At 41.3% G+C, this 576,716-nt stretch overlaps 10 protein-coding genes across 67 annotated transcripts in view; 5 read left to right on the forward strand and 5 right to left on the reverse strand.

Annotated features, from left to right (window-relative positions):
• Nucleotides 1-19,424: 19,424 nt before the first annotated feature.
• On the forward strand, nt 19,425-24,780 carry LOC122574128 (transmembrane reductase CYB561D2-like). The gene is made up of 3 exons (XM_043741329.1): nt 19,425-19,656; nt 21,106-21,370; nt 22,002-24,780. Exons 2-3 carry the CDS (start codon nt 21,119-21,121, stop codon nt 22,500-22,502), a joined length of 753 nt encoding a protein of 250 aa, XP_043597264.1. The 5' UTR covers nt 19,425-19,656; nt 21,106-21,118; the 3' UTR covers nt 22,503-24,780.
• A 10,814-nt stretch (nt 24,781-35,594) lies between these two features.
• On the reverse strand, nt 35,595-69,563 carry LOC122574327 (lachesin-like). Its single transcript, XM_043741809.1, has 5 exons — nt 68,351-69,563; nt 59,222-61,834; nt 53,183-53,379; nt 42,440-42,653; nt 35,595-38,167 (listed from the first exon to the last, which is right to left on the reverse strand). The coding sequence occupies exons 2-5, from the start codon at nt 59,355-59,357 to the stop codon at nt 37,755-37,757; spliced, it is 960 nt and encodes a 319-aa protein (XP_043597744.1). The 5' UTR covers nt 59,358-61,834; nt 68,351-69,563; the 3' UTR covers nt 35,595-37,754.
• Nucleotides 69,564-73,823: 4,260 nt separating this feature from the next.
• LOC122574328 (COMM domain-containing protein 7-like) lies at nt 73,824-74,852 on the forward strand. Its single transcript, XM_043741810.1, has 2 exons — nt 73,824-74,256; nt 74,565-74,852. Exons 1-2 carry the CDS (start codon nt 74,208-74,210, stop codon nt 74,738-74,740), a joined length of 225 nt encoding a protein of 74 aa, XP_043597745.1. The 5' UTR covers nt 73,824-74,207; the 3' UTR covers nt 74,741-74,852.
• A 74-nt stretch (nt 74,853-74,926) lies between these two features.
• On the reverse strand, nt 74,927-81,038 carry LOC122574325 (dual serine/threonine and tyrosine protein kinase). 5 transcript variants are annotated; one of them, XM_043741776.1, is made up of 6 exons: nt 80,752-81,038; nt 80,454-80,671; nt 78,723-78,894; nt 76,230-78,656; nt 75,909-76,154; nt 74,927-75,184 (listed from the first exon to the last, which is right to left on the reverse strand). In XM_043741776.1, the coding sequence occupies exons 3-6, from the start codon at nt 78,844-78,846 to the stop codon at nt 75,153-75,155; spliced, it is 2,829 nt and encodes a 942-aa protein (XP_043597711.1). In that variant the 5' UTR covers nt 78,847-78,894; nt 80,454-80,671; nt 80,752-81,038; the 3' UTR covers nt 74,927-75,152. The 5 variants fall into 5 exon arrangements, with proteins under 5 accessions (XP_043597711.1, XP_043597709.1, XP_043597707.1 ...); XM_043741774.1 differs by having other exon boundaries at nt 75,807-76,154; nt 80,752-81,037; XM_043741772.1 differs by lacking the exon at nt 74,927-75,184 and having other exon boundaries at nt 75,304-76,154; nt 80,752-81,036.
• Nucleotides 81,039-82,382: 1,344 nt separating this feature from the next.
• On the forward strand, nt 82,383-330,193 carry LOC122574326 (forkhead box protein P1-like). Of its 30 annotated transcripts, XM_043741795.1 has the most exons (19): nt 82,383-82,458; nt 82,549-82,711; nt 170,404-170,457; nt 205,116-205,223; nt 234,788-234,922; nt 305,575-306,156; nt 306,697-306,759; nt 308,366-308,615; nt 309,913-310,017; nt 310,187-310,361; nt 311,809-311,995; nt 313,474-313,789; nt 314,167-314,235; nt 315,610-315,686; nt 315,898-315,999; nt 320,503-320,678; nt 323,624-323,699; nt 323,859-323,971; nt 324,984-330,193. In XM_043741795.1, exons 5-19 carry the CDS (start codon nt 234,800-234,802, stop codon nt 325,231-325,233), a joined length of 2,664 nt encoding a protein of 887 aa, XP_043597730.1. In that variant the 5' UTR covers nt 82,383-82,458; nt 82,549-82,711; nt 170,404-170,457; nt 205,116-205,223; nt 234,788-234,799; the 3' UTR covers nt 325,234-330,193. The 30 variants fall into 30 exon arrangements, 29 of the variants coding, with proteins under 29 accessions (XP_043597730.1, XP_043597736.1, XP_043597715.1 ...); XM_043741793.1 differs by lacking the exons at nt 82,383-82,458; nt 82,549-82,711 and adding an exon at nt 112,344-113,498; XM_043741796.1 differs by lacking the exons at nt 82,383-82,458; nt 82,549-82,711 and adding an exon at nt 120,982-121,622.
• A 1,207-nt stretch (nt 330,194-331,400) lies between these two features.
• LOC122574095 (protein tyrosine phosphatase domain-containing protein 1-like) lies at nt 331,401-341,470 on the reverse strand. Its single transcript, XM_043741242.1, has 10 exons — nt 340,864-341,470; nt 340,398-340,616; nt 339,314-339,510; nt 338,258-338,380; nt 334,427-334,716; nt 333,710-333,917; nt 333,491-333,616; nt 333,190-333,413; nt 332,782-333,115; nt 331,401-331,687 (listed from the first exon to the last, which is right to left on the reverse strand). Exons 2-10 carry the CDS (start codon nt 340,613-340,615, stop codon nt 331,497-331,499), a joined length of 1,911 nt encoding a protein of 636 aa, XP_043597177.1. The 5' UTR covers nt 340,616; nt 340,864-341,470; the 3' UTR covers nt 331,401-331,496.
• Nucleotides 341,471-342,485: 1,015 nt separating this feature from the next.
• Nucleotides 342,486-357,930, forward strand: LOC122574097 (secretory carrier-associated membrane protein 5A). Of its 11 annotated transcripts, none has more exons than XR_006318901.1 (10): nt 342,486-342,699; nt 343,171-343,440; nt 343,524-343,587; nt 343,670-343,798; nt 343,873-344,029; nt 344,099-344,200; nt 344,278-344,404; nt 344,813-345,012; nt 345,322-345,355; nt 349,462-349,837. XR_006318901.1 is itself a non-coding variant. In XM_043741250.1 (9 exons), the coding sequence occupies exons 1-8, from the start codon at nt 342,643-342,645 to the stop codon at nt 344,975-344,977; spliced, it is 1,071 nt and encodes a 356-aa protein (XP_043597185.1). In that variant the 5' UTR covers nt 342,486-342,642; the 3' UTR covers nt 344,978-345,012; nt 353,090-357,930. The 11 variants fall into 11 exon arrangements, 7 of the variants coding, with proteins under 7 accessions (XP_043597185.1, XP_043597184.1, XP_043597180.1 ...); XR_006318900.1 differs by lacking the exon at nt 349,462-349,837 and adding an exon at nt 345,980-346,376; XR_006318899.1 differs by having other exon boundaries at nt 344,813-345,355.
• On the reverse strand, nt 346,143-349,448 carry LOC122574096 (DNA helicase MCM9-like). Its single transcript, XM_043741243.1, has 12 exons — nt 349,070-349,448; nt 348,869-349,010; nt 348,628-348,789; nt 348,432-348,557; nt 348,252-348,358; nt 347,957-348,170; nt 347,781-347,856; nt 347,554-347,711; nt 347,093-347,472; nt 346,813-347,022; nt 346,592-346,746; nt 346,143-346,489 (listed from the first exon to the last, which is right to left on the reverse strand). The coding sequence occupies exons 1-12, from the start codon at nt 349,162-349,164 to the stop codon at nt 346,437-346,439; spliced, it is 1,878 nt and encodes a 625-aa protein (XP_043597178.1). The 5' UTR covers nt 349,165-349,448; the 3' UTR covers nt 346,143-346,436.
• Nucleotides 357,931-367,138: 9,208 nt separating the features above from the next.
• LOC122574255 lies at nt 367,139-483,663 on the forward strand. Of its 3 annotated transcripts, XM_043741627.1 has the most exons (10): nt 367,139-367,487; nt 373,439-373,664; nt 374,085-374,390; nt 405,792-405,970; nt 438,681-438,824; nt 462,872-463,082; nt 463,691-463,744; nt 469,071-469,234; nt 470,113-470,269; nt 481,457-483,663. In XM_043741627.1, the coding sequence occupies exons 3-10, from the start codon at nt 374,258-374,260 to the stop codon at nt 481,591-481,593; spliced, it is 1,179 nt and encodes a 392-aa protein (XP_043597562.1). In that variant the 5' UTR covers nt 367,139-367,487; nt 373,439-373,664; nt 374,085-374,257; the 3' UTR covers nt 481,594-483,663. The 3 variants fall into 3 exon arrangements, with proteins under 3 accessions (XP_043597562.1, XP_043597561.1, XP_043597563.1); XM_043741626.1 differs by having other exon boundaries at nt 373,439-374,390; XM_043741628.1 differs by lacking the exon at nt 438,681-438,824 and having other exon boundaries at nt 367,141-367,487; nt 373,439-374,390.
• Nucleotides 370,850-576,716, reverse strand: part of LOC122574256 (basement membrane-specific heparan sulfate proteoglycan core protein-like) — a 298,381-nt gene continuing 92,514 nt past the window's right edge. For 2 of the 13 annotated variants that reach the window (XM_043741629.1, XM_043741630.1), the window contains 5 exons: nt 504,402-504,612; nt 501,867-501,926; nt 498,964-499,114; nt 498,095-498,255; nt 490,299-493,279 (listed from right to left, as the gene is read on the reverse strand). In XM_043741629.1, the coding sequence (XP_043597564.1) occupies nt 493,179-493,279; nt 498,095-498,255; nt 498,964-499,114; nt 501,867-501,926; nt 504,402-504,612 (684 nt within the window). In that variant the 3' untranslated portion in view covers nt 490,299-493,178. Of the gene's footprint in view, nt 371,014-418,283; nt 418,489-435,375; nt 435,592-435,633; nt 438,137-476,098; nt 476,279-476,312; nt 478,896-480,757; nt 480,810-490,298; nt 493,280-498,094; nt 498,256-498,963; nt 499,115-501,866; nt 501,927-504,401; nt 504,613-576,716 lie in introns of those variants that run through there. The other 11 variants (XR_006318967.1, XR_006318969.1, XR_006318966.1 and 8 more) reach the window with 11 other exon arrangements.

Raw genomic sequence — 576,716 nt, forward strand, 5'->3', positions numbered from 1 at the left:
TGATGAGCAAACTGTAAGTTATTATGCAAAGAGACCCTTGGTTCTCGCGACGATGGGGGTTTATGGGATACGGTTCAACACCTCTTCATTACCCTCTTCATCCCTCGATAGATTGTCCTGTATCGGTGTGTACAGTGGTATTACACCGTCCCCGGCCGCGATGTCATTGTGACACGGATCGCCGGTACACGCCTGGCTCGTTACGGGGTTCATGAAAGAATTCAGTCGACTGAATTTACACGCTTCGAAATACCGCATCGGGTAGCAGAATTTTCGTTCGTCCGACTATCGTGTTTGAGAAGAGGAGAGAGGAGAAAAAAAATGGCTGATCTCCATGGAAGCGTTTTGTAGATTCTCGTGATATATTGTCGGATTTAAACAACGCTTGGACGAAATTCGAGGTAGAAATTTAGGGGAGGAAAAAAACGTACAATTTTGAGTAGAGAGAAAAAGTAGAAATAAGCGATCTGTTCTATGTATATATTAACAAGAGAGTGAAAAATGTGGTAACCGGAGGAACCATATTTTTCGATTCCGTAGTTACATTTTGATCGTTGAACTTTCCAGCCCCTAAAGCTATGGATAGCCCATCTAATTACGTGGTATCAGGTGTCAACGACGGGGAATCGAGGCTTCTCCCTTTCCTCGATCATTGTGTTCCGGTCGATCGTTATACACGGTTCGACGCCTACGTAAAACGCGAAGGGGGACGCGTACGAAGCTAGTCGCCCGATTCATCCCGAATCGCTCGACTCGAATCGCTCGACTAAACGGAATACGTAGCGATCTTCGGATGGTCGAGGGTGGATTGGGAAAAGAAGGTGATGAAAGGTGGCACCGTTTCCTTTTGTTATCATGTGACACGCTGCTTCGAGACCCTTTCACCGGATAACAAAGCACGATCTCACTGTTGCGTGTTCATTTTATCGACGTGTTTAATGAAACTGGAAAAAGGGAGAAAATAGAAAGGAGGAGCAGGAGGAAGAAAAGTAAAGAATCGATGCGAAATTTGCACCGAACAGCCATCTCGGTTATTTTAATTAATTTACCCTCTCTATGATTTTGATTGAAGAGGGCTACGTAGAGGGCGCACAAGGAAAAAAACACATTCGCCACTCGCGAACGCGAAATTCGTTTCAATTTCTCGTTTTGCCTCTGTTCTTCAGGCTGACGAGTTACGCGCCCCGTATTCCGGCTAATGGAAAAATTCCATCCAGAGTAATCGTGGTAGATCATCGTCGTGAAAAAGGTTCGTCTGGTGAGCTAACGAGGAACCGAGCGCGTTATAATGACGTGCTCCTGCCTGTTGGCTGGAGTTTCCAGAAACGATCCGGATATCATGATAATCAAAGTTTATTGTGTCATAACGCGAAGTTGGGAAGCAAATTGGATTGCAGATTGTATACAGTTAGACAGACAGAAGTGTCGAGGTGCACGAAGAAACGTCGAAAGATATGTATACATACAGATACCTATATCTATATACCGGTGTATATAGATTGGAAATGGCGAAGGAAGTGGTCGAGTGTGCGAATTCTTGCGTGCGCTCCGACTTAACGAGCGGGGAATCGTCGAAGAGAGAAAAAATAAAGAAAAAGGAACGTTTGGTATTATAATGACGATCCGCTTCGAGCCACGGCAGCAAGTGTGAAGGGTTCCATTTCTCGCTACCACGACACCTTCGTTCTCGATTCTTGCTCAAGCGAAGTGCCATCGATTCGTCCAACCACCTCCTCCGCCCTTCTGCTACTGCTACTTCTCTACCCTCCACCACCACCTTGCGTCGTTGCCTCCAACGTTCGTCTCCTCCAACAGCTATCTTCCTCATTACACGTCTATCTTCGGTTTGCCCCTCTTGTCGCGAAATCAAACAGGAACAGCGTGGGGGGTTCGAGAAACGATCTTCGCCGCAGGCAGAAAATTTTGACGTTGGTTACAGTTTTAAATAGACTTCTTCTTTAATTTGCGATACCGAATACTATAAGTAGTATGCAATTTTCTGTCACTGTTTTTTGGGTTAATTATCTGACAGCGATTACAACAATCACCATCGTCTATAAAGTTTAAACTATTAAGCCTTCCCATAAATTATTCGAAAACCAGCGGTAAGAACGAATAAACGAAATGTCGTGAAAGATGGAAATAAACCGTACAATTTTCCTCTGGAGAAAAACCGTTTCACACTTCGGCTGAAGTTTAATCGTCACGAGTCATGCGACCGGTTACGATTTAATTAAACGAATATAGGTCAAATTAGACCGAGCGAGAAGAAAAGTATAATCGCGTTCTACGATCCACGCAGCGTGTCACGCATATCCAACGTTAAAGGGTTGGGAAGGTGGTCTTGGGGTAAGAGGGTTGCACCGGGAGGTCGTTGCCGAGGGTGCCGGGGACATTTTCGAATCTGTTTAATCTCGGTCCGCGCTGCGTAAGTGAAAGCTATCTCCGTGAATGCAAAATCAAACAAAGCGACAAACAATCTGGCCGTCTTCGTCCTGTCTGTCACTGGTCCTCTGTCTATTTCATTTTCTCCTGCGGCCTAGCATCGAGAGCAGCCAGCGTTGCAACGAGCTGGCGCGAGATTACGCCCCTTGCACCAACGCTTTGATGTGTGCACTCGACACCATCGTGTCACACTCCAAGTGTTTATGAGGCGAATCTTTTTCTCTTTCTCCGTCTCGCCTTTTTCTCCTTCTTTCTCCCCTGCATCGCTCTGTCTCCCACCCTCCTATCTTCCACGCCTCTCCATTTTTTCCCTGCTCTCGCTTTTGCTGCGCTCTTCTGATCGCTGCTGAATGCGACCCGCCATCCCTCTCTCTTTAGTCCACTTTCGTTGGATAATTAACCAGCTACCCCTTTGCGAGCCGAGCCGCGGACCAACCGCCGACGACGCAGCGGTAAGGTCATCGAACCGGAAATAGCCGGGCAAACCAGCCGACATCGGCTGGAGAAGAGGAACGTCGCGCGCCGTCAAGGCGAGAGGATGAAGCGAGGACGCGGTAATTAATCGGTAATGCGTTGCGATCGTGCGTTGATTTCACGGGGGTTTGCCTTCTTTCGTGCTTCTTTGCCAATCGGTGATTCTTGATTTTTCCACTTAATGGAAATTAGGTTGTAGTCTGCAATATATTGATTGATTATAAAGAAAATGAAAAAGAACGAATACTATAGACAAATACTGTACTATATTGCAAATAGTGTACAGCTCTTACAGAATGTAAAACGATCGAAGGAAATTCAGAATGACCGATCTTTTACTCTTCTATTACTAAGATGTGATATATTTTTTGATGTCATATTGTTGTTATTGTAGCTATTTAACTTATTTAGCTTATTTATATATCAGTTTATCATAGTCAATAGTTTTTAATTGTCGTGTTAGGTGCAATAACAGTTGACAAACTGGTTCAAATCTTTTTCGTATCGCATCGTGTAAAAATCATTTTTAAAATCACTGTAAATTTCGTGTCTTATGAGACTTTCTTCTATGCGATATTAATTCCAATATTTGTCGATATTTCCACGTTTCCATATTTTTGTAAAACGCTTCAAGATGTGTTTCGGAACATCTTTATGCCTAAAAAAATCAACACTGTGGCGAGACAGACTATTATGCTGCAGTCCCAGCCACAATTGGCCAGTGTACGATTCAATTATTGCGCCGCCACACAGAGATTACGTATTTAAAAGGAACGCTTGTTTCATCCTTCCCGTTCTTTTCGTTTTTAGTCGGCGGAGGCGGCGAGTTCCAAACCGACACACGAATGAATGACGAACGAATGTGTTCCTGAAACTTGTTTCGACAGTGGCGATAATAAGGACCCATTGAGACGCCAGGAGAGCATAGTAACAGCCACCATTGTGTCTGCACCGGCTTCATACCTGCTTCCAGCCCGAACGAACATCCTGAAAATCTTCAATGGACCAGACACCGATTCAGGAAGCGGAACTCTGAAGCTGAACGAACATGTTCTGTTTGACTCCCGTTTGTCTGTTTTTTCTTTCCCTCAGTTTTTCCCTTCCTGCTACGGTAAAATCGTGCAACCGTAACGATCGTCTTTATGGTATTTTTACAATCTTATATTCACCTTCTCTCTGGATCTTTATATTTAACCATCTATAAATCTTCATATCCATTTCTTGTACAAATTTTTTAAATAATTGTTTTAAAGTTCATTTATTTAAACTTACTTTATCAAATATCTCCAAGATTTCTTCTCCCTTACAATATCTGTTCGATTGGCGTATTATTCGTAGTAGTGGTCTTTTAATCGTTTCGAACAATATATCTTTTTAATCATTCGTGAAAAGTGGAATTTTGGAAAAAGGGGAATTGGTTAATCTATTGTGTATCTTTGTTTATAGTAGTTTTCGTGCTATTAGAACGCATCGTTCTCCAATCATACGATAAAGGAAAATATACTTATTTTAATAGTACATGGATTAATTATCTCGCGGAGTACGCCGAAGCGTTCGACTACAATGAAATGCCTCAGTGTGATGACTTACGTATTCCAACAACGTTTTCAAGATTTTATGATTATGTAAGTTTTACCAAGTTAGGTTACGTAAAACGTAGGAAAATCGTAATTGCGGATAAATCATAGAGGCTCGTAGCCATTTCGTCGAAGAGCTGCGTAGAGAGGAAACTCTTTTAATTCGGAAGAGGTTTACAGCGAAGGAAAGGAGTAAAGCCTCGTATTGTCGTTTAGAAATGCTCGAGGTTTCAACGTCAATTAAAGAAACCAGGCGTTCCCGATGTTAGCGTGGGTATCAATGGCGAGATCCTGTGCTTGTATACATGTTCAAAAGCGGCAAAGCTGGGAAACGATCGCCACCAGCATCTACAAGGCTCGTCTTGACGCTAAAGGAAACCGACATGCTTCGGCGTAGACTTTGCTAGTGGCCAAGCCAGATTAAAGGACCCCGACTGTCGACGGCAATCCGCAACAACAACGCGCACCAACGACAATGGGAGGCGTAGTCGAGATTATGACCAATAAATTGAGTCACGGTTCATTTCACTAATTCCCATAATAATCTAATGGATTAACGATTATCTGTTTAGTGCGGCTCGTTTACGTTTCTACGGTCTACCTTCCTTCGAAGATGGGTTCATTCAAAATTTTGAATGAACATGGTCCCCCGATACTTCGTTCGTTGAACTGGATTACGGTGAAAAAGCCGGAAAAACGTAGCGCGCGAGAAAAAAATGTTCTTTTTACGTTTTTTTCTTTTATTTTTTTTTTCCTATTAGTATCATTATAATTGTTCGTCATAACGTGGAGATCGGTGAAATTTGTGTCCGCGAATTTGATGGACGAAAAAGGGGTAAAAAGCAGAAAAAGCTGACGACTCGAACAAGCGATGGTACTATTTCAATTAATCGAACGTATCGTCGACTATGGCGGAAGAGGAATAGAGGGTATACAGGCTTATCGATGGTTGTTGTCCAATCAAAATAACAGGTGCTTATTTGCTGGTATAAATCAATGATACGAAAAATGAGTGAAGAGCGGCCACGGTCTCTTTGTCACGCGGAAGAGCGCGGCAATTTTAGGGTCCAATTTAATTTAATAACAGCGACGGGGGTGAATCCGGGGGAGCCAGAGCGGGATTAACCGGGGGCTGAAACGAGCAAAGACCGTCGATCGGTATTTAATGCCTCCTGCGATTGACACGTAAGAGTTAAACCGGCTTCCCCATCGCGTTTTGGATAATCCAATGACCCGTCGATCGTGTTTCACCTCTTGTTTCATACTCCCGCCCAAAGAATCCAGAATACTTTTAACGATATTGTTTCTTGACATTTCTTGGTAACTAGGACGTAGATATTCATGCAAATTTATATTAGGTTTCTTTCGTTTTATAAGGAAATAATGGATTCACGACATTTTCCACTTTATATTATTTTATCGAATTACGTATGATTCATTTTATTCTATCAAAATAAAGATCACAACGTTCGACAGATTAGGTTTCATGTTTGTATAAAGATGCATCGTTGCAAAAGACGGGTCTGTAAAAGAAAGACACTTTTCGGACGACCTAATATTATAAAAATACTGTGTTTCGGATATTTTATATATTTTTGTAAATTGTGTAAAAATACAAATCTGCGGTCCAGCGACGACGAACGATGATGCGTCATCAGTTCCATTTAAAAGAAAATCCGCAACCTTCTAAAAGAAGAGGTAAAGTCTGCCAAAGAAGACAGAGATACGAACTAGAAGATAAAAAGAAAGATGAGAAAGAAGCAGAATAAAGAAGAACGAAGTAGAAGTAGATATGGATAGAGAGGAGCATCAGCCAGCACGATCATCGACGAAGCAGGGAAACAATCGACCGTAAAAAAAGGGATGAAAGGAGAGAGAAAAAAAGAAATGTAAGCGACGTCACGGTTCGCGCCGATTGCGGGTGCACGCAAAAGAACAAAAAGGCCTTTCTGCTCGAAGGGTGGACCAGATTCTTGAAATCAAGCAGTCTAAGCGCGTGTCGCGATACGTGTACACGCTTCTGCGGTGTTGTGCGGGATGTGCGTGACGTGGGTGGACAGGTTAACGCGCACCAGGGATTCCTGTGTCCCTGTGAAACGCTTAGCGAGATTGCACCCGACAATACAACAATACAACGTGCATGACACGCCCGACGGGGATTTCGTGGGGTAAAGAGAGGAGGCAGAGCAGCGCAGGAGGAGGAGGAGGAGGAGCAGGAACAGCAGAAACCAGCAAGAGGAACACGAGGGAATAGAAGGGGTGGATTTCGAGCAGACACTGAAATCTCGCCAATTCTAGAGGGATGCCTCGCCACACCCCTGTCTCTGTGCCTGTGTGTGTGTGTCTGCGCGTGGAAATGCGTGAGGGGGCACCGTTTTCACCCCGCGATATTCCCATCTTTACATGGCTACACGATTTACACCCTTGATTCTTTCATTCTGTTTCAGGCTGATGTCGCATCTTCGTTTTTTCGAAAACTTTCTTTTAGCAATTGGGTTTCGCAGTTAAGTTCCGATCGACCAATTTACGAAATAAAGAAAGAGTCGTGTTTCTCGTTTCAAGGAAAACGCAAAATCGGTCGCGTATGATCTGGACTTTTCGTTGTATCTTTTTTAAGGGGAAATAACGATGGGACAGAAGAGGTTTAGCTATAGGGCGGCCATCGACGATCTACAAACTGGATGGACAATGAGATAGTCCCGATTTAGAAGCAAAGTGGCAAGCTGTTGGCACAAAAAGCGTGCTCCTCTGTGTACCAAATGCTGTTTCATCCTCACCCTTCAATCAGACCCGCCTTTAAGTATGTTCCTTCGTGTATCCATCCATATGTATCTAGCCTATAAAATAACACACAATGCGGGCATTATAATGTCCCGGAGATGCACAAGTGCACGGCCTCTTGAGTTTGCGCCGAAGATTTTGTATCTATATTATCGCGGGGGTTGAAATGGCTAATCTAATGGGAACCATGAAAAGACCCTCGGTCTTTTGTTAACGATTCGCAGTACAAGATCGCTTTTCAATCATTTTTTATTTTTATATTATACACGTTACATGCATAGCTTTTTGATATTAAAGAAATATAATTTCTTTCTCAGAGAGAAAATAAGATTTGCAATCTGGCTACTTCTTTCTTATTTTATAGATAGACGATTTTCGGCGAAGGAGGATGACCCACTTCTTCGCCATTAGAAATCGATATCACGTTGGTCGAAGAACGAATCGCTATACGTCAAAGCGAGATCAAACTTTTTCAATCTCGATTAATTCCGGAGCGGTGGTATTGCCGTGACAGGACGATTGTTCGCTGTTAAAGAGTGCGGAAAACTGCGGTTGAGTGACACGAGCGCTTGAAATTTGAAAAAAAAAATCGAGAGTGGGAGTGGGAAAATGGAAGAGAGAGAGAGAGATGGAGACAGGGGCTCTATGAAAATAAATAGAACGCGATCTCCTGGCGTGACAGGTACCTACCATCGTTTCATGCGTACTGCCGCCGCGGCAATTGGTCTTTGTCACAGACTCTTCTGCGATCACAGGAATTTGGAAAATAAATTCTCCATCTCGATGAAAACACTCGATACCGGCGAGTCGCGAGTCAAAAAGAATTCACCGAAAATTACTGCACGGAACAATACAATTTTCCTACTGCGTTTCCAAAGAGAAAAAAACATTCGTCGCGTGTTTCAGGCTACGTGACAAACTTGATAAATGTTATAACGGAGCTTTTCACTTACTTCACAACATTGTTTCGATCCTAACAATCCCATTTCATTCTGTCTCGGCTATCTAAAAAATATGTGAAATGCGGTCGCTTTTATTCAAGATCTAGCGCGTTAAGGGATCCCTAAACGTAACATTGAAACATCGCCGGAAAAATTGGTGGTTGCACGCCAATGGGGCGTAAGAACGGTCTATAAATAGTTAAGCCGGCCTTACGAAGCCCGCCACGGGAGATAGGTGAAGGTTATAGGCCGATGATTCGTACTGCTGTTCCTCTGATACGTGCGTACACACGCGTACGATACACGTGTATCCGTCTGGAACAGCGTCGAAGCTCGTGAAATCTCCATGTATGAAGCCTCACCGACCTTGCGCTCCCGTGATGCCCGTAGCTACCTAGGGGGAATCCCTACGGATCTTCGATGACGATGACAAGGGCCGACAGCCTTTCTAAACACGCAGTTGTAAACGTCTGCTTCGGTTTCATGCTTCCTCGTTCTGAGGATAAGTGACGATACCCGATTTCATCGCGAAATCGATGCAATTAATCGGATAAAATGACACACCTCTAGGTGAAAATTCTCGCACAGACGATGATACTAGGTGTTGAGTTATTAATGTAAAATTAGAAAAGGTTTTTATTGCTTCTAAAACCCTAATCTGTTGTAATGCGTCGAGATATTCGGTTATTAACTTCGTAGATGGAACACTCTTGCACGTGTACAAAGGGAGTTCTTTCGAGAGATTTAATATCAAAGGATACTATTATTAAGGTTTAATACTCTCGAAAGTTCATACGAGAGGAATTAATGAAATAGACGCGATGAGGTTTTTTTTTCAAGAACTGATTAATGAAGGATTATTGTGGATTTTTTTTGGGGGGGAGGGGGAACTTCTTTGAGATTGTAACTCTCGTTGGTTACTACGGTCGAATATACGGTTGCGGTAGCTGGTTCGACGAAAAGACTCTTAAAATTCTCGAAAGGGTTTCTTGGTCCACGCGCTTCATCGATTTCGACATCTAATGCGACTGTGCTCGTTGAACAATTTCTCTCGTTCCAGTATCGCAACTCTTTTTCAGTCTCCATTTCCGATACTGAAGCGTCGACACAACAGCGACAACAACAACAAGCAGATTTGACGATACTGAAAGGATACGCAGATTATCTGCTTAATGCTACTAATACTTTGGCTTTGGCTGGGTATTAAGAGCAAATACACTTACGTCGAACGACCCCATTTCCATGACGCTCTGGTATATAAGCGTTGTGGTATTAGAGCATAAAGGCGATCCTCCTGACCCCGTTTACGTTTTTCGAAACTTTTGTGCGACCACGACACAAATACCGTTCGCCTAAATTCTATGCGCCTCAGCTGCGTCTACCATCCTACTTGATCGCTGGATTTTTAGAAAAGAAAACGATTACTTTAGGAGCGATATAAATTTAACGTTACACTCTGATCCATTAATTTCCATTTCCAATAAACTTAACCATCAAAGGATATCGTCCAATCGCGGATGTCTCACTAAAGTTTGATCCCTGTTACTTGATCTTAGAGTAGACACTTGATCTTAATTTATATTCGATATTTCACACGATAGAGGCCATCGATAGTATGCATCGTCTAAAATATAGAATACGCATTTTAAATAGCCTAAAATTAAGTAATCTAACTTATTTTAATTATGACTCAGATATTAATCGAGACAAAAATGTGTTCTTAAATATGCATGAGAAAGTAAAGACTATATTATATGCTGTCTGAATGGAAAAAGTAGACGATATCGAAGAAGAAGAATCAAGAACGTCGACACGAATCCGACGCAAACTACAGAAAAGGATTTTCGATAAAAAAGGCTAAGGTGATTTAAAGGGGAAAAGTTGTTTGCGTGGGAGAAGTTGGATTCGAGTTTTGTGGTTAGGTTTAACGCGGACATATGTCAATGTTTGCCCTTCGGCATACACGGTTTTACGCTCATCTGGTTACTTCGCCCTGTCGGACCCTTCTTTTCGTTCAGATGACCATAGATCGGCGACCGCGTTTCCACCCTTCCCGTTTCACCCTGGCAGGCGCGAGAGAAATGGGGTATGGAGAGAACGCCGATTTACATACCACTTCAAATTCAATTGGAAATTAGATGATCATAGTCTCTGGCAGAACGATGAACTCGCGATGAAACGATGGAAACGTCCAAGTTTCGTTCTTGCGTTCTGTGTAATCTTTGACTTAACTACTTGCTAACGAGACGAGAACTTACGCGGTACATATCGTTCAGCTTGAAAGCTATTTGCACTTGACATTCGTCTTAGGTTTCCGGTTTTCTCTTGTCCGTGCATTATAACACGATCTACCACACTATCGAGTGGTATATGAAGCACGACGGAACAGCACGGTTCGTCAGTTCATCAGACCAGAGAGAGCAAGAGATTGAAAGAGAAAGAGGTATTGTGTGAAATGGTACATTCAACCGAATTAGATGGAGAGGCTGAACTTTCTTGTTAGCAATGGGTGCGATTCGAAGTTGGAAATGTCTGAAGCTTAAGCCAAAGAAACGTTAACGGCGAGCAAATCTATGAACTCGAGACTCGGACGAACTATAAAAATTCGATTCGATTCTTTTCATTTAAGTTAATTTCCAATCTATGAATCTTTTGAGTGTCGAAGAATTATCGAAGAATCGAACAAAAGGATACAATGTAAAAACAGTTCCTGAATTTTTTTAGAACGCAGAATGCAGCTGAGTATTGTAAAAAAAGTTGTAATGAGATCGATAATGTCTCCATCCTTAATGATATGTCGACGTGTGTACGCAATTGATATGTAAACGCGTAAAAGCTAGAGAATCAAGAAGAAAGAGGAGGAAAGCGAGAAACGTGAGAGCGCGAGATCGAACGTTGTTCGTAGACATCCCTAGAACTCGAGAGAAGGTGTGAATAGAGCGTTCTCGGTAATGAGGAACCTACTGGCTAAGCAGCCAACCATCCAGCAGCCCATCTATCTAGCCAACCCCGTGTTTCATCCCCCCATATCCATTCTCCATCCGTTCCTATCCCTTGGCGTTCCTTCTTCACACCCAACCCCTGAACCGGCCTCTGGCACTGCTGTTGCCTCTGCTGCTGCGAACCCTCTTCCACGCCTAAGGTTTGTTCGCATCGCAGCCTCCATTTTAACCTCTGTTGGCTGAGCGATGGTTTTCGTCCGCGAAAAAAGCAAAAAGCAACGAAAAAAAAAAGACAAGAAAATAAACCAAACTTTAAAGCTTGCTTTCCAGGAAAGTTACGCTTGTGCTTTTCTCTCGCAATAGCTAGTCAGAATATTAGTTTCTCCATTTCATAAATCTTCGGAAACTGAATTTTAAAGCCGCGCTAAGTGACCAATTTTAATTGTCTTCTCTTCCATTAAGTCGACGTGTTTGTCGTGTTTTCAACCTTATCCGTTTCGCCGACGATTCTTCGACGCGAAACGTTTTAACCTCGGCGTTTACCTTAGTCCACTAATTTCCATGACACTGGTTGATGCAACCCGGCCATGTTGCTCGACGCGGACGAAACGGAATAATCGCACGGCTAAGTTGCCCAGGGAAGATAAAGAACGGAGGAGAGAAGTCGAAGGGAGGATCCAGGGTGGAGCAAGGAAACGCAGACACCGGACGAGATTCTCTCGCGGAAGAAACGAGAGCGATGGAAGAGAAATTGGAAGAGACGAAGAAAGACAGCTTGCTTACAGAGGAATCCTCGAGTTAGGTTGGAAAAGCGTAGACACGGCTGAAAGTTGAAAGGATTTGCCCGGATTAAGACGCGATAACGAGCTTCGTTCGCTCTCGAAAAGCCGCCCTTAAGAGGATCACGAACGACGCCGATTCCGTGATTGGCTGATTATCCGGCAAAAGTAATAGCGGCGGTTTATTGTTTTACCGATCCTGACACTTCAACCCCGAAGCAAGAGATTCTCCACTTGGTAACACCCTTCGCGAACATAAGAGAGATGAAAGATCCACGCCGCGGACCACGGAAACAAAAGTAACTGGCAGCGCATAGAAAACGATAGCAATTAGATAAATTGTCAGCCAAGAGGGACAATCGAGTTCCCTTTGAAGCGTTTCCGTTATATAGGAACGACGACAACAGTTGACACGAGTACAGAGAGAGCGTTTGTGTTTTTCCCTCGCTTCCTTCCTTTTTTCTTCTTTTTCCGCGTTCCTCCTTCCTTTCGCGAGTAAAATCGTTGGTCGATTGGCAACGAATAGGGAAGCCCGCACGCAGAAATGTACTCAAGGCTTTTTTCGATTTTCTATGGAGACCCGATCGAGCACGCCTCGGTGTACCGGGAAGAATTGGCAGGCCAAAGCGACGATAGAAAAGGACACCCAATCGAAAGACAATGGACTTCAACCCTCCGAGCGGAGATCTCCGCATACACGTCACGTCATCTATTATTACGATAACAGCTAATCAGTCCTGGGTATCCAACGTGTCACGAGATTCGATCACAGCGTGAATCGTAGACGTTCTGGAAGAAGGGGAACGAGGGTATTTTCATCTCTATCCCGTACTCAATCTTATCCGGTCTGAAATTCTGACACAAAATTCTACGTGCTACCAACCTTCCTTGATAAGAAGACAAGAAAGGATAATTAAGTTCTGGCGAGAAAGAAACGAGGCTCCGTCGAAATAGAAGTTCAAAGTCGTTTGGTCAGTCGGTCGACTGGCTGAAGCTCTGCAAATGCATGTAGATTGAAAAGGAAACGAAACGAGGATGAGGAGCAAGAGAAGGAGGTGGAAGAAGAAGAGGGTCTTCCTGATGGGGTGAGACAGATTGTTATACCTAAACAAATCGGAGGGGGATTGTTTGCAGTAGCATCGTTTTACGCATGAGGCCGCGACCGTTCTTTATTCCTTTCTCGATTCTCGAGAGCCGATGCCACTTGAACGAGCTGGAGTGCAAGCGAATGCACGGGACGAATAAGGACGAGACCCGACGAAATAAAGCTACAGAAGTGGGAAGGACAGAGAGAAAAAGAGAGAGAGAGAGAGAGAGGAGAGTGTGGGAGAGAGAAAGGGAGTCGCGAGTCGGTATTCTCTCGGTAGGTCGTCGGTCACCCCCGCAGCTTAGCTTTGATCTATGCCGGCCTCCAGAACTACCACCCCCGCGCACGCACGCCCCACAGTTATTTTATCCACTTGGAGAACGCTTCAAAGAGTCGAAGGTGCTCTTAACCGTGCATACTCTGGTGCTCGTAGTCATCGTTGGTAAAGGAATGACGCCTGTACGATTGTTTTTTCGTTTTCGCTCACCCCCTTGTTCCACCCCCCTCCCTGTACGCAAATGTACAGAGGAACCGTACGGATGTGACGAGCCGTTGCGTTCTTTTTTCCGGTTTCTATTTATCAAACGAATTCATTGTCTCGTTAGGGAGAGAATTCTCTCGGTATTCGAGTCACTGGACCAAAATTGCATCCTTTGCTGGAACGATGAATACAATGTACAACGACTGTGAGAGAAAACTCCGTTATCTAACTGGAATTTAAGCACTAACTGGGCTCTTTGATCTGTTTTTCGAAAAATTCGGTATACCGTAACTCGTAAAATCGGTTGAATTCCTTTGTGAATCGAAGCAAGAGGAAAATAAAGCGAAGTTCGGCTAGATCGGGATTGATCGATGTTATGGGCGAATGTGATTGCATCGAATGACGTTGCCCGAGGAATTTGGTGGCAGCACGACGACGATATCGCACCTGAGGCTTAAAAGACGACAATTAGATGACGTAGTCGACAGTCGGTGTAATCTCGGCTGACGGATTCTCCATATTCATGGGAGATCAGCGCGCGTTTAGTCGGGGGAAACGCCGGTAAGTTGATCAAAGGCATGGCTGCGATGTCGAGGTCCTCACAGCCCCTGCGAACCTTTCGCTCTTTATTACTCAAACAACTCCCCGGCCCAGCCGAAGCTCAACTGTACTTTTCAAATAATGACCCCGTCATATTGTATACCTTTGCATTTTTGCATTAACAACCGCGCGCTTTCTTTAATGTTTCGAGTTCTCCTCGTGGGGATCCGTATCGGTTTTGCTTCCAGAGGTGAAGACAGGAGGGGGCACGCGGAGAAATGAAAAGAGAGTTCTTCTTCTTTTTTCCTCTTTCTCTTTCTCTCTTTTCGTCTTCCTTTTCATCGAATTCTCTGTCGAAAGGAACGAAGGATTCGTCACCATTCTGATCCATTTTCATCGTTTCAAGAGAAATATAACGCGAATGGATATTAGATTCGTTCTCCTTTGAAGATAATAAACAGTTTCTTGTTGACGAACGTTTTCTGCTCACATATAAATAGAAATTACATGCAATTAATTGCGATTAATCATTAATTAGACGTCAAATGTAAAAGTCACGAAGCTTGAGAAACCTTGCAACGAGCATCGATCCGATCGATCGTTCGTCTCAGTGTCTCGTAGACCAGCTTGATCTTAAGTGAAGCGAGATTGTTCTTTGATCGTCGTGTAACTGACGTATTATCGCGAAGGATGACACGGTATCTCGTACGGGCCTTCAGAGCCGTGTGAAGCAACGAAGGATCTCGCGGCAAACAGGTGTGACGATGGCATCGCTGCGCCGGTTTAATCTCGAGCGACGCTCCGTCTCAACGAGTTTGACATCGGTTTGTCACCGGATCTCTGTGGAAACGAATGAAAGAGGCTGAACGAGATCTTACATGTCCGTCGATTCTCCAGTGAACGGGAAACCACACGGTCCGACACCACTCGTCCTCTCTCTTCCTCTCAGCACGGTCGTGTGATTCAAATGAAATTAAACGCACTTTTCTCAGCCCCGTCGGTGTGCCACCGTTTCCATTGCACGTTTACACGCAGACAACCGAGGCACACTCGCGAAAAGGTCGCGTAGCGGCACGCCGCCATTTAATTACGCCTTGAAAAGGTTGGTAGGCAGACAGGTCGGCAGGTCTGTAGGTTGATACAGAGCGGTAAAGGCCGAATGTATACTTACTTCCGTCCTTGCGGACTCTGGCTTCCGTACCTCCTGGCTGCTGCTTTCGCCCAGTGCAAACATGGATATGAAAGGTTGAGCTTTTGCCCCTTTGGCAAAAGCCTTCCAGGACCTCCGGTCCCTGGTTGTCTTTCCGTCTGACTGCGATTCTGGATGGCTGCGATAAAATTTGCTCTTCTCTCGTGACGTCGAGAGAGATTACAGTTATCCTGACGAAGCCACACGGCCATCATGCAAATTGAAACTGTTCCCTCTTCCTCTCGGTACTTCTCTCTCTCTCTCTCTCTGTCTCTCTCTATCTTATTCTACTTTACTATCCGGCTTGTTCACTCTTACGGCTACTCCTTCTATTTCTTTGTAAATATGTAAATATCTTTGACGATTTTCTCTCTTGCAAAACGGTTTCATTGTATTACCATTTGTTTATTGTGACACGCGCGCAGACTTGCGATTAATTTTTGCCTCGAGTGTCACCTGTCTTCTGTGTCCCTTTTGTGGTCGTTTGATGACTGGGTCTTCAGTCTTCGTACTTCTCTGTAGGTTGCACTTGGCGTGGTTAATTCGCCGCTGGAGATGTCTGAAAAGAGTGTACTCTAATCACGTATCGTCGTTTATAAAATTTATTTTTATACACCGAGCGAATGTCACGAGAAATTTTCGAACCTCATTAAATTTTGGTCAATAGAGCGCCCTGGTTTTATCGAAGAGCGCAGGAGAATTCTTGAACGTCTTCTTCGATCCGCTCCACTAAGCAGAGGTACAAAACCATTATCGATTCTCGTCGGATCTCAGGGACACGTATAAATTTTTGTTCGCTTCGATACACACTCGTCCTTACGCCAAAGACATGCAATATATGTAAGATCGACGATGAACCAAATGAGGAATGTGATTTTGGGGCATGTCAAGCGGAAGATATTCGACGTTTGTGGTATTTGAGCCGTTTCCAACGGATCCTTGCATTATGGGATTATCATTACGTGTGGCAAATATGTACTATAGAGCCTGGCACGACATCCGGTAATATCGGCTAAGGCGATTACATTCGAGGTTACCTGTGTTTGGCTCTCCTTTGTCAAACATTTCAACGAAACGATGTCAAAGGAATCTATGGCGTTATGACGAGCTAACATAATGACTCGCAACCTTTTATAATGCCTTTTACAAATATCTTTGTGATATAATTTTTACTGCATCTGTAAACATAAAAATGTTGGAAAAATATAGTGCCAAAATAAGGAATCGATGCTAACTGATTAATAAGAGAGAATATGTCGAAGAATTCTTTCTGTCCCTTCAAAGGGCCAATTTCTTTCGCACCTTTCCTACTGCGTTTCCTGATCGAGAAGATGCTGACATCTGGGAGCACAACAGGACATGTTGCCTCGCTCTATTCAGAAAAATAGGGGTGGAATTCGGCCGATAATACAGGCAACCCGCCCTTTGTGAGTATACCAACCCCTAGCATTAGTAACGATCGGTAACGTAGTTCTACCTTTTCGACGTCTCTGTTTTCAACGTGACTCGTTAACCTTCAGGTGCCCGAAAGTCTCTAATCAGCCGTAGGTATCGGTAAAAATATTTGAAGAAAACATCTATCGTCGGTGACCGGAGAGAAATTATCTTGCTCTGATAAGAATGAAATCGTATTTTGATCGCATTTTGTTCGAACGATGAGACCTTTCTTTCTTCGATTATTTGAAGAAATCGGGACGGGCCAAAGAAATTCTGCGGGCAATCGATGCGAACCGCGAAAAACAGTAGACGTAAAGACGAAATTATTTATACCCTGTCTCGTAAATAGGATCCGATACTTCTCGTCCCATTTTTTTAGCCGTGAAATATTCGCGAAATTCTCAGTCATGGTTTAAGTCGATCGTATATCAAAGTGGAAACTGTTACGAAGTATTCACAGGTACCGTCGGAATGCCTTCATTCCGGAACGAAATGGACGCGATATAAACGTAAAAGCGGAAGGGCCGAGGAAACTGTTTGGGATAACTGTCCGCCAGACTTAATGGAAACCTAAGAATAAATTTATGTCGGTTGCCCACTCAAAATGCTAATGCAGCTGCGAGATATTAGCAAGGAAGAGAGAGAGAGAGAGAGAGAGAGAGAGAGAAAGAGAGCAACTACGTAGGAGGAGAGAAGCTTCTTCGAAGTCAACGTGCTTCGCTATCGTCGTACTATTTAGAAAGCTCGACTTGTTGTTGGATGTGTTCGTAAATCTCGTATCATAGCACTTCTCATGCTCGCCGCTGTTATCTGGCGATAAAAATAAATTACTCCACGTTGATGTTAATTATGTGCCTCCGTTTCTAATTAAGAGTTCGTTAAGCCAGGGGTAATTAAAATTGATAAACTTCTATCACAACGACTTTGCTAATTAATTCCACCTGCAATCCTTTCTCTTTCTGTGTCTTCCACACTTTTTTGATACCTTCTTTTCTTCTTTTCGTTATTCCTTTTAACTCTTTTCCCCCGTTTGCCTTTGCTTCCCCGTTTCGAAGAAGGCACCGCGCAAAGGGATAATTAAAAAGGATAAAAAAGAGAAAGAAGAAACATCTCTGATTTCATGATCTTCCGGGCTGAACAAAGCGACGTCGAAAAAGGGACGTAGATCGATAACGTTTTATCGGCATCGGATCTATTAACGATAAAGTTGTGCTACGTATTTGATCACACCCAAGAATCAAAAGCATTATCTCTACGTGAGAGGAGTCATGTGCAATTACATGTTCTGGAGCGATGTCAACAAAGCAATCAATGCGTACACGCCATCGGATTAACTACGCTTCCTTTACGTTCTTGCATAAAGATGTAAGAGAGAAAGAGGATAAAGGTCGACCAATTATTACGTAATCTGACCTCTAATTAGGTTACTACGATACGAAATGTTCGTTATACGAATTAAGATAAAAAGAAGACAGATATAAAGAGGAGATTTTATTATCGGGAACACAGCATTATTAGTGGAAATATCAGAGGTTATTTACATTCGATTAAAAGCTCTTGAAATATCACAATTTTAAAAAAGTATCTATGTTTAATGGTCTCTTGATTAACGTAACAGATAAAACCGTGACGCTTGGATATAATAATAGAATATAGTTTATATTTAAATACATACAGACACTTGCGTTCAGCTACCCGTCTGTTTTTTCAAAATTGCTCATTACCGTGGCAAGCGTGTAATGTGTAGTAGCCAGATAACGCAAGTATATTTTTGTCTAGCTTTTATTTGTTCTGGCGGAGGACCAGTGGAAAAAGGTAGGAAGAAGGTCCCCTCATTTCTCACTCTATCGTTTTCAGGAATTCGCGAATCATGGCAGCGATATTACGCAGGAAATGTCTCCTCGAAACGAAAGCATCCAGCATGAATCGAAGCTCCGTACATTTTCAAACAATAGACAGATGTTTTTGAGATAACACGGACGGTTCGTGAATAGAGGCAAATAACACGCTAGCACGCGATCCACGTGAATTAATTCGCTCGTTACACGTTTTCCATCGTTGAGTCATTGTCTTCATTTTTACCGGACCACTGTTCAAATAATTCATCTCCGCGTAATCAGTGTAATTATTAGCAAAGCAAATTATCATCAGGTTTTCCCCAAGTCCTCGAGCGAACTGCACATGTACCGCGCGGACCGCGAGCGAATATAACTACCGATCGATTGATTGGTTCGAAATAAAATTGTTACAATATATATATATACGGAACTATATTTTTGACTATGGCAACTACAGTGGCCTGACCACTTCGAAAATTGCGCGCGGAAGAACCCGGATTAATCTCAATTAAAGGCTGCCCGAACGATCGATCGGAACTTTTCGCGTAATTCTATTTCCCGTTTCAATCGAATCTAAATTCGATAATCTGATTCGACGAAATTGCGCCCGATTTGCATTGGAAAATTTCGATGCGCGCCTTTCGGTCGCACCTGACGCGTGAGAATAAACTTTCCGGGGACAATGTGAAGGAAGCAAAGCCAGAGATCGTTGGTCACGAAGAGAAGGAGAAAGAAAGAGATAAAAAGTACAATTTCAGCAGCCAACTGCCACGTACAAGTGACATCCGATTATCAGCGTCACGTAGCAGTGCGATGCCTTCAATTAATGAGAACCGCGGCCACGTGATCATCATTACGATTCCAATTATCTAGCTTGCAAGCGAGTGAGAAGGAGAAACGAAAGAACGAACGAAAGAAAGAAATGTTCAATACCATAGCAACGAGAATATTCCGCTCGATTAAAGGATGTCCGCAATTAGTATGAAAGCGGTCGCACTTGGATCGTCATCGATGTTTACGCTCCACGAAATAGAAACGCGTATCTGAGTGGTTGAAAGTGTGCGAAGGGTGTGCGCGGCAATCAGTGCGGCTATAATTTAAGAAGAATTCACGTAATTTCGGGCGAAGGAGAACGGGGTTGTTTGGTGAGTTAACGAGTCGTTTAAAATTCTACAAAATCTCGTTTTTTCGCTACTGGATCCGGCTTCCCTGCACCGACTGCTACGTTGTAATTTTTTTCCAACCACCCCCGCACCCTCTGGTCTCGTGTTTCCGCTGTCTCTTCCATAGACACGAGACGGAGTAATCGTCGCCCTCGGCCGTCAACTCGAGAGAGAATTTCGCACGATTCGATTAAACTATCGTATTCGGTAAATCTCCGGTTGTTCGTCGTCCAGGACTCTTGATTATCCGGCAGGACGCGATTCTCAGTCTAATAAACCAACAAACAAAACAATTTTCGAAGGTTCGTAGTACGTAAGATTTGCTCGTGTAAGAAGAAAGAAGACGAAGGTGCGTCGAGTCGTCGCGGACAGCCAGCGTTTTCGAGACGAACGAAAAGTCGAGACAAAGGGAGCTCGCCCTAACGAACTACATTGTGGATAAAATAAGTAGAAAATAAAAACGCAACGCGGTTGTTGATATTGTATAGTCGGGAACCGTATACTCTTGTCTTTCGGTAGAAAAAGAAACTTGTTTGTTTTATTCGCTGGCTTCGATTCGCTTCGAAGAGATTATGGCGGCTTGGATGAAAAAAGAAAATCACGTTGGAACGAAGCGAACTTTTCTTTTCTATCTTTGTTTCCGTGAGAACAGAACGATCGTCTATGTCTATTCTCTTCTCCCTGAACATCCCAGCTGCTCACGGCAAATATATATTCGAGTCCGATCGCAATAAAGCCATCCCATCGATCCGATTGCATCGCTAAATCAATTATATGCTGAATTTCTATTCTCCACGTCATATGGCCTTTTACATTTTCGTTTCCTGCGGAACGTCGGGATCAATGAACTCATTTCCGTTTCTTTCGATCAGTGGCCCGATTTTAAAGGGGTCAGTACCATCGTGCTCCCAGATGTAATCACTTCAAACACAAATACAAGCCAGTCCCCTTTGTAATTCCCCTTATATAGCAATTACTTAACCTAGTAATTACTATTGTTGCTCGGCCAACTCTTTCACCATTTGCTAAATATTTTCGAGCCATGTTGGGAAGAACTTCGCACCGATACGGCAAAGAGACTTCTCCGATTATGTGCACCGCCAAGAAATTAACCGAAGAGTTTCCTCCCCTCGATACGCGATATCTGACATAATGCGACATCGATTTAGTACGATAGAAAATATCAGAAAGGAAAGAAAAATTTCAATTCAGATGGTAAAACGCTTGGAATATTAAACAGAGTTATTAAGACAGATGATTAAAGCGATATGATAGCCTGATATTAATTTAATCAAATAAACAGTTACTTAGTCGTAGAATGGAATGTATTCGATTCAAACAAGTCATTACATAGAGTGCCGTGCTATAAAATTCTTCCTCATATATATATATAGAGAGAGAGAGAACTTCGTAATTGTTGTAAACTTGCAGATATTTTGAAAGCATGGATGAAGAAGGAGTAAACGCAACGTCGTTCCAGTTGGGCCAGACAAAAGTCGATGTCTCGTCGTCCTCGGAATTTCCGAATAGTTCCGCGAATTTCGAAACCTCTGACACGAAACGAAGCGCATGGAGCACGTGCGTTACCATAGTTGACCTCGTTAACCATATACTCATCGTTTGTCTGACAGCGTTCACCCTGTATTACTCGGTGACTCCCAGTGTCTTCAATCATACGACCCTCTGCACTGTCGGGGTATGTATCTCGATGGATATTCAAATATTTTTCAAATTATTTTCTTTTTTATTTTCACCCTCCTCTGTTCGTCGATCCAAAACATCTTCCAGTTAATCCGAGATTCTTTCGGATTACATTCATTCCCTCCGTCTTTCGACATCTTTTTTCCCGCAAAGGAGCGTGCAACGAGCGAACAGAAATTTCAAAACAACCGTAGACCAGGTCTACGTAAACCATGAAATTGAACGAAGGAAAGAACTCTGGACTTTCGCGGTTTAATCGTTCAAAAGAAGGAAAAGCCGTTTTGGTTGGCCACGAGGCAAAAGAAACGCGTAAACAGAGGGCAAAAAATAGAAAGAACCATAGAACAGAAGTTTCGTGGGCAACCTTGCCCAAGAATGTTCTCCGTGACGATTACACTTGATTCAGATTGCACCATTTATTTCCCACTTACACGCCTCTCGTACCTCGCACGATAACAACGAAATCCAAATTCAGCTACGGGACCGAGTTCGCCTATTCCAAACTAGTTCTGTTCCCCGAGGGGAGAGATACCGTGGCTAACCAAAGTGGCTAAAGAAGTTCTAACGACTTTGTCCAACGATTGCAGCTTCCGTGATCGCTGACAACTCGATCTTACCCTTTTCAGTATGTCCTGCTGATGTCGGAGGCTATTGTCGTGCTCGCTGGTGACAACATCTTGACGAGATATTTTACGCACCGCACAAAGAAACACCTGCATTGGATTCTGCAGCTACTTGGCCTGATTTGCATCATTGCCGGTGTCGTGTTAATGTACCGAGTGAAAACGGTTCACTTCAAGTCCAATCACGCGATCCTAGGCATCACATCTCTAATCGTAATGATCTTTTTAACTGTGACCGGCTATCCTGTCTTTATCGCCGCGAAACTCCGAAAAGTAATAAGACCGATAACGATTAAGTTTGGCCACAACTTCTTAGGTTTATCGTGTTTCGCGATCGGCATGGCGTCACAATGTTTGGGCTATTGGAAATTCAGAACGATGAATATTTCGTCAAAAGTGGACGCAAGATTGATCTGTATAATCGTTAGTATTACGATCGTTGTGCTTTCGGCAAGGAAAGCTCTTCCGACTCTTTTCCAACAGTTCGTAAAACTATTTAGATAAAGAAATCAATAGAATTCGACATGTTTATATAGATAAACTGATTGATTAGATTATCCGCACATCTATTGTAGATCGGTGTTGCTTCACTTCTAAGATTTAAAGTAAACGTTCGGAGATCTTATTGTCTTATTATCTTTATCATGTTTTTCTAAAGAACTTATAAGTATTTGAAAAAACACCGATCCAGATGGGAAAAGATTTTGAATCGAAGCAAAAGATGCGAATGTATTTTTTTTTTTTATTTTCCTTTAGTTAGGCGAACGTGATCGATGAGTAAACATAATTCGATTCTTAAGCGATACGGGGGAATTACAACGTTCGTTGGAAAATAGGTATTGCGTTAACGAATGACGCGATCCCATCGCGTAATCAAAGTTCAATTATATAAAGTCATTACGCTGCGATATTTCCAACGTATGTATCATGATGGTGCGGTTCAATCGCCGCTTATACGGCGATTCAAAAGCAGTTACAGCTCAAACGCATTTCTATTTCACGAACAAGACGATTGGCGTTGCATGATAATTCTTCCATTGAATCATATCAAAATCGTTCTTGCTGCATTGACGCAAAGTGGATTATTCATTGAACCATATGCTCCTGACTGTTATCTGTCAATCGACGATAAAGGCAATTCGATAAATCCTGGAATATCGTAGTGAAATACTATAGTCCTCGTTCGTCTTTGTTTTAATTATTTCAAGAAAATAGTCTTGGTTATTTGTATTTGATAAATGAAGCCAAATTTATTCAATAGCGAGTTTGAACCTGTGTTTTACATTTTTTTTTTTTTTTTTTGGTTTCGCTTCTTTTCATGGTTGGCATAAATACTGCTACGCGATTAAAAAAATTCAATTGACACGTATAAAAGTCATTTAAATGTAATATTGTATTTATGCGTAATATTCTCTTCGAACCTATAATCCCAGAGTCGTAATTAACGCGTATGTTGGCACACGATAAACTCGATAAAAGTGCCGTTTCAGAAATCATTTAAAAAAGCGTTGGTTCCGTCGACGCGATATATGCACGTGTCTGTATATTTAGTTGGCTCGTCGTTGCCGATCGTGAGAAACGTCTAACGAAATTCTCGTCTGTAACGAATATTTATTCGCGCGTGGCACCTGATTGCCATATTGGAAGACGCAGACGACGCTTCCTCGGGGATGCATGTTTCCCGTATATACGCTGCAAACATGCAGATGCATATTCGTGTTTGAGCAAATACGCGAACGACGTTTGCCCGAGCCAAACGTGAACGCATTAATTAGGAGATTTGCGACTCTTCCCTATTGTCATCATTGACTAGTTTTATCTTTCTATTTCATCGGGAAGGGAAGAGGGCAGATAAAAATTAAAAAAGAAAAGGAGATTTCGTTTGATAAATGTGATCCGAGGAACGTTAATTTAATGCGAAACGTTTGTCTTTCGGCAATCGATGCGATCTAATCTCCACGTAGTGGAGTATCGTTGGAAAGCTTCGGATCTTTTTTTTTTATTAATCATCGTCCATTTAGATTCGTTCGAGAATCGTTGTTTCGAATACTCAGCGAAAACCTTTCCTGAAAATTATTTAAATCGAAACTCGTTACATTCCCGATATCATTCGTCAGAAAACATTTGTATTCTAGCGTGGCTCAACGTGACGTGAAATATTTGGACGCTTTACACCAAGTAATTTCCCTTTTCGTGTTTCATGCTCTCTGCAAAAAAAAAAGAAACAAAAAATCCGTACTATTTTCTTGATTTTTTACGACGTGCCATCGCTCGTGTTCCCGTGTTAATTGGTCACGGTGTTGGATTTAAATCATCATACTGATTATCGCAATTGTACACTTGCCCAGAACTCTCGGCTTGTTTAAAACTAACAAAAAGTATCGCAAAATAAAACATATTGACAAGAATTAAAGGGCTGAATAAATACGAAAGTATACGGATTTGATGGAATTATTAATCGCTACAGTTCGTTATCGTTATTGTTTGCGCCCGTCGATTGATTCGAATTAGTTCGTTAAACCGTGAAATTATTCGACCTCGCCTCTTTATTAATTCGTTACACGCTAAATAAACGACGCAGATTTTTCGAACGATGTTTTTCGTTTGGTAAAATGGCGATTTAAAAAACAACGCAAGACTGTATTTTGTTCGAGAACACAACAAAACGAATACAACGCAGCTGTAGTCACGCGATGTATTTTAAAATATGTAAAAATTTAATTAGAATTACATATCGTACGTTTGTACCGGCGGAAAATGAAATAAAGCTTTTAAAATCCTATGTGAAAACAGCGCCACGGTCCAGATACCTTAGCCCGTGTAAGTTACTATAAATATTAACAATATTCAAGCAACTGTAAGGTATGTATATACGTATACGCATGTAGCTTAAACTCCGTTAACTGGAGTTCATCTATTGTATGAATAATTCACATCTCGCCGTCAACTTATAACGCATTAAATATTCACAGGGCGTGCGTTAAATTCGTGCAGACGTTTGAATTTTTCATATTAAGACCAGCTGGTCGCTCATTTTCAACGTGTCTTTCTTCGTGATCTTTCATCCGTATCGACCCGTGCTTAGAATTACATGAACCGAAGCCTAAAAAATTAAAAAACGGAGGGGGAGGCAACGAATGAAAAAAAGGAAGGGGAATGAAAAGGGATAACGAGTTCGAGAGAAATCGGCAAGCGAAACATGGATAAAAGTTCCATGGAGGAACTGTGGAAAAAGTTCAGCGAAACCTATTTTAAACGCTTGACCATCGAAACTCCGAGCTTTGGCGAATTAATCACGAATTAACGACGAAAAAGAGGTACGCTGCGGTGTCTCATGACGATCTCGCGGACCGGAATCATTTCCACTGGAAAATGGAGTTAAAGCAAAAACGGTGGAAAAAAAAAGAAAAAACGAAGGCAATTCGACGCGCTTTTTACGTGCAAATTTGAATGGTCGTCTGTGGCAGCGCAGTTGCCATTGCCACACACGTTTCTCCATTATTACTGCACGCACGGATTCTCCTCCTGCCTTGCCTTAATTCCCAGTTTCTCTCCTGCTACCATCCACTTCCTAAAAAGAAAAAACCAGAACAAAAAGAAAAAATAGATGATATTCACCCGTGCCTTTGTTCCTGCCTCCAATTTACTGCTTCCTTTTTTTTCTTTACCCACTCGATGGATCCATCGAATGGTCGATTTATGCTGATGCATTTACGGCCATCCAGGGTTGGCACCAGGATGCATTGTTTAGTTGCACGCAGCCTGCACATCGTCGATTCGACGATCGCAGCTCTGCATTGGAATGGAAAATTGTAACGTAGGTGCTGATAACGTTGCACAGGGCGGATACGGTTAGGGTCGAATACAGGGTGATCTTTAATTGCGCGTCGATGCTTCAAACTGTGACTTTCCTAATCCCTCTTAGCGTACAGTATCGAGGAAGAGCGCGAGATTACGTTTAAGAGATAGTACCAAAACGACGTTTCGCCGAAGATTGACCGAGATTAATGGTACCGTTGCTTTGCTTCCACGTTTATTGCGTAAGCTAGACTAATCGCTTTCCGAACTTCTCTTTAATCGTTAATTCTATCGACACATTATAACTCTATAACGGAGAATCGGTCGATTAAAACGTGATAAATGCGAATCGGTCTAGTAATAAAACTCCACTTTAATCTTCGTACAGCGTTTTCATAGTTTTCTCTGTCGTAATACCGCAAAAGAGAATATCAAACTCTGCCACGTGTAGCTGTAAAAAGAAAAAAAGAAATCATAAAGCAAGATACTCCATCGCGTTCGAAAACTTTGAAACTTTCTTTAAAAGTGTCTAAAATAGGGAAGGGGGAAAAAAAAGTAACCAAAACATGGAATAATTTCGTTCATTTTTTAGGCGAGAAAACTTGCTACCGGAAAGTTTGATTACCCCGTGGATCACCATCTGACGCGTATATGCACGTAGGTTCGCGGTCAACGAAAATCGACTGGCAACTTTTATAATCCGTATCCGACAACGAAGTGGCGGTCGAAACAAAGTTACGACACCGCTGCACGTACGACACCGCTGCATGGAGTTCTCTACCGCGAAATTCCACGCCAGTTACGCTCGATTGAATGTAACTGCGTGTTGTGTCTCCTTTCTCTACCGAACCAACCATAGCAAGACTTTGCACACGTACAATAATGACGATTTGAAAATTCTACGGGACTCGAGTTCGGTTTCTTTCTCTCCGTCTATTTCAATTTTTATTTTTCTTCCTCTGTCTTGTTCGATGGCTGGCCGCGAAATTGACCAAGCAACGGACACTGTTAATCCTAGAACGAGCAAAATGGGAATTAACGGCAGCAAATTTCTCATCGGTTTTGGCTAGACGTTCCCTCCAATAAGTGCGGTTTTGGATATAGATAACCCGAGGACTGTATTTTAGGATATTCGTTTCACCGGCGGCAGGATCGTGTAATCCTCGATGAAATATTTAAATTCCCGAAGAGTAGCCGAACGAGAGGGATTTAATTAAAACAAGAAGGAACTATGCCACGAATAGAGTGGCGGACAGAGATAGGAATACAGAGGGATGGAAGGAGGAAAGAAGCAAGCTGGCAATTACATTCCGGGTAACACCGTTTTGCAAACGAGTACAACGACATTGTTAATTAAGCATACCGGGAACAACGAGCGGATAATATCGAATCGGCGGTCTTTTAACTTTCACGCCCGACAATATATTCATTATCCTCTTAATTAGCATATGTCATGACCAGGGTTAATAAACGTGCTTTTATTCTATGCGAAAAGCGATGCGATATTACCCGCGACCGCTGGTAGTTTCATTTTTTCCTCGTAAATCGTCTCTTTTCCCTCTGACCGATATTCTCCTCTCGATCGTGCTTCTGCTGGGTTCAAACTGGAATTATACATATGCATGCTCGGATCGAATCTCGTCGTGGTTATCATTCATCCACGAGGCCACAGGTATCTAGCCTGCGAATCAATTAATGTAAATCAAAAGCTGCGAACGAAAGCGTGCGCCCATTCGTTCGGTGAAAACGGCACGACCGTATACACAGTCCATTGTGAAATCGTTGGTTGAAAAAGGGAACCTCGATATTGGGGAACGACGACGACTCTATTCCAAACTGATATCGCGCGACGCGTACACGCAAGATTACGCGGGTAGTGTCGCTGGCTGCGATTGTACGCGCCATTGAATTATGTCCGCGGGAACGCAAGTTGTCGGATGTCCACCGACATGATAGCGTCGCCCGTCAAGTGAAACGGTCGTGTTTCATTTTCACTTGCCTACGTCGCTGCTAATGGAAGTTACGCCAATCGAAGGAAAAGGTCGATACATGCCGCCAACTAGAAAGGGAATATCGACTCGCTTTGAACACCTTCGTGAAATTTTTAGCCGATGAAGTTGATAGATGGTCGAGATGTCGAGGAGTTTCGTCTCGCTCTGTATCGTTTTATTGGTAGAACGTTGCATCGTGCATGGATTTCGTGTTTGAATAAATCAGAATGGTTAACATGACATGGAACACGTTGAACCGTAAGGCGATGATACTTGTAAAGTGTGATTTCCGTGTGATAAGTATAATTTTTAATTGCCCATTGAGTAAGGTAAATTTTGTAGCAATTGTTTGTATAATACTAACGGAAAGTCCGACGCGCGTTATCGCGTGAAACGTATCTCGTGAAACGTGCGTGCCATTAATATGAAACGCGGGCATGGACGAAGAGGAGGATGATTTTGGGTCAACGCCAGATTTTAAACTCATTAAACACGAGCCGTTCGGACGGACTTGGGAACGCATTTATCTGCTGTTTCGTTTTGCTAGTATATGGAGGAGCCGTTGGTTATTTTCATTCGTGATTTCGTTCTCTGTTTGCGCAGGACGAATATTTCGGCTCTCTTTCCGCTCTAACGGCAGAGAAATTGATTTAACTACAGGAAATAGGATATATAAATCATACGAGCCAGGGTGTAATTCTTTTGTAGAATGGAACGTGTAGAGGGTGTCCAGCGTGACTTTGTTATACCGGATATTCGTTTTGTTCGTTTCAAATTCATAGGAATCTATACGCGCGCTGGTCCATCTTCTCGCCGGACTCCCGACCACGCCACCAATTTGTCAGTCACGTTCGTTCAAATTTGTCCGGCTAAACGGTTCGCAAATTACGATAAAATCATCCATATTTCAACGAATAAATTATTGGTAGCTTTCGTTCATCGAATCCCTCTCGAAATACAATTGTAAATCACTTACGACGGTTTGATGAAAGCAGAGAGAAAAAAGAGAGGAGGAACAGCTACGTATTGTAGCGAGTTGGTCTCTACGTCAAACGAAACCAGCGATTTCCTCTTCGTGCAATCGTTATATTCACAATATCAACAAGTAATATCTCGGAGAGCGTAGGTTGGGATTCCCAGAACGCTTCGATAACGACACAACGAAAACGCAACGATAGCGATACACGAGGAAAAAAATGGCGATCGGGGAAGACCGTAAGAAGAAGACCGCGTAGCCATACAAACGATCGTGACTCTTTCTCTTTCGATGATTTTTACCGAGTCGTGAGTTTATCCTCGATGACCACACGAGCCAATGAAGAAAGTGGAAGGAAAAAAACCGAGAAGAAAAATAAAGAGGAAAAACACGAATTCGATAAACTTCTCGTGGCGATGTTCATTTACGTAAGAAGAAAAGCAACTTTAACTCCGTGCCGGCCGTATCGTTTAAAGATCGAACACTGACTCGACGATCGACGTAGTTCTCCAACTTTAAATTCGGTCCTCCGGAAGTTTCCACGTACAGGTACATACGGAGGCGGCGAAAAATTCTTCTTCCCGCGGTCTTAAAGCGTCGACACTCCCTTTACTCCCTTATACTTGGAATTTCGTTGGGTCTGCCTTAAGTTCAGCCTTATGTAATCAAGCAAAGGAATCGAGAATTCGTAGGTCGAACTACGGGAAGCATCTGAGCATCTTTCTTCTTAAGTGACTTACCTTTTCACAGTAGTTTTCACGTGGCGCGCGATATTCGTCAGATATCCCTTTCGCATTGATCCAACTTATCCCATTTTCCATTCTCCTCCCCCTAACGTGCTCGCGGAATGAACTTCCACTTTGAAATCTCCAGCTCGTGATTCGGGTATCCTTTTGACGATGTAATTTACGATAAAGAATAAAATCGATGACAGACAGACTTCGTTTCGAAACACACAGACTTCGATGGCAACGGGATGATAGCGTAACCCCACAAACGAGGTGGCTGCATTCGGTGCAGAAGTAAGCAGAAATTGCGGAACGATTCTATCTCTTTTTCTCTTGTCAACGTTTGAACGGATAGATCGTTACGCGAGGTTACAACGTGGGAGATCTTGGTTACCCGATATACACCTGAACTCGACGAATCTCGTAATCGATCGGATCGGCAACGAATTATCTTGCAAACCACGGTTTGTCTCCCCTCTTTCGTGAAAGAGTCGGCCTCTTCGTGGTTGTACGCCGCTGTGTTATCAGAACGAGCTGCGTTTCTACGATCGTCTGCGGTTCAAGATACCGTTCACGATCCGATCCAACGTCAGCTCGCGTGCACCTTTTGTATAGCTTCACGAACGTTGTGGAGTGGATGGAAAAAGGAATTTCCACCGTTCGACACCGGGGCTAAGTCTTTATTAAAAAGCTTCCATTCCAGAAAGCATTCATCGCTCGAAGCGAACGTTGATGGGATCACAGCCGCGTATAATTTTCCAGATACATTTACAGGAAGACATTTATTTAAAGGTATCTGCTTCCAGTGAGATTAGTTCGCATTTTCGTATCCGGTTCGGTTGAAGCCGGGATAAAGTAGATGCTACCCGATAAAGTCTACGGTAAAAGCAAACTTTCCTCTTAAATTTTTTCTCGCGATCCGACATCGTACGACCGAGTAAAGTGGCGATAATGATTGCCGATACCGCGACGTCGATGCAACGGCGACCACCTAGTCGCGCTTCAAATCGAATTTTTCTCGTCCCTCTTTACATTTTTGCAACGTTGAAAATCCAATTTATCCACCCCCGTTTCAGCCCACCAATCGCCGTCCACACCCCACGCGTGCTGCCTTTGTTTCAGCAGGAATTATTTTTGTATAAGACCAGATATAAGCATTAACAAGCTCGATATCGATCCCGGTTGTTCCATTTTTATTCTGCCGCCGCCCGGTTTGCCAGCGTTTCATAAAGAATGTACGTTTCGCGGCAGACAGATGCATCAGTTGGCGATTGAAAAAAGTCGCTCCAGGTACTTGCAAGTATGTAACGGAGGATATCGTTCGTTCGTTTCTCAAGTTCGATGATATCTTTTTGTTTTACACAAAGAATCCATGTCGCATTAACTCGTAATCTCTGGATTTCTATGGAAATCGTAACTATGCTACTCGATAAACGAATTAATAATATAAACGAGCGAAATGTAATATTATCGAGCTCTCTTTTTTGTATCTGTTCCGTAGCTTTAACGAGATGCATCGTGTTTCAAATAGGATGTTTCTCTTCTTGAAGATCAAGCCCGTACAGCGACGTCAAACAACGTACATGGCCAACCGCATAAATATTTCTTTAAAATGCATTTTGCGTACTCGAGGTCTCGAGAGGATAGGATAAATATGTATGTATACGTGTACACCTATCTTGCAGTGGATCATCTCGTTGTTTCGTCAAATTCGTTATATCCGTGCTAGGCAGCGTATAATCTTTCAACGGAGACGAGATTGACATTGTATGCATAGCACCGCGAACTTGTCATAAGGTAGACGCGTCAAAAACCATTTTACACCTGGATCCGACGAGGAAATCTAATCTAGCTCCGGAAACATATCTGCTTCAGCCAGGTAAAGATATTCTGGCGTTCGACGTTGAAGGAACCACGAGTAATGTTCGTCAATCGTAGCCAACGCCACGTGACGCTGTTATCACGTGGAAAAGCGAGCATGAAATCTTCGTGTATTTCACAGAATAAATCATGCAATCGTCCACGAGTTTTTATCTTTCCTGTAGAATGGCGGACGACAAAATTCATATACGATCAGCTGTGTGTATCAGGCCCTTCGTACCTTCAAATATTCATCAGGAGAACGTTCAATATTTAAAGGCTTTTAAATGCATGTTTTACCGCAATTACGTTAGCCACGTTCGCGCACGGTTGTGTGCAATTAGATACGTTTGCACTAAAATTTTCCCTTCCGTCGTCCAACGAATCGGCCGTTACAACACGCCAGTGTAAATTTACATTTTTCATACACGCTCCTGATATAGTAGTCGCAGTCACATTTTTCGATTGCCTTTTTTTACCCTTTTCTCCTCTCTATCATCCTGTTCCTCCGCTACTTCATCTCCTTTTTTGCATATATCGGTAATAATGAAAGGCCGCTGATTTTGAAAAATGCACGGTTCGGCTGAGACGAACATCGAGCTATTTTCATGCCACCCACGTTCACTATACATACACACATACAGATATATAGATATAACGTATATATATACACAAGTATGTCTAATATACTTAACCGTCGTATGTCTTTATCCATTTTCTTAAGCCAGATCAGGTGCGCAAATTTTTGTGAAACGTCGATCGATGTCGGACGGCCACCTTAAGTGGATGACGCGACCCAAGGGGCATCCAAAACGAATTTGTTCTAGCTCGTGGTGGCATGAGCCACCTCGTTCGCCGTATATAACAATCAGGGCTTATCACGGTTCGTCAGTAAAAGGCTGACGAGGCGTGGGTCAATCCCAGCCCGGTCGATAAGGTCATCGAGCTAGCGACCAGAGTCATTTGCCGACACCAGCCAGGTACCTCGTAGAATTATCCTCGTTGACGAGCGGGCTGGGCTTAGTGGCCGCATTAGGGGCTCGAAATTTCTTCCGGAAATTCACCTAAGATGGACGAGAAACACGTTCCACGTGTCGCACCGGATAATATACCGAGCTCAACTGGCCCGATTTCTAACGAGCCTGATTAAAACTTCGTGCACTTAGACCTATGAAAATCTTCCCGATCAAATATTTTTTATGCTAAACCATCACGATAAGGCGAGCAATTTTTTTTTATTTATTTCTTGAGTGGAAGAAGATTTTTGTTATTAATCTATGGCCGTTCTTGCACATAAAATGGATGGGATTAAAAAATAATTGAAAATTGTAGTTCTTGTAAAACACTTCACGATATTGTATACATAATTTACTAGGTTTGTTCTACCCTTTCTGATAATCTCCTTTGATTATCGACGCTTAGGTTACTGTTCTTTCTGTTTTTGTCTATGAAAGGGAAGCATGACTGGGGCACAGAGGAACCAATTTCAATCGCGTTTTTAACCTTTAATTCCTCTACTGTTCTTGCAGTTCTTTTGTAATAACCGTAAAATCGAGCGTCGTTCGCGATAAGCATTCTTATCGATCCTCGTGGCGTCGGCGGAGAGCTGCTACAGCATTGCTAGGTAATAGCTACACAATCAAAATATCGTTATTGCTAAACTGCTTTAATCGAGCGCCATAAAAAGCATGTAGTTTATCAAATGCTTCAAAGGTTGCCAATTAATTTGTTAATTTGTTGGAAAGTTGAGAACGCAACGAAAATAAATTATATTCAGCTAATTGCGAGCTTCGAGTGTATGACAAAACGTTCCTTCGTCGGTTTCGCCGCCAACTGTTTCTCATTTCCTATCGAACTGAAAGAACAGGACGAGTATATTTCGAGAGACGAATAGACGGATGTGAAACGAATGTCGATTCAACCGAAGATAAAGTTTGAATAGCTTTTATCAGAATTGCCATCTAAAAATAAGTACATTAAAACTTGAAGTAGTTACCAAGTGCGATTACGATGGAATGTCTCCTTACACTTTCTAGGTCTTGATGCTGTGAACTTCTAATTCGTTAGCTTCGCGCATCAATCTTCATCCTTGTTTTCACTCTTGTCTCGTTACCTTTCTGTACAAAATTCATGGAAGAACGAGAACCATCGAAAATCAGCATGCAAATGAGACATGGTTTCGTATTACCAATTGAAACATACGATACACTGATACGATAATCGTGTCAGACACGTAACTAAAGAATATACAAGACTTTAATGGAATTTGTATTTAATTTCTCTGAAAGTTGGATAGGTTTTCGACAAAAATTACGAGAATACATGAAAGGTAGTTTCCGGTCAGTGGGTCGGCTTTCTGATTGATTGTCGTTACGGAATCATTTCACCTAGTCGTGAGCTTCATCCCCGGCTAAAGGATTGCTTGCATATCGATGAGGTTGTAAAATGACCAGTGACATGGTCAGCGCTTCGAATTACCGACGTATGCTGTATGTGGAGTCGAACAAGAGAAATACGAGAGTGACACAGACGCATAATTGATTCGCATCGGTGGAAAGTGTCTTCGGAGATCTAACGCGACTACAACCGATCGTACATGTCTCCAACCGGAATTAGGAGTGTACATCCTTTGTGCTTGTGAACATTGATATCTGCCCGTCGTAGTAACGTGATTCGGCTTCGAGTCACGAGTCCTGTTCCAAAGCTGAAACTTCCGAATGTTATATAGTGCTCAGCTTGCAACTCGTTACACACTAGCCTAACCTGTAATGGCTAAACTAACATTTTGAACCGACAAGTTGCCGTGGGAAAGGATACCATGTTCGATGGCAGCTTGTAATTTAGAGAATATACTAAAGTGTACGTCAACGAAATCATAGCGTCTTGGACGAAATAATACCAATCAAAGATCAGAGATTCGGAAACAGTGGACTCGGCCTTGCCCCGTTGACGAGACTGCTGGAATAGATTAGAGTCATCTTTCTGGAATAATGACGTCCAGATCTGCTGGCTGTTGGTACACGATATTAACGATTCAAATTTAGCACGCCCGAATGCTGGCTGCTGATTGCAGGCTGAAGGCAACTTTGATTCGCGCCACCTTAAATCGGGTCAACGGGAAATTGTTCCTTGAAGGGAGAAGTAAAATGATAAAACGATTAAAGAAAAATTCTTTAAGCGACTTCCACGATGCTTTCATAATTGCATTTGGAATCCGTGATACCTCTGATTACACGGGATTCATTGAGTTAGCAAATGGATCGAATAGATTTCATCGAAATGCATACCGGATGATGTAAATGTTTTAATTTAGGAATTCGATCTTTGAATGCATCGGCCGGAAGCCTCTCTATTCCCCAGCCGTGTAATATTCTAGGCAAGTCGAGCAGGAAGATGAAATCACCGTTGCGCCGGGTAATTCACATCGCATTCCAGTTTGGTATCGAATCTCTTAATCAAGTGCGTTTGATGGTGTGCATTGTAAACATAATCGAGTACCGATTAAAATCGTCTTCAATAGAGATATGCTCGATTCGCGATCCTGAAATTTAGTTTCGATCTGCCGTACAAACCAATAGTCCGTAACAAATCGTTTGGTTCTCGTTCAGTTTAATTTCGTCGATAGAATCTTGGGTAAAGGGACGATAGGATAACGGGAACAATACATCCCTTCGACGACCACAGGTTTTTCCTCTGCGGTAACGGATCGTTTGAACATCCACTCTACGTCAATTAATGGGATCATAATTCTTGAATAGTTTCGATGCGGCGTAATAATCAATTAGTGCCGATTGGACGAAGCGGTAATTTTAATGTGGCAAACAATGCCATTAGCATGCAGCTATTATCGGGGACTGAGGCTCGAATTGTGTCACGACGAAATTATTCTCTATCTCCAGAGAGCTGGAGAAACATAGAGAAAGCGATATGAATGAAAATGCTTATGCACCATGAACCCATCGCATTCCGCTAGTATTTTACTTCAATAAAGAGGCCCGGTTAGATTACACAGGAACGAAAATACTGTCTATTGTGTGACGAAACAGTACCGAGGTATAATTCATTACTTACATCTGTCTCTTACTTGGCAGAGCTATGCGAATATCGATTTGTATAAAACCAGGAAGATGTCGAGACGGTGTTAAAATAGCAGTGTTAATAAAAGGGGAAAAAGCTTTTAAACGAAGGATGAAAGAGCGATCTGTTATTATTACGAAAGTTGTGAATAATCCAAGATTTCTTATCCATGATTTCCGAAGTGGAATTTATATGAAAACTTTATTCAACCGTAAATGAGATTAACATTGTGCGACGTTCGTAACATATATATATATATATATGTGTGTGTGTGTGTGTGTATATATATGTTATGTATAGGTATGTACATACAACAGACAGCGACTATATCATCGAACATCACATTAATTAATCCATCGCTTTAACTTACAATAAATGAAACGATCTTGTCGGATATTGTACGCTCAAAGAAATATTATCGTTTATAATCAATCGGAGTAATCACGATTGATCCGTTTCATATAACAGGGTAGAAGGGGGATTCCTCGGTGTGTATCCTCGATGCAGTCCACACGAGCATTTCGTTTACTCGCATCGAAATCCGTGCACACCAGCTTGATAATACCATTGGGTTTATTATTTGCAGAAACTGGATTATCCTCGTTGACAATGTGTACGGATACGTGAAACAGCTGTCTACCTAGGAAATAGTGGATTAGCTCGGAAACATGCGGCAATACTAACGCTGCGAAACATCGTGGTCCAAGAAGATCGCCTTGCGTTCTTCGCGAGGGATTAACGAAAACCGTCTTCTATAAAGGATTTATACTATATAATTTATAGATCGACGAACAACCGACATAGAAAATATATGTACAATAAAATTTGATGCGAACAATCATCGAGAACGAAAGATCGATACGCGATTGGCACAATCAAATTTGATTTTTAACAGGGGAGAATAAACTCGTTCTAAACGCGATACGCTAAACACGATAACTTCACTCGTCGATTACGAGCTTCGAACGATGAATTTTCTAAAAACGTGAAACACGCTCGCCAACAAATTCGATAGTTTGCAACAATTTTCCATAGTCCTCTAAGCGGCGATTCCATTTATGGTGTGTATAACACCTGAGCACGGCCATTTCGTGGACGTCAGATAGAACTAATTTAGACATTATGAGCAAGGTCGTCTGTGCAGAGCAAGGCAATAGAAGATAATGTCGTTAGGCTGTGCTGTATTACGTCGGGATTATCACGATTAATTACGCGTACCTGAACGTGTAGGCCGAATATGCAATATTCCATTAATCTCGGCAATCTTTGTCCTTTTTCTAATGCGGTATTAAACGTTAAATAACGATGGAATTCTCGTCGATTCGACTTTTACGTACAACGTAAGACGTAAATGACGCGATTCGGCTCTCTGTCTTTCGTTTCTTTCGTCTTTTGTTTTGTTTTCTTGTTTGTTTTTTGTCAAGTTGCTGAAACATTCATTGAAACTGTGACAATCTCTCATCGTTGCTATTAACCTAACAAATTTCACGAGCGGAGAACGAGAGAAATAGTTAACGCCGGTGACCGAATAAAGTTGTCCACGGAACATCGTTGGAAAGTTTGACCCGGCAAAATGCGCCAGATCACGACAGGATTATCGCCATTAATCGTACCACTCGTCGCAGGACAGATTACACAATTACACTTTTACGATCGTGATAGTTACACACAGCTTACACATTTACACATATCACAACGGCTAACAGAGGTGGGAAGTTTAGTCGCGGGCGAAATATCAACTTTTGAGCAAACACGGGTGTATACGTCGAAGAAACGTCGAAATTTGCGTTCGTCTTAGAACGGTCGAGAGAAAGGAATCTTACGTCTCAGGGAGGATGCTTCGGTATTCTCGCGATACAACGAATACGTGAGCGTCGTTCGAAGTAGCTGTTCTAGCATCCATGGTTTTAACGATACACCCTAGACCGGTTCCGTTATTTTACAGAGACATCATTCTCGTAGCTCGTTACATACTTTTGTCTCACTTCCCCGTATACACGGATAACACACGCACGCACACGTACACGTCTTTCACTATCAACTATTCGATTCAATTCCTTAACGATTACGTAACGCGTATCACGATAACGTCGCTCACCTTCCGAAGATCAAAGGTTGGTGATTTCAGATCCAACCGGAGTCTGTCGTGGATACAATTTTGCCGGAACAAACTGCACCTGCAACGTCATAAAATTCACGCGCGCAACTTGGACATTTATCCTTGTTTCTCTCGTCGAATTACACAGCTTTATCTCCTTCTCTTTCGAAAATATCACAACGTTCATTTTTCTATATTTCGAATGGCACAGGTGGCGGGGCACAAAGATCAGTTCGTGGCGGTGGAATGCAGCACCAGTTTCAGCGTGGTGAACATCATCAATAGCGCACTGCAAGCCATGACAGATGGCGACGAAGCGATGCTGTGCTGCATCGCAGCTGGATTATCTCCTTTGAACACGTGCACCAGGACCCGCGCTGGTTGCGCGTTACTTGCCTCGCAGGTGTAATTTCCGGAATGACGATCAGACGCACGAGGCACCTCCAGCCAACTTTCGCGCCCTACCAGGTCCGTGCTGACATTGACCCCTTGATCGATGTCGTAGTTGATCATCCGGAAGTTATGATACCAGAATAAGTAGGAAGGCGTTTCTGTTGACTTTTTTACGAGGCAGTGAAGCTGCAGGGTGCTACCTGGCCTCACGAATTTCTCCGAGGGACCAGCTATCTCTGCTCTGGCTTCTGCAAATGGTAGAACGTGACGCGTCAGACGTGAGTAGCTTACCGTTCTATCCCATATTGTTTACTAGGGTCCAAGGCGGTTATGAGCACTAGGAAGGATGAGGTATGCATCGTGGCTGGTTAAGGGTTGTACGGGGATAGCGTACGAAATCCCACTCACTTCACCCTCTTCCTCACTCTCTCTATCTCTGTCTCTGTCTCTGTCTGTCTGTCTGTCTGTCTGTCTGTCTGTCTGTCTCTCTTTCTCTCTCTCTCTCTCCCTCTCGCACGTTCTGGTTCTTTCAACCGTCTCGTGAACCAGGCTACCTTTGTGCTATCTCTTCCGCAGACTGACACTCCAAGCCCAAGAATTTTAAGTTACCCTTCACTCGTACCACGAATTCGATGTCTCTCTCCTCTAAACTAGCCCAGCCCCGTCTACCTTTTCGTTTACTCGAGCTATCGTACTCGTCTGTTCGCTCACCGACGCAGACTGACATGACAGCCCTGAGAACCCGTTATAGGGTCAGGTGTGATGGAACACTGTAAACATGGGGCAAAACCTACTCCATCCCTAGTCGGATACACTTTTGCCCATCCGCCTTCAACCCCCGGCGACAGGGCTTCCGTTTCACGACGTGTCACGGACGAACGCACGTGAACAGGAGTGTAGATCGAGTTTTAAGCGCTTCTCTGCGTGATACAAGCACGCTCTTTTGAAGCGTCCACGCTCCAAGTGGTTCTCTCTATATCGCGATGGACCATTGAATCCCGAGAGTAGACGCAAAAGAACGCACGTTCTCGCTACGTGTGCCACGAATAAAAACAAATCCGTCACGAGCTAGTCGAACACGTCCGAAATTTATTAAAACGTCACGATTCGAGAACGCTCAGGATTCCAACGATGGTTCGCTTTTTCGTTCCTATCGTACAATACGATTTTCTCGCGGAACCAATACGTGAATTTTAACCGATCCGTTAAAACGACTGCATTTCGTTGTTTATACGCTTCGTCAGATTGGCCAATTTTTGATCTCTCAACTATCCGTCTGCCACGGTTTCCGCCGTTTCGTTATTTTATTCGTTTTACTCAAAACACTTTCCCTTTCCTCCTTTTTCTCTCTCTCTCTCTCTTTTTTTTTTTTGTTCCAATCTTTTCTCGCTCTTCGAGCATTCAATTACGTCGATCGAATCATCCGGGCTGTGTAGTTCGTAATTTAGTTTCTTAATTAATTTCCACGATGAGAAAGAAATTATAACGCGAGTCTATATACCAGGTAGAAATTGAGGAGCTTATTAAATGTGATGTGATCTAATCCCTTCTCCGGTCTATGTTGAAAGTTTTAAGGGTGATGTAGCAATATCGGATGATTAAAATTAGATCTACAAGGTGCGCTTGTGCGATCGTGAGCATACTTGGAAAGGTCGACGTACCGTTAGGAGGTGTATTTATCCCTAGACTTTGAAAATCTTCCATTTCTTTTTTTCTTTTTTTTTTATGATACGATACGTCTAATTAGGCCTTAACGAGACGTTATTAAGGCCAACTTTTGAAACTGTCCTCGTGACAATTGATAGGATCGTTATCGATTTAAAAGTTTCCGGGGAAGGTAAATTTCTTCCAAACCAATGCCCTCGTTAAATACGTCTTTACCAACTTCTTATTCTTTGGTAATCCAATCTGATTTTCAGCCACGAAGCTACTACGGAACGCGCATACTGTTGATTCGAGAAAGGGCTCGATCTATTCTCCTCGATCGCGTTTTAATTAGTGAGCAAGCTACGTAATCCAATTTCTTTTTTCCTCTTACCCTTATCCGTTCCGCCGTTCTTTCAACGAGCGCAATCGTTAATAATCAGAGACGATGGAAATGTCCTGAAACTGCTTATTCGATCAACTCGAATTAATCGATTAATTGCATTAACACAGGAGAACTCGCCTTTGTAACTATTCGCCGTATGCACGAATTACGTCTGAGGGGTATGGGCGCACGTATAGTCAGACACTCGCAGGCGATTGATTTTCCGCGTTTTTCCAAAGCAGCAATGGTATATAGATGGTCGTTTTATTGAAATCTAACATAAAGTACGGGCGTTCTATAGCGGAAGTATCTCTTATTGATACTGCGATACGATATCTCGATGAGTGTTCGAAAAATTTTCCAGGCCACTATCCGAAGCAAGCAAACGATGAAATTCTTTTATAAGTTTCGAAGGCCATGACGTTTTATCGTTGACATCTTTTTAAATCTTCCACGGGGCAAGTGGTTCGTTGAAAATTGGATGAATGGGCGGCAATAATTTATGAAAGAACGTAGTTTTCAATGGGAAGTCTTTAAATTCGTGCCGAAGCAAAGGGACACAGCGTTAATTAACGAATCGATTTCACAAATTCGCGGGACATTGCGCGCGAATCGGTCATCGAAATCCACCACAGGATATTTCATTCGGTTATTCAGCGTAACATTCCTGTCTGTCCCATGCGATAAAACATCGTAACTATTTAGCAGTATATAAAACACTATAATCGAAACGTCCCGACTGTGATCCCGTTGTACATCATCCTCAGATCAGAAAAATCTCGGCCCATGAATTTCAAGTGTGCAAGAAGGAACGTAAATATTGCACGTCCCGGATTTGGCTGGGGGTGGAGTTGAGGGCAGGAGAGAGTATAAATATTAAAAGTACCTGAGAAAGGTTCTAGTACGTATCCGTCAGATGTCACGACAAAAACACGGTCCCGGAAACCAGGACAAAATTAGATGGTAACTGGCGTTCGCCCGCGTGCATACACACACACACATACACAACACACAAATACAGACGTATTCTTATATATATGAAATATACATATATAGATGTAGAAGTATGTATATGGATCTATGGATATAGATATAGAGAGAGCGTGCTTTCAAAAACTAGAATCTAAATGCAAATACACGAAACACGCAGAGACTGAGAAAGGGAGAGAAAGGGAAATAGTGAGAGAGAGAGAGAGAGAGATATAGAGTCAGAGAGAGAAACAGACAGACGGAGAGGAACGTCGCTTAAAACGGCGACGCCGGGACCAAACGTCGTAATTCACGAAACTTCGGCCTCCTTGGTCTGATAAAAACCGTTTTCCCGCTATTGATCGGCCATCTGCTTAATAAAATCCAGATAAAAGTGCTTGCCAGTCTTTTTCTACAGGCTCTCGGACCCCGATTGCGTTGACACGTGGAGCCTGCGTAAATGGAAATGAAAATGTAAACAGTGTAAACCGTAGCTAAAGAAAACAGAAGAGCATTGAAATAGGAAATGACCGAGGAAGAGACCAAGAGGAAGAAAAAAGAAAAAGGTGACAGGTAGAAATAGGTGATCTGATAAAAGAGAGGGAATTCTTAAACTGCTGTTTTCCTTTTCTGGCGGTAGCGTATAAGAAGAAAGAATTTCTGCTACAGATATTCTAGTGTTGGGTGTCTTATCAGGAAACCAGACGAGAGTGTACTGTCTCTAAGTAGCAACGCTGCTCTTTACGTGCCCCCCTTGGTAGAAAGCATTTCCACTTTTCGAGCTCGCACTGCAACGCCGTCCAACAAACGGAACACGCGTTTCGGTCTATTTTATTTCCAGCATTTAACTGTATTCTCGTATTATATTATATTCGTTATTGTAGCTGACGTAATTGCGACCGGGCAACAGTGAAATGCGAAACGCGACACTAAAGAAAAGAATGATATTAACGGAGAAAGAACTGAAATACATAATTGTGTATGTATATGGGCCAAGACATACGTGTGGAGGTTACATAAATGGAGAGAGACAGGGGAAAAGTGAAAGAGAGAGAGAGAGAGAGAAAAATCATACGTCGAGTCGGTCATGCATGTTGTTAAAAAAAAAGAGGTAGACGATCGATACGAGTAATCGAACCGATATTTCTCCGCCATGGTTTATCCACCATTGTCGAATATGATTGTGAACAATGAATACGAAAAAAAAATGGTGAAAAAAAGGTTCTGTTCGATACATTTATTCCAATTTCATTAACTATTCGACGAGATAAACTAGAATTTAATTTATTCTATTTAATGGGTCGGGAGATAGAGTAGATTTTCAACTGATGGCGAAAATTTGCGCGAAAGCCTGAAAAGCATATTAAAAAAAAAAAAAAAAAAAAAATAGAAAACGGGGGAAAAAAGAAAGACGATTGGAAAAATCGGACAGGCGTCCATCGCGGCCGTTATACACGATAACCGAAAATCGGGCACAGGCCACACGCAAATAGCTTATATCGGTGTTTAATATCACGCTTACCGACAACCTCGAGGAACAGAAATATACTAGTGGGTGGGTGGGTGGATACTTGGCACTGGTACAATCCAGCATCCCTCGGTTGAACGTATTTTATTTGAAGAGTCCAATCCTCGCTGTGGTGGAAATGAATTGCCTGGAACCGCTCGTCGTTGGCGTACGTTGTCAGTCCTACGGTCAGTAACTCCTGAACGTTCTTCCGCTTGATCCACGACACCTGGAGAGCCAGCAAAAACTCTCGTTAACAAGAATGATCTCTCGCCCCTAACCAGAATTGGTCATGAAACCGGAGAACAACGAAAAAGAAAGATCCCGTCTAACGACAAGGGATTCACCTCTGTGCCTCTTTACGTGGAAAACAGCTAAAAATTTCAAGTTACTACCAGCGGAATGCATGGCCCGCCTTTATCACAGATCGAATTTTTCATCATTTGTTCCCCACGAAATTGGAAATGTTCTTCCTCCGATAAAAATCGCCCGATGAAAAACGAAGGGGAAGTAATTTAGTTCCTTCTATATGTACTTCACTCTATCGACAAATGTGCCCCGTTGCGGATCCAGATTTTAATTAATCGCCGGTGCTTCCCTGTGTGTACAATAATTCGTAACTATCGGATCTATCGTGGTAGCGAAAACGATTTCTTCGAAATAAGCTAGCTTGATATTGCCCGAAGGAACAAATAAGCACCGTGTCTGTTCACGACGCTCACTATTCACTTCCATGTAATATCGGGGTCCCCGGTCGCGGCCTCTGCCATTGTCTGTCTATTACGGTCAGTAACTATCGTCCTGACGTTATGAGTACTAACGTTGCCATTAGTCACAGCATTTTCTATCTATGGCAGTACCCCAATATCCATTTTGCCATGGTCATTAACTCTTCTTCTTCTCTTGTCCATCGATTCTTCTCGGATCCTCTTAACTCTGTCGAAGAAAATGACTGCTTCAAAGCGATTAGAGTCGAGTCGAACTTAAACGTTCCTCGATACAGGAAAAAGCAAGAGGAAAAATGTGGCAAGTTCTTACGGTATAAGACGTGGTGATACGTTATATACATATAACGTATGTAGCGTGTGTGTGTACACGTATATTTTGCATATACTATATACATATTGTATATATTAAGTTGTCCCAAAAGTTTCTTTTGTTTTCTAAAGAAATAATAGATGCACAATATTTTTTTATATTATTATAAATAATAAAAACAAAATATAAAATAATAATATAAAATAAGAATATAAAAATATAACTTTTGGAACAACTCAATATATTTATATAACATTATTATATATATATTTATATTTATATAACATTATAATATATACATATATTTATATTGTATATATACATAACACGCAATCAAGCAACTTTCGTGGGAATATCGACATACACACGAGTTAAACGCTTCGGACTATTCATTAGCTTGGTCCGCAAGTTCGTGAAAATAGAACTATCGAGTTGCGATCGTAGTTTGGTAACTTTCGGAAACTAGTAACTGCCCTGTAAATATCGTGCGCATATTACAGTCCAGTAAATGTACTACATCAATAACGATCAGTAATTGCCGTACGCGGGTTCTCACTTGAAATTCTGTGTACCTGAGGGTAAGCAAGAAATGCCCTCGGCTAGAATAATTTCTCGAACTGTGACACAGGATGATTGCACAGCTCGTGACCAGAATTGATCGAGGCATGATATACCGTGTAACACGCACTACGAGAAATTCTATCTACAGGTGATTCGCGTTTATTCGATAAATTATCTATTATCACTCGGTTCGATCACGTCCGATATTATCGCTACTTTCAACCCACTCGCTTTAAAAGTACCGTATTATCTGGAAAATCGATATCCTTTCATTCTTTAACACTTAGCATTATCACGTCGCTTTTGTAAATGAGCTATAATGGAATAGGAAACACCTGTTAATCAATTAATGTGCGATATTTATTCTCAAAGTTTTTAAAGATTTTCGAACGACTTTAAACGTCAATGACATGATATCAATGAGCCTGAATGACAATGATCTGACTTGGGACGACCTTTCATGACCTCCGAATGACCTACACTTGCAATGCCATAATTTTTCCATATCCATATCCAAGTTAGCAAATTTTATCGCATGACGCGTGAGTCACATCATACATTTCGATAAAAAAATTTGAATGAAAAAACGTTATCTTTAACAAGAGGTTAGATTAAAACTTGTCGCAATGCGGGCTAGTTGAAACAAAAGCTAACCGCGTAAACGTGACGTTTTTTTTTTTACATTTCGCGCTGCACATTCGCCCCTTGAAATATTGACGCGGCGAACAATTTATAAAACTCATATTACGCATGGCCATCGGGGTGTAAATAGGCGATCCGTGTAATGTACCGTGATTTTTATTCTCGCCGAGGCGATTCAGTGACTATTTCTGCGTTTCACGCCAAGCTTTCCTGTATTTAAAAGCGCGCAAGCCTATTGCAAGAAGTGCTATCAACGAGGATAATCCTCGGTGCTTGCCACCAGATGATGGCGTTCTCGTAGTTGGAATTGGCCGTGAAATGCGAAGAGAGAGGAAAATAGATCCGTCCCCTACGATAGGATCTCGTCTCCTATACGTATTTACGTCTATCGTAAAGTTTAGATACCTTGTAACGAGGGGCACGAATGTTTTTACTCTAAAATTGAATTCTTGATGTTTGTCTACGTGAAATATATAATCTCGACGCGATAGATACCTTTAATCATCTTCCTTTTAATACATCGTTTCTTTTACAAGGGTCGGTCAATTACATTTTCCGAGCTTTTAATCTTTTAATTTGCCCTTCGAGAAAGAGAGAGAGAAAAACGAAGACGAAACCCAAGTAATTCGCCAAGTTGCACTTGTATCAAGAAAACGCAAGGCACTCCTGCCTCTTCTCGAAACGATATCAAACACTCAGCGAGAGATTAAATGGAATGATTCGGCTGCCACGGCGTGGAGAAGGATTACGCGACTCGAGGTAGAAAAATTGAGCGTGGAATTGGAGAGGGAGAGAGATTTGTCTTCGGACGATAAGACTCCAACCCGGACGTTGAGCCCAACGTGTCGCGAAGCTTTCCACGAGAATTGCTCCACTTGCCACGCGTTGGTCCTTTAACGCGTACCCCTCATTAACATTTTACCTTCATATTTCATGCGCCGCGATACTTTATATATGCCGCTTCACTTTTAAATTCCGACGCAATTTTTCTTCGCCGCTCTCAGTAAGCTGCCCGCCTATACGCCCACGACGACCCGAAGCTTTTACGTAAGACGCCACCTCGCGAGATTCAGGTGGCATTTAAATAGCAGAAATGTATGCCAACAGAAACGACTGGAACGATTACCTAGATCATGAGAAGTATTGGCTACATCTCGAAGAATAATGAGAAACGACGGATAAACAGCCGGCACGGTAAAAGAGCGGAATGAGAAAGAGCGGCGTCTCCAAGGACGGTTTCTCACGTACACTCGAAATTTGCTGACGGAATTTTCATCGTTCTTACTCTATTGAAATATTCCCAGGAATAAAAAAAAAAAAAAAAAAAAAAATTGAGAATAGAGGAACAATGAGAAGCAAAATTCGTGATAAAACGTGCTCCCATAATACGATGAGTATCGCAAAGAAATTCAATCGGTCCGTAATCAAGTAGATAAAAGGACGCGATGATACGCTATTCGACTCACGTTTTCCTTTAAACCTTTCAGAGGTTACCACGCCCAGCCTCGAATCGATTACACTTCGCACTTGATTAATGGTACACAAATCTATAAACGATTCGAGAATCGTGGAATGTGTTACGTATAAACATGCACCGCAGCGAAATCGTGAAATTCCTGGAAATCCAACCGCGATATCCGTTGCGCGGGACTGAACGAAAGCTGAAGCCGCGCTACCCTGCTTTGCGTAACTTAGGATCGGGTTAAATGACTGTTCTACTCGTGCAGAATTCCTACAAGCACCCGCTAGGTTGTCATACCAGGGGCTCGAATTCGCGGGAACGACGAAGTGGAAACGCGAAACGAAATGAGAGAATTAGAAAAGACATGCTCACCATCACCACAGATTACAAACAGCTCGATCGGAGGTGAAACTGACGGTACATAGATGTGCAATGTTATCTCTTCAAATCGTTACTTGTCATGAAAAAGCGAAATAATAAAATTTATTTCGTTGAGAAAACCATAGCCAGCGTATCATTTCAAATAAACTCGACCACTACGTACTGTATCGGAACATGTATTCCTTTTTTCTCTTTCTGTTCAATTTACGAATGAACAATACATATTGATAAATAAAAGTTCACAAATATTGATCATCAAGAAGCGTTCTCGTCGGTTCCCTCCAATTTTTCTCTTTTTTCTTTTTTTACGCCCATATAATGCGTATGGAATGCGAACTATAAAAAAAAAAGGGGGAGTAAAAATGCGGGTCTCATCACGCGGACGATTAATTTAGTTTCCGTCGGTGCATCGCGATAAATATTTGTTTCATAAAAGCACCGTTTTAATTAAGCCACATGCATTTCTATGCAGCGGCGCGCCGCTCCCCTGCAGCCTTCCATTCGATTTACATCCCGCTTAAATTATTATTAAAGTCCGCGCGCGCATAATGCATGAACAGCCGCGAGCGCACCACCCGGCTATCTCCAGAATTCGTCACGAGACAACTCTTTAGGATTTAATGAATCGGAAATGAAACACACGAACCAAGCATTCATACGTGAATTTTGAAAGGAGCTTCGTGTCTCCTACCAGCAATACGTGAACCACGTTCACCGCGTTTACTATAGTTGCCGCACATTCTCTTTGACCGAACATGAATCACAGTCCGTCTAAAGTAAATTTCTGAGGTGTTTCCATCATTTCAAATTCTCCGTCCAGTGGCGTGCGTCTATAACTTTCCTTTTCGCTTTGCCCGTCTCCGTTTTCCCATCTTTAACCACTAACGGGGTGCATGCCTGTTGCGTAAGGAAATTTCGAACCAGACGTTTCCCATCCACTTTCCCAGTGTCATATTTGCAGTTCCCGCGGACGAAGCAACCGAATACGTCTGCGGGGACGCGTGTTACCGTCTTGAATGAAACTCCATAGGTCGAGGAATTTGTGCACGGAGAGATTCTCGAATAGACCCGACGAAACTTCGCCAATGTGTATCTTCCTCACCTTAAGGAGAAACGATCTCAACCACGGAAAGCCTTTCGTGCTGTAAACACTCAAACATTCGAAGTCCGAATGCAGATATGCAGTTTGTACCATTAGAGACTAACCGGATGTTAGCTCGCTATCCTTTGCGAAACACGTACCCCTGGTTATTAATACCGGCTTTCAGAACTCTAACAATATGCTGATACCGCTCGAACGATGTAAATTGTTCAGTGGCAATTTGTCCAGTGGGCACCTGCAGGCGATATTAATTGCGACCAGACGAGACGAAACGATGAAAGAGAGAATTTTAATAGGAGGTCTAACAAAGCTCCAGAAATAACCGGCTTCGAGGGTCTTTTATTTTTCGTGATATTCTTTTCCCTTTGCATCGCATGTTCTATTATCGATATTGCAATTCCTAGGCTCTTAAATTTCCCCAGCGAAACACGGTCCGTTGAAAATTACGATCGTATAAAAGTAAAAAGTTAGTACGGGGCAAATGGACAGGAAAGAGCTTCCGGACAGGCGTTCGCGCGAGTTGTTGGTTTCCCGGGGTCGAGAGCGGAAACACAGTAGCGAAGTTTTGGCCGTCTATCTGAAAATCAGTCCTTGTACGTTTGTCGGATCTCAAGACACCCTTCTAACGGTTCACGCTTATTGAGCAATTCCCCGACATGAATGCAGACACAGGCTCTCAGCGCAATGCCTTACATCGCTTTCACGTTCTCTCCGCTCCCATCGAGCTCGTGCATCGCGAGCCCACCCAATTACTAGGATACAGATCGTTAGTGATTTCCAAAGAGATTCCCCCGTACAATGCAAACTCGGCTTCGGAACTTCCCCTTTTCGACCCGCTTTGCCATGGAAGATGCTTTCACTGACTCGCCGTAACAAATCGCGCGTGTACCTATCTACGACTGACATTCGCTGACTGGGAACGTTCACCAACACCAATGACAACGACGACAACGTTTATGGTAGACCCTAGTTTGAAAATAAAACAGTATAAAGGAAGGTTACAGCAAGGTAGAAACATGAAATATAAAGAGCTAAAGAACAGAACCAGTTACATAAAGAACTAGAACATCAAAGAGCGTAGAAACTCGATCAAAACTGATCGTAGTGTAATGATATTGCCCGCATGTACACTTTTATAATTATTTAACCACTGTCCGTATAAAACCGTCGCTACCAATAAGCTATAACGCAAGTCGACTGTATGCGCGCTCGTCCATCTGCCCACTGGAAAACCTCTGATTCGATCCATATTAATGATCCTCGGCCGAGTTCCAACGATGCCGTTTCCACGATGTGAATTTTCGTTCGTTGGAAGTTGCACAGAGTTCTTGCGATGGATACGATTCGGGCACAGGGTTCAACGAGAACAACGCCTTAATGTACACGTAATTTCCAGTCGCGCGTAGATTCAGATCGCGAAGGAACTCGGAGCACAGTGTCCGTGAGTAATTGCTATTTTCTTGCCTTTAAATCGTGCCACGGCAAGATTATTATTCATGAACCAAATAAACTATCGTATTGTCTGTAACAACGTTCGCCTGGCCGTTCCGTTCCGTTGCCTCCCGTTCTGTGTTAACGTAACTTGCCGTTAAAATAAATTCGTCGAAGCACGTTCGCTCTCTTAACCAACATTTATAGAATAGCGGAACGCATTTCGCGATCCAACCAGACATATCTGGTCACTATCGTCACGGTTTCGCGTGATATTTTCATCGAGATTTGAACGTAAAAGAGAAAATAGAGAGGAAAGAGAGAGAGAGAGAGAGAGAGAGAAACAGATAGACAGACAGACAGAAGCGAAAGGGCCAATAGCAATCCCACCGATTCGATATAATTAGATTTACATCACGTTTCGGTTTCGTCTCGTTTGAACGGAATCCAAATATTGCTGTAAATTATGGGTAAAAAGGCGGCCACGACCCGCTTTAGCTCCTCGACTTTATTCCCGTCGGCCAACCGAGGTTAACCCCTTTTTTCGGAACGCTAGCCTGTCGTTACTTTCTAACGAACTATGGATATATACGTATAATTTATATACAGGGTGGTTGGTAATTGGTGGTACAAACGGAAAGGGGATGATTCTACGCGAAAAAAGAAGTCGAAAATGTAGAATAAAAATTTTTCGTTTGAGGCTTTGTTTTCGAGAAAATCGTCTTTGAATTTTCGCTCGGTGCGCGTGCACTTTATTAAATATATATATTTGCTATATATATAGATATATATATGAAAAAGATAGAACAAAAAGAGAGGCGAAGACGGCAACGACACGCATTCATAAATGCGAAACTTTCGTGGGGCGCAATCGAGATAAAAGCTTCAAAGACCGGCAAGTGTTGTCACGTGATGCGGTGGAACGCGGATTATCAAGCTACCGTTTAACCAAAATACCCATTACCATAATACTGGCTGCGCGAAATGGCAACTCGAAAGAATGGAAAACATGCGATAACGAAACGGAGGGGAAAAGATGGAGGAGAAATAGAAAAAGGAGGAAGACCTTGGGGTCGTGCGTATTACTTAGCGTTGATGAGAGCCTTAATAATAAAAGGGGAAAAAACGGAACATGGTAATCGAGGTTACTGGAATTGGCGAATTAATTGAAACGATGCTATCGCGGGATTCTCCGAGTGAGAATTTATAAGAGGAAACGAGCACGTTCGTGCGAATCGAGCGTTCGTTCGATTTTCGATCTGTTAATTAAAGAGACAAGAATGCGAGACTAAAATAGCCCCGGCTTTATTAAGTCTTCAGACGATTTGTTTATCTTTGTCAAGCTACTATATATACGCGCGTACTCAGAGAAATGACGGATGTCGGTTTACATTGAAGAAGTTGCCCGTGAACAATGAATCGCGAGAGACAAAGAAACTTGGAAAATCGAACCGTATGTATGTAAATTCCTGTAGTGTTTAAATGCTTGTCCTTATTTCGTCGCTTCACCGCAATTCCCCGTGTCTCGTGCAACATGTACGATTCCTGTACGCGAGACACGTGGCTCTCTAATGGGCAATGCCGCTTCAATCTCGTGGAGCAAGTAGCATAGTATGTTTCACCCATCGATACGATATGTCCGTGCGCTTCTCCTTTCTATTCGCCGGCTACATAAAGGAGATTTCATATAAAGGACAGGCAATCTTCGAGGGATAAGTCGAAACGTACATAGACTTCTTTCAGTTCGAAGACGTCGCATTCAATTAGAAGGCAAGGCTCTTGCAAAATTGCAAAGGACTTTGCGCGCGATCCGGCGATGCACGGACAGCGATACGGCCGGTTTCATTATCTCGTACCTTTCTCCATTTCCTTCCTCTTTCTCTATTCGCTTTCTCCTTTTATTTCTTCTTCTTTCTCTACTGTCCCTTGCCTTCTCTCCCTGTTTTCTTCGTTCGCTCTTTCCCCAAGCACGCAATGAAATTTTATACGACCGAGTCACCGAGCACGTAGCGACAATAGAAGTAGCGTGCGAATTGTTCGACGGCGACCTTCCTATTGATTTCCACCTGCGTCGATTTAACTCGACCTCCGTACTCACCCTCCCAGCCATCGCTTTCCCCGTTCCATTCGGCTCATCCCCCGCGTTTCTCATTCCACCTCGATGATGCTCTGTGCTCGACCACCAAATTATTGCGTAACGCGACTACTGCGCGCGCGGAAAAAGACAAATAACGCGGTAATAACTCCGTGAATATCGCGGAAAAAACACAGGAGGGAAATTTCCCTGGTTGGATGTCATCCATCCGGGCAAAACAGTTTTCGAATGGCGGTAGCTGAGGTGCTCGCGGAACCGTGCCATTTCTATGCGCGTGCACGGGGATGAACAAAATGTCAAGCATCTCGTGAGATTGGATGGGAAAACGGGCTTCTGCTTGCCGAACCTTTCGCTCTGATTTCTCATTCCCCGAATATAGCGACGCGCCTTAATGGCGCGCGCATTGTCGATCTTCTACTTCTCTTGCTTGACGATGACAATTCGTCGGAGCATTCAGGGTAACATTCATCGGAACGTTTCCCTTTTCCCGCGTTTAAATCAGGAGAGGTCGGCCGGAATCGTTATCGTCCGGACGTTTCGTGTAACATGCACCAATGATATTAATGCGAACGCGATCGCCTCTCGAGCGTCGGAGCTAATTGCGCGCGACACGCAAAGTTTTCGCCATTGGAACGTAACGCGTAACACAGCGGCGATAAAGTGCCGCGAATATGCGGCTTAATGAAATGGTACACGCTGCTTTTCACCCCTCTACTCGACTTTTGATTGCGTCCATCGTATTTATGAGGCACAATCTATACTTGCGGTCTCAGGAAATGCTTATGCATTATGGAATTTCGTTACGAGCCACTAATTTCGAAAGAAGCATGCTCGTTTTTCCTCTTCACGTTCTTTCCACTTCCTCTTTTTGTTTCACTGTGTTTGTTCTTCGTGCAACGACCATAAAACAATCAGCCGTCGTCACGAGCTATTAAGCTCTGTTTCATTCGACGTCTCTTTTTTCTACTTCACGGCGATACCGCTTCGATAAAAATGGAGAACAAAGTTCAAGATAGCGAATTGATTCTCACATCGATTCCCGTGTCCGTGTACCGCGTTTCGAAGTCTCGGCTTGCAGGTAAACTGAGGCTAACAATGGGTGAACCCGGGGGAAGCGACTTCGTCTAACGAAGGGAAACGCAAACATTTTATTTCGCAACTTTCGAAACTTGTCGAGCTAAACGAAAGAGGCTGTGAATTCTCCCTCGGATTCGTCTTCTTTCTTCTTTCTTTCCTACTCGCTTTGTTCCGCCCTCCTATAGATTTTCTTTTCCTTCTGTAGCTCCATCGAAAATTTCATTAAGACATTCAGGCCGGCACCGAGTAGTCCTCTATTTTGAACGTTGGCTACGTATTCTCTTGGGAAAGATAATAAAATATCCACGAATAACATAGGGTCTATAGGATATAATTGAAAGCTATTAACATGTTATTTGACGGGCTCGTAAAAGCTTTTGTTACTTTTAACAATACAACCGAGGGATGAAAGAGATACAACTGAAAAGTTAAAAGTCCCGTGTCACCCGACTCTTTAGATTTTAATTCCATTTTATCCAATCGCGTGCCACGAATAAACCTTCCAATTAAAAGTCTCGACTGTCTTCACTTCAATTAAAATCTTTCTTTCGAACCGATGTACCCGTATTACTCTTCAATTTGGACTCGTTCATAATCGTAGTAATAACGAGGTTTAAGAGGATCTATACAAGATAGTTAACGAAGATGAACCTAAACGAGAACAGCGACACGATTTACGTACAAAAATCTGTCATAGAACTAAAAGAAAAGAAAAAAAAGGGGGATATTTCTTTGATTTCTTCTGTTTTTCAAATCCTATCGTTCGCTACACCCCGGCTACAAACCCGGCACGAACAGCCACTAACCCTCATTTCCCTCGATTCTCCCAAAGGCCACCCCGTTCAGCTCTAACGTTGATATGATAATAACTTTTCTGCGCTCTTGGGAACGGAAATCGCGTAAAACCCGAACTTCGGGTAATGCTTTTTGAAAAACTTTTTGAAGAATGTTCCTCGACTTGAATCTCACCATTCCATCCCCCAGATTATGGACGACGCAGGGTAGGAGAGCGGTAGATCCAGATTGGGCGGAGATCACCGTGGAATTTTCGGTACCGAAGCTCATCGGAAGTGTAGGCGGTAGGTCGATGTCCAATGGTTTCATGCTGGCTTCTAACGAATTCCCGTTCGTCGGGACGACTTCCGCCGTGACCGCTGTCGGGTACTCTGAAAAATAAGCATTAAATCAAAGGAATTCGTTGCCATGTCGTTGCAAGATTCAGGGTGGTTCTCCTCGGCACAAAGCTCGTCGTACCACGAGCAGGATCCTCGTTAAGAGGCTTTCCTCTGGACTTTACTCAACCCCTTTGCGCCTTACCTATCGACCCCTTCAAATATTTATGCGCACCTCGTTCGAATAGCCCCAGAGGATTTGTTGAAACAAAGGATTGTTCTTTTCTCGTGTTTATTTGCTAACAGGGAATGAGAGGCGTCAAATGGAAATGTCAGAGGAAGAAGACGTATAAGAAGAATTGTGGACGAATAGCTTTTCGTTGTTTGATCGAGTACGATTTATCGATGGGTTGAATTTTAAATATTCAGTTAACCGTAAAGCGTGCTGGAAAGTCAAAGTTAACTTCCGCCGATCTGTCTTTCTACGACGGCTTGTAGTTCTAACGGGTTTATTTGTTATCTCTCGTCGAACAAGTTGATCGAGCCATGAATCAGGACAAATGTTGATGACCGACCGTGATAAGCAGCAGAAAATACGGTCAATCAATCGAAGTTAATTTTCATGATGGATAGGATTAACTTAATGCAATAATTCTTGTCAGAGAATGGCTTAAAAAATACGGTGGAAGTAGATCTTCTTTTCGAAGGATAATACGACTCTCGAATCATTTTAATGATAATTTAAAGTTTTAAGCCTTGGAAGGTGGGTAACCACAGACTTGCTGTTGCTCGGGCAAAGTTTGGGAAACTTTCATCTTCTCGAAAAGAAAAACGTTCTCTTGTCAGCGTCGTCGCTTCCTTACTTATGCTAGTGGGACGTTGGCGGTTTTCGTTCCTTCCACCGGTACATTATCCCTCCAAAAAAAAAAGAGGGAGAAAAAGAAGAATTAAAAGCTGAGATTGCGAGAATCTTTTACGTGTTAGTACTAATTATGTTATACCAATACACGTTTGTATTAGTTCCATTACTCCTCTTTATCTATACATACGTATGAAAAGCAGTGTCATGATACACGCTCATGAATCTTCATACTTTCGCGATTAATTTTTATGGCGTTGGCATAAAAGCGGATCAAAAATTGTAATTTTAATAAGACTAGAATAATCCTGAGTACCGTATGCATAAGTATATCATTTAAATTCCGTCCGACTGATCATACGCGGATTTAATAGCCATCTAGTCAGCTAGGGTGCAATTGCGCGAGATATGCGCATAAAATTTTGTAGGATAAATGTTAAAAAGCTCTTCTCGACGAGTTTTGCGAACGGTTAACTGTCTTTTCACGAGGCGAAGCTGGATTTTTCGCAGGAGTTCGCACGGCGAGGTAAAAGTTTAGTTCGGGGATAAGAAGAATTCCGTGGCGGGAGTGTTTAACGAATGCAGCGAGTTCGCTTTGATTCTCCTCCTCCATTTTCTTTTACCCGATCCCTATTATTCAATAGAACGTCAAATTTACTAGCCGAAATTTTTCCATTCGTCCGACACTCGATCTAACTTCGGACTCTCGAGAGCCGTCGGATAATACATATACATATGGGAGCACCGCGTGAGACGGGTAAAAACAAATAGCGAAACTTCGAAAGGCTATCCGGGAAAAGTTTCATTATTTTCAAGAACGAGACCGTGCCAAGAATTTCTATTAAAATAATAAGAACTTAAACGAGCGATCCTGTTATGAAACGTATCTATACCATGGTACGTGAAGGTAAAAAGTCCCATCGAGATATTTTCCAGTGAAAATCTTGTTTGAGGCGTTAATTTTTTTCTGCCAGTTTATCGAAACTCTCTTTAAGCGGAAGGCAAATGTTGCTTTCATGCGTTCCTTTTCGTTCCTTGTTGCATAATTTAATTAATGGATGGTCGGGCTGAACGAGGCAATCAACATTTTAAAAGATAGCAGCCGCTGGTGTTACATTTTGCTCGACGTAAATCGATTTCACCCAGGCATGACAACCAGGTTCTTGTAATCGTTCTGACCAGCTCGTTAAACGAGAATCAACCTTTATACCAAAGATAGTGGAAAAAAGAAAAGAGTAATCCTATGACAGGAATAATCGACTGTAAGGTGTCGTTATTACTGAAAACTTGGGAAATGAGATACTTCTGGGGCTTAAGGAACAGCAATATTCGTAAATTCCCATGCGCTAAGCGTCTTTCAGAGCAATTTAACTACCAACTTTTCTCCAACGTTCGCTAAACTAGAAATAAAACACCACGATGTCGAGCTCGTTTGTTTCACCATAACTTCAGCATGCCGCACTCTCTTTCCCTCTGGTTGGCAACTTCAACTACTCCGGCTGCGAAAATTTATTCCCAATGCGAGACAGCACGATTTCGTGACGTAAAATAACGTGAACATTTCCTTCGCATAGATTCCTTCGCGTAGGAATACGGCAAGTACGCTTTTCGAAGGTCGTTTCGCTTTCGAGAAATCTCAGAGCGCGACGAAGGTGCAGGTATCACGAGACACGCGTAAATCGCGGCATCGAAGGAAATTTCTCGACAGTGTTCAAAACGTCCCGGAACAGCGCTGGTGTTTCCGACACGTCTTACACACGGTACGTATAATAAGTATCGTGAGTTCTAAACACGTAGTACGGTACATAGCTGCGTGTAGCCCCGGGCATAAGCTTCATCGGGTAACAATCATGAAATATATCGAACGCGCCGTTCTCTGTGTTTCGCCTCTGTATTTCTCTCGCATTGGAACGAGCCGTCGGGTAAACTATTTTTCGGACCAAAATTCTACGTTACACGAGCAAAACGAACATTCACACACGTGTTACAGCCGGCCCAGCAGATGGTCATAGATATAGAATACGAAACAGGGCCGTGCGCGATATTTCTCCTCTCGTTCATCCAAGTATATTTAGCAAGTAAACTGATGAACAACCGCGACACTGCACACCGGTTCACCCCTTCCCGACACGCCGTGTATCTTTTTTTCTCTTTTTTCTCTTTTACGATCCGACAGACGCGTCACGATGAAAGCGGCCTTTTTACCGCGTTCTTTACATAGCCTGCGCGGAGACACGCGGACTCGCGGAGACGCTTTTTGTCCGGCTACGGACGCAATAAAGCGAATAAACGCTCATAAACGAGCCTAACCGTGGCCCAACGACAAACCCCCTGAAGGGAAACTATAAATTCACCGCTACTCGTTTAGCGAATATTTGTTCATCGAAGGTACACGTGGCGCGTTTCACTAGCTCGGTATGTTTTCCTAAGTAAATCGCCAGGCCTTCCACGGAAGTTTCGCGGCAGGGTTAAGCGTGCATCTAAAATTTGCATGAGCGATGCATCTCTTGGTGTGTTGCTAAATTGAACAAGTAACCCTGCTGGTATCGCTTCACGCAGAAATAGATTAAATTAAGTTACGCGCGGCTTCTGTACGAACTCTTGGAAATCTGCGGTGAACCAGGCTGATTCCTCGCGAAAGGAGAATGGTAAATAGCGTGTAATAAATTCCGAGAGATGGAAGCCAGTCCAGTCGGATTCTGGAGATTAAACTTGACTTAAATTTAACGCACGGGACGTATTCGTATTTTTCACGATGAATCGCTATGAAAGGGCAAAAGCTCTTGTTCTTATTTCGCTGTTGGTATACCGTGTTCGATGTATTCGTTGGGAATTATAATTTGAGCAAATAATACCTGTTAAATAATATACCAAAATACAGACACGTATCAATTGAATCATGTCTACGACAGGACTCAATAAATAAGACAAACAGAAATGTAACGACTCGCAAGGATAGGAAGGTTACGTGCGACGAGATTTCATAGCATTGAAAAGTGCGGAACTCTCGTAGTGCTTTATTACCGTGCTTAAACGTGATATTGTACTCATACGGCATAGTTTGTTACAGGGTATCTTTGCTCGTAATCTACGGGGAAAATATTTACCGCGTGCATCTGTTGGCGCATAAACACGCGTATTGCGATTTATACCAGGTACCAGAAAGCTGAACTTTATTTACAAACTTTCGTTCATTCATTTACATAATGAAAACGCGTGACGTTATCATTAACCTCTTCGTACGTTAATAACAAAACTGAAATTATGTTGGCTGAAATATGAAGGATATGGGAAAATAAGTGAGATATTATCGAACAAAGAATTATCGAGTACGATGAGAAGGTGTAGAAGGGGGAAGGTGAACGAAATCGAAGTAAAATGTCAACGATTTCGAGAGATAAACGAGCACTTGTGCCCGCAGGGTGTTGCCAAGGGTTCATAACGTTCTCGTTAAAGAACGGCTCTCAAAATGATCGAATTTCAGGTGCAATTTCGACCCGATGAAGCGATAATTCGATAGCAATAATGGTCACGCATCAAGAGTCCACTACTAATCGACACCAGACCAGCTATTTTGTCGTTCCTCGCCAATATTATAATCGGCTTGCGTTATTCGCTGCTCCAAAGATATATCTGTAATTTATAAACTTGTAATTCAAAACCCCTCCGCTTAATAGCGCATTAACGAACGAAGGATGGATCGGTGTAATTTGCATGTTCGAAACGCGAGAACTTCTTTACATATGTCACCGATCGGATGAATAATGGACGCTTATTCACTTTGAGAATGGCCGGCATGTAAAATGGCAAAGCCACTTGTTACCTTTGGAATTTAGTAATAGCATTTGCACGATTATATATGTACATAAAGATAGAGATGAATGAAGGGCGTTAAATATCTCCGGTATAAAAGGACAACGTGAACGATAATGAAATAACGAAGAGAAAGGGGCTTAAAGGTTTCCGTAGCTGGAAGATCCGAGAAGAATCTCGAGTTAACTTCTTAAAAGGAGCATCGAAGCTGGAACCTAGCACGGGACCGCATTAGCACATTAAATGGCTACATTAAGAACTTTATATAATAGTTAATTCGGTCTGTTTGGGCGGCGCTATTGCTTCCGGTGAATTTCATCGTAATCCCGGTGTCTTTCTACTGGCGTCATAAATGATCGATAAAGTCCACACCCTGTGCGCCTGGGGACGCATAAAAGCGCCAACTTTTATGATGGTTGAACCTACGCGCGTTATCTATTAGCGCGAAACGATTGCGAACAAACCTGTATTCCAGTCGTGCATAACGATTAATACGCGTTCTCGATGATAAGAGTAGGGAGATAAAAATTCTCTTAGTTATTAGCGCGATAATACACCGTCAATCGGGAAATTCATATTCATACAGGGCAATGAACAATAAATGCAATTTCATCGAGAATAATTTCCGGATTGTCGGTTAATAGAGACGGATACGAACAAGAAGTGTTTCGAGTAATCGATGAGGCGTAATGACCTTCGACGGATTTCCTGAGATTGTCTCCGGCCGATGAAGAAGATCGTCGTACTTTCGAAACGCTTTGTAGGTACGTTATGCGGACAATACAGATGTAATTCGGTTGGAATTTGTTAAAACCGAAGTGGCCCTATATCGCGAAAACCTTAGCAAAAGATGGCGCGTTAAGATCTTTACGGCTGATTGAAGTCTAACCAAAGATATTATTACGATGGTACGAGGCCAGTAAAGTGGATTCGAGGGCAACTCGACTCGGGAAGATCTATAAAAATGATCGTAGGCATTTCGAAAGGGAGTTCGATCCAGGACGGGCACGCTAGCCCGTATATAGTCCCCGTATTACGCGCCTGGTCTCGACAAAGCGACGATTACGAGTGCTACGTAGCATGGAATGGATTCGCCGTAGGCGAAACGACGAAACGTTCCATCGAGCGAAACGCAAACATTTGAGATCGGAGCTTTGTATGGTAGAGAGTGAAACAAACGTGCCGAGGAAACCGAGAAGCGTACGTGAACACGTCTCTACTTACCAGCAGTTCGCACCAGCACGTTAAGCAGAATGGATAGCAAAAGGGTGGTGGCCCGGTATCCGTGTATTATGATCATCAGCCACCTCGATATGTTGAATCCCGCACCGTGCCATAGACCCGTGGCCTCGTGCACCATATTTTTCTGCGTCGCCTTTTTTCACCCAGCTTGCCGCTAATTATCAGCGCCTCGTCGCCCGCCCTCATTCACTGTGTCGTTCTCTGATCCAACGTTAACCAGTCGATTGGTACCCGTTCTCGAACCACGGGTTTTATCTGAGATTGAAAACGCTCCTTACACTCAGAAGGAATTCTCGGAGGTTACTACTCTACCAGGTCGAGAAACGTCGTTGGAGAAACTCGATTCTTCCGTGTCGATTTGCTGTTTTCGATATTTCGAGTAGACAGAGGGAACCTTTTATCGCGTTCCACTGTGTTGCAATTGTTGCCTGTTCTCTGGTCGCCGTTTCCAAGGATTGATTAGCGCGACCGTAGAAAGAGAAAAGTTTCTGTTGCCCTGGAAACCTAGGAAGCAGAACTGACCTCGGTCTTGCGACAGGGCTAAAACATCTCCGTGAGTAGCTTAGCTAGATCAATCCCCTCGGTCTTGCGTCAGTTCACGGATTACCAACTTCTCCATGAGGCGTGTCTCGCTCTAAAGTCGGCAACCGTCGTTAACCGTTGCTAATTTCTAGAAATTACAGACGAGTCGTTCTTCCGTGACAGCCACATGAGCAAACGTTCTCGAGAAAGGGTTCTTTCGATCGAAGCGTGGCAGAAGTCGGTTTCTCCAGCTTGTTTTATCGCGATCACACGAAGCGTGCAAGCCAAGAAAATGCCACGGAAGGCTCTGGCAAGTTGCTCGGTCGTCGTGTTCGACTATTGTTCCACAGTTATAGTTTACGGTCTCTCGAAACGTTCGAGGCACACCAGATCCCTTCTCATGCGTCCGGAGGACAAGCAGGAAGATACAAGTATCGTAACGGCCGTCGGACTTGAACTGCGCTGTGGTGTATATTATTGAAGTTCGCAAGACGTTGTGGCGAGCCGTTGGACGACACCCTTTGGAAGCAAAGTTAATAGTCCGCCTCTAGGCGAAAGGACTTTCTTGCTTACCGGTTTTCCATTCAGCCTTCATTCACTAACCTTCCTGCATGGAACATTACTGAATTCTGTACGTTATCAGAAATACAGGATGCTCTAGGCCATAGAACCGAGCGCGTTTCCCGGTTTTCTCTTTCTCGAGTGGCTTTCAGCGTTCCGTTACTACTGTTCCACAGCCAACGGGCTACTTCTGTGAAGAAATCTCTGCCTTTCTTTTTACTCAACAGTACATAGACACTGACGGTACAGACAGGCAGAGAAAGAGAAGGAGAAAGAGCCGTCGACAAGCAACATTCGCGCTTCTATTCCGCTACTTTCCTACTACAAGGTTTTTCTTTACTGCTTCAAGTTAGATATTAACGGAATCGCGTGGGAATTTCACGACGCTTTCAGCGAATACTTAGGATGACTTAATTTCTAACATTAATATTTCCACAGCCGCAAAAGCTTTCTTGCTTCCGATTCACTTCCTGTCCCCTCGACTACGTTCTTTTGAATACTTCTACAACGTAACATCCACTGGTATACTTGCCTGCGTCAACACCGATAACGAATCCGAGCTACTACCATCTCTTTACCGCGTCAACCGACGGGACTTTCATGTCACGTTGTCCTTCCTTCGTGAATCTACGTTCCTCTATCCAGGTTTTAATTGGAAATACAGGAAATGTCAACGCCGAAAGAGGAGGGTCCAAAGCGGAACTTTGAAATGTACGGGGATTCGCACCGGGGTCGACACGGGTAGAAATTTCTCTAGATATTACAAAACTAAATGGACGAAGCGAAACACGACGATCATTAGATGACACGACTAATATTCTGGCTTAAGCGGACCCTTGTCACGCCTACCTTCTCTGGTCCCTCATTTACGAATGTCTCGACTGTTCCAACCCGACGTCACTTTTGGTGCGCGCTAACAGTGAGCTCGGCGCAACGTTTCCACCTTCTTCTCGAGACCCTTTTCAACGATGCATTTTCGACGCTCGGCTACACTTAACCGGCACACGGCCTGCTTCCTTCTCGCTCGGCAAACCGTCGTCGCTCTTCAGCGCGTTTTACACACGCGTTGCGTTCGTCTCGGGAGGCAAATGCCAGAAGATTTACTAAAGAATTTCGCGGGCTCCCGGGTTTGTGGATATTGTGCAAGTTTGTGGAATACTGCGGCAAGCTGCGGCAAGCTGCGGCTACCAGACGACTGTGTCTTTAGCCAACCAAGTTAACGCTCTCTCCGTGTCTGCCTCTAGGCAGAGAAGCCGATCCTTCTGTTCCACAACTTCCTCGAACCCAAGAACGTCTACCTGCGTAAACACACACGCGCATGCCACTCTCAAGCGATAGTAGCGCGTGGCCTGTCTTCGTGGAAGATCGTCGTGGTTAACCCGCTCCTTTGAGGAATTTGCCCTGTCCCGCGGTTGGTATCCGTACAAGGCCGAGACCAAGCTGCACTGCTTCAGAGATTACGGATGACTCGCTTCCTTAAGGGTCGGCTCGTTCCTGATACTGCTCACCCTCCTGAAATTCGAGCACAGTGGATACAGTATAGTATAGTAGAAGCGTCTCGCTGTTAGACTCGACGCTCGTAAAATCTTAATGGTAACAAGGCTCTTTTTACTTTTCGTTTAGGTCTGACCCGAAATCTCTAAAACCCCTAAACGAGGAAAATGAAATAGACGAAGCGGGAAAGAGAATGACGCTTTAATTTAATAGCGATTCTTTCTTTCTTTCTTTCTTCTTGGCTTTCACCTCAGACTAGTCCCTTAAACGTTTCTGCATCGGAATAGCTCGTGATTTTCACGTTTACGTAGGCGCCTTTTAATTCGTTATATTAATTGGAAACTCGGTAAATAATTTACGCGCGTAATAACCGTCAATGATAATAAAACCAGAGAATTACTTTCGGTGAATTAATTTCGACGAATCTGTTGCTCCGGGCTATTCATTGTTTCGTCGTTCATCCGGGAATTGTAAACTCGTAGAAAACAACGATCCCACGAGGTACGCGTATAAAAGTCTATCTGTCCGACGTGTAACGTACGTACGGTTTTGTTTTCGACGGTGAAACGCGTTAGTCAGCCGGTGGGAATTACGAGGAACGAGAGAGAGAGAGAGAAAAAAAAGCGAGAGACAGACAGACCAAAAGGATAGAGAAAATCATTTCGAAACGATTCGATGGAAGAGGACTCTTGGATGGAACGAGTGGAATAGACGGTGAAAATTTTCACTTGGACATGGCAAAGCTGAAGATGGAAAACGCGACAGAGGCGGCATTTATTAAAAGATCATCACTCATTAAAGAATCCTCGAGAAACGAACGAATCGTTGCGACGGCACGGCGGCAGCCACCAAAGCTCACGAGTACACCGCGATACGTCCCGTGAAAAGCAACTTTTCCCTCGTCCACGAGAAGAGCACTTCTACCTCTCCTATCTTTACTACGTGGAGCGTTAAGCTCCCGGAAGACGGCGCGAAATTTAACGAGCGACTAAGGTCGCGAGCGAGTCGGAGTAATAAAAAAAAGTGAGGAAAAACGAGGCTGAGGCAAACGGGATATAAACGATGATGCGGTTCACGCCGTTGGAAGAGGCAACAACTAGTGGTGGAAGCATCAACGATAAGCTTGGAATATGTGTGAGACGGTGCGTGAGACAGAAATGAAATTGTGGTAAATGTTCCGACGTAGATGCATATTTTAAAATAAAGTAATAATAAATCAAGAACCCGGAAACACGGTGTAGGATTAAGATTTTGAAGACTCTCGTAAGATTGAGCGGTGGACGGAGAAAAACAAGTCGATGATATTTTTCCATCTATTTTTTATGCCGTGAAATCGTAGTATGGTGTAAAGCGTGAATTATTCAGGGAGAGGTACAATGTCAGGTGTGTGTGTGTGTGTGTGCGCGCGCGCGCGCGCGTGTGTATGTATAGTGTCTTTCGGCTTTCGAGTATATACCGTCTTAGTTTACGTTAAGGTCTGCGGGTATAACGATTATGGTTACTGCCACCGAGCTATTATCTTACTCGTGAGAACTCGAAATGTATGCATCGATGAAAAACGATTCTACCTGTTAAATATTTTCCAAGCTATTCAATGGGTATGCGAATTACCAAACGTGGGTCAAAGAATTTTTCTCTTTCGTTTCACCGTACAAGCAGAGAGTTTTCTGGAAAATTTGGTTCCTTTTATCGTAGGCTTCGGTCATTTTTGAATCGATCTTTTACTTTGATAAAAGAAATCCCTCGAAGGAAATGGAAAGTGTTTCCTGAATCCTTCACCGGACCATTTAAAAGTTCGAAGTAAGCGAAAAAGCTTTGATATTTTAAACGACCATCTTCTCGGTGAATTTGGAGAATGGGGGCTCGACGATGGATCGTTCTGAATAATAAGCACGCTAGAAAATATGAACCGCCTTAAATAAGTCTGCTGTCATGCTTCTGGCTTGTCAGTGAATAACTAGAATATAACTCAATGTCTCTCTCTTCTCGATACACGCGACTCAACTTCTTTCCGTCTATATTTTTCGCTGTACCTCTATCGAAATTAGTACCACGGACGATCAGAATCTTAATAAACAAGATAGAGTTTCCCCTCTTATTGGAGATTATGACTCACGTTTCGAATTAAGAAACCCCGCGTTTTAATCTGTAAAGAAGGGCGCGTGATCGACATGATAACGAACAGCGGGATAACGTACGATTTCTCAGGAATCTATCGGCATCGGGGAGCAAAGTCACGGAGTTCACAGAGGCTACGTATCTTCTTAGGAAATATGGCGGATTAAGGATTTAGGATCAGGAGCAGAGGATAAAGAGCGGTCGACTTTATGAATACTAATTGGTATCCGGGAGGACATTTGTCGGTGGAATTTATCGGGTTTATCGGATGTGAACCCTCTGTCGTAGCTCGACGAAGCTCATTGAAAAGGTACGCTTCCAGACGGATCGGTCGTCACAGAGAGAAGGATGACGAAAAACTTAATACCGAGAGAAGAGGGAGCGTATTACGTAAAGAAGCTTCGACTAAAGAGTCGACCGTTGAATAATGTAGATCCCTCTATCTGCACCATCCGCTCTTTCCCTTTCGCATAAACACGTATCGTTCGTACATGTACAGGATGGAACGGTCTGGCCTGAATTTGGCATCCGTACTGGGTAATTAAGTTCACTTCGTTGTGTACAGATTCATCTCTCGCTCTGTCTCTCGATGATACACGAAATTGCACAATTGCCGCGTCGATTAAAGTGCCGATAATCCTGAGCATCGATTTAACCTATGGGTTCGTATCGATTATCGAGCCGATCGTCGTCCGATGTCACGTCCTATTTGGCCACTTGACTGACCCGAAGACATTTAAATGAAAATCGTTGCCCTTTATTCCAGTGAGACAACGGTATTGTGGCGAACGTCACGGCGACGCAATACGTTTCACCTCCCTAGCGTCTTTCTCTTTATATGCATACCTATACGCGCGTGCAGGTATATAGGTTTATTTACAACGAAACAAAACGAATGAACGAGAGGACGTCGATGAATACGCGCAAGGAAGAGCGGTTAATTGAAAATCTGTATCATCCTGTTTGGTATTCATTCATATCGAGACTATGTATTGTACAGTAGGTATCGATTCGCATTACATATGTGCATAATTTCGCGCGCAAACCAGACTTCGTGCATATACACGGTCAAAAAAATGTTATTTTTTCTGGCGCTACATCGGATACATCGAGATATTTATTCGGTGCTCGAGAGAACCGATTGAAACTTTTCACGATTGCATTTCCGCGGTATCGACGGGTACTCGGTTTTCTGTGGAGAGCGATTACACTAAGTGTGATTAACATTCTCGCGTCACGGGAGGAAAAGCCAGGCTTTTGTTTCGTGCGATGACCAGGATGAAGCTTTGAAAAACAGTTGTAAGGAACTCGCGCCGCGGAGAATATTATACGATGATGTTAAGCGCGGAGCTGCATTGTGCGGTTATTAAATGGGGAGGAAAGTTTAGAATGGAAGCGTGAACAACGTTTTGTCTCTCGGAAAGAAATACTTTTCGTGGAGGAGACGAGGAAACGAAGTAGAAACAGGAGCAAGAAAAATGAAAAAGAGGAAAAATACAAATGCTACACTACGGTTAGTAGGATGTTAGCCACACTAGTGATCGAGATTTTTGCGAGAAACCATCCTACCGTTTTATGTTTGATATTCCACGAAAGGTGAGAATGTCGTTTACGCGAAACGTAATACGCCGTTTTATTAAAACCGTCGAAGCGCGAAAAATTTTTTGCGATGCTGGTCATTCAATAATACCTCGTAATAATCTGTCGCTTTTTTTTTCATGAATAAAATTACATGCAGATATAACAGCGACTGTGTTACGTTGTATATCAATAACAGAGGCTGGCGAGGTTGGATGAAAGTATTGTATACAATTCGTTATGTACAACGGTAAATTACTGCAAATTGTTGATATATTTTCAATTCTCCGTGGAGCACGTGGGAAATTTATATGGTATACAATAAAACACACTAATGGACCAATATTTATTCGTCCCGGACGTGATATTATCGCAACGACGGTCCATCGATTACAATTATTTCTCGCTTAATTTCACTGTTTTGAAATGATCGGCGAAATTTAGAACAATATACGTGTTTGTCATTTGCCGATACGATATCGTGACATATCATCTATGCAAGCTTCTTCCACCAGCCGTTTGTTTGTCTCTGTCTCTGGGAGAACAATCACACTCGTGAAATTAGTTCAGCTGGGAATCAATTCGAAATGACCGGGCCGAAATAGGCAAGGTGGTTCCCGTTGAAATTCGTAGAAACCATGAGGATTACTGGAACGTACGATTCGTTCAGGTGAAAATACATTTTCTACCAGTCGTCCATCACCTATTGACAGTGTTATTGATCATAGTAGAAAAGAGGTGGAATCGAAGAAAGCAATCAACGCGGACATTCAACCTGTCTCACTGACAAAGCATACACCAGCTCACGTCAATGACAAACGTGAAGCATGGTGTTAACAGCAATGAAATCCATCGTGAATGGACCTTTTTAAAGTTAAACGGCACACATACACGTAAATCCGGTCGGGATATCCGTGTTCAAGAGAATAATATTTGTCCGATCGTGAAAAGTGAGGAAGTGGAAGGAAGGAAAGTACGAGAAACGAATAAGACAGAGACGAAGAAGAATTTACCTGTTGTTTCATGGGAAACTAATTTCCGAGCTGTCTCCGAAATCTCGCCTAATCTCTTTGCGCCGAGTTTTCTAACAAAGTGCTCATTAGCGAGAATTACATTCCACGCACTACTACTCTATTGGTCGGTCATTCGATTACATGTTTACAAATTAGGTTTTTTTTACAACGTAATTTGAATCACGAAGTACCTTGAACGGGTATCCGGATTATTTTAATGACTACAAAGTCTCGTTTCACGGTGAAACGGCTCGCTTTGAGATCGAATAAATTTCGCTGGTCATCCCTCCCTTTTGGGTTGTATACCACCGTGTAGCGTGAAATCTACGCTAGTTTAATTCTAGCCTCGGCAATCTTGTGTTATTTTATTATTGAATAATTATCGGGAAACGCGATGAAACACGCCAGGCCAATTAAAGTTATCGTTTACATGTCGACTGGACGCAGTGGCAATAAAATTAATATGCCAAATAAAACTTTCGATAGCCGGACGATTTATCCGCGTGTAATCGCCACAATTATCGCTATTTAATTACCCTTTAGGATGACAAGTTTCTTCTTTGTCGGTCGTGTACGAAATAAGGCTTTGCCTTTTCACGACGCCAGGAGTGGCTAACGAAGGAATAAGAAAGTTCAAGCGAGTTTCCATTATCGTGCACGAAAAAACAGAATTAATGAGTCTCCTTTTTTTTTACTCTCTCTCTCTCTCTCCCTCCCTCCCTCCTTCCCCCTCCCTGTTTTCTCGTTTTTCTTTTCTGTTTCTTGCAACCAAGACTTTTTCCCTCGATCTTGCACGAAGCGAAACACGTCATCGTTTTTCAGCAGCATCCTGTCGACGTTAGAAATATGGCTTAACTGTTTTCTTACATGAATACCACGTTTTCTAAACTCCTATCCGATACAGTGAACCAGCAACAGCACCAAAACTACAGCTAAGTTCCTGTCTATTCCATAATTTCGAGCCTACGCCATATACAGAATCACGACCCTATCCATCCTAGACTCGACGATTTACGTTCTACAATTAGGTCCTTCGTTTAAACTGTCATCTGATTGCTCGACAGATAAGTCGACGTCGTGTAGATACTCTATGAACGATGAAAATTTATCAGCCGAGTTAAAATCTAGTTTCATCGAGTTCCCAGGACGAAGAATTAAAGCGTATTAAACACGGTTCTACGCGTATTCCGTACGTATGCGGGAATAACACAGTTAGTTCGCAACATTAAACAAAATTCGCAGTGCTACTCTGACTTCCACACAATCCATTTTTGAATCCATCCAGGTATACATAGACAGGCATACGTATAGACATGTATCTCGTAGGTATCGTAGTGTGTAGAAAGATTCCGCCCGTTCTTTTGACCCGCTTTTACGCAAAAAACATCTGACACTCGAAAAGAATTCAAGTAGACGCGGACGTTGGTACACAGACAGACACTTATACCGTACACGCCGAGGAGTACAGGCCGCGGAAGAAACGTGTGTATTGAATGAATACTCAATGAGTTGCCGAGCCGTAAAAAAAAACCGAACCACCGGCTAAGGGTGGTAAAAGAAAAAGGGAGAAAATATATTCAACGAATCGCGAAGTTATTCGAGTTATAAATTTCCTCCAGTTTCCCCGGCGCGCTATTGACTCTGTTCGAACCGAACCTTTCTTTGGTCGACTCGCGACAATTGCTCTTTGTACGGTTTTAATCTCACCGGCAGCTGTATCGTTCACGAGCAACAAAACAACGAGGTAAATCGATGGCTACGGAGTGCGGGTATGTAGAAACAGGATGAAAATGACAAATTGAAAAGAGCGAAGTGGCAGACTTACGTGTCGCCGCGACATTCTGTAGCTTCGATAGATTACAAGATCGTCAAGTTGGACAGGAGACAGGCACGATGTTGACATCCCGCCGATAAGTTGTCGACTCGCTTAACGATCCTCGAAGTTACGTCGTTGTCCCAAACGTATCATTTTCCAGCTACTTGACGCGGCGTTTCCCTGTCGAAGTTCACGGCTCGAGTGCACCCTGGCCGAGCGGGAGTTTAATGACGTTCGAAAGATCATTAAACTGGGCCGCACGCTAATTAACCTAAGGGAGAATAAACGCGCTCGGCGCGACGATGCATGGCGCGTAACGAGGCTGTTCAGAACGATGTGGAAGGAAAATACGAGGAGACGAACCGTAGGCGCGAACAAAGCGTCTCTAATGGAACGAGCTCGAGGCGAATCGTGAAACGTATGTGTCTCTTGTATTGACGAACGGAGAACGAACGAACGGAACGGAACGAAATAAAAGGTCAAACGAACGAACGGAACAATATCGTTTTACCGCGCGGCAAAACGCGAGCAACGCGTGAAAAAATCACGTAGCATAAGACACGAGAGACGCGTGGATTCGACGTCGAACTCGTCGTGGATTGCACTGGCCGGTTCAGCCCTTTACCGACTCGTAGGGGTGGCAGCAAAAGCGTGCAAGGGGAAGGGATATAGCACGATGGAGGGAAGGATGGATGGGAGGGGGTTAGGGGAAAATGGAGGAGTGAAAGGAAAGAGGGATAGTGGGAGGATGAGGATGGAAAAGGGGAAGAGGTTGGTGGATATATAGCTAGCAGCATCCACAGTGCTGAAAACCACCGTGGTACATTTCGCGGGGCTCCCATGAGAGAGGAAACAAGAGAAAAACAGAGAAACGAAGGAGAGAGGGCACGAGAGTTGGTGGCTCCTACGAAATTAAAACAAAAAGCGTGGGGAAACACATCGTATCGCTGCAAACGGACTAGTACATACGCCGTCACTACTCGCAGTTTTCCACCTTCTCACTCACATTCGTGTCTCTAGTTGCACAACCGCATTTCTCTCCATCCGTCCTGTACGCAAACTTATTCTTTTTCCCGCTGGGTGGAGTCAATTTTTTTTCTTCCTTTTTGTCGTTTATTACGCGTCACCGTACACGTTAGACGCTAGAAATTACGCGACGTTATATTCCAGGATACTTTGCCGGGTGGTGACGACTCCTTTGCACCGTGCGCCTTATTTAAAAAGTTCTAGGTACAGCAGTACCAGACGAGACCGCTGAAACGCGCGATTCTTTAAAAATGAAAATCGGAATCCCTCGTGTATTAAGAATCGGTCTATCTCGTCGGACAACCGCGATTTATCCGGCCTTGCACTCCAAATCCACCCTCTCTTTTCTGTTCGTATGACCTATTCTCTCTTCCTTTCGTTCCCCTTTCCGCGACACGAAATTGCAAGGATAATACATCCAGCGCGATAAGTAACCATGGATCGCTATAGTAATAAGTTCTCGTAACACAGCGAACGAAGTCGAGCACACTGTCCGGAAGTAGATCGTTCCGTATTTGTACCTGTGGTCGCGTCTCATCTTTTCTATTCGTCACGTCTTTCTACCTCGTAGAATTTTATCGTATACGCGTTTGATACATTCTTTGTCGGTGAGAAAGCGCGAGCGTATCATTTAATTAGGAACCCTTTCAGTCCTCTCGCCTTCAATGAAAAACAAACCCGCAAAACGAAGAAAAAGGAAAGAAGGTGAAAAAAGAGAACGCGGTAGAAAACGGCGCACACAGCGGCATAGAGACGCCTATGCAATTACCCCGACAGAGAGCTTTAAATTTTCTCCAAATTACTGGGCCGTGTTTCACGTCGTACGCGCATCCAAACTCTCCCTCGGTTTCCCGCCCCCTCAACCTTATTTTTTCCTTAGGCTCAACCTGCTTCGTCGCTCTCTTTCCTTCCCTTACATATCTATACATTTCTTCTCTCACTCTTGCTCTTGTTCTCTCACGACTATCCCTTTCCAGCCAAGCTTTGAAATAAAAGTCGATCGAGTGAACACAAGGGCAAGCTGCCGAGCACCTCGTTCATCGCCTGTAGATTTATCGTTTCGTTCTCTTTCAGTGGTTCGCCATGAATCGCTGCTCCAGAAGAGAACGACCAACATTGTGGGAATCGAAAAAGCGCAAAGAAGAAGATAAAGGGAAAACATGACAGGAAGGGAAAGTCAAGCATGACGACCACGCACGGCGTTTCAAAACGCGCACAAACAAGTATAGAACCGATGAAAAAAGGACACTACAGGGTGCCCTAGCAACTATGCTCGTCGAAGGGTGGCCGTGATTAATGATAAGCTGCCGCGATTCGAATTTCGTGGTAATAGGATAGCCTGGATATTTTAAGGATAACCCAGGAGACACGCTCCTGGATATCTTATCTGACGCAGGCGCTCGCGCACCGCCCCACCCAGTTGCAGGAATCGTCACCAACACAATCACGATCCTACGATAGAGTTGAATGTAATACAAAGCCAGAAACTCGTCTACATGCACGAGGGTGCACGTGGTCACGGTTGCCGGATAAATTTTATTAAACCTGGTGGGGGTGTAAAACTGCATACACGGCCGCATTAGTCTGACTATAATTTACGAAATTATACGCCGCATGCTTTATTACATGCCATTTTTGCGAGCCTGTAAAATTTCCCTCGCTTGTAAAATTTACTAACCGATCGATAAGGTTTTTGCGACAAAACAACCGCGCAAATTCCTCTCCGCGCGAAATTGTTCCTACTTCAAAACACCTATTCATAGCTCGATACTCGGCATATTTTACATTCACACATATTACTTACACAAGTGGAGCTTTTAATATTCTTAAAATGCGAGAGGAAAGAGAATTTTATCACGATTCGTTTTAACTCGATATTTATTAACACTGTAATTTCCTTTCTACCATGAACAAAGCAAAGTAATAAGAAACCTTCCACATTCAAAGCAACTGCTTATTTGTCGAGTAGTCGTGAAGCAACAGTGGAGCACAAAATGGTAAAGCAACGTGCAAAAAGTCAGACGATAGAGGGGCAAAAAAGGGGATGCCTAAGATAGGTAACTCTACAGTCTACAGGGATGCTTTTTAAAACGCTACCGCTTATGCGGATTTTCTCCTTGAACTGACGTACGCCTAGGCTACGTTGTAACGTCTTGTTCCCCTTCCTCGATTTTATGGCTATTGCTCTTCCCTTCTTCCTGTTACCGAGTTATTTAATCGAATCACCTAACTCCCGCTCCCTTTTGTCAAATGTTTGCTCGCTTTCAACTAGAGAGCAAACGCAGCTTGATTAACAAAAAATACAGGGATATGTCTGAGACTAGAAATCTACTGAATCTCTCTTATAAGGTTTGTTTGCTCTCATAAGTGATTTATGAAATATATGAAAACCGAACGAAGAAATAGTACACGAATTATTGAAATTATTTGAAACCTATCCCAGGATTGTTAAAAAATTATTCTGATGGTTGTTCGGGATTATTTAAGAATTATATTAACGTCATTCGATGCCATTTCGAGGCCATTTACCGAAATCGTTTCAAAATTATTCAAGATCTTTTGAAAATTATTCAACGTTTCTATACTACTTTGCTAAAAGCATATAAAAGAAGGATCTCTTCTTCGTATTTTGCATCTGTAACGAGCAAGCAATAGAGAAACGCAGAACGAAATATATACAGATACAGTTGGATTCAATAAAAAAGGATCCAACGGAATCTTGAATTTTATTGATGGGCTAGTTTGAAGAACGGTCAAACGAAAATAACATTTCGATTATCTGGTAATTATGATAACTGATCATAATCTCTGGATGTCTCGAAGCAAGTACGCACGAAGAAACTTCGCAAACTTATTACCAAGTGACCTAAAGCCGGAGTAGCTTAAGATAGATTTATCATTTCTGTGTGTGGTTTAATTAGAAATTCTAACAAGCTTCGACAACAAATATGGCGTATTTCGAAAGTTCCGATGTACCGTTTGCGTGAAACTAAACAGCGAGCTTTTGGTTAAGGGATTCATCCGTGATTCTACCATCCTTTATTTATGAATGTCGGGAAAACAATGGCGCGTTATAGAGAAAATTTGCATATAAATTCAGATAGCACGGCACACGATACCTCTCGCGCCCTTAATCGACACGAATAGCCGAACGAAACATAGTCGAAGACTTACTTCGCAAGTTGTAATCGTAACATCCCCATAGATTCATGATATATTTTGATTTTTGATATTTTTTACATTCTTTATCATATAGAAATATAACTTAAATAACATTCACCGTCTAAAGCGATTATGTCTGGAGGGCACTATTTTTAGTTTGTACTTAGCTACGTAGCAGCTATGTAAGAGCATTTATATTTGTTATGTTCCTAGAAATATCCGTACTTTACAAAAATCCGAGACATTTTATCACACGGCTGTAGTTTAAGAATTAAATTAAGTACTGCAACACTTCGCAAGCTGCTCCATTTGTTATCGGTTATTACTTCAAAAAACATAACAAATCTCTCGCTTTCAAGGAACAGAAGCAGTGAAAGAAATCTTTTTGTCTTAGGACAAATAACGAATGAAGTTCGTGTTGCATTCAGAAGCAAACACTTACGTAATTAAAGATACAATCAACGAGTATCAATCAACGCTTGATAATAACGATCGTATTTTTAACCTTTCATTTTACTCGATTATTATACTCGGACATTCTAATAAGAACAAATCTATACCAACGTTTTTTTCTCTTCGACGATAGAAAATGATTACGCAAGCCACAGAAATACGCGAGCCTCATTATATTATATGACTTGTGCTAGTCGTGACTCAAAAAGAAGAATAAAATTTCTTCCGAATTTGATACTCATCATCTGTTTTGCATTGCAACGTCTATGATTCTAAGAGTCTAAATTATACTTGATACTGTTGACTGAAGCGAATCTCGAGTTCTCCCTTCAACGTATTACAGTTAGGTATGGGACGAATGAACTCTTGCTTTTGTAAATCTACCTAGATTTTATTCGTGATACAAGTACTACGAAACTAACGTTAGGTTTTATTGCATTCTGGTGTTTCTTGATTCTAGCCATTTTTGTCCTAGATCGAAAGTACACGACATCCAAAGGATTTATTGGAACCAATTTTCGTGCTAGGTCTTTGCTAACTATATCGAAACCATGACAATCGTTTTTTCTCTAACCAACCATCTAGCTAAGCTGGAATGATAAAAATTTGAAATATTTCGTCGTTCTACCGATAAGTCAAAGTTCACCAAATAAAGTACGATTAGATTGAAGGAATTTTAATTCTCTAATTCGCTTGGTTGTAAAACCTTAGAAACAAGCAAAGCTGTAAAATATAATAATGTAAAGATAAATGTCACTTGAATAATGTTTAATATGCAAATATGAATCATTGTGAATACATAATAGGTAAATATACTAAAGATATTAAATATAATGCTACATATGTAATTAAATATAAAATAAAAATAAGTCATCCTGATTTAACACGTTCATTTAGTAGAAAACTAAATTATCTGGTAAGATTAAATTTATTCATTCGCTGTATGATATACTCTCTACATGATTTTAAAATATGTTGTTTCACAATCGCATTCCAATATAAAAGTTAATTTTGCTATTGGCAGAATAATTATACAATATTTTTCTTTTATCTCATCATATACATTCGCCAATTCCCGCCTTCATAATTTATACTTGTTGCATTCGCTTAAGTACACAGATTGCCACAACATTTATTGATATAATATCTGATATTCAGTAACAAGTAGAGTATAAATAAAGGCATTGTTAACATATAAATAAAAGGATCCTATTTTGAATACAAAATGGTTAAAAATATCACAAAAGTCCTTGACATTTCGTGGAGATTTGGTGGTACGAATCTAACCTCAAAACACAAATCGTTTTAGAAATTTCTATTATGTTAGATAAAATATCTTAAGTGCCTTTAAAACGTTTGATAACTTGTAAAGTATAAAAACTATCATTGGTGTTCTTCTTTTTACTCTATAGAAAAATAAAATACGTTATTTATTTAGTTAAAGTTAGAATAAGTATAAGAATGCAGAACAATATATAATATTAACGTACTGAGGAACCTAACCCCAATCCTCTCCTGTACATATAATTAAATAATACATTTTTATAAAGTAATATAATATTAAATAAATAAATTTTTACAGTAACTGCAGCGAGTAATGAATCTGACAACATGGGGAAATCATTCTTGCATTTAAAATTAAAATTAGAAGAAAATGGCAAAACTAGGAATGCCTTTGTAGAAATGACAATCAGTGAATTTTATAAATTTCTACATGATCTAGAAAAAGCAAAATGTAATCTTGATTTGTTACTTTAAATATCATTTAAAATATTTGATTATAAGTTAATCTTCTAACAGGATTATATCTTACAAAAATACTTTAATTGTATAAATGCAATATTACATTCAATAAAATAATACAACTGGAGATTGACTACTTACAAATATGTAATTATGACTAGTTCACATAAAAATTAAAAACGTTAAAAATAAAACAGAAATATAAAATAACCTTAATATTTTATAATTATTTAAATATGTATAAAATTATTTTCATATAATCTTAATTCCACTAACTTCAAATTTTCTATGGATCCAGTTCTTAGTACTTGCTGGTAATCAAGAATTTGTATGTTACAGTCCAAGTGTACAATAAAAATGTCTTGCCAAATGACAAAAGTTTCCACATTAAAAGACATTACCATTTTTTGAAATTCCACTTGAACATTTATGTAGATTCTATTTTGAAAAATCTGAGATCTGAAAACAATATAAATTTATGTCAGTATTAGAGAAGTTTGTCACTGAGCAACATATAAATATATGTGTACAAATATTAGAAAATTTAAAATATTAAGAATTAGATACTCCAAAGAAAGTTTTAATAGCATTAAAACAGTCAGTAGAAAACTGGGAATCTTTATTTATTCTTCAATCTTTACAATCTTGGACTTTCTTACTCTCTATCATACCTTTTCATATCACAATGAAGTGGATACCTCACTAATTACATACGTAATTCATCAAATATCATAATTATGTACTTATGTTTCTAATATAAAAATAAATTTATACAATCTGTTCATAATTGCATATTTAATCATAAATTATATTTACACAGTTCAATTATTTTGTTCTTTTCTGTTTATATTATATTAAATTAAATTGTTTGTAGGCAGATATAAAATTTAAAAAATTTCTAAGAGAGTAATAATAATTAGGTTGTCAAATTAATACTGCAGCACTTAAAATACTATTGAAAGGCGCAAAATATATGCAATAGAAACTAATAAATTGTTTTAAAAAATATTTAGAGCTGAGATTGAATATAGTCAGATCACCTAAAAATTTTAAATACACAAGCAGAGAAAAAAATACGCACTTTATAGCTCCCGCATTTGAATGTATAAGTTGGTCAGAAAAAGATGATATTTTATAATGCTCATTGTCCTACGTTTTGCAGGAGGAGGACTAGCTACAGTACCTCTTTGATTATAAGGTTCTGCTAATGCTAATGCAGGATTTTTTAAATCTGTTGACAAACTTGCTTGTGACTTCTCTGTTGAAAGTTCTTGTAAGGCTTCTTTCGCTTTTGCTTTTTGTTGAATAGATTCTAACACTGGTACAATAGCACCAAGTAAAGGACGTTTAGATGGTTCTCCAGACCAACATTGTTCCATTAACTTCCAACATTCATTGTCAAAGGAAGGTAATCTTTCTGGACGTATACCTAATGACAATGAAAACAATACTTAGAAAAGAGGAGTATAAAGCTAAATAAATTCTTTAAGACTTATAAACTTACCTTTTCTCACACTAGTCCATAATAGTTCTTTATTATGGAATTGTTCAAAAGTATATGGTAATCTTACATGTCCTGCGCATATGTACCAAAATAAAATTCCAAATGCATATACATCGACGCTACTATCATAATGACCAGAGAGGAGCTCTGGTGCCATATGAACAGGTGTTCCAACGATACTCCCTAACATCATAACTTCAGTGATGCAAAATCCAAAGTCAGTTAATTTCGCTCTATTTTCGGTATCGAGAAGAACATTTTTTAATTTAATATCCCGATGTACAAGTCCTTGAGAATGAAGATAGCGTATTCCTTCCAACACGTCTAGAGCTATTTGTATGCGTTCTAACCAAGATAAACCAGCGCGTATTCCACAATATAAATCACGACTTAAACGATCCGATATTAAAAGAACTGCAGATCCAAGACCAAATCCTCCACCATAAGATTGATCAATAACTGATCCACGAAGCTTCACTATTCTTTTATGTTCCGGAATGGACCTACTATAGTAAAATTCCATAGCTAGATCGTTCCAATGGCTTTCGTCTGAAGGAACAACTGACTTAACTGCACAAGGACCAGATGTGCCACCCCAGCCATCACAAGCAAATACAATGCCATATTGACCACGACCAATTTCTTCTTTATAATGGGGCATTCCATAACGAACAAGATCTATCATTGATGTGGATTCTAATGCTAATTTAGCTAATCTAGGAGCATGATATTTTCTAATAGCTATTCTTTGTTCTTCAGTTCTTTCTAACTCCCCAGAATAATAATTTTCTATTGATCTGAGAGCAGCCTGAAATGCGTCATGTGAGGACTCAAGTTTATCTCCGAATTGCATCAATATCATTTTAGCCAACTTAGATGCTGACAAAGAATTCAATATCTCAATTTCCACTTTCTTCCACCAAGCTACATCTAGAGTGTGAGTTGATGACCATTGCAAAGATGAAGACATAAAAATCAGATTGAATCTTTCTAAAAATGAATATATTGAAAATGGTGAAGAATTATGTAATTCAATATTATATGCAGCTGAAAGTATTTGTTTCAAAGCATCACTAGCTAATAAACAAGTATCGCATTCGTATGTTCTTTCGAGACTCAATAAACAACGCTGTAAGGTACCAAAAAAGCTTTCACGTAAACAGTTAACGGAATTTACAAGTTGCTTTGCAACTTTTTCACCTAAACAGTAAAGCATTATTCTCTGCACTTCAGAAATTGCAGCTTTGACGGTTACAGACCATTCCGTCCTCTCTCTATTATTGAAGTGGTTTTGATATAAACATACATCATTATTAGATGATAACACATCATTTTTCATCTCTTGAATAATATTTTGTATTAATCCAGTTAGTTCCTGTTGTTTTTCGTGAACAATTTTCATTAAATTGTCATATAATTCATTTTCCTTCTGTTGAGCATACTGTATTCTCTTAGGAGTTATTTGAATTATACGTGCCATATCAAAGGCACTCAAAATAAACTTTCTTAGGCTCGTTGTATGTACTTCATTTAAATAAGTGCTAGCATTAATAAGATATGTTTGCAAACATCCACGAATGAAATATAAAATTCGGTCTGTTTTTTTGTATGAGTCAAGAAAGTCGCTAGAGCTAATACATTGCCCACTACCGAGCCAAGATAATTGATCAACTTCAACAGACTCTTTCATTCCAAGGAAACCTAAATTTGCGAGCTGATCCAACCATGTTAAACCAAGCGAATTCATTCTATCAAAATCAATATCACCATCAGTTTTACTTGATGTAGAATCATTAGAACTTAGTCGATTTTGAAGTCTATGTTGTTCAGATTCAGTCAATTCAGCATCAATGCAAGTCATTAAGATATCTCCCAAAGATGATATAAAAAGTACTGGATTAAAGGGGTAAGCCTCCCTTAGGTCTCTTAGCTCTTTCAAATGTTGTTCTGTTAAAGGCTGATCACCAAGCGCATATAAAAATATTGGTAAAATAGATAACAACTCTTTTTCAAGAACTTTTACCGCCCCAGTATTTGGAGCAATAAATATTTGAACACCATCTTTTAATATAGGTTGATTTAGTTGGACTTCAAGTACTGTTGGATAAGTTGTATCTTCACTTCCAGATTTTGTTAGATCTTCGATTGGAAGCGTAGTCCAAGGTTTTTCATTTGCTTGCAAATTTTCAAGTATTTCATATTCTAGACCTAATGTGAGACTAATGTGGTTTGTTTGACCATAAGTAAGTTTAATCCACCGCCATAATCCATTACATACTGGTAAGATGTTGGTAGATATTAAAGTATTAACTATTGTTGCTTTTGCCTTGTTATCTTGTCCAAGAACTACAATAGCTGGAGAATTCGCTAAAATATGTGTGATTCTGTCCAATGTTAAGGGGGGTAGTAATTCCTCCACAACATCTTCTGTAAAAAATATTTAGGTAAAATTTTATTTTGATCTTAGGGAAATTTAAAAATTTCAATATTTACCTTCAGGAAAGAAATTTTCTAGATTAATAATTTCTAAAGCACGTTGAGTTTCTTCAAGAACATGTTTGAGGTGATTTCTATTACGTAGATATCTTCTAAACTCTTGTGGTAATTTGCTTACCATTTTTCAGTCTTGTTTTAAAATCTTTGGCACTTCAAAATTCTTTTTACCCTGTAAAAAACATTTTATATTAATACAAAAGAATTTCTAATTCTTTAAAAACTAATTTTGTGTAGTTAGAGTATTAATATAATATTTATATCATTTATATAATTAGCTTCCTAAATTATATTCTTTCTATTTATCTTTATTTTTTTTAACAAGAATGTACTGAGTATAATTGTTAAAGTAAATATTCTACTAATAATAGGACGATTAAAGCTGAAAATAGTTTATTATAATGAAACCAAAGCAAGTAATATACGAATTACTTTTATATATCGTTCATATGTTACTATAATATTTTTGGTAGAATAAAATATGTTTGAAAATGTTTTGAGAATGTTTTTAAAACCTGACACGATTACTACATTACTAACCATTAAAACAGTTAAGTTATTAACAGTTTCAATTGAAGAATTATTTCTTGATCAATTTTTATTTCAAGACATAATAATGTTTCTTTGAATATTTTGTTATTCACCTAATATCAATTGCAATCTTTAATTACTGAAACTATAAGTACTATTGCTATGGAATAAATATTAAACAATTTGGTACAAAATTCTCACCATAAATTCACACGCATTCACAATATAAATATTAGTTAGAAATTCAGGCAGTTAGTCCAATAATATCAGAACTTTTTATCACAGAAAATTATTATTCAAAAATGATAATCTCTACATGAGGAGTATATTATACACATCCAACATATAGTGGACACTAAGGGCAGTTGTTTTGACTTAAGCACGTAAATGGTTCATTATAGCTATGTTCTCATTCTGATATTGATTACAAATGAGAAGAAAATAATAAATTGGATGATATACTGTACGCACCATTTATTTGAGGTGATACATTACTTTAGCATATGCTTATGTATCCTTGTTTCATGAGATTAAGAAAATATGAACAAAGAGTATAGAATAAACAAGATTCCCCTTACTTCACAAGATAAAATGCATAGATACATGCTAATATTTGCTAAGAATTTATAACTGTAGTGAAATGCCTTCATATAAATGTTTATTATCATAACTTATCAAATACTTTGTAATAAATAATCCACTGAAATGTATAAACATAATCTCTACCAGTGTCTTATCTGCGACATATTTTTTCACATATAATAAAATTTATGTAATGGAAAGAAAAAAGAGGAAAGTATTTTTGTAATTGTAATATGAATATTTGAATGAAGTTTTAAATTCCCTTATTTTTAAAGATTTATTTTTGAATGAATGAATTCTTTATTGATAATACGAATCTTTTACGTACAAATTATCAAAGAATAAATACAGTAATTACATTACATTATACAGATCAAAGGTACTCTTTACTCCATAAAATTATTATATATATATACTTTTTAGCATTTATAAAAATATGTAATTATTCCAAACATTGACTAAGTGCTTCAACTTTGAGAACATTTCATGGTAATAATTAACAGCGATTAAAATTTGAAAATGTGAAACAATGTGAAAGAAATATTTCACTACTTTGCTACGCGATTACAATAAGAATACAGTAAATACATATCACAGTACATAGTTAATTATAAATACCATTTAAGAATAGAATTTTTTATTTTTTTCTTTATCCCCAGTCATTGTTGCGTAGAATTCACTTTCTGGAATCTTCTGCACTGTGTGCTGAATTAAAAAACGATGATTTTTCTGTTGTTATTACCGAAAACGACTACGTACACTACAATAGACTCATTGCTTTGCTCTTCCATTTCGTTACTAACATGACAAGGTATAGATAGGAATAAGGATGTCATCTATGTACAAGTTTTGTATCTCGTTAATATCTAGTGTTTTTGTTAATAAATATTTGCATGGCTATCGTTGATGAACTCACAGATTGCTTCCAGTAGATTACTTCTGCCAGCTGTCGATACTATTTTAGTAATATGAATTGGAATTCAAGTTGTAATTTGAGCGAATAAGTTTACATTATTTATTAAGCATTATAAATGGTTAAAAAATTAATTCCGTTGCTGAGCAATGAATATTGAAATTAAAAAGTTTCTGTAAATATAATTCCGATAGATTAGAAATTCGACTTAATTACGTTATTCTGTCATTTTAATTTGTATATAAATTAAATAAATAAATATTAAATAAATAAATTTTTGTTCTAATATGAACATTACTGAAGTAAACTCATCAGTGAAACCTGCAGACGGGGTATATCGACAGTGAAATGATTTGATGTGGTAGTCGTTAAAGCAGGTTGCAAGTGAATTGCTTCCTGTATTACCTACATTTGAATTGAGACGTGTTGATATGTTGCAGATGGCTCTACGTGTATCGCGTCTCTGCACTCGAATACAAAAGTTAAATTTCCCGCGTTTCTATTATTGTAATCTTCTCTCCTCGTAGCGTCGGACCATCGTTTGTGTTCAACAATTAGTTTGTGAGAATATAATTATGCTCCAATTGTAGTACCATCGATTAATTGAAATATGTGAGTATCTATTATCCTAAAAACGAATATTCATATTGTTTAATTCGCTGTTCTTGTCGTATTGTCACAATTCGTGACAATTATTTATCTTTGGTGGTTGTGGTTAAGTTAGAATAAATTTTACGCAATTTCTTAACTTTCCATACATCCTGAGGTATAAATTAGGTTTGTCAACGTAAATATCTTTGCAGTTACGAGATGTAAGAGGTGTTGTCACTTTGTTACTTTTATTGTTAGGGTTAGATTATCATAGCTAGGAACGCCGTATTGTATTTACGTTTCGATGGCGTGCATTTTAGAAAATGGTGGAAAAATTAAAGTTTAAAATGTGCGTTAAAAATTCTGTTACTATTACGATCTGTTTTATGATCAGTCTTTAATCTAAAAAGAAAAATTCGCAAGTGTAATCAGTAATCAAATTTATTAGTTTCTATTGTCTTGGGGAGCGAAATTCTTTTCCGATTTTATGGTGTGGAAAGACGATATAATAAGGAGAGAGCTGCCTCGAGCGAAGCTGCAAGTAACGAGGGAATAAGAATGGCTAGGCAACCAGGGGTGGTACAAGATTTAGTGGACTCGCTAGTAGCCGCTAACTTTGCAAGCTACGTCTTCTTGAAAGTATTAAAGCAATGTAGTGTGAATGCGAGTAATTTTTTACGAATAAGGGTATTATTTCTCATATTTGCTTGTAAAAGTTTATTAAATATTTAAAAGTTTAAAGTTAGTGTAAATTCTACCACGGAATAGTATTAAAAATGAAAAGAAATCACAGTTTCAATCATCTAGTCGGATTCGATTTATGCTTCAGAAAAAGGAAACTGTTGACTCAGGGAGTATACACATAATGCAATAAAAATAAATATTCCGAGTCTATACTGGGTAGGATGGTAAAGTATGAGAAAGGAGATAGAAACTGGATAGAAGGCGGAGGCTATGATGTCGTTCCCCACGTGTATATTTCATAACGATATATGTATAAAAGCGAACATATTTTAGAATAAAATCGTTTTTTATTTTTATAGATTTCACACGTGTTTCGCGTATGTACAACGACAATCGTGATCAATGAACTTGGTGGCAACTGGCTTGTAGCAAAAGGTACTATAATTTTCTAATTCTTGTCCCTTTCTATCCTGCTATGGATTTTTATTATAAAATGTAATATTTGTTTTTTATTCTCTGTCGTAGATAATTCAGCTACAGAATGAATATGAAAGTGTTAGAACGACAACTATTGAAGCAGATTACTTCTATACAAAAGACTAAACACAAATCTTATGGTCGTTTCGGGCAGTTTAATTCCAAGATCTGGATAATGGATCCCCGGATGTACTTTCAGGGTTGCTGTTCCGTGAGTTTCAGTCTATCTTTATTTCTATTTCTCACGATATCGATACATTCGTACACTGTGTGCAATGAAGAAATTCTGCGTCATATTAGAATATGTCTACAATATTTCATTTATTATAACTTCACTACGGATATTTATGCAAATCTATATTCTTACGAATGCAAGTACTTATCTACCTGAATACCTATTTAATATTATGAGGAATAGATACATCACATTGAATGCATTTCTGCAACTTTACATTTCTCATAAACGCATAAAAATCCGCAGTGTAATTATAAATTTACAAATTTATTTCGATATACTACATGTTACTGTATATGCGCAACAGTGCTTGTTTCTTTTTAATGCAACATGTAATTTATTACATATATATTTGCACGGCAATTTATTTTTCAACATATCTGCTTAATTTCAATTAATTTCATTAATAAATTTTTGAACTCGCAACGTATACCAATGTAAAACGGTAGTCGAAAAATGAAAGTTTGATATAATATCGAATTCAACGTCGAAGTTTTCTAACTGATTGTTCATAATTTTATTAATATTAACAAGCAATGCTTAAAAAATTTAATAGGATGAAAAAATAAGCCGTATGAACGAACGCGTATATTATCGTAGATAAAGGTACATGAGGAATGAAGATAGACAATGATCTGTTTTAGCGTTCAGGCGGAGGTCAGGATTTTCAGGAGCGTATAATTAATTTCCCATGTCACTCGGAGCCCTTTCTCTGCTCTTCCTCGATCTGCCCCACGCAAATCCCCCGAACCACGACGACAATATTGCTGGCCATTTCGTTCGACAGTGCCCAAGCGCCTCAGTAGTTCTCCTCCGTTCCCGGACCCCTTTTCAGAGTTAACCCCACGCAGAGAAAGGGGTGACTTTACGAACAAGCATCTAGCGCCGATCTCACCCTCCGTCCTCTTCGATCTAACGATTCTTCCTTTTCTATCCTTTACATACCGACCCGTCAATATCAGTTTCCGTAATTAAACATAACAGATCAACATTCGACATTACGTAACCAAGCTTCCTCGTTTTCTATACGGACGCGTATCTATTATTGGTATACTCGAGCACCGGAGCGTGTGCATCGTCTATATAGGTATCCGAACGATCTCCTGACCCCCGGTTACTCAACTCGAATCGGTTAATTGGATAAATGTCCGATGAACGCCAGGCCATCTCTCCCCGAAGTCCTCCTATACTCCGTCGTCTCCACCTCCTTCTCTTACTCCTTCTGCCATTCTCGCAGCTTTCCGTCGGGTTATTTCCCCTTTTACTCATTTCCGCCTCTGTCCTTATCAGGCTCATTGGGAAAACAATCACTTGTTCCGCAGAGATGAATTTATCGAAGCACGCTGTTTTTTCTCTCGTTGAATATTACCCGAGAGCAAAGGGGTGGATCTACAGAATTAGCTTAGCATTCTTCGATTCGTCCAAGCACTGTTCAACGATGCTGATAGAATTTAGAGATAATTTAGAATCCAGTGATTTTCTTAATCGTTATCGTTGACGTGTTTCGCACTGCGGGTCACTCTTCCAGGCAATTTGTCATCGGTATTTAATTCTATTATAGTCTGGCTGATTCAAATCCTCTTTTATAGATAAAAAATTCCAATTCTTTGAAATATGTTTATTACGCAGTAGTATGATATTCAGTTGCACGTATGAACGAATAGCAAAGAAAGGAAAGGAAAATGTATAAAAGGTAAAAGAAGGAATCTTTTTATAAATATATTTAAACGCTTTACGATTTTTAAAGCAAGTTAAACATCGTTTATGTATAACTCTCTCAAGTACAGAATTAGTGTCCATTAACAACAACTGTAACTATCATTAAGTAATAGTGACAGAATTCTCAAATTAGCTAAAGAACTCTAATCGCGTATATCTATTTATTTTACGATCCCTCTGGTGACGGGTCTCACGGAATATTGCATTTCCAGTTTCCGCAAACCATCTCTCTTCATTTGTCTCCTTCCGACATCGACTTCACCCTTGCATTCTATAATCAGTTTACAGTATAGTCTCATTACGCGATTTACATTATTAATTGCGCACATACTTTAAATTATTTATCGTTGGAAGTAGACATTCACTTCGTTGCTCGTCGATTATTAATCGCTTGACATTTTTGTTTCTAATTATGCATGAATCAATTATTTACGTAATCCATGTCGATAATTTCTTCTAATGTCTTATTTATGTAAATGCGACACGATTCTAAACGCTATATTTATATTTTAGATTTCCTTTCTTCGTCGTACAACATCTGGCGGCCGTTCAAAATTAGGGTTTCGAGCATAGATTAGGATGCGTCGTATTCACATGCTGGCGGCACTTCTTAGTGGCAACGACGGCAAATAAGGTAGTCAGATTCTAATTGCCTGTCATAAATCAAGGACAGCACCTGCACAATCTCAGAATGTTTATAGGGCGGTGCTGTTACATCCTTCATTAGGACGAAGCATAGATGAAACGGCATACTGATTCGAGTTTAATTGATACCCAATTAGATTGATATCGTTAATTTCGCTTTGAAAGTGAAACAGCTACTTAGCTGCTTTCGTTCTGAGTATCATCGCACGGCGTATATATCTATAATATTACAATCTGTTCTTGATTATTCGACAGTTACGTCCTACGTTTATCACTTAAAATTCTGCCCGTGCTTCCGACCACAGAATCCGATTAAAAAAGTCAAATTAATGTTAGAATTACCTTCGCTTATGTATCTTCGAGAAGCGAAGCGAGCAGCGAAGGTCTGTACGCGATGAAAAAGATGCTAGGGGATTCGAACAATCTCATCGTCGTTTTCCTGTAGGGTAGCGAATTAGCGTGGAATTAGAGCCGAAGACGCGAAGAGAGGCAGAGATTAGTGGATATGTAAATTAGACGCCTCCTTTGCCATGCTATTTGTCATTTTTGTCGAGTCAGTCTGTTGGGGATACGGAGAAACAGGGAGAAACCATTGCGTAACGAAGGGGGTGAAGTCAGAGTCTCAATTATGTCATCATAGACATTGTAACAGATAAATTCGTGTCTCTCGGTAATGCTGCGATATGATTAGTATTTGTGGCATTTACGTTCGGGGATGTCGCCTAAAAGTTTCAACGCCTAGCGTCGAATTAGTTGTCGTTTAACATAGTCTACGGCAAAGTGGATCGTGTACGGTTAGCTGGCAATGCTCCAGTGTACATTTCTTCTTGTTACATAATTGAGTGGTCAGGATAAAAATGTGACGTTTATGAAACAGCCCGGTAGTATTTGCATCGTTAAAACTCTGCTCGCGAAATATAACGTTATCGAGCAAATGAAAGACTTCTCGGATGAAGAATAAACTGAAAAAATGAAGTACGAGGGACAGAGGAGGAGATCAGGACGGAAAGAAGATAAAGTGCAACCCTCCCGCCAATAATATGCCGACAAGCTTTATTTTATTTAAGCAGCCCCAGTTTTTCATTACATTCATCCTCGCGCCTCCCTCTTTATTCTCATAAGACACACCGACGGAATGGGTACAGTAGTGAAGAAAGAGCACCCCTATTACTCGAATATCTTATTTACTATTCTCATCTTTGGCATTCCTCTCGCTCTTTTTTCTTCAACATTTTCAAATAGAATCGATTACTATTCACGTAGAAAACTACAAGTATATTTTTCATTCTTCCGGAACTTTAACAAACTATTTCTTAAACTTTATAAATTTCTTTTCTCGTGTTTCTTTCGTTACGTTGGCCGAACGTGAACGGATCGTTCAACTTTTGTCTTTAAAAGTGGAAAATCACCAGACGAGTGTTACGTCGAGGCTGGCAGGAGAAAAAAATCAACGCGTAAAATCATTTTTAGCATACTCGATTTCATCCTGACGAACGATCACATTTCGGGATACGAGGCAGGGAGGGAAGAAAAAGAAAGCGAGTTTAGGGTGTCGGAGATGCAAGATTACCGTCGAAAAAAAACTTTTGCTTCGACTAGGAGGGATTTATTCCGAAATCCCTGTAACCTATCGAAGCAGGTCATTCCACGCAATGTCCATGGTCGGAAAACTTAGATGACCTTGGGAATCGCAATCGATCGGCAAAACCTCTAGGGCGGAACGCTCCAACTCACCCCTCTGATACATACGCGATAGGAGCTTTGCTCCACGTGAAAGTAATCTCACGCATGCTTGCAACTTGTATGCAAACTTTACAAAAGAATCATTTCAAGAGACTATCTGTCTATTGATTCCATTGCCTCGGAGGAAAAAGAAGAATTATTTTCTCAATCTGTTTCATGAAAATTCTAAGTAAAAAAATTCATATTTTATTTTTAGTAGATCATATCTATTCTAAATCTAATCGTGGACGCGTAAACTTTCATGTTCAAACATTTGTGCGTGTACGTATGCCCGGATTCCCAGTCGTTCCTTCTTCAAGAGTACGTGACTGCACCCGGGAGCGCCATCCCTTCTACCCTGAAACAGGAACATCGAGCGCTAACGGAACCCAGGCCAACCCCCCTACTCTTAGCCATTGCATACTTTATTGTGCGCATTATTTAAATGAGCGCAACTTCGCCGTAATCTTGCCACCGAGCAAACCCCTCCAACTCCTCCACTTCGTTCTCTTCTCTACCCCTGTACCAACTACCTAAGCAACCCTTAACGTGTGGCGGTAGCTGGCGCGGAAAGGAGCGAGGAAACGACGAAGAACGAGGAGGAGGGGAAGAGCCACTAGCAATGGTGGGAGTAGGGTTTAGGTGTGGGTGGTTGGTCGGTGGAGCTTTCCCTGGGGTTGCTGCTGCTGTGGGGCAGAGAAGAGGCTGGCCGACCGTGTTTTTGCGAGCTGTTTCTGCTGACCAGTGCGGCTTTTCCTGTGCGGTCATCTCTCGTCGCCTCCCAAAGCTTGTAGAGTCGCTTATTGCCCCGAAGCTCCTGTTAACCGCCCTCTTTAGCTTCCTGTCCCGACAGTCCTACCTACGTTACATCTTCTTTTTTTTTCTGTATCGACACGCGAACTCCACCGACTTGAACCGTTCCTTCATTCTTCTCAATCTTCCCGTGCAGCTTTTTCACTAACCTCCATGTCTTTGTTTCTTTTTTATAGAATCACTGGGTCGTAGAATCTTTTTCACGCAAATCGATAAAAACATATTCAGCTTGGCATATTTTTTGATCGACCGAGAGTGTAGGTTGACAAAGCTTTCAAGTGCGCGAATGTTTTAAACGTTTCTATTAAGCTACTAATGGAGCTTTGCGAAGCTTCAAGGGTTGGTTGCACCTAGTTTCTTTCTTCTCAGAAATATATTCAGCTTGTATAATCGTATATCGTCGTATTCCGTGTACGAAACAAAGGTTATTTCGGATTCTCTAGGGCCGAACAATTAGGCGAATCACACGAACGTAACAGCTGAACGTTAACTCGTAATGTGACCCTTCATTTACTCGACCGTTAGCCACACCCTACTGCCCTTCAACAACGAGTTCTCATCATTCCCCTGCATTTCCCGATCTCTCATACTAATCGAGGTTTAGATTTATTCCATAAGAGTCGCTCGTGAAAAATATGTAAATCTGGAATTGAAATACCCTGGCGTCACTCATTGCGAACGAAAATAGCTCGAACGTTTAACGAAGACATCAAAGCTTTATCGGTGGCTTCCTTTAGGTTCAAATTACTGGCGGGTTTTTCCTTATCTTTCTCCTTGGTAAGCCAGGAAAGAATAACTACCAAAGATATCGAGTCTGCATATGTATCAACGCGGTGAATACTCCATAAAGAGATCGATAAAGACTGAAATCGAGTTTCGCCTCCCTTTTCGTCCTTATATCTTTGATAATCGTCGCATTTAACGTACACACCCATCGTTCGATTCAGCGAAAACGTAACAATCCGAAGAACAAGTTGAAATTTGGCAATTTGGTGGGAACAAGTGGGAAAAAATGTGTGTAAAAATTTCATTTCGACACAGGTGGAAATGTAAACGAAGAGAAAGCTTCGAAACGAAAAGACAACAGAAGGAGAACGTAAAAACGTGGATGTGCCAGCTCTTGAAAGGCGATAGAAGCGTGAACCGGTTTTATAGTTGCGAAATATTTGTAAATATTTCCCTCTTTCGGGACAAAGATTCGAAGGGGTTGAAGAAGCTCCTCTAGGCGGCGGTATGAGTCGAGGGTAGAAAGGATAAAAGCTTTCTGGTTTGTACGTTTGACGGTCAAACGGATTCTGTATTTGGCAAGGCCTACACTCATCTAAAGCCCTTCAAAGAAGTGCCACGGCTCGGTATAAGCTTCTCCTACGATTAGTGCTGGTAACGGGTTGTTTGCGTTGAAAATATTCCAACCTGTGGCAGGGAGGGGTGTGTAGCTTTTAACAATTTCCAAGGTAGATTCGTCGGTATTTACGGAGTACAGGGAATTCTCGCGTATCAAGCTTGATATTATGTTTGCCCTTTCTACACGTTCGTTCACGCGATTTTCTTTTCATCGAACTATCTTGTCGAGCTTTTACTCTCGTTGCAGAAATCGATCTTAAACCTAGAAAAATTCATCGTGGACGTAGAGAGAAAACTTCATGTGTTTCGAGGTAAATCAGGAAGGAGTAGTTAGCAAGTAGATTTGTTAGTTCACGGCATGGTAGATGCTTCAATCACGTAAGGGTATCCCCGATCAGTAAACAAGCGAGGGTCGTTACAGCAATGGTTAAACCGATGACTATAGGCCAATAAGAGGTCGGGGGTATTTAGGAGGGTTGTTTACGGCTACTTTTCTTTTTCTGGTCAATAAGGTTTAACCACCCCTAGAGACCGTCGATCTACCCATCCAGTTTTCCTAATTGCTGACGTTGCAACGACTATTTTTTTTTTTTTTTTTTCGTGTTTTTTGCTCCCTCCAAGCGATGGCTGCGTTTTCGTCGTGTTTCTAGAATAGAGGTTTTTTACTCTTCTTTGAATCTCATTTCGCGAAACATTTCGTGGTTATTCTACGAGTACAGATTTTGTTTGGTTTTTTCCCTTCAGTGTGCTTCGTGTTTGTTGCTTTTCATTGCTGGAGAAACGTTATGGCTTTACCATACAGACAACTTTTATTAGCGAAGCTACCGGTATGTGCGATGCACCCTTCGTAAAAATCAGATATGGGAACGCTGCGAAAGTAAAAACAATGGGACCGAATTGGACGGGAAATATCGCAGTAAGTTTAAGGGTAGCGCGACGCTAGAGAGCATTTGCATGTGCCGATCGACCATGCGGAAGAAACGTCGTTTTCATCGTCTTTTGCTCTTAGGCAGCTTGTTTTTCTTTCTTTGCCCAACTCTTTTCACGTATCCTACTTCTCTCTCTCTCTCTCTCTCTTTCTCTCTCTCTTTGCCTCTGTTAATTCACGTGGTTTTCCAATTCAATTTCCAGAAATGACGACAAAAATCTCGATCTACCATTCCCTGCATACTGTTGTCTTTTATACCTTTAACAAAATAATAAGCCAGCGTGAATGTCAGAGTTGCTGGAGGAGACTTAACGAATATGGATTAAAAGTTCTTGGAGGCGCAATACTATGAGGGAAGGAAAGCAGTCAGGGAGAAAGAAAGCAGATAGTGAAAGAGAAAGGGACGTTGAACCGGCTGTAGAATCGGGTTGGTATTTGAGATTGGTGGGTGCAGGCGGGGGTGGGTGGCTGTACGGGCCGATGGAATTGTGTTTGTATTTTAATGAGGGGGCTATGCTAATCCCTCTCGCGGCACGCAGTCGTTTCTCTCCTCTCCGGGAGAGAAGGAAAACCCGTTTTTCCATTTCGCGGCAGCCGCAAACGGCTCACGGCGTTGAACCGAGTTTGAGCCGCGTGAAGAGAAGCCGCGCGGTTAGAGACCGACGAATAAATTCGCACTTCACTCGTGTATTTGCAAATTTTAAAGGGAACCGAAGTGGAGGGGGCGGGAGGTCCCTACAACGCCCGATTGTTTTAATATCTTTTGCCTGCCTGCTTGCCCGCTTGCTATTGGAGGGTGTTCCTGTACAGCTTGGAAATCGAAAGCATAAAAGGGGAGCCATTTTTCCGTTCTCGTTCCTGTTGCGTTTAGGTCTTCTCCTTTTTTTTCCCTCCCTCTCTTCTTCCGTTTTAGCTTTTTTCAACGTTGCCAGGCAACTCGAATATTTTCGTGCGTTTGAAAACGTATTATTAGATCGTAGCCGGGTAAACGGACCCGTTAAAGCGTTTTATTTGCGTACGGCCGATTCTTAAAGAGGATCATTTCATCCTTTTCAGAACAAAAAGTCCACCCTCGACGCTTCTCCCTGTCTGAGTATGCTCGATGATGCTGCTCTCTCCTCTTTGCGCCCCCGGCATCGTTTCACCCCTCTTTGACCCAGTGCCATAATTTCAGGAATCGATAGTGTTCATACGCGTGCCTGCATACGCTCGTTTTCACCTCCGCGCGATTGCTTCCTCGGCAAAGTCGTTAATCTTCGTACGAAAGAGAAAGAGGCGAAGAAAACGAAGCCGAACCGTGGTTTATTAAAAGTTGCTAGTCGTTTCCGATCGTGTTCGTAGAAATGAAATAGCTCTCTCGAGATGATTTGCCTCGGTGGTAACCGAGTGATTAATATTTTTCCGCGGATCCTGGCGAATCGCTCGCAAGCGAAACGTGGAAACGGGAATTCGTTGCAAACCGCTACGCAGTTCGGCGAGTGGCTATTACACGAAAACAGGACCGAAAGCTTTTTTCCAAGGGAGCAAGTTTGGAAAAGTACGAAAGTTGCTGGTAGACAGGGAGTTAGGTTGATAGGGACCGATCCAATCCAGTCGATGTATTTACAGATCACTAGCCGAACCATAGGAGTCTTGTATTTCTATATCGAATTCAAATCGCATCGTTTCTCCGCTGTTTCTCGTCCCAACGAAACGAAACAGTCTATTCGCGTAGCAAAAATTTCCAACGACACTCTTCCATTTTTTTGCTTCTTCTATAGATTACGTAACGTGTACGATTCTGTTATACGTCTCTGTACTAGCGCTATATAACGATCGATATCGGTCGTCGTGTAATAAATCGTCAAGAAAGATTGAAAATTTCTTGAATAGATGGTGGTGGGGGGAGGGGCAGAATGTTTAATCGGATTCAGGGTTGACAGAGCGTAGGCCGTTTTGGTTGAACTTCGGCAAACATCGCGTATCGCGGATGGTGTGTACAAGTGTGCAAGCCTGCTTGAAATTTTCACATTCTCTTTCGCGTACAATCGTTCCACGTGGAATCGGAGCGGGCTAGGCGGCAGCCGGCAGACGGTTTAAACAATCGCCGAAGGGAAAACGAGGTGGAAGGAAAAAAAAGGGGGGAAAGGCTAGGGGTAATCCCGCTTCTCGTCTGCTTCGTGATACATCGAGATATCGCCGAGTCGTTGTTGACCGAAGTTTCGATGATTCTGGTCGGAGAGAAAGATTCAACTCGTGCCTGGACGATTATGTGCGACAGACCGGTTGCCGGGGGTTAGCCCCTCTATACAGGTACAGGACTGGCCGCCACCGGAGTATCGATGTATTTTCAATACCGAGACAAAGCGATATAATCCGCGTTTAATTGGAAAACTTCACATCGCCGTCTCCCTTTTCGATACAAATCGAGGCAAAACTCCGAATCGCGGCAAACCTCCCCTCTTCTCGCGCCAGTCATTGTGGCTCCACTCGGCTATTTCTGCCCCCAGACGTAACCGTTTTGCGTTTACGCCGTTTTCTGCAACTTTCAATGATCCTCCCGCTACTACTTTCTCTGCGTTTTACGAAACAAAACGGCAACCGAACTTTGTTCAATCTTTTATACCCCTCGATCCGCTTCCATTCGATCCGTTGCTAGTTAGAATCGGCTGTGCCTTTATGACTTTCGTTCAATGGCAAATCGATTGTAAAATATATTAGATTTTTGAAAATATCTACCACCTATAATAGCAATGATACTCAACGCGCATTATTTGAAGGTATCTGAAATTTTATGCAAACAGGCCTAAAATGTGAATAAATAAATTTAAGAGCGTAAAGAAACAAATCGAAAATATAAAAACAGTCGAAGCAACATTGGCCAATGAAATTCAAAGCTATATATAAGACAGTGGTATGTAAAGTCTGCAGAGAAATCAATTTGGTGTAATTTTCCTCGGTTTCTGAACAGATTTTCTTTACGAGACTTGTCTGACGTGTTCGACACCTTGTATATACTGCATTCACATTTTTCCACGTCCTTCGGTGGAAGAAGTTGGTCGAGGATGGGGTTAAATTTAAAAAGTTTTTTAAGCGTGTTTTGTCGTGCTTTAACGCTGCACCGCGAGGGAAACTTAGGCGCAAGAGCGACGACGATCCTGTTTGCCCGTCAGTCATGTCGTTTCCGTAACTTTGGGGGATGATTAACCTGGTGTGACGCTGGAAAATAACATTGGCGACGTCTTGTTCACATTGCCGGAAGACTGGTGTTTCCGTCTTTCTCGCGGCTGCGACGACGACGAGCTTAAATCGTGTAATTTCGCTCGGCTTCCAGTAAACTAGTTTTCCACGGTGGACTTCCCCTATTTCGCTTTGTGAATATTTTAACTTTACGAGATAATTATATCCCACATAGACACTGATTACGGGTGATACGTTAAAGTCGAAGAAGGTTATCGCGATGCCTTCTCTACTTTTCATTTTATTTTTTCTTTAACGAAGTAAACCTGTTTCGTATGAAATTCCTTCGTAAGGGTGGAAAGTTTTTCCAGCAGTAAAATATACTCTGTTGAAGAAGAACGGTAAATGTAAGGGAGGAAAAGTTTGAAGAGCAACATGAAAAGTATACTCGTAAATCTCGCTTCGATGTTGGAAAAAATTAAAACAATCGTTTAACGTTACTATTCATTCCGATGTTAATCTTCAGCCTAAATAATAAAAATGTTTGATCGATCCTTGCATTTCGTACCATGCTACGTTTCTAATGCATTCTATATTTAAACGTAAAAATGTATCGCCCACGGTACGTAACGCGAGGAGATTGAAATATTCAAATTGACTTCTCATTTATTGACACTTTCGCATTGCATTCCCTTTCGAGCCGCTCTCTAATTATAAATGTCACGAGTTAGTATCTCTGATTGCTTCTTCTTATAGACATGTCACGCAAGTTTTACAATTGCCAGCTGTATTTTTAAATAACAATATCAACTCACCCCTACGAGAATGACACAGCTGGCTATCGATACGACCAAAATAATTATAGTATCGTGGATATACGATCTATTTCCATCCCCGTGTCGCGATTAAGTCGGCCGATGGTGCAGCGAAAGAACGAGACAAAGACAAAATGACGGCGTCATAAATACCACATTCTTTCTTCTTCTTCTTCTTCTTCTTTTTTTCTTTTTGTCGACTCGATGTTTTCGGAGGGACAAGAAGTTGTCGAGAAGAATCTTCCACGGGGCTGGACGAGGATGAGAGGCAGTCGCGATAATTGTTATTACCATAACGCCTGTTATAAATGATTCGGAAGATTCGTCCTTTGATTGTTATGCCCTGTACTTAATAATACCTTGGCGAGGAGAGAGAGGTTTGAGTCGGATGACGGCGAAATCAGGCGTGAGAAGGCGCCACCCTTCCATCCTTTTAGCCGCGCTTTTAAATGTCTTTCAAGTTTTCAGCTGCGCGCAGCAGTCTTGCCCGACAATCGGAGGGTTACCCGCTGCCCTTTGTCCCGATAATTAAATCTAACGATTGTCATATTTTAATTGTTCTTCTTTACCAACGGACACGGCCGATACCGTAATGACGGCGTAGCGGAATCAGTCGAGGGTACGAAACGCTGGAAGGGTTCAGCATGACTTTTGTTCCATTACGTATCTTTGTCGTTTGCTTCGGCAAGTTATCGCTTTACGATCTTAATTGCTGCACCCCTTCTGCAAGGGGAACTACATTTTTCACGCTGGTTGTAACGTAACTTGACAGAGATAAGTTATTGATAGTTTACGTAATATACCTCGCGTGTATGCTTTAGGGGAACGAAATTTTAGACTGAGAATGAGGCAATAACGCTCGAAACGGATCGAGAATTGTCTAGAGTCGATAAAAGAAGACTAGAGAACGGTAGAGAAATAGTGGGCCGATGGAAATGCCATTAGCTAATCTTTTTTGTTCCATGTATCACGGGACACGAGAACACCTAATTCCGCGTGCGCTATACGTATAGACGTAGTCAAGTCGGATTATACGAGCGAAACGATGGATCCACCCGGTGGTATCTCTGTCAGATAATCGCAATTGGTTGGAAGCGTGGTGAAGGAGCGCGCGCGCGCTCTCCCCGGGATTCTCTGCAATGCCGGAAAACATTCTCAATATTTGCAGATTGCAATGAGACATGCGAGCGTCGCTTCTTTTTTACTCTCTTTTAGATCCGCTTTAGGCGGTTTCGAGACACACGCTCACCGGTAATGGGCCTCCACCTTCCTTTTTCTTCTCCTCTATTTTTTTTTCTCTCCCTTCCCTCCTTTTCTTTCCTTTTTTCTTCCTCCCTTCTGCTTACGAACCCTCGCCAACCCCTCGAAGAAGCCTGCTAGCACTCCACCCCCGACCGCCCTCCCATCGAGCCCTCAATTTACCTCAACGGCACTTCCTCCTCTTCTGTCGGATCGTAGGTGTCAATTTGGCCTCGAGTACCTGCCGAAGTTTTCACGAGTCTTCCTCTTTATCCTTTTTAATTTTTGCCATACCACTCGAACATTTGTCTCCGCTGATTGGATTCTTTGTTGATGAAAGTTCGAATTATTTCCAGCGATCGTGGGTCTCGACTCGATGGAAGTTGGAAATGATTCTGCACGAAAGGGTTCCGATAATTGTCTGGTTGGAAGCTTATTGTTTCTTCTTTCGTCATCCATCGTATTCGTTATACGGCTATCCGTTTCTTCGTCCTCTTTCCTTTTCCCGTCATTTTATTTAATGGTCGCTGAAAGTGAAAAACAAGGGGGAGTTGCTAATTGCGTTTTTTTTTTGTCCTTACCGTTGGATAACGTCGACGTGGGATCGTGTAATTATTAGCAGCGTGAAATGTAATAGAAGAAACTCCTCAGACAGCGGAGATAATGAAACTTAGAAGGGGTTGAAGCAATTTAGGGTGGTTGTCGCACGTATGGTCGGCAAAACCTTTGCCGACTCGAGTGCTTTGTGCATACGAAAACACAGTTTGTACGCCTTCGTTGCTGCCCCCCGTTGCTGTAATTCGTCATTCGCATCCACCCGAAAATTCGAACATGCTCTGCTCTGTGTTCGATGTTGAGCAACAAGATCTCGCTGATTGATCGCACGAATATGTCTAGATGTTTAGAGTAAATGCAGAATCGTTTAGCCGCTAATCGTGCCGTTTACCGCGAGTCGTTGATATCGATTTATCTTGGAGCGCTAAGCGAGTGGAACAACTTTTGAAAAGAGTGCTTGATTACATCCTCGGAGACGTATAATTAACTGCCATGAACGAGGGTGGCGTCTGGAGGTTGTATAAATAACTTACGCATTGTCTTGGCACTGAGTCTGCACGTCTCGTGTTTGAACGACCATAATTTCCCCTTCTTCTTCGTCCCAGCGAATCAAACAAGTCGAACCACTTTTATTCACGCGTTAGACTTTTATATAATCTTCAATTCTAATTCGGCTTAAACAAATATGAGAAAGAGCAGTTAACTTTTTTCCATTCAATGTGTACACTTATTAGCATGAATTTAATTAGACCGCCTGCTTGGTTGGCCGGGTGTGCGTCGACACATTGTATAAATACAATTATTGTTCATAAATATTCATCCACATTTAATATCGGGGCATTGTGGCGCAGAAGTTTGAGAAGAAGGCGACAGTGGAGTTTAGTTGAAGTTTTCAGAAAATCCTCTGTCCCCTCTTTACATTGATGTAATAATCTGAAATTCCTTCTACGCATAATGAAGTATACGCAGCAACTTAAATTAATGGAAACACAATAGAGGGCCGACGGAATGGTAAAATTGCTTTAATTATCGTGTCCAACGTCCAGACATTGGCGTATCGTACGCGCTTTAAAGAGAGCGACCGCTTAAAGTGCGTAAAAAATATTATTACGGTAATTGATAAAACGACGGTGAAAGAAAAAAGAAAAAGAGAAAGCACGATGTCCGCTCTAGATTCAACGAGTTCACGTTCTTCACGTTGTCAGACGATGAAATATCCCCGGTTTTGAAACAAAGAAAGTAGCACTTTCTGCCTTCCTGTTCCTCCTCTCCTCCCTTTGCCTTCGTTTCGTCCTTTTTTAATTCACCAGTTGAAATATTTGCCCAAGGTTTCTTCCAATTATAATTAACCTCAACAATATTCATTTTCCATACTGGAACGAAGTTGTTCGTCTGCCAAGAGACGACCCTCTCGGAGATTATATTAATTAATCTATTAAGATGTACATTTTTAGCAGCGCCGTTATACCGACTCTTTCGTCTCCTCTTTTTTCCCTATGCCTCCTTGTAACTTCATGCCTCTGTCCTTAAATCCTTTTCTTACTTTATTCCTCATATACCACAAGAATCACAGACTTTCTATTAATCAGTACTATTAATCAGCATATTGGTTTATTACGACATAGAGAATCTGTGTGCGGAAAGGTGAATCGTTCTCTTTTCATGCTTCGTAATATAAAGCAGTTAAAGATCGAATAAAAAGGGATACCGTGGTGTGATCTATGGCGATGTTGCGGCTCGTCTTGCAACGGATCGTTTGCAGGTAAAGCGATGGTCTGACGCGCAGAAAATATTTAATTAAAGTAAAGATCGAAAGTCCGTGGCCATAGGTCAGAGCCGCACATTTCCGAACGTCGAAAAACCCTGGTGACTTTTTTTTTTATCGAGACCACGTGTCACACACCCCCACACGTTATTGGTAAACTCTTTCCAGCTATTTAATTAACATGCCTCGCTCTTCGAACGCCGCTATGCCTCGAACGTTCCAAAAATGCGGCGAACTTGAAGCACGAATCCAACCAGCCGATTATTTTTTTCAATGAACCGTATATGAAACTTTTTGTTCAAGCTTAAAACACCAATGAAGCGTATCTATTTCCTTAAAAAGGAAAGGATTATTAAGGATTAATCTGGTTCAAATTGATTTTCCAATTTCTGCAGTAAGTGCCTTTGCAATTGATTCACATGTAAGATGTCATAAACGAATAAACGGCTGAGATCGCGATTAACATTCCATAAACGTGTCATAGATTACGGTTATCTCATATTCGCCGAGTTAAACGGAAATTTGAATAATAGTGTATAGTGTGGGAATAATTGATAGCTGTAGATGTTAGGTCAGAGGTGGACGATTAATGTTCGAATGCTCTGGGAGAAAGATAAAACTGTTTACGAAATTCTTTTCCCACTGAGCATTGAAAACACGATTTTACGCGACTTTCGTGAGATCTATGAGGGACGTAAGCGCGTAACAATTACAGCTGAACGGTGGAACATGCAATTCCGACTATGCCCCTAGCTTTTTATTTCGTCATTATAAAAGTTGGAACGAAGTCTCATTTCTTCTGTTACTTTTTTACGAACGGATGCAATATTTCCGAAACTTTTAACGCTTTCCGTCGCAAAGCAAATCCGGACTCGCCCCAGGCAATTTTACGACAAAAACATCCATTAAACGTCCACTTCATTAATGGCTGAATACATTAAGCAACGTGTCTCATATTTTAATAGAGATATTCGAACATATTAGCAAATGTTTCTCTTGAAATTTCACACTGTAATTAGACCTTTTGTTTCGGATATTTTTTTCTATTATTATTATTATCCGAGGAAGCATTCCAGAACGCATTTGGGTTTCATGAAGCAGCTTGTCCGTAAGTTATGCGGAGTATTCGGAAAATGGAGAACGTTGTCGCGTGAACAGCATGGGGTCCCATATCAGCGTGAAAAGTCTCGGTAATCCGACAATTTGTATTTATTTCCTCGGCGAAATCTTTTTTCATGGTAGTAACGATGAAAAACTTCACTCGTTACCTCGGTCTTGGTCGTTTTCTCACCGTGAAAAAATTCTTTAAGCTAAGTACTCAAGATGAACCGTGAGTTTTATCTATCGGATTTTATCGGTATCCTAAATTTTTCTCTCTGCCCGCTCTAACAAAAAAATACGAAGAAATAAGTCCAACGGTCTTGTTACTCGAAAGAACAAACCTTTCTCTAATGCAATGAGTAAAAACGTTGAAACTCTGCACATTCCAGACTGTATTATCGACCAGTGGAGCACTTATCGGGGCTACTTGGTAACAGGGGATATATCGAAGCAGAATGGTAGGACTTTCTCATTGAAGTGTTAATTAATAATACGCCAAGTGGCCGATCGTTATAACGTAGTCATCTTATTACGAGGCCGGCGGTGTCTCATCGATTTATTCGTAACGTTCTTCAACCACTTCACCGATTTCATTCACAGAGATGCTTAAAATTGATAGATCGTATTTTTCGATGTTTTTAGCTTCGTATTTCGAAGAACGAACATTTTTCTTCCGTAAGATTCACGGTTGTTATTCGTCGATTATTTTAAACGTTTTACATCTCTTCTAGCGAATTACTGTCGCAGATACGGTTCAACTAGAGATCGAGTTATTGTTGCTTTCCAGCGTTTGCTCGTTGTGTGTTTTAGGTAATTGTAATTCGCCGCTTGTGGCAAGGCGTGACGTCGGGCCGGGCAACGCCGTGATCCTTCCAATCTACGAGATGACGATGCTAATTGCTTCTACAAACAGACAAACAGACATGGTTTCATTTCTAAAGCGAACAGTTGCTGAAGACGATAATCTTACCTCGCTTTCTATCTCTTACCCGTTCTCTTCCGAGGAAATTTATAATTTTCCTAAACAACTTTTGTCCCCGCCGATAATCTTGCATAAATATTTATCCAGTTATGAGAAACAAAAGCAGAGTAATTTTTAGGGATAGAACATAAAGGAAGGGAACATTTTAATTTGTTAACCAAAATAAACCAAAATCGCTATTAGAAGAACCGGGAGGATCAACAAGAAAATCCGGCGAACCCTCTAACGATAAAGCGTTACGTAAACAAACCTTCCTCTTTTGTCTCTACAAGAGCTTTATCGCCATGGTGTCCTCCCATGTATTCGTCCTTACCATTTTAATGGAACGACGTGGTTACTCGTTCGTTTAAGTCGCTTCCTGTACCACGATGCATGCACTCTCCTTAAAAAATAAAAAAAAAAAAAAAAGAAATAACAATACAAAAAGATGATTATTGATCAAATTGGAAGAGTTGAATGAGTTGATAATTAACAAAAATCATCACTACCCTCATACATGGTCCACGGATGCGACGTTTATACTAACCACCCATCTTTTCCCTACATGCGGGCATTCTATTATGCAATTAGAGAAAGGAGAATCAGGAAATTCTAAGGGAGCCAGGGCCCAAGCTATATCGCTATCGAACATGACAGGACACGGTCGTCCGACACACCCTTTCTTCGTTCGAATTCGTACGGGTCCGAACTACTCCGATGTACTCCTTGCTTATCTCAAAAACATCCTCCGTGTTTGTTCGATCCATACGTTCTCCAGGGAAAATATTTAACATGGTGTGACGTCGTTGAATTTTCATCGTTCGGCGCCAGTCGATCGTATTTTTCTTATTTCACCCTGTTGTCGGAGCGTTTCATCGATTGTCTAAATTTAGTACGGCTCTGTTAGCGTTAATATTTGACCGCATTATGCAGTAGATGCTCGCGATCGTGTCTCTAGCTCACGAACGACGTAGTTGAACTGGACGACCCTTGTCTATGGGGGTAGTTTGTATAACGAGTGATAGTTTAATCAGTTGCTCCGCTTCTGACATCACGTCTGCGGGTGCAAGCGAGCCCAAACTTCCTTGAAATTCAGTGTTTGTCAAGGGCAAGGACCTGTTCTTATCTATTTCCCTGGCTTCTAGACTGGGCTGTAGGTTAACCAGCTAGTCGAACAACTTTCCATCACGCCGCACCTCTTCTTCTTTCGTCATCAGGAAAATTTGTCTTATGCAAGGAGTCACGGGAACGACGTATGAATCACTTGGGATTCCGAAAGGTTGAATCGGTTGACCTAGTATCTGGGAAAGAGGTGGTTTCCACCCCTTTGCCTTACGTTAATTTAATAGAAGGGACGCGTGCTGTCCTAAACCACCCCTTTCCTTACCCTTTCTCGCTGGCTGATACGCTAACTTACAAGGGGCGGTTATCAGACGTCCTTTGCCTCCTTCCTCCCTCAACCCTTCAAGATTCCAAGTTATCTAACGTCCGAGGATCTATGCTAATATCGTCAGATTAGTCTGGGAAGTGCTCACAGATTGCAGTATTATTGAAATTTCGATATCGATTAGTCTTCTTATACCGACGTGCGACAAAACATCCGATTTCTGTTACGATGTCTGTACAAGAAGATATTCGTGTGTACTGTTCGAGTATCGAGAGATCCTTTTTTTTTATCAATGTTCGATCTTTCGCGGTGAACGACGCTTCTACGTCGTGGTTCTATTACGTACGAGAAACTTTTAAAAAGGTATAGTTAATTTCTGACCGAAGAGTCTAGCGAAATGGTGCCTCGCCATCGTCCGCAAAAGGGTCCGTGAAGGGAAGTAAGGACAGCAGTAAACGTAATTTGAATTTCATGGCAGTTTAACGATCTTAATTAGAAAGCCCTTGCTCATTCCAGCTCGAGGCCGTCCAGACCTGAAACCTGGAACCTCGAATCTCGAACCTCCCTCTAGACTTAACCGGGCTTACTCAAGGAGAGACGCGTTAAGCCAAGAGGGATCTTACCTCGCTGTTTATTCTCGTATTAACACCGAGTCTAAACTAGCCGAAGACAAATCGTGTACACCGTACAAGAAGAAGACACTATCGGCTGAGCTGGATTTCAGAGTAAGACGCTCGTTCGTTTTCCCTCCAATCGTTTCGTCGTCATAGAGCTAAAAGGCTTGCGCCGCGATAACTTATTATATTAGTTTGTACCTTGGATGCTGGTATTTTCAATTTTCATACTACACCGAGTATAAAATACGCTTATCCGCTTATCCAGAAAATAGCTTCGCCTCGTCATTTTCTACGCGAAATATGCCAGGTCATTGTAATTCGGAGACCACATCACATACAATGACACGGTGCATTCTTATACCTGTTTTTCACCCTTTGCCGAAAGGAATATTCGCTTGGCGTTAAGTGGTAACGATACTCCCCTCGTATTTAATTTCCTACGCCTCGCCGGAATATATCGTTTTAATATAGCGACGCGTTTGCATCGCGAGCAAATCCTTCGGAATATCCAGTGGTCGGTCGACCGTTCGTGTCCGTAGGGGGTGAATTTCGCACGAGAGTGGACGCGGTACTTGGCCGGGGGTGGACGCAGGCCAAGCCAAGGCAGAAACAGCGGAGGGTGATCGAGGGTGGTCCCTAAAAGAAACATAAATAAGACAAATAGGGGCGATCGACAATAGAAAATATCGAATGTACAGAATGTTCCATAAATCGGAGGGTGGTTGTGAACGCTAGTAGAGGACGAGAAAGAGAAGGAAGATCGTAAGGGTGGGGGGTGGTAGAAAGGAGGGGTGGTTGCCGTTTGCTATAAGGCGAGGCGATCTTTTTATGTTCCAACGCGCTCCCTTTTGCTCCCTCAGAAATATATCTATGACCAATATCCGCAACCATTTCCCGAGCATGTTTCCACTGCGGATCCGATATACTAGCGATGGCAAGTATAAGCCAGCCGATCTTCTGTCCTTTCGTTGATAGTTTATACGTAGGTTTTCCAAGGTGAGAATATCCCAGAGTTGTTTCGCTTTATTGGACTTACCGTTGAGTCAACGAATTCTCGAAGACACGTGTTTTGTCGAGAAGAAAATAATAATAATGTATCGTGTACATCGACGTTGGATAATATCGCGTGTTCGAAAAGTTATCGGCTAGAGGAACGCCGAGAAAGAGAAAGAGAGAGAGAGACGTGCTTTACATCGTGCTCGTTATCCACGGAGGGAGGTTGTAAGACGTGGGTGGTACATATACTGAGGGTTGTAGAAGAACGAGGCGCGTGTTACGTACGAGAGGGTTTGCAAACATAACCTAACATTTGCGTAGCAGTGTCGCGTATACGCGTTCATATATTTGGCCTGTGCGAAGAAGGATGGAAAAGGGTTCGAATGAGAAAGCGTGGAGCGGTAACGCTCGCCGAATCTTGGTGGGGGTGAATTCCCAGGTTTACGTTTACAACCTTAACTACAAATTCGACAGAGTTACCGAGGCATAAGGGGGTGGATTGTATCTCGTAAGGGTGGTTAGAGCCGCGTGTAAAAGCCACCCACTCCCTACTATTCTCTGCCAGTTGTTAAGAAGTCCCTCTGGGCTAATTTCGCTTCTATCTTCGTGCTTCCGTCGTTCTTCGATGTCTTGGTTTCGCCCGTTTCAACCACTTATTGTTCTTTCGCGTCACCTACGTGTTTCGTCGAATTATTCGCTCGGCATTCGCGATACCTTTTTTTCCTCCCGCTCCTCCCCGCCCACGTACGTTAAATCCTTTAATTAGGAAAGATTTATGGGGTTTACGCTGGCGTATAAAAAATAATATACCGAACGATAAAAATAGCCGAGCGAAATATAAATTGCGATGATTCATACAGCCAACGGTTATTTATCGCGCGGCCAAGTATATGCATTGTGCTTTGAGCCGCGCTTTCGCCTCCATGAATTATAAGTGCGGTACACACGATTATTAGAATAGCTATCTGGCCCTTTTTTTGTATTTTTTTTTCGCTCTCGGAACTGGGATCTACATAATTTTCAATAAACTGTATTGCGCGCCTCCATAAATTCCCGCCAAACGTACCGCGCGAGCTACATCAAACAATTTCGATGAAATACACCGACAGCGCCGGGTTCTCCGCGGACGCGTCGATCCGATAAATATATTATCAAGCGTTGTATTAATTAATTAATCCTTTCTTAGCGGGATATCTTTCTTTCATAACGAGATAAAGGAATAAATGAGCGAGAACCTCGGAGAGAACCTCTTTCCCTCTGTCGGACCCTCTGATTCTGGGGCTTCACCCTCTTTTGGCGCGGTCGAGAAAAAAAGAAAGAGTAGAGACGTGGAGTCACCCCCTACTCAGTTTTGTGGCACGCTCGGCCGACGCAATACGACAAAGCATCGAAATTATTTATAACGGTCGTTCGTTAAAGGGAAAAACTCTGGAGGCTACCCAGCGTCTATTGCGTCGGTGTGCGTGAATGAAGTCGAATTCGGTTGAAAGAGAGACAGGGAGAGGGATTCGTTAAATGCAGCGAATTCGGCAAGAGAAACGAGCCGTGCCACGTTACTAGGACTTCTCTCGTTTGGCAAAGGCTCTTATCAGTTGCAATTGCATCGCATTCGTCGATGTTGTACGAATGTACGCGACACAGTTGCGGTTACCATCCCATGCCGCAAGGGTAATATTGTCGCAACTGTTATTTATAATCCGGCTATTTACCGCGGGCAGTTGCCAGAAGAGCACAGTAAAACGAAGCATCCCTTGTGCATGTACACGTAGGTCCACGAAGTCGTGTGCGGAGTCTATATAAATTTCACTGGTGTTATATTGGCTGCTTCGTATCGTGTACATGCATTTATTATCTCTCCGGGCTCACACCTCCTCGGGAAAGTTTACTAGAAAATATGCTGCGGGGTTGCTTTGTCCGCTTATATCCACCAGTCATTTGATTTATTCGTGATAACGAGAGCTCGCTATCGCGGGTGTTTATGCTTCTGCTACCCTTTTCCCATTTTTCTTTCGACAGAGGACGCTGGTAACTGCGGAGAAAAATATTAGGAGGGTTCATCGTGGGATTATCAATTGCCGCGGCTGCGTTCTCAAATTATTAAAACTCGTATCGAAACGCGCGATATTCGCGTTCTTTAAACAGGGACAATTTCTGACTTGCTGGCTAATTATTTGGGAATCGTAGTAGGTATATTCTCCTTGGCTGATTTACGCGGGCATATACTACTGATCTCTGACATTGGCTTTCCTGTCTTTCGGGTTTTAATTCCATTTTGTTTCATGTCCAATAACAGTTGAAATTTTAATTCAGAGTTAAGGGTTTACAATCTTAATGTGGACATTTTGCAGGGAAATTGTTCATCGTTATAGAAATGTACATCCCTTCGTCTTTTGTTTTATTTTCGTTTGTCGCCTTAACGTTCTAATTATCATTAATGTCGAGTGGAATGTCTCGTTCCTTAAACCACTCTCTGACCTCCTTTGTAACCCTTCTGCCATCCTTCTTGCAGGCTCCTTTCCCAATTGTTCCCTTGGAGTTAGTAGAAGTCCGCTAGGCGCCTTATTAATGATTTGGCGCTGCGGATGTAAATAGTTCCACGAAGATATCTCGAATGTCTCGAATTGTTAACAGACGGATAGTCTTATTTTTATCAGCCGAGCGCAAGCTTTCCTCTTAAATCTTTGAAAACCGAACGATAAAATTACCAAGTTTTTAAAATGGTTTAGGTCGCTGATAATCGACGTTTTCACGAACTTTCCAAAGTGTTTTGCGCGTTTTAACCAACAGGTTACTCGACTGTGAAGCTCGTCGTGGCGCGCAATTACGAAGTTTGTTCCAAATCAAAATTAAGAAATGTAATTTAACAACTGTAAATGTCAACTATAATTGTACGATTGGAAATTTTCACTGTGAAAGCAAAGTTATTGATAACGTTAGGAATCTTTTATAAATACAGGTAGTACCATCGGCATTGGCATTTACATCTTTAGGAAATACGCCACCGACCGTGCCAGTCAAGCCAGCGGGGTTGAAAGCAAAAGCGACTTGTTTGGTCGTGAGGACGTTACCGAGGGTTAAAACCGTAGAGAATGAGGGTCTCTAAGTAGATCTCAAGTGGGAGATTTATACAAGCGAACGATACAGGTTTCATTGTCATACTGTATAGATTTGCATATACATATGATCATACAAGTTTTAAACAAAAATTCTTTTGGATTCTCGCCGTTTGCATTTTTTTTTTAACTGTATCGAAATATGAAAGATTTAAGAAATCTTGTAATAAATCGTATAATTATCTGAACGACGTTACGTATCGTAATACACGTTGGTTTAACCAAGTTACGAGACTTTGGACACGTTGCAAAAGTCACGCGTCGAGGCAGGAGTCTAACCGTGGCGCCAAGGGACCAAGAGAAATATTAAACAGTCTTGTTTTCTCGTAAATCAGTTAGAAATTCCCCTCGGATAAGGGGACGGTGAGGGCAGCGACTTGGAGAGGTGGCTGGCAACCCCTCTGGATCTCTAATGACACCCCCTTCCCCACTTTCATAGCCGCAATTCATTCTTGAGTTGATATTCCTGTAAAATTTTCGACTCTTTAGAATTATCGGTAAGACACGGTTTCTCTAACTGCAATTTACACACGATTTCTCATTTGCCGACGGGTTATAGTAATCTTGTTTATAGGCGACGTGTTAATATCATTACGTCAACGTGCATACGTTGTCATTTAAACATTGACTTAAACCTGGATTTCGAGATGTATCAGTAGGATCATTAATAGTCCATCGAAAGTGTTAGCTGTTCCACAGTATCGACTTAGCTCGTAGTTCGTATCGAAATCCTTCGAAATCAAGTTGATCGTAGCGGTAAGTGACGTCACTAATGCTTTCTTCTACTATGCAAATGTACCCTTAGCTCTACGAATCTTAGGCTTGAGCTACATTTAAGGACGTGACTAATGCGCCGATACTTGGACCAGGTATTTACAGCGAAGATTTCATTCGTCGTTTCTACGTTTCGTGGGATTTATTGGGACGCGGTGAAAGAGGATGGGGGGAGGGAGAGCGGAGGAAGAATTGGATCGAGTACGAGTGACGAGATGACGATCAATCTCTTTTAACGGCTTCGTCGAAGTTTTGTCGAGGATTAGATCGTTCGTCGAAACAGGGGGTGGATTTGCGCCGTTTCGAACGCTCGGAGGATCTTGGCGTGAGAGAAAACCACGGCTCGTTAATTTGTCATTCGTAGGATCTGTAGCGCGTTCCACGTTCCGTTCGTTCGCTAAATGTCAACTCCTTCGTTTTTCTTTGTCAACGAGTTACAATGAGAATAAAGCTGACGCTATACGCGGGGCCCCTATTGTATCTTCAATTCAGACTGAAAATTACGTATTCTCTGGAAAACACGGTACACGAACTAGGGAGATTATTTCATGTTCGCTAATTAGGTCCTGTGCCCCTGATCATTCTAACAGCTGGAATTTGTCTTATTACGCACTTCAAAATGTAAAGAAGAAAGAACCGGAATGAGCGAAGAGAGAGGAGATTCCCTTGGTATGATACTCTTGAGAGTGAAATGCTCTGCGAGACAGAGTCCCAGACATCCGGATGGCGGGCGGAAGAACAAACGTTGAAAAACGGAGCTGGACAGATGCGAGTATTATTTACCCGGTCGTGCATGTGTTCGCCCCGATGTCAGTACTCGCGGTTTCCATTGTTCGAAGACTTTTATAATTGGAGAGAGACGGTCAGCCGCATTAATGCGTCCACGAAGGGCCAGTCTGGCGAACTTTTCAATGGAATCATAATTACGTGGTCGCTAGATATTACATTTCTCTCTTCCTTTCACCGATGTCGCCGCGTCCTGGCTTCGCTTTTCTACACCACATTTTTTTGCCTACGCTTCGTTACAACTCATTTTTATAGTTGGCATTTCTTTCGATGTTTTTTTATCGCGTCGTTTTTGTTAATTCGATTAGCAATCTCTATGCGAGCGAACGTTGAAACGCGAAACACGACGCGGCCGATTCTCTACCTTTTCAGAGAGAGACCCGACTGGGTTGGTCCGTGAAAATCTTTTGTGCGAATAAATTTAAATAATGGAAAAATTTCGCGAATGATAAATCTCGGTGCGTTATTATGAAAAAACACACGCGATACGTTATAGGAAAATGTCGGAAGTTCGAGAACTAAATGGGCCATGTTAACCGCAAGCCGCACGAAACAAGTTCGACGATGAAATAATGTATTTTGCAGTTTCGTCTTCGCGGGGGAAATCGAAATGAAGGTAGACCGGGCGCAGACTGTCTGTGAAATTTGTAGAGAAAATACGGTCTTTTCCGTTGGTCGGCTGACATTAGCGGAAATAAACCATTATGAAAATGTTCCGTAAATAGAAGCATGACCAAACGTGGTGCGGTTTTGGGGTCTCCACCTTTTGCCGTAGTGGGTTTCGACTTTCAAGAGGGTGGTGGCTCGACTGGGGGGGATTATAGAGCTTTGCCAGGATATCAATTATAACCAGAAACAGTTATTCTGTGCACCGAAACCCTTTTCCGCCCCTTTCCTACCCTTCCCTACCTTGCACCGTTCCGACCATTCCTAATCCTCTGTAAATTATATTATTTTCACTGTTTGTTTACCGGTCTCCCTATTCTGTTCCCTTCTGCGCAGGATTTGCGGCGACTTTCCGGCTTTTGCCGCGTCCCACCCTCTCTTTACGGGACTTCGTATTAAAATCATTACTCCGAATGCCGTTTACCATAACGAGTTATCGTGCTAGGCGCCACTATATTCACCTTGCCGCAAAAATCGATCGAACGTCACGATCAAAGAAAGAAAGAAAGGGAAAAAAAAGATATACATTGGACACGTTAATTGCTCCATTAGCACGGATAATTCTATCCGCACACGTGAACAAGCCCTATTTTTCTTTGGCCTGGGATATTATGCAAATACTCGTGCACTCTGTGAAAATTATGTATACCGTTCCGCTCGTGGTAACGACATTGTTCAGCGTCGCGTCAAAATCTCCGTGTCCGCCGAAAAATCTTACGACACGTATATTTTTTTTCCACGCTGCACCCTTTAACACTCTTATTTCCCCCGGTGCCGTGTTCCCGGACACGTGTAGCAGAGACCTTATTATGCAAATGTACGAGGTGAAACGGCCTGGACCTAGCTATGATCGTTCGGAGACAACCCCCGCGCGCTCCTACGGGTGCAGTTTATACCGTGAACGAAGTGGTTAAACATAGAAGCCTGCTACAGGGAAACATGACGCCTGTGATACGCGCGTGCGTTGTTTATGGACGCTTATACTCGTGCGTATTTTCTTAAATGTCGTGGCAATCGTACTCGTCTAAATATTCAGGTTAACCGAATTCTAAGACGAGACATCGGACATAGAACCAATATGTTAACAGTGGTCTGCGAGTAGATCGAATCGTCGATCCCCAAGGTGGACCGTATAGGCGAGGTCTTCTGTTATCGATGTACGAAATGTACATTTGCACTTATGATCGTACGTACACGTATGTACCGCGCAACACGCAAACCAAATGTCTATGCATTCCACGAAGATCGGCTAGGACACTAAGAGAGATTGGAAGAGTGAGCGAGAGGGGTAGCATGTGCGAGTGAGAATTCGCCGCTAACCAGTCGGTGGAGGAACGGTGGGAGTGTTGTTGGGGTGATAGCGGACGGGGGTGGGTGTTTACTTTTGGTGTTGGGCAAGTAGCGCCCGGCATGCATGGTTCCCTCTGATAGCAAACACTGAGTATCGATCAGTATGACTCTGGTAAACAACTATTGTAGAGTAGTATAGTATAGAACGGGTTTTGTCCCCTTCGACCCCCTGCCGCTCCTCGCTGTCCCATTCCCTGGTACCACTGGACACCCCTTTGCTCCTCGCAACCCCTTCGTACTGTGTGCCAACCCTGCGTCCACCCATTCCCATCCTCAACAACTCCGTCGTGTACTCGCGATATGCCTGCTTACGTGTCGGACAGGGCCGTCCTAAACGAAGATTCTTTCGAAGAAACGCGTGTCGTGCAAAAATGTGATTTTTTTCTACTTTCGTATTTTTTAGTTTATTCGTTGGTAACCATCGCTTCGTTCATCGCCAATCGTCGTTTCATTTATAAACAAGTTACAGTGCCGTTTGCATTTGATTGTGCGATACGATGTTATTTTGAAATTCGTGTTTGTTCCATATGCAGTGAAATAATGGTAGACTCACGGTGTAAGTAGATTCGAATGTCGATGGCCAGACATCGCGCACCGCGTAAGCATCGTAGATACTCGAAAAGGGCCGAATCGATCGATGTAAAAAGATTGTAAGAAGATCGTTCGTATTTTGACGAATTAATTATTTTTTTTACAATAACATGACGGCAGTAGAGTATGAGAAAAATTAGTAGTAAGATTGGAAATAAGTACGTCCCTGAAGCGGATGCTAATCATCTTGGCGAAGGGTGTCTGAAATTGTCGCCCCATCGCGCAATCCCCAAGCTCGACAACCCCTGCGACTCACCCTAACGGTTCGCTTAACCAAACAACCTTGATAAATTATGCAAAAATCAACAACACTACGAAATGCACCTCCCACGCAAGGTGGATAGATCGAGGGTGAAACAGCACGATCCTTCTTCTATGGTTGTTAAAAACTTTTTTTTTTGTACTTGACCAGGAAATTATACCGATACGATGATAACCAGTGACCGTAATCTTCTTAGAACTCGTACTCGACTATGAACGGTGGAAATTATTATAAACCTTAATCTTCTTCATCGTTACGTTTTCGATACAGTGGCTCAGTTTCAATAAACAATTTATTCAAACGTTCTCACCGAGAATGATAATGCGGCTTTTTAACATATATGCGATTAATAAATGCATAGCAATTAGAGCGCAATAATTCGATGAAATTTATTGCGGCCGATATAATTTTATCAGAAATTTTCACCGAATGTAGTTTTATTACTGTGTGAATGAACCACATTAACCGTTTATGCCGCTGTGCATCGACGTGAACGATGTGTGACCCATGAAATCCGCGAGCCAATAAATGAATATAGCCCACGCGTGAGAATAAAATCCGTCGCTAAACTGTGCAACAGGTGTTAGAGGTTATTGACAATCTTTTCATCAGAATGACGGTGTTTGTGCGATATTTCGCCGAATATCGGGGCTTTTAAGCGATAACGATGTCCCTTTCCACAGGCTCCTGTTTTGTCGCATTTTCCGGATATTACTTTCCGACGGGTATTATTTTCCTGTCGATTAACGATTGATCTCTCCTCTTATTTATTAAACTCATCTCTTTCCGCTGTGTCGACCCTGTAATTATTATTGACAGCGTGAAGAAGATACATCCGATCGGACAAATCGAATTCTTACATGACAGTTTTCAATTATGAAATCGATAACGTCAGAAGACGAAAGGATTTATCGAAGTGAAAGAAAAATCGTGCTCTCTGTAGTATCTCGCGCTTGTGTGTGCGCGCAATGCTTTTGCTTTTCACGCTCTCGCATTGCCCGTTTCCCTCGGCATCCCTCTTTCCCCACCGCCATTGAAGGTTCTTATCAATACCGTAGCTATGCACTCGGCATTGTGCGAATGGTTTGGTTCCGTCCGTCGAGAAACAAGACGGACAACAACAACAAACAACAACAAACTAGCCAATGCAAAGTCCCCCTCCGTGCTTCCCTTCCACGACCCGTTTTCCCTACATTGTCCTTACCCCCATCATTCGCTATCGTTCCGATTATAACCATGACAGTTTCAATCTTGCATACCATACGCTCCTTTCCTCGATATGTGTCACTGTCTGGCACAACTTTTCATGATAACCTCTAATAGTATCTGCTTACTCTTTCGTTCACCGTGTTCTATCCAAGTTTCTCATTCACCGTTCGTGCATTCTGTATATATCGAAATTACTCGTACCCGGAAGCAAGAGGAAGATTATTAAAATGTCAAAGAACGATCCCTTCCACGGCAACGAGCTATGAATAAAAAAAAAGAAAAAAAGGAAGCGAACGCGTATATTTAGAAGAAGGGGTATTCGTGCAATTTCCACGGTGTATGCACGTCGGTTTTAAATATCATGAATGAAAGGTATTACGAATTGATGATTATATCCAAGACTACGTGCATACGGCGATGATAAATTGCCCTGCGATGTGATGGTGATGAATGCATCGGAATGGCTCGTCAGCTTTAGTGTGGTCTTAGGACTAGGCCGAATCGATAACAATAACTACATCGAGCCGCATCAACTCCCGTCAATATCTTAACGCAACCTCTGCCGTGCGTGAACATGGATCAGCATCTATCTTATAAACGATATCGCGGAAACCTACACGTGCCACGATTATCTGATTATCTAATTACCGGTATCTCGGCAGTGTTGCCGCAACACGTTGCAAGTCAAGTGTTCCTTGATGCGGCACGATACAAAATTCAAGCTTCTCCACATTTTTGCGTGGCAGCGAAGTCTGGCTGTACGTTCAAATCAAAAGCGTATTTACGAAGGAGAAACTGGTAAGTGCTCGGCGGAATATCCAAGAAGACGCGGGTGACAACGGGACAAAGAGAGAGAGAGAGAGAGAGAGAAAGAAAGAGCGTGAGAGAAGCAAGACACGGACAAAGAAAAGAACGACAGACACGAAGGCAGAAGGAGCTACGTACAAGTAGTGAGGCTTCGCGGACGAAGCGTGTCTGACAGAAACGGGACTACAACGAGGGACGAGGAACGAGATACATCGAGATAGAAGGTGAAACGAAGAGGCAACGAAACGGCGAGGGAGGGATGGAGACAGAGGGAGGCCGTGTGAGTGCGCCGACTCAGTAGCCGCGTGTTCGGTGCGGCCGTAGGGTTTCGCGGCCAAGCGGTGCCGAGCGTCGCACAGTCGCGACGGCAGCCACCGGCGCGCGGTACCCCTTTTTCTTTAAACCACACTCTCAATTCCGCACGGTTCAGCGCACGTTTCCTGCGTCGACGACGACGACGACGAGGATAAAGACCAAGGACGTGGACGAACACGACGCTGGTCAGCTCCGATTGCGAAAGAGGGCGCCTTTCGTCGTTACCACCACCACCACCACCACCAACAACCACTACCACCACTACTACTACTACACTACTACTACTGCTACTGCTACTACTACTACTACTACTGATACTACTACTGCTACTATTACTACTACCACTGCTACTACTACTACCACTGCTACTGCTACTATTACACTACCACTATCATCATCCACAACCCTCCTTTCAAAAATATCACGCAGCACTTACGAGGATAACACGTGGATACGCATCGCTCGTCCCTTTGGTCCGACAGATAGACAGATATCGTCGTAACCTACCGTTGTCTCGCCGCATTGTCGCGCTCGCGTCCCGGCCAGAGAAATTGAAAACCGCGACACCGAGAAAAATCGAGACATCGTCCTCCTCTCCCCAAGGAGAGAGACACGTGGCGCGGCGCACGCGGAGGTGACCAACGACGAGAAAGAGAAAGAGAGAGAGAGAGACAGAGAAAAGCCGTGAACCGCGAAAGCCGAAAGGGAGGAATAGATAAATAGATAAATAGACCTCTGAAGGAAGGAAAAGGAGAGAGAGCGAGGGTGAGAGAGAAAGAGAGCGGGAAGCAGAGGAACGAGAAGGTGAAAGAGAGAAAGGGGGGAGGAAGTGGACCCCTTGAGGAGGAAGAGGGGGAGGCGGAGAAAGGTAGAGAGGTGGCAGAAGGACAGAGGAACGAGAGGGGGTGGGCGGGAGAAGACGGACAGGGAGGAAAAGTACGAATTACCAGGACGAAGATTGTGGAAGATAGAGGAGAAACGGGAAACGGGTCTTGTGTCTCCGTTTCGTTTCTTCGAAAAATACTTTTACGAAGAGAAGGACGGAGGAACAAGCGAGAACAGCCACGAGCGAGACGACGAGGAGGAAGCGGGACATGCTGGAACCACGCTGGAGACCCGTCCAGGTAGAGACTTTCTTCACCCCTGCAACACTTGTTTCGTCTTCACTGCACTGCTTCTTAATGACACCCGATGCCTGATTGACTGTCTGTCTGTCTGCCTGACTGCCTGACTGCCTGTCTACCTGACTGTCTGCCTACCTGTCTGCCTGTCTATGATTAAATACAATCGTATGGTTGTATCTCAGTCACGCATTTTCTCTCTCTCTCTCTCTCTCTCTCTCTTTCTCTCTTTCTCTTTCGTTTCGTTCGTTTAAGTCCGTCTCTTTGTCTCATCATTCTCTGCCGCTTGCCTCATTCATCGTTCTTTGCGTTGCTCTTACTCAATGATGATCGCCACGTGCCATCGACGAGTCCCTTTGCACGCTGTCCGTTACCCGAGACTGTTGTTCAGCTTTTTTCCAATCATTTGCATCTATCGCTTCCTTCTCTCATTGGTGTGCGTGCTGCTTTTGTTCCACCATATTTCCTCCCCTTTTTGTCCGTTGTTTCGTATTGTTTCGTTTTGTCACCGGAGAATTTAGCATCTCCGCGCAGATAGGTTGCACCGATCGGCGAACGTACATACGTATAAAGACTCTGTCTTTGGTTCAGAGATCGGTACAGGACGATATTTATCGGTAGGCACTGCAATACGATTCGGAATAAAATCGACATCTAGCACGAAAATACTTGAGATTATCGTTACATATTTAATGACGAGCAACGCGATTTTCAGTCAGCGGAATTGGGTCGCTACGAAAACAGAGTTAGCGGAAATGGGTATTTAAATATTTGGGAAAAACGATCGATATTACGAACTTATCGATTATTCCACCGAAAGACATGTAACAGGCGACCGCTGATCACGGTAATGTGCGTCATAGCGGTTCTAGTATTTCGATAAAACCAAGTTTAGGCTTATCGCGTTTTGTCGTTTAGCGGTAACCGAGTGTTTCTCGTTATAATATAGATAAATGGCTCTTTGCTTTGGGGTTTTCTGATTGATCTTACGTTGAGCGAACCGGACGATATTCGTGGAAATGACACTTTAACGATCCTGACAAGACAAATAGGTGCACCGGACAAGCAAAATGGTTGGTCAAATAAATCTCGCTACACAGTTCCAAGATTAACTACGCTCGAGTAACTAAATGCGTATCTGCCTTAGTACAGAAATCTTTCCGGCAAAACGCATTTTTCCTAAAAATAATCTTGGCAGTAATAGGCTTGCTTTGACACTGCCTGAAAATTTGAAAGATATAATACTCCGATATGAATCATCGCGTTATTAGCTCGATTATTTCAACGACTCACTATCTTCAACCTATTTCGCGTGTATAGTGCTTGGTATCGTTCCATTTCAACTGTAATTTATCGCTTTTAACGGGAAACGTATGACTCGAATCAAAGAAAAGGCAAAGGAAGAAAATAGTAAGAAAAAAGGAACAGAAAGAGAATACGATAGGAACCTAACGTTCGTTTGATTGCTCTAAAATTACAGTGGAAAGACCATCGATTAATCGTGACGCCTCAATCTCCCCTTTAAATTTATCCGACGTATCCAACGAAACATCCGAGATGGCACCTAGCTTGGTATATTCGTTTGGTAATGGTAGTTACGCTTCAATCGAAGAACGCTTCGTGTTACCTGGGAATAGGGGTGATTTTTCTCAGAAGGATATAGTCAATGGGAGTAGACGAAGCTATGGGAGGATGATGGTGTATGGGTGGTGTAGGTATGAGACTGCAGAAGTCCCGGGGTGTAGTAGGTGGAACAACGCAGAGACGGAGGCGGTCCTACCCTACTTGGGGGCGTTAAAGAAGTAGGTGGGGTTGGCCACCCCCGCGCATCAACCCTTGCACCCCGCGTCTCCGAAACCCCTGTGAATCGCCCGGTTCCCTTCGATCCCATATTCGCCAATCAACTAACACACCCTGCTTCTCCTATCCTCTCTCCTTTTTCCGTTTTCTAGTGCTCCTCCAAGGTTGCCGGTACTCCGTGCAGCCATCTGCTTCTGGTCCCTTTGGCTGACCAAAGATTTCGTCAAAATTCAAAGGCGGCTGCTCACTGACAGCCGTGTTAAAACAGATCGCGGTCTGACGATCGCTCGAAAGGCTAGAGGTCCGTGTTGAGTGAAGACGACGATAGAACATCGATTGGAGAAGTGTTGGAAATTCTGATACGGTGTTTCCTGTTCCAAGTTGAATGGTCGCGTGGTCCACCGGTGTACCGATCGATTCGTCGTGTTATTTCCAAGTGCCTGGTGCGTGGTATCGTCGGTTCATCTTCTTGCTCGAGCTGGGCATTACCTGGCAACGATTCGAAGCCTTTGTCACGCCTTTCCTCGTAGCTCGAACCAAGGTTCAGATCGGCCAAAGGGTGTTGCTTGTCAATCGCGGTGTATATTTCGCATCATCCCCGCCACGACTGGCGTGCTCGCCCATCTTCTCACCTCTTTCGCTGCTTCAGACGTAGACCCGTCTGAGTGTGCACACACGTGCGTTCCACGCATACACATAGCAGGGGCAGCGGGCGTGTATGCAGCCGCATAGGATGAAGATACATACGGTACAGTGTACCAACACAGTTGTGCCACTATAACCCCCGTTTTCGCGCTTGCTTGGCACGGCACAGCATCCCTCTTCGGCTACTTCCGGCCAGACCAAGCTCCGCCCACTTTTATATTAATCACGTCTTGGTTCGCTCCTGGCTTCTGTTCTCCATCTTTCTTCCCCGGTGAGCGATTTCCTACTGTGGACGCTTGGGAACCACACCTTTGCTCGCTGGTTTATTCATGCTCCAGGTTTGCGACGCGAATCCCCATATATATAATTTTTTTTCTTCCACTTGGTTGTCGCTACGGTGAAGGATACGATCCTACGATGCTTTCTTTACACGTTCCTGATCATGACATGGTACATGGTGATCTGCAAATGCAGGCGAAGCAATAAATAACCGCATACGTTTCTCTATCGGATCAGTCTGTTATTATAGTAACGAATCGATATCGTGTCTGATAATCTTTCCAAAAGAAGTATAGATCTGGATAGATCCTTCGATGTCTCGCTAAGCGTAAATTCTCCGGTAGTTTATAACGCGTCGCTTTTTTCCCCCGGCACCAGCGAAGGGGAGTCGTAGTGCGATATTTCACGAATCGTCGTGTCCTCGACGGCTCGAGAGGAGCCGAAAAAAAAGAGAGTAAAAAGAGTGATTCTCGCCGCCATGTAGTTGACTGCGACATTCGTGCGTTCCGAGCACGGTGCGCCAGAGTAATGAATAATAACCAGTTATTATTGCCAGGTCGAGCAATAAACACGCAGCTCACAAACACACCACCCCCTCGCCGCAATAAGGGTTGTCACGCATAGGTACGACATTTGTTTCCAGTGCGCGTCGAGTGTGCACGTTACGAGCACCACCTTTCTACAGATATTTGTTCCATTGTTACACGTTGTGTATCGTGACTGCTTCTCCGCCACTTTCGCGATCTACCGATCCTCGTGCCGCCTATCATCCGTCACAGCCACTTCAACGCCACTCCGCATTGTCCTCGTCGATTCTTCAATTCATCGCGACCGCTCGTTTTTATTATTTTCATTTTCCGTTCCACGCGACACGCAGCCGTACGTCGTGCAAACCGCCAGGGCTAGCGTCTTCAACGCGTCATCGTGGATTTACAATTTCCTTTCTGAAAATCCGTTTCATCGCATCGACCATCCCTTTCGTCGATAAACGAGCAGAGTTGACAGATTCGGGACAATTTATTTCAATAACGATACGGTTAAATTTGCACTGGCAATAGGGCTGTGGAGAAAATGCACGCCTGTCTGAACATTGATATGTTTACCAGCAATCATTTAACGAACAGCTACCGACAGTGTCGATCATGTTAAAAACGAACGTTTCGACGAAAGTACGATAGTTGGATGGAATTAACATCGGTGGAGTCACAGAGGTGATCGATCCGGCGATCGTATGTTAAGACGGTGTGTATAAATTGTTTTGTAAATGATGGAGTCGCGACATGGACGCGAAACGTTGTACATCGATGCAACCGATATCGACGCGAGGCATTCGAATTCCTAGAGGTTGGTTCATTTTGTCGCGATAATACGCATTCCATGTCATTCCGATAGCGCGTGTACGGTAATGCATCATCGCCCCCGCGACGGGTATTTGTCAATAGAAACAGGCATCGACGCCGCAACTGCGGCAAGTATACGTCAATATACATAACGACCGCCTGTTGACTTGTTACGTTGTCGAGTACCGCCGATGATTCGATGATTTGCCGATCCATGACTGTTCCGTGTCAAATATGCCCCCACGGCTGTTCCCGTAGGCGCGTTAACACGGGAACGCCGGCGGCCGTTCATTTGCGATCGGCGCACTAACGCGCGTCGTTACATTAAATTATCATCCAGCGATTGTGATGTACCGACGGTTTGCACGGCGACTCGTTATAACAAGATCATGGCGTCGCCTCGACGACAATTTCCCAGATATCCCGGTGCATCATGAATAATATCGCGATAAGGCTATCAAATCGAATATGTTTGGATCCGTTCCGACGTTAACTAGGTAATTTGGGTAATCGAAGGGTGACGTTGAAGTTACCTAATGCGAAAACCATCTTTTTAGACTGCGAACATCAACGGCGACATTTATATATTTGCTCGCGCTTCGTTTTTGTAAATAGTATTTTTAGAAGATGTTTGATCTATTATAATAGTCGAAATGTCAAGCAGTATTCGCATACGGAGTTCTTGTAGGAAGATGATTTCAAAAATTGTTACGAATATAATGTCTACTATTTGCTCATCGTCAACCTCGCTCCCCCTCCTCTCTCTCTCTCTCTCTCTTTCTCTCTTTTTTTGGCTTTTTGCTAACGTCGCGCAGAGAATCGCATAGTTTCTTTTCGAAAAAAGAGAGAAGAGAGCTTTCTCCGTCGACGTCATTGTGCAGAAGGACGAAAGTACCAGAATCGCAGCGTACAAAGAGCGTTTCACGTTCCCTATGGGACACCGAGGAGCGATTCGCGGGGATGGGCTCAAAAAAAGCCGATCATTATCCACTCGTTCTGCATTGGTCGCGTTACCCGATGCAACCTCGTTTGCAACGACTTTCCTCTCTCCTCTACTATAATAGAGATTCTGTACGATGCTGGACATTGGGAGCGACCGCCGTATTAAAACCCATTCGTGTTTGAGCTCGTGATCCCATCGCGTATCAATTATTACGCAGATTTGTACACAAAGGGGGACGGCTGGTGTGCCGCCCAATATAAACCGCAATAATCGTCTGCATCTACTGTCTTGCAATTCGAATCATGCTCTCTCGACATCGCGACGTTTCATCGTCGTCGGTGGCCGAATAACTACGCTCGAAAGTATATTCGATCGTGTAAGAAAATTCCATATGAAAATGCAATTTCTCTTGTGTGGTCGTTCGACGATGAAAAGGTCGCTAAAATTATACGGCGTTTTAATATAAGATAAAACAAATCACAGGTTAAAGAAAATCACTCGGTAAAAGAAAATCTCGTCGCGTGAGTCAGCGTACCGACGGCATGGAAACGAAAAGCGTTTCCATCGACTTGAATTCGCTTCATGCGACTGCATCGTAATAAAATTAAAATACAGGGCGTGGTAGCTGTTCGCGATAACTTTCGAGCCGCTGGAAGATCGAAGTGTGAAAAACGGAATAGGGAATGGACGAATATTAAATAGGATGGTGTAACACGACACCGGGGTCTATGCAAAAATCTACCTCAACACACCTTGCACTCATCTAGCGTAAAATCGTGCAAGCGTTGGCAGATATTCGAGAATAACGGAAGTTTCTTCAGGGTCGAATATCGCGGTGTCAATAGGAGAAAACTTGGTCACCTCGTCGCGACAGTGAAAAGAGTCGATCATGACCAGACCATACCGCGTTGGTTACGATGTATCTCGGCGCAACAACGCCGGTGACATAATAGAGCGACATCGCAATCCGTAGTGAACTGCGAGCGACGGCATATCAAAATGTAGATCGGTCTTGTTTGAATTCGCGGTTCTATCATGAATCAATTACCGCGCAGATTTGTACACAACGAGGATCGCGACGAAAGCTCGCGCGTGAAGGATGAGGGACATAAAGAGGGATTCGCAAACAGGCGAAACGGTTGTGGGTCGTGGGTGCGTAGATACGTGCCTGTACGCTGGTGTTCACCTGTGTTGTTGATGCATAGGCAAACGTCAACTAGAGGCTCTACTCGAGCGTAGAGCCGTAACGTTTTTACATGGATGCTTCTTTATCGTCGTTCATCGACTGTTCCTTTTTTTTTCTTTTTCTTCTTTACTTCAATATTTCTCTGCGCGATAATCATTCCATCCAACTTCGCCTATTCGACGAAACGACGTAAGTTCTTCGTCGTCGTCGTCGCAGTCGCCATCGCCGTCGCCGTCGCCGTCGTGTTTAAAGAACGAATATTCCAGGCTGGTTAAATCACCTTTATTCCTCGTGAAGTGGACAAGTTCTTCTAAAAACATTCATCCTATCGATGATGCCAAAAGGAAGTCTTAACTATGTATTCTGTATCGGTTACCGCGAACCGGTTCTTAGAGAGCGATTTCCTCTGGATGTGTCGCGGGTACGTCTTTGTCATAAAAATTTAGAACGTTTTGAGAAACAAGTTCCATGTAACCCGTTCAAGCGGAACGTGGGAAACTATCGAAATATTTTTTTCATTAATTTCGAGATACGTCGTGGTCGATTGTAACGTAGAAACGCTTTGAATATCTGTTCGTAACGTATAGGCTGTCAGGACAGTGAATGGTTACGCAACACATCCAGCCGAGTACCCAAATCTAATTTGAACGAGTCAAAGCTAACGAAGAGTTGTTTTCGCGTGGAAGTGTATTTATAACGGCAGACTCATTTTGAACCCGGTCGTGTTAACTCTTTCTTTCTCGAATCATCTCTCCCTTTGATGATCCGACCAGCCAGCCGTTTTAGAACGTAACTATTCGCACTATACGCGAAACGATTCAGACGACGGATTCCCAGAATCTTCGAAGCTCGTGTGATCTTCCGCGACAGAGGAAAACAATCAACACGCTAGATACTTTACCCCTTTACGTTGCATTGACAAACAGTGTATTTATGAAGTGTAGAACCATGTCACCGAGCCAGACGGATGGCGATATTATCTCCAAGTATGCTGATAAGCGTACATTCAGTACAGGAATAAATAACTACTAGCGGTCTGGAAAAATTATTGCAACCTAAACTGCCTTATCTATCTCGATTTCGATTGGTCGCCGTGGATAATCAGAGTATACCACTGTTTACGAGTTTGCCGAAACGGGTATAGAACTTCCTCCATCCTGGCTCGATTTGTATTTTCTGACAAACCGTCTTATCGCTCTCTCACTTTCTAGACTAAATTCGATAGCTCCCTCGTTCGGATAACAGTGGTGTACTTTTACCAAGTGTAATCGTTTTCGTCCTCTGGAGCTTTCTACACGTGCGGATCGTTCCGAGCGTTTACTTAGAGAAGAGACAGGTTGTAAAATTCCTTTTTCGACGTGGTGGAGGTGGCAGTATCGCATCGTTGCATTCAATCGAAGAAACATAATTCTCCTCGCGATACCCACGCAGTTCACTTTAAATTCCTCTCAGCCAGTGTGGTCTTATCAGTTCGGCGACACCGTCTGTCTGCCGTTGAAAGAGATTGAAGAAGTCTTCGGAAGACAGTGGACGATACGCGTTCCAGTTTTCCTTCTTTTCGAGTTAAATTATCGCAACGCTCGCCGTTTTTCTTTCAAAAAGTTTGCATCGCTCGTCGCGAGTGTTTCATCTCGTCCAACGATAGTCGAGTTAAATTTTAACATCGACGCTGCATGCGTGTGTCAATAGAAACGTGCGTGGAGAAAAGTGATCGAATAGAGAACGACTTGAGAGAACAGTTGCGCGAAGAAAACATTCGTTTGGTCGAAAGATTCAGAAACATTTTCGCAAAACTGGATCTTTCTGGGTTTCTTATGTTCCACGTTCTGGTATTCACAAGCTCGATCGTGCAAGAGCTACAAATGTGCTTCTTCATTGGATGGCGCGAGGGCGGCATAAAAATTCCTAATTTGTGAGCCAAAGGAGCTGAGAAGGTTAGTTCTTTTCAATTCTAATTCTCTAACCACCGTCTTATCACGAAGTATCGACGAATATATTCACTACGTATACATATATACACTAACGTGTATAGAATGATGATCCCTCGTTAGAATAATCAAGACGCAGAATCCATCGGTAGAAAAATAATTCCGCGTCGGCGAGATTCATGAAAAGAGACTCTCCTTACTCTACCTTTTGCATCAGTTTCTTATCTGAAACCACTATTGTTTGCACAATATTGTTGTACCGAAGATAAGTGTCCCATGCGCTCATTATACAACCGCGCGTTTATTTACCTACGTCGTCTCTACAGATTTCACAATCGTCGCGAAATATTTAGCAATCGTATGCAATTTCGCACTTGTGACTCTCTCCAGCTACAATAAAATCAAAAACAATCTCATGCAACCTTATGAATAAACAGGATTTTTATTCTTTATCACGTTCATTATGTGTGACGTGGATTCCAGTAAGCACGTATTTTTATGTTTACGACCGATACTTACGTGAAAAATCACGAAGTCATGAGAAAGAGATATCGAAAAATGAGATATAAAGTTTTCAAATCTACAGCCAAGTATTGTATGAAATCTATTCGTTAGCGTGCAGCAGAGTAGGAACTGAATAAAAACCGGATTTTTAATGAACAGTGTTAACTATACGATACTACGGCAGAGAACTAGATCGTTCATTAATCTACATGTATGTATTCGCAACGATTATCGAAACGTTAGAGGGAAACAGCGATGAAAGCGACAAAGTCGAAGATGGAAGAGCGTCGAAGGACAGCTCGTTTCCATCCATCCCGTTTGTGTGAAGTGGAGGGACACGATCGCGTCAGGAGATGCACGCGATAGAAAGAGACTGTAGGAAGATGACATAATCCCACTCGCGCAATTTGCGAAACAGATTTACGCGTGGGACGGACTCCAGCGCGCGGGCATTTATGATAATGTGTAGCGCGGTTTACTGGTCGCGACTCTCGACGCTGGTTGCGCCGAGCCGCGTCTCGTCGCATGTATACGACGCGTGCACGTATAAATTCGCGTTGACTATTCGCTCGCGCGCGTTCGATACATTCTATCGCGGGTGTGTGTATGCTGTTGGTATAGTACGTGTGTATAGATGATAGGAGCGTCGGGACGACACGGACTGTGGTATGAGACATGTGTGGAGATACGTACGTGGTTGTTCGCTCGCGAATCCTATTTAACGTTGTCCCTGATGCCCCGGCTGACGCACACGGCTACGTAGTCATATGAGCACACGCACGTGCACGCTGCACGATGCACGATGCTCCGTGTATCCCCGCTGGCGGGGAAAGAGGGTGACCGGGATAATCGTGCAAGACGATTGGTAGCTTCCTGTCGGTCACGTGACCGGCCTGCATCGCGGAACGACAGTGCATGGGGCTGCAGAGGATGACATTCGTTGCACTCACCCAGTGCCGTTAAGTAGCTGGATAGGATGCAGCCGCGGATTAATGGTTACGGATACATCTTGGATGCAATGATTTGTTGGCTTTTATCGCGACGAATCGCCAGAAACGGCACGGGACGAGTGTTAGGCTTCTTCATCGTGGCTACCCGACGGGATTAATGATATCTGCTTGTTGGAAGTACCGTGTTATTTACGCTATAAATTCGTCCGGGCCACTCGAACTGCGTATTAAATTATTGCGGATACATTTTAAGAGAGTAATTTAGAACGACGACGTTCTCTTCCGTGCCAATTTTCAGACGAACGCACGACGATGGTCCGGTTACCATCCTCCGCGATCCATCGTCATCCGACTGGTCGATTTATCAGTATTTTTACCGACTTTCCGTGAAACTGAATCGCGTTAATTTCGTTGTATTTTCGCCACCGCGATCGATTACGGATTCTGAAGCGGAGCTGCGACCGCGTTATAGACATCAATTTCCCGACCCCTGTCACGTATCGTTCACGAACGTTTCGTGTGATGCTCGTCAACGTCGATTGCTCCCAGCTTCGTACACGGAAACTCGATTCAACCAGGTGCATTCATATCTTGTCCTCTTAGCTGCTAGAACATTAACCAATCCGCAGATTTCAATCGTTCTAAAAGTTTCACGCATAAACATAATCACATTTCGATTCGTTTCGAACGTCGAAATAAAATTTTGAATATGGATGAATTTATAGTATATACGATCTGCATATTCTTTTTTATTTAATATCGAATTACGTTTATCGATAAAACGTTTATTGTTCTTCGGAAATGATAACGATTTCGTGTCTCGGCATCGTTCGATCTACAGCTGTTTAAAATAATTCGACTAGCATCATCGAGATATCGTATCGTAACGGTATCACGCGGCAGAAAAAAAAGTAGAGATTAGCTGCGCCGTTGATGCCCCGCAATATCGTGCCATCTATTTTGTAATAGAAACAACGGAAGAGCCTAATTCCGCGAGGTTGCTCTCGTCCTCCTCGCCATTAGATGTGTAGATACATGTCGGCGCGCATGATGCCATTCCTATCTACCTATACTTACTTACCTAGCTACCTACCTACCTAATTATACCGAGTGGTCCACTCGAAGCGATAAGCGATTTACATACCGAACGACGCGATGGATTTACCGCTCGCCTGTGTACCACGTATACGCGACTCTCTGTTGAACCAAAAGACTTTGCTCCATTTTGCTCCTATTCTGGGAAGTCTGACAAAGAATTCGAGCTCGTTCCGATACTACTATACACCGCCGCTGTTTCTATTCGATTTTCTCGGAGCGTCGAGGTCGGTGCGTTGCCGTGGAAAATAATTAACGAAGTGAATGGTATATTCTTGAACGACGGTATTGTGCATTTGATATATAATTTAAGAGTTCTATTTTTTTCCTTAATAGAGAATTGATGAAAAATATAATAACCGGGAGATCGATGGGTTATAAATAATAGAAATATAGGTTATAGCATTATTTATATTTGGCTTAATTACAACCTTGAAATCGGTTTAACGTCATAAATATCGCGAATCTGTTATGAAATGGCAGCGCGAATATGCAAAGACAATTTCTCGACCAGTATAAATCTTTAAGCGGTACACGACAACTTCGCTTAATAATTGATAAGTAAATAATTCATTCGAGGTGGTGAACACGACCGTGCCAAACGATGAGACAGATTTACTGTTCGTCCCTCTACCAGACGCATTTGCTCTTTGCTCCATTCCTAGCGACTTTGGTATATTTCGCCTCGCGGTCACGGAAGTTTCAAGTATAGTTAGCCAAGTGTACTAAGCATCGGTATGTATGTAGCTGGCTCTCATCGGTTCATTTATTTTACGCGATCGGGCCACTTAATATCGCGACCGAGTCACGGCAAAATACTAATTTTACCACCACTCCGCGGCGGAAGAAGTGCAGGTATACGTGCGATATAAATTTTGAGAAAATCTAAATTTTTCATCGTCGCGATTCGGTTCGGGAATATTCCGTACGAATAACTCATAAGCAACGCGATTTAATAGCGTACATACGCGCCGAGAAACTTGTTTAACGCACGACACGTTTCGTTTTCAAAGATTCGATGTGCAATTTCGTTTCGATACTCGTCGCTGGCTGGAGATCTCGCTGGCCGATTTAATCTCGCGAGATTAGAATATCGGCTAGTGAACCAATGACAACAAGATTCTATTTCAAACGATGGTTATTCTTAGATTCGCGTAAATTTAATTGCGACAGCGGTAGCGACGTATATCTCCAAACATGTATCGTGCTTGAAATATGACTTGGAAGTATAGTGCAACGGCAATTATTTAATTCGGTTAATTATTGCTCTTAGAGCAAGACATTTCCAAAGATATATCGCTGAAATATCGTTGTCTATAATTGCGCAAACCCGAAACTCGGACGTTAGTAATCTTATATAGAAAAGTGCGAAATAATATTGTTTAATTGGTTGCATATTTCACGGAAAGCGGGGAAGAAGCGGAAGTATACGTTGAAAAAAAGTCATGAAGTTTTATCATTCTTCCGTATGGGTTTCTGTTTCTTTTTCTCTTCCTCTATCTTTATAGAAGAAAAAGGGGGAAAAAAGAAGAAAAGAAATGGTAGAGTTAGTAAAGTTAATATTTTTAAAGGAATAATGAATTCAGTAACCCCAGACTGGGAGCACCGCACGTCCCAGCTTTAAATCTTTTCTGTAAATAGATTATGGCGCAAGATAATGAAAAATTTGCCAGCACCGTGCGCCTAAGTTCAACGCTCGTTCCTTTGAACTTTCTTTTTCGGGTCCGCCTGCTTTCTTTTTCAAGATTTCACTCCCTGCAGATTTATGTCTCTCATAGTCACCTCTATTTTCCTGTCATTATTCATACAATAATCGCCGTATCGTTAAACTATCGCGTAACTCATCGTATTCTATAAATTCTTCGAAGCATTCGAAACACCTAATATACGTACATACGTACATATATCTGATTACTAACAGTCGAACACACCTTGTACGGTACATTTTCCATTCTCGCGTACTCGAAGAGAATCTCCTCACAGAAATGAAACGTTGAACAACACGAAATGCAATATTATCGTGCGACTTGTTCTCTGTATACAAGTCGAGATAAGATAACGCATACTCACGGAGAATCACATGATTAGAGTAATCGAGGCATACTTGTCTTCAATCGCCGGTTAGTTAGCAAGGAGAAAATTGAAATATGAATCATCGAGTACATAATCGTGCTCTAAATAACTCAACCAACCGTCTTGCGTGTATACGGGAGGAACGAAACAACTCTGCGGCTCGTGCTCGTTTCTTTCTAGTTCCCTCTCCGCGTTCCACGTCTTTTCCTTTCATCCACTATCTGCTGCATGCTCGTTATATTACATTTTTCTTGCTCACGCTCCACGCCCATGATTCTGTTTCGTACGGTGAAACGGCGAGTAACTGGAAAACAGAGATACAATACTCGCGCGATCGTCCCTGCGTCGTCGTTACGCGTGTCTCATTATACCATGCCGTACGAGGAAACTAATTAGTTGAGATAAGCCAGGCTTTAATTCGCGGGCAAACACTGTAAATACCTCGATGCATCTGGACGCAGAACTATGAATAAATTTAGGCGTGTACGGTGTTAGGAGAGAGCGGTGCGTTACATAGGCAGTACACGGCTAGTGGTTCGTTCTCGTTGATAAATTCATGTTTGCCCGTGTTTGAATGTACCATTGATGAGAGGTAGAAATGGTCAACGTTGGCCAAGAAGTTGCTGCTGGCTCGAGTCTCTCGCGGACATCAGTATTAATAGTTATGAATCTAGAATAGAACGGACCACAGAGCTGTTATGTAGATACGCGAGCTGTAAGAGCTTGGTCATCGGCGTGCACGTTTTATGGTCGGCCGATACGAGCCGATCGAAAGAGTTTATTCTCGCCACAGGTCGACGACAGAATAGTAGCCATCGACGAATATCGCGCAACGAGACATAAGAAAGAGGAAAACGACTGAGATTGCTCGGCGATGGGGAGACCGACGAAGAAAATCTTCCCGGAAGTTCGCGTATGAGTCGCCCTAAAGTTTACGCGGGACGCGTTGGGAATACCATTAGGGTTAATGATCTTAACGAGGCTGAATGCGAGGAACAGAGACATTACGATGCATCGGGAGTAAACTGATTCCGTTGAGGCTTGCATTTATGCTCCCTTAGTGCAATTAGTAGGATGCGAAAGTTCATGTACCGAACCGGGGGATCGCGTTTCTGCATAGAAAAGACGCTTGTACGGTTTATCGCGCGATAAAGTTGAACGTGACACGTATCCTCCCAGGTTCTTTCGATGAGTGTATAAACCGTGATAATCTGATCGAAGCAGCATTCGTGTAGAGGTTGTTGGGTGCGACTGTTCTTGCGAAATTAATCGATTTCCAGCTAGCTTAAGGGATGAACATTCCTTGGCCGATCGTGCCTGTTTTTTAGTGTTGGTCGATCCGTCTGTGTTCAACTGGCTATTTATAGATCAGTCTCCTTAGCGGCTACGAGTCGGCGAGAACATTGGGCAGCCTTCTTCCTCCGACCACCTTAGGCCGCTGCTTTGGTTCTCCAACTTCTCTCCGTCTTTTCTTCTTTGCGTCATTGAAATGCGTGCTACGGTAATGGAAACGTTCTCCTATCTCTCTAAATGGCTGCTACCACGATAGCGCAGCGCAATTTAATCGAGAGAGCCCAGTCAGTTGCACTGTTGGGATAAAAAATCGTTCAGAGCAACGATAATACCTATACGTTATCATTTTTCTTTTCTCTCGAGAATGGTGTCCGGCTGGAGAACCACTGACTTTTCGAGCGACGCGCGCAAATACGATTATCACAATAGCAGAGGCTTGTCTGGCTGACGGAGTCATTAGTACAGTCATTATATTACACGTAACGAATTACACAAGAAGGTATCTCGTATCTATACGATGCAGAGGTATCCGATTATTCGAATGTCGCGAGCGTGACGGTTCGATCTGAATCGAATGTACATGGTTCGAAAAGGGCGCGTACAGCGATAGGAAGAGAGAGAGAGAGAGAGAATAGAGAGTAGTATGTCGTTAGTATTGTTGTTCGTTGATCGAGCCGTTCACGGAGCATACAGGTTCGAACCTTTGACGCGGTATGTCACATCGTTATAAAAAAGTAATAATAAAGAGCACCAAGTATAACGACGGCTAGGATTTTGTACAGGATCGTCGAACCGCGAATATGTGAAGTGGTTCCGGGATACGGCTGACTTAGGGGTTTCGAATCAGCCCAGGGTGCTAGGCAGCAAGAGGGGGGGGGGAGATGAAGAGAGAGAAAGAGAGAGAGATAGAGAGTGGAATGACGACATGGGTATTGGTGGAGTACGCGCGCGCTTACTAGGCGACCGATTGTAATTATTTTTCCCCGATGACTTTGCCCTCAATGATTGTGCCTCTGCACACGGTGAATTGATACTGAGAATCCCCTCATCAGCCGCTTCTCTATACGGTTAAAACGATGCGGCAAAGTTAAACGCTACCGGACCGTGTCAGGAAAAGAGTGTTCTTCGCGTGTCGTGCACAAGCAATGATTGGTCTGCCTGGACAGGAACAGGGCTAGAAATCATTGGCATCGGGTTCATTCATTCGAGCACCGGCGGTAGTCGGGGGAAAAAAGAATTTAGGCACGACAAGTAGATGGGTAGGAAGGAACGTATAGACACAGCTATGTATAGGTACGTACCAGAGAGTCAGTGTCACCAGAGAGGATACTCGAGCGTGATTATTTTTTACTCCTTATGAAATACCATTTCCGCGCGACCGCCGCAAGATGGTAACGGAGCTTACATCCTCGCGCCACAAGCTCGTTACATACTTGCTTCTTTTCAGATAATAGCGATGCAATTGGATTCCCATTTTCTTTGGTCGCTTCTTTGCGTGATCGCGCGAAAATATCCTCCGTCGCCTGGGCGAAAGATTATAACGATCGTATTATTCGTTCGTATCGATAATGCACGATGGAGTCACTTGCGCTTTCCATTATCTCGCCCGTTACGAGCGCTCGAGATATCTTGTCCATTGGGATATTGTCGAACGATAATTAAAGCGAAAGTTGAATACGATAACGCTAGGAGATTCGTAGTATAGACTGTTTCAGCGACTAGTTTCATTCCTGTTTTCCGCAATTTTTCTGTAAATTATACGACGATTCTTATCAGATGCTTAAATTACGTGGAGATTCGCTAAAACGCCGACCAGTAGCCTATCACTTACGATGACGTTATGTAAGCAGAATCCTAAGAGGCAGAGAACGTTCTTGTCTAACCATATTCAGCTTATCTCGGTTGTTCTGTTATTTACCTGATTACGGGCCAATTAACTCGCAATCGAGAAAGAGGTTGAGGGAAATCGATGATCGAACCTGCCTCCTGTATTCGCGTATAGAATTCTATAGCGACACGATACAGCGTAGTGATACCGAAGCGCGACTAGCATTCATTCGCCAACTATTTCGTTGGATAATCTGTTTGGAGCGCGGGACGAGAGTGAACGGTCTCGCGATCGGGATTTTAAACGGAGAGTTGTTTGACCCGTTCGAATCGGCACGAGGAATTTCTCCTTACCTTGTATTTTATCTTAACGCCGGTGAAAGTATAGAAACATTGTTATCCACGTATTTGGTATATAAACATCGAATTTCCTCGTTTTATCAATCGGAAAATAGTTCCGCCCGAAGAAAGTTGTCGGTGAAAGTTAAAATATTGGGAAACGATCTAAATCGAGTTTTTATTGACTCGTTTTATAGTTAAACATTTTTATATCGATCGTTTAAAGTATCACGATTCCGCTGATCTCGGATAGTCGATGAATTATTTAACGTCTGATCGTTTGCTTGATCGTTCCGTAATTGCAGTCTGTCAAGATTCTTTGTAGCTTGCCAACGTTTGTTGAAAAAGTAATGAGAGTAATCAATTCCTCGGTTTCCCGATTAGTATATAAAACACACACACGCACGCGTATGCCGTGACGGAAAATAAGACGGTTACGTGGTCTACGGGACACAGCGTGGCTGGCGTCACAGGTGTTAAATATTAAGTCGAGTCACAGAGAATGGACGTTTCAGAAGTCGTGCCAGACATTGCCACGCTTTCATTTAGTTTATGATATTTAAATGAAGCTACGTCTGTCTCTGTGCCATAATGCGATATAACAACCGGTAGCACCGTGACATTACACACGAATGAATTATTCGATCATACATCACAACCCTTTCGTGAATTATTCAGCCGTATCTCTTCAAGATGTATCGCGTATCGGGACAATTGCTTGCACACGAATTTAATCGTCTCAAAGAAAGCCTGGGGATTAATAACGAAAGTGTAGATTTCACGATACTTTGATAGCAACAGAGGAGAGAAAATAACTTCTTCTTTTTTATACATCCGACCATAAATGAGGCTCCTGCGTGGTACGCTCGAGGGTTGGAATATGATTAGTATGTCGTTATAGAAGCATCGGCTTGGATACTTAAATTAAGTTTATTGGGCAATTTTCACGGCGTTACGTCCTCCTTGGCGCGACCCTCGTAAAAGATAAAGTCAGCCCGTTGTATCGAGACCGCTCGAGGTGACTTTGCGATTCTAACATTTTCTCCCCAGACTGTTTCCTATTAAAAACTCTGAAAGTTAATGAACGCGATTACGATGTTCGAGAAGTGGCAGATGTATATACGTTCCGGAAAAAATTGCCAGGGTTTGCGCCACAGGAAGACAATAAACAATGGGAGTAAACGTTTCATTCTCGTTTTACAGAGTTTTACGAGAGCTCCAAGTTCCAAGTTCTTTCCCTTCTCGCCAACGTTCGTTGTGGTATCCCTCTGATATTTCCTAAACAATTAAAATCCTCCCTCTAGAGAATAGTTTCTTCTTGGTTTACGTAAGATTAAGAAGTATCCAAGAATTCGGCCATGCGAACAATATCGTTTTGGCTGTTGATTCAATGGACCACGTCGTATGAAATGTATTCCCCTGGTTTTCACAAGATGAAATCGAGGTTGGTCCGGCTCGATTATTTCCAATGAGCGATCGCACTTTCGTAATTAGTCGGTGGAAGAGCGGTTCGCCACTTCTTAATCCCGCATCGATTGGCGAAAGTTACCCCTAACTACTGGTTGGTGGAATTTTTCTTCCTCTCCGCGCTCTGGTCTGCCCAGAAATCCGGAAAATCGTGAAAAATGCTTTAAATTCGTGGCGATTTGATTGATCGTGTTAATAAGAAAGTTTCCTTCCTTTCTTTGGCGTCCTTCATTCATTGGCGGGAGGGGGCGGGACGGGATGAGAAAATGCGAAAAAAGCTCCTTATCGATCGGTCGATACACCATTGATTCAACGTGATTGATGACAGACTTGGTTTTCGTTTAGCTGTAAATGCGTGCGATTTATTTAACATCTTCATTGTGTTATAGAAAATTCACAGGTATACGAAAGTAGTTAGAAATGCACATAATATGCAATTATGTAGAGTATTCGTTACAATATTTTGTAGATGAAACGAATCTCTATTTGGGTTCCATTTCTTCAGTTATATTTACAAAAGAGCGAAGCTGTATAAAGATCTGCAGTCTAGTTATTTGTACGGTGCAAATTTGAATGAGGAGGATGTGAAATAAAAATGATAAAATTAGGAAAAAATGTTTCATTAATGATTCATATCAAATACACATATGCAGAGTATTACAATATAGAGACAAATCCGTATTGTATAAAAATGATTTGTTTACACGCAGAAGTATAAGAAATGAAAATCCGAGACGAAAATGTTTTGCCCGGAAACAGGAGTAAAATTGCGGCTCGGTTGTAAAGCGGCGCGTTATAAAGCAGTCGGAAATTACCAATTAATAATATATTAAACAAGCAATTTGTGTTTTAGTTGAGTAAAAGAAGTCTCGGAAGTTCGGTGCCGTGCATTAATTATTGCCGCGATAAGTCGCTGGTTTCTCTCCCTTCTTCCTTAGTTTGTCCTTCCCTTTCTTCCAGATTTACGATAAAAAGCATCGAGTAATCCTTCTCGAGGAAATTTCTTACGCCCGATCGAGCCTCGATAAATATCGAATGGAACCACGGAAGGACGAGATATTTATAGCTATTTTTCCATCGGCCCAGCTTTCCTGACGGTTTTGAGAAAAGACCAAAAGAGGACAATAAGAATTATTCATTCCTTTTGTGCCCGATTGAATTCAGAGGAAACCGTTCGAATCATCTTACAATCTGCTGTCTGCTTAAGAGTTGCACCTAATTGGCAGCGTTGTCCTGCCTGCTAAATTGCAGACAATGCATACTTTGTAATGTTATGCTACTATTATACCGATATTCTCTTCCGCCTCGTTTATTTTCTTGTATTGCTCTTTAAGGCTGCGGGGATCTGTTATTATCAAGAAATTCGTTTCCAACTCTTCCTTTATTCTTCGTTACAATATTTCGTTGTTTTCTACAACCGGAGAGAAGCATTGTCGGAAAGCTCGATAAAGAATACCGAGAAGAGAGTGTCGAGAATTTTGAGATTTCGGTTTCCCCTAAGTGACGGTCAAGCAACACTCGATTCTCGACGCAGCTTTTAGTAACTGTATCAATTCTCGGTCGTTTCACTAAATCGTGTCCCTCGATCGCCTTCGACCGAAGTCGTTGGAAAATTTAGGGTTGGTAGCACGAGTAGGTGGGGACGGTTAGGAGTGGACCCTTTTACCGGGGGCAAACACAAAATGCATTATTTATTGCCCGTAGCGACTGGCAATTCATCGAATTCCCGCTAAAAGTGAAAGAGTTGAGGTCGAGGGTTGTCGGTGGCGCAACGCAAGGTGCGTTCGCCGGGAACGAACGTCAGGGGTGGAGTTAAGTGGCACCTTTCCCCCTCTCCTTTTGCGCATTCTCACGTATGTACACGCGTTTTTTCGCTCCCTGACAGAACGACTCCCGATCGCTTTCTCGTCAATTTTTCGCCCAGTTAATGGCTCATAGCACGTACGTATTCATACTCGGAGTCAAACATCTAGATCTTAGACTATCGCGATCAGCCTTTCGTTTTATTCGTTGAATATCCTCGAGAACCTGGCAGTTTAATTCAAACTTTCTCTTTGTATCCGGGGAACAAATGGTTCGTAAGTTTTCGAGGCACTAATTGCGGGAGGTAAGGAAGCAGGACGAGGCTCGATGGAGCTGTAAAGTGTGCCGTAAGGGAACGCTCGAAGGGAATCGGAATAAACATTCGATCCTGCCTAGATCTTTCCTTTCTGGTATCTTCGATGTCTCTCCTTCTGCTTGTCCCCCTGCATCCCCCGTTCCCCCGTGATTTATGTTAATGTTTTTGTCTGGAACTCTAAATACAAGGAAAGGCGATTCGATTCCTGCCGCGTCAAGTTCGCAGCCCCTTCCGTTTTCTTATGCTGATGCCGATTAACTTAACTGCTTTAAGACGGCAATAAAGGTCGTCGACGCGATTTAACCGGTTTCCTTTTACCATAGAATCGATGCCGTAACGCCCTCGAACGTGAAACCAAAGCTTCAGCCTGCATATTGACGATAATGGGAAAAGTTGTTGGGCTCTTCGATATCTGACTTCTGGTGGGAGTGTCGATCAATCAGTCTACCCGTGATCCAACCGTGATCTTATTTTACACTCTCCTTTTTATTTTTCAATTTCAAATATAATTTTTTCAAATTCTTATTCAAATAATTCTAAGCTCGAGGGGAGAAACACGTAGAAAAATATGGGAAAACGATCGAACGAGGTTCTTAATAATGGCAACGCCTTCTTCAAGCTTCTCAATGTTCTATACTTTTCGAGCAACCCCTATTTTCACCATTACTCTCTTCAACCGCTGCCAATTCTCGACGAAACAAATTGGAAATAATCGATCCTGGCCAAGCCATTAATAATGCTCGATCGACCGTACGATTCTTTAAGTTGGCAAAGTCTGTTTATTGTTTTCCAGAATTGCGATAGGCCCGTTACCAACGAGAAACCACTTGGTATTGGGCAAGTTCGCATTAAACTGACCGAGACCCAATCCCCTGCACCCTGCAGGTACACAGTTTCTGTGGCGCCGGGCTGGTTTCGGAATCTGAGAGAGTTTTCGAGGTCCGGATTACCTTATCTACGGACTCTCACTCGCTCGCTCGCGCCAATTCCTAAACGAAATCCCGCCAGTCCATATACCGGGCCGTTTACGCGACGATTTACCCCTTAAACCATCCTCCGGTGGTTGTGCCTAAGTCCGGTGGGTAGTAATGCGATATACGAACTATCTTATCCGCGTGTCTACCCCTCGTTGTCACGGTCTACGTCATAGTCTCTTCATCAAAATAAAATGACCCGTCACGTATTATAATCCAGTGTGTTTTACAAGAACTCAGCGGTTGATCCTAATGATCAAGCGAGAATAATGTTTATCCGGGTAAATAGCGTGGGACTGTCTTTGACAGAAATGATCGCCTGACACGTGACTACCGTACCATCAAAATTGAACTCGTTGTTCGATAAAAAGGTGATATAAACGTAGTTTTTATAAAAACGAGTATCTGTGAGTATTTCCAAACGATTCCCTTGTGAGTTTCTAAACTTTTATGTATAATCGTAGTAGCGTTTTCAAGTGTACAAGATTTCTTTATCAGAGTTCAAACATACCCACGGTTTTCTCAAGTCAAAGTTATTGACACTTGTAGTAGTACTATCTTTGTACTGAATCTTTCAAATATTATTTATATTTAATTATTCTATTTTGTCATTATATATAATTATATCGTTATATATTTATAATTATTTTATCACACGAAAAAATCAAACGTAGGAATTGATAAGGCAACTGCAACCGTTTCCCAGTTAATAGATGTTCGTTTATACACCGCCGTATCTCAATCGAGCGTTTTCTCGTGCACGTGTAGCCCATCCGGTTGTGAAGCACCGATTTATGATTCATGAAAATAAGAAACGCATATTTTGGCGAAAAATATCGCCGGGCTGCGATTGATTTAAGCCTGATCGTAAAATTCTCGTCTACGTGGGCGATCGAGCAAACACAACAGAGCAACATTGCCTTTTGTTTAAAGAGTTCCCTCTTGTCTCTTCTGGTCTTTATTTTCTATTTTTCAAAAGGATAAAGAAGGACGATCGCGATGTATATTTTTCTTTTCCTTTTTTTGGTCCAGTTCGAAGTGACGGAAAAAGGGATTCCCCTGCACCTGATGCAATTAACTCGCTATTAACGAAGCAGACGTTCGACAGAGGCCCGCCGTTACGAAAGTATAGCTTGCTGTACGTGATTAAAACGGGAATTCGTTATGGGCACACCGAGCACGTCGATAAGATTAATTGATAAATGGCTAAATCGATCGGCTCCGTTGTAGTTTCACTTCGGCTTGGGCTTATCGGGGGAAAGATAAATATCTCGCGGTGCCGTGGTAATGATAATCGAGTTAATTCGAAAATGCGTTAGACCGCCGAGGTGATCTGTGGCAAATTATCATTACAACGACCATATCTCTTGGTTTAGACTATTCGTGCGATTTTTATATCGTATTTAATAATCTCCTGAAAATTATCCGGCGTTACCAATTCGAGTAACGATTAAGAAAGGAACTTGATCAGTCTGAATCTTTTAATCACCGTCGATTTAAAGTCTTTGTCTCATTCAAAGAGAATCTTTTCGGCAAATATCAGGGTAATTATCTTCGAATAGCTTGAAATATTATCTATTTATATCGTTTGAAAGCTGTAAAGACATTAAATGATTAAGTGCGAAGCTAGTTCAACTTTATCAGAGAGTACGATACATTGTATAGAGGAATTTTTATTGTACGAAATCTCTGTATGAACTTGTAAGGCATTTATCATCGTAGATTCGTAATCGTAGTCGATGATTCTCAGAGACGTGTCGCAATCGTTCCACGAAGTGCAACACAAATAAATAAACCGAATGTATGTATAAGACCATTTCTTACCGCTTGTGATGCATCATGTTAATCGAGACAGGAGAGAAAAAAGAGGACAGAAAACAAAAAAGATGATTGAAGTAGAACAGAGAGAAGGGAAACTCGAGTCTGCGTAGTATCATCGCGGGACATCTGTTTGAATAGCCGTGTTGCTCCGATGTTTTCGCTCGAAGAATTGCACTCCACGAGGATTAATCAATCGAATCCACTGATTCCGCGGAAATACAAACTTTCGTTTCTATATTTAAGACATTCTTTCAAAACGGTCTATCGGTCGTAACTCGCGATAAGTCGTGTTGCAAACGAATGCAACGTGTCGACGAGTTACATTCGGATGGAAATTCATATTGCTAAGCGCGTAATAGTCGGTCATAAACATAAACGAATGGCTGTTATCGGCTGATCGTAAAACGGGTCCAAGAAATTGAGCACTCGACATGAAAACGTCGAAACTCATTGACGAGAATGATACTGCGAGTCCGCGTTGACCTGTCAGGTTTTCTGACACGAGGGAATAGAAACAGTGAAGCGGCAGTAGACAGTCACGAAATATACTGTCACACGCTTGGTAACCGTAGAAAACGTTATCCACGCACGAAACACCGAAGTCGATGGTACGTACGTACGGCTGCACGTGGGCGGTGGTTAAGGTTCGATTTCCAACGTCATCTTTTCTTCGGATTCTTTTCGATTGGATCTGCTTCTGTCGCATTGAACGCGACGATCGCGATGACTCAACGATAATAAACCGTTAAACACGGTCATCTGTTTGTCTATAATTGTCTATCGCAGTCCTTGTACACGTCGAATAAACAATATATTCCGTCTTATTTATGATATATAACCATGTTGCAAGAACTTTACGATGATCTAATCGCGAAACAACTTAACGACGTTTCAAAGTCCCGGTAATATTTCAAGAATCGAGGAAAAGATCGGAGAATGTTCAGAGAGATTAAAGCCAGGAGAACGAACCGAAAGAAAATCTAATTAAACGCGTGCTTCGGTGAAATCGCCTGAACGCCGATTTAATAAGCACGTGCCGTGTAATTTCAATTAGCCTGTGATATCCGTGAAAACGAAGTCGCGACGATCGTCCCCGGCGTGTTCTTGCCTCGGCGGCTATTAATATCACGAGCCTCCTTGTATTAGGTATAGAAACGATAAATAACGGATAAAACCGCATCATTAAGACGATAATGGCGCGCGCTGCTTCTTCGATACGTGAGTCGTCTGCGTGTAATTTTTGCACTCGCTAATCGCATACATGTATTCACGCGACTGTCTGATAACAACAGACGCAAACTACTTCTATTATCTACAGGATGTTTCTTTGACTGGGTGCTGCTACCTACTTTAAAGGGTGTATTCGATAATAATTTCCGTTTCATGTGCTCCACTGAACCGTTTGCGATCATCTAAGAGAATTATCTACAGATCTACAGCTAAGAAATTTATAGTTGATCAAGAGTCTCCTACAGGCTTCAATTTTGATGGTCAGTATCTGTTTGGAACACTCGGCATGATGTTACGAAGATACAAAAGTGACTGTATAACGTCAAATCGATCGGTCTATGGACATAGGTGGTTAGAGCAATTTGTAGAACCTTACGTATTAAAATGGCATATCTGGCTTGTCAAAAGGGAGTCTCGAAGAACTCCGTGACTTTTTTGGTAAATTTGTCGTTCCTTCGTCGTTACGATATTCCATCTAAACCTGATAAAAATATCGTTAAAAGTGGCGAGTTTTATTTTCCTACTAAAAATATTTGTTTATCATATAAATTCCATTGTACTGTAGTTCCTACGTTTCATTCGATATTCCATGGAACAATGGAACAAGTTTAATCTATCCGAGGTAACACGCAACATTCTTTTCTTAACAAGGCGAAGCAATAGTTTAATTTCGCAATGAAATTCAATTTTTCAACAATCCAAAATACAACCACTCTTCTCGAGTTTCAAGATCTCGCAACCTGTAGCTCGGCTTGTCGAGAGGAAGCGTGGCGACATCGAAAATGACAGGGAAGCTCGTGAGAGGTTCGGTAGCCCGTCGACGCGTCACGAACGATCACGAAGCCGAATCGAAAGAGCGACTCGTAGCGGTCGTTCGTACTCGGTTATAGCCGGTCAGTGTAAACTCGGCTTTATTCGGCGTAGCCGTGCTCGACTCGCTCGCTCGTCGGCCCTCGACTCGGCCTAACACAGAAAAGGATAAACGGCGCGATAGGTGACGCACGGGTTAGAGCGGAACGGCGGGAGGACAGTGGCGGGAAGACGGCGGCAGCGGCGGCGGGTGGTGGGTGGTGGTTCGGCGGCGGCTGCTAGGTGGTGGCGGGAACAGAGGGGGGATACAAAACGCGTAAACAGAGAGTCAACATGTAAACAGGCCACTCGCGAGACAAACAACGTGGGGGCCGCGGGCTGTTCACCGAACGAGGCAGCCAGGCTCTCGCCTGTTCGTACGTTCGTTCGCTCGTGCGTTCTCTTTGGCTGGCATTCGTGTGTGCTTCGTTTCCGTCCGTCGGTCCGTCTGTTCTACTCCGGTCCCGCGTGTTAGCTCTCCGGCGTGTGTCGGATTTATCGAATCTCGTGGCGGCGTCCGTCGACGTGGGTACCGGCGTGTTCCAGCCGAGTCAAGTGAAGCATCGATCGCGGTTGCATCGCGTTTCAGTTGTACGGATAACGCGCGGCCGATAACGGCTGAAAACGCGACGATCGATCGAGAAACTAATTTGTTTCCATTTTCCGGCCGTGTGATTCAAGGTTGAAATGATGTTTTTGGAGAACCGTCTGCCCTGTCGGTCTGTCGTTCAGTGCACGTGATTTTCCCTCCACCTGGATTTGACGTGGGACGTGTGATCGCGATGCGATCGTGATACTGATTTGCAAGAATGTGACTCGTGCCACCGATAAAAGCCAAGCTCCTTATTGCTAATACTTTTGAATATCATTTGATGTGAGACGGTATAAAGTGAAACGTTTGTTGCGCTAGATACTAATAATATTCATTAAGGATCGATTAATTGTGGAAACGAAGTTTTGCGGAGACTACAAAGGTTTGGTACTCTTTGTTTACTCGTGTCGCGCTCATCCTTGTTCGTAGTTCAGTGGACTGTTAGTGTCGTGTTGATAGTTTTTGTTCTTCGTCCCGACGATTAAACGTGGTTTCGCTCCCGCGTTTGCCTCGATAAGCGGAATGCTAGGTAGTTTCCTCACGATGATGCAAGGTTCTGCCGCGTACCGTGTTACCGGAAAATCGATTAATGTTCGTTCGTGCACGTGAAAATCGAGGCATCGTCGAAACTCGATATAGCAGGGTAGGGAGAGAGAGAGAGAGAGAGAGAGAGAGAGAAAGAGAGACAACATTCCTCCGTGGATCGTCAACAGGTGTACACCTTAATGATACACCGATGAGACGATGGAGATTGCTGTTAACATCCGTGTACACTGAAGAGGAGGTGCTCTGGGGTCTCGCGTGAATCATTAGTTTCTTGCAGCGGTTCGCTACCACGTGAGTAAGCAATCGTTATCGTGCGTTTTATTGAGATTTATGCGACGCGTTGCCGTGTGTAAATGTCTAATTGTTGCACGAGAACGACCATACGCGCCACTCGCTAGCTTTAGGAAAATAACTGTTTACCGTTGACTGGGTTTAAAGAAATGCTATGCGGAAATAGCACGACTATCGTAATGGTTTTTTAATGGATGTGAACATCAACCGCATATAGGTTACATACACACGTATTTCGCCTATAAGATTGCCTCGGTTCTCCTTATTTAACGTCGGTTCGACGTTATTCAACGAGTCCTTGTTCCTATTCGTTCGCGTTTCGTCTCGTCGACACGTTAAACCTGGAGTGCCGCTGCACGTGGAACGCGTGCGCGACCACGTGTACACGCTGCACACGATATCGAATGATAATATCGATCGATCTCCGAGATGTTGACAGCCTAATTCCAAGTTGCTGCGATATGAACAAGTTAATTCCGTTTTCACGATTTTTCAGACGTTCGTCCGTGTCCTAAACAATTCGATTTAATAGCGTTCCTCTAATTGTTGGGTTGCTATGTTGCCACGGAACAATTAGAGGATCGCGTCTCCGACCGAATCGAAGCAAAGTTCAAGGATGAATCGTGACGTTACGATATTGTGTACAATACCTAAGTTTATCGTGTGTTTCACTTGTTTAGCATACCTTGAATAACTTGCACAGCGATGAAGTCACTCGCGTGACCGACCTGCCAATTATTTCGCGCAAAAAGTTACTCGTTACGAGTTAAAATATCGATTTTGTCTCGCCCATTTAATTCATCATCGCCGGCCGTTTTTGTCCGAGGACGTTCCATGAAAATATACTTAATTGGTTCGTTCGTCGGTTCGGTCTCGTTGATCGAATCCGAGCGATTTAATGGCTCCTGTCAAAGAATAATTCGACGAAATTCAAGTCGTCGATGTCATTGAAGGCTGATCTTCCAACAACTATGCATACTTCCTTTCACTTCGCCAATGCGTCACGGTGAAGTCCTATTTCGCTTCGAACCGAAGTTCATTATAATGGTATCGGAAAAGAAAGTGGAATCATCGTTGTATGATTCGAAACAGTCGCTATCGCGTCTAGGTGATCTTGTAATTACACCGAACAATGTGTGTCTTCATTACAAATGTTATTTCTAGCAAAAGAATGCCCATGAAACGGCAGAGATAATCGCCTCTGCTAACCGGAAGTTAAATTTCTCGAAGCGAGTTTCCATTAAGCGTGTCGGGTTGTAATGGTTTTACAGCCACAGATAAGAAGTAAATCTTGGTTCGGTAAGTTCTACCATGGTTTCTTGACACGTATGTTCGTGGAATAACGTTGCCGAGTTTCGAGAAGGTGGAAAACATCGAGGTAACGATCGCTACTAAATCGTCGTTTATTTATCGATACTTTGAATCGGCAATCTTTTTTCCTCGGTACTCGATAAAGCTTTCCTTTACGATTCTGTTCATTCATGTTCTCCTCTCGTATTCGAGGCAGGTTACACTTTTCCACTCGGATATGGACGTGGCGTCTGCCGCCAGTCAGTCGAGTCTTTAGACCTCCGTGTGGAATAAGAAACATTAAAAAGTGTTTGAGGGCAAAAGCGAGTAAACAGTTGGTTATTTATAGCCGCGCTGTGCGCTGACTTGCAAGGTGGACCGAATAACGGGGAAAACCGTGAGGTTTCATCGTATGTACGGCACGGTCGTTATTTTCTCGGATGAAAAAAGAAGCCTTTCTATGTTCCTTCCTTTTGCGATTAACGATGCGCATCACATTGAAGAATAAAAAAAAGTTATTTAATATTGAAATGATTAATACCATTCACAGATAATTTCTTTCTCTGCCGTTTGAACCATGTGTATCGTTACACATTTCTTAGAAGATTAATTCCTCTCTTTTTTTCGCTGTCTGGAAATTTATAGAACTCGGACTCGGGCCGACAAGAAACGCGGGTTTCTATCGCATTTGCGGTTATAATGTATAAATAGCGGCCCCAAGAAAGGACGAACGCTCGTACGTAGAAAGAGACGCGCTCGGGCTAGGCTGTCGCGTTGATTGCTTTATAATAGCTAAACAGCGACGAAAACGAGAAAAAAAGCAATTTTCTAAGAGGAAAAATATATTACTGGTATTGCTACATCCGCTTAATGAGTTTACGTCCACCGATTAGCGACCTCGTGTGTACCTCGTTCGTTAGTCAATGTTTACGAAACGAACGATACGCCATACTAGTGTTATTTCCGCTCCGACACGATTTTTCGGTGGCAAGGTGTCACCGACTGGGGGAACCGGAAAGTGACGAAAGAAACGAGAATAAAAAAGAGAGGCGAAATAAAAAGAGGGAAACAAAAAAAGTAATACACACGCTGATCGAACACAGGCATCGAACAGCACAAAAGCAATTTGCGGTCGTAACGCGGCGTAAACAGCGTCGAGCAAACAACTGATACAAGCGAAATAAAGAGTGGTTCGTTTAAAGATTTCATTGAACTGCCATGATAATGGACACCGCGCGTACACAAGCCTAACGACTCGCACCGAACGGTTCGTATTATCAAAAGAAACTATTGTCAAGCTATTGTTAACAATGCGTTGTTATTAAAGCCCCTGTGTTCCCGTGACAAGCAAAGACATTGTGCGTCACGATACCGACCAGCCTAGAAAATCGTAGAACCGAACTTTTGTTCTACGTGGGACAAGGTCTTCTTCGCACCTCGCATTAATCCCTCTGACCTTCGATCATCGGATCGTTCACGATGTTAGTAAGTACAACGCCTCGAGTCGATGGTATCTTTCGTGAGAATTTCAATTCGTCTTAGAAAACGCGAACGTAACACGGCGAGACCAGGCATTTCCGATCGTTTAGAAAATTGTTTTCGCGTATCTTCTTACCATAATTTCAATCGAACCGTTTTAATCGGTGCAGTCGTTAATATTTATTGGCCGGTTTTTATCGAGCGAAAAAACGGCGGTCGTTAAAATTTCTTTCTTATCCCCACCGAAGTGGATGCGAACAGTTCTATGACTTGGAACAGACACATTGCATTCGTATGGTCATTATCGGTTTCCTATAAATAAAATCATGCTTCTCGATAAAGCTGCCTAGCGCGCGAGCCAGAGTCGTTTAAAACGCGAGATTTACAGAGTTCTGTTATATAAATAACCACAATCACGGCCTGTGACGTCGATCCGCGTGTAGTTCGCACACATTTGATCGTTTCCTTTCTCTTTTGTTTTCAATGAAGACTAATCGTTTGTTCCTGTGTCGCTCTAACACTTTGGAATAAACGTGCCGCTCTCGAAATCGCTACGTTTGGTGGGCAGTTAATGAATTTCGACTTGCCTCGCTCATTAATGACACGTTCCAGGTTTTCATTTTCTCCGCGATTCCATGATCTACAAATTCGTTTCAGACGTCATCGGTATGGTGCGTCCTTTTCCTCTTCATTTGCATACATATACATTGTTTCCGAGTAGTCATTCGAAGACGGATCGTTCCACGATCATTTTTCATCCTGACGTGGAACAACGGTTGTTTACGATAGTTTTCCCGTGGTTCTTACGCGGCCTAAGAAATGCACGAGCCTCCTGTGGTCCGTTACTTTCTCAATGTTCGCCCATTGTCGAGATTAGAGTAGCAGCATTACTCATTCTCCGACCTAATTGCACGCGCCACACCACGCCGCGCTGCGAAGAAAGTCGGCTTGCGCGCGTTTTACAAACGCGATGCCTGTTTATTCTTCGTTGGTGCATTACCGCTTGAACGAAACATTTTCGTATCGCGGCATTTGCGAGTCACCAGATGCGCGCGACCACTGTATACATACACCGTAGTCCAGCATTTTTAAACTGGTACACTCGGAATTGAAAAAAAGCGGCATGAATGGCGCCTTGGAGGTTTCGTTTACACCGGCTCGGCTGAATATCAAAGCACAAAAGCAGGCTTTAAGCGTCGTCGTCGTCGTCGTCAACGACGACGACCACGGGTTTCGGATATACGCGTGCCTTTCTGTGTGTACGTGTTGTTTAGAACACGCCGCGACCATCGAGGAATTAACGCGAGGCTGAAATTTTTCTTCCGAGCCGCTGTTCTCTCTGCTTCTTTTCCGTAGCAAACTTTTGTACGCCTGACAAAAAAGAAAGCGAAAGTGACGTGAGACGATTCGACATTGTAACTTGTAAATGTTCTGGTTGCCGGTGCGTGCACGTGTTCACGGTTTAAACGTTGGTGTTGGTGCATTTAAATGCAGCAGTAGGGCGGCCACGCGACGCGTACAGATATATACGCGTACACGGATTTCATTCCTCCCATCCGGTTAAAGCAGAACAAAATAAAAGGTGAAACAAAGCGGAGAGTACGTTTTCCGAGGGAGTTTCATAATACCTTCTTGAATAGAGCCACCGGGATAGCCTTACACGCGCGCTTTATAATGTCGTTTGTGAGTGCGCGCACAAACAATGAGTTTACCTTGCCGCTTTAGAAGAAGAACGCGGTGACACGTGCGCGGAGACCCCGAAAAATTTAAGTCACCCGTTCGCGTGTTACGTTCGCGCCTTATCCTCTTGAAACGAGAATAAGCTTAAATAAGTGTTAAAGGCACGATTCAACCCCCGGTGCTTTATTTTTTAATCGATACGCTACACTTCTTCACGCTCGTTTGAAATTGCGATTACAGCGTGATAAATTGCTTTACCTTTTACATCCTTCTCCTTTTCCTCTTTTCTTGCTTTTTGGTAGTACAAGAAATTAACAGAGAGTCACGATAGGCGGCCGATCGCGATCACTTGATTATTTCACATGTTTATTGATTGATCAGAGGTATTCCCAAGTGGAATACCAACACCGGTACTCACGTCATCGTACTTTAGATATCGAGCGTTGATCTATTACATCGGCTAGATTAGTTTTCGCGGTGTGGATTGCGAAATAAAAAGTTTCAAACCCGTCGGGATCCATTGTAAATTAGATCATTTGTATTCCTTGTTACAACACCGTCGCTCGATTTTCTGTAACGGTGTTATTCATCGAGCTCGCTTTCCCCCCACTTCGCGTCTCCTTCGTGAAAATTGTAAAAAATTCCCTGTAACGTTTCCGCGTTGCCTGACAATAGAGAGATCCTTCGAAAGCTATTTTAAAAGCAATTACCTCGGTTAGCTCGGCGAGTCGAGACACATCGAAAGAGATCGATAATTGATCGTTCCTCCGGCGTCGTCTCATTGTCAAGGCCAATTGCATACGATGAAAATTCACGGTTTGATAAATAGGAAAGTCGGTTTTCACTGTGTGCGCGTTGGCGCGTGTGTAACGCCACGGCAAAATATTCGCGGTGTCATTTGTATTCCGATTATTTGTGCGGAGAGCGTGTAATCGATTTGTCATAATGACGTGCACTTAAATTATCTACACGGATAGTAGTTATTTAGGTGTAAAGGGATTTATGGTTGTACAACGTGTCGGTTACGATATACAAGCGAGTTTGAGCAGGCGTATGGTCGTAAATCAAAAAGGCTAGAAGTTTGTTACAGAAGGGACTGGGAGGGGGGGGCGACCTTTTAACTAACACGTGCGATTAATTCGTATTAATCCAAGAACAGTTTCCAGTCAAACGTTAGAAGCTAATCCCCAATATCGTGAACTATCTTATCTCGCGTATAATACGATCTTCGATGATGCACGATTATGCGAATACGTTTTAAAATCGAAGCACTTTAGAGAACTTGTGACTTTAGAGAAAGAAATTCGTTTTAATTCCACCTAGTACGAGCCGTGTCTTTCTGGTATCAAGGTCGGTCGCGTCGCCGCCGTTTTAGAACAATGCAGAATGCAGTTTAATTCCGTTTTCTTGGTCCCGAGAACCGGCTTGACGTGTTTTCTTCTGCAGGAACTAAGGGATCTCTCATACCAAATATCCTGACGTCTACTGACTCACCCAGCAAACAACTTCCACCACATAAATAATCAACGTATTACCCAGTAAAGTGTCATTACGCGAGAAGTTAACATCTTAAAACGTAAGTTTAAGGTCTGTACGTCTCGATGAAGGGCACATGGTTCGATATGAAGAGAGCTTAATGTGCAGTCGCCCACTGAGATACTGACTCGGAAATTACACGCACGTGCTTCATGTACATGCACGCTGTCTTATCGACTTACACATACGCGTTCAGGTTTCGCGTGTACGAACGTGCACACGACACGCGTATATTTACGTATATTGCACGTGCTCGAAGCGTAACAATCGTGGCCGCGATGAAATATCTTCGCGACAAACCGGCGATACTTATGAATAAAACGCCATTTTCGATGTGGTCGTAAATTTTCTTAGAAAAAGGAATTATGTATTTGTCATATAGGTCGTTTTAGTTTTGCGTGTTCTGTTCTTGTTGCGATAATTCCACGGTAGCGAGTTCTCGGTGACAATCGAGGCTGTCTTGGCGGTAATTGATTAATTGAACGGGCTTCAGCCGTTCGCAGATTTAACTGAGTCATGCAATTACCTGAAAGGAGGATTTCCTGTTTAGGCTACGGAATTAAGTGGGTGTTCGTAGATACGGCCTATTCGCGGTTAGTATCGTGTCGAATTATGCATATACTCCGCCCAACGTGCCTTAGATCTAACGTACGACGCTTCGAACCTTCAAGATCGCCACGACCGAGATTTTTACGCGGGACAATGTTCCATCTGGCTGTCGAAAATGCGTTCGATGCAATAAAACGTGAATGATCGTCGACATGCAATTATTTCAGATACCGGCCCCTCTGCTTGATATTATTTACGCACGATATCCAAATGAGTTCATTATTGATCGGTGGTTTTTTTACGCAAGCCCTCTCGACGTCCATTTGCGAGTGCGTTTAAAGCTGAAATCAATTTTAAATGGTACGATAATAATTTACATTCGCTCCATCTTGATACGTCCGGCATCAACGATGGTTATACAAGCCATTTTTTCTCATTGTTCTCGTACATAAACCATAAAGCGTTTCTGCTAGTTGAAATGCACGTTGAAACGATCGTGATTCCCTTTGAAAATTCTATTTACAATCTCACGCGCAAATAGGTTCTATAAATTATCACCCGATAGGTCAATTGCCCAGTGAGCGCCGGGTGTATATTGGTCGTAGTACGTTTGAAAGGTGGTAGGTGTTCCTTGGGATCGAGTAATATATAATATGTGGCCGATCTAACCCGGCACGCCGCGCCGTATTGTAAGATTACGTAAATCACGTTAAGCAGCACCTTGCCTGGAAGGAATCTCATATATTATTCCAGTCCTAATATGGCCGTACGTGCGTGCATCCCTGATGGTTCCCGCTCCTTCAGATGACACGATATCAACCCTGCCTCTTGCCGCCTTGCTTGGAACGTTTATTTCCGGCTTACGTCTGTCGTATATACACCCGTTTAAGTTCCTCTGCAGGGACTCAAACTTTTCTTATCCTCCTTATTATACTTGATTATTTCCTCTTGAGTTCTTCTAGACGAGTTAATTAAACTCGCCTCGTCAAATGGGGATATCGAATAGCTTTTTTCTTCAACTTTCTTGACGACGTCATTTTTATTTTACTTTTTACTATCGTTAGCACTGTCCGCGTGGTGCTGTTGCAAATAACTGTACATACGTAACTTAGAAAATTACGACTCTGCAATATTTGCTTGTTTGTATACAAAATTGTCTTACATTTTCGAAGAAGTTGTTATCACGTTATCGTGATAGGTTGGTTGGTTGCGATTGGTTAAGATCGAAGAAAAGAGTTTGAGAGCCACTGTAAAGGTCTTCCAAGCGAGAACCTCTAGGAAAGGGTTAAAGGAAGGGCGTGTAACTCTCCGTTATCTCGCCGTGCTTCCGTTGAGGGGGTTGAACGCACGGTGGGGGTGGTTTCTCAACGGGGGCAAGAGGGACGGCAATGGCAAAAGGGACTTGAGGGCCAGTGCCCCGGAGTTAAAAGAGGTCCGCAACATTTTCATGATTTTCCCAGGCTAATTGTTATGCATGGCGCACATCCCGGCCGTTTAGCCTTTAAACTCCGCGACCTTTCCCTCTTTCTTCTCCGTATACTCCCTTCCTCCCTTTCCTACGCTCTCCTTCGCCGTTCTTGCCTCACGAGCATTTCCTTTCTATCTTACAAAATGTCGTCGGGCAACCCCCGTCGCGCACTTTTCCAGCTACGTCACTGAAGCTCACGTTCTTCTTCTCGTACGGCTCGTAGCGACGTTCTCTTTCCCTTTTCCTCTCTTTCTCTCTCTCTCCCTCTTACTTTTTCTCCTCTTTTTATTTTCTCTTCGCAGCAGCATGATAAGGACGCGCACGTGCTTCCGCGCCCTCGCAAGGGGCGCCTTCTGGGAGAAACCGATACCGGCTGGGTCACGGGCCAACAGTCTGCAGGAGTTTTAGGAATAACCGAGATTCCCAAACTTTAGACCAACGAGTTGAAATCGCAAGGAAAATTCTTATTGAAGATAGAGTTGCAATAATTAGCACTGCTAATTTCACTTAACGTGCTTGCTATCAGTTTGTCCGATTCATCTTCTCGCTTTACTGTACACCTTCGTTTATAAGTATAATTGTAGGACATTTACGAAATCCGTGCGCGAAACTTCAGAAATTGTTCGGAATTTATTGAAAACTCTGGAATTATTATCTCGTTTGGAACGCTGATACATAATGAGCCTATATATTTTACGTTATAATAAAAATCGCGTAAAAATTCTTGGCACTTGCATTATTAGATTTTCCACTGTATTTTGTAGTTGCTCTTTGATTTTATGTATTTCACGAGCCGGAAAGATTTTCAACAGACTTCTCTGATTTGCATATATGATTCATTGAAGATTGCCTACGTGGATTTTAGAATCAAAGGATTGCGCCTGTCAGTGTATAATTGATAATTAATTACGTACTTTCCTGCAATTCTTGAAATAACCGTGACACGTTTCAGCGTATTTCTAAACTCCATTTTGTATCAATCTATAATTCTGACTAATTAATCGTTTCCTTAACAGCCTGGTCGATCACCGCGCTTTGTGCTAAATAAACTTAGGTGTCCTAATATTTATGAACGAAGATATACGTAAAATAAGAGGATATACGAATAAATACGTAAGAAGTACGTAAAATAAAATAATACGTAAAAGAAGAGTAGGGGTAGTATACGTGTTGTTAGTTACGTATGGACGTTGTTCCAAGACCAACAGTCAAGAGAGAAATTTCGAAGAAAAGATAATTACTAAGTTCTCCGTTTTTGTATTTTACATTGGTTCGTTGCAACTGACATAGCAAACGTCTGTCGTAAAGTTCTCCTTTATGACCCTCGAACGTACTCACGTTTGAAATTTATGAAGGTATACCGTAAAAAGATTGGACATTGGTCACAAGCGTTGTTTGGCTCTAAAGTACACGCACCGTGTTAACCACGTAACTCGTGCGCTATCGATGCAAACTCGGATATAGGCCTTGCGATCCTTTTCTCGTGGTTGTACACGTTGAACATCACGCGACGTTCTACCAAAGCCGGGTACACGTCGCAAAGACACGTAACAACAACTGTGTTTAAAACTGTAAAGGGAAATAGCCCACTTTGGATGTGTAACGCGAAGAAACGCGTTCTTTCGTGTAAGATCTTAACGCGAAGTAGCAGCAAGTTTCGCGAAATACTATAGACGATAGGAATTGTTGCCGTTCTATAGATAGACTTCTGTTCTTGATTTATTATTTTTAGTACAGACGTCAGCATTATAGCTCTCACGTAGGGTATAAAACGCAACTCAAGCCACTCATTTCCTTTCTACTGCTGGTGTGTACCGAATGCTAAGTTTAGCGTGTACTAGCTAGCTTGACTTCAATAGTAAATGACACTCGGATGCAGTAGTTTACCGCGGTGTAACGATGACGATTTGCGACGTTTCGTTGGAGCGATGCTCGCGAGAACAATGAGCTTGTCTTCTGACTGGCTATCTTTACAAACAACCGCGTCATGGTATTACGCGTTGTCGCGATAAGAATGTCTAATTCATAGCTTTAATAGACGCTCTTTTTTCTCAATATATCTCGTAATAACAATTTATATATGTTACTTAACGCAATGAAAATCTTGGCCAACGCTCAAACGCATCGTACAAAGTAATTGTTCGTCGTCGTCTTGAGTTGCTACTGCATCATTGTATTCGAATCTATTTCTCGATAACTCGTTTCGAAATGTTTTAATACGTTGATACATTGTGGAAGAATATTAAAGCGTAGCACATGGAGGACGTATATCTACGTCAAAATATCTTTTTTGATCCGTGGACACAGTGGGGATGGCGTGGTAAGAGTCGAGGAAGGAAGAAACAGTTCGTCGTTAGATTACTATTATTTCATATATCTCGTAATATATATTTAAGGTTACTCGAAGTGTTTCATAATCTGTGGTTTGGTACCACGCATTTAACATTTCCTGCTTACTACCTCGCTTTCACTATTACGAAAATTAAAATTGTTCGTTGATGAATAATTCAGTTCAGCATGAAATATTTCAGATTTTAAACCCTATTTCACGCTCATTAGAACATTACATTTGACTAAGAAATGAATCAAACGTTTTATCGCTGCCATTAATCTGTTAATTTATTTTGCGTTGATTAAAACTCCTGTTCTCAGTCGCACGTATCTGTAAACATGATGCATCGCGAATGGTTGGTAGGCCAGGCGAGCAGTTCGTGACGGAGGTGTGACGGTAGCGAAGGGTGCGGCGGTGAGTTCTGACAGCGTCGCGGTAGCGGCGCAAAGACCTTGTACCAAGGGGAAAGGAACCCCGGGGAAGGGTTAAGCGTGTCCGGTCGGGAAATAACTTTCTTACCTACTTACGCCTTCATCTCCTGAGGGCAACTAACTGCGAAACGTCTCGAAACTCTTCGCTTCCTATCGTATTGTGATGTCGAGGAAGGTGTCTTCTCTCGAGGGACGGGGTTTCCTGTTTCGCGTTCGACAGACCGCGACCTCGGTAAACTTAGGAACACTGGAAGCACTAGAATCGTACCTTCCTGCTCGAAATTCACCCGGCAACTTCTCAAGCCGGTCTTTCAATCGCGATATCAGCTGATTCTTCCCTTTTCTTCTTCTTTTTCCCCCCTCTACCGCTCCAGTCTGTTCTCTCTTTATCGTAGAATTAAAATTCAATTAACGTTCGATTATGGTTTCCGTGGCGCGGCAATCTCGCTGAGATAACCAATATTACTTGTTCGGCGTGAACAAGGTAATTACAAATGTATCGCGTCGGACTCGCGATAACGGCACGGCCGGTTAAACTACGCGATCAAATATGCAATAATTTTCTGTGCGGTTAAAAGCGTGTGCGGCTTGGGGTGACTAGGGACGGGGGAGGAAGGAGAATTTACAAAGAAGAAACGAAGAAGTAGAGAAGGTTAGAGAAGGACAGAGTAAAAGAGAGAAGAGTTAGCCGAGTGTGAAACGTCGACGGGCATACAACGTTGTATCGATAACCGGGTGGGTTTTCTCTCGGTTGCTGGACTCTGGCGCAGGGGATGTGGAGAATAGGGTTCACGCGCGAGCTCTCCTAGTCTCGCGGGACACGCGATCTTGCCGAGCCGGTGTATTGGTCATTGTTTATTCGTACTTGCATGCGCACTTACGTGAATGCAAACGGACACCGGCGCGGCGATATAACGAACCGTATTTTCTAGCGTGTTGCGGCGACCAATATCTGACTGCATAAAGCACGCACGTGACTACAATAGGGTGGAAAAGTAGCTGCGCCTAGTGTTAAGCCCGATAACGCTGTTTAAACGAAACTTATTCGTACCGTTCGGTCTTTGCTTTACGCGTGCTCAGTGTCATTAGGCGTTGATACACGATTAAACGCGAGCGAACCCTTTGATGAAACCACTCGGCAATTTCAACTCGAAGGAAATGCAAGAGAGTACCAACACTTACGTGTTTCCACGTTTAATAATCGCTAGATCGAGACGCGGGCTGAGTCTTGAGAGTCGAGTTTACCGCGAATATCGACTGATTTCACAGGGCAGGCGTGTCTACATTGCTTACTCGTGAGCGTGAAATAAACCAAAACAGACTCTGATTGAGTTATTGACGCGTTAAATATTTCAGACTTATTCGTCCCGATGTCGTCTGGCAATTAACGGGATCGTTCTTCCGCTAACTCTTGGTAAATAGAATTATCGTTAGACGGCTAACGCGGTTTGTCCAATTCCCTTGATCCGTGTCAACAGTTGAAACTATTACGGTGACTCGAGTCTATTTCCACTTCCACGTACCTAGCTAACGTCTCTAAATGATCTTCCTCGAAGGTTTTCCAGTCACCCTTCGCGGTAGCAATTTGCGAGTATCCTTGCTCGAGGCTCGCAGCGTATATCGATACGACGCTTCCTTGGACGTACGAGCGTGTATCTGAACCGTGCACACATATTTCCTCGTAATCCGTGGCATTGCGTGTTTCGATAACGCGGACAGCTAGTCGGAACGGTATTTTATGCTCTCGCACTTTCCCTCCTCCTCGGAGCTCTTCCTTTCAACGCGATATCTTCAGACTTGCACTTAGCCGAAGGTGACCGCCCACGTGTATATGTATAAGCTTTAAGTATTGGCCGGATCACGCTGACGCGAACTACGTTCCTTTTTTACTGTTATTACGCGAACCTTCTCCATCGGTGGACCACGATTCTCTCTGGTAGCTTTACAGAGATTTTGATAAAATCTGTCGAATGATAAGTGGCACGGATTCATTATTTGTGCCCCATTACACGCAACTATAATACCGTGTCCACCACGAGGGAAATTGCGAAAATGGTGTATCGGAGAGTTTACACGAGATTTTTCACAGTTCGTATTGGAACGGTGTTCACGATGTGTAACGAGACGCTGGTGGGTTGGCGCGATCGATGATAAAGGATATGATTATGTTGTAAAAGGCCTGTGTTGTCAGCGGCGTCGTCGTGAGCGAATTGAAATTTTTGTGTTTGAAACGCGATTCTACGAGGGAATGGAAAAAAAGACATACGTGAAAGGGGGTGGTACTGGTTGCACAGGCTTTAAGAAAAGCAAGGGGGGATGGAATGCACTGGATCAAAGGAATCGTACATTTTTAATGATGTAACGCGATCGTTCGTAATATTTTATGCGGTATATAAATGAATAAAAATAATATATCACCGTGGATGGCACGGTTTTATCGCACGCGCACGCACCGTCCAGTGTATTTAATCTGCGATACGGCATTCTACATACCTACGTACCAATAATGATGAATTCCTAGCGTTACTCGCGTTTGCCAGGCTGGTAATACGTATGTAACTAGCGTATAACATTAACCTTTGATGCACCGTGTTACAATCAATTAATTGTGCCTTTTAAAATTCTGATTATTATCGATGCGGCTCTCGAAATATTCATCTGGACGGTATCAAAATTGCGTGAGAATTTATATTTTGCAGTAGCCCCGGCCGCAACGGCAATTTTTGATAATTTACTAGCGTTATTTCGCGCGCTTTATATCACCGATGGGATACCCCGAAAGCGTTAATAATCAAACAATTAAATTCACCGGAATTGTTGGACGAATAACACACACACATGTTCGTGTACGTGGATACGAGGGAAAAGATAGGAAGAAGGGTAAAATAAAAAGCGAGATAAAATATCAGTCGTAACACAGGTGCAATTTTACCCTCTAAACCATTCTAATTCCAGCGCCGTATGAACGGTTGTATCGATCGTAAACTGGACATACTTGATATCTGTAAACCGGTATCAACCTGGGTTTAGCCTGATGTTAACTGTTGCTCTCGTTACCAATCTATAGAAAACGATATAGAAGGGCCGATTGATCGGTTAAGTTTAGCTTCCTGTCGAACGGGTAAAAAAAAAAAAAAAAAAATAGAAACGACGATGTCAACCTTAATACTTTTGTATGTATTTATTGAAATCTGTAACAAATTTGATTTCCATCGATCGTAAGACCGTTCCGAATTTATTTTTGCAACAACTCGAACGACTAATGGATTGATTGTTCTGCAACGTGCATGGATTTCTCGATTCTCAGACAGTACGAACGATATATATCTTCGTTATTCATGTGGCTGCAAAAGTTTCGCCTATTTATACCTGTGTGCAAAATTTGCGCGCACCGTCGAATACCGGCAAATATTCGGTGTTCCGCATCGACTCATCGATCCACTTTATCAGTCGCCTCCTAACCGCGATATTTCCCACGACCAATCACCTGGGAACTTTCGCTGCCTGGGATTCTGCTCGTTCTTTTTTTCCCCATTTTTATCAGCCCTCGCCTACCCCCTCCGCGTATCTGGCAGGCTGACTGTGTTCCAATTGGAGTACAAAACGTGGCCGATACTGGCAACCGGTATCGGAAGGCAACCGGCCACGGAGGAACTAAATCGCATACGAGTACACACGTCGTGCAAATGCACACCCTTCCAACCCCTAATGCCAATGACCTGCTCGCTTATAGGCACAAAGTCCTAGCTATATCTGACCGTCTGTATGTTACCTATTCTTAGCACGAGGAACTCCATATGCATAGTATATGTACATATACGTATGTACGTGCTCTTACATACACGTCTTTGGTGTTGGTCTTACATGAGCCGCGTATACAGGGAACCAATAACGAACGTATTTCGTTTGAGGTTGGAGTGTGTTGCACGTCGAGCAGAAGATCGGTCTGTTTGCCTTGTAAGATTCCATCTTTCTGTGCCGTGACGTCTCCGATTGGCTAACGAAGGTAGAATTTTAATTAACGATATCAAAGGACGAGGAAACGATGCGAAACGAAAGACTCGGCGAGGTAAAATATTAAATAATGGGCCGAGAGTAACGATCGTTAGACGTTGTTACGAGCAAGTTTCGCGGTTCATGAAAGAAACTGGCGTGAGTTAAAGAAGCAGCAGGAAGAGAACCGTCAGGGCCATTTGATAAGCAACCGTGTTCATTATTGCACATTAGCCCAGTTATCGTCACGCCTTCTTCTGCTTAGTTCTTAGCCTCTATCTCGTTCTTCGTTCCGCTTCGCAGCTACTTTATCTACCGGCATTCTTGCAACTGCTGATACGTAGGCAGAAAAATGAGAAACGGTTGTCTATTCGTAGAACAGTTGTGAAACGATTCTTATCGTTCGTTTTTACTTCGAATTTTTACTGGATTAGCTGATAATAAAAGTACCAAGAAGACTAAATATCGCAGGCTTTAAATCTACCCTTGTCTTTAAATCGTATCGAAAATTACGAAATCATAAAAAATTCAATATAGCAAAGACAGTAGTTCGCCCTTAGCGATTAAGGGATGTACGTACAAATGCGAACACCGCCAGACGAGATTCTTACGACACTCAATAAGGTACACACTCGCTCGCCCGCCGAAAAGGGTGCGAACAAGGGGTTGGTTGAACGCACTGAACGCCAGGTTTAATGAAAACAATCCTAGTTTATAATCCACGATAAGTCTTCTGGCACGAGCCATAGCGGAACAGCGAATTCTCTTACCTCGATCTGGCGAGAGGCCGACTCTCTCGAGAGAAGTCAGCACGGCGCGGCGTGCCTCGCAAGGACTTTCAGGAGGAGTGAATTGGCGGCTAGGTACCGCGAGGAAGGGCGAGGTTCTGACTTTAACGCGAGCTCTAGAAAGGGTTGGAAAACGAAGGGACCGACGTGTAAGACGGAGGACCATAGTGGGTGCGAGAAAGAGGGAAGGAGAAGACGACAAGAGGTAGATACGAGCAGAAGGACGACTGTCACGCGAAATGAGGTGCGCACGGTGGTGAAGAGACGAGACGAGGGGTGGCTGAAACGTAGCGGCGGAGAAGTAAGAGACGGTGCTTCCTTCTTCAGCGACTATTAGCAGTTTAGCTTCTACAAAAGCCTTCTAATTGTACACGAAATTTGCTCGGTCTACCTTCGCTGCCGCTCGACAATATACCTTCTCGCTATGATGGGAGAAAGAGTGTGTGTATACGTCTCTGTATATGAAACGCCGAAGGGGGTTGACGGGGGTCGAAGCAAGGTAATATCATAGAAGGCGGAACCGAGAGTCGTCTCATTCCTCCGACGTTTGTTAATTTGCCACGCGAGCATGTTACGCAAGCCTTTGGTGGCTGTTCTTGCGAACGGAGGAATGAGAAAAGTCCAAGTTGTTTGCCTAAACGATGGATATAAATACCGGTGTGCATGGCCAGGTTTTGCCAAGACGATAAACCAAATTCAAGTCTAGATACCAGGAAGCTATATCGTCTGGAAATTTCTTAGATTTATCCTTCGTATTTCCAGCGAATATCGCTGTTGGGACAAGGAACGAAGCCAGGTTACAGTGCAAGAGGAGAAGAAAGAAAACGCTTGAGATTTAACACTTTTTACCAGTGAGTTTCACGATTCCGCGACGGTCATTACCATTAGCAGAGGATCGAGAATCCGTGGAGAATAGTGGGTGAAAGAAAAGGCGGACTCGGGATTCAGATTTTTCATTAAGGAGACGTCGACTCAGCTATCCGGTCGCCCTCTTGGTTATAAGGGGGAGAGAGTGTGGACGGAACCCAAGCGGGCAAAAGCAAGAAGGGGACTGATGGCAGAGGACGGCTGCAGACTCGCGGTATAATATGGTGGATTAATACGCGCAAAATCTGCCACCTAAAAGTTATTAATGACTGCCACGCCGGTAGTTCGCCGTGCGACGCGTCAAAGATTTTATAAAGGAGGGGTTTCACCCTCCCTTTCTTCAAGCCACCCACCAGCGTGACGCGTCCATTCTTCAAGGGCGCTAAAAGAAAAGATCCCGGAAAGCCAAAGTTGTCAGCTACTTTCCTACCGCGCGACCTCACCAACCTTATTGTTCTCCTCACATTCTTTACGAAAAAAATTTTTAATTCGTACCTTTCTCGATATCCTTGATATTCAATCGATCCGTAGAACGTCACTGGAACGTGTCATTCTCCTAGAAAATCCCCAAACAGATTGGTTCACGGGAACGTCGAAAAGCTATCCCTGCGAAAGACGATCGAACGCGAACACGCTCGGCTCGATTGAAGAGGAGAGAAAAAGAGGAGAGGAAAAAAAAAAGGTAGAGCACGTTACAGAAACGATACCGAACGAGGAGTCGCAGCAGCGAAGTAGGATTTGCAAGGGGTTGCCGAAGGGGTCGAAACAGGGGGTGCAGATTTGAACAAGAGCTCGGTTGCTATGCAAATTGGAAAGATAATAATCGATTGTCGGAGGATGGTTGCGTTGATGGGCTCGCGGATGAGCACAGCACACCTCTCCACCTGGAAAACACGCTGATCTCCCTCACACCCCTGGCCCCCTCTTTTCGCTACCCCTTCCGACCCCGTATCGCCCATCCCGATCTCCCTCAAGGGAAATTATATAGTCTGCCCTCGACGTGCCCCCGGTCCCATAGACCGTCAAATACCTTACCTGTCCCGTCTGCATTCATTCCCTTCCGTGTCTCGCCCCTATATCGCCACTCCGTGGACCTGAGTGGTGGACACTACGAATTTTTTGGACACCTTCATATCGAACCTCGTAACCGACCGAGAAATGGCACGATTGAAACGCGACTGTTCGATTTTTCACACTGGTATTCCACGACGTCTCGTATATCACGTCCATAATGTTGGTAATGCTCGAGGTAAAGGAAGGTGAGGATAGTCTTTTTCTTTTTTGAATACTACAGGAACGAGATTACGGGATAAAGATCAGTCCGTGGCTTGTTTTTCATCGGTTCGAAGGAAATTTATTTTCTCGCCGCGATGAATAATGATGTTTGTATATTTTTAAATTCATAGGCATAATGAACGGTCCTGTAATCGAATCAGAGAAGTAGGGAGGGAGGGTGAACGGAGAAAAGGAGAGCGTCTGCTAATTGAAGAAAAGCCCTGGCGCGCATCAATCATCGGAATGAAAGATCGTGTCGAAAACGGTACGACCCTTCCTTTTTCGAGACATCGAGAATGCCGTTAACGTTGACCCGATTTTGCGTTCTTTCAGTTTCTAGTCTTCTTCGCGACTGTACGAAAATAAGGAAAACAAGCGCGACGGTGTTTAATTTTAATGAACGTCGACACGACGAACTATAAATTGCGCGTGCGGGAACGAAAGCGTTCGCGGAGGGAAAAAAAAGCGGGCGAATAGTAGGAACGATGACAGAGCTCGGCGTTAAGTAGTTGATTCTCGCCACGAATGCATCGCGCGGAGGGAATTGGAATAAAAATCCTTAACGAAACATCTCGAGGCATAAATTAAGCCGCCCCGGTTGGATCGGGTAAGCGCGAACGAAGGAGAAGAGAAGTGCGCTTGTAAAAGCGGATGCCAAACGAGCGACGAAGGTCAGGAGAAGAGAACACGTGCGTTCGAACAAACGAAAGCGAAAAGGGGGACATCGAAGGGTTGGGATGAAGGGAGAGAGAGAGAGAAAGAAAGAGATAGAACGAATAGAGGTGGGAAAGAGTAGAAGGGAGTAGGAAAAGTGTGCAGAGGGTGAGGAAGAATGAGAGTTTCGTGTTTGCGCATATTCCTCGCAATATTCTCTGTTTATCTCTATTGCCCCTTGTTTATCCAGTGTCCGTCCGTTCGTCCTTCTATTTTCATTTTTCCTTTTTCCTCCAGTCCAGGTCTTTGCGTGGCCAGGCAGGCGGTGGTCGTCGTCCGTCCTTCTTCTCCGTGTGACCAGGTACAACACTCCGCCTATTTGTCTGTCTCCCTTTCTTGCTTGCGCCACCTCCTATATATTCCATGCGGTGTTTACGTTCGAGATAAAACGAGGAACAAACAGCGGGCATTGGGCTCTCATGGTCACCGTACAGTCCGTCATAGCATCGTCTAATGTGACCGAGAAATCGAAGCATTCCGCTTCCATTTTTTTTTCTACGATACCTTTTTCCCTTAGAGACAGTTTCTTACATTCTTTTTTTTTCCCTTTTTAGAGAAAGTAAATCTTAATATTTCGTTTAGCCTTGGAGGGACGAAAAAACGCTTCGATGTACTTTCTATAATATATTCGTTATATCGTCCACTCTATTTCGAAATTCACAGGACGGTGAAACATCATCAGTCGAACGTATGGATTCGGTTCTCAACTTTATGTCGCAGTGAGAAGTAGAATAATCGCGATCGAAGGGATCCGCGGAAACGTCGTTAACGAACGTATTTTTGATCCGTTCTGGGAGGCATGATTTACGGATCGTGCGGAGCATTTGCCTGGTGGGTGTAATGGAAAAACACTGCGTCGTACGCGCGACTGCGAATCAGTATATATTATACTGGAACAAATATTTTGTACGTGAAACGACGGTGTCCGGTGTGTAATTTCGACGCATCTGTACCTGCGTCACGTGATCCGCCTTGTTATTCTCTATACGTTCTCTCGAATCCATCCGACGAGCGAGACGAACGGGCGGACAGACGAGAAAGAGATAAAGAGAAGGACGGAACGTAAACGAGAGGCAGAGGCACGAGAGGTCTTTGGATACGCGGAAATCTAAAAAGAGAGAAAGGAACCGGGCCCGGTACAACGCGCGCGTTACAACGATTGTTTCTCTCCGCCTGGGGAGGCGAACGCGATACGATAAAATCGATCCTCCTGATCGGACTATCGATCTCGTAAACAACCAGAACCTCTCGTAGGTCGTATCGCGAAGAAAAGCCGCCAATGAAGCCCCGCAGCATGTTGATCCAATGCATTTACAATAACGACGTTGTTTATCTGTCGGACGACAAACGACTGGTTGTTCTACCCTCGTCGTCACCACCACCATTACCCCGTATCTTCGTGTTACCCCTTCATCCCTGTATTTCTATCTTGCGCGTCCACTCTACCTCTCTCTCTTCCTCTGCTTGTGTCTACTACTACCGCTTTTGCCCCCCTGTGTTCCTCCTTCGCCGTATCAACGTCGACCTCCTCCACTTTACCCCATTCATCTCCGTCTCTATCGCTACTCTCCGTCCGTTCCATGTATATACAATCGTCGTTATATATTAAACACGCTGCAACGTATACCGAGGCAACGAGGCATCGACGCGCCAGCCAAGTGTACACGATGCACACGATGTCGGCCGCGTGGCGTCTAGATAGCGGTCTTGTTTATGCGATATCTTGTATACGCGACTTGGACTTTCAGTTCAAGTTTCACCGAGACGTCTTACCACGCGATTTTGGGAAGTTACAGCTCGATATTTTTTTATTACATATCTTTTTTTTTCTGCAAGTTGTATCCGTTTCGATCTCTCAGGAAAGATATACACGCGGAACTTTTGATTCGTCATCGATGTTCGGAAAAATCCTAATGGGAAGTTAGCGAAAAGCTGGAAACAGCTTCCGTGGCGGTGGCCTCCTCGACGCAATAGGGTCGCAGGGGATCAGGGAAATGCAGAAGGTTACTAAGAGCTAGGGAACTTGTAACCAGCACATGGAAGTTTTGCAAACACACACGGACGCGCGTACCATAGACATTCCACACTGGCAAGCTCTCTCATACTCTGGGGCAAGTATCGTCTGGCTAATGTAAAAAACATGGGTGCACACAACGTGTTGTGTGTTGCTTACATTGCGACTCTCCTTATTCCCGTAGGGTTAAAACAGGGGGTCGGGCTGTAGGAGGCTGGCGGAGCAGGGGGTGTTGGTGGGGTTGAATGATACCACGGGGTTAGCATTGTTTTGTGCGACGACCACTCAGACTCCTCGTCAAAAGAGCTGCTAATGTCGGTGCACGTCTACTGACGTCAATAACGCATGAGGCCAAATTGAAAAATTATCACACCAAAGCGAGGACCGTTGAAAACCGTTGTTTAGAGAGAGGGTAGCCACCGGTCAAAGATGGTCGGTAGTTACGCGATAGCCAAGCAGCCTAATTCCAGTCGACATCGCTCGACTCCAGGCAAGACTCTCGCCTTTTGTCTAGGATCGACTTGTCGGCTTAACCTAAACCAGAGAAGCGGAGTACGTTCGATTCGAACTTTAAAATCTCAATTAAGAATTCCTGAATTTAAATTTAACAGTTACGTTTCAAGTTTTTGAAATATATCGATCTCGGTCGATATATTTTTGAAGTTTTAAATTCAGACTCGACTGTTATTTGTCAAATTACGTAGAATCTAAATCCGGCTATTTGAAGTTGAAATATTTAAAAACGATCTTAAACCGCGTAGATTACGTATAATACATGGCTCTATCTCCAAACTCACCACCTCACGACACACGAATGAAACTGTAGGGTTCGCGATCGACTGACGAAACGGCTAAACAACGACTGTACGTCGCGTTGGTGGTGGTGGTGGTGGTGGTGGTGCAACGATGCGTCGGAGAAAAGCTACTTTACGAGGGTGGCAGGTCTGATCGTTGGGTTCTCTACCCGCTTTCTTGCTGGCGAATAATTAGAGCCGATAAGTCACAGCGCAACACCCTGTACCGCGGGGATGAGGCACACCGGTGAGACGAGGGGGCCGGATTTAGTGGGTGGGCGCTAGGTTCTGGGTGAAGTTGAAAGTTAGAATCGCGAACGGCGCGCAGAGGCTTGGAAATCGCGTGCCGATGCCCCATTACACGGACAGACTTAGCTTCACCCATAGTCGCGGTTCCTACTTTCGACTTGCAAGGGTGAAAACCAGCCTGCACCCTTCTCCCACCTCCCCCAACCCCTTTGCCGCCGCCTTTTACACCAAACGGCTCCTGCTATCCTTCGGTTCGTCCAATACGGCATTGCCACCCAGCGTGGCTGTTACTATTTAGGGTAATTTCGCTTTCCGATAACCGTTACGTAAGCTCGGTTTCGTCGGTGCCCGCCGATCGATCCGATTGTCTGCCACTCGTTTCTAATCGTTTCAATGAGAAGATTCGATTGTGGGTGAATAAAAGTGTACGACAGTCGGTTGGTAACTTGTTAAGAAGGCTTTCTTTGTTTCGATCGGTCTGACTTTAATTGGATGGCTTTGTTCGTTGGTTAGTTTGCCTGGCATAATTTAAAGTAACGATGAACTATATCGGTCGAATATTCGTTTAAAGTGTTGCTGTACGAAACCGGTTGCCTTCACGACTGCCTGTTTGTTGTAGTATTTCAAGTTGTTATCGGTATCACTGGCAGATAGAATTATTTAAAAGCCAGTACAGATAGTATATTCTTCGAAGGTAAAAATAGAAAGACTTCGAGCGCAATAATTATAGTGTAGAGACAAACTTCAATAAGTGTTTGTTCAATTTAGCATCAGTCAAAGGTCAAAGAAATTTCTGAGTCATTTATGAAATTATATTTAGATAACAGATATGCGGTAATGTGCAATTTTGCAGACAGAATTAGATACGATGATATATTTGAAGGATGATATACGTTTAGCCGTTTGATATCAAATACGATCTTTCGAGGCAATTGTTTAGAAGACAGAGAACCTGTTGATCGTGTATTAGAAATACGTCCGCGACAATTGCCCAATTCGAACGGATTATGTATTTTGCCGGTTGTTTTCATCGGTGTTGTTTTGTCGTCAAATTTGATTCCCAACGTTCATACGAAAGTACGCTGATTACGCGAATTACAGATGATAGATAACGTCACGAAAAATCAATGGAACGTCGTTAGTGGCAAACTTTGCTACCGCACAATTTTCCAACGATATTCAAATGATCTTCTCGACTCTGCATTTTAATAATATTCACTCTATGCTAAGAATAATTTCTATTTTGTCGAATGACAATGCAACGTTAGTGTCGTCTGCATAAATTGTGACACAGCGTGTTTCAGGTTCTTATAACCGTTCCTTTTGTCGATATACGACCGTGTACTAAAATACAAATGCATAAAAAATTTAAACGTCATTCTTGGACGTGGCTTAATCGATAATTCGTCCGTTTCGTAACGCCGTTGAAACGTATGTCGAAACGTTTAACCATCCAGTTGAACATTAATGTGAAAAGGACTAAAAATGTGTTGCCATTAACAAAAGGAAAACCTGTGTTACGTCGCGCGAGATGGACCGCGTGACGTCACTCTCGGTCTGGCCGCCAAGGCCCCACATACCGTTATTCCGACCCCAATAAATCTAAGGACCCACCACAAACCTAAGCTTTTAGCTTGGCCTTGAACTTTATTTTTAATCCTGAAAATGTTTTGGTTTATAGCTGGTTCTTAAAACAGTCCTTAGGTTCATTATACGCTCTCAAAAATCACGGAGCAAGCGAATATTTGCTTAACGGAAAAGCTTTTTCCCAGAAACTACGTCATCCACAAGCCACGTTGGTAGGAGGCTTTCTCCTCCTATTTTTCTTCATTAACATTGGCTATAATCAACGAGCAACGTGGATCGTTATCTTCTCTTTTTCTAATGCGAAACAACACAACGATACCGAACTTTCAAGTCAGTTCAAACTCTGTCTCAAGCTCTATAACAGTCAAATTCTCTTTCTCGGTTCGCATTCGTCGATCATTCTGTATCTTACATAACGTCTTATCCATATTGTATACAAAGTTGTTGGAAATACATATATTTTATATCCTGTTAACGCGGTGTTATATCAAAACAATCATCCCTATTATCTTAACGGAAATCAGGGGATCGATCAACTCGTGGTGTCGATTATTATAACCGTAGCGGGAATTTACGACTCCCGTTGACGTGATATCTCGCGAACTCCCCGCGACTGGTCGAAAATACAACCTTTAATCTTCGTCTGTGGAAGTTATCGTTTCTCTACGCTGAACAAAGGAATCGAACTAACGCGACGCGCGTTATCGTCAGTGCTTCAAGATTTTTGCTGTGGACGCGAAACCATCTCCGCGTTCTATCTACGGATCCAGGACAATAGACAGCAATGAAAGGAGTTTTTTTTACTGGCACTATTTTTAACTTTTCGGGGGCCTCTGCGGCGATGAACGCGCGAAGAGAAAGGCTCGAAGCGTTTGACCACGCGCCGGACACGGATGAGTTATTTTGATATCGGGACTTCATACCCCATTAGGTCCGGTTGACGATTATTTTGGAAGCGAGGCAGGACAATGCCTTGACAATACTCTGACCGCTGGTCGAACAAGATCAGCCACTATCCTCCCTTTTCTGTCGTCATGGATCCACGTCCCTACGCTCTCCCTTCCCTTCTCGCGTGTTTTCCAGCTTGTTCTAGCTTTTCCTTTCACTCGTTGTACGTTTGGTATACTGGAAAACTGATCACGTAGCTATCGTTGAGTTTTACTTGAACGAAGTTGCAAGAGAATTTACTGGTGGGGCCAGGAATTCCACAACAGGAAGCATATTTCCATAAACGTCCCTTTTCAGAGCAACGTAACAATATACGCGGAAAACTTACGGTGTCTGGGGTGGTCAACAAGGGGTGGCAGTTTTCCGCGACGAAAAGGGTGTTCAGGCGAATTGAACTAACAAGGTCCCTAAGGGCAGTTTACGCCCGATATCCCGGTAAACTCTAAACCGTCGGTAGACGATCGTTTAGCAAAATACTTTCTCGCGATCTGTTCGTTCTTTCTTCAAGGAAGTTGTATAGTAAACATGCCCACGTACGTACATCGGCGCTCATAATTATTCCAACGACATCAATAGTCGCCAAATGTATTTTAAATTATTTAAATTTGACACGTTAAGTGATACACTCGAGATTGAGCTCATTGTTCCAATAATGAATAGTTAATATATGTTAATAACAGCAAAAGGTGTTTATTTAATTTTTCGCAAAAATGAAGTTCAAATTTTTATGAATGGTACTGCACGTGCCGCCGTTCGTTTATAAACATTAGGACACATACAGAAAGTTAGGTAAATCTCCAAAATAATTGAAAGATTATTGCAGCGTTGAACGATCATTATATTCCACTTGTAACTTGTTCTTACAAGTAGCATTTACAAATGCAAATTTAAATTATGTATCGTAACATGAACGGGGTGTACCATGAAAAAAAAAATGGTCCTCTTCTAAAAGCGAAACAGCACCTAATTTAATCTGTTTCTTTAGCTTCATTTATTAAGGTTTAACCAAACAGAGAATTTCCCAATGAATCCACGTCTTCCAAAGACTAGAACTAACTGCGAACAAGTTCGAGTCGCATCTTGTACGCGTTATTGGCGTGAACGTTTTGGCAAGGGTCTGCGGAAGTACCTTGACTTTGATCAACTTGCCCCGAAGTCCTTCACTCGTGCTCGACAGTTCTTACATAGCTGGTTTAGGGTATTGTTTGCCCGCAGTGCGCCGATGAGAAATGGGAGGCATAGATCCTGGTGCCGCATCTCAAGTAGGCACGTCTCATGCTAGCTAGCAGTGACCATTTGTTAAAGTCCACTTTCGCCGCCACCTGTCTCCCATCGGTTAGGAAAACAGCTCATAACACCGTCCGCTGCGCAGTGTGATCGTTGTTTTTTGCCCCGGCAGACGGGGGCGTGAAGACTGTCCTGCGGATAAAATGTCGATGTCGTTAAGTCCAATACTTGCCACCACGATAGCCTCGTATCTCTCTCACTATAAAGTTTCTATATTTAAAGTTGCATCAGTACACGACGCAACCGCTGTTTATTCGTTGTTTTGATTTTATTCGTTGTTTAATCTACTGTTTGCACGAAACGGATGTGTCTCGTATCTTGTGCATCCGAGTGAGTCAGAAGGAAATATTGGATGGTAAAGAATAAGTTACGAATATGCAGGGAGAAAACGCAAATCTGGCCACAAATGCCTTCATCTATTTTTCTGCACAATTTGGGGATGATCTATCTAAATTGATAGAAACACACTAAAACTTTGATTGTCAAAATTAATGACACATATTGTTCGAATAATTTATTTGACAATTTTTTACTATTTTTAATCGTAATATTTGTAATATATTTTTTACTATTTTATAAACAGAAACACAAATGATAAACTAATAGAAATGTCACGATTCTTTCCTTTTTCAATCTTTTTTACCATGTTTGTCACGATCCCTAAATTCTTTGATAATCGATAAATTCTATTAATTCTGATCATCGATATTCTATTTTAATTCGCATCGTTAATGTGTGAATAATTCTTGAATGATGTCCTCTCTCTTTTTTGTGATCATTCGGGGAAATTAATAAAATCAATTGGCGAATATTGTGGGAAAAGTGCGGCCAGCTGTGAGACTCGAGAGCGATGTTACTTGTCAATTCGCTCGTCGATTCGATTGCTGGTATGAAAGTATCGCATTGAAACCATATCGGAATATCGTTTATGCGTCTCTCTAAATCACGCACTTCGTATTGGCGCTTGTTGAGCTCGGTTGCATTCCTATCGCGCTATGCAACGTAACACGAATTTGCCGGCATTCGTGATATAATTACAAATTAATTACTAGGGCTTTATTGAAATTCGCGTTGGGTTTTTGAAAATTTTGGAAAATTACCGAAGATCGATCCGAAATTGGAATTCTGCGATGCGCCCGTTTATGAGTGCGCGTACCAAGCAATACGATACATACATATTTAATATTCAACTGGAATATTTTATTACAAGTCATGAAGACAAACAAGCGTTTGCTATTATTATTACACTCGATAAACCGGAAGATCATTCAAAATATGTAACATTGAAAATGGCGTATCAACTGCAAATTATAAATTGGAATTTCGTATTTAAGTCGATCTTGTAACTTTATAACTGTTCAACAGCTTAAATGTTTATAGCTCCGAACGAACATCACGTAATTATAACAGCTTTCTTGAAAGATTATTTAAAATATGTAACACTGAGAAAATGTTATATCAACTATGATTCATAAGCGTATTAATTATTATCAATTATAAGATAAAAGTTGAAATTTCGTATTTTAATTGACGTTACAGTTAATGTAATCGTAGCAGTAATCTCAAAAAAGTGTTAAATATATGTAAGATTAGAAATATCGTATTAACTATAAAGTACAAATTAATATATTTCGCGTTTCATATAATCGATTTTATAGCCATACAACTGTACGATAGGTTAATTGGTCGGAGGCTTCTCGGGAATATAATGTAGCTACAGCAGTTGTCTCTGGTATATTGATATGCAACATATATCTTGGGCTTATAGGGTTATTAAGGACTTCATCCGTGTCTCATGGTAGGATTACTACGTTATTATCCTTCGGTAAGTGGCAGGTTGGTCGGTCGGATGGTTAGTTGGTCCCTTGTAAGGAAGGCCAAACATCATCTCCTCCTTTACTCGGTCCCTTGAGCCAGCGGCGAACTAGTAAGACATTCGCCCCCTTCCAAAATCGTCTGGTGGAATGGGACCCAGTTGTGAATTTGACCCTCGTAATTAATTTATAACCGGGGTTCTTGTTGCGAAGCCAGTCGGATAAGCAGAGAGTGGGTGACCTCGTACGGTACAGTTCCACTCGAGTTTTGGCCAATTAACGATACCGTTCGTAAACAAACTTATCCTCGTTTTCACGCGTAATCAATCCCTCCTCTTTCCACTGCTCCATCGTTTCCATTATTCCACCTGAAATTTTATCTAGGAAATTATAGTTTGAAACTTTGTTCGAAGTCGTTTAGAGATTTACGAACGATTTCTCAACGTCGTCCAAGCGTCGTAAAATCTTTGCTTCCAGCGATTTGACCGCTGATCCTTGGATACAAGAAACGAAGCACAGCTCGTTAGGGAACAGGCATTACTCATACGGAAATCTTCCACGAGATTTCTCCGTTGTCGTAGTTTTCTACTCAGAGTACCCGGTATACGCATACTCTCTCGGTACTTATTACAGATCTAATACAAATTCGACACAATTCGAGGATGAGGGAGTTGAGATCGGAAAGTGGTCGAACAGAAGGTGGAGGTAACCTAAGATGGAGGAATCCATAGATCGCGAAGCTAACAATCAGCCGTAAATTATGGTCTCAATATCCATTGTGTACCCTGCTTGCTCTCGAACAAGCCTAACCCCAGAGTCTAAGGCCAAGACTACTCACCCCTCCCCCACCCCCTCCACGTTAACAGGCACAACGGTGGAAGCACGACGAGAGGGTCGGTCGGCTCTCTCACGGCCCAACTGAACCAAGAGATATGTATATTAATGGGGCAATCTTACATAGTTTTGTTTACCTTGCCCCCATTCTCTTAGTACGTATACAATTACTATCCCTAACCCCTACGGTATGCTTAGTACAGGGGCTGACTGTCTCCTCTTTGGTTTCTCTCTTCGTGTACCTCGCCTTCTCGTTTCTATGAAACGTATCGAATACGTACGCACACACGTATTCGGGCCGATTAATCGAAGTCAAGTCGTTGCAACGTGTAGATTATTTTATATTTTATACTCGGAAGAATAAATGGTTATTTCTATAGATGTAAAATATTCCATCGGTCGTTCAATAGACAATCACTGATACATCGTCCATAGGCTGAAAGGGTGATTTCCTCGAAAGATGCGTGTAAAAACATGTACAGGACAATATTGACGGAAGAAGGGTCTCGATAAAAGCGGGTTCCGTTCTTGAAGGGTTTAAACGGAAGCGGGTCGATGGAAATCCCATTCTACGCGGCACAGGGCTTTCAGCAAAGAAAATATTGTCCGCGATACGAGCGATAGCGGAGCAGAACTTTTTCACCTTTCGTTCCCTACCCTCCCTCTTTTTTAATTCCGTACGTGGCTGAACGCGAGCAGCTTTGTAGCGGGATGTACATTTCTCTCGCTGAACAACCTCATTTGTGTAATCCCCGAAGCTTCGACAACAAACTCTCTGCGGCATTGGCGCGACGCTGAGGGTGCATGGGAAGGGGGTGTGAGCACGACATTAACGTACTTTGTAGTTGAACTCTCTGTGGCAGTTACCACCATCGCCGTCCCATCTCTGACTTTCTCTCTTTTCGTCTCCGGATCTGTCTCTTTCTCCCTCGCTCTTCCGCGGCTTCATCGTCCTGGGTGAAATTGCAATTGTAATAGCAATTATCTTATTTCTACTATTGCTTCTTTGTACTTCGATTCGCGACATACGGTGTTGGCGGTGATGCGAATCAGAGAGAGGAGAGCAACGTTGAAACCGGGGGTGGAAAAGGGGGCGGACAAGGGTGGAAAGATCGCGAATGAAATTAAACGTTGGCGGGATGGTCGTGACGCAATTTCAGTCGTGTGGCCGTTTACTGGGGCGGAATGACGAGTCTTTTAGCTGAATATTGCCACAGCAGTGAGTTACAACTGGCTTTCTCTCTCCGGTATTGTTGCATTTTTCATTCGCCAATTATTAGCCGGAACACGCGGCTTCTCTTGGAAAGGACTCGAAAAATTGACTGCGCACAGAACGTACGTAACGTCCTGCTCGGTACATTGTGGACAAACGATAAAGTTTATTTCAATCTTCGTGGAAAATTGAAGGGAAAACGAAAGGTTCCAACCAGAGCGGCTCTCGCACAGAGATATATTCAGTAGTCGTGGTTTTAATCATTGACCCTTGGTACACTGGTTACGAAACCGGAAAGTAGCGCCGGTAGAACCGGTGGAACCAAATTGCAGGAAGAGAGTCTGTATGAAGGGGCTAATTTGAACGAGGCGCAAGTGAAAAGTCTGCATTGCGTCGCTTGTTAGAAGAGTAAAGATAGGCCAGCGGGCTAAAGAACGCTGGTTTACAGAACGCGGAACAGGAAGGAGCATTTCATTTCGATGCAAAAGGGCTGCTACGGGTTTGTAAAAGGGAGGAACGATGTGTCGATCGACAGAGAGAATCGTAGGAACGTTGTAGCGACGGTCTCGGCTCACGCTATACGAGTAATACGAGGCTTGTTGAAATTCGTTCGAAGTAATCAATATTATAGCTCGCCAAGATATATGCGAGAGAATGTGGGCAAACAGTGTACACACGTGCATTGTAACACGGCAATAGGGGAGGGGAGGTTCAGGGTGTAAGAAGGATGTAACATAGGATGGGTAGATCGGTGGGGGGGGGCTAAGGGGAAGGCCCGGATAGGAGGTAGAAAAGCAGAGAGGCGAGGAGAGACGAAGGGGTGCCGGAGGATGGAGTTAGAGGTGGAACAGAAGGGGTTGAAGGGGACCGCGAGGTTCATACAGCGAGGGCTCCAGCCCGCGGGGGTGAACTGGGGGAAGGAAAGGGGTGGACAGCCGGACAAACAAAACCCTTGCTGCTTCATTTCTGCCCGTCTGGCCAGACACCGACCCTTTATACGCGCGCGCTTCCGTCCTGCGCTCGACTCGTTCATTCCCTTCCTCCTCGACTAGTCCCCCGGAACCCCTCAATGCTTCGTCGAGTTGTACTTTCAGTACGTTACTTTTCGAGTTCGTTAATTAACGGCACCGCCGCCTCATTGGCGGGCTCGCGTCCAGTCGAAGGATACGTCAGAATGGTTTTCGACGAGTCGAGGCACCCTAAATCGTAGCCACATTGTCTTTGCCTGACAGGATTCAAGTTTAGACGATAGACACTGAAAGGTTCGGAGTGGTACACCCTTGGTGGTTTTTAAATGATTCGTAAAAAAATAGCGATACGTCACGGTGATGCATAGGTATTCATATAAGTCAAAGCAGTGGGAAGAGTTGCCTTGTGAGTGGCGTTACTTATGTCTTCATACAACGTTAATCACAACTCTAGCTTCTATTTCGATCGAAAGACTGAATTACAACTGAGACTTCTTACTGTCGTCTTGTTCATAATTACGTATCACGTGGTAGTTTGGAAAGTTATAATACTACCACGCTCGAAAGGATCAATAAAGCTTCTATTTTTGTTGTTAAATTACATATTTAAATTAAAGAGTACAATTCGATAATTAGTTCACGTTTGTTTAATTTTTTTTCCTCATTATTTATTATTTATAACGTAATATGGTTTCTGTTTGCTTCAGGTCAGTGGTGTATACTTCCCAGGCTTCTGAGACAGAGTGACATGGCTTGTTAATGTGAGTTGAACGATACTTTTCGTACGCGAAGTACAATGATTTTTTTTCCTTTTTTTTTCTTTCTAAACTCGTCTTTTTTTTTATTAATATCTTATATCTATCGAGCTTAATCCGCGCGATATTATTTCTGGACAAGTTCCAAAACAAAGTACGTTAGCCCGACAGAGACGAAGAGAGAGGGTTGAACAAGCGCGTGGGGTCGACCGCGCGCTTTACTCCCCGTCGTTTTAGGGGATGAACGATGCGAGACATCGATAATCGCATTTGTTGTACGACCGTCGATACGAAACTTTCGGAATTTCGTCCAGCTAAGGAGCAAGAGAAGTTTATGACTTAGGAAGTATTATATTATTCGAATATTCCTCTAACCTCGCTGTATCTCACCCCCCCCCCTCCCAATTTCCAATTATCTAACTTCTCTACCTCCCTGCGTATATCAAGATCTTTCACTTAATCTTTCGCACCAACAACAAAATTTCCACGATCGAAGCTACAGAAACAATCTGCAGAAATCCCTGCTCTCCCGTGTGCATTCCAACGAGCGCGTTAATTGCGAAAAGCGAGAGGCCAGAAAACGCGGAAAACGCGCGCGTAACAGCGTAGTTTATTTCCAACGGTGTTGCGTTCCTTTCTTTTTGCTCGCTTTTTTTTTTTCTTTTTTTTTTACTTTTTACTGTGAAGAACACTCGGCGCCAAAGTGGGAGCTAATAACATAAATGAGGAACACAGCACGTTGCTTTCGTTTTGTTCTCACCCCCGCGCGCGTGTTTTCTTTCTTCCGTTCGTTTTTGCGCCAGGCCAGCCGCTCCGCGTATAAAGTGGCGAATATGGGGTGTGAAATGCATGTCGGTTTCACGGGGTTGCCGAGCCGTAATAGTGGGAACAGAAGCGCGGCGGAGGGCGCGCGCGGTCGAGTGGTCGGGTTCTGGAACGGGCTCGAGTTGCAGGAGTCAACTTGGCTGCTCATTGGCTACTTGCTGGCGACCGCCACTCGCGAAACATTAGTATTCTCTGCTAATTAAAATGTAACTGAAATTGTAATGGTCTGCGTGTGGCGACGATACGCCAGGAAACTAGGGGATGGCGTGAGAAAAAGAGAGAGCAGACGGTGGCAATGGTGAGCGTTACACCGTACACCACGGTAACGCACGATGTGTACTTTTTCATGCTCGGCTTGGGGACTGAATAGAGGAAAATGTCAGACCGTTTTGCGAAAAACGACTGTATCATAACGCGATTGTTCCTATTACTTTTTTCCGGTGTATTATGATTACCGTCGATAGAGGCCAGATAGCGCGCCAGAAAGAGGAACGAAATTTAGCGCAGCACGTAGAAAAGAATCTATCAAGTTTAACGAAAGCTTATTGTCAAAATATCCATATAGTATTTTATGACATCATCAGACTCGTAGAATTAAAGGAAAGATACTTTATCGAAAAGGGAGGAGATTCGATTTCTTGGCCATATTCGAAATGCATTACCTTTCTACTCTTAAATCACATTACCTTCGAGGTACCCTTTTTGGCTTCTTCCCCCGTTATCTCCGCGCCGACTCGTCTTTCGCTCTTATTTTATTTGTTTCGCTTATCCACGGTGTTCTGGAAGCTCGCGCAGATTTCGCGGCAATTTACTTTATACGCGTTACGTCGTTTTCCGCCCTCTCGCTCCCACTCGGAACGCCGTAGCCACCCTAACGGTAGTAGGTATCGTCTCATTCGACTCAGACCGCCCTCACACCCTTACGATGTTCTTATGGGGCTCACACCAGGCTACCGTCTACGTGCACGTACAGAAAGCCCGCGAACTTGTGTGGCTCGTTCTATCGTTGGGCCACCCCCAGGGTGTTGAAGCTCTTCCGCACTTATTTCGCGCTAATTCACCCCTCAAGACCGCTTACACGCCCTCCCCCTACCACCGCGACCACGGCGAACCAGTTAGCTTTTTTTCTCACGTGCCGTGAAGCAGTTCACGTTAAGCGGTTAAGGGTGAACTCCGTTAAAGAGGGGCTGTAAATTCATTGACTGACGAAAATACTCCCGCCGGAATTCCCGGAAGCATCTTTCAAGCTTCTTCGATTTCATCGATACCTCTCGTCCGTACCGTGGCGAGGGTGAATACCCAGGCATGCATATACCTATTTTAAATTTTGATGAGGATAGGTCATCGAACCTGATCATTCGTACTGTCGTGAGTATTTTTATCGAACACCCTATTCTCCCTATAACGTAATATACCTGTACGTTCTACGATTCGAAAAAAATTTCCCCATTAGTAGGACATTTGCATTGAACGGTTGACAAGCGGCAACAAAGGCCGGCTCAGGATTTTCGTCGTAAATAAGCATTACGATATAATTTTCTGTCACAACAATGGCTGCCGGTGTTACAAAAGGTTTAGCCACGAGGCGACCGTCGGCTACTACCCCGTGGACAATGAGAACGTCCGCGTTACGCCATAAATTGATTTGCGAAAGCGTTCCTGAAAAAGCTCTCTCCTCTCAGCCGAGGAGAGGAGAGTACGCCGTGTGGCCAGCCGGGTTGGGGCTACCCAGGCTTTTGAGCTTATACCGCAAAAATTACGTCGCGAGAGGGATTGTATTTATGTTACATAATTACGCCACGCGCGACCAGCGGATAGGAGGGGTGCGGCTGGTGGGCCGAAGCAGGGGTAGTTATGAAGGGGGTGGTTTGGTGAGCGAAGAGGAACCAGCCAGAGGAGTAGCGGGTGCGAGGAGGCGGGAGAGGGTGGGAACAGAAGAGGAAAAAAATCGCCTGGTCGAGGAAAAGTTTTTCGGCGGCTGGTTCGACCGACCGACCGACCGACCGACCACCCGGCTAATGAATAGAAATAATTCTCGTGCAATTGTGCTTTTCGGTAGTTTTCAATTAACAGTCGCCCACCCCCTCTCCTTCCCCGTGAAGCTTTTGCGCCATTCTCCGCAGCGCCCTGCCGCGAATACCGTTCCACGAATGGACGAGCTGTAAGTTTTTAAACGGCTCGAACGCGCGCGATTCGTACCGTGTAATTACAGCGTTTTTCCTATTCTCCATTTCGGGGCTGGCCATCGCCATTGTGTCTGTTCGACATTTCTGTTTTCATTATACTCCCTTGTTCAAGACAAACAATTTTCGTAATTATCCAACGATTTCCGGTCTATCGTTGCAGAGGTTCGAGAAATTTCGTCGATGTACAAAACGTAAGAATTCACAGACGGAAATATATATCGCGTGTACAAGGAAAGGCTATCGAAAGGTATCCCCTCGGTATGTGTCGTCGCGGAAGGTAGCTGGAATCCCGCAAAATAAATCGGATCTCACTGTCAGTGATCCCCGGTAATATTTGTCTTTCGCCGGGCCATTTTACAAGATTTCCTATCTACTCGGCTTTATAAGCGAGGAAGACGAGGAATCGGCCAGCCAACGAGGGGTGACTCGGACACAGAGAAGCGGTGAGTTCACGTCGTCAGATGGGGGTTGAAAAGGGGGTGGGTGGCGGTTCGGTGTGATTCCCTGGGCTGGCTGGTAGAGAAACGACCTGGCTAGTAGTGGTGGAGAAGGTGGAAGGGAAAGAGTACACGGGACAGGGTCCCGCGGGATAAAACGGGCTATCAGATGTGAAACTCACTGCGTCGAAATGTAAAAGCTTCCTGACAAATCGGTTTCTATTACCGCGTCGCGGTGGGTCGCCTTTTTTATATTGATGGCATTATTTTGCACGGAGACGGGAGACCGTATTTTCTGGACACGTACGGTATTCTACGGGCTGGAGTACACACGGGATCACAACCCCCGCTTATGAATCCCGGTTATTTGCCCGGGAAATTAATGTGCGCTTACCACGTATTCGTGCGGCCGTGGCCGCTATATCAAAGAAACTGACTGACGTTCGATAAAATTGGTTATTATTACCCCTTCTTATTAAGTCCTCAAGGGGTTGTGCGCCCTGCTCTCGCCAGGTGCTTCGTTTTATCCTCTTTTAATTGACGTCCGTTGCCACGGCGCCAAGTACGTATAGACTTTGGAAAAATACTTTCTCCCTTTTTTTCGAAGTAAAATATCTAAGAATAAACTGGTCTTGGTAGATACGGATTCTTTTCTACTTCAAAATGATAAAAAGTCACTGGTGTAGGGGTGGTTGTCCGAAACAGAGAAAACGTGTCCCGTAGGAGGAAGAATCTTTTCGTCGGACAAAAGCAGTCCCAATGTCCTCGAGGATCCTCAGTCACGTGTCCCGTGCAAAAAAGAAAAAAAAAAAAAGAAAAGAAAAGAAGTATGAGCGCGTACGTGGAAAGAGGTTGCTGGGTGGAAGGTGGTTAGAGCCATTGGGTGAGGTGGGTGGGCAAAAAACATCCGAAAAGAGTTCCGTGGAGCTTGATGGTGTGAGAAGGTACAGCCAGACAGTCAGACAGAGGAGACAGACAGACAGACAGACATGCGGGAAGGAATGAAAATAATAATACCCAGTGTGGCCCTGGGCCATAGGTGTCAGTGCCGGCAGGAAGGAAGGAAGGACAGGAAGGAGCGCGTTGAATTTGTCATATGTAAGTTTCACCCTCTTCTCTCTCCCGGGCCGGCACACGCACCAGCACACATCCCTGTGTGATTCTTGCTCCCTCTCGTGCAAACCAACTAGCACACCACGTATCGTCGTCCGCGAGAGGATTATTTCAGAAAGGTGCCAGGAATCGGAGGGACCACGTCGAGATTCGGGTCCTTTGCGATGCAACCACCATCCCTTGTGCGGATTTCTCGCGTGCGTTAGGAAATGTCTCCGGGGTATATTGAGATACTGTCACCGAATTTTCTCCCGCAACCCCTTGAGATCGTGCCTTGGCCTGTGGACACACACGCGTTACTTTCATCCCCTTTTTCGTTTCAAGGCCGTTGAACCGAACACCTCGCTCCCCGTACCACAACTTTCGACGAAGTTTCCTGATAGGCGCATCGTGTGAATCATCGTTCTCGTTTAAGTGTCGAACTTGGAACTTTTATTCGGCAAAATTGACGTTGAAAATGTAAATTATCGAGGAATTTTTTTTTCGAATAATTTATTAATATATTCTAGGCATCGAATCGGATGTCGGACGATTTTTGGTTAATTTTTAACGTCTCTGTAGCACTTTGTGATGGATCGGTTCTTTGCAATACCGTATTTACCGTGTTCGTATATTGTCTGGTTGGAGGCACAAACGCCGCTGTCTGTTTAATTTTTCGCTAATACTTGTCTGCGCTCGCGCGGATATCGAATTTCAATTGCGGTTGCCTGTAAACAAGTGTTCCGTTTTATTATTTATTACCATCATTCCGGCCACTTAATCAAAAATACATTACCGTTGATGACCCTCAACGTCTGACATTTTCGATGCTCGAATGTGGGAACGCGAATGATTTCATCAGCGCGTTATTAAGTGGGCTTTGATTTTCGATCCTCATTTTGCAAACCGAGCTCTTTGTCGCGGAACAGATCCGTCTCTCTTGCCCGTTCCGTTCCAATAGATTACATACCTGTCAAATGAAAATATTCTATTTGCGATACTGTTACTCTAATCATAGTTATTGCATATTTGTTAATTACCGCGTAACTCGTCTGGCAAACGCGTATATCCGTCTCGTTTCTATACTCGATTCAGACGAATTTTCGGTGAATAATATTCATAATCGGCTAGAGACCACCTACTACGAGAATTCACACGCACGCGATCACGATACTTTTTCATTTCATCGCTGGTCTGATAAGTTAAGCGGAGATGGTTTTTTTAATTCCGGCCTCTCGAGTTACAGGGGAGAGCAGGCGGGTTAGGTAGGCGCGTTGATAACGTTGATTAATTACGATTCGGCTCCGATTATCGGCGCAATCGTGTTTTATTTATTAAACGAATATTTGTAGTCATGCTATTATTTATGGACTCGGACTTGCATCGCGCACGATTCCAACCGTGACTGGTATATACGTCTATGTATCTATAATTTCGTATAGTTTGTAGCATTCATGTAATATAATATACATATATATATATATATTATACCTATGGAATATATATGTATGTACATATAGATAGCGACAACACTATTAATTAGGCCTTGTCTTTCATTTTTGTTTAATGATACCGCGTGCAGCTTGAAACGGCGGGAAATCCTTTGTGTTTTCACCCCGTTGTTTGGCGGGGTAAAAACCTGAAAAAGCGAGAAGCTCTGGCCGAGTGAGAGCGGATGCTTGTATACGTTCCATTCAATGGGGTTAGCAACGCAGGTCTACACGCACGCCGGTGCACACACATATACGGGCGGATACACGTGATAGGGTTGGACAAATGAAGTGGATATGACATAATGATTTCGAGAGGCTATGTACCGTAGCTTGTTGCCTGTCGGACGGACTGCCGCCCGACCTCGCCTTGTTCATTAAAGTTTTCATTCCTGTCGATAATATTAATTACGATTCGCCACCGCCGCGCTGGAAAGAAACAACGTATCCGCGTACTTTTCTATCTCTTCTCGAATTTCGTTCCTCTCCGATGAGCCGTCCTAATGGATTATCTTAAACAAATATACGATCGAATTCAAATTTATGTATGTACGTATACATCGTGGCCATTATCGAATGATTTAACGACGTAGAAAAGAATTGAAAAATATTATCGTCTATCTACAGAAGCAGCGTTCTAGATCCCCTGAATTTGATAATTGCAACCTTGATCAATAAACAGTAATCACGTTTATAGAACGTGAAGGGGAATAAAGTTACATCGTGTATTTATACCTGCCGCATATCCCCTATCATTTTCAACAATTTGATCCAAAAATATGATATCGTGTGATCCGTGTAATTATTAATATTCGAAAAAAATAGACAGAAAATAAATAAAAACGGATGAAAGGGGAAAAATAAAGGACAAAGTTCCCCAAGTCATCGACCACGTTCTAGTTTTCAAAGGCAAGAATGCCGGTCGTTTCAACGAACGATTCACGTGCCAGGAATGGTTTGTCGCAGTACAGAGACCTGTTATAGCGCTATCGTCTTTGCTTGTTTTTTCCTACCTCCACAACCCTCTGGCCCTTCCACGGTAAACAACAGACATACCCATCCCCCTGGCACAGCCACTGCCGACCCCGAGCCGTGCCTCCCACTTGCAAGGCACCACCCCTCATCAGTCGGTCTGTACAAATATACTATTGTATTGATCCTATACCTTTTCCACCTCCAACGTTCCTCCTTTTGTTCCCGAGTATCCTCGTTTTACATTTTAGCCGCTTCCGCGAAACAACTAATGTGCACCGAGTGTGTTGACAGTAACTGTCTCGCTATTGTTGCACCCTCTCGCACACGCCTCGTCCTCTTTCATCCCCCGTGCAATGAGAGGGATCATCGCGCCGTGTGCACGAAGCCCGCGGCATTCTTCCGTTCGATTCTTCTCTCATTTCGCGATAAATCGGCTTTCCCTCGGCTCCCTTTCGCGAGTCCGCACGCGTCCTCCAATCGGTTTACTTGTAACATTTAGAGGAGACACGATCGACGCTTGAATTTCGTCGATCGATCGTACAGATTTGGTAACGAATTGCATCGCTCACGTTGGGGCTTGATTTAAAAAAAAAAAAGTAGGTTCCATGAAATTAATCGGTAAATTATATTATTCACAATATCCAATATCGGTGTATTATTCTTCTTCTATACTTTAGCTTCACAAACATAAAACAGACGTATCCGTGATACTCGTAATAGATACATGTTATACGCATAAATATATGCATAGTAATGCATAATAAGGGAACGAAGGGTATGTATTATCGTGTAAATCTATGTGTAGAAAATCGAGTTCAAGTTTATTCAGATCTGGTAACAGCTACCGTTGCGTGGAGTCGTAATTTGAAGAAATTCCTGCGCAAGTAATCTCTAAATTATATTATCCAGGTTATCTGTACGTTCCTTCCTTTCTTTTTTTCTTTTTTTATATTTCAAGTTTTAGCAGGGTATGAATCGTTTTGCTGTAAATCTATAGGTAGAAAATCGAGACCAAGTCCACCGTTCGAAGGTATTTTTGCGTCTAACAAACGCTTAACGGGGGTTGGCGTTAATTACAGAGCGCGGAAAGTCGATTTCGCGAGGAGATCGCAATTTTGTAAATACGTGTGCGCCTATCGGTTTTATTGCCTCGACGGGGTTGTGTGTTTCTCAACAACAACAACACGCTGGGCGAACGCCGGCAAACAGGAGCAGCACGTAACGTGCATTAATACGAACGAGCTGCCGAGAAGTAAGACTGGCGAAAAGGGGTGGGAGTTTATATCGTGAGGTGAGCACGCGATGACGTGATTCTATCGATTATTAAACGAATAATATGCAGTCGCTCGCACTGCCCTGTACCATGTGCATCGAACCACACAGGCAATTTGGGTATGCATCGTATGCATGAGTTTATGATCGCGCGAAAATCCGGAATGTTCGGCACGGAGTGATACGATGGAAACGAAATAGAGTTCCTGCGAAACTAATTTCATGGAACGGTTACAACCGACGCCTCGAAAATGCCGTTGTGGTATTCTAAAATTAGGAGTTACACACGAACCACCAGCCCGGGCAACTCTTTTTTTCCTCCTGGTGCACGACTGCCCTCGTCCATGTGATACAGAACAGTCTCGAGCGTGGCCTTTTTTACGCGACAATACACGACGAATCACGGTGCATGCTGATTGAGAAAACCTCTACACTGTGATTTTCCGCGCTACATTGTGAAACCGGAATATTCCAAGAAATTAGGGGAATGAAAATGACTCGTTGCTGTTCGTTCCTATCGATCGTTTGCTTGGAACATTTTTTTTTTTTTTTTTCAAATCGAGCAAAAGATTTTTCACTGAGCGCACTACGATTTAGAGATTTAAAATATGCGCGTAAAATTTTCGTCGGTGAGGACGATCAAAAATTTCCCTTTCGTCCGATTCTGTCAGGTGAACCGTACCGAAACCTCTAGGACAATTTGCACGACGTCGTTGCGTGCCCAGTGAGAGCCGGTCCGTACGTACAAACAGGTATCGTAACGATCGTAACGCATCGAGGTCGAAGTAACCTGCAAGGTAACGAGCAAAAAGGATTGCGCTAACGAAGTGCCTGACGGGTAACTTGCCCAAGCCCTGCGTCCGGGGCAATAATGTTCCCCCCGGTTGGTAAACTCGTGTTTGCACAACTCTTTGTCCCAGAAGTACACACACGCGGTTACAAAGGCGTACGTGCACGTCAACGTCGAAGAGACGACGCGACACGGACGAACGAACCGACGACTCCTGCCCTCGCGTGCTCGGACCTAAGGTTTTTTTTTCCCAGTTGTTGTATGCATAATAGCATTAGGATTCATTAGCAATCAGAGATGGACCGACCGGACGCCCCGTTGGATTGTTTACCAGAGTTCAGTCAGTTCACTCGCGACTCTTCCGCCCGTTGCAACCCCCCTGCAACAGGCCGTTTCCGACGTTGCGTCGTTCTGCATCGTTAGAAACGTCGGTAATTTCGTGGCTCGTCGCGTCGAAAGACGTCACGCTCGAGAAACTTGAATTTTACCAAACACACAGAGAGGTCGCTTGGAATTTTTCGAACGGTAGACCACCGTAGAATCTTCGTTCTACGAATTGATTCATTTATCCGGATGTAATAATATCATTCGACGAGAGAGGCAGAGGAAGAGAGAGAGAGAGAGAGAGAGAGAGAGAGATTTGGATTTGGATTCTGGTTTCAATGAATTCGTATAAAATGTTTATCGTCGTGTCTCGAATTTCTTACTTGTTTCTCCCAGGTCCTGTTGCACGAAGCAACGATACAGCTGGCGTAGATGTGCGTGTTTTGTTGAAAGGTAGTGTCATTGTGGACGTTCGCTAACAATAAATTACTCGACGGTTGTTAGAGCCGACAATACGCGCGTCTGTATCAATTTACCTGGAATCGAGCGACATGACTGAACTTTCGCGTGTAATTTCTATCTACGAGGAACGTTGAAAAGGTAATGGAATACCCGGGCTCCTGGGCGTCTATTTATAATTTCGTCTCATTCATTCGAAAAACAATCAAACGCGGTGAAATCGTACGGGTGGACGAGGTCTCTTTCGCTCTTGTTGCGACGCCGATCGAAAAGGGGGATAAAACGACAATGAAAATACATTTGCAGGCAAAAGCGACAGGCCATCGAGATAGCTTATGCTTCCTGGAAAGAGGCGAAGGTTGTCACTTTACTCGGTACAGGACATGGCCACCTCGTATTCTGTTTAGTTTGCCGTTCGATTCCTAGCAAATATCGTTTGCGCTGTTCAATGGGTCTGCACGGAATAAACATCGTCCAAGTATCCGCTTAAGCAGAAAGACGGAATCGACGTGGAAAAAACGCTGGATGCGTCACCAGTTCCTTTGCGATTTCTGGTCGTTTCGTTTAAAATATACTGAAAATGATAGGACAGTTGAATTATAAGCCATTTATCTGTATCGCAGACTATCGTTCATAAGTATCCGGATATGTAAATGAATACTAATTTTATCAAAATACAAATAACTAATACAAACAAGGTACCGGTAAGTTAACTGGAAGTTTGCTGGTAACGGTATTTACACGCTATCTTCTTTATACAGTTAGCAGACTGTAAATTTAAATTTAAAGAGGCGAAAAAACTTAGCAACGCTAATATCGACATATTTACGTACGACTACTTAGAATAATGTTAGTACTTGTCACTTTGCATTATCTGATTTATAATTTGAAAATGAAACAATCCCTGGAAAACAAGTTTTTCGTATAACAACATATTTGAACGATAATCTAAGCGTTAGCTTGTAAAAGTCTGGAATGATCATAAAGGATAAAATCATCGCAGATTTTTCTATCAGTAATTTTGTGATTCAATTACGTCCTATCAAAGATAAGCGAGTTTGCAGATACTATCGAACAGTGGTCTACATTCAAAAAGATAGAAACAGACATCTTCGGTTATATCGTCTTTTGTTGAACTGCGCTGTGGGAAATAAAATCGTTTTACGATAAAGTGTCAGGAGGCATGGTCACCAATTAATTCGCTGGTTCGGCTTGCTACCTTCTATTTAGAGATTTTTACGGATCACGCGTGTTCGATCGGGATTAAAACGAAGAGACTGGATGGTTGTTCTCGTGGGGAGGACGGGAGGGTGGGACGACGAATCGTTGGAAAACGGCCGATTAGCTTTTCGACAAAGGATGGCCTGGGCAAGGGGGGAGGGATCGGTTCCCAATACCATTGTATTGGTAAACGGCGTTCATTATAAATAGGGACCACGACACAAAGCACAGAATAAATATCGAGATATCCTATTTCCGCGGGATGATCGTGTCCGCTGTTTATTCTATCATTTTTTCACGAGATTTCAGCGAAGTGTAAATACTGCGGAAAATGCAGAAACGCAAGGCGACTAAACATAACGATTATAAGCGCCCAGGGGCTTCGATGCGCCGTGCTGCGCGCTGCTGGCTTGTTTTCAATGCAGTTGCATTGAACCTTGCCTCCGCGTTCTGGGCGGCCTCCTCATCCCCATCGTTACCGTCCGAACCCGGGGTAACTGCGCCCTTTGTAAAATGTCGTATTGACCTAAAAAACGAAAAATGCAACAGTCGACTTGATGAAGTTCGTCGAGGTATCGTAATTGCATCGCCCGGAGTGTGCTTTGAGCTCTTTTCACCCCCGTCGGGGCTGCGGAGGTCTCGAAAGCCGAGAGAGACCTACGCATTGTTATGAGCTTGTCAGAAATTATTTAAAAAATTAATTTCCCGTGACACGAAACGAGCTCTTTCTCTATCTTCCTCTCGCTCGCAGATTTTATATTATATCCAACCGGACAAGGGATTTTTTATCGCAAACCATATCTCCCATCCACCCCTTCGCGTTATTTCTCTTGTTCCGAGTATCGTCGTTGCGTGTGTCGTTATCGTCGTCCTTGTTTTTCAAATACGTTTAACCAAGATTCTTGGGGTTTAGCATGGGCGAATCCTTTGTCACCGATCGTCGATTTAACTCGACACGTGACACTTACGCGTTTGTTCCTTTGACTTTTCGATCGTTTCGCGGAACAGATGTTCTATATAATCCGCGCCCTTCAAGGCCTAAAGTTTCCCCTTTAGTTTTATTACCAAATTCGCAAGAAGCTGCGCCACCCAATTTTTATCGGTGTTGTTTTATCTGACACTTCTCAGGCTGCCTGTTAAGCGTTTGCCTTGAAAACGATGTTTAATAAGAGTAGTTTCGCGAAAGGGATCCAAAGTTTCTCGACACTATGTCGCGAAGATGTTTTTCTCGAAACGGCGAGGGTGTCGGCAGAGGGGAGGAGAACCGAGTCAAGAGACGGGGATAATTTTCAGACATTAAAAATGATATCGGGGCAAAACGCCGCGGGACAAGGGTTGAAATGGCCCGTAGGAAGCGAGAGAGGGGTTGAACGCGACGTGGGGAGGGAAAAGTTGGTGTATAAACACAAGTTACGTAAGTACATTACAAAGTGTAATGGCGAATCGGAGGTTGCTGCTTGGTCCGCGCCGAGTAAAAGTGGCCTCTTTAACCCCCGAGAAGGCAACCCCCGTCATTTATTATGCTATATTGTTACAAGGAAATTGCGTTTTTATAAGCGGACTCAGCTCGAGGAGCGAGCCACAAAGACTCGCTTTTTATCTCAATTTTTGCCTCCTGTTTTTCAACGCGCATCGTTCTTGCGGAATCTCTCGCATTTCCACGCGATCTTGCTTCAAAATTCTCTACAGTTTCCCGCAAACGCCACTACAGTGTATTAACGTTGTTAACGTTAAGCTTACGAATCTACTAGGAACCGCGTAACATCTTGCTGGAAACACAGACGGCAGCGGCGCTTTTTCGCGGGAAAAATCGAAACATTCCACGAAACGAGCTTTTTCACGTTTCAACGCCTTCGGCGTACGAGCCACGCTGGCTTTATTAATCCGAAAAGCTCTCAGTATCCCCGGAGAAGCTTTCTCCGCTGTCGAGTACCGTCGGGAGAAACAGAGAGGAGAAGAGAGCTGCTCGAAAATTCCGTGAGCGTGTGGGGCGTGAATTGGGATTCGAGCTTTTGTACATTAATATCACGAGTGGCGACCCAGCCGTACTTCCTTGCAAGCTTCGCCGCACCCCGCATCTCGAGGGGTGGAAAAGAGGGAAAAAGGTGGACCGAACTGGCAGCATGTTGCGCGATCGTAAACACTTTGCATATTTCCCGTACCATTGGTGAGGCCCCCTAGCTGGCTAGCGGCACCTTTCCGTCTTTCTCTCTCTTTATCTTTCTCTCTTTCTCTCTTCTTCCCTCTTTCGTGGCCGCATACCGACGCTTTGCAATTAACTAAAATCGATTGTACGAAGGTGCAGGATGGAACGGGCTCGATATATATATATATATGTTTCGATGGGTTTTCGTGGACACGTAATATCGCGAGATTTCATTCGATTCTTTCCGTTTCGTTAAACCGCTTCGGAACGTGATGTTTCTTTTTGGGGTTTTTCCTCTCTCCTGTTTTGGGGGACTTGCTTTTATTCTTTTTTTAGTGTGTACGCGCGTTCACACGCCTCTTCACCCTTTTGCCGGGCTATTTATTTTATTGCGATTCAATCGTTGGCTGGCTAACGACGTTCTCGTTTAGTCAGCCCCTCCTTTCTTCTCCTTTCTCGTAGGTTTTTTTCTTTCCCGTTTCGCTCCGTCGGACTCGCGAGACCAATTATTAATTTTCCCGAATATAATAAATGTCCGACCCTCTCTGTCTCTATTCCTCATTGTCCCGGACAAGAAAAAGAGTAAACTGGTAATAATAATAATGCCATTGATTTCGAGAATCGAAAGTTTCGGGCCACTTCTCCGATTGTGGCGAGAAAGCGGCTCTCCGCTGGGGAGAAAAAAAAAAGAAGAAACGCGAGTAAGGGAGGAAAAAAGGTAGCCTGGCGCGGGCGAAGTTTAGACTCTTTCTCTCTATCCCTCCCTCTGCTGGTTCATTAATGGAGAAAGGGTGGCTGCGTAAGAGTTGAAAGGAAGGAACGAGCTGGGCGAAGGAACGAGTAGAGGGGAGAGGATGAATCGTGGAGCCTTCCGAAATCCGGGGAGCCTTGTAATTGGACCGGGGATTGCAAAACGTCGAAACGCCGTCGAGACACGTCTGTCAGCTGGTGTTCTTTCATAACGCCGGGGTATTTAGGAAGTCGAGAATTTTTCGCCAGAAATTTATGAGTCATTGAGTTCGAGGCAGTTCGAGAACTCTCGTTCTCTTCGATCGTCTGACATCAGCTTGGGTATCCGGCAATTTCACCAGTGAATTGCTTTCATTCCGAGTTTCTCAAGCTTCTCTCGAAGAACAAAACAGATTAACAACTACGTACAATTTCTCATGTATTAGACACGTTATAGTCTGTATCACGACGATGAAATCGTTCGACTAATAGTCCTACAGCTTCCTACAGTCTACAGCTAGAAAATTATATTTGCCCGATAGTCGGTCGATTTTGTTCAACCTTCGACGAGACACGTAAATTAGAGCCGAAGTAGCGCGAATTAACGAGCGACAAGAAAATTCATGTCTCGATCTTCGAAACTCTTCCCACTTCGGGCAACGTTCGCCAGCATACAGTATGCACGATAATTCCGCGAGGCGTCTTTCTCCCAAGAAACCCGCTGAAATAACCAACCGACCTTACCATCCAGCTGGATTAACTCTCTCAACCGTGTGTCTACCGCGGAAAGTAAAATATTATATCTGGCCTGGGTGGGCCAGTGGCCGCAAGAAATACGCGCGGTCGAGTGTTTTTCTATCGCCAAAAAACGACGAAAGATTCGAAAACATGGAAGGAGAAGTTTCTGCACTGGGCGATATTAGCCGGCGTTACACCGGCGCCCCGTTATATTTGATTGGGCTGTTCGTGTAAGAACACCCTCAAGCTCCTCCGCAGCTACCCTTCCAACCACCACTCCTCCTCTTTCTCCTTCTTCTCCTCCTCTCCTCTACGACTGCCTCTTGGCCCTCTTCTGCTCATCCACTCCCTCGGTCTGTGCAGCGAAATGTTGGTTAAATAATATCCGCGCTTCCAACCGTAATTATCTCGCTCTCAGATTTTCTGCCTTGCGGGGCGAAGAAGGTGGAGAGCCGAGAGGTTGGCTGAGGAGAGGGGAGGGCCGATTCTGCTCTGGTAAAAGGCAAGGGATGGAAGGATAGAAGTTGGAGATTGAAGGAAAAGCGTGGGTATGAGAGTATTAGAGATAGCGCCGGTTGATATTCGCGCGCCAGAGAGACATTCCTTGATGATGGTTCGTGCTACCGGGGTGTTGTTAGTCGAACATCGTCGAATGCTGTAATTGATAGGGTTCGAGATGGTCGATCGAACGTGTGCTTCCTATGCGTTTAGACGAAGCGAGCGAATGCGTGGTCCTTCCAACGGTTTTAATAAAGTTGAAGCGTAAACGAGCAATCTATCGCTGTTTGACGATTGCTCGCCGAATCGGAAATCGAACATCCCAGTGCTCTGTGAAAATGCATTTGCAATTATAATTTCTTCATCACACATTGTTGTCATGAATCCGAACGAAGATTGAATTGGGAATAACTATTCCCAATAAGCGTTCTAGATGCTCGATCTAATCTTTGTGAACGTTCGCTCGCCATCTTCATGATGAAACTCTTTTAATGTGAATATGTTTACGAACAGATGACCGTTTGCTCGTAACTAGCACGAACGAGTGCTCTTGCTCTCGTTCCTCTCTGTGTTGCTGCCCGTTTGAATGCATCATTAGATGAGAATTTTGTGCGTAATATAGTCGACTATAATGGCGGGCTGTTTTGCAGAATGGCATGCAAAACAGTGGGAAGATTGATACATTCGATGCTTGGACGATAGGAGAAGCGGACAGCGTGTGATGTATGGGCCTCTTGATGCGTTCGTTCGTAAGATTGTATGTAGAGAAGGTCGTTAAAAATCGAAATTTTATATTCGAAATGCTTTTTCGCAGCAACTCGAGCGTTTTCTGGAGAGACGCCAGGGGATGGGTAACAGAGTAGCTACATTTCTGTAGCCCTATATTCATGCTCGTTTTATTGACAGAAGAGAAAACCCAGGCTATTTTATGCGGGCATCCAGGATCGTTTGCAACATACCGAAAAAGCTAACAATAAGTCAAAACACCGGCGAAGAAGAGGTAGCATTTTATGAATAATTCATCGATCGCGAAAGGTATTAGTAGAAGGCACGAGCCAGCCGGTAACATGTAAATGAAGCGATAAATTTTGCATGGACAGCCCGCGAGCCTCCCTGTAACCTCAATTTGGCACAGTTTTGTTGCTTCTTTCTACCCGCTTGACGATTTAATCGTGTCGGGAACCATAATCGACTCGTCCAAAATCTAAAATCTATACTCTGTATCGTTAAAAATACGTTTCTCTTTATCGATTATTCGAAGGCCACACGGCAGGAGAATATGATAAGGTGATTTTTCTTATTTCTCAAATTTTTCATAACGCTTGGTGATTAAAAAAAAAAAGAAATTCATATAAAGTAAATGCAGGAGAGAATCTGATAAATTATAATCTGACGCAAATCACTTGAGAATAGATGTCCCATTCATGTTGCTTTTTAAAAAACGAATAATATCAATTTAGTTATTATATTGAGTTGATCTAATTAACGTTAAACTGTATAACCAATGTTACTAATATTCATTGAGTGTTTAAGAGAATAATAAAAATATATACAAAGATTTAATCACGAAGTCAGATGAGAAGATAGCTGCAACATGGATTTGGTTAACACGTTGAATTTGAAACTTGCTATTGTAATACAAAGAAGAGAAAATGTGATGTTTCTCGCCTGTTGCCTTCATTTAGGAAAATTCTATTAAATATAAACATCGATTTCTGGCATCGTTGATGGGGGTTATTTCGTTCGCAATTAGACATCGGCTGTGCAATTTCATCACGCTGGAATCATAAGGCTTATCCAGCGGGAAGATCGACCAGGCCACAGACCCCTTGAAAATCCGACAAAACTCTTCCGGCGCCCTCGAAGCCACTAGCAACCCCTTTTCTCCAAGTAACCGTCGCGTAAAAGGGGGGTAATGGCAGCGCGTTGCGGTTTTCAGCCTTTACGACCGAATTACGACTTTTCAACTATTTTTACGACAGTTGTTTCAATTATTTCACCAATTTGCAATTAAGAACGCCAGGCACCGCGGCAGTTGAACGCCGTCCGGGGGCCTCCGCGGAGGGTTGCAAAGGGTTGGCGCCTCTCCGAGCTTTATGGGGCTGATAATTTCGTGATTAGCCAATTAAAGGAGAAAAAAAAAATTAAATCGCGCGTTTCTCCAGTCTCGGTCGATCGTCAGATGAACCTACGCTCTTGACGTTATCTTTAATTTTTCCCTTTCTTAACCTCGTTCGAACAGCATTCGTTCCGACCGATACGTATCCGACAAGTCACTTTCCAAACACGTTCATAACGCATGTAATTGACAAATACACAGCATTTCTATGCGGTTATGCGAAATTTGAAAGCGTAAATATGCACGGAATGCAGATAACATGAAATCGCGTATAAAGTGTAAAAAATATGACATTCTTTATAACATTAATTAGTTAAAAGAACTTCTTATCTGGATTGCAGATTTTTTATTGTATTCGCAAAACTATGAATTTGCACAGATATCCGCAAGTGTACGGGCAAGGAATATGTTTTATGGGATAAAATCGCGATAAAGTCTAAAGGGTTAAACTCTATCGTACTGCTTTCTTTCTTCATAAAAAAGATACGTAGCAGTCATTCCCATACCATCCACTGTGGGTCGGTGGAAATTCAAAGAAATTTTCTTCGGAAGATCGTAGACCGACTCGGATTACCGTACCTTTTATTGACAACGATTCGTATTCCCGATCGAGTTCTGGTTCGATCAGCAGGCTAATTTCTACCTTCTCGTTCCGACAAGATCTGCCAATCGAACGTGGCAATACTTTTAAGCTTGAGTCCAAAGGGACTGGCGAGTAGGAGAAGGTGGCGGAGGAGGTCAGTATTTGTTCAGTGGTGTGGTAAGCCGAGTGTGGTAGTGGGGTTGTTGGCATCGTGGTCGAACGGGGGCATCGAGGGGAGCCCGAAGGAGCTAGTGGCGCAGAATAACGGTAAGTCTAGTGTTTATTTGATGGCCCGTAATCACGCTATTTTGTCATCAACGGTAGGCCTCCTTCCGCGATGTAGACCGTCCGTGGGGCTGGTTCTGCACTTATACTTACCCTAACTCACCCCCGTCCGGGCAGCCCACTCGAGAAGGAGGAACTAATTCGAAGGCTTTGCCGCAGTCAGGGTGCATCTTGCTTCCGGTATAACTCTAGCCAGGCAAATGTATACAAGCGCGTGTACTGGGATATATGTTCGCGCAATCGAATCGAGATTTCTGATATTCCTCGTCTTGCTATCGTGTGCCTCCGGCGTATGATCATCCTACACGATGATATATCAGAATCCAAAGAAATCGTTCGATTTGTAAACTGGAAGGAAATTTGAGAAATTTCTTTTAACATCTGAAAAAAATATTTTTAGGTTGCTACTACAGTGAAGGACAAAGAAGTGGACATGTAAATGTTTCAGTGATTAGAAGAATAATATAGCATAGTGGATTCATTCAATGATTTAAGGTCGTGGTTCAACGCGGGAATGCAATCAAAGATAGCGAACAATGCTGCGCGTGAATGTTGCGTTATGAATTATTTATGAACATTATGTTGTTGCACGCGTCATGCTCTTCGGAGATTTATGGCAGCGAATTATTTTTCTGCTCGCGAACATTCGAAAGAAGAATAGAACATAAAACGCCGCGATGATATTCAAATAGTTCTAGTTACAAGCGTGCAATTATCGCCGTGTTCTATAGGTTCGGATGACTCGCGAACGATTTCGAAAGTGTTGTTAAGTTTGAATACTCCCGATCGATCTTGGGGGACGTTTCTTGAGGTTCTACGGATCTTGAAAGAGAATAGAGTCGCGGCTCGTGCAAAGAGCATGTGTAATAACGGTGCAGGCCACGTGAATCATCGGGCAAACGCCGCACCCACGTCTGTACGCCTTCGCTGTGTATGTTTTTGTTGTATTCTCTAACGTGCCGTATCGTTGCCTTGCCGTTTATTGCATTTCTAATGCAGCTAATGCATTACGGTACACCGCCTTTGCGACTCGACCACATCGTTGATCTGGCAGGTGAAATCAGCTTGTAATTATGCTTTCCGCATTTTTCTTATTTAAATATCATAAAGACAGTACCGTACAGTTTCCCTTTATATAATTCTATAAAATTAATTTCACGATGATCGTCTATTTATCTATTTATTACCAAACTGTTGCATCTAAAGTGGAAAATGTCATCAATTAAAAAGCTTCCTGGAAAAAGAGTTCAAATTCTTCATACTTGTTACATTTGTATTAATAATTATAATGACTCTTAGAGAACTTTTTATATCTTTTTATATCATTTATATATAGAGAATTCTTTTTATATCTATAAAACAAATAGAAATTTTCTTATATAATAATTCAACTGTATAATTTATTTTTCAATCCTTCTAAAAATATGCATCAAAAATTGATGGTATATTTTGTTTGCCTTTCCACCGTTGCTGTAATCCAGCTAAGGATCAAAATAGTGTTAAGAAGGTACTGTAATAACTTTCGGGCCTATTGCTTCGAACATGACGTTGGAAACAGTTCCCAAAGGGCAGCTTGAAATTGCATTAACCGCATAAAGTCAAGTCGCAAAAGGCTCGGGCATAATTTTCACGATAACACGTGAAATAGAACATCCGAGTGATTAATGCACGCGCTTCATCAAGCATGCCATCTTCGTATGGTGCAGCGTGTATTATATGCCTGAGCGAAATTAATATTCCGAGCGCGGCAACGTGTCTTAAAATGTAAATAAGCCAGCAAAACGTGCACGTAGGTGTCGGAATGCAAATTCTTGATTTGTCGCGCTTATCGTTCTCCTATGACAACAACGAGGACGGACCAGCAAAAACCATAATGTAGCATTTCGATTCGGCACTGGCATCTTGAGAAGCTGCCCGGCTATGATATCGAAGCACGCGTGTTACTTAGGTTAATGTTACTTAGGCGACTCGCATAGCATCGGTGTACACCTCGTTGAAGACTTAATACGCGTAAGCAAGTAATCCCCCGTATCTCGACGCTTTCTCGATGGAGAGTCACGATTACCTTACCCTAAGCTATTGGGTTACCACAAATCCCTTGTATGCTCCGCTGATTACCTATCGTCCTCGACTCCTTGCAGAATTCGAAATTTCAAATTGATAGAACGATACAGTGGAATTTCTGTGAATTCGAAATAATTCTTATGCTCATTTATTCTAATTATTCTTGCGTAGTACTCACTTTTAAAATACTATAGAATGAAAGTAAACTTTCAAATTCTATCAGACAAATTAAAATTTGTCAAATTTAACGCTCAGATATTAACTCTTTAATCCGAGTAATTTATAATATAATGTTTTCGAGTATCCAAACGACATAATTAAAATTTTGTAGATTCCAGGCAACGTAATTCAAATTCGTCGAATTTGAATCGTCATGATCAATAGTTTAAATGCTTTCAATTGCGATCGCTATTATGCAGATCTTTAAATTTGAACGATCAGATTCAAATACAAGAATTTATTAGCTTCTCGAAAGTAACCCAATCTTCCCCGTGTCTCCCGATATTTCACCTTAAGTTACCGACGATAATTCCCGTTATTTGTCATTTCAATAATCGATTCCACTTGACACGGCATCGCTCACGTTACACCGGGGAAACTAAATATAGAGGATCTAAATGCAAACTCAAATGAGCTTCGTTCCACAGTCATTCTTCTAAAGCCACATTCCCAACCAGACCTTTACTCGCCGAGCATAATTCACGAAGAATTTCCTTTGAAAATATCTCAACTCCTAATCATCGATTCGTGACCACGATGAACGTGGCCCAATAGTCGGCCAGCGGAACACGCTTGCGTCTCGCAAGCTGCACGCAAGTGCAAAGCATCACGGTGGGTCGTGGCGTCGGCTTGCGGTAGCCCATGGTTATAGCACGGATCATAATAATTGCCGAAACTTGCTTCAAAGCGGCAAGCATTCCCCTTATTTGCGAAGGGTTATAGTTTCGGTTAGCGGCAGGGACTGACGCAAAGCTTCATTGTAGCGGTTCGGCAAGAACTGCGTTATATAGCAGTCGACTGCTCGCACAAGGAGTGAGAGGGAAGACTGTAAGAAATTAAAAGAAAAGAAGAGGAGATGGTGTGCACGTCGTGTCAGACACGTCCGAGTCTTAAGAACATTTTCTAGCTTAAGGGTTCTCCTCTCGTAACGAAACTTACCCTTTTACTCCGGTGCGCTCGTGCTATCTCCCTTCGTCGTTGCACGTCGATTTCGTGGCTGTTGTTCAGGTTACGCGAAAAGAGAGACGTTTCGCCTCGCCACGGCAAACTTGTCGAGAACTTCGACGCCGGAACTTGTCCATAGAAGAGAAGCGTCAAGCGGAGCCCTCTCTCTACCTTCTAAGCGTTGGTTGGCTCGACCGCCTGCTACCAAGCTCGTCCGTTAGGTTTCTCGGTTGCTTTTGGTTGCTTGCTTGGCCGCGTGCTGATCCCTATCGCCTAAACGAGGTTTGGCAACGACGCTTAGCCCAGGCCTGCCTCGAGAAAAGAGTTTCATTAAAAGCGGGTAATGAGGCAGTCAGGACTGGGGTCTTCTACTCGTGAGATTCACGTTATATGCTTTCGTTGCTCGATGGAGAGGGGGGAGGCGCCATTATTTTGAGGAAGAGTTCGATTAGCATGGACGACGACCCTTGGGATGGGGTTGAAGAGAAAATACCTCGTCTGATCCTAATACCTTTCTTTTCACGGTGTTAGTTTGCAGGCAGCCGCCTGCTTCAAAACGATTTCTCATTTCCTTTTGCTATCGAAACTTATTCACGGTGTCTGACCGTCGTAAGAGACGATTATTACAGAAATTGGAAATTATTTTTTAATATGCCCCAACTAAATTGATTAGAACCGCAAACGGAGAACATTATACCTTGTTCTGTTGTCGGACTGGTTTTCTCCAGCTAGATACGCATCTTCGATAACTCATTCCACATCTTAGCCGGTCGCGAGTCACGGGACGTGGCACGAGACTATTGCGCCAGCAGTTGACTGCTATTCTCTGAAGTAGGAATCCGCCGGAACGTTGAAACCGCAACGCAACTAAACTACCAGAGGCTGAGAAACGGCTGGGAGGCAGTGGCCGAGCCGGTAACCAAAATTTATATACAAAGTATCTTCGCTGTCCAGTTGCTGCTGGCGAATAAGTAAAACAGTAAACCGAGACGCGTAGGAGGAGTCGAACTGAGGGGCGAAGTTGCACCGTGCATAGGGGAAGTGGTTGCGGTCGTCAGCTCGTAAATTTGACGATAGGAATGCTTGGGATTTTTCTCGACCATCATCGAGTCCTGCTCTTCTTCCTTTTGTCCTATGCCTCGTTACATTAGTTTCAACCGGGTTCTCCGGTTAAACGCACGCGTCTATCGAGAGGATGCAATAGAAGTTCCATTCACTTGGCAATGTGATATATCAGAGAGTGAAAAGAAGGATCAGCTTCTTGGTAGTGGCGTTTTGCTCTTAAGTTATCGACACGACGCGACGTACACAGAGTATGCAAATGAAGGCGCACGGTGTACGATACGTATGTCCGTGTGGCCGGTGTCCGTAGCGTTTAGGCGAATTACACGGTAAATTTTGCACGATATCGAATGGCCGCGTTCCATCTTCTAGCAGGTATCTACACGTGCACGTACAGGGCGCACCGGGAGTGTATGGCATAGACTATAAAGCATAACGTGGGGGTTGCATCGGGTCAGATTTAATACTAGAAATGGGAGGGTGTGGCGGACGAGCTCGAGGGCCACAACCATGGTTCAAGCGTATCGTGTGCATAGTTATTTCAACTTGTACACTCTTTCGCAAAAGCCTATCTATCTGCGTATTAAGCTTTGTTCGAAACGCATCGGTTCTTCTAATGACGTCCAGTTAAGATTACATACTTCTTTAATAAAATGTATCTCATCGACTTCTAGAAACTACGTACCTTTAAATACATCAAGCTATTATCGATAGCTTGCATGAAAAATATATTAGCGAATCAGGGGATCTTTGGCTAAGAAAAGAAACACTCGTAAAAATATCAAATTTATTTCGAGCTATCGTTATCCATGCTTCATCGGACTTCTCTCTTCGCAACCCCGGCGATTTCAATCGCGTGACGTTTCTTGCAGCGTGCGGCAGTCGTCGAGCATATTTTTGGAAGCAAGTGTACGTACTTACGTATACCGCTATACGGCCTATCAGTATATACGTAACCGCTTAGTATACCTCAGTTGCATGCGGACGGCCAATGCCATCCGTTAAATGCAATAAACACGGAATCTTGCAATTCACTGCTCGCCGCTAACGTGTTTCGCCTATTCCTCCGCGAACTTCGCGGCAACAAACCGTTTCTTGCATGGTCGCGGGTAAACACCAGCCTGAAGATTAATTAACGCGCCTTTGGAAATAGACTGACCGGTCGGGAACGGTTCGTTGCCTCGTCGATTTAATTAGAGGATTCGGACGGCTGCCGCGAGTCCATTCTGAAATCCGATGAAACCCGCCGAGAAGTCCGTCGAATGTAAATACTCCGGCAAGGATTCGTTCGACTGTGATCACCATTTGGGCAAACTTTTCGGGGAACCAGGGTTTTAAGGGGACAATTAATTGTATGTATCCCGATTTTTGTTATCTATTCGTACAAGCGGCTTTAAAAACGAGTATTTCAAGTATTTACTTTTTCAGGAGGTTCGTAACTTTGAAAAGAATTAAAGAATCCTTCCTGATTCCTTCTCCACGAGTGATAAGTTCTCCTTTGATTCTGCTATTCTTCTTTCTTCTGCGTTACCATCTGTGTACATTTAGACAGCTTTTTTTAAATTTTAGAATGTTTCACTCATGAAAATTCTGAAATATACAAAAAGTAGTAAGATATATTGAATAATAAAACTAAGTGTTTAAAATATATATATTTTAAATAAATATAAATATATATAATATCCATTTTGGATTACATATACTCGAAGAGTAGAGAACAGTATAGTTAGAAAAATACTATAGATTGAGAAAATAACGAAATACTTTCATCGATATTATTTCAGAAGCGAGACTCCAAGTATTTTATATTTCAAGAAAGTTCGTAGCTTCCAAAAGAGCTTCTCAATTTCTAATTTTCCTTCTACGAGTAAATATAACTATAAATCCTCGTGTGGAAAAGAAATACCAGCGAAAACACTAAAATAATTTCATCGATGTTGTTTCAAAAGCCAGACTACACCAGGTATTTATACGAAAAGGAGATTTCTAATTTTCGAAAATGTTCTCCACTTGCCGGTTCTTTTCCTACGAGCAATGGGTTCTTAATTTAAGAAAAATACCACACTCGAGGAAAGTACCACAATACCGTCATTGATCAAAGCGTGATTCAATGACCATTGTATCCAATTACAACAACGACGGCACTCGGTAGTAAGCAAGTTGCCCAGGAAGAAAATGGAAAACACATTGCCTGTGTCTACAGGCTTCTCACGTACGGAGTAACGAGCGTACCGGATCCGTTTGTAGCGCCGAAGGGGTTAATGAATTCCGTAGCAGCACATACGAGTATATCTTCGGTAAATCGTGGCCGGTCGCGGCGCAGCTAAGTGCAGTAACGAATAATCAACAGCTCGCGATGCAAGCCAGAGCACACATTCGTTCCGTTAAATGTTGCCCGGTGTACGAAGATGAGAGACAGAGAAACAGAGGAGGAAGAGAAAGAGTGGAATGGAGGTTACGGATAGACGATAGAACATCCTATAGGTAGCCACCGCGCCCCGTTTGGCGGCGACGGTGTAGATGTGTGTCGTTAGTATTTAGTGTTTAGTTAACATCGGGGATGGAGAAGCCGCCAGTGTTTGTAATTGGTACAGTTTAGGAGCGACGAAAGCGATTGTGTACCTCACAGATTTTACCCTGGCCCACGAAGGCACAGTCGCAGAGCTTTTGTCTGCCATGTAACGATACCACGCTGTTCTCATCAGAGACAGTTTCAAATCGGCGCGAGAAAACAGCATGCCAGATGGCGCGGCTACGTATCGTGGTCGTTACTACAATTAGATATTCGCCTCGGTCTGATCTCCAAATAATAACACCGTTCTGTGCACCGACGAACGCCCTGCTTGAGAGCTCCTGAGTGAATCGCCTTGCCGTTACATGCTTCCGTGAGACACGTAATCAAATGGCGTTTAATTATTGCGCGAACTTTTCTGTGATTCATCGATTCACAGCTAATAGATTACGAAAAAGTTCGAATCAGCTTGATAAGCCTCGAACCGAAAGGAAAATTTAAATTTTTTCATTCATTAAAATTTCCCAACTTTATGGGTCGAATCCAAACGCAATGATGAAATTCGAACTTTCAAATTTTCAAAAGGCTGCATTTCAAATATTTCGATTTCCACAGTTCAAGTTCCAATAATACAATTCCAGCGTTCAAGTTGAAATTCGCCAGCAATTTCACCATTGGCTACAAAAATTTCGGTTCCACCGTCGCACGTATTTTTCTATCAAACCTACAATTTTCCAACGAAAGTTTCGCAAGCATCGCGATACTTTGGAGGTCTAGCGGCGTGCTCGCATTCGCGAGAGTTTTTCCGTGCATGACTTAGTATTCCGGAACGCGTATAGCCACTTATTTGGAGATCAGGAGCCCCCTCGAGCGAGACGACTTTAGGCCGAGCCAGTCTCTCGCCGACAACAGGTCATATATTTCATTTTTAAACAACAAAAAAATGCTAATGCAACGTCGTGCCCGTTATCGACTCGGCCCTGTATATGAAATAATAAATAATCGCGTAAGCCCCGTCGCCATTATTTTTACGTCGACTTTGCTAAGGAGATACACAGTTTCCCCGGGTTATACTCTCTACGTCGCCCCGTTTCGTTATATACGTTGGCTACGTGACCTCGGCCACGCTGTGTCGCAGGAATTTTGCCATCGGATAGATCATTATGATTTGCGCAACGATCACGATTCATCTTATCGCCGGTCGAAACGTCTCTGCCTCTCGTTACCTCACCTAAATTCCTCCAGTTACCTTTTTCTCCTTGCATTCTGAGTTTAATCAATATGTACTTTTCTCCCCATATATGTCATAATCGAGGAGTTTCAAGCGTATTATAATTGAAAAATACAGACAGAAGATGATCCTATATATTTAACGATCTCGTTGATTTTCCGATTTTGATGTTACGTAGAAAGTCGAAAAGAAGTACTTTAAGATAACACAATTGAGAGAAAAGTAACAACCGTTACCTTTAGTTGTGAAATATAAACTGTTGTAAATATAAAGAGAAGGTTTTTTAGAAGTCGTTGTAATTATCAATTTAAACGTAGCTAACACTATGAGACAAGAACTAAAACTATGGACACGATCTACCGAATTGATCGTATCATCAGCTACGAAGTACCTCAATCATATTTAGCTTCACGGAACGAATCACGGGATTCTTTCACGTTCCGTAATTTCTGACGAGAACATAAAATCCTCGTGCGTAACTGCATTACGAATTTTTCGAATTACGAATGATAGGGCGCGGCAAGTATTATGCGAATTTTATAGCGTAGGATTCTCCGGATCCTCGGCTATTCCCATGGAATCCTGAGAACGATGCGGAATCACAAATAGTAAACAGACAGCATAACGCATAGCGGCTAACGATCCTATCTGGTGAACTTACAAGTAATTAACATCGTAAGTATTTTAATTCCACGAAATTAACTTCGTTATCGCATCCTACATTGCTTCGATGGTAACTTCCGAGATTTTCATGCAGAGGAGGGAAATTCTTGCCATGTTTGAAGAGGCCTGATGACCCGTGTGAATATTACTCGTGCGAGAAAAGGTCGCGGTCGAATCAACGGCAATCACAGCGCGTCTCGTCGCCCAGCCTGTAAACCAGGCTAAAAATTCAATTGGACACCATCGAATTCTTCTTGAATATCAAGTCCAAGGGTGTCAACTTCCGCTTACGCAGGATGAAGGTAACGCCAGGCGAACAGAATTCTCTGAGACGACCTTGCAACCATTACCACGCAGTTATTTCGTGACTCTTTCTTCTTTCCTCTTTTCAAGGAATTTATTTGCGCGACGGTGGTCCGATTTTCCAAATGAAATATCTGTTCGCAAGTATACAACGCCGTCCTCGTGGGGTTTAGCGTTAGATTGAGGAGCGGTCGTGCGAAAAAATCAGGCAAATCACGGAGACCCTTTTCATCGAAGGGACGCTCGATCAAACAGAAATTCCCTTAAACGAACCGACTCGTTGGACTATAAACTCGTCGTTGAACGATAGTCATATCCTAGCGATCTTTCCTAAGGAAATTTCAAAATTTCACCGACACCTTGTTGCAAATATGCGAACAATTTTCGAAGGAATTTTCGTAAATGTGTTCTCACGCGTGACGTCGTGGAAAAACTAAAAAATAATAGGTTGCGGATTCGTTATTCTCGAAGAGAAGAGGTGCTATCTAAGGACCATGGGGGTGAACGAGCTCGGGAGAGGCCGGTCGCGGGGTGGCGAAACGTTACCCGAATAAAAATGGGGTGTTTATAAGCGAGTATCCAATGTATCATGCTATATTTACATATAGCCCGCGTTTACAGTCCCCGGTTATATATCTACGATGGTTTGCCATTTTTTTCCGCTACATAGCCAAAAGACACAGGTCGAATGCGTACACCGAACGTAATAAAAATTATTATTAAATACGATACGTAGGACGCGCGTACCGAACGAAATGTACAACGTGAATTTTAAACATTTCTGATAAAACTTGAATGGAAAACTTGATAATTTTTGGCAATTCGACTGGATCCTTTGCCCCGCGTAGATTATTACCGGAACAATGTTCCCATTTTTCTCTAATTTCAATATTTTTCGTGACGTCCCGTTGCAAAGGTAGATCTAACGGTGCAGCCGCGTAAATCCGCCCAGGCACCGTGTTAAATAGTGCTATTTAATTCTAGTCGTGAAACGTTTAAGCGCTTGTGTCAAGGATTAAATCAAGATTAGCTGCGAGATTACCGGACTACCTACTGTAGAAGGGGTTATTCACTAAACTCTACTCTGTCGTCTACCCCTTTTGCGATTCAGCATTTAGGTCAGCCTAAATAACGTATCATCGTACGGCGAATTATACAAATTTGCATACCGGTACGAACCGGTGGAAAAAGTCGCCCGGTAATTACCTCGTAATTCTCCTTCCTTTTTTCTCTTTTTCATTCTCGCTGAAGTACATATAATAATGGTAATACGTGTGGTCTCGCGTTCAGCGACGTCTGTTAAATATTCGAACAGAAGAAACAGAGCTTCCCTCGAGGCTCCATTAGGGATCAGTTTTCGTCATCGGAACCCCGGTTACGACACCAACAGTCAGTCGGTAGTGTTCATAGCGCGTGGCCTTGGGAGAAGCTGTTGCCCTCTCGAGAACTGGTCAGGTTCACAGTTTCTTAGAATCAGCTGACAGATGTGACTGCCCCATTCGTTCACTGTTTTTCCATAAAAGAACCGAGTTTTGTCTCGTGCCATACGTTTTATTTTCACAGCCAGGATTACCCGTTGGAATCTGCGGAAACTTTAATATATTAGATGCTTAGACCTCTTCATCTACTAATATTTTATCTCCTGTTTTCTTTTCTCGTGCAAATTATTATTTTCGAAGACATACTTTTTTCATTCTCATTGGCATATCGATCATGCTTCAGAAATTCGATATTCCTATTAGAACACACATGTTAATTTTATTTACGCGTTATGTTATTTACATTTGCCAAATTATTTAATCAAGTGTCTCGCCGTGACGACAACGCTCGACTCGGAATTGGGAAAAAGTATTTGTCAGCAAATGAACGCGTCAACGACCACAAATAATTTTAGCTTGACTAATGGTATCGAAGAACATCGTTCGTTTCCATCGTCGAAAGTTCGACGAAATTAGCATCAACCTTGTTTCCAACCACGTCTCTTCGTGAGGTATAATAAGAATTCTCAAATTTATGATCAATTTCAAAATTCGCTAATCTTATCATTTATACCAGAAAATGAACATCTCCTACGACCATCTCCGATTCCAAAACGCGAATGCAAATCCGCTTGTGAAAACGCGTGTCGGCCGATCACGTTCGTTTACCATAAATAATCACACATAATGAACTCGTTATAAAAGTGAAAGTACAATGTCCAGAAACTCGCCTGGAGGAACGGCGTCCGCCTGCACGCAACATAGTCGGGACAACGCGTTAATTCATATTCCAATCAAACTTTTTCTCCCTCTTGAAGAAGAATCTCGAGACGATGGTCTGTTGGCGCCAAATTTGGCTACGTCACTGTGTGCAAAGTGGCGAGGAAACTTAGATATGCTTGCGGCTATGTACGTTGCTTAAATCACGATACTTGGCTCGCAGTGACACGAGGGAAGGCGACGAAAATGCATTTACGCGCGTAGGTAAAAGCGAAGGTGAAGCGTTCTTTTCTCTTCTTGTTCGTGTTTTCGCGCGGTGGACGCGGAAAACGGAGCAAAACGAACAGATAAAGGCGAGTGGACGAGAGAAACACCGGTGTACAACCGGTGTTGTAAGGTCTGTTTATTAAAGAGCATTAATCTACGAATCTGTACCGGGTGTCCGGTTAAACTCGACTCACCGTTGAAACGATATTACTTAGCGCGTTTTCGTGATACCATTTTAATTGTGTTTTGTAATTAGCCCGACCCGTAGACGAACCCAACCGTTGTTCTCGACTCTTCCTCCGGCGTTCTCCAACCTCTTGTTCCTCCTCTTCACCGTCACCCTCTTTGACTCACTCTTCCTTTTTCCCCGACCTGCCCCTTCCCCATACTTTCTCGCGGCCCTCTCTCGTGTTCATGTTTTTCTGGTCTTGAGAACGGTTTCGTGTAACTCGGCCTCTGTGTGATGGCCTTTGTAGGATTTTACCGCTTTATGTCGGTAAAATGCTCGCCCGAAGTTTCGTCCTGTCAGAGTGGAAAGGTGTAAAGTAGCGTTCATGCAAAAATTGTTTCCTTGATTTTACTTGGTAAACACTTTTACCTTCGTTTCACGCTCTTTTATCTTCTTTTCTATCTCGCTGTCTCTTCTCTGCTCGTTCAATCGAGTTACTCGCTCGAATTTTTTCACCGTCGGATAATTTTAATTATATTCACGATTTCGTGGCTCATCGATCGTGGAATTGTTCACGCTGCGTCAAACGGTTATTCGTATTGGGAATCTGCGTACAGCTGGAGGCATCTAGCAACAGGAGAAGCAAAACGTACCGGAAAAAGCGCGGACAGAGGAGAGGATGGTTGACTTCACGTGTATTTTCTTTCTTCCTTTTTACTCTTTCTTGTTCTCCCGCCTCCTGGTAAACCGTTTCTCTCGCGCACACGCTCGCTCCTCATCTGCGAGGACACGGCACCCACACACACGAGGCCACGCTCTCTCGGACGGCAAAACTTAACAAAACAATTTGCTCCAAAGCAAACAACGGCATCCGGTTTACTTGTGAATAAACAACATATTTATTTTTAGAGGCCCCACGGCTGTAACTCGTTTGCTCGACCGCTTGCTCGAGCCTCGCGTCTATTTGCTGGCATTACAAGACTTAACGGCCGAGGATAAAAATCGACGGGGCCACAAATACCGTTCGTGTGTTTGGAAATTTCTTAACTCCTCCTCTACCCATTTGCTTGCCCCGTGAATTTTGTCGTTCGAACAATTTCACGCACGCTTCGTAGGTAACATTGGACGAAGGCTATTTTGCGAACTTTGTAAGAGAAAGATTTTTAGTATTTTCTAGAATACAATTCTTCCTGCGTTTCCTACATTATACATATTCGTCACGCTTCGTGGAAAAGATTGTATTATCTTTGCGCGGGGAAGGACACTTTCTAAACTGTGAAGTCAACATTAATTACGACTGTGACTGCATCACTCCGGTGGATCGTTTAAGGCCACGAATCAGAGTAAATATTAACGCCTGTTTTTCCAAGGTCTAGTCGTTCCAGCCATTTATCCAATGAAAGCGTGTTTTCAAAAGATATCTCAGCCGAACTGTCTCGAATTTTTTACCATTTTCAGCAGCTATTGCAATAGAGATACGTAGCCCTATTTTCCAGAAATTTGAGTAAACCAACGTACATCGATACGAAGTCAAATAAAAAAAAAAAAAAAAAAAAGAAATAAAATCGAGTTACTTTTTCGAACGTTCTATAAATTCATATAGCGAACTAATATCCGTAATAGTGAACTTTGCACTTTTCAGTACGAAACCTGTACCTTTATTACGCTTTCGATACAAACACAATTCGAACATTGGTCTCTATATTCGCTGAAAACACTTGTACGATTGTTCCGTACCATTTTATCTTCGAATCACAACGAATTTGTATATTTCTAATTTTCTTGACAAAAGACAGAAAGACGTTGGAACAGGCCATCTTTCTATTAATACGAAGCTTCCACCGTTTCTTCCTGCGTAAGAAACAAACGCGAAAGTCTATTAATCATTCACCGTCATGAATTTGCGGGTTATAATTAGCAACGAATACATCGTTGGCATTCGTGCTGGTCCCGGATTAAAGGAGTTCTAACCGCGACCTAATTCCAAGATAAGATAAGTCGTTAAGTGCATGGTGTGGCAGCCCCTCGCGATACTACCCGGTGTTTTATTGCTACGTCCCACCCCCGTGGGCTCTCCTTCGGGGCTCGGTGAGATTTATTGTAAAATTCGATAGATATTGCCAATTACAACCCCCGCGGCGCTCCACGACCCCCCTCCCTTCTCCCAGCTGCCTGTTCTATCGACAGGGACAGGAGCCACCTTTCCTGGCTGCCTGGAGAATTTTAAATGCGTTTTATGTACAGAGACGGCGCGGTGCGTTGCATAAATCCGTCCCTCTGAAAATATGATTACAATCACTGGCTCTCGCGCCCCCGTCGTGCTCCTCCGCAACCCCCTCAGCTCCCTCACACTGCTTTTGTAGACACGGCCGACCGATAAAACGTTTCATTTCGTCAGAGAGTGTCCTACGAAGAACTCCCCGAGTAATCTTCGTCGATCATCGTTTTTATTGCCGCCTTGTATACTAATTTTATATCCTTTTTACGTTTTCACCGCCCATGAAGATTCCTCTTGCCACTCGATTCTACTCCACAGTACATCTGCATAATTTTTCTTCTTTCAAACACGCGTACAATTTTTTCTTAATATCATCATCCGGTATTCTTATCTCGTATTCTGCATATTTATTTGTGGAATAAATGTTTCTACTCCCAACGGGAGATCCGTCAAATCTGACAAACGTAGAAGTCGATCGCTCGATGCTGCTCGCTTATCGTACATCACGCTCCGCCAACGTGCACGCTATCAACGCATCGTCGAAATCGGGCAACTTATGCGCTTCTCTCACGCTCGTCGCTCGTTAATCCATCCATCCGTCCACGTGGCAACAAATTCTCGTCGTGAATCGCGTTCAAGCTAATTGCATCCAGCATACTTTGTATCGAAAACAAGGTATGTGGGACAGACAGGAACGACGAAGACGAACGAACAACGAACGCGACGACTGAAAGTGTGCATAAGTTACAAGCCAAGGGAGTGTAGGGACACATTGTTTCGCTTTGATACCGGATGGCATCGGACGCACCGTTGGTCGAGAAGGTGGAACGCGGAACGTTAGGCCACTGCGTGGCACACGACGATGTGGCCGCGTTGCGTGTTTTGTTTGCGCGTTTCTTTTGTCGCGTGTATGTCCAGCTGCGCGTCGAGAACGCGGCTGCCTCATGCAAATGAAGCGCACAATGTACTTCAATAGCCGCTGGGGTATTTATATATGCTATCCGGTTCATTATTTTCCACCGCCACTGTTTATTTCTACCTTGTACCTTGCCGCTTATGGAACAAGTTCTTTGCACGGTCGAATAAAATGGCAGAGCGACTAGCTCTCGCCGATTGTTAGACGATTCGTCCTAACAGTTCGTGAGAAAATAATCGTGCCGAGTCGTTGATTTGTAGCTTCTTCGATCGGACGTAATAGGAACGACGATTAATTCCACGGATCTTTGATTATGCAGGAATTCCTCTGATTCAATACAGCTAATTGCGATACTCGGTCTTGATTCGTTCTTCCATGCTAACGAATCATTAAAATAGGCTCTGGTTATTAAAACAGCCGGATTGCTGGTAACGAAAGTTTGTTTATTCGTTGAACGAAAATGACAATTCAACTTAGTACCTTCTGAAATTACTTTAATTTTTATCTACACTGTGCTATGGAAATGGATACTCGTCGATCTACTTTTCATTCTTGAGAAAAGAAAATAATGCCAACGCTAAAATACGTCAAGTAAAAATCATTTAACACGCTGGCGCGATTTTTCGTTTGTTCGTTCTTCAATAATATATGACTTTTATTCCAGTTTTCGTTAAATTGCATTTTTATAAATTAAAATTGGAAACGTATATGGCGTGAAACACACACCGCCTGATGGTAAAAAGAAGATGTGGTCCACCGGTGGGTCACGCCAGTTTTACTTAAATTTTACGCGCCAAATATAAGCATGGTAGTCGAGTCCCATAACAGCGCTAATGGAATTTCAATATCTTTGGTACAACGCGTACAAATGTTCGACTACTTTCTGTGTGTATGCGCGAAATATCAATCTTACAAAACAAGGCCAAAAATTTCATAGGAATCGAGCACTCGAATGAACAGAAATTTTTAGAGAGGGGTAGGAAAACCACCCTTGGTGATGGACGCATCGAAATCGCGTGGATGGCAGACGAGATCGAGGGCAAAGTCCCGAGTCGTGCGAACGAATATTAATATAATCGCGGCAGGCAGAAATCCACAGGCGAAGTAAAGAATGATATAATAGGCGGCCCGTAAGGGATGCGTCTGCGAGCGAGAGGGCGAGCCGGCCGAAGACGAAGTGTTCTCATTATACCGGCTGATTTATGCGCGTGCCACCTCTCGCAGTCGCGGGATTCTAGGTTAGAAATAAAGTTAAAAGAAAAATAAGGCTTACGGGGTGCAAAGTCGAGAAAGGGCGGCGGAGGGTACGGAATATATTACAAAAATAAGCTCAGCGCTGCGTGGAGGAGCATCGAGGAAAAAAACTTTTGAAACTGCGAACTCCCGGAGATCGATGTCTCTTTTCTTCGCGAGAGGGCTTCGCTCGCTTGCCTCTCGAGAGGAAAATATCGCGAGAGGAATAAATATTTTCCCGCGAAATTGTCGGAGAGCGAAGTTGCTTCTTCGTGTTAATGAGACTCGTTGTACCAAAAAAAAAAAAAAAACAAAAAAAGAAATCGAGTCGCGTGATTTTATTTCACCTAGTTTCTCTTCGACACGTGTAACTTCTTCTAATTTTCTCTGATTTTCTTCGGTGAGAATCAAGGAGTGACTGATTGGAAGTTTGAAAGTACAGGTTTTTGGAAGATCTAAAACAATGGTGATACTAATCGTGCGTTTCTCTTGCAGGGACACATCGGTGAGAATCCGTTCGATAACGGTTCGTGGGGAAAGGAACAGTTCCAACCATCGACAGTTCCTTGGCAGCTGAATCCGCGCGGCCACGCTCGTCCCAGTGTGAGTAATCCACAATACATACGTATTTCGTCCGTTTTCTGTCCGAACGCCAAAAAATAAATGAAGAACGAAAAGGGAGGAACGCGGAGAAAAGAGAGGAAGAAAAGAGGGAAAAGAGAGTGAATAAAATAGGAAAAGGGTAGAGAGGGTAGATAGGGTAATTGTAAAAGAAGAGCGCGCGAAGCAAAGCCACTTTGGAGGAGAATATAACGCGCAGTCAGAATCCTGTCCGACACAAGGGCTCGGTGTCTGAAATTTGTAATTCCGGCTTGGATAAGAATACTATCCCTCGGTGGGAGGGTGAGTAACGACCACGGAAAAAGAAATCCGGCCACTCATTGTGTCCGCAGGTAGCAAAAATGCTAGAGGGGCATCGTTCGCTGCTTTTCTCCGAGCGTTTTCTTCTCTCTTTTTCGCAGGACACGACACGGTCACTACCGTCCTCTCGTAGTCGTCGTCATCGTCGTCGTCGTCGTCGTCGTCGTCGTCGTCGTCGTCGTCGTCGTTGCCAACCACCAACCAACCCCCCTCCCATTTTTCCTTCTTCTGGCCGCCTCGGTCCTGTTGAAAACCACCCTCTTACTCGCTCGCGCTACTCACTCTGCCGCACCAACTCGTCCTGTCACCCGGTATTTATAATACGCTTTGTTTTCCCTCGGCTATTTGTCTTGGGCTCTCGGTTCCTTCGCTAACGTTATTATCTCGCGTTTTATTTTTATTTAATTCCAGCCTGCTACCGCGTCCTCTACCATCTAACTCGCGCCCCATCCATTCCTGCTGTTACTCTCTCGACCGACCACTCCGCCGACGCCCGGCGCCGCCGTTACTTATCCGTCGACGACCCTTAACGAGCGAAACGTGTCCTACGATTTAGGGAAAACTTTACGCGCCCGAAGTAATATCTCCTTTTTTCCTTTCTTCGCCGATTTGCCTCTCGATCTTGATCCTCCGTACCAATCGTCGCCAATTGGGGATATAAAATTGAAAGATTTGGCCAAATTGAAAGAGTTGGCAGCGCCAGTACTTTCGATTTTATATTTCACGTAATCGCCTCTTACAAAGGAACAATGAATCGTTTGTCTTGCACGAAGGAAAGAATAGAATTGCGTACGTAATCGCTACGATGCGCGTGAAACTTGCATTACGACGCGATTGGATCGTTTAGACGGTTTATTTACCCATGTACTCGAGCCAAACGGCAACTTGATATATCGTTATTTAAAAGAATGCACATTTTCACGAAATGCCAGGGCGCAGGGGGGGGGAGGGGGCCGTGACGTAAACGTTGTATTGTAACGCAAATAATGCGCGTGCTGGTAAAGTTAAATAAACGGAGAGTGACGTGCAATCTAAATCGTACGCGATACGAAGCAACGAGGAACGAACGTAACACGCAATTGCCAACGTGGTTAATGTAACCAGCTTCGTCGTATTTTACCAGCGATTTACATCGACGATCCGGGCGCCAATATCCGCGTTCAAGTATCGTTGGATTTAATTTTATCGAATAGTAACCGTATCGTCTTATTGCGATACAACGTCTTCATTCACCGATGCTTATGCGCACGACACAACGTGCGAATCACACCCACACGAGTTTACAGTTGGTATACACATGGTTAAGAGAAAAAAAAATAAATAACGTTTATCTTGGCTTTTACGTGCGATAGGGAAGCAAAGTCGATGCCGCCCACGCACGTAGCCGGCTCTAGGAAAAAACCATTCGTGCCACTTTGCACGTACGTGTGCGTCAAGCATGTTTATTGAAATCGTTTCGTTTCGGCGTGTCAGTGTGCCGATACACTGCCACGAATATCGTACGTATCCTTGCTGCACGCAATCATGTAAGACGCTTAAGATCGCTTTTGCATCGCGATCAGACTTACAATTTGTCTTCTATTTCTACGTTCGAACGTACCAATTTCATCGAGAACTTTTCATCCGAACTCCGGAAAAATCGTAGGTATCGTGTTTACCTTTCGTTTATAGTACGTCGAAACGAAGATACTATAGCGAGACGTATAAAAGAACAATAATCCTAATCGCAAGTTTCGATGATTTAAAATTACATCGAAAGTGGTAGAATGATTTTGAGTGTTCTACATTTTGCCGATGTTGCCTAATTCCATATACTTTGCACTAGAATTACCAGGATAATCGAAACGACTAATTCACGTTTTTCTATAGAAACTTTATAGATTTGCGACAGCGCAATTTTGAAAATTCAAATGATTCTCAGTTAAGTGAAACGATTCTAGTTTAAATAATTGTACGTAATTCGAAATATGGGTGGAACTACTAATATAGATGGAAGAACCTAAATTCCACGGTGTATTGGCACGCGTACAAAAAGACTATCGTTTCAATACATTCCGCATTACCCGTTCTAAATCTCTGCCATTCTTCTATTTCTTTTATCGCGTTTGCTGTTCTAACGTAACGTTACAATGTTTCCGTGTTCGATAAAAGAAAAGTTAAACAACGTTTCCCACAAGGACGGGCGATGATTCGTCTAGGCGCGGGAAGAGGATGCCCGTAGAAGAGATATTATGCATGCGACTTGGAACACGTATTCGTCGCTTTCTAAGAAGCCAACAAACGCGCATAGGTTGCCAGGAACACAGCTCGATTCCGCGATACACGCGCGAAAAACGCTCGTAGGCTAGTTCGCTTACGTATGTGAGTACGGGACAATGAGATCATCGGTGACTCTACACAAACGTACGTTGTCGTTGGAAAGACTGACGTCAACAGTTTCGGCTGGTTTCGTTGACTTCGCGAATGATTCTCGCCCGATACGATGATATCAGGAAGACTAATGCCGATCGTGCACGTGCAAACGTTATACCTGGCCGGCTCGTTCGATCCTGTTTCATTAAACATCGTAACCGCTCGAATAAACTGGCCGCACTGGTTCTCTGCGCCTTGCGAAATAATTAAAGGCGGTTGAATTTATCGCGACCGATCGGCAGACGCGATTAGAACCCGGTGAATTTCGCGACGGTATTATAAACCGCTCGCCACGTACACTCACCAACCAAGGGGTAGATGGGAATGTTTCTTTTTTTCCTTTTTTTCGGCGCGTGGAAATATCGACGAAATTTAAAAGGGGGTTGGAACGCCACGATCTCCTTCGAAACGTAATCCGGAGCGCTCTTTCGTCCGTGGGCAATATGAATCGCGAGAAAAATCAGAACCGGATGGGGGTGGCGGATCTTAGCCTCGGTCTCTTCCTTCGCAACCCCTGGGTTTTAAGATATGCAGGGCACAACGCACGCTTTCCTAGCGGGACTATTTTAATACGAATGAGAGGGGCGGGCTGGTTCGAGGCGAAGAGAGTGAGAGAGAGAGAGAGAGAGAGTCTTGCCTGAGAAGATCTACTTCTTGATTACAGAACTTTTTACCTAATTACATAACATTGTTACCATTTACAAAGTCGCAGCCGGGTATACGTCGCCTGACTACTAATTAGGAAGCCCGATTAGCGGCGAGACGAACGAGATCACGCCTCCTACGTGTCCGATAAATTTCGTGCGATTCCCTCGAGCTACCGCTTCTTTAATGAAATCTCAAAGATTCCATTGATCTTTCAAATGGAAAAATCCTGTCCTCGTAGATTGCTTCCATTACGTATATGTTTGCGTAACGTTATTAATTTAAAGTGCGTGGCAGTACAAGAATTTAGAAATGGTCGAGTTTATTCGTAGAAGCGGAGCTTCTTATCGGAAAGATGTAAGCTCACGGAGAGATAGTCATGCGCAAGGGACGCGTTCTCGACGATGCAGACATTAAGACGTCTGGTCCTCGACCTCCGCTTCCCATCCCTTTGCTCGCCTCTCCCCTTCCCTATTTTTTACCCCCTCCCCACCCCTTTAGGTGGTCTAGCCCGTTAGACGGCGCTGGTTTACCCCGTCTTCATTGTCCTCTAATTCTCATCTGATCCTCACATTACGTAATTTTCTCTTTATTATTTTATAATTCCTGCGACTCTCCGCTCCTCTCTCAAACACAGTTTCGCGTCCGCGTTCATTCGACTTCACGGCCCGCACGAACTCATCCTACACCACGCATACTAATGCATCCTCGCATTTATTAATTATTCCCTGCTAGTTACCGCGGCTTTTCGCCCCCGACGGTTGTTCCTTCTCCGCCGCGTAATGATAGATTAAACCTCCTAGATTCGGCGACGGACAATGTACCTCACGTACTCGACGTTTCTACGGTCTCCTCGCTTATCTCGCAGGATTTTTCAGCCGTTCGGCTCGCACGTTTCATTATTCGCCACTCTAGAGTTTCCTGACTTTGCCACGGAAATACAGATTGCCGTGAAAAGTGTGTGGATTTAAATAAATTTCAAAATCCTCGAACGAAGCGATTTTGTCGGAAGCAGAAAGTTGTTCAACATATCGATAACTAAATTCTTTTTCCATTTCCTTCGTTTTTACGTACTCGACGATGTAGCAAACGGAAGTTTTTACGTCGAATTCCGATCCCGGTACCTTCGGGAATTTAATTCCCTTTTAACGTCGGGGGCGATTCCTTTTCATGGCAGTCGCAAATGTTTAATTGGCTCGACCTAGAGGCAGCCAGTGGCTACATTAATTGCATCGTATTGCCAAGGGTGGTTCGAGCAGGTGGCTGTCTAACCGTGGATCAGCCAAAAGCAAGGGCATGGCCAGTGGAAAAGGTGGCTTGCATTGAATGCTAAACAAAAGCTAATTTATATCCGGAGGTCGGGCCTTTGCCGGAGATCGGGAGATGAATGGCTATACTTCTTGCATACCAAGTGACCCGCCAGCTCCTGAAGGACCACGGAGTTAAAGATCTCGGGGGATGTTTCCTTCGGGGTAGTCACTCGTATCCTCGAATCTCCCATTTACCGCGAGATGGTGGACTACATTTTCGAATGTTTCAAAAATTGCTTCGTCGACATCTGAACACACCTCGAATACATCAAACATTCTATCTTCCATTGTTACGTATGAATATACACAATGATTGTTATTTCAGAAAACACACGTGGCCTAAGCGATTGATTCTGAAATGTAAATTGAAAAGTTATTGCAATATAAGCTTCGGGAATGATGTCGAAATTAAAAGTTTGGAACAAACGGTAGGAAATGAAGGGCGGGAATATTCCCTTTAGGGTTGCCGCCCTTAAAATTCGACCGAGAACGGGCGTTCAATAATCATACATCCCCTTGAAGAACTCGGCATCGCTGTACGTTACCCTTTCGATAATCAACGAAGTTGCTGGTCGAAGATCGGCAGACGTCGTCGAGAAAACTGGGCACCGTTGGAATCTCGCGAATTTAGCAAACGAAAAGTTTCGTTTCTAATTCTCTTCTCTTTCGCTTCTCTCCAAAAGCCAACTATTTTTCATAAAATAGACGTCTCATCTAATTCTTCTACCTCGGAGGAAATTTCCAAAATTACTTACCGATAATACGATAGTTTCTCGAAAAAAAGAAGGGGTAATATGGAGAAAAAAAGAAATATTGGATCTCCCGAAGCAACGTCCCCGACGTAATCAAAAGAAAGTTGGCCACGTTGGTAAATCTCGAAATGAGATTTGTCGTGGCCAGTTTTTTCTCGTCCCGATCAAAATTCTATTCCCCTGACTTGCACGTTGTACGTATCATGAAATTTTAATCTTGTTGAAAAAGTTTCGTTCTTCGATCCTTCCTTTCGAGGAGAGAGAAAAGGGAAAGGAGACGCGAGCGACTTTCGGAGAGGAGAGAAGCCTGTTGATTCTGACGGCCGGTGTTGGATGGGAAACATCGTCTAGCCGGCGTTGAACTTTCTCGATACACAAGGCAACATAGCAACACAACACGGTAAAGCACAACAAGTGGGGGGGATGCTGGGGGTGGAAAGCACGATAGATATACAGCCAGCCGTAGCTGGAGAGGCGCGCGTCGCCAGCACCACGTGCTTTCAACCCCTCCTCAACGCCTCTCTCCTCCTCCCTTTTACCGTCTGTCTTCCTCTCTTTCGCTCACTCTAAACAACCCCTCTACCCACTGATCGGCCGACCGTGTACACCCCTGTCATCCCCCACGCGTGGGAAACGCAGCCTCTGCCGCGAAACACCACGTGCTGTTGCTCGACACACCTCTTTTCAACCTGTTTTATTGCTTGACGCTTCTCGATATATCACGTGGTAATTGGTTGATTTTTTTCTCCAAACTACAAAGAATCTTTCATTATGTTTTTCAAACAGGACTAGTATGTGTTTGGAAAATTTAAACGAAATAAAAGAAAATCCATTTCCATAGGATCAGAATTTTATTGAATAAATATTCTTCGAAAATCTTTTCATTTTTTCTCGATTCCGTTAAATACATAATAGAAGAAGATTACATTGATTCTCAGAAACGCTATAAACTTTACAAACGAACATAATACAAACTAAGGAGGACAGAATTCCGTCGCATAGGAAAATTGTATCTTGTGATTCCGACTTATTTTTCTATTTACGTAAAAAGTGATGACATATGCGGTAAAATGCTGCAAACGATGCTAATAAGGGTTGATCTTTCCTTCGATCCCATATTAACGAACGACGAAATCTAAGGAGGCGAGTCAAGTCGAATTAGGTATGCCAACGTAACCGAGACGTGCAACCTTGTAAATAGATGTCTGGATCGTGCAAACGTTTCCGCCATATCGCTATACTCGGCAAGAAAGGGCTACAACGTCGGAAGTTCGAGCTGGCAGAACAGTAGCTGATTCTCTCTATATATGCTCCAACTTCTTACATGCACGCGTATGCACACCGGTAATTGGTGTCTTAATGAAGGGGAGGCTCGAGACTCGGTAAATAATTACCAACAGGCGTGATCTCACGCTCGAGCATTCGCAGCTTGCGATTTCGATCTCGAACAGCGCGAAAAGGGCATCAAGTTTTTAAGCACGCTCGCGTGTGCCGGTATCGCGTTATCTTTAATTTAATAACCGCCGCGTTGCTTGAATTTTCGTCCTTGGACTTTTAGTTTCTCGAAGGACGGAACTTCGCTTTTCGATCGCGCAGCGCGATAATTAACTGGAATAGAGAAGGGCATTTGTCAATTTTTTCCGGACCAGTTGGAATTTAGGTCCGCGTTAAATTTCTAGGATCGATACACGAAAAGACGACGATAAACTTGCTCTATTTTTTTCATTCGATGTCCGGTCTACGAGTTTTAATTAAATCTGCATCGCGCGTCCCTTCACGTTGAACTCCGCCGCTGACGGAAGCATAGCGATTCGATTCGGGCGGAGGAAACCGCTTTACGACATGCATTATTCCGTAAGGTTGTAAAAGAAACATAGTTTTTGATTTTACGTCCTGCCGGTAATTTTTGTCCTACCGACTGCTCGTTACGAATGTCAGACTTCGGGATAAGGGACGTCCGAGTCGCGTAGCCCGCAAACGTGACTTCTCCTTCCTCCACTGAGACGTACCAAGGGAGAAAATCCCCTTTTATCTGCGCCTCTTCCCCATTCGTTCGTGTACATACACGACTTCTTTAACGTTCCCGCAGAGTTTCGATTTCCTTCGCCTGTGCTCGTTACCCCTCCCCCTGGTCCGGGGGGTAGACTTCTTTTCTTCGCTACATCGAACAATATATAACAAAAGTTGGAATCGACGGACAAAGGAAATCAGTATTATCGGCTAATCAGTATTAGACTGATCATTTACCCAAACGGGTGCCTCCTCGTTTTTCGAAAAGTTTTCCCTTTGAATCTAACTACGAGGACGATCGTGCGTCTCGCGAATATCCCTCCATGGAGAAACTCGAAACACGTGCATTTAATCGTGCACTTAATCTGAACAGGTTGAAGGGGATGAATTCGGTTTCCATCGACTCGTCGTGACAGGGCATAGAAATCAAATGACCCAAAGTAATTCCGACTGCATCTCCAGACATTACTTGGCCCTGATCAATACGTACGTCCTTCCCCTGCCGCTCTCTCGCTAGGTAGACGCGTACGCGGTAACGTCCCGACGGTAGTTCGCATCTCAAGGAGAGAGAGGTGAAAAAAAGGAAGTTTCACGAGAGGGGTTGAGGGAGGGGGAGCGGAAAGGGATTCCGCGAGTCTGCGGTAATCGCGCCCGCTCGCGAGCATCTCTCCTCTACTCGAACTCTCCGCTTCGCCCCCTATTTTTTTTTCTCTTTCTTTTTTCCTTTCCTTCCCCCGAAAGCTTGGCTGGGAGAAGGGGCACAAGCACGGTTTAAGGGGGATCACGTGGAACGGCGTGAATACCGAGTGGGCGGATGGCACTGCTAGCTGGCAGAGCAGAGGCGAGTATTGCGCGCGCATTTAAACGTGTGTGTGAATAGAACACATACTCCGGTTGCCTCGTGTTGTATCCTTTACGCTACTCTGTACGAGCATGCGTCTCAGCCACCGGCGGATTTTCGTCTACGTACGTACATACGTACGAAACACACATGCATTTAGCCGAAACGATTTTAAAGCAGGATAGTGGCGGCGGAGTAGTCCAGGAGGAGACGACGGTGGTGGCGGTGGAGTTGATACGATGGTAGTAGTGGGTGGCGGTGGTGGTGGAGGAGCTTGGTTCTCCCTGCTACGGAAGATAGAACTGGTGGTGGAGCTCCAGAAGTAGTGGATAGAGGAAAGAGAGGATGGCAGTAGCGGTGACGTTGGCGCGAGTAGAGGGGGAGGTAGAGAAGAGAATAGAGATCGGCGAGATCTCCTCTCTTAGCCTCGACGAGCGAGACGAACGGAGGAGTGGAGAACGGATGGACGAGTGAGCCAGGACGAGTTGGAGCGAGAGAGGCAGAGGGATGCGGACAGAGTGACAGAGATGGAGAACGAGAGGAACGGGCGTGTAGGCGGACCAGAGAGAGGAATTCCACGGAGGCGTGTCTTCCCCGGCGCACCAGGTGCAAAGGTGCGCGAACGCGACGTTGCCACGCCTTTTCCACGGGGCGACGTGGCCTACAACTGCACGACGTCGACGTCGACAGCCACGACGACGACGACGACGACGACAACGACGAGGAGGACGACGAGGTCGACGTAATAACGGCCCTCTTCGTCTAACGACGGTCGACCAAGAATTTTCTGCCTTCCACCCGTGGAACGTCTAGCTGGGACACATCCCCCTTCTCGTTGCCTTGCTTTTCTACCTTTCTCCTCTCTCTCTCTCTCCCTTCGCCTTGCTCTTACAGGCTGTACCACCTACCCCCTACCAATTTCGCATAGGGGGTACTATGTTAACGGACGGGTTGTGTCCAACCCAACCATCCAGAATCCAGCTTCTGGTGTCAACGTCCCGAAGTTTCCACGAGCTACTCTCCTGAATATGCACCTTCTACGTTTTCGGTGTACAGGGGGCGGACGAGGTTGGAGGGAGAAGACACGACGACACTGCGAGATGGAGAAGGGTGGCACGAGCTGGCAAGGTAGCGGTGGCATGTGGGGAGGAAACTGGGGGGGAGGGTGGTTGAACAGGACAGACTGGGGCGCAAAGCGGGATTCTTTCTGCCTTGCAGGATGCTCGCGACTGGAATGCAGGATTACGGTATTCAGCATCACGTAATGCATCTGTGCTAGGTGCACGGTAAACAGAAATGGCGCGAGCACGCGGACGTGATCGCACGATATCGAACTCCAACGATTTTGCCATATTCTCCATTCGTTCGTCTCCACCATCTATAGACCTTGTCTTTGAACAAATTTTCGCAGGGGGATGTTCGACGCGCGTAATTTTACTTCGCGAGGAATGCTGATTTCTTCCTTCGTTTATTCTTTTCTACGGCATTCACAATTTCTTCGGAATAGAAAATCCTAAGGATGGTAAGGAATTTGCATGTAAAAACCGGTACTGTGTACGTACGTCAATTAGATTTATATATTACGGATCATTGGAACGGACATAAAGTATAGGACGATGTAACGCGGACGTCTGGACCAGGGTATAAAATAAATCGTTTCAGGAGAACGAATATCGCGTTACGATCCATCCGTATTAGGAGATAGAAAGGTGGAATTGAAGCTCGATAAACGTATTTGAAGTACTCGGAGGTTTCCAAACACGGAACCAGCCGGAGATCCGCGCGATTCACTCCGAGTAATACTTATATCTCGTTACACACGGTGTCCCTGCTATTAATTATTCTCCATCTCGCTCGTTGCCGTGGCTGGCTCTCGAAACGCTTCGATTACGGTTTCCTCTCCGACAGTGAAGTGCACGTTCTTCCGTATGACAATTGATTTAATATAGCACTCTGCGTATTCTAGCGAACTGGTAAAAAATTTATAAAAGATAAATACCGTTCGAATTTATTTTTTACATCGACACTGTCGTTAATCCTCGTTCCTTGTCGTTCTCTTCTTATCGTCATTGTAGCCAATTTTTTTGGAGAACGTATAATATACCTCTTTCGAATGTTGAACGTAAGCTACCGTTCCCATATATTCGAAGAAAATTGAGACTTTTATTGGAAGAAGTTACAATTCATTCTATTTACAATAATTGAACGAGAAGTCATAGGAAGGAACTGACGCTAACAGAATAGACTATTAGATTAACCGTTCCATTTAATTTTGCACGATTGAATTAAAAGCTGAGTCGAAGTCCTACGACCCGATTTCATCGTGAAATTTGGTTCCTTTTCTTCCTCTGAAAGTTCTTCTCGTTTCGAAAATACTACAATAAGCGATGCACCGTTCCGTACGCGACATTCCGTATCTCCGTAATCGTTAGTCCTTCGTCGTGGTTATTGCATCCTTCTGTCGTTTGGCTCGATATCTTCGCTCGTCCCCTCTTCGTCCTTTTGTATAACAATTCTCGTGTGCTCCATCACCGTCTCCATGCAACTTTCCTCTTCTCTTCTCCTCCATAGTTCTACTTACACCACTTCCACCTGGCAGTTCGTCTCTGCAATCCTCCATTTCTCTCTCTCTCTCTCTCTCTCCCCACTCTCTCTCTCTCTCTCTCTGTCGCACACTTTGCTATCGCTGCTGCTGCTTCCTCTCGCGATTCCATTTCTGCGTTGTTGAACTATAACTCTCTCTAGGAAGGCAGTGGCAGCTATTACGCCGGCTCCTAAGCTATTACGGCATCTGGGAAGCTCGTTGGTGCTGGTGCAAACGGAACGAACGCGGGGGTTCGAGGAAGTGGCACGAGAGGAGGAACACCAAGGGGTACAGGGCGGTTGGTGGGGATCGGGGGTGGGCGTTGGGTTAGGCGAGGTGATGTATTGAGATCCCATTGTATCCACGGAATCCCCCTAAGATTGCCAAACGACGTCCTCCCCCGCCACTCTTCGCCTTCCATCTTCCGCCATCCACCTTTCCAGCCGCCCACATTCTGCCACCTCCTTCGCAACCCCGCGTCTCCAACCCCCTACCTCACGATTCTCGCATAATACGTCACCGGTGGAAAGGCAAGCCTTCGGTTTTACTTTTCGTTGAGACTCCCCCGCACCCACCCACCCACCCTCCTCCTCAAAGCTTCGCTCTCTCCTCGTATATTTCTCTTCTCCATTTTTCCTTTTTATCCTCTGTCTCTTCTTCCATTTTAACCCACACCACCCGGTTGATTCTTTCACCCCGTTCTCCTTTTTCTCGAACGAGAACCTATGCAGATGCGCGTGCTGGAATATTCATGCCGCGACGGAAACAGAAAAAACAGCATCGTCGAAATCACCGTTTTCCACCTCACGATACCATCCCCTCGTCATCTTCCCGCTCTGCTTCTCGCCTTCTCGAGTCGTTCTTGATCTCTCTTCCTCTTTTCCTCTTTATTTTTTTTTTTTTTTGTTCTCCTCTCTTTTCGCTTGGCCCCTTCCCGTTCGCGGAGCGTCTTTAATAATACGACGTAGCGTAGCCGCAACCGCGTACAGTATCGATAGCTCGCATAATGTCGAGCCGTTCTCTGGGATATTGCGCTGAAGGGAACGCACGGTTCGTTCTCGGAATGTTCGTCGAGGAAACGGGCGAAAAGGAAAGCGAGGGAGGCAAGGCACACAAACCGAGCAGCGACAGATGCAGACCGGGAGGAATTCAAATTTTTGCGCTGAATGCCCGCCGGTTCAATAACAACCTTTATTATTTTAACGATCTACGCCGTTGCTCGTCGTCACCTTTGCCTTCGTATCGTACGTTTGCCTTCGATCCGACAAAGAGAATCCTCAGTTCCATGATAATTAGCCAACCCTTTTATCTAATTATTTTCCCCTTCCACCCCCTGTATGCAACTGTGCTTACGACTGTTGGATCAAATTTTTTGATTGCTTAGATCGGTCGGTCTTCTGTTTGGTATCAACGTGCTGGAATATTTTTAAAGTCAATATTCATTAAAGAAACGATGGTCAGGTAAACCAGCATTTGCCTCGTACGCTCGTGTATAGACCAAGTCCTTCGAAGAGAAAGAAATTGCGGACAGTAAATATCCGGAACGTGTTTGTAACGCTGGCGGATCAATAAAACGTTATATAGACCTCGCGTATAAAGACGGAAGCTAACATTATCCCAAGGCAGCTCGCAATTTCGTTAAAAATAACGCGTCGCTATCTATTACTAGCCGTGCAAGTCAACATACGACTGCTGTACCGTTATTCGAGCGATCTGCATAATACATATGTCCACCAGAAAGTGGTAGCAAAGCGGGGGAACGTTCGTCGCACGATAAACGCTTGCATTTTTGATGCTTTGAAAGCTATGAATCAAACCTGATGTCATCTATCTCGTACATTAACGACTTTATCGAAGAACACAAACTTCGGAAATTATTCAGAAATAATCCTCTGAAGCTCTGTTCATTCCTTCGTTTAAAACTCGTTCAGCTATTGCCAAAACTGTTCGTAATTTGGATATATTTTCACGTTCTTATAATAGATGATTATGGTATATATAGTGATATTTTTGTTATCTAAATTAATAAAGGAAGCTTCAAAATCGTCAACGATGCTAGTGAAGTTTGTCACCTCAATACATTTGCCTTTTTGACAGTGCAATAGAATGACGAGGAATTCAGAATGAGGAATTTAAAGAATAAATACTTCTTTATCGTCAACACGTCTTACATATCTGGTGTCATATATGTAAAGAATACGTACTGTCAACAGTTTATCGTTTAACTATTTATTAAGAGATAACGTGTTTACGTGTTAATAGGTATTACGTATGATAGCATAATACGAAGTCTAAGTCTCGTGTTGTATCGCGAAAAGATTATATGTTCAGCAATCATAATTGTGTGATTGTGACTGCTGATACTCGGTCAATTGCGTACAAAGAACATACGAAGTTAACAAAATCGTATAAAGTTTGCGTAGTTTTCGCACGTAAAGAACTGCGCGATTTCAAATTCTAATAAAAAAAAAGGTTTATTTACTAAAATAAGATAAATGAGAAACGATAAACAGAATAAACGTCCCGTAATCGAAAAGAATCGATTTGGTCGTGCTTGAGATTCACTTAACTTTTCACCACGTGTAAGGAGAAGACAGGAAAAAAATGACTCATAAATTTGTAAGCGAATCCACGATTATAACAACTCGGCTAGAGCGTTCTTGCCTTGCGAACAGGGGACGAATACGCAGATTTTAATTGGCGATCCGCCAATCTCCGCCTCGATACACAACCTAGTACAAATATCGACGATGTCGGGACTGTAGCGGCGGTCAACGCAAATGCAATTTGCGTATCCTCCTCCCTTCTCTGCGCGACAGAGATAGCGGAAAAAGGGGACAGGAAGGGGTTACATGGTAGGAGGGGGATCGATATTTGGTAAATATTTGTGGCGAGTCGAAACAACAGAGCTCGAAAGGACGTATTCTATCTCTGTTTCTCTCTCTCTCTCTCTTTCTCTCTCATTCGTCCTCTCTGCACTCGTGAAGCGCAGGATGTTTGTTTCGCGATCCGAATACCATTCGAGGGTGCCTGGAAAATCGCGTGGGAGTGTTGGCGTCATCGAGAGCGTCATATACAAGCGTTCAAGCGGAATGTTGATCCCGACAGCGACCGATGCGTTCGTTGTTCACGCAGAAAAAAACGTACGTCATCGTTGCTATTTCCACCGCGAGTGGCCGCGTCGCCTCGAGGCTCTCCAACTATCATCGATCGCGTTCCCCAAAGGTCCGTAACCTTCGACTTAAATTATTCCGATCGTGCAATGGTTAGGGACAGACGGTAGATGTGGCGTATCTGCCTGTCTTTTCCCCGAGAACCATAAGGATTAATGGGTTTTATCGCGATATTCTTCGGATCTTGTTCAAAGTCGCGTTACGTACAGAACGATATCCGGTTGCGAGGAAGATGGAGATAGAAGTATAAAATGATCGGTTATATAATTGAACCGAACGATTGCATGTAAAGGTGCACGACAAGTGGAAGAGAAACATATGTCTGGATTGTTTATTCGCGTATCTCGTCCGGGTTTAAGCCGACCATGAGGCAGAAAAATAAATATCTATCGGCCATGTGTTTATTCGGTGTTGTCGGATATCGCTGTATACATAGCAACTTTATCGTTGTCGTTGAAACACTCGGCCAGGTACGACCGTTTTATAATGGAAACGGGGAAATAGCCCTGCTGGTTGGTCGAACTTATTTTTTCCGCCTACGCCACGATATCTGCCAGACATCGTCAAGAAACAATTTCATTTTTATTGCGAATAGAAATAATATTTCTATTTGCGGGAACGCGACGAAGGACGAGGGATTAGTTGGACGGGGTGACGCGATTAAAACGAACAGAGCAAATGATTGCGTCCAATCAGTCTTTCTTAAAGACTTTCCCCGAGACAATCGTCCGAGAAACGGGCTAGGGTGGTGGTGGTGGAAAAGTTGGCAAGGAAAATGTCTAGCGGAAAATACGAAACCGTCAAGAAGGAAAAGGCAAATCCTCGGAAAGTTCTCGCGGAAGCGGCACGATAAAGCCGTCAATTTTCACCCTCAATACCGTTTGTCTCCGCGAAAGAAAGGAAAGCAAGCACGGCGGCCGTGAAAAGAGCGAAAGAGAGACACGAGCTACGAGGGCAAGAAGAGGCGATCCTGGAAAAAGGGGGTGAAGGCGGAACGAAAACGACGGAGACGGAAGAGCCCATCGGAAAGGAGGAGACATTTATTACGACTTTAACTGGACTTTGTGTTTATTCAGCGACTGTTGCTCTCACTTACAGCCGTTTCTTCTCCTTCTGTCCGTTGGAAGAGACGCACAACATCCAAAGACAGACAGTTGGTATACTACAACACGACTGGGAATGAAGGTCCATGGCTTCCGCCGCGAGAAATTCTTGGCACGTAGGGTGACCATCCGGATGGCGTGCTTCTTCTTCAACCCCTGTCACACGACTCTCTTCTCTGCCCCCTCGCGTCGAGAGAATCTTTCACTTTATCCACTGGTGGACACCGATCCGGCAAACTCTGCCACCACCACCACCACCACCACCACCACCACCACTGATATTCCTGCTTCTCTTCCTCTGTCCGTTCCCTTCATCCCTCTGAATATCATTCCGCGAACGTCGACTTGCATCCCTTTTCAGTCTCGTCAGGAGAAACGACGTGTCCGCCTGACGAGACGTTTCGAATGTTTGCCACGTCTATCTCTCGCCTCGTCAGGCCGCGGTTCTTTGATTTATCTCGATCGAGAGAGTCCGCCCGAGGGACGTTGACTTCTTTGCGTATACGTCTCTCTATCGCCGCCAGCTGATCGTCGTTGAAACCGTATTCGATGGAAGTTTTTCATTATTTCCAGCCATCGCGTACATTATCGACGGACAAATTTAATCGTAGAAATAATAGTGGAATGTTTGTAGAGTTTCGAATGAGTTTACCCGTCGCATTTCTATATATATATATATATATACATCGTACCAGAAAACTTGTCTGATTCGATAGTGGCTGAAGAAATCAGAAGCGAACGGTAACGCGATAAACTCGGTGTTAGGTTGCACCTGCACGAATTGCATCACAAGCAGCTGACTCGTTGTTTTCGCGTGTCTTGTGTATTTAACGTTTCACCCGCGCGATATACATACACTTCTCTGTATTACTATTAAAGCGATAGAGTAGGAAAGGGTCAGCTAAATCGACGATTCGATGGCAGAAAACGATCATGGTCACGCAGACCATCGGTGTACGATGTATACGTTCTTGAAAGTTGAGAGGAGAAGGTATAGGCCTCGGGAGTTAGGTATAAACCGAATGCCACTGAAGAGGAGGCAAAGTAAAGACAATCGCGCACAATTGGCACATGAAATTTAAAGAAGCAAGGACGAAGCGGCGCGGGTGGAAGGGCCGGTCGCTCACTCAATATACCCACGCTCCGGTGTTCGAGCCCTTATTCTTTTCTCTTCCTTCCAGTTCGCTGGAAATTTACATTTCCTCCCTCCTTGCTGGAACTGTCTGTTTATCCCGCTTTCTTTTAAAGAGCCGCTGGTGGCTATACCCCAACCTTCTGAACCCGCCGTGAACCCCCTCAAGTTCTAGCTCCTCAGCCCCTCGGAATTTTATTTCCATCTCCTTTCCACTAACCTCTTTCCGCATGGTTTCTCTTTTTCCTTCGTTCTTTCATCGTCGAGCGACGGAGAATCGTCGATCTCTCGCAGTACCCGAACCCGCAGCACCTCATCTTCCGCTATACAGAGACAATCCTCCATTTACGGCGAGATTACGCTTCGTTGGCCGATAATCGAAAATATGCCATCGAATAACGCCCCGGAATTATTTGTAGCCTCTCCGCGCCGCGTTTTCCTGACGCTGATGAAGAGACAATCGGGCACGAAGGAGGGGCCACAGTTCGTCAAGGTCTTCTTCTTTCATTTTCACCAAAGAATTTACGATACGCGAATGCGAAGATGTTTCACATTTTAGCTATGAAACTATCGAACGTGTATGACGTGATAGAACCTTGAGAATGTACCTCGACCTGTGCCGTTTCCTCCTTTTTCTAATTCATCCACTCAAGGGTTCCTTCATCTTGCGAGTTTCCGAGCAAACGACACAGCCAGCTCGGTTTATTAAAACATTCAATTTCGTATATTACGCATTCGTTACTCTTATCTGAGTGAACGGGCGAAGGGTGCGTCCTCCGGTGACGGGGAATCGCGGAATCCTCGAATCGGGACGTGTCATTTCGAAAACGTCGCTCAATAAACGAAAGAGGGATCAGCATTCGCGGCGGGACGTAATCCGTGGATCAGATGCCGAAATCAGCGGGTAATTGACGCAATTTCTTCTCCCTCCCCCGACACCCACCCGAAGGATTTCTCTTAGTGCGAGCTCGAGAGAAAGAGACGAACGAAGAAAAGACGATGGAAATGGGGAACATTGGGGGGCGAAAAAAGAATGTGCTCGTGAGAAAAGGATAGACAAGACCACAATCTCTTTTTCTCGAGTTTCAGCGTGGCGTGAGCCTCCGGTCGGATTTTAGCGCAGATTCTAAAAGCCAGCCAAGTCTCGGTTGCGGAAGAAGCGAACCTTTAATAAAGAGCTTAAGCGAGCTAAATAGAAACATTTTTCCGTCGGCTTGACTCGGCTTGCTTCCCAAGTCTTGGCTCCGTTGCAATGAAATGAGTCGCGGCTGCTCGTGCATAAGTAATCCGCAGATGAAGGTATCCCAACCCCTATTCCGTCGCCCCCCCTCTTGCTCGAGTTTCCTCCTAGGAGAGCTACTGCGTCGACGTATATCGGCCCGGTGGATCTTTAAAAATCAACCGTGGATTATCTGTGACTGGTTCGTGCGAATATTCCTCTTACAAGTGGGCTATTTATTGTATAAAAATAGGAGATAACAATGGCAGATAACAAATTATGGCATATAGCGGCGATAATAAGTATTAGAATACCTACTCGTTACGCTCATTCGAAAACTGTAATAAATTTTATCATACTCGACAGGTATTTTATATTGTGAAGCGCGTATGAAACGATTGAAATAATCGGTGATAAATTAACTAGGAAATAAAAGCAGCGAATTAAATGTGTACGGACTACTATTTGCACAAGTGAACTAATATTACCAACGAAATTTTACAAGCTACAAATTGTCGACAATAATATATATCGTTGCGTAATAACGACAGGTTTGAGAATGAAATGAATGAACAGTTTTACCAACTACCAATTACCTGATTACCTTATTTGAAAAAAAATTCTAAAATTCTAAAGAAATCTATCTTTTTCAACTAGTTAATTTTTTCATTTCTTATCCTGATATTGTTCATTAATAAATTATAACGCGTGGGTGTTGTAATATTCCGGTGATATACACGACGAAACAACATCAGTACCAACTTTTATTAAATACCGAAAGGATGTCACGGTACGTACTTATTATTCCTACCTAGACAAACAAAATCTGTTCAACTTTGAAATTTTCTATTCTACTCCGCAGAATGTGTTTAACTTCTAAATTCTCAATTCTCCGAGAGACAAGAGCGTGGAAAGAATCTTTAACCATCAATCTGAATATTTCTTAACTCATTTTCCCAAGGTGACGTCTTGTAGAACGGAATCCATGTGTCGGTGGTCTTTTGATGGCACGAGCGGAGGGCGAAGGTCGTTTATGGTGCAAACCACTCGATGGGGGGAAGGATTCGGTAATTATTCGCCATAGGCTTGAAAAATTGCCACCTAATCCCGAAATCGATAGTCCTGCCAGAGAACGCGCGAGTGTAAGGAACCCTCTCCACCCTTCCCTACCCTCTCGTACGTATCAGTTTTTTTTTTCCTCTAGCCGTTGGAAAAAAGGGGGTGAAAGTCTGCGTGGAGGTTAGCCTCTTTTTCCTCGCGAAGACCGCCCCTCGCGACACTGTCGTCGTATCATGAAAATAATGTATCGATATCGTAATAAGGGAATGATTGGATACATCGACGCTGATATATTCATCCGTAACCCCTAAACTCACCCCTTCAGCTAGGATGAACCACAGAACGATGCCAGCGTCTTGCGTTCACGTCGACTATTATTCATACAACGTATGGGGCTTTACGAGGTGTCTGGGTTATATCTTTGGGACGGTAAAGCGCCATTTTTTGGATGAGGCATTGCGGGTATAACGAAAGATGGAGAAGCTTCTCTGCAAGCCGGCTACTGAGAGATTTCTCTCCTAGAAGACCGTCAGCCTAAAGATATTTTTCCACTTCCTTCAAAAATATTTCCTGTTACGTGGAATAAAATCCTTTCAGGCAAAGAAATAACGAAACTAAAATAAAAATTAAAAATATGAAGTCCTATTTATTCTCAATTAGGCGTTGGAATGTTTTTCTACCTTCTCCAAAGCCACTTTCCACCTGCATAGAGCAAAAAATTCCTTCAAGCGAGTAAATAGCGATATTAAACTGTAAATTAAAAATTTTAAGTTATAGCTATCGTTGACGTCTCGATAAAAAACTTCTCATAGCGCCACGGACGCATACATTTGCTCGATCGTTTCACACCGATTCACTTCCAACCGCCCGATACATTATGAACGAAGATCCTCGCGCGGCACGTCGTCTAGGAACCTACAAATCAGAAATTCGTATCAACGAAACTCGTCTGGGGTGGCTTTTCCCACGGACTCTTCCCTGACATTGCACCCTTAACGTTCGCCGCTCGCTGTCCCGGCCTTTACAACAGTCAAGCTTTTCCAGCGCGTTGTGCACGCGCCCTGGAACGCCGGATTAAACGGAGAACGAACGATCCGCCCCGGTAATCGGCTCGTCTCGCGACCTCGCGGCCGATGTATAATTTATAAAACGGCATTAAATTGTCTAAATGTCGCGGCTCGGTTTCTAGCTCGCGACGCTTCGCTGCTCTACTCGACGAGGGTTATATACCTATATACGAATCTTTAGTAAATGTATGGGGCACGGTGGTTCCCAAACGGCGAAGGTTGACTGCCAAGAGAAGAACATATTAGCTCGACTTAAGGCGCGGTATAATGATCTCGAGGCGAAACCGTCTTATTCTGGGCTCGATAGCTCGTGCAGCGAGTGGTGGACGGGAGCGGGAGGGGGTGGCTTTCGTGAGGGCTGTGGGCACTCAGGCGAAAATAAGTGCGAGTTTCAGCCACCGCTGATTGCGAACCGTGACTCTTCTTCGCGATGCTCGAGCGCAGTATAAAGTAATGTCTTGGTAAGAAGAGGTAGAGAGAAGGGTGTACCGGAGGGTGGATGACGGAAGCGAGGCGAGCCGGGCCTCGAGGTTCGAGGGTAAGCTTTAAAATCGGCGTCAAACGCGAGGCCACCCTCGGCCGCAAATTTTTATTCATTGACACTACACGGCTGAGCACCCTCCAACCACGAATACTAAAAGACGGAGGCGGCTCGAGTGCTTCGGTTTTTCTTCAGTCTCGTTGCGCGATATTGGGGTTCCCTCGAGATTCTCCTCCTTATGGTAGTATTATTCGCATTATATACTGCTCTTATTTCGCTGACGTTAAGTGGATACGCGGGTAATGGATACTTATTGTTTTTATCATCTAAATATCGGGGATGGTTATTCGTCTAATTTTTGCATAAAGGAGGCAAGAAGAGTTGTGTATATAGAGTTGTGTTTGTGTGTGTGTATATTGATGTTTGGTTGAATAGCCGAAAATTGAGGGCAAGGGATGAAAGTTGCAAGCAAGAAGGAAACTCTGAAACTTCATAAATCACCATGGGGACGTACAGAAGGTGAAAGTGGTCATGCATGGATCGCAGATGTGCGAACGCGCCTCTGCTTCCGAAGGGAGATACTCACGGGCCAAGGTCTTATTTACTCTAAAAGGTAAAAGGGAAAAACCGAGCAGCGCGGCGGTCTGTCCATCCATAGCTCGATGGCCACTCACCAAGCCTGACCGTTCTCACAGTAAATATATCGAAGTGAATTGCAACTTCGTCCCTAATCCAACCCGAAAACCCGGTTGCTCGAGGCTTGATCCATGGCGCCACACTAAATTCGCTCAAAATTTATAAGGTTCCGTCCGTTTGCTTCTACTTCTAAGATTTACATCTTCTCTGTCATCTCTGAAGCAGCAATCATTGAAAAATGACAGCTGTTCGCTATCCATTGAAAATATATTCGTCTTTTCTTATTTTTGAATCAAATTGTACGTGAAACGTAAGATGAAAATATCACGCGAATATCAGTACGATGATCTAGATACCAAGAACGAATATCGTAGATGATGAAGCGATCGCTAGTCGACTCAAGTACATTCATCATGCTCGCTATTTTCAATAGATCACCTGGCAGCATTCTTAGTACGCTTCTTTCATGGAAATTTACCACTTATCCAATCGAAAGTTTCGCTTTGACCGAGTGAATCGAGGCCCGTGGTTCCTTTGCGAATGACACGTTTAACGAATGTATAATTAATCCTGCTGCGTTAAAATGATAATGACAGAGCTTTAGCGTTGGCGTCGTGGCCCGGTAAAAAGGAAACAATCGTAAAATATCCACATATATGCGTGTAAAGCCTAGTAAACCTTTTAAGCTTAACTGCAAAGCGTCCAAAGTTACCTTTTAACGGGTGATTAGCAAAACCGAGCTGACCTTTTCAGCGGCCAATTACAAGAGATTCCGACATAATCCTATTAACTACATTAGCTCATTATTGCATAACTGTATCTCAGGGTACTGTCCGCTTAGATCTCCTCTTGTAGGATTTCTACGAATGTCTATTTCAAAGCACCCTCTCACACCCTGTTATCGTCCACTTCGTACCAGTAGTTTTCCTGGTCGTTGCTCGAGAAACGATACCGATAGTCATCCAAATCGAATCACCTGCTCACTGTTACAATTTCACCAATGTAGCTTCCAGACTGCGAAAATCTTCGAGGAAATAGAAATACGAGTACGTCTCTTTGGAAGGAACCCTCTAACACTCCTACCAGTCGAGGAATTTGCTACTGGTCTCTCCACGAAGGCTTATCCGAACAGACAGAGATTTTATTTAGATCCCAGGCTATAAATGCGAAACGTTTCGAGCGGTTGGTCGGCCAATCAAACGGAGGGATGAGCCTGAAGGGTGTTAGGACTACTACCCGATGTCCACACCTCTGTTGTCAGCTAATGTCCGGCCATTGTAAGGGGTCGCTCGTAAGCGTAGCGATTCTTCGCTTTTAGGAAGGTGTTGCCACGGAACGTGGCGCGGAAGAAGAGGGTGGAAAGGAAAGAAAGGGAGGTGGAAACGACGAACGAAGTCAGGAGCTAGCTCGTATTAGTGAGAAGTTTTCACGGATTCCACTGGCCAGCACCCCCCGCCCTTCTAGATGTTGGACTGGTCGACACCCTTGGTGGCTATCGGCTGACGGCAATCCAGCTAAATCTCTTCCACCATAAACGGCTAAACAAAGAGGTCCATTCTTCAGGAGCAGCAGCCCCCTCCGGTTACACTGCCGTCCGGCAGACCCGACCGACCTGCCCACTACCCTTATCGGCCTCTGTCCACCACTTACGACCATCCATCTGGATCGCTTCTTTTCCGAAAGCTGAAAGCTCCGACAAACGTGATAGTACCGCCCATGCCATTGTTCCGCAGGATTTTTCCGCGATACAGCCAGTCTGTTTGCTGCAGCGAAAAATCGAATCGTCACCCCTATGGTGTCACGCAGAAAGTGACGGATGAAGTTGATTCGATTGAGTTCGCTACTACCATTCTTCGTTGCGTTTCGGGGTTTCGATCGAGTAAACGTAGAACTTGGAACTTTTCCAAATTCTACGCACGAGTTTTTACTATTCGTTGCTTAAAGGATAAGAGGAATGCACACGATCACACGATGTTATGTGATTTTATTCGTAGATGTGTAACTTTCAATTAATACGCGGGTTTATTGAAAATAACCAATCGAGCTCGCGTTCCACTCAAATACCTTTTCCTAAGTGACGAACTGTACCATTGGACTTCGTTGATTTAATTTTTAACAAGGTTAGACTGACTCCCCGTTGGTGCTGATGGAAGTAGCGAGGGGATGTTCGCGACCTTCCTATTTCGTGCAAGTATCATCGAAGGAAGGCCAGGCCGAGAGAATGGAAGGTTAAGATCGTCCCTTTCGGTCCATAATAAAAGAAGGCAGATTAATGCCTTCGGTCTTGAATCCAATCAACATTATTCCGACAATAGTCCGCCAGCCAATACCCGTTCTACTTTGCTGAAGGCTGATATTATCAACAGCCCGCTTACCATCCTCCTCCGCCCTGTTCCGCACGACAGTCATCCCCTAACGTCTTCTTCTACCCTCGCGCCGCTTCTCGCTGCTTTCACACCCCTAGACACCTCGCTCGTTCTTAATTCCACGGCCGGATGATAAGTATGCTAACAAGAGAACCACCGGCACGGATACAGGAGGGGGTGGTACGGTCGACTGGTAGCTTAAAGCCAAATTAACGCCACGCACACATAAACGCCGTAGACTTCTTCGTCAATGTTAACGTCTACTGGAGGCCATTAGCCGATCGAACCGCGTCGAGAGCACGGATCGACGTTGGCTAAGGTCGAACGCTTCTCTCTTCGAATCCTCTTCGTATCCTTAATCGCCACCGCGATAAATCAGCAGGAGGAAAAAGCAACGCTGGTCGTTGCTCGAAGCTTCGCTACCTGATACGTCTCGAGTAGCCTCCTTAGGGGTGATTTTTTCGAGGCGGAGCTTAGATGTCGCCGATAGCGAGCGAGTTTACATCAGCGAGTACTTAAATAGGTACAGAATAGGGTGGCCGGTTCTCCTTTTCCGGTTGATCCTTATCTTTGGATTCAATAAAATCGAAGGAATCGAGGAAGAAAGTAATATCCTCCGATGATGGTGGAACAAACAGATATTTCAAGAATCGCCGAAGCTATTTCAGGAAGTATTATTTCCATTCCCTTGGCAGGATCACACAGTGTCGCCTGCCCTTGGTTGTAAACCAAAAGATTTCTTTAACAAATACGTCCATGAAAAACTAATATCCATAGTTCTCGATGCGATCGTCGCGAAGAGAAACGACGAAAGGAGACACACGCCGGACACAACGGGTGGGGTGGAGCGTTTCGGGAACCTATAAAGGCGTGTTTTACGAGGGCAGATAATACGATGAAAGATGCGAACTGCGGCCAGTCATGCCTAAAGAGTGTGTGTAACCGGACCATCCGCCCTCCTTCTTTCACCGTTACGTCTAACCCCCGCGGTTTCGCGGCCTTTCATCGGAAGGGTCGAGGAAGGGCAGAAACCGGCCTTGCTCCTACGCCCATAATATATCAATTTCGTATTCTAATGTCCAGCCGGTTAATTCAAAAAGCGTCGACGCTGCGGAAACCTAAGCGGTCGTGGCTTGCTCACGCTTCCTACAGAGGGTGGACCATCCTTCGTTCTCGTTCCTTTTCCACCCTACGCGTTTTCGAAGAAGCAAAGGGTGGCTGGGAATAGTTGTACGATTCTCGTTTACAGCCTCGTCGTCACGTATGCTGATACGCGCCAACCTCACCATCGCTCGCTCGCTCGCTCGCTCATGTCGCACATAATTGAGGGAGCGGCTGTTTGCGGTCTCGCGGGGATGCTCTCACCCCCGATTACCCAATGACGTAGTATCTGCGAAGGATTTCGGGAAGTCGTCGCGAAATTGCGCGACGAAACATAAAGAGATCGGCCAGAGGAGGAAATTCTATATTTTAGGGGTTGTTTGCTGCTGGTTGGCTGTATAAAGAGTATTTCGATCCATTGCTCTGATCTGCGGGTGCTGGTAGGATGATAGTGAATTATTTGCTTATAAAGGATTAATTAATTATTAAGAAATGCCTCTTATAAATATATTCTTCCTCTTTAATCTTTCGCTTTACATTTCGTCTACTTGATACTTGCGTTTGATACTATAGTAGATTAGAATGAAATATCGATCACGTTTTTCCTTCTTAGCCAAGTATATTAATTGTACATTGTTATTAATGTCAATTATATATTCGTTTATCAATAAGCGGCATCGTTTCTTTCGTAATTTCTTTGATCAATTTAAATTATCGAATTCTGCTTTAAAATAAAATCCGAATTAATCTGAAAGAATTACACGTATGTAGCGAACGTGTTAAATATTGAAACATTTAGAGATTACCGATATAAAGTATTGAAGTTAAAGTTAGAATTATGTGACACAACGTTATGAGACAAGGATTTAGTCCTGCATGGCGGAAGGTTTCGCGAATCACCGCGATGGTTTCGACATTAGAAAAAAAGCGATGAGTAATCTGTAGTAAAATCAGTCCACGGACTCGAGTGACATAAACTGCGTCGTAGATGGCCGCTTTATAGTCTCGTAATTCTCATCGTAACCGCGGCGGAACGATGCCGCCGCGTTGTCCCTCTGGCCGATCCTTCTGGACGACAGACGGAGAAAGAGATGCCTGCCAGGATGGCCAGGCGCAATCCCGGGGGGGTCGGAGAGGTTGAGGGATGAGAAAAAGGACGAAAGAGTCCTTGGAGTGGCGCGAACTATTAAAAAGCGCGCGTCCGCTCAAATTCTCGCCGGTAGTAAATTACCCGAAAAAAGAAATAACCGTTGAATTCGACCACTCTCCGCCTCTGTCACCATGCCGCTCGGTTTTTAACCCCCTCCCAGTCAGCTCCTCCTCCTTTTCTAAAGGCCTCGTTTCCTTCTCCCCTCGCGGAGTTCCCAAATCCCCCCTTTTGGCGGGTCCAAGTGTGGCTCGCTCGAGAGATCGTCGGTCTCTCTTTCCTAGGGTAAAAACCCTCTCGACGAGGAGCGCGCCGCGGTCTCAGATAAAAAATTAGCCGGAGTTGCAAACGTTTCCACCTTAAATCATATATTTATCGCGACATTAATTCAACCCTTTTAGGTACCCTTTTTTCCTGGCGGCCACTCCGCACCCGAGACCGAACCGCCTCCGCCTCGTCTCCGACCAACCCCCTACCCCTTACGTTCCCTCCTATCAAGCTCCTCTCTTTTTCCACATCCTGTCCTCGCTCCACCTCCTTCTTGCACCTCGAACTCCTGCGACGAACGATGTCCCGTTAGTCCTCTGCCGCTAATTTCTCAGATTCGAGTATTTTTATGTACCGTCGTGCGAACCTGACGGGGGTAAATCCTCTCGTTTATTATTTAGAAGGGTAGTATGAACACTCAACGGTGTATATATACGTGTAGGAAGGGTGGTCAGGACCTGTGCGCACACAGACGAAGGCGTTTACCTTGTCCTCCTCTACTTTTTGATGGGGATATACGATCTCGTTATCTCTTCTTACTTCGACTCTCGACGATTATCCTTCTTTACGGTCGGTTTGCTGGATCGTGCACCCTCGTGCACCCCTCTTTTGGATACTCGTACGCGTTCTCGTGAACGGTGTGTCGGGATCCATTCTTAAACCCGCGTTACCGTCTGGGACATTTCCTTCGATTTGTAACCCCTTCGTCGTTTGGGTTAGATTATACACCCCTTGTCTGGTTAATTGTTCAAAGGTTCGTCTCCCTTATCGTTGACGAATTATATACCCTCGACGTGTGACTTTTTGATCTTTCTACGCAGAATGATAAAAGATAAACGAGAGTTTGAAAATTATAGAATCATTTCACGTCGCATATAATATCATCATAGCGATGCTGGTGCAACGTGACGTAACTAAAAACCATCGGATCCACGAGAACGCATTACTCACAATGAAATAGGAAACGAGACGTATGTACCTTAGAACCCCAACGCAACGGTTGTTTACTTAATAAATACATATTTAGTATATGCCACGTACACAAGCCTCGCAAGGCCGGCTGCGCCTATTTTTGCCCTAAGTTTTGTTATCATAGGACCAGGCGATGGGTCGCTGTACCCCTCGCCGAACCATCATTGGGTTACGGAATACACCTAGCTGTTCGACAATGGGAACGGCTAAACCCAAGGATTTGCCTCGTATAACTTCGATAGGACTACAATATCGTACATTGAATAATATAAATCCGCTGGAGCAATTTCTCTTCGTCACTTCTTTTTGCCCCGTGTATGATACAAGGAACGAGTAGAACGAGTAAAGAACGTTTGGAAAGGGTAGTCGTACAAATTTAAAATACTTTGGTCATTTATCTTTTCTTTATTTTTCTTCGTTACGTTGTAAGGACAAAAAGGTGTGACAAAAACGGAATAATTCTCCGCGTATCAGCAGAAAATTTTGAAAGCATTGCTGTACACGGTACCAATTGTAGTACTGGAAATACGAGTGAAAGGAATATTTAAGGACATGCCGTTTCGAGGAATATTTCGTCCCCCATTTCCGGTTCGCCTATACAAACTTGAGCCGGTGGTTCAGGTTGCGTCAGACAACACGTGTACACACATATTTACGAAGCAACAGTGTGTGCAACCACCTCCTCGTCTCCATGTATATCCACGGCCAGTCAACTAAAGAACGGAATATTCATAATTTATTAGTAAGTCGGTGTATCGAACCGTTTGAGTGTGCCTGACAGTCGCAGCCGACTTATCTCCGCTTATCTCGAGAAATACCAACTCGTTAGATCCAGGGTGCTAACGATTCATTTTCTAACGTGTATTTAACTTCCTCTTACATAATTCTCTATATATACAGGAAGTTGGATATCTTCGATACCTTGCAAATCCAAGAACATCGGTTTTTGCTCCAAATTTCGTTATTCATCGATTTCAGTTATTAATTCCTCGATATTTTTACATCAACTGCAATCCTAAAAATCAGCTTACAAGATTAGCTTCGAAGAGTAGTATATTTCCGATTTTCATTGGTACAGTACAATTATTCGATCATACGTACAAGAAAACCCCGTGAATCTTCAAAACACCCTCCAGTAGAAAAATCCAGGAGGCTATAGTTGTCCGTTTGTCGGAGCGAAGAGTCGGCTAGTCCCCGGGTTGTCACGAAGTTAGGCGTCGCGAACAGCCGCTTGCCAAACAACCGTGCGACGATGTGTAATGTTCGAGCAGAGACGAGCATATGGGACGAGAAGAACAGAAGGCAAAGAGAGAGAAGGAGAGAGTGAGAGGGCAGAGGCACAGGCCAAGCTAAGCCGAGGCAGCCAGTCAGCCACACAGAGCCACGGTATACAACGTGCCTCGTATATGATGTACTGGTTTGCCTGGCGGCGGTGGGGTCAGGGACGTGACGAAGGGTGGGTGTTACGGTGGAGCGAGAGGGGCAAAGTCTTCAGACACGACTCTGGGGTAGGGGAGGAGGACAGAGAGGCCGCGATAAGTGGGGAAGGGGAGATGCCGACAGAGAAGGTAGGGCACACAAGAGTAGAAGACGGCGAAGCAGGGCGGGGAGAGAAGGGAGAGCTGAAAGCAGGCCTGTTGGTTGGTTTCAACTATATTTGTTTATATTTACACAATAAGCAACAGCCTCGCTGGTTGGGCTGCTTGGTATGCCTGTGCCGCTTTTAGTGTTTAGTCCTCGCTACTCGGTCGCCGCGTGAACGTTGCTTTTCGTCTTCTTTACGGCGTCGTCGCCCGTTTTGTCCTCTCTCCTCTCCATTCCTCCTCTATATAGTTTTCGTCTCCTTTTACACGCGCTCGTCCCAACCGTTTCTTCTTCGTCATCCTCGTTCCATTCGTCTCCTCTCTTTCTTTTTTCCATAGCCCGCGCACACGAGTTTTGACGGCTCCTTCGTGTCCACGTGCGTGTTGCCAACGACATTTTCCAAGTGCGTTTTCACCCCATGTGTGCGCAAGCCTCGTAGACGATGCCGTCGTTTCGTTTTTAGGTTAAACGAACGAACGAGGAATTCTCGGATCGTAAATTAGTGGTGCGTATATTCGTTTGGTGAAAGAACGCGATCGACGATTCGCGTGATAGTTGTGCGCCAGCTGGAGGATCAGCGTACTTCCGGTATGGTGATTCTTCGCCGTTGAAGACGCTGTGTAACTTATTTCTCCTCGCGAGTGGTGTTTTTGTGTGATCCGGTATTTACGTTCGCTTTTCTACGCCGTTGTTTTTATTTTTTTTTCTTCGTGTCGCGGAAAGTGTTATTCGTTGCGAAACCATTCGAAGAAACACGTCCTTCTCTCGCTGTGAGACGCTTCAAGTGTATTACGCTTCCATGAATTCTAAACTGGCTATTGGATGACTGAAATTAGCAACTACGAACTTTTCTTAAAGTAAGCGAACTTTTGCCAGTCGAATAATATTGTTTGTCAAGGTACAGGAAAAAGTAGGAGTGTTACATTATCGTATAGGTTAATTCCTCGCGTGAGAATGCAAACGATAGAATATATTATTAGCGATTCGTTTGTATATGTGTACGTGTGTTCCGCGAGCTAAACATTGTTGCCTTTGCCTCGAGTGTATGGAATCACATGCGTCAGACGTGATCTAAAATTGTTCCTACGTCGAGGGCAATATCGTATAACTAAAGCATATTTCAAAACCTTCGTAGAGCCGGCTATCCTTTTCTTTCTTCTTTTACCGTGGTCCGTGGTTACCGGAAACCCAAACTTTCGTGCTTCGCGAGTGAGAAACATCTCTCGAACGATAGCAGCGAAACGTTGTTGACCGATCGAGAAATTTCGCGGTATGACGTAATATAAGATGCCAGTATAGACGCGAAAACGGCGAGTTCAACGATGAAGTTCAGTGCACCAAAGAAGCCAACAGTCCGATTGACGTAACGATGATCGTGATTTCAGGACGATGGCATAATGGATCATGACACAGACGGAGACGGCGCGATCAACTTGTCAACGTCACAGCGACCCTCCGCCGCCACCACCCCTAACGGTGACACCCCCTCATACGGGCAAGATCAACAAGACAACGACCAGGTAAGGAATTAATCTCTGGAAATTTGCTTTCGATAAGATAACCGCGACGTTTTCTTTTCTTTTCTACGATTCTTCTCTTCTTCCCCTCTCACTATCTTCTGTGAAAGCTCACTTTTATACAATGCTTCCAAGAAATTTCATTCTCACCGAATACAGCACGATATTATGAAACACTCGAATCTCGTTGTCGGACGATATTTATCTTTGATCGTATTTTTTTTTTCTTTCATTCCTGGAATTTATGTGTAACGCGGGAATAGTGTTATTAATAACCGACGACATCACTCCATAAATAGCACTAATTTTAGAGGCAAACATCTGCTTACTAACGATAAAGCGCTTACTAAGACGTCCGGCTAGACTCATTGATTTCTCGGAATAGAGGAATCTTGAAGCGATAAGAGACTCGCGACTGCAATCTATCCCAGCCGTATCTCTGTCCTATGAGTCTCGTAGGGAATGGAAAACGAAATTGAACCGTTTGAACAGCCGCATCTCGCGTCGATACACTTGCCAGGAAACCAGTAAACCGATAACGATCCATGCCTATGGAGGGTTTCGGGTTCAAGCGAAAGTTTCCCCTTCTCTCACGTGGAATAACCGCTTCGAATGCGATACTTGCGACGCGTTTGACACCCAGCCACCATAAAATCGAGCCCCCTGATTTCAAATTCAATTCGAAATCCCGCGTTCGCGGCTGTACGCAATATAGCGTTTCGGATAGTAGCGCGAGCACCGTCGAGGGAAACAAATGTTTTATGGCCCTTAAAGCGGCCTTTTCGACGGTTTCCTTTTCGAAAGGGGCACGAATATGGTCGCACGATACCACCAGAGCAGCAGGTATACAGTCACCTTTGGAATGCATATATGCGTGACATATGGGACACCCAGCTTCTGAATGTCTTTCGAGACATATTGTACGTCTCCATTTATAAATAACACTTTACTTGGTAATTATTCGTTACGCTTTACCGCTATCCTCTGGTCTTCGATATCTTATTTTAGACAACCGAGAACATATAATATAAAATGCATTAAAACGTCGACAACGCGACGAAGATATAATAACAGTTTAATAATGCCATAATATTATGCAATATGTTTCAACAAGTGCTTACATTTTTTATAACACAATACGACCTACAATGTTAATGTATATACAAGATTTTTTTTATAAGGTATCATAGCTTCTTAATTCACACAGATCACTGGATAAAATCCAAACCGATTAAGCTAGAAGCAATTTACGCTCACAAGCATATGCATCATGTGGTTAAAATACGATACATAGCGAGAAACAAAGGGACGACTTGTTTTTAGAAAAATTGATCAAAACTACGGAATAGTAATTCTTTTCTCCTTGTCGATCGCCATTCATTTCTTTTTTTTTTTTTTGTGCTTCATATTTTTCCACATTCATTTTTTCACGAAGAGTCAATATTCCTAACTACGCTTCAACCCATTCGTGCGTTGGGTCGGTCGATAAGTCTCCTTTCATCGATAACGGTCACCGGCGGGAAATAAATTATTTTAATAATCGCACAGGCAACATTATCCAGGGTATTTTCATTCGTACACCGCGTTTACGCGCGCGTATGCGTAGATAGTAACGGTGAATATCAAGTTCACGTGACGCACCAGGTAAATACGTGTGTACCACTACGGGCCTATGAATTACACGTGCGACACGTACATCTGCTCGCCTGTTGGTTACGTGTAAACAGAGATTCGCTTATCGTCAGTCTGACACGTATACATAAGTATACCGTGGAGAAGAGAGGGAGAGAGAGAAAAAGATATTTTTGGTATTATTTTAACGACACACTGGTCTACTTTCTCGACGCGTTTTTAGTTTAAATGCATTCGTTGATTTGTGATTAAAACGAGCCACCAAAACCGCATAAATAGAACTATCATCTAGTCAATACTTACACGTCAATCGATAAATCGAACGATTAATTTTCGGTTACTTACAACATATTTAAATGTCAAACAAGCGTATTGTTGTGTTCGATGGTAAACGAAAATGTTAGATTCGACACGACACTCGTGTTGTATAGATCGTAAAGGTCTTTTCGACGGCGTGAGATTCGAGACGATTCGAAGATCGAGTTTTGAGAAACTATCAAGTTCTGCTGACCACTCGCCAGCTCGACCGCGACTTCCTGCCCTCCTCCATTGTCCCATAGACGGGGACCCAGTCTTGCCGGCCACCGTAACTTTAGCGCCAGTGCTGATGTTCCAACTTGTCGGCTCTGTTAAAATACCTCCAATTGTTTTCGTCGGCCAATTATTTGCAATTATAAGCTGCCATTGGATTTATTAGATTATTATTATCAAATTGCCTGTTTATATTCATTCCGTCTTTGAAACTTGGTTTATCGTTGATCTTCATTTTTATGTGGACAACCGAAATAGCATAGTTGTCCAACGAGTAGGCAAATACAATTGAAACATTGGTCTTTCAAATTTTTGCATGTATTTCGAAGTAGACGTATGAGAGAATGGGGATGCAGAGTGGCTTTGTGATATCTTCGCTAGAAAATAAAAAGATCATTAAAAGAAATACACGTAGAATCGGATGGTTGTCGCACTACGCTTTCGTTTTACAATTTCTTGCACCCTTTTTGTCGTGCTTTATCTCGATATCGAATCACAGTCATATTTCGAAAGAAGGGTGAGACAGGAAAATTTATTACGAAGTAGAGTACATGATATACAGTGGCTGTAGAAAGTATCTGCACACCATTGTATTTATTATTTTGCATCTACTAATTAATTAAGTCCAACTGCATCAAATTTCGTGTCATTTAGTGCTACTTTCGTGTGATTACAATAATTGATATCATAAAAATGAAATCTGGATTCTGATAAATAAAACGCTTCGTCGGAGAATAAGGAGAATAAAAATATTTTCCATAATCACTGTAGATCACCTCAGGGGAAGACGCGCTGTGCTCCATTATCCTTTCTTCGAAATTAATGAGCTAGTGTTCGCACGAAGGTTGACGCGAAACTTGGCTACAAGAGACGCTGGCCACGTGAGTTTCAGCCCCGAAACTGAGATGTTGGTTGTCGCGAGACCAGTCACCTTAAGTTTCTGTGGTTTCAGAGTCGATCGAAATCCCGCGGTGTTGGCTGACGCTGTTTATAATTTAACAGGTTCTCTGAGTGGAGGGTTGCTCGCAAGGCTTCGAACCACGTCACTGGAGACCTGTAGGTCCTCGAAGACACGGAAGTTTCTTCTCCAAATTGGCATTTCTCGAAACGAACGCAGAGAAGTGTACACACAGATCGATAATCGCGACTATTCTAAACGAAATCGTAATGGACGTGTCCCTATGAAATCGCAAACGTTCGTACTGACGGAGTAGTATCGAACTGTACGGACTCTATCAACGGATTAACAAAATAAGATATTCGTGAATAATGCAGCCGTGAATTTGGTGGTTGGGACAGCGCGTTTTCGTCTGACCCGTGGAAAATAAAGTACCTCGACCTGTATCCGTTTTGATGGAACGCCGTGGCTAAACTCGGTGCAGGCGAATACGGCGATTGCGCGTTAATATTAGCTCGATAGTCGATACCGCGAACATTCTGCGATCGTTAGACGAGAGGGGACAGAAAATAGAATTCGATAAACCGTTTCGTGCAACCTCCGCTTCATATTTCGTCCAGTTTTTCGTCCTAATATATTACAACGTATATCGTGTACATCAAGCTGCACCAGTTTCAAAGACGGAAAGCGAAAGCGAAAGATCGAATTCAAACGTGACGAGACCCCTCTTCTTGGTCCCTCGATCAACTCGGAATTCGTGATCACGACGTCGGTATTCACTGATTAAACAAACTTTCGCCGGTGTGTCGATATTTCATTAGAATCAAGGGGGTCGTTTATCCCGGCGATTAATATCCAAACGGGTCCGCGCGAGGATGAACAGGAATCCAGAGGATCTGGCCGGATAAGAGCCGCACCACGGGTATTGACGAGGTCGTTCGCTCCTTCCTTGAAATGCAAAAAGGGGTTGCGTAGAGGCAATGGCGAAGGGGTGCTTAGCGGGAAGAAACGTTGGCTGAAAAATAGAAAAAGCTCGGGAAGGAAGAGGAGGTGATGGTTGTGATGACGTTGGTGGACGAAAGAAGAGGCGAAGAAAGGGGAGAAAGAAAGTCTCGATGAGAGACAAGCGGAATTCTCACCTTCGACTCCCCTCTCTCGGTTCGCAAATTGCGGATAGGCTGTCCTTTCCAATCAAGCTTCTGCTCGGCATCCCACACCCGTTTTCTCCCCCGTCTCTTTTTGCTGCCCAATTCTTCTCCCCCATCCTTTGGTTCCGTTATACTTTTCTACCCTCTTTGCGCTATCACCCCCGGTATTCGAGTGCCTATAACCAGGCTGCAGCCTGATCCGCATCCACGCTCTCCTCGTTCTCTTTCTCTGCGGCTCGAGAGCCGAATCCCGTCGTAACTTTTACGTAACACGCTTCGCTATGAATATCGATGCCCGGGGAATTAAGGAGAACTCGCTTTTCTGTAATTGAAAGAATTTTTGTCGTGCTGAGCCAGCTGGCCTGCGCATAAAAGGTTTCCTTCGTTTTCGCGCTCGCTGTGTCTCTCGGCGATCTTCTTCATTCTTCTTTCCGTTTTTTACTTTTTCCTTCTTTCTTTTTCTTTTTTAAGTCGGAAGCAAAGGCTTTTTCCTGGTCGCGTGAGCACCAACGTCAGATGACGACGGCGACGAGGATTTTAATAAATTACTGAAACCGTTCACTGACTGGTGACTGGTTCAACTTCCGCGAGCCGCTCGTTACGCGAATGAGATACTCTTATTTCATTTCTCGCTTAGTTTCTCAGTTAGGGAAACGTGCAATTTTCCGACAGATGAACGATCCTTGACCTCGTCTCGCGTTATTTCGCTGAGCCTCACCATTGATTCGCTTGCCTTCCACTTTGTTTGAAACGAATAAATCTTTTCTTCCGTTTCTTCTATAAATCACGTAACAACAACTAACATTTGTCCACATTTCAGTTTCAGAAATGATGTATTACAGTGAAAGTCGTTTATTTTAACTAGATTGCTAATCACTTTCCGTAAACAAATTGTTATTAATGATTAATCTCGGAGAAAACTCGATAAGCAGACTAATTCGATCCGTTAGCGTCGTAAATTGCTGACGATTGCGAAGAAACAAGACCGAGGTATTTATTTTGGATTCGTGCCAAGTGTTTCGGCGATGCCTGTCAATTTCTGGAATATTCAATCAGCTAAGGAACAGGCGGGTAAGAACAGATCGCCGTGATAGAAGCTGAGAGAATTCAAGTTCGCCACAACATCGCGACGTCTCGCGTAGTCCTGGAAGTCTCGGTTTTATCTACATTATTAACCGGTTGAAACCTCACGGCTGTGTACTTAAATCCAATCTAGAAATCCCACCCTTCTACTCTCCCACCTTGCTACCCCCGAGGGGCGAAGGTCGACAGAGACTGGCAAGGGCGATTACCCTCTATTATTCACACGCTCGATTCCTGCCGCTGAGTGATACCTGAGAAAATCTAGTAGAACATCCTCCCAAATTTCAACGATATCTTACGACGATGCCTCTCTCTTGACTTTTTCCTCGGACACTTCTTTTCCTTGTATCCTTGACGCGCGCAATTAAGTTTCATGGAATTGTCAGTAGAAACGGTAGAAGTGTTGTTGAACACTGATAGGATAAGGTAGTTAAAGGATGTGTGAAATTTAAATTACGTATACGCGCAAAACGAAAAACTGACCGTCCAGGATCATTCGTTTGTCGTGTACCTTTTTTCGTAGTTTACCGTGGCAGACGAAAGATTTATTAGACAGCGGATTTCTCGTAGAGTTCTGTGCAAACCTATAAAGCGCGACAGTCTTTATCTCATTTTTATTTGTAAAATATCACTATCCAATGAGTAATTTAAATAAGCCGTAATTTGTTACACCATTAAACAGTAAAAAATTGGTAAAATATATAATCGAATAAAAGTACATGATGGATTGTCGTATTTCATGCAATCAACGTAAGGATTCGGTTGTCGCGAGATCAATACGACGGCAACAAAATAATAGTTCTACAGTTGGATTATAGAAATAGAAATTCTCGCGACACTTGTTCATAATATTTTTAAGCTCAAACTTGTGTAAAACGAGAATTCTACTTTTTCTAAATGCAGGCAGAATTTTACTTTATCAATACATTTGTTCATCGCTGTATGTTTCTTTGCGCTCTTTTATGAATCAACGAAACAGTTCACGAGAAACGGTTAGGTAACAGAGTGGTCACGTCGATAGAATGGCGTCGATGCGATTCCCGGAGTTTTTATGATCAGCTTCGCGTCGGTTGACAAAACTACGAGGCTCGGTTGGCCACCTGAAATAACTGGCAAGAGAATCGCGGCCAAACATTTCGTGTCGCTTCGTGTAAACACCATTGGATACCGCTAAATCTTTGCCGCGTCTCTTTCGCCTCGGAAATCTCAAACACCGAGGGGATTCTACGCGTAGTACACCTGAAACAACTGTGTTCCCACGTCGCGCGATCTTTAAACATCGGTCCCGTGTCTATGCCGAGTAATCTCTTTGTCTTTCATATTCGTAATTATTTGCAACGGATCGACGACGGTGAATTTAAAAGAAGTTCGCCGATACGGCTAGGCTCTTAATAGGACGGTATATTTAAACGGGTCTTTTCTCGAAACGTAGTCGAGTCTAAAGCGTGCGTCGTATATAAAACGGTTGAATATTTTCACATCTGTTTGGTTTTATCTTGACGAGCACACGCGCCAGTCTCGTTTTCCTTATCGGCTTTTATCACCGACAACAGTGGCGTGGCAATAGGGATTTCGTCACGCCTTTCTCAGCGTCAATTCTTTTCGCGACGTATTATATACATACGTCGGGAAATATATTTCATCTATCTCGGATCGATACTTTGGGCTCGAGTACTTGCGAATTGGAAGAAGATAGCTCCGAACTCGGCATCCTACCGCGGATACTCTGGCGCCAGACGGTGAAATTTAATTAAAAGCACGCGCGATGATTATTTGCGGAGACGGCGTTTATTTTGGAAATTGCGTCTCCCACGGTGTCTTCTCGCGAATTCTCGGATCCTTTGCGAGAGTGGGCTGGAGGTTTAAGAGAGGCAACACTTTTGCCCGAACAAAAATATCGTCCGTCGATATCTATAACGCCAAAGGAGACACGCGTATATCGAAAATGTTGAACGAGAGAAATTCGTGGCAAAATAAGGGGGATGCAACGCAAGGGGTGTATTTAACGAATTAGAGGACACAGCGTTTTGCAGGGGTTGGAAGCTCACATAAAAAAATGTGCATATGGTGGAAAGAGTTTGTGGATTGTCGAGGAATCCGGTTGGAGGGAAATGAGGGAAGAGGGATGAAGAAGAAAGAGTGGTTTCGCGCGAGGGACAGAAATAATGTGAAAGAGGAGAGGGGAAAGAGAGAGAGCGAGAGGGAGAGAGAGAGAGAGAGAAAGAGAGAGATAGAGAGGCACGTCGCGGCAAGAGTAGTAGAGACGGGGGTGAAACGTTGGCTAGAATAAACACATAGATGTTTTCTTTGTTCCTCTAAACTAAACAACCAACGAGGAATCTAAACAGAGGCCAGAACCCAAATTCAATTTGGTCGCCGCCTCCATCTCTACCTTCGGCTGTTCTACGGACGAAAGGTATCCTTCCACCCCCCTCTTTCATCCACTCTGTCTTTCTCGCGCGGACACGCTGCACGCACCCCACTGCGTTACACCCCCTGGTTGCCTTTCACCATTGTACACTTAACGCCGCCAGGATAGTACCTAATATTTACCACGGTTCTCTTATACAGGGTGACCGATCCCACACACGCGAACCTTTAAACAATACACGGCCACCGTTTAATACCTAAGTAAGCTTCTATCGGACCGACGCGTGTGCTTCACTGCGAACGCAGGCTATTTTTCTTGCAAATGACGGTGAAGAAAAGTGGGTGTTAATTAATCGAGTCTCTTTAACGATTTACATGCCACCCTTTTTTCTTTTTTTTTCTGCCTACATTTACATCGACCAAATTCTTTGGATTACCGGGCGCGTACGGTTAACAGGGAATGGTATAGTGCTAGCTTAAATACCAGTAGAGTTGTTTCGTCTGAATTTAAATCTTCAAATTACAATTTACAACTTAGTTTAAACAAATTTCTATTTGATGTTACTATCATCGAAAAAGAAATTCTTCTTGATATTTAATATTTAAACTGAAGGCTTAAATTTAAGATAAATCCATCACTCTCCTCTACAGAACGTCTCTAGCTTACAATTCAAGTAACCCAAATCTCGCAATTTCTACCTTCTTTCTCTGTGAAAAGGTCCGGTAGTGTTCCTGAAATAAAACTACTACCTGTACCATGATCAACGAATTACGAGACAGACTCCTAATTTATTAAAATCTAAGCGTATATTTAAACAGTGATGGAATTTTTCGATTCATTCTTAACAATTAGAATTCCCCATTCGATAACAAGAACAATCATTTACCAAACACATATGTGGACCGATTCCATTCAGAGGTGGCTCGTCCGATAATCCCAACAACAGCGCAGTGGGTAACTGTTCCCTCGCTCTTCAAACAAGCTCCTTCCGAAACTCCCAGAAGGCTGCTCATGCTGTTATTTAACAACGCGTTATAGAAGACTGGGTTGCGATATCACGTATTCGATGTGTATAGGAAGAGAGGCTGCGATGGACGCGGTCGTGCACGCGCAAAAGGTACGTACGTAAATACCGGGCACGCCTGGGCTCTGAGCCGGGCAAGAAAATATAACAACGAAGCGAAAGTCTATTAGGATTTTCATTTCCTGAATAAATAAAACTCGTCGAATCGTTTAATACCGCGGAGAGGAGTTCGCACGTGCACACGGTAATCCCAGCTTCTCGTCGGAGAATACCGATCGCGTATTTTCGCGCGTGCACGTGGAATCTGCGCGGATGTTTCGTCAAGTTTCTCCACCCTTGGTACGTCCTCTCTGCACTCCCTATTCATATATTCGACACGTACGTATGTATTTCTCACGTGTACGCGTATCTGTTGAGGAGCGCGCAACGATCAGTTGCGAATGTACGATTGGCAACGTTAACCGTGAACTGGACGTTAAAATGGCGAGTTCTTTTTTAAAATACCGGCGCATTTCCCCCCCTTGTGTACCGACCAAAGAAGCATTCGATCGTTGGAATGAAACCCCATCGTTTGTTTGTCGAACGAGCCCCGATTCTCCGTGTATGTCCCATGTTCTGTCCCGCGCCACTATTTTCATCATGTGTACACCCAATTCGCTATTTGCACTTTTACCTACTCGTACGAATCGCATTCATTCGTCATTGTCTTCATTTCACCTCTTTCTATCGTGTCCTGCACGAAACAACCTTTATTGGCGAACACGCTGTAGGATCGGTGAATTTGAAAGGTAGCCCCGATAATTCGATCGATCTCGTTATTAACGATTCGGAGGCACCAGCAGGATGGAGGTTTCAGCCGATCAACAGGATAGGGATTCGTTGAAGGGCTGCATCGTATTACGCGCCACGGGATTTCTGTCGTGTAAACGCTTGAAATCGAAGGAAGATCGGTTTTGAAGGACAGGTGGAAGGAACGGATAGAGTAACGGAGACGCGGCGAGAGGGTGGGACTGAACAAGTCGAGGAGAGAAAAAAGGGAAGTAGAATTAAAAAGAATCTTTCTCTCTCCGGTTGCGATGCTGGGTTGCAGAGTAACATGCAGGTCCTTCTCATCCCTTGGCCGGAATAAATGCGTACATCCCTCCATCCTCCCTTGTAATAATCCCTTCCGGTTAATCTGCTCCAATGTAGCCTGCAGCGGGAGTCGGTATCCGATGAACAGGAACGTGTGCACGCTCTTCTATCAAGCTCTGCACGTCGACGAAAGCACCGGTTTCCTACGCTTGCCTCTGGTACACACACTTCACCGGTTTCAGAAGGGCGAGGGGTGGTGTACGTTTCGGGGGTGGTGGCGCCGACAGACCCCCTTGTTCTTTCGCGAAAAACGAATAAATAAATATATATACTCGCGAACACCCCCCTCCCCTCACATGGTTCAGGTTCGTTCCACGATGCGCAGCCGAAAAAGGGAGATACATACATATATACATGCATGTCGGACGTTTCGAATGGAACGGTTGTGACGGGTTCTGCTATAGAAGAAGGGAGGGAAGAGTCGAAAAAGAACGACAAGTAGCCCTTGATACACTTCTCTCTTTCTGCCTAGCAGTGAGAGTGCGTAGGTGCTGTTGTAAATTATAACTTAGTTTGCGTTAGCCAAGCGCGCGCGCGTGTATCGGTGCACAGGAGACAGTGAAAAGTGAACAGGTATTTTTCTTACGGATATATGGCCTCCCTGGAAGGTCGGAGCTTTTTAATCGCACGGCTTTCAGCCGTCGCTAATAACAGGTCCGCTGGCAGTGGCCGACTCTTTCTCCAGGATTATTTAATTGGATGACGTATCGTTTGTTTCGCGATAAATAGACGAGGTTTCAAAAGGAACATGTAAAAACTCGTAGGAAAGATACTCGTGTATTCTAAAAGCTTCGTCTGTTTCACAGAGAAAGAAAGGGTAAATCTCGAGAGAAACGAGTACAAATATATATATATATATTTATTTATAGGGAGTGTAGTGGTATAGAAAAGCTGCTTGAAAAAGAAAATCGACAATGTCGTGGTGATCGTCGAATCAGGATATAACGGAACAACGAAACGATCTTCTATCTGCGGATCTAACGAACTCTCGTTCCTCGAGAACACTTCGAGTCGCGGAACATGCAAAATAAATCCTGGCGACTCGTATTCGTGCATGTTCCTCAAAAATAGCGATTCCCTCTTGAAGTTGGACAAAAAAAGGGGGTGCAAGAAGCGGAGTTCAGGGCGGGGGCAAAAAGAAAGGACAAGTGGCCCTTCGTAGGTTTGTCTATCCGAGTGCAAATATAGACCCGTGCAAACGGGTTACGCTCGAAATTATAGCGAGTGTCTCGCCCTTTCTTCCTCGGTTTTTTATCCAACCCTCCTCCCCCAAGGTGCCTACGGATCCCTTCTTCTCTGTGTCGACAAAAATGTACCCTATATCTATAAACAAACGAACAGTACCTGTGCAGTCGGTTTTCAGGGTAACACGATCCCTCTTGCCGCCTGGTCGGACCCAGGGAAAAGAATGTTAAGTAGCTACCCCTTCCCTTACCGCCTTCGCAACTTCCGACCAACCTTTGCCGTTCCTTCGTTCCTGATATTTTCATCTATCCGTGTAAATGTACTTAGCGTGGGCGCCTGGTTTCCACCCTCCATCCTGCCGCCACCATTTCTCTCTCTTTCTCTCTTTCTCCCTTTCTTTCTCTTTCTCTCTCTTGCTAGCTTTATTACGTGAATTTGGAAGCGCTGTAAGCGACTACTGCACTACGGCTGAAATAGGAGAAAGAGAGGGAGGGGGCGGCTGTGCGAGCCGGAGGCAGGAGGAAGTAGATGTACGTTTCGCGAGAGGTACGGCTTTCGCATGGGGGTGGCGGTGGTCGAGGAAGAGAGAAGGGGTGGCTGGGTAGCCACTGTACCATGCCAAGCTCTGAGAGGCCGCCTCTTCATACCCTGGATATGCATTTTCTGCCCCCTACCATTCCTCACGAGCTGCTACCCCGCTTCTATGATATCCTCTGTCGGTTCCTCTTATTGCTCACGCTCGTCCACACGAAATTCTCTATGTGTACGTATGTATATGTGTTTCCTCGACGTATCTATCACGACGTACGTATATACATACGTGTGTGTGAGTGGATGGATGGATGTGTGTACGCGTCGTGTCGGCGAATTCACAGGTTCCTCTGCGCGGTCGTGTGCAAGTCGAATATGTCCGCGAGGTAGCCTCTCTCTCCCACGTGAGTTTACATTTTAATCGTGTGAGTGCACGCTAGGCGCACGCTAACTACGGTCACGTGGTGGCCGTACTGTTAATTCGGTTTACGAGCGACTATCAAGGATATAAGAGAAACGAACGACCGCGGAGCCGCGCCATTTCGGAGGCGACACCGACCTCTATCTTTCGCACGCGACTCGCTTTTTTACACAGTATGAAGAATCGGCCGACACTTTTTTACTCACCTGTTTTCAGAATTCCTTCCTTTCGACGTGCTATGCTTATTACGTTCGGTAAAAAATGTAATCACCATCATAGAAGATAGTAATTTTGCTATTCGCCGTTGGGACTAATTATACTTAATTCTTTCGGTTCTTAAGTCTCTTTTTTCCTCCTTTCCTTTTTTTTCTTTTTTTTAAATGAAATTATGAGAAACAGGTGTTCAACAGGAACGTATTAGGTCTTTAGAAAACGGTGTGTTTGCAAATGGTTTAATAGCTTTGATTCTGGCTTTCCCTCCACGGTAGACTGATTTCATAAATTACGATAAAACCAGTTGGTTTTAGGACTGCGACGTAGTCATGGTCGTGGTTGCAGGTTTCGCGAAACACAATCAGGTAAACGACGGGCTTATCTACGACAATAAAGTAGCTACGATAAAGTGGCTAATAATTTGCACTTATCGCGAACGAAGATAGTGTTCGCGCCAAATCCTTTAGCGTTTTCCTTCGCTTTTCTCATTACTACAAACAATTACCGAGGCGGGCTGAATTAATTCTCGGTCGCATCGACTTGATAAAACGCAAATTCTCGAAGACAGGCGTGTTTGCGTGCATCGCGTAGCCGGTTAAGCAACCAGATATCACACCTTCCGAATGTATCAAAGAACAGCACGTCCGATATCTGAGAACTCTGAATGCAGAAGCTATTTCTCGGAATTGTTTTCACGCTTAAGATCGTGGCACACCTACACATTGTTCGTCTTCTTCTAGTTCCTTCCTAGAAACCTAACGCCTTATGTTAAATTCACATGGCAATAAAATAAAATCACATTCATGTCTCAATGAATAATCTTATCGCCGATGCAACTTTCTATAATATACACGTAGTAATTAAATTAAAATACGAGAACAGCGAGCAAAAAGTCGATAAATGTATTCTGTTTTCCTTTAACGAGTTACTAGAAAAACATTTTTTCTACGAAAAGATAAATCATCGTGGCATCGAAGCAGGAGAGCAGAACGTGTGCATCGACACTCTTTCTTCTCGTTACATGTTAACACGTGTTGTTTATCATACATCACGTATCGCCGAGGCCAGTATACATAAAGCAAAACGTCGCTCGATGGCGAATCGCTAGCACAGTGGGGAAAGGTGTTACCTTGTCGCGTATGTGTGTACAGTGTATATAGTGGCTTGTATCGCTGAATCTCGTAATGCGTTGTCGAGCCACTTTGCTTGTGTGCTAGCCGTCCACGACGTGGCGACACGTCGTAAATCTGCAACGTTGCTCGGTGTACAGTTCGAATTATTTTTGCCAGTCGACCGAACGACGAGAACTGCCGTTACATCACCGTCTGATCGTGATTTGTCGTTCGGCTCGTAAAACGCTGCCGCAATCTTTTATAACAGCGTTTATTATATTTCGAATATTTTTACCGATATCGGTCGAAACGTATCAAAAGTTCAACGAATTCGAAAAGGGGAAAGATTTTTGTTTTCCACCGATGAAACCCCGTTATCCTGCTCTGTTTAACTACACAGCCGTATCTCTGGCTGCAATTGGATCTTAAATTCCTTTTACTTCCGGCCGAACGGTCTCGGTGAAAAGGTTTAAACGATTTATCATCCGTGAATCGTGCCGCGGTCAGACGCTTCTTCCGCAGACCGGAGCGAAACTTTCGCAGCCACGGCTCATCTTGTCTCGTTCCTTCCCTGCCATCGTCCAATCCCCCTCTTCCGGCCTTAAATATCCAACATTTCATTTCATTCTTTACCCAGATCCGTTGCACGGGATTCACGCTTACCGATCCGCGTGGGACCCCGTCGTCTATTAAGATTTCCCGGATGATTCGCTAGAAATTCAACGAAGAAAGCGAGAGCTCCAACTTCTCTGCGATAGAATTATCTCAGGATAATAAGAGTGACACGATCAGAAGAGAATTCTTGGTGGATTGATTCTGATCGAACACCTGCAGTTCTCCTTCATATCCCGGGCTCGAATCATCGAGTTACTGGAATCGAGCAGGAGGCGACGACGCGACCAGCAAAAGGAATACCGGTTAAAAGGCAAGGCGGTGAAACGAGACAGAGAACGTAGCCCACTTCGTTTCGGAGACCAGACAGGAGCACTTAACTGCCCGCGTCACAATGGAGTCTTTCGCATTATAGCGTTCAGTGTCTTGAGGCCTATTCAAGAGAGACTCTGGCTCATTCTTTGCTATTGTCTGTCTCCGGATGGTTATGGAAGCCTCCTCTAACCTTCGTAACCTTCGTTCCAACCCTCTCTGCCCTCTTTGCGGCTGCTGCTGCACGTTACACCCCACGAGGCGCTGCGCCGAACCACTTGGAGAAGAGGGCCCGCCGAGGGTACTACCTCGGATCTTTATGCCGCCATCTAATTAGTCTCGGCATTTAACGGCACATAAATAAGTTAAACACTATTGAATTGTTGATAACGATAGGCTCCCAGCAGGAGTTCGACTGACTCCTTTCACCCCTTTACGAGACAGATCGGTCTCTTCATGGTTGTCTCTCCCTTGCCAGCATCGAGAGTCGCATCAACCCTTTCTCATTGCAGCCCTCCTTGGCCCGTTTATCGAGGGATATCTTCGCTGCCTCTGCTTTTCCGGTCTTTGTTCCGCTTTTGTGCCGATGTGATAGCTTGAAAATCACGATCCTCGTTTACGCGAACCCTCCTATACGGTGCATCGTTTTCGCCAGGATACGTGTTTCTGAAACACAGGACGTTTCGTTCGTAATCCTTGATTTAATAGAACAACGAAAGTTCTTTCTTGTCTTAGTTCGTGTTAATTAGAAAGTTTATCGTAAACGGCCAGTGATTAGAAGCAGCATCGAAGAAACCCTTGGCGTGTACAAGAAGTAATTTGAAAGCTGGTGGAACGAGAGGATGAAAACTGGCAGCGGTGCCAGGTTCGAGATGGCTGGAAACAGATGGCCGATCAGATACCAAGGATTAAACGAGGAGTAACACAACCCCCCGAGCACCGAGAGAAATGTGTATTAATTTTTCAAGTTTTTTAATTAGCGAATGTCTCCGCTCCGGTTTTCGGCCGGGGACATTTATATTAGAATGGTCCTCCGACACCCTGTTTTCACGTCCTTCTCTTCTCTTTTCTTCTACCAAGTCTTGTTCTTCTTCTCTAACAGCTGGTTGCACTCCGTACTTTTCAGACTGATTTCTCTCTTCATCTTTCTCCGCCATCATTTTCATCTGGTATTTTTCTTGCTTGGAAATTTGATTTAAAATATTTCGATGCGTTTGCAATTAAATCACCTCGAGCATCGTTTCATTCGTAAATTTCCTTAAAGCGAACACTTATTCTCCCAGAAATATCTTTTAAACTTAAAAATTAAAAATTAATGGTATAATATAGCGAAGATTCGAATAAGCATGCCAGATTTTGTTCAAATTTTCCAAAAGCCTGGAACAACAAAAGGATGTGATTTCTTCGAAAACTTGGTGTCCCAGCTTCGAGTTCGTTTGGATCGATTTATTTCGAGAACGACAATTTCCGACAAAGTGACGAGTCAAAGGAAGATAGTGGGAAATACGGTGGCAAGAATGAAGCGAACCGGATGGTTGACGAAGGGAAAGAAGAAGGTTGCGTTCGAACTGAATGGAGATTCGCGCTGGGTTTTCAGGGTCGATCTGTAGGACTAAATGGAGAAAGGGAGGAGGGAGGTGAATTGACTCGGTCGTATTTATTGCTCCGTACTTCTGATTTTCATTGGTCTGATGCTTCCTACCTCTGGTCGGACCTCACCCTCTCGAACCTCTACCGTCATCTCGACTCTGTTCACCCCCGTATCGCGGAGGCGCACTCCCGACAAACAATGGCTCCCATATAATTGCTTTTATAGCTCACTGAACGCTAAATATTCCATACTTTTCCTTCTGCTCGACGGACCCGTCGTTCGATCACCGGGGAACCGATTGTGTAAATAGAGACGCGAGCTTCGTTCCAGAGTGACTTCGTTTCAAGACAGAATCCAAAGCTTTCATTGTCAGACGATTCTGACGTCGCTAGTCCCTCGTGACAAAATTATTTATCTAAAAGCCAATAACACGATCTCATGACTTTTGCACTCGAAATTTCCACAATAGGAATTTAGAAGAATTTTATTTTTCTTGAAATAAATTACTTACGCTGTAATTGACGATACGAAACAATTATAACAAAACATTTATTATTCCGTAAGGTTTAAAAATAAATCTTGAAGAGGAAATATCAAGGGCTCAAAAATGTCCTCTTCCGTTCGAACATAATAATTGTAATTTTCTTCTCAACACTTTATGTATAACAATTAATTGCACCTGTACCAAGTGTCTCATTTTGAAAGAAAAGAAATTCAAACGACCACGAAAAAGTATCGCAGTCGATCAGTTGAAGCTATCCTTGTCGAGCCATTCGAGACGATTTCAGTTCTGCACCGTGTACCATAGAATGGCCGACAATCCCGCGGGCCGTGGTCTTTTTGTCATTCCACCTCGTAGATCTCCGCTCCCGCAGCTGGATCACCTCGGTGACCGCTCCAGTCTCTCTCCTCCAACCATCCCCTTTTTCCAAGCGACCCTTGCAGTCGTGGAACAAGCCTCACACCTCTACCGATACACGGTGGTGAGCTTAAACACGGCCACTTGCACGTCAGTGGACGTGCGGGCGGATCGACCGCTCCGGGAGCTGTAATTTTCGCAACCCCGACGAAATCAGGGACTGCTTCTTTCTCCGGGCCGGACCTGGGGAATCGAACTTTATTGCTAAATACCATCCGATCAGCAAAACCACTCCCACTCTGGACAACGTTTCTGTCTGACTTTTCGCCGTGAGCGACCACGGGCGAATTCCTGACCAGTGGCAAATGCTGAGGGAAAACGCGACAGGGTGCATTGGCGCTTAGTTAGAGGCTACTTGCGGGTTGAAGGTCTTTTCCTGTCTGTCGAGGGAAAATTTCTATGCCCTCGTCTTTGGTTGTGCTCAGGGAATTCGAGAGTGCGAGATTAGCAGTGATTGCTTAATTCGTAGGCAACGTAAAATAAAATTGGCGAGGAGTTTGATCGCGATTTCGTCTGGATTTTTATATTACTTTCTTTCCGAAAATTAGCGATCGATTACATTTCCATTAATTTTCCTAGAAAGAAGATATCATTTGAAAATATTCTTTTATATTATTCAGAGGATACTGTTACTTTGTATTATTTTAGTGAATTACGCATTGTAAGTAACGCTGTTTCCATTTTCTAAATATCCCTGTGTTTGTATATTTTAATAAAACAATTCGCGCAATTAGTACAGAATTGGCATGGTATAAAACGTAATTACAGTAAATGCACGTATGTCCTTTATATTCAATATCTTCTTGGAACGTTAATATGTTTGTACTCCTGTGGCAGATTCGGATATATCTAACGCGTATTGTTACGAAACGCAAGTAGCTTTATGGAAAAATTATAGTAGGAGCGATGTAGCGTCGAGTAGGGAATAATGTTTTTCGATGGACAATTTTTCTATACCGATTTTCTTTGACGAATGGAGAAACAAGAGGAAGAAAGGACAAAGAGCAGCAATTCATTCTCTCTATAGGTTCGAGGCTTGATCCACACGGAAACACATACCCACCCTTTCCACTATAAGAGGGCCCTACCCTTCCAGACAGTCTAGCTCGCGCAGCAAACCAGGGTAATGGTTTCTCGATTAAGCCATGTTCACAATGGGATTAAAAACGACCGGTAGACCGCTGCTGACCATGCCTTTCGTAGTTCGAACTATCCCTTCGTGCGGCAGCGACAAGCGTTTGTTTAATCTTCGCAGTGCATTGGCGTACATCGTGTTCTCGAAATTCTCTCAGAGTTCCAACAATTATACCATTGTTATTCCTACAGAATTACGATCAATTAATTAAAAAAGGAAACAAAAAGGCAAGATCCCTGAAACATTAGTGTGTATCAAACTGAAAATTGACAGGGGGTGACTTATTATTTTAAATTCACATAGGGCCAGATACATGGCAGATCAGTTTACAATCGAAGGGTGGGATATGCTTCGAATATCCATCTTTCTCGTTCGAAATCCCGAAGGGTCAACCCTCGGAATGAAGCCAAGAGACAAGGAGGCGGGAACCGATCGTGGTCCGGCTCGGAAGTCAGAAATCTCGTCGCGCTTTTCTAATTAACGTCACCTTCTCGCCAGAAAGTGAAGAGGGTTCCGGCAAAGGCGACCCCTCGGTCCTCGACACCCGGTTGCTCCGTCCAACGGACTTCTCTCTACTTATCTCTCTCTCTCTCTTTTACTTCTACGATCGCTCACCCCTTTTTTTTAAAAAAATTTCTTCGCCACCTCTCTCTATCCCTGTGGCTGCTAGCAGACGGCGTTCGCGGGGATGAAGATTAATTCGTTCCGTCTTAATCGTATCAAAGTTTGAGAGCCGAGTCAGGCTCGACCGGCTGAGCCCGGCTCAACCTAACGTCCTCCTCTTTCGACACCCCAACCCCCGCCCTCTCCGCCTCTTTTGCTACCCTTTCGAACTGCATCCCACTCCTCGTTGCCTCCAGAAGTCGCATACCATCACCCTAACTTTTTACTTTTACTCGCCTGACTCGCCCACCACGCCCACTTTTTCACTTACCCCTTTTCCGGCCTTTTTTTTCTTCCTTCCTTTCTTTTCTCCTCTGTCACTGTTGCGCGCCGTCTTATTCCTCGAACGCGACTTCCTCGTTCCGTCACCCCTATTTTTCCTTCCTTCGCTCGAAAGAGGGGGATAATCGTATTTAATAATGTCTCTGGGTATTTTTGCCCCGGCGACGTCGCGATGTCCCGGCGAGAAAAGTTTCACCGCGCGGGATATAAGGAAGCTTTCTACCAGGCCTACAGCCGACAACCCTTTTTATTTAGGGCGCAACTTCGCCCGTAGGCTTGAATAAATCCAATATTGCACGGGAATCCTCTCGCGGGACAGGCTCACGGAGCCGGAAGAATTTCGTTCCAGCGACTTTCATTCTCCGTTGCAGTTTTCCGCCCGAGAAGATTTTCGTGGACGTCGAGGAAACACTCGGTTGAGTGGATCGATGGTTATCTTTCGGTGCCACGAATGGGGTGCTGGTTGCTCGTATGTATGTACCCCGTTCAAAAGTAAAACCGGACATTTGCTTATTTTAGGTGAGGTGTATTTTTAATTACAACGTTATGAAATTCAATTGTAATGATTTTATTCCTTGAAATCATCTGATAGTATGTTATGTAATCGGAATATGTAGTATACTAAGGCATGGTTAAATTCATTATTAGAAGGCAATACGCAATAATACGACTGGCATGCGTAATCGTCAGAATTATAGAACTATTTTATAGAATGTTACTTGACAGGTTGTTTTCTTTGTCTTCAGATCTTTCACGTTTCTCAATTATCAATCCAAGCAAAAGGTTTTGGTTTTCTTTTTCTTGCGATTACTAAGAAACAGTAAATAATATATTATTGTCACATCGTTTAACAGCTGATTTCAACGTATAATCTGCTGATTTCGCAGAAAAGATAATAGTAAACGCAGCGTGTAATTACTAATTTTTCATTAATTTGTCCACTTTGGTCAAATTCAAATACCGTTCGTGGAAACGGACCAAAATCTCCGGATACTTACGCACGACAGTGTATATACTCTCGTCCCACTGTTTCACCGTGAATTTCCTTGGATAAATCACGAAATAAAAGGTAAATCCGTTTAAATAGTCTGTAAATTCGCGCAAACTGCGCGCGCGCCCGCTTCGCGTTAATTCCTCGGGCAAAGAGGATTCAAGGGTCAGGGTATCGCGAAATCCGGAGCGAAAATTCGCGTAGGCTCCTTACGGCAAGCACGTTGTTATCGTTTTCTATTGGCTGGCTAGCAAGCGCGCGTATAATACACGACCCGAACAGATGCAGCTTTCTTTTTGTTTCTCCATACGTGTATGCATGTGCATTCCTTTTCTCTTTTTTTTTTTCTCCCTATACCTCACTTTACCTGCCGCGCATACGCTCCGTTCGCGGCGAATGAATATTCTCCGCCGAAAACGAATTAAATCCGACTCTTTGTGCGAGTTTTTTTTTGGAAAAAATCCAAGCCTGCGTGTGTAAATAATACCGCGCCGCGGCCCATATTGTATTCAATATTTTCTCTTTCGCCAAACGAGAAACGAGCGTGGTCCATCCAAACTTGGAAAAGAGGAAGAGAGGCACACGGGAAGGGCCGAGCGGAAGTCGGTGCAAACGGCCGTGCAAATGCACGGTAGAACACCGTGGTCGGTGCATTATTATACGTTTGTTAATGCAACGGCGGAGCGTATCAAATGAGATAGAATTTTTCACGTGCTTTCGCCCAGGATACACAGACCACGTACATAATATCACCTACAACGTCACAAAGTCGAATTCTTTCGTAATGAACCTAATTACTAATTTACCAAGCGCCGTCAGGTCTCTATCGTTCTCTTCGTGTATCGCAATACCCCTGAGCAACCTTTTTCTCTTCGATCTCGATCATTCACTGTTTTCCTAATTTCATACTCCACTCTTTGATACAACAAAACTGACAATGAGTTACGTCCTGCAACTAAAATAAAATTTATTTACGGTACGCGTCGTCGTTCAAATATTATGAGAGTTCAAATTGCTTCACCCTTGTCCATTTTACCTATACTAGAAGTTAATTTGTGAAATTTGTTATGGAACGTGGATGATTAAAACGAGAGTGTATTTCTATCGAGTTGATCCATGATCCTTTCGTTAGTTCTGTAATTTGTATATTGTTCCATAATCCCTTCCTCAAATAATTATAAAATCATTAGGTATATAAGTTATTGATAAATTGGTGCATGCTACTCATTAGAGAAAATTCTATAATTATAATGCTTGTAATAATTTATAATAATTTTAATGATAATTTTAATAAAAGGGTAATTTTCTAATTCGTGAAACTATTTTATTACAATCTCGCGATATATTTCCGAGTTTCCATGTAAACGTCTTAGAAAATTATATTTCACGAACTTGTTCGCAAACGAGAGGCAAGCAACTGCCAAACAAATCGCAAACTGTTCGTCAACAGCTAACGAAAATACTTCATTTCCGACTGTAACGCTTCGAATATGACAGACACGCGTACGAATTCGATTTCGATCGTTTATCGCGAAACACCAGCGGTATCTTCGTTGCGAGTGCCCGGAGCCAGCGCCGGCGAGGGTGCCGCTGGGGTGGCGCACCCCCCAGTGCCTAGGCGGTAAATATTAGGCGGGCCTGTCCGTACAATGGGAACACAACGCAACAAAAGGAAAGCCGTGGCCGCCCTGGGTTCTCGACAGGGTTGCAGCTACGCACAATTTTGAGGCTTCCGGATGTATTTCGTGGCACCGGTGAATTTTTAAGCGTTTCTAATTAAAAGGCTAGTTAAACAGGCCACGCGATTGCCCGCGGGGCTGTTCTCTCTCGCTGCCGCTGGGAGAGAGTTTACTTGGAGCTTACGGGGTATCGTTCAGGAAACAGAGACGCGAGTCAGTGGAAACAGGAAAACGTGTATAAGAGAAGGACGAGGCGAGGAGGCAGGGTGGAAACGCAGCGAATATAAGAGAAACGCGAGGAGGCATTGAGCGAACAGAGGAAGCAGAAGTAAGGGGACGGAGGGAGAAACAGGAAGCGAGTTAAAGGTGGACCGAGCTACCCCCTACCGAGGAGAGGGTTGCACTGAAAGCCAACGGTGGAAACAAACATCACGGAATTACGAGTGTACATTCGCGAAAGGCGAACGAATAGAGGTGGGCCAAGAGGTAAAGGGAGGAGGCATCATCGCGCCCGCTATTACAGCGTGAACGCGAATGTAAATACGGCGGCTGATGTATTCCGTAAGGCGCGGATTTCTCCGGCACGCTTGTTGATCCTTGTTATAGGGGCCACTTATACACCAGATGCATTAAACGCTCGTAAGCGTTGCGCGGCAGGAAGCCACGACGAAACGATGGGATAGGGAGAATCGTTTCCTGCCTGGTTTTAGCTTGGAGGAAGAATGGCCGCGAAGAACCGGCGCTGACGGAAAATCGTTTCTGGACACGATTCAGCGAGAAATATGCTTATCTTTTAGTCTGTATTTTTTTCTTTTCATTATGATGTAACGCGAGTGTTGTATTGTGAATGTTAGGAGAAGAAACAGTCTAGCCAAGGAATCGAAGATACACAAAGCGAGTCCCGAAGAAAGTTTCACGAGGTATTACGCTAATAAATAACTTTGTTTGCCGATCTACTTTCGCAGCCAGGCAAGAACCATGGCTCCGCTGCTTCAAACTTTTACTGGCCATCTGGCTGCAATATTTTTTTACGTCACAATTCCTCGACGAATCCTTACACCACGATTCTTCAAGCTAACGTGTTTCTTTTTTATCTTCGGTTTAGCATCGAATATTAAGATGAAACCGAACAAACTGTAATAAGAAATTCTCTCGTCTCTGTGATATCTATCGGTATCGTTGGTCGATGAGGGCAAAGAAAAAAGAAACGACGAGATTGTAAGGGCGTCTTTTGGAGGATCACGAAATAACCAGACACAATCCAATTGGAGGCATTCTGGGAGCGAGTTCGCCTCGAGAATCGTAAGGTCATTGCGATCGTAGCGACGCTCTCAGCTTAATTAAATGCGCACGAAATCCGGCTGGAGGATGTATCCCGTACATGCGGAACGATTCTATGGAGTTGCGACGAGCAGGAAATCTCGTGTAAGGAACATCAAGCCGAAAGGGTTGGCGGGAGAGAGTTTGAAGGGAGAACAGGACAAGCCTCGCTGGCCCAAAGTAGTTAGCTTAGTGATTTTCGCGTTTATTGGCCAGCCGTGACGTCCGTACAAGATTGGTCCCGTTCGCCTGGGAAACCCTTGGGAACTGTTTCAAGGTGTTTCGTAATCCTCGCTGTTGAAACTCGTTCCGGGGTACACCTTCTGTGCCACTTTCGTCCCTCCCATGGAACGACTATAATTTCGTTTAGGTCGCCGACTTGACGTCGATTATTCCCATCGGGTTGCTTCTTACAATCTTCGAATTTGTCCTGCTAATCTTTGTTTGACCAGCATCTGGTTAATCGTGTTATACATTGTTTAATTCGTACGAAAAGAATATACAACGAAGCTCCGGAATTCGTAATGATAGGTTTCAAGTTTCATCGTGGATAAGAAATAATAAAACAATTCAATAAAAATATAATAATGTAATAATGTCCATGATATGAGAGGGATGAAATGCAACGGTGGCGTAGTATATTTGACAAATTTCTCCTGTTATATTTTATATACTATATATTCGATAAGTGTTGGACAGTTTCCTGACACGTTGCTAACAGACAAATTTTCCAGAAAAATGATCATCAAGTTACCCAATAAGAAACGATGCATACGCAGGTTATTAATGGTGCGGTAACCCTATAAGAAGACAACTTCCACAAATCTTTCGTAAATTTCACCATTAATTTCCCGAACAATTGCAATGTGTTTTAAAAGGGATCAACCACTCGCTTCGAGTGATCTTAGCCCACCAAGTGGTGATAATATTTTCCGGACCACGGATACTTGAAACCACAGGCCCGTAGGTTTCATTGTTCTTTCCGCTTTCTTTCCTCATTTTCAATATGAAGGACTCGAAATCTGTAAGCCGTTGTAAAAAGGAGAACGATCCCTGAAGGGAGAGAAAGAGAAGCGCGAGTAGGAATAAAACAACCGACGACGACCGGTTCTGTATTAAATTAAATCCACCTGCAGAGAATTTCCACCGTCCATTACATCCGCCTGAGGCAACGGGAAAGGATATAAATTCCTCTCCCTCTCCGATAAATCGATACGTGAGCAACGGTGACGCGCCAATCAAGCCCGCCGTTTAATACGGCGAAGGCGTATATTTCAGAATAGGAATATTCGGGTCTGAAGAAGCCGAAACGAGGGAACCAGGATGTAGGGGAGGGGGGGGAGAGAGAGATGGAGTATACGCCAGGCAAAGGTACATAAGGGTAGCAGTGTGACGGCAAGGCGAATGAAAAGCGTTAGGGTGTGGCGGTTAGAACAATATCGCATTTTATAGTTGTAATCGAGGATCATAATTGAACAAGTTTGTATGCCTGCCTGTTTCTACGACCGCCCCACCCTTTTGAAGCTTCTTCCTCTTCCTCTTGAGTCGTTCAATCCCTTCTCTCTTCCTCGCTCTACCTTCGTCTTCGCGTTCTCTAGGTATCCTCGGAAGAATGCCTCGGGTGTCAGGCTTCTCGGCAGCTCCCTTGCAACCAACCCCCCTCCCTCTCGAATCCACGAACCGGTATCCCCGGCCGTATAACCGAGGCTAACAAGATTTCGTATATGTAATTGGTTGGGTATTAAATTGCGTATTCCCACCGATGGAACATGGGAAATTCGGGGATCGAGGTGTAGCTACGTGGCCGAGACGCTTAGAGGAGTCGTCGGGGGTGGATTATGGCTGCGGGTTGGATCATTTAGTAACATACTGCACTGCCGTGACGTTCGGCTTCTCAACCCCCTTGGAAAGTACTGCGATGTCTTTTTCCTCTTCGTCGATCGTAGGCAAATAAAACAAGAATGGTACTATTTATTTGAGAGAAGGAATGATATCGTTGGTTTTGAAATTTTTTTTAACCGGGCTCCTTTTAACCTCAAGTTTGAAAAAACTACAATCGGTAATAAGTGTGTTGGGATTTAATGCCGTAGATTTTCGGATAGCGTTAGGAGTTTTTAGGAATTATATTGGTTAGAGTAGACGCTAAATTGATATCATCGCGACACCTGTTGGGTTGCCATAAGCCAAACGTTGTTATGTATTGTGTCGTAACGGCCGCGCCGTGCCAGAGGTCGTCGTTACAACTCTGTTATACCTTCTTATCGTCTTGAACGCCGAGCGAGTCAGACGTACGGTGTAAAGTTTGTGAAATATATATAACAATTAAAACCATACGAAGCATTCTCTGCTAATTTGCAACAATAACGATACTGATTAATAGAATTCTATAAAATTTTGTAAGTTCGAGAAAAATATAAATGTTATTATTGATATGCATGACTTCTCGTTTCAATCCTAAATCAGCTGCTGTTAAAGAGTTTCTTAATGCGTTAAAAGTCTCTTTGTTTATCGAAATGAAAGCAAAATTAGCATCGATAGAATTTCAAATTAATAGAGTTGTAAAAGATTTTAATGTGATCGAATTGATTTCTCTATATACAATAACCGATATTTAAATCTTGGAAAAATTAGTTATCAGTTGGTGTTTGGTACGATTTATTCGTGCTGTGCGCTAATTATTCCTTCGACGTATTTTTACGACGACAACAGCGAACAAAGCGTGTCGACGTTAACGATGGAAACAATTCGACACTGTGAAAATACAAAATCGCCGATTAGCGAGTCCGAGTGTTTCGGGAATCGTGATTGATGGCCGTCCGAGGCGCTGATGGGTGTCCATTAATCGCAGCGGAACGAACGTCCACGACCGAGAGGGAGATACGGGGAAACGACGATCAATGGTGAAATTCTTATCTGACCGAATGGATTGATAGAGCCACTTATCGGGTCCGGCCGCTTGTACTCTTGGCCAGCGCGACACAAAAGTACCTGTCACGCACGATATCGTCCAATATATACCCCTAGAAAGTTCCTCCCTTTGATACTGTTTATCATGCCGCTTGTATAAGCCTCGTTAACCTTAGAACCAATCTAGAGAGTGTCGTTAATTAAGAACGAATTTCGATTTTTCTTCGAGTACACCCTCGTTCATGTGTCTAAAGACATTTACAGAAAAATGAGCTATATTTAAAAATACTCAACAGATTCTTAAAATCGTTAAAAATTACTATTGTCGTTGAAATATTGAACTGCGATGAATTCGTGTGTCAAATATTGGATTATATACTGTATTATTATGTAATTATGTAATTATTATAATTATGTATAATAAAATAAAATTTGGTCTTTTATAGGTATATGTATATTCGTCGCGGTCCATCATTGCCCTGAGCAATTTTGATATTTGTATTATCAAATATTTAATCACATTTATTTCTACTTATCTAGTTCCATGAATACTGTAAATGACTGCCCAGAAGTTAAATTTCGATTAGAAATTTTTCGAAGTTTCCTAGTTTATTTCAATCTTTTCTCAATGGTGTTTAGCTTAAAGGATTAATTTACAAATTTTTACAGTATATTTGCAATTTAGCAATTCGTGTCAATTATCGCGTTTCATACGAGAACAACAAGTGTTCTCATATTTACGAACAGCGACATTCGTTTAAACAGACATTTAAACAAATAAAAATGTACGCTTGAACTAATTCATATTCCATTTTCCTTTTGTTCCAGGTAAGAGACCAACAAAGAACGTTTTCTCTTTCTTCTTCAATTATTGGCATGGATGGTTGTGAGTACAGTTTTGCAATAATTCGAATGTCTAATTAGAGAGTTGGCGGTATATTAAGTTCGAAATTGACTCGAGAGTCTTCGTACACACCGAGACTAACAATACACGAGAAATAATCGTCGCGTATACACTGTACACAATGAACGACAAGTGATGTATGGGCCCTTCTTTTCCTCGAGTACGATGCTAGACGAAAAGTGAGAAATAATTAACGACGATCTCGAAAGGATAGTGGCGATTGCGTCGCCATCAAGGACTGTACGACGACCCTCTGCCAACCCCCGGGGATTTTACCAAGTAATATCAGCCCTTCTTTGATAAATTGTCCGCGGACCATTCAGTTTGCGTTTCGCGACATAGCTTCGTCACGAGTACCGCTAACTGTTATCCAATTAATGATGGATATCTTCTTCGACTCGCTAACAAGCAAATCTCGAATAGTTTCAACGGCAGTAGAAATTTTGTAAATTCCCACTCGGTCAACGAACTTTTGCTTTCCTTTTCTCGTTAAATATCTTTCACTCGTTTATTCTTAAGATCGTATAATTTCAAATTACTTCTAATCGTCATTTTTGTATCAAAATCGTATAATACAGATTTGCACGGCGTGATAAAATTGTTGTAAAAATATGTACATACTCATAAAACGAGTTTAACATCCTTGCAATATAACGAGTTAAAAACGTCCACCATTTATACGATATTTGTTTTATGAAATGCAATATTTATTTTATGCTTATCGAGGGAAGGTAATAATCGCAGATAGATCGGTGAATATTTATGCAAATTCATATTTTTATGAACACGAAAACCTAGACAGAAGTTTCTTTCGCCCACATCGTTATAACAAGTATAGCGTTCGACTTTGGATATTTTAAACACTTTTAGACATATGCACTCTACGCATTTTGCATTAACATTTCTTGAAATTTGAATGCTCCATAAACGCGTAAAAATCCGCAAGCTAATTGCATAGTATTAAATGAATATCTCATATATCATAATCATCTCATATGTATATATCATAATATACAAATATATCATAAATATCTCATTTATATTCTAAGTATAATCTGAGTATCGTACAGACACCTCGGTAATCCCAAATTCTTCTTTATTTCCATATCAATTATTCTCAATTCTATAATCCATTCACATAAATGCTCCTGTCGAAGACACGTTCAAACTGCTACTTCTGAAGAACAGAAACATCTCGTCGCAAAGATCGATCGAATCGAAGGAAAACCCACATATGGATGAGCGATGCGACTCGATCCTCGGTCGGACAGTCCAGATGGATGGATCCTGGTATCGTCTCTGTGTGAAACGCAAGGTCAATCCTTCAAAAACGCGTAGAAAAGTTTCAACGTCGGCGATGGCGTTAGTGTACGAGCATATCTCCGTCGACGTCTTGGCCCGCGTTCGTCGCTTTATATACATTACATAATGATGTTTATCGTCGTACCGACGGGAACAATCGTCTCGAAAGTAAATATTTAACGTTATTTCGCGCAATGTTTCGCTTGCCGAAGAGTGCGGCTTACTCGGGGGTTGAAAGCACGATGAAACCGGGAGAAGAGAGAGGTAACAGCTGAGAATTGGATCTGGAATAAGAGAGGAGGAGAAAGGAGCTTCGTTACCTTGAGCGGAAAGAAACAGAGAGCAATAGCGAGGTGGTGAAACCAGCAACGGGGGAAGGAAAACGACTTCCTCCCGCGAGCATTTTGTCTTACGCTTTGAATGTTATTCGAGAAACTTGGAATATGTCTTTCTGACTGAAGATCGCTGGATGATTCTTGGTTTGTACTTGGGAAGGGGAGCTAAACGTCGCTGGCGATGTAACGAATTTCGAGAAATTTTCCTCCATGATCGCTAGAGAAGAAAATCGATCTACCAGACGATTGTTAATGCAATGTTCAACTTTCACGATTTTCTCCCTATTTTCTCTCTTTCTTTTTTCTATTCTTCTCTCTTCCGCGATCGATGTAGAAAAGGTAACAGGAAATTTTGACGGATTTTCGATTCAAACTGTATCGAAGAGTAGCTTGTAAGAGAGATTCGCAACGGAGAAAGCCCTGTAAAATCTCGATCAAGTTCAGTTGGTGGATCGATGAATCGCGCGATTCATTGTGGAAGGTGGGTCGCAGGAAAGGGAGAACGCTGGAAGAATGGTGGACCAAGAAACGAAACGAGATCGATCGTGGCCTTTCAATGTCTCCGTTTTATCGCCGGTCGTATATCATCGTGGCTCTATCGCCGTTTCAGGATCTTCGAACTTGGCTGTTTCTTTCCTTCGTGGAAAATATAGATACGCATGCGTGCGATCTTTATGGAGAGATCGAGTAGCGCGATCATCGAAACTTCGCCGGAGAATGGAACGCAATTTCCGTATCCATTTCCCATTCGTTCTTATTAAAATGTCATCGAATCAAAAACCTAAAACATGGCATGGTATCTCCGATAGAAAAAAAGCGAAAAACGAAGAAAGAAAGATAAAATTTCCTAGGAGTAATTTCTCTGTTCTGTTTCTTTCTCGGTTACTTTGGAATTTCGAATTTTCGAATTTTCCAGGTTGACCTGTAAAAGAATTATTCCTTGCTAACAATGCAGGGTGCATGAAAGGGACACTACGAAAATGGTGGGGTAAGAGTCGAAATCTACGAGGGAGGAAAGGGGAAATAGGCGGAGAACAAGAGAGAGAATCGGGAGCGCTGACGTAGCACTGTCCAAGCCAAATGGCCAAAATGGTCAGCCACCGTCGGTAATGGCCCAATAGACGCTCCTTACATTGCCGCAAGATATTGTTTAGGCTCGCCGTTTCTGGCCCCTGTTCTTCCTCTATCGTTCACCGACTCCTTTACCCCTCGTGGACCGATTTTCGATTCGAACGGCATCCTCTGCTGGGGTAAAACGCGCCTTTCGAATTCTGTCGTTTCACGTTACGTTGTCGCTTGTAAAAGTATCTCTCGGAAAGTACAACACACGCACGATAAGCTACTGCAAGATTCTTGCATTGAATCGACTTCTTTGAATTATCAGCTTCTTTCTCCCCTTGTTATTTTTATTTTTTTTACTAGCATTTTAATTTATGCAGATGTCTATCGATGTAAAGGAATTTTTACAATAGAACTTCTTTCGCTAATTATCTTCTTTGCATAAATTCCGACGTAAAGATATGCAAAACATAAAGATCCATAAAAGTATTACGATATTTCAATTAGAAAATGGAAAATTATTGAAACAACAAACATAGAAACGAGTACTGTTGCTCTCAGCTGTAGTTAGGGCAACGAGAATCGAAGGTAGATTTCGCAGATTAAATCGTAGAGCAACGAAACGGCGTCACTTGAAATATCGTTCGACTAAGAAAATTTTATTTCGACGGTGATTTGTGCGGCCGAGTTGAAAGGGACCGGGGTCCTCGAGGTACTCCTTGTTGGCCATTATAACTTTCTGGATTCAGCCAGTAATTAAGTCTGCAATAAGGACGAGTGGCCTGCCAGCCATTAGGACAACGATGGATCGACACTTTGTGCGGCAGGCGCGAAAAAAGGTCACCCCGTCAAATGAACCGAAAAGAGATTCGATGAAAGAAATTGTCAAAGCGGGAGAAGAAACGAGCGGCTGGGAGGGTAGAGAAAGAAAACGACAGAAATAGAAAAGGAGAATGATCGGAAGGGATTCGATCTTTTGCCGCAGTAATTATCTGGCACAATTATTGGCTGTCATTCGACAACTCATCGAACAAAAAGATGGTATATTCGAAGGTAGAAAATCGAAATCCATCTCGTCCTCGTCGTACGTAGCTCGATTCTCAAGTTTTCTATGTGTGTACATTTACGTACGTGAAAAGTGTTTCGTGGCTCGATTTAGAATGCAAAGTGCTTTTCCTTTGGTCGAGTTCTAACATTGGTCAGCTTCGCCGATTCTAGTCGAGCACAGTGATCTGAACTCGCGTAGAGGGTGCACTGTACGGGGTATGAGCATAGTTCAGAGGCGAATATTTGCAGTTGCCATCCAATATTTAGCCAAAGTCAACAAGCTTGACTGCTTGACTCGGTATCGGTCTGAGCGGATCCTTTTCTTCGCTTGCTGAGATACTCGGGCGAACCTTTCTCGGCCGCGGACTAGCTCCGCTCTCTGTTCTCTCTTTTTCTTCATCTTCGTCCTCTACTTCTTCTTTTCCAAACGTTTTCTTTTGTCCAGCCAAACCGGCACGTTGGATCGCTAATAGAATAATAAATATATGACAGAGTACGTTTTCTGCACGCTCGTTCAAGTAGTATCCTGAACAAACTGTTACTAAGATGAAAGAATCTTCATTCGTCGATCCTGTTCGATAACCCTTCCCTTATCTTGATGCTCGATATTACTATCGTGAAACTTTTTCGCGCGTACTCTTCCAAACGCCACTCTTCGCGTACACCTTGAAGATTTTGAGACTTCTTGTTTGATGCTTGATGCCTCTGGCCCAGAAGGGACCAAGCTTTCTTATCTCCTTTGCAAGAGTCCGTGCTACGAGGAATTACGATCCCAAAAGCAATTCCAAAAATGACCACTCTTCCGCTTCCCCCGATGCTTGCACGGATCATGGCCCACACTGTCGAACTTTACGGCGACCCTCCACTGCAAAGCGCGACGGAGACGCGAGTTATAGGCGAAATACTTTCGATACGAAGCCAGATAGCCAAACGAAGTAAGGAACAAAAGAAGATTCGTAGTTAGACGCTGAAGAACTGGTCTTTGAGGTGGCACGATAGAACAGCGAGGTTGCTTTCGTGTAAATTCCCGATTGCGACCTGTCGCCGTTCGTCTACGTTCGTCTTCCTCGTCGCTACGTCTCTTTTCATCCTGCTCTTTCACCACAGTGGCGCGTTCTCCGGAAATTCCATGGAAGTCGAATCTCGCGCCACCCACGACCGCCCACATAATTCCAGCAGGCGAGAGCTGTTCGGTTAATATCTCCCGGTTGCTGACACCGTCAAATAAAACATTCCCCTGGTTCCCCTGACAGGGGGTTCTGAGGGGACGCCGCCGGCCGACGAAGGTGTAACTTCTCTATAGATTCTAGATGCCGCGCTCGGGGTGAATCTCGGTCTTTTATGTAGCTGATACGATAGCACGTACATACGTATACCGGGGGGTGAAGATACGCACGCATGGTTCGGCTGATGCTGCAGTTTTCTCGGCAAGTATAAGAAAGCAACGGGAATATAAGCGCCATCTTATATCGCGATCAAATCTTGTCGAGTAATAGAATTCTGTTTGAAAGTTAGATGTTATGTTTTGTTCTATCGTGTGTGATTGTAACATTCGGAGATTGAATTATTAATTTTATTTGGGGGATTATTTTTCTTTCGTGTAAATAATCTCAATAACAGGTTATTTTTCTTTCATGTCGTGTCGAACGTATGTGGATAATGCAATTAATATACTGTATAGACATAGAAATATTATCACGTTTAATACAAATACAAAAATACAGAAGATGCGCACACATGGAAATGGAAAAAGAACGCGTAAGCAAATATTATAGAAAAATACAGATCTGTTAAGATTTCCAACCAGCCCTGGTGTATCTAAAATCGCGGGAAAATCGAGTATCACCGATAATCTGCACGAAACCTCGACGAGGGACAGCAGAGGAGGACATATAGGAAATGAAGGATGAAACGATTTGCAGGAATGTAACCCAGGGACTCGTCAACCGCAACACCGTGCATGGCTCGTTGTCATAACCCGTGCATAGTTTTCACCGATTCACCGGAGCTGAAGCTCGTCCAGCCGGGCGGAGGAGACGGAGAAAAAGTCGGAGGTAGAACAGACCAGGGGGTGGTAGAAAACGGTTCCGTGGGGGTGGGAGATTCGCGCATATCCGATGGCGAGAGGAGGCAGCAGGCTCTATGGTGAGAGAAAGAGAGAAAGACAGTAAGCGAGAGGAGGTAGGGAGATAAGGCTAACACAGCGAGAGAATGAGAATGAAGGGAGAGACGTTTCCACTATTGATCATCGAGGCTCAGAGTGTAATGCTAATCATGCCCCCTTCGCTCGTACCCATCCCCTAACACCCGCAGCCGCACCTACCCCCGACGTTATCCACCCTACCCGTCGTCGATTCTCTCTCTTACCCCTCTCTCACCCTTCCACACCACCTCGGGAAACCGGCGTCCCTGCTGTGACACAGAGCCGGCAAGATATCGACTCTGACACCCTCGCGACCTATAAGCAACCGAAAGGATCTCGTGCTGCGATTCGATCGCCAATGTCTAGGAATTCGTAGGTATAGGGTGACTAGTTTAATTTAGGTGATTTATACGTTGGCGTCACGAATGGCGAGGGATTAGTGTTGAGAAATTAGAGGATGATGTTGTAGTAACGTAATTTTGAGTTTCGAGGATCGAAAGGAAAAGAATACACTGTGTACTACGACGAGGGTAGGTGTGTAGTATGCGTGACGTATACATATAGTGAGGTGGTAAATTAAATCATGAAGAAACGCAATGACGATTCGTAACAACGTTGTTCTATTCACGGATAAAAAATTACAAATGTTAATTACAATTTTAACAAATTGGAGGGTGGGAAAGGAAAGTTATGACATAAATATAAATATAAATTGTCATTTACATGTACTATATCGAATAGATCGTCTTTGCATTATAAGATTCTTCGTAATTCAGGTTATTATCTGCTCATATTCCGATCGATTCGCGTGTCCTGACAAATCGTGTTTGCTTTAACTCCTCACTGATTTTACTACCCCTCTATGACATGACCGACATACTACCCAAATTTTGAATAATAAATTCATATTTGCCCGTGATTCTATTTAACGAAATTATCCACGGCGTCGCCAGGACGTTAGATCTCCTATAACCACAGTATACGTTTGAAATTATTGTTATTTAACGATAATCGGGGATCGATTAAGTGCGAATCGGTTTCCATAGGCGATTCGGTATTTCGCTTGGTGGGCAAGCTTCATCGAGAAAATTCAGAGAATATCTTCGTAAACGCCGGCCAAAATCCCGGCAGCACGCGGCCGTAATACCTGCCGTAACGGGCAGCGTCAATATTTATCGATAGTCGAAGAGCAGCGGGCACGTTGGCGGTGGCGGCGGGCCGCTTAATAATTTCCACGTGCATCGGTCGTGTGTCTCCAGCCGCTGGTTCGGTGGCAACGATATTTGCCTAGCCAGGCAACATCCATTTTTTCCGCGTATATTCCGCTTTTATTTTTTCTTTTATTCGTGACGCCCATCCTCCCCTACTCTCATAATAGAATGCCATCGACGAAACAATCTGAGCCGCGAAACGCTCTCTCAATCCGATTTATCCTCTTTCGGCGCGATCCTCCTTTTCTCTCTTGTTCTCCTATGGTTTCACGGATTCATCGACGAGAAACTGTGTCCTGTGTCTGCGGTGAATACACCGTGGAATAGAGAGCACCTATACACACGCACGCAGGCATGCGTGTGACCCAATGTAGACAGGGTTTCCAGCTAATGAACGACGCCAGCATTAATACGGCAAATAATAAGAAGCTGCGCCTACGATGGAGCCAATATAATAATTACATCAGCATATCGGCAAACAAGAATCAGCAACCTTGCTCGGCTGCCCTCGGTCCCGCTCGTGATTGAATACATAGCAATCTACAAACAGTCTACATAGTATCCCGCGATCCAACCGTGTTTAGCGTATACCCTCCGCGATTTTGTATTAAACCGAAGTAACGGTACACTTGGAGCGAATTGTTGGGCGAAAAAAAGAAGAGAAACAAAAATCAAAATTTATTACAATCGACTTTTGACGATCTAGTTCTTCATAATTTATTTTCTTCGTTCGAAACGTGGAATTAATTGAAAATTTATTTTTTATAATCAAGAAGAAAATGTATCGCTGCACGAAGAGAAAAGTAGAAAAAGGATTTAAAATCCATCGGAATAAATCTTGCGGGATTTGATTCCTCGGAGAGTTTGGTTAGAAATTTATTTTGTGCAATCGTGAAAATGATGCGCCCAGAAATTTTAATTAGCAAGAATCGTGGAAAGCTTGTAACTATCTGTAGCACATTCATCGTTTAGCTGGATTGATTCGAATGGAAGAGAGATCCGGATAGGGCCGGAAGGATCTATAATGCTGAACCCGCGCGAATTTTCGACAGGGAATTAAATTTCGTTTCGTGTCAGCGGCAACCTCCGCGTTGGTCCTGGGTAAAAAGCTTCCTGTATTGTGTTCCCTGACGGCTACCATTGTACCGCCTATTCGCGAGTATTTGTTCGGACACGCGGGTTTTTTTTAAAGCAGCCATCGGCTGTCGGTCGGCATCTCCGTTTTGTAGCGAATGGTTCGCGCGCGAGTTCGTTACGCGGGTACACTGTCGGAGCAAGTTCAGGAATGACGGGCATCTCGTTAACGGAAAAAACGATAACGCAAGTAACCGCCCGATGAGAAACGTTACCGGCTGATCGTCCTCCACTGACGTTCAGATATTTTTACAAAACCGCCGGATTTCCTCCAGCTAAAAATATTGTAAATTAAAACATCCTGTTAACATAAACTTTTCCTTAATTGCCTTGTTAACAAAAGATTCGATATCATGTCCAAATTCAACATAAATCTACAAGGACATTCAATTCTTTGACAATGTAACAGAAGGATCAAAAATTCAGAATGAATGACTTACTTGTTTCGTTGTCGTTTCTTACGTTTCTAGTATCAGATACAAAGGATACATATTTTCAATTTTCTTATTATAGAAGGTAAACGTTAATAGTTACATTACGTATAATAACATTCAACAAACTTCCTTCGAGCTTCACAGATAATCTGTTAGTCCAAATATACTCCTGCTCTTTTTATAATATTTTTGAAGCATATAGGGTGATTAATTAAATCTCTGTATTATTCTTAACTGATTTAAGGAAGAAAAAAAGTGGTCGTCATTTTAGAACGACATTAGCCAGAATGAATGAGAAATTTTTATAGGATCTTACGATCATTCCCCTGGGATTTAAATTATATTCCAATGACAGCGCGTCACCTTAATCTGTTCGAAAAATATTTAATCGAGCGAATCGCGTAATCCAATCGTAGACACGAAGAAAGTCATTGTCGCGTGTGCGGAGAGGCGACACACGGATAAACTCGGGTTTTACGATACCGGTGGGGGGAGGGTCGAGAAGCAGAAGTGGTGCGTGCAGGCGGGCCGTACGCCACAACGGTGGAAAGGAGCAAAGTAAGCTCCTAATTTCTCTAGGGGGGATGAAAGTTGCCAGCCGTAAGCATCTCCGCGAAGCAAAACCAGCCAGAGAGGTAGAAGAGGGTTATAGGTATAACCGAGTCGTATCAGGGGCGAGTGGAAAGGCTCCGGTAGTCAATCGACAGGGCGAGAGCGAGAAAAGAGAGTTTATATTGGGAAAAAGGCAAGGCTCGCGCGGCAAGGCCCGCCGACTAGAATGAAACGTTTAAACTTTTTATGAGTTGCTGCGTCGTCGCTCGAGCGAAGAAATTTCAATTTTGCCGCCCCTTTTGCCTTCCGCCCTGCCACCACGTTCGCGGCGCAGCTTCCTCGCGTTTCGACTATATCCTCCGATTTCTCCTTTCTTTTCTTTTTCTGCCCGCATAGCGTTTTCTTCGTCGTCCCGTCACGTTATCGATTCGTTGCTTTCTTTCGTTGTAAATCGAAGAAAAAGAAATTGTAAAATTAAATATTTTATAAATCGTAGAAACCCCAAAGTATAAGCTATATTAATATTATAAAAGATACGTGCGTTCACTATATCTTATTACACTTATTCTTCAGAGAACTCTGCACCGCGATATTTTTTGGGGAAAAAGATGACAATTTTATCATTTGAGTGGGAGAGTATTTAGGTCTGTGTTTCGTGGGACGAAATTGAAACAGCTGGCGAAGGGTGGCATAGGCCCTCGATGTCACCGCCTCTTCGTCGAGTCATAAAAGTCTTGATGAAGACGTCAATGAATATTTATCCTTTCGCCGCTCCATTCTTGCCGAAATTGTCGGACGACGAAGGGCGATGCTCCTTTCTTTCGACCGGGAAAGTCAAACCAAGTAGATCGACCGAGCTCGATCAGGGCATCATGACAGGACAGGGCTCAATGAGACGGACTTATTGTTCCATCGAAAGTTATGATTTTCGAATTGGCGCGGGACAGAGGCGAATCGTGCGCAAGAAGGAGGCTCTTAATTGGAAAGCTTGCTGGAACTTATATTCAAATGCGTCTCTATTATCCATAGTCGATCGACGAGTTTTTATTAAGGTTTAATTGGACGTTCGAACATAATGGAAAAGCTCGGAGCGTGGGACCAAAGAACTTGTTAACGCATCTTTCCTATCGTCCGGTAAAAATCATATTCCGATTTATCGCTTTATGTGTGCGTGCATGTGTATATGTACGAGTGTTTACGTCATTCTTATCGACTTGTCGTTAGTCGGAGGAATTTTCCTATGGACGTACTACAGAAGATAATCGGCGTCCAGAGAAGTCAAATGGTGCGTCACGGAAGGCACGCCTCGAGAGGCGCAGTTTGTATCGGAATTAACCGACTGGGCGGCGCAAACAGGGAGAACGCTCGCTAAAGAAGACCACGGAGTGGCGGAAGTTTCAAAGAGGCCCGCGAGGCTAAAGCCGTTGGAGAAGAATGTAAAGAAACAACAAGGAGACGGGAGAAGAATAAGAGTAAGAAGTAGACAACATGGAAGACGAGAAAAAGAAAGAAACACATAGAGCGGGGAAAGGCAGAGTCAGCATTGCGCACCCGATCTCAGCCACCCGACCCTCCCTCGTTTTAATATGTTGACGCTCCGGGGAAAGGAGAGAAGAAAGAAAAGGAAGAGAGGAGCGAAGCGAAGAGAAAAAGGAGAGAAGAAAAAAAAAAGAAAATATGCCCCGAACAAAGTCGTCGGAAAGGGTGGTGGAGACGCGCACTACCGGCAGGCAAGAACGAAAGGGAAAAAGAGAGAAAGAGGCTAGACGCCGCTGCCGCCGCCGCCGCCGCCGCCGCCACCGCCACCGACGACGACGACGACGACGACGACGACGACGACGACGACGACGACGACGACGACGATGAGAGAAAAAGGGGGGTTAACAGAGGGAGAGGAAACTACGGGTACGGTGGGTACGAGAATCCACGGGGTTGGGCATTCCGGGGACGGCACAAACAGAGGACCAGGCGAAAAGAAAGTTTGCCGTATAACAACAAAAGACGTTTGTTATTGGCGCAGCATTTGAATTGTCTCTGTGTCGGCGGGCCTCCTTATTGGCCGAGCCGAGGCGACGCGACTCCTGCGCTGGTGGGGGGTTGCAAGGGGTGGCCACCACCCCCACGCCCCTTCTTCTCTATACCCCTCCACATCCCTCACCTCGTTGCTTCTCTCATCTCTCTCTCTCTCTCTCTCCCTCTCTCTTTATTTCCCTTCGTCTTTCCCTGCAGCCGAGCGTTTTCTATCCTCCGGAGAGAACGGCTATACACGCGGCTAAGTGTACCGCTATCTGGACTCTGGACTTCGAAGCTACCTCCGACACTCTGCACCCACCCCTTCATCGCCACACCACCGCCTCCGCCGCCACCGCCGCTGCCGCCGCTGCTGCTGCTGCTGCTGCATCACCGTTCGCTGGAGGCTGCTACCTCCCCGGGATGACCCTTTTCGCCTGGCGTATCGGCGTGGCCGCTATCAGCCACCACCACTACCACCCCCCTACGTCGGGCGACGCTGGAAAAAGTAATGCCTCGGCAAAGAAGAGATGCAGCTCGTGGCTCTTATTTCATTCCAGGGGAAAGAAACGGCGCGGCCGTCGCGACAACCGACACTGATGCGACAGCTCTTGCACCTCGAATTAGGGCTGCGGATGTTGCATCCAAAGTTCTAGCTAGCAGCCGAATGTAAATTCACTTGTTCTTCGTGTGTGCGTGGATCAGGAACGTGATGGATGGTCATGATCTATCTTGGATGAATGCAAATGTGACTTTGGGGTACTCGAAGATAATTGGAAATCTTCAAGGTTGAAGCTAGAAGATATAGTTATGGGTTTACATCGTTTGGAATCGTTTTCTTCGAGGTATAGAACGTGGTCGGGTTAGAAACTATTTCTAACGTTGCAGACATATTTCGGTTGATCTCGAGAATTATTGATAGTTTATATATTCGTGATTATATTGGTAAATAGATGTAGCTATATTAAGTAAAGATTTCGCGGAATATACTTCCTAGTTCTGAATTATTCTATGCGAAGAATTTCAACGTAGAAAATTTTGGCAAGTGAACGTTGCCAAGTGCATGGTGTTACGGAAATATTTGCGGCCGGTTTCTAACTATGCACACGGTCGCTACTTCCCTTGCCACCGATGTTCGACATAGTTTTATGTTCATACTTACGGTAGCCACCGCGTATATCAATGGATCGGCTCTAGAATGTTCAAGTAGACTGTTCGATGATATCCACCGTAGCTGGTTTATTGTTAGCAGCATCTGCTCTTGACGATTATTCTTGGAATTACACTGGAAATTTATGACGCGAGTTCGAGCACGATTTTACGAGACATTTTCGTGTCAAAAACTTCGATCTCCCTTGCCTGCTTAACGTATGGCCTTCGACGGAACCTCCGCGCCGCTATTAATTAAGGCAACTGTCAAGACACGGGATATCCGTCCCTTCGACTCGACGAATCGGAGGATCAGTCTACGATCAACGTATATGTCGATATCATTCGATTATTTATTTAATCGAATGTTCACCTCTTGAACTTCTGACCCGTGCCACTCTACAATCGGAATATGCCTTTTCCTTAAAAGAAAACCTTAACAAATTTGAATATCAAAGTACGAATACCTAATATATTCTAACATTTTATTTAAAGTATAAAAACGTCTGGAAAATATAATAAGGAAAGCCCATTGAATAATATCTGATAGTATTATTTACGTAGTAACGATTGATTATTATTTATACATGCAATAAAAGAGAAAGTAATTTGAGATATAGTCGGAGGAACCGGAACCAACATCGTTTCCTTGAATGGCTGCGTGGAACGGCCCGGCAAGACACAGGAGATGCGGTCGGTAGGCAGTCAGACGACAGAGTGCAGCGCGTGCACGTTGGTTTGTTCCTCTCCTTTCCGAAGCCCGCTCGCCCACCTGCATCGTTCGGAGAATGCGTCTAGAGCTGGTGCTACCCCAGCCTCTGCTGCCCCACGTATTCGCTTGAAAAGAGGCGTGCGCCGCCTCCGGCTCTCCCACCACCTCGCACCCGCCCCTGTATCCTCCACACGGATATATATACACACGTATACGCGTACATACTGTCGTATACACACGTATACACATCACATATCCCTCTCGATCTTGCTCTTCCATTCGTGCCGATCCCGACGTCCTTTCTCTGTCCGTTCGATGCACGCACTCTCTGTGTTACCGGCGGCGTCACATAAAAGCAGCGGCGCGGGTGCAGGGCGAGGATTCCCCCTAAAAGCTTGCAGCACGCCGAAGAAAGAGACGCTCGCGGGGGAAAAAGCAACCCGTGGGAAGAGGAAAAAAGGCAAACGAGCGAGACAGGCGGATGGATCGGGGGAGAAAAAAATCGAGAGGGATGGATTCGGAGAAGGGCGGAGGAGAGAAAAGCGCGAGGCAGAAGCAAGGCAACTAACGGGGCGCGCGAGAAGCAGCAGAGAACGTGTGCAACAGAGAACATGACAGAGAAAGAGAGTGAGATATGCTCGCGGAGGTCGGCATTTTGCAGGGGAGAGGGGAAATGAAAGCCCACATCCGCTCTCCCTACGTTCACCCCTACCTTCCTTATCTCCCTACCGCCGATGCCTTCTCGCCCCGATACCGCCACTGCCATCGTGCTACAGCTCTCCCCTCTCTGTCTCTCGATTTCTCTCTCTCTCTCTCTCCCTCCCTCTCCCTCTCTTTCTCTTCGTGTGTATGGTTAAATATTGCATTATTGTTTTAACGGCAGGGAGGAAAACAGCGTAGCCGAGCGTGCCCGCCCGCAGAGTTGCGCGCATCCGCGCCGCGTGTACACTCGCGCCGCGTCCTCCGCGCTCGTATATTGCCCGAGCTACGATCGTGTCTCGTATCGTATATCGTCTGATCGCGTTAGTATCTCGACGCGACCTCGCTATATCTACTATCTCTATCGTCATCGATCGTCATCACGTTTCTCGAGCCTAGGCATCGATACGCCGGCAAGGTATCGTATCCTCCTGTAACACCCTATTGCACATCGTCGTCCGAAAGAAAATTCTTTCACCCGTCTTTAACCCTCGGCGCAACACGCGCCATCCCCTCCGTTCACGCATCTTTTCCCCCTTTCTTTCCCTTCCCACTTGCAATTCCGCTATCCGACAAACGAAACTGCGACCCAGTTGTGTTTTGCGTGCGCTGTTTAACGAGACAGCCCTTCGGTGCGGCTTTCGCGGCAATTCGTACAACATCTTGCCAGGGTTCCACCCCTTCCAGCGCAGCTTCCGCGATATACGCTGATCCCGGTAACTCCTCCATCTCCTTTATTCCATCGGTAACCACCGCCTTATCCCGCGCTTTCGTCTCTACCGAGCAACCGCCAGCAACGCCGCTGTAGCTGCTACTGCGCGCAAGGCCATTCGGCTTGGCCACCCCCCGCTCCACGCCGCTTTCCTCCCTCGCTTACACCGCCTACGACTGTTCTCCGGCGTCGTCACCACCCACCCTCGCCCACCCCCACGTACACTCGGCATCTCAACAACAAGTACTCGCTACCGGGTAGCATCCGACACAACACAGCAAGTCGCCCTACTACTACTCCCGCCACCACTTTCTCCCTCTTTCTCTCTCGCACCCTCGACAATTCTCTTTGTCTTTCTCCCGGTCCTCTGTTGCTGTAACGTGGCCTCCCTAGGAGGCCTGGCTCGCGCACCGAGCCAAACACGATATCGCCTACTAACCGTGCATATCTCGAGACAACCGGTCGAGACCACGCGATCCAAACATCTCCGGCGCGGCCATCCGACACTTCGGGTACGTTTCGTTCTCCCTACCCAACCTGTCTCTTCGCATCCAGTCATTCACTCTCTGTTTCATTCTCGTCTGCTCTTCTCAGAATCTACGTACATAGTACATAGCTACGTATATAGGAACCTACATATGTACGAACCCACTCCTTCTCTTATAGCCTCTCTCTCCTTCACTCGTACACTCACCTTTCATCTCTCTTCAACTGATAGACTCATACCAACGTTCACTGACCTCTCCCTTCCTCTTTGAAACCTCGCTCGTTTTGAAGCTTGTCGATCGTCCCTTTGGAATTGTTTGATTTCTCTCTCTCTCTCTTTTTCTCTCTGTTTGAATCGATTTTCGAAATCTGTTTCCTTCTATCCGTGTAGGCAGTGCGTGAATAAGCGTCCATGATCTTACCACGTGCCTCGAGCAGCAAGAAGACAGTGACTTGAAGTGAATGATACGATGGATCGAAGGTTCCGCGTGGCTTTTGTGCCCCGGCAGTGATGTGCACGCCCGCGGTGGCGACTCGATGAAAGGTTTCCGCGAACGCTCGTGAACGTGACAGTGGACGTAACAGTGACGATATGAGGAGACGAATATAGTGGTATACGAGTAATGGAACACAATTACACGCGGCGGAAACCGATCGTGACAGAAGTGAGTCAGATTTTCGTGTGCAGTGCGTAGAATTGGTCGACGATGCAAGAAATCGTGTAAGTAAATGGAACGTTTACGATTCGATTCAAAAATAGACGTGTTTGTGATCGATTGAAATACACAGTGTCTGCTTTTTAATCGAACTTTGAGCAAAATGTCAGTCGAATTGCGTAATGTTCGCGGTCAACCTTTGAACAATGCAACGTGACTTCAGACGTAACATTTATTAATCGCGCTTACTTTTCGTGACGTCTTACGACAGTGTATCGTAAACGTTTATCGTGTAAATAGCATGTAACACGACAACTGTTGATATTTGATCGGATTCCTACTTGTTTCGTTATATTCGTCGAATTAACGAGCACGTCTAGCGTACGTGACGTCCGATCATTGATCGACCGTATCTACTTCCGTTTAGATATCGAATTTTATCTGCGTTCGAACATATAAATTTTATTCGATGTCTCCACTACATAAAGAGACATTTTTACATCTTTAAAGTAGAGACAAGTTCAAGAGAGGAATTAAAATCTTCTATTTTGGTTTATCCAAAACTCGCGAGTCTACTCGGTGACTCTTTGCGACGTAAACCTTTATGCCGTTAGAAACTTGCTGAACGCTATTGGTCAAATGTAAGAAGGGATATAAAAAGTGGACGTCGGGAAACGATTTCATAAGCTTCGAGTCAGTCGTCTTTCGCCTCGATAGCAAGTTTTACGGTGACACAAAGTCGCAGCCTGGCTAGATGCATTTGCAAGCAATGGCCTGCAAGATGACCTGATAACAATCGCGATCGATAAGGAAAACAGCTTGCCGGACGATAAAGCGTAAACACTGCGTTCCCTTGACAGCATCGTACGGTCTGCCTGCTATAAAACGAGATAATACCGACAATACTTTGTCGATGAAACGATCGCACTTAAAGGAAATTAATTTCTTTTTTTTCCTCCACGAGATAATAACGTTCCATTGCAATAGGAAAATTGTCGTACATTACGCATTACCTACTCTTTTTTTATTCGCGCGATACAATTGCCAGCGTATTGTGAATCACTGGAAGTTGACGATAAAACGTTAATGAAACGCGTGTCGTACTCGTATTACGTATAATTGCCACTTTTTCTCGGTGATTGCATAATTCACAGGATCAGAGAAACGATACACGGGTGGCGGTGTACACGCGGCATGTTTTCATGTAACTTCTTGCAAATTTACCGACTCCGATAATGGCGGGGCTATGAATATAGAATGGGAACGACATGGTTGAGAACTCGATGTTCTTTTGACGCCCCGTGCGCCAGCTATGTTCCTCCACGCGGCATCAATTTTCATATCGTGCATCGCGGGGAATTCTACCTTCCCTCTTGTCGCTAGTTCATCATGCGCAAAACGATTTTCGTAACTCGCCGTTTCTCTTTTTCCTTGTACTTTAACCCGAGCGACTAAATTAGTCGCCTGAACGAAAAAGTAGCTTGAGGTAGAGTAGTCTAAAAATGGACTATTTACTTATTTATCCTTAAACTTGATCGCTGTTATATTTAATTCAATCTACGATTAAATTTGAAATTGGAATCACTGTTCAATAGAATAGAGTGTATTACATCGTTCTAACATTTTCTTCGTTACTTTTAAAACTTGACGTTGCTGATAATAGATTTGTCAATATCGTATTATATCAGATTATATCAGACTAAGAAATTTAAGAAGATTTTGATCAGAAACTTTGCTATATTTCATAACGGTGGAATTAGGAAATTGCATGAGGTTGTTGGATGCGGAGTGAGAATGGTGCGTGCTGTCATGTCGGACGCGTGGCACGCACTGAGATCGGTGAACTCATCGTTGTGTCGGGTGTGTAGTGTATCGTCGGGCGCCGACGCTTGTCCCCTTCCCTTCAGGTCGCCCTTTCCTCTACCGGCCTCGTCCTATCCCCGCCGAAACCGCGAAACCTCGAAGCTCCATGCTCGAAAAGCTGAAAGCTCCTACCTGCTCGACAGTCGCGTGGCTACTGCGCCACCGTTCGCACGAAACCGCTGCGAAATATTGCCCATCGTTTTACAATATCGATACAATGTCCTATAACTCTAGAGGGGAGTCGATCAAACTTAGAAGTTGGTTTCGCGGGCGATGATTAACCCTTAGAATCCAATAATTTCAGTTTCTGTGGAATTCCTTCGTTACATACTTTTCAATCATGTAGCTTTTATAGTATATCGAGGTCCTATAATTGATCATAAATGAAAAACCCATTTGAGGCGTCTGACATTGACGAGGAGATGAAGATCCGATAGCTTCAGAATCTGACAGAATGCGTGTAGCATAGCCATGGTTTATACCGTTAAAATTCTTCCTCATGTCGCTTTCTTTATAACTGGAACTGCATTTTTATTGTTGGAATTCTTTCCTTAACGTCAGATTGCTTATTTTACCTGGAATTCCATCTTCAGGATTTCTGCGTTACTTCTTTTACTGCTGCAATCCTGCTACTAATGTCTTTGCACGGCTTTATGACTAAAATTTCTTTCTTTTTGTGTATTTATGCTATTCATTTTGTTGCTAGAATTTCTGTATTAGGTGTACCTGCAAATTTCTTCTACCGCTAAAATCCTTTCTTTAGTGTCTTTGCGTTGCTCTTTTTTTAGTGCTGAAATTCCTATGTGATGTTCTTGCTGCTTCTTTCTTTTTATCGCTGGAATTCTTTCTACGATGTTTCTGCATTACTTTCTTTATCGTCAAAAATTTTGTTTGTGTAGCATCCCTTGCACAGTTCTTTTTATTGCTGAAATTCCTTTCCTAGTGTTGCTGCATTTATTACTGGAATTCCTTATTTGGTATTCCTACGCTAAATTTTCTGTTTATATCGTAAAATCTACTACAAAGAGATATGAATACGCTTCCAATTTTTAATGCATATTCTACTAACATTAGAATTAGAGAAATACGACTACTAATGTCAGAAATAAATATTTAGCCGAAAACAGTTCTATCTCGAATTCATCCTATTATAGTCATCCTACATCTCCACTAGAATATTTTGAAAGATTGACAGTAGCTGAATTTTATTTATAACGACGTCTCTTAATACCTTAGTTTTAATTTACGTCATTAACTGCTGCACCGTGACAACGAACACGTTGAAATGAAAAACTTTGATACATGATATTTTTAGACAAGTTTATAATTGTACTTCGAGCTAGAAGGGGACGGAGTTAATCGACAGGGAAAGAATTCAGCATTTACAAATCCCAATGATCTCGAGGAAAATGTAATTTGACACGATCTATATTTAATAGATATATAAAAATACTCGTACACACACAGGCGACAGATTACATCGAACGCTAATAGGTGTAGTTAATGTAAAATTCACCGGCCGACCAATGACTTGTACGCTAAATGCAGATGGGATGATGGTGTTCGGATTGATTTTTTAATTCGCTCTGACAATGCATATTATTACCCCCGCTGTGGTGGTTTGATCGATAAGGAAACCGCGGTTTTTGAATAATGTATCGGCCCATTAAAATGTAATGGGTCCGCGGCTGCTATTGCGAACACCGTTTCGCCTCGTGGTATATATATCATCGCTGGGTTCGAGATGCATCGCGATCCTGCACGTCACACCTTCGTATTTTGCAATTAGACGTCGTACACATGTGTGAAATGAGTTCGATCCAGCGATCAAATATAACGCCACCGTACACGGGAATAGTAGCCGTGCAATGGGAATTAAAACGTTCGTTACATCGTACGAAGGCTGTCTCTATTATGAACCTCATGAAATTGTAATTCCGTGCAGGACGTTTATGTTGCAACGAACATCGAATCACGATCGAGTTTCAACGTGACTGCGGGATATCGCCGAGGAAAAAGCCACTCTTTGATCCAGCAAAGTCGATTAATTACCATCCGAAGAATCCGACCGAACTATAAGATAAATTCCAGGCAAAAGTGTTATCATCGGTAAGCCAGGCTCTGAAGAACGACCGGGTGTACTCGCTGGCGAAATATCGCGGCTAACTTGGGAACGAGAAGCGTGTAGAATTTACACAAGCAAATTACACTTCGCCTATATGAAAGCGGTAATTATAAATCGGCCAGTTGGAAACGGCGAATTTATGGGAAGGGTTGCTAGGGATGGCTAGGGGGGCCGAATAGTAAAACGCTGTACGATAGAGACACTCGGCGAACGTGGAAAATTAGCTGGTACTCTAACGTCGCGTTAAAACATAGAATAGGAAACTTCCTAATTAAACTATCGATCGGTAACGAACCAACGATAACACTAAATATCTCCTCTTTCGATAACATTTATGTATCAAATTCGCTGTTCCATCGAGACGATGTTTTTGATAGTCAGAAGAAAACACTCGGCTCAGAGGATTCCTATATCTCGAGTAAATTTCGAAGACGAAAAGGAGAGGTGGTAAAACGGCGAGTAATTCGTAGGATCGTCGAAACGAGACTAACGAAGAACACGTGGGAGGAACGATTGGGGGTTGGGTGATAGCAGCGGGTCAGGAATAATCCGCTCTCAGGACGGAGGGGGTGAAAAGTTCGTAGAGGACGCGAGAGAAAGAGAAAGAACACAGAAGGGGAGCAAGTTGTGCTAGATGATATCCAGAGGATTATTCTCTCCCAGTCGCATCACAAACTGCCGTGACAAATCGCCCTATACTTTATGAGACAAGTCTTTCTTCTGCACAGCTACTCACTCCTGCGAGGCATATATCACTCGGTCGTCGATATATTATCGCCGCGACGCCTACCGTCGCGCAGTGTCAATACACGATGCGACGAAACAAATAGGCGGACCTGGTTTTCTCTCTCTTTCGTAGGATTCCTGGGGAATCACGAGAGCACCAGCCGCGTCAGACAAAATCCTTCGTGGATTTAGATCCGGAAGGATATATAGGTGGCTCTTGGAGAAGGATCGATGCATCCGAGTGCGTGAAAAAAAATTCGACCCCTGCACGTAGTCGTTCGAAACGTTTTTGCTTAGTCGATTTCAGGATTTACAGCACGGACTATGTGAGTTCCCTTTCTTAATAAAGAACCTCCCTTCTCGATACGACAACGAAATAATTGTACAGTAGAATAGGCTTGTCTGACTAGCGGACCGCGATATAAGGAAATCTACTGATGATTTTTCAGTGTGAATATTTATATACGTTTATTTCAAAGACTCAATAGAAAAGTAGATCGGATATATTTTTTCCATAAATGAGCATACAATATACGCAATCCGCATTGATCCAAAGTATTGTATTTGAATTTCCGAGCTTTGGTGCAAATTACAAAATGTTATCCTCGCTACTTCTGCTCTAAGCGTCGCATTTACTATTTCATTATTGTATCCGAAAGATCATTAAAATATTAGCTTGGTAGCAAAGTAATATCGGTTTGGTTGATATAAAAATGAATCGACTCACATGTTGCCATATATTGTTTTATTTAATCAATTACATAATATTCGTAATTTTTTACATGTGAGGTGATTAGGTCGTGATAGGTGCTGAAGAAACACTCGAATATATTTAACAATAAATATTTATTAAACATATATTCTTTGTGTACACTGATGCGCAGAACTCGCGGTTACTAATATCGGTTGCGATTCGCGGTTAGCAGTTCGACTACTGGTCGATGAGTTTTGATGCGATGCGAGTTCGGACGATGATTGCGCGAGATGCCGAAAACTTGGATCGATGATTGACTCGGACCGTAACGACCGTTTTGTGACGATCTGTATGTAACGACTGAAGGGTAACGGCTCACTTTCTGTCACGATGATGCCGCGAAGAAACACTGTGATGGGGGTGTGTCTAAGGATGCGAGATCATCGGATTCGTTGAGGAAAGCTTTGGTTTGGAAAGTGAGGAAAATGGACGTCGTTGTTAATTGGTGAATTTTTGTGTTGGTCGTTGGAAAAGGATGCTAACTGCCCTTGTCGAGTCCCGCTACACATGAAAGCTCAGCTTCCAATCACATCTAATTCGATGAAAATTAATTTCTCACGAGAGAAAGATCTATCCTGTGGAAGAATGACTCTTCGCGGTACAGCCACGCGGATTTCCTTGGAAAGTCTTGGTGAATGACGTTGCAGCCAGCCATCATAATCGCGGTAGACACTCGACGCGGTCCGACGTCTGCCCGGAACGTCTAGAGCGGTTAGAAAGGTTTCGAACGCGCGAAAAGAGCCAGAGAAACGGTCTCTCCCACTTCTTACTTTCTCCCTTCCTCGAACTTGTAAACTCCCCGTGGTACGCACGGCCAACTGTTCTCTGGGACCTGGTAGGGATGACGACTGGAGGTTAGAGCCCCGGACAGCGGGAAAAGTCTTTAAAAGGGCTGTAGCAGCGTAGGTAGAACTGACTGAGAGATAGGTGAATGAGTACGTGAGTACATATTTGTTTAGCTAGAAGCACTCGCTCGTTTTATCTTCATCCCTCCTCCACGCCCTCTGTTTCATCCTGTCCTTCTTCTATCTTGCTACGGTCCTCTGCATGCACGTTTCTCTTTGATTTCGTCTGTTTTCTAGACACGCGGTCCGTTTTCCGTGCCAGTTCGCGAATCCAATGAATGGATAAACCGGACGGACGAATCGTACCAAGGCGAAACTGCTTCCCTCGTGATCTTCCTACACCCTCGAGGTAGATAAGGGGTTCTTTTTGGTCACAGCGACAACCAGAATCCGGTTAATTCTCCACACTAATGCGTTGAATGCGGCCAACTCGTAACGGCGTAACTGCGTTCGCTTGTATCGTCGACCTGATTGATTGGGCCTTGAAAATGTGGTGGACGGTTGACCCACTAACTCTGCAGGCGAAATAAAATGACGCGATTCGTTGGTGGGAAGCCAGGGAAATTAATGGAAAGTATAAAATGAGAAAATTTTACGACCTTCTGTCTTCCGAGCGATTTAGCCTCGAACGTGGTTTCTTGGAATTCAACTGCTTATCTGATGATATCGAAAATTTATAGCCGTATTTATATCACTGTCTTGTATATCTTGTTACAATATCGGTTTATGGCTCTGATTTTATAAAGACACGATGTATTTGTTACAACGATCAGTTTCGGTCTTATTGTTAGGCGCAATTCGTCGTAGAGGATCGTTAACACCTCGTTATTGATCATTGTCAGATAAGAGCTCTACACGTAGCCAGACTGCAGGGTAGTAATTTCCATGATTAATAAGGGAACAATCAATTCTTCGTCTCTCACTGCCAGTAATCGAAACGATATCTGAAATGTCTCTGAAATCAGACTCTGAATCGATTTTAAATTGATCAATCAAAAAACGATTTAGATAAGTGATTCATATTACTCCACATAAATAATGCATACGAGATACGAAGCCTAGTATCAAGAAATTAGATACAAATAACGTGTAGCATATCAATATGGTGTACAACGAACAAATAACTGGATTAGTAAGTTACTAGAAATATTGTAGGGCAAGGGGTGAATGAAAGAAAGCCACTTTAGTAGCCTCGAGTTCAGTGAAATCTCAAGGGTGGAATGTGAATCAACCCCGGTGACGATAAAAGCCTACGTTCGCGTGATTTTACGCACGTGCACGCGACTGAGCGCGGAGAAACGAACAGCCGGAGGAAAGAGAAAGGGAGGGAGAAGTGCCTTGCGATATTTTGTGGATACCTGATGGATTCGAGTGACCGGTGAATTTTCACAGGGCGAGAACGTCCAGTCGACGTTCGGCCGTGTGCACAGGCTGAAAAGGAAGGTGTGAGGCGTGGGCGCGGGGTTGGTGCGCCAGTATAAACGACAAACGGACCGTGGAATCGTGGTCCTTTGTGTGCGCGCGTGTGTGCCTTTGCTCGTAGCAAAAGGGGGATCAGGAGACCGGGAGAGATGGAGGAGGGTGCGTCGTATATCGATACTCGCACGGTCGAGTGTTTGCAGCGATATTTGGTCCATTTCCATTTGCCGCACGTGGCGCGTTTACGGTTCACACCTCTTACCCGATCCCCCACCCCTTGGTCCACTTGCTCGTCACCCCGGCATTCGGCCGTTGCCACCCCCGCGTAATGGACACGCAAGGTGTCGGCGAGTATGCAAACGAAGCCGCTCGACCTTTCTGGAGAATTGCGAATAGGTGGACCGAAGGGTAGCTATGCTTGTTTGTCGATTTTTATACAAGCCGATAACCCTTTAAAATTCGAGTTATTTACTCTGTTCCACTTTTTCTCTTATAATCGAGGAGAGCTTCCATTAAAAGATGGGGGTAAATTAATAGAAAAATAAAACGGGGAATTTTCAAGGCAGAATTGTTCGAGTTACTTGAGTTGAAAGTGACGAGGCGAAAGAGCGACGATTCAAAAAGATTCAAGAATACGAGAGATTGTTTCAAGATTATGTTGGATGAGTAAGATTCGGAAGAATTGCCTAGCATGTTAGAAGAATCGAATTCTCCTGTGGTGGACAGATCGTATATCGATTCCGCTTGGACATAAACGCGCTTGGTCCCGACTAGATGTTCGAGCGGGAAAAAAATTTAATATATCCAAATATATCACAGCACACACAGCAGCAGCAGCAGCAGGCGACGATCGGCCATTCAGGACTCCATAATTTGATATGCAGCGAAATCGAGCGAGAAAGCAGCGATGGGGTGGAAATGGTTTTTAGGGTGTGGAGCAAGGTGAAGCAAAAGGATGTCGCGGGGCCGAGAGGGTAGCAGTTACTGATGGGACGTCCCGAACAGATGTGGACATTATTCATTACAACTGACCAGCAGACTTTCTGAATACTATCGTCTTTGAGCGAAAGAAGACGTCCACTTCTTTCCTTGATCCCCGCCACTGACTTTCTCCGAAGACTCGATATATTCTTTTGCGTGTTTTTCATCCCATTTTTCTCGCACGCTTTCTTGAAATACGTGAAATTGAATCCGGATGCGTTCTATCCCTCGCATAGTAATTTCAGCAATCGCAGTATTCGATATTTTCATTGTAAACGATCCAGTTCATGGTGAATTTAGATTAAAAAAAAAGAAACAAGATTTGACGCTACCTCTTCCTTAATGGAAGTTAATTATTCCCGAGAAGATAGCATTTTTCCAATACGTGACTTATGATACTTTCTAACTATTGTTCTTAAGTTCAAGGTAGATTTAGATACTTGCAGAGAAAAGAAAGATTATCGCCACCCCATTCTGGAAACTAATTTCTCTAGAAAAAAGTAGTGTCTTGAGAGAGAACGACCTGATCCCTGTATCCCAGTCTTCTGCGAGGCTTTCCTTTCGTAAAAGACCGATATACATCACGCCCCTTCGCTTTCCACTCGCCCTTCTTGCTCTTTATCTCACAATTTCTTCCACTGACCGCCAACTTTCACCTCTACGCAGAGACACGCGTGAAAATGGCCACGCGTTCGCTACATCACCGTGAATTATGTCTCGTTTCCACTTCGTTCACTTCCATCCCCATTCTCTTGTCCTGTGTGTTCTCCATTTCTCTATCGCGTCCGTTGAAGGGTGACCAGCCCCGTAAACCGATTCTACTCCGCCACGTCGCTACCTGGCTTTATGGCTTAAACAAAACTTTCCTATATTACAAGTCTGTGAAATATGAATACGCTGGCAAAAGGGAAATCTAGACGGGTGGCGGAAAAGGGTGAGTGGGCGTCGGAGGGTTACCGGACGGCCGTGAACAGGGGGTGTTAACGGGGGTGGATCCGGTCACTTGCCTGCCATTACGGGTCCCGCGCACTGCCGCTGGCAAACCCAATTTGTTATCGACTTATTGGCCAAATTACTTACTATTACCGCAGATTTATTTCGCATATTAGTCCACGGCTACGCCCACTCGTTACGTCTCCATTAATTACCGAACGTGAACGCGTCCTTACACCGCTTTAGGTGCGTCTACGCTGCTCTCCTTTCTTGAAACCTTCCATCATTCATTTAGGATCTAACGAATATTAAACTTCCATGATTTTCTTTGAACCATCCGGTTTTCTAGATTCAATTTATAATATTTAGTTATTGCTTCGTACGAGCTTGTATATTTATTTGAATCGTTTTTATTGGAAGAACGAGGGAAGTACATATTTCATATACAATACTGCAGAAGTTTGCCGCTACGAATATTAATCGACTATAAATTTGTAACATATTTGAAAAAATTAATCGATTTTCAACTTGTTTCCGTTTGTTTACTCGTATTATTGGAGAATAATGCTGTTTTTTTTTGTTACAGTTGCATTTTTAATTCCTAGAATCGGTACCTCTCTCGATAACAGACACATAGTGGACTTGAATCGTTTGTTTATTAAAAAAAAAATATTGTAATCATTAATTTTTGATAGTCAAAGCGCAGCACCGTTGTATTTGAGATTAGTTTGTTCAAACATGTCGATATGAAAGGATTACGGTGTATATGGAGGGATTGTTTCCATAAAATAAAATATTTGTAGTCGATCGCGACGCGGTAGGATAAGGGAACCGATACACGTCGTTTTTATCGAGAGGGTTTGTTTTAAAGAAAGAGTGGGAGGGGTTCGGTCGTGCATTACACAGCTGGTGGAAACATCTTTTAGCCGGGATTATGATTCCCACAGTACGAAAGTGGCTGCGATGGAGTCGATGTAGCATCCTGGAAATTCCAGCGAGGCCGCGGCCTCTCTTTACACATACGAGCACTCTCACGGGCTGAACATACAATCAACACGCGAGTTTACCTTGAGTATTTTTCAAAGAACGATACCGCCGCGCGCTTCGAGTTCTTTCAATATCGACAAACTTCGAATAACTCGGAGGGGAAACCAGCGGTTATACGGTAAACAATACACACGACGACATTAACGGACCTTCAAACAAACATCCTGCTTTGCGTTCTTCTTGTTTGAGCTCTTTCGCCAGCAGACAAACCTTTTCGTCGAACCGTAGTGATCTTCACGTGCGCTGGCTTGCGATAGGAAAAATCGTAGGAAAAACATCGACCCGAGGGAGATTTTTATCTTTGATAATTCCGTTTAAATCGTGGAAAATAGATATGGGAGAAAATGGTTGAATATTACCGCGCATGGTAGTTGAAATACGAAAGATTCAATATAAGAAGAAACTTTGTCATAAGACATATTTTTACATTGAGATACTACATATCGTGTACTTATTTTTGTTAACATACTGGACGACTATAACATACTCTAATCATAATTTTATTCGCGTATTAAAGAATTCTTTAAAGAACTTCAAATCTGCCACTGAGTAACCTTAGTCTACCGTATCAAAAAATTACTAGGATCGTCTTATATGATACAATAGAAGTAATATTATTAGTAATATTGTACAGGTTGTAATCTGTGCAAGTTTATCCAATATTGATAAATGTCCCTACATAACAGTAACATGTTTGGGAATAAAATAAAAGAACTGGCACCAACTATAAGTTATTTGATCATCTTCTTTGAGAAAGAATTATGAAATCACGAAGAAGATGTCTACATCGTGTAATTTGTCAATTTACTTAATAAATTATTATGTAAAGGGGAAATATAAATAGGAGAGCGAGATAGACTCTGATGCAGTGTCCCATTACTTATATAATTGCAGGTTTAAAAGGCAGACCGTAGAATTAATAAAGTATTGATCACCTGATGGGTTAGGAAAACAGTGGGTTAGGAAGCGTAGATTATGAAAGAAAGTTACTTTGTAGAATTTCTCAGCCACGCGGTGAGGAGGTTGACGAAGGATAGTGGCAACTCGGCCAAAGGACACAGCCAGGCGGAGTGAAAAGACGATAAAATGCGCCACGTGTTACCGGGCACTTGATATTCATGCACGTTCGTCCGTAGCACGTCGAACCTCAACTAACGGGTACCCGGCAATCTAATAAAGATAAAAAATAACGTCGACTCCTACTCTCTTGGACGATTCTCGCGACCCTTACCGGGCCGCGCGAGTTATATTGAAAAATATATATCTCCCCTATGCTGACCCATCCGTAGCCTGCATATAAACTATCCCCTTACGGAATCTGCGAGCAAGCGTCTACGAGGTATTAGAACGCTCGAAATGGTCGCGCCACTCTGTCACGGTCATTCCGTAGATCGTAGACTTTCCCTAACAGTTCGACATTTTCACTTTGGACATTTGCCTTCTTGAATTCACAGCGCTGTTGTTATTGATATGTGATTTAGAAGGTAATCGGATATCAAAATATTAAAAAATTAGAACGAGTAGAATAGTAGGTAGGAGTTGCGCGAATAGAAGTTGAAATTTGGCAAAATATTTCCAAGTTGGAGATTCGCAAAAGTGTAGGCAGTTCTCGTGCGAATCATTATATGAAAATATTAAAGTATTAAACGAAGAGAAATTTTATGAACTGGAAGAAAATCAAAGAAATGAACAATGTTCTAAAGCTTGTGCAAAATATCGTGTATTTTTGGTCCGAAATATAACGTGACAGGGCACGATAGTAATAGGAAAAAATATTGGAAGTTTCATGTATATGTTAAGCATGTTTATAGAAGAGCAAGCTTTGAAATCGATACTTCGCACTTCGAAATATTTCTTACTTTCGCATCCTCCTCAAAACACTCTCTGATTACAGCAAATTACCGTTAGCATCTTTACTATCAACATCAACCGTGCACTGTACCAATTTCTTAAATAACTCTTTGATATCTTTGCTATCTTCGAAGTCCTTAGCCTCCATTCTCGATCCAGAAATAATTTGTTGTACTTTGTAACATCTCTTAATAACACAGGCGATCAAAAATCGCAAGAAGAAGCGACTCGAACCGTAATGAAGTAGAAGATAGCAGGACACTGAGAAGAAGAGGAAAAAGAAGGAAGAAGCGACGGTCAGGACGAATGTTGACACATCTGTTCTCGACGGGCGGCGCTCTCCTTTCAACTTCATGGACCGCGTACGACTATTATTTATTTAATGCCTCTTATACCGCGTTACACAACTATTTACATAGAGTGGCTTGGTCTTGGAAGGATGGCAACGTCGTTGAACGAACGAGAAAGAAAGAAGGGGATGGCCATATGCGAGTCTTCAACGCCCACGTATCTCGAAGCTCGGCTCGGTTGTGCTTCGCGAGAGCACGCAGATCGACGCGACGGTGTACATAAGTGTGTACAAACGTGGAGAAACGCGGCCGATTTGTACAAACAATTCGACCCACATTGCCGAACTTGTACGCAACGCGGAATTTTCGCTCGATTCTCCGTATTAACAGTTTCTTGCTTGTTTGCTCGCTGCCCTCTTGCTCCTCCGTACCATTGTTCCCGATATCTATTTCGAATACGTACAGCTCTACCTGCCTCTTCGATATCACGTTGCTGCTCTCTTAGATCACGATTTACCAAGGTTTAATTTTATCTGACCAATTGGTGTGTAAGATATAAGTAAAGATTGGTATATTCATCCAATCTAAATATTTTTGTTAAATAGGGAAAGGTTCTTTTAAGAAATTCCTGGCATTAGGTTGCATAAATTATATTTCTTTAGTTAATGTAACATTTAACAAATTTAAAAAGTGTGGGTGAAAAGTGTTTAGAAGCAGTAGGAAGAAACATTATACTTTTAGGAAACAGAGTTGCATCTGGTATAACTACACTATGGACCTTTAAATATTTATACGACATTTGAAAGTGTAAAAAGATACTGAATCCATATAATATGATATTGAAGCATCCAAGATAGAGTTCATTGTATTTCATTTTGGTATTTATTAGTTAGAATCCCTATTTAGATTTTATAAGATTCTATAAATTTCTGTTTGATCTCTATTTCTTTAATTCCATTCATTAAAACGTTATATAAAATCCGTAGTCTAATTATAATGTATGGCACAAAATAATAGGTAACTGTCATCAATATTGGAAATAATTTCTAGCATAAAAGTTATTAATATCCATGTACTCAACCACCGATTTTACACTGCCTTTTTCGTGTCACCATATAAATTAATTATCAGTACCCTGTGGAAAGCCAGTGATTCAACGGAGACAGTCCTGTAAATTGAATTTTTCGTACAAAACAAAAGCGCTGTGAGAATGGATCTGCGCGAAGCGTCTCTAATCGCTTGGAAATATATACGTGGGATCTCGCGTTGTTTATTACTCGCCTTGGAATACTCGAAAATCGTATTCGGGGGAAGGAATCGGACGATTCGTTCGGGTTGGAAAAAGGGGTTGCTACAAGCGGAATAATGTTTATAACGCCCCGGTTCAGTGGAATTCGGAATTTGTTTCTTTATCGGCCATAATTTTCTGGAATCTACACACGAATAGGTCCCGCGCGTTGTACACGTAAGAACAAGGGGGTGAGCCGGTAGTTTCGGATACACAGGCCGTTGTATTGAAAAGCGAAGCGTTTCCCCCGATCGTATCGACAGTTCTCGGCGACTCTAAAATTTTATTTGGCCCTCTTTCGCGGGGAAAAATGCTTCTCGAGGTGCGAGCCTTCTCCTTGTAGAACGGGATAGTAACACCCCTTTCTTATAACTCGTAGACTGCCAGATTTTTACGTCGATAATATTAAATAAATATCTCGGGGAATCTCATTTTTGGAATATCAATGGTAAATCTTATTAACGGAGAAATAGAATATTGTAGTTTAAAAATTTCACAATGAAATATCATGGACGATGAAACAGGACAAATTTTGATTCTCGCTCTATCGACACAAAATGTTTCATGAAACATGGACACTTTGTTGACCGATGTTTGATATTAACAACGTGAAACGCGACCAAACACATGTCCCGGTCAGATAGAGGAAAAAAATTGAAGCTTTTTATTCTCCCGGGCGTAACGTTCGAGTGACTCTTATGAAACAAAGTTTAACCGTGTTTACAGGGTGCGGCAGGAAAGCTTTGAACGGCATAAAACGAAATAGCGCTCGAATATATCTAGCATTGTGCGCAGGGGTGTGTTCGTGATAATTTGTTCAGCTAGAGTACATACATAGCTCACGGTGCATGTTCTTTAATTGAGGTGTGTTTACACGCGACGGGGAATTTCACTGGACGACTGTGACTTATCGCGCTTGAACGAGCCTCGATAGGAATAAAAATTGAAACTAATCGATTCTATGATATTACTCGTGCGTCTGTTAGCTATTACATGGTACTGTAATGAAACAGGATTATTATAGTTTTATTGGAAACATTTGGGAAAGAATCTGGAAATGCGTATACAATTTACGACATATTTATCGTAAGGATACACTTCGCAGAGATAACCAAGGTATTTTAACAATCAACCATTCCTTACATCATGAAGTCAAAATATTTATTGGAACAATCATTAATACCAATTCCATGTTTCAGGCTACTATTCATATGTTCGTAATGAATAATCCGTGACTCTTGTACGCATTTTCAGTTGATTGGTCTCAAATTTTATCGATATAATCACGATAGTAGTATCTCATTACAGTTTCATATAACACGTATGACAAATTCATAAAAATTTTCTACGGTAATCGTTGAAATAATTTCATGAATCGCTGTATCCTTATATATTTAAGTCTTCCAAACTTCTCTCACCCCCGTTCCATGCAAATAAAAATTGAAACTAATCGATTTCCATATTTTGTCCTCTTCAATACTATGATGTTACTCGCGCGTCTCTTTATGTCACCAAAACCGCGTTTCAAATTCTTCCAAAGAATCTCAGCTTTCATATATCTCGCGTGCTCGCTCCTAAAGACTTCTCACACCCTCGCCAGAGTTCAAGAAGCCGCCTCTTTCCAAGTCAGAACCACGGCGTATAAACTTTTCATCGTGGGTGCCCGCGACGCTTGTAGCCCCCATAAAAAGCAGCAGCGCGAGCAATGAATGATAAGACGTTAAGACGCCCGGTCGCGGGGCCAGGTTCGATCTCTCGTTTGACTCCGCGACGATCCTTTTCGCGGTGGTTGGTTGCCGCGTGAAATAAGAGACATACACGCGGACGCATTATGTGAAAAATATGGTAATAATATTGCCGGGGCCAAGCAAAACAGGCGCCTTGCATATGAAATATGCGAGATCGCGCTTGCAACTCCGACCCCTGTTCAGCCACCCCCTTCTCGTAGTCGCCCGTTCCAACGTTGTTCCAAACGAGACACGGACCAACGACGACGATGGCAGCGGCACCTTTTCTCCCGGTTTTTCACCCTCGAGCCCTGCTATTCGCGTTTACTCCTTTTCTCTTTTTAAAGCACCTCATCCGGCGCGATCTTAGAGCGCACCCCGGATTCCGCTGGCTTCGCTCACGGAATACAAATGTGACTTTCGTGTACCGAGACGAGCAAGCCTTCCTCTCGCGACCACGCTTCCTCCTTTCTCGCGCAATTCCCGGCGAATTAGCGAGGAAAAACAGGGGAACCATCCCCTCTGCTGCTTCCTTTCTACTCGACTTCCCGGCTGAGACGTGATTTACTTAGAAACATCGTCGATGGAAATTCTTTCAACCTAAGGAATTCTTATTTCATTGGCTAGATGCTACGTGTCTTTGAGGTTAGGTGAGACGATGTAAAATTTGTTGGCCGTGTGAATTGTTTTCTAGAGATTCATTGGATTCATTGGTAATTTAATAATCGTGCGCGATCGTAAAGAAATTGGAGGAATAAATTAACCGCCAGAGGTGAGAGCATGCGGGTATCTTCGGAGGTCCGAACATTATCACCGGACTAGAGTTAAAACGATTACTGTGTTTAATATTCATTTCGTTCGCCGTCTTGAATATTAATGTCGATATTAAAAGAGAGGGAAGAAGAATCGGGCGTTAAGGCGCCGTAAGAGTACGAGAAGGGGTGACAGGATAAATGAATGTAAACTAGCGAAACCTCTACTCTGCTTGAAGAAATCGAGCTTGGTCTCTTTGTGGATGTACAACAGATCGTTTCTAGTCAGAAAATCACGCGGAATTCTTTTCGTTTCTGCAGAAATCTCTGCTTTAATCGGCGCGCTTTATTTTCGCGATAAATCAAGCTGGCCTGATCCATCAGTTCACGTCGTGAACTTTCATTAGTGAAACAAGCGACTACCCTTTCGTGGTGTTTAAAAGTCGCCTTATACTTTTCTCAATATTTCCCCGGTCGTCTTCCTAATTCCTGAGCTCCGAACAACCTGGCATTTTTCTCACCCCTTTCCGACCGTCCCCTATCCAGCGACGTACCCTCGCGTCCCGCCGCGTGAAAAATATCGGATAATTTTCCAAGTCGGAAAATCTGCTGTTGCCGGACTTAATTGTATCATCAGAGGAACTGCTCCGCTTCTGGGACTTGAGTAATAGCGTACAATTTTTAACCGCGATTTCATCCGATGCCTTAGCCTCCAGCTCGCTTTGGAGAGACTCTTAATTCTTGCCACGACAAATTTGGTATTCTATCGCGTTAAGAATTCCAAGAATAGCACAAATGACTATAGGATTCTCCGAGAAATGAATGGAAATCATTTTGCGAGGTATCAGAAGATGCAAAGTACGAATTTCGTGTAGGGAACTTCATGTTTCGTCGCGAAGAAGCTTTCAGAAAGACTCTTAATTTTCGTCACGGCAAATTTGATATTCTGTCGTGTAAAGAATTTCAAATAATTATGATACTTTCGTCAAATATCAAAAGATGTAAAGCACAAGTTCGAAGTAAGAGACTTCATGTTTCTATCTAAAGGAGACACCAGAAAGATTGTGAATTCTTGTCGCGACAAATTTGACAGATACTCTGTCACATCAAGAATCCACAAAATGATTGGACATACTTTTGTCAAATGTCAAGAGACAAAATATTTTAGACACGAAACTTAATGTCTAGACGTACAAATACAGGAACAAAGTTGAGTTGCTCGTTGGAAGAGGCGACGGGTGACAAGATTCGAAAAGAAACAAAATATTCCGAGGACGAGGGTGACGATCACCCTTGCGATATCTACTCGTGGAGCACCGGAAGTGAGCAGAGAAGCGTAGGAATGCGAAAGCGACGAGAGGCGGTGGAAAAAAAGCAGCGGGACAGACACGGCGACCGTATGGCACAAGCGGAGAACAGAGGTCCGACGTCGGCCTGACGGACTCTCTCCCGTTTGTGCAAACAAACCAAAATGGACTGCGAATAAATATGCGTCTACGAGCAAAAGCGAACGCCCGTATGCTTGGTCATGATCCGTCCATGTACGAAGAGGGACACCAAGAGGGTGAGAAGAGGGAGAGTCGCGCAACGCGAGGGGGGCGGAGTACGTCGGGGATTTAGGGACTTTAATGGAGCTCGTCTGGTCGCGACTAGCAGAAAAGGAATTCGCTACTTTCCATTATTCACCGCCTTTCTTTCTGTCTCTTCTCCGACTGGTTCTCCTTCCTCTCTCTTTTCCTCTCTCTTTCGAAACGGCAAACTCTGAACTCTGAATCGCTAAAAAAGCATCGATGGCTTCTAGATCGTGCCACGTATTGTTCGTGCGTTTCTATCTGTACAGTTTCCCGGTCCTTGCGGACCTAAACTTCTGATCGCTTAATCCGAATATTATCCAATTATCATTAATTTGTCGATTATTAATAAAAGAATAAGAGGTTTCTTATTTATGTACGTATGAAAGTATATTGTATGTAGGTTTACATATATGTATGTATGATAAGACGTCTAATTGGACGAAAAAGAATGATTATGGAATGTGTCAGTGATTTTTCTTTTGGTCAATCGTTCTCGTCCAAACAGAAGTATAGTCAATTAAAACGCAGATCAGTTACAACGAGACCGAATAATCAAAACTCTACCGTGTACTATGGTCTAGTATTTCTTGAAGTATATTTCAGTTTTATAAGATTTTCTTGTCGATGGTTTGCCGTTGCGATTAATACAATTGTGAGTATAAGAAGTTTTGAGATGTGGCGAGACTTGGAATTTCCACCCCCTGTTTTTCGCTGTCTGGCAAAGAAGCAACGAAATCCACGGTGCAGAACGTCGAGGAACGATGAAAGGTTCTTTTATAATTCAACCGGCCACTAATTGATACTGAATTATTAACCGGAACGAAAGTAAAACACGGTGCGCAGGTTATACGGCGATTGCCTAAGGATGCGCGTAGACACCAGTTTCCGGCACAAAGGGGCCTCGAACATTGTTCTAAGAAAACAACCGTCGTTTATCCAGACGTGTCTTCTGCTTGTATAAACCGTGTCGATATTAATTTCCCATCGTTCTCTCTTGGCACGATTCTTCTGAGACGTTTACGCTCTTCAACCCCCATCTAGGAACTAAGAGTTTACACACCAAGAAGAAGAAAGCTGCACGATGCGTCTGCTATTATATGAAAAAAAAATAAAAATAAAAATAGAAAAATAGAATCTTACGAGCTGCGTTTCCCACGATGGTAAAGTTCCATTTAAAGTCGAGATCCTTTGTCCTAAAAACAGCGGCCCTCGTAATTTTTTTCCTTCCCGCGTGAGACGCGCGAGATGATTAATAGCGGGAAGACGAAGAGAAGAAGCGAAAGGCACGAGGAAAGAATTGCACGATTACCCGAGTACAAACCTTGGCTGGGCCGCTGATGCAGTGGAGGAATGGAAAAGCTGACTAAGGCAAAACCGTTCTCCAAACCCCTCTAACACCCTGCGCGCCCTATCCACTCCTTTCTCCTGTAAAGTCTCAAGGGTGGAAAAGAGTAGGACGCACGGTTATCACCAAGTGGATGTAATTTTTCCGTTGTTTGATTTTCATTAACGACTGGTAGCCCACAGGCTTGCAACGGTGTGCTTGTGGCCTCCGACGATGGAAGAGAAGATGGGGTCAAGAAACAGGGAAATTATGGGCTACGCCAAACAGATACATCCTTTATTTCATTTTCTTCGACGGGCCAAGTCGGAAATTTCGCCCCCGAGAGAAAACCAGAGGGGGGATCAAGGGGCGGGAGTGGCTAATGGCGAAAGTTAGCATCGGACGGGGGAAGAAACAAAATATTTCGCGTTTTATCGCTGCTTGTCATCGAGGGGATGAAGGGTAGAGAGAATCTATCGGTAAACGAGGCCAGAGCAAGGATAATGGAATAAAGTTTGCGTCCATCGAGCATGAAATTGAGTAATCACGGAAAACATACTATTTCGTATTGTTATTCGATAAATCGTAACTATCGGATTTCGGGAGAATTTGGATTTTTATTTAACTTGCGCAAATATTTACACTATTGAATACAGATAAATACAATACGACTTTATTTATTTGAACTTCCTGAGAGACATACCAATTTACAGAAATATTCGAATATATTATATGCGTTATTATACGAAACGTCATAATCATAAAAGTATCTAAACAGTCTATTGTCATCGTATTAAGAAACTTCAATATTCGGTGGGACCATCTTTAACACCTGCTATATGTTTAAATTACATACGCTAATTTTCCATTAAACATATGTAGATTTAGAGTAAATGCCTTGTAACTTCTATATACATTTTTGGATTGGTTTCAAATTTTACTCATATAATCGTTGCAGCCTTCGTCTCAATCTAGTGTTAATGAAATTTCAAAATATTTTATATAACACACACAATACACGCATAAAGTATTTCTATGTTATCATCGAGTGTGTAAGTGTTCAAATACTTCCACGAGTAACATTTCGTTCGTTCGTATCAGAGAGTGAAGAAAGAAGGAAAAATTCTCGAAGGCTAACTGTGTACCGTGGAGAAACAACGGTGCACGTTCATCGGTGCACGCATAACGAAAATCGCTGAACCGGTGGATGTAAGCAAACCCGCAGAATGCCGAAATTACTCTCTTCGATGCACCCTCTGTCCCAGCTTCCTCTGTTATCCGTTCTCGTTCTCACCCTCCGCCGATCTCTCCCCAATTTTCCGACCCCCTTCGCCCCTTTCTCGTGCTCTTTCGCCACGCGCTCTCTGCCTCTGGACACCCCCGACCTTCTGTATCTCGCCTACCCAGCTGCGACACTCCCAACCTCTATGCGTTAATTCTTGTACATACAGACAGCGGATACCTACGGGAAAGGGTATACTTCTGGCAACGTTTACCTTGCATAATGCCGCCCCAATCTTTGTTTCCTTCTATCCGGTTCCGTTTTCCCGTGATCATTCTTTCGCTCGTAGGATTGTGGTTTCTACGTTGCTGACTTTATTTTCATTTATTTTTGTCGTTACGAGGATGCCTATAATTTACTGGAAGAATTTTTATCGTATTAGGTCGTTATATTTGAGAAGTTTAAAAATTTGAAGAGACGGTAGAACTAAATTTTGCTGTATCATCGATTTAAACGCATGAAACCCAGAATCGCTAATAATTTCTATCGATTATAATTATAATGAAGAATATCAAAGTAAAAGAAATTTGATATAAATCACGTATATTCAAAGTTTGAAATAACGAATAATTAATACGATGAATAATATAACGAATATTCGTGCGACTTTCATAGTATTCGATATTAATAAAATTTAAGATAATTCTATTAAAAAATTCGAAAATTGCTGCAGTTCTCCTCTGGAAAAGAACACTTCCAACCAAAACTAAAATTTACCAAAGAGAATATCTCAGTTCATGAACGAAAGGCGCACAATTGTGCGATAAAAAATTCACCGATAGTGTCGATCTCTTTATTAGATAGAGCAGTCGAATTGACACAAGGTAAAAGGGGATTGAAAGCGAGATCGAAAGCTGAGATCGTACGGACATCAGCGACGAGCGAATCCTACTAATTGATACCCGTGAAAGGCCGCCTCTGTACATTGTCAATTGACGATTGGAAAAAGACAAAGTCTAGGGGGTGAAAGGCAGTCGAGGTGGGGTGGTTGGTTGGGGCCAGCTGAAATGAACCTACGAAACGATAGAACGGGAATCGAAGCTAGGTAACAACACGGAACGAGAAGAGGAGGAACGACTACGACGACGGGAGCTGGAGTTTTTGAGAGGCTGACGAACCAATCACGGGACCATCTATAATGTACACAGGCCGTTAACGATGGAACCCAGAGACATTCCGTCCGCTTGGTTCTAGCCATTTTCCAAATATCCAGCTGGCTAGTGAGTCGTCCCAGGAAACCTACTACCCCTACCAGGCTTACTCACCCTTTTCTCTTTTCTATGGATCTCTTCCTAGTCGCTGGACCGGCCCGTCTATCCAACGCAGACGTTCCCAGAATCGTTAATTCCTCTCAATATTGCAGGATCCTTTTCGAACAAAGTCATTGGATCATTTAGATATCCTCGTTTCTATCGAGTAGCTACGACCCATCGGGTTTCTAGGAAATTTTCGTATTAATCGGTTAATCAATTTGTTGATCGATCGAGTTATTTTTCTAGTCCAAGTCGTTGAACTTCTTTAATCTTTGCTCGCGTTTCTTATTGATCTGAAAATCGTTATAGGCTAAGATAGGATTATTTGTGTCAAGCTAAGTAATTTGCTAAATTCGGTTTTTAAAGACAATTTTTAACCCATCTATATTAGTAGCGGAATAAATAGTAAAATTGCGAAATGTTTTATTAATTCTTACGTATATAGTGCCTCTTCACTGACTCAAATAACCGCACCATAGGTATATTCTAATCATTTTCTCGTTTTTGTTTCTTTTTTTTTTCTTCTTTTGTTGAACCTCAAATATACCATATTCTTTCATTATCGTATTAATGACCAATGGTGTCTCGTAATACACAATTTGACCAATTTGTGCAAAGTTCAAGATCGAGTTTTGAGATGTTGAAGCTCAGATGGCTCGAATGTCCTTACCTCTTACTATATGGCTAGGATTGGTTAGAATTTTCAGACGTGTCTGAACTTTGGAATAGCTAGAAGCGGCACAGAAATTAGTAACTTGGTATAGAATAAGGGTAGGGAAGTAATCGGCGATAGTGGAAGAAGAGGCAGACGTGTCTTTCGAAAGACTCGTCAGTGTCCAAAGAGACACGCATAGTTTCTCTAATTCTGAATTATTCGACGAATTCATAGGGACTGCGTGCCGCGACGAATGACGGAAAACGGGACCGGGAATAGGGACTTTTCGGAGTAATTTGTATTCCACATTTCACGTGGAACTGCACGAGGGGTGACGAGTGCTCCTTCTCCGTGTCGCGTCCTTCGTCTCTCTTACTTTCCTGCTCTCGTTCACCCTGTTCGGTGTGTTCACACTGCGGTCTGCTCTCACCCGGAGAGAGACTTACAGTCGCACGTATATAAACGGCGGCCAGGGAGTAACGTCTGATTATGCGAACGCATGGTTGGTCGTAACGCGATTTAATATTAAAATATTATGACAAACGTCAACAGGAGGCGGGTGTAAAGAGACGCGTCTCTGATTGGCCGTCGACGTGAATACGAAACGAGAGACGGGGACATCTCCGCGCAACCCTTGTTTTGTACCCCAGGCGCTGCTCCATTTTCGACGCTGTTCGGGCAAACGACTTTATGCGTTTCGATAAATTGCTCGAATTTTAATCGCCAGACTGCAGACGTTTATGCAAATTTATATTTTTTGAACACGATTAGAGCAATGGAAGCTCGAATGTTATAGTGATACTTTCATAATACTTTCCTTTGGATATATTGTATCTTTTTCCATGTTATATATATTACATAAACATCATTTACTTCTGGATTGGTTTCGCAAAGTCAAACGAAACTTATTCAGCGATTCATCGAAATTGTAATATCTTGGATCAAACGTGTCAAATTTTAACAAAGTTTTTGGATTTTCTGATCTTAGTAGTCAGAAGCTGGGATAGTAGCATGGTGAGGAATCGATGTTATAAAAAATGATTTATGTCTTAATTTTCCTATAAAAAGGCAAACATGGACGAAGGTCGTGTTTCTAATGAAAGTCTCACTTCTGTTATAATCGGAAATGAAATTTTGAACGTTGTTACATAAAAGTTCCTTTCGTTTCTCTCAGTTTTTCTGATAATTGCTCCAAGACATATGATACATATCATGTATTATTCTAATGAATTACTGAATAATTTTGGTTTTATTGGATGCGAAGGAGAAAAGAAAAAAAAAATACACGCGAGACAGGTAGATTTCCTTTTTCATCGGTTACAATTTAGGCGACCGATTAAAAACGTTGCGATATGAAGAAATTCCGGGTGCGTTCGGTATTACGATGTTAAAAATCAATCAAACAGCGAGTACGCTCTCGGTCCATGAACAGAGATCCGAGCGGGAATTTTAATCAATACATACATAATAGAACATTCTTGCTATGGCGTATCGCGGCTATGAAAATATCACGGTTAACAGATCCAAAAGGGATGTTCAATATAGAACGTGAGGGAAAGCTAGAAAGTAAATCCGATTCGGATTTGTGGAATAAACGGATCGACAGTGCAAATCGCCGAATTTTTTCCCCTGGACAACGCTCTTTCTTCTTTTTTTCCTCTCTCCTCGTTTTTTTATTTCTTTCCTGTAACAAGTGTTCCGATGACGTTCACGGCAACTCTCTGTGCGTGCAGTTTAATTGGCGCGTATAAAACGACGCTAAATAAACATTCCAGATACCGTGGCAACGTAACGAGTCGAACATTCACGATACCCTATCGATTTCCATCGAACTGAATTCAAATTGATCGAATTCCACTGTCCCAAACGCGAAACTATCCTTTCTCCTCAAACTTCTTCTCTTTTAGACTATGATTGCAGCGGGTGTGCTTCTTGATAAAATTTGCCTTCTCATAACGCCAGAACAATTAGTATATAGATTCGAAGATCCCATGATTACAATGTTCTGTCAAATTTGTCTGAACATTAATCAACTCGATAAATTAAAAAGCAGAAGATTAAGTGATTTTTTAAGACGCTATTTTTTTAATTTATCTTGGAATTTGGTATGAGTGTTGTCATCTTCTTTCAATCAACGAACTCATAGAAGCAAGTAATTTGTTTATCGAGAATTGAATATTAACCACGTACTCATGTAATGAAACTAAGGAACGAATATTCTTGTGAGTATATTCATTTCCATCTTCAAATGTTTCGTCCAGGCCTCCATTGTAACCACAAGTTACATCTTAGCTACATCTTTTTCCAGATACTTTATTTCCCAGTTCCTTCAAACACGCATCTGCCGTAACCATAGCCTCAGACATATCAATTGGCGAGGAAATTATCTTTCGATTTCGAGTACAAATCTCCGAATGGTACTCTCCTCGCGACACTCTCGTCTCGATTCAAATAAACAAGCAATCGCCGCAACCTCGAATGTTACTTCTCGCCATCGAAACGAAGCTCGCGTCAGGCTGTCGTATATTTCATGAAATGTTGGCTGACTCACGACGAGTGCCATGGGAGCGGCACTGTGCGCAGCCACGGATAGTTTCGACGCTTTTCAAAGACAGATGAAGCGGAAGACGAAGCGAGAGGATCGAAGAGATTTCAACCAAAGGGGGGAAATCGAAAGTATAAAGACGGAAACCGAGGTCTCCGGAGAACTCATATACACAGGCTAGGCGGGGGCGTACAGTAGTTTGGTGCGGTTCTCTCGGGGCGTAGGGAGAGGTCAGGGGAGCTGGAATAAATCCAAACAGTAAACAGAGAGAAAAAAAGAGCAAGAAATATATATCTATATATACGAATATATATATATATATATATATATATATAAGGATCGCGGGGGTGGGTGGTTGGTGAAAATCCTAATATATAAAAGATATGAAGGTCTGGTGACGACGACGAGACGGCCATGTAGCAGTGGAGCAGCGTCGGGACTGAAGTCGAAGGAGCCTTCGGGATTCAAATAAGTGGCGTTACGGTGGCCAGGGAGGGAAGGAAAGGGGTCGAAGGAATCTGAACAGCCAACAACAAGCGCGGCTCCCCGACCTTTATTTAACCTTTTCTTAAAAGAGTCTTAGGAGTCCCTCTTATCTGTAGTCGATGGCCCTTCAAAGTCGGCTCTTATACTTTCATTCTTTCTGTACCCTTATATTTTTTTCCTTTGGCCCCGTTCGTGTACACACGTCGAGCTTGCTCGTCGTTACCCCTCTACACCCCACTCCGCACCCCCTTGGACCCCATTTTTTTCGTGGGCTGAACCCACCCTCTACTTCGTTTCGCCTGCGATTTTTCCACCCCTTTCACCCTACGGTGACACGGCGACGTTGGACGTTCAAGATTCTTCGTTTCTTCGTTGAAACAGAAGCAATCGAAGCGAGACAGAGCGAAGAGAGATGAATAAGAGAAGGAGAAACGAGCTCGGTATTAATTAGCGAATTAAAGGATCGCGATCTAGGCGGGACGGTGCGTCTCTGGCTAAAGTGGATTAAAACCTCCTGCCGATCGTTGCTTTTCATTAATTTCGTTGAGTAAACGGTCCTGTCGCTCATGCTTCTCGTCTCTCGAATCATTTTTTATTGTTTTTTCCAAGGCGACTGAGCCGACTCCTCGGGGACCTCGTTTCGAAAAATTCTTTTCCCGTGGAATTTCGTCTCCGTCGAACGGAGAAACGTCGTGCGTAAATCGACGAACCGCACGGGAACACAGGACGAGCTTTCCTGAGGAGAATCAGCGTGGATTTTCCAACGGCGACTCCTCCTCTGTTTTTCCACGACGCGTTTTTTCCTTTCGCGTCGGTCCGCTTCGAACTTCGGAGACGAAACGCCACCACTCCTGACTAAACACTGATAACGCCCTGCGCCTCCACGTCGGGACTTTCTTTGCATGTTATAAACATACGTAATCGTACACAAATAAGATTAGCATAGGACTCGCGGATCAACCAAGAGACACACTCGCCTTTCACGCTCGAAGAAACAATCGCGAGGCTGACTTTCCATACTGGGAACGAGAAAAACGGCAGAGCAGAGCAGAAAGGAATCCGTTTTAAATTTATCTCTGACGGAACTCTGTCTCTCTGTTTCTTTCTCTCTGACTTTCTCGCTCGCATTTGCCATTCAACGAAAAGTGCGCGCGCGCGCGCCTGTGGTCCACCAAAAAACGACCTTCGATCGCGACGCAAGTTTTCAGGATTCACTATGCGTTCTCAGTTGTTCTGCTCGGCAGGAATCTTCTCCAGGCCACGCGGAAATGCGGTTTCGAAACAGGCATTCTAAGCAGCCTCTGCACGACAGAGGCGTGTTTGCTTGTTTCGAGGAATCGAAAACAAGTTCCGATGCAACTTACAAACAAGTCGAGAACACTTCTACAAACACGATTAAGCAGGGAAGGAAAAAGGAGCCGAACCATTGTTGGCTGGTATTCATCCAAATGATTGATCCTAATCGAACGATAAATTCAATGTGGCGCGGTTACATTTACACGCCAGATCATTTTGTAGACTTTTTTAAATAAGTATATTGCAAAGGTTTATCGACGTAGAGTTTCTGTTACATTACGATACGTTTGTTTTACATTTCCGTAAATGTGACAACATTTTTTTCCTTTCGCCTCGGTCCGCTTAAAGGAGGAATGGAAGAGCAAGGAGGGAAATTGGGAAAGGGAATGTAAAGTTGAAAGGCAAAAAAGGGACGCAAAAAAAAGTGGGGGATAAGAAATAAAGGAAGGAAAAGATAAGAAGGTGAAGAAAAGGCGGAAAGAAATAGAAGAGAATTAAAAGGTAGGGAAGAAAGTAGAAAAAGAAGGGTAATAAATAAAAAGAGGAGATAGGGGAGGAAGGGAAGAAAGTGACAGGAAGGAAGGAACACTACGTGGCAACGTATGATAAAATTTTTGGATCGTATGATAAACTTACGTATGATAAATTTTTCAAGAATTTCTGTCGTTGAATTAACTGGTTCCTTCGACGACGTTTCGAAGAGAAACTAACAGAGAGCGGAAGACAAAACCAGTAGCACAATGTTCCGCCTTTACACTCTGCAATCTACTTGATGATAGAACTTAATAAAACAAATCTCGCTGCGTAAACAACAAAGTAAGAAGATTGGAGTCGACGCGATTCAGACAACACCGAGTTTCCATCTCGGTGTTCTCGAAGCCAACCAATCATGACGAAGGATACCAAGACGTCTCGAATACCATTAGATAAGATCAATATTGCTCAAAACACGGTGGAAGTTTAACGCGCGCACATTACACGGCATTTATATCATGAATATTCCGCCCCGGGGCTTCTTCTTCCCTCTTTTCGTTCTCGCCCGGTTTCTTCGTCCCTTGCAACAACCATCTCTAGCAACCCTTTCTTGTTATCTCGCGTTTGACTTCGTACAACTACCGGTGTCGCCAAAACAGAAACTCCTTTATCTCTTATTAAACGAACACCGAATTTAAATTAATCCAAAAACTTATCGTTTGTATCGTTGTTGTATCACAAAGTAACTTTAATGTAATTTCCATATTGCAAAAATCCCCTTGAAAATTCGATAAAAAGAATTAACTTTTATGAAACAATCAATCTTTTCATTGAAAAAAGAAAGTAAAAAAAGAAAAGAAAACAAAATCAGAGACAGCTCGCAACCGACTTTGATCGAGCTCTCGATCTCCATTTTCGTATTGCAGGCTACTTCGCTGTTTGCAGCCCTGAAGCAGCAGCAACAGCAACCACGCGACAGTATTCCCTCGTCGAGGGAACGCGAGAACCGAGAACGAGATCGGCTGCCGGTACGTAGCCGCGAGAACAACCGGAATGAGATAGGTGGCGGCGTGACCGAACAATCGCAGCAACCACAGCAACAGCAGCAGCAACAGGAACTCACGATCGAGTATCAGAGCAATGGAAAGCTCAGTCCCGCTGGACACACAGTGACAGCAGCACCCATGACCCAGCAAAAGCAACCTATCATTACGCAGCAATCGCAACAGCCGAGTTCGGGGGCGCCTGGTCCCCAACCGAGTCCTCATCAAAGTCCACAGGCCCCTCAGAGGGGTTCGCCGCCGAATCCTTCGCAAGGTCCTCCACCAGGAGGGCCGCCAGGGGCACCACCCTCGCAAAACCCCCCGCAAATGATGCTCAGCCCGGCTAGCGGCATCCATCAGATGCAACAGCTGCTCCAACAACACATACTCAGCCCTACTCAACTGCAATCATTCATGCAGCAACACTCACTCTATTTGCAGCAACAACAACAGCAACATCATCAGGTAATCAGATTTTAGAATATTTTTGTCTGCCATGATAGCGGAACCTTTTTAAGTTATTGGAAAATGTGAAGTTTCTAGAATTAGGTTCCTGTAATTTGGATTCACGTTGTTATGGCTAGACTGCGAATGTTTATGCAGATTTCAAATCTTATGGACACACCTAAAAAAATGAAAGTTAAATAGAGATTTGTTTGACTGGCTAAATATTGTGGTTTTCTTTAGATATTTTTAAGAATACCCCGCACGTGCTTTCGTTATTACTCACTTTTACTTAATTTTTGCTTGTTACGTAAAAGTTTTTATATTTAGAAAATTAAATTTCTCGTTTAATCAATTATTGGAAGATCAGAAAGATTAAGTACAGCAAGACATTACATGAATCGCGTAGACCAAGGATATCGAATATTTAATGATACTTATATTTAATTCCGCATTTAAGCTTCTATAAGGATGTGTTGTTAAATCTTATTAGAAGTAATATATTTTATGGGTTACGTCAATCAACTATCGACTGACATCAGATTGATTCTATTCTTCTAGGACTCTTCGTCGGAGCATGCGTCCAATCAGGAACGATTCGGCTACTTTTCGTCTCTAAAGGACGTAAGTATTCCATTCTTCGGACCTCCATTGTTGCAGCGAAGGAATCTCAAGTTTCATAGGTCGATCCTTCCAAGTTTATTGTGTCGCTTCTTCAAAGTACATTAGCGAAGTTTGTCCTTTTTACCGAGCAAGCATTGCATCTTGGCATAGTTAAACATCTTCCAGATACTCCGCCGGGTAAACAGACCGCCTTTTATCACCCTCCAACGGCCATTGATAATTTTAATTATAAAAAGCGTCCGTTTGATGGACCACGTTCTTCTTTCTCGTCCTTTACCGCACTTATACAAACATTCGGACAACCTTTCACAGGATAACAGCCTCCGAAAGAATGTCTCGAGCTATTCATACCGACATTTTCAAATAAACGTGTCTCTTCAAACTATTCCAAACTTCCAAACATTTTATAATTTTCATCGCGTTCCTGAATTATCAATATTTTTTTGCTCTCGAACTTTCCCATCGAGGAATTTTATCGTAATGTTAATTATAAAGGTATTTGGAAATTTGTGCGTTCGCGTCCAGCGAACCTGGGAATTTCGATGCTCAGCAAACAGTGTCTCTATCTTCCAATCAACGTTTGCGTGGGGAAAAAATTTCCACGTAATTATGCTTTTGGTACAGTGACTACAAAAATTATTTGCACCTTCATCGTCTTTATCATAGCACTTCCTTACAGCTGCTTAATTAGATTTAAATGTATCAATTTTCGTATCATTTAATAGTTCCATACGACTGCAAAAACGTAATAAAATGAAATGTAGAATGAACGAAAGGACCTTCTACTAGAAAATAAGGACAGAAACACTTTCTATAACCAGTGTATACTCCTTGAATTTTTTTTAATATCGATAATTTTCGAACATCTACGTGGAACCGTTCTTGCACGTTACCCATAAACAGCACAAAGAACGTTTTAACGCAAATACATATCGTCATACGAGGTTCGCACACAGGCTCGATAGCTTCGATAGAGGCATCAAATATTTATTTAGCGGCCTGGCCTGACCGGTATGCTTTACTCTACAAATTTAGACAGTCCACTCGAACAGATTATTGCGAGAGCTCGCGCGAAAGACGATCTCAATTACCGAGAATTTAGCGCTCTTTGATCATTGTCATCATGAGGTGACATCTACTATTTCTATATATAGAGAGAAAAAATAAAACTCCTTTAATAAAACCTTGTCGTGTCTCGTTAATGGCGCAGTTTTCGTTTGTATTATGATACTATAAGGCGTGCCTACTTCGGTGAGTTTGTTTTAAAATATCCTCCAGGCTTAGAAAAGACGGAGAATGAACGCAGAGGGGACGAGGTAAGCAATTAAGCATCGCCATCAGACGTTGTGTCTCGTTGTTTGTCTTCTGGCTACCCATCAACTGCCCCCTGTCTTTCTCTTGCCTCCCCCTGCGAATTATCCGCGTCTGAGATTTATTCAGCAGCGTCAAGATGCAACTTTTCCACCCTTCAATTTTTTTTCTTTTTCCTCCAACGTGAAATTTTTTTCTCCGACAAGTTCCTCGTTTTCCAGTGTTGTTATAAGGTGTGTAAATCGCGGAGAATTTTAACGAGCAAATTTACGGCTGTTTGTCGAAATGCTTACAGCATCAACACCAGTTTGCGGAGCTAGGCAGGAAGAAGTTGGAGCAGGCGATACAGCAACTGCAGGAACAATTGCAGCTTAATGTCATTCAACAGACGCATTTGCTACAAACGGCTGACAAAAAGAAGGCGTCTGCGCCGCTTCAACAATTGGCGCTTCAACAGCAACGCCTCATACAGCAGCTACAAATTACGCAGAGCCAATACCTTCTTCAACAGGGTCTGGGTCTTCAGGGTCACAATCCTTCTTCAGGTAGCAATATTATTATTAATTATGGTAGAAATTTTAGAGAGTTACAATATCAAAAAGAAAAGGAGAGTAGGAAAACGAAAGAAAAGTGTTTCCACAGTCTGTCAGTGAACTCATCGATAAACTTAGAATTGATAGAACAGAATTTCTTAATGCTGTTGCGTGTTTCCAATCATTTTCGATACAATGACACAGTTTTATTATTGTATTTAAAAAATTCTCCGAATATGCGAAAAATATGAAAGGATCGTTCTTCATTCAAAATTTTATATTAGAGATTTGCTTAAAATATTAGAAATCTTCTTCTTTGTTGAAACGAGAATGCAACTCGAAAACTAAAGCGAGTTTAGAAACTTCTGTGTTATTCTTCCTAAAAGCAATTTATACTTTGAACATTTAGAGACTATCATTAAGAGTAAGCAGAGCTACAGTAAATTTTATTAGGTACATACGTAGAACGCGTAATTTCCGAAGTAAGCTAATGTCGAAGCTTCGTTTAAACAACAATCCATCGGGCCGACCCCAAGACCATCCCGTCAGGTAATCTCCCACCCTCTGCACTTTCTCATTTTCTACTTCACCCTGGGCAAAACTTTCCGCGCAGAAGTGTTTCGGTTGCGTCGGATCTCGTTCCGACCATGTTTTTCTTTCTGACGCGCGTACAGGAACCAAGGAGGAAGGGTGGAATAATAGGGCCAGGAAAGCGACAGAACCTCGTTCACGTATGCTCTTCGTGCTTTCGATTTGAAAATTCACGCTTTGAAATAAACTTGTAGTATTTGACGAAGAATTGCAAACGAAAGATGGGAAGTGATGTTCTTTCCACGTTGTACGTGTTATTTATGTCATTTCCTTAATTCTTTATTTTTCTGTACTATTTTGTACTTTCTTTAGCAAGACTAGAAATGGCTCTTTCCGTTTCCAAGGCTGGAGCTCGTGGATCAGCGTGAGCTAATTGCACTTAATCGATCTATTTCGATCTTTTTGACATTTATATGTTATTCGATTTTCAATCTTTGTTTCCTTTGTCGAAATGCTTTTGTTCGCGTAGAATGATCACGCGTTTTACCTACACGTACAAGCGTGCTCCTATAATCTCGTCGTTAAATAAACGATTAAATAAATAAATAAACACTTTATTAGAAGTCCAGACAGAATAACACATTACAATATATGGGGTAAATATATTAAAACACCTTAATTTTTTCTATATTCCTCGCTCAGTATTAGATTGTTAGAATTTTTGTAATTTTAAATATTCAAAGGATTATTAATAAAATATGTGCGAAATTTTTGACAGGTCTTCAACCTGGCGAAGGTCTACCAATGTGGAAATCGGACACATCGGATGGTCCGGAATCCCACCAGAACTCGAACGTTCCAAAATCCGTGGCTGGACTCAATGGTAAACAGAAATTCTCCACGATCCATCAACGATCGAGAGTCGAATTTCCCTTCGTATTCTCGATATCGTTCCCTTTCGTCACCTTCCTCTTACCACCTTTCCACATACTTTTTGTTCTTTCTTTTGCTTGTACTTGGAAAATGCGACGTTCGTTTCCGGACTATCGCAGGACTTCTCAATTCGACAGTGTCGAGTCGGCGGTCGGAGATGAACGGAACCACTCCTCTGGACGAGAAACCGCTGGATGTTTCCTCCAACGACAAGGTTCATCCCCTGTACGGCCATGGGGTCTGCAAGTGGCCAGGCTGTGAAGTTATTTGTGAAGACTATCAAGCATTCCTTAAGTGAGTCCTTAAATTTCTCAAATTTCCACCGTTTTATCGCTATCACATAGTAATCAGAGATTTGAAGTCGATCGCTCTTGTCAATCCTCTGACCGATTATCTAATCGATAATTAGAAAATAACTTCTGGAAAGACATGAAAACGTATCGCGGCGAGAAATAAAATTATTTAGTAATGAAATCTCATTAATTATGACACTAAATGGGAGATCCTTTTAAACATTGAAACATTTAAAATCTTAACTTACGATACTATAATTTTTAATCGGTCGTTTAAGATGGAATTTATTAATACTATATTTGTATTATCACATTGACAAAGGGTTAATTCTATTTCTTCGAAACGGGGAAGGATATTGACAACATAAGCTTCGAGCGTTTTTAATCCACCGACGTTAACAACCGATTTGGCTATTTGAGACCCGCGATGTATAACCGGAAAGTAGGTAAATCCCAGCGCAGTAGGGATAGACAGTGATTCTTGGGCTGGCAGAGAAAGAGGAGAACCGGCGAAGAATAAAGTCGGCAATTTCGCCCAGTGGAATGAGTTAAGAGAAGGCGCTACTCGCGAGGGGTTGGCTCGAGGAAGTGTAGAAAAATCGCTCGAGTCAGCGTATCTCATTGACATCCGGCACCTTCTTCATCGGTCTCAAAGCAGAGGCAGCATTTGCCTCCCTCGGTCGACGGGAATCCCTTAGTAATCACGAGGCTCGTCGCCGCAAACTCCCTCAAACAAGCCGTTACTTAAAAAAGGACGAGAAAAAAAGGAAAACGCTAATTACCTTTGTCTCATTAATATTCACGACATTCGACCGCATCGTTATGCCTCTCGGTCTAATCCCCTTCCTCTTGTCCCCTGCGCCTCTTCCCGTTGGACCTTCCCGTATTCTTGGTCTTAACCAATCTCTCTCCCTCTTTTTCCTTTCTTCACCCTCTTTTACCCTTCGCGATACACCGGCCGGCGACGAAGAAGGATTACGGAAATTCTTAAATACGGAATCTCGTTGCCAGCCTTCAGACCATCGTGGAACTCGATTCTTTCGGTGTCCCGTGGGATAAGATTCACCACGGCCAGAGACAAACGTTTCTTTGTAACGCGGCGAAGCTTTGATTTCCCCGTAAACGACCCGACATTGTTCGCGACATAATTTCATTAGTCTTCGCTGGAGGATTCGCGATGAAGGGAGGGGTTCTCGAATAATTCTTCGGTGTAAGTAGTAATTCTTCAGAATTGATACGGAAATTTACCATTTAGTACAAATCCTTAAAAAGAAAAATTCACGTTTGACTGGAAATTTCACATCTTAAAGTCGAATTATATGGAATTACGTAATGAAGAAAGTAAACGAAATGTATCGAGATTAAATTCTTCACCATTTACATATCAATGATGATTGTGCTAATTAAAAGAGAATGAACTGAAAGTAACTTTTTGAACGATACTGCAGGCACTTGAACACGGAGCACACGCTGGACGACAGATCGACGGCGCAGGCCAGGGTTCAGATGCAAGTTGTCTCGCAGCTAGAAATTCAGTTGCAGAAGGAACGGGACCGGCTAACTGCCATGATGCATCATCTGCACGTGGCGAAACAAATGGCTTCGCCCGAACCACCAAAGTCCTCCGAGTCATCGGTGAGTCTTCGCATTACCAAACATGATCGTTATAGAATACATTAAATAATAAAATTCCAAATTTTGCATATTGAAGCAGTTTCTGTATAGCGCTGTCCAAGCTGTGCTCGACGCAATAAGGACTCTCGTAAAGTAGCCATTAGAAACTGTTCGATCGAAAGTTACCAGGAGAAAAACAATATGTCAGCGTAAATTATAGGGATGGTACAAGTCATATACGAGCGATATGGATAGCAATAATCGTAAGGTGGTAGGTTATGCGGTTCGGTACGTGGAACGAACGCTGTATGGGGCCAGAATCCGGAAAAACGTTTCCTAACGATCGTGTCGGGATGGTAAACTCTTCTGGCAGCACCGTTCGGTAGTCGTAAAGCCAGATTTTCACGGAGCTCGGAGAATTTTACGAGCTCTCGCCGCGGCTAACAACAACGCCAGTTTCAGTTTTAACGCGCCGCCGAGTAGACTCGCTAATTTATACATAAAGTTTGCATTAATAATTCATCGGGTCCTCGTTGATTTTATATCGCCTTAATTAAAACCTCTAACAAGTCCGACAGTCGGAGAATACCAATATCGCATTAGCCCTCTCTCCGTGCGGCTGCGTGGCTCGTCCTCTCTGGTCGACTTAATTATTTTAACGCGAAAGGGAGGAGCCGCCCCCTTCCCCCGCGCTCTGCTCGGATCATCTCTGATATCGAGACCGTACTGCTGGAATATATTTCGTATCAACATATTCGAATGTGACTTGTTCATTAATAAAAAAGAAACTTCCAACCTTATTATAACTTTTTATAAATCGGCATAAAACAATGGATATGCTGTAACGAATTATATTACCGGGGATAGCTCTACACGTTCTTCTTTTTCCTCTTTTACATTAAGCAGATACCTTTAATTGTATAAAAAAGCGTATTTTAACTTTTTTAATAGGATTTACCAAGGCTACAGAAAAAGATAACGTTATTTTATTCTCTCTTTTTTTCTCATAATTCCTAAAAAGTCAAATTAATCAGCAGTGTATGTGTACAGTAATTTTTCAGCTTTATTATCTGATTTCAAATTCAAGGCTGATTTGAAAGCCTAATGCATTATTGTAGTATTGTGTAAAATATAATACATTTTCAGTTTATGGCTTCCGAGTTTATGGATTACTCGTCAAAGGATTTCATACACTCGGAAATATTTATTTATTACGATATTCACTGCATTTCATGATATCAGATGTTTGAGAGAAATTCAAAGAAAAATTGAGCGTAAACTTATGTATCAATAACCTGTAAAAAAAAACTAAACCTATAGATTTGTGACAAAATACACATGAGTGCAAGAGCAACCAAAAAGCTTGATGAATTCTACAAAATGATCGTTCGTTTAAGGTTTATTAAAGAATTGAAAATCGTCTATAGAGTAGTCGAAATCCTTCAAACAATGGCTCTAAATACTTTCTCCAAGTATACAACGTCTCATTCTTTTTTCAGACGGGTTCGAGTATACCAAAGTTAAATCTCTCAACCGCCCTAATGAGCCAACCACCGCCGAATTTCGGCGTCTCTCAAGTGTCTCCAGTCTCAATGTCTGCATTGGTGTCGGCGGTCAGGTCGCCAGCAGGTGGACAGCTGCCACCTTCCGCAGGTGGTGCGCCTATGCCACCTATTCCCAACATGTCAAACATGTCTGGGATGCCACCTTTGCCGAACATGCCAGGTAGCATGCCTACGATGCCAACGATGCCAAGCATGGCAGGGCCCATCAGACGACGTATCAGTGATAAATCCGCTCTTTCCTTGGCAGGAGGTAAGGTCATCTCGTATTTTCTGTCATCTTTTAATTTCACGATTATATTCTATCTTTCACGTATTTCTGATTAGTAAGTTTCTTGTCATGGACCGGTCAGGAGTATCGAAAAATCGTGTTTGACATTGTTGAAGTTGTGCGTTCTTCCGTTTTACCTGCGATAAAGAAAGTGGTTAGCATACAAAAGATACCGGTAATCAATTTAAAAGTAATATGGATAATTGTCGATGAGATTCATTAACACTTTATTGAAAGAACCATTTTTCAAATGTGTAAGTTTAAGAGATATATGTATAAGGAAAGAAAGGATTAAAATATCGTCTTGAGAAAGGTGAAACGAAAGATATGTAAATTCAGAAATTGAATACTATTCGTAGGACTGTATGACGAGGGCACTGTAAGGCGCAGAGTAGCCGTCGATAGATCTGGAATAGATATTAACGAAGGTAACGATTTAACCAAAATTCAGTCGGGGAAACGTGCGACCCGCGAAATGCTATTTTTGTCTCGCTCGCCGATTTATTTCTCAATCTTAATCTAAAAAGATACGAATAAAGCCGTATACACTTGAGTTAACATAATTTCACTGAAGATGATAGTGAATTTATGCTCCGAATTGAGAAACAATATTTTAAAAAGCATTTCCCGGCTCGTCCTTGTCAACTATGCCCCGACGAAAAGAAAATCCTGTAGCAAATGCTCTTTACGGTCCTCTCTTGATCTCGTGCCTTTTTTCCTATCGTAAACTCTATCACACGCACAGATTTATTCACGGTAGCAACAATGTCACGTGAGCTACAGTGTTCGAAACCTTGTTGGCGACGAATCTAATAGGTACATAGAGTGCGAAAGGTGTAAAACAATTAAACCAAGAATAATAGTCAAAATAAACCAAAAAGAAAGAAAAGAATAAAATATATAAACGAGCATAAAACAAGAAACAAAAAAAAAAGAAAAGAAAAAAAAGAAAATGAACAAAAATTAATGAATTTCTAAACGTACGCCAGTTCGAACTTCTTTCTTACCGATGCTTCTGTTGTTTCCTTATTTCTTGTGCTGCCCGCCCTCCCCACCGTGTAGGGCTGCCCTACATGCTGGAGCGTGCTGGCCTTGACGTCCAACAAGGTACTGTCAACCTTCTTTCCACGCTCCTTTGGTGGCTTTAAGGATTTTCCTAAAGGGTGCACCCTTTGCATGCAGGAAGAAAACTTTCACCTCTTTCAATCCCCTTACTCCTCTTCTGCCCTGTAGAATAGAGATTCAGATACTTCAATCGTCATCCCCGATTTTCTACAAAGAGGGATGAACGAGGCTTGACAAGAAGTATCCGTTTCTATCTACCCTAAATCATATCCAATCGCTTCTTGCTTAATCTTTGATCTAGTTTTAAGAATGTCGTACATAGTTTTGATTCGATATTTGTTTTCTGAGCATGCGATCGAATACAAGCTGATCCCCTTTCGTTTCACACGAACGTCACGAATTGTTTATTTATTGTTTTGTTTGGAAAAAAGAATAGAAAAGAACTAAGTACCGCGAATTAATTTTGCAACAAAAATCAAAAATATGAACACATAACGTTTTCAAATAATGGCTTTTCTAAGAATTTTGCTGACAACCATCTCTTTAAACGGTGCTTGAAACATTAGCGTACTGCTTGTTAGTTGTAAATTTAAGTAATCATCTGAGACACGCTAAAAGAGATGGTATCGATGAATTTTCACCCCTCGGCCGCGCAAGGGTTCCGCGTAGCTCTTGCCGTTTTCATACTCATTACGTTTTGAAAAATGAAACAAGCGAAGCTTCTTGGTATATTTCAGAAATTCAACGAAATAGGGAATTTTACAAGAACGCCGATGTCAGACCGCCGTTCACGTATGCATCATTAATCAGACAGGTGAGTGAACCATTCGATACGCATTAGATATATTCCTTTAGCGTTCTGATTAATTCAGATATCGAATGAATTGTCCCCTAAGAGCGCCCCCTTTTAGATTTAATTTTCAAGGGAACACTCAAAGAAACCGGTGAGGATTACTTTACACCTCCCATCTTTGTAAAATGATAAATTGAATTTTGGGAATTCTTCTGTTTTCTTTTTTTCACAGTCGATCATCGAGTCGCCGGAGAAACAATTGACGCTGAACGAGATCTACAACTGGTTTCAAAACACATTCTGCTACTTCCGGCGCAACGCAGCAACGTGGAAGGTATATCTTTTGACTATAATAAAGGAAAAATATAACAAGCGTTAAGCAGGATGCAGAGAAATGTAAAAGATCAAAGAAAAATGAAGGTACGACGGTCATCGAATTTAAAGTTCGATTCTTTCTCGAAACGAGTGTTTCAGTTCATTCGAATATTCGAATATCGAACATTCAATCTCGTTTCAGAAGAACGATTCGAGGATGTTATTTTATTATAGAAGCGATCAAGTTGAATTATAAAAATCTTCGCCGTAAATAATTGATCGGAAGCGTGAAAATATCGGGAAAATTTCGTCAAAACGTCCTCGAACGATTCGGATGCAAAAATCCGCCGCGCTGCCATGCATTTAGGAAGTCTAAAATAATTTTCTCCTCTAAATGGATGAACTCAGCGTGGCACGAGTTATGCAACGTTTGATTGCAAGTCACAAAGACGAAATGACTGGTCGTGCAATTTGCATTTACGAGCAGATTAAGCTGAATGCGTTTTAACTAGAAAGGATGAGCTTTCAAGAATCTCAGATAATCTTACGTATTAATTTGAATTAACAGGCTAAGTGATGTGCCAAGCAGACGAGCTGGTAACGATAATTGTGTTGCTTTCCCGATTTAAGGGAGAGACTCGGTAACATGTGAAATATTACATCGTATTGCGATTCGTTTGTCATTTATCAGAATGATTTCTGTTTTTCCATCGTATCTTTTCTTAGCCAGCAGTCTTGCAGCCCGTAATTAAAATCTTCTTGGGAGACTGTTACTCTAATTAGGACTTAGCAATGATCTGACACAATATTGCAATAATATAATTTTTGACTGAAATCATACGGCGATAAATCACAATTAAATCGTAATATGATAACATATGATACGCTTGTTGGCAAGAGTGCGCGCGCGCGTGTGTTTTTTGCGTGTGTGCGAGTGAGCGTGGAAGTAATCGACGTTTGCCATGAAGCTTCGCCTCGCATGGTTATGTGTATCTGAAAATTTTCAAAGCAACCACAGGTTTAACATCGGCTATCACACAGAGAGGAGGCAGCCAGATTCAACGTCACAGGATCCACGTTTTCCACGTCAGCGGAGGTCGTAACCTTCGGCGCGATCTTCTCGTACAGTTCTTCCTAAATTTCTTACACCTATATACTTTTTTCATTTTTTTCTGATTTTCCTTTTCTTTTTTTTTTTTTTTTTACTTCTTTTGGAATTTTGTACGGCCCTGCGGCATGTATGATTGTTGTCGTTGCCCCTAGACTTAGATGACTAGCTGTGCATTAACGATAAAGGAATGCCACATTATACCGTGTATCTTTCGATTAATCGTTTTGGTTCGTTATGTCCTCTTACGGCCTTGTCATTGCGCGACCATCGCCGGGTATCCTTTGCTACTCACACACGACGTTACTTACTAATTCACTCATCAATCAGTTTCTCGGTTTTTCCCGGTGCTTTCCTGTTCTGTTCGAGCGGTTCGTTTGAGCCGTTTCTTAAAATTCAAGTTAGAGACAGGCTGCCACTTTAAATTTTCCACGATTTTATTTTCTACTAGCGCGTATTATTATTCCTGCTAATTATTACAGTCGGAGTGCATTAAAGTGATAGCCTGCAAGATATAGACATGTTCCTTCACAAAAAGACACGATACAGCTTGTCTAAATCAGAGCCAACAGAGATAATAGAGAAAGAGTCTCGTAATCCTTTACCTTCTCCGAGACAGACAAGAAAATCTCATCCATCCTCGTCTCATCTCAGCGTGTATCGGTTGTATCACCATCATCATCGTCGTCATCGTCGCCATCGTTGTCTTCGTCGTCGTCGTCGTCGTCGTCGTCGCCGTCGTCGTCGTCGTCGTCGTCGTCGTCGTCATCCGACGCCGGGGATGACGGAATGCCGCCTGTATTAAAAAAAAAAAAAGAAAAGAAAAGCCAAAAAAGATACAGAAAAATTACACGCCATCGAATCGTGTTCCCCGATCGACAGCCGGCCTCGCGATTGAGTTGGCTTCGTTCGTTTTTTGCGTTGCTTATTTAGTCTGTGTATTATTTTGTATAGAACGCAGTGCGACACAACCTGTCTCTCCACAAATGTTTCATGCGAGTCGAAAACGTGAAAGGCGCCGTATGGACGGTGGACGAAGTGGAGTTTTACAAGAGACGTCCTCAACGCGCTTGCAGCACGACCGGGTACGTTGCCCCCGTCCCACCGACAAAAAAAAATTCTACTGCCGCGTTTTTTATACTCTTTACTACGTCTCTATAGATCTATTTACCTCTATATATATATTTACGACATATATTATATATATATCTTATTTATCTTTTTCTATCTTTTTCTATCGATATATTCATTATAATAATCTTCCCCCTTGGTACCCCCTCTCAAAATGGTTCTACCAACAACAAAAACCGGTTTCAGACCACAATCCGAAATAATCGGCCTCGGTCGCATCCTGTCTCTTTATATCTTCTTCTCCTTACGTCCCTTGTGTTCCCCCCTCTTTGTTTTTTAATATAATAATATATATATATTTTTATATTTCTAAATATTCTTCTGTCTTCTGTCTTTTTACATATTTATATAGATATTTATATAGATATATTTATACAATACTCTCTCACTTATTCGCTTTTACTCTCTAATTACATACTCGTACCGCTAACCCCATTTTCCCACGCCCATTCATGTTTATACTTGTCAAGTTTTTTACTATCTTTTTAACTTTTATATATATATTAATATACGTCTTTTTATACATTTTTATATATATACATTATATATATATATATCGATATTTCTATATATACATTTATAAATATTTAATAGTGTTTAATATTCTATTTTTTATATGTATACATATTTATATATATAGCTTCTTTTATATATATATATTCACGTATTTTTCATAGCTATTTATATATATATACATATTAATAAGGTTTTTTTAATCTGTGTACGCTCGCATAACGCGTGCGTGCGCAAGCCTCATATGTATGTATACGCACATACACGCACGCTCTTCTGTGCATTTGTTTATCTGTGTACGATATATATATTTCTTGATTACCTACATATCGTGCCCTATCCTCACTTTTTTAAATACGTATATACCTAGTATATCTGTAGGTATGTTTCCAGACCTTTTGTGTACCTCATGCGTGCGCATTTCTCATACGTATAGATTTGTGTGCGTGTGTGTATATATAAACCATTTCTTTTTTCTCATACACCTGTGTACGCCATGATAATCTGTATTATCTGTAATTCGCTTGCGTCGTTTGTCCGTACGTCTGTCTCTGCTAACATCGTTCTTCCCGAGATACAATCGTTCAAATTTCATTCTTCTAAAAAACCAACGCACATACCAAATTTCGTGTATTTCATAGAACGCGCGGAAACTTTGATCTTTTAAAATTGAATGATTAAAAAAGGCGAATGTTCTTTTCCTCTTGCACAATTTTAAACTCAGTTTCTCAAGAAAATCCTTATCCACGAATAGGAAAAATAGAGAAAGATAGAATTCCTTTTCACGAATTGTACTCGGGAAATTAGCTTTGTATTGTGTTTGGTCCCTCGTGCGTGTGATTTTTTTACTTGCCCGTCTCTCGTGTGCGATGGTAGCCGTCAGTATGAAGTGTGAGAACGTGTTGAAAGGATGCGTGTTCGAAGATCGTGAAATTCGACGATGAGGTGGAGGAGAAGGAGGAGGAAAGGAGCAGACGGGAGTGATTGTGCGAATGTGGCCGACTTCATTTTGCTCTTGTGTGAAAGAGTACCGTAGAAAACCGTGGTGTGTGCTTTTTAACAAGCATGTGGGCTTTGCAGCGACTAACCGACCGAGAATTGGCAGGGCCAAAGTCTCTCTGGCCCGAGTCTAGTCTCGAATACCCGGAAGCCGGATGCGGGATATGCCAGTGCAGAGTGAGAACCGCTGAATTGCACTTGGTCAGGTAGTGAGAGGAAAATCGTCTTACTACGTATATTACTTTACGTTTGTTTTTTTATTCTCTACCCCCTTCTTTGCGAGTCTGTGCTGTCTTTGTTATTCTCTGGGACGCCGGGATTCGATCGAGTCGGGGGCCCTTGCTCGATCATCGAATCCCTACTGGGTAGGAGAGGACGACGAGGCTAATTACGAGCTATTAACGGCTCGTGATCTCGTCTCACGTTTTTACGAGATAATACGACACGTGCATGAGATCGAGAGTCGCGATCGTTTTACGTTCGAGAAACGGTCGTGCCACTCGAGGGCAACGTTTTTCGTTAGACGCTTTAAGAACGTACGCAGAAAGGAGAAGAGCGTAGAGCTCAGCAGAATAATTGCCAAAAAAAAAAAAAAAGGAAAAACGAAAGACAAAAGGAAAATCGAAACGAAAAAAAAGTAGAAGCTAGAAAGGGAAGGAAACGTAACCAAAAACCAAACGAAATAAGTTTCAACAGCAACAAGCAGAAACAACCTTTATCTTTTTTACTCTCTTTTTCTCTATTTCTTGGTGGTCTTGTCTGTGTATACAGAACGCGATCCGCACCAATCTATCATTGCACAAGTGTTTTGTGCGCTATGAGGACGACTTCGGGTCATTCTGGATGGTGGACGACGCCGAGTTCGTAAAGCGGCGGCATCTGTCCCGCGGCCGCCCCAGGAAATATGACCCAACCCCATCACCCACTCCACCCCACCTCTCCGCACAGTAAGCACTACCACTTTTTAGAATTCTGCTGGCTGGCTGGCGCGACGTTCTGACCTTACCGCGGTATTCTCTTGTAACGCGGCGACCGGGACGTTTTCGCTTGGTCGTTGCCTACATGAACGAACCACTAAACGCCCTCTCGAACTGCTGCCTTTGTCGTTCAATCGCCAATCAAACGACCATTCACGCTATCTTCCATTATCTGTTACACAATAAAAAGAAAAAGAAACAAAAGATTCATTTCTACTTTAATAACGTTGGACGTTATTCGCGTGAAACGAGAATTATAGGAAAGTATATCGTTCGTGAATAAATTATACGTCCTGTCTGACGCAAAGCGGCTCATTCTACTTACTTAGCAGTTATCGCGCTCTTCGTGCAATCCTCTACATTGGAATTTCGAATATAACTCGTTGGAAAATGACTTCCAAGGCAGCAGGGAGTGGCTGTAAGCAGTTTATCCAATCCCTAGGAAACGAATTCCGCATCATGCCTGCCTCGAACGCCCTTAGAAATCCGTCTCCTCAGAAACCTAAGGATAAGTAGTATCCGTTCAAACCTTCCTTGATCTTCATCAGAGGTGCGCAATGTGCCATAGACTGGAACAAGAATGTTTTATTAACGCGTAATGTAACCTTCTTGGGTAATTTGGAACGAATGAAAAAGAGGAAGGAATGTCGGTTGCGTCCAATGTAAACGCAGGGGGGCAGGCAAGCTTTCGTCCAATTAAAATTTACAGCTGGTGCTTGTTAACGTTTAAATCTGCGCACCTCTGCTTGTGACGTCCAAAACAGCCCTCATATAGTACATCCCCGTATACGTCTCACTAGTACCGTAGCCCGAGGCTCTAGCACACCCGAGAGAGCTTAAATCCTGGACGATCCTGCAGGAGCCCAGCCACAGGACGATTGGTCCGTGCTGCAGGATCTCTGATGTGTTTAGTGGTTGCTCGCATGGATAATCAAGGATCCTAATATTCGTTCCCATAAGAATTAAAACAAAAAAAAAAAAGAATAAGAAAAAATACAGAAAAAAGAAAAAGAATCCCCCGTAAGACTATCCTTACCACTGATAAAAAAAAAAAACACTGTGCTTATAATTGTATGGTGCTTACGTAGTGGCGTTTGCAGTGTCTTGGGAGAATGTGAAAGTGTTTGCGTGGATAAACGTTTCGTTACCCTTCATTTTCAGATTTTTCTCCCTCTGTTTCGCTGTACAAGCTGGTTTACGATACGGCATCGCCATTAATTTCCTCTCATTTTTTTGTTTCCTTTTTTTGGTTTCGTTCGTTCGCAACGACCGTGCGTGAACGAAACGTTTGTTGTATCGTTTTGGGTTTTTTCTTCTACTTCTTCTTTTTTTTCTGTTCTTTTTTCTTTTCGTGTTTCGCTATTTTCAAAGAAACAGGCTGTAGCGTAGTAATAGATAGCGCAAATAAGTTGACGATAGAGTTCGTAAAGGGAAGGTGAAGCGCTTTTGCGTCATTTTCTTTTTTAATTAGCGTTTAATGAGAGGAGGCGTTGTTGAAGTATGTGTTTAGTTTATTTTTTAATGCCTCTGTCTCTCTATCTCTGTTACGGCGTTCACCGTTTTCTCTATTTCTGTTCCGCCTTTAGAACGCTTTTTCAACGTGAGAATGGTTTTCGGTGTGACTGATAATGTGTGTCAGGGCTACTCGCGCATGTGTAAATTGTGTAAATTAAGCGTCACAAACTGCAAAAAAAAAAAGATATCTCGGATGATACGGAATTCTCCATTCATCGCTACGACCACTCTCTTCTAACTCAAGGTACCTCACCGTTAACGTACTAACTTTGCAACTTCCGGTAATTTTTCTCTACTGTTTTAATCATCATCTTTTTAAACATTTTTTAACGTATTTTCTATTTCTCTCTTTTTATATACTCTCTTACACACTTCCAACTTTTCCTCTCTACTACTACTATATTACTTCTTTCTTCTCTTTCACTCTACTCTACTACTACAACTTTCTTCTCTTTACTTACTGCGCTCTTGGTCACTTGATAAACGGCTCTAGGCATTCTTTTGATTCTTTCTATATTTTTCTTCGCATGCAACCAATCTCTCTTGCAATCGTCACGTCGTGCTTGAACTTCGAATAAACGCGATATCTGTCGAATCCACTTGGAATATATTTTTTTATCGCTTTATCGTTTGCAAGAGAAAGCCTACTTTTTTCATACGACATTCGTCGTTTGGAAAAAGTATCATGTTTCTCGGTCGGCACTCGATGCCTGAACTTTCACGAAGGATTTCGATGGAAACCATAAAAGGGTAAGCACAGGTAAGCCTAAGAGCCGTTTACAAGCAACGACGTCGTTTCGTACGATAAAAATGTCGATGTATAATTTATTTCTAATTAGAGGAAAGGTTATATATGATATAACGAAACGGGAGCGCTATTTTTCGCAATTTTCCTCTATATTTTTTATCTTAACCTCGCTCAATCTCAACCGAGCAGATCGTTGGACGAGTGAGGAACGTAACCGGTAAATAGGTAAGGGTTTTCGAACTCTCTTTTCCATTCTTTTTTTATCACATTTTTACTATATATTATATATACGTGTGTACATTTTTTCATATTATACTTCTCTCTTTCTCACTTTCCATTTTCTCTATTTCTCTTTCTCTTTCTATTATACCTTTACATATTGAAACTCGATCACACGTGCACACATTGTACACACAAGCTCTATCTTTACCCGCCCCGTATCCCCGTACCCTTACCCCTTGACCTGAAACCTTTAAATTCTCGAGAAAAGAAATTTATTCCACCCGTATACATCGACACAAACTTTAATAAAAAAAATTATATATATATATTTAAGAAAAACGTGCTTATATACACGCGTTTCTATTTCAGGAAATTATCGATAGGCGAATCTCGACGATTACTAATAGAAATTTTCTCTCTCGATATGTAGGGGTGTCCCGTCAAAAAGTCCAACCCTGACGCACAGCCCGACAATGTACGGTGACGCATTAAATGCCAATCTCCAGGTAACTGTCTAAAAAATACAAGCAATTCCTTTTTTTTTTTTTTCGTTAAATTAACGTGGATTAATTGAAATCAATACATGACATAACGTATCTTTCGTAGTTTCAACGATTAGGTAAAGGAACGGAATATTCGTGACTAACCATCTAATGCAATTTGAGTATTTCCAGGCGGCACTCGGGGACTCTAATATGGGATTTCTAAACAACTCGATGTGCACGTCGACGACAACGAGTCCCGATAAGGAGCACGTGTTAGCCCATAACGATCTAATGTGAGTGAGTCTTTAACGTGCTAAGTTTACGTTCCTCTTTCCAACATGCCGAATCACTATTTCTACTCCGATCCTTCGAAATTATCGTTCATAAATGACCGAATATTTGCGAATTTTTAAACAAGATATCCATGACAAAATCTTAAGAACACAGAATAATTTTGTCTTACGATATTAGATGTCTTTCTTGGATAAAAGAAATAAAGTTTCTTCTCGATTATTAATAATGGAAATACATAAGGCATAATCTGCTGTCGTACCAATTTCGCTGAAAATCAATTAATTTGTGATTTAGTAAATCAACGATGCGTTAATATACGCGATATCGAACCTTGTTAGATAAATTTCATTTTGCAATTGCAATACTCGTACTCGTGTAATTTTGTAACTTCTCGTTCAACGCTTACCATAGTGGAGAAAAGAAAGTTTAAAATTGATTTTCACATATATACAGCCCTCGTGAAATATGTTAACGCGCTGTTTCACTTGTTCTATACGTCCTTACGTGTATCACATACGGTACTGTACATTATCACGGTTACGAAATTGTACTTAAAGATTTTTAATTAAATAAGGAAAAACAAAGATGGTTCAAGGAATATAACAAGAAAAATAGTACTTTGATTTTCTTCGATTTGGTAGATAGAACGTTTTGATTAAAAAAAGACGTATGAGTATTGGTAACTTCTGTACTCGACATTCTTCATCGTATTGGTAATATCGCACTGGCTCGTAAAAGTATCTAAGTCTCATAATCAACGTAATTCCATTTTAACCAATTATTTCCCTACCAACTACCTTGTAAATCTCCTTTCTAACGCGTTACTCAAACCCTCGTAATTCCAAACAGCCGAGAAACATTTCATCCAGTCGCGTTAATGAAAAAAGCCGACGATGAAAAAAACTCAAACCTGATCCCGCTAACCAAAAAGACAGCTTCCAAAAAAGATAGCGTCCCGAGGAAGATGGTGTCGGCATACGTAACCGAGCAGTTTCTCCGCAAAATCGACAGGTCACCGTTGGATGAACCAGCCGTGCACATAAAGCAGGAGGGTCAGAGCCCGGAGGGGGGCAAGCTCACGAGATTAATAAAACGAGAACTGGTTGACGCGCCGGCGGAGCAAGAGGGTGAAGAGGATCAGGTGGACGAGAGGGAGTATCCCGAGAGTCACGGGCACGATTCAGGACAGGACGAAGACATGGCCGAGGACCTGTCGATGGCGCCCGACATAATGACCCCGGAAGATCAGATCGAGGCGTAGTATCGTTCCTCGAGGAACGAATAGGTTCGAGCTGTCGCGTCGAAGTACGATCGTGATGGAAGAACGAGAAGAAGTAGCTTCTCTTCCTCGTCGATCGATGGCCAAGACCAGGGAAGCCAGAGGCGCGAATAATAATAATAATACTAATAATAATAATAATATGTAAGATGAACGAAGAGGGAAAAAGGAAGGTGTACGAAGAAGTGAAGAAGGAAAAAAAAATTGACGAAGATGAAGAAGAAGAAGAGGAAGACTCCGAAGAAGACGATGAAGGCCCCTAGGACCACCCAGCCCTCCACTCCTCCTTCGTAAGAGAATCCCCATTTATCATATCCAAGGCCGTGATACGTTTTATCGAGCGGCCCTTTAAAGGTAAAGGCAAAAGAGGAAGAAAGAATTAAAAAAATTAAAGAATATGAAACGTACTACTACTGTGTGCGTGATCGATCGCGACGAAACGTCGAAACGAGAATCGGCGAATATCGTGATATAGGCGGCGCGATCATTCGATCCATATCCTTACTCAAGCAATTGCGAACAACGATTGTATTTTCTGTTCTTCAATTCCGTTTCATTTCGGAACCGCGTATATATCTCTATATACATATATATATATATATATAAAATATATATACATATACATATAACACTCTCTCTCTCTCTTTCTCTCTCTCTCTTTCTCTCTCTCTCTCTCTCTTTCTCCTTCGTGTACATTGCATTAGCCAGTAAACCGAATAAGGGCGAAAAGAAACGAATTGCATCCGCGATCTCGCTCATAACGTCTCGGCGGATAATGTTAATCGATAATTCTTTAACGAACACACGAGAAAAAGAAAAGAGGGAAGACAGTGCTATCTATAGTCCCCGAGTAGTCCTCGCTCGTTTTCTACTTTCGTTATCGCGCCGGTGCTTACGTGTACGACTGCGTTTCTGCGTGTACTAATCGCGTCTATCTATTTTTTGGACCAATTCGAAGATACAGTAGATCCATCCTGATCGAATAAAAATTAATTTTAAAATTAAGAAGACAGATCACGTAAAGATCTCTACTCTTTATGGGAGAAATCACGTTTGACTTAGTCGAAATTTATTAGTTGCAAAAAAGAAAAAAAAAAGAAATGAAAAGGAAAGGAGAAAAAGAGACGCGTTGAATGGAACACGCAGAACGTCTCAAAGATAATAATAAGAATGGCGAACAGATAGAGAAGGCTGGAATTAAGTTTAAGGAATAAATAACGAAGCTGTGGTGATAGCAGTGTTCTGGGTACGCGCGGGAGTGACTGACGCTTTAGTCTTAAATATATCGTTCGTGGTAAATTAGGAATTTCGCGAGTATCAAAAGTCCTCCGACGTGATTCTAAAGGAAAAGGTACTTTCCCTTATATCAGACAACCTAAGCTTAAGAAAAACGTGTGCCGAGTATGAAACACGGCCGCGATCCCGGCGTACTCGTTCGCTGCTCTGTTGCTAATCACTGTATAGTTTAGGGGAAATTAAATGTAAGTAGTGTCGTAAACGATCGGCGATCATAGACGTCGAGATAGAACGTACACGCTCGTGCTAACGATTTTCATCATTTTACCCATTAGATATTTCATCGTTCGGACCTTTCAAGGGATAAATAACGAGTGATTGAAAATAAAATAAATTAAATAAAAAAAAAAATCGATCGAGCGATGATGAAAGTTTAGTAAACGAGATCGAGGACGGTCGAGGGGGCAAACGAAAAATGATGGGATAATAATAATAATAAAAAAAGCAAAAAAAATGAAGAAAGCGGATGCCGTGTGTGGACGCACTTATAAATAAATTAAATTATCATGTATGCATATACATATACATATATTAATACGTATACGTATCTCGGAAATTATAAGGAAATTAGATGTCGATGGCCCTGTTCTCCGTTTTCTATCCAACAGATCCTTGAGACAAACCCTCATTGAACCTTAACCTTTCCCTAAACCCGCGTAATCATGCTCGGTTCCGAATTTTTAGGAAATGGGACTGCGTCCAATTTTCCTGGACGGTAACTGTCGCGTCCAAAAATCGAAAGAACGAGGAAAATAAATGTTTGGGGGGCCGTTACTCGTCGATCTTCGAGCCCCTGGATACATACACGTTCACACTCACAAACACACACGCGCATATACATATACATAAACAGAGAAGTTTAAACGAAAGCGTGCTCAGGTCGGTACGAAAAGAAATTTTTGCCGAAGGCAACTCGTTCGCGAGTCGCCTGCTATCGAATCTAATTTATTATTTCAATGGTCGTTGACGTCACTAAATGTATGTAAAAATCGTGCGTGCCGTTTTTAATAGCGTCGCAGCGACCGGGAGACGATCGTGTGTGTGATATTATTCCGTTCGACCTGTAGCCATATATACACGGATGGTCTATACGTTTGTTTGTAATATTTTTGTAAATTAATTCGTTCCCGGGAACGTGTAGATAGGTTTAGAAGAATCGGGGATCCGTTACATTGTCAGGGTATTAATTGCTCGACGTAAGAGACTCTTCCTGAGTCGCTGTGGCGATTTGTGTTTAGCGTGTCAGTGACGAAGAATCGCGAGAAAAAAATAGGATAGGGGGCGGGGGGGGGGGAGGAGTGTTCGATCGTTCTCAGCATTTATCGAGCGACAGTAATCGTAAAAATCCCATCGATCGATATTGTCTTTCTGATATCTTTACCGTTTTATTTTCGTTAGAAAGATATTAATCTCGAGACGTCCATATTAGATCGACTCTAATTAGTAATATTAGCACGGCGAGAAGCATCGTGTCAATTTTTTATTAGCTCGGAATAAAATTCGTTCAATTTATTTCAAACTCATCGATCGTGTCGCTCGATTATCTGGAAATTAAACGAGACACAGTAGTCGCGATTATAGTTTCGTTTTTCTTTCTTTCTTTCTTTCTTTTTTTTTTCTTTTTTTCTTTCTTTGCAATTTGTCGATTCGTTCATTCCTGCGTGTTAGATACTCTGTCCATTCCTCATGTAACATAGTTAGCTTTTAGGACAAAAGTTAAGTTTCGCCCACGCGTATTATTTCATAATAATTGCCCTGTACGAGACATCCTTCGATTTTCTATTCTAATCCGGATCCATCATCATCATTCGACATCCGTAACTCTCGTTCGCGAGTGATCAGACAGTCTGATTAGAGAGAGAAAGGGATCAAGCGTGGAACGAGCGTGTATGCGAGTGTGTGTAGTTGTCGCGTGCGTCATCGAACATTGGATGCCAAAGAAAACGAAGACGTTAGTGAAAAATAAGAGAAAATGTAATAGGGAAACAGTGAAAAAGAAAAGACGTTTATAAGAGAAAAGTGTTCATGGAGAAAGTGAAATGTATCGCGTATGACCGGTGCCGTTTTGGGCTCGCTTTCACGTAATGCTACTATTACTAATCTAAGACTACATGTATTGTGTATAATGGATTTAAGGACACGATATAACATAGAAAGACTCTCCTGTAAATAGTTGGAAGAAAAATGGAACATTGTCGAGGCATTAGGGATTTGCGAATATTGCGTCACTCTGCGAATGAATGAGTTTATCGATAGTGTGCTATATAAAAGTCTATATATATAAATATAAATATAATTATAAATACACACACGAAGGAACACAACACACTATACACACGTACAATGCGTTGCGCGTATCTCCCGGCTGCATTTAATTTTTATTTTTAAAGTCACGAATTTCCGAAGAAAAGAAAGAAAAGTGAAAAACAAAGAAAAAACGACGACCGTTGTTGATTCTCACGAGCTGGCAGCTCGAACAGAAGACACTTTCTCGTTTTATCGTATCACGATTGGTCGTGTCGCGAATAAAAGATGAATGGTCAAGCGAAATAAAAGGAGAGAGAGAAAAAAAAAAGAAAAGAAAAGAACAAAGAAAATTTATGAAAAGATGGAGGACGTTTGATCGATCGATTTCGTATAGATACGAAGTTATTTAAAGTCGATTCACGTAGCACGAAGATCGTGATTATTTCATTTCACGAATGTTTCTTTTTTTTTATGTATAGTAGCCGCTGTTACCTTGCGAATAATTCTATATTGTACATGTTTAAACGTTCCCTGTTATGTTTGTTGTATATTTCGAATAGGTCTGTAAAGTAAAGTGAATTAACGAATGTTCGAATTTTTTTGTACGGCCGTAGGAAAGACGGGATTTAGCGTTACTATATTCACTGGTTCATCGAGATCTTCACATTTTATCGGCCAGATAATACTTCGCCTAGCGATTTATATTTCTTTGTTTTTCTACGTCGATAAATGAAAAAGATGAATCTTTTCGTCGCGTTCGTTGTGTTACGAAGTAATGACGAACCAGCGCGATCATATCAAATTAAAGGTATCGAGTGAACAGTGCTGAATCGATATTTTCGTTCGCTGAATGTTTCTTTCGTATAGATTCGAACGCTTTATATAGTAGTTATATAAAAAAGAAAAAAAAAAAGAATACGGTATCGCTATTTTCTACAAAAAAATCAATTCGCGAATTGAAATCATTGTTTTATAAAGTGTTCCCCATTGCGTGTGTTCACTTAAAATTTCCGCGAAAAAACACATGGCCGAATGGAAATTGCTTGGATCATTGGGACATGCGAAGAAAAATCTATTTTTTAATAGAAGAAGAAAAAGTGGAAAAAGTATGAAAAAACGACGTATACAGGAAACGCGTTCGAGTTTAGAACTTTCTTGTTCCTCGAACGATTTTTCGAATTGTTCAGTATTATCCTGTGCCGTATGAAAAACGAGGAAGTTCTTTATAAAAAAAAAAAAATAAAAAAGAAATCTGCAAAGATCCGTGCTCTTTAGCTCATTTGAAAATTTCTAGGAGACCCTATCTGTCTGGATTTATTTTATTAAGTATTGTATAATAAGTTGCCTTGTAAAAATGTACCGATTTTACCGAGAAATTAAATGTGTTACTAAAAGAAAACCAATCCCTGAACTGTTTCATCGACCTTTTTTTTCAATAAAAAAAAGGTAGCGAGATAGCAATTTATCGATTTATAAGTAGTCGTAATTGTAAGTAACGAGAGTTATCATTTTCACTGTACTTTCTTTGTATAAGACTGACATCGTTTGTATATGCTTACAAAGGGAAAAAGAAAGATATGATCTTGTTAGGTACGTCAAGATTTATACACGTAAATTAATGTGTCTACGATTATATGTGTTTAGATCACAGAAGGACTTATATCATACTGTAAATAGAACACTTAAGAAATCGCATTTTCTAGCTCGAATTAAGCTTTAGAATTAAGTCTTTATCTAATAGAATCGTCTTGAAAAGAATATACATACTTAATAAAACAGCAATTCGTGAACATGAGGATCCAAAGCTGTCTAAACTGTTTGTTTCCGAATTCCTTGTTTGTCATATTTAAATAAAAGAATTGCAAACAATTAGTAATCCGTTAAATTCTTTCGTCAAATATTGTAATCTCCTTTCAGTCGGTTTCTTTGCATAAGTTTCTTTAAACGAGCTGACGTTATCTATTACTGTATGTTAACTTACGATTATGGAATTCAAACCACTTGTTAGTATTATCATTATCGTATTTCATTACAATAAAAATATTTTCATCTTTTTTATTTTTCCATAAATTTGTTACCATCTGTCGATTTATGTTGCTCTCTGTTGGTAACATTGGCCCACTCTATTCTCGTCGGTACTGGCAAAGAGAAGTCTTTTTTAACTTTGGCTGATATCATATCGTAATAAGGTATGACATAATATATAACATACCAACATAGCGTAAAATAAAATGCGTAAAAAACTATTAAAGATTTATTTGTGTAAAATTATAGAACATTAAGCGAGTAAATTATTGACAGGTACTTAATTAAAGGGTAAAGAGCTATATATAAATCTGGTTTTTATTTACTCGTTACAAAACTAACTGGTATGTTAAATTAAATGAATGTAGTTGCTATAAAATATATAAAAATTTTTATTCATGCAAATTGAAAGCGCAAAGACATCTCTCTCGATGAGGAAAACATTTGTACATTATTTGAATATATAATGATTCACAACTTTCGATATCTTGCCACTTAAATTATAAATAAGAGACAAAGTACTTGTTACTACTAAAATATTTTCCTTTATTCGAGTAGTTTGTACGATTAATCATGGAACATTGTAAAAATAAATATTATAAATCGACTGCTATAGATGCTATTCTACGATCATCTCAAACAAGATCCTCGACGCTCTTCGTTCATTTATTCTTGCTCTAACTAAATTTTTCATTCGCTGCTTCTGTCCCCATTTCCTCCAATTGACTAGACGCCAAATCCAATTTCGAAGTCCACGATGGTTTCTCCATCTCTTGCGTGTTTACTTCCTCTATCAAGATCATCATCCTAATGAAAAATTCGTTCAATTTCGCTGCCGTGCCTCGTCGTAGCTTCGGAAAATTTCTGTCTACAATACAACGATATTAATATAAATTACACGATGATAAAATAATTTATTTATTCGATTCAGAGACCGGAACTAAAGTAGGAGATTAGATAGAATCGTGACATCTAGGTCTCTCGTGATACGAGTCCCACATAAATCGCGATTATTGATAATATAAATAGAACAATGTGACATGCTCAACGAATCAATATTTCTGGCGATCAGTTGTGTGATGTGCACGCTGGACAACAATGAATACTTATGCCAACTGGTTCACGGGAAATGGTCATGCCTTCATGAAATATGAAACAATCACCAACGAAGGATACTTATTCATTTTATGTTGGCAGTCGAGTTTATAAGTAGTTCCTCCTTTGTCAAGCACCTACATTGTTTGCAAATAGCATAGGATTAAAGTGGCAAGCAAACAAGAGAAATGCAATATCCTCTCTTTCGTTTACCGAGCCGATAGTTGAGAATATATTTTTAGATATCATTCATGGTGCATGGAAAGTCTCCTTTCTAGAAAGAACAATAATGTCGCGTTTAACAACCGAGTGGTATAAAATTACACACGAACGGTATTTCTAAATAAGATCTTCCTTATTGTAATTGCCGGTTCAGAAAAATCGATTCAGAAACACGATAGCACAATATTAGTCCAAAGAATATTACTCTTATTTCATAAGATCATTTAACCCACGAAGGTTGTTATTATCGGAAACAACGATTGTTTTATTTCACTGGATTATTTAAAGAAAGAATTTTTTTACAGAGTGTGAAAGAATTCCATCATATACACGCGTTACACATAATTGTTCTTTCTTAATGATCAGACTGTAGATTCTTACGCTGTTATGGGAAATTTCGAAATGCAAAAATGCACAAGACGCTCGTACTATTCAAAGATATTTACGATACGCAAAGTAGAGTATTCGTTTTAAAATATAATAAATGAAACTTCTTGCTGAATTACCATTTTCTTTTTTACCGTTTCATAAGAATATACCTAATTTGCATAAACACTCGCAATCTACGAAAAACCTAGAGGAGTCGATATAAGAAAACTAAAATATAGAAATCTTGTTTCTTTTTTTTTTTTTTTTAATATTTACTGGAAGGATAAAACGAGTTCTTGATCCATATACTCTGTTGCGTGAGCGCAGCCATGAACCTCTTCGTTATCAAGCTTTGGCCCTCAGGTGTCATCGGCCTCAAACGACTAATAAATCGCAGAAGATATTCCAACAAATATCGATTAGGGCTATGCAATTTTTCCAGGCATCTTTGAGGTTTCGAATTCCAGACGACGATATAGCTCAAACTATCGACGTCTAGCAAAGGATGTTTCAATGTCTCCAGCCATTCAAATAATAATCCTGACAGAATATACAAGTCAGCTTCCATCTGAAGCCTCTGCCATGCCGTAGATCTATGATTTAGATCCATCTGAAAATTATCACAAGACAATTCACTTCCTCGGCACTGAATATCTTAATTCGAAATAAAAACGATCCTTCAACCTGATAATCCTGAAGACGTTTCTTCGTCTTGTCAGATAAACTGGCGGTGTCTTTGATCAGAGCTCTGATTGCTTCGTCGGTGTTCACGGTTTCCAGAGCTGTATTTTGAGCAGCAGCTTTTAAGTTTATGTGAGATTGAATTTCTTTGTAGCAGTCGTTATCTACGAGATCCTGACCGTGAATTCCATCACCTAGGACGTCGTCCACGTAGTTGTCATCCAACACTATAAAAAGGTAGTGTTCTTTTTTATCTAAATTAAATTTTATGCTAATTTAATGATTTTATTTTAGTTTGAAGCACCTGGAAAAGCTGAATCGCAGGATGGACTGTCCGGAGATGTACAAAATACGTCGCTCAATCTTCCAATATCATCGGATGTTCCCCTTGAAGACGCTTGGCTACCACTTGCACACGCTTTCGTCGTACCTGGATAGTGGACAATTAGAAAATTCGCGTAAATTATTAAAAATTTCTAATTTATTTGACTATTTGAAATTTAGTTTTCCTTTAACTTCTTACTGGAACAGTCGTAAGAATCGGCGAGTGAGTCAGCCCACGAGTAAGAGTGTTTAATATTGCCTTTGTTATCTCTAAACTTTTCCAAAACGTGAGATATAAATTTTCTCGTGAAACATGTACTGGAAATAGTGTACTTGATTTCACACGGAGAATTGTCCTCTTGACAATCGCACAATTGAAGGATTCGTTCACAAATTGTGAATACGATCTAAAAAATAATTTATTGAAGAGATTTAATAGGATTAATTAGAATCATTTCGTTGTTCCTTCGATATGTCGTCTTATGCCAAATCCATCTCGATGTTCTCGATTGTTTTTTAGTATGTTTGTTAAATATCAAATTCATCGATACAATAATTATTTTATTATAAGGTGCAGTTAGTCCAGAAAAATAATATTCTCACTTAATATCTTAGAACACTAAAGTTACACTGCCTCTGTATTGATCATAAACATTACATATTTTATTTATGCCTAGTGTGTTTGTAAATGAGTAACCAAGAACAATACAGCGATTCTTAGTGTGACTCGTGTATTAATTTATTTTAAGACGATGAATATGCTATAGCAAAAATACAATAAAACATTAATACAAAAACGTTACTACTGAATAGTCTGGTCGTACGATATTCAAATGTAAATTTGTATAATCTATGAATTCGTATATTTATGACATTGACATAAGACGTCTGTGATTATTGCAATGCATAAAAGAACCTTTGGAACGTATTTGAATGTACGTTGTTCGTATCCATGTAGTACGTTGTGTTGCTTTTTCAGATGCGATTGTAGGCTGCAAGGCTTACGATCGCCTATTGCGCTATTCAAAGGGAAAACTATCATCTGTGGAAGCACAAAGTGCTCGAATTCTTGGATGCAGAGAATTTGTCCCCGTGTCTGTATCGCGCACGGCCGCTTCATACGAACAAATCGTATGGCATCGTTGGCCCGCACACGAAGACTGTAAATAAGGTAGCACGCGATCAGAACCCCAGTTCTGCCCAGCCCTGAAAAAGGTACATGTCCTTTAAACTTGTCTAAACTATGTATGATTAATCGCTTGGTGGAGATTCAGAAATTTCCATATTTTATTTTTGGAACCTGCACTAGCCCAAATCCATGTTAATTAAAGCTTTGAATCTGTTCCAATAGAAAAAGGAATAAAATATAATGAAAAACTAATAAAAATATAATTACGATTAGTATAAGAATTATAAATACGAGCAAATATAAGAAATAAATATAAACACAGTGTGGTGGTTATTTTAGAAATTTAAAATATTCTAAAGTCTATATTTACTTCTCAGTAATGTTACCGAGTTACAAACGCGTGGTAAGATGATATTCCAATTTTAAGGAAAAGAATTTTACAGAATTTATTACGAATTATTGTCAACTGATAAACCGATTTTCTAGTTTTCACAGGATCAGTTTAGAACCTGTACTAGCCGAAATCCATGTTAATTGAAGCTTTGAATCTATTCCATTAGAAACAGGAATAAAATATAATGATAAACAAATAAAAATATAATTACGATTAGTATAAGAATTATAAATACGAGCAAATATAAGAAATAAATATAAACACAATGTGGTGGTTATTTTGGAAATTTAAAAAATTCTAAAGTCTATATTTACTTCTCAGTAATGTTACCGAGTTACAACCGCGCGGTAAAATGATATTCCAATTTTAAGGAAAAGAATTTTACAAAATTTATTAGTTCGTACGTTTACGTTTGAACAACCTTACGAATTATTGCCAAGTGATAAGCTGATTTTCTAGTTTTCACAGGATCAGTTTAGAAATTGATAAGCTTGTAAAATCTATTGATTCGAGCGTTCACGTTTTAATAATGTCACGAGTTTTGCTATCATCCTGGACAAATGAAATATTTATCCTTAAAGGATAGGTCGGGACTGCTTATCGATCGTGCCTAATTCGGGAAATAAATTACGTGCTCGTGCTCGTGCTCGAGCCATGAATCGGAAGCGGAACTCGTAATCGTACTCGGTCTTGTTTCCGGGGTTAACAAGAGTTATGACGTGCCCGACGTGTAACCACTTGATAATAACCATAAACTGTGTTTCGTCCGTGGATGTCCGTGGATATCGTAACACGTATCCATGATTCGTAATTAAGTTGCAGAGCGTGCATACAAGGTACGCGTGGAATTTCGACTATTCAATTAAATCGTCGCTTGACAACGCAACCAGGCAATTCGTTGATCAAAGAATTCGATATATTCCTGGTGATAAGCCAGGTTTTCGTGCATGGAACGGACCGTGGAAAATAAATTATTTCACTGACAAAAACGTTCTCGTATAATTACAGTATATCGTGTTATATGGGAACTGGGATACCTTCGTGTACGTAATGATCAGGTCTGTAGTTTTACAAGGAGCTATCCTTGCGTCGATTTGTCATATGCGAAGAATATGGAGAATATGAAGAAAATGTAATTTTTATGATCGTTAAACATGCATGGCCTGCAGGACCTTGTTATCGAGGAAACAATCGATCGATACGATCGAGCTCAAGTTGCATCGAGGTTGCCGAACCTCTTGATGGAAACAGAACAGTTATTCAATTATATGACTGTCATATATTATAATGAAAGACAAAAGTATTCGTATGTAGAAATAAAAAGTAATATTTCGTATGTTATTAATTTTATTAAATATATTCAGTATATTATATCAAATATATTTAAATACGTGCAATTGTACATTATAAGTACACAGGCACTGAGCAATAAATGTAACTAAAGTAAATTAAAATTAAATTGTGTACATCTGTTACCATAAGTTTCTGTGTATAATACATAGCGATATTTGTGTATATCCAATAATATAGAAAATGTTGCTATTCGTATTTCACCATTTTTACTGTATGAATACTTTTGTCTATCCCTGTAGCCTCATACATGTGAGATATTTTTATGAGAAAGTTGTAGGGTTGAATATTTGCATGTGTTAGTTACGATACGTAAATTATAGAGACCCGATGTTACGCCCCAATTTCTTATCATTACTTATCTATTATTCGTGCCCATAAATTTGGTTAAAGAACTGAAGTTAACGAACGTTTATGGTTGGAGAACACGCTTCTATCTAATTAGCGAATTAGTCATGTAAGAAAGAGTGCTAGAACTTTTACAGTTTTATCTAACATTAGATCAGAATATTGTTTTATGTGTTAATACTAAAATCGCCTGTAATGTACGCTATGTTCGTTAGATTACTTTCGATGCAATAGCGTTTTTCTATCGTTAGTAAATTTAGTAAATTTCAGAAAACTGTCTCCTGTTTCAATTTCATGACAATGCTATTCTGGAAACGTTGCAAGTCTATTTCTTTGTTGAAACAAGTTCAAGTTTGAGATATGAAAATTCTGCAAATAGAAATTTATTTAATTGCAATAGAAAGTACCAGAGTAGGATTGAAGCTATACATATTTATATAAATAGATGTAAGTACTTCTGATAACTTAATTGAAATTATTTTTTGTCGATATAGATATATTTTTTTCCAAAACGCTCTTTTAATACGCATTTCACACGTATTAATATCAATACGGTATGTCTATATTTCGGTATGTTTATATTTACACGAGTGTGGAAATAAAATACATATTCCTATTTATATGCTCACCATTATAGATGATCATAATTTAGCTGCGGATATCTGTGTATTTATGAAAAATAATATACAAAGATATATAAAATACCTGAAATAAAATATTCGTCGTAAAATGTATAGCCTTCTATTTAGATTCCACATATTTAACTGCGTACATATAAATATAGATCTGCATGGAAATAAATAAATATATAATGAAAGTTCCAATCCTGTAAAAGTGAATATCAATTCCGCTAAAAGCAACTGCATGTTTTTAGCAATTACATAAACAGAAAATGTAAAATCATCATTTCGACGAATCCAATATTTCTAGTATTAAAGAATAATACGAATTTGTTCTCTTGCTTTATAAACTGAATGGAGCTTTTCCATATGAACTGGGAATAATAACAGACCACTCCTACACTACCTATTTTCTCCACGTAGCCCGTACAACGTATAATTTTTGCGGTCCTCAGCCAAAGGTTTAAGAAAGATCGTAATAAATGCGAAAATTCAGATGCACCGGGTTAACACAGCGTGTTGTAGCACGCAATGCACCAAACAGGTCTCGTTCTGGATGAACGCGTCTCACACGTGGCTTAAATCGATACATTCAAAGGTTAGAAATCGTCGGTTGATAAAGGGTGGGCGTGTGAAAGTAAAAGAGGAACGTTTAAAACATCGATGACTTCATTGTCTTGAATTAAAAGGCTTATTTAAACGATGATGATAGGAGGAGCTGCACGTTTCTGTTCGCGATAACATCTTCCTATAAACTCTTCCACGCCAATCCTATCAATTTAAAAAGATAATGACCGCAATTTGAATTAAGAAATTGAACAAGGATCGAAGATAATTTATTGGCGAAAGGGGACTGTGTAAAAATAAAAATTGGGTCGGTGCGTCTATCGAAAAGAATCGATTTACCGGCATGACAATGAATTGCCACTCTTCCCTCTTGCACAGCGAAGGCCACGACCTTGACCATGTCCAGAAGTTTGCTCATGGTCGCATCCCCGTAGTCCTTCAACGCGAAATTGTAATAGTAAACTGCAACAAATTACCAAATCGTAATTACGTAATTGTCATCTTTTGGTATTTAAGGGGAGAGAAATGTGATTCGAGAAATAATATTTATATGACTGTGGACGAAATCGAGTTTTGTTTCGTCTGCATGGTTACACGATTCTGCTGCATTGCATGTTACAGCTAAACTTCTTCGATCTACCTCACCAGAACCGACGCTGATTCCTATGAAACTGTTTTACAAGTTTAGTCTTCATTTACGTATAACTCAGTTTCGTCACGCGGTTAAATATGTAATTATTATTCATGTGATTCCTATATTTTAATGCTTTTATTGTCCTTATTGTCCATTCTATTTATCATATTACTAATCCTTTCTGAATTTAATATCCCTTGTGTTGTGGGAAAAGATTTTCTCTGACATTTTTATAAAGAAAAATTTATAATGCACCACAATCGGAACCATTTTACCGAAGACAAATATATTTACAGTTAATTGAATTAATATTAATTTAATTCACTTCACAAAAACATAATATTGTATGTACAAAACCTGAATCATAAAGGAATTAATATTAAGTATTAATTTTATTTTGAGGTACTTTTCAACACTACGTAACTTATGATCGATCATGTATAATATTTATTCAAATAAAATATGAACCTTTCGAATTGATCAAGTTTCATACATTTTTATGAAATGTGTAAGTGGTTAATATCCGCTCCTTTCAAAAAAATTATTGAAAAGTAAATGATATAAATAATCGGTTATTTCGATGTAAATTTTTTATAGTATTTTCGATGTCATCTCTTTTTTCTACTTTTCAATTTATGGAAACTTCATAATTGATTTTTTTTATTCGTACATTTTAATTAATCAGGTTCGTATGATGCAATGTTTCTCTTTTATTTTTGTGTTTACGGTTGAAGCTATTGTTTTAACGTTCTAATACCTACTGCTATGTTTCATGAAGACATTCGGGTCATAAGTAAAACCACTTTCTTCAAGGGGACCACCGCAGCTTGCATGCTCGCCAGGCGTTTGTAGGTTTATTATGGTTTTTATACTCCACCCTTGAAACTGTGCGATTATGTCCTTTTTTATTATCTGTGCGGTGTTCGGTCGTGCCATCGCGAGTACGTCGTCTGTCACCCTGAAGAATTATCGACCCTTACATCCCTTGCTAAACCTCCAAGTTCATGACACTAGTCACTTTATTTGATCAAACAGAATTTGGACTTATTACCATTTTGAAGTCATTACAAATAAGAAAAAAGGAAAAATCAATGCAGAAGAAAATCAGATCCATCATCGTTACTAGAGAATTTCAATAAATGCTGCTGATCATTTCATTCAAACAAACAGATGTTTCTGCTTTGGAATAATTATAATTTTTTTAAAAATCAATTTAAGAGACAATCGAATTATTATTATCAATATTATAAGATTTCAATGAATAACTGTCCCTAATTATTTTATTTAATCAAACAAAACATATTGTTTACAAGTACAGTAGAAGCTTGGGTATTCGAAATTAATTTTAAATTAATTAATGTCAAAATAATTATTATGACACGCTGTTCACGTAATAACTTTGTTAAAATATCTTTGTATGAAAAAAAATTATTCGTTTCAAAGCGTTTTAGAAATCTTAATATCAAACGAGAATAAAATCATTTGAGTGAAAAATAATTTCTTTTAATTTTTACATTTGTTTTCAAATAAACATCCCTAAATTTTCCATTAATCGGTCCAGTATTCTGGTAATCGAGATTTTACTGTAATTAAAATTTAAGAAAGTTAATTTACGACTAATATATTAGATTCCGTGACAAGATTAATTCCGTCTGTCCACGGTAGTCTATCGCGTCGTGATATTAATCGATTCAATTTCTCTTCGGAATAAAAATAAAAACGAACAGATTTGCAAAATTGTAGTTCGACATACGGATACAAAACAGGTGTTTTATTATACGCGAGTCCGCGAATATGAAAAATGAAATTTGAATAGCTTTCCATAAATTTTTATCGCGACCTTACCAATGCGAAAATATGTTCTGTATCGCCATGTGCACTGGCGGCCACGCTTTCGAGTTTTCATATTTGCATCTAGAGCCACCGCAAAAGATCGCGCACTGTATAGCCTGCGGCGTGAATTTTCGCAAATTTTCGGAGAATTTATTGTAACCAGCCTGGACCTCGCACAGATCCACTTGGCCCGCTTGAAAACCTGCTGGTACCAGTGAACTTACATCCATTCTGCAAACAATGTTTTATTGTTCATTTACTGCTTATAATATGCTATAGTTCTCTTGGACACATTTATAATTCAAATTAAATTTCAAACTTTAAATTATCCTCTCCATACTAATTATAAATGTTATTTATTTTAAATGCGATTAAAACAGAGAAGTATTAAGTTAGTAATTAAACAATTTATTCGAATATTCCTTTCCTAAATTCGCTTTTCTTTCTTTCTATTTAAATGAATTGAAGATAGGCGTACATGTTTAAAAATAATCACGCCCCTTCCATCCATCTCATTGCCGTAGAGAAATTGAATTTTTTCTTAAATTTCTCCCTCACTGTCCCTATCAGATACGTTTGACAATTGAAGTAGAATCTTTTTCCAACGGTTTTCTCTACGCAAAATTGCACGACACAGGGTAACAATCAATGCAAAAAAGCACTTCACGTACAGGGGTAAGCGCATAGCGACTGGTAGTTCCGCTACTATAACGCTACTTTATCTATCGTCCTATCATACAGATTGCGCCTGCGTCAGTCCTATTACCTATGAAACTGCCTTTGTTTCACTTCACCCTATTTATGTCTGTAGATCCGCGTATTTTATAACATTTCAAGCTCGCTATAATGGGGTTATATAAGTTTTCACTCGGGTCTCCTACAGTTTTCATTGCATTTCTTCTATGTGCAAGTGTGGGGAAAGAGATTGACGAATTTGAAGAAGATACAAAAAAAAATACAGTGTCCATTTTATATTTCATGTACGTACGTAATTTCTGTAGATCTTGTAATGTGTAAATCTTCTGTAAATCTTCATTGTAATGTTTTATAATGTATCCTGCTCCGTAAGATGAAATAATTTGATATAAAACGAAATCCCAAATATCGGAACAAAAATGTCGTATTCGGCGATCCGTTTGATGGAGAGTTATGGCGTTCCATCTCCTTACAAATCATATTTTGTATTCGCTTTTTGATCATTTTATTCTATATGTACTTTCCGTTTATGCTTAGCCTATATGCTTACCTTGTACACTTGTCTTATATGCTTCGTTTATATACTTAGATTATATATTTAGCTTATCGACTTACCTTGTATACTTACTTTATATACTTAAGCGTATCTTATTTTTTTTTTTGTATCACCATGCTGTAAACAGGTGAATGTTTTGTAAAAGTTCTTTTAAATTTCTGTGTTTATGTAGATAGTTACCTTTTATATACTTACCTGTTGGCTTTGCGACGTTGTACAATTAATAAGTTCGAGACATTTTTCGAGATCTATTGGTTTTGAGGATATAAATTGAAAAAATGTACTGAAATAATCGGCTTATATAGTTGTTTGATATAGTTGTTATTATATTGTTGCTATTATATGATTGATATTATATAGTTCTTGTATATAGTTGCTTGAATAATAATATCGATTATTGTACGTTTGCATGAATATAATACCCAGTTAAAACATTTTTTAGTTCATTTTTCTTAAGTGATTTAATGTTATTCAAATTAAATTAAATTTACATTAATTAATATACATGTATATATATATTTCGATTTCGTTATGAATCACAATATATACTGCTGACACGGTCGTCCTCTTCAATGCCTAAGTTCCTCATATAGCAGAGAACTGTTCATTCTGTTGTGTGAATTTTTTGTTTTAAAGGATTAAAATAAATAACTAGAAATGTTATGCAAATTCAAAGACAAGATGCATATGTATTACGCTGAAGAAATTATTCTAACTCTATGATTGTTATTGGTGTTAAATAATTATGCTACTAAAGTCTTGGAAACTAGATATAATGTTTCGAAATGGCGTGTGAATCGTTCATAACATGTTTGCGATAGACGTGGCAGGAGTTGCTTTATCTGTAGTATGCTACATGGCTAAAGTACCGGCGATACCATAGGTAACCGCAACGCAATGGATCATCAAGTATAGACAAGTTTAGATAAGAATATTTTGAGTGTATTAAGGTCTTATTAATTTTTGACGGTGCATTGGAGTACGCCTCAGTGAGCAGTGGCTAAGATGTCCGGCTTTGATGAAAATCCTTTTGGGGAACCGAATATCAATGATCCATTTTCAGTGAGTATTTCATTAGCGGCTAGACACGAAGCACGCACTATCTTCTTCAATATTGCCTGTAAAACTGTCAAATCGAAATAAACTTGTTTTATCGAATTATTATTATTTTTTGCCAAGACTGTAGGCGAAGACTTTTATTATGTCTTGATATTAGTATCTTAATTATTTGATATTTGTATGCCTTATTTTTTAGTCGTGTTTTATTATGTATGTTAAGTATGATACCCAGATTATTATATATATACTATTATTATTATTTTTTATTGTTTTGTAAATAAAAAATTACTGCTTCAAATTTATTATGAAAGAGACATGTATTCCATAAAGGAATTCTTTGAATTGCTGTTGACTCTATATATAGACATCCTCTATAAATACACATTCTTTAAGTGTTAGTATATTTAACTTTCTTTGTGAAGGTTGACTGCGATATAAAAGAAGCAGTTAACAATCAATTACTTTTTTAAATAGGATCCTGCGATAAGGAGGGCTGTATCTTCTACTCCAGCTAATAGGGGTTTAGAAGATTATAATCCTTTTGCGGAACAAGGTTCACAAGGAACTGCACAAGTCAGAGGTGCTTCAAATCCTCCCATCTATGGAGGTATTGGAGCTACACAGCAACCAGCTACACTACAGACTTCAAATCAAGAACCTCCTGCAACTAATTATGCCCGTACTCCACAACAAACAGTAAATACATCACTTGGAAGCACATTATCCCCTACTTCAGATGTAAATGTATGTGAAATTTCATTTTATAATATTTTGTAATGAATTTTAATATTGTGTTAAGTTTGTCTTGAAAAATTATGAAATTTTAGCAAAGATCAGAGCCAGGATGGAAACCAGGAACAGAAGAAGACATAAGGAATACACCATACTATCGTGAGTCAAAAATATAATGAGTCAATGTTTAATATATTTCCTTTGTTATTGTTTAACAATTGAAAATACTTGATTTTCGAAGCAAAAAGGAACAATTGGCCACCTCTACCTGACAAATGCTGCTGCCAACCTTGCTTCCATCAAGATATCGATGTGGAAATTCATACAGATTTTCAGAAGGTAGTCAGACAACTATACCGTTTATGGATGTGTAAGTTTAATGTATTGCATCTAATGTTAATGAATAAAATAGTATAGTAAATAACAAATAATTTCAAATTACAGTTCATGGCTGTATTTTAATTCTAAACGTTATTGGCGGATTTATTCTACTGTTATGTACCGGAGCATTTTCAACATTTGGTCTTGGAATATTGTATTTAATACTTTTTACTCCGTTCTCGTTTTTATGCTGGTTCAGACCAGCATACAAGGCTTTCAAGTATGTAATCGATCATACATCAATATCTCAGTATTAGTGTTATTATTCAATATATTTTTCCTCTTTTAGAAACGATAGCTCCTTTAACTTCATGGTATTTTTCTTCGTCTTCTTCTTTCAATTAATCGTCACAGGGATTCAGGCCATAGGCATTCCTGGCTCCGGAACTTGGTAATATTTTAATTCCCAAAGATACAGATTTATTCTAGAGATAATATGTTAATGTTTCAATCATTTTATTATCACAGCGGTATTATACTTGCTATCACGATGTTCGACAACACAGCTAAAGGAATATTCCTTGGCTTTTTACTGCTCCTTATTGCTCTTTGTTTCGTACTTGCTGCATGCGGAGATCTGCTATTATTAACTAAGGTATAGTGTCAAATTTCTTTAGCTTTGAAGAATAATTTTTGCAAATGGAGAACATAGAAGAAAAATATGATAAGTCCAGTTTTGTTGATTTCTTAATATTTATTTAATATAGTGATTAAACAGTATTTCAAAATATAACAGTTGGAAAAGGAATAAATTTACGATGTTATGATAAATCTACAAATAATATTAATTTAGTTGTTATGCTAGTTTAATTTCACTAATATTGACTTACATAACTGACGTTATAAATGTTTTTTAAATATTCAAGAGAGTACAAAATCAGACGCAAAGCCATTTTTGATATCGAATTGATAACATATCAAAAAAGAAAATCGTCTTCTGTCCTTATCATATTTTTAACTTATGGTCTTCAAATAGTAAAATATGAAAAAATATGATCTATAGATTCATCGCATATATCGCTCGTCGGATGCGAGCGTTTCGAAAGCACAACAAGAATTCGCCACAACTTTCTTGCGCAATGAACACGTGCAAAATGCGGCAAGTAACGTCGCCGCCACTGCTGTCCGCGCCCAAATGGCTAATGCTGCTAATCAACCACGCTATTAAAGCGATTTCACAACACTCCAGGATTTATTCTTCAGGTACTCTCTGACGTTTTACTACTCAGTAAAATCGTATGTGTAGATCATCTTAATAATGTGCATTACTCGGGACTCGAAATTATAATGTTCCATAGAAGATTCTATTCTTACATTGAAAACAAGAAAATTATATTACTCACTCATAAAATCATTTTTCTTTTTTTCTTACGTTCGAAGTTTTATTCATGCACGTTTTCTCCGAAAAATGATTGATTCGTATCGTTTATCGAAAGATCTCAAATGAATAATCACAAGTTTACTCCTGGCAAGTGTTTAACGATTTATGTATTTCTTTATTCCCCATAACAGTATTTTAAATCGGATTAACACAATTATCATGTGGGTATGTATGTGTATTATTTAAAACATATATGATGTGTATATCCTTTTTGTTTGTATTGATTGAAAATGAGTCACAAAATAATTTATCATCTAGTAAAGAAACGAGCTAATAATAATCATATCACTAATTCTTATATTATTGCTTCTATATACATGAACATATTTACTAGCTTTTGTATTTTAGTGGCATTTTAATCATGATGTTGTAATCATGTGCGGCTTTATATAAATGGAAAGCGTCGATTGTGTTGAAAATCAAAATAATTTAATTTAACATGAAAATATGTTGTATCCACGAGTATAGAATTCAATTTCTTGTTTTACGGAACGTTAATTTAACTACCGATGGTAGGGGAATATAAGGCAACCATCCTTTTGTCTGCCGTTAATAACGTCCTACACATTCCTTAAATCGTGTAATATACATTATATGGCCTTTCTTTAAATTAAGTACTTGTTACTTAGATCCTTAAAATATTCTATAACTTTGTAAAGTTTAAACTATATATACATATAAATATTATATATATAAATATATATACATAATGGATATTTTGAAAAGAAAACGAATATTACTTTTACATATTGTTTAATTATTTATTAATTATCGATAAATTATTTGTAGAGTACGAAAATTGGTTTATATCGTTGCTGTTACTTAATTGGGTGTAATCTAAATGTCTCAATGAACTGGAAAGTTTATATCAAGTAAAAAATGTTCGAAAATATAGGAAAGGAGTGATTGAAGGATCTTTGTTATGTACTGAGACTTTAATCAAACAGAGATATTGTGCTCTTTAAATATATTTTTACATATATAACGCTGTTTAAATTGATTGCAATAATTATTACATACCTTCATTGTATAACAATGATCAATAGAATACTTCGTTTTGTATAAAAAGAGAAAAGTAAGAAAGAAATGTTATTTAAATTTTATAAATACGCGCTGGTACATTTACTTATGTAAGAAGCAAAGAAAAAAAAAGTGACAAATAAAAATTTAGTTTGCTCATAAAAAAGGAGATCTCTTTCACACCAATGATTAGCACAGAAATTTGTCCATTTAATATAATAAATATTTATAATAAATTTTCCAGATTCTGTAAACCAATAGTCCTCAACAATATTTTACCTAAAATTCCGGAATTATAAATCATCGATTTTAATCCATGATTAGATAAGCTTATCTCTCACTTCAACAAACAAAGTATACATTATAAAAATACAAACGCACCTTCAGATCGATACGTTGCAATTGGATCTATTGGAAATGGACAACCAAGATTTATTTCATTCGTAGATCCTGTTCCGACTAATTTCGCTACGAATATAGCATCCATAATTTCTATATCCGATCTGTACATCAATCTAGCGTGTCCTTCGGCTAGTCTGAAGAAAATTGTTACGCTGAATGTTTAAAACAAAAAATGCTTTAAATGTCTTGTCTCTTGTTACCTAATAAGACTGTCCAAAAGTCGAACTGTTGTTCTTTCTTCCCTCCTATCTGGATGAGATCTGTGATAAAGATAAGTCGCTCGAAGTACCATTTCCGCTTCTTTTGTTAGTTTCGGTTGTAAAGAATGCACGTAAGCCAAGTATTTTCGCAATGTATCCTCTTTCCATAAGTCTTCGGTATTTAAAAGTTCTATGTGATTTTTCGAGTCTCTGTGAAACATTCACTCGAATTAATAATTTAGTATATAACAAAAGTATCGACTGCATAAATTTTTATTACGTTTGAATAGTGTTCTCTTTCTTTTCGTAAGCAGCCTTCAGAATGTGGTCGGACGTCAACCGGTCCCATCCTGCATTCCTATTGTCTTTCAAAAGCAAGATTAAATCGAAACGAGATAAAAGAGGATCACCTAAATTCGTTTCCCATTCTTCATCATCGGTAAACTGACCTCCAACTGGATTAATGGCTGCGATCACTGAACATCTTGAGTTTAACGTGCTAACTAACCCAGCTTTGGCGATTGATATCGTTTGCTGTTCCATAGCCTCGTGAACGGATGTCCTGTCTGCTGAACTCATGGTTGTGAACTCATCTACGCAGCAGACTCCTCCATCGGCTAACACTAGGGCTCCAGCTTCTAGATGCCAACCCTCTGAATCCTGTAACATGTACGCGTGTACGAAGAAAATGATATGGATATTAATTGTTAAAAATAGAAGATATAATGTATATTAACTAACTCTGACAGCAGTTGCTGTGAGACCAGCTGCAGTCGATCCAACACCGGTCGTAAGAACCGATCTTATAGCCAAACGAGATGCTGCTCGAAGCAATTGGGATTTTCCAGTTCCAGGGTCACCGACCAAAAGAAGATGAGGTTCTCCTCGTACACGTGTTCCTTGTTTCGTTTAATGTGATTGTACTTTATGTTAAGGAGATAATAAAAACAAAAGTGATGCATAATTACCGCTTTCGTTACACTTTGGCACGCCACCAGCTAAAACTACAGCTAGCGCCAATTTTGCAGTATACATGCCATAGAGCTTGAATTAATTTTTATATAAATGGTGCCATATATATTTATTTTCTATTCTATTATTCTTTTCTTTTTCTTGTTCATTTATATTGTAAATAAATCGATACCTGTGGACAAATAGATGTGATAATATTGTCTCTACCAAGCAAAGGATTATCGCTATGCTTTTCCCAATAACGCTTAAAAACGTCTCTCATCTCTTGCGAAGAAGAGGTCTCGGATATCTTGCGTCGTACTACAATGCTATTCGCTAGCATCATAGTTGTTGCTTCTAAACGTTCACCGACCTCTAAGGGACCCCATATTCTTATCACAACACCACTAGGAAAGAAGTGCATGACATATAATTAAAAGGAGTAGTTTTCATTTATAACATATATAAATGGTAACCAATTTATTCACCTAATCTCAACATGATCTCCTGGCCTACATCTATCAACTAAATCATCCAGCAAGATAATTCTCAGTTCCTCCGTCAAAGATCTATTTGAGTCTATTTTACCCTTTTCCTGATCAAGAGGATTAAAAGTTAATGATATAAACACGGCAAGAGATAACTATAAAATTAAAGTGATAATATACTTGGACTCCTATTTCCTGGTAATCTGAGGAATCCTCTAGCTCAAAACCAGGCAGGACTGTGAGCTTTGACGCATGACATGCTTCACAGTCTGTAATATCTTCAAAAGCCTGTCTCTCCCATTCATACTAGAAGTAGATAGCATTTATATTACCATCTAACAAATGTTACAAAATGTATATAGTACATTCAACTAACTTTAATAAAAGTAACATGTTTGCATTTTTTGCAATTCATTCTTTGTACAGATTTTAATATTGTTGGCTGGGAGATCCTAACAATGATGCCACTTGTTGAAACTAATTGGCCAATTTGTCCTTGGTCCAGTGTGACTGGCACGGCAGTGACTCTAATACGAACCTATTCTCAAATATATTCTTAAAATAATAGATTAAAAATACTAAAATTTTAATAAAATTAATATAGTGGTCATTATTACCTTTTTTTTAATAATTTGTTCTGCTTTTGCTATTTCTTCTTGTACCGTCACTGCTGATTCGTCACAGAATGGTAAGTAATATCTAGGATGTCGTAAAATTTTCTGTGCTACATCCGCATTATCCTCGAATAGCGATACGAAGCTGCAAGGAAAGTATCCTTCGTATTATACGAAGAGTAAATGCAATTGTAAAATACCCACTTTATGTAGATAGAGTAGTAGCAGTTAGGATCTGCATTATCTAAAATCTCTTCGAGTTCCACTAGGTGATGTTTTAATAAATACTCTTCTAACATTTTAAACGTTTATTTGTGGAATATAGAAGTTGAGGTTAGAAACACCATGTTTTACTCACGCTACACACGTGCTATTACTGCGCTATTGACTTCCCGCCGAAACTGTTTGTCACGTGTTCTCCACTCAACACGTGCTTTTATTCTGTTTTTAATGTATACTGTCTCCATACTACTATAGCATAGTAAATACTAATATAATTAGCTAGCGTTTCTCTTAATAATACTAATCATTTAATTAAATAAAGTAGAACCTTCAGTGAAAAGATCTTACAAGCATATTCCTTTTTAAATATGTAGCGGCACATGAGCCAGAGGACTATTCGAGCCACGCTATTGTTTTGCCTCGGAATACCAATATCGTTAGGATATATATAATGTAATAATAAACCAACTCCGGGCAAAACAATGTCGCCGCTACGTGTAATCGTCTAACAAAGGTGAATGGAAATTTACCGGTACCTCCTCGACCAGTATAAATAAAGGAACACGATCGTAAGGTGACCAGTTTTTTCAGTCTCAGTCTCGAGCGACTTTATTAGCGATCAACACACAGTCTTTAGCGAATCAGTCAGTACCAAGCGTCTTAGCGAACATCTTTTTAACGATCAGTATCGAGCAATCTACGGTCGTCTCTGTATTTATAATTATTTTAAAATATATTTTACGGTTTCAATATCGAGTTATCTCGTCATTAAACTACCACACGACCAACCATCCTCTATAAATTTTCAATTTCTAACAAGTATACAAAATTCTTTATTAAACTTCAATTGTATCTACAATTCCTTTGAATCAAAGGTTTTGTCATTCGTAGCACGTTCGTAGATTATATTTTTTCTAATATAGTATAAGAAATTTAATGTTTAGTAGTGTATAGAATTTTCTATTGGAGTTTAACTTTATCCAAAATTTCCTCAAATTAAAGATTTTGTCCCTTGTGCCATATCTTTTTCTGATCATTTAAGTGTAAAATAGTACTAACAATAAATTATATTTTTGATGGAGATTAAATATGAACAATATCCATCCTGTTCTGTGAGATACAGTATACGAAGTTTGAATTGTTTTGAAAATTACGAAAATTACGAAAGCCGTGATTCTAACGTCTAAAATTTTATGTTCATTGAATTCTTTCATCCTTTGCGCCAATTTAATAAAGGAGCTATATCGATTTCTTGTCGTAAAACCGCAATGGCAGTTCAACCATTAATCGATTTTCGCGTCTTCCTACCCATCTCGTAATTCTGTTCCTGTGGTTTCGCGCGGAACCCTGCGGTAAAACTTGTCCCGCAACAGTGAAAACCTTTTCGGTGTCTACCTTTCATCGGGAAACCCTCGACGTTCCATTAATCGCGCGTTTAAAACAGAAGTATAATCTTGTAAATAAAATATGTTCCTATGGAAGTAAAAAGTGTCCTTTCTTTTTTTATCGTATCGAGAAAGAACGTACACAATGTTCATTCCTTTTTTAAAACAACTTTGAATCGTTCTTTATTCCTTGTTGAAATTTACGAATCATATTTTCTAGAGATTTTATTTAGCTTTGAAGAAAATTGTAAATAACTTTAATCATGGAAGTTCTCTAAACATCCTCTAAACACGAGCTGCTTTATCTGAAACGGAGGTCGTTCGTCCATCATATTTCAAATAGTAGAGCGCAGGTTAAGCACATAATGTCTGATATCGATATCATTAGTAACTACTCTCTTTACGACCTCTTTCTAAGTTATAAATTACTCGTTCGATTCAGTCGCCGAGGATAGTAATCGATGCAATTAGAGTAGCCGTATGCGTAACAAATGTACGTTTGTACACGTTCCTGTGTATAATTAACCGGTGCACGATCAAAATTTCCCTCGTCTGGAAATAGAATAACTCCCCGCGAATCTTCGAATTATCCTTTGCTATAGTTGAATATTCACCTGTACTCACACGTTCCAAACTTACCGTCTATTGTATAATTGATACTATTTAAAAAATATATCTCGGAATTTTTATTATACCGTGTTTTGAAGATTGAAGAGATGGGGATTACAAAAATATTTCGACATCAAAATTAAAATAAATGAGATACGTTGAAAATAATTTTAATCTAGTGGTTCATTTAAGGAAACGAGACACGCTATGTTCGTCTTTTGAGGGATTTCGCGCAGATTGTAATTCCTAATGTCATTTGATTAAAGGGCTGTCATTCCGTTTGAACGTGTTGCGTGTCAGTTTTCTTATGTATGTGTGGATGTCAGAAGTGTCAAGTTCTAGGCGGAGTTTCGAGATAGGATATCCTCTGGGAACCTTGAGGATTATTCTCAAGAAGCGGTCTTGCACTGTTTGAATTTTGATCAAACGGAATTTGGTTTTTGGTTTGCATGAAAAATTGATTGAGTTGCGATCTACGCAATATATCTCAGCATCAAAGACCTAGATTGGCCATGCACTTCTCTTTCGCACATTCTAATTTCTAAATAAAATATTCTTCGCTATAAACTACGTCACCAAATTCCATTTTTCACATGTTTCTTAGTAAACTAGAATTAATATTTTTCCCTAGATGCGTACGGTCTGGTTAGAGTTGCGAATTTTTCCGGTGAAAATATTGCGAAACGTAAAATTTCCCTTGTCAATATTTCGGACAAGTGTAAATTGTGGACGACAGGATCGTGTGTGTACACCGCATTTCCTGCGGGTGCGATTCTATGTAAGTTGTCACCGGCAGGCAACCGTGGAAGGTTTCCAGGTGAAATTACTGCAAGTTGTGTGTGTTTGGTAGTGGCGACAGGAACATGCTACTGAAACTCGTCATATCGGTGTACTTTAATTTTTCCATAAGTAACAATCACGATATGCACATACACTCCGATTTCTAAATGTTAGGATATTTACTGGTCAATAAAATGCTATATAATTAATGGAAACTACCATTAAAATGATTAGTCGTTCAGAGTTTTCTATTCATGCAAAATAAAAGCCTCTGATATAAGCATTAAATTATATTATATTAAATTAAATTAATTTTGATCGAATTAAAATTTTAATAATACGAATGATAAAACTGATCAAAATATTGCATATATTAAATAGAAGCATTATATTTCATTATACATAATTGATCACGCTTTTATTGGGTATTATATTGAATCTATATGAGTTTCTCTAAAATTTCGAACGAGACAATAACTTCTAAAGATTTTTAATAGTTTTCTAACAATTTTTCAGGTTTATCTCATTTCCAGCAAGTGTCTTAATACTTATGAATGGGACACGTATATCGTGATAAAATGCGAATTGCGATCGAGGTAGTTAAAAAAAAGAAATACGTTTCAGCGAGTAAAGTGGAGGACACTTCTGAACATTGACGCGCAATGTTTAAGATTTTACAGGATGCAGTAGTTAGAGTGAAGCTACGAGTATCGTGCGCTTTATGGAATTTCTGTCGCCCCTTTAACAAGTACGTTTTACTATTTAAACGCAATGAACGTACGCCGAATGAGCTGCTAATTATTCAAAAACCTCTGAAATTCGAACCAGCCGGGACATGTGAATTCATAATTGTGTGTATAACTTCAGAAATAAACGGTACACGGCACGTTTTGCGTCGCGGGAAATAATTTAAAGAGGGAGCACGTTCCTCGTCGAGCCTGATCTTTAATCAGTAAAATTTCATTTAATTCATTCAAGAGTCACCGTTTCATTCGCGACAGGCCTTCCGTTAAATCGGTAAAGGACGCATAACGTAGATGAAGAATCATTTTCAAAGGTGTTTGAGCAACGACGGCTAATGTCCGAGTGCAATATACGTAATTATATTTCTCTAGCGAGGAAAGGACGAATCAAATATTCCAAATCGTTTATAAACATCATATGCGTTTAATCGCAATTTTTTCTTGATTCTTAATCCGCTGGTTCATCCAGCTTTTTTTTTTTTTAGTAATTTCGCGAGCACACTATCGGAGAATAAAAAGCATTTTCCGAGTAGAGCGTAAGAGGAGGCAAGAAAGGGGATCGTCTAAGAGACAACATCCGAGAAAAAGAGAACGTCGAAGAGAAGCTGAGAGGGGTTGGTGCCATCTTGTCCAGCAAGGATTCCACGTCGTATGAGGTCCTACGGTTTAATAATACATCCCAGGACCGTTAATCACCCTCGTGAAATATAATTTAATACCTGAGCGAACGAGTGCCGACCACTAAAAATGACGAACGGCCAGGAAACACGCGGCTAACTCACCAGCCAGCCCCTTCAGCGCTCCGCTATAATCACCCCTTGCTGGTGGACGTGCAATAACGATAAAGGGTTGGGTAGTCCTGAACGAGTCTTTTGGTGTGACCGCTCGTGAAAGGCATATACTAGTTGGCTGTGCATTACGTTCGTCCAATGCCACCGTACTCAATAGCCCCAATTCGCAGGATTCCTTCACATTGGTATAAAGGCCCTCCCACACCACTTTTGACTTTTCAACCTCTTCTTTTTTATCCTCTTCTTCCTTTTCTCTCTCTCTCTCTCTCTCTGCCTTCATTCGTTTTTCACTATTAACGCCTTTTGCCCTAGGTAATACACGAGCTTCATACATCGTATCGATAGCGTTGATCTAGCTAGTTGGATCGTCGAAGTCACTCGGTGGAAAGATCGTTCTCTCTTCCTTTTTTCTTTTATTAGTCAGAGATCGTATTGACGATCCTGGTCGTTCCTTCTGGTTCCTCTTTCTTTCTCTTTCGAACCACCCTTGTCTAGCCGAGTGACGGCCAACGAAATCGGGTTAATGTCCACGACAATGACCACGATTTCGTCCAATGAAAGCGTTCACGGGCGATCTTCCTTCCGGAGCGGAGGCGCGCTTTTTATCGGCACCGACTGGCCGAACTGGCGAACTAGCAATTGCGGAGGGGTGGTTTCCAGGCTGTAATGGACTTCCATGTACAAGGTGTTCACCACCGTTCCGGAACTCTCGTTACAATCCTTTTAACGAGATCTTTTTACCGGCTCGACCGAGTCGTTTGTTATAGTACATACACTGGAGAGGGTCATCGCGTCATTTCATGTTGCTTTTTTTAGTTTTGTGTAGCTACTCGGGAATCTAGTCCTCCATGAACATTTAACTTTTATACTAATGTACTGTAGATACATGGAAATGAAAATAAAGAAACTAAGAACGTTATCAAACAAACTGAAGTTGCAAGGATACAAATAATTTAAAAAATTGTCTTGTTGTTGTTTAATTGCCTGACTAATTCATTACTAGTGTTTTTAAATAGGAAAGTTTCTATCCTTGTTTTTACCAGTTTTTCTTACGAGAGTTCATTAATTGATCTTCCAAAAATAGATCGTTTCGTTAATTGATATTATGCCAATCGAGATTATACGATGCTTAATCATGTTTCTATCTGAATAAATGTCAATAAAATTTATGCATATGTTTAGTAATTGAAAAAGCAAAGAATCTTCGTAACTCTAGTGTCTATTCATTTATTATCGACGATGTATAGCGTTTGCGAAAAATTATGTCACTTTTTGTAGCGTTTCAAGTATCATTACCTAATTCTTTTACGTCTGACATAATGAACCGTTCGCAAAGAGGGTGGTAAGCTACATGAGTCGTTCTAGTTTATCATAATGGCTATAAATAAAGGCATTAAGTATGGCCATGAACGAACTACTCGATCGTGTAGACTTCCCTTCTTCCAGACCTCCCCAGCTTCTACATAAATTGCCGAAATATCTACACGAGCTGTCGAACGTGAGCCACAGCGTAGCAGGGGTTCTTTAGACGGGGTAATAAAGATATAAGACAGCGTTTTATAGGCTGACGTCGTAGTTGGGTTCGAAAGCGCTTGGCAGATGCCATTAGCGATGGTTACGAATAATGTTTGAACAAATACAACATTATATCCAATACATTTTTTCTCTCATTTTCTCAAATAAATCCTAATTTTGAACTATTTATTTCCAGCCTCTTTTCTCCTAATAACATCTAATATCGAGTATCGAAATCATTAAGCGTACGATAGAAAATTCCTCATGATAGAAAGTTCTAAAAGTTGTTCTCTACGCTCGATTTCCATTTAGAATTTAGGACAACTCCCCAAAAACCGTAGGCTGGTGTTTTCGAAGAAAGATACCCGGGTCGGTTCATAAATCATTATTTGATTTCGTAACAATGATATTATCCCGGTTGATTTTGCTCCACGCCAGGAATGCTCGTTTCTTTCCCCTCTTAACCATTTCTCAATTTACGAGAGCAAACCGTTGTTAGCGCAACATTCACCCAGGAGAGGAGAGGTTGATTTATGCGTGGTTCAAACAAGCCACTAACCTTCGTATGTTCGCGGTCAAAGCGACTTAATACGAGTCGATGAAATATTTATACGCGGGGGCATCCTTATTTGGTTTTTCTTCTAGCGAAGGACCATGCCTCCCGCAATCAAATTTTGATGAGCTATTAACAGGAGAGATTCATAGAGGGGACTATACACATCGAAGACAATTATGGTAGAGAGACTTGTAACGAAGGTTTATGAAAAAAGTATGCTAAACGCGATCGTATCTTCGTTATGGGAAAGAAGGACACGCGATGACCACGTAACGTATGTATATCGTTATCCGTGGAAGATGTAAATTCAGTAGGAGAACTTCATTTTCATCCATCTTGCTTTGTCCCTGTCACGCTGAACGTAGATTCTAGCCGCTGGTATGAAAAATAGACGTTCACCTTTAACGGTACATAATGCTTCGAAACGATGAACAATATTTCCTGCTACGCGGCATCGTTAGAATGAGAATAAATTTCCATTTTGAGCACGCAGACGACACAGTATATTAAACTGCTCCCTTCTAAATTTCCCGCCCAAGACTCGGCGCGATATATTTTAGACTGAAACCCTCTTAAAGAGATCCCTCTGAACTCCCTGTTGTACATTTGTCGCCTGCTATAATAATTCAATTGGCTGTCTTTCGTTATTAATGCATCTATCGATTTTCCTTTCTTTCTTCAGAATTTTTACGACGGTCGTCTGTCAATTAGCCTGTCAATTTTCGAACACTTTTCAAATGGACCGGGATATTACTCTGGTGAAAGATAGTAAGTGGAGATGGTTGTAGAGCAATCAATTTGTGGCAATCAATTTGTAGAAAATTGCTTTTATTGCTCACTATGTTCTCTATGTTTTATTTAAAGACAGGAAAATGTTATTCACTTTTTTTAGTAGATATATACTTCTCTGTTGAATTAGAATGAGAATAGGTATACAATTACTTCCATGAGTTCATTCACCGAAAGAAGATAACCATAAATAAAATAGATTTTAAGGTAAATTTAAGATATAGTCTCTACCAAAAACACATTCCAATCGGTTGGAAATAAAATCGTACGGAATAAGTGTTACAGAGAATACTGTATGAAATTCAAATGCAATATTATTTTTCGGATAAAAAGAAAAAAAGAGCAATTTACCAGTTTTATACTATTTTACGGTTATTGCCTTTTTCCAGAATTTAACATCGTGTTCTTTTTACAATCTCGAATAAACTATCGCTATAACTTCCATAATAGATCTAATTACGAAATTCTGTCTCCGCTCATATATCTTACCCCTGTCGAAGTGAAACGATCGTAAAAAAATGATGTGCACAATTCATGGCCGTAAGACAGATCTCTTATCTCTTTCGCCTTCCAACGAATCCTCTATTCGCGATGTTTCGCGTCAGCTGAAAAATCTAGGCCGATTGGTGCTCGCTGAAACCGTATATAATGTCGGTGTGGCGGCCGTTTAAAAATTGAACAAGCCAGCTATCGAAGCAGGGTTGCACCCCATAAATTATCCGCAGGGGGTCGAGCGATTCTTCTCGCGAAGCCGATGACTCCGGGCAACCAAAGTCGCCTGGGATCATGAGTTATGGCTGTACAGTGACTCTGCAACACGTTGTTGATCGGCGTTCGCTTTGTGACATCGCTTTTAAGCCGACCGGCCTTCTATCTCGCGGCGTTTCCTTGACATTTATATTTCTGACATCGCGGCAGAGATATATAACCACGAGCCGAGATTTCAAACTGAACATCCTAACAGAGGATGGTGATCGTTAAACGGATCGATACCTCGTTACGTAATGAGCAATTCTTTGTTCGTCCTCGACGACGCAATTGAAAACGGTGTTTCATTGTTAAGGAGACAAGAGAAAGGGAGAGTTTCAACGTTCGATCCTTTTCTCTCGAGACCTCATCTTCCCTTCTTCTCTTGTAGTTTCTTTCTCCCTTCCGGACGTATACGTCGAGAGGATCCCGTGTTTGAATGTAACCTCCGAGTGGGAGGATCGTTATGTTCTTATCCGGTGATTCGATGAACAAGAGAGGGGAGAGAAGGGAATAATAGCGATTGGGAGGCGGCTTTTTCCAATCGAACGATCCTCGCGAGATTAACGCCGGCCGTAAATGCGGTATTACGCTTAAAACGACGCAACGATCATCGTGATGAAGTTTGTCGATGCTCGATAACAATCCAATCTATGTAATTTGCCGATTCGCGCGACAAAGAGCATCCGCGATCGCGGCGTCGAAATTTGTATGGATGTCCAACGAGGCAACGAAATACGGCGTAATAATTTATTATGTTTTGTACGTATTGATAATATTTCTTTTCCGGCGGAAACGCGGATAAATAACAATGCGGAAACTTCAATTCCGTTGTGAAAATTTCCACATTTCGTAAATACGGCTGTTTAATTTCTCATTTCCTCTTTGTTAGTTAAGGTGAATTTACATTAAACAACTTTTACAAATCGATCTTTTTTTATTTAATAATTTATCTACTAATGATGTTAATAAAGCGACAAGTTATGAATTACAGGCAACACACGTCGATTTCATAGTTTCAATATTTTTTTGTCGAATAAGATAGATCGATGGTTCCAGCGTTGACGTCTACAATCTCCACGAACACTAGCCAAACCAACTGCCAAGCCCAAAATATAATTTCTAATTTATCCCAAACAATTTCCACATGATTTATCTCTCTCTAACCACATACCTAAGCCGTCCAATCATCGTGCCGATGCTAATTGTTTCTTTCGTAGAATACAGGCGTGTAAGGGTCATTCGATCACGCACTTGATGATCTATAACGGTGTAAATCCTGTTTAGCGAGATACAGGTGGCTATCCTATACACCGGATATAGAGCCTGATGAATAGCCAAGCACAATCTTGCGGTGTACAGTGACTTAGACGGCAAACATACTGATACGGCATTGGAACCGCCTGGGAAAGCGAGCATCCAGTTTGGATTCGTCTTTGGATCGTTATATTCAAGAAACATGAAATTCCTTTGAGACAAGCGGCGGACGATAACGTAAAACCGTGTGATGAAATGCGAAAGGCGGATATTGGATATTACGGTTAAATTATAATTGCATTCTCAAACAGTTTGCTTATGGCGAGGGAAAAAATATACCATACGCGATATTGTCCATGTTGTACACATTGGACATTGGAAAAATCGATGAGCTCATCGGGGATTTTGCATCGGGGAAAAATATAATTCGAAACAAGATTAGTAAATTTGGATTCGTTTCATCGTAGTCGGTCGATCGGGGAGAAATCGTATAGTTTCTGACAGCTACATGCAAAGAGGTGTGGCATGCATGTCACTAAAGAGACGTAGATCATTGGATAATGATGGGATGTTCCATCTCGTTCCATTCTATTCGGTTGTAATCCCATCCTCCCTAACACAACAATCATCATGTCGTCGTGGTACGGATCACTTAGGGATCATTAGCTTTATGGCGCTTCCGTATGGCCCGCCGCTTGCGTGCAAGTGGATATTGTTCGAAAGTTGTACCACGATGCATTCGGCTAAGCCTATTCATTCTTTTTCTCTTGTATCTATCGAATAAAGAAAAGGAAGAAAAATGTAATGGGCGTCATAAAAGTTCTTTCGATACGGCGCTACTACGCAATTACAAAACGGTGATTTCACGAAGAAATTCTAACGACTACTACCTGTAACGATACCTCATCCTAGTTACGTCCGGACCACCTAACACGAAATTCCAGAATACGATCTACCTTTCGAGTCCCTAGGGGAAACTCATATATTCGACTTAAACGTGAAACATCAATTACAACAGTGGCATGTTGACTATCGGTCCGCTCCCTCTTGTATAATACAATACCATAATTTACTGGAATTGACAAATTACAAGTTGTAGGTTGCACAGACTATATGATTATATAGACAATATAGATTTTACAATTTTATGTTAATTCTCCAGCATTCTTTTTGATCATTATCGAAACAATTATGCTTTCTTATCATTGAGCAATTATTTACGTTCGAGGAAAAGTTACGTTAATGTCTGAAACGTTAAATGTCTCTTTGCTTGATGAAACAACAGTAAGATTGAAACATACAAATTCGAGAATTGTAGATAACAATCGAATAATCAGACGGTTTATAACTTCTATATTTGTGTTAAATCTACATAACTAAAGTAATATTACTAGTTCCTTACAAAACATCGTGAATTGATCACCTGTCATATCTTCAAATCTACGTAATGCAGTTCCAAAATATTCCACATCCAGATGTACACACAAAAGCTTTCTACGGTAAGTAGAAAACTCTAAATACTCTCGCGAGCCATTGTACCTTTCTCTACAACGGTCTACATAAGATTATAACCCATGACCGTGACAGTGAGTCAAGCACTACCATACCATGATTCACCAAATCAACGATTTCCACCATATGTTTCACTCAATCAACGATACCGCTATAAAATGGCTAGCCCGTGGGTGGTCCCGGATGTACTCGCGAAATGCACGCAGCTTTCAAAATTTCCTGGCTGTGAGTTCTCCTTTTAACGATCATCGTTCCAAGGCTTCTTCTGATTAATCCAGATGCCACGCGATACCCTTGAACACGTATTCCTCCGTCGACAGTGGTGTGCCAAACACACACGTTCGCCTATGTAATGACAAACCGCACACCACGTCGCGGATGAATATCGCGGATATAATGTTACTGTATTTCATTACCAGAGTACACCGGATGCGCTATGCTGGTTCGTTCCCGTGTATCCTGCATCAGTTCGTCAGACGACTATGTGTATGTGCGTGCGGGCGCGAGCGCCCGCACGCTTGTGAACCACCAGCGACTCGCCCCCGTTGTATATCCTCCTTTATGCGGCCCGGTTTCGGCTTCCGGCCGTGCCATTCAGGAATATCACCTTACGCGCTTCCTCGTGATTCAGCCGACTCTCGAAACACGCTGTAATCAAAGGATTACACCGGCGGGCACCGGCGTCGTTGTGTCTCTAAGTCAGCCTCTGTTTAACACGACCACCCTGGACGTTGTAATCAGCATCGCGCATTTCTCGTGGGCAAGCTCACACCTAGGACCACTGGGTCCTCCGGTTAAGCCCATTAACCCTTTAACCCAGCGATTTTCGGCCCAGTTGTTCCTGGATTTCCTGAGGAAATGTCGAATTTCAACCGTGTCGCGTACGCTGTCATTGCCACGCTACAAGTCGCCGATGACCGGAGTAGTGCGAAGCTTTGTAGACGACTTCATAGACGTTGAGGGGAGGAATAGGTGAGAAGATCGACGAATATACACCGTTGGAGAAAGGTTTAGAATCACTATCTGTCATATGGAATGCGCGATTTTGAAAGAAACCATCGCCTTAGAATTAGAATTTCTTTGGGAAATACGCTACGTATCCCATAGAGGCCACGAATTTTAAAAGAAAGACACATTTGTATCCTGTTATCTTTGAAACACTGAAGTCACTACGTATTCCATAGAAATTACGAATTTCCTAAAACAGCTACGTTTGTCACCTTGGAGAGCATCTTCGTTGAGAGTCTATCGAAGCGAAAGAACTGTCATGAAGATGAATCATCTATCCGCAGAGATAATCCCGTTCGTCGAAAGATTATCAGCTAGTACAATTTTTTGGATACCGGAAATTGTGACAAATTGCAGTTTCTATAACGATGGACGAAAAATATATATGGCTACATGGTCGGTGGAATATTGTTGTATCGAGGTTCGCCAAATTTTGTGCCGGTACCGTGCACCCGTACTAATTATATCGTGATAACGAGTCTAATTTGGAGCCACGCGAGACCGTTTCGCACTTGTGCGCTTATAAAGAGAATAGGATTATAAATAGAAGCAGAGGAGACGCCGAGAGGAAAGAGACAGAGAGAAAGAGAGATAAACTAGGAACCGCAGGGAGAGCAGTTGAAGTTCTCCTCGCGTTCTACATCTCTTCTCCATTATTATACCGACGACCTGCAAATTGTAGAAGCTTTCAAGTGTCTCCCACCATTACGTGATTAACGCACGGACTGGCATACGTGATATTATCTGCGTGAAGGCTCGCGAATAGAATTCGTCAAGACGAGTGTTCCACATGGCAGACATAATAGTCCCTCTGTTCCGTGTCTCGTTTTTCATTTTCGTCTTATCGGGACATGGATCGACCTGCGGGTTCAACCCTCTCTATTTACCACCGGCTATTTTCTATGTTCGTGAAATTTTCCCGACATCGCCGAGGATCTTATTACCCTGATTTAGTTCGGTTAATTGTGATTCAATTTAATCGAGAGAGAAATTAAGAGAGACGGATATACAGAGACAGCGACAGAGAGCAATTTACACCACAAAATAGCCTGTGAACATTTATTAAATTATAAACGCAGCTATTAACGCGACAACTTGATCGTACGTTGCGTTTTAATTGCTCAGTAGGTTCTTTGTGCTCGTCCAGACAACGGCGGCCGTGAGAATTATTTACTTTCTCCTCTACCAAATTCTGTGTGGTACCTAATTATTTACACACCCTGTCTGTCGGTCACCTAATTATACAGCCAATTATTTCCAGACAGCAGACTTAATTACAGGGTCCGTGGCGGCTGAAATTTTTAGGTTGGCTGCGTAACTAACTTGGACGGAATTAATTGAATTTAATTTGACGGACGTCGAACACGCGGACAACATCGAAGCTGATTGAATTCTTATCTGGTTTCTTTGTCTTTCCTAGCTGCCTCGTGACTTTGACAAGAACACAATTTTTCCCGGGTTTGGGAATAAAAAAGGACAAAAAAAATAGGAGAATTCAAAACGCGTCGTGTACCGGCTTCCGCCAATATCCATGGATTACTTCTGCAACGAGATAAATTTCAGATCGACACGCGCCTGTGTTCCCGCCGGTCACTGTACATTTTATGTGTGCGGCGTCGATTCGGTGTCGTCTGTGTTCGTTTGCAACCGTAATCCATCGGCTGCCCGGTGAAAAGTGCATTTAATTCAATTTCGAGTGCGAAGGATTATTGCGCCCGGGAAAATATAGAAGTTGTACTCTGATGAAAATTTCAATAGTTCCATAATGAGTTCCGAGCCGTTGATAATTAATCCGGCAAACTTATATTTCACGGCCGAGTTAATATCCGGCCACGCAAATTAGGACTTTAATCAAATCTTGGGGGATCGTTTCGATGGGAGCTGGTCTAACGTACAAAAATGCCAATTAAATTCAACGGAATATCGTTAAATCCAGCTAATCATCTCCCGCCGGAGCCCACAGTTTCAAACATTCTTTTACGACCGCTCATTTGCTTCGCCAATTACGCTACTTCATCCTACGAATTTTACAATTTCAACCTCCCGACTCTGATTATAAACTTCGATTACACGTTTCTACGTTCTTCCATTCCAATATCTTCAATTTTATATTTCACTGTTTTGGTTATTTATACAGTATCTTCTCTCGATTCTTAAAGAGAATACGTTTGAAGTTTAGAGTACCAGGTCGATTGCAAAAGCTTATTTTTTTCACTGCAAGCCTCGATAGTTGGCCGGATTTTCTGATGAGCTGGCTAAGCATTCGATCTGATCTAAGAAAGGAAAAGTTTCCTCCTTCGATACTGCGTACCAAGCGGTGCCACCGGCAATCTTTGTCGCTCGTTAATGTCGTCGTAACCAACGAAACTTCCTTTTAGGGCAGTCTACTGAAATCAATCGTTGTTTTTCCGCGCTGAAACTTGCGCTTAACTCGCCGACCAGATCTGGCCAACCGTCGTTTCCGATATTATTCTATAGTTGGAGGAAGACGGAGGAAAACTCCTTTCTTAAGAGAATTTCAATACTCGGTATTAGTCGTTAGTTTCATTTGGCTGGCGGAAAATCATTTGGTAAAATTATATTCTTAATGCATTAAGAGTATATAATATTAAAATATATAAGGGTCGATGCAGACAAATCAATGGAACATTACTTTCGCCATTATTCCGTAGCTCTATATTTCTGTTGACCCAATGGACATAAGAGTGCAATTTCGCTATTGGAAATATAAAGTTGCCGAATCACATAGCGCCATTGCTGTAAAACTTCTACGTCGTTTATATCCAGCATGATCATATATTGCCATGCAATGAATAATTAATCTCGTGTTGTTCTGCAGTTTTGTCACGCTAATGTTCACGCCACGTACGCAGAAGATACGAGATAAAAAAATCCATCTAGTTGTAATAATTGTATTATCGTAAATGTCGTAACAATTACATTGTAACAGTATAATGTACAGTACAATGAACGATAAAAACTATGCATAACACATATATTATAAAGATACAGCTTACGTTATTTTCCGTACGTTATACTTAATAAACGCGTGATTTCATCAATGATGAAATATTCATCAACTGACTCTCATCATTGGAAAATAATCCGACATCGAAATCGTACCGAATGGACAGATGGATGGGCAGGCACTGAGGTACGAATTCGCTTGGGAAACGCATGTCGGTTAATGGTGTCACGCAAAAGAATCGAACGAATGAAAATTGCGCGGTGAATGCGCTGGTTACGATTTAACGATGCCACTTTCAGACTCGAATTCCTGGCAAGCTTGCTCGTTACGTTCTGCGAAGTCCGTTTCCGGATCGCTCAGGAAAATATTCGAACGAGCACGGGTAAAGGCTGTTTCCTTTTCAAGATTAAATTGCCTTCGTCGATGCTGTACGTACAACAATCGGATATTAGAAAACGATGTTGCTCCGTATAATAGAGAGTAACGCGGTCCACGGTTTTAGAAACGATGGTAACGATTTTCGATAACGTATCTATCACCTTCGTTGATCTATTTTTATTAGGTTGTTCAGGCAATTCGAAACGAAATTAAAGAAACGTTTGAAGTCAGTGTGTTTTTATACAACGATAGTTTTCGATCCTCTACCGGAACAAGTCTCAGGGTAGTTGTTATGAAATTGCGAATGTCTGTGCAAATCGATACTTTTATGAACACAATGAAATAAATGACATTTAAGTAGAGTATACTTAAATTTCTCATGAACGTATAAACATCTACAGTCTAGTTATTATATCTGCTTTAACACTAGAAAAAGTGAAGTAATTGTTAAGAGATACGAAGAAATATCGTTTAACTTAATACTTTATATAGAAGGCACTTAACGTGTAAGAGCATTCAAATTTATACTATAAAGCGCGTATAATTTCAAGTTTTTCTAAAGGAACTGCATTAAGATAAAACCTTATCCTTATATAACTTCATGAATTACAATCCTATTTCTTCGTAACGAATCACCTCATGCTTGTACATGTTACTCGGCCGTTTTCACCATATACGTTTTTATCACGTGTCTGACACAAACTTTGAATTATCTTCTGCATTATCATTATATCAGCCAGTACCGGATAGCCAAGTTAAAACCAAGAAACCGTGAAAAAAGCAGAGTGTTGAATCGTTTCTATCGCTGTTATCTTTCTTCGACGATCCAAAGCAATAAATACACGTTATCGATATTATTTTGCAATTACACCGTCTCCACGATACCGTCCATCGATCTCATTCTCCCTTTTCTCTCTTCTACCTTCTTTCTCACCCTCATCGTCATCGGTGGGCAAAGAATTTGTGTCCCACGGGTCGTGGAGGGATGGCACCATTTCTATTCATCTCGAAAAATAAAGGCGTGCCCGATCGCGAGCCCCGATAACCATGAATATTTTATCTGCATAATATCTCGCCACGCTCCACCCCGCACGTTCACACGTACGCCGGCACACGTGTCCCGTCTTCGTCCTCCGCTTGCACGTTCTTTCTTCGACCATCCAGGCATCCAGGCAACGTGGAACTTGCCTGGTATCGTGTCCGGACCGTGGTGCCCAACGTGGATCAGTCTGTCTGTGGTTCTGATCGCACGTGTGGAATGCAAACGGATGTGAAATGTGAATAGAACACAGGGATTCAAGGTGGTGTACACGCCAACGAGCAGAGCTCTCGCCCGGAACGGGGCAGAGGATCTCGTCGCGTGTAATTTTCAAGCGAACAACGCTTCGAAAGAACGTAGAAAAGAATGGAAGATGACGTTCCGATCATCGCGAAATCGATCGTGCTTTCGGCTACGCTTTCCTGATTTTCGCACGGGGTTCGAATTCTGTTGTCCGATGGGATTCGTTTGCTTTTCTTTCTAAAGAATGTGGGAATACAACATATAGGGTATTGTGGTTAATTGTGCTTGATTCTTCTTAGAAACTGATTGTTAGAATGTGTTTAATAATTCATAAGTAGACTACGGATACTCGTGTATTTATGGGGAATTTAAATATAGAACTTTGTAGAACATGTATAATATGCAAAGTATATGAATCACTTTACATAATTGACCAAGTTCATAAAAATCATTTTTTAGATAAAAGAAACCTCAAATTTGCATTATTCTGTAATTAATAGCTGGCATAAATAACTGCACAGAATATACATTAAAATGAAACCAATAAAATTGATGTATCTTCCCTGAATTAGGTTTCGTTCCGTTGATCTATAAACTAAGCTGACGGACGAGCCCCAAAATAAATTCCTGAGCTTTTATCTTGATTTCGACGTCGTGTGGTTGATTCTGGTGTTTTAATAGAAATCCATAAATATTGTAATAGGTTGCATTTAGGTTTTCACTCAAAGTAAGATGTTTAAAGTGGAGGTTCGATGTCACCTACTTGTAAAACACTTTCTGGACCACTTTCAACTTCCCAAGACTATTCTCGCTAACATCTTCTTCCGTACTCGCGCACAAGAGACAGGTAATTCGTTAGGAATCCTAAATTGAAAGCACGCGGCTTGTTTTATGTCGTACCGGAGGAACAAACATTGCTCCGGCTCACGACTGTATTTCGGGAGGTTTTGTGCAGTCCGCGCGCGACTGGCAGCTGCGTGGGCGTTCTATAAATGGGTTCTATGTCAATCCGGAGCTTAATTTAATGTTTGCACCATGAACACCAACATTTCCATACTTTTAATCTATTCAGTTTCCCTGTCAATATTTCCATACAATTTTTTCTTTCCAATTCACCTCTTAATTGGTATCAATGGGCCCATTGCGAACTATAACAATTTAGGGTTAGATCACTTAATTTTTAAATCTTTCATTTAATATAATTTCATTGCCAATCTCTCACACGGAGAATATAAAATACAAATTGAAATTATACTCTAAATTTCAATAGTTCAACATAAATTATTATAATTATCAATAACTCAATGATACTTTTTATGGGTTAATCTCCTGTATTCAAAGTCGAAAGGTTTCGTCAACTTCCTCCATTGAAGAGATGGTTTTCCTGAGGCAGCACTAAAAGAGCGAGCAAAAAACCGCGTCGAAAGGAGCGGATTGCTTTCACGAACGACACCGACACGCTTAATGCCCAATAAACGAGTCCAGATGATCAGCATACGGCTTCCTCCACACCGTAGTACCCGCGGAGACACTCCCACACCATAGATCTCGGGGTCTCGAGTGGTTGATCCACGATCCAGCTAGTGTGGCTGACGCACGCACACCGCGCGTACGAGCGCCGCTTTGTCACGCGTGCGGTTTCTCCGCTCTGTCTGCGTGTGCTCGTGCTCGTCTCTCGTCTCTCACCTAAGTTTATTGTTAGAGGGGCCGGCTAGCTACGGACGCGGGGCATCAGGATTTAGTGCTTCTTACACGCCCATGCCGGTACCACGCGCCTCATACACGCTCCCTTCGATTATTCTTCAATCGATACCATTGCGAAATCCAACGTTTCACCCGAGGAACTAGCGTACCTTCTCGGATGTATAACGTGATTTTTCGATTTACAATTCGTTCCACGGAGGTGATCGTTCGGTACGGTGATTGAAGAATGCGAGGAATTTTCGTTACCAGTGTTTCTGTGTTCCTTTTATAATAGACAACGGTGCGAGTGATTTGAGGAATGCTATACAGCGACAGAAAAGTTTCCTCGTAATGTCGAAAATTCTCCTGGAATTTACGAGCATAAACAGACGCCGAGGTAAAGTCACGTGGAAGCTTTATCGGTTTTCCTTTTTCCCGTTCGTGGAAACAATACGCGATAGAACGATATCGTCGATTCACCGATTACGATGCCAGCGGCAGGACGTTTTTATTTCATTTCTCTGTTCACTTTGACCGCAAAAGGAAAAAAAAAAAAGAATAAAGAAAGAAAGAAAGAAAGAATCGCGATAACCGTCAGATATCGGGGGAAGAGAAGCCGGTGGTTTCGTTTCTGTCGGATGACGAGACTGCTTTCCATGGGACGATGGACGAGGCACGGGAGGGCGAATGAAAAACGCGAAATTAGGATTCCGAGGACACCGAGAGTGGCTCGAACACGAAAAACCAATTGCACGAGTACTCAAGTGCTGACCGGGGACACGGTACAGAGGGGTGACGACCCGGTGTGCTGACGGGCGAGATAGGGGATGTGAGTTGGGGGAAAATTGGCGGTATGGATAGGTGTAGCTGAAGCAACGCGGTGCAACGGTGGTTCTTTGTGCAAACACGCCGGCGTCGAAATGCATTCGCTGGAAAAACAGTCAGGTCGAAATAAAAAATTGCCATTCGCGAATAAAAGTGAAATTTACACGGTTGGACGGACAGCGAGGCCACCCCCTGTGCGCCCTTTCCATTTTTCCGTCTGGGAAATAGAATGACGCCAAGTGCAGCAACTTTCAATGGTATTTCGTTTCCGTTCGCGCAATTTTACCGCGCTTTCCATGTGCTTCGACCGACCGGCATTCTATAGAAAAGGAAAATAAAAGAAAAAGGAAAATAAATTGAACCGTTCTTTTATTTTTATCATTTGACGTCGCGCCAACCGCTCGTGTGAATTTTATTAAAAGTGTGCAACATAAGAGGCAGAAATCACACTTTGTTATAATCTTATTATTTTTTATTTATTATTGATTCATTGACCATTAAATTCTACTTATATTGAACTTTTCTTTGTAATATACATTTCCCGCAGTGTAGGATGATGTTCTTTTTTCTTCAGAATATACAGATTCCTGAGTATTGTACGTCTTAGTGTGTCTTCTTCAGATTCTATCTTGATCGTGTCTTGATAGCGAGCGTACATCTTCTTTCCTAAGATCATTCTTAAATGAAGATCAAGTTGTGGAACTTCTTTAGTCGAATTTGCTACTTACTGCCTTTTTTCGCTTCTTCTTCGCGTCTGTATTTCCTCAGATATCTCGTAGAATACACGGCAGGTGGTAAAATTATATCGAATACTAAAACCAAACAGTTAAAAACTATGTTTCAATAACATTTATTAGAATATAACATTCAGCTCGAGTCATCTCAGGAGAACGATTGGATGAGCAGACTTGAAGAATTATTCTGTGTTTTTTGTGTTCCCTTAAGGGTCCCCTGATTCCAGGAAGCACAGTTTCCCTTCCGTAAAAATTATACGAACCACAAATCGAGGGAAACTCTTTTTGATTCTTCCTCGCTCGGTTTCGGTCGTTTCACAACGTTTTGATGCTACCCTTGCCTTCTTTCCGCTCGCTAATACATCCTGGTCGCGTCACCATCCAAGCTCTTCGTTCTCACTCTCTTTCATCTCCAAAACCCTAATTAACTTTGGTAATTATGTGTACGCCCGGACAGAAAGAAGGGCTTTGCACTCGCTCCGTTAGTCGAAAGGCGCGACACACGGAAGAAGGAAAGAGGAGGCTCTGGAAGAAACAAGAGGGCTAATGCAGAACGATGCACGCGCGAACCGCCAGTGGAACGGAGCTCCTACCGTCAACCAGAACTCACTATAAATAGCGGCCGAAAGGAGATTTCGTGAGATTTGACAGCTCCTGACGAACAGTCGTTCGAATGGATATGCCGTTCCGCGAAAACGACGGTTCACTCGACCCTCGACGCTTTTTTTCCGTTGAACTACGTTTATTCTGATTTCAGAAGGACCCTTGCTTGGTGTCTGCTTGCCAGTCGATCGTATATCTGCACGCTGAAATTTGAATCGCTTCGTTTTTTTTTTTTTTTTTTTTAATGGTGCCAGTTTTTAAAGTCTTGTTTAATTTGTTAGTGAAGTTGTTTTAGCTGATAATGTTTCACATAAGTTTAGTTGGTTGGAAATGATTTGAATTTAAATTATCTAGCGAACGGATTTTTAAAATTCTTTTGATTTTTAAGACGAGCCGATCTTTGTTCCTCGTTCCAAATTTCTTTCGCTTTTCATTTTATTATTTATTTTGTTTGTCAAGTTGAGGAATATAACATCGCAGAAAATTCAATGGAATATATTAAATCAGACGAAATAACAAGTTCACATTGATAAAATGGTTTCGAGTTGAATGTATACGAATTGATTAATTTAAACAAAACTCAACAGACACTCTGCAAGTTGACGATCGTGTTCCTTAACTTTTGTCAATTTTTGCCGAATTTATGCCAAGACATTAGTTCCCAGTTCAAATTTTTTCTCTCTCTCCCAGGGGTGAGAAATTAGCCAGCGCAGCGTACAAGCCTTTGCATTTTAATTTGGTCATTCTTGAAAATTTCGTTACTCCCAGCGTGGCCGTAGTTCGCGCGTTCATACGTCTACGCGAGAATACGCGCAGGCGACATCCAGGATGCAAGTTCTGCACACTACCGCGCGATTTACGTGTTTCCGAGCTTTATGTTCCACAGTGCACACCTGTGCGACGCGTAATTCCCACCCTCCTTTTTGTCTTCGGATATCTTCAACTACCGGTTCGTCGGTTTTAAACGCGATCTTCCAGAGACGTAGATCTACGCGAATTTTTCTTCCTGAATTGCATTAACCATGCCGAGAAATTCCCCTGCTATCTCTTAAAAGTTTCGTTCTAACATAGTTGATGCTGTATTAGGTTTATAAAAAATTGTACAGTGATGTACAATAAGACGTCATTGTTGGAAAACACAATTCGATGTACAGCGGCAACAGAGAATATTTCCACAAAAATAAAGTGCGTTTATTATATCATTTACATACTAACTTCACTCAGCGTTAGTTAATTTTGCGAATACAAAAAATTCACATTATGAAAATAAAATGCTGAAATTGATAAAAAGATACTTCATTGGAAAATATTTGCAAACATTTGTGATATAATATACATTTGTAATATAACGAATGTGCAAACATATTTTGTACATCTCCAACTACATTTCTATTCTCAGAAAGCAAATACTGGAGATCGAGGAATTGCTGAAGTTCTACGTTCAAGGTCTTATTTTACTGTATCTTCTTATAATTTTTTAAAGGAATTAAATAATATAGAAAATGTCAGTAGATACAGCCCCTTATTGGGGTGTCCAACTTGTGGCATCTCTTGGCACGGCGTGACGCGACTTAACAAGGCTATTAATTAATAATACCTTGCAGGGATAATTTACGACTGAATGTCTCGCATCAGCATCGTCATTGTTCTTAGTAGCAACCCTCCCCGTCGGTTTCACGGCGCGCTTCAAAAATTGATCCACCGATGTCCCCAGACGGTGTCGAGATCCAACTAGCTACGAGTAATTTTCCTGACGACGTTCTAAAATAAATATAAGACACACGATAAGCCACAGGGAGACATCACATTCTTTGAAGCGGTAAATCAAATTTTATCGCAGAGTACATCGTACTTTTTTGCCGGAACATTTTAAATCAATGATGATTTATCGAAGACCAGAGCATGGCTACATGTACTTGATGAACGACAAATGACTGTATTTATAGCAACTTGATGGAAAAATTGCGCCATCGTAGCGTGTTACAGAGCTTTCCACTTCCCACCCAATTTTCAGGGCAATTTTTACTATTCGACGCGTTCTACTTAAAATCACGAGTTTCTGCCTCGTGAAACGTCGTTTAATTCTTTTTACGACTGAACGTTCCCGTGATAAACAACGCGATAAATTATATTTACCAGTAACGATTAAAGTGCCCTTTTCGTTCCACTCTCCCTTCCATAAACGGATCAATGATCAGAAAAATAATTTTCATTGCCTTTTTCATCCATTAAAAACCGAGTAAATATAATGAAACAACGAGTAAATATTCAGCGAACGTATCATTACTGAAAAATGTAAATAAACTTATTATTTTGACAAAATTTAAAAAATGTACTCAAAAAGAGTATTTTATATAAATCAGAGATTCAAGGAGAAATTCACGATTAAAAAAGAAAATAATATATCTCTCGTACCTGAAACACTTAAATTTCATTAAACTTCGTACAATTATAGAAAGATGAAGAAATAATGGCAATATATCCCCATAATCTCGAAGGTAAAAAAAAGAAAAATCGGTTTCAATACTGCAAACCGAACAAAAATTAGAAACAGAAGAAGTTGTAATCCATTCCTTAATAAATGAATGATTTTCAGCCGAAAGAAGGAAAAAGAAATCCCATCAAACGGGTAACAGAATCAAAAAAGCAAAGGAAAACGTTCGATCATTAAGATTTATCACACGGTCTCTCTTTTTCTGCTTTCATCCCCTAGTAGTCACGCACAAAATCGTAGCGTGTCTTGTCGTACCCTCGTGCAATCGTGCTGCACGTGCAATTTAACGTTCCTCGCCCCGAAGAAACGTTCTATTCTCCGGCGAATAACTCTACCTCGTCCTCACGACGTGACAAGTCGTCGTCGCCCCATGATCGTGTTCGTGCCACCAACACGAGGGGGAAAGGACCGACTGCCGTCCGCCGACAGTCTGAAGAATTAATTAAGACGATGTAATTACCTACTTGGATTCGCTTTAGCTCGAATCCGGACGAGTTGATCCGCCGGTAAACTGTGTTTTCACGGCGTACCCGGCCACTTAACGTGACGGCAATAAATGCATAAGGATCCCGACGATCGGATTAATTTATGGATATCGAGGAAATGGGTTACACCGCTTCCCAAGGCGATAATGCTACTCCAAGCAGGTTTATCTTGATGTCTCAAAGGCCAGGTCGACTTGGTTTCGTTCTATTGACGAGACGAAACCCTCCTTCTCATTGCTCTTATTCTAATTGCTTGATTACTTTTAAAGGGGTTGTAAGTTCATACGTACACGTAGGTTGTAGTTGCTTTCGTCCGTGACAAATTGGGGATGAAACTTTGTATCGTTGACTCGTTGAATTATAGGCGAGAGTCTCAAGATTAGATTCTTCTATTTGTTTTTGAGAAAATTTACATTATAATCGAATGTTTTTGTCGAAGAGAGAGGACAAGGAACGATTTCTATATATGTTTAGAACATTGGTTTTTCATTGGTGGATTATGTTTTAGGGGGGTGAGTAATGGTCGCACGTGGAAAGTAGTGTTACGTTTCTGATAAATCAGAGATGGAAATCTAGTCGTTAGTTTGTCGAGTTGTCGAGAGAAAGAGACTTATTGGATTCTTGAATTTTCCTATCGTTTGAAGTTACTTCACAGTTAAGTACTTTTATTGGAAACTGAAGATACAGACAAAGTGTTTTAGCTTTTTTATATTCAGAATGTGCGTATAACAGGTACTTTTGTTTGTGATAAGTTGGAAATGTAAAATTTTACTCGTTATATCGTTCGATAGCAGTGAGTAAAACTTTAGACCGAATTATTTTATCTTTTATTTGAGAATTATTTTACAGTCGTATATTTTTATTCGATGCAATAAGGACGAAGTGTTTTAATTTTTGTATACTTAGAAAATTAATCTGAATGATTCGTGTCAGCAAATCTCCGTGGCATTATTACATCAAACTCTGTTCCCGGATTATTCTTGCGGTATTATCATTCAATTTTCGCTACAGACGTTTAGATTCAATTAACCTTACGCTACTCGCCGCGTATTAAACTCAAACAGCTCGTATTTTATATTCAAACATCCTGCTGCTGTGTGTCGTTTTTACAACCACCAAGAACCTAAGAATAAAAAATCCTCTCGCCCAGTATTTCAACGAAAAACGTGGTGTCCCATTAATTTCGCCGATGATTTTCATTTTCCAGAAGCTGCAATCTAATCGAAAGTCTCGTACCGAGCCTCTATCTCGTCGAGATACCGTGGTAACAGGCAGCACTACGCCAGGCACGTTATTAAGAGATAAAAATGCAGTTAAAAACTATCACTCCGGTAGAAGCCACGCGTCGTTCTTGTAAAGGAGTCTCGAAGGAAGCTTCTGGATTCTCGGGCAAGCTATATTCAGGAACTTTTAGTCTCGAAGCACATCCTTAGGTAAATGAGCTCTTATCTCGAGTTTTGCACGGAGCCATCGCAAAAACGTCACGTGCCAAGTGTACACTCATACTTTCTCATACTCTCTTGCACATGCAGATACACAAATCCATTGGATCTGCTTCGAGATTTTATCTGTTATTCCCGTTCATCTTCTTCACAGCGACATGCGAACAAACTTTCTTTTTGGCTTTCATAAATAAAGAAAAAGGTAAATAGCGTTCCTTCGTGCGACAAAGCTCGGCCGTGTACAATCTATATATAGTGTACTACATATAGTGTTCGTGCAAAGTGTTCGTTCGAGCATCAAGTGTCCACGATGTGAGGGTGAACCAAGAAAACGAGTCACTTCGCGCGTGTACGTGTGTTCGAGACAGTACACGGTGGAATGTTAGTGGCGGTAAGTTGGTCCGTTTTCAGTTGGTTGCGAAATCCCTCGTCACGCGACAACAGGGAAGGAAGACGAGAAGGAAGAAAGGAAGGAAGGAAGTCGACGCTGGTGGAGGAGGCATTATTAAATCGGCCGGCCCGTAATCCGGTCGTGTTGCTCGCGTTTACGTGGCCGAGGCGAAAACTATGCGGCACGAGGCACGATGAAGGGGCCAAGAATCGGTGGCCTACCGAGCGGGAAAAAGCTGGACTTCTGCCAGGAGCCGCGTCACACTTGGACAGTGTTGCTGGTGTATTTGGGCATCTGCGCCTTGCTGCCTGTCACGATTCTCTCCGGTTGGTATTCGATCGTCACCTTACTCTCTTTTTCGCTTCGTTACCCGACCCTTTTCCTATCTTTCTCTTTATCATATTCTCACCGAGAAGCTGTTTCTTTTCAAATAAAGACAAAAAAGAAAATTAAAAAAATAAAAAGAAGGGAACTGCGAGAGAGACTGTACACCGTTTCGGAATTCGCGTTCGCGGTCGATATCTTGTCGATACATTGGTGGCTGGTTGAAATTTCACTGGCTACTCTGACAGTTACGAACTAAAGGGAGCTTCGTATTTGATAAAAAAAACCTCTTAAAATCGTTTGAAATAATTGGCCGGCTAACGTGATCGTGGTCCCGATTCTGAATCATACGCGTTTCAGCTTCGTGATTTTTGATATTTCTCTGAGTGAATTATCATGTTATACGAAATTTGATACACGTTTTTATCAGCCTCATTGGTTTTATTAGAATCAACGTTTTCATACCTCTATGTCATTGAAATTTAAAATGAATATTATTTGATATCTTTCCATTATTTTACTCCATTGAACTCTGTCTCTCCTTTTTTCTTTCATATTCACTTTTTTTTTTTCAAATGGACGTATAAATTAATAGTAATGTAACAGAAAGAGGAATGTATTCGAAGAATGGTAGCAACGTCGCGTTTTCTGCTCGAAGAGAAGGAAGAAAAACGAAAAGAAGAATGGAGCGGCGAGATGCGAATTGTCGACACGGAAATAGTGGAAAGTTCCTAGCGTTCGTTCCACGATATGAACTCTGACAATCCCACCTGAGAAATGAACCGCATAAATCACGATACGTTTATCAAGCGTTCGCGTCGTCTCAATTTTGCCAAACTTTCCCCGCAAATCTCCTCTGCGCCGCCTAGGCGTCGCCATCTCCATCTTTTTAAGAATTCTTTCAACTCTGAGCATCATTTCGGTGACGAGTCAATTTTAGAACGACAAAAATGTTTTTTTCTTTTTTACCATCGCGATGACAGTATCTGTTTACGTAAAAATAACAAAGGGAAGAAAATATTCGGGCAATAATTGTGTTTTGAGAATAATCGAGCTGTTCTCGTGTTAAATATATCTTTCGCGTATGAAAATATTTGTACGATACGAATTTAAATCACGGGCGAACGTCTATTAATTCTGAAGTGTTCAGATTAGTCGAATTACTGGAACTTAAACGAATTGAACTTATTTTCAAGCGGATACACGAGCTCTTTAACAGTTTCTAAATTTATTATTATTTATTAATCGTGCCAATTAGAGAATAAGGGGGAAGAAGACGATAGGTCAAACTTTATAGTATCAAAATAATTGTTTCATTTAATTTTGAAGCTAACGTGTATTTCTATACGCTTCAAAACTTGAAAAATATTGTTCGTAATAATAGTAAAATATGAAAGATATTGAAATATTGCTTGTTTTAATAATTATTCCATGGCATCTATAAAAATTTATCAACTTATCAAATATTTTTAAAAGACTAATATCTTTTAACTTAAGAAACTATTTTTATCCTGAAATGTGGTGTCACATTAAAATCCTCCTATTTAATCGTGAAGTAGCATTAAAGTCAGAAGATCAACGTAAATCACGTTATCTTGTTTTTCTTCTGTGATGAAATTGCAAGGCTGTTAAGCGAGGAAGATAGTCACCAAATTGCAAGTGACCTCATGCTCCGTAAATTTAGATCGGCGATATTCAAATGACAGGATGGAACGTCGTTTCCATATTTTTCTGTCGGGATCGATTTTGTCACCAGGCGACGGCAATCCGCGTCGCAATCATCGAAATTTCATTCTCCGTCAATTAACTACGTTTCACGTTCCAATCTAACGCCCGATAATTAATGTAGAGAATTTTAATCGACGTTGTGCCCGATCCGTTCAATTCGATTGAACGCGAACGCGTTAACGAGCTCTACACACGACCGTCCGAAAACTGGTCGCCTCTTCGGCCAATGGGAACCGTTTGCCGATCAATCGAAAATTTTCTCCTTGCTCCGCTGATCCGTTTTCCAACCGTAGAACAATGCAGCAGGCCTTTCTTCTAAAAATAGATACCGATTCAGTTACCAGAATTATTCGACGCGCGATACTGAAATTAATTGGAATTAAATTTCAATCGCGAAATTTTTGATAGCTCACGTTTAGAAGAGTTCAGTTTGATAATTGAAAAAGTTTACCTTAGAGATGAACATACTAGCAGAATTTGACAGTTTTCACTCGACTATTTTTTTTAAATGGAAAAACAATATGATGAATCGTAGTTTCACGTTTGAAAATTAAGTCTGGAAATCCAAATTGCTCTATTTTCAAACCGTAGAACGACTGATTTTAGTTTTCCACTTGAAAATGAAAAAATATACATTTATAAATTCACACGAAAATTCCAAAGTTTGGGAATTTAAATTGAACCATTCCCGAACTGTAAAACAATACGATGGATGGTTTCTTTAAAAATAGCTTTAGCCTTGAATGTATCTATATGCTCAATAAATTTTCTCGAAGTGTTTAAATCGATCGTGATTATTGAGACCCAACGTTTTGCCAAGCGAAGGGAAAACGAATGAAGCGAATGCGAGAATTTAAATGCGTTGCTCCTGGCGCAAATTGCAAGTCGTATTAACAATTACCTCGTAATTGTCTACACAAACCGCGGACCGAGAATTTGTAAGGCAAAATTAAATTTCTGCTGCTATATTCTATTACGTGGACGTCATTCTGTTACCCCACCTTTGACTGTCGCGTCATTGTGCCTCTCCTGCTGCATTGTTACAATTTTGATAATTCCGTCATGCGGTCGACTGTGAAATTGAATGTTTGCTTAAAAACTCCACTGTCTCGAATTGTCTCGCCTTCGCTTGCACGGAATTCTTTCGTCTACTATCATTCTTTCTGCAACAAATTATTATCAATGTGAAATATTTTTCTTGGCTCTGGTATCTCTGATAAAAAAACTAGTATATTTTTCCTGTTTCTTAAATTCTTCGATGTATAATAAATCTTCTTATAGATGGCAAATTAAACACCGAGAATTGGTTTTGCAGAATAATGTACAGTGAAATCGTAGTTTTTGAAATTATTTAACGACTTCAGAGTGGAATTATATTGATGTTTTATTAAAGACTTTGATTTCTCCTGCAATAAATCGTTTTTCTTGTTAGATAAGAAAACTCGAGAAAGAATCATGAACGAATTCAATTCAATTTTATTTTATTTTGAAGAATAATAAAAGATCGTCTTAATGTCCAACAGTTTGAACATTCTCAATGATTTTTATTTCACCTCGAGTGTAATTTTTGTCCCTCCGTTGGAAAAATGTTTAAAGAATACGAGTGACGCGTATCGTGGATGAATATATTTTCGAAATAGGCTCGCCTGCGTGTCCGTCTACGTTTCTATGTTTTTTTCGAGGAAACACCCTCTTTATGACACGCACGTGTTGCCATAAACGTCCGCCCAGGCTCGCGACCGCAGCGTAGCCAATTCCAAATGTGCCGGGCTGCATAAGTACTTCCGTTAAATCTGTGTCAGAGAAAACACGCCCGACGATTTCTTCTTATCCCCCTTCCTTTCGTTCGTTTCTCGCGTTCTACACGTTCGAGCGATCCAACTAGAACGGTGCTTTGTATCGTCGAGCATAATTAAAAGATAAAATCGAATGAAATCGTTCGCAGAATGAGACCAGTAATCGTACCGGTAGGTTTTAATTAAACCAGAACTTTGGCTGACCGAAAACTGTCTTTTGCTTCCTTCTCCTTTTTCTCTTTAATCCTTGGTCGTTCGATCCAGTTGAACTAGAAACAGATAAGACTTTTAGAAAAAGATAACATTTCTATTTTGGGAAACGTAAGAGTTTCTTTCTTAAATTAAAGTCTGGTGTAATTCAATGATTCCGATAGGTTTATTGAGAAACTTAGGTATCTAATATGTATTGCTTTATAATTTTATAGCTTAGGCTGTATAATTTTTCATATACTTATGAGTTTATATAATGAAATGGAATTTCATCCATGAATACTACAAGTATCATATATTAAATATCTTACATATTGTCTTATCTTAAATATCTTATTTTATTATATATATAAATTATTATACGTTCATTACGTTCACTTTTGCATAAACTTGCCAGGATTGAACAAACCTTCACAGTCTACAAGCGACGTAATATCCAGCTGTTCTTGTTGAGAATTGTGGATCTTAATTGCAGAAATAAAAGTAAAGGAACACTAAGATTACACTTAGAATTCATATCAAAATAGTTTTAGATTTATTTAATAAACGATTTGCAGGATCTTCGTCGATATACATTTGCACGCGTCTCAGCACTCTCTTTGTCTCAGCATCTTTCATATCACACCTCCGATGAAACTATTGCATTCATCTGTTTTTCGAGACGCTGTGCACACACATACTTCGATACACCTATATTCACATACGTGTGTCACTACTACGCGACTAATCTAGTCTAGCACAGAAAATTGTACATATCTCAATACTTCTATATAATTTGTATTTAATAATCCTTAATCTGCGAGCCAAAGTTAGAGTTTAAAGTGAACTTTGTCGCAAGAATACAAGCTAGCATTAGCGAATAAGGACTACAGTTTGTTTCACGAGTGTGACTCGATGTTATAAGTGAAGCGATTAAGAAGGGCGCAGTTTTACAAAATATTTTGCGTTAGTTGACGGATCTAGCGCATAGTAAGTAGTATTTACCCGCACGAAACGGACACAGCATGAGATATTAGTTGCTTTTTCAAATGAAGTAACACATTCGAGCCGGTCTGCGAACCAAACATCTGGCTTCAGTAGCATAAACAGTTGCGTCTGAGCCTGGTTTCGTCGTTTTCAAGCGAGAACACTGAGCTAAAGCAGCGCTCCGGAATGGTTGCGTAAATAATCATACGATTGTGGGTCTTTTGAGGCGAGATTTCTTTAATTATCAAATCAACACGTTTCTGCAAAGATCTAGTTTGTTCTGAATACGATTTATAGTTTAAAAATTCGCATCGATTTCGGCAAACAGCGGCAGGGTTTCACCGAAGAGGTGAAAAAGGAGGAAGGTTATTTTAATTTGCCTTGAAATAACAGTTCCGTTTAAAAACACGGTTTCACTTAGAATCGCGGACATAAGCGATGGGAAAAAATGTAAATTAATAAATTTAAAAGTTAAATAATTCCTGCGGCAGGTTCGGCGCTACTCGGCGGAAGGCCAGGACATCCCGTGGGGGTTGCTTGAAATTCAGAAAAACCAAGTTGTCTTCCCTAACAGCGACACAACTATTTATACGTAAATAATGTAACAGCGCGCGTCGAAAACGTTAGCCAGCTCTTATCCGTGTCAGTTTAGGGAAATTAGTTCGGTGAAAAGTTCCTTGGCCGTTACATATTTAATTTTTCCGTGGTTGTCTGCGAAAACTTCGCCGTAGTAATAAATTTAATACATAACCCCCGGAGTACCAAACCGCATACGAGAATTTTAACAACCGAGTTTCATCGACTATCCTATGTTTTAATAATATTCCTTTAGCTTTGCCACTCTTCCTTCCAGCTAAATTTCTTATTTCGTTTCAATATTATACGGAGAGTCAAGGAGGAAATTTTTATTTGCTTGTGTACATAAACGTTTCGCAGAATGTCAGCAATATCAAGTTACTGCGAGTAGGAAAGCAATTAACGTTGCTGACTGGTCTGACCTCGAGGTCTCCAACCCTCGAACCTGTCCCCTCTTAATCGTACTCACGCATACTTTGCGTTGTTTGCATTCGCAAAACGCTTTCTCACTTTTCTCTCTTCTTTCCTTTTATTTTGCATCTTTTGTCCTTTCTTCTTTCTTTCTTGACGTGAAGAACGTCAAGCTCGTGATCGTAGTGCAAATTAATCTGACAAACAAATAATTAGACGTTTCTGAATTATTATGTTTACCCTTTGTCGCGACACGGGTGTTCGTTCATCGAATGGACGTTTGAAGGATAATTTCGAATCGTCGTGCATTTTTTCATTTTCCGTCATATGTTCATTTGCGTGTCTGCAGCCATTACGAGGCTCTTACAAACACGGCTCTCATGAGCGCGGGATTGAGGTACGTTCGATCAGCGCGTTCCCTCAGAATCGTCTTCAGAGAGACTACCAATCGCAAGCTTCAGAGTGCAAAAGCTGCAAAAGCCAAGCTTGGTTTGAGCTGAACTTTAGAATGGCCGCACAGCGCGGCATTTGAATGAGGATTCGGGGCAAAAATCAAGATTCGCTCATTACGTTCGTTGGTTTGCAATGCAACGTTCACACGATCGCGGTCGATGTTCACAGATCAGATTCACAGATCAGATTCGCATGTTCGCAGAGTAGGTTCGCTACATTCATAGTTTCGCGGGCTACGTTTACACGTTTGCAGGGCACGTTCGCACACAACGTTCAAACGTTCGCAACAATAATTATTTCCATGTTTATCCGTTGTATGCCGCATTCTGCATACGTTTTGGACTTACACAGTTTAGGTAATTACACGTAACGAGGTAACAGTTGAAAAATCAATGCTACAATGTGTTGTTTGAGGAGGAACTGGTATCAAATGCGTTGATGTATATAGTGAGTTTCAAGCGAATTTATTTATAAAGACTTTATAACGAATTTGTAGATCTATACGAGTACGCAGAATGATATATTTTGACGTTTAAGCATACAGAATGGCTCATGAAAGTTTTTGAACAACTGCCATAGGAAACTTTTAATGTTTATATTATGCGTGTTATATGAAACATTTTAAATGCCATTAGCATTCTAATGAAACACGATTGTTATAATTACGTTCGTGAAACCAATCCGAAAGTGCATATAGAAATTACATTTAGTAAAATATTAGTATACATCATTAATAGCCATTTAAACATGTAATAAGATTAAAGATGGTCCCACTGGATATCGAAGCTTATTAATATAATGGATAATTGTAGTTTCAATGTACAATTTTCGAATTGGTTTCAAATTTTACTAATATAATCATAATAGTCATTTCTCATTATAGTCCTAATGAAATTTCAAACTGTTTCGTATAACACAATGTATTCATAAAATGTATCTACGAATGTAACTGTGTCAGAGTTTAATATCGTCCATAGTTTCTTCGAATCAAAAACACAATCACTTTTCCTCTGAACCCCTACATGTAATCTACATTATAAGAATATACAGAAATATCTAACTTTCCACACAGGTATGATAAAAACAAAGCTAAGAAGGGCCGTAAAGAAGCAGATGAAACATTCAGAAACCTAAAATTGATTCCATCTTCCACGCAACAGTTGGAGTCCTTATATTTCAAACTTCCAGGCATCCCAAAGCAAATCTGACGCTTGTATACGAAATGTAACATTCTAGATTCAAACTTAAGTGTCGGCTTTACTACATATGCTCTGAGGCAAACAAAAAAAAGAGATCCGTCGCTTGTTCGATCACGTCGTGGTGAAATAAACGCGGCGAATAAACCTCTTCTTTGGGACAACGAGATACTCCAGCCGATAAATCTCGAGGATAGAGCTCTTTCCCCAAAAGATACATTTTCACCCTCGGTCCCCGAGGGAAGACAGAGAAGACAATGACCCAAAAAGGGTGGTGTCAAACGGTGAGAAGAAACCGCAGAGAAGGAGGACAGTTTCTTCCGGAAACTCATCCAGCCAGCCAGACAGCTCGAAGAAAGTCCTGGTTATCCAGGAAGAGAAGAGAGAACCGAGCCTGAGAGGAGTGACCCAGGCGCCAGCCAGTTACTTACGCTTAGGACAATTTACCTTAATTAATTAACCGGCGTTGCGACGGCTCGCTAATTTATGCTCATAGAATGATTCACTGCTCTTTCTCGTCTCTTTCCTTATGGCTTCTATCTCTTACGTATGCCTTTCTTTTTCTTTTGCTTCTCTTACGGTCCGCGTTTCACGAAACGGAGAGAAACGAAATTTTCGGCGCGCAACATCTCCGGAGACAGATAGGTGAGCCGCTCTAATTAGAAATCGTCCGCAACGTTTCAGATTGCACTGGAGAACCGGGTGACCGGCCGCGCCCCATTTCGCAATCTTCTCCGCGGCGCTAGTGTTTAAACGACTCGGCTCGATGGTCTCGGTATAAAATACGTCGGGGAAAGAGGAGGAAAGAGGAAGAGAAAGAAAGAGAGAGTGAGATAGGAGGAGGGTAAGAATGGTCGTTACGGAAAGGGGAGGGTTTACTTGTTGCTTGTTTCGATGCGTGTTAATTTCCGCCGCGTTTTCGCGCGGTATCCAATCATCTAGAGTTCCTCTTGTGAAATTCAAGACGATCGGCATGGTTTATTGGAATCATGAAACTAACGCACCGAAGAAGAAAGCCATTTTGATTTTCGCTTGGAATCACCTCGAAATGATAAGATTTTGATAAGAACTTCGTTAAGGACTTCGCTTCTCAGAGTTTGGATTTATTAAAGATTTCCTTTTACTTTCGCGCGAAATCAAAGACTTGTAACTTTTTTAAACTGAACTTTGAAAATTCGTATTTACTAAAAATTCACTTTGATTTTGGCTCGAAATTATCTGGAAATATGTGATTTTAAGTATTTATAATTTTGAAAACTTCGCTTTAATTTGAAACTATCCTGAAATGTATAATGGGATCGTAAACATTCTTAATGTCTGAAAATTCCTTTTAGAAATATCGCTGCAAAGTTATAAATTCGGTGATTTCAAACCAAACTTTTAATAGTTTGCTCGTCTCCAGTTGTGGAAACGGGATCCTCTGGTCATTAAAAGATACGGCAATGCTACAACAACATCACGATAAATGGACAATTGACATGACAACTTCAACTTTTAATTGGATTACTTGTTGGAAAATGTACAAAATTCTTTCTTCTAAAATAGATGTTCTTCTAAACTAAAATCTATGGTATATTCGATACCATGGACAGGATAATCTCTATAATTCCCCATTAAATTCTTCCAATGATCGAATTGAAAATATGCTTACAATTTATGAAATTTATTCATAAGAAGAAATATGATATTGTAATCTCTTAAGTTCAAAGATTCGAAAAAATACGAATAATTTGGCTAAGGAAAATTCTACAACAACGAGAATTCAAAGAAAACAGAGAGAGGAAATGGAGTTGATGTTTCTCGCGTGTCTGAGATTTACACGTGGAATTAAGCCGTTGCGAACGAAACTTCATCCGTCCCATTGTTATTTTATCTCGATGCAATCTGTCAGCGGATTGATTCAATCCAGCAAAAGGGAACCAGACACGACCACGAAATTCTCTAACAGAGTTTCATTAACGAAGTCATGTAGCCGCGATGCGTTCGCATCGGTACACGTGTAACTGCAAACGTGAAACTATCCTATTCACCACACGCGCGATATTAAAATCACCTGGCCGTGGCGTATTCGTATTAAATTCTTGTATCGCAATCCGTCTTCGTGGTTTGTATGGTCGTTCCGCTTTGAGTTTCGTGTTCATCTCTCTTCACAATTTCATCAGTGAAATCTTTGAATCGATATTCACGATCCTCTTCTTTTAATTACTACATATCGTCACATAACAGAAAACTCGCATCTAAGCCGTGACTTTTCGTGGAAATTTCATTTCCAATGTTTGCAAATATTTGCTTATTTCTTTTTAAAGTAATTATTTTGGTCGTTAAGTTCTTCGAAGTGGGAGTTTCGTGTTTATTCCTCTTGGCAATTTTATCGATGTAATCTTTGAATCTACGTCTTTTGCTTTCATTAAATAGGAAATTCATACCTGTGAAAAATTGTGATTTTTCATGGAAAATTCATTTATATTCTGTTTGTAAACATTTACCCTCCTACTTTCTAATGATTATTACAAGACTTGCTGAAACTGACAGTCGAAGCTTGTTGTTTAAGACGATTTAAAGGATTGAAATTTTCGGCGAAGTAATTTCAGAGAAGCGTTTCTGCTCTCAGTTTCCTCCTTCGAGGCGAACGTACAACCAGGATTTCTCGTTCAGGTAGTTAGAAACCGTTCGACAGAGTTTCAAGTGCCAACGAAACTTGAGCGGAGTTCCCGTTTTCCGGCCCGTTATGGTTTCGCGGATTTACACAACCCCTAAACGTCGATTCCCAGCCAATTTCGGTCGAGCTTTCCAAACCGAAAGATCCACAACGATCCGTTGATTTTTTTACAACCGTTCTAAGCAAGACACGCCTTCTTGCCGCCCAACTCACCAAATTTTTCTCACGTTAACGACCCTCAAGATAAATGGCTCTTTTTCCGCAGTCGTGTAAGAGAGGGAGGAAAGAAACGAAGGAAAACGTGAAAAAAAAAAATGAGCAGTACAACGGTATACATTCGTTAAAATCGATTCATTATATAGATTATCAGCCTTTTAACAGGGGACGATAAAAACACACGACACGAGAGTGTTGCTTGCCGCAGCTACAGTTTCTCGAAATTAAAAGGGCAAGAAAAAAAGTGGCAGGTTGACCAGAGAGTAGAGTAAAGCCGTCGGGACTTATGATTAATATTGCACGGAAAATTTCACTTAACGATCGTTCTTAATGGCAGGATAATTAAAATAGCCGAGAAATCCCCATAACGATGCTTGGTAATTAATAATTCTGTAAAGACGGGGCGTTTAAAAACTCAATAAATGACATTATTTACAACGAATACGCGTCCGCAGAGAAATGAAGTTACAATATCGTGGCTACGGTGTAATATTAATGTGCTACTAGAAGAAATATTATAAGGGTACGTGCAGAGAAAAACTATCCCTTCATCCAGTGATTTTATACCGTTGTGTAATAACTTGGTTTTAACACGGGCCAGTTTTGTTTGTTCAGTGGCTCGATCGATAATATGTAATATTTTAGGTCGCATTTCCACCGGAGAAATTGTAAACACGCTGCAAGTCGCGATGACAAAGTATTATTTAGTCGGGATTTCGTCGTCGCGCTTTCATTTGCATACTTAATTTATTTATTCGCGACAGATAAAAATATGTATACAACGTGTATAGCAACGTGTGATTTACGTTATTATTCATTATTATCCAAATACTTGCTTCTAATATGATATATTTTAATTACAAAATTATGAAAAAGTCCAACTACAATGATTATTATGTTTATAATTATCATAGCATGCCAGAATATTCTCAAAAGATTATGAAAGATTAAATTGATCTTTGTGACCCAACGCGCAATAATACAACTGACATTCTTAATCGTGAAAGCTTATAAAAATATTGTAGAAATATTTCATTTCACCACCTCTTTACTGCTACTTTTAAATTAATTTATCATTAAATTGTACACTTTTTTTTAAATTCAAGTACCAGAGGTGCTTATGGCATTTATGAACAGTCGTGTTATGCCTGACAAATACGAATCATAAGATGATATAATTTTCGTTATCGGGGGGAAAAAAATATTTTTAGCTTAGCCAGGAAACATTCTATCCGGCAGATGAAGCATAGCCACGGTTCGCCTTCATTTTCGAGTTCGATCAATTCTTTCTACACGTGTCCCGGCCACGGATTACGCGAGTAAAGCGGAACACGTATGCCTATCTACCGCGTTATCGACTTTCACGATCGTTCGCGCAATTAAAACGAATTCTCGCGGCCGTAATAACGATCCGTGGCGTTCCACCGATACGCGGAATTCCACCATGTCCTCCACGCAAAGTGCCTGGGAAAATTGCATCGCGATAGGTTGGACCAACCGTATTGTGGGATTATATAGAAAATTCGTCCATATCCTCGTGAAATCTCGCAACGTTTATTTTTCTAGGGATAAATTTACTGAGTTTAGAAAAAGATATTTATTTTTTGGAGACTTTGATCATTCTGTAGCTGGAAGAATTTTATACTATAAAGAAAAATTATTCAGAACACGTACACATGCGTGTAAATGTCTCTCAAAATGTTACTGAAGAGGATAGAGCTATATGATGCTGATGGGAACAAATTAACAATTGAAATGTAATATTTATTAATTTGTTAAAAATAGTTAGAGAAAATAGTTATATATTCGATGAAGTAATGACGGAATAATTGCAATTATTAATTATTGATACGGTTGGTTTAATAATATTACACTTTTGTATTATTAAAACATGGCGACTTGGATTATTTATTATTAATGATTCTAGGAAAACGAGGATTCTTTTTGTCTATTTCAATTAGCGATAGGAAGTGATGCAAACATGATACGTAGTTGAAATAAATTCTTTCAAATCCTTGTCGATATTTACGTTATAAAAATTTGTGATTTCCCGCTTCAGAATTTTCATAACAGTACGAAACACTGATATTATATATTTATAAAGTATTTAAAAATATTGTTTATCTTCTAGTATGTTTGCGTGACGTGCGTAATGAATTTTTCTCCGTCTATTATAAATGATTCTAAATACAAACACGCAACACATATACGTCAAATAAAATACTCCTCTATTGAAATATGGAACGTGATTATTTTGACGATTCAATGGGATATTCAATCCTGCGTAAAGTCGCGGTAAATGTTATCGAACAAAATAAAATAAATATCAAATATCTCGTCTCTTTTTATTTAATTTCGTTGATTTAATTTCGCTTGGATTAATATCAATGGCCAAGACACATTTCACGGGCTGACCGGTTAATCCCTCATAACATCCCCCTTCAGCCGTTTGTTCCGCCCTTCAAACAGGCGCCATGCTAGCGCCATAGAATGATCCGACAAACAGGAGCGACGAAATTATGGTACGATATTCGACACATCCGGTAATCCAGCCGCATTGCACAACATCCGAGCAAATCGAATTCGGGTCAGATACGTCAGGCGCGTTGGTGTCGATCTAATGTCGTTGATGATCCGTCTATAAATGTGCCGATTTTACCATGAAAATCACATTTACCATTACGTCACAGCTACATCTGTAGCCAGGTATTCGCGTTATTATCGTTAACGAATTAATCTGCAGAAGAATCCAATTAATTTCAATATGAAATTGGAGATATTTCATTCGTGATTTTCGACGAATTGATTTTCTTTGAAATCTCAATTATTTATTTTTCCCACTACTTTATCCGTTATTATTTTCGAAAGTGCGACGACGCGGAGTTTCGATAACTTTAATAGCTCTTCAATAAGTACTGGGATAAAACACGCCAATTCAGTATTACACTAATAAACCAATTTTTCATAAAACAAGCGACATGCCCTATTCATTTGTACAGAGCTTTGGATTAACCTCGATATGATATTGGAGTTATTCTATCACGATTTTTGATAAATTGATTTTAATACGTAAAAACGTACTATCTTCGAAATTCTGTAGATAAGAGCTTTATCAACTCACGTATAGAATTTTCATGACTTTAATAGGTCGTTATTGTTTAGAATTACATTAATAAATTATTAAGTTTCCAAAAAATTGAACTACGTGTATTACTATTATTTCTTATTGACTAATTTCAATACGAAAATCCAAATATATTTTCTCACGGATTGATCTCTTTGGAATGTCACATATTTTAGAAAGCAATTGGAAAGTTTTCAAACACTCGTGAACAAGAACGGAGCAAAAATGTTAAATCGATTAGACGAACCAACAGCTCGTAGGGGGAGGTGTCCGGCGTGTAACGAAAGGGCTGGGGGTTTGCAAACGTCACGGGCTGTACCAGAGGCTGTGGACTGTTAATTCGACTCTGACGCCGTGATTTAGAGTCGTCCCGCGTGTACACACAATGTGTGTGTTGTATGTGCGCGTGGGTGGATGTTCCAACGTATAGTAGACATGCGTGGCTGCGCCTTATGTATTCTGGGATGCCGCGAACAAACGAATGTTTTCCTGTTTATGCTGCTGGCAGTCAGATTGGCCCGATGAACCATTGCCGTCATCGACTACCACTGACACTTTTTACACACATTTTACTTTGCTGACGACGAGCGAATTAACGACGATTCCAGCATACAAATACCATCGTCTCATTCCAAGATGAAACGCTCGATTGCTTCTTCTTCATTCCCCTTGGGTCGATTTACCTCGTGGAATCTGATTCATTGCAGTTTCCGAAATGCAAAGATTAACGCAATGGCGCGTGCAAGTGCACGGCTGTTACCTATTTTCAACGTTCCTCTGAATCGTTGGAGCCGAGAAGAATGTACGAACTGCCATTATCTAAAATTAGTCGCCGATACGTTCTTAGAGAATTGCATCTGGCGAGAACGAGGGCGTGATTCCGGCTACGCAACTTTTTTTTCTCTCCCAGCTTTCTTATTTATCTCCATTCTTCCATCTTTTTTTCCCGCGATCTGTCGTTCTTCTCTCACTCCCCTCGGTGACCCGTTCTTATTGCATTTCCTTTCGCCTTTCTTCCTCCCCTCGTTTCTTCCTTCCGTTAGACTAGCACACAGAATCCTTGGCTTTCTTATCGTCCATGAACCTCCTTACTACGAACCACTTTCCACGTATCCACCAGTGTCCCTTTCCTGTCCTTCCTCCTTTCCTTGTCCTTTCTCCTTCTATCCCTGCGACCCATCTTTATTTTCGTTCTTTCGCAATTTCGCCTCGATACGCTCGTGCTGACGGTCCAATGGGTTTCCGGAAAGCATTTGCTACGGTTTCTTCTTCCATCTTACGACTGGTACAGGATACGGTGAGTCGAGCGTGCACGTTAACCTCTCCCTCCCATTCCACTTCCAGCCTTTTTGTTCTACTTTTATGCATTCGCCGCACCCGGGCTATCCTGGCAACCAGTATAAAAGTGAAAAATGACCGGGCGACAGACAGCATTTTCGGTTTCTCGGTTCCCCGCCGCGCTGTTTTGCCCGTGTCGCCGCCTTCGTGTCACATTCACGGACCCGTGGAATATCCGTGGCCCGCTGCTCACCGATATTTATACGCTCAAACGATCCCGCTTCTAATGCCCGTTCGATCGGGACAGCTTCTTCCTGCCGCCACGTTGCTGCCCCGGATCCATTTTCTCGCTCGTTTAAAGCCGGTGCTCAAAGAGCCAGCAGTTAGTTCGATCTTCGTCGATGCAGCTTAAAGAGTTTCATCGGCTCGCGATAAAACATACGCCTTGCGAGCGTGCCGTGAATTTGTTCATTTAAAAGTTTCGCTGAGGTAGGGTAAAGTTGTTCGGTCGCTTTATCAACCTGTTAACTGGTGCACCTTTCGATTACAGCTGCTTCTCCACTGTTTTCATCCTGACTATCTTTTAAGAGGATTTGCATTTATAATCAGGATTATGGGTTCGTCGATAAATTAATATTAAGTAAATATTTACCCGTTGCTAGTAGACATATTCTTCTTCTTTTATGGATTTAGGTTTATTGATCGATGAATAATGAAAATTAAATAATTTAAGAAATACATAGATAGTAAGCGAATTTACCTGCTTCGTTTAAACAACGAGTAAATTCATGTTCAGACGGCGGATGTTTATACATTTATGGAAACTCAAAGATATTGCAATATGCTCCGAATGCGTATAATATACAAAAGCACACATAATATCTAAATTATGATACACGCTATAATCTCTACCAAGCGAAATAAATCTTTAATTAGATAGAATTTCCCTAATTATATTCTTTAAAATAATAATTTATATGCACATCTTTGATGTATTCATTGCATCGTAATTTATTAATGTCTTCGGAAAATATCTCAACGATAACCAAGGTATTTCTCTTTCAGAATCAAGCATCTTTCGCGAATATTTATCATATTTCTCGGAGTTGAATAATAAAATATAGTGCTCCTGAAAATATTTTCATTTTACTCACTGCACTTTAATTTATGAATTTCTTCGACAAATATTATAGAAGTAACCGGAATATAATTTTCTCTTAACCGAGTATCTTTCACATTTATTTATTTTACATATTTCCTTGCGTCGAATGGTAGAAGATAACGAAAACTCATCCGCGCCCGTTTTCTTTCCTCTGCCTCTCCGGGTTTTCAGAATAATACATTAGATAAGGAGCCGCGCAATGATTAAATTACTCGAACAACAGGCATCGTAATAGAATAATACCCACGGTAATTGCATTGTGCAACTAATTGGAGGGACGAGCTTCGCACTTTGGCCAGGACGGTATTATCCTTGCACGAACCGTTTCCTTTTAGAACATTCCCTCGTACGTTTCATACATCCACGTGCACATCCACACAGCCAGAAATAAATTATTTGGTATGCGCCTACGTCATATGGCTTTCACGAGCAACTTGCACTTGGCGCCGTGCATGCATCCTTCTCTTTCATTCTCCGTGTATCTTTTTTTTTTATTCTCTTCTTCGTTTTGCCACTTCCGCTTTCTGGGCTTCAGAAACTAATCTCACAAAGGTTTACAAATAAACGACCCACTCGACGTTTGCTCTTTTTCCTTTGGGCGCTCTCTATCTCTCTCCGTGTGTTCACGGTGATTAATTTTACATATCGCACTGTGTCTGTTTGGCTAATCCTTCGTCGCTCACGAAAAATAAACGTGATGTTTGACTAGTGTTAAATAGTAGAATAGAGTACACGGAACTTTTCGAAAAACTATTTTATTCTTCCTGTTTGTGTAGCAATTTTTGTGACAAACAGACTTGATATTTGATTAGAAGTAAAATTATATGGTAGAATTCATATGGAATTTTCAGAAGTGATTTTGTTTTTCGCGTATCTGTTTGCATCCGGTATACAAACTTTTTCCTAACATTTCACATGGAAAACGTTTTATCAGATTATTTGGTACATATAACTATGCGAAACAATGTTCGAAGCTTTGTTATAAAGTTATAACAAAAACGAATATATATATATATCTTTTACAGCAATAGAATTTTTTGTGCGAATAACTTTAATTAAAGCTAGAGGTATCAAATAAACATTGGTATCGGAGTTGATTGATTGATTGAAACGAAATAAAACCGAAATGAACAGAGTAGCATAATAAATCTAATTTTTTACTATCCTATATTTTTATACCAGTTTCTTTTTAACTGCATTGTGTGCGAGTCTATTCTTTTCTTATAAAAGTTAAAAGTTATATTTGAGCCGTCAGTTCACTGGAAATTTATTGCGATCCGTGAGTTCTAACGTTTTTTATGAAATTTTACTGGGCTGTAAAAACGAAACTTTAATATGTCAAAAAGTAGAGAAAGTTTTTGACTTTTTCTCTACTCTAAAGTGTATAATAAATGGCGCATAATGAATATAAAAACACGACAAATTTATGTTATATCCTAACATAGGCAGACAAAGTTTGCTTGGAAAAATAGTAGAACATACTATATACGGTACGCGTACAGAGTACTAGTTCGATAAAACATAATTCTACACCACGTTCTTCGTTTGATTCTTGTGCAACAGCGTCTACAATGTCACTTGTCGATCGCGTTCTACGGCCTTGAAATCTACATTAAACACGGAGGGGACAATTGTCGTTAATGTCTCGCTGTATTGCGAGCAAGTAATCCTCCGAACGAAAGAGAAACAAGAGTACTTCTTCTTCGTACCCCCGTCTGTAATTTATCCTCAATTTACTCCCTATTACGTGCATCCATCTTAATCTAGCTTTAAACGAAACCGATAATCGCTTCGGTCCTATTTTCTTAAAGTCTTCGTCCACGAAGAAAGTCGATGCGAAATCATTTCGTACACGTAACAGACAATTGCGCTCTGATTAAATTTACCGTGCATTCCGTGACTCCAAGCAGAGCCGAGTAATCATGTTCGAAAGGCGCGGCAATTATCACGAGACGCCAGATGGGAGAAAATATCCTTCCCGATGAGAGACGTTTCATTATCGAAATTACCAGAATAGATGACGAAAGCCGAGGAGTCCAGCTAGTCATTTATTCGATTTCTGCGGAACACTAATTAAAAGCGGCGCCCGTCCGACGATCTGGACGTCTCAGTCGGTAGTTTGTAATTAATTTTATTGAAATCGAACGAAGCCTCGCTGCGGCCGCGGGCAATATAAAAGTTGGATCGTAAAAATCAATCCGCGAGTGGTGAGGCGCAAAGGGAGAAGAGAATTAGAGAGACACTGTGAAAGAGAGAAAGAGATAGAGAGGAAGCGCTTCGCGGAACAAAATATCGGTTGAAATGCGAGCGGAGACGAGATTGAACTTTCGACCCGATCTCCGCGCCGCTTCAACGAGACAGCCTCGCACTTGGTGCAAATTGCGAACTTTCATGCTCTCCTCTTCTGTTCAGCTTTTTCAATAAACCGTGGAAACGCGAGAGGAGAGAAAATTGCCCCCTGTCCGTGGGTAAAAGGAAGAGAAAATCGAGAGAGAAAGAGAGAAGGAGGGAGGGAGGGAGGCAGGGGGAGGTAATTCACGATAGTTTCTTCAGGCATTATTCGATCTTTATGACGTGACTGTATCGTGGCTCGAATCGTTTCAACGTAATTTTCTGAAGCCAGTTAAGTTGTCAGTTATGATCCCGGATATGTAAAACGCTGCCTGTTTCATATAGTCGAAGCGTGGCAAGTTGAATTTCACCGACCGAGCTATCCGTGGTTTTATTTGCGTTTTAGTGGCTGAATCAACCTGACCCGAGCGAAAAATTAAGTTGTCCAAAGTAGTTCGGCCAATTACGAAAGTTCGCCAACAGGTTCGGCTTGCTGGCGATTTTAAAAGCGATTCGTACTCAAAAGAGGTAGACGTCGCTCCGAGAAGTTAATACCCCGCCAGTAGAAAGTGGGTCATTTTTTATGGTCAGATTGACGGACCATTGCTGAGTTATTATATCAAGAATTGGAATTCTCTGGTCCTTAAATTGAAATTTAAGAATTACAAAATTGGAATCTTCTAAAGTAACAGACCTAGTCAGCGTTTGAACATTTTTTCAAGAGTGGAAAAGTTAATATTTTCAGTTTCAAATTGAAAGAATCCTTTTTAAGCGAAATTAGGGCAATTCTTTGCAATCGTACACGTAAAATACATTGTTTAATTACACGTTTAATATCATTTCATTCCCAACTGCAAGTCGATGAAGTTTTATCCGTACGCCAGTAGAACCGTTTCCCTCTGTGCTCGGTTCTTGCGCCTCTAAGTTTTAATTTGAGCAGTCGTTACGCGATAAGCGTTTCGCGAAGTGCACATCAACAGGGCGGATTGATCGCCGTGCATTAATTTCGTCGCGCGAGAAAATTCAGCGGCGAGCGAGCGGACAGCTTCCGTTTCGACGTTGAGATATCGTGTTCCGTCATTCTGACGGACAGAAACGGCCCGTTCAACGGATCGTTAGGTAAATAGAAAAAAAAGGAAGGGAAAGAAAAGCAAAAAATAGACGACCGGATCCGGTCGAGTGATTTCTTCTCTTTAGAAGTGCGGCTACCTGCCACCTATTTTCCACCCATGAAACCCAGAAAGCTTTCTCGCCTCTCCTCGCATTTTTCAAGTTTCTCGCCACCCTTGTTCCATACCTTTTTCGCCCCTTTCTAGCCCTTGGTCCGCCTCCAACCCTTCTCTCCCTTTATCTGCATCCCTCTGTCTTTTACGCTTTTATTCCCCTTCGTAATTTTCGTACCCTTACTATTCTTTCACCCTTTGCTTTTTTTTCAACGTCAAGACAAACGTTATCATAATTCCTAGGTAACCATTCTCGTATCTCGAGTTACACACATATTTATACCGAGGTCGAGTCGTTTAATTTTATTACTTGAAACACAGCGGTTGTTCCGAGTACGGAAAGAAGTCCTTCTCCTCTTTCTCTCTTTTCTCGTCCGCAAAGCGAATAACGAACAGAACCTTTGAATCTTTTTTCTACAAGTATCTTCACGTGACAGAGTTTTTACCATAATGAGAAAGCGAACGAAGGAAAATAAAAATTAATTGTGATTATCTGTTCCTCCAACCTTTTGTAGATTCAGCTCATTTAAAGGTTTATTAGCTTACTGATAAATTGAGGAAAAAGGACGAACTGTTCTCCGAGAAGGAAGGAACTCTAAAGGTACTTGCCTGAAACATTGACGACGCATGACACAGTTCCTCGAACAGCAAAGAAATAAAACAGACGAAAGTATTTGTTCCAGTCACCGGTAAGGGAGTTCTAACATTTTTGTCCTTTCTCTTCGTCTTTCATCGTCCCTCTTTCTCCTCGCCCCCCTTTAGCCTTTTGTCTCCCCTGTAAAGTTGAAGAAGTCCGTTTAGTCTAGTTTTATTAGCGGCACGCTGCCTTTTCTTTGTCCCGCTGCTCTCCGTCTTTCTAATACGTCTTCATTTCCCGTACATTTCCCGAACGCTACATCAATTTAATCTCTTTTTGCCTTTGCAAACCCTCTTTTCTCTCGATCTTTCTTTAATCTTGCCAACAGTTAATTAATTGAAACAATATAAACAGTAGTCCACGTGACAAAATAAAACGGTCCCCCAACGTTAATGAAACGATAAATGTTTAAAGGGAAGGAACGCGAGACTTCACATTATTTGCAGTTAATATGTCGCGCACGTTTAACGAGATACATTCGTTTTTTCGAATCTAGTAGTTCGCTTGAAAATAGTAACACGAACAGACGCAGAAAGTACGAGAGAAAAATGTTCATGGAACTGTACGAGTTGCCACTGGCAAGTGAAAAAGACCAACGTTCTCCCCTGTACTCCCACGGCAGGGTCGTATTTACGCGGCATGATGTAGCGTGACTGGCAAATTTCACTTCAGCTCGCTGTTTCTGCGCGAATTACGCGACGTTTATAATCCGTAACCCGAGCCGATGCAATGGGATGTACCCCGGGATGCGTGCACGACAAGCACGCGCGCAAACACACGTGTCGAGCACGTGGTAGTTCTTCAGCCTAACCGTGACGAGAGCTCTACGCTGTTTACACCGTGTTCCATCTCCCCTCGTCTCGGGAAATTTCACTTTCCCTTTAACCGTAGCCGAGTTGTTCCACGATTAGTAATTCCTCATCGAAGTTGCTCGCAGTCTCTATATTTCCTCCGCGAACTATGGACGTAATATACGGCGTGGCGTGCAGCACGCCGTTGAGAGCGAGCCCGTTGATCGAGCGTAAATTAGGCACAGCTGTAATTATCGCAGGTGCACGCGGTCGGTTAATCTGAGACCGACAATTCGCAACCAAACTACAACTTGGAATAATCGCGAGAAACGGTGAAAAAAAGAATCCTTGTTGCGATGTAATTACGTTGAAGCAAATGAGTCCGGCTTAATAAACTGGTTTCTCGTTAATTTGAATTTTTCAATCGTACTCCAGCCTGGTGGTATTTAATTCAATATGCTTGGCGTGTTATTACGGAATGAATTATAAACAATTCAATTCTTTTCCAATTAAGTAATTCATCGTACAGTGTAGTCGCAATGATGTCCGGTTATAACGTTGGCAAATTAATTTACCGTACAATGAGATAATGCTACACCATATGAATGTATAATTACGCTAGTTTCGAGATGTAATTAATTAAAATCAATGGAACGATGTTAATATAATGTTCACTTCGAGTTAAAGCATTCGTTCAAATGTTCACGTCCATGTATAGGGGAGAGCGTGCTCATTACTATGTTTTTTCTTTCATCCCGATATCTCAACTGCCTTTGGAGATAATTAATTGAAATCAATGGAACGATGTTAATATAATGTTCACTTCGAATTAAAACACTCGTTCAAATGTGTACTAAAATTCATGTCCATGGATAGAGGAGAGTATGCTCATTACTATGTTTTTTGTTTCATCTCGATATCTCAACTGGTTTCGGAGATATGGCTGTTCTAAGTTGCTCATTAAGTTACAGGGAATGCGGAATTCCTGAATGCAGCGTGACCTACATTTTTTCTTGGAAATGCGTACGTCGCAATAGCAATGGTAAAAAAACGCTGACTCAACGTCTGTCACTGACCAGCGCACGTATCGCTAGTGCGGGGTAGGTCAGTGAGCGCGTGCTAGAGAAAGAGGAAGAGAGAGGTCCGAGTGTGCGACAAGGACAGAGCGAGTAAATTATTAAAAATTCCCTTCCTCTTTACACGACGATATCTCGGGAACAGGACGTCGTATCGGGACGAGGTAAAAAGCATTTTAAAGGAGAAGAATTGCCGCTTTTAACGTGCTTCGTGCCGTTGATGACGCGTTATTATATTCCGAGTTATTGCGGTGTAAAGTTTGAGAAATTTCAATAGGTTTTCCATAGGATTTTCCAATAGAACATGTGGTTGGTTTGATGTTATATTGATAAGGTAACTTTTGAAATGTTAAATTGCATACAGTGCTGATAATTAGTATAGAGTTCAGCCTGTTTCTGTTTACTAAGGAATTATCACTTGTAATTTGTAAGCGAGGCCAAGTTAAGTAACTAAAAAATTATTTTTCGACGTTTCGTATACTCAGGGCCGTTATAAATATAAAATTAGTTTTCCAATTCTTATTTCGCGTAATAATTACAATCTAAACTATGTTAAACATATTACAAGAACTTCCTTCATTTATATATTCACCACTGAAAGTACAGCGCGAAGAAACGCTTGCACGACTTTTTGCGAATTCCAAGCAACCAGATGTCGATTTATAATTTCGTTCGAAGCGCTATACAAAATTTGGTTCGAGCGCCGTTACATTTATTATATTACAATTACAGCGAAATAGTAGCTGACAGCGAACTACATCGCAAAGTACATCCATTACCCCTGTGCGTCGTTTCAACTGTCTAACTGCAGGTATGCATGTCACATGAACACACGGAAGTGTCGTGTACGCGTGTGACACGGCAGTGTGAATGCATCATATGCAAATAAAGCAAGGGGGCGAGGTCGTGGACCGGCAAGTTTATGCGAGAACACGATAGAAATTTCGAAGATGAAGACGATTGCACCCAGTCGTATTACGTTGCTCGCCATAAATGTTCTCAAATTGCTAGGATTGTTCGTGCTTTAAGATAACTTAGAGCCAGTCGAGCCTCGACCTGCGTCTTGCTATTCGAAATTGTAAATGTTTTAACAATCGAGATGTCGTAGCCATTGTCATCAGAAACTATTATTATACTATAGGACACATGTCCTGTCTTGGAATTACTTGACATTGTAATAGGATATTCAGGTTTCCATTGCTACGTCGATGGCGGTGGCCCAGTTTGTTAAACAATGGAACAACTACCGTTGTAAGCTTTCACTCGCAGCGACAATTAGAATTGCAACGCAGCATAATTTACGTTGCGAAAAGATGGGTCGAATGAGTTCGTTATACGACACGTGAAATTATAGCGCAACAGTGTTTATGGACGTAATTAATAATTGATATGAATGTAATTAGAAGATGGATGAATTTAGAGTGGATGGACGATCGCAACATTGGAAACTAGATATTAAGTCTGGAATGATATACAATGCTTACAACATACAATGCTCTGGAATTACTCTGGACTTATATTCAACCATTTGGGAAACTCATTCCGTGTAACGTTCCCAGTTGGGAATGAAAGTGTAAGTTCCATTCCTTGAAGCATCGGCAAAGTAAATTTCGTTCAGGAGCAACTCTATAACGATTCAAGCCTCGCTCGAGCAACTCTTTGCCAATGAAATCAAGAACGAACCTCTTTTCTCATTAGAGAGAAGATTCGAATCTCTGCTATATTCGTAGATAAAGCCTCTCTGCGCGGAGTGGATTTTATTTTCAAAACCATTTCCGTTTTATTTCGCTGATTTCATTTATCCTCTAATAAAGAGCAATTCTCTTCACACCTATTGTTCCAAATCTCAAAAGTCATTTAAAACCAAGTGTTAATACAGTGATTTTATCATTGTATGGAAAGATAGATTCTCGTCTCGAGAAGAAAAACTTCTAGGTAGAAAATTAACATTCGCTGTTAGAGAATTTTTGAACAAGTGAAGCAGAGCATCGCATGCTACATATTTCTTCATAAAGAATGTGCAAGTGAGAACTTAGGGAAAGAATTGTGAGGATTATGGAAGAGTTACGGCGACTATGAGAACGAGAGTCAGAATTTAGGGAGACGGAATTTCGGCGAATTATGTCACGTTGAATGAGAGTTATTGTTACCGTTATAAATAGCAAAACAAAGGTAGCACGATCTAATCTTCTGGTTAAAACAACTTCAATCTATTTAATTAAGAATTAATTACATATACTTAAGAAATTACCATCTATACATTCGTTCAACTGCTTGTAAAGAAACTGAACTTTTCTTACCTAAGTTCCAATCAACTTAAAAGCATAGTTTGTTTCTGTTTCAAACCTCACACTCAACTTGCAATTTGCTTGATGTATAGTGGCTACAACAAGTATTGACACGTACCCTTATCTTCCAACGAAATTCTTCTTATCTTTTATCGGGTCTTTCTATCAGAGTTTACACTCGATTTTCATAATATTCAATTTTTGCAGCGATATAAAAACCTTACTGAATCATACGAGATTTAATATATCAATGGTCTACTATATCGATTAATTACTATGGAAATGCTATAACAAATATTTAAACGCATACTTTGTTTCCGTCTCAAGTTTTACACTCGCACTCGAACTAACTAGCAATCTGCTTCGTCTTATCGCTAGCTGCGAGCGTAACAGACAGACCCGTAGTCCCATTCGAGCGTTCCAGCACGTTTCAGCGGCTGACCCAGCAGAGAGCAATAAAGCAAAAGTCAGAAACGGGTAAACCCATTGATTCTGTCCGCTCGTCGTGGCAAAGCGTTCCATGAAGGCACGCAGAAAAGTGGAAAAAGTATACGGTCGACAAGGAAATGTCCACTTTCGCGGAAATTACGCGGAGGCAGTGGCCAGTGACACGCTGACACGGTGGTGTACTCGCATGTACAACGGCTACGTAACCGAGGGGTTGGTCTCGCACAGCGATGTGCCGACTGGCAAGAGCGACCGCACTTTACGAGCATTGCGGCGAAAATATATGATTCTCTCGGTGGCCTAGCGCGACCGTAAACTTTCGTCCTCATTGTTTCGAGCGACGGAACGCTAAGGGTTTGGGGTTGAGACGGTTGAGGGGAGGGGATGAGGTTTGGTCTGGTTTAAGAGCGGTAGACCGCCGCAGGATTCGAGACAGACGTAAGATTAACGGCTGGTTTGCTTTGTAGTTTTATAGTCACCAACTGTTATTCCCATCCCACTCTTTCTTCGTGGCTTCGACGTTTCGCCTATCCGATATCCTGCCTTCTCGATGACTATTTCTTCTAAATGGAGATTTATGATGCGAGAAACCGTGTACCCAATGTCATCCAGCAAAGTGGATAGTCGTAGGTGGAGTTAAACGAAACGAGAAGAATTCTCTGCTTGCAAATAGCGAAAGTGTCGGCATTGCAGTGATGAAGATGTAAAAATTTCCTTGGAAAGTATAGGCTAACTGTGTGAATGTACACATTTATTGGTACGATTGGAAAAATGGAACCAGATGTAGACGTGTTTCTCTTAGTAAATTTTGCGCTGAGGAAAAAGGAGAGAGAGAGAGAGAGAGTATTTTCTTTGAAATATTTAATTCTACATTGTCTGGATATTTTCATATTTTTGATATGATAAATATTGTATAAACATTCACGGTTTACTTTCGGTACATAATATATCACAGAATTAAGAATAAAAATATATCAAATGAACTGGAGAGCTTCTCTCATTTCTAAAATTAAAAACCTCGGTAAAAAAGTGGGACAAGCACATCCTTCTCGAAAAAGAAATTAAGTACAGAGTTTACGCCGGGAATTTTGTTTTAAAATCGTGGAAGTATTTCATCGTTCCAAACTCAACTTACAGGAAAATCGTATTACTTATAGCTTTATAAGACGATCTGATATTTCCATTTAGATTTAATAGCTGGAATTTAATAGGAGAGTTTAACTTCAGCCACAATCTTTTTAAATTAAAGATACTGCCACTTGAAGCTTTTCTTTGAAATTCACAACAGTTTGTTGCATTGCAATCAAATTTTCGATTTCCCTCTTATATTGTGAAACCTGCAAGCATTACGTAGAAGTAGCAGATTCTCAGAAAAATCGTATTAAATATATGGCATTTCAGCTATTATTTGTAACGAAAGAGGCTCTTCAAAAACTTCCAATCTTTATTGCGTCTACGATAAGGCGTTCCTTACTTTCGTACGTAATGGTTCCCATAATCCCCCCTTCGTTTCCTTCGAATGCGGATTTAAACATCGTTCGTCATCGTTTTACGCAAACGACACGCGTCCTCCTCCTCCCTAAGAGGAATCGCGCGTTACGTAGACGGGTGCAAAAAGGGGCAAAAATCGGGATAATACTTTCGGGAAATAAAAGTGTCGTTTGCCGGTGAAAAAAGCTTCGGTCGTAATAGCAGGGCGAGAGAGATTTCGAGGAGGTGAGTCGAGTGCCTACGAAAGATAGCGTAACGCCATGAGATTTAGCACGTAGTAATTCGCCTTAATGCCGACGTACATACGCGTCCTCGTCGGTGCTCCATTCGAAAGCGATATTTGTATTTCGTGGGACGTGCCGCCTCTGCCTCCTTATCGTGAACACACCCAAGGAGATTCACCAAAGCGCGTTTCTCTTTTATCGCGTCGCCTTACACTGCAAACAGAACGAATGACTACTTTTTGCCGCGGTTACTTTTATCGGGTACAACGCCAATATCAACACGTTGTAGACTATACGAATTGCGCTTAATTATTCGTTGCATATTTTTTTTTCTTTGTAAACGATGTATAGTTACATTTTTAACGCTATGCTTTATAATAGGATTACGGATTTTTAGGTAATTTTATGTATTTAATACGAATAAAATATCGTAAGAAGGAAAAGGATGAAATAGAAAAAGAAATAGAAGTAATACTATGTAGCTGGAGTAAAAAGTTTTTGACGTTTGAAGAATCTATTTAGAGCCTATATACCTTGCTGAATTTTCTATAATGAATGTTTGAAATAAGCTTTAAGTTTGAGTTAGATATACTTTCGTATCATATTATAAGGCCAGCGATAGGGGATCGAAAGTTAAAATTTTCATGAAAAAGTTAGTGAGTAAAGTAGCTTGTCGTTTAAGCACCATCTACCTATCGCGTTCTTAATACTTAATTGATCGATAAACCAATTAATCCACTGTGGCGTTTCACAGTAACTTTACAATGTAATAGACTCGGATAAATCCACTTTAGTTTTGCTTTAATGGGCGCAGAATGAAATATGCAATTGCTAAGCCAACGAGAGAATTCCAGTAGAAAATTATGATACAGATGTGTTTCAAAATTTTATAATGATCCTTCGATCTACGGGACATTGACATTTCGATAGGTGTTGCACATTTTCATCGCGATATTTTGATCCACGAACTTCCAAAATTTCGGCAAATATTTTCAAATTTTGTCACGACGTTTTAATCTACGAACTTTTAAAGCTTCAACGAATCTTTCGAAATTTTATCCCCGTCTTTTGAAACGCGTCTGTCACATCGCAAACATAGCTATTGTTTTTCTTTAATTACCGACTAAGAGAGCCTGAGGCGTCGCTGTACAATTATTCTAGTCGATCTTCAACGCCAATGGAAATGAAACTGGCGTGCGTTGGAGAGAGTTGGTGGCGTTGCGCTTGAGGCATAATTCTTTAAAAAGGGGAAACCCAAGGGGGAAGGTAAAAGAAAAAAAAAAGCAGAAAAAAAATAAAATGTCTCCATGATCGGCCAAAGGAAAATAGCCCGCGGCTCAGCTAGAGACAGAAAGAAAACACTTTCGGTTTACGGGACCCTGTATACGGTTTATAATATTATAAAACTACGTCGATGGAAGGGGAATAGCTTGAGGGGTGAAGAAAGTGGCGAAGGAATGAATCATCTGCGGACATTTTCCTGTGAGCGAACCCATAGCGGCGAAAAAATAGAAACAGACGGTGCTTGGTCAGACGAAGTAACGCGACGGTGCGGCTGAGATAAGGCGGCTGACACGTTCGAGCACGTTCTACTGATTCTTTTAAGGGTATTGATTAGGATTACAGGCACGTGTTCGGATATTTAATCTCATTTCGATTATAGTTTCTACCATTGGAGAGATTCTGCTCTGTTCTTAAAACGAAGAATAAAATCTGAAGTAGCGGATTTCTTTATTCTTCATTTCGATGGTTTTCTTAACTTTGCCATACTATAGTGGGGCACCGGGAATATTCAGCAGTTATTTCTGTTTCTGACATTTCTGAGAGATAATGTTTGTTCTTTATACTTGTGGTAATTTTTTACTATAATAACGTAAGATTAAATATGCATATTTTAAAGACGTTTGTTAGATATGTTGGTTTGGTAGATAGATAAATTATACGTTAACTTCAGCTATTTAAATACTCCCAGTTTTGTAGGGAAATGTTCAAAACACTCATATTTATTTAACATACGGTCTACTATAAATGGGTACGTATGCAAACGAGAAGAGGAATAAAGGGCCGAAATAAAATAATATCTTGAAATTATGCTGGAAATATGAAACGTATATGCACGTGCACATAAAAGTTCAGATATGCAATGCAAGGATATAAAGTGCAACAATAAAGGCGATGGAGTGCATAAACAACTTTATATTCTCGGAGAAAAAATTATAGTGCAAAAAGTTCTGATATATTCGCCGTGAAACTTGCTCACAAAACAAAAATGTGTACAAGTAGTTAACACTAGAATTATTAACGTTTAATGTGTACCTGTGTATATATTATACGCAGACAATTATAGCTAGAGTGATAAAAGTAATTGCCCAAAACCATCATTTCTACCAATGTATCTACAATTAAAAACTACCATATATATATATATATATATATATATATATATATAATTATATATATATATCTAACATAAATTCTAACGTAGAAAACATTACTTTTAACTCTTACTGCAGTGTTCAATTATACAGAAACATAAAAAGCATTTTATTTAAATTCATAGTGCAGTATCCAATTATGCAAAAATATAAAAAAGCGTTCTTTTCTTACATTCAAAGCATAGCGGTAAATTATGCAAAAATATAAAAAGGAAACGTTTCCTTTTTAATTCATAGTGCAGCGTTCATTTACTAGGCAAAAACATAAATTCCCGTCTAGCAGCGCGAAAGTGTTAAGCTTTTTCTATCCTCCCCTTTGACTCTACTCTGTCAACAGTGAGCCCTCCCGGTTGCCTATAAATTCGTCACGCGGCTCGATATCCCAACCCTATTTCCCGGGGCAACGCTAAATAAAGAGGTAAAGGTCGACGTGTAACTAAATCCCTCTGCTGCACGACGATTTTCAACCCGTGTACATCATCCGTATTCGCGAACTCTGCTTTTTGTCAATTAATCTGCAGTTATCAGTAGGTCGGGATAGGATGAATTCGTGCGACGTTGGGAAACCAGCCGAGGGGAAGTTGGTCATTTGTATGACGCCAGCGTGCTGCTGTATATACGGGTGTTATCTGTACACCGAGCTTCGCCCCTCTGGGGAAGAACGGCCTGTGACACGTTAACGTGAGACCACGAAACGAGAGAGGGACGAAGGGGAAAGTTGTTGGTTGTACACGATGGAAAGAGGATACCCGGCCTCTATGTTTGGGTAGAACGTTGTTTATGCGAAACAGTCAGCACAGCGAGTTACGATGTCAGCGGCTCGTTCTGGTTGGCTTCGTTTGATAATTCGATAGCACTTTTGCACCTCGAGCATCGCGATTCTCGTCTCTCTTCTTTTTTCTTTCCGCGTTTCAAGCTACACGCGCTCGGTTACGGTCCAATTAAATTTATCCGGCTGTGTTTTCGACCTCGAGAAAAAAGCGTGTCCGCGATCCAGTGACTGTAAAAGGGTAGTAGAAAGCGTAGAAGAGACGAGGACAAGAGAATACAGTTGTTACATCCTCTTCCCTTTCCCGTTATTTCCTTCTTTCTTTTTATGAATTTCGAAAGCTGCTGTGATTCACACATCTCGAACATGAGTGATTATTACGAGTCTGCAATGAAAAGCAGCTAAAATTCCCCGTTTTATTTCGCGCAAATGATAAAAGCTGCCGCATTTATCCGCTCGCGGTTCCACGAGCGGGTCTGCTCGTCCTTCCAAAAACAATAAATAAGAACAAATGTACTCATCAAAGATCATCCAGCAGAATTAAATATTCCAGGAAAGTCGAGTCTTTTGCGAATCGTTTATGAATCATTTTCATAGATACGAATGAATGATCAAGAATTCGAAGAAAATGGGGTCTTTTATGGGTTTCTTTCGTATTTCGAAAGATTTGGAGATGAAGGGAAACTGCTCCTTTTCTGTGGCTCGCCACGTTGTGTTAGTAAAGTCGTGATGAACCATGCTTTTATTCCCAACTTTCCTTTCGGATCAATCCCTGTCAATCGCGAATAGGTATCGTTCCATGTCGTTCTGATGATGATGGATGATGATGGAGAGACTGTTCCTAGGTATACTAACGAGGCAACCGTTCGAATAGAGCTCGCGACCATTCCGACGGACGAGTTCATTCAGGGAAACTCCAACAGATTACGGGTAACACGTGTCCAGTCGTACACACAGAAGGGAAGAAGTCGAAAAACGAGAAAGAAACTCACAGGAGATGAAAGAAAACGAATATCCCGATCTCGTTCCTCGAGATTAACACGGATTAATCCATGGAAAGCGAGGCGTTTAATGAGCAAACAAGATCCATGTGATTTTTCTTTTATCCTCCGCTGGAATATCGAGGAGAATTTTACGAGTCTGTTGGAATTTCTCGAGCCTTCTTTTCTTTTTAAGAAGAAAGAAAATATTTCAAAGAAGTTAAGTTTCTTTTGGGGTAATTCCTTCGTTGGCGGAAAAATGTATGAGCTACCGTGTAAGAGTTACGAGACTAATGGATTCCATTAAAAATGCTGCTTACAGTGGCTGCAAAAAATATTGCCATATTATCGTATTTATTACAGCGTTTGCGTATTAATCAACGGGGTCCAAGCATATTAAATTTCGTATCATTTAGTATTTCTTTTATACGGCTACAAAAATCTGATACAATGAAAATGAATTGTAGAACGTATTAATAAAACGCCTAAATATGCGTTTTGTCGCCCTCCTGGATATTTGAAAATATCAGTAACATTAATTATGAAAATTCATATTAATTATGTTAGATTAACATTACAAGTAAACTACTATTATTTGTTTCTAAAAAAAACATTGTACATTTATCATTTATTTTTAAAAGCCTCGTACTTTGGAATTTATCGAGTTATGTTCCACTCTTCAACTATTCCACGTTAAAATATCTACTTTTTTTTTTTTCAACCAAGTAACATAAAAGTTAGGAAATCAATAAAAATGGACTTGTCGTATCGTCTCCGCGAGGTTCTCGTTGTATTTTTCGTATTATTGTTATAGAGATCAATAGAAACGAACCATGACTAACACATCCACTAACGAAGTTTCTACTTCGGACTATTACAACAACAATATACCTTTCACGAAATATAATTTCACAAACCCAATTGTTTTGCTTGTAGCGCCTGTGCAACTTCGTGAAATATCGAAGGAGGGTTCGCAGCGGCGACCAAACGATGCCAATAATGACTCAGCCGAAGGGGATTTGCCCGTTTTTGAACCGACAGCGGCGAACGTCAGCGCATTCGTCGGACAGACCGTGTACCTGCCATGCCGCGTGCGAAATTTGGGAGATAAAGTGGTAAGCCGCAGTAATTTTCTTGCCAAATGGAACGCTAGTTACCCATCGAACCTTGTTATTTCTAAAGACAGCACGAAGAAACGACGAGAAATTATGAGTGTTCTATATTTTCTTTTTTTATTTTACTAAACAGAACTGAGAGGAAGAAAAAAATGTTTAGCCTCGTAGATCGTATTTTATAAAAGCAGCGTGAGTTTTATAACCGATATGAAAAGTTGCACCATAAAGGTGCCACGTAAAAATACCAAGGCTGAAACTGTCCCTCCGGCTAGCGTTTCGTTAACCAGAGGCAGTAAAGATTCCTGCCACTTTTCAAAATCCTAGACTACAGGCCTTCTTATCTTGTTCCGTACTACCAGGAGAGAATTTTTTATTCGTGAATATAGCGACCTACAACTTTAGAATAACCTGCTGGTTAATTGTCCTTGCAGAGAATATCAGAGATTACTGTTATATTGTATTTTATTTGGAATATTCATACCAATTGAGTGTCAATATTATTGAACGTCGCTTTTTTGATATTGCACTTATGCTAGGTACTTTCAAAGGATTAATTCATAATTTCTTTTTCACTGTTTTCTCCTCCACTTGGAATCTACAGTTTAATAAAGTTGAACAAAATCGAAATATCCATAGCAGTATGACATGAACTGTCTTTATTCTAAGTTTGAAAATAATACTTTTCAAGAATGTCGAAATCAATATTTCTGATATAAACGTCTTTCACTAATTACTACATTTAATAGAAAGATAATCTTGCAAATATACGTTCAGTTGACATGGTATTGAATTAAAAAATTTTAAAAACAAGAAACGTGACTTATCACTCTGTGCTTTCCACGTAATACATAATAAATGAAATTTCACAATCATTTAAAAGAACAATCGTAATCCCATAATCTAGAAGTGATCGAAAAAATCAACTTAAAGAGTTTCATTTGAGAAGTACGTTTTATATATTTGCCCAAATGTTTAGGTGTACAATAGTGTGCCTCGTAACGTATCACCGATAGGCGATAGCGTAGATATTAACCTCAAAGGAAACACGTTGATGTCTCTGTGTTCCTTCCTCTATGTGCCTCGTTTTGATCGATTGTCACGAACACGCCAGCCGTACAGGCTTTTAGAAGCAGTCAGTGTCTACGGTTTTCGTGCTGGCTGGTTTCTAATCGTGACCGCTGTATTTATTGGTCGGTCGTTATTACGGAAACGGCGATTTGTCATGGTCTGGTATTAATTACACCAGGCGGGGTGCAGAGATAACGGAGGCAAAGGGCTACGACGTCGTCGTTGTCGTCAGAGACGCGAGACAACCTGTTTGAATAGAAATTGGCCTACGAAATGGGAACCGGGGACTCGAGCGCAACTTCCGAAAATTAATTGTTACAGGGCTGTTGCAAAGTACGCGCACTGCCGGAATACGGGGCTGTCTCTAATCGAAATTCTCCGGCCTCGTTGACTTACTAGTCCCTTTAGTGTATTTCATAATTTAAACGAACTTACAAGTGAAACGATTCGATCGTGTGCGGCCATTTGCTACGTTTTGGAGAAATCTTTAAGGGGTAATTATGATCTTGGGTGGTTTTCAGATACCTCTAGTTTCAGAGAGATAGGCGAAATTTATTGGTCTTAGATAATGTTCCTAAGAAGCACGAATAGAGACCACGCGAGAGAAGAGACTGGCAGAGATATTTAGCCCACCGAGAATTAAGCTTTATAGTAGTTCGCTATATAACTCAGGCACACAGAATAATTTTCATAATTTCTTTATGCTGCTATAAATACTTGAATTCCTCGTCATATGTTGGAAAAATTGTAGGGCACGGATGCTTTAAGAACATGTGTTTTACGGAAATACAAAATCAAACATTTTACAGAAATCAAAGATGCAAAATAATTTCTGTACATTAAAATAAAAATAGTTTATATTATGATGCCATAAATACTTGAATTTCAATTGTCATAAAATTATAAGATCCAGATTATGTAATAGTATATACATTACAGAGGATGGATCACTACAAATCGTAGACATAAATTAACTTTCACAATTGAAAATAAAAATATTTTGTACTTTATAATAACTACTACAAACATTCGAATTTCTTTATGTATCAATTGTAAGATCGACATATGAATTTCCTCTATCAGGCGAGAAAGCCAACCGTTATCTTAATTTTCCATTTTGCTTCCCAAACAACCACGATTAATTACAACGAACAATTCCTGTTGCCACGGACAAAGAATTCCTAGCGAGTCTCCAAAGTTTCTTCTTCTTTTTCTTCAGTGAACACTCTGGCTATTTAATTCTCGTTTCCGCGGATCTTGCGCATTTTTCTATTTCATCGGTCGATTACCGCGCGGGAAATCGCGAAATGTTGCTGAAAGCGGTAATCAACGATTCCCTATAGTCAGCATTTCCACCAGCGATAAAATCTTCTTGCTAAAATCTTTCTCTGTGTCCCGGAAGCAAACGCGGACCAGGCGGTGGTTATAAAAGTTTTGAAAATCGATCGCCAACTATTAGAGAGAAGACATAACCTTTCTAGGGGTTGGATGGTAAAGGGCGGAAGCAAAGTATGAAAGAAAAGCGAGGAATTTATGCTAATCGATGATCATAATCATTTCACGGGGAATCACGGATCGTCGCACGCCAGCAATAACCTTGTCTGGTTGATTCGTTTTGCTCATAGACAATCGTTAGGTTAAGGGTCGCTTGACGCCGTGTTCGTTGGATATCATTTCGTTTTACCGCTCGTCGGACGTCGACGTTGTATTATTTCTGAATCCGATTCTCGGTGTCGGCGTCAAAGTGAAAAAGCCACTTTCCGGCTATCAACTTTCCCACCAATATTTTCCAATCGATCGGGCCCTGTCCGATTTTTTCCAATATATATTCCTTCGGTTCTTTTTTTCGTCTATTTTTAATCGAACGATCGGTTGTTTGATCAAAGATCGACCGTAACATGTCATAATGGGCAGGTCATATTCGATTCTCAACCGATTAATATGGAAGCTAAATGAAATTTAATCGAGGAGTTTTATCGATCAAACGCTGCACTCTGATTTTCACTGGTTTTTACCTCGTTCGGTAAAAGCTCGCGGTCTTATTGCAAATTTTATGCATTTGCGAAAAAGTTCAACGTGATAATACGCATATAATATGCAAAAATATGTAGAATAATATAACACGTTGAGGTGAAAGATTTTTTCGAGAAAAAAGAGCAGCTGTCGTTTTTAAATGGTGAAACAGATCTCTATTTATGTTTGACTTTTATTTGTGTGTATAAGAGTACGTTTGTACATAAACTTCCACAGTTCAGTTAACAGTATTTAATCTGCCGCTAGGGGGATTAATAAAAGCTTGCAATTTTTGTTAACAAAATATTAATCACACGGACAAAACACATTTATCTTAGGTTACAAAACACTGGTGTTTGATCTCCCATAGATTTGACGGTATTATATTAATGTCGAAATAAAGTCGTCATTGTACATCCATTTCAAACAATTTTTTCGTTAACGCTATTGTACCGCACCTGCGTCCGTCCATGAATATTTCACCGATTCGAATATCGTGGCTACGTCCTTTTTAGCTCGTTTCCGTGTAGATTGAAACCGTTTTCGCGACATGCTTTCGATTCAATTTTCCCTATTTGAATCTTACTCTGTTTTCTTCCTTCATTGAATTTGTCTTCATTCATTTTCTTCCCAATTGATTTATTTTTAATTGAATGACGATTTGAAGTTGTTACGCTGTTAAACAAAAATATCGAGACTTAAAAATTCTTTATAGCCGAGTTGTAAGGCAAATTAATTACTTTGAATCAAGTAACTCTATCTCATTCTACAGTACTCTGCGAAAATTCATATTAATCATGACTAGTGCTCGTGATTGGCAAAGTAGCCGTATTTATTTTATTCCAACGCAGATTATTTTCCATCAATATTTACCAATGCTTTATTTGACACGAAATGTTGGATGTAAATAGCGCAAAGTGGTCCGTGATTTGTTGACTTTGCCTGTGTCTACTCGCGGTTTTGATGGATGACCGGAAGCAGCCTGTTTCGCTGTTTATGCAAAACTCGAGGAGTCGGTGTCGTGCGCCGCCTATCATTTCCGATGGCGCATATTCGCCAGGAATTTAAGAGCAGAGACCCGGTTTCACAGACGTAACTTGCAATTTCGATTGTCCCATATTGAAATATCGGGCAAATATCGGGCAAATAACGAGCAAACAGCGAGGCAAACAGCGAGGCAAACAACGAGCATTGGAAATTACAGTAATGTAGTTCGACATTTCCCATGTAATTCATTCCACGACCGCGTGTTTTTGATTTCACGACTACATCGGCCACGCTACGAAACGCGAATATCAGTCAACAATCGAAGAAAGGGCGGTTAGATTGATGGCAGTAGAATGAACCCGTCAATAGCCAGACACGAATCTATCTAGCAAACTTTGGATACTCTGGCAATTTTAAAAATCCATTCTACGCGGAAATTCAAACGGTTTCACAGGCTGATGGAACAATGGATGACGGTAGGACAAAGCTCGTAAACTTGACTGGCGATCGATGAATCATTTTTGTCACCTTACGATCGATCGATCATAAATTCCCTGGCTGGCGCTCATCGTTCCATCGAGCGAGGGATTAACGCGGCCCAATCAATACGTTTCCAACAACAGACCAGTATATCGCTTCTCATCCCTGATCTGTCACTGTCTTCATCCCCTCCACTGCGCTGGAATCTCACCCCTTCGTCACGCTAATGTACTCGAAACGAGGACAAGAAGAAGACGAAAGGGAGAGAAACGTATCGAACACGGTTGAACACGCGCCTACCCTGATCCGAAAGTGACTCGTGATTTGTTGACCTGGTAGACAGGCCAAACAACGGCCTCATGATGGATCGTTGTGAAAAAGAGAGTCTTATCGGTCGGGTCAGATCGATTGCGCGTACTACAAGAACTCGAAATCGATCCTTCTCTCTCTCCCTGTTTCTCTCTCTCTCTCTCTCTTTCTCTCTCCGTGGCTGTTAGCTGCTGCCGCATAAATTGATCCACGCGAATTCCAGGCGCGCATTATTTATGGAAAGGGAGGAAGAGAACGGGAGAGAGCCGGCCGTAAATATGATTAATTTTCGTTTCTCGTCCGAAAAACCAGCTGCACCGTGGGAGATAATCAGCAGGCGAATATACACCGCGTTCCTGCCTATTTTTCCCCGCTCGAAATATGTTTGGAGCAATCGAATGCTCGTCACGAACGGCCGTTATCGACGTCGCCGTTCCACCACAGCAGATTTCACGAATTTTCCTTCCCTTCCTGTGTTTTTCGACGAACTCAACACGCTACCTTGTGTAATCGCGTTGTATATTTTTCATTTTGCCCCGGGGATAATTTGAGGTGAGAAAATTGAATGTTTTGGAAGTGGACGTTGGACATGGGAGATATTTTTTTGGACACGGTATTTTTTTTTTCTCGAAGAAATTTATGATATCGTTTGCAGAATTATTTTATTTTATTTTTTTCCTTCTTTTTGTTTTAGGTGTTATTTCCTCAAATTAACTAGTTTTTGATAAAAGCACGTTTTCGTTAGAGCGCCCGACAACGGAGAAAGGAGGCTATTGTCCGGTCGAATTTCCAGTTTTCCAAATGAAATTGGACACGGTAAAGTTTCGTGTCGAAACTGGTCGGGGCGGGGAATTGAAAACTCGAAAATTGCCTATATTTTTGACGTTCTCGGCGCTCTATTTTTCCTCCAAACGGATCCATATATATTGTTACACGAGCGGAATAAAATGCCAAGCCCTCGAAAACTGAATACCTTTGAATTTTTCACGAGTGAACATTAATTCGTGTCGGCGACAGTAAATAAACGATAAACACTGCGGAATATATTTAAAAAAAATTTCAACAATAATCTTGTTCCGACTTGTCGTCTACACAATCTTTACATAAACTCGTATTTATTGCGTTTAACTGTCCATGGACAGTGAATTGTCCATTAATCATTTGCAAATTTAATTAAAAAAAAAAAGAATGCTAGAAAGAATGCATAGAAATTTATGTGACATGTGACAAAACATAGTATTAGTTCTTTTTCTTTTACAAAATATTAAACTGTCAAAACCATAGTCACTTTAATTTATCTTAATTCCAGTGAAAACACTTTTATTCCATTAACATCGAACTACTACACTCCATTAGTACTAAAATTGAGAAGTGTGAGTGAATTATTAATAACAATATTTACGAGTTGGTACGCGTTGTTACATATACGCGTTGACAAATTTAATTTCCCTCTTTTGCATTCATTATATCTTACATTTTTTCCAATATGTTCCGTACGCATTACTGTATTATATATAAACTTTATGCCTTCGTTATTATGCTAAATATTCTGGATTTTGCTCTTCAATTCAGCAATTTAATGATCGGGGATGAATACACAGGATAATCGACTAGACCTCAAATAATTCCAATGGCATTTAAATCGGATGGTTTGCTGATCGGCGGACCACGAAAATACGCCAATATTATTTCATATAGCGCGATAAAAAATTATAATAATTTCAACAGAAATTGTTCAAAAGGAATTTGATGTGTATCCGATATATAGCAGAGATTATTATTATAACAATCAATATCAATAAATCACACATTATGAAATATAGTTCGTTAGCAATCTTTCTTCAGATATAATTCCGTTTTCATCTAATTTCCCTTTTGTAAAAGCATAGAATATTCGATTCAATCTCAAATATCATATAAATATATATATATATATATATATATATTTATAAAAATATATATTATACTATAAAAATATGTTGAAATCTTAGGATATAAAACATTGAACGACGGTGAACGTCAGAACCTCGATCGACACAGTTTCATTTTATGTTAGAGTGATAACAGAAGCATAGCCACGCGATTGGTTAGCAAGATATTCGGAGGTCGAGCGTTTCCCGTGCGTTATTTCCGCAATTTCGTTTCGAGGCGAGGTAATACGGCCGCAGCTTGACGTCACGCTGGCTTAAATGGCTTTGAAGCGACGAATCGAGTGCAATTTTCAAATTTTTCCCCAGCCTGTATCGAAAAGGTTTCGAACCGTTCAACTGTACACGATGTACCAGCGAAAACTACTTGGCAGCGAATAAAAGGAATAGGGAAAGATTTTGGAAAGAAGTTATATACATGAAATCAGGATTCACACGGCTTCTGTGTACTGCGTTTAAAGGTAGCACAGCATCGAAGCTGGGAATCTTCGCAGCTGTACGAAGGCAGTGAATCATTTGTCACGTTTCAAACTCGAAAATTACGCGAAAAGCTGTTGGAGCCTGTGAGTAGCTTTCTTGAGGAACACGTAGTCGAACGTGTTCGTAACGCGATCCCGTGGAATCCGGTGTTTCCTGGCTTGAGAATTTTCGGATCTTCGAATTTCCGAATAATTCCTGCTTAGCGGAAATTCGCAAGCTTATCTTCACGGAATACGAAATGTCACAAATATGCATGAAATCCTTTTCTTTGCGATCTTCAAGTTTTTGTTGAAATTTCCGAGAGTTATTTCACACGACCTCGAAGAATTGCAATTGTAACAGGACCGCAGTTTATTAGTGAAATTTCACAAGTTACAAATTACAATTTATGGATTATCCGTATTAGCGAGCAACTTTGCATATTTTTCGTTAATAAGCTTGATAATCAAACGTGAAATTTTGCAAGTAAATTTCACGAATTGTCAATTAACTGATTATTCTATCAGAGGGATATTTCAAGAAGAAAAATCTATACTAACTTGTAACTTATAACTTGCCAATTTACTAATATTACTAGTTAGCAAATTATTGTACATACAAAAACTGAAGCCCAGAAAAATACACAAGCATATTATAAAACTTGCATTCTATGCGTCAACTGATTGAGACGGTATGTATCTTCAAAACTACCTGCTTCCGCGTGATCTTTAACAAACGCAGATCAATCTCTCGATTTTCTAATCATTTTCTAATCACGTTGCTTACTTAATCTACTAGATATACTACGTATTTGTCGATCTTTCTCCTCTACTATGGTCAAAAATATTCGCATTAGACGAAAAGGAACAAGAAGAACCCTTGGAGGTTCATCAAGTATTATCGTAATGTTTACTTTCCCAGAAAAATATTCGTCGTGTGTTTATCGAAGAGAAGAAACCCGTAACATGATAATGCAGTTGGCATGGATCAGAGAAAACAGACAAGTGCACGAGGGAAAAAGAAAGAGAGAGGTAGAGAGAGAGAGAGAGAGAGCTACGGAATTTTAATTATGTACGAAAAAAGTTGCCAAGTAAAAAGCCTTTTTTCATTAAGATTACACTCGACCGAGTACTCGTGCTCTCTAAACAAAATGTTCGTTTTCCTGTTACGTTCCTAACACGAGAGAGAAAGAGAGCGAGACGAAACACAGAGAGTAAGAAAGTGAACGAAGCAGACAGTGAACGAAGAGTAAAAGAAGAGAAAGGGAGGTACAGCAGCCTCGAGTGAAGAAAGGTGGCGGAGAATGTACGCGTAAAAAAACAGAGGGAAAGTAGCTTGGCATTTCAAAGATGAGAGACCACTTTGCGCTTAGAAGGAACTGCTTTACTTTCACAGCTTAGTAAATGCGCGAAGGTGTGCTCGAAGGAAGAACAGGCTTCCGGGGCAAGGAGGAAGGGAAATAGAAGAGCCGAATGAATGGGGAAAAATAAGGAAGAATGGTTTGGAATAGAAAAGGCGAGGAAATACGACAGAAATGGTTCTCCACTGGCCGAAAGCAGCGACGATTCAACACTTTACCCGTCCATTGGATTTATGGGGACAGCGTGGCGCTCGCGTGGGCCGTTTGACCGCGAAATTGCGTAATTAAATTAGAGCCGCCTCATATAATTCGATAATTAACATTCCAAAATGGGTCGGCGATAGCTCGCGTGCTGGCGAACCACTGGAAAAATAGAACGTAGCGGTAAGTTAAAATTGTTTAAAGGACTGTTCGTATCGGACAGTTTATGGTCGATCTATATCGTCAGGACCGGAGTAATTGACTATGTCGCCGACGATGGATTGCTCTCAGGAAATATGTATTGCTCAGAAGCCATATTGATGAATGAACTCTATAAATTGATGATATATTTCTTACAGTTTATTTCTGCATTCATAATTATTGATTTTATATGGTATAATAAATTTATTTGGTGAATTATTGCTTTGAAAAGTTGAATTGAATGGGAGATATTCATAGAGCGTACATAACATATTCAGTAGGTAAAATAATTCCCTAAGTTTCAGTTTTCAAATTATACTCTTAAGAATCTGAAGTACATTAATCTCGTACTCAGGTAATAAAATTGCGAAATTTGCGACATTTCCGAAATTAGATTGACTTCTAAGAAACTCGCCTATTATAAAACTTGAATACTTTCGAGACTGCGAACTCGCTGAGACGAAATTAATTTTCAAACTTAAAATTTGATATAAGAATAAGGAAAAAATTGGCGTGGGGAAAAAGCTATTCGATTTTAGAGTAATGGTCGAAGACAAATTATTATTGTCGTAGGAAGTGTATTTCGAAAAGAACTCCGTATGGATGGTCTTCACGACACATGCCATTTCTGTGAGAGGCGCGACGTTCAAGGAACAAGTTAGTCCTACGAGCTCTTTTCTCCGACGTGTCACAGTGGGAAAGAGATAAACTCGACTGGTTGGAAAAGCTGAAAAGCACTAGAGAGACTGTTTCACGCTGCTCGCAACTGTTGGAAGATGAGATTTCAGGCTTTGAAACTAAGATTTCGACTTTCTTTCCTTTCGAGTGCTTTTCCTACACTAGTCGAAGAAATTTGACGTTTTTTTTTTTGACGAAGAGACACACGACCACCACTCGAGACTGGCGTACTTCTAGCGTAAAATGATTGCGTCGAATCATTCGAATTCGAACGATTGTTTCACAGTCTATATAGTAAGAAAGATACAAGAGAAGGAGAGAACTTTACTTCAGTTACTGGACGAAAGTCGAAACAGTAGATTGAGTCGCTTACTTGTCAGACTAGGCCTGAAGAAATGAAATATCGACGTACTTTGGATATAAGAATTAGATGAGTTAAGAGTATCTTCACATTTTGAATTTGAATTTGAACCTAAAAATTTGATCTTCGACTTGAATATGAAAAATTGAATTTAAAAGTAGGAAGCGAGACTTGAAGGTTTGAATTTTGAATGTCAAATGTCGGAAGATTTGAAATTAAATGTAAACTAGGAAATTTCAACTTGAGCTTGAGCTTGACAATTTCAGTTGAAATATGTAAATGTTAATTTTATTTCGGAAATTTGAATTTGAATCTGCAAATGTTAATTTTATTTCGAAAATTTGAATTTGAACTTTTAACTTATCATTTTAAAATACCGTCTTCTTGCTATTTAGTCAAGACGCAGAAGAGAAAACTTATTAGGAAGCTGTAGTTACTGAAAATAGCGTGAACAATGGTTGAAACGAAGAAGCGTACCATTCTGCTTTTGTTTGGTATCTCTTTAAGCGTTGGAATACTTCAAAGCTTTTTAACCTCTTGATAACAGTCTTTTTAATAATCAAGTAGCATTAAAGATGCAAAATACGCACAAGCTATAACAACCCGGAGCAAAACAGTGTGCTTCTTCACAATGATCAACGTTTATGAAAAGGATTTAATGTCAAATCACCAGCTCACTAACGATCTTCGATTAATTAAAAAAAAAAAAAGAAAACAAAACAAAACAACACAAATAAGATGATATATTTTATTCTCTTCATATTTAATTCTGTCAAATACTACTCATACATTATACGTTATAATTAAAACTATGAATTAAGAACATTTTAAATTAATTGAATACTGCGAAAGCTAAGCAAAATTGTGATACAGAAACAATACTCGGAATTATTGCAATGTGTACGTCGAAGTGACCATAAAATTCCATTCGACAATCGAAAAACGAATGAAAGATAAACGCGTCCAGGCGAGCGGGCATCGATGAGCAAGCTATAAAACAAAGCCTTAGTCAATTGTCAGGACCGATGGTTATATCCTGAACTGGAAGGAATCGGGCAAAAATAGAGCGGATGAATAAAAAAAAAAAAAAGGAAGGAGAACAGATAACAAAAATATCAAATCGAATATGTTTCGAGCGAGACCCATTTTACTTGCCCGGTCAGATAAATTCTTTGGTTACCTTTTTCCCTTGACAGCCGATTTTTTTTCATCGAAAAATCGTGGACGAATACACAGGATGTTGCATGGCTACCCTTCGAACGTTCGAAATAGAAAGGCGACTGATATTAATGTCTCTTAAAGGGATGCGCGTAAAGGAAAGAAAAAAGGAAAAAGAAAGAATAACGAGATCCGATGGAACCAGCGGAAAAGCTATGCTGATAGAATATTAGTAGAATGGCGGAATAGCTGTAGCAGCAGTGCGGTGAAATGAAACGAATTGGAGGAACGAGAGAAATAGTATTAGTGGTAGCTGAGCTAGTCGTACATTTTCGAGGTGGATACCATTTTAATTACAACCACCGTCCATAAGTCGATCCGTATGAGAGACAACATTTTCTCGGTTTAATTAAGCGGTCGGCGTTCCTCTTTGCTGAGGTCTCTTTCGCAAAACGACTGACGTTCTGGTTGGACATCGATTTATCAAATTATCCTTTAAAGGAAGATGGTTTTTCGTCATAACCGGGAAATTAATCAAACGTATTTAATAATTTCCCTCGGCTTTTTGTGTCAGAACTGAATAAATATGGGTGTATTATGTTAAAAAGTTGTCGATAACTTGTCGACGAAATTTCACGAAATTCCAAATTACAACGTAGTGTAAATATGCAAAGCAAGTTAGCCTTTCGATTTCCAGAGATGCAGCTCAGTTATTTGGTTTGCGTTTATTAGCGAACCGAAATTTTCCCACTGACGAAATGACCCTTTTCGGTCATGTTCACGGCGTTCCCTAATTTTCCCTCATTTAGACTCGATTTAAAATTCACGTTGCTTATTTCACACCGTGAACAATCATCTGATTTTTGGAAATTTTGATCTCGACGTTAAAAAAGTGGAAGCTCCATAAAATATCCGATCAGGTTCGCAACAGATTTTCCTGAAACTTACGTGGTCAATTTTCAATGTTCGAAAATTCGAGCAGAATCCGGCTCCATCGTTTCACTCGGTTGACGATCAAATAAGAATTGATCAAAATTTGATCGACGAAAACGGAAAGACGTGACTTCGAGGGAGAGAAATTACCGAAATGGAAGAAAATTGTGAACTTACCAATTAAATTCTGGAACGCGATGTGTGTCTAGCAAAACGTCGACGCCATCTGGCTTCATACTTTACTTCCATCTGGCAGGTTACTGCTTGAAGGATGTCGATAGAATCATGCGATAGGTCATCTAATTGTTTTCCTCGGCAACTTCGAGAAAGGGTATTTTGTCGTGACAAACGACGTTTCTCTCTATCATCCAGTCGGATATTTCTACGGCAAAAAACAACGTTGATCGTGAGCAGAGAAAAGTAGTAACCTTTGTTTCGTTCTTCTCTACTTTTCTTTTTTTGTTTCAAAGAAGAAACTTTTTATTTTCAGACAGTTAGGCAGCATCGTAAAATTCGAAGTGAGAGCATTCCTTATTTTCAATGGCTGCTGAGGGAAACGTAGTTTCAAGAGAAGAGCTTGCAATTAGAAAGTTTTTGAAAACAGAATGGAACGGAGACAGAACAATTAAGGCAGGAGAATTAGAATTAAAAATTTCAAACTTTCAGCTGCGAGAATTCGAGTTTCAAAAACAAAAACGAAAGAACAGAAACGTAAGAGAAATATCCTCTTTTCCTCTTATTTCATCAACTTCTTGGTTTGATCAACGGAAAAATTTTCATCCTAATTTTAGTAGAAACGGTACAATTATAATTATGTCATATTATATTTTTAGACTAAAAAGCAATATGTAGCGGATAACAGGAAGTTTCAAATTAGTTCTTGCCTACGTGAATATTAGAAACTCTTCTATTATATAGTTAACAGTTATATTCCGAACTATATTATTGTACAATATAATACAGTGTATTATATCACAGCAGAGAACTACAGATTGGTATAATTGAAATCCATTGATTCTGCCCACTACCTATGATTTTTCATTCATATAATAATGCACGTTCAAATAATTGGATTCAATCAACGCAGATTCGCTGAATCGGACATTTGGATGAAATAAATGGATTTCATATAAACGAATTTCTACCTGATCATGTCAAATGCAATCTTGCTTCGTAAAATTACGGTGTTGTTTCATATCCATTACCTATTCAAATTTTCGTTATCGGTCACTATGTATGAGCTGCACAGGAACTACTGTTACGTCGGGCGACACTCTACCTAGCCCAGGCTAAACACCGCGGGCAAAATGTCCGCACGTCCTTACCGCATACCCTCAATAGTCTTAAATCATAAATCTGGGGCATTTTCTAGCTGAAGTCCTTCAGACCGTACAAACATCTTTTTACTGACTCGTTTCCAAAGCCTATTGTTTACTACGGGAAGACACGGAAAAGTTAGTTTTTCTCACGTACGATACTTCACACTAGCAACTATCTATCGAGGGCGGCTAAGACCCTTTCTAGTCCACCAACCTTCTTTTATCCAATCAGAAGCAATGTCTACTGCCCTCACTTTCCTAACCAAGATTGTCATGAACAAATCCGATGGTTCATTGCTTTAGACACACCCATCACTAGCTTTCCTCCGACACAGCATCGTCACTTTATTTATTCTTCACTGTTAGAAGACCCGTCATTACCGGGTTTCTGTCCTTAAATCAATCACTTACTTAACTTATACATACGCATCAGTGTAACTATCTTCTTTACAAAGTTGTTGGAATAAACATTAATTTATACCTGTTAATTCAGTGTAAATTCAATTGAACCACCCGTATTATCGTAACAGAAATCAGGGGATCGATCATTTAGTGGATTATCTAATCGTAACGGGAATTTACGACTCCCGTTGACGTGCTTTCTCGCGATCGCGCCTCTCCGCGAATCGTCGAAAAACAACTACATAAGTTAAAAAGTTCTTAGAGCAATTCAATATTAATTAATACTTAGACAGTGAAATTGAGAAATTTCTAGAAGTCGAGTTGATGAATTTTACTTCCGAAAGGCTGGTATTTTAAAAAGGTTACAAACATCCGAACAACGCAATTCTCAACCAATCAATAATTCATCAATCCATTTCCTTTACATCTGCCAGTACATGAGAAACTAGTATTATTCCGTTATTTACGAAGGTAGATACCTCTACCACGGCCACTTTTTCCACTGCAAGCAGCAGAGATTAAATTACTTTGGGCTGGTCGAATTAAAACGCTAATAACCAACGTCCGATATTTATTGGACAGCTTTAGCAGAGTTAAAGTCGAAATCCGTGCGCTGTTCTACCTTCCTGCGTTCTTCTCTATCCGATTCTAAACCTCGTCAGTGGCTCCCTTTCCCTCGTTACGCCTGCACCTTTCACCCTTTCCACAAAAGCGTCCGAAACTTTTACGAACCCTCGAGAGCCTGGTAGCGCCACCATTGTTTCCCAAACAGGGGTTGTTACCACTTTTATGAGAGAGATTTCGAGCTTGGCCGGGTAGATAACTTTGCTACGCTCGTCGCTTAATCGGCTGCCTCTAACCCTTTTTCGCCACACAGTTTCAACCCCTATTCGTTCGTGGCCGACCCAGTACTCTTCCCCTCTTTCGGAATCAAGTGATTTCGGGATCAACTATAACGACCCATTTCGGGTTTCAACCTGGACTGTTTACGAGCCATGATTTCTTCTCTATTTTTACCCTGTTCAAAACGAGGATATGGAAATTCTATGGAAAATCATGGATCCCTTTCTACTCGCCAGACAGCCGGTAATTTTCGACCGGGCAGAATCTGCTGACGCGAATTTCTAAACCTGACGAGCGTCATAACTCGTCCTATAATGCCGCTCTTTAATCGTAGCCACCACCCTGCGTTGCTTTATGTGACCCGTGTCAGTGATAACGTCGAATATATAGCGCCTATTAAGCCGGATATTTTTCAATGAAACTGTCACAATGGTCTCTATCTATTATTAGAACGGTTGTATCTTTTTCTGTTTGACTGATATCCCAGCCGAATCGAGCGAGAAAACGGTCGTAGGAAGTTAAGGAAGATAGTTAGTTCTTGCTACTTGGAATTATCTACACTGGTCATTGTAACTTTCAACTCTGTATCGATCGCAATACACGTACCTTTGCACTTGTATATTTTTATGACTTCGCGAAGGAACGTGACTTCGCTGTCGTATGTGTTTATTAAATATTCATAGTTCAGTAAATGATCGTATAAAATTGTCGTTCCCTTCTACTCTAAATATTCTACCTTTTACAGCTTTCAATTTTATATCAATCGTGACACGCGCTTTCTATGCAGTTTTGTAGCTCCTATTAATTATTCCTGTAAACTTCTTTATGCTTCAGAAGGATCGTGACTTAAACGCAAAAACCTCGTATCCAATGTTTTTCTCTGAAATACGATGATCCATCGAACACCGACTCATTTCGTTTGTAAATTATATCGTAATGAATACACTTCAACAACTCGATTCCAATAAATACGTAACATCAACTCGAATGAATCAGCTTGAGAGAAGAGAAAGGCACGAAAACAAGAAAAATCATTCGATACAATAAAACGAACGAAAGAAAATGCGTCAGGCAAGGTAGACACATATTGATTGTAGCGACGATAAAAAAGAAAAAAGAAGAAGAAAAAAAACAAAGAATACCTACAATTAGCACTTTAATAGTATATATTCATCTGCACGCCGATACCATTTTAGACGATGATACAATATCGGTTTTTTCGTATATATCGAATCGAATAGCGGTAGTGTGGCGAAACGAGGCTCGTTTTTTTTAGGAGAGGCTGGTTTTAGGGGATGGCCAGAGAGGTTGGGAGCTAGTTTTATCTAAGCGTATCAACGGCCGAATGTGGGCCAGGTCCGGCGTTCCTGTCCGGGCTAAAAACGCCTATACGCGACTGCCGCTATCGAGCAGTTCTCATCCCCGATTAACTTTAACGCCACACCGGCGGCGAATGTATAAAAATTTCATCGAACGGCATCGGTTACCGCTTCAGGACTAACGTGTATGTAATGAAAGCGCTACACGTGCCGCGAAAAATAACGATCCACTCAGCTTCTATCCTTTCTCCCCTCTATATTTCTGTTTTCGTTTTTTTTTTTTTTATCTTTTTCCTTTCGCCACTCGTCGACCCGGCGAAAGTACCAGAGGAACGAAAATGAACTGCGTCCAAATCGAGCCACCCCCGCGGCTCTACTTTTCCGAATATTTCGGTAATTGATATTTCGAATTGAATCGCGTGGACGTTTGTTTTTCTGCCTGGCGTTTCTTGATCGCGGAAAGCAGAGGGAGCCGTTCATATATTTTTTAGACATGTACGAATCTCTGCGATCGACGGTTTGGATTAGCTTCTTTTCCATGTTTTATAATTGATCCAACTGTACGGTCTTTCTCCACTCATTTTACCCATGGAATATCGTTATCGATCGTAAGACTGCTTTGAAGATTAATCATTGTGTAGAAAATTTCTGGTTCCCGCGGTATTCTCATTGGATAGCGCTCTTTCGTTTGCGGAAGTGAGGTTTTCAGTGCTCTGTCGAACTCTCCAAAAGCCGAGAATATTTTACAACAGTCCCGGCCTCGACTATTCTCCGGGCTAATTAGTTCGTTTAAAGGAATCAGCTTTATCGAGGTTGATTAAAAGAGTGCTCGAATAGAACACAGAAGACGAGAGCGGCGATGGCGAAAGGAGAGGACGAAAAAGGTTGGACAGAATTCACCTCATAATCTTCGTAGCCAAGCGTCCTCTTCGTTCCCCTTTTACCATCGGTCTCTCTGGCGAAGCGCTCTCCTCGATAAATCACGTGCTCCAACGACGTGTAAACAAGGCTGACTTAATAAATCTAATTATCTGCGGGAAGAGGCGAGAAAGCGTTTCCACCGAAGGAAAAATAATTTCTCGCGGAAGAATTTTTCGGTTCGGATATCGGCGTCGCCTCCCGTGTTCGATCGACTTTAAAACTGTCCGTAAGGGAATATTTATTAGTTTGAAGAGAGATTCCTCGGGTAAATGTCGAACGTTCTAGCATACAAATTTTATGGAAATTCCCTGAGGCATCGTACCATGCTTCCGTTCAAGCGATTTCTATAAATTTCGCCGGTGCATTGAAATAAACGTTCCAGCATACAATATTTCTTCCTCTTCGTCTTTAATAATGTCCGTAGTAACGTCTAAATGTTTCGAAACAAGGGTTCCGCATTTACTAAGTTATTTAGTATATTTCATACTAAATCTTCTTAGAATCTTCGTTTCATCCATATCCATTTTCTTCTCACTTACCTTTTCTTCTTTTTTCTTTTTCTTTGGTTCATCATCCCTCTTTAAAATCTTCCTTTCTTACAGCAGTTTTTGATTAGGGACTTTATATTGTGTTTCGTCAAGTTTCCCTTACAGGGGATTCAAAGGACCAATTGCGACTAACTCTAATCCAATCGTGTTTTACCGTCTTTTTATCAAACTAGAACCGTCACGAAATAAATCTCACGTCTTTCTTCTCCTTAAATCTTCTCTCTCTTCTTTCTTTTCGTTTGCCATCCTTCTTTCCCTATGCTTTCCCCATGGATTATACATGCGATACGTTCGATAATGCATTGCGTGCGTATTGGGAAGACATTGATGTTATTAAACGGTGCCCACACAGGTGTCACATATAGCGCCTATAAATTTTAGTGTCCATTTTACACGTGTTTCATATATGTTTCGCACATGTTTCATTTATATTTCATATTCGAAAATAATGTATTAATAGAGATCATAGTAGACTCATTAAATCATTTATATTTCATATTCGAAAATAATATATTAATAGAGATCATAGTAGACTAGTTACATTTATTAAATTTAACGCGTTAATTTAGTGATTCTAAAATGTCTTTCATCGCATAGCTGGTGATCCGTATATTAGTTTAATACTGTAATTAACTTTCGCTTTATTAAATTCGATTATCTCTCGTGTTCAAATTTGTACAAATATTTCAATTATTTCTTCCTTTTATCCTCATTGCTATTAAATTAAATTAAATTAAATTTCTTAAAATGCCTCTCATCGGATTTTTAGCATCTCGTACATTAGTTCTATTATTAACCAGGTTGCGTTTCATCAAATTTAATCATCCAGTTCATATTCGTATAAATATTTCTCTTTCCTTTTTCTCTCTCTTTCTATACGTTTTCTTCAATCTTATCCCTGAGACAATTTACCAGCTGACCTGGTAATTTCTACTCTTCTTCCTACTTACTTTTTTACATTCTCTGTTCCGGCGTTTTCTCTCTGCAATTTTCCCACCACCCATCGACTTCTCGCCGTATTTCCTCTGTCGTGTGTCGCGTCTAGCTTGTAGCTTGTACCCATGTCAGGTTCGCTTGTCGTTGTCGCGCATAAGGGCCCGTCATCTCGATTTTACTCCTGGTGGAAGTAAAATTTCTCTGTGCAACGAACGTCGTTATCCTTGTAAGTTTGACGGAGACAGTTCCCTCTCTCTCTCTCTCTCTCTCTCTCTTTCTCTCTTCCTCGCCTGTTTTCTTCAAAACTCTCTTTGCCTTCTTCTCGTCCGGTGAAAATTCCCACGCGAGGCACAGTAAAACTCCGTTCCACCACGGAACGGAGTTTTAACAAGTTAAATGGCACCCTTCTTCCACTCTGTGAGAGATTTCAGCCCCTAATCTAGACGTAAAAGAAATCGATCATTTTCTCAGGTAAGTCTCTGACTTTAAATGAATGCAGATCGTTATTTGGTTCAGGATCGCCGATATTGAACAAGATCGTAACAGATATTTTCACTAGTCGAGTGATAAAGAGAACGCTTTATTTACACTGGCAAGGAAACTCGATGCGCTATCTTTATTATAGCGAATACAGATTTGCGAAAATTGTTGGATGATGAGTGTTTGAGAATCAAGTAAACGTTTATGGTAGAGTATCGATAGAGAGCGAGCACTGATTTATATTGGAGTTTGCACGTAACAAAAATATTTATTGTGCTCTTTCAAATTCGATAAGCAAGATTGTACTTCAGAATTTCATTAACTAATTAAACGATAAACGTATTTGGTTTTGGTAGAACTGATTTTTAACTTCAATGCATCATACGTTCTTTACTAGCTCAGCGAGAATATGTTCCAATCGTTAATGATTAACAAAAGAAATTTCTCCCGAATTAAAAGATATCAGAATTTTTATGCGAACCTGTAAGAAGATTATTTTACTTGATCTAGAAATTGTTGTCTTTATTTGATTATTAAGTATAGCTTCTACTACATCATTTTGCAAGTAATGAACAAAAATCTGCCTGGAATTCAACATTGCTACACGATCTTTATTTTCAGCTTACTTTTTCTCTTCTGTTCGACGTCCCTGATGCATGCACGAGTACTTTTTACCTTCACGAATTACTTTACTCATCCCGCGTCACTTATCTCGAATTAATACGCCTTTCAGCACGCCCGCCGACGATTTTTCCCTTCAGCCACTTTGTTCTGAGTAATTTCGCGCGAATGGAAGTCACGGCGAGGAATTGGGTGGAAAAGTATTGTAAAAATAATGGTCGAATCAGTCGAGTATACACAGCCATAAAGCAGGCAGTTTCGCCTGCTGAGACGCGGAATTATGTCCGGTCGACGCTGTGACACCGTCGCGGCATAAATTCCGGCTTAACGACTGCAATTACGCGGTGAAACGATCGGGCAGAATTTTAAGCATCGATCTCGTTCTACTTGAGAACGATCTTTACCATTTTATGTCCGGGATACGATTGAAATCTTCACGAATGTCAATCAAATTTTTGTACGTACTTGATATTTATTTTCTGGAGATGTTTAAACAAGAATTTCTTAACTGTAATAACAATACAATTTGTAAGAATAATGTAATATAATATTAGCGAATAGATAAAAATCATCAAATGTAAATTATAGAATTACACTGATAAATAGATTTTACACATACGTTTTACAACAATTTTACATTTTACAATTTACAAATAATATAATGAATAAGATAATCAGCCCGTTTGTAATTAATAAAATTTAGTGGTGGGATGGTACATATTTTATTATGTAACTTGTTATCATTGTGCAAGAGATTATCTTAGCATTGGCAATAAGATATTTTCACGTGATGATTTACTTGCTATTTTGCGATATTAGACGTCACGTGTACGTGGTGCGTATTCAATATCACGACTACATGACGAATCACCAAGCCAGTTCCTCATAAACTTCTTTTTTCCTCAGCAAAACTTCTTCGTTTTACTGTTTCTCTCCCTTGGTCCTAGCATCGTTCCAGAAAAGATATACAACTCTCACGGGGAACAGCATATTAAATCTCAGCCAAAAATTGTTTCACCTCCAGGATGGAATTTTGGATGCGGCAGCCGCGTGAAAATAATATACTGCTGTCGGAAGTATGTATGTTGAATGTACATTACTTTAGTTGCAATTTAATTTCACGCTGTCGAGTATTATGCACATGCTTCAAATCCATATCCACCAAGCTGAATAAAATTAAAAAGATCAACCCGAAACTTCCTGTTTCAATTGTTCAAATTTGCCTGAAAATCATCATGATTAACTATATAAATAGAGTGGTATCCTAAAGGATATTTTGAAAGTTTGCAATGAAATTTACCGTCACTCGTCTAAATTTATAAAGGTAAATGATTTGTTTTCAGAGAACTTAAAACGTTGATACGTAAAATACTGGAAATATAATATACAGGCCAAAGAAATTTCTGCACTTTCACTTATATTCGAAAAATTGTGCTGCATAAAAGCCCGCGATCTACTAATTATCTCTCTATGCTTTGAAATTTATGAGCATAAAAAGACTTGAAATTAATCATTTTCCCTTCTAAAAATATCCAAATATATCAGATAAAAATATAATTTACGTGAAAAATATGTACCGCATAAAAAGCTGCAAACTACTATCTCCCGAAGTTCAAAAATTCTGAAACTTAAAAAGCCGGGAATTGCCCACTTTTGTTTCTAAACATATCACATGCATCGCGTGAAAAATATAATTCACGCAATCAACGAGCCTGAAATTCTCGAAAACGCGAAATTCGTGGTGGCCAATCTCAAAATGAACTCGTTATCGTTGTCACGAGAGAAAGTTGGCGAGAACGGACCACGAACTTTAACATGGTAATTCGTGGCGTTGATATAGCGGCAACGATTCGGTTAGATGGACTGTAATTACGATGATCGAAGAACTTCGATGAGGAGCTATCCGACCGTCAGTCGGCAGCCGCGCGAACGTTTCGAGTTTTCAAACATCTGCAGCCATGTCTACGAGCGAGCGCAGCCGCGGCCAGCGAGATTTCGACATTAGACTGAAAGCTTAACGAGGGAATCGAGGACGGAACGACGTGAAACTTCCCCGACTGGAAGTTGCTGCGATATCTAAAGTGTTTCGGGACCGCTCGCCATCTCGGCTCTCCCAATCGAATGTAATTATATTGGAAACGAGGCTGATCCTAGTTACAATAAACGGCTTGGACCAACTTGAATATTCTCGCCAGCGGATTAAAATTCTCGAGACACGGTAAGCTTTTTACGTGTCGTTTTGTATAGTCTTTGTCGTTTACACATCGAGCTGCAGATTGGAAATTTCGAAAGCTAGGATCGGTTCCAGTCATTTCACAAGGAGAAAGATTGAGTAAATTACTGGAAGCACAAGTTGAATCGACTTACAGATTTTATTACATTTTTTCCTAGACCAATGAATATCTGTTTTTTTTTTTTTTCGATAGAGTTACATGTTGGATCTTTCTGTTGTTTAGAAACGTAGGATAAAAAGTTGGAAAAATATTCTACCATCTTTGTAAGAGATAAAAATACGTTCCAGTTGGGCAAATGCAGTTGGTATATTTCTCTAGCGTTTCGTTACGCTTACCACGACACTCGAGCGATTCATCTTAATTCACATTTTCACGTCATCCGCCAAGGAAGATGAGTGCGAATGCATTTCGTTTATTTCCTTTATTACATCACTTCATGAAATGATGCCAGATTGCCACTGTGTCAAACTAAAAAGAAGTCTGTTATCGTATACTTTATTTCAGTTAGACATTGGATCCGTATGTTTAGCGTGATACATGTACGTGGATGTTTAATATTATAGGAAATTTCTGGTTTAATAATTACTGTTATGGAAGTACTATCATAGAACGTATCACATTTATTAATATTTATAATTTGGATATTAATAACCTGTAACTTGCAAATTTCACTCATAATACAAATTTTAAGAGAACACTAATCGATTCTTTTAACCGTCACGTAATTTCTTTTAGCTAGTCCATTTTATGTACATTTTCTGCCAAACAATTTTTCTAGCATCGATAAACTATCGATTTTCCCCAGACGGATAGACTGTGCAATCGAGAATGACGAGATTTGACGAAATTTAGTTTTGATACGATGCTCTGTGCTCCGTGGAAATCCAGCAAAAGGGAGTACATCGCGGTGATATCGATAGACAGTCCCGTCGATATCTTCTTTTTCTCTGTCCTGATCTTCTCGTTTGATTCCGCAGTACAAATCGAATCGAAAGTGGGTCACGGATAAACAAGCTTCGTTTATTTCGCATATTGCCACGATGAAACATAGAATTTTGATTGTGGCTACGATTTTTCAACATGCAAATGTCTGAGTTCGATCGATGAGACGTGTTCTCGCCACGGTTTCGAATTTATATTCCGAATTTATTTATATAATTCAGATAAAGTTGTTTAGCGTTAATAAATTTGAATAGCATTGTTAATATTACCGATATATTTGATGTATATTTCTAATCCTCGTACTATATCGCGAATATTTAAAATAATTACGAATTCCATTTATTGTTCTTTTTTCTTTATTTTAACGCCGCTGTGCAAAATTAAATTTGCAATTCTACGAAAAATCTACCCAGGAGGAATTATGCGGCTCTCCAAAAAGGTAAAACGTAATATGAAAATTGTCTGATTCTACGCAACAAGTCTAAAATAAACTCACCATCCAATAAAAATGATACAAGAAGTAATAAAGATAACATTGAGCTAACTTAATTAACTATAACGAATTCCGTATAGATTAAGCTACAAACGAATTTTCCTTAATATTAGTATTATTAGAATATTAGAATATCAACCACTAAAGTATAAAACTTGTATCAAAAGAATTAAAATGAAAAATATATGAAAAGATATATCTTCTATCCATACATTTTATAAATAAAAAAACATTCAAAACCCCACAGCTACATCGCCCGTAACTCCATAAAGTTTCTGTAAAAAAAAAACTCCGATTCTTTTCACTAGTCTGGTATTTTCAGTGTTACAAAAAAGCATAGATCATCTGGCACCCATGAAAGGAATGAATCGTCATCGTTTTATTGATAAAACCAGTACGTTGTAGCATTCATTTGCGCCAACAAGCCGCTGTATTACCCCCGTGGAATACGTTCAGGATATGCTCCATAGAATTTCCTTTGGTTTAAAAAAGCGAACAATCAAATTTCAGATATCAATCAAAAAAGGACTCGAATTTTCTTTGTTTCGGTGTATTCTTTTCGAGCATCGGCATTCCTGTTGCATCGTCACAGCCACGTGTAATTAAATTAAAACCGCATAGTGAACCGGAAGCCACAAGGTATTGAACATGTCTGTTCTTTCTGGCTGGAGCAGCACGCATGGGATTGCGGGTACACGAACCGAATGGCAAACAGAGGCCCCGGTTTATAGAACAGAGAAAACTGGTCGATGCTTCAACTCCAACCCGCTTCAACCCCTCCAAGCCCTTTAGTATCGTATTGTTCCATCGGAATATATGTTCAGAAGGTGCATTCTGCGATCAGAGTCTCGATTCTCTCTCGAAATCCTCCCCACGACCTTCGACTACGCTATTTCCGGCGAGATTGTCGAAAGCACCAGGGATAAAGTTATATCGTATTTCCGCCTCCCTAAGGTCCGACGATACTCTCAACTTTCGGTAATTGACGAACCGTGGCGACCGTATCGACAGTATGACCGGTTCGAAAATCTTTAACTTCACGTTATTACCATCTATACGCTATCAACCGGAGCTTTAAAAAGGAACTACGGAGGGAGACAGAGAGAAAGGAAAAGAGAGACAGAGAGTTTTCTGCTAAAAGGAACCTCCGTGTATTCTCTCGATTTTCAATCGTCTCGGGGAATCTCGATGACGCAAAGTTTCGGATCTCCTCGATCGTCTATTTTGTTTTTGGATGGGACAACTTGAACGGTAATGGGTTATAGAACGTTTGATCGACGTCGTACTACCGGTGAAATGACAATCGATATAGAGTCAAGTGGGGCTTCAATGGACAAGAATAGACGGGAAGAGAATGAAAGAACACGCCTTCTGTCGGTAATTTTATAACGGGTTCTTTTGGCTTGAAAAAGCTATTCGGCGAAATATCCACCAAGCTAATAATTCCACGATCGCACGGATTTCTCTGGGTTTTATGTGTCTCACACCATGAAAACGTTTTACAGCCCTGTCAACGGTTTTACAACCCCTTAAGAACCAATTACATCCTTGGATTTCAGGAAACAATCGCCACTTCCGCGAGAAGATCAGATTGATCCTACGGTCGTAAATGTTTCGAATATATACGGTGTGACTGCAATCGCGGTAGAACGTCTAAGGAACGATCCTTCGTAAAAAGTCAGTTGAAAGCGTGCAATAAAGTTTTTAAATGCATAGACTTTGGTTTTAAGAAGAAAAATTATCTTGAAAATCGGCACGCATCTGAGTGTAAGTTTCGGCTTGATGGACTTCTCTCTATGAGGTTTTGTAAAATCGAGTGTATTTAAGAAATAACAGGCGCCATTGAAAAATAGGAAACAATTACTGTTTTTAAAGAATTAGGAAATGTAAGTAATACCCAAGGACTTTAAAAAAAATTTCATTTGAACGGTACAATCGTATGCAATAGCATGCGTCCGACAGATTGAACAGTTTCAGCATTAAGAAAATTAATTTTAAAAAATCCTACCCTTATTTATGAAGTCATTTGAATAAAAAGCATCAAAGAAGGCGAACAGTACAGATAGAAAGAAAATGCGATAGTAATACAGACGAGAACTAGATAAAGCCATTATCCATGTCCATAAATGCGAATACGGCTAGATTTCCAAAATCGGATTTCTCGAAAGCAAAATTTATGCATTCGTACATTTGTATATTTTCGATTTATTTTTTTGCGAAAAATTATTCCTCGCCCGATCCTATCGCAATTGCAGAGATTCTGTATATCGTCGAGAGGAATAAATATCCTCGATTCGAAAAATCTTGCCATTTATTTAAAAAAGGAAAAGAAATAAGACAGAGAAAAGGAAAAATGGAGAGAGAAAGAAATGTATCAAAGTGTAAGGAGAAGAAGGGTGGCGTGGGTTCGATTGAAGGATCGATTCGCGAACCATCCAAATCCGGATGATCCGACTGTATGACGTTCGTTTATCCTCTCGATGATAAGCCATGGCTGGGTGTCGTCGCAAAAACGATACTTTCGGAGGTCGCCCTCACGCGAAGACGTTTTCCTCAGATACCGTTTCCTATCGATATCATCCTTCTTCTCTTCCCTCGCTACAGCGAGAGAGAGAGAGAGAGAGAAAGAGAGAGAAATCTTTTGAACATCATGAACGCCATTCCTTACCGGAGAACGATGCAAAAACTGATTGCTTCGCGGCTAGCAACGATCGATGAGCGTTGATTCATCGCGCTGAATAACCCTGGAAATTGAAAATGATGCGTTGAAAACGAGCTCCGTTCGTCGAGGATTTAAAGCATCCAGTATACTATACCCTTCTATCTCTCTCGTGCGTGTTTCCCATCGCCGGCAAAAGCTTGGAATTTTTCCTTCGTCTCGACCCGTAATACCGTTATCAAACCGGTAATTACGCTGCTTTGTACGTACCGGCGATACAACACGGTCTGCGAAGCAGTTCGAAACTCGATTGGCGCAATAACGGGCCGAAGAGAACTTCGTTATTGTTTCCTGACGTGAACGAAATAACAGGGATAACGAGACGATGAAATAAATAATGGCACATCATTACGCACACCATTGTTGCGAAATTATCGTATACGATGAATTCAAATAGTTGCGCCGTTATTTTCCGAAATACTTGGCTGCCAGTCTATGAATATTATACGGTTACAAGCATACCTGGTTATATCAACGATATAATTTTAATTTTAAATTTTCCAACTACCAAGGAAAGTACGAATTGTTTCCCCGATATGAGTGGAATATTCATGACGCCAAAACGGGCAAGAGGAAAGGGGTTACAGTAGAGCTATTTCATCGAGACGGTGTTACGGTGGCTTCGTAATGGCAACTAGCCATAATATGGACGAGCAACGACGCTCCCAACTTCACGCGTAAAGAGAATATGCCTGGGAAGCCGATGCTCTAACTTGAAGCATTCGCTTCGGGGCGAAACACACGAAATCGATGTAGCCGCTAATTGTAAAGCTCCTCCGATCGGCGGTCGAGTTCGATCGACTGCATGGAAGCCTGGTTATTCACGATACGCTCGATATGTTTATTGCATGATCGTCTTAATTAACTTCCGTGCTCGATGGTTATCGAATTCCCCGCTGCTTCGGTTCCCGTATTACGAGTTCTTGAAATTACATCTCGTCCTCTTGTTCACATTCTGACGTCTTGTTTCAATTTAATAGACATAACTAACAGCCGTTTCCACACGTTCACCATGATAGCTATCTGTTTAAAAGAGAGAAGATTTTAATACAATTTTATGGAGATTTTTATAGTGAACATTGAAAGCTTCTATAATTTTCAAAGACAGGGGTTTGAAAAATTTGTTTTTATATATCACGTGTTTGTGCCGCGTATAGCGAAATACTACGGTTCGATATTCACTGGATATTCTCATTTTTGTTTCAATTTATTTGATGCAGACGTCGGTTAATAAAATTATATTCTGCGAACTATTTAAACGTACTCCAGTTATAATTGTTTTCGTAATTAGAATGTGCATTATATCGCGTAGATATAGTATTTCAAGATTAATTGAAATAAATACTTGGAGTTTCTTTACTTTAGAATTATTCTTAATTGGTTTACGTAGTAATTCTTTTGTCACGAAAAAAAACTCCACAGTGGCCGTTAATATGTTAATAACGCAATAAAAATGAAAATTAAAATACGCTATAAAATAACGAGAAAAGAGGTAGAAGTGTATCTTTCCCCCTTCAAGAGACAAGTTGAGAAAAGGATACATAATTTCCTAGAATCCTATTTAGGATATAATTTTATTTCTCTAGGCAATTTTGTTTCATCAATTTACGAGTCTTTATGAATATCTACAGTAGATATCTTCTAATGTTTGAAAACACAGACTCTTCAATTAAAATTTCATTTTATCTATAACCTTTGCGATCAAAAATTTTGTCACTCGTACCACTTTCCCTCTTAGTTACTCGATTAATATTGTGTAATAGAAGGAAATTGATCCAGTTTTTCAGAATCGCACCATCACTGTTTCGCATCATTGGCCAAAGTGGTTCCGCGGATATTCGCGAGACCCTTTCGCGCAAACACCGGCAATAACATCAAATCCCACATATTCCATCTAGCCACAAATCAAGTATACCGACAGTTATCTCGTTACACTTTCCATACTTCCGGTATTTATGGAGCAAAACGTAATCTACATCGGCCGTGCTCTCGTTTCATCCACGAAATAGCATCCCAATTTCCTCTTTTAGTAATATATTTGCTATTCGAACGTACTACGCTGCCTCGTCTAATTAATTTTTTTGTTCATTGTGCTTAACAATACGTTTTCCGTAAACGTACTTCGATTCGTAGGATAATTCGAAAGTTGAATGGCCAGAATGTAATTTAACCACTAGACAAGCATCGTTTCAACCAATTTAATTTCGAACAGTTTGACCCGCCGTGGTTTGAACGTGCCATTCTTGATCAGGCAGATGATTAAAAGAAAACAAGAAAAAAAAAAAGGAAAGAAAAAGGGAGGAAGAAGTTTGAAAAAATAGGTGGATAAAAAATTTTCATTAAATTTCTCTAACGTCGAGCACGGATTTTTCATAATCCCGATGCACGGCCGGTGGCAAATTCGAAACACCGAACACGCGGCATGCCGTGCAAAACCATTTTCATTATTCGTCTCACTTTTATACGATGGCATTTACAGCGCGAAATCCGACGCGCGTAACGCCCGCTATTCCAGATATAATTCTATTTGCTGTATTTTTATCCTTCGTTCTTTTTTCTCCTGTCTCTGTCCCTTTTCCCCTATGTACGCACGCATCGCGTAAAAAATACGCGCAGATACTGTTTCAAACGGGACGAACATTACAACGATTTTTATTTTCAAGTACCTACGTAAAGTACTTTTAATATTTTTCATTCCGTTTCTCTTAATCATTTTTCTCTCTTTTCTCTTGCCTCCCCTCCCACCTCCCCCCGTTCGGTTTCCATTACGTTGTAGTTTTTTGGAAAACGAAGTTTAATCGATGAAAACACTACTTGACTTTCGGATTAAAGCGAACGAGAGAAGAGCAAATAGAGAGTATGTTTGTGAACAACACAAACTTCGAGATGTTGGTCGAGAGCGTAATCTGATCGACGTTGCTGCAAGATTTTCATGCATTTCTGTTTTCTCTTTTTGTTCCTTCTTGCTTTGTCGATGATGATAATGCGATATTCGAACCGAAATGTTATAAGATTGATGCGATTCGGTGTACAGTTAACGTAATGTAATATAACCATAATCTATCATGTTGTTCCCGTATGATTTTTATATTTATTGAAATACTCTGGCAAATTATACTTTGTGTAGTATTTTATATTACTAGATATCTCATAGGATGTGAATGAAAGAAGAGATTTATAATAAAATAACAAGAAATTACGAGTTTAAATTATTCTAAATATCATGCAAACATTTTGTTCGAATACGATAAGTGCCCTAACTAATACTTACAGTTAGCAATGTATATTCTTCGTTTTTTCTTTAATATATTTATAAACAGAACTAAGAAATAATTATTGTTATCTTCAATAAGTTAGTTTTTAGAAATGTTAGGTTCGGATCACAGAATTGTCTCGCAACAACTAACGCCATGGAATAACCACGAAAACATCCAACTTGTAAATTTGCATTCGGGTAAAACGCAAGAATGTAAATGAGAGAGTAGTACTTACTCGATTCAGGTTCTTTGAAGCAGTCTGCTTCGTATCCAGTTCACGAATTCCATCAAAAGTTGTCGTCATGTGCCTCTACACTCTACACGAGATTCCACGCCGAAGCATAGCACGAGAAGTCCACTCGTCGTCGTGTTGACATTGACTCGTCAAAGAGTCAAAGACACATGGCGTCGACGAACGCTGTATCTCTTAACCCCACTCCATAAGTTTCTCCTATGGACAAAGTCGTACGAATACAGAAATTTCTAGCACGAAATTTTTCTATCGAATTTAAGATTCTGTACCTTCATCGTAGATTCCCGAGATAGAAAATATATTTCAGGATTACTTGCGATGTTATATAAACAATTATATTAAGCGAAATTTACTCGACGAACAATGGAAATGCTTTCGTGTTTATATTCGACTCGTTGAAGAAGTAAAAGGCATCTGGTGCTGATGAACGCTTACCTGATTCTGCTATATTCGTTCCAGAAATTTCTCCTATGGACAAAGTTAGTCACACGATCACAGAAATCTTTTTACAGAATTCATGATTTAGTATCTTTTTACCTTATTGTCTCACAATGTTAAATGTTAAATGTTCCAAACTCGCGATGTTATGCATGCACAATATACTTCGTAAAATGCACTTGATGTTGTGTTGACATTCACCTGTCGAAGGATCAAAGACGTATAACGTCGATGAAGGTTTACGTGCTTCTATCCCCACTCCATAAGTTTCCTCTTATGGATAAGCTCACAGGAACACAGAAATTTTTAGAACAGAATTTTCTTACAGAGTTTAAGAATTATTCTTTCATACACTTTACCGGAGATAAGAGAGCCTGAGATCAGGCTTTACAATGCATCACTACGCACAATATTCCACACACGTGCTTACAAAAATAATACGCTAAGGTTGACAGCCACGTTGCGTTGTCATTCACTCGTCGAAGGACTAAAGACGAATGTTTTTGATTGCAAATCTATCGCGTGCCTGCTTGCATCCCCACCCCTCGACCATGTCGCGCGAATACAAAAATTTCAAATAGCTAGGGAATTTAAGATTTATTATGTTCGCAACGCGACGTGGAAAACCGCGCGTGCTTTTCATCGATTGTTGTCTCCAATCGGCATTTCCAGCATTTGGCTGGTCTGGATAAAAACGAAACTCTACAAAAACTTGCAGTTAAATATTGAACAATCCGGCGCGGGCGTTTCCTATTTCGATAGTTAAAGAAACACGTGAAAACGAGTTTGAATGGGTTAAATAGAAATCGAAGGTTTTCCCGCCTCCCACCGTTCATGATGAATTCGTCACAGTCGAAACAACGAATTAAATGGTATCAAAACTCTCCTGGTAACAAATTCGTTCGTGCAGGCGTATTGCTATTGCCTCGTGTTTCATCCCACTCTTTTTCACCCCTTTTCTTTCTTCCCTTCCACTTCTATTTTTTCTTTCTTTTTTTTTTTTTTTTGATTCTCGAACTCTATCACCATAACAATGCTCGTGAAATCGGGCTACTGTGATGATGTTCATCCGCCGGACTATTTTTTACCCCGTCGGAGTTTCCTCTTTTTTTTTTTTTTGTTTGATATACGTACTTTTGTACGTTATTATACGCTAGCTATCATTCGTGCAGTAGATATAATTGACGATATCCGATTACGCGTAAAATAATGACGAAAATATTATGTTATTGTTATGAGAAATAAGTGACGAAATGCGTGAGATTTCTATGTTAAAACTATCGAACGGTGGTCTGTGAACGAGGAGTGGGTTATTTTTTATCTTTTGAACTACGGTTGTGTAATTATTTTATCGGATACATGTATAGCTTTATTTTTTTTCACGTAATTTCCATGTTAAATAAAGCAAAACTCTATTTTGTTCTTATCGTGCATTTTTATACTAAATGTACGCGAAAGATATAAAATTATAGAGAATATGTGGAGAATATTTAATAAAAGATACAGGGTCATGAACTTATGAAAAAATGATGAAGGTTATTTCATTATGTAACAAAAGTTATGGCCGTCATAAACTGTTAAATATGAGATATCGGATGATGAATGTAAAGTTGAATATCATTTTTAACGAAGGTCGGCTTACACGATAATTCATCAATTGATAAAATATTAATAAAATAGAACATTAATAAACTGACAAGACACGAGTTATACATCATAAACTTCAATTTTATTATTCTACAGGTGCAAATTCCTGCATAAAATTCAACATCATATAGAATAATCAAATAATTTATACAATTAATAAAATTTACTTGCAAAATCTTTGCAAAGTCTCGCTCGCTGTATTACTCAGATTTTTAGGTGTTATGAAACTAAAATACTGATAATGTATAGCTTATAACTAACAGTAATTAATTTAATTGTACAAGAGGAAGCCTTTTTCCTTTGATACATGAAAACATATTGTGCGCGACGTTAAAAATGCATTTCGTCTAAAAATATCTGGAAAATACCGAATAAAATACAATTTGTCCAAATATGTTAAATTAAGTTTTCCGATAAATGTAATAATGGCTAATATACATAATTAGAAACAACCAACACTTACGTAAAATAGTGATTTAATAGTAGCAGCGACTCTAATAATACTTGCGACTCTCAGTAAATAATCGAGAAGAGAATACCCACCATTCCACCTTCATTTAACTAACGCTGCTCAGTAATGGCAATTGCTCGTTTTCCATCGTCTAGGCTTGGTATTCCAATGTTTCCAAGAAATCCATCGACCAATCCATCGATATTCCTGCAAATCCGCCATCCATTATCACCGCGATCACCATGACAATACGACTGGAATTCAGCTGGTAGAGTTACAGAGCGACTCGGCGTTAGGCGTTATGATATTGAACACTCGGATCTAGCGATTCTCGATCCACGAATTTCAGGCGTCTATTCGGGTAAGGTTCGCTTCTAATCTTCGTGGATATAATTCTGGACAGTTGAGTATTCGTCGAACGCCCCAGGCGTCGCATTCGAGTCTACGATTCGCCTTGTCTCGCGGTTAATAAACACCGTGGAAACTCTGTCGATCGTCGTTCCCGGAGAATCGTAACCTAGAAACTACCTCGAACTTCCGGGATACCTGGAAGTCCTCTATATTACGAATCACAGTGCTCTTAATCCACTTTCCATCCGCGTTCTTGACATTAAATTCTCTAAATTATCGACAATCGAAGTTTATTGGAAATTTCTATGGAAATCATACAGAATATTTTCTATGGTATAGAATATTATAAAATCCGGATATATTTAACTCGTGAACTCGTATCTCTGTTGCAAATGACAAGGTGCATGGAGGTAGCAAGGAGATATCGAAGGACGACCCTGTTCTTTGTGAATTTCTACGGCATGAAAAAATCGAACTGGCTGCAACGTTTCCCACGAGGATTTCGCCGAGAGATCGAAAGCTCTGGTTCGGAAAACGTGCAACTGTAAGCAGCCCTCTTGCACAATTGAACTAATATTATCAGTGAAATTTTACAAGTTATAATACTAATAAATCCTCTTGCGTGGCAGTACTAAGTTTGGTAATAAAGTAAACGAAACTCTTTCAGCGAATTTTACAATTTACACTGTCAGTGAAATTGTAACACTATAAAATATCATATCACTGATATTTAAGTAACTTTTCACTTGTCAATTTATTAATAACATTGCTTGCTTAAATTATTATGCAAGATGGCTGCTGCTTTCGTGACTGTAATTTAATCGCTCAAAAACGCTTTGTCTCCCTGACTATTTCTTGCCCGTAACATTTTTCACTTTGTTTGTCGCTACCAGTCTATGCAGCTTGTTTGCATTTCCTACCACGCGATTAATGTTATATATCCTAGTGGAAAGAACGAAACGCCAACTTGTCGACTGGTTATCGATATTCACATGCGAACGCGAAGTAAAACCGTAGTTTGCCGGTCTGAGACAGTTGTCAGAAAATACGAGGAGAGCAGAAGGAAAAGAAGGAGGAATATAAGATAAAATCGAGTGTAAGGGAGTCTAATCGACTGTGTTCCGTTATTGCTACTGTCAGATACCACGATCAGCGAATACTCGACGCCGCGAGGTCGCGGATCGCAATATCGAACCGAAGTGAAAACAGGGTCAAATTGATGACACCGTTCCCGTTGACGTGCCTCCGAGAGATTATTTGAACGAGCAGCCGATCCCAACCTGAATACAACGTTCGCAGCCTCCTGTTCTCACAGTGTCCTCAAACTGTTCGTTTATCCGCGAGTCCTACGATGGTCGATAGCTCACGAAAATGTGCGAACGCTTGTAGGTATTTTTTACGGACACATCGTGTATATTATGAGAGACGATTATGTTCGTTATATTAACAAAGCTTGAAACAAGTTCGAAAGAGTGGAAGTTACAAGATCTTATCTCTCTGCTGTGTTTCTGATCTTGTTGCTTCGATCGTAGATGTAGAATTAACGAGGAAGATTAGAAAAATTGTTCTATAATAAACAATAAGATTCAAAAGCATCGTGCTCGTTTGATAACGATAACGATAAATATACAACTGAGGAGCATTTTGAAGAAGGCACCTAAAGAACTATACAAGCAAGACTATGAAAAATATGTGGTTTGACTCGTAAAAGTATCTGGAAGCTTATAGAAACAACAGTTGTGTCTCGTCACAATACTAATAACATCTCAAGATGTTTTATATAACGTTTTTATATATATTTTTTCTTCTATTGTATTCGTCGAAGAAATGATTTTTTATTCCTGACGAATCTTCTCATGGTCGAAGGATACAAATTTTTATCACCCAAAATAGATTGATTTATGGAAATATTCGATGAGACATTTTACGACAACGGATTGCCTTGCAACCAAGATTTATACTGTTTGGTTGCTCTAGTGCTTTTACGTCGAAGTATCGAAGATTGAATAGGATGAGTGACAATGTTTAGTGTTCACGTGGAATGTCCATAATCTGTAATGGTGGTAGTCTGGAATGGCACTTTACCAGACGTTATTGTGCTCTCGAATTATACTTAAGCCCTGTGGTATCTTCGGGAACCTAATAAAACTGACAAAAGGACGACCGAGGTTCAAGGAATTTATTCCGACTCTTGAATTTCAAATCGTCCGGAGATATTCGAACGAATCTGCACGATACTTTGTATCGGTTTCACGTGTCGATCAATCGACATACAGGGTGAGTCACAACGCGCGGGAAATACGGCACGAGGAATCGATTCAACACAATAAAGTAGGAAGAAATGTTCACATACGACCTTCTTGATATGACATTTTTTCGACAAATAGTTTGTTTCGTGTCGTAATAGTTGGTTACCTACCTTCGGAAAAATTCCTCGAAGTGAGCAGGTCCAGCTTCAACGGAAGCGTAAATGCATCGCATCTTATGAATCGTCGAACTTGTTCGATCAACTTGTATCGAATTTATCGATAACTTTGATCGTCACGACGACGACGAGTATTAACACAATTAACTGACGCAGTATAAACAAGAGATTTTAAACGTCCCCGTAACTAATAATCGTATGAATTCAGGTCCATCCAGGGAGCTGGTCAGGAAATAAGGCCAACGCGACCTGTCCATTTGCCAGGAAATCGTTGATCTAAGTAATGTCTGGCATCGTAAAACAAGCTGTAACTTGAAAACAACGTCATATCGACGTATGTTTATACGAACTCCTTATTTTAAAGTGCTGAATCAGCCACTGTCGTACCTTCCACAAAAATTTGCCTTACCGTGTATAAAGTACGTAGAAACCCGCAAGACATCCGAAAGAATACACACATGGGAACACGAGACGCATAGAACATGTCATGCTCCAGAACGCTTAATCTCAGATTCTTCATTTAATTGCATCGAGGTTAATGCCAGACTACCATGATTCTTGCAGCATGAGATAAAGAGAACGGTTGTCGAAACGGTCGATTTACGATGGTAGTTCGCTTTATCAGATTTCCAAATACCATTTTCATCAGACGCTGTTCTGTATGACGGAGGATCACGTCATGCATCCGGCCTCGGAGAGGAGACAATAGAGCAGCGAAGGGAATCGCGGAGGAACACAGTGAAAAAGGAGAAGTCGCTGTATGGGCGTAGATTCACCTATCGTCGAGCGCCATACAAGCAATACCCCAGGAGCTTTATGAACGATTGGACTCGTATTTCCGACGGAAAGTACATCACCGTGGACGTTTCCACGGCGAAAACAACGAGAGGCGAAGCGCTCGCACGTTGCCTGGTTCCAAGGAAATATGAAAGCTACGCCCGATCGGGCAGCTATATTTCATAACTCACTAGAAGGACGACGTTGGTGAAAAGAATCGTCACGAGTATCGTTTCTAAGTGGCCCGTGAAATTTCGCTCCCTCTTCGCAAACTCCCCGTGTCCCCTTTCATTCGCCGCGCGACGATCGGTATTCTCGGCTCTTTCACGGGTATTTTTTGAAGGTGGTCGCTCGCGTGAGTGTCTGGCAAGCGACCAAGAAACTTTCTAGGCTGCCACGATCCAAACCACGGTACAGTAATGACCTCAAGGGCGGTACCTTTTGTACTATCTCTCTGTTCTTCCTCTTTTTCTTTTCGTTTCATCTTCATCTCCTTTTAGCTTACTCTCTGCTCCTTCCTCCTGCGTTTCGGCTCCACGATGGATTTTAACAGCCATTTCATCGGCAATTTACGCCCAGATTCAAGCTAATTAGCCGGAGAATTGTTTGCGGTTGCAAAGAATTCCACACCGGACTTTTTGTTGTGTGCCTATCATTCGCGTAATTAAGCTTGCTCGCGAAACATAATAAAGTCGAGTCTCCGTTCTTCTATCGTTCCATACGTGTTATTAAAAAATTCCAATTTCATACTCCACCTACGAACTAATTTATTCGATCGTTGTACACGCACACACCAAGTGCACTATCCTCCATAGATATTCAGACAATTTACGTCTGATTTATAGTCATAAAGACTACAGTGCTAAACTATCTACTGAACCATATGACAATAATATATCTTAATATTTACTACGTATATCGCTACATATATTTATTATTTAAATATCGTCGATTGTATTAATGCCAAAAAACTCTTCCGTGTGGAAAAATTAAAAAAGACATAAAAATACAATGTTTGCATTCTCGGCTCAATTGCTGAGAAAATCGAGTTTGGAAATTTATCAAGTATACTCGAACATGTTTAATCTCACACTGGACAGGACTAAATAATCGACAGCGGGTTATTCTAAGTGTGAAAATAAGTTAAAAATGTAGAACAAAATGCGAATTTTATTCTGAGATTAATAAAAATTTTAAAGCTTCGTTTAAAGCAAAGAATAGAATGTGAACGCGTTTACTTAGGACTCGGCTTAGTACTTTTTTCTCAGGAACAAAGCGTTCTGTGAAAAATTTTATTCTGCATTGTCGACTTATCTTCACACGTAGTACGACAATTAGCCATGTTCAAGTATATCAAGTAGATCAATTTTCAAATTCGATTTTCTCGAAAACTAAGTCGAAAATGAAAAAGTTTGATTCCATATGTTTCTCTTACTTTTGCACAAGGAATCACACCATTTCCGTTTTTATATGTTATTTGGATGGACCCTGTATTTTTGTACGAATGATATCTGTTTGATAACATCTGGATGTGATGGAATCTGACTGAAATGACGAACGAAACTGTTTCCTGATCACGTGTACCGGATAAAACGAAACGCTTTGATGCTTCCCTATCGGAGATCGTTCTCGCTTTTCCAGAGAGATGAAAGCCGACGCAAAAACAAAAGAAAGCTTCACTCGGTTTACAGGGTATTACGCGCAATCCATACTGATGTAATCCCGACGCGTACTATCCCTTGGCCCTCTGAAGGTCGCAAGAAATTCCCGATCAGAATCGGCCAAAGGGACACAGCGGGATTCCAACCGCTGCTGTTCCATATATGTATGCACGTTGGTAATTCCACCCTTCGAGCTTTCTCGCCCGTTCCAGAAGCTGACCATTCGGTTGTTCGACTGGAGAACGTTCCACGAATTAATTTGTTCCTTGGGGTGGCATCCTTCAACACCAAGAATACTGAACGACACATGGTATTACAGCATGACAGATAATACGGTGCTTCTATAAGATTCATGGTGTTACGCCACGAGTAGCTTACCATAGACCGTGTCCCTAACCGTCGCTCGTGGTACTACAGTATCGCAGACGGATCGTCTTATAGGACCGGCGAAATATATAGAATGTAGCGACAAGCGCATAGTTGTCATCAAGCAGCGAGTTCTTTCTAGAAACGTCGATTCGCCTTCGGTCCGTTATTTCATCTACACAAAGGAGGTGGCATACGTGATCATAGGCGCGAACAGTGGCACGACCCAAGCCAAGATATAGTGGGAGTCGTCTCCCAGAGAAGATAAAGAAAAAATCGAAGGGCAATCAGTATCATTTGGGGATTCAAATGGAATGCATCGAGAGGTTCAGACGAATAAAATCCAGGTCGTTTAGTCTAACGAATATATCGAAAAATATCATAAAGTCGGGTCGAATTACTAACAAACTAATTGTATTTATCATTAAATAATTTGTGACGTGTTCATTACTTCTTTTATATGGTAAAACTTCCTTTTACCCCACCTAACCCCAACCTACCCCCAACTAACCTAACCCCAAAAGTTCCTTTTATATGGTAAAAATACATGCAAGTACTGTTTTGTATAGTTAAATATTGCGTAATAAATGTGGATGAAGATAAGAATGATTTTATGGTATAGGGAATGTCCCTATGATGCCCACTTTATGATATTAGGATCTTTATGGAGTACGAGATAAATCTGAAAAGTTATTGAGCAAAGTCTTTAAGAATTATTATCTGATCTTATACTTTAGGTTGTAAAGAATCCTTATGTATATATGTTAATTTTCTGTATGATAAAGTACTTCGTACATACAACGCACATGCAGTCAATTTCAACACGTGATACATCTACGAATTTCTTCTTATTAGTTATCGATACTATAACGTAAATATTCGATCTCTGTTCTAAATTCTATGCCACACTTTATCCAACACTCGTGTGTAGTAATACACGCACGAGTTTGCAGTGTATTTCTCTTTTCATATACCCTTTGGATAATGCATATTCTAAAAAGTTTGGAAATATACACGGTGAAAAGAAGTGCAAGTTCCCGGAGGGCCAAGTACTATTAAGACGGGGGATTTTTAACGTCAACAAATATTAAACCCTTTCTCAACAACGTGGTAAAACATTCTACAAAAATACATATCTGAGAGGAAGAAATTTGATCCTGCGGTGCGTATTTTTACAGTCCAGCACAACGGCGTGTATCATGGAAAAACCATGCTCTTTTTACCGTCGCGTATTAATTCCTCGCTACGAGCAATATGTAAATTAAAAATCGCGTTACAACGGGGGAGAGAACGAATTTTCGCTGGTTTAAAGCCGCTCTAGGATAACGAGAATTACCAGGTAGTTTACCCAGAGAACTGTCTTCTTTCGCCGTGCAAAGGAAGACGATTTGCATGATTTATAAACTGCCAGCATCCCCCGTGAGTATGCAACGTTGGAAACGGGTAAGCTACCCCGTAGCCAAGGTCAACGAAAATTCGCAATTCCGGCCAACAAAAGGATCTCGCCCTGATTCCGACGATTCTCCTACATACATGCATGTCGTTATGGTAATTCTGATCTTCTATGGTGTCCGAGTGCGAGTCGAATTTTCAGGGAGACATGGCACAATGCGAAGGTCCTCACCTCTTCGCAGATTTTATCTTCGGCGTTGGTTTTTATGAGAATAGAAAATGATAGTATACCGGGATACTTCCGGATAATAATAATAGAAATCGTCATGTGGCTTGAAAGTGCGATCCGCTGGTAATATTTATTGAGAGAAACTAAAAAGGTTATAATTTCGGTATTTACCTTCCATGAGATTATTTTATGAACCCTATTACGTTTTTACATCGTTTTCTAGCAAGTCGTGTTTTTTTCTCTGTAACAACTCGTAACAAATTGTTTAAATTCGAGAAGAAGTATTTTAATATAAAATAGATAGTTGAAAGAATGACTTTGGAAGTAGCCGATAAATCCCAATTTTTTGTAACAAACAAATAATATTAGCCTAGTTGTTGTGTTTCAATCTCATTAATCTTACTCTGCATAACTCGCGCTGTTAATGTTCTTTTATTAATATCCAGAAATTCAACGAAAACGCATATTTAATTCTAAAATCAAACGAGAGATACACAATCTTAATGTGAAGCTGTGTCACGATATACTGGACTTCAAAAATTGCTGCTCTCTGAAACACGGCAAATCTAACTTATCGTGTTTCTCATTTAAGAACTTCATATCCAACCACGAAAACGCCAAGTAACGAAAAATACGATCTCGCTCTTAATTGTCCAATTAAGCCACGAAAAAGTAGGAGTAAAGAGTCTCCTCGACACCTCGCAGCGGTTGATCGCGGACAAGCAGGTGAACTTAGGACATCGAGTAGACGATTCGGCGAAGAAACGAAGTTATAAACGAAGCCGGTGTGGCTCGAATAAAAATCAGGGGTCGTAGGTGGTTACGAGGTCCCCGCGGTGGAAACCCTGGATGAAAACTCGATCAACGTCGCCATGGGTTTGGCGTGTTACAGTGTTACAGAGGGGCTGAGGGGGATGAAAGTCGTTCGATGGACGAAGGGTGTCCAGCAACGCGATTTCTTCTCCCCTAGACGGTCATACTACATCCAGACGTCGTCGTGGATATCGTAGCTTTCGAACAGATGAGGACCTATTGGGAGAGGAAGGTTAGACACGACCGTGGGTTGATTTCAAATGATCCTGGATTTCCAAGGGTGAATAAAAAAAGGAAGACTGTTCGCCGGAAAGTGAAATGAATTTCTCGTGGAAAACCATCGTTTTTTCTTCTCTTCTTTTCCTTTCTTTCCCTTTCTCCATTATGTTCGTGCAGTCTTTCTCTGTTTTTGTTGTTTCCAAGAAGGATGCTTTAGCGGTTGAATTTTATACGACGAGATCGAACGAAGCATAAGAAAGAGAAGAAGGAAGATTCAACCCCGTTGTGGAAGGGGTGGTAAGCAGGGGAGGAAAAATCCCAAGGGAATGAGAATTTCAATGCGGATCGTAGTCGTGGATGATGATCGATCTTTCTCGGTGGTTGGCTATCAGGAAGGCAGAGCTTCAAAGTGCTTTGACCGCTCCCTTCGTTCCATGGATTTCCCTTCTTTGGACAGACTGGATGCCACCACCGATGCTCTTACTGAACGAATAGGTAAGGAGGAAATTTGTTAAAGGGAAACGAGATTTGATAGTCCTGCTTGAGGACCTTTCATTTTTTCGCTCCCCACATCGCGCTATGAACACTTCTTCTATTTGCTCGAACTAGCCAGTTAGCGAACTAGAGGCGGAGAATTCGGGAATTTTTTCCCGGTAACGGCGTGAATTTCCACTGAAACGCCGTGCTTATCGACGTCGATCGATTCTCGTTTAGCTTTTACCATCGGAATCGCGGCTTTTGAGGGTGTTGCGGTTCCCCTGCGCCGGTGTCAATTTGTGAAAATGGAATTTTCTTCCGTTCCAAGTGACGTATATTTATGAATTCATCCACCATTAACTCTAACAATTTTTAGATATTCTCTCTGAGGTATATTCATAACTACAAGTCCAAGTCGAAGGGATTTTTGTCATCCGAAAGAGAATATGCATTCGAATTTTTTGAATACTATCCATAATAGTTTATAATGGAACACATGTAATAAATATTCCTTGTTATAGAGAACATACACACTGTCGACAATAAATAAAAGAATAGCTGTTCGATATATTTATTGAAAATTTCTAACAAATTTTGTTTGATTCGCTATTTTATTTCACAAGATACGTGTAATTAAATTAAGTAACAGAGTTCTAATGAAATAACAAAAAGATAAAAGCAACGGAAAGTATTGGTATCGTATTAAATATCAGAAAGTACCTTAATATTCGTATCTGGCAATATATTAGGTTGTCCGAAAAATTTCTCTCGTTTTATAAGGAAATAATAGACGCACAATGTTTTTTGTTTTATATTAGTTTATTGAATTATGCACGAACATAATAATAGAAATAGAACGAAATGGATCATATCTAATTCAATAAAATAATATAAAACAAAAATTCTTGTTCATCCATTATCACCTTATGAAACGAAAGAAACTTCTCGGACAACCTAATATGTATACGTTAATTCTTCCCACAGAAAGGATTAATAATTGAATCCGTATTCTAGCGCTTCAAAAAATCAATAGCACAATTTCACTATGAATTTGTCCAAGTGTCATCTCGTTCGAGTGGCCGCGAACAATAGCGCGATGAAAAAGATTTAACGGTAAAAGTTGTGTAATTCGAAGCAAGTGTCGCTGCGCCATATGAAAAGGAAGTCGGTGGTTCATCGATCTTTCTCGTGGTTGGTATCAGGACGGCATACCGTGGAGGTGCTTCTGGCTTTTGCCTTTGTTGGCTCTTCATCGGATCCTTTCTTCGGGCCGCGTCGGAAGCAGCTGGTTTTGAAATATCCAATGTAGTGGCGAGATCTCTCTTTTCAGTACACGGTCCAACACCAATGCCGACGAGTTTACCACTTGCAGAGAGTAGAGGCCAAGCCCCAGGTATGCGGACTGGGTATTCGGTACAAAAGTAGTTTTTCCAAGGCCCGTTTGGCCGGCATCGAAGTTTCAAATGAGTTTCCTTTGAAATTTAACTCCCGCTCTCCCGTCAGCGTGAAAGTACATCGACCGACACTTTATCCCCGATCTACACGTGTCTGTAGGAAAAGTCAGGTCGAACGGGTCGAATGCAAAATTGAAACTTCACTCACGATTTGCGCTTGATGAGGAAAACCGGGGGGAAAACCTCGATAGATAGAAAGCAACCGTTTCCTCTCCGCGAAGTTGTTCCATATACTCGCTGAGTTTGGGAATTTTACGAGTTCCCATGTGAATTTGCGCACGTACGTATTCCAAAAGTCGCAACAAATCAAACTAGGTTTCCAGGGAAAACAACCAACTATTTGGTTGTTTTCTGAAAAAAGTTATTTCTCTGAACATTACACAGAAAAAACGTGACGAATTTATTTTTGCTGATTTTTCAACTGCAACGCTGTTTGACAGCTGGAACGAAGGATTTTAATATATTTAGCGTTGACGAGTATTTATGAAATTCATTGACAGCATATTACACAACACTGAATTATTCTGAGTTGCGACATATACGAATTGTTTTTATCATAATGGAAGATTTGTTGTTTTAAAAAATGTTCCGGCTACTTGACAACTCTTCCATGTTTATTTGTATCCTGTTAAATTGCGATGCGAACTTAAAGCGTCATCGGTTATCAAGGAATACTTGAGAATCTTTGAGGAAATTCTTAGCTGTGACTGTTAAGTGCATAACGTCGAACGAAATAAGATCGCGACAGCAAGGAATTAAGGAGACAGAAAACGGGGATGAGAATGGAGGTGGAATAGCCAGAAACGAATACCCTGAGTCAACGGATTCTGCTTGCAGATGATCCTGGTATTCAGCCTGCGGAAAATTATTGGATAATCCTCTTTCACCATAATAATATGGTACAAACGATGAAACCAAGATATATTTCATAACTTCCACCAGTTTTCTTCATCCTTCTCTGGTTTATGAACCTCCGTCGTATTAGCCAACCAGAAGCGCAATAATAATTGTAAAATTGAAATAACTGGACACATTTCTTAATTATCATATTTATTAAAGCGTAACGCGCAATATATCCGCTATCGAGAAAGTTACGAACTTTTCGAACAACCTAATAATGAAACACAATATCTTTCCCTTTTATTGAAATTTTTTTCACAAAAATCAATCACGGGAGATCGATTTAACCGCGAAACATTCTCTCGCAGAACATTATATTCTCTGAATTAATTTAACCCTCGAAAGGAAACTTTAAACCCTTTCGTTCAGCAATCACCCTTTTGCCGGAGGAAAAAGTTTTTAATTGAAAATTCAGAAGTTGCAGATTAAAGTTGTGCTTTCGAACGCATCCAGAGAAACAGAGGATAGGTGAATGGGTGGAGGGTAGATGACTGAACATGTATAAAAGTTCGCAACACTGCTCCTCGAAAGCGAAACAAATAATAATAGACCAACGTAATCATCTTCCTGGATCGCGACCGGTTTTCGATGAAACTCGATACCACGTTCAGCGTCAAAGTAGCTTCAGCTAGTGCTGAATTACACGTACCGAATAGGATAGTATACTAAGCCGAGTTCGAAGCCCCGCTTAAATTTGAAACGAAAGTGGAACGGAGTTTGTCCTAAGTCAGGTTTAGTGGACTTAGCCGAGGGAATTTCGTCAGTGATAATTAATGCTGGATCTTAGAAGAGATCCTCAGCTACGAAGATGCAAGTTAATAGCAAATGACAAACATTTTGCAAACGGGCGTACGTTGCCTGGTCAATTTTTTCACCCTATCGATGATTCCTTCTCGAAACTACAATCACTTCTCTCTGATGAATTTTATTTTTCGTTGCTCGTTCCACTACTAACAAATTAACTACCCGCTGGTTTATGTGAAACGCGACAATTACGCGGGAAATTGGGATGCCTAATGAAAAAGATACGCCTGTGACAGAATCAATATTCCGAGTTTTATTTCATTTTACGTGCAGCAGCGAGCCATCGAAATTAGTAATCAACAAGTTATCAGTGATAAAACAGCGGCTGCTGTTTACAACGTTGTTAATGCACCTGTTTGGATGTCGATGATTGATCGTAATTGATACTGACATTCGATATTACGTGATCATTTTTGATTGAATATAATGTCCGCGTGTTATGAAATGGAAGATATTCATTATTCATATTATTGCTGGATGACGTAATGCTGGACGTAGGTAGCACCGTGAAAAAAGTCGAAGACGTAAACGGAGGGAAATAAAGAAAGAGAGAGAAAGGAGTGGGAAGAAAAAGAAAGGATAACGAATCATAGAGCAAAGAGAAAGAAAGGAAAAAATGAGGCTTGTTATTTCGAAGCTAGAATATTCGGCTCTTTCAAAGTCACAGGATGGAATCATCAGCTTTTCGGTATTGTGGAAAACGTCATCGATAGACCGGATGTCCACCTACCGGCCGGGACAGAAAAATTGTAGCCTATTTCCAGCGAAAACGTTGAAAGCGTATAAAATAAAAATTCATAGGCGGACCGGCGGATATTCCATCTCTCTGGTCGACACGCAATTTTCATCCTCTAGCGTGTCGATTGTGTTCCCATTGTGAAAAGCGTCTCTCACCGCAGAACCGAACGTAAATATTACCCTCATTACTCAAAAAATACTGGCGAAACCTGGCTCGTATCAACGTTCGACCACTTCGTTTCGCTGATTAATGACAACGGAGATTCTTCCACAACTGTATCGACCAGTTGCTGGTTCGAATTTTGTTTCGTTGTTAGCGAAAAACCTGGATAACTGGCGCTCTTAACGTCGATCCTCTGTTTGCCCCAAATTTTTACGTAAAACAGGATGGAAAAAAAATAGAGTAGAGAATCCAGAGAGATGACTCTTCGAATTTACGACAACTGCGTTGCATCCAGCTGTTGGCCAGAGTTGGTCGAAACTCGACATCCACGCATTCGTGGATTTGCTCAGCGGAGCAATCAGGCGACAACCGTCATTCTTTTCCCCAGATCGTACAATTTTCAACGCGGGAAAATAAGCCCGGAAACGTTACACCCCGCTCGAATGACGTTCTGCCGCGTGAACCCTTTTCATCGTTTCTTTCCCTATTTTTCATTTCACCAAGTACACGTGGTTTTATATTTCTCTTTACCTCGAATGACTTTGAATCAATAATCGATAACTGTTTGATACACGACAGGAAGAAACAAAGAAATTATTCCTTCTGTGGAAAATGAAAATGAGAATTAGATTACTCAAGACAATTAGAGGATCGCTTTTCTTGTATCACTTTAACTGTTATAACCATTTCTTGTGACTATGAACCTTTTAACGATATAAATGTAGGATCTTTTTGCTTCTATCCACATGATCGAAGCGAACCAGTATAGCAGAAGAATTTATGCGAGGAACGTGATAAGTTACATTTTTTGTTCTCTATGTAATTTAGTAGTTAAAATTAAAATTACATTTGCGAAGAGCTCACTCGATACTTGATGGTCATCTTTCGATAACTTAACCATCGAGTGAGGGGACAATTCTAAAAATGTCAAAGTGGGTCGTCATTATAAATGACCGACAAAATAAGCACGCGTAGAAATCGCTGCATAATTTTCCTGCTTGCTTTCCAATCGATCGCGGATGGTTACGCGAGAATTCCTATTTGTCAGGGGTCATTATCCGGCGAAGGAAAAAGGGGAAATTATCGGTTAGCCGAAATAATGAGTCCCAGGAAGAAAATGTGGCTCTTTTTCCAGGTATTTTCGCGGTCTCGATATAAACAAGGGGAAATGAATGAGTAGCAGCTGACTAACATCATCTGTTTCTACTGAAATCGGTTTCAACTTACAAGTTACCTCCGCGTGACAAGAAAATAGAAGTTTAACATGCACTTGTGTGCAATCTCAGATTAAATCTTTTATAATTGAATAACAGACTATGAAGATTTTAAAACGTGATATAATTTTAATAATTAAACGTCCTGAATGATGATAATTAATTTAGAAATATCTCGACTTTATGAAAGCTCTTTATTTTTTCGAGCAAGATATTAAACGAGTTAAACTTCCACGACGCTATAAAGGTATATGAAATATACGCAAGTGTATGTAGGGAATATACTACGTAAAAGTGAGTTAAGAATGTCCTCGTTAGTTATTTAAAACATCCTTATCACGGAGATGATAATTTTGGGAAATATTGCACGAAACAACAGAAGGAGAAACCAGTGGCTACGATGGCTGACTAGGACGTTCCACTACTACTGCGGCTGGTCGTCGGTTTCGTCGTGGACTATAGTTACTGTGTCAGCATATTCGCGCGGAATACAACTGACGAAATAGTAATAACGTAGAACAGCAAGAGACGGTTGTAAAAGCTGCGAGATTCGGCTTTTGACAATCGTATTATTCGCATAAATGCACCGCATAACAATCTCGCGTGTTCCCATGGCAATGTCAAACAACAAAATATCGTTGTTATGAAAGAGCCATGCGTTACAAAAGCCGTACGAAAGGGTGACTATTCCGAATTCTCGTATGCAATTGAATTCGAAACATTTTTCCACCTCCCTTCATTCTGATGCAATTTCATTTGTTCAAAGACAGATAGTTTGCAAAACAGTTAAACAGAATAGAATGAAACACGATGATAAAAATTGCAGAGATTTTTCAACGAAAAAAAAAAGAAAAAAAGAAGAGAGAATATTTTGTTTGCTATCCTCGTGGCGATTGTCAAGGGGTGGCGTAATGTTGACAAGACAGTAGGGAGCAGAAACTCGAAAAGTGACAAGGAAACGTTGAAAAAAAGGAAATGGGAGGCGAAGTGGCTTGAAAGTGGGCTCATCAGTATGCAAAATGCAAGAGTCGCGAGGGTGCACGCATAGCCCCTTGTGCCCTCCATTTACCCGACAGGCAGCCATACTAGTTCGCTGTTCAACCACCTAAACTCCTCGGAAACCATGGTTGCTACACAGCTAACCTGTTCTCCTGCCAAGCTCACACAGTTTCCTTTCATTTCACGCCTTTTCCATGCATTGATTGCGCGGTGAATACGTAATTGCATTTAGAATTGAATTTTCACGCTATTTTTTCTCCTCCAGTATAACAAATTACTGTAGCTCGTGAAAATATTTACGCGCATGTAGAAACCTTTTGTAAATATATAATCATATAATGTTTATAACAAATATCTCGTAACTTTTATATATACATTTTCAAACTGGTCTTAAATTTTACCAACGTAATCATTACAATCGTGTTTCATTAGAGAATCAATGAAATTTTAAAATATTTTAATTTATACAGAAAAATCTCCTATAGTATGTATCATATACATGCATCAAATACATTTTATGAGCGACTATATAGAAGATATCATATATAGTATAAGAAAACGTAATGGGTGATGTTCAACTTCTGCGTAAAACAAATACAAAGAAAATATACATTTCCAAGAACATTTCGCATAACACTTTCCTTCATGGTTCGTCGAAACATATGTCTGACAATTACAATCCACTTCTACTGCACGCACTTCGTTTTACTGCTACTTTCATGCTCCGAGCTTCGGGCAAATTACGGTTACGACACTTCTTTTTTCTATTTCCTTCCCTTCTTTTCTTCATTGTAGCTTCTTTCCCTTCTCCTTCTATTATCGCGTATCGACGCGATCCCTCTGACGCGTTGGCAAGGCGTCTTTGATGTCCTAATGAAGTTAGTTCTCTAACTACGTCGACAGTTAGGTTGCCTTCCCTTTTTCCTCCTTTTCGTTGCGTTTACCGAATCTGCACTCTCTTTACGAGCAAGGTGAGAAAGATGCGTTCTTTTCTTCATCGCGTTCACAGAGGTTTCTTTCGCAACTGAATCGCACTGACGAGCGCGTGGCCCTTTTATTTATCAAGTACTGCACGATACACCTTTTATATTCCAGCCGCGAGGCAAAAGGTGGAAAAAATGAATAAAGGAAAAGCGGGAAGACGAAGAAATAGATCTGCGTTGGTATAATTATGTAGCCTCGTTTGTTGCAGACGCATTAGCCTCTGTTTAGACTCGTGAATTATGAAATCGCGAGCGTGCCGGCCGCTTGAAAAATTAATACACGCCTTAAGGAGGAGTAGTGCGGCGAGATTGCGCCGCGCGGATGATAAATTCATGGCCTAGATGCGAGCGTTACTCCGCGGCTAGGATAATTCTCACGAAATGGCGCGATTTCTGGAGAAGGAAACGGAATGTCAGCGATGACGATGACGATAATTCGAGCCGCTTTCAAACTTCAGCCGTGACTCGGATGAAAACGTAATTTATCGTGAATTCTTCTTTTTTCCTCGTAACGTCTTCTCCGCACGCTCTGAATAACTCCGAGCTTTCCAAACACGGGATTCCCCGTTTATTTTTCTGGAATTTCAAACGTGAATTTCACGAGACGATAATCCGCTGGTAACTTACACAGCGAAATCCAATTGATTGCACACAACGAAAGGCGAGAATGTATCCTCGGTTTGTCAGAATATTGACGTAACTAGGAAAAGTAAATTTCCCTGCATATAGGTTTGGAATTGTAAATGCTTCAAATAGAAATGTATCGATTATATACTGATACATTTAAAGGTTAAAGAACGTTTTAGTGTTACGATTAAGCTAGTAATTTTTGGGCTTTGAGAGCTTTTAGTAAAATACTGACCATACGTATTCATTACTATTACTGGGAACAGTAGAATATTTCTATTTTGAACTTATTACTATTTACAGCTTATCATATATTTGACATTGTGTTTGTTAAATAATGTGACTAGATTCGATGATTAGAATAATCCTATCATTAATTGTTATGACCAGTTGCGTGTATGCAAATGGTCTGCCAGTTCCATGATCCTCGTGTATTTTAATTATCTCCAATCACGTGGACGCGATGTTCGTATTTCTACCTTCGATTTCATGGCCGACTTGAAGCAACTCGTCGATGTCTTATCTTTTTGAGACAAGAAAATGGAGAAATCTTTTTCGAAGACTGAAACTCACCTGTCAGTTTGATCTTTCTTGAAACCTACTGTAGGTTTCTGAAAATCTACTGAAAATCTTTGTCGAGGACTAAAAACATCATTATTTCCTCAGAAAGTTGTTGAATGACTTTTACAGGATTTTTAAGCTTAGATAAGTAAGTTTGGTTTGCTTCAGTCAGAGAAATTAATGTGTAGCGTTTCTTGATAATCTTTGAAATCTCCTCGAGCGGTTTCGAGTTGAGCAGGATATCAGAAGCGCATGGTTAATCGAACGGCATTATCGTCTAGGCCAAAGCAACGTGTAACGCAAGAAAGGTAATCGATAAAAGCTCAGTGACCCGGGAACCTTGTTGGTCACCGATTAGTTTAGGTTAGTCGGAGTCAGGTATATGCCGCGCCCACGTTTCTCATCAATGGCTTCGATGTGTTCGTTAAAAAATTGAAGCTAACCAGATAACAACAATCTTCTTCGTTCCATCGAATCGACGTTTTAATCAACTTCTCATACCACTCGATTCGCGTTAATCAAATCTTCCTTTTTTCCTTTTTAATCGATCGTTAATCTCCCAAGTGAAAAATTGCAACGATATATTCATAAAGACAAAATTTTCACGCGAAATTAATAAACGAAGGAGTTTGATTTATGCAAGTCACGTAAAAATGAGCGAACGAATTTTCTTTTCTCCGTGAACGGTCGAGTTATAATCGATACGACGAGTTAATTATTCGACCTTCGACGATTTCGAAAGCGTCGTGGTTGTCGAAAGCTGGAAAAAATCACGGACGAGCAGCGCTAGCCGGTTCGCGTAATCCGCTTTGACGGATAGACGGGCTGTGTATGTCGTTTTTCGCGTCGGCGATGCAATTTTTTTCACGGACGATATTCGACTTTTCTCGATAAACGAAATCGGATTAAAAAACGGACGGCGAGCATTTTCGTATCGGTCGACGCAAAAAATTATGCACTTCTTTCTCTGTGCTGCCACTATGTTTAAACACAGTGGCAGGAGGCATTATATTATTCGACTTATGATAAATTTCATTGATTTCATTTTATAGAAGATTATTTTTAAAAACAGAATTCACATCGATACACACACGAAAAAGAATGCCTCTTCCACTTTGTTAAAATTGAAAATTGTTATTCGTCCGGTGATCGAATGGCTTCCAGATAAACGATGTCGATAGTTGAATTATTTTTAAATGAAAATTTATGACGTAAATTATTTTCATATGGAAATTTTTAATCAAGTAGGACCACCTGAATCGATACATATTTCTTTGCAATTATATCACGATATTTCGTAATAAATGTTGCTTCCAGATAAACGCTACCGATAAATATAAATTATTCTGAATGAAAATTTTTCATATCAATCAGTGATGTGTCTTTGTCCATTCGAATCGGTATATGTCTTTTTAATTGTATTTCAATTTTCTATAAACTCCATGTTCTCCTCCATTATATATAATTCTTTGATAGGACAATTAACAAACTAAAAGTTACACTCGGTAACTATTTTCATAGGAAGAAAGGCGCTTTTCGCGAAATTATCTGGCTGGGTTTTATTCATCGAAAAGTTTCAGCGAAGCGTAAAACCAAAGCAGAATCGACTCGGTTCGATTCAAAAGTGTGGATAATGGCTGGCATGGCCCAAAAGGAAGTCGACGAGCGCAATTCTTATCGTTTCTTACGACCGACAAAAACAGAGTAAATAATTTAACCAAAGAACAGCGATTCGATTGTACGATTCGATGGTTCATCGTGAAGCGCCAAAGCTCATCGAACGTTTTTGCTACTTCGCCTCTTTTCCTCAACTTTCAGTTTCGACTTTGGCAATTGGAGCCGAAAGGAAGTTACACTTTATTCATCGAGCCACTTCCTTGTCTGTTTCTAACAGGAAGATCGAGGTGTTCCGGTGTTGGGACGCGTGCGAAAGCATGAACGCCAATGAATTGCATTTAACGACACCTCGTTACTTTTTCAATCTCCCCTCGTAAACGAATACAGAACCTTAACACGGAGGTAAATTAAACGAAGAAAGTAAATCGAAATAGTTCGTCCACGAACAACGTTTGTTCTAGAATTGCCGGGATCGAGTTTTCACGCAGATTAAACCCGGAGATTATTACTTCAGAGTCAACAATCTCTGAAGTCACAGGGACTCGGTTAACTACATTCACACTGCACTAACTATAAACCTAACTTTCTTGAAAACGTAGTCTTCCAACAAATTCTATTCACAGTACGATCACCTCCTCGGATTTTCTACCACCTGTTACAATACAAACTACGCCATACAAGCAAAATCTATCGAACTTTCCGGATCCGCGATTTCATTCATCTCCAGCGGACAGGAATTTTCGAAAACCACTTTCAAAGTCCGCAGTTTGATCAATTCAAGCTCCTATGAACTATCTTACTATGCTTCTTCAACTTTGTATTAATCTCTGAATCTTCTGAATCTTGAATCTTCCGAATGAAGAAAATGCGACGAGAGCTATAAATCACAGAGTAATAAATTTCAATCGAACTCTGGTCGCTGAGTTTGTTAATCAAGCGAAGGAAAATCGAAAGCTGATCGTTGCAAAACATAGATGCACAGTTTCTTCTCTCTTAGTTTCACCCCGGCAGTTACACTTCTTTAAATTCATTGACACGCTCCATCAGAAATATAATCGATAGGATATCTAAGTAATCATCTGTAGGATATCACCATCGACTGATCAGAATTGAACTAAACTTTGACAAGATCTCGAACATTTAAACAGATTCTTATCAGATTTCAGATTCGAAGAACGCTCAGGTTCTCGCAAGATACAATCTCAGATCCAAGGACTCATTTTGACACAGTTGTCGCCGAAGCACAAGATCGTATTATATAAACGTATAAATAAAAACACTAAAAACTTAAACATCGCTCATTCGATGAAACTTCCCCGACGTAGTTTCGAGCAAATGAAACTCAATTTCGTAATCATACCGCGGCGGAATTCTTATCCCGGAGGAAGGTTCATTTTGACGCAAAGAGAACGGACGTTACACAGTTGAAGCGACGCTTGAAATTGTTGCAAGCAGTGCTGAAAATTTCCAGGTCGATCTCGCGGCGACGCGGAAACGTGGTCTAATTTAAGAAACATTCGAGCAGAGGGAATCGTGTCGGTGGCACGGTCGATCTGCCGAGCCAAACGTAAGGTCGCTCGGTGCTGCCTGAATGGTGGCCATAAGGTAGCTCTTTCCTCGAGGAGAAGCGCCAGGGAACGAGCAGAGAGGCTCGTAAGGTTGCGATGAAACGGCTTGGTAGGAGTTGCATTTTTATCCGGCCCTGGTCTGTGTCGACGTAGCAGATGAAAGCGGTTATGCCGGCTCCGTATATTGCCTCGTCCTTTTGTCTCCCCGCCAGCCGCGCGAGCAAACACCAACCCCCTTCGCCAGCCACGGTTTTTCCATCTTTTGCTCTCTTCGTGCCGCGACCTCAAAGCCAGTTCTATTTCTGGTGCCATCCGACTCGTATACTCGAGTAAACTGGCATACGACCAAATGCCGTGATACACCGAGCCCCTGCCACGCCGTACATTCTTCTCACCCCCTAACGTTATGACCCACCGCTCACATTCCGCCTTCCCGCCCCACATCGTGGACCATTACGCTCTGCCGTGTGCTGCTTACGTTATTATTGTATAAATCAGCCGCACGCGGCGCTGAATTTTCTTCTCGTTATGTACAAAGCCGATTTCCAACAGACCTGCGCGGCCTGCATCGATTTACCTTCGACGTCTGCCTGAACAATTTTGGACATGGATTTCTGAAATGGTTGTTTTCTTGGGTTTGTCGTTATGGAGAGAAGATTGAAATTAAATAGCAGACGCGAACATACTACAGGCTCGCGAAGGTATACATGAAACATTTTGAAGTTACGTTAGCTTTCTTATTATTAGGTCGTCCGAAAAGTTTCTTTCGTTTTATAATGAAATAATGCTTACACATTTTCCGTTTTATATTATTTTACGAATCACAACGTTCGACAGATTATGTTTCATGTTTGTATAAAGATGCGTTGTTGTAAAAGTGTCTGTAAAAGTAAGACACTTTCCGGACAGCCTAATATTACTTAGTCGACTATGATGATCATATTGATGAATACCGAAAACAATTTGGAAAATGTATACAGGAATTACATGATATTAATTGGAAACATATGTTCAGATTGTTCTTCAATTTCACCAATATAATTATTCGTGCTTTGCTGTAATTTCACAGCGATGAACCATTGAAAACAGATCTTACAGCGTCGAAAACCGTGTGTCCATCGGACTTTGCATCCCTCGAGACTTCAAGCATCCTAGAGGCATATACTCCGTTCCTAACAACATTGTAGTATCTGACTTGGAAATAAACTTCGATGAATATACGTGTTACCGATTCACCAGATTATATTATATCTGTATCTTATCACCATTTTATTGTTTGAAAAAAAGTTCCCATAGTAGGATACCATGGAAGAAGGTGCATAAAAAGCATATCGGAAGCGTTACGGTTTTCCCAGCGTCGATTTAATTACCGATTAATCCCAGCTTCTTTTGTTCTTCTCGCTGAATAATATCTACGCTCGTCCGGCAAGCATGGTTGCTGCTCGTATCGCCACGGTTGTTTTAATAACGGCGATAAATCTACGGCTGGCTGAATGTATCCGAGGCAGGGACTAGTACCTCTTTTTGTCATCGGTGGATTATTGCATCCCACCGTCTCGCAACGAAACGTCGCGGACCGCGTTCGATTCCGTTGCCTGGATATTACGACATTATTAAAAATCGCCAGGCCGCGCGCGGAACGATCGCAATTTAGATTCTTCGTCTTCCATGCCATTTCGACCGTTCTTTCCCTCCTCGTCCCCTTCTCACATTCTTCTCTTTCCCTTGTCCCAAAACAAATCATTCAGATCGATCGTTTATCCTCTCACATTCTCGCGAAACGACCAATGGGAAAATGGCAACTGGATGCAGATCGGAAATGACTGCAGCCCGATAACCGGATATCTAATATCCCACCGTTTGCCCCGTCCAACGTTGAGAAATACGAGCGATCGGATAAGCAGTGTTCACTGACCATACTCGGTCGTTACCACGAGCCACTGTCGTTCCGTCTTCGAAGTCGTTTCATTCTCTTCTTTTCGTCCTTTAAGGCTCGGGCTACTTGTCTTCAAGATCGTGAAAAATATTAATTGCAACGAATATGTTCAATCGTTGCCACGTTATCGAATCGTTATCGCTTCACCCTTCTTCCCCTGGCCCTACGAAGCTTCATACTTTTTTGTCATCAAGATCGTGAAAAATATTATTTGCAACGAACGTACTTGATCGTTATTACGAACTATCATCGAGTGATCGGATAAGCTCAGTATTTTCTGATCATACTCCACCGTTATCACGATGTCTTTAAGTTCAATTACTTGAAAATTGTGAAAAACATCAAGTACAATGAGCATACTTCTTAGTCGTAATTATAATATTGAGTCTATTCAACGAAGCATTATCGAGTGTTTGGGCAATATTCACTGATCATATTCAACCTTCAAAGAGTTTAAGCTCAAGATCGTGTCTACAAGGTCGTGAGAAATACTAATTGTAAGCAGCGTATTCGACAGCTGCCACGAACGTTGACATTTCACCCTCTCCCTTTGGCCCTTTAAACTTCGTGCCGTCAAAATCGCGCGAAATATTAATCGCACCGAGAGGAAAGGCTGGCGCTGCTTTCTGAAGCATCCTCGGTACTAGAGGTGTGCTACTCGTCGTCGAGGGTCGCAGAAACTTTTGCTCATAACAAGACGAACGAAAATACGAAAGGGAATGGATAATCAGAAGGAATTATATAGAGGCTACTTTGCATCCTTCTATCGTGATTTTCGCGTCTTTTCGGTACATCAACTAGCCCGAGTACCGTGCATCATTGAGGCGTCGTTATTTGTCGAATTAAGTCGTTTTTCAGCGAACTACGAATATTCAACAACATCTACCGAAACAGCTTCTCATGAAGCTGAAAACGCCGTCGCGTTCGAAGCGTCGAATTGGAAGAAACGTGGGCGGTGATCTTGACGAAGATATATTTGCTAAGCGCAAGTACCTTTGGACCGCTTTAGACCGAACAAGTCGAATTAAGGATCGAATTCTTCACGTGAACGTAGCCGGTGTTCAGGAAGAAAACTCATAAGAATTGATGAACCGAGTTACGGGGAAACTCGTAAGAAATAGTCCGCGAGTTGAGAAACTCGTGAATTTAACTGAGTAATCAGTAAACTCCCATTTGCTTGGCCCCTCCCCTCGCCCCTAAGCAGAATTGCGGAGTGAAAGTGGGAAAAGTAGGATGGGGAGGATTAATTATTTAGCCCGAAGCAATAAGATATGTCAAAGGTGGCTCTAACTATGGAACGTGGAGCTGCTGGACCGGTTCATTGCTGCGTTTTATTAATGGTGCTTGCCAGTGACATAAGAAAATAGCGATTTTATTTTCCACGGCAAGAAAGAGTAATTGCACCGTATATTAACTCGGACTGGCGTTTAAATTACTCGGCGTTATTGTTGCAAACGATAAAAATAGTTGAACCAGTCTCTCCGGTTTACGCCGTTGGATAATAAAATTATACCAGCATAAATAATATGACGCCTCGTCTCGACCCGCCGTTTCGTCTTGATAAATAAAATTTCGCTCGAGAACAAGGAAACACGAGGCGAAGGAAATACGAACTTTCCACTCGGTTCTCCCTTTCGTTCTCTTCTCTCTTCTCTTCGTTCCTTTCCCTCCGAACGATAGAGATTTTCACGCGTCGCTCCATTAAATTCCACCTATACGTATCTCCCTTCCACCCTTTTCCTCTTGTTTTTCTCTTCGCGGCCGAACTTTCTTTTTAACAGTCTCTATCCTTTATCTCGGCCATAAGGTAACGACGTCGTAACATGTTACTATGTTATGTATTACGTTGCTCGTAACACGGGTGTAAAGTAGCGAGGCGGAAAGGAAATAAGTCGTAACAGAGCGCTGATTTACGGGGCGCAAGTGTGCATTCCTATGGCTCTAGTTTTAAGGGAGGAAACCGCATTTGTAGTCGTACATATCAGACGAATCTATGTCGGCTAGACTAATACTCTTCATTTGCTGCGCGAGCTTTTATTTATTCGTTTCAATAAATATACTTGCATTTGTCGATCGATCTGTTTGTTTCTCGTTTCGACAAATTGCGAACTTTAACACTGGAACTGTCGACGACTAAAGTGTGAAAATCAAAGAGATAAAAATCAGTTGTTTTTGAAACAAACATAAACTTTGTAGAAGATCGTTCAGGCCTCCAGAAAATACATTGTTGCACATCCATTTCTTAAGAAAATAAACCTTTATACATATATCTTACCAAAAATCGCTGCAATTTATAAAATTATTCGGAAATATAGTGAAATAGTCACATCGACGATGGAGGCATAAAATTTACTAAATGTATAAAATTTACCGTGGAAATTAAAATGTAAGCTTTCTGGAAGAGGCAAGTCTTTATCCAAAGACAGTCCGTAAAATTACTGGGAAAAATGTTAAGCGATTATCGACCAAGCGTGTCAAGATTCTGGAAAAAATTGACGACAGTAAATTTTAGTGGATACTCCTGGCTGAAATTAACTCAAAGTTGATCCTCTTAAACTAGAAAAGTAATTTTAAGAAGCATTTGCATGGCCTGATGGCAACTTCGTGTTTAACACGACGGTAATTCCATTACGATGTATTTTCAACATCCTGCGCGGTCTTATTCCAGGTGTCCTGGATGAGAAGCAAAGACCTCCACATTCTCACGTCAGGAAACACTCTGTTCAGCTCGGATACGAGATTCGGGCCTCAGCATACACCGGGTAGCGACGCGTGGACGCTCAGGCTGGACAACGCCAAGAAGACAGACACCGGCAAGTACGAATGCCAGGTGAACACCGAGCCCAAAATGATGTATGCTGTTCAGCTGTCCGTGCGAGGTAATTGCAGTTACTCTCCTAGTTCGCCTCTTTATTTAAATCCGCCCACTAAATTGAATTGTCCTTAAGCCGGTCTTCGTTTAATAGGTTTGCCGACTCCTAACCCGGTTGAATATTTTTCACAGTATTCGGCCAGCGATTTTTAATTATATGGTAATACTTGGAAATATTTGAATGTAATATTTCCATGAAAGGGAATGATCGATCCGATCGTTTTGCAGAATTATTTGTGACGCTTGATCATTGAATCAGGACCACTCACGAATTTCAATATTTTTCGGTCTTCTGGTAAAAAAGATAAAGTCAGAGACGCGAATGAAGATGCTCTTTTTATGGCAATGTTTATTAATTACTGAAAGATGTTTTATCTATGCTTCGTATTATCATATACTTTGAGTCCTAGCAGTTCGTCAAATATTTTTAAGTTTTTTAATTTTTAAGTTCAAATGGGGTGGTACAGCGCACAGGTGATTCGACGAGACTCTAAATATTTTCAATGCCATTTAAGTCTTATCGTGAATTATCTCTGTTGTCCTTAATCCTAAATCTTCTAAATTGCATGACAAACGGTACCTCGATGACTAACTGTTTCCGCTGTTTCTTTTCAGATCCTGACAAACCGGAGGGTTACGACGAGCCACACTCTCAGCAAACGCGAATAAGTAAGTGGGCATCGTGAAAACGAAGGTTTATTTCCGTCCAATAGTACACCGGCGCGAACGAGTTCCATTAGTTCCGTTTCCAACAGTATCCTCGCCATTGTGTCGGAGATTTTAATAGACACGGAGATAAATTTAAAGATCCCCGCCGTCTAATTTCACCAGCGACGCGTTTGTCAAACTAAATTTAAGTCTATCGGTTGCACGGAACAACGTCGCGGACAGAAAGCTGGATAACTATGACAACGCGATATTTTCATACACGTGAGGCAAGATTAAACAATATTTTCAATCAAAAACCAACGATAAATCGTCGTCCGCAAGTCTGACATTTTATTGCATACTGCACACTGACACTATGCAGATATGCAAACGTCAACGATGCAATCAAAACTTCATTGGAAGCTTTTTCATGTCAGATATTCGTACAAAATTAATCTCTATATTTTTTTAGTTCTTTTATTTCGTTCTTTATCCAAATCTGTGTACTGCGCAGAGTTTCCATATTCTGCATCCGTTTTGTGGTAACTCGATAACTGTAATATTATCCCTGTTAACTGTTATCCCAGGACGAAAGTTTTTCTCCTATACGAATTCGTAAATTAAATCGCCAAGACGCCCTGATCGATCCACTTTTCACTGGATTTAAAAATACAATATTCACGCTTCGTGTGATCTTCATTCCGCGAGAACTTTCCAAAGAGGATTTGCCCAACTCTTCACAAGTACAATTATCCTTCGTTGTGTTTGTTTCAACGAAACGCGTTCGACTTTTGATTCACGCGTTACATTTAAATCGCATTTTGCCCGACGCAATTCCCAAGTTGCGAAAATGAATTTTTCCACGTGCAAATTATACGCGACTCTCAAAAGCAATACGGTGTATCGCGGCATGTTTGTACGTATTTACAAACTTTTGAACGAGCAAATTAGTAGATATTTCAGTCGGTCCTCGTAACATTGAGCGAAACTTTGCCGCTACAATTCGCACATTTCGCTCTCGCGAAATATATTGTACAACGCACCAAATCCAATTCCTGCATTTCTAATTGTAATACTCAACTATATAAATTGAAATTTTCGTAATCGTTAAATGCACATAGGACAGATTTTTTTCAGTAAATTTTGTCAGCATGTTCCACGAGTATAACGTGAAATTTGGGTTATATATAGTTCGAAGCTTCATTAAAAAGTTACAATAAAAATAGGAAATACGAAGAAAATAATATCAAGTTGATCAATTTCGCGCTATTAGATTTTTATAATAATACGTGGATTACTTCGAAGAAATATTTGTATCGTACTGACACGAAAAATTGATGCATTTATTGAAACGAAAAAAAAAAAAAAGGAATTTCATAGAATAATAAATTCAACATTTTACTGTCAATTTTCGGAATGATGAACGTTTTGAAATAGGACATTTATACCTATATTTATACCTATTGACTATATTAATTATAAAACGATACTCGTTACTTCTTTTCGTACTTTTCAAATAATTTTTTGATAAAGCATCGCACGATTTATATTTCCTCTTATCTATATCTATGAAATAATGTAATAAAGTTTGCTATGAAAAAATTGGACCCCCGTGTAGTATAGTTACATGGTAATAGTTTGATAAATTTTCCAAATGTCGGTCTATTTTCTACCCTCAACTATGCGACGGTATTAATGGAGTTTGATGTATTTTCCTGATGCGAAGAGGGATGTCGTGCCACCTTTATACACTGTTGGCCCGTTAAAAAATCATCCGATAGACGCTTCTTATTCCTTCAACAAGATCCAGTCGACATCAATCACTTAAAGATAAGTGCGCTTCTTCGCTGGCTTTGACGGCCGGGATCTGTCGTCGATTCTTCTTGCAGCGTCTTTCTAGACGCTTCATAATTCTTTCCAAGTTCCATCATTTCATGCCCGAGACGCGAGATTTCTCGATCTTTTTCTTTATTGCTTCCAACTCTCGACTGAAATTCATCCCCGTCGCATCGACTTCGAATCGATGCGATGGTTAAAATTTAAGAGCAGCGGAAAAACAAGCATCCCTTTCTCAACTGATTGTGAGATATCTCCGTGAAAATCGATTAAAGTGCTTTTAAACAAGATTGCACGCCAGGTATTACAGCGACGAGAGAGATAACTGCGAATCAACGGATGTACATTGATGATTGCTAAATTGAAACTTTTAAAGATAGCAGAGCTTAATGCGTATCTAGATAGAAGAAGCGTAATTGAAGTGTATTTCAACTAAAAACTAGTAGAATTTTATAGTTCGTAGAAAATTGTGAAATTTACTTTATAATATACTTCAGCGATATAACGCTACCAGAATTTTTCAATGTTTTGATTAAATCTGCGGTAATAATCGGCAATTGATTTAGTTGAACGATATTCTTCGAGTCGTTGATGGAATTAAGCCGCAGCTGTTCAAAGATTGAAAATATTCCCGAAAGAGTACAATAAAATGGTAGAAATGCATTTAGAAGATATCCTGTCTCCACTTTATGTCGAAATAAGTAGATCGACAATTTTCTAGAAACTATGAATTCTACTCAAGATAATAATCCTTGAATTCAAAATGGAACGCCTGTTATGTCCAGGATTTATTAAAATTGTGCGATAAAACTACGGACCTTTTTCGCTAAATAAAACGAAGTAAAATTCACAGGCGGATATAAACTTCATCTGAAATTCTTAAAAAACGGAAGACGTTAGCGCAGAAGCAAAGAGAGGTTACTTTCTAAAGAACGTCAAGTTGTCTATTTATGTCCATGAAGGATGGCAACTATGGTCGAATAATAATTAAACATCAAGATAGGAGGACAATTATCATCGAAGTTAACAGCGAACGAGAATCGAAGAAAGCAGGAGCGGCGATAGAAAAACAGGCTGCCGCGGCCGTGTAATAACGGCGTAACGGAATATATCGCCGAGGAGAAATGCAGTTCCCCGAGGATTAATTCAAGTCTAATAGGATTATCCTTAATCCCGGTAGTCGTGGAAAACCTCCTCCGGTTCTCGCCAGTCTTTTTCCTCGTCACCTGCCGTGACCGTAACCGTGCTTGCACGGCTACTGCAGGATAGGAACGTGGCGTTAAACGAGTCTTAGTCATCGGCTCTCTGCCATCTCCTTCGCGCTGAATAATGTATGCTTGTCCCGACATTATCATACATACACCATAGGAGAGGCATCCCTTGCGAGACACGCGCTACCGCTCCCATTGTTTTTCCCTTTCGTCTCGTAATGAATTATTAGGCCGCGTCGTTGCCCTTACGTGAGACGGTTCTCTTGTTTCTTCGCACTTCAAAGTCCAATTTCCGGACTGAGGATCCGGCTACCCGAAGCGAACGAGGAACAGAGCCCTTCTCTTCTCCATCTTATCCATCCATCCACGCTCTTCTTCTTCTTCGTTGTCTTCTTATTTTTCCACTGGCAGAGTAGAAATAGGTCGCGTTTTAATATAGCGAGCCTTAAGTCTCGAATTGTAATTGTGATTTCTTTGCCACCGACTTGGTGCATTCAAAGGGATTTTCAAGTTACCCCGTGGTGATTCTTTTGACTCTCAGACTGTCCTTGAGCGTGTTCTTCCTCAAGGGCCCAAGAAATCTTTGCAGTCTATAAATTCAACTGGATTTTTTCTTCTGTTGGTTGACGAAGTTTTCAAATCGATCTTTTCACAAGGTTGGCGTGGTTCGATTTAATGCGGGAATTGGGGCGAACGGAACACGGCGTCGCACGGGCTAGAGAAGAACACGCTGTTTCACGGTGGCACGCATATTAAACGACCACTTGTGCCGACCCTCTAAATTAAAATGTACAAACTTGACAGTACATACGTCCTGCAGGAAAGAAAAACCGTGTTACGCTGCCGGTCTTTCTCGCCGCTGGAACGCTTTGCTTTGTAAAGCTGCACGCCGTCTTGTATGCACGGCTCAAGGGGCAAAGCTAACGTTCTCATTAATTAAAATTATCGCGCAACACTCGTCGGTTACCCTCAATGGCGCGTATTAAAGCGGTCCATTAACGGGAAAATCTTTTAATACGTACACTATGCTCCATTCGATGGGATGATAAATATTAAAGTAGGATTATACCAATTAATATAATAATGAATAAATCGATTTAATCCGATGCTGTTCATAAATAATGTTGCCTATAGATCGATACTGACGAGCCAATCGATGGTCTTATAATTTCTTTAGCTTCTTCTAATATTATTTTTAGCAATAAGCGACAATTAATCGAAGATTAATTAAAGTCTAATTCGATAAATAAAAGCGAGAAATTATTAGCAGTAGTAGTTCTTGGTTTTCTATTTTTCATTTGGTGACATCGTTCCGTAAATCTTGACTTCGTCGTGCTGCACGGTTTTTAATGAATCTACTTTTTCAGCCGGGAAGGCATAAAACACGTTCCGTTCTTTTTGCCGCAAGTTCCTCCCTCGGTGTAATTACTTTCTTCTCGGATCTCCAGCCCATAAGCTGTTTAACATTGTTTTAAACGCATGGCGCGCGGCTATCTTTATTCAAACGAACGTGCATACCCAGCACGGCATTTTTAAATACACGGCACATTAATCGGAATATACGAAACTGGTCAAGTCTCCGTAATAAAACCCTGAAAAGAATGAACGACCCGAAAAATTATTCCATTCACTAGAAAATTGTATATATTTATAAATGAGCCATTTAGATGCCAACGTGATGATCAACTTCTCAATTTTATTACTACAATATACGATCAGAAATTAAACGATCGTTCTTAACGAAGTTGGTCGTATTGGTTTCTATTACAACTACATTATAGCTATAATAAGTAAATTTGTTAACATGATAAATAAATACACTGTCGTTCGTAGGTATCTGCACGCCTGGCATAATTTGATTAGAAGCTTCACATTTTTGCATTATTATATTCTTCGTATAATCGTATACTTATTCATAATATAAGAACGTCCTTCTATTATCAATTCATAACTGAGATCAAACGTAATTCTTCATCTATGATGTATAACATCTATATACATTTCTAGAATGTGATTGAATACACACATGAATTAATTATATGGGGATATTATTCTTTCAATACAAACTATTGTTTTCATCAATATTCGTTAACTAAAATAATAAAATAAAATTGCCTAAAATAAGATCAGAATGGCCAAGATTATATTAGAGAAATTAATTTTATATAATTACAACAATCGAGACAAGAAATGTCTAAATACCGTGTGCTCTAAGTCCATACAACTATATCTAGAAGATACTAAATTTTTACTGGAACATGTTGCCTGTCGTATGATATTTGTCCATACATGGTTTACAGGTTACGAGAGCACGGCACCAGTGGCTGCCATAATGGGTCCACGGGAGCAGAGGGTGCCATCGGGGTCGACGATCACCTTGAGATGCGTCATATTGTCCCCGTATCAGACGCGGCCCATCAGGGGCGTGCAATGGCTCCGGGATAACAAACTCCTAACATTCCAGGTAATACAGCCTCGTGTCTTCTCGTGAGACAGACTCTAATGAAATTTTTTACACCGGATCCTCTTTCGACATCGACCTCTTGCACACCCTCTCTCACGAGAATCTCTCGTCTCGAACGAAAGAAATACGATCGTAAATCATCTGGGTGACGGCGGACGCGACTTGAACGGGTACGAACTTCAAGTCCTTCCTCGGCTTACGAGATTTTTGTTTACACGCGTCGAATTTTCTTCTCCAGAGAAATTGAATCGGGAAGAATCGGAGGGAGATTAAAAACACGATTGGGAAAACATACTGAATTTTTACAGCGAATCACAGCAACTGAAACGCAGTTTTTTTTTTTTACAATGAAATTCGAGAGTGTTTGTTGTTTGTGGAATCGCGTCGGATCGAAGTAATTACAACGAACGTTTAAATCGGTTCATAGCGGAATGAAAAATGCGATCGAGACCGCGATAGGCGAACTGCTGAAAATTTATCCGTGGAAGCTATGCGCAATTCATCTCGGCAGATTTATTACGAAATTACAAACTGTGAACGTTTGGCGAGAGGGGCGAGAGGGCGAGAGAACGAGGGGCTGACCGGAGATTTATTTAATTTTCCGCACTCGCGATATATTTCGATCGTAATATTCGCACGGTCAACAACCGGCGAACACCGTTCGTGAGATAATGTGTGCTTTCGAGATAAATCGCTATTAATCGTAAATATGTAGGTGGTAATTCGCAAATTCATTGGTGTAACCAAGTAACCGTTGTTCCATCAGGTGCCACGATAAAATAAAAAGAGAGAAAAGGAGAAGAAAGAAAGATACGTCGCTCGCGATTTTCCTAGCGCGTCGTGCACCGAATTTCACGTTGCATTTCCTGTGTTTGCAGGCTGCGCGAGGGGGAATAAACGTGGAGACTGAAAGAGGCGCGGCTCGAACAGTCTCGGAATTGACTCTGGCGGCGGTCACGCCGCACGACGTCGGAAAATATTCGTGCAGACCAACAGAGGGACGAACCGACACTGTAATGCTGATCGTCGAACCAGGTTAGCATTGAGTTTCCTCTTAAAAGCCTCGAATTTTATACTACACACTGAACGATACTTCTCCACGTATTTCTCTTTTCCTTTTGCTCCTTGAAATCCTTCGTCTCTGTATTCCAATTATTTAACATCTTTTATTTTGAATACGACACCGACTAAAACACAGTTTAATGACTCGACTCGTATCGCTTTGCGGCTAGCGGAAAAATACGATCAAAGTATCGTACAAACGTCTCCGCGTAATGGTGGACTTTTAGTGCAAATTACCGCCATAAAAGCAAACTCTAAATTGTCGTTCCACCGCGATCAAACCGCGGAACAAGAGCCTTCCTCCATGAAGCTCATCGGCCGGAGCGTTACGAGCAACGGACGCGGCTATTTGTATTCGATTCGCCGTAACGTCTTTGTACACGCCATGTCTGCGCGGCCATAGAGAAAGCATACCATGCAAAGAAAGGAAAAGATAGAACAAGGAAATCGTATCAATGGAAGTGAGAAAGAAGAGGTGGAAAGGGTTGAAGGACAAGGCTAGGTATCCTCATGATCTAAAGTCGTGCCTTAGGATTACTCGAAACACTTTAAAGTTTTAAGGAGGCGGCGGTATTTCACGGGGCGACTATTTGTCTAGCTCAGCCTCCCTTGGTTCGCCACGGACGTCGTTTCGGCTCCGCAAAGAAAGAGGGAAAATCCCGGGGTAAAACGTGCATGTACCCGCGTCGCATTGGTGAGAAATAGAGAAGGAAAGGGTGGCACGAGCGGTCGAGATCTTACTAGAAAGAGGAAAAGGAAAAGAGAAAAGGGGATAGGAAAGAGAGGATATAGGTGGAGAGGTTTGGTGAAAAGGAGAGCTGGAAGAGAGCAGAGGAGTGGCGTAAGCACACTTGCATACGGAATTCACAGGCAGTAGTCTCTATTATCGTGAATTTTCCTTCGGAAGTTATTGCGAGAAAACGGCGGGCCGCGCTACGTCGCATTTTTCCCGAACAACCGACGCCCACCGCCGACTCACCCTCGTCGTACGCGTACATATACATACGTATATAGCAGCAGACCAACTATTCCTTTTCTTCTGTCCCGTAAACGGGGCGACGAGACGCGCCGTAAATCACAACTTTGCCGACTCGTTTCGTAGTTTCACAGATTGCGAATTTACGCGGTTTATAGGCAACGTTCCAGCAGACGTTCCCCTCCATCTTCCTCGTCGCGGATTGTACCGATTTCACGAAGCTGCGAGACAGTGTCCTCGGTGTTAGGGTTTTGTTTGTGCTTCGTTCGTAACTCGAATTGCTTCACAAGTTTTACACTTTTGTGTGAAATATACCGGGGCGAAACAATTATCGATAATTTGAAGACAAGCAAAATGTCTTACAGCTATTCGAATTAAACCATTTGAATTAAAAACAAATATATACTATAAATTGAAAAGTATAGGAAAAACGTTAAAAAGATATATCCTTTTCACATTTATCTTGGAATTTCTTATTACGTATAGAGTTTCACTACAAATATAAATTTATATAAAGATCATTTGCCTTTTAGGAGTTGAAGGTGAATCGCACACCTGAGTAACGAAAATGAAATAATTGCAAAAAGTACAGTTATCTAGTCTGGCTCTTGAGTTATTCGTGTATAAGAGCAGACCCCTGACATTCATTTTATATTATGTTTTATTTCGATCCATATCGTGCTTCAGAAACAAAAATTGTTGATTTTCTACTTTAATCTACTTCTAATCGTAAATAGGTTAACAATGATTCTTTTATATTTTCTCTAACTTCAAAAAACTCTTGATAGCAGAAAAGCACAATTAGGTAGGAAATGGTCGAAATATGCAGCAAGATTGGTTAAAAAATGTATGAACGCAATATGAAAAAGTCCCAAATTGATCGATCAGTTTCCATATAAAATACTTGTTTCGCTACTGAATGAAAAACGAACGAGAAGCGTCGTTCATTACCACAGCCCGTGCAACGTTTCGTGCTTTTATAATCGATGTTGTAGAGATATCGATCGCGTTGATAAATCAGAGTTTCAGTGATTCGCCGCACGGTTCTCCCAATTGCGAATTCACACCAGTTTATGGGTTCGAGTAGCTGCTTTCGAGAAGAATTACCGCCCGACTGGAATTAAACGCTAGCGTCACTGCGCTTTGGAGATGATTTTTACGAGCTTACTCCGACGCAAAAATATTCTCATAAATATCGCCATGAATGCCGCGTAAATTGTGTATCTCGATGAAACACCATTCGAAATCGAAGCGTAGTGAAATTGTAAACAATCAACGCAGAGTGAGAAGAAAATGATCATTGTCTATTAAAAGATCATCTAACTGTCGAATGGTATCATGAAAGAAAATCAGTTTGTCCTATCGTTAAGCTGCTTATCATTTAATGCATTTATCAAAAATTGAAAGATGTAAAAATGTACACAAGATATATATGAAATGTATAAAATATCGAAAGTGTAATACTCGTTATGATATTTGATGCGTGAAGCAGAGTCTCATGTACATTCCACATTTTTAGTTATGTTCATAAAAATATAAATTTGTATAAATATCTACGGTGTAGCTATCATGGATGAAATTTCATGCCCATACATCCTGTTTTAGTTTGAAAATCAATAAAGTTACAAAAATCTGATCAAGTGTATCATGATCATTCGATATTGTAAAAAAAAAAAAAAAAAAAAAAACAGTTACTATTTGCAACGATCGTAAATAACATCACGGCGATGTTATTACAGGACAATAATGTTCGAACAAAATGACCAGAACATTCACTCACGATAGCCGTTAAAGATCAATTCATTGATGTAATCACAATTGACTTACCTTTGAAACAACACGAAGCACAATTCCTTGTGACATTCCAATCAGAACACCAATGAGTCGCATTATTATTCTTCATGGCGCCACGTTCCAAGTTCGATAAGTTTGACGACAGACTGACAAGGTTTCACTGCTGCATAAGCGGTCGAATAACAGTAGAGGTTCTCTTAATTGCTGCACATCGGTCGAAAAATACAATGTACGCATGTACAACTTTCCTCATAATATTTTAGATGTGTCAGATAACACGGCATAACGTGGAAAATCCTGTGAAAGCGCTGTCCAGGATCATAAATCAGAAGTTCGGCGAGTTGTTGTACATTTTGCAGATTACGAATTTACGCGTTTCATCGTGAATTCAGAGTCGTTTCCATTCGTTGGCCGGGATTAAAGGCGCTCGTCAAAACCAGTTTTACGAGTACACACGGTGTGTCCTCGTATTCCATGAACGTCAAAAATATGCGGCGCTCATCGATCGGCGTAATTAACTGCACGGCGAGCAAGTTAACTTAAACAAGGAACGAGAGTCGGGGTTCGATTTTATTAATCGAGCCGCGTGGTCGAACGAAATCGGCACGGCGTGATTAATTAATCTGCCAGTGGCCGTTAAAGGAACGAAGAGAAAAATGACCTTCCGCTTGGCTTTCTAACGTACGTCGATCGTCGAAAACGATCCCCGTTAATTTTTCATACGACCAGCATAATTCGTTGTGACAATCTCGCCCGGAGATCCGACGAATTTTCAAATAGTATCCGCGAGCCGATGCAAACAGTTGGTCTCGCGAATCTATCGCCACTTGTCCGGTCTGTTCTATGGAAGATGGGGTTATTTGAATCATCCGAGCTTCGGCATGTTCAAATTTATATTTCAATTTCGCATAGAATACTCAAGTTTGTTGTATATTATGAGACGGATAAAGACTGTTAGTCGTTAATATAATAACGAAAGAATGAGAAAATATCGTGTACCTTAAAACCAGCCAGAGAAGATATCAAAAAACTAGAGGATGAGTTGAATAATTCCATGACAGGGCTATTGTTTCAACGTATAACTGAAGAGTTATATCGAAATGATACTACACGAACAACTACGCTTTCGAGAATCAATTAACTCGTTGCATTGTTTAGCTTCGTCGAAATATCCTATAGATTTGAATGACAGCATCGTGCCGTATCGAAGAAGTTGAGACACGCGAGTGGAATTATCGTCGTCCGAACTTCCATCGATACAACACAGGACGCAAGAAACGTCATTTGGCTGATTCGTCGAATGCGGCGCGAGATTTAACGACTTTTCCGAAAGCGAACGAGCAAAAACCGGTGGAGTACAGTGCCAGTCCGCGGCACAAAGTCAGCTTTTTGCTAAAGAAAGACCGGCTTACTGTCTGGGCTAATTCTTATGCGATCGTAAATAACCTGGCGCATATATCAAAACTTACAGCGACTACCCATCCCAGAGTAGCTCGCAATCGTCGCCACCGCTTCTGCGTCTTGCAACAATCCTGTCTTATCCCTTTCTTCTCCCTGTTCTTCCACGTTCTCTGCACGTTCGTCAATCTTGCATCCCGCTCTTCCTATCGTTTTCTCTATCCTCGTCCCGTGCAGTCGTCTTCATCTGTTCCTGGTTTCATCCCGAGTCGGAGCCAAGCCACATTCTCTCCCGTTCGGTGACAGAAGCTGCCAGAAGCACTTCCAACGGCCAGATTAAAGATACAATCCCGCGATTCTATTAATTAAGAAAGTTAATTACGGCGGAATTCAATTTTCCTAATTGCACATCACCGTGAGTCCTCTCACTCTGCCACTCGTCTCGAGACCCTATCCTCGATATCTTCATACCGTCTCGCTCCGAAGGGCACTCTAACCGTTTCAACCTAAAGTTTTCACCGTCTTTCCACTTTCAGTTCTGCTCAGTTTCTTCCCCTGTCCCCCTTCCTTTCGTTATCTTCCAATTCGACGACTTATTCCACCTTTTCAGTACCTTTCACTCGAACTATCTCGCCTCTATCCTTGTTTTGCAGCGGATTTTCGATGTCTAGGAGCCACCGAATTTCCGCGTTTCTTCCCGGCTAATCTTCTGGAATCTTCGTTCTGAACCGCTCCGCCGCGTCTTTGAAGTTTTGCCTTCCGCGAGAAGAGATTTTAATATTTGGCTCGTATTCAGAGCGCACTATTAAGGACGACGATGAGCTTTTAGCACTGTTGTGTTCGGATTACGAGTTGAATAGTTTGCCCAGGAAAAATTTGGCTAACGACTAGCCGGCGCTAATAACACGGAAACTGTAGTTAAAAGCTACGCCCACGCTTTAACGACGTGTCGTCTAAGAATTCTCTTTCTTGCTGTCGTAATGGCAAATGGGAAACTTCTTTCTTCTTAGATTAGTATTTAAAGCGGCCAAAGTGCATATGAAAGAGACGCATAGAACGAGTCTCGAATGTTTAAGAATACAATAGTGCAATAGCGCACAATCATAATTACTAATACTATGCTAATACTATCGAGTTAACCGATACAATTCCTGAATACAATTATCCAGTTCTATTCTTCAGTTTAATTTGCTTGGAGTTAAGTGCTTTTCTTTGCTTCAAGCGGTCTAAAGTGAAGAAAGTTACAAAATACAATAGAACGTTTGTTAAAATGTGTGGAAGATGCGTATCTCTATAGTCGTTGAGTTATGTTCTTCAGTTTGTCTTCGAGTCGACTAGCCTTCTTTCTGCACTTCATATTTCAAAATCATTCATACTATACTCAGTCACATTTTTATCTGCCACTGAAACTGTCTCGTAGCAAGCAAACCTCTTCGTCTTATCCGGAGATAAAACAATAAAAATGCCCACATTATTAAACGCAATCAAAATATTCATAGACAATCATATTCGTATTCAATAGCAGGAATAATAACACTGTAGTAGTCCGCTATTGATCTCCAAGTCACCAAGTACAAGAGTATCATCATTGACCTTAATAAGATTCACAGTCGAGGACGGTTTAAGGCTAACGGTGGGCCTTGTGAATCAACCTTTAAGAGCACCACTGATCTGGTTCACCGAGGTTGGCGGATAACCTTATTGGGTCACTGCTAGTGGTAATGGTTCGTATAAATCAGCCATAAGTGCTCCGCTAAGCTAGCCTACTGAGCTTACCAAAGAACTGTAGATCACCGGGACGTATCTATCAGACGCTGCGAATTAAATATAGAATGCAGTGATTAAAGAAAATTATTAAGGCCAGCTGGGGCAATTTGTGGTGTTCGAACGATCCCCAGAGAGAGGAAAGCTTTATCGGTGCGAATTATCGTGCAACCATTACACCGTTAATTAGTCCGCGATTTTACTCATTGTTTTGCCGGATGTACACCAAGCTAAACCGTGTCGTTTCATCGTTTCGTTATCGACGTGTATCAACGATATTAATTACCATTCTTTTTCAAACGATAATAACACTGGACTGCAACAATCGTCGGTAATATTCTTTTTCCTGACGAAATCGAAACTTTATTCTCTCAATCATCACGGTTTGCCGGCGTTGCATGTCTGAGTGGCTCTAAGAGCCGATTGTAGCTTCAACTTTTACTCGACGAAATCGATTCGTTAATGTGAAAGTCTATCTGTTGTCATGGAGACAGAAAGAAAGAGAGAGAGAGAGAGAGAGGGAGAGAAAAAGAGAAGTTGGCGTTACGACTACCATGGAATGATCTATAAGCACGAAAAGTTGCAAAAGTGCCTCTCCAACTGGCCTAGCTTTCCTGAAGGAACTCTTGAAAATTGTCCTGTATCCTACGCGTTTCAAAAGTCGATCCTTCTTCGAGTGCTACTCGTCGTACTTTGGAAATGTTTCGGCAGTCATTAAACCGATCGATATTCGAACATTCACGTACATCTTCATGATGGTGTGTATGAGCGAAAACGTATACGGAAACAAGATGTGATTGTGGCATAACATTTTCTCACCACGTATCGTTCGAAAAGCGCTTGCTTCGCTTGACTGCATCGTTTTTAATCGCGAATGGAATCACAAAAGAATAGTATTTCATTACGGCAGTCATGGAAAAATCTCGAGCACGTTAATTGCCGCGTTCAGATATTTCGTCCAACCGGGGGATTAAATTCGTTTCGTCGGTTCGCGGTAATTTCGACATTTCCAACATACAGAAATGTTGATAAACCGAATAAAATCTTTCAACCGAATCGAAAATTTGAAACGATTTTGCAGCCGCCCTTCGTGCAGTCAACCATGTTGTACGCTCTTTTTCAATAACACAAGGACAAGAATGGATTCTCTTGCTTCAATTCCCCCAGAAAATTTAATAATATCGCAGGAAGACGAGCTTGGGACCGAGTGAGGGACGACGAGAAAAAGAAAAGGCAAGGGATGAAATTTGGAGCCGTATAAACGGTAGCTCAGGGAGTCGTTAGGTATTAAACTTCCTACTAACTTTAGCACCATGTTGCCTATGTGCACCAAGTACATACATATATCTATATATCTATATATCTATATATTTAAAAATCTCGAAAGCGCTCGTGAATTTTCGGCTAGAGACGACATATTGATGCAACGGGATCTTCACGGACAGAGAATAACGTTAGAACTTATTATAGGTGTGACTTTGTGCCTTACTTCATAAGTCACTCGCAATTTTGACCATATTGCTTTAACTATCAAAAGGGGACTCATAGCCTGAAATGAAATACACAGTAGATGACGAAGATATTTGAATACTTACGTTATGTCTATCATACGTATATGATACATATTGAAATTTCATTAGCATTGTAATGAGACTCTACTATCATGATTATACCACGGTATACTAAGATAAGTAAACTAAGATGATAAACTACTCGACTATTATGGAAAAGCTTGAAACAAATCTAAAAATGTACACAGGAGCTGCAAGATACTTAATGCAAATATATGTTGCACAAGCGTCATAAAAGTATTTAAACAAGCAATTAAATACTGAATTAAGTTAAACAATCAAGTACTTAAACGTATCATCTATTGTATTAATACTTCTAAATATTCAATGGGTATATGCTTCTGATAAATTATTCTGTAGCTTCTACATTCATTTTCAGCTTGAAAATTTTTCCAATTGAATCACGACAGTCCTGTCTCGTTACATTGCCAATGAAATTTCAAAATGTTTCATATAATGCATACGATATATACATAAAGGTATTCTAAGTATCCCAATTTCATAGTTTATGTTTCTTTCAACGTGTTTGATACAAATGTTGTTCAAATTGTAATATTCGAACAGTACTTTGAAATTTGAACAAAATATAAACCCACTGCCACGAATTTCAACGACCTGAAGCCCTGTCAGACCAGAGATCATCGATTAATGCCAAGCAACCGAAAATCCATCGATAGCCTGCCACTCTAATTAAACGCTTAATTGGCCGTGCCCTATTCGGGTAGCCAATTAACTATCCTTGATACCCATCCTCGACAAAGGACGAGAACGGATCGTCCGCTGATGTCCGGAATCCGTCGTGATCTTCTGGCCACGAGGCGCCGAGTAGAACAGACTACTCGAATGCCGAGGAAATTGTGTAAACCGCAGGCTGTAGGCTGTAGTACGCCGGACGTTCCATCGACCGTGAACCAAATCGCGTTGACAAAGATTTATATCTTCCCTCTTTATCACTGAACCGTCTCTTATTTGCATTGACCAAGGAATTTCCAATTGCTACCATTGTCTACGATTTACTGACCCTGGATCATCGTAATTTCCAACAGCGTTAGGTGTAGCGCTCATACTCGTGTATCGTAGTCGATTGAAAAGCTTTCTGGAAAAAGGGGCCGTCGAATAAAATGGTGAATTAAGTAAATTGCGTTAGAAATTTTCTATTATTAGCTTAATTTTGTTTAATATCAGTTGTGTTCAAATTGGTAAGCTTATAACGTTTTATACGTACTTATGAAATAAATAGGAATTTTATAATAATTCAATACACTAGATACCTATACAGAATGTGCAATAATAATTTATGATTATAAATTATTTGTAAATAACCCGATATATGTGCAAATGTTCAGAGAAGAATTGAATGGCTTACAATTAATTATTATTTAATTATTTATGGAATTAATTATTTGGCAGAAATCCTATGAGGGTTAAAAACGCTTTTTCAAATGCAATAATATATTAACATAATTTAATGAGCAACCCGTTATTTCCTATAAAAGCTATTTAATCGATTGTTTTCTTGTACCGTGTTTTCATACAGCTAGTAAATTACAGATTAGAATCAGATATATATTTATGATAAATATCATATTGTAAAAGAAGAAGGAAAATTAATAGAGAAATTAACATGGAATCATAGAATATAAATTCCATTGTGAAATAATATCTGAAGAGGCATATATTTTGATAGGACTGTCAAATATTTTAAAATCATGTTATTCGGTATCAGAAGCGTTCGTCTGTAGACAGAATCAACCATCCCATCAGTGATATGAATTTCATGCGGTTATCTAATAGTAAATGGCTTCATGTTGTATATACAGGCATGTTATGCGACTTTAGGAATTAATACCGATAGTATGCGATCAATCGCGATCGATCTTGGCGAAGGAATTGCTGTCTCCCCAATAATCTAACAATTACAGCACTGAAAATCACCTGACAGATTGATCGAGACATTCCTTCGATGACGTTCCGTTTAAATAATTCTACGATCAGCGGTAGGAAGCCAAAAAACCAATTTCGGAAAAGGAAAAGGAAAGGAAAATTTATTAGTTTCCAATGTACACAGTCGAATGTAAGCTCATTTTTATCTCATAAAGTGCTTCTATCTATTCCTACCACTGGAGCATCAGACTCGTACAATCGTAGAAAAATAACATTAAACAGAGTACCTGTTCGAGATTCTTCAAAAAAAAAGAGAAAAAAAAAAAAGAAAAAATATCAAGATCTCGATCTTGGTCGATATTGGTAGTCGCAAAGAACCATCAAGTCGAAAGCGCGCCAACATTGCAAGTCTCAAGAAGCCAATAGCCATAATCGAAGCCTTTACGTCGTACAAACGACTCTAACTAACTTCCATAGTGAACTCTAGTAGCTCGACTAAATTCCATCATGAAAATTTCAACAATTTTAAAAATTCCCAACTTCGAACATCCTTCATACTCGTTCAACTATAGCCTTTGACCGAAAATGTTAGCGTTGTGCTTCGTTTCACTCGAAGCGTATAAATCACATTTCCATCTTTTACAGAAAATAAATTTTCGAATTCTATTACCCGGTCAATCAATTAAAAAATTATCTCTAATTAATTTTGGGATCAAGTACATGTTTCTTATCCGTGAGAGCTTCGTTTGATAAACGTTCTACTTCATCTATTAATTTTTCAGTTTGACAGTTTCTTCTTCGATTTTCTGGTTAAATCTTACGTTGGGGGATGAGGTTTGAAGGGTCGGTTATCCTTCCACGACAATTTAATATTAGAGCATTAAACCACGAGAATCTTGCACGCACGTGGAGCTCGACGCCTTATGTAATAGATTTTGGCAACGTCAAGCGATGTTCTTGTAAGCACAGCTGAGTACGCGTACACGTGCCCGACCGCCATCTGCTCGTGGCATGTTCTTTGCATTCACGTATGGGACGTGTAATATCTTTATTACGTATTACAGCTCCTGGAACCCCTACTGCTTCTCAAAATTCAACCTCATCCTGGCAAACGTGTTCAGTCCTTCTGTTGACGCGTTAAGAATAATTGATGTTAGAATTTATCATATTTCAAGATCTCGCTGTTACTTTATAAATTAAGATTCCCATCGTTCTCTTAGCTATCTCTTTTCTGCTTATAATTATCAACAGCTAGAACTCATACAGTCCACTCAAATAATATTTCAATACGCTACAAATATTTCACATAGAGATAATGAATACATGAAAATCGCGAACAAGAGCAATCGTGATAAAAGCTCGCAATGCAACCATCTAATCGGACATTGGATACGCACAATTGCTTGAGAAAATCACGGTTAAGTTCGAATAATTATATGTTATGGTCCTACTTAAGGGTAAAAAGTGTCCGACTGGTGGCTAAAGAGCGTGGTAATTAATAAAGACGTTAGCTCACTAGTGCAGGCCAGTGACGTAGAAAAAACCAATAATCCGATAGTCTACGCGAGACATTGATTTACGAGTGGCCAGTTTCATTACTCTTTCGTTCTGGCTAACGCTATCGATACCTTTCTCCCTTCGTATCCTCGCCCTCTCTATCACGAAAAGTCGCATCTTCGAGTTATAATCATAAATCTATGATTGTGCGTTAGCTTAGAAATCCACGGCGAAACCGGATTTAAACTGAGAAAGAGTGTTTTATTTCTGTTTCAGGAGAACGTACGGAAGCCATGCAACGTGACGCCGGATACGTCTCTGGCGGATGTGACGTCAGGCACTGGGCCGGGCTTCTACTTCCGTTCTCGTGGTTTCTAATACTCGCACGAAACAGCCAAACTTTCCTGCAATAGCGCACACTACGACAGTATTTCACGCGCGTTTCTCTCGTCCTGTCCCTATTCTCTCGTTCTTCCCGTCGACGGGAGAGAAAGTACCTAGAAATTCGACCAAACAGCGAATAGATCGTAAGTTAGATACGTAGGAATTATTGATAAGAGGGTAACGAGGAGCCATTACACGTAACAGAAACACCGCCATGGTGTTCCCATTTGAATTTCACAGCCAACTCGATTTACAGAGATTATTCGCAGCTTACACGGCATGCTTGATGAAATAATTCTGAAATTCATTTCGAGATTGATTTGATTGAAAAGAGAATTGATTCCGGTTTGAAGAGTACAGGTAGAAAACATGATAAGTAGATTGTGTATATTTATGCAAATTTGTATTTTTATGAATACGATTAAAATGATGGAAGCTAGCGAGAGATTTGTTTTTCCTGCTATATGTTATAATTGGTACTGCATTTTGGATATTTTACACACTTTTGCGCAGTACGCGTATTCTGTGCAAAGTCAATTCTGTTCGCAGTCTAACGATGAGACTTTATAAAGGAATAACGATTATTCTCATAGTTTTACCATGTGTTCTTCGTTCTTTTCGGCTATGGAGTTACTTCTATCGTATTGCGTGTCTGGCAATAAGTAACAAAACGATGCATCAAATACGTAGCGGTGATGGTAGATAGTTGAGTGGAATCGATTAGGATAGTTTAACGGCAATCGACAATTATTGAAACACTAGAGAACATCCGCGCTTCGCGAACCACTCTGTATCTCCGAGATTACTTTAAAAACCGACGCATAGCGATTGTTCGCTTGTTTTTTAATCGGAAGCAAATTTCAAATATTTGAATTTACAAAACGATGGTATGGAAATAACGAGCCTTTTAGTCGATTCACAGTACTTTCCACGTTACTCTTCCTGCTTCAATGTTGAATTTCCGCACGATGTGGATTATTCTCTTTAAGAATTATTAAGAAGATCGAGCAATCCGGGGCAATTCGTCGGAAAAAGTGGTAGAAACGAGAGTCGTTGAAGGAACCTTTGGTAAATTTATTTTTTACGTAAATAATTCAGTAAGTGAGCCGCAGCGGCGATCTGAGAACGGTGTCGGAACGTCTTTTTCACTACGCTCTTGCAATTCACGACGCTTCTTTGAGCGTCCCTCTTCAAGTCAATGGGATTAAAGTGGCCGAGTAACGTCAAAGGATGTGCAAGTAATTTGATATCCTGTATCTTAACTCCGCCGATGCCTCTTTGCAACCAGGGAACAGCATTAATGAAATTTTTTTCTTCGTTCGTAATTCGATTCGTGGAACATGAGAAAAATAACAGCCGTTTGCGATAATTTTACACATGAACGTCGAGTGGTTTTCAATTATTTTCTCACTCGGATGTGGCAAACAAACCAATTTTCTTTTATTTCTCTTACCGACATTTCTCTGTTTTATCGTTACATAAGTGGATAAAGGAATGTTTAAAATTGGAAGTATGAATTAGTAACTTTTATGCTAGACGCTCTCTATCGTATTGATAATAATCGTCTACTTTTATTTTAAGAAATGGAATCTTCCCAAATTTCGAAGCGAATTTGAATTTCATTACAAATTCAAGTCTACACTGAAAGCAATTAGAGGATCGATGAACATAATTCAATTCGTAGAATTATGATGTGCTTTCTTACTGTGTATCTTACAAATTTTCTTTACCACGTTATATATATAATATGATTAATTTAATTCTCAGAAAACGATGGCTTTTCTTCACAAAGTTGGTCAATTTAGTCTCGATATGGCTTGTTAAACGTACAATTCGCAGTTATCCTCGCTAGTTTCAGGTTTATTTATGAGCGTACCTTAACGGTCTTAAATGGTCTTAAACACGCACAATTAACGCCACGATTAAGATAGTATTTATTATTACGATACCTTAAGTAGACCTTTGATCATTATTGAAACGAATTTGTCTGTATATTAGAAACAATAGGTTTATAAAGGCACAAAGATATTAAACTGTATCTTTAAAATATTTAAACACGCTTTGTACGATATTTCTAAAATAAAACCTTTCGAATCGCATACTGTATTTCATTACCTGTATCATTATACTGTATTTTATTTTAATATATACCAAACACAATTCTTGAACAGACGAATATGTAAATATGCTCTGCGCTATGTTGCCAAACTAAAGTCCATTCTAAACCATATCGTCGTACTGTATTTCACTTTAATACTCAATATATCTCTGAACATGTGAATATATAATATATATAAACGTGTCTTGCAAGATATTTCGAAACTAAAATTTCCGGAACGACATCACCATACTGTATTTTATTTTAATGTCTATTACCTGACGCATCCGTAAACAGATGAATATTTAAACACGCTGTGCGCGATGTTTCTAAGATAAAACCTTCCGAGCCATTTCACCATACTACGTTTCACTTTAACATGCTAAAACCTTTAACACCGTCTGATTGAGATGAATTTCAGAGGGAGGCAAGGAAAAGAGATAGAAGGGAACTTCGAAACGAAATTCAGGAAATCAGTAAGCCCGTGACCCAAGACGAAGGGAATGTCTCGAGGTTCAAATCTACGCCAGTTCAAAGCTTGAAAAATCGTTTCACGGATCGCGGATTTTCCTCGTTCTCCAACACTTTGATGTGTTATGAATTACAAATAACCCGGGACGGAGGTTTTGCGCGGTCGGATGCCAGGGTGACGAACAGATTAAATATTTGATCGTCCCGGTGAATTGCGTGTCGTGTTACGAGAACGTAACTTGGGGAAGGGAATGTGCTACACCCTCTGTTTTTTACCTCCGGTCAGACCCTCCGATACGCGCGGGTCAGACCCGTTACGTAACTCTTGCCGGCCTGGTTTTACACTTCACCACGTCCTTTTTACACGGCCGACACCTCGCCAACTTAACAATATCCTGTAACGTTTCAACGCATTCTTCGACACGCTACTATACGTTCGAATACTAATAAAACCGTGACGACATCCCTCGGTATTATGGATCGTTCGTGTCAAAAGCTAAACACTCGGGATAAATGACCTGAACAGAACGTAATAAGAGAATAATTGATCGAATGAGCGTGCATAAGTGACACGTGAAATCCTTCTTTAAAACGTTGCACTAAAATTTAGTAGGGAGTTTATAATTGGCAAGAAAATGACGGATTTTGTCGATTAGAATTTTGAAAATTCTCTCGAAGAATTTATAATTTTGCATATAGTTTACTGGAGATCTGTTAATTTCTAATAAAGAAGGAATTTATCAAGCTACATGTCTGATGCTTAGATTGAGGATCTATAGAAAGTAGTATTGTAAGTGATACATATTACATTGATAGTAATTAAGTTATAAATCATAATCATATCGGTAGTTATTAAATTATGCGGTACAACACCTCATATCGTGTAGTTTCTAAATTACCACGGAAATAAAAATACAGAGTTTCATGGAATCTCTCGAAAAATTTATAATTTTGCATATAGTTTACTGGAGATCTGTTAATTTCTAATAAAGAAGGAATTTATCAAGCTACATGTCTGATGCTTAGATTGAGGATCTATAGAAAGTAGTATTGTAAGTGATACATATTACATTGATAGTAATTAAATTATAAATCATAATCATATCGGTAGTTATTAAATTATGCGGTACAACACCTCATGTCGTTTCTAAATTACCACAAAAATAAAAATACAGAGTTTCATGGAATCCTAATTATGGGTTAATTTGCGATTATTTTAACTACAATTTGAAAACACACACGCAGTCGTGTCTCGACAGCGAATAGAATATTTTAGACGAGAATTTTCCAAAATTTCTTGAACGCAAGTCAATCAACCACGCGAGATAAGTTCATCTCAGTCTAGTCGTATGAAATATAACAATAAAATCAGTCTGCTTGGGAAACGTTAGAGACTAAATTTGTTGAGGTCTGGCAAAAAGTTTGCTGGTCGTCTTGCACAGGCCAGTGACACCGGGGGAAGGGTGAAACGGTATTCGGCGAGTAAGGGGGTGGGACCGACTGGTTGGAGTTGAACCTGGATGACAAGGCTCTCAACCGGAAACAGTTACCACCGGCAACACCACCACCAGCGTGGCAACTTCAACTACAGCCACTAACCGACCCTGTCCGAACTTGAAAAATAATTCAGCACGCAGTAATGTCCTGAATATAAAATTCCCGAGGAATCAGCCAATTTCGAGGCGGAAAGGGCGGATCGGGCTTCCGGTGAATTTTCATTTATAAATTCTGAGAACTTCGAGTCGGATCTCACATAAAATTGCTTGAGGCTTCAGGGCCACTGTTCGTGGATGGATGGAAAGCGGTTGAAGCTAGGTAGGTCTTCTAAATTAATCAGTGCGCCGAAGTGGAATTCTTTCGGATTTAACTTTCCAGGGAAGTTAAATAATGGCCGATAATAATCACTTAGGTCACGGTTCGATTTAATCCTCGTGGATCGAGCGGTGCGTTCAGCTCTACACTGTTCATCCATGTTCTGGTATAACGATATAAATGTCCAAATAAAATTCGTTACACGATGATCTCATACACGAAATATCCTGGTTTTTATTATTAGAAAAAACTTTGTGTTTCTAACTCGTTCCGTGTTATTGCGTTTGATCGAAAACTTTTTACCAAGGGTAGTATTTCTAGTAAATAAATCGGATTGTATTGATGATACAGGCGAAATTTGTTTGTGAATTATCCGTTTTATCTACGAAATATAAAAAAATATATTTCTCCAGGGGAAATTGATCTTATATCGAAAATATCGGACCAAATACGGAGAAACTTCGAGACGACAAATCGACAAATCGTGTCACTGAGTGCAACCACGATGCGGATTGGAATTCGCGAACCTCAGGATCGTCGTTTAAAGTATCCCTTTAAAACGACACGTAGAATAAGGATAAAATAACGCTAAATTTACGACCGGCCGTGAATCAACATGCTTTATGATTGTTCGGGTTGCGGATGATAAAGGGCGAGAGAGCGGAGAAGTAGGTAGACCATAGAGGTCGAACGAAGAGCTCGCACAGTTCGAAAGGGCGGAGAGGGTAGCAGGGTGAAAATTGGAAAACTGCATTGTCCAGCCGCTCTGTTCCCGTGGGACACATTCGTTAGCAGCATCGTCCACCGGCAATAAATTTCGCGTATCTTCTACATTCCCGTCTTTCATCCTTGCTCAAATTAAAGATCAACTCGATCCAGCAAATGCAGCAATAATAACAACAACAACCGAGGCTTCTGTATATATGTATGGAAAACGTATCGATTGATTAACCAATCGGTTAATAGGAAACACGGTGGTTCACGAAAGTATTTTATGAATATATTAGGTTGTTATATGAAACAGTTTGAACATGGGGTATATAATGAGACATTGCCATTGAGACTATATTGATAAAAATCAGGAAAAAATTGAAAAAACGAAGTATAGTTCACAGAGATCACCAAAATACTTGGACGGTCATACATTGTGTTCTTGTACTATTATAATGTATAATATTAATCTATCGTAATATTAATATGTAACATTGCAAAATTACTATATTATTATTACTTTGTATAATTAGTTGTATTATTTGTTTACTATGTGTATGATAAATGTCTTAGAAATTCTATATAATAATAGTTCATAATAAAATTTCAAAATGTTTCGTAAAAATCACACAGTATGTTCATACAAATTTTCTATGACAGGTGTTTGAATAGCATCATTCCACTATGTGAGATTAAACTAAAATCAATGGAAATGATAGTAGAGAATGGTACGATTGTTGTTCAATAGACACGGGAATTATGAGAAACCAATCACGCGTGTAATTAATTCCTTTCGCTGAAGCGAAAAATTCTCGCGTTTCAATCATGGAACGTTGCACGATCGGAGGAAATGACAATCAATTTTCAGTGTCATTTGCCTCGTTAACCAGCAAACGAGCGCGTAAGGATTGCATTTCCCATAAAAAATGTTTGTAATCTTGCTTTGTTGACGCGCGATTCAATTCCGCTGTAACGAATAAACAGCGGCAAACGAATGTTCCATTTCCATCGGGCGACTCTCGGCCGCGTTCACTCCAATTCGATACAGATCCGAGTGAATGGCTACGAAAAACTGGACCGATTTAAAGCCACCATAGCATGGGTGCAGTCCCGAATTTCGTTAAGTGACGCGATTTCGCTAAAAATTCAATTTACCAAAGTAATCTACCGTGCTATGGATATCAATATTTCCATCAAAAATCGGCGGAAAAATGGTCTGTCTTGGAACAAGCATAAACCGAACAATTTGTCAGTTATTGCGTAAAAAGTTTTCAAAAATAAAAAAGATCACGAATTTAAAATTGAAAATTTTCGATCCCGATTAAACATTTCCTTTCATAGAATAACGAGATTTAATGGTTTATAATCGATCGATACAACGTTGAAGATTCCAGTGTTTTCCAGTCAGGGGCGAAAAGGAAACGAGAATTACGTGACCAATAAAAGCTATATGCCATCTTGGGCCGTTAACCTGCGATTCAGTTTCACTGTAACGAATAGCCAGATCCGAAACGCTTGCACCTCTGCCACCCCTTATGTGTCTCCCGAATCGCACGCGAAAAGCCGGAATTGCTCTCGACTATCGAAAAACAATTAAACCCGTAAAATATCGGCAAACAGAACTCGATGGACGGCTGATATTTTATCAGTCGTAGCTTGCAGCCGTTTCTCTCAACTTTTCCCACCGGCTTATAGGAAATATCTAACGATTCATTTCACTGTCATATTCTATACTTTTAATTTTCTTTCACGAATAGAACATTGGTCGGAAAAAGCAATACATCGAAATATTCCACATGTGACGCTATTTCGAAAACGTTCCTCGTCGTGCGTTTGAATAGCAAGAAAACACGATTTTCATTAGATGGTGATAGCCTATCGAACGTTTGTACGCAATCAACAGAGATAATGTGACACGAAATTGGTTGAACGACCGTTTGAAAAATATCATTCGACCATGGAACTATCGAAAGATGAAGAGTCTCGTACAATTTTTCACAATACATTTCCCCCACCTTCGAAAAGTTTGCGAATATGTAAAATTAATCCTCTCGCGTTCGTATTCAACAATTGCTCTCGATTTTTTCCATTCTTCTCTTTCCTCTCTTGTATAGTATGTTTTGCTGTTTAGTTGGTGCGTGTACACGTTCAATTCTACCAATCCCTGAATGTCGAGTTTCACGCGTGGAAATCACCTCGTATGTAACTTTCACGCACACCAGGCCAATGGGAAACGAATATCGGAACAAGGCTTCGAGCCATCGCGAACACGATTGTTTTCAACTGCTATTGCGATTAACGACCCGAATATTTTCCAACGAATTTCAAAGTTGTAAAGAAGTCAAGGGAAAATAGTAGAAAGAAAAATTGCAGAACGAAATACAGGAGGTCAGATAACTCGAATGAACCTGTTTTACTATATTATGAATAACGGTACGATATCGAATAAAATAAAGTTTAAATTGCTAGATATTAGGAAGAATCGTTAATTTCGAAATTTTTCACTTTTGAAGCTTCTTTCGTTCGCCGCTGCATGAGCCAATGCTTTTTACTGCAGATTACTTGTAATTTTCTAATTTCGTATAAATCTTAATACGCTCATCCGAATCGTTGATAACTTCTTCCTTGGTGAAATTAAAAACGTAACTGCAAGGGTAGAAAAAAAATTCCTGTCGATGTAAAGGGTGAGAACATCAAGGGATGTAAAAAGAGTAACATGAAGAAAGGTAAGTTTCGGTAAGGGGAACGAAACTCGGAATGGCACACGTTTCCACCATTTCATCCCTTCTTTTTCCCTTGGTCGATTCAGGGGTAGGTTCGACAGGATCGCGGCGAGTGATTGTATCGAGTCCTGGGCTACCTGAGACCTGTACGCCGTTATTCACACGGCGAATAATGTCGAGAGACACTTCGGGACTCGGTCGATTGTTTTTCGGCGACGGGCGAAATTGATTACTCCGGTGTCTGGGGAAATATGACGTAATGGCGCTTTGTCGTAAGCGTATTATCCGGGTGTCCTCTTCTTTTCTGTAATTTTTTCTTTTTTTCCCTGTCGTTCTTTCCACGAAACCAGGCAGGCTTGAGAGATTGAATCTGAAAATGTTCCGAGGAGAATTTGACATTTGCGAGATTAAGTGATACTTCTTGCGGTTGCGTTGCCGTTGACGATGATAAATCATCGGGATCGAATTTTCGAACGGTCGGTATCGTCGGAATTTTTAGGTTGAGTACCATCGATCACCTTTCTCTTTTTTTCACCCTGCTCTCTCTCTCTCTCTTTTTTTCTTCTATTCTTTTTTTCTGCTCTTTTTTAAATCGTCGATGCTGTTTGGTAACCGTTCGGCGTGCTACTCGTGCAAATAACAAACTCGTTTCCATCGTTGCAGCGAGAAATTGCGTCGAACGATAGGCAAACGCTTGAGCAATTTGCGTATCGTTTCGGCTCGGGATAACGTCGATAAGAAATGTACTATATACAAAAAGAAGGAAAGAAAATATATGCAATATAATGGAAATTCATTGTTAGTCCCGGGGATAAGATAGAAATGAAATGCAAGAAAAGAAACAGAAAGAATGAAGAAAGGAGGAAGAACGTTGAGAAACTGATATTGAAATACGGGAGGAACGAATTGTGACAGCCTGTTTTATATCATCATTACATTTATTGAAACAGTATTCACGTCGATGAATATCTTTACAGTATAATAGTCTGTACTCGTTTGCCGCACTTTACCTCTGCCACTTTGATTTATGCTGACGTTCCTCTATAACATGGTACATTATCGATTATGAATTTTTTTTCTGTTTTCTTTCTTTTTTTTTTTTCTTGTTAGTATGTACAATGCGATCTAGGCTTAACTATAAATTGTGCAACATTTCGTAATTATGCGAGTCGCGGATATCGATTATCTAGTGACACAATTAACGTGTAACGTTCTTCTCGATATTTTTCTGTTTCTTTCTTTGATTATCAGCGATTAACGCGCGCTTCGAGCGAGCTACACTTATCGTTTCATCTTTATTTTCTTCGCTTTATCTCACGCGTGAGACCGTTATCGATGCCACGTGGAGTGTTGACAATCTCTATGTAACATCGAACCTAGATCATTACAACCGAACACCATTCCAAAGGAACGAGACTCGAAGATGGTCCGGAACAAAGTATTGAAAAATCGAAGGAAATTCACTTTTTTTTTTATCGATAACGACTCTTTCCTGATCCAACATTATTTAAATCGATTAACGTCCATCCCGATAACACTATTTCCCTCTGAATAATAATATCACACGCGGAACAACATTCAAAAACCTGGCGTCTGACCGATCGTTCTATTTCTCGCGTCTCGTTAAATTGTTCCTTTTTTCTTCTTTTTATCTTTCTTTTTAAGTAACCGCATTTAACTGTTTACTTTAACGCTATCCTCACGCGTCAACTGCAAAATATTGTCCTCTCACAACGACATAAATTACCGTATAAACTATACAAGAAGGAATAATATATTATATCGCGAACCTTCTGTTTCATATTGTAAAATCCGTGCAACGTAACACCGTGAATGCGTTCTAGCAGTCTGTTCTACACCGTACGTCCCAGTTTCTCGTCCACGTGCTCCAACATTATAAAAAATCTATTTTAGACCTATGGTTAAGTCGCATCTTAATTCGCTATGCCGTTTATGATATCGTTTTTCCTTTACTCGTTACATTACTTTATCCGTAGTAAATCTACTAATTAAAGTTACTATCGTCGTGTCTTTAGACCTCGTGTTATCATCGCCACGAATATTCTAAAGAGAGGCTGACGAATCGACACACGATGAACGAACAAAAAGGAGTAGAAAAACTTGAATCGTCAGACTATTACGAAAGAATGAAAATTTATCTCTTACCATCGTCTCGATGAAGTTCGTATTTGTTTCATCTTCGAATTCGATGCTTATTTGATAGCAAATTTTTACACGGGTGTGCTTCTTTTCTTTTCGAAGTCTTAACAGAATGCTTCTCTTTCGCGTAACGAATATCTATTAGCGATACTCTTAAATCGTACACATACGTTATCCTTCGTATGTCTATCTATACACGAGTCCTATATTTAAGTCACGTTCGTAGAATTCGTAATTCTTACAATGTAATTCTCAGGGAGAGTTGTGATTGCATCTTCTTTTTGATTAGACGTTAAGCGATAAACCAGCGACCGATCGACCGCGACGAATTGCAAGTGAAAAACGATGAAGAAAAAGAAACGTTTCTTCGAGAAAAAAAAGGTGCCAACGAAATAATCGCGTTCCCTAAGAAACAGAAAGCGAGCAGATATCGTGAGCAACAACGAATCAACGCGCTTACTCCTCGTTTACCGAAGTTTCACGAACAAACAGAAACATATCGAGCGTGATTAATGTATTTATTCATTGCTAAAAAGAGCGATGACGTTTTACGCGTCGATGGAAAACACACTTCGTCGATCAAGAATCGAACGTCGGTTTTGATTAAATTACAGTGATTTCGATGGGTCCATTGGATGGACGAATCAGACCTGGGCAAACTCTGAACGATCTAATCCCACGATCGACGATAGAAGTTCCATATACGTTAAACGTTCCAGAGAAAATCGAAATATGTGGTTGCTTTATGTACAAACGTTGCCCAGGTCCGACGATGTTTCTTCGAAATTCTCGATCATCACGTTGTACTGTACAAACGAAGTCGCGACGAATCCTATTTATTGAACGACCTTCTTTTATATACAGAGAGACTCACGCCACCTACACGATTTAATGGTAATTAATCGACCATCCAACGTTGGATTGTAAATCATTGATTTCGCTTGTTTTCGACTGTTCGAACAGTCTATATGACGAATCTGTATCAATCGTTTAGAGTCAACGAGATGGCTAAGTAAGTACGCTGGACACACTCGTTCATCGATCGCATCGGTTTTGCAGCCTCGCAATTCTCACGAGATTCTTTGAGTACCGTCGTTGTGTCGGTTCAGATTCACAGAGACCACAAAGCGAACGATTGTCTTCTTTTTTCTTTTCTCACACACGATACTTGCGAAGGAATCACGCGGCGACGTGGACCACGCGTGAATGGGTCAACGTCGACGGAAAATTGCTAGAGAAATAGACATAGGAATAGTTTATGTGGAATAAATTTACGGTAAAAACGTACGTGTGCAAAGTCGAGCTCCACTTCCGTGTCACTGTGTTTATCACACATGGCCAGATCCACTGCACTTTGTCCACGCCTAGGTCCTTTCTTTTGTTTTTTTCGTTGGAAAATCTCCGATGATCTCACGCGTTAACAACGCCAGTCACGTTGCTATTTAAAACGAAATCTCGCGTTCTTTCTTTCGTACACAATGACCTCCGTATGCTTCCTAAAGGAGAACGCGGTTTTCTTCGTTCACGTTTTACCTTTTCAACGATTCCTGGTCTCGGTGATACATGTTTGTCTCGGTACACGAAACGAGCTCGATCAGACCGTGTGGCTTGGAAGTCGCACGATTCACAACGATACTGCTCACCTTAGCAGATTCGATATCACCAGGGTAAAGGTCGCTAATAAAATGGTCGGCGTGACGCCGCAACTTCCGCCGTGTTGCATCGCCGCAGGATGTTCGCCTGCAACAGAAAAACGTCTCGCGTTATTCTCCAATCGTCTTTCTATGCACGTTATTAACAGATTGCGGATGTTTATCCAAATTTATATTATTGTCGACATAATTAAAGGAACGGAACCTAACCAGAGATTTCTTTGGCTCGTTAAATATTGTAACGAGTACTTTATTTCGTAATATTTTTGCACTTCAGTGTATAAAAAATACGTGCATTGCAATTTTTTCACAAATGCATAAACATCCACAATCTAATTGTCAAACATTTTCCAAACACGACAAATAGCAAAGCAGGCGAAAGTTTCTTGCAGAAATCATAGAAATCTACGATATCGCGTTTTAAAACATTCTCCCCGTTTTTCGCATGATTGTGCTCCGCAAGAAAATGATAATTTCATTAATTCATTCAGGGACAACGTTTTGCTTGTAATTTTTTTCCTCTTTAATCAATTCACATTATTGAATCCCAGTGAATTGATATGGTGGTTACCGGAAGAAATTCCAAGAATATTATGATTCGTTAAAATACCAATGAGATTTCAAAATCCTTCGTATAACACACATAATATATTCATAAAAGGTTTCTACGGCTATTTCTCAAATAATTTCGTGAGCAACCATGGGTTCGTCGTTGAATTCTGATCGGACTGCTTCAAATAAACGTTACTAAATTACTTTGCTGAAATCGTGCATCGGCTCACAGTTCCATTTCAATTAAGAAGTTTTTCACTGATAAACGTATCCCAGAGCTGAAATATTCCCGATTTAGTACGTTTCGAATTCAGCCACTTGTAATTTTCTCTTCCTCTAAAAATCGCATACACGTTGGCGGGTAATACCTAAAATTTATCTCTAATTTTTTATCAAAAGCGAGAAACACGTTGATATGCAGCGATGTTCGATTTTCCAAACCGCAGCGCTGCTTCGAAGCATGGAAAACACGTGCAGAGCGGCGAGTAAATATTAGCGGAGAATATTTCGAAGAGAAATGATTGAAATCGCCATATTTTTCAAATAAAACTGTTCCTATCTGAGCGATCGAATTATTTAACAGCCAAGATGCGTCCATGGAAACGAATAATTATGATGCCAGATGTAACCAGCCACGGAAGCAACAGAAAGCACGAGGTCAACAGGAGCGACGAGGCAACGTTAATCACGAACTATCCCCTCGGTTCGGCCTCCCGATTTCCATATATACATTTCATATATCCAGACAAATGTTAACGGTGTATCGGCCGGCTGAGCGTTGCCGATGTATACGCAGCATTCGGCGGTAATAAAGATAATCACGACCGGTGCACGATGCCGGTGCACGCAGGTCTTGTTACGAATAGTCGTGTTCCTCTCGTGTTCCCAGCAAACGTGGCCTAACATCGTCGCGATTTACGACCGAATCGAAAATCTCATTCGGCCGATTTCGAAGGGCCACCATCGCCTGTGCCACGCTGTACTAACGAAGCTGGCGTTTTCGTCGAAAAACGACATCGTTCGTCGTCCAGCTCTCGGCTTGGACCCCGTAATTGCGTTAATGCGCGGATAGTGCGCTCCTCTACGGATAATCCTCGCGGCTCTGCGCGCCGGTTTATCGCGAAATAATTGAAATTTGCGGTCAATTTTGCCGAGTAATCAGCTGCGTTTGAAATAACGTCGATGCTATATCCCTCGCTCGTACCGGCACGATTGTAAATTAATTATGCAGACGAACTGCGCCGCATTAATTTTCATCCGGCATACCCGGGCGCGAGGTGTTCACGTTTTACTCGGCCGCGAATCCGCGCGGGGATTCCACGTCTCTACGACGATATTTGAAAGGGAGATTGATTCTGTTCGTGCTACCTGGGTCGATTACAAAAATATGCTCGGTTGAAATACGTTAATAGGATCGTGTATGGCTAATCTTGACATCATAACGCCGATCACATTGATTAGCTTCTCATTGTCAGGTGAGCGAGCCGATCAATTATATGTGGTTTTCGGCTCGCTGTAATATAGGACCATTCTTTAGTAGCGAAAGTAACGATATATAATACTTTTCTATATATATTTTACATATGTATATTATATAATAATTTTATTTCTATATAATTTTATATCACTCAGTACTGGTTTAATAGAGAATAATAAGGAAAAACGAGGAGTAGAAACTGATGAAAAGTCGTTTGACTGCAAAATAAGGTGTGCCCACTGTCCAGACCATAACTGGACTTCGTATTTTTACGAGTTTATGGAAAATCTTACGGTACGCAAAAATCTCATAGAATTCGTGTGATATAAAAAATATAGAAATCGAAACGCACGTTAGAATGTTCGGTAGACGAAAAACATGTTCTTTCAATTATATTGATAGAAGTATGAATTTCCGTAAAACATTCGCAGCCTAATTTAAACGCTGCTTAATTGCTCCTTACACACTTCGCCGCTGGTAATTTCGCTAAAATGGTGCGCAATTTAGGAACCGTACAACAGGCGCGGAGAGTGAGTCGTCAAGTTGCGTGGCGTGACGTGTTTCAATCCCGGTACTTTCTACACGAATGCGTGGTTGGCGCGAACCGCGCCTGATGATTGACAGACTGGATTGGTGAAGTTGCTGCGCAAGATATTGCATGTGTTATCGCGAATGTTGCCGGCTGACAATAGATCAAAACCAAGTGTGCACGTGAGGGAGGGGCCGAGTACTTGCCGCGGCCCCCAATATACGAGCCTGTCAAACTTTATGACGAGGGATTTCGATGCTTGATGAATGAATATGTCTCGTCCCTTTTCCACCTAGCGCTTCCAGGAGCTCTCCTCTTGGCGCGAGCCATTCAAGTTGCATCTCACGATACTGGAGGACAGCCATTGTCGGCGAATTTGTCGAACAATCGCGGTGTAAAGGGACGGCGATACATCTTCGACGTCCAACCCGCCGGTGGGTGGACAAACATGGCCACGTTCCATGATTCTCAAAGTGTCAGACGAATAGTTCAATGGTTCCATCACGTACTTTAGGGAAATAAAATTGATAGGGAGTTCGTGCTTTCTGTTGTGGACACGCGTTTAGCTGCTTTTCCATGGGTGCTGGGGGACCCTAGATTGATAAAGAATTTCCTTTAATATTTATATTATATGAATACACAGACTTGGAAATATCTATTATGAATGTGTGTATTATGTGCGTTGTACGATGTATTTTGAAATTTTATTAACATTTTTCTGAGGCTGATGGATTAATACGTAGGGAATTTTATATCAAAAAGTCGCGACATAATTACGAACACGTATTAGCTAGTATTAATTTTATAACCTTGCAGAACGGGAGAATAGTTTTTGATATTTTATTCCTACGTAAAGTTATTGGCATAATATTTCGTCTTGGCATTACACAGCAATCTAAAATTAATATTCCGCCTAAAAATGCCAAATGTATTATTTGGAAATGTTTCAATTGGAATGTATTATTCTTGACAATGCGACGAACAAGTTACGAAGTAAATTGTATATAAAGTAAAATTTGCAGCTTGCGTAAACGGAAATTGCGTTGAAATACACGTTCAAAACGATTAGAGGATCGTTGCAAGTTTATTATAACAACTTGACTGTGTGAGTTACGTAGATTTAAAATACGTTATTCGTTGTAACATTTAGTGAACAAAGCGTTGCTATAAAAAGCCGGACTTGCATAAACAGCCACAGTTTAATAACAACGGTTCATATCACAGTACAGATTGAATGTAAAAACTACACACAAGCACAAAAAGCAGATGACGTGAAAAATGATCTTGCAATTTTTCTATTTTGCACGAGTTTTCCAAACATATCACGATTTCCAAATTTCATTTCCCTTTAACGAGAGCTAATGCTTGCTCGAAGGCAGAGATAGGGTGTCAGAAGACGCGTGTCGATTCAAGAAGCGAAGGAAATCGCGCGAGCGTTAAAATGCTGGCGATTTAACCTGGCAGCGGATGCTTGTCGATTTTTCCGCGCGATTCCATCTTTTAAATGCGTTTGCTCGCGACGTTTATCGAAGGCCGTGTGCATGACGTAACAGAACGTTTGAAATGATGCCCGTATATTACTGGAAAAAAATAAGAGAAACACGCGCCTAAAAATGAACACGGCCGCGCATTGACGCGGCGTATTGAGGAAGCTGCTATAGGAGATTCAAAGCAAATAGCATAAAAATAAATCGACGGGGATAAAATTTCTCTGGATCCGGATAAAACGTGAATCAATAAACGGCGAGATATAGGCGGATGGGTTTCGATTCTACGCTCAAGCTTCCTAAATGAAACGCGCCAAACTCTTTCACACCCATTCGAATCAATGTTCTAAATCATCCATCACGTTTCATCGTCCCCTTTGATGTAACTGGCTTGATAATAATTAAATGAAACAATTGAAAGTACGTTGTAATAGCCGATGGATTATTATAATCGAATTGCTGATAAGTTGCTAATAAACTCTCTTGTGTCGTGCTGGAACATCGAAAGCGATGAATTTCTGGCCTGTTTGAAAATTGATACGAATAACGCGGTCAAATTCCGTTGGAACGGACGCGTTAACAAGTTGAAACGATATTTCGGGGGGTGGTGAGGGTGAAAAAGAATCGTGACGAGATTCTTTTAGCCAGGATAAGCGGCGTTACAAGAAGAGTGCGGATCAATATTAAGAAACTTGTGTGTCACGGCGCAGCTACGTCTAGGCGCAAGACTGATTGTCGCTCTCGAGTCCCGAAGAAATTAAGTTAAGCCATGACGGAGTAGGGGACGAAGGGAAAGGGAACTGGCGGGCCGGTCGGCGGGGGTCGAATGAGAGTTCAGGGAATAAAAAGGGCTCTTACCATTCAGCACGTGGACCATTACGCTGGCTGGATTCGCGTTGCTGGGAATGCAGGTGTAATTTCCGCTGTCGGTCAATCTGGCTTGTGTCACCAGAAGTCTGCTCGTCGTGCCGCTTTCCGTCTTCTCGGTCTCCAAGGAAACCCCGCCCCTGCGGTGAACGCTGAATTATCAAAGATACTTTTGCTTCTATTCACCGCGCACACGTTCGCATTTACGTTTGTTAGAGGATGTTGGTGTATTTTCTAAGGATCGTGACGGCCGCGTTACACCAACTTGGTATAACGCGAGCGTCGAGATGCACCGAGACGCGACGGTTGTCACGTTATCGTGTTTTGTCCCCGTGTTTCCAAAAGGAGAAACCGTTTGCCCCTTTGCCGGTGCTTGTTCGCCAGTTCTCTTCCGCTATTTTCCAAAAGTTCCGACTCGCGAGACAAAAGACCATTTTCCAGACCATTGGAGAAGCGAGAAAGTCGTTGAAAACAAAAGTTACCCGAATTAAGATCTCTTTCTGTGTGGGATCGAGTCTCGTACAGTTTTCTTGCTGAATCTGTTATGCGACCGATCCACCAAAGCTACAGAGATGTTCATGGTGGCCGAATATGGGCGATGGAGAATGCACGTTTTCGATGCATCTCTGCTATAGGGTGCGTGGTAATAACCGTAACGTAGGAAATCGAACGGAAGCAAGTAGATTCTCGCACCATTCCTCTACATATCCCTTTTTGATGGGGGTCGCGGGGCGAAATAGAGAGATGAGAGAGAGAGAGAGAGAGAGAAAGAGAAAGAGAGAGATAGAGATAGAGAGAGGTGCAGGAGGAGTAAAGGTATTACGGAGAGAACTCGAGAACTTGATTCTCGTGGCTTGTACCTGGGACTGTCGAAATCCACCACAGCTCCTCCGTGATGCCACGAAACGCTGCTGGGCGGTGTACTTTGCACATTAACGGTGCACGTGAGGCTTATCGTGCTACCCTTCTTCACGTAGACTTCTTCCGGACCCAGGATTTTCGCCTGAGCGGCTGCAACACACATCGGAAATCGGCCACTTAAACATTCCGTCCTCGGTCCCGCTTAAATTTCGTTTATTCGTTCTCTTTTCTCAGGGATACTCGCGGATACATCGTGGTGTCTACTCTGTCTCATGAATCTTGCAGATTCCCTTTAAAGCGTGTCCCCCAAAGCGACATCGAAGTCAAAACACGACACGCGGTTACATATTTCAAAATTTACGGTGCACGTGCAGCCGCTGCGTTTCATTTCTCGCCTGTCGAGTGTAGAAGTTTTTATAATTGCGGATATTTGTCGGACGGTAACAGAGTTAGAAATAAAACGTCGAAACGTTAACGCCAGAACTATCAACTGTGTATTTTATTTCGTATTTTTGTAATAGGTGAAATTACGAAGGTTTCATTTGGCAAAATGAATATCAACGCTTATTCAGGTAAAAACGTGATTATACGATTGCGAGGGTATAATAAAATGAGGAATATAAAATTCTGTTTTTCTAACTCGTGTGAAATAGATAGTATTCATTTCTAAATATCATTATTCATAGTATCATTATTCTGTGAAATGAAATATTCAGAAACTGCAATAAATGTTCAAAGAATTTTAAGCAAAAATATATTCGAAATGATTACAATTAAATTATTAGGAGTTCTTGCATCTGTTTATACGTTTCTCACTGTATACCTATTTACTTTTCTGCTACTATTTTCATTCTAATTATCTATAGTATATTTGATGTGTTTACTACAGTATAATTTTAGCATAATATATTTGGTACGCTTAATACACCAGATAGTTCCAGTGTTAATGAGTGAACCGTGCGTCTATTTGTGGAAACGGAAAGTCGGCATTTCGAATTTCACGGGATTATCCCGAATCGTTCTGTAAATTGTACGTAATCGGGGGTGAATCATAAGATCCGGTATCAGCAAATTGTGGCCGAATGAACTTAAATTCGGCGTGTGTAATACCGTATGCAAATGCTTGCGGGCGAGTGTTCACCAAGTTGGTAGCTGTGCTCGTGTCTAACATTCGAAACGAATTTCGCGAAAGTTTTAATGGAACTTCGAAGTTGAGGTCGGTGAAAACAGAAAGGAAAAACCACAGCCGAAACTTACGTTGTTGCCGTGAATATTTTAATTGCTATGGAAGTAGAGAGATAGAGATAATCAGAGCAGACTAATTAGGCCTCGTGTGTTGTGCACGTAAAAGCGTTCGTAAAATAGAAATTACTATTTATTAATACTACAGTTATGGTTTCTACGTAGCTTGACAAAAGAATCGGGACCATGCCAAATGCCACGCGAAACACCATTTCGTGCCATGATAAATGCACCAGAAAACCTTCCCATTTATATGCTTTTTGTCTCGATGCAATCGCATTCCTCGAAATGGGCCACGGTTTATCTCGGAACAAAAAATCTACTACCTTGGCCGATCGATAAAGTCAAAATAAATCACTCACCTCCACGGTACATTCTTCGTACAAAAGATAAAAAAAGAATTACCCTAGAAAAAAATATATACCTTGGATGTTCCAATAATGATACAATCGAAGGAGGGGGAAGAAGGGTGGTTCAACGTGGAAGAATAGGTTGAAAATGTAGAATAATATTTTTTCGTACGAAGCTTTGTTTTCGGGAAATTCAATTTTTAATATCTTTCTTCGGCATTTATATGCCGGGGCTTCCTCTGGCATTTGAAGAATTAAAAATGCAAATCAAGTTGGAGACTGTGTAATAATTTCATTCAGAAATCCACCATGGACAGTGTTTTAAATCACCTTTGTGTTACGAAAATGAATTTGAGATTTCTTTGGAAACCCACATGAGCTGTTCCCAGATAGATTTTTCGTTTAACAATGAACTCAATAATATAACAATGCAAATCATAATACAAGTTTGAAAAAATATAAGTTGATATATAGTTCACAATAAAATAATAATGGCATCAGAAAAGCCAGAACAATTATAGCAACTGAACGGTCTTCCAAAACGTTACGTTACTCGAATATCGTCCTATTAGTTCCATAAAAATTAAGCAAAGAAACACAGCACCACAAAAATATTGCTAAGAGTACGAGTATTGAAAGTCAATCTTTTCGAAAACAGATAGTCCTACGAAAAACGTATCATTCCATATAGTCGACTTATTCTGCGCAGAATATCACCTTCTTCCTATTAATATTCTAACTATTGGCACACTCCGTATATGCATCTATGGTAATTAAAGTCAAAACATAACAAATTATCGAACATCAAAGCAGAAGCATAACGAAGTGCAACCTGAAGCATCCACCCCAAGGCGGGTCGAGCACGTGCGATTATTATCCCTTTAACGTTGCATTACAAAGTTCATCAGACTGGATTATTTCGCCGGTACATAATTCCGAGGCAATTAGAAAACGCGTGTCGTCGCATATACGTGGCTGGATTCCAGGTCAGCAGGTGTGACGATCAGTGAAACGGATCCCCTTTTACTAGTTAATGTCAGCTCGACCAGCCCTCGTAAAACAAAACCATCCGGTACTGAGGGGGTTGAATTAATTAACATTAAACGGAAGGTGGACGTGCATGCACTGATAGAGCACGAGCCGGCATATACAGACATGCTGGCCACATGCACAGTGAACGGATTTTATATATATATAAAGATATGCAGAGGCAGCCATCCGGTGATCTACACACTGGTCGCAATAAAACGTCTATAGCAGCAAGTTCAACAGCTTGGAAAAGGAGTTCTGTTCTTGCGTGATTCTCTAACCTGAGTTGAACGTCCGATGAATGGCGTTCGGTGTGGTGGTGGCGGGGACAGGGGCACTTTCTGGAATGGGAGGACAGAAAAGATATCGAGTTAATCGATTTCGTCGAGAGAGATCTACCGTTTCGTGGGTGGCCCGGGGATTGAATTGCCACCGAAACCATCCTGATATAGGTTACGTTCGCTGTTCAACTGGTATATGTATATGTATATAGATATATACAACACGTACGTATGCATAGCGCATCGTTGTTCATTCATGGCGTTCGTGGCCCCTTTTCTTGTCCTCAGTAACGGCCCGTCGTTTTCTTCTATCGTGATAACAGCTTCGCAGCTCTTTTACCGGCTATGTGAATTTATCTTTCCTGTACTAGTTTTCACGGGGAGTAAAGTTTGTTTCTCGCAGAATAATTTGACGTTGAACTAATTAAAAGAGAATCTTAAATATTTTTCCTTCTGGCCGTTTAACCCATTACCACGTATTTATCATAATATTATAAGTTCGTCAACTCTTTTACATTTCATAAAATCGTGAAAATCTAGCTGGAAGAAATAAACGGCGAAAGAAATATTAAACGAATGCTTAATGGAATATTCCCATTCGTACTCAGGATATTAGAGAATAGAATTCGATAATAAAAATTGATTGAAAACGATCGCGAATGAAACGATGCGTTAAAACAACCTGGGCCCCTGGTGGTTTAAATAATATGAATAAAATTTTGAATGTCCAGGGAGTATGTAATTCTAGTAAATTAACTGCACGATCGTCGATTTTCATTGGAAAAATCGATGCCCGCCAACTGACGAGCAATTACTGTTATGCACGCATGTATCCTGTCTCGTGATAAAGACAGATACACGCAGAAGCCACCAACATAATTAATGAACAGCGTTGCTCGTGCACGCACACTCTTCGGAATCACGTGAATCGCGGAAACAGTTTACGTGGCAATACTCAAAGAAGCTATCTAATTAAACTGTTACCTGGAAATTCTCGATCCACACTGACGATCGAGAGTCAATGGTTCGCGAAAAAGTTCGAAACATCGTCCAATTATATTTATGAAAATAATGTAATGAGTAAGTCAGTCGATATTAAATTATCGTCATATAAACTGGATAGCTCTTTCGTCGGATTATTTGCATTTAATTTACGCATAAACATTGCACATTGTTATTCATCACAAATCATCAGTAGCGCGATTAATTGCGATAAAGCGTGATGATTAACTTCCGTAAACGTGTAAAGTACTAAATAATTGATGCTCGTTAACGCGTAATAGTGCACTGCACAGATAACCCGTGGAACATAAAAAGGAGTCGAGCAATTGTAACTCGATAAAGTAACGTAATTACGTGGAACTTCGATACAAGTGCTAATTGATAACGAAAATCGATAATTAAACGGAACAAACACGCTGATGAAAACAGGGACAAAAATACGCGAAAAATAAATTATGCAAACGTGAACAACGTGTTAGCATTCCTTGGTAATGTTCCATCGATCACGGTTATTTGCTCACAAACACTAATTAAACTACAGAATTTTACGCATTTGCGAGAAATTTAAAGATACGAAAATCCATAGAACGCGTGTGACGTATACTTTTATGAGACAAACAAATGAAGGCAACAAATGAGGAGGAAAGATACTCGAAAAATAAATTACGCGAACGTGTTAACATCGTTCGATATTGATCCATTGATCTTATAGCGGCGACTCGAACATACTTAATAACGCGAACAAGCACGATGCTCGATAATTCACAAGGACTTTTAATTGACGCCGTAACGTCAACCACTGTTTGTAATCCAAAGTGTTGTCGTGGCGGCGTGGTTGCAACCTGCGTTCGACGTTGACAGCACCATCAATTAGGCGAATTAATTGCACAACAGAAGTACTAGGAGATGAAATCGACGGTTAGTAGGGCACGTTTATCAGAATATCCCGTCAGATACAAAATACGAACGAAGGGGTTGGATCGAACGTGTGAGAAAAAGAAATGTGAAATGGGGGGGCCGACCTCTTTAAAATGTTAACGTTTCACGGTAACAGGCATGCAAGCGGAAAGCTTCAGTCCCTTTTCTCATGCTGGTGCGTAGTCAAGGTACCGGAAGTGTCTTTCCTGATCGACCAGGTGGTAGACACGTACGCAAACATTGAGAAATTGTCTCTGTTTCATCTAGACTCTATTACGAAGTAGACGAATATTTACAATGGTATAGAGGTTTTGTTTCGTCAATGGAATGACCAATCCTTTCGCGTAACTGTTTTACGAATACTTTCTACCGATCTATTGGAAGAAAATCTATTGCGAGATTAGTATTTTATACGACATGAACGAAAACACGAGCAAAAGATAAGATTATTTCTAATGATAAAAATTGTAGACAAAATTCTTTATAATTCTACATAGCCGATATTCCATCTCTACTCGGTAACCACTTCAATATAGAACTGAAATTTTCTTGAAACGTGTCAAGTACGCGAAAGGATTAATCGTAAGGATAATGTTAACATAACTACAGTTTTACCTTCGACTCTCAACACGAAGGCTAAATTCAATTTGGGCTCGGTGTTAACCTGGCATTCGTAAACCCCAGCGTCACGTTGCTGAACGTAATCGATCTTCAACGTCCATTCGTCAGATGCTTCGGGATGCTTCACGGAGAATCTTTCGTCCCCCGTGTACGCATAGATGGACGACGTGAGTATGTGTAAATCTCTTTTACGTATCCAAGACACCTGAAAACAAAATGGTGTTGGTTGAGCATCATTGAAATTTCAACAAAAGTTTTAGGACCGTCGACATTACTCGTTTCCAACATCGTTCTCGTCTCGACGTTTCAAAGGTATTTTCTCTCATCAGGTCGGAGAAAGCTTCTTCTCGTTTCCACGAAAAGATTTGCTGCACGCTTGATCCGATTCGATCGACCTAGTTTTCACGAATCACTGTAATTTGTCCTCAGCTAGATCAGTGGATCCAGAGGTTCTTCTAATTGCGTAATTTTATCGTTAGCGATTGGTTCCATTGAAAGTAGTTCCAAGGAAAGGAATGTTAATTTCTCATAAAATTGTCCATTATTGACGATCCACCGATAGGTAACTAATTCTGCAATAGTAGGTCGAAATAACAAGAATGTCGACGAAGTGGACGTAATATTTAACAGATTTATACAATACATTTGTTAAATCTGTTAGCAGCTGTATAATAAAATTTCTATTCATCTAACAGAGCAGTCTCTGACGTTTTAGCAAAGTATAATAATACAACTAAGATGTAACATATATTTTTCTTTAGTACAAATCAAACCACAGCTGTAAGTATATTTAATAACACATATTTAATACAAATCTGAAATTTGAAATTAAAAAGAATATTGAATTTCCTCTTTCGCGTGTTTCTTTTTTTTAAATAAGAGTTATTTCAAATATATTCGAAATTATTGAAAAAATCATATTCGCGCTGATCGTAACTCAGGCACATAAAACCCGATAAATTATACAAACTCGCTCTATCAAACGGGTAATCTGATATATGACTCGCAATATTCAAAAATATTCATCGGCGATTATATCGTAATCGAAATTGAAGATTTTATCAGCGACATATTTGAACATGTTATCGGCGAATAATTGGCTGCGTTAACGACCGCAATGAATCGATAGAGACGTTCGACAAATTTAATAAAGTGGTCCTGATAATTCAGCCGGGTATGATCGCGGTTGAAAAATACCCGAAATTTCCCGAGCTTTATCCGCTTATCGACATTTATGGCTGATCGTTAAATGTCTCCCGTAGACCGTCCGACAATTACACAAGTACGTGACGGTCCTACGACGGCCGTTCGTGCGCCAAAAGTCACCCCTCTATGGGTTACCCCTCTTTGGAAAGCGTCGCGCGCTTATGGATGCCGGTACTTCTAACCCCAACGACGGGGCTCGTTAAACGTATGCTCACCGGGAAGAAGATCTTCTCACCCTCGTTAATTATTCTCCACTGCATCCTTCTGCGACATACAGAGAGACACAGTGAATGGAACGGAAGGGTAGTCCCACACCGGGAGTCGAAGAGGAGAAGGGGGTTGAAAACGCAATCCTTCTCTGTCAAGAACGAAGACGTCGAAACGTTTGGATGCCGCGAGAAGTTTTCGACGTCAGACGTTCGATAAGGATTCCTCGTTTCGCTTTACGACCTTCCAACCCCCACATAGCACCGACCACTTTCGCGAGATTAATCGGAATGTCGCGTATTTTGATATCGCTGATGTTTATCACGCGCCGTAACCACGACGAATATTTTCTAGACAACCGCGTTAAAATTCGATACGGAAATTAAACGACGTTAGCACGTCGTTCGGAATAATTCCGTTTCCGATCGAATCCGCGAAAATAATCCGTTCTCCCGCGAGATTCGAATTTGTGGGGTGAAATTTTTTTTCTCTATGCAGAAAATTCCTCTCCGCCGTGGAACTCGCGTTATTTTGATACGAATTGAGGCCGCGTTTCACGCCAGAGATGTTCCGCGAATTTATTCTGCGAATTCGAGCACCCGTAACGAGCGATATGGAAAGAGGCGGAGAAACACACACGAGAGATAGAAAACGAGAGGACCGACGGATGTTGCAGAGAGATATAGAAGGGAAAACGCACGACAGAGACGAAGAAGGATCTTTTAAATATAAATTTCGTGCACGAGAATTCTTTATCGTCGCGTAATCTTTTCTACGAAAGAGAAGACGCCAGTTATCATCTCGCGCTTTTTACATCTAGCGGACTAGCTCCACCGGGGAAAATTAAATATCTTCCAGCTCTTACGCCAGCCATTGCCCCACGGGGTCGAATATCTTCGTAAGTCAGCCACGGACATCTTATAGTTTCGAACTCGCCTCTCGGCGCTGAGATTACACGATGGAGAACAAGGATGTTACGTGCTCTACGTGTTATCGCGGAATTTTATCCCTATTAAAGTACAACGAGGCGAGAAATCTGCGAATAGAAGGAACGTGCTTTCTGGGTGGCGGCGCTGCGCTTCAAACATTCCGCTTACGTGGCAGCGTTTTAATTACAGGAATATTTTTCTAGCGGAGAAGACGGCGGACTGAATACAAAAATCTTCGCGTCCGGTAAACATAAATATCGTTCGAGTTTTATGGGGAAATGTAATGCAAATTCCACTGCACGTGAAGTTTCTTTGCTCCCCAAGTTGGAATTACAGTTTGCCATAGTTCGGTTAGCACGGATCTGATCACGAATCAACGATCCCTTTAACGTTCTTTGAATCTCATTCCGTTCCCAAAGTAGTTCAAACTAATTTTTCTTTTTCTCTTATAATAAATCTCTACACTCTCGTGAAAATTGTTCCGACAAAGATTTAAGTCTCAGTTGAAGGACCAAGCTTGAAACACCTGCGTTTCTTCGCTGAGATTCGACTACGAGAAATTACCGACGAACAAAGAGCGCCATCTATACTAGCTGCAGGTTAGTGCTTGGCAATAAAACGTGCCTTGTTTAAGAAGGAACTACCAAAGAAGATCAAGAAGAGAGTTACCTGCTCCCCGCGAGGTTTCCTTTCCTTTTGTACGCTATCTATGGTTAAGAGAAAACAGATAAAGAAGCGATAGCGGTTGTTTGGAGCAGATGCTCGTGATACTCGCTACGTAAAACATCTCGGAGCGCAATTTGCCGGGTGGTAACCAGCGTAAGACTTTCAGTGGCTTTGCCCTTTCATAGTTAGAAGGACTTGCCATTTTCTGCTTAGGCCAACCCGAAAGCGACCTGGAAAGTGGACTGGAAAGGCGGCCCTTTGAATCGCTACGTGCACCTCCAACTGCGATCTTCATCTTCTATTAATCCGGCAACGTTATTCGTTTCAAGATTCTCCGGAGATTCCGGTGCTCTTGAATCAAACAAGCTTTCGAAAGAAAGAGAGGAGGAATAGGAAAAAAGGAAAACAGAAACGCCTTATAAAGGGCACGTAGCAGTTTAACACAGCGAAATGGTGGGGAGGTAGGGGTAGAAGACGTGGAAAAAGAAGAAATGTAGAGCGCAGCTGGGAGTCGAACGAATTTTCCCGGGGATACGAAGAATTTCCTCGAGGCAGGGAATATTTCCTGTTCATGTCTCCCTTTCGTGGAGCAGCGTGTCTCAACCCCTCGCGGGGGTGCCGCAACGTACGTGCGGGCATTTTCTAAACGGCGTCGACGGAACGACTGTTGCGGCCTCGACACGCAGGCAAGTCGTGTCGCGACTCCGTGCGGAGGGTTCCGAGCGACGAAGCGTCCCAACCGTTGACGAAGAAAATGGAGAAGCCTCCGATCCGCCCCGTGGAACGATGATTTTCTCAACCATTCAAGGTAATTTCTCGGGATAAAAGGTCTACCACGCAAGGTACATTTGAGACGACGCGGCGAAATAGAGGGTTGGGAAGTGCAACGGTGGAAATGGAAGGGGTGGAAATGATGGGAACCGTTCGTCGTTGGTAAACTCGATTTACAGACGCCTGCAATGTGGGTTTTCCACTTGTACTTATCTAGGCGCCATCGTCTTATTTTCGCCTTCGCTTTTCTTATTTTGCCTCTTTCGCAGGCTTTCGCAAGATCCACGGGCGCAGTCGAGCGTGTCAATCAGTTTAAGGGAGGCAGATCGGTTTGCCTCAATTTTATTTCGTACATTCTACGAGGCAGATGCGCGACAAACATTGACTGACGGCCGGGGATAAAAGTACGACAGCGCTGAGACGCTGGGAAATGGAACGATGTTGAGGTGCTAGTCGCGCGAGAACGTTGCAAGTCGTTTGTTGCGAGAGAAGCTTTGAAGTGAAACTGTAACAGCATTAAATGAAATCTTTGATCCGTTCGAACGCGGTGATACGGGGATCATGACACGAAAATCGTACTTCGCGAATCCTGTGAAACAAAGTGGTGAGAAGATCAAACGATGGAAACATTGGTAACAAATTATTCCTCGACGCTGGAAACGCCAATCATCCTATGGGTTCTGGCCGATCATTTTATCGTAAGCTGGTTGGTACACAGCCCGATAGAAATTAGAGATACCAATTAGCAGGTGGTATCAATTTAATGGCCACCCTCGCTGTCGTTCGTCATCGTCGTTGCAGCGAACTGCGTTCGACGTGGGTGTTGCTCGTTGATTATCGTCACCGTCGTTATCGTTGTCATTACTTGAATATCCCATCGATTGCAGCTTCTCTCTGTTCCACTATCCAGGCTATTATATGTCCTGTATCTGTGCCGCTCATCTTCTCGCTCGCATGGTCGTTCATTACCTGCCCATCCGTACTCGCTACGCTGTTAACGGCGAAATCGAGGCTTAGCATTTATAACGCCACGTATATACACTGTCAGCCATAAGTATCAGGACATCTAGCGCGTTTAGACGAAATGAGATATTTTTGGTTCACGATGAATACTTTTCATTTGCCAGTTATATTTTATCATAAATTTCCTATTCTACTCATACTATCGCGTGTTTCGCGATGTAAAATATCGACTAAAGCAAGATTGCTTACATAATTGTGCAGGGAGTGGTTTTCGATAGCTTCTCGGACAATGAAATTATAATTTTTAACGCGTTTCTCGTATGTCCGTATGCTGTTTGTCAATAAACACCAAGTACAAATACAAACAATGCTGAATGAAGACAGACACAGGTACAAACGAAAAAGTTCAAATACATCTTCGCTAATTGCATACGCGAAATAATTCCGCTGGAGTTAATGTGATTAAATGTATTATTATTTAAAACAATGGTTTCCGTATGCAAAGTAGCTTTTCATTTTGATGATAATATCGTTGACTCGCTGGAACAGTGACGCAAGAAACGATTTTGTCAATGAAGTATTTCTCAAGATAAGAGTCTTGTTACTTCACCTAACAAAATTATACCTATTACTTCGCAAGAAGAACGTAACTGCGATATCGCGGAAGTAAAGGAAAGTCTTCGAATCTTTAAATTGTTAAAAAGCACAGATTTCCTCACTGCATCAAGTAAATCAGATTTCTGACTATCCAATCAGGTTACTGGAATTTGCTCCGATAAAAACAGATGTAATTCACATCTTGAAGTATCGGGTGTTCCTAATGAAATAATAGCGAATGCAGAAGCGTGGAGGAAATTGCGCTGTTCGCACCCCCGACGAGATGAAACGAGACTAATGCCTGGTAATTGGGCGAACTTCAGCAACGCCAACCTGAAACGTTCACGAGAAAGGCCGGGAAGGGGGGCGGGTAGTTAGACATGGCAAGAGTCCAAATTTCGCCTACTCTCGTGCAAAAGTCTGAACGAAAACGTTAGAAAAGGAGACAGAAATAAAGAACTTGGAAAGAAACAAAGAGGACAGAAGCAAAAATAAAATGAGAAAGAAGCGAAAGACTGGAAGCTCTTTCCAACAAACTTCTGCCCTCGTTCCCGTGTAAATTCGTCGTGCCACGATTTTACTTCACCTTCGTCGGCGACCAAGTTCCAATGAGAAGCTCGAAGAAAAATGAGAACAGGATGTAACGAAAAGAAGTCAGGCGAAAAAAAAACAAGAGAAGGTAAACGCGAGAGAAGCTTCTACCAGTGAACGATCGAACCGATGGACTAATTAGTATCGGAGCTGCGCAGTTTCCTCGCAGCCTAACGCGCGGGCTACACCCTCCAAAAGCTTCCACCAGAGTAGCTCGACTAGAAGGTACGACTAGGTGCTGTCTTGGGGATAGTTCCCCGTTAATGAGCTCCTGGTAACGACGTCTTTTTCCTCCGTGCCCATATATCCTGGAGAGATCTCGTTCTAGCCCGGTGCATTCTCTCGCGCCTTTACAACCCTCGTTGCACTCGATCATCCCTCCCATTTTCACCTTCATCATTCAACTATTCTGAGAGTCGGCCAAATATTCGCGATCCTCTGTATTCGACGTTCGTTCCACCGCGCCACGGAATCGTCGCGATGAAATAATACCGTTCCCAAACTTTTAAATTATACATAGGAGCACTTCGCACGTCTCGTGCTTTCGATATAGAAACGGAATTCGGGGGTTTTCAATGGGCATAACGGCTATGAATTTAATCGAGAGCGTTCTCTCGACAAATTGAAATTTATACAAATGACGCTAGTTTGTCACTTTTCGTTTACTACTATTTACTTTCTGTTTTCAAGGGATTCTTCAAATTTAAGTTTAGACATCTTTACCCTCTTCCTTCGTATTCCTTTGCAATTCTTTGTAATTCTTCAAAGGGTGAATTTTCTCCAATTGAAAATTTCCTAAGTAACCCTATTCTGCTGCATTGTTTCTCTTTACGATTCATTTTATACAGCGGCGAGTCTTCTTAAATCTAAATGCTTATGAGCATTACTCTATTTTATTATATAATTACTTTACGATTCTTTACAATTTTTTTCACAGGATGAATCTCCTTCAATCGAAATTTTCGTAAATTTCATCAGCCTGCTACCCTGACTTTCTTAACGATATTTTTACCAAAGGTGTGAATTACTTCGCCCTTCAAATTGCTATTCCTAATGGTCCCGCCGATCGTGTACAATGCCCTCATTAAGGGATCTTCAAAGTTCACCGATAGATTCTAAGAAAAGCTCGCCACTAAGGGCAGGTTCTTCATCACAACTTTCGCGGAAAGTTCGCGGCTCGTTTCCCTTAAAATTCGCCTCGCGCGGTCCATGGCGCAGCTCGTACCAAGGTGTGCTTCATAAATCCTGCTCGGCTATTGCGTGCACCAGCCAGTGGCCAATAAACGGTACGTGCGAGCTGGCATGAATCACAGTTGCCTCGGTTGAAAAAGAGGGTGCAGACCAAAGGGGTAGATCGGCAAAGGACGAGCGTGAGGTGAAAAGGGCTGGCGTTGTCCGCTTGTCAATATCGAAAATTAGAAATTCGAAGCAGGTCTCTCACATGCGTGTCTATGTATCTGTACGGCGAGACGTGTGTATGTAGACATTTTGCTCGGTGACAGAGGGGTTGGCGCACGTGAATAGACGTGGCTAGGTGGACGCGTAACCTCGACCATTGCTTGTAAATGCAGGCACCGAAAACACTCCGTGATCTCGCTACGTTCGCACACCCTCCCGTGGCGCATAAATCAAACAATATCGATCACCTGTTTACTTTGCCGTCTCCGCAGCGGCGTTTGCTATTACTATGTCGCCACGGAGCAATATATTGGTGGTGGAATGGGCATACCTCCGTGTGCTTTTCATTCTGTCACCGGTCGCGTATTTTCGGCAAAATTCCGTAGATATGGCCGATTCACGAATGCCTCTCTCTCTCTCTCTCTTTCTGTCTGTTCCTTTCTCTGTGTGTATATTTCGATGTATCGCGTATTCGCTTTCTGTGGACGATGCAACGTCGGAAATTCAACAGGACCGAAGCATTCCGGGCAAGAAACGAGATTAGCCGACTAATGGATTTCGAGCGGTTAATTCGATGGTTGAAAGTAAATTCGAGGGAATGGATTTTGTGGCAAGTCCACGGCAAACTACCGACTCTGAAGTTAAGGATAATTTCTGTACAAATAAATGTGAACAGAGAGTGAAATCGCGCTGTTCTTGATTAATTTCGATCGCAGAGGCTTTTTCCTACATCTAATGGCTTTCCTCGATTTCCGCTCGATAGAAACTAAGTTTAACCAATCACAAAACATCGGTAAAATTTCTAAAACGTTAACGGACAACGGCGAAACTCACTCGCGAATGGAAATCGTTTGAAGGGTATCAAGTATCCAAGTCTCTGTGCTATATTTTTTTTTTTCGGCTCTCTAGGTTGGATTTTCGACCGTTCCCTTCTTTTCATCCCTCTCTCTGCTTTTTTCTCTCCCGTGGTCCGGTTTTGATGCCGGTTTGATTGGAAAACGTTCATACTCATTTGTTGCGCCACGGCCAGCCGGAGAATACACATACGTCACGTGTACACGTGTTATTATCCTGTAAAGCTCACTTTTATGGACGCGCTTTTATCAACAGTACGGACATCTGTTCTGCTATCGATATCGCTTGGGTGCCGGCCTAAAATTAATGGTTGTTCCAGACAGGAAACAAGCCGTCGCCATTAAAAGTATCGCGCTCGGTTTAATCGACAGTCCTGAGCGTAAATTGACTGATGCGATCGAACGCGTAGAGTGCAGCTACCAACGAGAGAAACAGAAACAGAGACAGAGACAAAGACAGGGACAGAGAGCGTGTTACGATCCTCCCAGTTCTGCCTTCCGTCTCGATATTTTGGCAGTTGGATACGTTTCGTTGCTTTTCGAAAAATAAAAGAACTGGCTAACGAATGGGCTCGGCCCATTCCGGTCCAATAGCCGAAATTCCACTATCCACGCGATAGGGAACGTTGTTCGATAATTCAATGGTTGGTGTTCGCATAAACGTTAATAAGTAACGTGATGGACGGTGTTACCTAAATTAGATAGGACACGTTGATCTCTGCTGCATTATCCGGACGTCAAATTCGATGTAATTTGCTTGTAATCTGGCAGACAGATCGCGGCTGAATCGGAAATGCGTTCAACAGCTATTTCGAATAATTTATCTGTCGTTTGTCCTTCTATCCACTGCTGGTTCTCGATTTGCTGCATCTATAGGTTGGACAAGTTTCGAAGAAAGCTTCACCAGACAACGATTATGCCAGGGTAACGTCGATATTCGGGAAGCGCGAAACAACGAGGTCAAGAAGGGAACGTTACTCTTCATTCTGAATGAGAAATCGTCCTATTTCGTCTTCCGCAGCCTGGAATGGCGAGCAAGTGCAATTCGCGTAAGACCCCTGTATAACCAATGTTTTCCCCGTGTGAAAATAGTATTCGGGTACGGTAGAAATTTATTCCTATTTCTGAGAGCGGACTGGCGTCTCTTGCAATTACTTTCTTCGAGAACATTTTTCTCACGTGAACGTTAAAGCTCTTTCCTATTCGCTTAGTACTTTCAGCTTCTTCGTCGTGTCTTATGTTCTCGAAACGCTAATCTAATCTTGTTTCGCTATACTGTTTTTCCACACTATCCTATAATTCAAGTTACTACGGTTTATCCTATACGTGTGTATGTGTGTGTATATGCATACGTACTCAATTAAGAACTTCATGGCCGAGTATAGTTTTATCGACGTCCTATAACAGGCAGCTATGAGCTGCTGCAGTTAAGAGTTGTGTAAGATCATAGTCTAAAGTTCGCTTTGAAACATCATCTTTCGTATCGTGATTTTAATTAAAGTAATAGCGTCATTTTTCAAAGTTATTGATAAAGTCGATCTGGCTTTACTTCGGCAATTAGCATTTGTGCTTCGCTTTTAATCAATTGGCTTCCACTGTCTGTGTTTTCTAGTTTTTCAAATGTTTGCGACAAAAGAGGGGAAAATATAGAGAATATAGATCTCTTCTTCGTAATTGGACTAACTGATGTAAAGTTTAGTGAGTCATAGATTACCAGTGCCAATATAGTCTCTTATATAACCGGAACAATTTTTTATCAAGTAAATGAAGTTTCATAAATTAAAAGTACTGTAATCATCTTATTCCATCGTATTATAAGATTATAAAAAATCTCCTTTATCATTTGCAACCAGTACCTTTTCAAGTCACTAACATTATTAATTAATAAATTATCGTGTATACAGTGTAGACGATTATCTCTTCCAAACGACTGTGAATTCTACTAAATTAATTGAATTACTTTTTTTATGGTTTCCAAAAAGTATTCCAGTACATTCTCCTACATGATTTAAGAGCAAGCAACCGCTCATCCTGAATCGGTCCATCGTGTTTTCTCGACGCTGGCGAGGGACAAAGAACGGATAGATGCGATTCGTTCAAAAGGGAAACGTGTGCACGGATCGGTCGCAAGAAAAGCTGTTCGCCGTAGTCGTAAATTTTCCCGAGCGAAAGATCGCGCTGAAACTCGCGGTCTTCGCTAGGACATCGAAATAATTTGAAAGACAGCATACGACTGTCGCTTACGTAAGCTCCGCTTGTCGGATCGAAGGGGTGGCTTCGTGGTGTCGACTCAGCCTCGCTGTCGTTTTTCCACGGCCTTATCCAGCAACGTCTGCAATCCAACCTTCTTTCGTCGACTTTCATCGGCGTAGCTTCTTTCGCGCGAAAGGAAAAGTTAAATTTGCATTCGTAGCGTCGTCTGACGAGCACGGCCCTTTTCTGCTTTCCACTTTTTCGATATTCCTACGCTTCCTCTTTCTCCCTTGCGTTTCTTCGTGCCCCCCTTCCCTCCTTCCTCGCCTTTAAGCACGGCCCTTTTTCCTCGATCATCACGGAGTGTCTACTACGACTTCTTCGACGTCTATCGCTTTCGAATTCAGATTTATTCACAATATAAATTTATAAAGCCGTCGCGTGGGTCGGAACAGAAACTCGACGTTGGTCGAGCGTCCTGCCCTCGAACGCAGCCACACCTCCTTTGAAATTTCCTTTTCGTTCGACAAATCTCGCGATGCGTTTGCACCTCCACGCTTCTCCATTATTCGATTCCTTCGGGAACACCAGCCACTTTCATGCACTCGTGTTGATGTTAATGTTAAGCAACGCTAAAGCGCCAACTCGACGCGGGCTTTGCGAGCTGCATAAATGTTGAGGTTGCGGATCTATCTGGATCTAGTCATTGTGGTAGTGGATACGTATAGGTAAGGCGTATTCTCCATCGTGAGATACATACGTGTGCTGGGTACAAGCGCGAATCAGAAGGAAATCGCGACTATGAATATACCAGAGGAAAAGGAAGAAAATACTTCGTTTCAAGATTCATAGGAATTTTTTGTTTCTTTGTCGATACTGTTTTGAATATAAAGCACTACGAAGAATACTCGTAGTGTCAGGCGTGCATTCGTAGTACTCGGAGCCTGTTGCTATCATCTTTCTCATACATGCAACTCGTCTTCTGGCTGCGTCGATTCTGCAAATCTTTTTCTTTCGTTTTCGTTGCATCACTTTCGCTTTCCATCGGTAATCGATCAATCACCCGTGTGTCGAAGCGAACGAAAGGCCGGGCAAATGGAAAATGGAAAAGTTATGTTCGACGCGTGTACAGTCCCCGGTTATGGAAATGCGTCATCGTGTTCGTGAATATTTAGCGTATTGAAAATTCAATTTCGCCGCCGCCCCATTCTCCCAAACAACTGTCTTCTAACGTACTCTAAACATTGTTAACCCCCTTTAACGTTGTCACGGTACGTGTACGTAGTTACACACGTCACACTGCTATTTACTGACAGCGAATATTAGTAAATGGCTCTTATCGTATCGATCGTTATACATCAATTAATACGTGTCGGTTCAATCAACTCGCCGTACGTCTATCAATTAGCACAATCTTGGGTAAATGTCGTCTGTAAAGCGAACTTGCAAGTCGCAGTTTGAGAGAAACCACACAAATGTAGACTACGGACGTGTATACATTTACCACTTGAAGTTTAGCAGTAGGACGTGACCGAACTATGAAGATGAGAAAGAAAGTTCAAAAAAGAAACTTTAAAGAAAGCAAGAAAGCAAGAAATACGAGAAACATCAGCATTTTACAAAATATACAAAATATCCAAATAGGGTACCATTACAACGAATCTCCCCTGAGCTTGCATTTCTCTAGTTTCATTCAGAAAGATATGGAGACGTGAACAATCGCAGCTTATTTATAACAATAGACAAAGTAAACGATCGATAGTCAACGAAATAAATTACAAGCCGTTGGTTAGCGAGGCGGATGAAGATCAGAGTCTCGTTACGGATATTTTACGCGGCAAACAAGCCACCACAGGCTGGCTCCCGCAAAATGAAACTATTCGCATAAGTGGGACGGACGTTTATACGCGTTTGTTCGATGTAATTAATGGTCGCATAGTTCGTGTAAAATAAACTATGAGGCCGATGAATACAGACGGCCAGTCAGCGCTGGTTCAAAGATACCCGGGTTATTTCATTAATCGTGAATTTAGCACCGAACACCGGAACGTAACCAAGCTGGAAATCGAATCGACTAAATGGAATTGCCGTGAACGTTCTCTCTTGCCTCTAATAAGCGTGACACGCTACTCTTTTTCGACCCTCTGTAGTCATCGTCGTTCACTTTGGACTCGTTTGCAACAGCGTGTAACACGCGCGTATTCTACGTGACTGGATTTATTTATTCTAACGAAGATTACGCGCGGTCTAGCGCGGCACGTGATTGATCGCACAACTTTACGGCAGTTTATTTTCCCGCTTTTCCTCTTTCCTTGTGTTCCCCCCCCCCTCTTTTCTCTCTCCACCTCTTCTGTTTTCGGTCGTCGTCGTTTGTTGTCGACCTCTCTGTTTTTCGTCAGCCTGTCCACGCGTGCCTCCCCCGCCGTCGATCATACCTTTGAAACGAACATTCCACGCGTCCCGATATCGATTTCCTATAAAACCTTCGGGGAGATGCACCACGTTCAAAGGAGCAGCGGCACACGGTCTCGTGATCGGTGAATTTCGAACAATGTCGGGAATAGATGGAACCGATGCGAGACCGTTTCATTTGCCTCGATGAAAGGAATCAGGGAAAAGGAAAAACGCACAACTCGTGGTACCTGGCGCGCGTGCATAAATTAGACGAACCGGATATAAATGCCTCTGATACTCTGTTCGTCCGACACACGCTATTCAGGTACACGCTATTTCTCGTAAAATAGAACAACTAATCGAAAACATGAATATTCATTTCAGAAATCGAAGGATTTGAAGAAGAAGGTACAAGTAATTGTAAAACTATTTCGAAATTTTCAAAATTCCTACCAACTAATTATTGTAAAGCAAGTACCTCGTATTTATTTATTTATTGGTTAATATCGACAATAGCTAGCTATTAATATCAACAATAGAGATACAGTACCCTTTGGCGTACAAAGGGAATAGGCAAATTGAAATACCGTTCGTGCAAAGAGTTAGAGATCTCTTTGGTCGGTCTAAACATAGACGTGAATGAAGATAGAAAATTCAATAAAAAGTCTTCTCTATTAAATATAAAAATACACCGTATATTATACTTGGAATTACAGTATACTACCATCATACGCTTTATGCATGGATTATATGCAAGTATAAGATTGCATTTTTGATTTAAAAAGGATCCTCGAAATAAACAGTGATCTCATTTTCGTAAGAAAAAATACGTGTCCTAGTTTCCAGCGAATCTTTCGGTTACCGTAGAGCGCCACGAAGAAAGTTCCAAATGGGCGTGAAAGTTGCGCTCGGTTATAAATTGATATAGAAAATCGCGTTCCGAAGTTGTTGAAGAGAAAAGGGTCGTTTCGTGCGTGTAGAAGAACACTCGATCGTGGGAGTCCTGAGAGGGACTGTCGCTGTGTGTATACAGGGGAATAGAAGGGTGAAACCACGAAGGCAAACCAGTCCTTTAGGATTAAAATAAATCCTAATCTGGCACAGGTCGTAAAGTCAAGAGGGAGGGTCGAGCCCTCGGGCCTTAGGTCGATGGTACGTGTAGCAAGGAAGAGAAGGATGGAGGAAGAAAAGGAGCAAATAGAAGGGTCTCAAACACACCAGCAGGAAATGTTACCTTAAATACACTAAGTTTCCTCTCCTTGTACCTTTCCTTTCCACCCATGAGATTTTCACCTGGACTATGTGTACAGATATTAATCCCTAGCGCGACTGGAAGAAAGAGGAAAATCCATCGTGATATTCTGTGTACCAGCGGAGGAACGAGTAGACTGAACTCAATTTTGTAAGATCAACGAAAAGGAACTTGTTACATGCCAGGGTATCGCGTTCTCTCCCTCTCTCTCTCTCTCTCCCTCTTTCTTTCCTTCCTTCTTAGATGATGTGGGTCAGGTTTCTTCAGAAACATTCAAGTCCGGAAGTTTGTCGAGATTGGACAAAAAGTTTCGAAAAGCGTATCGTAAATATATACAAGAGGCATTCGATGGCTGGTAAAGCAGTTGTTATCAGGGAAGTCAGTTCCTTTTATGGTACAAGATAAGAACGCTGGGCACGTCCAGCCAGCGTTTGGAAAACAGGGAAATATTCATAAAGGAGGGATAATGCGGTTTGAATGTTGAAATGTTTGCGAAGGTTAGCCTGTTGGAAAATAGTTATACGTACTCTTTTACAGACCCAATTGATAAACAAAAGATATATTCTCTGGGATTAAAAAAAAGAAGAGCCAAAGATACACAAAAATATAGCAAGACTTCAACATCTTAAAATCCAACCTTGGACTTTGCACGTACAAAATAATTAAACGGGACACAAATGTGGTTCGCTTGAAACTTGTTCATAATCGAATTTGGCGATTAAATATTTACGTAACTTAATTGCTTAGCTTAGGCAAATTACTTAGCTCGACTCGAGCATTCTGCTGATTCAAAAATAACTCCTCTAAATTGATATCATATTTTACCAGTAAAATTACGAAACTCCTGTCTCGTTACAATACTAACAAAATTTCCAAATGTTTTATATAAAGCATAACATATAGACATAAACCATCTACTAATACGAAAGATCACATTTAACCATCAATAGAAAGACGATAAAAAGGACTCATCGTTCGGATCGTATTCCGTTTACAAAGACAGGTTCGTACACAATAATCACGACAGATGTTTCATCAGGGGTACGGCGCTATCAATTACGTAAAAGCATCGTATCTCGACCTAGAAACGAAAGCAGCCAATATTTGCAGTAAACAAGCCCGGCCGTCCTGATTTCGAATTACGGAAAACTGGAACTGTAAAAAGTATTGCAGGATACAATAAATAAATACGGACATGTATCCCAGAGTTGTGTGTTTCATCGGTGTGCAACGTGAACACGCCGCCATGTCTCGAATTGTCCGCCGGTTATAGCCTGGTACAACGTTGTAGCTCATCCGTGCAGTATTGTACGGTAACACAGGTTCTGGGGTGTAGCGGGGTTAGTAATGGTCGAGCACTAGGCAAACAAAGTATCTACGTTGTCCGTAGGGGTAGCTCAGAGGGGCTGGCCTGGCTTCGACGATGTTGAGTTAGCTCGAGATAGGTTAGTGTAGCCAGGCTAGAGAGGTCGAGTGTTGTATGATATGATACTCGACAAACGGCTTCCACGACCAAGTGAGTACCTAGGAAAGTACGCCTGGTGTTCGTACTAGCATCCCCTAAAAATAAACATCCCTCGGCGCGCGTGTACACCGCCTCGCGCCGGTCAACCTCCCAATCCTCGTGTTCGCGTCCTCTTCTTTCGCCAAGACGAAATTACGACGATGCGACAACATTTGGGATACGTTTCGTGTTAATAAATTTTTTTTAATTTTGCGTTAAGTGATATTTTTTAAAGAAAACGTAAAAAGATATTTGGAAACATATATCGACTTTTGAAACATTTTATAGTTGAAAGAGATGTCGCAATAAGAGGACAGTTGCAACTTTAAATAATCGAAGCAAAGTAATTCGAGTTCGATCAAAGTAGGAGCACTTTTTGATACGTGCTATAAATTCATATAGTCCACTGAATCTCTGAAAAATCAAACAGATTAACTCGAAGTTCTTAATTTCAGTATTACTTTGATAACATCTCTCTGCAAACGTCTCTCTTTTCTAAGATAGTAGAATTTTAAATTGATATCTTCCCAAATTCTTTGGGTTTCGTGGAACACGTAAACACTCCAAACTGACTTCGAAGAATGTAACAAACATTACCGTGAATAAATAATCCGATTTGTACGAAATTCCTTTACCAATGACAATCCTCTCTCTGTTGAGAATCAGAAAAATGTGAGATAATTCTATCTAAATGTTAGAAACAATTCTTCTGGCTTCGATAAATCCCTCCATAACGAGATTCAAATTTAGCGAACGATTCGTCTTCGTTAAATCGTAACGAAATTAAAAGTCTATAGACAGAAGGTAGTTCGAAAGACAATATCGTTATGAATCCAGACAGAAATAATGATTCGAGCGTTTTATTCAGATGGAAGGAATTCTCAATGTCGCTTAATTTAACAGCCAAAGAGTTCAAACAAGGAGAACTGTTTATCCGCGAAACGATACGCTCAAGGAGAAAAATTGTGAATTTCCTTTTCTTTTCTACTCGTTCGGACGGAACTGGCTAGAAAGAAAAATGCATCTTATCGCAATGATGTAAACGGACTATTCTATCGATCAAATCGATCAGTGGAAAATCGTGGGTTCGACTGCCTCTCGTTTATCGCTGATTATATTTTTCTGGCTCGAATGGCACTTGCAGATCAGCTTCTTTTTGCATCTGTAATTTCGCGCAAGTTATTACCGCGGCATATTTACCGCGAATTTTCATGGCAAATACGCGAGTGAACACAGACGAAAAATCGCGGCTAGCTGGACATATCATTTTACGGAACGAAATATCTCGGATATTGATTGAGCTCTCTTTTCGAACGCAAAGCGGATGTTATATCTCCGTGTCCGACGGTCCACTTCGGCTGCTCTTTTCAAATTATAAAACTAATCCTTGTAAATCCTCGCGGACTAACAGACAAACATTGACATTTCGATGAAACGATTCACTATTTCGTCTAATTTTCCCCTTTCGCGATATTGTATTACCCTGGAAACTTCTTTCAGACCAATCGGTTGATGCTACATCATCGTGGCATAATTTCCCGAAATATACCGGCGGAATCCTCTTTGTCTCTTTCCAACGGATCTTCAAATTGATTCGTAACATAAAGCACAGAAAGCTTCGTATATCGCGGAGTTAAACGCGTGTACTTCAGGCGAGACTTCAAAGGCAGAAGAGGGCTAGTGAGAGGCGCGAGAACAGATGAAACGAGAAAGAGAGGAAAGCTTTGTGAGATTTCGCGTTACCACGGTCGCAAATCGATCTCACCAAGACCGAGACATTGCGTCAACTGTCTTCGTCATTCTCTCCGGTTGGTCGGCCGAGCTTCGCCGGTGACCCCGTTTTTGTAGACACCGGCCCACTCCTGGTCTTTTTCATTTGTTATTCACAGGTCGGTGATTTTTAAAAGAAAGCCTCCGCAATAATTATTACCGTGGGCAATCTTTGGCCCGCATTCAAAGAAATCGTCTGTTCCAAGAGCGTTCCGAGAGGGCGACGACAGTCGGTACCCGGTTTCTACTCTCGAGAACGTGAAAAAGAGGGGTGGAACTTGAGACAAGGGAAGAAGAGAGACAGATAGATAGATAGAGAGAGAGAGAGGGTGAGAAAGGGAAATGTAGGAGGGCGGCTCGGGGAGAATATAATGAGGAAAGCCTTACGGGTTTTACGGGGTCTATATTCGGCTCGTCATTACCGTCGTTCGTTTCTCGTGTACGAATTTCATCCTTCGTCCTTCCCCTCTTCGTTTCTGCCTTTCTCTTTTCCTCTTTCTTCTTTCTCACCGCTCGGTTACTTCCTTTATTTCTTTCTTTTCCCTTCTTCTGCACGTTTTTTTTTATTACTTCCTTTCCCACAGCTTTCCACTCAAGGCCATTATGTTACCGGCACAATGCCCGCCAATGAGGGTTGTGGGGAACGATTGCTGATTCCGTACTCGAAGAGTAGCACGACAGACTGATATAACGGTACAGTTTTCGATTATCACCAGTTCTCGGCTTCCACTTCTTCTTTTACAGCCAGTCGTCCTTTAAATTTCCGTTTCTTCCTCTCTTCCATATGATCCGTACAGAAGATAGTACAAAACACGTGTACGTGCAGTTACAATGAGTTTTGCACATTGATATACACAGCCGTAATATGGACAGCGATATATTAATTTGTAATTAGAACTCTACAACTTTACAGAGTAAACTTGAAACAATTTCTGTTTCTAGTGCTTCGATGAGAGAACGTTCCTTTCTTGATCTTTGTTTTTACTCGAACGAGGGAATAATTTTATTTAACGGTACAATGCTGCATCTCTGTATCCTCGTTCACAACGTGAACCACGCGATCTCGGATCATTTGTCAAACCGGCTCTTAACTCCACAGAGAAATTATAACGATCGCTTCTACGTCGATACATCGTAGGAACTAATCAAGCCAATGACTTCATCGTGTCGCGAAATCCTCGGTCACAGTTTCTATTTTATCATGAGGAAATTAAGAACAAGAAGCAGGAGTAACCGAGCGAGCATTTATCGAATCTTTAATAATAGTCCTTCTTACTGACTTGCTTTGAGGAAGGAAGGGCTCCTTAAAGGAACTGCAATGCATAAGCGCTTTATAATCCAACGTTGCGTTGCAAAGCGCAGCTTTTCTTGAAGGGTATTGCCTTTTATCTTGATTAAACGCTCGAACAGAGATTCGTTTTTCCAGGGAATGCGTTCTCTTCACGTACCCGCGCACAAAGAGCGCCGGAGTCAACGAGCAAAATCGCGGGATAAATAAGGGACTCGCGTGCAATTACGTGGACAGTTAGTTTCGAGACAACGCATTTATTCCAACCTCTGCCAGAGGAGCTTTGTAGTCGAGTGTGCTTGGCCTGTTCAGCCGGTCAGACGGCCAGAGGATTCGCTAATAGGCCTTCAGGAACAGCACCACAATCCCAGAAAGCTCCCTCTTTCTCTCTCTTTCTCTGCCCCATCCTATTTATTCCGGATTCGCAGAATCAACGAATATGGCTTCGTAAGTCAGAGAACGACAAATTGGGAAAAGAGGACGAGCTCGACGAGATATTAGATTATCGTCAATATGATATAGCTAATTTTGCAGACGTGTAAAATCAGTCAGAATTTAGTATTCAAAAAAACGTTGTTAAATAGCATATAGTTCACGAGAGAAAAACATAACGACTAACGATTTTCGTGTTCTATAAGGAGCAATTTTGAAATTCAATATGTTATGAATCATGTTTGTATCATTAATTTCGCCTCCTTATGTGATTTTAGTCAAGTAGAAAATACAAATTGATAAAATGAACGAAATTTTGGAAGAAGGAACAGCGCGAACGTTGAAAGATTTTGTTAAGATCTCCGTCATTTCATTTGCATAAGGGCACGATAGATATAGAAGTTAATCTACTAATTAATGATTTATATTCTGCACTTTGCGAGTTAAAAATGATGTCGTAGCTTAAAGTGTCTATAAAAGAAAAAGATCTTTTTGTCTGCGTCTGATTATGAACGGCTCGATCTACTGTCTGTTAACTCTTGCTCGATCATTGTCGATGTGGAATTATCGGAGTTCTTTAGTGTTTGTAATTACTAGCTCAGATCAATCCAAACACTGTCGAGGGCCAATTAATTCTTTTAGAAAGCTACTTCTTCGTCGATTATTCCTATCGGTTCGTTTCCTTTTTCTTTTTCTTTCTTTCGATATTCGCGCTACAAATCGACCAAAGTTATATTCTTATACAATTTATACGGCAATGGCCACTTGTAATTATTTAACATCATGGTTGCTCGCTTCTTCGATTTAATACCCTTCGGCACAAAGAATTATTTGTTTCTCTGATTCCACAAGAAATATACACTGTTTACCTTCGGTAAATATTGTACACGGAAAACGAGGTGAAAGCTAATGCACAATCCTTTATATTAAATATTTATTTCTATATTTTATCGTTTCATTCAAACTCGGTCATATTATATTCTATAATAACCGAGTGTTAATTAACAACTGAATAACTTTAATTATTACTTGCGCGAGATCTCCAGCACAGTAACTAGCAAATAAAATTTCTCATTTAAAAACATAAATTACAAATTCAAGACTCTGCAATATAGAAGGACTTGCATTTATCTAAATTTATTATTAGGTTTTAATACTTCCTTCCTCCCTTCTCGTCATTTCCCTCTTGCTATAACCTTCAAGAGACATCGCAAATACTTGAAATAATTGGACGTCGAAAACTAAAGGTATTGTAATCTAAATTAAATTTTAGTTGCCAAAAGTGACGTCTAACCATATTACAGAAATAATGAGCCTCAGCTATAGCCTCGTGTTCCCCTAGGAAGAAACCAGTCTAGTTCCACAGGCGTGTACGTAAATCCGGTGAAAAGTCAGTGAAAAGCCAGCAGAGAGTAAACGCGTGAAAGCTATCCTGAAGAGAGCTCTCATGAAAAATTCAAAAAAACGCCCGAGATTTAACTCGATCCTCTACGATTACATTCATCACCCCTACCATCTCTTTAAACCTACATACAACGTGACTATTCCTTCGGATATATTCCATATACTCGCGTCTTTAATGTTGCTGTCTTCGACATCCCTTTTTTCAACCTAGCCACATTACGACGAGTCTCTTTGATTGACTAGGAGTATTAATACGCGAACGGGTCTCATTATGTGCTAGCCAAAGACAGGAGCGTCATATTTTCCAACCCTTTCAACCCCTTTCGTATCCAGTCGAGACGTCGACGTCATCACCGTAAGCGACGTTCCACGACGCCGCCGAGAGAAATAGCAGGCTATATCTCGCGTCGAGGTTTCTTCTTTTGTCTGTCTGCAATTACGACGCTTCCATTCAAAACACACCCCTTCTCTGTACGATTGTTACGCACAAGGGTTTCTCGTGTCGAGGTGCAGTAGGGTGCGCGCCCAGCATTCACCGGTTTCTTCCAAGAGTTCCTTAATTTCGTTCATTATCCAAACCTGTCGTTTGTCGAAAACCGACAGTCACCTTCCTTCTCTCCGCTCTCTGTCTCTTCGATCGAGAACACGAGACCGCGAATTCATTTTTTCGATGCACCGGGGCCACGGCGTTTTCGAAACGAAGCCACTGGAGAAAATTGAAATTTTTGTTGCAACGCAGAACGCGGCAACAGGGTGTCAAGAATGAAAGATCTCGACCGTCTGGCATTCAACGTTTTAACGCTCTTTAAATTCACTTTAATTAAAAAGTTTAAAGCGCATTCGTACCTTCAATTTATCAGGTTGGTACCGGCGACCCCGGCAACCGGTTTCCTCGGACGTTCCTTCGCGTACCCAGGCGATACATTATTAAACACTTCCTTTTATTACGTAATTACAGGCAGCCCTGAGCTTCGCTAGAGCGAGTCGGATCCGCTTCTCGATTTCAAAACTTTCGTCCCTCGACCTGGCGCTCTTCTTCCACGGCTAGATGCCGCGTTTTAATTACTGTAATAATAATTAACGCGGAAATTCAGCGCTCCAGCCAGAGTATAAGCTTTCGATGAAAGATTAATGAGACTAACGATAGCCTCTCCTAAATTACAAGCACAATCCCGACGAAATCGAGTTATAATGAGGCGATAAATATTTCCAAACCGGAAGGTACTTTAATAACGCTGATAATCATTTCTTTTCCTTTTCTTTAGTCAATTGTCCTTGTAAATTATTCAACAAAATCCTCGATATCGATACTTCGCGGTATAAAAGGTATTCGTGAGCTTGCACAATTGTGCTTCCAGTTGACTTTGACTAACAGTTCATGAGATTTTTTACCAATCGTCCAATAATATTCTTCTTGTTAATTATTCAGTTAATGTAATTAGAATAAGTATGGATAGAAACCAAGTAATTTGGTATATTTGAGAAACGAGTTCATAGATGCCAAAATTCCGTTAAAAGGGGGTTAATAGAAACTAAATGGACAAATGGTAAACAATTATAGAAATAAGAGAAGATATATCAATTATTAATCATTTACAACCTAATGTCCTCCACAAAAACAGACGTAGCGCGCAAATTAATAATATTTGTGCTAAATATTTCTGCTATCGTATCCTATCATAGACATCCTATCATTTAATGCTCTTTAAATTCACTTTAATTAAAAAGTAAATAAAAAAGCTTATATAAAATAGCTATCGAATCTATTTTCTATTTTACTATTTTCAACAAATCTATGCGATTCTACCATCAACCGTCTGGCATTTTCCACCAGCGAAGCAGAAAAGCCTTGATACGAGAGTCTTGACACGAATGCTGCAAATGATGCGAGTCACCTAACGTACGTTTCAACTCTTTTCCGACCGATTCTTTGCGAGCAGCGAGAAGAAAAGTTTTTTCAATCGACGCACACTTAGTCAGCCCCCAAGAGAATGATTCGTCATCACCACTCAAAGGAACGTCATCGACGTAAATCGTGATATTTCTTCGGAGGTCGAAGCATGGAACACGAGGGTAGTTTTCGATTAGTCGCGATATTCCATTGCTCCTGGTCACGGAGACCTTTCAGGCTCATGACGGAAGGAGCGTCTGGCGTGGAGTCGCGACAGAATCGATTAGCAAACTCGTTTTCAGCCGGTGCACACAGGATGCAGACGCGTTCCGAGTGAAACACACCGTGGGCAACGCGGAGACTGAACGCGATGCACCGAAGGGAGGAGGATAAAAAATGAAAGAAGAGAAGTGAGGGCCGGCCCGTAATATTCCACGAACGTTATTGCGAACCGCGTATCTCCGATGGAAATCATTTTCGAGCAGCAGACTGCACACCTAACCATCATCTCCGTTAATGACTGTCGCTCAGACCCAGACGAGTGCCAGTACGAGCACAAAACGTCCCCTGTGTCTGTGAATACACGCGGGTCTGTCCGGTGTCTGTGTATCTGACTCGAAGGGAAAAACCCCTTCAATCGGTAGTCAACGTGACTGCTCCGCGTAGACCGACGTGGGAATAGAAGGGAGGGCACGAGAATTCGTATACTTTCGTCGCGGTTCGTTCATCCTTTCGAAACCGAGCCACGGTTGCCTCTTTTTTCGGCAGACCAGCCATTGTCTGAGATTAAACGGAAGGGCGCAGGGCCAAAACGCTTCATAGAAGACCGTCGAAGCGAGCTTGAGCGGCGTCAAAAGCCCTCTTCGTTAAACCTCTCCTCTCGTTCCATTTTTTTTTTGTTCCGTTTTCATGGCGTTCGTCATTGCGCGAAGATCTTTTCTGAACTCCGTTTCGAACACCTCTCCCTCTCTCTTTCTCTCTCTCTCTCTCTCTCTATGGATCGATTCTCGAAAAGCATCGTTCTTGGGAATGAAGCTTTAACGAAGCCTTCCTCGCACAAGCGAGAGACGGTGCTTAGTATAAAATTGAAGTCCGAAGTTTTCAGCCAGGTAAAAGTTTGATCGTGTCTTGTCTACAGTTTCTCGAGCGAGGCAGATGCTTGCCTCGACTATCTAGAAACTCGTTATTCTACGTGCAGCATCTCAGCGAGCCTATATTCTGTTACGTGGGTGATCGTGCTTTTGAAAAAATCCAGCAAGATTCTTCATTTTACGATGCTGGGATTTTTCGTTTTACGTACGAATCTCATGGGAAATAAAGATCTTCCACGTTCTTGCTCGATGAAGTACAAACTATGCATATTGTATGATGGTTCTTCGACGTTGCCTACCAATGGAATGCATATCAGAAAGAATAATTTTTCAAAGTATATACTTAATTACTGCAGGAGAATGAGAATTTATAAGAAGGACGAGTAATAGGAAACCAAGCAAAAAATTCCGAATTTCTTCAAGTATTTCTAAAGTATTGGCAGTGAGTGAAGCGTAATTCAAAGAACATACAAATAGATTTCCTGCAACTCAACATCCCTATACTACACGCAACAATTCCTATTTATTATTTGACGATTCTCTTGCATTATATTTAATCAACTAATGATATCGATGGATTAACAATCTACAAGTTGTAGACTTTGTAATCAATTAAAAAACTTCCAACAAAATGCAACTATGTTTCCTCCTTATTTATCTTGCTCTTGTCTCTTCGTATTGTTACATGGTCACGAATTATCTAAACGAACCAAATCGTTCGGTCGAGTTATCCATTATTTCCACGAAATATGAGAGCTGTGTTTCAAAATGGGGCGTTTCAAATGAGAACGTATTAAGAGGTGCCAGCTCGTTTTCTCAAGCCGAACGAACTAGCGCCATTCTAATTCCATGGTGGCGCAACTTGGGAAGATTTAGGGGAGGTCGCGCTCTCATTTGACAGCCAATTACAATGCCACCGGCAATAGCGCCGAATCCAGTGGCGGAACTACGGTCGGGGAACATCGGTCGAATTGCTACCAATAGTGGCGGAGGCGTGCGGTTTGCGACAGCTCGCCCCCTCCGTCACCACTCTACCACCCTTTTAGTCTCCGTCCATCCATCCCTTTCGTAGCCAACGTCACCATTCACCGACCCTCTGCATCGACGCTTCACCTTCAACACTGTTAACCAACCTGTTCGAAAGTTTATGTTTCGCTAGAAGCTGAATGTTGCCTGGCTCCGAAAGCTGACTGTAACACGGTCTATGATTGCGTGTGTAATTGAAACACCATAAACCACCGGCAGAATCCTTCGTAAGATTCACATCGGAGGAATTATAGCATATATACACGTTCCGCTCTTAATGGCCTTCTATCGTGGCCGTCATTCACCATTTCAAATTTACAGATTCCACGGCATTTCTGCTTCTATATCTGGCCATCCTCTACGTCCAACTACATTTCTCCACTCCACGGGTCTCGTTGCTCAAGGAACCTTAACTCGTACATCGTCCGAGATACGGAGAGAAAATTGTCTTTTCTGAAAAGTCCTTCTATTAAATTCTCGTGGTTCGGCTGGCGGCCTTTCCTCGTCGACGGATAAACCAGCCTCGACGGAACATGAACGCCTACCTCTCTCTGTCTGCCACTCTCTCTCTCTCTCTCTCTCTCTTTCTCTCTCTCGTCTCTCTATTTCTTCTCGGCGATAGTAGGTCTTTCTCCCACTTTTGGAAATGAAAGTCTCCCCGTGGAAACGAAAGTCTTGACCGATTGCTATTGACTCGGTGAATTTGTGTCGTCTACGACTCTCGTGTAGAGGTATTGATCATAGAAATGCTAGAATTTGGGGATTTGAGATTTTTCGTATTATTCGAGCGATAATTTGAGAGAAAATTATTCAATCGTTAGATTGTAGAACAGGTTCGTTCAAATTCCTTTAGTTCTTTACAGGTCGTTGACTATTTAAGCCTCGAATTTCTTTCTTCCTAATCTTCATTCACATTGAAAGAAATTTACAACATTTTACCTCGCGAATAGTTATATAATGTAGTAAAGACATTAATCAGTATCTTATTCAAAGTTTTTGGAAACTTAGAATAGTAAGAAAATTTGTCTCCAACATGAATTACCTATTTTACCTGTGAACAAGTATTTGTCCATGAAAAGACTCTATTTTACCTCGTACTTTACCTCCAATATTTTACACGATTCTACGCATTATGCGCATTTGTGTATCCCTAAATTTTCCATATATACATAAATATCCATACACAAATATCATGTAAATATCATATATATCATATCCATGGTTTACTTATTTCTCGACTTAACAATTGCCTGTTAAATTAAACATTTACCTACATTAATCTCGTAAAATGCCGGAATTCTGTATAACAGAAATCTTTGAAACTGGCATTTCAAACGGTTGAAACGTAACAAATGAAACGTTTCTGGAGCCGCGGGAAATTCAATTACTTATTCAAGTTCCAGGGGAAAGTATAAGGCGACGACTAATGGTAGAAATAACGCAAGGGCACAAATCTGATGCGTAGTACATTCAGTCGACTCGGTGCAGCGTAACGAAAGATTCAAATAACCGAAACACTGTGAAACATAATGGTGTATTTGCGCGTTGCTGTAACGGCCGGTGTTATGGCAGTTGGGGGTTAACGGGTTTCGGTGGTAGGATGCGGAAAATGTTATGGCTTAACGGAGTTTCCCATACAATAATAAGTTAACGCAGTCTCGTAACGAACATTGGCCTGACTGTGTCTACCGGATGCCTGTAATATTCACACCATAAAATCTTATAACAATCGCGACCGTGTATTCTTAACTTTCACAGTATAGTTGAGGCTATGCGCTGCTGACGAACATGCCGTTGAATATCTGAATTGTTGTCCTACGTAACAGCGCGCCCCTTTAAAGCTCGGCGAAAATTACGTAAAATAAAGCGAGAAAAGCAACGAGGGCAAAATAGAAACAACCTCGCTAGCCTGCAGGTATTTTGTGGTTGTTGGAAACTTAGTCGTTTACTGGATGATTGAATACTTTGTTATGCATCGTTATATGAGAACTGTGATTTACAATGCACCACGAAGTTAATTGTATTCAAATTCTACCTTTCAATGTAAGAACTATTTAGATATATCTATCTACATATTTTGCGTGACTCTATTTCACAACTTCATGCTTTTTCTCCTTCTTGACGATACTGGAATCGAAAAATCCTTATAACAATCCCCTATGAAAGCTTTCATTATTTAAACGTATTTATACCCAGAATCATTTAAATAAATATATATATATATTTCTTGGTGTCTAAATTCTTCTATTTTTCACCTCCCTGGAGATACTCAAATAAAAATCCTTCTGACAATCATCTCCCCTTACAAAATTATAATAGCGAGGTTCTCCGAATACCGAAGATAATGCAAAAAAGGAAGATTCCCCGTGACAAAGTGCCTACTTCGAAGAATTACCTAAAAAAGCCCGAGATTTCGGAATACCTTGAAAAAAAGGAAGCGAGAAGAAGTGGAAGGTAAGAAAAAGAGGCTAGGCATCTCGTTACCCTTCCAGCGCAATTACTTGAAATCGTATCTCTGGAGAGATCGCAACGAAGGGTAGGAGGCTCGATTTCTCGCGAGACAGGTCCCCGTAAATCAGAGCCGTGTTCACCTTAACAAAACCAACAACGCGTGTTTCGCGATGCTGGCTGCGCAGATAAGACGGCAGAAACAAAAGCAAACAGAGCTACCACGACAAAGGACGGAGAAATGTTCCTGTCTTTCGTGGCAACGTCGTCACCTAGAACGTAGTAGCGCATAGTCTGAGGAAAAAGGGATAGGTGGTAAATGGCGAGATTGGATGCGAGGGTGCAAATCATAACCGATTGTCTCTTGTTTCGACGCTTTTGTTCTTGCGTGTTCTCGCGCTTCGAGACCATTTGTCTGTACCCGACCGACTGTCCCTTACTTAGAGTCGAGATTGCCACTGCCTTTTCTCCGTGTGTTACGTCCTTTTTTCCCTACGCGTATCCTCTTCTCCCTTTCGATGACAAACTGAATAGCAAGAAGGCGCACGAAGGAAAGAAAATTACAAGTAAACGAATACGATGAAGTTTGCATTCGTTGAGGTAGTTCTGCTACGGTTACACCAGAGAGAATTATTTTTGAAAACGATATTATTGCTTTTTATATATGTAGAAATATGTGGAGAATTAATTTATGTGGATTTTAATCGCCGAAATAAATGTATAGGAACACTTAGATTACATTTAGAATTGATATCAAAATAGTTCGTCTCATCATCTTCTATACCACACTATTAACGGAACAGTTGTATTCATCTGTTTTACGAGACGCTGTACACGCACATACTTCCACACAATCATATTCATATACTATGTGTGTCACTGCTGCATGGCTAATCTAGCGTAGCACATAAAATTACGCATATCTCAATAAAATGAAATGATCGACTCCATCTTTTTGATGTTAACGAGGTTGCTTGTGATTTGGTAAAGTTCAGTAGAAAATCCTATAACGGAGTTTAAAATTCAGCGCCCGGGCTGTTAACGATCCCTTAATGTGTTGTAAAAGGGTTAACGGTAACCCATTATTATGTCACAACATCTGTATCATCACAAAGATGGTTTATTATCATCGCATTATGGCAAGAAGAAAAATTCTTATTGTTATTATTATAATGCATCCGTTAAAAAAAGCCCAATAAACATATTCCATTTAAGTTGCAAATAGAGAATGCAATTGTTTTAAAAAATATTCCAAAAGATATTAGGAATGCGCTACTTGGCTAACAGTTTCCAATTACCGCGTGCTCTCTAATATACAAAATTTCGAAGCAAAACTTTCCTTACAATCCTGCTATGTTAAAAGTTGTGTAGTAAAGAAAATATTATTTAATCTTGAAGCCTACCGTAGTACAATATTTGTATCATACACGTCTACGTTTATCGTGGTATTAATTTCGAATTAATAATATTAACAGACAATTCGATCTAGCTATAATTCAATACGATACCAAATATATAGTGTAAATATTTGTTCAACATATATATATATATGATATACAAGCGTTGTACAAATGTTTAGTATTATTCACACTTTTGTGTATTATATAACAGGGTTTCCAATATTCAGTTCAATCTATGAATACGAGGATCACGCTTTATAATCTGATCCGATATATGTTACGGCTTTACATATCGTCTATCCTGAAGATATTTTAGCAAAATGTTCGAATACTTTCCATACGTTGCACGTTTAGCTCATTGAGCACAGTATAATCATAAAATGTCACGCCCCTCACTCGACACATTGATTACAGGTTATTTGATCATAGTATAGCTGCGTTATGTATATTTAACGTACAACTAACCTGTCCGTCAGTGCCACGTACGATGTGCGTAATTTTATTTCTCGGGTGATACAAGCCGCGGGCATAACCATACCGATTACCATCCTCGTAATTAATGGGCATCACACGTTCGTGAAGTGTATATTACCGGTCGTGAATCAAATATAATGAACGATAAAATACAGATGGAAAAATGAAGGTAACAACGCAACAAGGCAACCGTAGGGCCGATATTCGTTTCTTTCGTTACTTAAAATTTAAACCGATGCACGCACCTTTGAAAGTTGAAAATCATCGTGAAAAGAATGTCAAAAGTTGTGTCTTTTTCTCGATTAGCTAGTCTGAGAACGAGGATAACGTTGAACGGTGACGAGAAATTACTTTCAGGGATAATAAGAGGGAAACTACGAGGAAGTTCACATTTTTCAGCAGTCATTCTCGAAGGAAAACAGCCACAGGTCTGATGCATAACCGCGCTCTACAGAAACGACGCATTCCGCCGAAGAAAGTATGCGAGTAAAAGCGACTGATATGAAGTCTACTTTTCGCATACTTTCGTCTTTCTGCGAATATTTCCGATAAATATCAGTTCAGCGATGCCCGTATCTTTTGAATGATAAACTACACGGTGATCTAGAATGAGACCTGCAAACCTGCCCAGAATTTTTAAGAAGCTATTGCGATATAATGAGACATATATTCTGACATAATCAGATCCCACGTAATCGGATTTACCGTATGCTATTCACTCGACTTTAAATGATAATTACTTGTTTGAAGCTACGTGAACTTGTTTTCATGCCGAATAATACTGGTCAACACAAATTGTTGAAATGAATGACCATCGTGTGTCTATATGAACGACAGCATTCGTTCAATATTGATCAAATCAATGCTAATGCCAACAGCAGCTTCCGTGATATTTGCTGTCAATTACTTACGTATATCGAGCTTTTCGATCTAAACACAGCTTCGATTTTATGCAGTTCTATGGAAGAAAATCTATAGAGGATCGTGTCAATATTTCTGTGTATGTATAGCGAGAGCTATAAAACAAACCGACCCATGGTGTATCTAACTATCTTTACTCGAAATGATTCCCCATGTATGCTATCAATGTTCAGCTATTCCATTTAAGAGTAGCTCGTACAAAAAATGGATAGAATCTAGCGAGTCGCGAATCGGCGTGCATCTCTCGATTAAATTCCAATGGGAAAGGGTAACTAGAAAAATGGGAAAAGGTAGCGTGGTCGTATCGTGTTTTCGAGGGACAGGGTGCAGCAAAAAAAAAAAAAAGAAAAAAGACGGAAGAAAACGCTGGATCGGCGCAAAGCGAAATCCATCCGGGCGGGTTGATTCCGTGGTTCGAGCGGAAATTAAGAGTAAAAAAAATTGGCCAACTGCCAGATCGCGTTAGCGAAGCAAATCCAGACAACTAATAACGAAAAGTCGGTGTACGCTTCGACCGTCTATGCGGCTTGTAACGCCGAGCGCCTATAAATTCACGACGATTTACTATAACGGCCAACGACCACGAGAGACCATCGCCGCGTAGCCGAAGCCACGGGGCGAAAGCTAAATGAAAATTTCGAAACGATTCACCGTGGTTCGCTTAGCTTGCCGGGAGAGAAACGAAGGAACGAAAAGTCGAACGAACCGTGAGGGAGGAACGAGGGAAGATTGCAGGGGTCGAAGAATCGCGTGCCAGGTTGTGATTGTTTTAAAAAGATCAAGCTAGGGAGGAACGGTCGGTTGGCGTGCTAAGCACGTGTACAATCGGGACCAGGCGACCTACGCGATCCGATTTCCGCGGAACTTTGTCAGGAAATTGAGACACTTTCGTGAATAGCGGGGAAATCGCGTCGTTGCTTCGAACGAGCCTTTCCTTTCTACTTTCTTTACGTGGACCACGTCGTCTTCCGTGTAGATTCGTTCGTGTGTTAAATACCTTCCGTATTTCAATGTCTCTTCCGGATATTTAAATGTTTTCTTAGAACAGACAATTTCAGAATTATAGATTTTCACATTTTTGTTGAACATTTCGTTGGTTGAAAGGTTTTGTTGATCTTTTTAATTTCAATGCTACTCAACAGCGCCAGTTCGACGTTTAATGTTTTACAAAAAAAATTAATTTCTCGTTGATTGATGATTCACTTCGGTACAAAACCTGGCTCTCTTTTATAAAACGATTGACTAAACACAGCTTATATCGCGTTTGGATAACTTCGAGCTTCGATTTAATATTTTCCTATACCAAATAGAAAATTCTCTGCCACGTCTAATAAATACGAAGGAAAGAAGAGATAAATCAATTTTTCGTTGATGTTTTATATCAATTAAAATTCTTTCAGGTCTCGATTTTGCAGCGTAAGGTGGAATATCTAACCGATTGGAAACTTCTTCACGAAACTGTACATCTCAGTGTATCTTCGCTTTAAATATTAAACTTTTGTTTCGAAGACTCGTAACGAATTCGAAAGATTATTAACTGATCTATCATCGTCTGTCACTGTAGTGTTGCTTTTTCAATGGAACGAAAATCACGAAGCTCAAAATATGTAATACGCTGTTACGGCCGTGTGTACACGTTGGCCGATACACATCGACGAAATCAGCACGATACACGGAATATCTGTTTCACGGAAGAATAAACGGCGAAATAATTTGCACCCACTGCCGGCTTGAAAACGTGTCGAATCACAAGCCGCTAAATTCAGTTGCGTGTCCGAGTCGATTTCCGGCAAGAATACATTTAAATGATTGATTCGAAAACGGCCAGCGATTTTTGACACTGGCCGCGATAAAAGCTTTCCGTTTCACGCCAATCTTGCGCCTAGTTTCGGATCCAGCAAAAGCAACGTGATTAATGGTATATCTGATGACGTTCCGTCGACAGTAATCTTGTTATCATTTTTTTTACCTCTTTTTATTGCACCTGTCCTGACACGAATCTCATGAATATCTGATAGGGAAGCGTAATCCTTTCCGAGATGATCATTTGACACCCACGTAGCTGCTTCGTGAGAGAAAAAAGAAAGAAAAAAGAAATATGAAAAGCAACGTTAAAGCATCGGCTTTTGTTCCTGTTTCACTTTCTTGTAGAGTTTCGATCGCATGACAAATATAAATCTACTATATAATAAGTACTACTATAAAAATAATCTACCGATACTAAAACATACGTAGTTGTTTGCAGCGACGACAAATTTGTTCTCTCGAGACACGTATAATGCCTATACTTAACGATTGGATTACGTGCGCGAATTTCATTCAACGCGACGGTTTGCATCCTCGGTAATATCTTGCACTTCAAACTTTTTGGATATCTATCAACAGTCTCAGCACGTTTCTCTAAGGGAAATAGAATTTTTTAAATAGAATTTCTTAAATAGAAATTCCTTTTGAAAATAGTATTCTTTAAAATATATATATATAATATAAGTAAATAAATGCCTGTGTACTTTATTTGCAATAATGCTATTCTTATTGCGGCTATTACTCTAAAAATCCTATATAAATGTTTATAAATTTTTGTTCCATTCTTTTCCATGTTATATCAATGAAAACGCAACAGAACGATTGTACGGCAATGTTTCGTATGTAGAGTCGCAATGTGTATCGATTTACTCGTTATAGGTAGAACACGTGGGATATAGGACCGGAATTGATAAATTTTAGCGTGCCGGTCTTGTATAAATTCGATTCGATCCCATAGCTGTTAATCAGTCTGTTATAATTCAGTGCTCTTCTATACAATTATTTCTCGTTAATTATAATTGATTATATAATACACGAATCCAATGTAAACGTTTTCATCGTGCAAGCAGTAATTGTGAAAGTTGGTTGGTATCGTAGATTCGAGATTTCGCTTTATGCACTATTTTCAAATCTCATAATGGTTACTCAAACGTAATTTCGCTGCGATCGAGTCGCTATTGTTCGTGTAATAAATTCGCGTAATAGTTCGCGGAAAAATTTGCTAAATAATCGAATTTCCTTCGTTCACTTGACGGAATATTGCCTTCCGCATTATCTGTAAATATCCGATAGGATATGGTTTGGTATAGTATTCGATCAGGATCCTCTTTTCAATAAAGAAAAGGATAATACGTATTATGATATTAAAGCGAATTGCTTATTGCGACATAAATGTTTTTGAAGTACGGCTCGGTGCACGGATTGCGGAATTCCGATCGATGTGTTCGAGAGTTACGTAAATGTGAAACAGTGTTTGTAAACAAACGGAGAGCAAATAGACTGCAACATCGCTTATATGGGTGATCGAAAGCAAAGTGGGTTTTGATGGTGCATACGATGGAACACATGCTTACACAGTAATGTAAGCTGATTCGAAATAATATTCGATTTGGCCTGAATGTACGATGCCATCGGCCATCATTACATACGAATTAACGGAATCGTCATCAAACATTAATGCTACTTGCGCAGCATCGACGAGAAGAACTTGCCCTAATTAGAAATCGTCCGTAACATTTCGTTTCAGTTTCCTTCCGAGGGACGAAAAAATGGGGCAGAAGAAGAAGAAAGAAAGATAGAGACGGGGAAAATTTCCGGCCGTAATTTCTTAGTGTCGATAAATTGGATTCATTGTTAGAAACGACGGAGAACGAGGGAATAAAAGTTCCGTATGTAGGGGCTGCCAGCCTTATCAATGAAATACACCAACCCCTGTGCATATTTAAGGGAAAAATATTTGCCACCGCGTCTTTCAACCGGCAACCGCTCCCCTAGCCTCTGGCGTGTTCTTGACAAAGAGATATGGCGTGCCATAGCATTCATTAGCACGATACTCTCAGCCGCAAACAATCCATAACGTGCTACACTCGGTAACATGCGGGAGATAAGTCGGTATAATTTTTCGAAGATAACGAAACGTCCGCCGTAATCCATACAATATGAAAATTAATCACTTAAGTATGTTCCTCGTGTTCCTTTCGCAACCTTTGTCATCGTCATACAGCACGTAGAAATACGTTACGTGTATGATTTTCCATGAAATATGACGGACGTAGTCGACAGAGCACGCACTGGAAACAAACGTCCATGGTCAGACGCCTGGAATTGAGATTGGCGTTCGTCTCGATATATACATATATATATACGTTGACTCATACTACTTGATTCGTCTGCTCACAGTTCCAACGATTATATCACCGATATTCTCGTCTGACTACACTCGGTATAATACTACTAGATCGAAAGCCAGTCGCGAAGACGCGGGCGGAAAAAATTGAACGTCACTCGAAGCCCTTCCGCTTCGAATAGCAGTTGTCCAAGCATAATACTCGGTAAAAAGAATTCAGCAAGACTCTTTGATTTTTTTTTCCACTCAACTCTGCATCCCTTTTCATTAATAGAGCACCACGAAACGATTCCGCCAACTCTGGGTTTTTGTGCATTCCACAATACCTTAAGGGTAAAACGAGAGCCGGGTAACGGAAGGGAAGTCTGGATTATTCTTATTTTCATGGTATTTCTACGCGATTGCGGTCCGCCGCATTGGGGCGCATTCGCGATTACTTCGTTGCTCCACGCCCGGTTGCAGTTGCACAACGCGAAATACATACTTCCGGGAATTTTACGAGAAATTTGTAAGCCCGGGGAATTGTGTGAGTCGCGCGACAGCGTGTATATCTTCCAACGTTTCCGCGGGCTTCCCTCCGTGCCCGGAATTATAGAACTCGCTATGAACAATCCATCCTTCGCTTGGCTTTATTTGTTCAAGCTGTATCGTTGAAACGCGCAGTCAACGTACCATCAGAGAGAAAGGTCTGAGTAATTGGGGATACGTCAGGATATCCCACTAAGTGCCCTCTTCCTATGAAACGTCATCCTCATTGGTGTTTGAGTTGATGAAACTGTTACGTTAATGATTAATACCACGCGCCTCTGCTTATCAGCAAGAATGAAATTCCAGCACGGATTACCTACGAACTATTTCAGGTATCCTGTTGCTGCTCCTTTGTTGCGTAACTTCCCCAAGTTTCACCGTGTAGCCACTAAGTATTGCGATAACAATTAAAGAGCGTCAAGGGTCTAATCCCTATAATGTAATTTTCATGTAGAATTGTCAGGTATGTCTTATTATGTTCATACATACTGTACAAGTTCTTTGTCTTCTCCAATAAACCTTCCTTCTTCGCGGCCACATGCCAATTATTCATGAATAAACTGTGCCTGAAATTGATTGATTTATAGAACTATCTGTTATCCACAATTCCTGTGTCCTGTGAAGCTTCAAGATGATTACTATCTTTCCTTTTATATCATTACATGTGATCCAAAATTTATTCGCTGGTCTAATGCTAAGAATACGACGTCGCGATAAAATTTCTTTTTGATGCTACCAATCTATTGAGAATTTTCATGTACAAAATTTTGTAAAGCATACGTCAAAAATAAATAATAATAATTACTATTGCTATTATCGTTTGTTGCTTAAGTTCCCTATTATTCATTGTCAATATAATAAAGTAACATCAAGAAACGTATGTTTCTGAAAAGTACACGTGCAAACAGAACAATGCACACGTAAAGCAGCATACGTGAGAGAATTCGATTGACAGATACATAGTTCTAGGATCGACTACATCGGTTGGAAAGGAAGTTACACGTTCGAAAAGCACGGCAAATGGAACCTGGTACTACGGACAACTGCCCTCGCTATAAAGAACACGCCTGTGCACGCATGGTGAAAGAAATATCAAATGGAGTGGAAAACACAGGCAGCGCGTTCCTCCTCTTCTTTTCTTTTTCGTCCGTCCGAGTTCGATGTTAGTGATTTTATCCGATGGACTCGAAGTTGTGCGACGATCGTTGCTTGGACACGTACGTAGGTACAGTTACGTGTTCGTTTCTTTAAGTTCTCTCAAAGGCAAAAGAGATGAGAATCGATGGCTTTTACCCTGATGGCTGAATATAAAATGAATATATGCAAGTGCAGCAGTTCGGAAAGATGTAGGCGTCCGGGCATTAACGGAACTAGAACATCTTCTAAGGAAAATGGTACTCAATGGAACTCCTCGACTGCACTTCAGACACTTTGACCCTTTAAATCGTTGGAAGTCATCTTAACGTTATCACAGATGAACTTTCGCTCCATTCGAATTTTCTTATTTTAATATTATCGCAGTAACATTTCTAACCAATTTATTTATAGCCAGTGCAAACTGTTTCTACAACTATTCTACCACTCACCTAATAGCGAATAATAATAAAACATTTTATCGCATTTGTCTGACTTTAGCGACCTCCGAAATAAAGAAAATTTACTCGGATGGAATCTTACTCTGCAACTCATTCACGATCCTTCATAGTATTCTATTCTATATGTTTCACATACTAAATGCACGCATTTCTTAAATACCCGATACCAAACTTTCTAGAAATGCCAAAAATACCAGAAATTTGTATTCATAACGAAATAATTACTATCTGAATAATTCGATCAAAGAGTTGCTGTTAGTTTTTAAATATCAACCGCTTCGTATGCTCCTAAAACGTTCCTATCATCCTACATCTATCTTCCTCAAACAAAAATGGAACAATCTACAAAATATCGAATAAGAAAGAAGCAACACTTACAGCCGGTCCAACGGGATCCGTTGTAAATATTGAAAACACATGATTCGAAGGGTATCGAACAAGTGAAGGGAATGACAGGACGCGTTACAGGGGCGAAACCCCCGGCGCGTTACCGTAGCTCCTGCGGGCGTGAAACGCGAACAGTGTCCTGGTTGGAAATACGGATGCACAGTCGGTGATTGCTATCGTCGGCCAGCGATATGTACGCCGACGACGTAAACACAGGATTCGGCATATTGCGTCAGTAAACACCGTATTCATAGATGGAAACGCGTGGACACGTTGCAGCTCTGGATGGATGTGTTGGAGCACGAGCGATGTGTAGACGAGGTACGGTGTTAAGCGGCCGACTAGATGCATACTTGTTCGGCCATGCATACGTATACACGTGCATCCATGCATACTGTACGTCTATTCTAATCCGCGTGTGACACGAAATTCCTGCCCCTTATTCCTCTGCAACCCTCTGGTGGTTGTATTAACATAAGTTAAGCGAGATAACGCGGTCAGACACGTTGAACAAAGAGCACGGGAAACGCGTGGATATTATATAAAAGAAAAGGTACGGGCAAGTTAAAGCGTTTGAACGCGAAGAAAGAATGAAACGGGTCACGGAAAGCTGTCTCGAGAGAATTATTTCCATTTAACAGCCACGTTCAAAGTCCATCACCCCCTGGACGCCTCGGCAGTGCAGCTACTGCGATAACGAGACGTTTGCAATTATACAAAGAGGCGATAATTATGGGGAGTTATAACGTCGACGATGCCTCGATGCAACTTGTCTCCGTCAGATTGTCTGATTTTTCAATTTCTGGCCCACTTCTGTTGGCAAATGCTGGGCTATCTTCTACAGAACCGTCTGGCTGCTCTATAGACCAGACTCCCGGCGAAAATTAATGAGACCTTTTTCGTTTTCCGCCTTCATCGAGATGTGCCGAGTTGATTGCGACGAATACTCCTGAAGCGAATCGAGCAACATAACGGTTCGATATTGCAACTGCCAAACTTGTTAAATGACACGATTTCGATCCTTTACTTTTATCGTTATGTTTCATGAGAAATTCAAAGAAGCGGAAACGCACAGGATGCATGTAATATGCAAAAACATATAAAGTATTCAAAGTATAATTCTACCTTTCTATCTTTCTAATTCTATCTTTTTAATGATATTTAGAAGAATATGAATTTGCATAAATATTCGCAGATATAATATATAATATATCATCTGCTATTTATATTTAGTATTCCAATTTAATTATAATCATGTATGTATATTATAGCCAAGTACTTCCAGTATATTAAGAAATAGTTCGTGATTTTGGTAAATAAGTAGTGGTGGTAGTTTTGTGCGAGAAATTGCTGGTAGTTCTTGCTTTAAATGTTCTGTGTTTACACGGTACGAGAAACGTCCGAGAAATTTAATATCGGGGTTAGGCAAAAGCAGCCACAAAATTGGAATCGCTGGCTGTACCAGGACAGAATAAGACCGCCTTAATATAACACGTGAAAGATATACCTTGTTGGAGAATATAAATTCTCTTTTTTATATCGTCGCATGAGCAGCCGGAATTACGGAAATTATTAACACGTTCATAACTTTGATCCTCGAAACATCTGCATGGCAAAGCTTCTTCCAAGATTCGTATAAAATCCACGAATGTCACACAAGTGGAAAACATCACGTATAAGTATTTAAACACTTTAGTATACTCAACTTCAAATTTACTTCACCTTCGTTTCTAATTATTATTTGAAAGAAACATTTCAAGAGAACATGAATAATTTTAATGAAACGTTACCAATCGCTAAAAATTTGTAAAACAAACCAATCGCTTCTAAACATTACGAGGCTCAATATTATTATTAATCAATATTATTTCAAACAAATGACTGATTCTATTACAACAGTGAGCAATCGACTAAACAAAATCTGAAAATTATTCTCTAATTATAGCGTTCTAAAGTAAAGTAAAGAAACATATTTTTAAATCCAATGTTGCAGAAGAAAAAAGAAATACAATTTTTCATAATAGCATTTCCTTATTTATACTGCATAATAATAACGATAATAACGGAGGGTAAAATCAATGAAGTTCCTTTTATATATTACTATAATAAAATTACAACCTACTAAAAACACCCCAGCGTCCGGATATTTTAAAGCGGTCAACTGTCCTACGTAAATTTCTGTCACTCGGATAAGGAAATCCGACGAACAAAAGTAAAATAAAATTGCACGATCATCCGGATCGCAATCACAAATCCTAATTAATTCTTGCCTGAACGAAAATGAAGTTCGTGCATCGAAAGACGAGGTACCGAACCACAGGAGTGATGTATGGTCACGCGCTAATTTCCATTGGCATTCATTTGCAAAGTAATTAAAAAGGCGCATAAACGGGATGAAATAATATGCTGCCCGGTAGAAAATAATCAAGCGACCAGCCTATATCGACCGATAAAAGAGGGATTGTCCTCGGCGAGGATTAAAATAACCTCTCGGTCTGCATCGAAAATATTGGTCGTGGCAAATTGATATCAAACATAAAATCCTTGAAATTGGCTATACTCTTCTCTGTTACATATTCATATTCCATTTCATCCACCTTTTGCCAAACTCCTGATCGGATTTCAATAATTTATTATGATATTCGATAACGTCTTCTATCATGGCCACGTTTCACGATACGTCTCATAGTAGCTTGGGATAGGTTAAGCGCGGGAATAAGAAAGTGCAAGGACAACTTTTACGAAGTTACTTGGACCGCACAAATCCAGAGAGAGAGAGAGAGAGAGAGAGAGAGAGAGAGAGAGAGAGAGAGAAACGGAGCCAGAGAGAATACCACCATGATGCCATGCTATAATTGAAATAATGTCTTCACCGTCGTTTCGGGATAATATCGCCAGGGGAACCCGAGGACAACCTCCCGGGAACCCAATTTATTTCTTGCATTCATTTCGAATCTTAATTTTCATTTGGCCGGGCTTGGGCTCATAATTACGCATTGATTAGAGCTCGGTTCGCGCGCTGGCCAGCGACATAGACGGAGATAAGTTTGCCAAAGTATTCTGCGAAAATTCCTGGCGTCCTTCCGCTTTTGATTTAGACTACGAGGCTTTCTGATGATTATACCGTGGCTACGTAGATCGTTAAACTTTTCCCGACTCTTTCTCACGACCTGTCCCCGCGATTCATCTTGCCCGCTCTAACATAAATTATTTATGATTCCCTGCTGCAACTTGATGAACATCCAACTTATTATTCCTCTGCTTTTCATCTGCTTCGAACGACGAATGAAAGGAGGGGAACTGATATGTCTGCATAGCGATTGATTGCCTTTTAAGTATGAATATGAGGATAGAAGATTCTATCGTATATAGGACGTTGTTTTTATATATCATGCTTTGCTAGTATTACTATACATCGTTTATATGTGATCATGTGACTCTTACGAGTTGCTGGATTGAAAACAGCAGAAGGAAGAATTTTACCGGAAATATTTTATCAATGAATTTGTTGATAAAGGAAGACAAATTTATTCGTCAAATTGTTAATTTTTTGGACAAATTAATTTCTCTGTTAGGGATTTCTTATTCACCTGTCATTTATTATTGTTAAAAATATATCATATTACATGTACATTTACAAGGACTGAAACCAACCTAATCGGAATTGATTCGTCTTTATTGACTGTCAATTCCATGATCATAGAAAATTCTGGTTAAAGAATTTTTAAAATCGATTATTCAAAAAGCCAGCCTCAAGTTAGAAAATTTCATTTTGTATTTTTAATTCATTCTTATATGTATAAGGAATCACCTGCTACGCACTATAAAATTAACTATCTGCAAGAACATGTACACAATACCGGAATATTTTGCGATCATGAACACGTTTCACGGTTGCGTTTGATTAATTAATTTCGCGAATCGTACAACACACGGAGCTCCATCAGGAAACTCTCGTTGGAAATATTTCGCTTACACGGCGGCACGATACATGTGATCGCATGTAACGACGATGGTAATGTATGTTATCGCGCAGCTAAAGGTCTTCCTTCGCCCGTGTGTGTGTGTACACGTGCCTCTCACATCCGGTGCACGAATCCACGGCACGTACGCGTGATAAATGCAATAACATATAAACTGTGGTGAGAATTAGAGGTCCTGTTGCGATTCATATCGGGAGCTTTCCCTCTCCAGAGACCAATGTCCACGGGGTGTGGGCGTTAGCACGATCCGCCAACGTGCCCTGACCGTTGCCTACACATTGCGAAAGTTTTCGCGAACCGATCGACAATCCCTACCGATTTATGCCAGTCGTAAATAATAAAGAAAAAATATCGAAAGAACGAACAAAGCGGGGAAGAAAGAGAAACGCGAGGGTTGAAAAGTACCATGAAGTTTAACAAATTGCTCCTTGGAAATTTCGAGATAGTTCGCGGGCTCGCCTCACGGCGAACCATGGGAATTGAGTTCTGCCACCGATCTTACTCCCTGTCGTTGCCCTGGAAGAAAAATGCGCATTCGTGACTGGTTTATCGAATAATTCGCCGGTGTTCCGGCCAGCGAATTCCACCCTGATCGAGCCATGATTTTTCCCCTTTCCCTCAATCGTGGTCTTCGTATGTAACGAACAAGAATTTGTTAAAACTGTTCCAAAGAATTACATTAATATAATACAATAAGTTGAAACAACTATACGCCGGCTGCAACAGTTTTCCAGTGCAAATATTATAACAAAGAATTAAGCTGAGTTACGTAGGAAACTTGAAGAAATCTAAAGTTCGACTCTGTATTATCAGATTATTTGTAGCATGCGTGGAGCCAATTGAAAATCGGAATGGCAATTAGAAGACGCGGTAAATATACGTAGACACGAAGAAAATTTATCTTGTTATATCAAATTGACGAGATTATTCTAATAATACTGAATATATTGATCCTTCGTAGTCCAATGTTTCAAACGAAACTATCGTTTTTACAGGTTTTGATAATTCCCTAATACGTTTTCATAAGTGTCCTAATATTAATAAACTTCGCGTTCGTATCTCCTATCTGTTGGTTATTATCTGCAGCTTCAGATTTGATGACGCTATAATTTAAGAGGTTACGCGCGTTACTTTTAAAATATCACAGGTAATCCGCAGAATCCACGGTGGAAGAACCAGGAAATTGAAGTACACTCGGCAAATTTCGTTCCAGGAGCTTTACCACGAACAAGACAATCCCAAGGAAACGCTGAGATTCGCGTCCTCTCCGTATATTCGAGGCGGACAGTGGGAGAATCAGTCAGATTAGGGTTGAAGTGCGGAAAATTAGGTGTCAGCGTGCAAGAAAAGAGAGATAGAGATAGAGAGAAAAACAACGTGGCCGTACTCATTGTCCCGATGCATTCATCATTCGTTTGACTGAGCCACCGATATTTTTTCATTGCTTGACAGATTCGATCAGTGCTCCTGATTCCTCCCTCTTGCCACCTTTTCGCGTCTCCCCTGTCAATCTTCCACGCTACACCCATTTGTTCGCTGTAAATAAGTGTTTCGCCGACGAAATCTCCTCTCCGCTGATTTGACTTTTACTCGGTGTTTTCAATTCTGTTTTCGTCGCCGTTCTCAATGGATTTTCCATACGTGCGATAACTAATTCGATAGTAAGACACGAATAGTTCTAGTAACAAGCAAGTCGTTTGCTTTATCGTCTTCCATTCTACTTTTATAACTATCTTGGATCGATTCTCTAGGCGCGCGACACTTAAATAATTGGATGATAGGACACGAGACGTGAATAGATCGAGTGAACTAACAGGCCAAACTTTTGATTTATTGTCTCCCATTCTACTTTCATAGCTATCCCCGATCGATTTTTCAACGAATATGATAAATAATTCGATGATAAGACAGGCGATGTTTCAAACGCGAATAGTTGGAGCGAACTAATAGGCAAAACGAGTCGAAGAAACCTTGTCAGCAACGTAACCAAGTTGCAGTATGTAATTTCAAGTTGTGTTCACGTTACCGAGGGATGTAATTTAATGCGACTTGATTATGGCAACGCGCGCATTTACATGATTGAATACACACAAAGCAGCTCCAATTACGGAAGTATTAGCGGAACAATGTCTATGAAAGCTTTGTAATGCTGGCATGCACGGAAAGGGAGTCGAAGATGCTGAAATTGTTTACGTGTTCGAATTTCATTTCACCGCCACAGTGTTCCCGTTTCAACGTTGAAACGTTCTCGATGTTAAGGAATAGCGGCAACAAAATTTTAGGACCTTATTCAATAACAATATCGAATTAACAAAGTTTCCTGACCACGTATTACTTGCCCATTTATTCTGTGCTATGTATCTCAATGATTGGAAATCTGAACATCAAACAGAGTACTCGTTGAAAAACACTATGGAATGAATCACCAAAATCATGAGTAACAACATCTAGAATACGAATGTTTATTAAGATCATATTCTTTCTATTGTAATTAAAAATATGAGACCTGAACAGAGATTTGTTGCAATTTACTGAATAGTACAATTTACTTCGGATACCCTATGTATTTTTCTGTATTATGAGCATTATGTTTAGATTTCCAAACAGTGAGACGCATAGTATAGGAGAGACACGCAAGTAGAATAGGAACGCGTGTGATCAGACAATCTGGGTGACTCGATATTGTTGTTCAATAACGTCCTCAAATTTCGCACTGCCAAATTTCACATAAATGCACAAACTACGAATTACTCACAGTCTGATTCGGATTTTCGTTTTTTGAAAATTTATAGACTGTTTGAAGATTTCGGGTGTAGCTTGTTAAACATATTTTGTGCTCGTAAGAGTTTCGATGATTTATATTAAGAAGATATCGAAATAGGAATGAAATATAATTGTTATGAATATTTTCTAAATTGATTATTATGTTTTAGAAGCTTTCAACGTCTCGTATCTGTGGAATTTCCCACGTTTTAAAGAAACATCCATTACCAAAAAGCCACAGTAGCAGCATAATAATCGCGGTGAAGCTTCTTAATACACGGAGGTATAACAGGAAGGTAGTAAACGTATACAGAGAACACGATAGCTGTTACTGACGATGCAACTTCAATTACACGAGTACAGGCGCCACTAATGCGCTCAGACCCTTCATAAGGCAGCAACAATGCATCTGTAGGATGCACGTACACGAGGTCGTGAGCCATGTAAGCGATAAGCAAGCTACTAGGTCAAAAGAGAGAATTCTCGTCGACCCTGGAATACATTGGTCGAAGGGTTGAGAAAAAGGTAGAAAGTGGAGGGAGAAGCCTAAGACAAGGAAATAGGTCCGTGTGCTTTGGAAACACGCCGGCAAAGACTCCTTGGAAACCGGCAAACGTGTCAAGTTGTCTTAGGCAAAGCTAACATCGTAACATATATCTAACAGTACGTACACTGCTCCTTAAAACTATTCGGACAGTCGCTCAATTATTACAAGATATATTCAATTAAAAAATTGTATAGTGACAAATGATCGCTACATTATTTCATTATTATTTCACGATAAAATTGTTTCTAGATGGCTGATAGATAAGAAGATTACTTTCCATTGTCTTCTATTTGATTTTGGAGTTAAATATACATTTTTCCATCATCCTCGTAACTTGGTATTTGTTGATTCCATAAAATCATACTAAATATTGCTTTTTTATTACTTTCGTATTAATCTATACACCCTACTAACATTCATGTACTGCTGACATAAATCTCCAAAAATATATACATGTACAAATCGATATCGAGGCATACATTAGTTAGGCACATTGTTTTACCTCTACACCTTCGTTTCTGTTCCTTTTTAAACATCTGATGTGGCGTCTCTTCCTCTTTCTATTTAACCTATGCGATTCTTCCCTTCACCTGACGCCAGCCATCAGCAGTTTCTTGTTACAGCTGCGCATTCTTCTCATGAACATTTCATCTTTACGACGGAATAGCTTCGGTATCTTCGATTGATATAGCTGGCTCCGTTCGCAAGTCCATATTGGATTTCACTGCTCGATGACTTCCATTTGCACGATGATGAATTTATTGGAAATGTGCGATGCGGATATCTTCCTCCGACGGGAGACTGCGGCATTGAAAACGCGCCCTAGGGAACTATGCTTGCCGATTATACGCTCGTTTACGCGCTCCCTTCTCCGTGAAATTTCCCACTGCAATTTTCCTGCCTTCAATTATTCATCGAGGTGTAATTGAACGGCTTGCGGCAATAAGGAACCAGCTTTAATATTTAAATAGTATTTATTGAAAGATAACGAAAGGATGAGCGTTCCAAAGTACAGGATTTTCACGTTGAAAAATGCACAAGTTTACTGCCACGATATATTTGTTGGTTATAAATTTAAGACGTGTTTGTAAAATTGATTTGATTTCCATCGGCATTGAGTTGGTTGTTGTTGATTTTCACATTTTATATGCATCGTAATTATAAAATCTGTTGATGTTGACTGATAGAGGAACGAGTGGACGAATTTGTAATAGAAAAGTAAGTAAATAAATAATAATAATTTGTAATAAATAAATAATATAATAATAATATTGAAATAAGTAAAAGTAAAAGTATAAGTACGGGTACAGTGTATGCTGATCCAGATCCTCATTCTTACACTGTTACAATATAATAGGAAGAAGCCATGATAAGGAGTACGTTCATATATTTATAGCAAAGGACATTACGAAAAAAGTTAACCTTGTAGCTCTAGCTGAAGGCTACAAGAAACAGCAATAGAAATCTACTTATAGCTCTTCTGTTTCTAGACCTTGTAATCCAAAAGAAAACATTCAATTGAAGGGCACAATAATATGGACCTTCCCTTATTTCGAAATTTTTGTTTCACTAAATTCTATCTTTTTCGTAACAGCGGTCTCCAGGTGACTGATATACAAAAGAAAAGGTGTAGAGTTTTTCTTGAAGTAATTGCTTCAACGAAATCAAACTCAGATAGAGATTTGTTTCACTATTAGAACGCGTGCTATATTTCGAATATTTTGTATGTTTCTCACATTACAATACGTAGGTTCTACCAATCTGTGCAGCTCTAAATATTCTACAAGTGCATAAACGTCAGAAATTTACCTTAAGCAAACCAATTAACTGCTTAATATAGTCCTTCGTATATGCGCGAGATTGATATGCAAAGTTCTCCGCCTCCTTCAGGCTCTCGTTTAGTAATTTTGCACGTACAATATAGGAAAGCCAGCGTTACACGTCGGCGGTATCTCATGTCTCGGATGGAAGGCGTTCGCCTTTCATAAAATCGACGACAGGCAGCGGGGCAAAGTTGCACAAAGAAGAGTTACGTAATTCGAGGAGAGTCGAGTTCCCATTAGAGAGGATGCGCCAGGGAGCACCATGATACTAAGCAGATTGCACGTATAATGGGGTAGTCATCCTACGAGTAAGCTTACGTCAACAGCTTTATGCTTTACACACGTAGAAAATGTAGCACGAAGCTTGGATCACGGTCGATTACTGTTTAGAGCGTTTAGACACGGGGACATTAAAGGAAAGCTTCGCATCACCGTTCCAGTTTGCTGACGAGAAACATCGTATCCGCGTTACCAACGGAGCAACGATTAAGGAAAGTAACGCCTAGCGATGTCTTGGAACATCAGGACTAAGATCAAAGGCGGGATATGACTCCGAAAATCGAGCTGTCGAGCTTCTGTCACTTCAAGGTAGTCTTTCGAAAACAACTGAAATTGACCCCGACGAAATCACGCTAGACGAGTTTCACGAGTTATGTCAGTAGAAAGTTGCCTTCGATGTATAATCCTCTGCCTAATAAATTTCCGATAGTTTCGACTCTCCCTCTTTTATGTAAATAAGTTCCTTTCAGAAGAGGGTTGGTGCATTCACCGAAATCCCTCTGCCAGCGTTACTTTCACAGGAACCACGGAAACGAATCGGGGATATTTCACGGAAGAATACCGTCGACGGCTACGAAAAATCGCTTTGAAGTCGCCGCTTGATTGCGGCCGGAAGCGAGACGCGTCAGGGGAAGAATAGCGAAAAAATGCAAAAGATGTAAAGAAAAAAAAAACTAAAAAAGAAGGAGAAAAAGTTGCACGGGGAGTAAGCAGCCGTGTCTCTCCCCGTTGAATCGGCGAGGCTATTCAGCCGCTTTGAAATTGTAATGACAGTAGAGTATGGCCACGAATATCAGCGTAATCTGGTGCAGTATGGCTCGAGTCGGCATCGAGCCGAATGTTGCAATTCATGCGATGATCGTTATGCGTTGCTCCATTCAAGTGGTTCGAACGCTGAATCCCCGTTGTTGAATCCCGACTCGTAGAAGCGCCGGGAAATCGAATAATTCGATTCTGATCGCTTTAACGTTCGTGCGCTTCCCATTGGCGCATCCACGGTATTAAGCGGATTATTGAAAACGTAGGAGCCGACAGTTCGATAGAGAATTGTCCTGCTGACCCGATATTGCATCTAATTGGCATCCAATGGATCGCTGCTTCTAGGAAGCAGCCAGATCCTTCGCGGGATACGCGATTTAATTTTCATTCGAGCTTCCGTTTCCGACACTAGTCGCCAGCTGTTAAAAACAAGAGTCGATAGTCTTTTGCTCGAATAACGACGCCGTCTTGTGAAACTTTGACGATTGGCTTTGTGTTTGTATTTAAGCTTTGTTAAGCTTTTGTTAAGAATGTCCGATCAAAGATGAATCGCTTCTGCTCATCGGATGCCATTCAATTTATGCTGCTTTGGTAGCGGCCCATAGTATGCGTAGCTATCCTACATAACGCGTATTGTTCTTGCTTCGTACCTGTTTGAAAAGTGTGTGTCTTTTTGTTGATAATGCTTTTATGAGCACCGCTCTGTAAACAATAATGCTTTGCTATCGTCTGACTATATACGGGTTGATTCCACTTGATATTTGTTGATGTTGATTTTTACTTGCGTGGGATATCTCTTCTGAATGACACTACGTCTCTGAGATCAGTGTCTCATCACACGTGGACCTATTTTCGCTTAACACGTATCCCTATTACTTGCTAGTTATAAAATGACTCTTTTCCTTAACGACGCATTATTTATGAGCACTGATACAGTACCGTTATCTATTAGGCGGCATGGAATGATCGTACGTTTTTTATACTCTGTTTGTAAAATTATAAATTAGATAATTTGATATGTCTGCGCGCATACTAAAAGTTTCTTCGCCGTATTACTTTGTAAATTACGAAAGAGATGGTAGGCAATTTGTAGCTGAAATATGGTACATACGAGGCGAGATCTGTCATTCTAAACTTCCAACTATGTGTGCCGTGGGATTAAAGTAAAGCTAGGCAGATTTTTACTTCTGCGCACACCGTGTTTAGCTCATGTCGTGTCACAGATTCAACTGACTTAAAAAATATTCCATCGGATCCTGAATCTGAACAAATCTTCCTTCGTACCGATAAGGCGATGGAACCTTCTTTGAGACCAATAGACGTCTCTATCTGTTCAATCCTTAAAAATGACTACAATCAACAGGGAAAAATAGCTTCCACTGCGAAAGTATTAAAATCGTGAGAAAACTTTATTGTCTGTAAAATAAAAATATAAATCAGCCGGAGGACGTGGTATTTAGCCTGGGCTGGTAATTAGCGAACGAAAAGAAGTTTGGTGTGCGTATGGCTAATTAACGGGCAGCACGTTAACTCGGCCAATTACAGAAATTGCGCGCGGCGCACTCCATTCTTCGGTGGTTTTATTAAATGGATGGCGTATAACTCTTGGCAGGCATTAGCCCAGCGGATTTAACTTTAAATCCAGACTCGCTGCAGGCAAGATACAGGGCTTACGACGGGCCTGAGCACAAAGTTACATACGTTCCACGTACCAATATCCATTTCCTTGGACCTTCTTGGACGTCTCGGCGACCGCATTTTAACTAGAGAAGGTTCACGCACGGTTTTCCGTGAAAATCGTGCTCATCTGTGAACTGCCACGGGGCACAGTAGCGCCAAAAGTGAAGGAACAAGAAATACGTTTTCGTCATCCGTAATTGCGCTCCGAAGAACGTAGCTAATTTCGAAGAATTTCTTCGGTGCGCTCTGCTACGAGAAACGTCAATGTTATCTCAAGAAAATTGAACAAGTTCGTAACACGGTTTCTTTCTTTAGCTTCCTTGGTCGATTTAAAAAAGAATTTCGTCTGGAATAGAATCACACGAAACGAAACGACATGCGCTGTGTTTTAACAAATTTCAGCTCTATTCACAGGAGTTCTAATTTCGTGTCTGGTTTTACCATGAAAATCGCAACGGATAAAAGCTCTCGAGTAAATACTTAACAGCGCGCATAAACGGCATCAAACCAACATTGACGTATCCTGGTTACTACATGAAGTTCGAATAAACACATCCACTTGTCCGCAACAACACTTGATAGCTCTACGTATGATCTCTGTAGGAGAGCTTTTGACATAAACGTTTTGATGATTAGCAACGATTATACATTGATTTTATGGCGATTGTATGATCGCAACATGACTGTTATTTATTGCTGCATAAAATTAAACGCAATTAATAATTCATTTCGTAATTTGATATTAGGGATTCTATAACATTCGTATGACAAATCATGTAAGATATGATGATATGAAAAACCACAGAAAAATATATAATACGATGCTGTTCTTGTGCTAAAGTGTTCACGTCGATACGTTAAGTGTTCAGCAAATAGTATTGGACTCAACTCAACCTTTTCAATCGAACAGTATACTGTTAAGTAGACGACAATCTTAAATGGCATCGATTACTTTATCCACTTTTGAACCGCTCCACCCGTGCAATTTCATCGGAAGCCAAGATAAAGCGAAACATCGGACGTAAGTCGCAGCTCGACTTGCTCGCCGAGTAAGACACTGAGCAGATCCGGGCGTGTTTCTCTAGACATTGGAAGCGTGAAATTCGTGAGACAGTGGCGCGAGACGGTGACGTAAAACGAAGGGGAGCAATTATCGGCGAAATTGGCGTAGTAACGATCGTGACACCCCTTATCTACATACACCATTATACTTCTCCCTCGTTCACGGTGGAGAGAACTTTCTGAATAATCAAGCGAATGGCAGGCGTTATCGACGGTCCCAAATGGAATTTCTAATTCGTCGATACAATTAAGCAGCGAAGCCAATTTGCGGTTTCGACCGTGCAACTTTCGCGGTTCGTATCGCGTAAAACTACCTAAAACTACCGCGTAAATCTTCCGCGCCGCATCGATTTCCGAGCTGCGCCGCGTCGTCGCTCCAGAAATCATTCGAATTCCACCATTTCGTTGTCGTACTGTGTTACGTAATTTGAGATTCTGTCGCGCGAACTTTCATCCCGCCCGGTAAACTTTCCGGTCATAAATGAAAAATGAACGTGGAAACTGCCGTATCAACTTTCCGTAAGACTCGTGAAACCAGACGAACGCGACGAGATCGCAAGCACGATGGTAAATAAACGAAGTTTAAAATCTCGGACCATCGATGGAAATTGTTTCCGAATTTATTCGCCTAAGTTCCGAACTAACAACCGATCGTTCTCGAAGCAGAAGATTTTCCAGCTGGTTTCAGGAAGCATCGAGGTTACCAAACGACGGCGTACAAAAACCGGCAATAATATCTGGAAATAGGGAAATTCGTAAGATGTATGAAATCAATGCGATGTCACTGGGACTGTTGAGTACGAGGGTTGTCGGTTTGCGAGTTACGAAGAACTACGGTCGGTTGTTGTGGAACAGGCCACTAGCAGGTGGTTGTGCAATCTCCCCTCTTCTTATCTTTGTCTTTTGTCCTTCTTTTTCCTTTACGACTAAGAAAAAGGACGAGCCCTGCATAATGCAATTGTACCGGCTGACATAGTCGTGTACCTGATTTTCCGTGGCGGAAACGTGAACGTACTTAATGAGGCGCGTGTGGTTCCATCGAAGAACAATGGTTTGATCTGGATGTTGCTCGAGCGTTATCAAGAAAAATTCATGCAACGGGTAATTCGATTCGCGTGGTCGATCTCGCCTCGTCATCGATGACCAGGACATTAATTATAACGGTTTTGATTAGTTTAGAACGAGCCTCGATACAAATATTAACCGCGGTAATTGCCTCTTTGATTGCTTCCACTGATTAAATATACAACTCGTTAATTTCTCTCTTCTGTCCCTTTTAATTTAACACTTCTGTTTGGTGGATAATCACGACTAGTTACCAATATCCTCCGTGCGCAAATACCTTTGATGAATATCGTCGAGCGTATACGTTATGAACAAGGCCACTTATAAGGGGGAAAAAATATTGCGAGCGGCGAATTAATCAATTTTATCAGTGACGACTGAGAAACGAGCAGCTGGCGAACGATAGAAATTTATTATTTCCACAATTTTCCCACGAAATAGGAAAAAGAGAAAGAGAGAGAAATAAAAGAATATATATGAACAACCGCAGGAAATCCAGACGAGAAGATGGGCCAACCAACAATAAGGCTAGAATGAACACGTAGACACAATTTGCGAAACTATGCGCCATCCTACGAGCTAGCCGCGCAGCTGTGCACTTGTATATATCGTTTAAATTGTATGACTACGGGGACACGACGACGAGTCTCTCAGGCTACACACACGTATGTTTGTATTCACGTTCTGAGAGGGGGATGAAATGCGTTATTCGGGTTGAATTGGAGTAGGTTGACAGGGAAGGGAAACGAAACTCGTTCCTTGTATCTTCGTGGTTGATGAATGTGTCTCGTTAGTCGTCAACTTGGCTTCGTAATATCACCAAAATTCAAGCTATTACCTCGTTGCACCGTCCACGACGTCGCCTCTAATTCTCTCGCCGTTTGTACGACCATCCAGACATCCCGCATTTCGCGTTTCTTTTTTTACCATTGCTCATCGTCAGGCTACCCCCGGCTCATTTTCTCCCCAAGATCCTGTCGGAAGCTGGCTACTTTGCAATCAACGTGCACCACGTCGTTTTCTATGATTCTCGATCTCTTTAAGCTGTCATTTAATCGGTCCCGTGTTCAATGTACGAAGGACTCCAACTATATGGTTTATGACACAGTTTGAATATTTATGACACGAATTGCTGCTATTTTTCAGAGACGGACTTTCGTTTTCTTCTTTTTGACCGTCCGAGTGGTGGCGTTCAGATGGTACAAAGTTTAGCAGATATAAAAATCATGGAGAAATACAACGTAGTAACAATGTGAATGTCAAAATCAATCAAAATGGCAAGCAAAGGACGTAATATATCTAGAAAAAAGGAGAATTTTTCTTGCTATATCAAATTGGTGAAACTATTATCATGACACTGAATACATGGATCCTTCATAGTTTAACGTTTCAAACGATTCTTTAGATAATTGCCTAATGATTTTCCTGCTTTACTTAAAGTTCTAGAAGTGTTCTAATACTTATGAACGCAGGTATACACGCAGATCTATCGACCATTCTTACGGAGTTAATCACACGTCATAAATCCATCTGTATTGGAAATAATTTCCATCGGATAGTTGAACGATTTTTAGGTACTTCCAATTGTGTGGCGAGAATGGACGCGTTCGATAGCCAGGTGAAAGTGTGGATAATACTTTGGTAACGAGCAATAGAACGCATATGGTGCAGCTAATGTGTAACACGCCGCTCGAGGCTGGCCTTCGAATATTGAACTACTAAACAAACGCCGTTGGCAACGATTTCGCATAGAACGCCGCCGGCTGGTGTACCGCGTCCAGCTGATCAGCCGCACGCTCGGAATCTCGCGTGATTGCTTGGTTTCTATATGTAGAAACAGCTGAGCCAGAATTCGGGATAGAAGGGCCACGATTCACTGGCGAAATTATGGTTCCTAAGGAGCTCGGCACATTATCGAAGGCAGTAAGGCAGAAATCTGCAGGAAACACGACGAATGATTAACATTAATCGCGTTCAATTGTCCCGAGACGTGGCATTTCAGAGCAGCTTTGTTCGCGAAAGGGTTCGTTTGAAGGCATACGATTGTTCCAGAGCGACCAACTTTACGATTATGCAAATTGCAAGGAAGCAGGAGGAAGAATCAGAGTTTCCGTAAGAAGAGCGAGCATGCCTTGGACCTTCCTTAAGAAAGGACACTTAATATTAAGCGGAAAATGAGCTTAATGAGAGCTTGTCACGAATAAAAAAACTTATGAAGGCAGAGAAGCTGGCTGGAGAGCAAGAATGTTCGCGAAAGAGTGGCGGAATCTTTCTTTTTCTTTTTTCTCTTCTCCTCCACCTCTTTCTTTTTTCTACTTTCCCCCGTTTCTGGCTCCCAACCTTCTCTTTTGCCGCCTTGGGACCTGCTCGACCACTTGGCAGCCGTTCGGGAAAAAAGTTTGGTCGAAAGCTCGTTACTTAGCTTGCGGACAGAGCTTTAGACGCCGTTTAGTGAGTAGCCAGCGACACTCCCTTCCCCTCGCTCACTTATTCTCAGCTTTTCCTTTCCTTTCCCCCACCAAACATCTTTCTTCTTTTTTTTTGTTTCTTGTTCGACGAGACGGAGGGTAAATGGGGCCGGGTAACGAATGGCGCTTCGTTAAAAGAAATCGGAGCAGTCACCAGGGAATGAGACTGCACGAAAAATCATAAAAACGTCGCAGTTATATAAAAAAAAAAAAAAACAACCAACTAAAAATAAGAAAAATTAATGTTAAAATTAGTTAAAAAGTACCGATTGAAACACAAAACTGTTCAAATTATGAGAAGCAAAATACCAACGAAATTTAGCCATTCGTTTACAAATTCCTATTTGTAGTTTAAAATTTTCTCAAGGGACAAGGCTTTAAACGCACAGGCAGAATCAACCCTAAAGAAAAAGAGGATACGAATACACAGCAATTCCGCGTTCAAACGATAACGTATCCTTGAAGAGGAATAAGGATGATCGGAAACAATTTGTGTCAGATTGTCGCGCAAAGCCCCGAGAGAATGTACTTCAAGAATCGTGGTCGAAAAATCCAACGAACGTGGACTCGGTCGTTGCAAGGGTGATGGTGCATCGTTGCACGACTCGTTATCGAAATACCGTGTGTTCCCCTCCGGTATTACGCACCGCACCACGTGTGGTAAGCTTTTACCTACCCTTTACCCTTCGCTGTAGGCGGAATGGCCGTAGTCTGGGCACGATCTATGTCGATGTCCCTGCAAGCTCGCCCTGAAACGTATGGCACGTTTTCTCTCGGTGGCTTTAAACGACCACGTTCAACCCTCCCCCGCCCCCGTCGTCGGCGAAACGGTCGCCACCGACGACCGGAAACAATTAAGGAAGAATATAAGGCGTTAGCCCGGTTTCCAAGTCTAGTCTAGTCTCCGTTGTCCCGGGGATTATGAGAATTTTATTTATGAGATTTTATATAACCTGTTCCCACACCGTTTTGGATAGCGGTGCGGCGTTTATTGTCTTACTGGTTTCCGGCAGGCGAATCGAGCAGCCACGGAAACACCTCTTCGTGGCTTGTTCTCACCCTCTGAGAGACCGCGTTCACGAGATTCCTCGGCAAAGGAAGCGTTCTCACAGAGGCGTCGTCGTTGGTCAGCCAACCGAAACGCACGCATCTAACGATCGCGTCCTGGAATATTTTCTGACCCGAGGAAATGCTTGCGGGTGTCGAAGGACACGGAAAAATTTCAAGACGCAACGCTGATCGACTAGAGTAACACCTTTGTGATAGCTGGATTTTACGAGAATATCTATTCGTTTTACTTTTCGGCACAGAATGGTCATCAACGTTTTATCGCTCCGGTGTGAAATAAATTATATTCATTCGAGGTGCTTTCGAGCACGAGAAAGTTATTTCACTGGAAGGAAATATTAATTAAATATAGTTCGAGGACGAAATCGAGTCAATTTCATAAATTTCGCTACTAAATAGGATTGAAAAACCCAGAAAGAGAGAGAAGGAGTGAATTCATCGATGGTAATATCCTGTGCTTCACGACCGGCTGCCTTTCCATTACCGAGCACTTAATTAAATAATCCAAGAATCCAGTGAAGTTTCACCTTTGGTAAGGTTCGAGGGAGCAATCTTTACCGAGGAAGCAGTTACGTATAAATTCTTCGTTTGAGCAGCCCTGCACTCTCTCTCTCTCTCTCTCTCTCTCTCTCTCTCTCTCTCTATGGGCTCTTTTTATTTATAACACAAATACCATTAGGCGAACGATAGCACCTCACGAACACCAACAAAACAGTTAATAAAACATGTTGCTGGAGCAAATTGCTTTGCAATAAGTCCCGAAACACGTGTACGTCGTATCTCCGCGCACAACGAGCCTTTCTTCTTTTTCGTTTCGACGCTTAACGTGCCTTCTGCTCCATTACCCTCTCACGTAAGGGAACAGGGGTAACATGGAACAGGGGAAAAATGTAAAAATAATTCGTTGATTCGGTAACGGGAAGCAAATGAAATTTACGAGGCAGGCAGGCAAGTCGTGATAGTTTTACCAACTGTATTTTATTAACGGAAAACAGTGTTCCATGGAAGTAATCCGGTTGGAAATATTGATAACGAAATGAGATTTCATCGGGGATCGCGCTACGATATGAATAAAAATGAATTTTAAAATCATGCGGCGAAAAGGGATTCAAACGGCGTTTAATAAAGATGAGCTTTCATTAGACGGATCTCTAGTGCAGTAACACGAGGAAAGATTTGACGTTCGGTTAGAAAAGGAGGGGGTGGGTCGAGTAATGAATGGAAATTGATCCGATGAAATTTAATTAACGCCAATCAGCTGGCCCGCTAAACTATTATTCGATTACAAAAACCGGAGACCAAAGGTATCTTCGACGAGAGTGGAGGGATGAGAAGAAAAAGAAACGTCGAGACACCGGCGTACGGAAAGACATGGACGGTATCAAAGGGAAATGAAAAGAGAGAGGGAAACGGCCGAGGCCGAAGAGACCAAATGAATACGAAGCACTGCAAGATCGACTATTAATTAAACGACACGATTCTGTTGCAGAAAATGAATCTCGATTGAAGCACTCCCCCGTTTTTCCTTCTTCCCTATCTGTTCCTCTTTTTCATCGGGATAGTGTTAAGGAAGCGCACGGGGCTTGCTAAAGAGTTTAATGGAAAAGTCCCTTCTTAATGCAGCTACGTTACTTTCAGCAAAATGTATCCGAGAATCTTCTTTTGAAATGAAGCAAAGATTCTTGCTGGCCGGGAAAATAAAAATGTAAATTTTATTCTGTATACGGATATCTTTAAGTAATTAATACAATTACCAAACTTGTTGGAATCCTAGACTCTTTGCCAGAAATAAAATAAAGATTTCCGCTAGTCGACGAAATGTTAATCCCCCTAGAAATGTAATTTTAATTTTAATTTTTAATAACATTAGAATTATTAAGCCCGTCAGATTGTTAGAATTTTTTCTAGAAATGGAGTACAAATTCTCGATAGTCGTGAAAATACGAATCGTTACGGAAATAGTTATTCTTTTACTCCATTTAAGGATATCTTTTATCAACTATCATCTTTTAGCAACTATCAAATTCATCATTTTAATGCGTCTAAAATCTTTTAGCCTTTTTTACAATTCGCAGAAACATACACAAGCTCTGGATAAGATTGATGTTGGCTTTTATCTAAATATTGTAGAAACATGATTATGTACATTTATTTGCGTTCATTATATGTTATGTTTGAATTAAAATGATCTACATACAGAATATTTATGTGCATAATACAGGGAAAAAAGGACGATCGACAGGAAACATTAACGGGTGAAATGTTCGGTGAAAGTTTGCCAGCGAGACATTCATCGACCACCATGAAACAAGCACAACACACCGCGCAAGAGGCTAAAAAAGGGGATGGAAACGAGCCATTACGATTTCCGAGCGCAATTGGATGCATTTAATCCATTCCATCGCCAATTGCACGGAACAGGCTGAAATTCCGCTCGTTCCTGGCAAACTGGATGACAGCTGATCGTACTACAGTTCGCTGGCAGAAAATGAGTCGAAACAGTTTTGAACGGTGGTGAGAGCCGCGGATACGCGAATTTTACTTACGGACTTAATCACCACTGCGAAATGGCATTCGCCGCACCGAAGTTACCAGGGTCGACTGGCGAATTAACGTTATTAACTGTTACCTGCCAGCATGTTTGACATTTTGAACTTGTTGAGCGGATTACATTTTCTCCAGTTATTATAATTTATCGTCGACGCACGTGTGACACGCGACCAGGAAAATCAGTTCAACGAAATTCAACGGTTGTCGTTTTCCGAAACGCCTCTCATAAAACGAGCACACGCGTTATTTGCTCTTTTAATTACCAACGATCGTGCCGGCTGTCCAATATCTCTCCCATTTCAATAATGAAATTTTATTCGCGCGAGGCCAAGCTATCGAAAACTGAGCGTAAAAGTTACGGGAAAACATAAGTTATATATTATTTTGTTTAGATAAAAAAAACTAAGATCACAGGAGAAAAATTTGACCAATATATATTGGGTCGTCCAAAAAGTTTCTTTCCATTTATAAGGAAATAATGGATGCACAATATTTTCCGTTTTATATTATTTTATCGAATTCCGTATGATCCATTTTGTTTGTTGAGATATGTATAATTTTCTGTGCTGGACTAGGTTAAACGCGCAGTAAGAATACTTGTATGCGAGTATCAGTGTGTGGAAGTGTGTGTGTGTGCGCGGCGTCTCGAAGACAGATGAAGGTAAACAGTTCAGTCGTTAGAAGCATCTGGAAGGACAGTCGGTTAATATCGGGTATAGAAGAAAGTGCTGAGACGCGTGCAGATATGTATCGATAAATATAATAGAGATCGTTCATTAAGTAAATGTATAATTATCCAAACATTAATTAAATGTGTAAATTTTGTGTTCCCATAACATTATTTCGGCTTCAAAGATCCAAAATTCTCAACATTGTTCATTCAAACTAAAGATCACAATGTTCGATAGATTAGGTTTCATGTTTGTATAAAGATGCGTTGTTATAAAAGACGTGTCTGTAACAGAAAGACAACCGGGCAACCTAATATTTGTTGACTTTGTTCGCTTCTGACGTTACTTCATGATTAAAAACTAGTATTTTCTTTTTTATCTGACTTAGACGAAAACGGAAAGAATCTATTAGAATCAAAGAGATTTTACTTTTTGAAAGTAGCTGATAGATCAACGAAAATCCATAGAAATTATCCAGAGGATATAAAAGCAAGTAGGAAAACAAATTTGGTAAATTTTAATTCGCGAAATTAATTAACATTGTACTGAATTTAAGAACTGCTCTCTTGAAAAGAATGGAGAATGTATCTTATTGTGTTTTTCCTCTCTTCAGAGGAATTGGAATCGTAAATACTTGCGAATATAATAAGAGACCAGAGCGATAGTTACGAACAATATGAGATTGAAAATCTAGCGAATGGAAATCACCAGTGAATGAAAATTAATAGCGAATAAAAAACGAACACGCTACACGAAGATCTTATGTTACTCGTGATAAGAATATCCGCTCTCACGTGTATGTTATGCTTCTAAGAACGCGCTATAATGGAGAAAAAGTCGGGAAATATTTCCGCGCATGAAGCGTGAATCGTCGTTGCTCATTTTAGCTCCAAACATTACAAGTACAACAGCGAATATATCTATTTATTTATTCCATGTTCCACATCCTGGCATCTACGAGTCGTGGTTCCGCGACACAGCGGCTCATAAACCCAATTCCATATTTTCAAAACGCAGAGAGAATCGCGTAGCAGAGTTCGCTGAGTGGAGCATCGCATAATTGTCAGAGCGTTCCGCGAGAACGCAGACGGAGGGCATGGTCGATGCGGATTTAAACCTGCCTCGTATTTCGACGATGGAAACCGAAGAGGATTGCGGCGTGCCGTTGACACGGAAGCGTACCGCGCTGGTTAGATCTCTCGGCGCAAATTTAATCCGTGACTCGAATTTCCCCATCGCTTTTTTCACTCACGCTGATTTCGATCCAGAGTTGACCATATTGGGTGCGAATCGACACGCCAACGAGGAATACATCAGGGAAGAAATGGAAATTCCACGAGAGAGAGAGAGAGAGAGAGAGAGAGAGAGAGGGAGAGAGAGAGGGAGAAAGGGAGAGAGAAAGAGAGCGGAAAAAAGAAAAGTCTTTAGCGAGGATGCAGCGTATGCAGCTCGATGATGAACTGCGCGGATTTCCACCTGCTAGGGCTACAAGCTAGTTGGAATCAACCAAGAAACGGGAGAATTTGAAGAGGGAAAGAGACGAGAACGGAAGAAGGGAGAAACAGAGACAGAGAGACACAGAAAGAGGGAGAGATTCGTGAGAAAGTGGCGTGGATTTCCAGGTTTCGGCATTAGCATACGTAATATCGGCAGACGTTGGCTCGAGGGGGCAGCAGCACGAAACTTGGAATTCCCATTGGTAATAAAGAGTTATCCGTTACAGGCGGAACACGAGCTGACTGTCGGTTGGGAATGGAGGAGAATACAGATGGAGCTTGATGGACGGAGGCAGACGAACGACCGTGGCTTTGGTAAGACGAAGGAGAAAGGTCTGAGAAACGAGGCTGGGAGCAACGGCAGCGTAAAGTTCACGGGCCCATTATTACGTCCCGCTGACGGTACGTAGTCATTTCGAGGTAGAGATGGAACGAGCATTGAACGAGCACGATTTGGGGGAAAAATGGCGCGTCGTTCGAGAACCCAGTCGGTAGATCCGTGATTATTTATTGCCCGTACGAGTTATTGCTGCTCTATATCGCGAAATGAACAGGCACGATTTATGAACTGAGAATTATCTTTACGACATAGCAATAAAATAATTTAGGGCTCTTTTAATGACTCGAGCATCCCAACCCTTTATTATGAAGTGAGATGGAGTACACGTGTTATCTCTGTGATAGAGAAATAAAATGACTTGAAAATATTTCGCGATACTTTCGATGTTCTTATTGTATTCAGTGTTGCACGCTATACAAGATTATGAACAAAAGTTACGAAATTAAACGTATCGTTCTTAGAATATAAATGGAGTAAATAAACTTGTTTAAATATCGCATAACAGCAATAGATGGTTCCCCATTCCTGATTTTCAACTGTCGTTATAGAAATGACTTTTCCTACAGTTCATAAATTCAGAAAGCGAAACAGAAGAAGATAAATTAGATGTATCATTTCTAGAATAGAATAATAAAATAATTCGAATAAATAAACTCGCCTAACTATAATTCTTCCAGCATCCCTATGCCCGATTTTCAACCCTCGTTAGAGGAAAGACTTCTACGGTACTCCATAAATTATGAAGGAGACAGATGTAAGACAAATGAGACGTATCATCTCCCCAAAAACCAATTCTTAAGCGTACAAGTTTTCTCACCGTGGAATTGAGCAGCCATTATCACGTTCGGCCGGACGAAACCGATAAAGAAGAAGAGGCGAACAAGTGGCCGGGGTTGTGTCGAGCCAGAGAAAACAAGAAAGGAATCAGACTTGGTGAGAAGAAAGGGAAGGTGGAGGGGAAACGGAGTAATATCTTTCGCAAAGCACATCAACCGGGTGGATCTCGTTATTATTTATTGCCAGTACGAAGCACTTTTCCTCTTTCATCGTTGCAACGTGAATAAGCCGGCGATTCAGCGCCGACGGATGCGGAGAATTCGTCCGTGACGTTTCGCGTCGCTCAAATGGTAGTAGAGTTGAAACGTGAAACGAAAAAAAAAAAAAAAAAAAATAGGAGAGATAGAAAAAAATTCGCACACGAGAGAGGAGCGGGGAGGGACACGATCGCTGACGATATCTCTGAAAAATTGCCGCTGTTCAAAAAGATTCATACGCGACCGCGGATCGTTTCTGTTTCTCTTTGTTCCCATGGCCACATTTCGAGTTTCGAATAGAAATCGCTCCTGACGAGAAATATTTCGTGCTACAATTGGTACATTGGGAGCTGCAATGGTACCTTCGTTTTACGCAACGATTCATTATGTTAATTGCGAACAAGTCGAAGTATTCTCGTGAATTTTACCTTCATTTTCGATCCAATTATACGCCAGACCTTTGTTCTATTAATTATGAATTCGTTCGCGGTAAGCGTTAATGACTATAGGTGTAGACGGGAATGCATAGACGAAAATTTTAAAATTTATCAAAGATGTCACATGAACCAGGACTCTAGAAAATATTTAGACAACTTGTTACACCGAAATAATACTTGCAATTGTTACTTTGAAGATGCCCTCCGGTTAACGAGCTTCGTTTATATGGAGGCTTTCGTTAATCCCTTGGCAATTAGTTAATGAGAATTTTAATCTGTGAATTAAGTTCCTTTGTCAGCGAACGACTAACTATGCCATTGTAAGAAAAATTGTAAATCCCTTTATCAAACTAACGCAACGTAACGAAGTTTGAGCAACGAATAGAAAAAGAGGAAGAAAAATGAGCAGAAAATTTTGCATGAAGTAATAAGTTCAAAGGGTCCATCGGGACAAGATTTAAATTATAAATAGAAGATGTTATGTAAAATATTTTGTATGTGCGCGCGTGTACGTGTGTCTGCCTAGCACATTATGAAATTCCAATCCATAGAAAAACCGATTTAAAATATTTGCCAAGGCGGAATATTACGAGCTCATTTCCCTGGGCTGCAGCATAATTCACATGCCCATTATTACTCGTTTTTGCGTCCAGGTTTCTCATTAATTTCTCTTTAATCCAGCCGTCCTCCCAAACGCGAACCCCACATTGTTCGTATAATCTACCGACGCGAGATATTACGTCAGGACTGGCCAGTACACCGTGAAATCTCCACCTCCGCCAAGCCAAATTACATCCCGATCTATGGTGTTACACAGGTTACCGTTAACAGCCAGCTATTATATCGCTACACGCGAAACACGTTCGACTTTTACGCGCCCCGTTGATCGTAATTTGAAAAACGAAGCTTTTCTAGTCGAGAGATTCTGTTGAAATATTTCAATACCGCTTGATTACTTTTAGATTTTTGTTGCGGTATGTTTAAAATTTATATACTGTTACAGGTTTACTGGACATCACGTGATTAATTGTTGCAAAATAATAGGACATCCAAAATTCAATTACTAAATTATTCTGAAAATCTCTGCAACTTGATTTACTTTTCTACGCGGATATATTCCACAGTACTATGCTTTTAGCTTACATCTATTTCGTTTGAAATAACAACTGTTTAAATCATCTCTTGTTTTATCCTCAAAAACGCCAATCAAACTTCATAGAAATTATAACGAACAAGAGAATTTTATAACAATTATATTCGTTTATAACGAACAACTGAAAACTGCGGTAACTATGTATAAGTAAATAGTATAGAAACCCATACAAATACTCGCATGTAATGATCGAAATTGTATCTGAAGCTTACATTTCTGCCACGCAAACGAAATATTCAATAATCCTCAAAGAAAAATTACGAAACAGAAGTCGCTAGCAGATGCAGCGAGTCGGATAGATCCGAGTTAAGCATGAATCCCGAGCTTCATCCCGAGATTCATCCTCGAGCGTCGTTCGAAAGTTGTGAAACACTAATGGAATTCCTGCTGGAAGCCGCGAAACGCTCGCGAATCATCGATATCGGTAAGAGGAAGGTCTCCAGAAGTCGGTCGTCTATATCGAATCTTTACGGTAATCTCGGTTGGTACACTTCCTTTCAGCTAGCTCGCCTCAATATTGCTGCCTCGTGGAATCGAGGGGAGGTTATCCGTGGCCGGAAACCGTATTCCGGCCACGAGATTCTTCCGAAGAAACCGGGGGAACTCGTTGCCGGATAAGAAGACAAAAAGCAAAGCCAATGCTAGCTGAGTCCGGAGCATCAAGAAATAAAGTTGAGCGTGCATAATTCGCCCTCTCGTGGTTTCCCCTTGGTGGAACATCACGCGGTATTTCCGAAGGCGCAGCTTTATTTAGCCGCGTACTTTTCTACGCCAGTCATGGCCTATGTACAATATGTACATCGCGTAGTCACAGAGATCGAAGGTAGCTCTGCGCGCCATCGGCTTCCGATGAGCAATAAAAGTGCATTATTTCAATAACCGAACCGATTCTTCCGAGCCAGCGGCCTCCGACGACAGGAAACAACATCCCCTGGAATCCGGCCAAACGGTAAAGAAATGCCGAAATCCCGTCTTCCCAATAATCGGATGTGTTCCTGCAGTGTTTCTGGCACAATGCAGTTATCCACTTCAATGAATTTATCCTCCTTCGACGACTTTTCTCTGCTCCTTAGTTGTTTCATCCTTTCACCCTCCATCTCCTTCTTCTTCTGTTCCATCCATTTACCTCATCCGCGGGACCTGATTCCGTATTCTTCTCGCTACGTCGCCTGTTCTTTCAATGGTCGTTTGGATTCGTCAGATTTTCAATTCGAAATACAAATTTCACTGGCAAAACGTAGCAGAAGTTATGATCGTTGCTTCTGGAACGTAGAAACTCTGTTAGCGTCTCTCCGGTCCCTCTGGAGGTGTCTTCAAGTTTCTCAGTTAGCGGTTTTTACAAATTCAGCCGAGTATCTGGATGTTTTCATTGCCGAGTCAAGTTTTATGATCTCGAGACAAGTTGCAGAAGACAGCAATAAGCAGTCGCTCGAACTTGCCCAGTGAAAATACTTCTTTCCAGAGATTTCCTTCGAAAGGTCTTTATTCGACGAACCACCGGCTTCTCGCAACAGATACCAGCTTTGAATTCTCGTTAACTGGCGAACTTTCTGAATCAGCTTTCGCGGTTCATAATCACGAACACGTGATCGTTATGGGGGTTCAAATTAAATTTGCTTATCGCGAGGCAACGTAGTCCTGCGAGTTCCGATAGAAAACGGGTAGGAAAAAGTGGATTTCACCGAGCATAGAAACTTTCATACACACTCCATTGGCTATCGAGAACTCTACGTATCGTTGCATCTACTTGTCCCCTGTCCTCGTTCGGAAAACTTTGACCTCTTCCGTGGTCGGTATCAAAGTGGCTTAGTATCGATCTCGTGGTTCGTGACCGGCCTGCGAAGAATTTTCAACCGCGTCGCATTCTCCATTCGTAGACTCGTTCGATTCTGAAACTAAAGTTGCGAGGGCGAAAAAATCTAGAAAGAGGATGAGTGAAACTGCAACGATGTCCAGCTTCGATCGTATCAAATTAAAAATCAAGCGAACGTTCGAGGAAAAGTTGACGGCGACGAGTTTGTTCGCGCAAGCTCCTGGCGAATATTGAAAATGTTATTTCACGTTGTCTGGATGTTGGGCTGCCTCCAACGCTCTCCAACTGCCCCACCATTTTGCCTGCCTTTCCGATCGCGCTCCATCGACCCTCTCCTGATGGACTCCACGCTTTTTTCATCTCACTTTCTCGTTCCTTTCCCCTCTCTTCCTCCGATCCTTCTGTGCTGTCTCTACTGACTACCTCGAGCACTGGACATTTACACGCATCGACGAATTCCCGTTTTACATGTACGTTCGATCGATTCGCCCGTCAATCTCCACCCTTTTCCTCTTATCGTCCGCGACGCCCGTCACCGTTAATAATCGCGCGAACAATCTTCGTGGACGCGCGACTGATTTGCCAGCGAAAACTAACGCGAGGCAGACACTGCGGCTGCACGTTGCAACTGACAGACCAAACTAGAACGGACTGGACTCTTCACAGGGTGAATAAGTGAAGTTTCCTGATCGTGCATTCCTTTTGTACCCTTCTGTTCGTTACGCGAGAGAGTGGCTTTAGCTTTCATACTTTTTGTATTTTATTCTTTTTATTTCGTATTACGATATTCTTGCAAGAGAAGACTTAATTTATCATTTTCTCCTACGTTCCATAATCTGCTTTGCTCCATTACTCTTAACTTTGTTCAAAGGTTTGGACTGCTTTCAGGTTTCGTATCACTTAGGAATATAAAAAAGGCAGAAGAATTTAGAATTTTGCTATCTTCTAAGCAGAGTTAGGGGAAATCAAAAAATTATGAAACATTCTGTGTAATTCTGTGCATTTTTTATGGTACAGTGTAATTTTCGAAGGTGAAATCGTCCTTGAAACAAATTAATTCGTTAATTTCGAATTAATAGTGAAATTAGTAGGTAATTTAAGACTAGTAGAATTGGAGAACTTTATTGTTAAAAGCGGATGAAGGTATCTAAATGATCAATTTGTAATTTTTCGTAAAAATTTACGGATTTAGAAGAGTGTTGTTCTGCGGTTTTTAATATTTTCTTATTATATATTTTTTCACGTCGTTTCCTTAATGCAGATGTCATACGTTAGTCTGCAGTTTGATATAGCGATCTGAAGATATTTGAAATTATATGTAACAAAGTGCAAAAGAACAAGTACCTTTTTGTAAAGTAGAAAGGGTAACTGATATTCGAAACTTTTTCCAATAACGCCATATGTTTGCCAGTGGCATCCAATTGTCGTAAGTTCACGCCTCTTTAACCTTTAAGTCGGGGTTTGGCCTAGCACGCCAGGTTTCAACAAGATCGTTATCCCTGAAATATCGAAAGTTTCTAAAGCTGGAGTTGCGCTTCTGTTAAACTTTCAAATTGCTTCCACCTTTATTAAAATCATATAGACCGTAATGAAGCTATCAATGAAGCTACCATAATCTACTAGCACCGACGGCGATCTTGAACGTAAAAAGCAATTTTCTTCGACGCCTTCATTCTACTTTCCAGTTTTGCCATAATAACGAACTTATCAGCCGATTTTCGAATTATCCACGGAAGAAACAAACGTAGCGTTTCAACGAACATGTCACATATTTTATTTGCTTCATTTGAATTCGATTAAAATCCGTAGGAACGCGTTCAACAATTTCAATTGAAATTTAAATTGAAAGCTAAATTGAAACCCAAACGATTAAACACAAAAATTTCAATTAAAATTTTCAAAATCGAATTTACATTCAAACCCAAACACGATCAGGCACAAGAGTTCGAATTCAAATATCCAAATTACAGTTTGAATTCACATTGAAATATTCGAGCTCGCGTTGAATCGTAATTTAGACGTATCCTGCACCGATTCCTCTCGATTCCCGCTTACCTATCATTTCCCATTCGATAGCATGTATTTCCAACGCATATCTATTGTTACTAAACTTTTCAATTTTCCGACGAATTTATGACACAGCGAGCCACTCGCGAAGACACGATTCAATCTATGCTCCCCTCTCGTGTCTCGATTTTCTCGACAATATCGTTCCCAAGTGTCGTGCAGCCGCGAATCGAATTTTGTCGACCTCTTGCCCCTCCTAGTAACAAATGTACGTACGGCTCAATAATGCGTTCCGAATCGTGGCCGAGCAAAAATGCCCAGAAGATCGAGTACAATGTCCACATTCCATTTTCAGGGATACACATCATGAATCGGGTCACGGATAACCCACGATCGACGAGAACGATCGAGAAATCGATCAGACGGTCACTGAACGTCGAGTTCTATCGTCTATATCGACGTCGAAACATTCGAATATCTCTCCCCTTGCTTCTCTCTTTTACTTTTTCCATTTTCACTGTTCACGCGCATCCAACCACACAGACAGATCCAGAACTTCTCCCGTGGATTTTTCTTCGAAGATCTGGGAGCGCAGGTGTCCCGCGGCGAGGATTCCCGAAGGAGATTTCCAACAGTCTAACGTTCGTATCGTTTCCACGGTGCGCGAGATTGCGTCGCTCACGGCCGTCTTTTTTCTTTCTTTGTTGGTCTGTTTTCGATTTCACCCTCTTCGCAACCCCATAATCTCTTCCTTTTCGGAGCGCCAGGGGATGATTCGCAGGACAGAATTGGAAAAGACAACCCGATGAGTCCTGGGAGCAATGAACGAGCCACCCGACGCGAGATCGGGGGAGTTTATAATCGAAGAAAGCTACGATTTCCAGATGTATTATGCTCCAAGCTGCAAAAATCGTCGAACTGGGAACGATTCGATAAAAGAATCTCGTATAAGGAATTGCAAGAAATAAAAAGGATAAGTAAAAAGAATTCTCTAAACAAAACATTTAGCTAGAGTGAACCTAGACGTTTCAGTTTGCTAGACGTTTGATAGTTCGATTGATAGGTCAGTTTCGGTAAATGTTTCAGTTGCCCAGTTGTGTGATTTAGTAAAGCAAGATACGCCAAACTTTTTGCTCTGTCTATTTGTACCACCTGTCAACGGGGTTAGAGAAGCGAGTGAGATTCGAGTGTCCAGGCATCTCTCAACGAAATTGCTTCTTCCAAGCTTCCCTGGACACTTCGTAAATCTTCCCTTCCTGTTCTTCCACCCCAGGTTATTTTTTCACCCACGACCTAACTGGCCAATTAAGTGGAATCAGCGAAGGAACGAACGTTCACCCTTTTCCTCGTTGTTCGTTTCCGTCGATTCGTCGGAAGTGTTGACGGTACAGCAACGGGAATGCTCTCAACAGACGGAAGAGCTTACACGGAACACCGATAACAATTGGAAAACGGGTCAATAGACGCTCCCCCTCTTTGCCCAAACTCTTCTTTTGCCTTCCTGCTTTTCCACGAATTTATTGCACCTACTCGAACTATTCGAACCTTCTTTCTACTTCCTGCTTCTCTCTCATATAAATACTTTTTATTCGCCCTGCTGTCTGGCGTTTAATTTCAAAGAAGAATTACATCCCCTTTGTTTGCGCAATCGCATGAATATTCGATGGCAAGGTCCGCCAGTCATACTGAAAAATAATAACCGGCAAGATTTTGCGTATACAGCCGCCATGATTTATCTGCACTTTCTGCCAGGTCAGGACCCGGTTAGCCAAGATGTCACGCGGCCACAGAGTACAATTCATAACGCGGAATTGATAGTAAATTAAGGATTCAACGGACGGAATACGAGCGGACAGTAAAAGTTAAAGAAACAGGCCGAATCGATAAATCTTGCTTATGTAACACTTGAGAGAGGTCGAGGCGCTGGTTCGCTGGGTAAACGTGGACCCGCGAATCCGCCGAAAGGAAAACCACTTCCGGGGAAATAGTATTAAGTACTGCGCTGATCGTAAATAACGCGCGTCGCCGTAATAAATGAACACCGCCGCGTTATATCGTTAAACCGGCGGAAGATACAGCTGACATTAATCACCGGCGAATCAGTCACCATTGAAAAACCGTCTGCTGGAAGGGTAGTAGCTGCGGACGAATAAAAGAAAGCTACTTAATGTCATCAATCAACAGTATAAAAGGGAGTAACCAAAACTACTGTTATGGTACGATATCGTTGTCGTATCTGATCGGCATTTGACACGTCAGCTGTTGATTTTCATTCATTCGTTCATTTTATCTGCGATCCCGTGTACCAATAAATAATTTTTTCGGAAATTTCATTTTAATGTTATTTAGTAGTTAAAAGAGACTATTTTAGTATAACATACGTAGTTGGGAAAGAGAAACAATCAATTTCATTCAATGATATAAGCTTTTTATGTGGCAAGTCATCGTCGAATCTGATAAAAAGAAAGACCATATGTATCCATTGTATCCACGAACAAAGAAAAAAATTGTTTCAATCAATTTATTATTGATCGACAAAGAATTTTTTAATTACTTCCATATAAAGAATAAAAAATATTTTCTTCTGGTCTTCGCACGAGTTCAACACAAATTATTACGAAATTTTTCCTGACTTGCAATTAACGTTCTCTATGTAAAATCGATAAGCATACACATAGGAAATTCGTACCTATAACCTGAGACTGTATATAATTCTACAATGTAAGCTAAAAGTTATACGCAATAAACGTGTTAAAAACAACCTTCGAAAGATTCCAATACATTGACAAAGAAGTCGTAGGACAAGAAATTGAAAAAATTGTACGTGTCCAAGTTTCTAACCGGCTTTCCATTGTCGTAAATTAATAGGATCACTCACCAACGCGTATTGCGTTTCTCAATACGTATACCTGTTTTATAATAATATCTTGGTAACTTTACGAAAGTTGTCAGGTATAAGCGTCTCCGGGTTCTGAATGCAATGGAACTCGTCATAAAACACCAAGTCCCAGGTCGCTAGTAGCTAATTCAATATCGCAGCCCGATCAGAAGTTTATTTTACTCAAAGCCTCTTAAACATCCACACAAAACCTATCCAAGGGCTCGCAGCTGCGCAACCGTTTTCGAGTTAGCTTTAACGCGATTGAACTTCTCCGATTGTTTCCACAGTTCTTACGACGCCTGGTGTACTCTACCCGCGGAAAAGTGTTGCCCGTGCACTTTGGCCCCCTTCCCTAGAGCCGAACCTTATTCACCAAAGGCAAACCCTTGGATCGGTTCAATTAACGAACAGAATGTGCTGACCCGTGACTTTCGAACGTTAATTAACTCTATGCGCCTAAGTTCTTCTTTCCGTGCCTTTGTTCTTCGCCACGGCTACCTAACGTTCTAGTTCTGGTACCTTGTTACTTTTTCTTCTCTCTCCTTTTTTATTTCCCTGTTTCTCTCCTTTTTTTCTCAAACTATGGTAACACGAACCGAAATTTAAACGGACCGATAGAGCAAACGGTGTACTTATTCATTTAGCGACGACTAATGAGCTGCGAGGTGGCAAAAAAGCTGCCAGATTTCGAGGCAACAGCCGAATGCATGAGTTGCGGATCAGACTGCTGGAAACATCAGTCGCTTCTGTGGAGTATTTACATAGTTTTCGTTGTACTGTTACGTATGATATCGGTGCTCCTTCTCTTATGTGATATTTTATTTACTATGAAAAAGTATACAAATCTACGATAATATTACCCGTGTTCCATTAGAAGAAGGAACGGCTATCTTTTTATTTAATCAAAACGACTTTCTGTTTAATCAAAAGCCTGGGTGCCAGTAAAAACCGTGTGTCGTTTTAATTATGTGGATAAGCTTTCACTTTCGAATGTTTAATATAAAATTTTATTATGTAACAGTTTCCTAATTTTTGCACCACTATTCGCATTATCGAATATTTTATGAAACGAGTGGCCATTTCATAAAAATTTAATTACCGCTATCATTAATTTAATTCGTGAAGGGGCTTCACAGAAAGATATTGGAAATAATATTTTACACATAATATAAAATGCTGTAATATTATGTATATTATATGATATAAAATATTATTCTTCCGGCAAATGTGGATTAATTTTCCGCCACAGCACATGTTGGTTTTGACGGTCAATTCAGCGACTGTCATATAATTGTAACAATAGCGTTTCACCATTGTTTGACGTATAAAGTCACAGTTGAATTTGAAACTAAAGAAATAAATTTAAATTTGCGACCGAATTGAAGTTCGTTTCGAAAATTGCGAACAACATGATGTTTTATTTTATATTTTCTTCGGATCGATTCGTCAGTGTGTCAGATTTCTAAGACTACAGAGTACAAAAGGGAATCCTCTTCGTTTTTTTATTTTTCTTTTTACATTAGAGAGAAAACATTCGTCAGTTCGCAATTAATCTTGAACGGAATAAAACCGCTTGAACCCGACCAGTTCCGGTAGAAACGCTGGGAACGGATACTTACACGGATCCTCGACAGAGTTTCAACAGGAAAGAGAGAGAAGGAAAGACGAGCTTAAGGTTTTAATTTATAGCTGGCGGACCCACCCTTAATCTGGCAAATCTGTAGAGTGCCGTGTTACTCGTAAATAACCAAGGCAGAAAGTATTATTTTGTATGAAAAACAAACTGAAGACAAGAAATTAATACCTGTCCCTTTGTATCGCGAAATAAACCGTACCAACTAATCCCTCTGTAATACTCTACACACCTGCGGAATTATAATATCTCGGGTTAGATACATAAAAATGATACTTCGTTGCGTTGTTTTCTCGAATCCTCTTCCAATTTCAAACACAAGTTACATAAAATATAAAAATCTAAAAGAAAATTATGTTAAACGAAAGAATCTCAATTTTTCATTCATTACGTTAACACAGTACTTTTCTAAATGAAATTCTCAGTAACGTGAATTTATCTTTACCTGTAGCAAAATTGAACTTTGACTTGAATTTTCAATACGCTTTTTTAATCCTTTTATATTTGATGCAGCGTATTTCACAACATATTTCACAAGTCGTTGACTAAATATGTTTTTCGCAAAACTTGAGATAATTATGTACAACGTTCCAAATATATTTTGCACCTGACACTGTTACAGCAGCGATCAACTAAAGCTCGTTCGTGATAAAATCGTAAAGCAAGCGATTAATATACTGAATGAAGAAGACGTAGCTATTAAGCATAAAAATGAACATTTCCTCCGCTGTAAAGTCACGTTCTATTAACTCTTACGATCGTCACGATTTCGACTGGATGGCGTCAGTCTTACATCGAGTTTCCATTAAGAAAAGATTCTCGTATCTCTGTGGCTTGAATCCCGGCACAATGGCCGTATCATTAGACTAGCACCCGCAACAAAAGGATACGGATAGCGGATACGATTAGTCCAGCCTGGCTGCTTGATACCGGCTTTTCTTACCTAGTCAACCGGTATCGCGTAACATTTTACACAGCCGCGGTTGACAACAATACCCACAATCCTTTCTGCTTCTTGTCGTTTACCAGTTTCAGTTATATAAGATTCCTCTTTCTCCCTCGTCTTTTCTTTATACCAAAGTGCATTAGGACGTGGTCGAAGCAGACGAACGATACAGCGGGAATGATAATGAGAAAAGTCGGAGATCAAGCGTAAATTTTATTTTTCTCGGAGAAATGTATCGTGAAGAACTCGGGGAATGAAAAAGAGCGAGCTCGTTTTGTTTCTAGCGAAGAACGTAGCATGCTATCGTGAAAATTTTTCAAGTATCCCAAGGCATTCTATGGCATCTCGTATATATTTTACGAGCAGCGCGCAATGAACACCGGGGAATCACCAACGATATAGTTCAATTTTTATTGTGCACCGTGTGCGAGGAGTATGTAAAAATTGTTCAAACGTCAATCCTGAATCAAACGTTTCGCGTGAAATTGATGAATTGATGTGCGAGGAAACGAACCATATCAAATTAATCCGCTTGCTAACTAAAATTCTTTCCCGTTGTATTGTGGATTAATTAATTGTTTAATGAACGAGGAAATATGCACGAAGGAGCCACTAATATTCCTTTATAACAACGGAAAAGGTAATATTTCATAAATTATCGCGATACGTTCATTATCAAGACAACGTTAATTTTGTTTTATTAATGAATGGCCAACCTGTCTTTCAATGCATATACCGATTCACTTTGTGTATCGTATATTCGTACATACGTTTACAGTCAGGCGCAAAAGTCTACATACACCTCCTTACATTTGAAATCGAATATTTTATCTGTTGGAATCAGATGCACATTTATAAAAATAACGTTTAATCGTTCTATCTGTTAATTAGAAACTTTTATAAATATCCTTCTTAATATTTATAACATTAACTATCTTCTGACTATTAATAATAATTCGTCCTGAATCTTTTACGAGTTTCATGGTTTTTCTCCATTCCTCCGGCAAACGTTTTAACACTAACGAGGAGATACTAAATTATTGTACATCGTTGATATGTGAACGTAACTAATTCTACAATCAAGTAGGATTTTGTAATTTCTTTTAATAAAATATATAGAATATATGAGATACAGAAATACTTTATAATATTTATAAAATATGTTTGTAGACTCTCGTGACTGACTGTACCTAGCAACTCTGCAAGTAATTCAAATCTATCCAGATGAATACAACGAACGTATCAATCATTAACGAACATGGCTTCCATTATATTGTAGAAAGCAGATGCTGATAAAACGATTATCATTAAGATCCCATCATTTTACCCGAATAGAAGAGAGTGAACAAAGTGACGAACTCATTACGAGGAGAGTTACCTACTTCAAAAATTTTTCCTAATAGCCTCCCGCGTTCGCGAACGATGTCTCATAGACTCTCTCCTTTTTAGTCCCGGAGGCCACATTTTTAATAGTGCCCCCTCTTAAATTATGTCTGCGACCCGCTGATAAAAGCTGGA

The sequence above is a fragment of the Bombus pyrosoma genome, linkage group LG13 (assembly GCF_014825855.1).
Source record: "Bombus pyrosoma isolate SC7728 linkage group LG13, ASM1482585v1, whole genome shotgun sequence".
Taxonomy (NCBI): Eukaryota; Metazoa; Arthropoda; class Insecta; order Hymenoptera; family Apidae; genus Bombus; species Bombus pyrosoma.

Excerpts from the sequence above, each read along its gene's own strand:
- LOC122574128 (XM_043741329.1), top strand. The coding sequence starts at position 21,119 with ATGGATGAAGAAGGAGTAAACGCAACGTCGTTCCAGTTGGGCCAGACA. Across the intron at positions 21,371-22,001 it reads CGACCCTCTGCACTGTCGGG|TATGTCCTGCTGATGTCGGA; the intron begins GTATGTATCTCG and ends TACCCTTTTCAG.
- LOC122574328 (XM_043741810.1), top strand. The coding sequence starts at position 74,208 with ATGGTTAAAAATATCACAAAAGTCCTTGACATTTCGTGGAGATTTGGT. Across the intron at positions 74,257-74,564 it reads CATTTCGTGGAGATTTGGTG|TAACTGCAGCGAGTAATGAA; the intron begins GTACGAATCTAA and ends AAATTTTTACAG.
- LOC122574095 (XM_043741242.1), bottom strand. The coding sequence starts at position 340,615 with ATGGATGTAAGTTCACTGGTACCAGCAGGTTTTCAAGCGGGCCAAGTG. Across the intron at positions 339,511-340,397 it reads CAGAACATATTTTCGCATTG|GGTGACAGACGACGTACTCG; the intron begins GTAAGGTCGCGA and ends ATAATTCTTCAG. Across the intron at positions 333,617-333,709 it reads CGATTCTTACGACTGTTCCA|GTACGACGAAAGCGTGTGCA; the intron begins GTAAGAAGTTAA and ends TCCACTATCCAG.
- LOC122574255 (XM_043741626.1), top strand. The coding sequence starts at position 374,258 with ATGAAGGGGCCAAGAATCGGTGGCCTACCGAGCGGGAAAAAGCTGGAC. Across the intron at positions 374,391-405,791 it reads GCCTGTCACGATTCTCTCCG|CGCCTGTGCAACTTCGTGAA; the intron begins GTTGGTATTCGA and ends TTTTGCTTGTAG. Across the intron at positions 438,825-462,871 it reads GGTTCGGAAAACGTGCAACT|GTGTCCTGGATGAGAAGCAA; the intron begins GTAAGCAGCCCT and ends GTCTTATTCCAG.
- LOC122574327 (XM_043741809.1), bottom strand. The coding sequence starts at position 59,357 with ATGGTGCACGAGGCCACGGGTCTATGGCACGGTGCGGGATTCAACATA. Across the intron at positions 53,380-59,221 it reads CGTGCTGGTGCGAACTGCTG|AGTACCCGACAGCGGTCACG; the intron begins GTAAGTAGAGAC and ends CTTATTTTTCAG. Across the intron at positions 38,168-42,439 it reads TCTGTTCCTCGAGGTTGTCG|AAGCCAGAGCAGAGATAGCT; the intron begins GTAAGCGTGATA and ends TACCATTTGCAG.
- LOC122574326 (XM_043741777.1), top strand. The coding sequence starts at position 113,469 with ATGCTGGAACCACGCTGGAGACCCGTCCAG. Across the intron at positions 205,224-234,787 it reads GCGGCCACGCTCGTCCCAGT|GACGATGGCATAATGGATCA; the intron begins GTGAGTAATCCA and ends TCGTGATTTCAG. Across the intron at positions 320,679-323,623 it reads CCACCCCACCTCTCCGCACA|GGGTGTCCCGTCAAAAAGTC; the intron begins GTAAGCACTACC and ends CTCGATATGTAG.
- LOC122574325 (XM_043741774.1), bottom strand. The coding sequence starts at position 78,846 with ATGGTAAGCAAATTACCACAAGAGTTTAGAAGATATCTACGTAATAGA. Across the intron at positions 78,657-78,722 it reads AGAAAATTTCTTTCCTGAAG|AAGATGTTGTGGAGGAATTA; the intron begins GTAAATATTGAA and ends TATTTTTTACAG. Across the intron at positions 76,155-76,229 it reads ATGGACTAGTGTGAGAAAAG|GTATACGTCCAGAAAGATTA; the intron begins GTAAGTTTATAA and ends CATTGTCATTAG.
- LOC122574096 (XM_043741243.1), bottom strand. The coding sequence starts at position 349,164 with ATGTTAGAAGAGTATTTATTAAAACATCACCTAGTGGAACTCGAAGAG. Across the intron at positions 349,011-349,069 it reads TACTACTCTATCTACATAAA|CTTCGTATCGCTATTCGAGG; the intron begins GTGGGTATTTTA and ends CTTTCCTTGCAG. Across the intron at positions 348,790-348,868 it reads AACAAATTATTAAAAAAAAG|GTTCGTATTAGAGTCACTGC; the intron begins GTAATAATGACC and ends ATTTGAGAATAG.
- LOC122574097 (XM_043741250.1), top strand. The coding sequence starts at position 342,643 with ATGTCCGGCTTTGATGAAAATCCTTTTGGGGAACCGAATATCAATGAT. Across the intron at positions 343,441-343,523 it reads CCCCTACTTCAGATGTAAAT|CAAAGATCAGAGCCAGGATG; the intron begins GTATGTGAAATT and ends ATGAAATTTTAG. Across the intron at positions 344,201-344,277 it reads ATTCCTGGCTCCGGAACTTG|CGGTATTATACTTGCTATCA; the intron begins GTAATATTTTAA and ends TTATTATCACAG.